This window comes from Pinus tabuliformis, chromosome 6 (genome assembly GCF_031772625.1).
Source record: "Pinus tabuliformis cultivar Carrire ecotype Pingquan chromosome 6, CPIR1, whole genome shotgun sequence".
NCBI lineage: Eukaryota > Viridiplantae > Streptophyta > Pinopsida > Pinales > Pinaceae > Pinus > Pinus tabuliformis.
In genome coordinates, this window is record NC_142292.1 from 1763372447 (window position 1) to 1763949162 (window position 576716).

Below are 576716 nucleotides of genomic sequence, written 5' to 3' on the forward strand. Positions count from 1 at the left end.
TTTGGGCAACATCTCCATCATTGGATCATCATTTTTATAAGGATTTTCATCATCATTAAGAGGAATGTTATCCACACTATCATCAGCTCTACTTTTCAGATATTGACTTAGAGGATACTCTTCATCTTCCCCTTCTTCAGTGCCACTGTCATAGTCTTTAGAATTCGGACTGAATGGAAAATTTGACTCAATGTTTAATGGATATTCTTCCTCATGTGCATTGTCAGTGCTACTCTCATAGTCCATAGAATTAGGACTACGTTGAAAATGAGACTGTTTACTTATTGAAGATGCTACATCCTGTCCTTTGTCACTGCTACCTTTATAATCATTAGAATTAGGACTAACTGCATGATCCTGTCCTTCATCACTGCTGCTCTCATAGTCCTTAGAATTAGGACTAAGAGGACACTGTGACACTCCAATCTTTTGAAATTCATCATCCCGCACTTCATCACTGCTGCTCTCATAGTCCTTCGAATTAGGACTAAGTGGACACTTTGACACTCCATACTTTTGAAATTCATCACCACGCTCTTCATCACTGCTGCTCTCATAGTCCTTAGAGTTAGGACTAAGTGGACACTTTGACACTCCATTCTTTTGAAATTTATCACCACGCTCTTCATCATTGCTGCTCTCATAGTCCTCAGAATTAGGACTAAGTGGACACTTTGACACTCCATTCTTTTGAAATTCATCACCACGCTCTTCATCACTGCTGCTCTCATAGTCCTCAGAATTAGGACTAAGTGGACACTCTGACACTCCATTCTTTTGAAATTCATCACCATGCTCTTCATCATTGCTGCTCTCATAGTCCTCAGAATTAGGACTAAGTGGACACTTTGACACTCCATTTTTTTGAAATTCATCACCACGCTCTTCATCACTGCTACTCTCATAGTCCTCAGAATTAGGACTAAGTGGACAACGTGACACTCCATTCTTTTGAAATTCTCCATCATGCACTTCAAAACTGTTGCTCTCATAGTCCTCAGAATTAGGACTAAGTGGACACCGTGACACTCCATCCTTTTGAACTTCACCATCATGCTTTTCAAAACTGCTACTCTCATTGTCCTCAGAATTAGGACTAAGTGGACATCGTGACACTCCATTCATTTGAATTTCACCATCATGCTCTTCATCACCGCTGCTTTCATAGTCCTTAGAATTAGGACTAAGTGGAATCTGTGACTCTTTATTAATTTGAAATTCTCCATCCCCTCTTTCATCAGTGCTGCTCTCATAGTCTTTAGAATGGGGACTAAGTGGAAGAATTGACTTTCTATTCATAGTGGAAGAATTCCTGCTATATTCATCAATATGAATAGAATTGTTACGCGATGAAGATGTTGATGGTGTATAAATCGAAACTTCACTATCAGAACAATCCATCCCTTTGAAATAGGAGATGTTGAATGATACAAATGGAGTCTCCTAAGGATATTATATAGCTTAAAGAATGAAATATTCCCTCCAAAAAGTTTCGCGAAAATATTTCCCTCCAAAAATTTTCGCGAAATAATTTCCCTCCAAAAGTTTGTTAGATTTATTTACCTTCATTAATTTATTCTACAATTTATTGAAAAATGCAAACTAAATTTTTTTATGAAATAAATCACTAAAATTAAAATTGTAAACTATAACTTGTACATTAATTATTGTAATAGTTAAAGTATATAATATTTACTAACAACTGAATTTTTTTATTTTTATAATATATTCTAAAACAAATTAATCCCACATTCAATCCGCTGTAAAACAATTCTACAATATTCGCTCTATAATATTTTAAAACAAATTATCCCACATTAATCGTACCGAAAAGCATCTTCGTAATTTCACTTATATATTAAATTTCATTATCACTATTACTCACGTCACATCCAGGTTTTCTGAGGTTCGTTGAAAGACTCGTGAATTTGTGGAGCAGCTGTATTGTTATCAACAACATATTGAACAAAGAATTCTCGCAATTGAAAGGTAAGTTCAATTTTTTTCCTTCAAAATTTTCATATTAAATTAATTTAATGAAGAAGATTTTTTTTTTAAATTAATAATTTTTTTGAGCATGGTGGGCCCGATCAAACTCAATCGCCCAATAACCGTGGGTAGGCCGTCATCGTGCCCCCCATGTCCCACGCCACCCTCCCTCAACCCATGCGCCCTCCCCCCTCACCTCTCAGCCTCCCCCCAACCCATTACCGACCTCTCCCCCTCACCCATGCCCTCTTCACCTTCCTACCCAACCCATGCGCCCCCCCCTCAACTCCCCTCCCTCACCTGCCCCACCCCCTAACTCCCATGCGCCCCCCCCCCCCCCCTCAACTCCCCTCCCTACCCCCCCACCCACCCCCTAACCCCTACCCGTGCCCCCCCCCCACCCACTCCCTAACCCCTACCCGTGCCCCCCCCCCCCCAACCCAACCCCTAACCCCTACCCGTGCCCCCCCCTCCCCTCCCCTCCTCCCCGGCCCACGGCCCCCCCTCCCCACTCCCCCCCCCCCCCCCCCCTCTCCCCGCCACTCCCCATCTCCCTCGGCGCGGCCCTCTGACCTGTCCGACCGGTGGCGGTCGATTCCCGAAATCGACCGCCCGTCGATCGGGCGGGGTGGAGGGCCGCGCCGAGGGAGATGGGGAGCGGCGGGGAGAGGGCGGGGGGGGGGGGGGGTGGGGAGGGGGGGCCGTGGCCCGGGGGGGAGGGGAGGGGTAGGGGCGGGGGCACGGGTAGGGGTTACGGGGTGGGTGGGGGGGTAGGGGGGGCCACGGGTAGGGGTTAGGGGGTAGGGGGGGGTGGGGGGGGGGGGGGGGGGGCGGCACGGGTAGGGGTTAGGGGGTGGGGGGCACGGGGTAGGGGGTTAGGGGGTTAAGGGGTTAGGGGTTAGGGGGACGGGGGGGTTAAGGGGGGGCACGGGGTAGGGGTTAGGGGGGTGAGAGGGGGTGGGTGGGGGGGTTAAGGGGGGGCACGGGGTAGGGGTTTTGGGGGGGGGGGGGGGGGGGGGGGGGGGGGTTAGGGGGGGGGGGCCGTAGGGTGTGTAGGGGAGTTAGGTGGGGGTGCTGGGGGGGGTAGGGGAGTTGGGGGGGCGCCGGGGGGGAGTTAAGGGGGGTGTGTAGAGGTTTTAGGTGGGGGGGGCGGGGGAGGGGGGGAGTAGGGGGGTCGTGGGGGGGAGGCTGGGTAGGGGGACAGGTCGGTTGGGTAGGGGGTTGTGGGGGGCGCATGGGTAGGGGGTAGGCGGCTCGCCCTCACTTGCCCAGCAGTCCACTTAGCTTCGTCGTCCCTGACCCGAGCTCCCGCCCACCCGTTAGAGGTGGCTGGGCCATTTTGATTATACAAATAACAAATTTATGGTATATTTTCATTGTTAATTTAAGTTGATATGCTTTTTTTATTTACTAATTTATGTGTTTTTATTTTTTAGGAAAATGGCATCAAGGAAAATTTCTGTGAATCTTTCTGGACCAAAGACTCTTAGAGGTGCATCTTCAAAAAACATTGGTGAACGAACTCCACCTGAGCTCATGGCTACAAATCATTCAAGTGCCTTAAGTGATAAGAAGATAATTTCAGACTGGAAAACTTCAAAAGAGCTTAAATTTTCATCAAGGGCCTGGTATGTGAAAGAAAGAGAGAGCACAAATGTGAATATATATCTATATATTGATACACCCCATAATAATGAAAATTTGGAGGTGATGGGAAGAGTCATAGATATGTGTTCGGTACCGAACACTGAAGTTGTTTACATACTTACAAAAGCTCCCAAGTCACATGAAAGGATTAAATACCGACTATCATATTCATTATATGACACGAGAGAGGTATCTACAAAGTTGTGTAAAAAAATCGTAAACGAGATGACACAAAACATCGTAAGTATTGTTATTTGTATTTTTATTTTGCGTTCTTGAAAGTGTCTCGCTATATTTTTTTAATTTTGTTTGTATTGACATATGATATTTTGTTTGGCAGAATTTTGTTGAAAGTTGTTCAATTAGGTTGGGAGGCATTCATTTCATAGAGCATGATATCATGAAAGTTGTCAGCCATTTTTACTCAGTGTCAGAAGAAGATATGGAAAACATGGAAAATGTAGTAATTGATGATGCTACAAAACTACATCCAAAGAATCAGAAAAAAAGGTCTCTGGTGGATAAATCTAGCAAGGGTAAACAAGTTACTTTTGAGGACGATGAAGTTGAAATTGACAGTGAAGCATATGTTGCCATTACTGAAGATGACATTGGAACTGAGAAAAGTCGTAAAAGACCAAAAGTAACAATGCCCAAGAATAAATCTGTTGAGAATGTTATGACGAAGAAAAGTAGAGTTGAAGATCTTGAAGTAGTCATTACCAGCAGTCAAGAACCTAGTGAAACTTCAAAAGAAAGTAGAGAAATCATTACACCAGGAGCTGATTTAGATGATGGCATTATCAAAACAAAACAAAATGCCATTCGACAGAACTTGACAAAAAGAAACTTAATTGATGGTGGTCGTACATTTCAGCTAAATGTCAGACAAACCTATAAGGCAAGTGAAGGACAATGCCAATATCAAGTCAGAAAGCCACATCATCTGCATGTTCACAACTTGAAGACATTGATGAGGTACAATCCATATGCTCATGTGGTTAGTTATGTGCTTCTTGTTGATCCACTTCAAGTTCCCAACAAAGAAGCATTTGATAAGTCAAAATGTTTTGAATACAATTATTATGTGCTTGGGGGGAACCATTCTGTAGAAGCTCAAAGACAATTGATGGAGGAATATCCTAATAACCCACGTTTTGAAACAATGAAATGTATCATTTATGCTGGTTTAGTAGCATGGGACCATAATTCAGATAATGAATATAGGATGTCTATGACTTTCATCCAAAGGGTTAGATTTATTCATAGTGAATTTCAAGAAAAATGTGGTGGGGATAGGATACATGTTACTGCAGATTTCTGAAAGGAATGTTGTATGGAAATAGGCTATCAAATTGAAGAGAAAACCAATTCAAAAGGTGGAAAAGACAACAGACATAGTGATTTATTCAGAGGTGTTGATAACATTTTCCAATTGGCATTTATAACTGGAGATGTTTGGAAGTTGATTGATGAGATTTTTACCATGTGGGAAGACATTGGCATTAAAAACCAGAGGGTCAAAAAATCTAAGCCATTGATATGTAGCAACAGTAAATCAGCTCCTGAACTGAAGCAACTTCCAGACGATATGACCATCACGCCTTGGAGGGCGATGCAAGGAGTGAAAGATGAAAAAATTATCAAAACAATATTATCTCGTGTGAGGTCAGGGGAATTATCATTGGAAGAAATGTCTGAATAATTTCAAAAGTAAGTTTGCTGAATTATTTTTATTTATTTCTAGGATTATAGTTATCTTTTAAATAAAACATGTTGTTCTTGGTACTATTTGTTATACATATCATTATATTAACTTTTTGTTACTTTATCTATGCAGTCACAAAGTTTACATGAAAATTCAGGAACAAATGGTTAGATTTTTGAATGAAGATAGTTGGGATGATGTTGTACGCAACTATCCAGATTCAAGTTCTACATCAACATTAAAAGCTTTTTATCTTGCATTTAAAAAGGTATCTTGATTTATACATTCAGTTTTATTCATCTGTGTACTATTTTTAATTTAAAACTTACACATATATTTGTTTATTTGATAAAAGATGAGGAAGGAAGATAATGGAGCACTAGACAGTTTCAAGACTTTTATTGAAAAAATAAAAATTGAAAGACTGAGGAAGCAACATATTAAGAATGTTGAACTTGATCCAACTCTTAATCATTTCATTTGGAATGGGCTAGACACTATTCAATATCAAGTAATACAAGGCGACTGTGAAGACATTGCTAAACTCATACCAAAAAGGGATTATGCCCTAGTTATTGCAGATATTCCCCATGGTTTCAATATTCCAAACATTTACTATGATAGTGACCCTTATACTTATCAAGCTTTTAACAAAGTGGTTGCGGGATTTGTAGAAGTGACGTCATCACCATTATGGAGATTTGTGACATTTCATTCAGACACACAATTGGCAATGATATTGTCAAGCTTCAAGGGGAAAACAAATTCAAGGATGCAGCTTACATGGTAAGACGTTTAATAGGTATATTTGATTAATGTTGAAAAAATCATTTATGTACAAGTTAACTGAACTTTTACTATTTCATGTTACAGGCAAAAGTCAAATCTTCTTAACAATGAAGATCAACAATTTATGAATGACTGTGAGTTCATTCATATTGATAGTTGGGCAAAAGATGATAGCCATATGTCTATGATTTTTAATCGGGTGGACGGAAAGAGTCATAGCCAAATACTGACTTATGATGTTGTTGTGAGAAAAATAACATATGAAGACAAAGAAACGAAAGGAGAGATAGTTAACATTTATCAAAAACCACAATTATTGATTAACTATCTTATAGACATATGTTCAAATGAAGGAGATTGGGTTCTGGATTTATTTTCTGGCTCAGGTAGGTTTTGCTATATGGAATTGAATTTCAATATGTTCTTTTTTTAATTAATATGTCACTGTACTAATTTACTTCATTATTTTTTTTGTGCTTGATAATTAGGTACAACACTAGCATGCTGCCTTCAAAAAGGAAGAAATTGCATTGCAATTGAGAAAGATCCATTACAATGCAATTTCATTCAGCAAAGAATTAATGCTCTTCAATTTCTTCCAGATGCAATGCAAGAAATTGGGTTGAAGAAAGGGGACTTTAGTGAATCACGTGTGGCAAAAAAGGCAAAGGAACCCCAACCACCATTACATAGTATGTTTGGAAAGACATACATTGGGAGATTCGCAGACATCAAAGACCCATTAGAAGAGGAAAATGCACAAAATGAAGCAGAAAATATTATGGAAGAAGACAATGATGAAACTCTAGAGGACGAAGAGTTTGGATTACGTGACATTGTTGCTTAAATTTAAGTTATTCTTGGAAATCAAGTTTTGCAATGTTTTGACTCTAACATTTTATGAAAAGAATAATCAATCAATTAAAGTTGTTATGTGTTCAATATTTGTAATTTGTGATTTTCGCATTGATTTTTAAGTTAATTATTATTTTTTGAAAAAAAAGTGATTATTGTTATTTTTTTGACATGAAATTCATTAAAAAACTATTATTTGACCATTTTTAGTTAAAATTTTTGTATAAAAATTGTGATTTTGACATGTTAATTCTAGCAAAAAATTATCAAAACGTGTAGTTTTTTTGTTATTTTTATGTTAAAAATGGTTATTTTTATGTCCATTGATAAAAAATATTGTTTTTTAGAAACAATTATTTCATGTGGATTGAAAAATTAATTAAGGATGCATAAATATGTAGATTATCTAAAATTCAAACTATCGACTTTCTAATTTAAAAATGCAAAACAATAAAAACCCCACTACAAAAAAAATAAAATTAAAATAGAAAACAAGAAAATATGAAGAAAACAACCACTTCAAAAACTATCAAATTTAGAAAATAATTATTTACATTTCATACACTAGAAAATTTAAAGTCAAAAAATAGGTCTTTTAAAAAAAGGGTGTGATGCAGAATACTCACTTTTTTAAATCAGCATGAAAATCACTACCATTCTAAATGTAATGCACATGAAAAAAATTAAAGTTCCAAAAACTATGCTCTAAAAAAAACATGTGTGTTATGCATCACCCCTTTTCAAAATCAGGGCATTTTTTTGCTATCTCTACGAAACGGGTAACAATATCAGTTCCCATTTCAAAGTTTACATTGTTCTTAAATATTTATACGTCAAATTTCATACAACATTCTAAGTTTTGCTTCAACTTTCCTTATATTAAATTTGTGTATAAGTGGGAAACATAGTTATGTAGGATATTTGTCAGACATGATGCAAGGTTATATCCTAAGGTTAGGTATTTTCCAATCATGTTCCATTTCAAATTTCATTACCAAGAATGCACATTTGTTCTAACTTGAACATTGACAAATATGATGAATTGCTACATTAGCAGACTTGGATTTAAGTGAGTAAGATTTCTTTTAGGATAATGAGTATGATATGTTGTAGAAAATATTTGTATCTTTAGGATGGAAGTATCTTTGTTTCACTACCAATTAATTACAGGTCCTCGTGTGCATTTATTTGAGGCACACAATCCCTGCCTTTTACGCTATAAAATCAATCCAATTTGGAGTATTCATGCACAACATAAATTTAATGAGGATGAGTTATTGTTCACCCAATTTCAATAAGGATGTACTTCATGCTATGTGAGAAGGCATGTTCCACACACATTTCAAAGGTCTCTTAGCTCATGTATAAATAAGAAGAGACTTATAATTTGTAAATCGTAACACATTGGCAACAAGAGGAAGGAGTTCATTATATCTTACCTTTTGCTTTTTCTTGTTTGGAATTATACTAATATTGAGGAAGAGTAGCACTATTGTGGAATTGATGCTTATGATGATGAAATTTGTTGGTTTATGAGGTACTGTGTTTTTACTCTAAGATTGGCTTTAAGTTTTCATCTTTTAATATTTGTCTAACATTGAAACATTATGTATTTTCTTGAGGTATTATCATGGCATGTTAGCACCGGAGTGGGTCTTAAATATTGAATGCTAGTATAAAGGCCCTAGTTCATACTGAATATTGTAAGTTCCTTCATTCTCTTCAACCCCTAAAATCTGTAATCCTTAAGCAGTTCTTAAACACCTCCATCATCAAACTTAAAGACATAAGCTTCATCTTTAGACATTCTTTGTTTTAGACCAGATTTGAATAGAGTTTAGTTTACTTTGAAATTTTGGTTGGATAATTTCCTTAAGTTAAATTAAGTTTAACTCATAGGTTTTCCTTTTCAATGCTTAACTTAGAATAGGTTCATATACTTCTAGTACATAACAATGACATATGATTAGGTTTAGGATAGATTTTCACCGACACATACTATGTTGATGCATTGAAGCCCCCAAACACCCTGGTTGATAATTGGAGTAAGTGTCAGTTGTTGCTAAGACATATAAAATTCCCATCATTGAATTTAGCTCAGAGGTTTTTATTTTCAAAGATTAACTTAAGATAGTTTCTTTTACTTCCAGTACCTAACAACAACATGAGATAATTTGATGTCTTAATTCCAATGGAACTGATGGTTTGTCCAACGGGCCTCAATTTTCCAGTTATGGGGAGTTTCAACTCGCTTCCCAATGCCATTCAGGGACATGTGGCAAATTTAAACTTAGGGCATAAAAACCAAAGTGAGCAATGGAATTGACTTCCATCAGCTCTTGCAGGCATGTTTGTTCAAGGGTGAGCTGGCCACGATCCCCAAACCCTCTTTTGGCACAATTCTCAAGATATGAGCATATAAAGTAGAAGTTGCATTGCATGCTAATGAGAAAAACCCTGGTTGCAAAAATTGTCAATGTAGACAATGATGAGTCCATGAAGTCACTGGAAAGGGGTGTCCCTCGCAATAATCTAATGTCACAATTCAAATGGAACTAATGTTTTGTCCAACTAGGCCTCGACTTTCCAGTTATGACGAGTTTCAACTCACTTCCCAACGTCATTCAAGGACACACGACAAATTTCAACCAAGGGCATAAAACCAAATCAAGCAACGAAATTGAGTTCCATCATATCTTGCAAGCATGTTTGGTCAAGGGTGAGTTGGACACAGTGCCTAGATCCTTGTTCAACACAATTCTGAAGACACATGTGAATTATGGAATCTTATCAATTGAATTATGGCATATTATATAATTCTATTTGATTGTAGACTTATTGTTACACAGTATTTTGTCATGCCTCCTGCACTTCCCTGTTACATACCCTAGAGTGTCTGAAACATGATCATTATATAGTATACTCATCCATGTGTACAGCTCAGATCCATCCTTTAACTTTGCTTGGAAAATCTCTGGAGCTTTCCTTGAAGAAATAGCTCTTAAAACCCTAAAATGAAGGTCTTCGCCCTTATGAAGCTCAAAACCGCGATGATCGCCCGTTACACTGTGTTAAGCCAGCGATGGCATCACTTTGTTCCCTTTCATACCCATGACAGTCTCAAAAGGGAAGTTTTCCCAAATAGGATGAGAAGCTTCGTGATCTAGGAGCTTCCATAGCGGCGAGCTGGAGGTGGTTTCGCATAGATGAGGTAGAATCCTCCTAATTTGACCTCTTGGTCTCATCCCTATGATCCACCTCCTTGAGATGTGGGCCTAATCCTATCTTTGGAGTCCTAACTCCCTCTCCCAGCCTATAAATTCCTCCTCTCCCATTCCCAAATGGTTTATCTGTGTCCATTTACACCCCTATGCTGAGCTTGTGCCTAGAGGCTATTCATTAAACTTGGAGAAGGAGTGTTGGAGAGTTTCTTGGCTTGGACTTGGATTACCACTAAAGGAGAGCCTTTCAACATCAAGGCTATGGTTCTAAGATTCCCTTTATTCAATAAATAATAATACAATTGATGGTTCATCTTCCCAAAATATATATGTTCATGTGTGTATTGGCTTGGCATTCCTTAATTAGCTAAGTAGGTTATTATTGGATTTTCTATTGGTTTTGGCATGCTTTGTTGTCTCTTGATCACTTGTGCAGGTACATAAGTGCTAAAATAAGCAAGAACAAGTCTATGACACAAGCGGTTCGAGGATCTCAACAAAGGAAATTGGAATAGCATCAGAGCAAGGTAGGCCATCTCTCTTGTTCCACTTTTCAATTATAATCTAGGAAGATGTCTAGTTGATTGTCACTTCAGTTGCTAGACCCACTCATTAGGCTAGAGGGATCATCTCTATCCGCAGAGAGGATTAACCTTGTCAACAAAATGGCGACTCCGCTGGGGAGCCTATGACCCTTTCCTTCCCTTCCTTCACCTTGTATTTTGACGAGTTTGATCAACCATTGATTTTTAGACTTCATTGCTTGTCTGGAGTCAGTGTCACTTTCTAGTAGATGCCTGAAGGTTATTAACTTGAGATGTTCTTGAAAATTTTGAGTTTCTTTTTATTTTCCTCGACCATCGCGGGTTTAACCCTGATAGTTGCGAGGATATCACAGGTTTTTTAGTTACAATAGCGATGATCGCTACTTTACTCCTAACAGGTGCGATGATTGCAGAGAATTAAGAAATTTAGGGTTTTCTCTCTTATTTTCAGTTCTAGTTGCCTTCTCCTTGTGATTTACCAGTGTGTTCTTCATTGACTCTCTCATTGTCTGATTGCAATTGTCTTTTAACTTGGTTTGAGTTTTCTTGAAGTTTGATTAGCCTTTTAGGGTTCTAGGTCTTCTAGGTCAACCTTCGTCCACTCGTTGGTCTTCCCATCAGAGATCAATTGCCTGTGTTAAAGAGTCTTTGTATGTTCAGACGTACTTCGCAGATCACTTTTTGGTTCTTGTGCCTTAAGTTGTTTTCATTAGTGGATATTGTGAAAGTCACTTAAGCTTCATTTGACGAACAATAGATTACAAATCGATTGTCTCATTGGAATCAAAAGGAAGTGTTTTGTTTTGAAGTTTTCGTGTTTCGAAAAGTGAAAGTGCTATTATTTTCATACTTTTCGAAGCATTTTGAGTTGCATTCAAATCACTGATGTGAAAGACATTTTCATATTTGTTGGCTTGCTTGCATTCTATTTTACTTTGCATTAGATTACATTAGTTGCATTTTTAAAAAGTGAAAAAATCATCATTATATCTTGAGGAAATTTTGCTTTAAGATTTGTTTTGGCATTGTGTTTACTTGTCATATGAAATATTAGATTTCATATTTTGCATTTAGCGTTTGGAGATTATCATGGATGCATTTTTTCATTTGGTTTGATGCATGATTTGAGTGATCTTCTTCCCTACATAGATAACTTTCATCAAATTCAAGGATTTTATTTCATCATCTAGTTTGCATTTTAGGAACAGGTAACATCGTTAAGGCCTTGAAATTGAAACATAATTACAAGATCAACTTTAAAATCTATCAATTAACCTAAGGATCATTTGAAACATTAACGTTTATATCTAGTGGTCTAGGTTAGAGAGGTGTTCTGACGTCTTTAAAACTTAGCAGTTGTCATTTGCTTCGGCATTAGACAATGCTAGCACATACTTGTGCTCCCTGTACTGTTACGTATATAAAGGGAGACCCCCATAGGTTGCAAACCTTTATCTATAGGAAACAGAGTCTGCTGCCCTCTAAACATGATACACAGAACACAGCATTCAGGGAGATTGCCTGCACGTACGTCAAGTCCTTGGTAAATTTATTTACTGAGGTGTATAATGCAGCTCACGATTACTTGGTACTCCTTTTACCTAGATTCATCTGAGCAGTGATTTGATCTTTTTTTACTCTTTAAATTTGAAAATATCATCGAGCAACTTGTCATTTCAAGCTCGAAAAACTATTGAGAGCAACTAGAGTCACCTTTTCGCCCTTTTCTCGACTCTTAAAAGATGAAAAGGCAATGTTTTTGTTTCTAAAATATAATTGCCCATGATAAACATGTCGATCCTAAACAGTTGCTTCTTAGACCAAATTGTGTAATTTTATGTTAATTTCAAGATTGTTAAAGCCCTAAATGATTTTTTCCTTTCCTTTTTCTGTTGAGGGGAAGCCATCGTGGCTAAAACATTGAGTCCATCTCATAGTTCCCCTTCATTTTCTGATACTGAAGGGTCCTCCCAAATAGTTCACCCGGAACTTCCTCAGTCGCTTGAGGATCAAGGTTTTGAACTTGGTATCATTCCAAGTACCCAACCTTTATCTTCTCGTCTACCTCCATCAGATTCATGGTCACTTCAAGAATTTGATCTGGATTCCCCTAATAATCCTATTCATACCCCTAAGAGTCCGCAGACTCCTGAATGTCCACAAGGGTTGGTTGTCTATTTGTCGAACCCATTGTTCGATCCTGTTGTGATACCTCCTCAGCACCCTTACAGTCCGTACAATAAGCCTAGTACTCCTTTAGAGTTATCTCCTCGTACATCTCAATTTCCTTGTCACCAATTGTTTCCATCTATGGAGTTAGAAGGTGAGATCCCAATCTCCTCTCCGGGTCATTCAGAAGTTTATGCCACCCATACTCCTCACGGAGATGATGAGAAGGGATATGAGTTCCCTCCAGAAGGCTTTCCTTATACAGGAAAAGTCTCGTCTCTCTCCTATCCTGAAACTAGTGGACCCATGTTACCACATGGCTATACCACTCTATCTCAGTTAGTTTTGGGCACTCCTAGTGCCTCATCATTGTATCAGAACCCCATCTAGTCTTCCAATGTTATGCCTACATCAGGTTTGTTCATCCTAAACACGACCTCTCGACCAATTGTACAAACTGCAGTCGCTTCAGTTCCTGTTCCACCTACCATTCTATCTCAACCTGTTTCATTGTTTCAACCGACTCTTCCGGTTCAATTAACTATCTCAGGTTAGGTCTCGGTAAGTTCTTCTATCCCTCCATCGAGTGGACAGATTGTGCCACCACCTCAGGGGAAAGATATGAATTTCCTCTCATGCTAGGAAAAACCAATGTGAGTGGATTACAAACTCACATGGTTGTAATGAAACACCCTTTTTATGGTGATATTCCTAACCCTGCTAGTCCGTTTGAGTCAGGTAACGTCCAATACCAGCAATCGTATATGGCTCAGGTCCCATTCCAATAGGCTTATGTCCCATATGGTTCACAAGCCTTAGTTAATCTACCTTGCATTCCTCAAGTTGGACCTTATGTTCAGCCTGGTCAATCCGCTATTCCTAGTGGACATTTCTAGAGCCAATTCAGGAACTATCAATACCCTCAGGGTATAACCCCATGAACTATCCAACTACCCTTCCAGCAAGAGGGACAACCTTTTAGCAGCAAGGGTGACCTTTACAGCAGCAAGGGCAACTGCTACAGTAGCAGGGGCAACCTTTTTCTTAGTCGCAACAACTTTTGTAGTCTCAGACTCAGTTTGTTCAGCAGTCCTCCCAACCTTTGTCCTCGCAAGGCTAACCTTTACAGCAGCAAAGTCAACCTTTACAGTAATAAGGTCAGCGTTGGCAACAGCAAGCTTTATATGTATATCAGCAAGGTTAGCCTTTGCAAGGCCAAGGTCAACCCCTGCATCACCAGGGTCAATCTCCTTACGTCCAGGGTCAACAGATTCAGCAGCCTTATAACCTATACGCCACATACAATGCTTATCAGCAGCCTATGGTAGGAAATTATCAAGCCTACCCTGGACCGAATCCACCTTACGGGCAAGGTAACCCTCAGTGGGGACAAAACCAGGTTCCATATGGACAAAATCCTCCACTGTGGGGGAAAATCCTTACCAACAAGGATGGACTCCACAGTTTGGGTCTCCTCAAAGGCCATGTATGTCGTTTAACACGCAATTGCCTTTCTTAGCTATGTTGGAGTTACCCGATGTCTCGAGGCTCACGAATAATCCCATTCTTCATTCACCTTAGTGGCCTCCAGTTCCGACAAAAATTCCAAGCGATTGGCCCAAATTTGAGGGAAAAGCGAAGGAAGATCCACAAGCCCACGTGATGACATATCACCTCTGGTGCTCCTCCAATGCGTATGTCGATGATTCTATCCATCTCTGACTCTTTCAAATAACTCTCACAGGTGTTGTCGTTAAATGGTACATTGAATTGCCTCGAGGTACCTACAGTGACTTCAACTCTCTCGCTATGGCTTTCCTCAGTCATCAATTTGGTATGAAACTGGCACTCATTTGCTTACGTCCCTTATGCAAGACACCACGACCCACATTTCTGATCATATCCATGAATGGAGACGTCGGTGTTGCCTCATCAAGTTTGACATTGCTAATGAGTTGTTGACAAAATGGTTCACAAAATCATTTGTCGGAAAAATTAAGGACATAGCCATGGGTGGATGTGTTACTGCAGAGCAAGCCATCGCATGTGCCCAATATTTAGACTTGGTCTATTCACAATCTGGCACATTGTATGAGATGTTACCTGATGCTCCAAGACCATCATCGGATCTAACAGCATAGAAGTCTCCGTATACACCACCTGTTGATGGTGTGATTGGTTCTGTGTCTCAGACTCCCATGAAAGCTTCTTCGAAGCAGAAATATGTCTTGAACACTGGTTCTAATAATCCCTCCAAGAATTCATCCAGTCCTGGTAAAACCTCTGAGGTACATGCTATCCAGTCTACCGCAGCAGATAATACCTCTAAACGTAAAAAGAAGGGCAAAGGTAAAGTGAAAGTCGATGCCCCAAAATAGGACCCTCCTAAATATTCTGTTGATGACGCTTCTCGAAGAAAGCCGAAATATCCTTACCTCATCTGTGAGGAGGATCATTACACTAAGGATTGTCCCTGATGATCTGAAGTTAGTTGCTTGCTAAAAGGGACTCTGGCTGTCTTAAAAGAACCCTTTCCATCACAACAGACCCAGTTGGTAGACCAACCTTAGTCTTCTACTTCCTCAGGTTCCCAAGTGTTCATGATGTAAGGTTCATCACCTATCTCGATCGCTACTCAAACTAAGGACTATCAAGCTACGTCTAAGCAGACGATGGAGAAGGAAGCTATTGATGCTCCTTCTACTTCTACTCTGTCCATTTCTAGTCCACTCCATATCGAGTGCCCTAACAGTGAATCCGTCATCTGACCACCTCCCAAAGGTGTTCTTCAGAAGTCATCTTTCAATTTGAATGCTAGAGCTATGCAACATTACAATATTGTTGAGGATTTAGCTCAGGCACCTTCGGCGATGTCTGCCTTGGAGGTTCTCCAATCCTATCCAACGCAGCGGAAGTCATTGTTGTTTGCTATAGGTGTTATTGATCCTTCTTATTCGAGTCTAATTACTTTCGATCTAGAGAATCATGTGCCTCGTCTTCCTCATCATATTGCATTTCTGATACAGGTCCTTATCAAAGGAAATATGATTCATCGAATGGTTATTGATGAAGGTGCCTCTACCTGCATCATGTCAGTTTCATGTTGGAAATCCATTGGATCTCCTTCTCTTAACCAATCTTTGAACACTCTAGAAGCCTTTGATGGCAGAGGTTCACGTCCATACGGTATTCTCATGAACTTGCCAATTACATTAGAAGGAAAGACTATTGAATTAGAAGTAGAAGTTGTAGATGCCAATCTCAACTACAACCTTCTTCTCGGGTGAAGCTGGACTCACGCCATGTTTTGTGTGGTGTCTTCTTTGTTCCACATACTTCGTTTTCCTCATGAAGGAAAAATTGTCACGGTTGATCAACTGTCCTTCTTTTCTTCTGGTTCATTGAACGACAACGTTCCTTACATGGGAAATACTAAGATTCCTTACGAGAGTGTGGGGACAGGTCTCTTCAAAGACTCTGCTTTAATGGGTACCTTTTCTCTCCCACCTCCAAATGTTCATTTGGTCAATATGATCTCGGATTCTATGGATCCTTGGATTATCCCTACCGACGATCAAATTGACTCATTTGGCGATGCTATGCCTTTAAGTCCATTGGAGATAAATTATCAAGAAATTGTCTTAGCTTCGATGGCCGCTTCAGAAAGTCATACTATCTTCAGTATGAACTTGGACACTTATGTGCCATCTCCTTGGCTTGGTTCTTGGGATTCTCTGGATCCTTTGAACGAGACATTCCCCACCGACGAGAGTATTGTTGAGGTCATGTCTCTAGATGAAATTCCATGGAACGGTCTACATCATCGTTCTTCTTTTCTTCCTAGCCTTAATGAGATGCCTTCTTGTCTTGAAGCGTATGTTTCTCATTCTCCTACACCTCCACTTCAAACACTTGTCTTGGTGCATGAAGTCTTGTCGGAGGGTAATATGGGAAACATCACTGCTACAATGCCTCTTGACATTTCCGTTAAACCGAGAATTGTCGAGAACATTCATATTGGGGTTTCCTGTTCTCCAAATGAGATCAGGATTTATACTCAGCTTTTTAAAGAATTCTGAGATGTTTTCACCTAGTCATATGAGGAAATGCCTGGTATCGATCCAGCCATAGTGTTGCATTAGATTCTGACTTATACTGGTGCTAAGCCTATTCGACAATGGATTCGCCCTGTGCACCCTCGAAAGGTTGTTGTTATCAAAGCAGAAGTAGAGAATCTTTTGAAAGCAGGTTTCATCTATCCTATTCCATTGATGGATTGGGTATCCAATATCGTCCCTGTTGCCAAAAAGCAAGGCACGATACGTGTTTGTGTTTATTATAACGATATAAATTGCGTGTGTCCTAAGGACAATTATCCTACTCCCTTTATCGACCAAATAATTGACGAATGCGCTGGGAGTGATATTTTTTCATTCATGGATGGTTTTCTAGCTATAACCAGCTTAACATTTCACCCACCGATCAGCATAAAATGGCCTTTATCTATCCCTGGGGTAATTTCGCTTACAAAAAGCTTCCTTTTGGTTTGAAGAATGCTGGCACTACCTTCCAACGAGCAATGTCTTATGCATTCCATGACATTCGACACATTGTTCATCCATACCTCGACGACTTATCAGCTCATTCGGCTAAACGCCGTGACCATCTGGATCACTTAAGAGCCATCTTTTTATGATGTCGACATTACAATATCTGTCTCAATCCACACAAGTGTGTGTTTTGCGTCGAGTTTGGCTGGCTCTTAGGTTTTGTGGTGTCTCGTGAAGGTATCAGGATTGATCCTTTGAAAGTTGAGGCCATAGTCAATCTACCCCCCCCCCTACATCACTACTGCAATTACAGAGCCTGCAGGGAAAAGCTAATTTTCTCCGTCGATTTGTCCCTAATTACGCCAAACTTGCCAAAGGTTTTACTCACTTACTTAAGAAGGGGATCCCTTTTATTTGGGATGAAGCTGCCTAGGAATCCTCGATGCTTTAAAGAATGTGTTGATTAGTGATCCTTTACTGCATCCCCCTGATTACCATCACAATTACTTCCTGTATTTGGCTGCAACTAATACCATTATTGCTATGGTGTAAGTTCAAGACGACGACAATGGCAATGAGCACATGGTTTATTATCTAAGTTAGAATCTTCTTGATACTAATTCTTGATATGCTCATGTCGAGAAGCTTTCTTTGGCGGTAGTTCATGTTGTCCAAATATTTCGACACTATATCCTTTTACGGAAAACCATTGTGTTTTCTGATTGCAACCCCATGACATATAGACCGACTCGTCAGTTACTGGGGGGGAAATAGTCCAAATGGATTGTGATCCTGCAGGAGTTTGATTTGGAATTTACTGTTTCCAAATCAAAGAAATCACTCGTCTTTGCTGAGTTAATCTGTGCTCTTCCATCTGAAAGCACTCCAGCTTATTTTATTGAGCAGATATCCGACGAAACTCTGTTTCTGATTAGCACTCTTGACCCATGGTATGGAGACATTATTGTTTATCTCCAAACCCAGAGTCTCAGATCTAAGTTATCATGATCTGACCAATGCCGCATTCGGAATCAGTCCCAACCTTATCAGGTCCTCGGTGATACATTGTATCAGGTCGGTGTGGACTCTGTTCTTCGCAGGTGTCTCACCCTTAAAGAGGTTCAACAGGTCTTAAATGATTGGCACTCTGGTGCCTATGGTGATCATATGTCTGGATATGCCACTGCTCAAAAAATCCTCTGCACCGGTTATTTCTGGCCATCTATTTTCAAAGACTGCATTCTAGCTGTCCAAAAATGCCATGAATGCCAGATTTTCAACCGCAAGTAGTGCACCCCACCCGCACCCCTACACCCAGTAATTACTGTTGGCCCATTTTCCAAATGGGGCATTGATTTCATGACATGTAACCCTCACTCGTCCGGGGGCATGGTTATATCATCGTCATCGTTGACTATTTTACGAAATGGGTCGAGGCGATGCCTACATACAATGCTGACAACATTATTGTTGCTCAGTTCCTTTTTAACCACGTCATAACACGTTTTGGTGTCCCTTAAGCTATCATAACTGACCATGGATCACATTTTCGTCAGCACATGATGGCAGAGCTAACTGCTCAATTGGGCCTTCGACATGATAGCTCAACTCCTTATTATCCACAGGCCAATGGCCAGGTTGAAGAAGTCAATAAGGTTTTGATTACTATGCTTCAGCGTACTGTTGGGAAGCACAGAAAATATTGGCATTTAATGTTATTCTCGACTCTTTTGGCTTACAGAACTTCTACTAAGACGACCACTGGATTCACTCCGTTCCATTTGGTGTACGGTTTAGAGGCAACTCTTCCAATCGAATGTGAAATCGCTTCGCTTAAGCTATCTATCGAAATTCTTCCGAATACCTCGCCTAAAGAGTAGCGGCAACTATATCTTGAGAGACTTGATGAGACTCGTCGCATTTCTGCGATGGTTATCAAAACTCAAAAGAAGCGAGTCAAAGCTCATTTTTACCAAGTCGTATCTCCTCGCACTTTTGTTGAAGGCAACTTGGTCCTTCTTTACGATCAAGCCAACGATAAATTGGGGACATGCAAGTTTGAACCCATGTGGCATGGGCCCTACATCGTCAAGCGTGTCTTACAGAAAGGTGCCTATGAGCTATGTGATTATGAGGGAAATGCATTGTCACAACCCCGTAATGGGTTGTATCTCAAAAAGTATTATGCATGAAATTCGTGTAATAACTTTTGTACATTAGTGTGATTATTCATTAGTGTGCGTTTTTTATTTTTGGTGTGTTGGTTTGCTTTGCAAACATATGTTTTTCTGCTTACCTTGTGTTCCACTCGGTTTTCAGATGTCATCAGGTCATTACGTTGGTTTTGCTGATGGTGCTTGTCGTAGCACACAAAACCTCTCTTTCGCAGCATGGGTACTCTGTGACCCTAATGGCGCTCTGATTAACTTACAAGGTATCTGCCTCGATAGAACAACTAATAATATTGTTGAATATAGTGCAGTTATTGAACTCTTGTCAGAAGCAGTTGCTCTTAGCATTAGGGATTTAGTTGTCAAGTTGGATTCACAGCTCGTTTTGTTACAATTAAACAATCATTACTCAATGAGAAATCCACAAATATTGCGTATGTATCTACGTGTTAGATTGCTGGAAAGAAATTTTGATTACATTACATATCAACATATTCCACGTAATTTAAATACATTAATTGATGCATTAGAAAATTTTGTTCTTGATAGACATTTGCGTCATTTATAAAACTGAATCATGTTATGAACACATAAGTAGAAATAAAACATATATATATATATATATATATATTGCGTCTACCGAAGTTTTTACATCAAAATGTCAAAAAGTAGAGTGTTCTGGGACACTTGGCTTTCAAAGCCTACAAAATGTGTAAAAGGCTAGATAAACTATCAAACTGCACGGTGCTCATGATAGCACGAGACCACCTTGATCACTCGACCTAGCAGCCGACACAGTCTTGCAGAGACTCCCACATTGTGTCTCTACCAACGTAGTGGAACATCATCGATAGTGGCATAATCTGGAACCCCTCAAGTTATTGCCTCTAGATTGTGCTCCATCTCAGCTAAGGGGTCAACCTCTTCCTCATAGTTTGCACCCACTATCGAATGGGCAGCTCATCGCACTATTGGAAACATGCTTGGTGGTCTCTCTAGTCCCACATATACACATTTATCATAAGTTGAGTCTCAGTTTACACTTTTATAAAAATCATAAAACTTGAAAAAATTCAAAAAACAAGTTTTTACCTGCATCGGTCCATTGTTCGCCTGGTGGCAGAGGTAGATTTGGATCCCACCTGAAATTTGTGCCAACATAAGCATAATCATCTACCACGAGTAGTTTGCGTTCAAGCCAAGCGAAGAACTGTGGTGGATAATGCACATGTTGACCTGTGCCTCCTCGAGGCATGAGCTGGCTCCATCTCACGAGTCTCAGATCTCAGGGGGAAAGATGTGGTACTTCTACCCACTGATACCAGAAAAGCGGCACTCGCTCCAAAAAGAAGGTCACCTGTATAGAACTGAACCCGATTGCTTCAGGTGTCCATTCTTCCCCTTTGTCAGTTGACCTTTCATGTTTGCCAAAAGGCCTCCACACCAGTTGAAGACGGTGGGGGTCAAGCATGCGATAACATATTGGAACTGGGATTTTGAAGCCTCAAGCAAGGTTTGCGTGTCAAACACACATGCCTTAGTGAACAAAATCATTCTCAGAACGAGATTGTTGGTGATTGTCGCAATCTTCACCTTACCTCCATTGGTAATTTTGGCACCAGGATAATACCTCTAGACTAGACCCCTGGTACTCTCACCTCCTTGGCAAGATCCAAAGAGTTGCATTGCTTCTCCTCGACAGGATAGTACCGTGATGAAATGGATGTCCATCTCCTCAAGTTATAGTTCTTGCCCTTTTATGATGAAGATCTCTCGATCTACATCTCAGAGAATGATCAGATAGGGAAGTAATTCCACCTGAGCCCTCAACCTTGCGGTCCTGAAGAATTTTAGCAGTCCACAATTCCTCAAAGCGTTTATGCATGTGGGGTCTTCAGCTGATTGATGATATTCGGCCTCGTGGCCTCTTTCTTTCCACTCCAAGGCCATATTCTCCTGCAAAACAACATTTAAACACTTGTTAATGCTTTTTACATGCATCAAAATCAACATTTTTTTCTTAAAAGAGGGTTTTACATCTCAAAAAATTGCCCTCGACGCCATTGCGCCTATTTTTATAAACAGTGTGATGGCATCGCACCACCCTTTAAGCTCGATTGCAACCATTATGGGTTCGATGACCATACCCGTGATAGTCGTCGGTGCGCTAAATTTTTGAATTACTCCTTTCTAGCATAAAACTTACCATTTAAAATGCATAAAAAAATAATGAAATGCAAAAGCAAGGATGAGGCTCTTACCTATCGCAGACGGATCGTGAAATGCTACCCTAGATCTCCCATAGTAGCCACTAGAAAATCAAGAGAATTATGGCACAAAAAGCACTTTCAGAGCTCAGTTTGATAAAATGGTAAAACATGAAAATAATTTTACCTATTTATAAGTTTGAAAGTCATTTTGTCAAATATTTTCGTAATATTTTAATATTTTCTCTCGATATCGGCGATGGGTGTGTTTGTTGTGTAGTTACAAGTGCCTTCAATGTGAACAGTGATCATTTTTTACCGATTCTGGGAGTTTTATTTTATCTCTTTTTCGGGCTCAATAAACAAACAAAAAAGGAACCCCCCTGGAGTCATCTTTCAGCTCTTTTATGTCTCTCGAAAGCTAAAAATATTGGCAAGTACTTGTCATTTTGAACTTGTTAAAGTAAATGAATCGACGTCACCTGAGTATACATTTACCCCTTTTTTGGGCTGAGATTGACTATTTACGAAAAAGGTACACCTTGGTTGACATGGTCAAGAGGTTCCCTCAGATATTTTTTTCTACCTTTTCGGGTTCGAGGGACAAATTACGAAAAGGGACATGTTGGAGTTTTCTTTTCTGTTTCTTTTTCAAACCCTCTAAATATGAAAAATATACCAAGTTATTCTTACGTCGAGCTCGTTAAAGCTTTACGAAAAAATACTCGTCACCATGATGAGATCAAGCTTCTCCTTCCTAGGGCTCGTAAAACTTACTAGGATGGATTCATTCAAAGAATGAACTTACATGACAAGCATATGTTATCCCCTTCAAGCTTGTGATAAAAATAATTGGGGTACTCGCTAGAAATAGCGGGGAAAAATGAAGATGAGACATCCTTTGTATAGGTAGCATGTTTCTCTTGAACATGACACTCTTCTACTCTCGTGTCAGGTTTGGGATATCCTCATTCAGTCACTTGTCCTCCCAAGTTTGGGTGATCCATTTTGCCTCTCATTTTACTATTCCACACTATCATCATGACCTTTAGTCCTATGTTGAGTCAAATGTTGCCACACTCTGGAGTCGTGTCACCAATATGTTCAAGAGAAGTCCAATCTGCAGTTATTTACCTATACATTGTTTGAGTCATTGCTACAGTCCTGAATATTATTCCACTTTATTCCTTGTTTCATGTCGATGATGGGAGATTCATCATTGCCCTCCTTCGACGGGTCACTTCCTGTCGAATTTAGCTCATTATCCAGGAAGATGACTTAGGAACTCCCTTCAGTACCTTAGAGTTGGCATGATCTAATGGCCAGTTCTTCACATCCGATGACAAGTTTTCATTATTTGGCTTTCGATTGAGTGCTCAGCCTCAGCTTCATTATCACATTCACGGATTGTACTGTTGTACCTTGAGAGCCATTTTCATTATTGATGGTTTCTCTCGTACCTATTAACTGTCCACATCATTGGACGGTAATTAGGTGGTTTTCTAGCATGCTGGACTTCAACACGTTTATTCGCATGTTTGGATTCGTACATTGATCGGGTTGGGATGGAGCACAAGACCCTCAATCTTCTCTGTTATGACTCAGGCTACGTGGAGTTATATATCATTGATGATTGTACACATGTTTCTACTATGGGGATGGTTGTGACCATACCGTGAGACTTTATATTTATAATGATCCTTGTTATTTGGATGGTTGCACCCATACCATGGATCTTTTCATATAGCCTTCATCATCTGTATGGTTGTGTCCATGTCGTGGATTCATGTCTTGATCTCATATATGTATATGTATATGTATATGCATCCTTGATTTTCAAGTCTCCTAACAGTGCGTGTCCTCGTCCTTGCCAAAAGCTAGTAAAGCATCTCAACGATCACTCCTCATTCTGCCTTCATGCTTTAGGGGGCATTTGTTACACAGTATTTTGTCACGCCTCTTGCACTTCCATGTGATATACCCTAAAGTTCCCAAAACATGATCATTATATAGTATACTCATCCATGTATACATCTCAGATCCCTCCTCTAAATTTGCTTGGAAAATCTATGGGGCTTTCCCCGAAGAAATAGCTCTTAAAACCCTAAAATGAGGGTCATCACCCTTATGAAGCTCGAAACTACGATGATCGCATGTTGCACTGTGTTAAGCCAACAATGACATTGCTTTGTTCCCTTTCCTACTCACGATGGTCTCAAAAACGAAGTTTTCCGAAAGAGGATGAGAAGCTTCGTGATCTAGAAGCTTCCAGAGTGGTGAGCTGGAGGTGGTTTCGCATAGATGAGGTTGAATCCTTCTAATTTGACCTCTTGGTCTCATCCAAGTGAGCTACCTCCTTGAGATATGGGCCTAATCCTATCTTTGGAGGAGTCTTAACTCCCTCTCCCAGCCTATAAATTCTTCCTCTCCCATTCCCAAACGGTTAATCTATGTCCATTTACACCTCTATGCTGAGCTTGTGCCTAGAGGCTATTCATTAGAGTTGGAGAAGGAGTGTTGGAGAGTTTCTTGGCTTGGACTTGGATTACCACTCAAGGAGAGCCTTTCAACATCAAGGCTATGGTTGTAAGCTTCCCTTTATTCTTTAAATAATAATACAACTGCTGGTTCATCTTCCCAAAATATATATGTTCATGTATGTATTGGCTTGGCATTCCTTGATCAACTAAGTAGGTTATTATTGGATTTTCTATTAATTTTAGCATGCTTCGTTGTCTCTTGATCACTTGTGCAGGTACATAAGCATTGTGTTATCACTTAGGTTTTTCCCTTAGAAGTTATTAAAGAAGGAATGGCCCGAGGTAACCACAAACCAATCTTTTAGACTCAGGTCCTAGCCTACCTAAGTCCAAAGAGGGCTCTCCCTTTATAATTTAACTTTGTTTGAATATGATTTCAGGCTAGTTCTTAATGTTCAGGGTTGTTTTGTTTTGATTGGATGGTGGAATTAAGAAAACAGATGGGCAGAGCAAATACTTAGGCCATTGGGCTATGGAATCAATCAAGAAAGGTTTAACTAGATTTGATCTATCACTGAGCTAAGAGTCCAAAGGGCAGGCTAACACAACAAGAACAAATTTACAGGTTTCAATGTATGGTAAATCCTAACCAGGGTTAAGGGAAATGAAGAATCCTTAACAGGGATTAAGATGAGGAACGGAAGGATGGCCAGTAGCAAAGGGCAATGAAGAATCCTATACTATGGGCCAAAAGGAGGGTAAACTACAGAAGTAAGGAGGCAATTAAGAATCTCCAGACCAAGGCAGTTTAGTTGAAAACATAAAGAAGGCAAACAGTTAAAACAGAGAGCACTTAAGCTAATTTTGATGATATTATTCCTTGTTTTCTTTAAGATTGTATAAGAAACACATGTGAATATTTCATAACATAAAGAGAATACGATATTTAAACATGAGAAGATGATACTTATTTGTTCCAATTGTGCACAAGAATCTAGTGAAATGTCCTCAGCTTTATTTCATTTCCAGTAAAACCAATCCAGTCTTGAGTACAATAGCTCCTTGGCTCAAAAATAATAAGTCTACAGAAATGTATTTTAATCCACCCTAATTACTTCAACTTGTGAAGTATTTATACAAAATTTGATACGAAAATATCTCATAACCATACGAGAATTAATCTAGGAAACAAAAATTATCTTCAACACGAAGATAGTGACAGATGGAAATCTGTTTGCTTGTTGTCCCTTTATTTGTGGATGTGATGGCTGCTAGAATTCGGATTTGGCTCTTGTAGTTTGTCTTGTAGTTATGTGCTGGAATCACTTTCACTTTTGACCTACCGATACTCTTTACCTGTGTTTATTACTCCTGGATTACCTGTTTTACCTTTTTACCTGGCAGTGATCTTTTTATCTTACAGATTTACTACAGTAATTTATAGTAAATCAGTCAAACTAGTCCACCATTCACTATCAGGTAACTTTATTCTTACCATTTTCCTGTAGAATTCATCAGCTTCTATGTACTTAGCAAAACTTGGTTGGCTTGTGAATAAGTGCTTGATTTCATGTTCTATGTAGAGCAGATTCTCAAGGCCATTATAAAGTACCTTTCCTGTAGGTAATGCTTTTACTCCTGAAGAACTAGCTTGGCTTTTGGATTGTTTGTGCAGTCTTTCAATGTAATATTCATGTGTCATTAATTTGTCATGTATGACCAGAGGACTAGGAAGTCCTTTTCCTCTCAAAATGCCATATTTTATCATGAAACTGTCGATGTTTGTTTGAATGTTTTGACATCTCTTCTCCAAATTAAGCATCAGGTTCCTTTTAGTCAGAACCTTCTTTATCTCAATAATAGTTGTTGTTCTGTCATGAATTTCTAATTCATCTAGCTGGTACCTGTTTCTACTGTTCAAAAAATCTATCAACTGATTTGCTTCTTCAGGCTTGTCCCCCAGTTCTTCCTTTGTCTTTTGTATGGCTTTCATGGTTGTTTTGACTAATTCAGTTTGCTCAAAAATAACTTGAACGGAAGGCCAAATATCATTGATGGAATCAATGATATTGGCCCAGAATATATCCTTGATATCTCCTAATGGCTTTTCTAGTGTCAAATCCTTTTCAAGGATTCTTATTCTCTCAATCATACTTTGGTTTTTCGTGCTTCTTGTTTATTCTGAATTTGTGCAAGTTCACAACTTGTTTTCAAACTTGTCACTTGGTCTCTGAGTTTCTTTAGTTCTGTGGCCTGGATGCTCATTTGTTCCATAGCCTTAACCAATTCATATGTTCTTTCTGTTGTTGTCCCTATATTGGTTGATGTACCTATGGCTGAATTAGTACCTGCTACTGGCAATGTTGTTGCTATTGGAAACGTTGGTGCCAAGGCAGTCGCCAGGGTGTAGGGTACTACTATTGAAACTGTAGGTATTAAAGTCTGAGGAGCGGTGGCCAGCTCACTTTGCTTAGACTGTATCAGATTATCTAATTCTTTCTCAGTTTCTTTTAATTGGTCATTCAACTCAAGGACTAAGTCCATAAGTTCTTCCTCCTTTTGTTTTTCTATAACTTCAGCAGTTTAAGGATGGTGAAGAGGAGGGATATTGAGTTGCTTCTTCAGTGCAGCTATGTCATCATTTTTCTTCTTTATTAATTGCTCTGCTATTTTGACATCCGTGGGATCATGTCCCATCTCTATGATCAAGTCCTCCAAGGGCATTATTCTGGTGTCTTTGGCCTGTGAAGAGGCCCTTTCCTATTGAAGCTATGCAGATGTGTTATCTAGTGAGTTCTGCAGTTGGTGAGTTGTGATTGCTTTGTTGGTCAATGTGGAGTAGACCATTTCCCCTGTTTGTTTATGCAGCTCTATTTGGTCAATAGGATGAATATCCTTTGCAAAACATCAAAATCAGTCTTTAAATAATTAGCCATTGATCTTGTTTGTTGCACAGTTGGCTTAAGAAAGCTCATCTGCATTTTGCCTTCTTTTATATCAAAGGCTGACATCAACCTTATCTGGTTGGTTGGAGCCATTCTGAGATAATGAGCATAGGTTTGGACCTTTAGTTTCTCATTCCTTGCTTTGATTTCTTTATATTTTACTTTGATATCCTGGCTCTGACCAGAAGGAGTTCTGAAGGAAGATACCTCTATTCTTTGTTGCCTTTCTAATGCCTGGAACTGTGAGGTAGATGGTGTGCCTCCTGAAGGGGTAGTATGCACACTATCAGTTCTTTCTGCCACTGTGTTGCCTGTTGTTTCCTCGATATATTCCTGTTCAGAAAATGAGTTTAACCTTTGCCTCTTAGCATAGGTTTGATCAACATGTATGGTGGAAGGAGTAGCCTCCTCTCTGTCTCTTTTTGGGTTTCTTTCCTCATTTAGAGGAGTCTACAAAATAGGAGGATTGCTCAAGATTTGCTCAAGTTGAGCAAGCCCCTCTGAAATTTCTGGTTGTTCAGATTCTTCTTATTCTCACTGTTCTGGTTGCTTTGATGGTCCTGCTTGCTCCAAAGTTTGTCAACTATGTTCCTGTGACTGCCTTTGAGATCGAGTTTCTCCAGGCACCTGCACAAATAAATCTTTATCAAGCCTCCTTTCCAAATCCATCAATACATTGTCAACTGCAACCTGTGTACTATCTTGATCTACTAATGTGTTTTCCATCCATTAAGATTGATTGGCATACTGTTCAATTTCTGGGATCCTATGGTGGACGCAAGGAGATAGCTTATTCTTCTGCCTCCTATTACAAATAAAGTTGTGGGGATCATACGTCCATATGAAACTTTGTTTTAGTTTCAACCTCTGGAGTATTTCTTCTACCTCTTTTCCTGCTTCTCTACTGTTACAAATGAATGGGCCAAGATGATCTTTGATTCTTAGTTGGGCCTTCTTCTTGGTTTTAACAAAATGAATCTCATCAAAATTGATCATTTGCCTGTAGTACTCCAGAGCAAATAATATCATGGGGACATACCTTGGCATTTTGTAAGGTGGCAACTCACAGCCATAGATTTTGATCTCTGTATGGTTTTGGTACAAGTACCAATCCCCTACTCTGTATTGTTTTGACAATTGCAAGACTCTTTTGATGTCTGCACTGATCCTGGGGGGAGGGCTCCCTAGCAACATGGTAGCCACTAGGTGTACAAATAGCTCAATGAAATCTGTATATGAGTATTGAGAGCTATATTTGTGAAACAGAGGAGTCCAGAAGATGACAGATCTAGGGTTCCCTTTGGTATCAAGTTTCTGGACAGAGAAGGGAAATTTATCAGTCTAATAGTAAAGAAACAAATGGTACGGGACTTATGAATATTTGAACACTCTTTCATTCTCCAATCTCAAAAACTGATCATGCATCTTATCTGAGATGAATTTAGCATAATGAAATTTGACTAAAAGAGGCTGGCCAGGGGTAAAAATAGACATGTAGGCAAAATTGATATCATCTATATATTCACTAGTGGTAAAACCTAAAATGCAGGATATCATTGATGTGATATCTTTGCCAAGATCAAAAAAGAAGCTGGACATGTAAGGAGGGGGGTCCTTTCACATGTATTTTAATTCAGAAATGAAAGTCTGGAGGATTTGAGTCCTTCTGGAGCTAGATAGCTTTGAGAATCTATCAAGCAAGTCAGCAATGATAAGGGGGGTGAGGTTTCCACCTGGTTGTAACTGTAATATCTCATTTATGGATTCTGCAGTGATAGTGAATAGGACTGACGGGCCACGAGACATTACAACTCTTTTGATAGGGTCATAATTTTCGTGATAGTAGTGAACAATCTCCGAGAAGACATGAATGCTGCGGAATTAGTACTTGCGTAGGTTTGATTCCCAGAGACCTATCTTATCTGCATTGTTCAAGTAGTTATCTCATTGTCTGCAATGCAATTTCAAAGGGGTTTCTTCAAAGACAAGGTCTGTAATCTAGAAATCTTTGTCAGCCAGGGGAAAATGATCTAAATCCCTGTGGGGAGTAGTAATTGGCATGAAATTCAAAGCAATTGGGGCTTCCATCTTTGGTTCTTGTGGATTCAAAGATGGGGGTCAAGGATTTCAGGGAAATTGGACACAATTGGTCTATTTCAGAGTGTATCAGGACTATCAAATAGCTTAGCCTACTAAATTACTTAAGTTTTAAAGCAATTTAGTTCAGGCTAGGCGCGCAAATAGGGTTTCTTAGTCAAAAATAGGAAAAATACCTGGTTTCAGTGTTTCGAACGGTAAAATGGTTGTAGGAGGTGCACGGGTCTGCACAGTGGTCTAGAGTTCAGCAGCCATGGAAGGTTGACGGTTGATAGCAGGTTGACAACTCGAACATACTCTGTGTTTGTATGGAGAACAGAAGGTTCTTTCTTGGTAAAAAGCGCAAACAATGAGTATTTTTGGTTTATTTCAAAGCCAATGATTTTGGCGGGTATAATGGAAAATGACAACTGGGGCCAACTGACGGAGGTGACATTTTTTCGTGTAATGGAGGCGGTAAGCGGAGTCTATCGCACCACTTTTGGAGAAAAGTGGTTTTAAGGGGAGGCCACCTGATGCCATTCATCAGGCACCACGTAGCAGCGAGGTGAATAGTAAAACCGCTCACATCGGGCAGGTAAAGGTCGACATCGGAGGCCACCTGATATGAGCGTCAGCCGTTAGATCTGAAGGGGTCAGATCGTATGGTGATCGGGAGTATGATTTGATTAGGGAGTTAATGGAGGGGCCCGACATCATTTTAATTGCGGGTTAGAGCGACTTAACGACGTCAAGGGTGGTGTGATTGGAGGAAGGTTATTAATTAATCAGTCTTTGATTAATTAACCACTTTTTGTTTGGCGGAGGGTTATGGCTCTTAATTAGTCGTGGATCGACTAATTAATCCATCTAATTAATTTACTTAATACGGTTTATATTTCAAACCATCGGGGCGAGATATTAACATAGGGGTTTTTAATTAAATATACAAGAAAGGGGGTATTTTTGGAAAATTAGATATAATAAAAATTGGAGTTAATATGAAATGGAAATGAGAACAAATTGCGCAAAGTATAATGTCTTGACACATTAGTTCGTGCATTTGAATTTACACATTATAACTTAGGCTTAATGCTTTTTTGTGGGTTTTTATGGGAAGATGAATAGATTAAGGGGGTGAATTTTCATGAGGGGATTTTAGTACTTAGAACCTATAGGTTATTGGGCCGAGGGTCCGGTCCCTCCAGAAGTCAGAGAAATGCTCTAAGCCCCTTTAACTTAAGTTTTAGGTACTTTTAACTTTGTTTATGGGAAATTAGTGAAATTAGAGGTAAAATGAATGGAGAAATTAATCACTTGCCTTTGTAAATGTTTCATTATCATTCATACTCTTGGAAACTTGATGATGAAAGTAAATGACATGACTTTATCCAATGAATCACCATAATTCTGCAACCAATCATCTGCTTACCCATCTACACATCCTACCATTTTTTCTACTCTTTATTAGGGTGCACTTAAGCTGGCAAACCCTTATCAACACATTTTTCTTTTTCTTTTACAATAGGAATCTATCTAAGGCTATCCTTATTACATCCAAGGGCTCAGATTTAACTATTGAGCTCATTTTTATTTACTCTACCTATCTACTTATCTGCCAAGATTAAACAGTTTGGTAAGATTTTATTCTCTATCTCTAAGCATGAAATTCAAAACATGGAATAACCAAGGTTAAACTATTTGTTTGCCATGGATTGTGGCATAAACAACAAGTTGCACACAATCTTTTATTTTACATTGAAAGTAAATGGTAGTGGCATTTGGACTTGCACATTTTCATGGTCTTTTTGTTTTTTCATTGGGGTTCATTTTTCATCTTTTTTTACCTTTTTTCATTCTTTTTGTCCTTTGATTTTTCTTTTAGGACTTACCCTCTTTACATTTTTAAATTTTTTTTATTCTTTGAATATGGAAAACATTTGCAGAAAGGCAAAGGTATGTACATATTACAGTCTTAACTTCATCCATTCAAAAATTATGACACCTATTGGTATAGGAACATAAAAGTGGCTCCACTTGGGGATGGTATTTCTTGGTGAAATGTCAAGAACTAGTAGATCAATGGCCTTCTGAATTTCTGTGATTTTTCTCTACAACTTTCCCTTTACTTTGCTACTTTATTGATACTTACTGACAGCAAAACTTTTGAAGCTTAGGGTCTTCTCTTCGGGCTTCAACTCCAAAATTCACTATCCAATCCAAACTAAACTGTGTGAAGGATATAATATGTACAAGTAATTAGCAAAGTCAATGATTGGGATCTATATAGTGCTTAAGCATTCGACCATTGATTGGTCCTCCTTCTACTTCTGCACCATCCAATTCCTTGAGAAAATAAGCATTATTGCCTTTAAAAGCATAAATAATGTAAGTACCTTTCCATAGGAAGTCAAACTTCCAATGTTTACCTTTGTCTTCCCTTCCTGAGTCCCATTTCAGTGCTTTATCTCCTAGATAGAAATCTTTTGCCTTGGTTCCTTTGTCAAATGCTTTCTTAATTTTATCCTGCACAACTTGGGATCTAATGTAGACTTGTTCTATGGTTTGTTGCAAATGAATAGTCTGGTTGATCCTCCTTTGAATGTCATTGGGCTTGACCTGTGCTTCTTGGAGCAATTTCATCACTGAAGTCCCTAAAGAAGATGGGAAGACAGCCTCCATTCCATAGACTAGTTGATAGGGACTGGTGCCAATAGATTTCTTTGTGGTCAGCTTGTTTGCCCACAAAGCATTCACTAGTTTTTTATTCCAGGTCTTCTTATTGTCTTCCAATAATTTTTTGATAATATTCATTAGGCTTTTATTGGATGACTCTACAAGTCCATTTCCCTGGGGATAGTAGGTTGTGGAATGGCCAAGGGTTATGTGATACTTGTTGCAAAAATCATTCATCCTCTTTGATTTGAAGGCTACAGCATTGTCTGTGATGATTTTAGTGGGACAACCGAATCTGGATAGAATGTTGACCTCAATAAAACCTATTATGACTGTATCAGTGGCCCGTCTTGAAGGTATGGCCTCTATCCACTTTGTGAAATAATATATGGCAGTTAAGATCCATCTATGCTAGGCAAAGGAAGGGGGATGAATTTCACCAATGAAATCAAGACCCCACTACTGAAATGGTGTTTCAGTTGATATAGGTTTCAAAGGTAATGGCAGTAATTTTCTTTTTCCTTCAAAAATTTGACATTTGTGACAGGAGGTTACAAACTTTTTCACATCAGCAAACAGAGTGGGCCAGTAAAAACCAACCCTCAAGATCTTATCAGCTGTTGTCTTCCAATAGAGATGTCCCCCACAGTCACCTACATGAAACTCTTGCAAAATTTTATCAGATTCCTCTTTTAATAAACAATTCAACAATATGCCTTCATGATTTTTCCAAAATAAGGCATTATCAATTATGCAAAACTTTAAAGATTTCATTTTTAAAAACCTACTTTTAGTCCTGGATAGCTCTGGAGGAGCTTGAAGGTTTTGTAGAACATATATTATGTCAGCATACCATGGTGAATCTATAAAGGCTTGGCTGATCTGTGGAGTCGCCATCTCCTCTTTGTTATCCAGTTCTGCAATGAAGTTTATGTCTAGGGCTTGATAGTTTGTTTCAGTCATTAGCTTAGCCAAACCTTGGCCTTTGATCAATTTGGTAGGTTTAATTTCTAAATCATACTCTAATATTGTAGCTATCCATTTTCCTCTATTTACATAAGTCCATCACGTGTTAGAATGTCCTTGACTACAGCATTAGGAACATAAGCTACTATATGAGAGTATAAGATATAAACTCTGAAATCTTTAATTGCTTTAACTAGAGCAAAAGCCTGCTTCTCCATTATGTTATATTTTAAAGGTGCATCTCTTAAGGCTTTACTGAAGAAGGCTATTGGCAGTTCAAAACCCTGATCATTTTTCTGCAAAAGGACTGCAGCGATGGTGTGTTATGACGCAAAAGAAAATATGATAAATTCCCTATCAAATTTTGGACTGATGAGGACTGGTGTTTGAGTCAAGGCTATCTTTATATCTTCAAATGACTTTTTAGCCTCTAGAATCCATTTAATAGTCGAATCTTTCTTTAACATGTAATTTAATAATCTAATTAACTCAGCTAAATTAGAGATAAATCTTCTCAAAAAGTTTATTTTGCCTAAAAATGCTTGAAGCTCTTTGATGTTTCTGGGGTTTGGTATCTGCAAAATGGCTTCAATTCTTGTTGGGTCAATTCCGATGCCATCTTTAGAGATAATGTGACCTAGTAATTTTCCTTTTTCCAGCCCAAATAAAGACTTTTTGGGACTCAAATAAGTCCCATATGTCCTGCATTTAATAAAGACCTGCCTAAGATGATTCAGGTGTTGTTGGTCTGATTTAGAAAATACTGTAAGATCATCAAGGTAGATTACTTGGAAATCATGGATTTCCTTTTAAAGGCAATGTCCATTGCACTTTGAAAGGTGGCCCTTGCATTTTTTAACCCAAATGGAATTTTAACATACATGAAAGTGCCCCATGGAGTTGTGAATGCAGTCTTTGCCTGATCGTCTAGGTGGACTAGAATTTGGTTATAACCAGAGAACCCATCTAATAGTGAGATCCTGGAGGAATGTACTACCCTCTATAATATGTGGTCCATTTTTGGAAGAGGATAGTTATCCTTAAGTGAAACTTTATTCAAATTTCTAATATGAACACACAATCTAATTTCACCTGTTTTCTTTCTAGTGGGTACCAAATTGGAAACCCAGTCTAAGAACCTGATAGGTGCAATAATCCCAGCTTCATACATTCTTTTAATCTCCTTTTCAATAGAAGGTAGTAGCACAGGGTTGATTCTTCTAAGCTTCTGCCTAAAGGGTTTTTTATCTTCTTTTAAGGGAATAGTTTGCTGGATTATGCTAGTATCATAGGATTTCAGGTCCTCATAACTCCAAGCAAAAACATCCTGGAATTCTTTCAGTAGATCCATATATTTCAGTTTTTCATTGGGAGGTAATGATTTCGACAGTTTTATCAATTTGGGATTCTCTTCAGAACCTATATTACACTCTTCAATGTCTGATTTCAAGGGTTCCATTTTGGGCTTGTCTTCCAAAGGAGTTAATCCTTTGGGTAGGTAAAAAATTGTCTTTAAGTTTTATGACTTTAGTTTCATCATGATGACTTCATCAATTTCCATCTGTTTTAGATTTCGAATATCTGTTTTAGTAAACTCTGTAGGGTGAAATCTATCTATTTGATCATCTTCTAATTTGTTAATTTCTACTTCGTAAAGCAATCCAAATCTACTACTAAGTCTGTGTCTATGTTGGTATTTACAAATTCACTATCTAAAGTCAAAAAATTGTTAATTTTTTTATCATTCTCAAATACTTGCCAGTTCTTTAAATTGTCAGGAATGGAAGGTCTGTGCCTAACCTCAGCAGTGTACTGATGGTTGGGCTGAAATGGCAGTTTGCAGGTACTAGTGAACATAGCTAAGCTACGAGCTTGCATGTTATGTTTTCTCGGAATAACAGCCAGTTTAGTTTCTAAAAAAGTATTTAATATCTCTACTACTGGTCCTCTGTAAAATCCTAACCTAGGATCCCTAGTCATATAAACAACATTGATTTGTTTTATCACTAACTCAGAATCTCCCATGATAGAGACCCTTATGGCTCCTAACTTTTTTACTAGTTTCAGACCTAAGAGGAGTGCTTCATATTCGGCCATGTTGTTTGTGAATTTAAAGTTCAACCTATAGGCATGACCCTCTGAATGATCATTTTCTAAGTTATAAATCCAAACACCTGCTCCTGCACCTAGTTTGTTGACTGACCCATCAAATTCAAGATGCCATAGGATTTCATGCTCATAATTTTCATCTGGGGTAATGAAATCTTTCTTGACTACAGTACCTAGGTCTTTCTTTTCATCTGAAATCTCATGAATTTGGACAGTTTGGTTTTCTTTTGATACTGCAATTTCTTTTGGTTCTGTTGTTTCTTTTAATATTGCAATTTCTTTTGGTTCTATTGTTTCTTTTAATATTGCAATTTCTTTTGGTTCTATTGTTTCTTTTAATATTGCAATTTCTTTTGGTTATGCTATTATGCTATTTAAAGTATCTTCTTGATTAGTTTCAGCATTGTACAGTGTGAAAGAATCAATGTCAAAATGTACTGAATAAATGGGAAAGTTTTGGGGCCTTTCCTGGGAACTCACTACATACTTCATCAGAGTCTCTCTATACATTTTCTTGGGGTGTCCAAAGACTGATATGGTAGCATATGACATGTCTAGTTGCAGAGATACCTGGAGTTTGGCACCCCAAGATCTGGACAACAGCATACCATACTTGGGTGGTATGTCAGCAACAACTATGTCCATAAGTATGGTCTTAACTGCATACTGTAATAGGGACACACACAAATCTTTTATAAGCCCTAAGCATTTGACTTGGCTTGAATAAAAGGAGAAAAGATCCTTATAAGGCCTGGTAATATCCAAGTTTAGCTTTTCCATTACAGACTTGGGCATAAGATTATGTGAGGGTCCAGAGTCAAGCATGGCATTATGTAAGATTTTATCGTGGATGTTAAGGCTAATATAGAAAGGTGGTATTCCTCCCTCAATTGGCTTACCATTCACATCTGGTCCAAAAATTAACTCAGGTTGGTCATCGAATAGATTCACAGAGTCTTCATTTTCAATGAAATTTAAAGATTCACTAATTTGAGATCTGTAAGTTTCATGTTTAACCAATTCTGACAGTGGTACTGAAACATTCAATTTTGCCACCTATGCTCCCAAATTGAAAGGCAGAGGGGATTTGCTTGTTTGGACATTTGGGATTTTAGAGCCAAAGTTCTGAGTAGTTTTTTCTTCTTTTTCATTGTTTAGATTGTTTTTATTTGGATTTTCTAGTATAATTTCTGGAGGTTGTTCCACTATTTCCTTAATGGGAACTGAAGTGAAAGGTTGTTCGCTAGAAGTTTGGTGATCAGTTACATCTTCAATGGTGGGACTGGGAGGATTTTGATGTGGTGTTGGGTATCCAAATCCCCACACAACAGTCATGGGATGCGCAACCCGAAATTTTGGGTAAAAATAGGGAAAAGACTCCGCGGATGCGCGGGGCACGATTTGTAATAAGTCAGAGTCAAAAGTGTAGTCCGCCCAAAAATAATATAAAGAAATTTAAATGAGTCGGCCCGCCCATGGATCGTGGTCCATGGAAAGGTATAAATAGAGTGAGGCTCTATGGTTAGAGAGGTCAAGTTTTTGGGTAATCTAAAATCTAATAGGTAATGGGTATCTGAGAAAGGAAGTCAAAAGCGTTTGTAAGTCCGAGTCGAAGGGTTGGGTAGTAGATAGAGGCTCTGCAGCTGTGTGCGCAGAGGCTTGGAAAAGTCTACAGTTGTGTACGCGGACCCCTGCAGCTGAGTGCGCAGGGCGGATCTGGATGTATTGGTGAAGAAAGTAATAAAGATAAGTGTTTCTGGAATTCTGTGTTGAAACTGAATTGTTGCGATCTGGATTTTTACTATTGTTGTTTGATCTATATGCTTTTGTCTCTGTTATGAATATATGAATTGGTGTTCATTCGAACTGCGCGAACCGGTTAGATCTGATAAATGTTTGCTTAAAGACCCTAATAAGTAAATCGAATACATAAATGGCGTAGTAGTAAGTAACCAAGATAATCTTGGGTTTAGACCTGTGCGAAGCAGAGCAACGCGACGCTGCGAAATAGTGTGCGAAGCCTCCAAAGCCACATCTAGACATCCCAAGGGTGCGGAAACCTAGTTCCAGCACCCTCCCCTGCTATCTCAGGTGAGACCTCAGTCCGCGCTTCGCTGACTGTTGCCGAAAGGGTCGGTAGCTGCAAGATTTGCTTAGCTACAAATTCTTTCGAACCTGGGTCAGGCCCATATAAGCCAGCAAATGGTTCCGTTGCCGGGACCGGGATCTGCCTAAGGGGTGTCTGATGTGTGAACACTAGAACCCTACAGAGAAATAAATTGAGTGGTGAGATATGAAAACCCACGAGTTTGCAATTCAGGAATACATAAACCCACGAATATCAACGGAAGATTGGCTGGACCGATATACATTCACAGATATTCACGAAATATTCTTTGTGTCATTCCCGGTAGCGCTGTACGAGTGGATTGCAAGGCTAGCTGACAATGTGGGAAGGTGCAGATTGGACCAACCTATCATGTGGACTCCGGAACTAGTGCACAGGCTAGAGGCTACCGAAGATAAAATCGCGCGCGCAGTAGATCATTGGTTGGATCTGGTAATAGCAGGATTTATCACTGAGTTCGTGATAGATACTACCGTAATCTATAGCGAAGCAGAAAGACAGTTTATCCAAGGACCTCGAGGTAGGTATATCAAATCATTAAATACTTGGATTAAGATGCTATTATGTGAAAAACAAATTATGCTCATTTATTGATGTCTGGGGTAACGCGAAGCAGAAGAAGATACTACGGAACGGGAGAAGTAGAAAGTAGCCCTTTCGCTTCTATTTCCTGGGAAAGTGAGGAGGAACTCGCAAGGTTCTCACCAGGAAGTACGGTTCGATTGATCAGGGAGCACTTCCCGCTAATACCACCTCCGTCCACGCCACCACCCGCTCCATCTACATCGACGCCGTCAACACCCACTCTGACCCCACCTCCTCCACCACCTCCACCAAGAGTTGGGATGGCGAGTGCAATTAAACTACCAATATTTAAGGGTGTGGGGAACGAAGAACCAGGACGATTCTGGTTTGTGATATGATCTGTATGGGAAGCCCAAGGCATTACAGATGAAAACCTCAAGAAGGCCACCTTAGTTAGTGCACTACAGGATCACGCACTGGCCTGGTATATAAAATACTCGACCGACCATCCAAATGAAGGAATAGCGGCAATCCAGCAGGTGTTAGATAAAGAGTTTGGCCAACCAAAGTCAGAAACTCAGTTAGTTATTGGATTCAAAGAATGTTGTCTGGCGAAACTCCATGGGACCTGGACCAAATGTTAAAAAGCACTATCTGCGACGCAAACATGACTTTGACAGATGCACAACATTGTGCGTGGTTTGTGGCATCATTGACACCACATCTGAGGGCGGCTTTGTCACAACAAAAGATCTCAACCCAACCTGAGGCACTGGAGGCTGCAATAAGGTTACACGAGACCCCAATACCGAATCCAGGGTTGGGATTTCAGCAAATCCACGTGCAACTCCAAAACTTTGGTTTAGAAATGCAAAGCTTGAAGCAAGGAAGAGTGTCCCAACCAGAGGTATGTACAGAGGTAGGGTGTATTAACTGCAAAAGCCAAGCACACGATAAGGACCATTGCCCGGTCTTCGCAAACTATCTAGCAGGGGGAGGGCCGATGCCATTAAAAGTGGAGGTACAAGCAGGATCAAGCGCCACACCTGTGCTCTAGTGTGTGATTTTTCAAGTGGGTGGGAAACATGCAACCGATAACTGCCACCTATTGTAAAAGTATACTCAGACCCCGCAGCAGTTGTATTGCAATTTTTGTCGATCAGTAGGACATGATGAACAAACGTGTCGAAGTTATGATTTAATGATGGAAAGAACCCCAGCTTACTAAGTGCAGACTAAAGTATGGGGAGTATTTCAAGGACGTGGCCGAGGGAAAGGAATGGGGCGCAGACGGGACTGCGGACAGCTAATCTGCTATAATTGTGGAGGTTCGGGACATTACGCTTATGACTGTGTTAACCCGACCAGGATTTCATACCACTACTGCGAGCAATTTGATCACAAAATGGTAGACTGTCCGACCTTAATTTCCCAGATGCGAGAAAAGGGAGTCCTACAACCTCCACCCACCCAGAATATCCAAATGATGCAAGCAGAACCTCGCGAAAAGGATCCCAGTATTAATATGGTACTAAGGAGCGGCGTGAATATCAGAGGCAATCTGCAAGAAGAGCGTACGGAAGACGAAAAAAGGTGTGACATGCCTACAAAGAAACATGACTCTGAGCCAGAACAAAGGACGAGGATACCAAGGGAGGCTCAGCAAAGCCTCGCGGAAATTCCTACTCAAGATAGGAAGGACCAAACGGAGCCAGGATTGGACCCCTCCATGGTCACTACTTTTCTTGAAACTTGCATGAAACTGCTGCGCGATCATACAGCCATTCGAGGGTTGCAAGAACTGATCACTAGATGCGTCGAGCCCGAGGTGGTCCGAAAAATAGGAAGACATGCTATGTGCATCGGACGGGAGATGGGATGACAGCGCAAATCGGTGAATACGAAATGGATCAAGTCATCCTAGACTTGGGCTCAGATGCGAACGTATTACCTAAACAAACATGGGAGCGCATGGGCAAGCCTGCACTGCAATGGTCCCCGATTCAACTACGAATGGCCAATCAACAAAAGATCTTACCCATGGGTCGACTACCGAGAGTAACTGTGGATATCGATGGTGTCAGTACACAGACCGATTTTGAAGTCATAAAGATTATGGATGACAGTAATCCTTAACCTGCATTGCTCGGGATCGATTGGGCAACAGACATGAAAGGGCTCATTAACTTAAAAAAACGGAGGATGACATTCGAAAAAAAGTCCCTGCGAGTGGTAGTTCCGTTGGACCCAACGGAAGGAGAACGCGACACTAAACCGGTGGACGAAGAGGATAGTAACAACGAGCTAGATTGCATCTATCAGATAACTACGTAGGATCAAGATCAGGTGAACTCAGCGGACGACAGGAGAATCTCATGGGAGCGCGATTGCACCAATACAGTGGATCCTTATGAGGAAATTCAATGATGGCAGAACCAGTTGAGGGAAGTTACGAAACTAAACTGCAATATGATGATTTGGTCATTGCGAAGCGTAACCACCAAGGAACGACTGCGGCCAGCAAAGAATGACGAAAAAAATGAAAGGCAGCTCATCTAGCTTGACACTTTATGCATAGCGCTGGAGCAGCAGAGTGCATCGGAGGACGTGGTGCGCGCACCTGCAGGGGTGTTGCAAAAGCCGAGACATATGAGGTGGTTCCAGGTATGGATTGGAGGACGTATGCAGCAGCCAAGGTGGTATGGAAAGGCCATTCATCAACGAAAAAGGGTATAGGTCCACATTAAGCGACCATTAATCCACCCAGATCTGCGCGGAATGAAGGCTCGCACAGCCGGACAGGGAAGTTTCTTTACAGCCGAACTATTCGGCACTGATACAGTAAACCCCACCAGTGACCACACCCACGAAAGGATTCAGCAGCTCTGGGCAGCCATTTTGCGCGGTAAAATGCAACTTAAAAAATTAGAAACAACAAAGGCCAGCCTTCGCGCGCAAAGTCTGCGACTAGATGAAGCAATTGAAAAGCTGCAGTCAGAAGTTACTTCAACGAAAGACCTAGGGATGGAAACGGATATGGCTGGTTCTCCTACTTTGCAACAACCAACGATGCCTCTAACATGGGTGCGCTTGCACCCGAAAAGGCGAGGACGCGCACACAATCATCCAATAGCATAATAGCAGGAACGTAAAAGGTGCTCGCACCCCGGGCTAGTTGGCAAACGGGAGACTCGCGCAAGGGGTTCACCCACCTCACTATCTATATGAGGCCTAGTTCCATCACCCCGTGTAGTTGGAAGAGGGCGTGAGACTCTAAAACAGGCTGCTGCGTACCCTGACCGCAGCATACATGAAGGAACTGCACTTGTGTCCCTAAGGATTCGCTGCCACGAAGGAAAGATGGAAAGCGACCGTTGGAAGTACTGTTCATGTTATGATGATGCAATTAAGGCACATTGGAGCGGGTGGCGGGCAATTAAGGCAAGGAAATAACCGCCAAAATCACAATTATGAGTTGTAGCACAGAAGCACAGCCGAATTTAATTTTGAAATCCTATATAACCATGGTAAGGGTCACCCTCCTACCCTTTACCCTCCTGAACGCAAGCCGCCATGGGTCCAAGGCAAGTGCAAGATGAGTGATAAGCAATTTGAAAACATCTCGTGGTTTCAGGCATTGCCAAAGCACTATCGAGAAGCGATCCTTAAAGCTGAAAACCCTATCGCCGATAATCCACAACAAGATCCACCGAAATCAGCCGAGCTCCCTAAATCTCCCAGGACGCCGCAGACCAGGAAGGACCCTCAGGTTCCAGAATTAGTACGACAGTCGTCGTAACATCTACACTTTGACAAGCCTCCAATGGACGAAAAGGGTAAAACCGTTACCATTGATAGTGACGAGGAAGCAGAAGACTCTCCCACCTATGTTGAAGAAGTAAGCCCTGAGGAGGACCCTATAAAGCGAGTTCGACGACCCAAATATGTGCCTCCTAGCAAGGGGAAGGCGAAGGTACCTGCCAACCTTGATGAAGTCGACACTACAATCGATACCCCATGTCTCCCAAAAGCAGTCCCCATGGAAAATTCGGTGGTTGGTCGGGTTGTAGCAATGAAATTTGAAGATTGGGACCTCGCAGATACAGTAAAATTTCCTCAACTGGTGACTGACGCACTGATGGAGCAGCATGTAGAAGGGATAGTGACAACACTATAGCCGAAGGAGTGACTGCGGAATGTGGATAAAGCCCGGTTGTTCTGCCTTTTATCTATTCCTCACTTTTTCTGGCCCCCTATCACAATATTGGTCATCAAGTAGTTACTATGTTTGGTTCATGAGGAAATACTATGGGTCGGCAAACCTGTTCGAATCACAGCTAAACTTACTCATCGGATTTCGCACCTTCCCTGCGACGGGCGAGACCCCCGGGAAATTGCTGATAGAAGCGGCGATGTTGCGATGATAGAGAGACTAAAAAAGAAGTACCAGCTCGTGAAGGGGCAGCGAGGGTATGTCATCGATAGCATTTCAGATGACGTAGTCCACGTCCCACTCAGTTGCTGGGAGGGAAAGTAATGCGGAAATGTCGAGGTGCTAAGGTTCTAGCCATCGTCATTGCCCTCGTTGAGGAATGCGCAGCTGGGGTACGATTCAATTGGTCACGGTTCCTGTGTGAAGAATTTCTGACCAACTGTTGCGAGGTTCAGGAGGAAGGCAAGACCTTTCATTATGCGTGGTTACTTCTGTCCATGATGCTAGTCGCCACTGACTTACCCACAGACAGCCAGTTTCCTGTATTGGACTCGGATTGGTTGGAAGCCGCTCGATATGCCTCACTCTGGGCGACAAGGGACACGGAATGCATCCGAAACATAAAAATATTTTGGGTACTGATGGACACAAATGTGCGCCAATGGATTAATGAGCTACCCCGTCTTTCCGAGGGGATCTATGATAGCATGAAGCATATTGCCAAGTTTAAAGCAGACATGCATCACGTCTACATCAGGGTGCGCAAGGACCCGGAACGAGCATGGACCTCACTCCGCTTCATTTCCATTGATGATGTCATCGAAGGAGTCGTGGATACCTGGCCACCGGCATGGTGCGGACCAGAGGCAGTAGAACGCAACGAGTCCGCTATCCGGCAACCAAAGGAGGCAGCTAAGTGTGCCGCGCAGCAAAAGCGCAATGAACAGCTCGCCGCGGAAGTACGGACAACCTAAGAGGCGGCGCAGGTGATAGCAAGTAAAACGCCACCCGGAGGGGCTGCGTCGACCACAGACAAGAACAGTCAGCAAGCACGCGCTCAGACAACCGCAAACGAACCACCAGCAACAGGCACAGATTCACCTTTGAAACGGCCAGCACCGTCGAAGTGGCCGAAGCCGTGGAAGAAGGCAAAGGCATCTAAAACAGACAGTGGTGTGACCACTCTAACTAAAGGGGACCTCAATGACATAAAAAACACCGTTCAGGACGCTGCTCGAGAAGCAGTCGATGAGGCCATGACAGAACAACAGATTGTGTTGGGGGAACTCCATCAACAGTTACAAAAACTTGGAACCAAAATTGCGTCGACCGGCACCAGCACTATGCTGGGCAGTTCTGGCATAACAATTGCAGCGCCATTATTAAAAGCTCAAATGGCTCATTCCATCCCGATTCCAACAGGCGCCTTGACCACCACAAACGCGGAAGACCGAGTTATGCTAGGACGACTTACAAGGTTGGGGCTAAACATGGCTGCTCTAGCACGCAAATGTTTGCAACAGCTTCACGACACCGCCACAATCGAGCTCCGCGCCAGGGCTAGCTGTGCCGAACAAGTCGTTCAGGAGTAGAAAAGTAATCTGGAGGAGCTACGCCTCCAACGCGACGAGGCAGTCACACATAAGCAACAGGTTGTGAAAGTAGTAGCAGATGCCTGTTCGAGTGTCCAAGAACTAGAAATTGTGGAAGACGTGCCTATTGAGACACAAATCCAGCAGTTAGCTACTAGGTTCCGGAATGCAAAGGAGGAGGCCGCACGGATCCAACTAGAGCTCAGCTCGCAGATTGCAGAGTTAAAACTGCATGTTGCACCATCTACGCCTCCAAATATCCTAGAGCAACGCAGGAACGTTATTACTATGGGGCGCATGATGCTCACACGTTCCATAGCGAAATGTACCAAGCTGCTAACTCAGTCAATTATCATGCTCACCGCCCTTCAGGAGGATCCAACACTTTGCCAACTAGAAACCGAGGCCCAGGAGCTCTAGCAAACTTACGACCAGCTCAGAGGCACCACGCAGACCGTTGCTATTACGCAGCGCTTAGCTAAGATGCGGGAGGCATAGGACCTGAAAATCCAAGCCGATGCCGCCAGACAAAAGGAAGTTTTGGTTAAATCCCGTCTCTAGCCATGGCTAGATGAGGCATTTGCGGTTTCAACCACTATAGAGCACCAGGTAGCTCACATGCAGGCTGAGTTTGCCGCTATAGAGACAGCCAAGACAGGAACAAAGGTGTCGGTGACACACGTGGAACAAATGCAGTGACTGACGGAAGAATTTGTTGTTAGCACAAGTGATGCACGAAAGATGCTCCCCGATCTCCGCACAACGGTGGCCGCACTAGCTGAGTGACTCGGGACGAGTCACGATGATTGTGTTGGGGGACTGTTGGGTAGCCGAAGCCCCGCGCAACAGTCATGGGGCGCGTAACCAGAAATTTTGGGTAAAAATAAGGAAAAGACTCTGTGGATGCGCAGGGCGCGACTTGTAATAAGTCAGAGTCAAAAGGGTAGTCCGCCCAAAAATAATGTAAAGAAATGTAAATGAGTCGACCCGCCCATGGATCATGGTCCATGGAAAGGTATAAATAGAGCGAGGCTTTATGGTTAGAGAGGTCAAGTTTTTGGGTAATCTAAAATCTAATAGGTAATGGGTATCTGAGAAAGGAAGTCAAAAAGCGTCTGTAAGTCCGAGTCGAAGGGTTGGTGTTATATACCTAGGGGGGATAATATGGGGTACCAAGGGTGGTACCCAAGGTAATAATGTAATAATGGGATGGGCCATAGTAATAAATAAGGTGGTTAACCCATGTCATGTAAGGGACCACAAGTAGTTAATAATAATGTAATGGGCCCATGGTATTAGTTGATGGAAAGGAAGGAGAGCACTCCACAAGCCATATGCCTGTTCATACAAGAATACTTCTCTTCATATCTCTCCATGTGGAGTCTCTAGCCTTTATATAGGCCTCATACATACAATACAATGCATCATTACCATGGTTCCCTCATACCATCAACTAATACCATGGGCCCATTACATTATTATTAACTACTTGTGGTCCCTTACATGACATGTGTTAACCACCTTATTTATTACTATGGCCCATCCCATTATTACATTATTACCTTGGGTACCACCCTTGGTACCCCATATTATCCCCCCTAGGTATATAACATTTGTTATAGATCTAACGCAGAAATAATATGGATCTGATATAAAAATATGAGATAATGCAAATAACCCAGAAATAAGATGAAATGATTCTTTATTAATCTCAAAACCCTTAAGGTAGGGCAACACCATACATTCACTCCTTAAGGAAGGAGAGCACTCCACAAGCCATATGCCTGTTCATACAAGAATACTTCTCTTCATATCTCTCCATGTGGAGTCTCTAGCCTTTATATAGGCCTCATACATACAATACCATGCATCATTACCATGGTTCCCTCATACCATCAACTAATACCATGGGCCCATTACATTATTATTAACTACTTGTGGTCCCTTACATGACATGGGTTAACCACCTTATTTATTACTATGGCCCATCCCATTATTACATTATTACCTTGGGTACCACCCTTGGTACCCCATATTATCCCCTCTAGGTATATAACATTTCACCCCCCTAAGCATGTTTCGTCCCCGAAACATGGGAAGAACACAAATAATAAGATCTACTCAAAAGAGTAGTCCACTGATACCATGCATGTGCATCTAGCCATCCAAGAGAAAGGTGAACCCTCGATCTCGCTGGTGCCTCGCTCGCTTGAGATGGAAGTTGACCGTGGCAGCTCTTCGGTGTTGATGTGCAGTGGGTGGATCTTCTCTCCTCGCGATCCGTCATGTGACGACTTGGTTTCCATCTTGATGGTTGTCTCGATGGGTGATGTGAGTGATGATATGTTGAAGTTTTAACGCATGATGGCTTTTTCTTTACTTCACCCTGTTGTGGTGCCTGTTGTGGTGTCTTCTTTTTCAATATGACTTCAACCACTGATCCCTTCTCTGATGTATCATCACCTGTAACATTTTCTTCTTCAGCCTCTGTTTGTGTTTGATTGTTGATCATCAAAGGCTCATCATCTGATATGTCCGTCCCTTGAACATCTTCTGCTTCAGCCTCCATGTGCTCTACTTGTTTATGGATGGAAATATCCTGTAACATAATTTTCTTCTTTTTATACCATAGCTTCAGGAATTTCTTTTGCACATTAATATTGATAGTACCCACGGATTCCATCCAAGGATATCCCAAAACAACATCCATATTATCCATCTCTGAAGCATAAAAATCACCATGAAACACATATTTATCCATAGAAATCTTCAAATCTGTGTACACTTGAACATCCTCATTATCAACCTGTGTATGTTCAATTTGTTTTGCTGGGACTTGCAATTTTTTTGCCAAATTAACACTGATAAAATTATGTTTACAACTAGGATTGATAGAAACAATGATCTTCTCTTTCTGAATCAATCCATGAATCTGCAATAAAGAGATACCAGCAGAAAATAACCCTTTAGGTTCCTTGGTTTCCTTCTTTTCTGTAAAAATAAAATCTTTGCTAGGCTATGTGTCTGTCTGTGTGAGCTTATCCACAAGATTAGTTTTACGGTCAAAGTGGTCCATAAGACCTTTTGTGAATGTGTCCCAAGTCAAGGGCCTTCGATAGCAACGTCGATGCCATTGCCACCATTGCTGTCTTTCATTGTCCAAGTACAGTATTCCCACACTCAACTGAGTCTCATCATCCATGATGTAATTCAATCTAAAATATTTCTCCATTTGTGCTAGCCATTTGGCTGGATGAGAGCCATCAAATTTATACAAGTCCTGAAAATTCTGACCTAGAGCCGCCATCACAAAAAAAAATTGGCGAAAATTTGAAATGGTCACAATTTCGTCAATATTACAAAGAATCCCTATTATAACCTGTTTTTGGAAATGGAACAATCATTCTGCATCTACCCATGTGGTAGAAATCTTGATTCAGACACTGGAATTACAGATCTGCGCTGCTACCTTCCCGTCGTCACCCAAAATTTCTGAAAAAAGAGCTGATTTTAAATCAGCGATATCTCCCTCATCCGGACTCTGATTCGACTGATTTTTTTTTTGAAGTTGGGTATTTTTTCCCAAGGAATCCATATCTGCAATTAGATTTTGCAGATCTTGTACCAGGACGTCTAGATCTGCGCCACAAAATCGCTGCCCTGAAAATTGTCTACAACCCCACTGATTTTTAAATCAGCGATATCTTCTTCATCCGGACTCCGATTCAACCGATTTTTTTTTTTAAATCTGCTATTTTTTTACCAAGAATACAGATCTGCAATTAGATTTTGCAGATCTTGCACCAAAATGTACAGATATGATCTGCAATTTCGCCACCCAAAAAATCCCTGCAAAAAAAAAAAAAAAAAAAAAAAATCTCCACGGTTTGCCCAAGAAAGTGCTCTGATACCACTTGTTATAGATCTAACGCAGAAATAATATGGATCTGATATAAAAATATGAGATAATGCAAATAACCCAGAAATAAGATGAAATGATTCTTTATTAATCTCAAAACCCTTAAGGTAGGGCAACACCATACATTCACTCCTTAAGGAAGGAGAGCACTCCACAAGCCATATGCCTGTTCATATAAGAATACTTCTCTTCATATCTCTCCATGTGGAGTCTCTAGCTTTTATATAGGCCTCATACATACAATACCATGCATCATTACCATGGTTCCATCATACCATCAACTAATACCATGGGCCCATTACATTATTATTAACTACTTGTGGTCCCTTACATGACATGGGTTAACCACCTTATTTATTAATATGGCCCATCCATTATTACATTATTACCTTGGGTACCACCCTTGGTACCCCATATTATCCCCCCTAGGTATATAACAGTTGGGTAGTAGATAGAGGCTCTGAAGCTGTGTGCACAGAGGCTCTGAAGCTGTGTGCACAGAGGCTTAGAAGAGTCTACAGTTGTGTGCGCGGACCCCTGCAGCTGAGTGCGCAGGGCGGATCTGGATAAGAAAGTAATAAAGATAAGTATTTCTGGAATTCTGTGTTGAAACTGAATTGTCACAATCTGGATTTTTACTATTGTTGTTTGATCTATATGCTTCTGTCTCTATTATGAATATATGAATTGGTGTTCATTCGAACTGCGCGAACCGATTAGATCTGATAAATGTTTGCTTAAAGACCCTAATAAGTAAATCGAATACATAAACATCATAGTAGTAAGTAACCAAGATAATCCTGGGTTTAGACTTGCGTGAAGCAGAGTAGCGCGAAGCTGCGAAACAGTGCGCGAAGCCTCCAAAGCCACATCTAGACATCCCAAGGGTGCTGAAACCTGGTTCCAGCACCCTCCCCTGCTACCTCAGGTGAGACCTTAGTCCGCATTTAGCGGACTGTTGCCGAAAGGGTCGGTAGCTGCGGGATTTGCTTGGCTAAATAATTCTTTCGAACCTGGATCAAACCCATATAAGCCAACATGTGGTCTAGACGGGATTTGTAAAGTTTTTGTAACTTGAGGATTCTGTTTTGTGGGTTCTTGGGCTAGTTAGGTACTGATTTCTTATTCTGATCAGGAACATCAATGATCTTTTTGCTTCTTAATTCGTATTGTTTATGAACTTTGAAAATAGCATAGTCATACCCTTGCTTATAGTCGAAGGATTCTCCTGTTTGGGTCTATAACTGTTGAAGCATGTATAGTTCTTGATCATGCTGAGTTAAAAATATAGTTTCTTCATCATCTAAGCCCATAAGTTTGATCTGGGTGTCTATCTCAGGGTCTTCTTGGTTGGAGGTCTTAGCATAATTGTCTTGGAAAGGTGGCCTAATGTTCTGGTCAGGCCTGTTTCTACCAGTGTTTTGGTACTGACTTTTCCTAAAGTTCGGATTCCTCACTGGATTTGCTTGTTGGTTATCCTAGTGCGGTTTCCTTTCAATGACTTCTATTCTATCCATTAACCTTTCCATTCCTTTAGCTAAAGCATCCATTTTCTGATCAAGGGGTGAAGATTCATCTTTTAATGGGTTTCTTCTCTCATTTCTAACTCTAGCCCTTTTGGATAGTAGATTAGCTTCTACGCTAACAGCCACACTTTGCATATCTTCAAGTGTAGGGGGGTTCCTTTCTCTAAGTTGAAAGGCCATATCTGTGTCAAATCCATCTGGAAACATAATTAAGGCTAAGCTAGGTGGAGATCTAAAGTCAAGTGGGATTGCATTATAAACATTATTAAACCTAGTACAATAGTCCTAAATAGCTTCGTTTGATCCCCTTTTAAGATTTTCATATTCAGATGAAATTTGAAGGGGGTTCTTCTTCTTCTCCCACCTATTAAGGAATTGTTGGTAAAGGACTGTTAAAGTATCTATGCTCTGAGGGGGCAAAGAACTAAACCATTTTCTCACTTCCCCAGCTAGACTTTGGACAAAGATTCTCATTTGGACATCTATTATGTCTATCTCATGAAGTTCAAAATAATTTTTCATTTTCTTAGTGTGCTGCTATGCATTGTAAGTCCCAGTGCCATCGAATAAAGTGATTTTACTATGATAATCTGCTGGTAAGGCACCTTGAGGAGCAGGCATCACAAGGGGAGCATATCTTAGTGCCATGGCTCTAAGTTGGGCTGGATTGAGAACAGGGGTTGGGTTAACTGGTGGATTTGGGACAACAAGGGGAGTTGATGTAATAGGGGTAATGGGTGTTTGAGGGGTAGTGATGGGCTGATGGGGGAGTGAAGGTATGAATGGAGATGAGTTTGATGGATGATCTTTAGAAGTGTGGGGAAATGATGGCAAGCTAAATGACGTTGAGGCTGTTTCAGAAAGTTCAGGGATTCTTTCAGAGGTAAGGGGTGACTGAGGGGAGTTCAGTGAATTCTGGGTAATTGACAAGTTGGCTCGTTGGATTTCAAGTTCTCTGGTGAATTCTAGATCTGGGACTATGTCTAGTAGTTCACTATCAGACGTGGTTCCTTAGAAGTTATTAAAGAAGGAATGGCTCGAGGTAACCACAAACCAATCTTGTAGACTCGGGTCCTAGCCTACCTAAGTCCAAAGAGGGCTCTCTCTTTTTAATTTAACTTTGTTTGAATATGATTTCAGGCTAGTTCTTAATGTTCAGGGTTGTTTTGTTTTGATTGGGTGGTGGAATTAAGAAAACAGATGGGCATACCAAATACTTAGGCCATTGGGCTATGGAGTCAATCAAGAAAGGTTTAACAGAATTTGATCTATCACTGAGGTAAGAGTCCATAGGGCAGGCTAACACAACAAAAACAAATTTGCAGGTTTCAATGGATGGTAAATCCTAACCAGGGCTAAGGGCAATGAAGAATCCTTAACATGGATTAAGATGAGGAAGGGAAGGATGGCCAGTAGCACAGGGCAATGAAGAATCCTATACTATGGGCCAAAAGAAGGGTAAACTACAGAAGTAAGGAGGCAATTAAGAATCTCCAGACCAAGGCAGTTTAGTTGAAAACATAAAGAAAGAAAACAGTTAAAATAGAGAGCACTTAAGCTAATTCTGATGATATTATTCCTTGTTTGCTTTAAGATTGTATAAGAAACACATGCGAATATTTCATAACATAAAGAGAAAACGATATTTAAACATGAGAAGATGATACTTATTTGTTCCAATTGTGCACAAGAATCCAGTGAAATGTCCTCAGCTTTATTTCATTTCCAGTAAAACCAGTCCAATCTTGAGTAAGCTCCTTGGCTCAAAAATAATAAGTCTACAGAAATGTATTTTAATCCACCCTAATTACTTCAACTTGTGAAGTATTTATACAAAATTTGATACAAAAATATCTCATAACCATACGAGAATTAATCTAGGAAACAAAAATTATCTTCAACACGAAGATAGTGACAGATGGAAATCTGTTTGCTTGTTGTCCCTTTATTTGTGAATGTGCTGGCTGTTGGAATTTGGATTTGGCTCTTGCAGTTTACCTTGTAGTTATGTGTTGGAATCACTTTCACTTTTGACCTATTAATACTCTTTACCTATGTTGATTACCCCTGGATTACCTATTTTACCTTTTTACCTGGCAGTGATCTTTTTATCTTACAGATTTACTACAGTAATTTATAGTAAATCAGTCAAACTAGTCCATCATTCACTGTCAGGTAACTTTATTCTTACCATTTTCCTGTAGACTTCATTGGCTTCTGTGTACTTAGCAAAACTTGGTTGGCTTGTGAATAAGTGCTTGATTTCATGTTCTATGTAGAACAGTTTCTCCAAGCCATCATAAAGTACCTTTCCTGTAGGTAATGCTTTTACTCCTGAAGAACTAGCTTGGATTTTGGATTGTTTGTGCAGTCTTTCAATATAATCTTCTTGTGTCATTAATTTGTCATGTATGACCAGAGGACTAGGAAGTCCTTTTTTTCTCAAAATGCCATACTTTATCATGAAACTGTCGATGTCTATTTGAATGATTTGACATCTCTTCTCCAAATTAAGCATCAGGTTCCTTTTAGTAAAAACCTTCTTTATCTCAATAATAGTTGTTGTTCTGTCATGAATTTCTAATTCATCTAGCTGGTACTTGTTTCTACTGTTCAAAAAATCTATCAACTGATTTGCTTCCATGGCTGTTTTGGCTAATTCAGTTTGCTCAAAAATAACTTGAATGGAAGGCCAAATATCATTGATGGAATCAATGATATTGGCCCACAATATATCCTTGATATCTCCTAATGGATTTTCTAGTGTCAAATCCTTTTCAAGGATTCTTATTCTCTCAATCATACTTTGGTTTTTTTGTGCTTCTTCTTTATTCTGAATTTGTGCAAGTTCACAACTTGTTTTCAAACTTGTCACTTGGTCTCTGAGTTTCTTTAGTTTTGAGGCCTGGATGCTCATTTGTTACATAACCTTAACCAATTCATCTGTTCTTTCTGTTGTTTTCCCTATACTAGTTGATGTACCTATGGCTGAAGTAGTACCTACTACTGGCAATGCTATTGCTATTGGAATCGTTGGTGCCAAGGCAGCTGCCAGGGTGAAGGGTACTGTTGTTGAAACTGTAGGTATTACCATCTGAGGAGCAGTGGCTAGCTCACTTTGCTTAGACTGTATCAGATTATCTAATTCTTTCTCAGTTTCTTTTAATTGGTCATTCAACTTAAGGACTAAGTCCATAAGTTCTTCCTCCTTTTGTTTTTCTATAACTTCAGCAATTTGAGGATGGTGAAGAGGAGGGATCTTGAGCTGCTTCTTTAGTGCAACTATGACATCATTTTTCTTCTTTATTAATTGATTTATTGCTTTGACATCCTTGGGATCATGTCCCAACTCTATGATCAAGTCCTCCAAGGACTTTATTCTGGTGTCTTTGGCCTGTGAAGAGGCCCTTTCCAATTGAAGCTGTGCAGATGTGTTATCACTTGAGTTCTGCAGTTGGTGAGCTGTGATTGCATTGTTGGTCAATGTGGAGTAGACCATTTCACCTGTTTGTTTATGTAGCTCTATTTTGTCAATAGGATGAATATCCTTTACCAAAACTTCAAAATCATTGTTTAAATAATCAGCCATTGATCTTGGTTGTTGCACAGTTGGCTTAAGAAACCTCATCTGCATTTTGCCTTCTTTTATATCAAAGGCTGACATCAACCTTGTCTAGTTGGTTTGAGCCATTCTAAGATAATGAGCATAGGTTTGGACCTTTTGTTTCTCATTCCTTGCTTTGGTTTCTTTATATTTTTCTTTTATATTCTAGCTCTGACCAGAAGGAGTTCTGAAGGAAGATACCTTTGTGCTCTGTTGCCTTTCTAATACCTGGAACTGTGAGGTAGATGATGTGCCTCCTGAAGGGGTAGTATGCACACTATCAGTTATTTCTGCCACGGTGTTGCCTGTTGTTTCCTCGGTATATTCCTGTTCAGACAATTGCAAGACTCTTCTGATGTCTACACTGATCCTGGGGGGAGGTCTCCCTAGCAACATGGTAGCCACTGGGTGTACAAATAGGTCAATGAAATCTGTATATGAGTATTGCGAGATATATTTGTGAAACAGAGGAGCCCAAAAGATGATAGATCTAGGATTCCCTTTGGTACCAAGTTTTTGGACAGACGAGGGAAATTTATTAGTCTGATAGTAAAGAAACAAATGGTACAGGACTGATGAATATTTGAACACTCTTTCATTCTCCAATCTCAAAAATTGATCATGCATCTTATCTGAGATGAATTTAGCATAATCAAATTTGACTGCAGGAGGCTGGCCAGGGGTAAAAATAGACATGTAGGAAAAAATGATATCATCTATATATTCACTAGTGGTAAAACCTAAAATGCAGGATATCATTTATGTGATATCTTTGCCAAGATCAGAAAAGAAGTTGGACATGTAAGGAGGGGGGTCCTTTGGCATGTATTTTAATTCAGAAATGAAATTCTGGAGGATTTGAGTCCTTCTGGAGCTAGATAGCTTGGACAATCTATCAAGAAAGTCAGCAATGGTAGGGGGGGTGAGGTTTTCCCCTGGTTGTAATTGTAATATCTCATTTATGGACTCTGCAGTGATAATGAATAGGACTAACTGGTCAGGGGACATTACAACTCTTCTGATAGGGTCATAATTTGCATGACAGTAGTGAACAATCTCTGGGAAGACCTGAATGTTGGGGAATTGGTACTTTGGTAGGTTTGATTCCCAGAGACCTATATTATCTGCTTGGTTTAGGTAGTTATCTTGGTGTTTGCAATGCAATTTCAAAGGGGTTTCTTCAAAGACGAGGTCTTTAATCTAGAAATCTTTGTCAGCCAGGGAAAGATGATCTAAATCTTTGTGGGGAGTAGTAATTGGCATGACATTCAAAGCAATTGGGGCTTCCTTCTTTGGTTCTTGTGGATTCAAAGACGGGGGTTAAGGATTTCAGGGAAATTGGACACAATTAGTCTATTTCAGAGTGTATCAGGACTATCAGATAGCTTAGCCGACTAAATTACTTAAGTTTTAAAGCAATTTAGTTCAGGTTAGGCATGCAAATAGGGTTTCTCAGTCGGAAATAGGATAAATACCTGGTATCGGTGTTTCGAACAGTAAAATGGTGGTTGCACACTGATTGCAGGAGGCGCACGGGTCTGCACAGTGGTCTGGAGTTCAACAGCTGTGGAAGGTTGCGATTGATAGCAAGTTGACGACTCGAACGTACTATGTGTTTGCATGGAGAACAGAAAGTTCTTTCTTGGTAAAAAGCGCAAACAATGAATATTTTTGGTTTATTTGCAAAGTCAATGATTTTGGCGGGTATAATGGAAAACGACAGCTGGGGCCAACTGATGGAGGTGACATTTTTTCATGTAGTGGAGGTGGTAAGTGGAGGTGGTAAGCGGAGTCTACCGCACCGCTTTTGGAGAAAGTGGTTTTGGGGGGAGGCCACCCGATGCCATTCATCGAGCGCCACGTAGTTGCGGGGTGAATAGTAAAATCGCTCACATCGGGTGGGTAAAGGTCGGCATCGGAGGCCGCCCGATATGAGCGTCAACCATTGGATCTAAAGGGGTTAGATCGTACCGTGATCGGGAGTCTGATTTGATCGGGGAGTTAATGGAGGGGCCCGACGGGATTTTAATTGCGGGTTAGGGCGACTTAATGACGTCGGGAACGGTGTGATTGGAGGAAGGCTATTAATTAATCACTATTTGATTAATTAACCCCTTTTGTTTAGCGGAGGGTTATGGCTCTTAATTAGTCACAGATCAACTAATTAATCCATTTGATTAATTTACTTAATATGGTTTATATTTCAAACCATCGGGGTGGGATATTAACATAGGGGTTTTTAATTAAATATACGGGAAAGGGGGTATTTTTGGAAATTAAATATAATAAAAATTAGAGTTAATAGGAGATGGAAATGAGAACAAATTGTGCTAAGTATAATGTCTTAACACATTAGTTCGTGCATTTGAACTTACACATTATAACTTAGGCTTAATGCTTTTTTGTGGGTTTTTATGGGAAAATGAATAGATTGAAGGGGGTGAATTTTCATGAGGGGATTTTAGTACTTAGAACCTATAGGTTATTGGGCCGAGGGTTCGGTCCCTCCAGAAGTCAGAGAAATGCTCTGAGCCCCTTTAACTTAAGGTTTAGGTACTTTTAACTTTGTTTATGGTAAATTAGTGAAATTAGAGATAAAATGAATGGGGAAATTAATCACTTGCCTTTGTAAGTGTTTCATTATCATTCATACTCTTGGCAACTTGATGATGAAAGTAAATGACATGACTTTATCCAACAAATCACCATAATTCTGCAACCAATCATCTACTTACCCATCTACACATCCTACCATTTTTTCTACTCTTTATTAGGGTGCACTTAAGCTGGCAAACCCTTATCAACAAATTTTTCTTTTTCTTTTACAATAGGAATCTATCTAAGGCTATCCTTATTACATCCAAGGGCTTAGATTTAACTATTGAGCTCCTTTTTATTTACTCTACCTATCTACTTATCTGCCAAGATTAAACAGTTTGGTCAGATTTTATTCTCTATCTCTAAGCATGAAATTCAAAACATGGAATAACCAAGGTTAACTATTTGGTTGCAATGGATTGTGGCATAAACAACAAGTTGTACACAATCTTTTATTTTACATTGAAAGTAAATGGTAGTGGCATTTGGACTTGCAGACTTTCATGGTCTTTTTGTTTTTTCATTGGGGTTCATTTGTAATCTTTTTTTACCTTTTTTCATTCTTTTTGACCTTTGATTTTTCTTTTAGGACTTGCCCTCTTTACATTTTTTTATTTTTTTTATTTTTTGAATATGGAAAACATTTGCAGAAAGGAAAAGGTATGTACATATTGCAGTCTTAACCTCATCCACTCAAAAATTATGACACCTATTTATATAGGGACATAACACGTTGAAAGAAGCAGGAACAAGTATGTGACACAAGCGGTGCGAGGATCTCAACAGAGGAAATCGGAATAGCATCAGAGCAAGGTAGGCCATCTCTCTTGTTCCACTTTCAATTATAATCTAGGAAGATGTCTAGTTGATTGTCACTTCAGTTGCTAGACCCACTCATTGGACTAGAAAGATCGTCTCTGTTTGCGGAGAGGATTAATCTTGTCAACACTTATATACAAAGTTAATGTTGACACACAAAATACTTTTATATATTGACAGGAGAGGTTTGGCACTTAAGGTTATGTAATAGAATTTATAGTTGATAATTAAATTGTATAACAATTTTTTTTGTATGATCTTTACTAACATTTATTAGAAATTTTGCATGTTTTACATCATCGAATGATATCTTAGTTGTAACTTAATTGAAATTTTATTATGGTATATATGTACACTTTGATATGATGTAATATGGTTTTGTTTCATATGTTGTAATATTAGAAATATAACATGAATATTTAATATTGCGTGAAATAAATATTATATTTTCATTTTGAATGTTTTTCTTGTTGAACGCAGGTCTTCCATAAGATCCAGTTGATCTTGAGATCGATCCAGATTATGTTGGATCTGGTTCAGACATTTGAAACAATGATGATGAGGTAAATGGAGAGGACACCGAGGACATTTACGAGAATGGTGATATTGATGATGATCATGTTACTATACGTTGTCATTGATGTCAATAGTTGATCATCAATATGGCAATGACTGAGATGGAAAATATTCTTGAAGATGCCAGAGGATGACTATAGCTCTCGTTAAGATATCAAGACAAATGAAGTAACAATATTGTACCTTAATGATCATAATGAAGGATTACCATATCACTGCACTTAATGAAGCTATATAATCTATACATGATGATGACATGTTCTACCTCTAACATGGACCATGATTATGACTAATAATTGGAAGACTACCCTCTATGTCTGGACTATGATGACTTATATTACCTGTGATGACTTATCTTACATTGAAAGACTGGACTATGATGATGACCCTATGTTGAAGAAGTTAAGTAATAAGGTAATCAAGAACATGAAGAGGGCATATGACATGAAGATAAGGACATGATCAAGGGCATGATGATGGTGGCTCTACATTGAAGAAGACAAGGACATGAATTTTGAAGACAATTAACGAAGGAATCATCCATGAAGAAGAATCCCATCTATGAGAGAATGTTGTTGTACTATATTTCTGCACTAAATAACGCCCAGTCACATTAAAAAATAATTTTCACCTCCTTAGAGGCAGAATCTAATTATGAGACCTAGACCATCTTTTAGAGCATAATTTTTCCTTTTCAATGAGTTATTACAAAGCTCGAAACTCCAAGCGGGTTGAAAGTTATGAATTTTTGAAGTTAATTTAATAAATCTAGACATGGAGCCGACCTGAGCAACCTACACAAGTCGGCCTCCAAACAAAGGATGTGATTGTTCATTTCAAGGATGAAAAGGGTATATAAAGAGAGGTTTGGACCTCGGTTTTCCTCCAATAAATTTAGTGAAGAATTCAGAAAGAAGAGAACAGAAGGTAAGGAGGCCGAGGAGAAGTTAAAGACTTAACTGTATGGTCAAAAATTTTGTTTGGAATATTTTAAAGACCTCAGACGTGTTGCTATAAAGACCTATGCTACAAAACTCAATGTTGTGATTTCTTTTCCTGACTTGAACATCCTTGACAGCTGGTTGTATGAAACTGTGGAGACTTAATCCCTACAGTAGGACCGAACCTTCTTCACTAGCTCGGACTATATATATAAACTGTGGACTCAGAGGTGTAAACAAGACAGTGTTACAGGCTCAGACCTTTGTGACTGTAATCAGATTAGTAGACAGTGGCTCGAACAGAGGTGTGCACAGACTCAGACAGTCAGACAAAAGTACTATTTGCTCAAATTAAGGTGCAAACAGTGGTTCGAATGAAGGGTTAGACAGTGACTCAAACAAGAAGACTATGGTGGCTAGCACAGTGGCATAGGCACCTCGGATATGTTGAAGCAGCGACAATTCTTTGGATGATGCAGCAGTGACCTATTTTTTATGGCTCAGTAACTAAACTTTGTGCTAAATACCTTTCACCTCGGGCTTCATAACAGTGAAAGAACCTTAAACTAGTTGTGGAAGATTAGTGCTTTTGGTACCTCAGACACAGGACTGTTGTGGCATCAGACCATCCTTTATCTCGGTTGTGCTACTGGATTGTGATTCTGATTATACTCTTGACAGTGGCTCGAAGCTGGTAATCTCCCTGTATACCATTTCCAGACTATGGTGTCATGTTAGCTGTGAACCAAAGTATAATTTGAAGACTGAGTTACTTTGGGGCAGATTGAAAAAGAACACTCAAGTAAGTACATTACTCAATGTTATTAAAGAAGATCTTGTGGAGTGGCTTGTTGAAGTGAAATTGAAGACTCTTGAAGAATTTATTTGAAGATCTTTGGTTGGGTACCATGAAGACACTTTGAAGAATTTGTCAAGACCTTATTTGAAGTCTTTGTGGAGTGGTCTTGAAGAAGATCCCAGGTTGGAGCCCTCTTGATGAGTAGCCTTGACTAACCTTGGAGACACTCTTGAATACATTTTGGTGGGATATCTTGAAGATAACATTGAAGACCATGATGCATCGTTGATGTCATCATGAGGTAACTTGGAGAAATTGCTTGGGTATGATGAAGAGCAGTGGTGACACCTTCTAAGAGATCAAGGTTTTCATTGATGATGTAGTGTGGAGACTACATTGAAGCTAAAGATTAACAGGGCTCAGTGAAGAAGACTTGGGGAGCCGTGAAGTACAACCAAACGTATCTTGACAAAGCAAAGCTATAGGATTGGTCTCCTTGGAGTTGGTGCTCCTAAACTCAAGGTTGGTGCCTTGGATAAGATAGGGTCAAATCCCTAGAGGTCGTAGCCTCACTAAAGTCCAAGTAGGTGCTTGGCAAATCCCAGGTTGGAGCCTAGGTGCCTTCTTCAAGGCTTGGAGCCCTACCCATATTGTACTTGATTCATTATAAATATTATATTAGTAAAAGCATTTACTTCTATTGTTCATTTTGTGTTCTAAATATAAGTGATCTAACTGGTAAAAGTAACAATTGAAAAGAAATATTGATTCACCCCCTCTCAGTATTTCCAACAGATCATGATAGACATGATGATGATGATGAGCAGTTTGTTGGTAGTAGCCAGTGACATTGATCATTGTTGATAAATTGTTACGATGTCTCTTTTCATGTTTATTATCATATGTATCATTTTCGCCTGCAATACCATATTGACTTGTATAATTTTGACTTATATCATTTCGACATGTATTATCTGGCCCTGCATTATGTCTAGTTGGCCATGAACGAACAATTTTTTTTATTAACAATATAAAAATATCGGTTACAGTATATATATCTTGTCATTTTATTCCAATGTTGTGGTGTGGTTTGTAACTATAAGAAACCTAAAAGGTTGCCTATTTTATTTTGATGGAGATTTAATAAGTATAATGATGTTGCAATTTGTATGGATGTCCATTTCCCTTAAAAATCTTTATAAATTGCATGCTATAAAATATTTCAAATACAATATGACTTACAAAATAGTAATATAAGTGATTTAAGAGGCATGATATACTTAACTAATTTATTTGAAATAAAAAATATTAATAAATGGAAGCAACTTGAGTTGTTAAAATGAAATAAAAATGTGGCTCTAAAATGGAAATACAATTCGACATTAAATTAGAAGCCATACTTGGATCTATTATTGGCTCTAAATAGGAAGCTAAATTGGTTGCTTAACATGAAGCAAAATTGGAGGCTAATTAAGAAGCAAATCACAAAAGTAAAAGGAAGCAAACCCTAGACCTAAAAAAGAATCAAACCCAGGCACTAAACAAGAAGCAAACCTTCCAACTAAAAGGAAGAAAACCATGAGGCTAACAAGGAAGCAATTCTAGAAGCAAAAAAGGAAGCAACAATGGAATCCAGACTAGAAGCACACCACAAGAAAACTTGGAAGCAAAATTCGGTGTTACCTAAGAAGAAAAAAAAAAAGCAATTAGAAAACAAAGAAGTAATAATGGAAGCAATACTAGTAGCCAAACTTGGCATTACTTGAGAAGAAAAAACAAAAGAAATTCAAGTAGCAAACAAAGAAGTAATAATGGAAGCAATATTAGAAGCCAAACTTGGCATTCCCTAAGAAGCAAACAAAGAATCCATTTAGGTAGAAAACCAAGAAGTAATAATGGAAACAATATTAGAAGCAACAAAAGACACTATAATGGAAGCCATATTAGAATCTAAAGAAGATGCCATAATGGAAGCAAAGCTAGATGCAACAAGCAATGCCATATTGGAAGCAACAAACGATGTTATAATGGAAGCATAACTTGGTGTAATATAGGAAGCCAAAAAGGAAGTTATTTTCGATTCCATACCATAAGCAAAAAAGGAACCACAATTGGGAGCAAAACTAGAAGTACAAATGGACGTAACAATGGAAACAGGAATGGAAGAAACAATTATTGGCTAGAAACCCGACGATATTTCTAGTGCTATTTTTGATGTCCAAGTGAAAATGCATTGTAGCGTTGGGTTTTTTGCCACCAATTGAACCCAATTAATGGGCTCAAATACACTAATTTCAGCTCAATTTCTAGCACTAATGGCTTGATTTGTTGTGGTGATGATGTGCTTATATGAGTCATTCATTAGTCTTCTTCACATCATTCACAAGATGTCTAATATCATAAGCAGTACCATTCAGGTTAAAGAGAGTTTCCCCCTATCCGCCACATTGTATGGGATTTATATTAATGAGTTGGAGGGATTTCTTCACGAACATATCCATGACAATGATGGGGGACTCCTACCCCAGGTTTTGATATACATCCTACTCTTTCCTAATGATTTGGTCCTCCTAACTCATCTCTAGAGGGGATATAGATATAATAGGATGCCTTAGCTCTTTTTTGCAGCCTTTGGTAGTTGACAATCAACCTAGGTAAAACCGAGGTTATGATGTTTAACGGGTTGAAGAAGAATTCATGCATTCATTTATTCTTTAGAGGGGAGGAGGTTGAGATCACTAATAACTAGTCATACTTGGGGGTGCAATTCTTATAAACTCACTTTAGTTTACAACCAACCCTTTAGCCTCAAATCAATATGGGCTATGAATCCTTATCCCTTCTCGAGAGATAGTTCTTTTGGCACCATTTTTAGGACATCTCATCAAAGATGTTCCTCATCGATTCCCTTATTCAATTTACTATTCTCTATCACTCAAAAATCTAGAGGCCTTCATTGCTGAAAATGCAACAATAAAAATCTTGATTTAATTTTTCCCCTTAAATTAAATTAGGAGAAAATTTGTAATTCCACATCACAAGACAACTTGTACGAGTTAACTAAGTTAATTTGACTTAGTTTCCTAGTTATTTTGAGTTTAGGATCTAACTTGAGTCATGTTTAGAGTCTCCTATGTTATAGGAGCCCTGGTTGAGTTTATTTTGAGTTGTAATTAATTAATTCAGTTTAACTATGTTAAAGTCAGTTAAATTAGTTCTAACTTATGGAGGAACTTGTAGGGGGTCAAACATTGGGGTGTTTCTTAATGTTCAACCATTTAACTGATGATTCAGCCATAAATAACTCATGCATATCAGATCTGAGAGTTACCCAGTTGAGATTGGAGTTTAAGGGCAATTTATTATCAATTGTACAATCATCGAAATTGTACAGGTGGTGCATACAATCATAGAAATCCTATGATGGATTACACAACTCCAATTGAGGAATTTTCATAATTCATAGGGGCTAATTCCCAAGGAAACAATGCAAGGAAGTAGGAGCTTGGAAGCTAGGAAATTGGCTAAGTATTTGCCTAGGCTTGTCTAGGAAGTTGTGAGACATATAAAGATAATGCAGAGGTTGCTTGGGCTTGAGAAAAGCATTGTAATCTTCTCATATTTTCTGACTAATGCAATATACAGATAGCAGGGGTTTTAAGTTGTCCCTTTCCCCAAGAAATCATTGTGTAATGTGTTGATTGAATTATTTCTCTTGTATGCCTCGTGATTTCTTGATCGATTAATTCTTTTGCTGATGAATACAGTAGATTCAAGTCTTTTGTTTTAGAAAATTACATAAGAAATTTGAATCTACAACGAATTTCTACATGGTATCAAAGCTGAAATCACACTAGAAGAGAAGAATAAGAGTTTGACTTTTCAGGTGAAATCGAATTTGCAAGATCCTTCTTCAGAGCCAAAAAGATGTTGTTCTATGGATTGAGACTCGAGAATGCCCTTAAGGGTAGCTCAAATTAAATTGCTTGGAAGGACATGATGGAGGCAGTGTTGGAATACAACGAGCTAAAAGAATTCATATACAATGATATTTTTAATCCTCCAACAACCGATGCTCAAGATCTGGCAAAGTGGAAGAAATGCCTGGCAAAGGCGAGAAGGATCATACTAGAAGGAGTTCGAGATCATATTGACTCGAATCTCCACAGGAAGGATACACCATATGAAATGTGGCAAGCCCTGGTAGACTTGTTTCAGAACAACAGTGACCACGGGAAACTAGCATTGAAGAACAACCTTCGGAAGACAAAATGGAGAAGGGAGACACAATACCACAGTACTTGAGCAGGTTCACCCAATGTTAGGATGAACTTGGGAGTGTTGGTATTACAGTTGTTGAAGATGATCTGGTTAGCCTAGCACTTCTAGGCCTTCCCAAGAGCAGGCACAACTACCACGATTCCGTAAATAGGAGGGAGCATCTACCAAAGTGGGAGTGGTTGTGGTCTGATTTGGTGCAAGAAGAGATAAGGCGGGACAACCAAGATGGTACCTCATCCAAAAAAGTGGAAGAGGAATTTTTATTAGTCAACAAAGGAAAGAAATCCAAGGGAAAGAAGTCCCAAGGTGAGGAGGGAAAGAAGAAGGACTTGTCCAACATCAAGTGCTTTCATTGTCATGAATTCGATCATTATGCCATGAAATGTACACAGAAGAAGGAAAGCAAGAACGAGCCTGCAGTAGCAGCAACAGGTGAAGCTCTAGCTTCACAATTCAAGCTTGATTTTACTCCCATTTCATGCTTGGAAAGAGCAATAATGGGAAGCATGTGGTATCTCGAAAATGGTGCCTCGTTCCATATGACGGGAATAAACATTTCTTCAGTGATTTGGAGGAGAAAGACCTCAAGCGGAACATTGAGTTTGGAGATGACGGAAGGTATAGTGCAACCAATATCAGTATAGTTAATTTTCAGAGGGAGTCTGTCTCCCCTCTTACTCTCAAGGATGTGATGTATGTACTAAGCCTAAAGAAGAATATTTTTCCATCGCAATATTGGAAGACCGTGGCTACAATTTGATATTTAGCAAAGGAAAGGTTTTCCTTAAACACATCGCCACGGGATAGGTGAAGCATATCAGTGTGTGAGTCAAGAACATGTATGCACTTGAGGTAGAAGATGCATGAAAAGCCTTGAGGAGCAAGGAAAAGGTTAGAGACTTGGTGGTTGAGAGGGAGCATAATTTACCTCTCAAAATGGAGCCTCAGAAGCAGCCTCAACAAGTTGTGGAGCAACCACAATTGGAGAAGCAGAGAGGAGACAGAGTGGAAACATCCACTCAAGAAAAGACCTCCAGTAGGGGGGAATTTCGATCTAAGTGGGTAGAGGGAGCACATGCAGCCATACATCTAGGTGAGAGGTGGGTAGATGTGAAGCAATAGTCTCAAGAGTTGCAGAAATTTGGGCAGGGTCCATTGAGGTGTTTTTTGTCTCATGGATCATTACCCTTCCTACACGGGGCCAAAATATTCAGTAGCAAGAGGATCAATGTTAGTTAGATACTGAGTAGTGCAGAGAACTGTTGACAACTGAGCCTGAGGCTCAGTAGAAGAGTCAGCAGAAACACAATTTTCCCAGTAGATAGTTGTAGGTTGATTCAATGATTATTTTTATTTACTTTTAGATTCTTTTCAGTTGCAGATGTTGCAGTAGCAACAAAAATAGTGAGAAGTGTTGCATGCAGTACATTCCAAAGGTACTAGATTGGGGTAGATGTGAATCCCTTTCTTGTTGAGAGGGAGTGTTGAAAATGAAACAAGAAAAATCCCGATTTAACTTTTTCCCTTGTTTTAAATTAGGAGAAAAATTGTAATTCCACATCACAAAACAACTTGTACGAGTTAACTAAGCTATTTTGACTTAGTTGGCTTAGTTAATTCATGTTGAGGGTCTAACTTGAGTCATGTAGAGTGTCTCCTACTTTATAGGAGCCTTGGTTGAGTTTGTTTTGAGCTGTAATTAATTAATTTAGTTTAATACAGTTAAAGTTAGTTAAACTAAAAAATATCATGGGCAATTTTTTTTGCGCTGCGGCCCTGACCTAGCCGACGCTGCGCAAGAGGCTGCCGGCCGCCTCGGCCCCTGTCTGCCGCGGAGGGCCTGTCCTTCTTCCTGCTGATCGCAGAGAACTCTTCTCGCGCCCTTGAGGCTGCTGCGCCTCTGCGCTCAGTCCTGAGGCGCTCTTCTGAGATCATGGACTCCAACGGGGGCTCGGCTCCCCCTCCTTCAGAGGTCCTGGCATTCAAAGCACTGATCGAAGCTTGCCCGAAGAGAGCCCCATCGGTGGCTCAGCAAAAGTTTATCAAGAGGATGGACAAGATCCCCTCAGTTGCCCTTTCAGAAGAAGAGACGTGTAAAGCAGCACTGAACCTGGCAGAGAGAGGTCTCATCGGCCAGTTCACAGGCCTCTGGCCTTCTCCAAAGTCAGTAGAAGATTGGACACAGAGAAACTGGAGCCCCCTGATCAAGGAGGGTGTGAAAAGCTACTTTGTTGGGAAAGGATACTTTGTCTTTGTGTTTGAAAACCCGGAAGACAGAAGCTTAATCTTCAGAAATGGCCCATATTTTATGGGACCGCAGGGCCTGTATCTGAATAAATGGTCCCCAGACTTCGATCCCTCCCAGGATGTCCCCTCAGCAGTCCCGGTATGGGTGAGACTCCCCCACTTGCCTCTCCACTGCTGGAACCAAAAATCCCTTGAAAACATCGGCAATGCACTGGGTAAATACATTGACAAAGCTGCAAGAAAAGATCAGTATTCATGCGCTCGAATATGTGTTGAAGTCGATCTGGAGGAGGGGTTACCGGAAGCAATCAAACTAACAGTTGCAGGCTGGGTGCATATCCAAGAACTGGACTATGAACAGCTTCCGTTCAAATGCAGACACTGTCACGAGCACGGACACTTCGCGAAGTACTGCAAGAAGAAGACAGAAGAGAAAACAGACAAACAGAAAGAGGAACAATGGACTCTAGTCCAGAAAACAACACACCCAAAAAAAGGTCCCAGCAAAGGAAAGACAACAGGGATGCCAAGCAGCTCCAAACCCATCCAAGAAGAGGAAGCAAATGTACAAGGGACAACAAGCACACAGATCAACCCAACAGATCCAGAGTATGAAAACCTGGTGCATGTAGAAAGCACCCCTCCATGCAAAGAAAGTGAGAAAGAAAAGCAGGTTGAAGCCACACAGGGCAGCCCACCCAACCCTTCATATGCAGAAGTAACAAAGAAAAAAACAATGGAAAGTTCAGGATCATCGGAAGATGAAGCCTATGAGCGTCCTACTAAAAGAGCTGGTAGAAAATCCCGTAAAGAAATGAGAGAAGAAGAGGCTGAGAGACTTAAAACCCAAGGGAGCCAAGCCACAATAGAAATGTCCATTGGGCGGAATACCAGGCCGAGACCTTCCAAGGGAGGTCCCACCCCTCCACTAGGTAAATAATGAAGTTTGTCTCTTGGAATTGCAGAGGACTGGGGAGCCCTGCAAAACTAGAAGCAGTCAAGGATCTTCTTAAAGCTGAACCCTCAGACATCCTCATGCTCCAAGAGACCAAAATTGAAGGGCATTCCCTTCTTGATATCAGCAGGCTAAAATGGAATAAAAATACAGGCAAGGCAGTTAGCGCAAGGGGAACCTCCGGAGGATTGGCTACTCTTTGGTCAGATAGCACATTCCAGCTCAATAATTATCATGAAACCCAGCACTGGATATACACTGAATTGACGCACAAAGTTAGTAAGTTGACTGTCTCTCTTTTCAATTTGTATGTTCCAGTAAATTATGCAGAAAAAAGAGAATGCTGGTACTCTCTATCAACTTACCTAGAACAGCATTCCCCAAACAATATTATCATAGCAGGAGACTTAAACATAGTTCTGAAGCCAAAGGAGAAGAGGGGAGGCTCCAGTACCAGAGACTCCATGCTGGCCACGGTGGAGGAGCTCGTACAGAGCTGGGATCTCTTAGACTTCCCTCCACTCCATGGGCTTTATACATGGTCGAATAACCGGGTCGGGTCGGAACAAATCTCCGCCCGGCTGGACAGATTTCTGGTCCAAAGCGGCCTTTTGTTGAATAAAAAAATCGCCAACACAAAAATCTTGCCCAAATTGACTTCGGACCATAAGCCAATACAGCTTCTATTGGAAGATGAAGAAGATTTGGGCCCCATTCCCTTCCGATTCAGCCCACTGTGGATCGAGAAACCGGGTTTTATCGAGACAGTGAAAGCTGCATGGGTCAAACCCATCACAGGTTCCCCCAGCTACATCTGGGAACAGAAGCTGAAGGCAACAAAATATGCGTTGAAGGAGTGGATAAAAAAGCCAGACCCCAATCCAACCAACAAAAGAAAAGAGGCAGTTCAGAGGCTGCACTCAATGCAAACGGAAATGGAGAATAAAGATATTACAGCAGAGCTTCTGGATGAGGAAGTCAAAACGCAACGATCCACCTACCAGGCCTTCCGAACTGAAGAAGAATACTGGAGATTAAAGTCCAGAAGTTTATGGTTAAAGGCAGGGGACCGGAACACTTCTTACTTCCACAGACAATACAGAGCTAGACTGTCCCGGAACCATATAGCGGAAATTAAAACCTCGGAGGGACATGTCTGCAAAGGGTTCGATCAGGTGAAAGGCGCTGCTGAAGCACACTTTAGGAATTTATACAACATAGGAATTCAAGGCGAGGAAGAGGAAATCTTTGACTTTCTTTCTAACATTCCCCAACTTGTTAACGCTGAAGAAAACACAGACCTATGCAGACCAATCACAATTGAGGAGGTTATCCAAGTTATCTGGTCAATGGAAGCCGATAAGGCCCCTGGGCCCGACGGATTCACAATCCATTTTTATCAATCATGTTGGGAAGTTATCAAAACTGATCTCCTCAAAATGATCAGAGGCTTTATGAGAAAAGCTAAAATAGGAGGTGGTATCAACTCCACCTATCTAGCTTTAATTCCAAAGGAAACCAATCCAGATACCTTTGCAAGATTCAGGCCTATCTCGCTGTGTAATGCTTCTTACAAAATCATAGCCAAGCTCCTAGCAAATCGACTCAAGCCTCTGCTCAAAAAGTTGATTTCCAGCAACCAAGGCGGATTTGTGGAAGGCAGATATATTATGGACAATGTCATTCAGGTTCAGGAGACCATCCATTCAAGCAAACAACGGGGTGAGAAAGGTATGTTGATCAAACTCGATATGGCAAATGCATTCGATAGAGTAAATCGTTTGTTCCTATGCAAAGTCCTGCTTTCTTTTGGTTTCTCTCAGCACTTTGTCCAGCTCATTAAAGCATGCATAGAATCCCCGTGGATTGCCCCTCTCATCAATGGACGCCCTACCAACTTCTTCCAAGCTCAGAGAGGTATCAGGCAGGGATGCCCTCTCTCTCCCTTCCTGTATATCCTCATGGCTGACTCTCTCAGTAGAAAGCTAGCAGTTGAAAAAACCGTCGGCTCCCTCCCGGGGCTCAAACCTTCGAATGTAGCAACTTCTCTAAATCATGCCCTCTTCGCGGATGATTCTCTGCTCCTTGGAGGTGCTTCCACCAGAATAGCGAAAGCCTTTGACAATGTACTGAAGAGTTACTGCAGGGTGACTGGAGCTCTTATCAACGAGAGCAAAAGCGAAATCTATAGTTGGAACGCTGAACAGCAAGAGATCATCAATATTTCGAGGATCCTCGGGTTCAAAGGTCAGGCCAAATGGGACAGCTTCAGATATCTTGGTCTTCCCATTTCCTCAGGGGTGAACAAGAGGTGTCTTTGGACTCATATAATCAGCAAAATTAAATCCAAAATCGCTGCCTGGGGAGGATATTGGTTAACAAAAGGCGGCAAATCCATTCTAATAAAATCGCAGCTGTCAGCTCTACCCATTTATCAGGCAGCCTTTCTCCTCGCCCCCAAATATGTCACGGACCAGATTGCTACCCTGCTCAGGAATTTCCTATGGCAAGGCGGGAAAGGTAACGATAAAAAGTTGCACTTAGTTAAATGGGACACGGTCAAGAGGCCAATAGATGAGGGCGGACTTCAAATTCGGGACCCCTCCCTTGTCAACAAATCGCTGGGCGGCAAACTGTTGTGGAAAATAATCAGCGACCCCTCACATCCTATCAGCATAATTTTACATTCAAAATACACAGACAAAGAAGCGCTAAGGAAAATGCAACTACAGTCTACAGCGACCAGTTCGCAGGTATGGAGGCTCTGTTGTAAGAGCAGCGAGTTCTTCAAAAAACACATGTACAGAATTCCCGGAAATGGTAAGTCCACACATTTATGGAAAGACCGAATTATGGGAAAAGACCCGTTGGCGGAAAGAGAGGACATCACAGAGCTCAGAAATTGGCTGGAAAGAGCAGGAGTTAACAGAGTTTATGATCTGGCAAGCTGGGACAACCGTGGAGAATGGTTAAGATGGGACTTCCATGGAGTCCCAGAGCGCCTAAGGGACCAACTGATTCAGCTCGAGAACCTGCTAGAAGATTCCACCCCAGTCAGTAGATTCAAAAAGGATAGATGGGGATGGGGAAAGTCTGGAGTATATACCTCAGCAGAGGGATATAGGACTCTTCAGGGATACAGGAACAACCACCATACTCCAGCCTTCTGGAAGCAGGTTTGGGAGCCATTAGCTCTCCCAAAAATAAATTTTTTCTTTTGGACCTTGGTACACAACAAGTTATTGACAGGGGACAATCTGACAAAAAGAAAGTTTGAAGGGCCTCATAGATGCGCTCTCTGCAGATGTCAATTAGAAACTGCCCAGCACTTGTTTCTAGACTGCGCCTTTGCCAAGGAGGTATGGGGGCTTCTTCTCCATGAATTCCAGATCTCTCTCCCTCAGCAAATCTCTGTCTCGGATCTGTTTGCGTCTTGGTGTGCTAGATACCCCAAAAGCATCCCCCCCAAGTCCTTTTGGCGTAGGATTTGGATAGCGCTGCCCAAATTTGTATGCTGGCAGCTGTGGTTAACTAGAAATCAGCAGGTTTTCAAAGACGTGCAGAACTCCCCATCTCAAGTTGCTGCAAAAGCTAAGGCCCTTCTACTGGAAGCGGCTCAGCAGCAATATTCCAAAGAAGACCCCCTGCTCAGGCCAGAAGAAAAAAGGTGGCTTGCTCTAGATCCGCATCCCCGAAAGTATAGAATCTCACCCCTGAAAGCAAACCCGGATTGGAGAAAAAGAGAGACTGATGACATCTTTCAAAGCTGGTGGAGGGCACAAAATGTAACTACTATTTTCTTTGATGGAGCGTCCAAAGGGAATCCTGGAGCCGCAGGTGCTGGTGGGATCATCTACTTCACGGAAGGGCTCTCCACTGTTTCTTTTGCATGGGGCCTCGGAGAGAAAACAAACAACCAAGCGGAGATTCTGGGGCTGCTTAAGGCCTGCCACATTGCCAGAGAGAAAAGAGCCAAAGATATTCAAGTTTTCGGAGACTCAGAAATTTTAATCAAAAAACTAATCAAAGAGGAATACTTCAACAATGCTGGGCTCAACAAAATAATGGACAGACTGAAGATGGTTCTACAGAGTTTTGATTCATACAAATTTTATCATATTCTCAGAAATTCCAACAAGGAAGCAGATCGCATGGCGAACTTAGGCAGCACTCTCATCAAAGGAATCTTAAATGTAAATGGGGAAAGTCTTTATCATAATTTGTGAAACTGCCTCTTTCCTAAGGCAGCAAAAGTAGGATTACAGCCATGTAAGCAGGGCTGCCTCGGCAAAGTCCCTCTCTGTTTTTAACATATAAATAAAATATACAACCGTTTTAGTTAAAAAAAAAAAAAAAAAAGTTAGTTAAACTAGTTCCAACTGATGGAAGAACTAGTAGGAGGTTAGACAATGGGGTGTTGCTTCATGTGTTCAAACAGTTAACTGATGATACAACCATAAATAACTCATGCATGTTAGATTTGAGAGTTACCAAGTTGAGATTGGAGTTCAAGGGCAACCTATTATCAGTTCTATAATCATCCAAATTGTACAGGTGGTGCATGCAGTCACAGGAAGGCCTACGATGGATTGCACAATTCCAATTGAGGAATTTCCCTAATTAATAGGGGTTAATTCCCAAGGAAACAACACAAGGAATAGGAGCTTGGAAGGATTGGAAATTGGCTAAGTATTGTCCTAGGCTTGTCTAGGAAGATGTGAGACATATAGAGATAGTGCAAAGGTTACTCGAGCTTGAGCAAAGCATTGTAATATTCTCATATTTGATGACTAATGCAATATACACATAGTAGGGGTTTTTAGTTGTGGATTTCCCTAGGAAATCATTGTGTAATGTGTTGATTGAATTCTTTCTATTGTACGCTTCATGATTTCTCAATCGATTAATTGTTTTAGTTGATGAGTATAGTAGATTCAAGTCTTTTATTTTAGCGAATTACATATGTAGTTTGAATCTACAAGGAATTTCTACATTCATTACTTCAGTTTAATTGGGCCGTAGCTAAGAGAGTCCAGACCCTTCTATACTAGTGCATCATTTAATGCAAGTAGATATTCCCTTGGCACATGATCCTAGCAGAATTTGGGTCTCGACCCTTTCGATTTGAGATAATGTTCAAATTAGCGTCTTTCCTAGAACACATCCAAATCTCTATTAACTTAGTGAATTGGCAAGGCCAATACTTATACTTGGTGTATTGTTCTATTGTAACCAAAACAATTAATAACCATTTTATTTTACTCATACAGGAAAAGAAAATGAGCCCCTACCAATTTCTTTTTTATTTCTAATGCCCAATATTTTGAGTTTATTATCTATCCTTTGATTGCTTTTGGTTTCCAGGATGGTAGCTTTGGGAAGTCTCATTTCATAATTTTATGTCATGAGAAACAAATGTTTGAAACTCTCTATGATATTCCTGGGTAGCCCCAAATTCAAGTTACCTCTCCTCCCTCTTCATGGTTCTTATTCTCAGACATGGACATTAGAAAGGTCATTTGGATGATGAATAATAGAAAAGCAACAAATGAGGAAGGTTTTCAGGCCAATTTCTTTAAATGTAATTTTCATGTTTTGGTTTCTTACTTGGTTGATCTCTTCAAACGTGTGCTCTATATAGGTTTTCCATCAGCAAGGTTACATCACTTTATTTACTAGATACACAAATTGGGCCCCAACTAAGGTTCCAACAACTACAAAACATTCATGGTGGGCCACATGTTCTTGAAACTCTATGCTATTATTCTTTGTGTGAAGTTCTCTTGTGAGCTTGAGTAGAGATGCCTTAGATCTTGACCACATATTTACACTTAGGTCCATCATTAAGGAGGCACGACATTATTCTTTGAAATTTTATTGTTGTTGTATGGAATTTTAAAAAAAAATGGACCCTCTCCTCTAAGAATCTTTATTACATATGCTTAGCCACATTGGAATCTCCTAGACCCTACTAACTACCATCATGTGTCTATATGGGTCGATCCTTGGTCATCTTCGCATAGTTCATGGGATGTCTGATTTATTCAGTACCATTAGGGTTAAAGAGGGTTTCCCCTTGTGTTCCATATTTCTTGAGATTTACTAGGCATGGATTGAAGTGGAAGACTTCTCTCCTTTGTAGTTGAATGAGAGATATATAAGATGTGTTTGGGAACTCTATAAATACCTTGTGGGTGAGGTTGTATCTCAAATTTTAAATGTTATTTTTTGTTGTTGATGTAATCTTGGCATGTTCTTTTGGAAGCAAGAAATTAGTAACCTTTTCCATTTTCTGTTGGGATATCATGGGAGTTTTGTCAATGATTATGTTGTTGTTTCTACTTATGGACTAAATGTATAACACATAACTGTGAGGGCTCTTCCTTGTCTAAATTCCAACCATGCCCAAGGAATTCATGCACAAGGTTGCATGAATATAGAAAAGGATTTCATCCCAAATATCAAACACATTTGAATTGAATACATGAATATAATTGAGTTTTAATTTATATAAAACATGTTTTATTCGAAATTGAATTGTTTTGATGCCCAATCTCAAACACATTTGTAATTGAATATATTCAACATTAAATTATTTTCATGCCAAATCTCAAGCAAATCTGTAATTGAATACATGTTGCCTGAATATTAAGATGGATATAATAGCATCATATTAAAATTAAAATTATATTGAATTTAAAATAATATTTAAAATATATAATATCTTGTGATCTGTGGGAGAAATTCTAATGGATGGAGCATTGAAACCCTCGTGGCGGCTAGGTTTTTGCACTAACCGTCCATTCTATGCTTTTTTTGCATGAATATTTTGCAGATCTCTTTTGTAATGGAAAATTCCAGTGATCCGACAAAAAATATAGTTTCTTTTGCAGGTATGGCTGCTAGTCTAGCAAGCTCTTCTTCGATTTCATACAATTCCATGTTGAAATTTGGTTATGATCTTCTGGTGGTTCAAAAAATTCCTTCCCTCAATGTTCTTGTGGATGAGGAAGCTATCAGTTGTGAAAAAAAAATCGAAGCAAGGTTTGGTTTGCAGGTTTAATGGGTTTTGGATGTGGTTGGCTTATCTGCACAAATACATCTCTGAAACTTGGAAACCCCTTTCAACAAATGAATTAAATATTTACCCTTTGGCTTGGGTTTTTTATTGTGGCTTTTCATAACATATAGGACAATAAGGCCATTTGCAAAGTTGGGCGGTGGTTCTAAGATAGTGTTGGTCTCTTCATCCAACCCCAGAATCCCACTTTTAATCCAGTAACTACATCAATCTCTACGACTCTAGTTTGGGTAAGGATTTTGAACCTTCCATGGCAATTTTGGGGTCTTTTGTCCCTCTCCTCTATTGGGAATGCATTTCAACAGTTTTATTGTCGTTGTCCTGAAACTGCAAAATGTTTCAAGACTTCTTATGCCCAAATATGTGTGGATATGGACTTCAACAAGGTTTTTCCCATGGAGATTAATCTTACAACTCCAAACTATGTTTGGGTCCAAAAGCTCGACAATGAGAATATCTATTTTTAGTGCAGAGCATGCTATGAAACAGGCCATTGAATTAAAAACTACCCCAAACATTTATAGAACATAAAAGATAGGAACAAAAATTCAAAGGCCCAAATGGTGGGAAGGAGTTTAGGGTGTTTAGTATATGATATTTGAAGAGAACGTGCTTCAAGATAAGAAAGGATTAAAAGACAAGAAGGAAGCAAATACAACAAAAAAATTACATTAACATTTACAAAGCCAAGCAAGAAATACCAAATTCTAAAGAGGATCCTCCAAACTCAACAAAAGTAGAAAAGCAACAAATCCTCATGGAAAACAGATCCCCTCTTGAATCCACAAGTATTCTTATTGGAAAAGCATCTTCTTAGGCAGATCAGGCAAATGAGGAAGAATCCAAATTTCACTTGCCAAAGAATGATATGTCGAAAATAGAAGAAAACACGGGCTAGACTCAAGTTGGGAAGAAAGGAAAAGGAAGTCCACCAAGAAAAACAAGCAGTTAGACTAAGTCAAAACAAAAGTAGTGAATAATGGAATGTAAATGTGTCTGGATCTTAGGAGTTTTTTGGAGAATTTTTAGTTGGAAAGGGTCTAAAAGTTTTGTGTCATGGGGAACTCGTTTAAGGGTTTGGATTGAAGCCCCCTGCTCAATTTCAAACCTTCAAGGAAGATGGAATATGTAAAGTTTTTGGCCTAGCAACCAATTTTTTTAATAAAAATTCCTACCTGTTTCTTTGAAAAAATATAAAATTTCTAATGAGACTTCTCTTCTTTGACTTTAATGAGAGATGTCTTGGATATGTTTGGGAGCTCTATAAATATCTTGTGGTTGCGGTTGTATCTCATATTATAAATGTTATTTATGTTTTGGTGAAGTAGTCTAGACATGCTTTTTTGGAAGCAATAATTTGGTATACTTTTTGCATTTTCTATTGGGCTATCATTGTAGTTTTGGCAATGATTATGTTGTTGTTTCTACTTGCTTTTTTCTTTTTTCTTTTTTCTCTGAACAAAAAGGCTACAATTATATTTATATAGAAATAAAATTGCAATAGCATACGCTCTTGGTATTCGTGTAGCTTTTTCAACTTCATTAAGTTTCCAAGGTTATAAAATATTATTTTCCATTTGACAAAAAGGAGAGACTGTACCATTTTCCACTTCCTCAAATTTTTTAATATATATATATATATATATAACGTTCCTCCAATATTTGGAGTAAAAATATGATATGGCAGCTAAAGATGCCTCCTGCATGAACAAATATTTTACAAAATTTACCAAAAATGGTAACATAACATTAAAAAATAGGTATGTATGATGATTCAAAAAGTGTATAAAGAAAAGGATAACTAGTCACTCCCAAAGGTCAAGGAAAATTTTTGTGTGTTGCCCGTATTTGTATTATGTGGTTTTCCACTAGCCTTGACTCATCTCTAGTCCATCTTTCGAGGGAGCATTTGATTCTATGTTTCTTGACTTGTAGATGTGATCAAAAGCAATATGAAAGAAATGAGTAAACCAATGCATGATTTGCTAAAAAAGTGGTTGTGATAGCCCTAATTACTTAACCTCATTTTGTAATATAAATATTTTCATAAAATGAATTATGGGCTAAGTTAAGGGATATAGATTCTAGAGGTTGAGGAGTGTAATTGCTAGGGATTTTAAATTTCTATGATAGCCAAGAAGGCTGGTATGTATGCATTTTAATTAACTTGGAGCATATTATTAAAGAGGAGGTAGGACGAGAGGATATGAACCATGCTCCCTTGACAGAAAATCCACTCAAAGGAGAACACACAAAAAAATTAGGAGGACAAATCCGCTCAAGAGGTTATGCCAGAGCATGCAAGATAGTGGGCGGTTTGACTGCAATCAACAAAAAAGGGAATAGGGAGATGTCACACAACCCCACAGGTTAAGAAGTTCCTACATCGCTTGTCGAACAACAAGTGAAGAACCATTGTAGATGAGAAGGGAAGGAACATATTCAAACAATAGGGTATGAGACAGTGGCAGATGAGGGAAAGAAGGAACAGGGACAAAGTGAGAGGGAAGCTCTGGATGGAAAAGAGCAGCAAAAAAGTAGGCGTGAGCAGCTTGCTGGAAGAGAACAAAAAAAGGAAGTAGCTCAGAAGAGGACAAATAGTTTTTTTGTTGGCAATAATTATGGAAGAAGATCATTCCAGGTGGGGAGGAAATTGTCTCTTGAGTCCCCAGTAACCAGAGGGTGAGGTGGTTATTCTAAAAAAACTCGAAGGGTTGCGATGAAGGAATGATTCTTTGGAAAATTCCTAAAGGACTTATGGATGTTTTCTTTGTTGTTTGTTTGATTTTTTATGGTTCTGGGGTACCCTAACCTTGGTGGAACCATGGTGTTGAGTTTGAAAGCTGGAGACAGTGAGTCTCTCGATTCCCTAGGCAATAGTTGACTCAGTTGAAGGGTGGAGGTGGAGAGTCCTCTGGAATCCCTAGAGCATCTGTAGGTTATGGTTCATCCCTTGAGCAAAAGGCCCCTTAATCTCTGGAATCTGGCTCGAGGGTGATAGCTACAAGAGAGAACTGGTTGCAATTATCTACGGTTGGGTGGACAATCCTAGTCCCATACTCAGTTGCCTAGAGACTTAAAAGACAAGTGTTTCTTAAGTATGTTTTCTGATAATGAATGTGTAATACGTCTTTGGCTTGAATTGTTGTTGTTGTGAAAATAAATGACTGCATTGCTAGTATTACAAAAATTGATTAACATATTGTGCAATGTTTAAAAGGCATTGAAATGGCCTAAAGAAGCTTGATTTTATTACAGTAATATTTAGTATGAGATCTTCTTCTCGTTACAACACAATGATTACATTGATGATAACCTACATTGACATGGCTTACATTAAAATGTGATAATGCTAAGGGTTTTCCTCCTTCCTTGTTCTCATTAATCTGGGATGTCATATGAGGGACTTCTTTGAGTCCTCTGTGATGCACATCTTGATGTTACTTAGCACTTGGTCTAATATATTTGTTTGTTGGGTTGTGTAAAGCGTGTCTTATTGAGTTTGGTTATAACCTTGAATGACTGGTTATAGTCTTGTGTTGAATGTGGTTGGAATCTTGTCGAGGATAAATTACTAGCGAGTCCTTGCAAATAGCCAAGTTTCCTAGGAACCCATTACAAACTCTGATTCTTTGCCTATCATACAGGTAGTGCCCAGGTAGGTGCACATAATTACATGTATGCCTATTGCAGACCCTAGGTTGCGTTGTGGTGTGCGTTGTGAGCATTGGAGGTCCTTCAAGAGTCACCAAGACCGTAGCAGAAGGTAACTAACAACCATCAATGCAACTATGCTTGGAATTCCCTATCCCAAAAAATGAAGTGCTTGTAAGTTTTCAATTTTATCTATTATGTGCCTTTTCATAAGGCTCTTGCTTGAATTCAGACCTAAAGGATGGATTTCATGTTCCTTTGAGGAGTGTTGATCTCCTTGCGGTCCTTTTGGCACCATGTGATTCATATTATCTTCCTACGACACTTATTGGGTCCTTGAATGAGACCTGTAGATCACTATGTCGATATCTATTAGATCCCGTTAACATCTTGGTGATCCTAGGAACTATAGATCCTTGAGGGACTAGATATATATATGTCGTTGGCCTGTATGGACAAGTCCTTGACCAGTACTCTCCACTACAGACACTGTGAAACCGAAGAGAGTAAATCTAACATAAGTTTAGGAGGGATAACACTAGTGGGTGAGTTAGCAAACTCTAATGGCCATGTTGGGACTATGGCACGAATCCATACATTTTTAGAACTGTCTTAGCCAGAACATGTTAGCTCTCCCTTGTGAATGGCGTATAGTGCAGGAAGGGAGCAATCCCTTATGAAAACCATGGAATTGAAGGATGAACATATTTCTCATGGCCCAAGTTCCAGCCATAAACTTCTTAGTTGGTATAAGTGTTAGAATTGTAGCAAGAAAAGGCTTCATTTGACTTGTGCCTTAGTCAAATGGACAAATTTGATTTTCCACATCAGTAGGATGACTTGTATTACATTTAGTTGGAGTGACATGACCTTGTCTCCTAGTTAAATCAGTAAATTCGATTTTGTATGCTAGAAGTAGAGTTGTGCATGGGTTGATTGCTAAAATCTAACAATCTAGAGGATTTATTGTTACGTAAACTTAGTTATATGAGCTCTGGCCATTATTTGAGTTTAGTTGAGTAGTTATAATAGTTGTTAACTCACTGATTTGACTTGTGCCTTAGTCAAATGGACAAATTTGATTTTCCACACCAGTAGGATGACTTGTATTACATTTAGTTGGAGTGACATGACCTTGTCTCCTAGTTAAATCAGTAAATTCGATTTTGTAGGCTAGAAGTAGAGTTGTGCATGGGTTGATTGCTAAAATCTAACAATCTAGTGGATTTATTGTTACTAAACTTAGTTATATGAGCTCTAGCCATTATCTGAGTTTAGTTGAGTAGTTATAATAGTTGTTAACTCACTGATCTCTCAGTTAACTGATCAATTTACTAAAAATAATCCCAGTCACGCATGGAATTTGAATTGCCTAGTTGGAGTGGAGGAAAATGCACATTATGTTGAGGAATCTAGGAGCAGCTAGATTATGTGATTCCTCTTACTTTGATAATTGCTTGTGATGAATTTTTCTTATCTTGATTAGATTATTTTTCACCTTAATTATTATTGTGTTCTTTTCATCAAACAACTACCAAACCATGAAGAACAGTGAGACAAAAGGACATAAGATATAGGTGAGCAACCAAGGCCAAAACCTCTCCACTTGAGAGGAAAACCCACAATAATTCTTCTCTTTTTATAGAATCTTCATTTGGCGAATTCCAACACAAATGACCCTTGACGAAGACCCTCCAAGGCCAAGTCCCTTTTCGACCTTTCCTTCTAACGGTTCCTTAGCAACTTCTGCAATTTCGACCTCCAACAAATCTTTCTACCCAACAAATTCTTCTACAACTTCGATCAGCAAATTCTACTGCAACTTCAACCTCTCCAGCATATTCACAGTTTTGACCTTTCACAGCTTCGACCTAGCTGCAGCTTCACAATGTTGATGCAGCTTCACAACTTTGATGCAACTTCACAACTTCGATACAACTTCAATGCAACATCACAACTTTAATGCAACTTCACAGCTTTGATGCAACTTCACAGCTTCATGCAATTTCAAAGTTTCAATGCAACTTCAGAATTTTGTCATGCCCAGTAACTGTAGAAACCCTAACAAAAGAGGGAGAGAGAGGCCCAAAACTTTGTTGTTGTTCTTCTTCTTCTTCTTTGTCCTTTTCCAGCTTCTATCTTGAGGAGATCGAAATTTCTTGAGTGTGTCCAAATGAGGTTGAGTTCCTTCTTATTTATAGGCTTTTGAGGGATACAAATTGTTATCTTTAGGTCGACTTGTCCCTTCATGTAGGTCGACTTGATCTTTGCACCATGAGGAGGTCTTGGAGGGTATTTTGACTTTCTTTTGACTCAAATAAATTTTCTTTACAATATGTAACATGCCCAAAAGGGTCTTTCATACATGACAATGATAAATTGACTTGTAGACTCAATGACAAGCTCTAGAAGCAATCAATGGGTGGTTGACCTAAAAATAAATCTCCCTTGAGAATGAAACCCATGCCTCAAGAATAACAATAATAAATTTATTTTTCTATTTTCACTAAATACATAAAATCGCAATTACATATATCAATATGAAGACCAAACCTAGTTACATATTTCAATGCATTGTAATTATCAATTATATATTGATTTACTGTACATAGTTTTGCATAGAGAAGGTGATCAACTCTTCTAGCAATTGTGCAAGTAAATAGGGAATTCTCTTATTTTTTAGGGGCTAGTTTCCTCAAGGATTGCACAAGGAAATAGGAGGATAACAAAGGCCTATTTTGGCTAATTGTCGGTCAAAGTAGGTCAATGAACATGACATCAATATTGCAATGCAGGTGGTGCTTCACGATTGAATTTGTCATTGTAATTGATCCATATTCTCATATGAATTTAATGCAAAGCAGCGAAGGGGTTTTTCCCAGTTGGCTTCCCCTGTAAAATCATTGTGTTCCTTGTGTTTTGATGGTTGCATGTTATTGCATGTGTTTATATTATGTGTTTTCATTTCCATAGAATAGTAGAATAAATTTGTGTCTCTTTTTTTCAGTTCAAATTCATTAGCAGTAGCAAATTTATTTACATTTATACATCGTATCAAAGCTATGGAAGACTACATAGAAACCTTGTTCTAGATATTCTCTTAAATAAATTTCTATTTGTGGAGTTTTTGGTGCAGATTCTCTTCAGTGCAGGAAAAATGTCTTTCAATGGATTGAGGCTTGAGTATTCATTAGAGGGAACCTCAAATTTTTTTGCTTGGAAAGACAGGATGGAAGTTGTCCTAGATGACAATGGAGTATGGGAATATACACAAACTGGTATTCCAAAACTAGCAACATCAAACGCACAAGCACTTGCTCAGTGAAAGAAAGACAAAACAAAATCCAAGTGGATTATTCTGGAGAGTGTCAGAGATCTTGTGGTTTCGAACTTGCATGGAAAGGAGATTCCTTTTGAAATGTGGAAAACTCTCACAGATCTATTCCAAAGCAGCAGTGATGCCAAGAAATTGGAATTGAGAGATAAATTTGGGAGCATTCGAATGCAGAAAAATGAAACCATTCCTCAATACCTATCTAGATTCACTCAGGTTCGAGATGAACTTGGAGGAGTAGGATAAAATGTGCCATCATCTAAACTTGTGAGCCTAACACTCCTTAGCCTTCTGAAATCCTAGCACAACTATCATGATTCAGTTAATGGAAGAGACAAGCTACTAGATTGGGAGAGACTTTGATCTGATTTGGTGCATGAGGAGATCGGAAGAAATACTAGAGATGGTGTCATATCCAGAACCGAGGAGGAAGATAACTTTGCCTTGGTGGGCAAGGGAAAGAAGGCCAAGGGCAAGAAGTCCCAAGGCAAGGAAGAACCCATCCAAAAGCATGGAAAGAAGAAAGACCTCATTAATATTAATTGTTTTCACTGCCATGAATATGGACACTTATGCAACCAAGTGTTTCCACAAGATATCTGGGAAAAAGGCTACAGGAGAAGCAGGAGGTGATACTCTCACATCACAATTCAAAGTGGATTTCACCCTTATTACATCCATGGCAAGTACTATACGAGGCAATGTATGGTACTTGGACTTTGGAGCCTCATTTCATATGGTTGGAAGCAAGGAGTTCTTCAGCAACCAAGAGGAGAAGGACCTACAATTACACATAAAACTTGGAGATGATAGGAGGTATAGTACCAAATGGATTGGTACTGTCACCTTTAAGAGGGATTTATGCTCCCATCTTCACCTGAAAAATGTAAAGTATGTGCCTGGGCTGAAGAAAAAAGTGATTTATGTAGCTATATTGGAGGATAGAGGATATGATGCGGTGTTCAGTAAAGGGAAAGCTTTTCTGAAGCATGTTGTTATTAGAAAAGTAAAACATATTAGTGTTAGAGTGAAAAATCACTACAAGATGGAGGTGGATGCATGCACTACATTGAGCAGCAAAGCATAACATGTTCTGAGTCAAGATGTTGGAGAACTCTAGCATAGGCGCATTGGTCACCTACACCATGGAGCTTTGAAAATAATTAAATAGATATCCACGAGACTTCCAAAATGCACCCTTGACCAACATGATGTTTGTAAGGGATGCACCCTTGGAAAATATATGAAATCCTCTTTCCAGGGCCAAGATAGCATACATGGATCCATCTTTGAGCGAGTCCACTCAGATATAAATGGTATTCATCTTAGCTCAGGAAGAGTATCACAAAAAAAGAGATTCTCTTGATATCTTTGAAGGACAACATGCAGAAAAAGAAGATTCAAATGAGAAGACCAAAGAATCATGGGCTGCACTTGACAAAGAGCAAACATTAGAATCAGAAATTAGGACAGTTCCCTCATGTCTTCCATCAGATCCTCTATGTGTTCAAAAGAATAATCAACAAAAAGAAGAAGATATAAATTTCATGGAAGAAGAAGACATCTAAGATTATCCAAACGAGTAAGTGGACCAGGAGCATCACAACTATATTGAAATATGGTTCCAGCAAAGAGTCAAGTTGCAACAACCCACTCTTCTTCAGCAATTGTTGATCTCATCTCAATCAAAGAAGTTGGTCTCTCATATTCAGGTACATGTCAAAGCATATATTTCAAGCCTACACATCGGTTTATTTGCCATCTCAATGTGAACTTGGCTTCATTGGAAGTATTCCTACACTTGAAAATTGATCAGGAGCTCAGTACCAAGTGTCGTAAAATGGTCAAAAATGGAAGTACCCAGAACTAATTGGAACCTCAACGACTGGATAGAGCTTGTCTTCCTGATTCCGGCGCCGCAAACGGTTCAAAAAACGGTCGTCGTATGAGAAAGTTATGCCAAAAACAAAATTGCCCAATAACCCTTAGTTTTTGAATTAAAAAAATAAAAAAAAAAAAAAAAAAAAAAAAAATTCCACGGAATATTCTTTTTGGCCAGACAATCACAGGCTGCCACGTGGCCCATGATGACGTCAGCAAAGGTTAGTTTGGGCACATGTTCAAAATTTTTGGTTGAAGCATGGTTTGAACCCACAACCTCCTACAAGAGACTCCCACGCCTTACCATTAGGCCACAATAGCAGCTTTTGTCATATGGGCGAAAAAAAAAGTTATATAAATTTTAAATTGATTTATGGGTGGGAAAGGAAAGGGGCCAGCCCCTAAGGGCCAACCCCCATGCCATACGACCCAACGCCCAAAACCATGGGCCGATCCACCGGGCACAAAATCCAATGCAAACCGCCAGCAGAGATTTTTGGTCACATGCGCAAAGTTAGCCGGCAGTTATGGCGGATTTAGCAGAGCTGTTGGTGGTGGCGCCAAATTTGGCAGTCGCTCCATATTTGGCGGGCCTATCTGGCCGTAACTAAAGTTAACTGGAGTTTTTTTAGGCCAAGCTGGCAGTTGGGAGTAAATGGCCATAACTTTGGCTAGGAAAGTCCGTTTTGGACGATTTTTTTTTTTGATTTTGGGTCTCTTCGACCTTCTGAAGCCATTGGCATAGGTTTCACAACCATATGAGGTCATTTGCAGGTGTTTTCTCTTCGTGGAAGTTCCAGGAGCCACTAGGGCCAAACTAGTTTGGGAGCTGCATTGGGAATTGTGCAGCCAGTGAATGTGGAACGAAGGTCATTCCTGAAGGTTTTCAGTATTCTGAATCCATTTCTACAGCTCGTTTTGCCTTCTGAGGCATTCTTCTCACTGTTTAGCTTCAGGGAAGCTTTCAGGGCCACCAGGGCCATTTCAATGCATGAGCTGTTTGGGGCTATGTTCATCCGTTTTTGGTGATTCAAAAGCCTATGTCTGCTATTTTCGACCTTCTGAGTCTAATGGAAGAGGTTTCAAAACCAATTGAGGTCATCTTCACCTCGAAATTCTCCATGCAAGTTTAAAGGGCCACTAGGGCCAATTGGGAAAGTACTGTATAAGGTACAAAATTCACTGTTTAGTGTTTGGGAAAGAGCATGTTTGGCTAATTCCTATCTTCGGATTCTGTATTTACAGTCAGATCTGTCCTTTGAGACACCCATATTCTTGTATTAGCCTTTGTAGCAATTTTAATACAAGAGGACAAGCCTAGTTGGAGAGGTTTGGTCCAGCAGATGTAGCCCAGAGGGGGGTGAACTGCTTTATCATTTTGATGTCTTTATTTGCTGAAGATGATATGCTAAACAAAACTGATATAAAGTATTAAACAACAAAGAAATATAACTTGCATACACACATAATCACCTGTTCAGCTGCAGAAAGTTACTTGTCTTATTCCGCAAGACCTTAAACTTCAAGTATGTGTATGTCAAAGACTTCTAAGTGTTTACTTTGTTATTTCTTTAGGCAGAGCCTGTAGAGGGCCAGGTAGCCTCTGGAACTCATCCTCTTTTTAGAGGTGACATGTCCGGTGAATGCCCCTACAGTCTATCTTTGTATAAGAAATAAGAAGTTTATACATTATTATAGGTCATTTGGAGTGTCTAGCTCACAATTGAAATTATTGGAAATGGATACCTTGCACTCTTAAACAAGTACATTCCATTTTCAGATCAGATGGTATCAGAGCACTAGGTTTTCTTGACTGACATCACTAGCTTGATTGTGTAGCTTGAAAGGTGTCTTAAGCAGTGTTGAAGATTGACTGATTTATTATTCTGCAAACTACTTGTTGGTTGAATTTTGCTGAAGCTCTTTGTTCATTTTTATAATGACAACTTCCATAAGTGAGTTCTCAAAATCTTCCTCCTTCACAAGATTCTTTGATGAAGGCTTGAAGCAAGAATTTTTCATCATGATGAATATGGTGAGAGAAATGTATGAGGATGAATGAAAGAGCTCTAGACTTCAAGAGCAGTTGAATTCCATGAGGGAAGAGAAGAAGTTGCTTTCTAACCAATTGCAGGAAATGGAAGGCCAACTTCATATTGCAAACATGAATCTGGAAAGGATGCATGAGTTGGAGACACAACTCCTTGTTGCCAAAGAAGCCTTAGCCAAGTATCAGCTTGAAGAAGAGGTAAACAATTCTAGTTTGTCTTCAAATTCTGATAAGAATGTTTATGTTGGTTCTTTTGAGAAACATATCAGAGGCATAGGGTCCAAGTTGATGTCCAAAATGGGATATGAAGGAAAAGGATTGGGCAAACATGCACAGGGTATAGTTGAGCCAATAATGGTTGAGGTAAGGCCTAAGAATTTGGGTCTTGGCTATGGACAATCTTATGGAGAAGGTTCCAAAGTAGCCATGAAGGCAATTGAAACAGTTCCTAGAAGGAGTTTCATTTCAGGTTCTCTATCTCAAGGTTGTAAAGATTGTATTCTTGGGGAATGCAATAGTTTGAAACATACCTTGCAAGAAGAAGGTGTGCATAAGCATGCACTTGAACAAGAAAGTGGTAAAAGCTCTAAAACCATTAAAGGGATTGATGGTGTTCCAAAAGGAGCTTTTTCTTCATTTGATTCACCTCCTCATGAAGGTAATGAAGGTGAAAGAAAAAGGTATAAATCTGATTTCAATCATATTTCCTTTGATCATGTAAAGCATGGAAAATTTCCACGCAAGCATTGGAAAAGAATTGCATGTTCTTTTTGTGGTTTGTTTAACCATAGTGTTTCTAGATGTTGGAAAAGAATGGCAACATACAGGAAACTTTTGAAGGAAGGGAGGCAAGAAGCCAAAGTTCCATTGAATAATGCAAATCATGCTATCAAGAAGATGAACATGTGTTGCACTTATTGCCATAAGCATGGACATACTGCTGAAAGGTGTTGGACTCTGAATCCAACAATGCTTCCACAAAAGTTAAAGAAATTGGAGCAAGAGTATGGCAAGAATGGGAAGGAAGTTTCCATCATTGATATGTGTCAGGATGATACACATGTTGATATTGATGTGCAGTTAAAGGAAGCGCCTTTGAAATGGATTGGTAAGAAATGGTTAGAATTCTTATCCAATTAAAGTTGCATGTCTTTTGATTGAATGCATTTCTTGGTTAAGGGAATGCAAGTTGCAGGATGGAAAGCTGAGTATGAGACTCACTCTATCACAGCAAAAGTCATATTCATTTCACCTTTGAAAGTACATGTACATGTGATTGAGGATATTGTACTTATGATTGTACTTAAGAGAAAGTTGAAGGATAAACTGCCTGCATGAGAATGATATGCATGAGCAGAGGGATCCTGATGATTTCCTTGTATTTTAAACATGTATGTATGATTAACTTGAAGGGTTGATTACTTTGTTTTAACCATGCATGTAATGTAATATTGACTTGGAAAAAGTTAATTTGATCTCCAAGATTGTAAAGAGGAGAAATGATGAGGTGTTTCATCTTTGTAAAAGCCTTCTCATTTGGGAGGCAGCTCTTCTTCTGGAGCGGAGGTGCCAAGGATGGGCATTGTGACAGCTAGCAAGCCCACATGTTCAGAGAAATATTTCAGCTCATATATCAGCAAGTTTCATTGCTGGTTTCTGCAAACTTTCAGTTTGTCTGGCGAACAAGCTTGGTTGGGATTCGACGAGTACTTGGTTTATGCAACAACATTCGCCATGACGACAGTTGATAAGGCAGGACATTTTGGCATCAGTATGCTCTTTTGGCTGAATGGAAGAGGATATTTCTGTTCCTCAAGTGCTTTACAGTTCAGTTCAGAGATTCAGTAAGCTTTTGGGGACCAAAAGCCTTCTCATTTGGGAGGTGTGATCAGGAGCTCAGTACCAAGTGTCGTAAAATGGTCAAAAAATGAAAGTGCCCAGAACTGATTGGAACCTGAATGATTGGATAGAGCTCATCTTCCTGATTCCGGCGCCGCAAACGGTTCGAAAAATGGTCGCCGTATGAGAAAGTTATGCCAAAAACAAAATTGCCCAATAACCCTTAGTTTTTGAATTTAAAAAAATAAAAAAAATAAAAAATAAAAAAAATATTCCACAGAATATTCCTTTTGGCCAGCCAATCACAGGCTGCCACGTGGCAGGCCGAGAGGGCGCCACGTGGCCCATGATGACGCCAGTAAAGGTTGGTTTGGGCGCATGTTCAAAATTTTTGGTTGAAGCGTGGTTTGAACCCACGACCTCCTACGAGAGACTCCAACGCCTTACCGTTAGGCCACAGTAGCAGCTTTTGTCATATGGGCGAAAAAAAAAATTATATAAATTTTAAATTGATTTATGGGCGGGAAAGGAAAGGGGCCAGCCCCCATGCCATACGACCCAGCACCCAAAACCATGGGCCGATCCACCGGGCACGAAATCCAATGCAAACCACCAGCAAAGATTTTTGGTCACATGCGCAAAGTTAGCCGGCGGTTATGGCGGATTTAGCGGAGCTGTTGGCGGTGGCGCCAAATTTGGCAGTCGCTCCATATTTGGCGGGCCTATCTGGCCATAACTAAAGTTAACTGGAGTTTTTTTAGGCCAAGCTGGAAGTTGGGAGTAAATGGCCATAACTTTGGCTAGGAAAGTCCGTTTTAGATGAATTTGTTTTTTATTTTGGGTCTCTTCGACCTTCTGAAGCCATTGGCACAGGTTTCACAGCCATCTGAGGTCATTTGCAGGTGTTCTTGCTTCGTGGAAGTTCCAGGAGCCACCAGGGCCAAACCAGTTTGGGAGCTGCATTGGGAATTGTGCAGCCAGTGAATGTGGAACGAAGGTCATTCCTAAAGGTTTTCAGTATTCTGAATCCATTTCTACAGCTCGTTTTTCTTTCTGAGGCATTCTTCTCACTGTTTAGCTTCAGGGAAGCTTTCAGGGCCACCAGGGCCATTTCAATGCATGAGTTGTTTGGGGCTATGTTCATCCGTTTTTGGTGATTCAAAAGCCTATGTCTGCTATTTTCGACCTTCTGAATCTAATGGAAGAGGTTTCAAAACCAATTGAGGTCATCTTCACCTCGAAATTCTCCATGCAAGTTTAAAGGGCCACTAGGGCCAATTGGAGAAAGTAATGTATAAGGTACAAAATGCACTGTTTAGTGTTTGGGAAAGAGCATGTTTGGTTAATTCCTATCTTCTGATTCTGTATTTACAATCAGATCTGTCCTTTGAGACACCCATATTCTTGTATTAGCCTTTGTAGCAATTTTAATACAAGAGGACAAGCCTAGTTGGAGAGGTTTGGTCCAGCAGATGTAGCCCAGAGGGGGGGTGAACTGCTTTATCATTTTGATGTCTTTATTTGTTGAAGATGATATGCTAAACAAAACTGATATAAAGTATTAAACAACAAAGAAATATAACTTGCATACACACATAATCACCTGTTCAGCTGCAGAAAGTTACTTGTCTTATTCTGCAAGACCTTAAACTTCAAGTATGTGTATGTCAAAGACTTCTAAGTGTTTACTTTGTTATTTCTTTAGGCAGAGCCTGTAGAGGGCCTGGTAGCCTCTGGAACTCATCCTCTTTTTAGAGGTGACATGTCCGGTGAATGCCCCTACAGTCTATCTCTGTATAAGAAATAAGAAGTTTATACATTATTAGAGGTCATTTGGAGTGTCTAGCTCACAATTGAAATTATTGGAAATGGATACCTTGCACTCTTAAACAAGTACATTCCGTTTTCAGATCAAAAATGATTTTTTTTTTCAAGTAGAGTAGGATAGGAAAAGAAACAAAAAATTAAAAATAAGAGAAAAAAATAAAATCTCAGGTAAAAATTTCCTTTGAGGCACCTGATATTGGCTCATTGATTGAAAACCTCCATGAGGAGGTCAATGGGTTGGAAAAAAAGAGAAAAAATGAGAAAAAGAAAAAATCCTAGGTGAAAACCTCCTTTGAGGCGCCTAGGCAGACCTACTAGTTGAAAACCACATTGAGGCGGCTGGTATGCCTAGAAGAAAATAAAAGGAAAAAAAAAATAAAAAAATTCCTTCATGTATCTCTCTGATGAATGAGGTGCTCTCCAACATCCGCAAGCAACAAAAACAAGTTGGCACCAAAAAAGAAAAAATTTGGTCAAAATTCTAGTCAAAGGAAGTCGATCTTGGACTTTCTCCTCTGCTCAGATGCTCTAGAAGGACCAAGGACATGCCAATCCATCACCCTCATTTATTTCCACCATCCACCCATCATTCCCAAGTTTTTCCCATTCATTTTCCTTGTTGTCCTAAAATACTACAGGAAGACTATGTTTTACTATAGGAAACAGAAATACATAGAGCAAAAAATTATTTTTGTCATATCTTGAAAACCATGCATCCATTTGCCAAGTTGTTTCAGGTGGAGATGCATATGGATGATAGTAACATGCTCAAACAATTTCAGCAAATTCCAATGCACTGTTTTCGAGAAATCGACCTCCATCACCTACAACCATTTTTTAATTTTCTTGATATTTGTGCATCCATTTACAAAGTTGTTTCATGGGGAGATGCATATGGATGATGGTAACATTCCCAAGCAATTTCAACAAATTTCAGTGCACGGTTTCCAAGAAATCAACCTCCATCAACTTCAACCATTTTTAATTTTTCTCAAGATTCGTGCATCGATTGGTCAATTTTGTTTTATGGGGAGGACCATAGGGATGATGCAAACATTATCAGAATCCAGTATACCATTTGGGAGATATGGGTTTAAACAAGTTGTTACAGGGTTTCCTGTAGTACTAGATGTCCTAGTTTACTACAGGAAACAGGCTAAAAGCTATAGGAAGGTACAAAAGGTGAAATAAAGTGTGGGAAAGGTGTCTAATGGTGGAATAAGGTATAGGGAAGGTGAACATCACCCATGGCCAAGCCCAACACTCCAAGAAGGCTAGATTTGACTAAGATAGCTTGCTCATGGTAACTGGAAGACAGAGGTTTAGAATCACCAAGCTATGAAGACCTGTGCAGAAGAAAACAAAGGAAATTATCACCTCCAAAGGACCATGGATCGATCATCAACTCAACAACAACATGCATGCCTCTCCAACAACCATCAGGTAGGTACATGTATGAAATATTCTTGACCTCTTCTCTTGAGCATATTATAGTTAGAAATTTGTTGTCAATGCATGAGAGATGAGGTTTTATAAGCTAAGGATGGGTCAGCAGTCTCAGCCACCTTCAACTAGTTAATTGTAGCTCACTCCTTCACTCATGCAATGTGGAAAAGCCAAATTAGGAAGGGTGATGATTTTGAGGAATGGAGGAAACAGTTAAAAGAAGAAATTTTTGCAAAGTCCAAATTACCACAACACTCCAAGCCCTCCATCCACTTAATATTCTATCCATCATTCATCCATCCCATTTCATAAGAAAAAAATTAATATTTTTCAAAAACAAACCCTACACTCTGTCTCACCCTGAAAATTTCTTGAAAAAATACACAGAGCACATCCTCTCCATTTTCACAAACCTACACTACTCCCTCTGAGCCCTATCATCATCCTCCAACCCCTCTACATAATTTATCATCACTCCCATATAGTTAGAAGACCTTGAAAGAGAAGGAATGACTACTACAGGAAGGCAGAATGTTGCTACAAGAAGGAAGAAAGGAACAAATTGTGCTAAAACCCAAAATGGCAGTGCCTAAGAGAGACCTAATCAAAACAGAGAACTCCAAGGCCATTAGGCAATCATCTAGGCCACAAAAGAGAAGAAGAAGGCAACAAAAGGCAAGAAGGAATTCACCATCAAAATAGAACTCAAACTGCAGTGATGAAAAGAGGCTTTCCAAGAGGTCTCTAATCTCTTTCTAGCTTTTTTCCAAGGCCTAAAAGATGTTATAGAAAGGGGAGAAAGGAATGGAATTCAAGTTGAGGGCCTACCCTAGGCTCAGACTATCATTTCTGCTCAAAACAGGTTTAAACAGGATGCTACAGGGTTTCCTATAGTTACTACAGGCTGCTACAGGGTTTCTTGTAGTTACTACAGGATGTCCTAGTTCTCATCTAAAGACATTTTGAAGGTTTCAGAGGTGTCCAAATGGTGGAAAAAGGTAACATAAGGTTGGAAAAGGATGTGGAAGACCTTGCCAAATTGAAAAATATTCAAGAACCCATCCTCCATAAGGGGAAGAAGGCAGGTTAATGGTCTCAAGAAACACTGTGATTTTTCTATGCACAAACAATTTTGGAAAAATGAGTGAAAATGGAATGAAGGTTTCAAGGGAGAGGATATGAATGAAATGGATCTAAAAGCCAACAGAGTTCACTTGCAAAGAGGAAATTTATGTTTTTTTTGCTTGAAATACTGTTAAACAATCATGAAAAGAACAACTACATTTTTGTGCTTGTCCTTGCAGAACTTACAACCAAGATTCTTAAGAGAAAGGACTAAGGAATGCACAAGAGAGAGGCCACCAGGGCCATGAATGAGGCACAATGAGGTCACTAAGTTGCTCAGAGGATGAGCAACACTTTCAGCAGGGGGTATGATGGGCCTCTGTATTAGACATAAATTAAGACCCATGCCTCTAAATTATACATAAATTAGGGCCCATTTGATCATCCTTCAGCACATTAAACCTCTTTTTTGCATTAGATAATGTATTTTTAACTTTAATATGTTCATTAGGAAGGTTTATGGATAATTGCATATTTGTGCCTAATATTATTTATTTTTGTGGAATATTAGGCATATTATGAAGATTTGGAGGAGATAATCTAGGGACCTACTCCCTACTACAGGAGGATCAATATTAAATAATAAATCAACAAGATATTCTTGAATTATGGTATATATTCTGGAGTTCCAATGACTGAGAAAATCTAGGAATGTGTTCCCTGACATTTAATGCAGATTCCTAGTATTCGGAACCAGATCCACTAATCAAGGGATTTTGGTGGGAAAAGCTTCCTCCTTTCATAGGGAATGATTCATAATCATTTTGTATAAGTACCAAGTCGAATTTTCCTTTAGGGGTTGATTTTTCTTGGTCTTCTTGTGGAGAGAACTCATATTTTTGTAGCTCCACTGTCATTTTTTTGCTGGGATGTAATGGTATTGATGGAAATAATGAAGATTGGTGACATGTTCAGCTTCTAAATATTGGTCTCCTTCATAGGACTTTGAGTTTCCTTGGGCTTGGCCATCCCAGGAGCCTAAGAGCCCTTTTGTATCATTTACTTTTCTTCTTTTCACTTATTATTCCCATGCATCTATTGTTTTTGTTTTTCTATTTCTGCATTTAGTATTAATTATTTTCTATTGTAGGATTGGGTTAAATGGTTGAAGTAAGTTATTTTTCAGGATGACAAGCATTGTTTCATCCTTGGAACAACTTTGGAAGGTCATAGTAATCATTGAGCTACTTGGATTAGCTTGCTAATTCCCAAATCTAGATTTTCAGAAGTCCCTTTTGGCTAATAACAGTAAAATTCTGCTATTTTTTAGAGCATGCTAACGAGCTTCAATCAAGTTGATTCCACTTTAATTAGATCACAAAAAAATTATAGTTAATAACAAAAATTACCCCATTGCATTTTCACTTGATTAGGTTAGGCATTTGATAGATTTACTAGCTCACTAGTTCTCAAATTTCTAGATTTTAGACTAGTAATTTTCTGCTATTTTTTAGCATGGGTTAACAGAGGTATTTTTGAGTGATTCCACTTGGAATGGAGACCTAATATATCCTAGTCAATAACAAAATTTGTCCCATCCAATTTGTATTTGATTTGCTTGGTCATTCGATGAATTATAGTTTCTTGTAGTAAATCTGTTGTTTCCTGTAGTACTCTTCCAACGTGTATATAATTGCCCATATTTACTAAAAAATATTGGTTTTGGTCCCTTAGGATTGAATCATGACCCATAGGCTCTAAATCAATGATTAGGGAAGACTAAATACCACTTAGGACTTACCTCTTTACCCATGCAAAACATTTCACCGATTTGGGTTAATGGGCAAATTTATGAATTCGATAACACATGATGATTTTCTTGATTGCCACATCCAATGAACTTTGTTAATGGATCTAGACCCTTTGAAATGTAATGGTTGACATTTAGTTCATGATATTTACTTTATGAAATTAGAATAAGTTTCTTTCCTTGTATTTTCTTTCTTGCAAGAGGTTAAGGGTTCCATTTCAAGCGTTTCATTTTTTACAATTAGTTTAGGATTTGATTTCATTACATGCACTCTATTACATCATGACACCGAAGGAAGGACACATTGTATGTTGCACATATAGTGTCGATACCTCTTAAGTTTGTACGAACCGCAGGTTGATAATTTAAGTTGGTAGCCTTAGGAGTTGCGACATTCTTGTTTCAATTCTGAGGCTCATCAATTTGCCCTTGTGGCAAGATACTACTCCATCATAACCATTCTAGCATTAGTTGCACAGATGGTGTGGAAGATCCACCAAATGGATGTGAAGATTTTCTTCCTCAATGGACTGGTTGAGGAAGAGATTTACATAGAGCAGTCTTAGGGGTTTAAGAGATTTGATAGGGAGTCATATGTGTGTAGACTCAAGAGAGCCCTTTAAGGGCTCAAGAAAGCACCTCGTGCTTGGTACACTCGCATAGACTCTTATCTCAATGGACTTAGCTTCACTAATAGTGAAGCATATACCAATATCTACTACATTGTGGTAGATGGTGAATTGCTTATATTAGTCATGTATGTTGATGACTTGATATTGACATGGGATGAGAAGTTGATCCAGTCATGCAAGGAGGACCTTGCAAGAGAGTTCGAGATGAAGGAGATGGGCTTGATGCACTAATTCCTTGGTTTGGAGGTGTGGCAAGGAGATGGAGAGTTGTTTGTGGGTCAGGGGAAGTATACCTCTAAAATACTTCGAAGATTCCAAATGCAAGACTGCAAGCCTATGGACACTCCTCTAGCTACCAACTAGAGGAAAGAGGATGCTTCTATAGTAGAGGCAATAGATGCCACCATCTACAAATAGTTGGTGGGGTCCTTGATGTATCTAGTGAACACAAGGCCCAACATATGTTTTGCAGTTAATTAACTAAGTCAATTTATGGTGAAGCCTACCAAGATTCATTAGAAAGCAACAAAACATGTGCTTAGATACCTTAGAGGCACAACAAATTTTGGTTTATGGTATAAGAGGACTAATGGTGTGAAGCTCCAAGGCTTCACAAGTGCAAATTGGGTAGGGAATCCATCAGAAAGGAAGAACACTTCGAGAGTTATCTTTAATGTTGGGTCAACAGTTATTTCCTGGTACAACAGGAAACAAATATCTATAACACTCAGCTCCGTAGAGGCCAAGTATATGATTGCTACTCAAGAAACATGCAAGGTCATTTGGATGAGGAAAATTCTTGTTGGTCTCTTCAATCATGAGATGGATCCTGTTGACACCTAATCATCAGGATTGGGTGAATAACTAAAATTTTGAAGCACATTTTTTGCCAGCATAAGTATTTTTTTTTACAGTACACATATTTTACAATGCATTCAACCATATCTATTATGGGAATAGTTCTCACTGGAAAGGAGAACTATCCTGAGTGGTCTCGGATGATAAAACACACCCTCATTTTCAATGAGTTGTGGAAAGGAGTGTGTATTGGAGACGGAGACAAAGAGCCAGAACAGCCTACCTCAGACAAAGAGTTTGCCATTTGGGAATATAATAACAGCAAATCCTTGTTGGCATTATGTTTCTGGTATGGCTATATGTTACAGATGTTGTACTTGATGGCAACACCCGTGGCAAGGCTCTCAATATGTTGAAAATTAAGAAGTATGCAGGAGATCAGTTCAGAAAGTGCGTACCCGCTGGTACACCGTCAAGGGACCGCGGCCAGATACGCAGGTCAGCCGTTCAGGAGGTGCGTACCCCCAGTCCACTTATTTCAAGGCAGAGAAAATCACACGTGGGGTTTCTTATGTTTAACCCTTGGTATTTAGCTGACGGTATTTGTGTTATTATGGTTTTGGCTCGTGGTATTGATCCATGATTTTAGGAGGAGCTTGCCTATATAAAGCAAAGGAGATCACTTGGCTAAGTATCTTTTGCAATTGAATATCTTAAGATCTGAAATATTGGGTTATGGTCTTGAAAGCTTGATCTATATGAAGTTGAAAGTGAATCTGTGAAGGGTGATCTCTCGAGCGCATGATCAGATCTGGGCATCTGTGCCACTCTGGTGGACTGCCTATTCGGCCCTAATCAAAAGTACGTAGAGCAAAAACAGAAGATCTGCGTGGGTACGCAAAGCAGAGACAGAAGATCTGCATAGGTACGCAGAGCAGAAACAGAAGATCTGCGTGGGTACGCAGAGCAGAAACAGGAGATCTGCGTGGGTACGCAGAGCAGAAACAGGAGAACTGCGTGGGTACGCAGAGCGACGAAGGTTCAGGTGCGTACGCACAGTAACTGTACGCGGTGCGATAGTATCTCTGGGCGCGTACCTGCAGCAATAGTACGCGGCGCAATAGTGTCTCTGGGTGCGTACCTGCAGTAACAGTAAGCAGCGCGGTTGAAGAAACAGTGCGTGGACACGCAGTGCGGCAAAAGGGTCTCTGCGGGTATACGTAGAGGAGCCGAAGGTGAAGTGCGTACGCACGCAGACCAGAGAAAGAAAAACTGCGTATCTGTCTTAAGAAATTTTGTTTGGCTGTATTTTTCTGTTGATAAGGTGTTCTGGGTTTGGTTCTATTATTGTTGATCTGGTTACTACAGTTGACTGGGTGATTTTCTTATACTTGATGATCATTTGATGCTTATGGATCTAGTTTGAAAATTTATGAAAAGTGGTCCTTGTAAGAAGTAGGGGGTTGTAGCTCCCTTCCAGGAGAGACTGGAAAACGAGAGAGAGTTGTAGCTCTTTGCAGGTTGCAGCCTACGTACTGGTAAAGGACTGCACCAGTACAAAACCATTGTAAAAGGAGTTTCTAATTTGAAAGAAGATAGAGACATATTGCAGCAGGTGGTTTTCACCCACATTGGGTTTCCACCTTACATCTTGTGTTCTTTGGTGTGACTATCTGTTTTCTTTGTCCATGCTCATTATTTTATGGTACTGACATGCAAAAATATTTCAAAGAACAAATAAGGAAGATTTATTAAAAGAATTTGATAATACTGATTCACCCCCCCCCCCCTCTAAGTATTATTTTCAACAATTGGTATCAGAGCAGGTCCTTCGGAAAAGCTTGATTGCTTGAAGAAAGATCATTCATCATGAGCAACTACGAGAGGGAAGCATCAATCAGGCCACCAATTTTTGATGGGACAAACTTCAATTATTGGAAGGTAAGAGTTACTGCCTATCTTCAATCTCTTGGTACAGAAGTTTGGGATATCATAGATACAGGCTACGCTTTTCCTTCAGCTACACCTACAGATGCGGTCGAAAAGAAGAAATATGAAACAAATGCTAAAGCAGTCAATACATTGCTGGGATGCTTATCTCAAACAGAATTCGTAAAGGTTATGCAATATAAATCCGCAAAAGAAATATGGGACAAGATTGTCTTGAGCTACGAAGGAGATGAACAGGTAAAGCGTGCTAAACTTCAAACTCTCAGGATTCAGTATGGGAATCTCAGGATGTATAATGATGAAAGTGTGGCTAACTATTTTCTTCGAGTTGATGAGATTGTTAATTGCATGAAAAATTTGGGTGAAGAAATAAAAGAGGCTATTGTGGGTGAAAAGGTTCTAAGATCATTGTCCCCCAAGTTTGAATCTAAAGTATCTGCAATAGAAGAAAAGGAAAATCTATGAATTCTTACTATGTCTCAGCTACATGGAATTCTAACCGCTTATGAAATGAGAAAGGGAGGTCCATCAGACAGAAGAGAAGCTGCTTTCAAGGCGTCAGGCAAAGGAGATTATTATGAAGCAAGTCACGTACCAGAAGAAGAAGAAGAAGAATCAAATTTTGTCAGAAATCTTCAAAGGGGTTCTGGAAGGTTCAGAGGTAAGTTACGTTTTAAATGCTTTGCTTGTGGAAGAGTAGGTCATTATGCTGCAAAATGTCCTTATAAGGATAAAGGAAAGGAACCTGCTAGATGGAACAAGAAACAGGGTACAAATAAGAAAAGCTACTACACTCATGAAGATAGTGATGGTCTATCAAATAGTGATGAAGATGAACAAGGTAATGAATATAAACTGTTAATGGCATTTGAAGATGATGATTATATGGATGCTATAGATGTGGATAACCTTTTTGAAGAAATTACTAGACTCAAGAGATGTATAGAAAAAAAGAATATGATCATTGATACTCTACAATTTCAAATTGATGAAAAAGAAAAACATCTTGAAAAATTAGAAGGTGAAATTGTTGCTCTTAGAAAAGAGAATGAGAAAACAAAAGCTATTAATCTTAAGTTTTTCAAAGGATCTGAAACTCTGGATGAGATTATCAATGTGCAGCGTTCTCCTCTAAACAAGACAGGTCTGGGCTATAATGGAGAAACTTCTCAAGCATCCACTTCAAAAAGTTATCTTGATGCAGCAAAAAGGAATGAGCAAAAGCACAATGGAGACTATCAGGTAAAGCAGGGACGAATTGCAAACAAAGTATCAGGGGCAATCCGTCTTAAGAGTGAACAAAAGCTACAACCAGCCACAGGTAAAATCTTCTCAATTTGGTTCAAGAATGAATGACAATAGAGATTACAATCACTTGGCTGGTAGATTTGATAACCGCGGAAGTTTCTTCAATGGACAATGTTTTTCTTGTCATAACTTTGGTCACAAAGCAGCTCATTGTGTTGCATATAAAACAATCATGACTATAGAAGCTCAAAAACAAAGAAGTATGACCGGGATTACAAAAAGGACCTATAACAACTTTTCGGCTCTTGAAAATGAAGTTGAATGTTCTATTTGCAATAACTTTGGTCATGAAGATTCTAAATGCAGGAGCAGGTTTCAGCAGAAAAAGGAACAAGCCTCAAGCACCAAAACATGGAAAATAAAAGAACCACAAACAGAAAGATGTGGGATAGCATTTTATGCAGAGGGGCAGGAAAATCTATGGTACATTGACAGTGGATGTTCGAAGCACATGACAGGTGATAAAGAAAAACTTGAGTCATATTCTGCTCTAGAAAAGGGAAAGAAAGTTTCTTTTGGAAATGATACTCCTGCAACTATAAAAGGAAAAGGCATTGCTCAGTTAAAAGAAAAGGTCAAGGCTGGAAATGTTTTGTATGTTGATGGATTGAAGCATAATCTTCTAAGTGTCAGCCATATGTGTGATCAAAGAACTGAGGTGATATTCAGATCAAATGGATGTCTTGTTCGTGATCTTGATACAGGTAAAACAGTGATCAAAGGCAAAAGAACTCCAAATAATCTGTACATATTTGAAGAAGGACAACAACAATGCTATCTGAGCAAGGATGATGAGCACTGGTTATGGCATCGGAGGTTGGGACATCTAAGCTTTTCACAAATAAGGAAAGCATGCAAATATCAGGCAGTCCGCGATCTTCCAGATATCAAAATTCCTGACAACACCATATGCAAATCATGTCAGTTTGGAAAACAAACCAGAACTAACTTTCCAGAGAAGGAAGGATCAGCTAGCATGCCTCTTGGGCTAGTACATACAGATACATGCGGTCCATTCAGGAAAAGAACACCTCGAGGAGAAGAATACTTTATACTATTCATTGACGATTTCTCCAGGTTTGTCTGGTTAGGACTTATGAAGCACAAAGATGAAGCATTCGAAAAATTCAAATCCTTCAAAGCCTTGGTTGAGAATGAATCAGGTCACAGAATTAAGTGCCTCAGATCCGACAGAGGTGGGGAATTTACCTCAAATGAATTTTTCGATTTCTGTGAAGAACATGGGATAAGAAGAGAATTCTCTACAGCTAGAACTCCTCAGCAAAATGGAGTTGTGGAAAGAATGAACAGAACAGTCCAACAAATGGCTCGTGCTATGCTTGATGAGTAAGGAACTCCCGCAACTTTCTGGGGTGAAGCTGCACATGCTGCGGTTGTTATTCTCAACAAAACAAATGTTCGGGTGAACAGCACTCAAACTCCTCATGAGCTCTGGAGTGGTAGGACTCCTTCGGTAAAGCACTTCAAAATCTTTGGGAGCAAATGCTATATCAAGAATACTGATGAGCAGCTTGGCAAACTCGAACCTAGAGCAGATGAAGGCATTCTTCTTGGTTACTCTCCACATAGCAAAGCATACAAATGCTACAATAAAAGACTTGGCAGAATTGTTGACAGCATTGATGTAGTGGTTGATGAGAAGGGATACATTCCTAGGCAAGTACATCACGAAGAAATCGAAGAAGATGAAGGCTACCCCCAACGACAGAATGATGAAGAAGAAGAACCTCAAGAAGAACCAGAGGAGCAAACAAGAATAGAAGAAAACACTCCATCCAGATATGTTCAGAAAAATCATCCAGAATCTCAGATTATGGGGCAGAAAGAAGCAGGTGTACAAACAAGAAGAACAGTTGCAGAAGCCTCAAGCTATTTGGCATTACTCTCCTCTTCTGAACCACAAAATGTGAAAGAGGCATGCAAAGATGAATGCTGGGTGAAAGCAATGGATGAAGAACTTGAGCAGATCGAAAAGAACAACACTTGGGAGCTGGTTCCTAGACCAAAAGATAAGAATGTGATCGGAACAAAATGGGTCTTCAAAAATAAATTGAATGAAAATGGAGAAGTAATTAGAAACAAGGCCAGACTTTTTTGTAAAGGGTATGCGCAGTAAGAAGGAATAAACTTTGAAGAAACCTTTGCTCCTGTTGCAAGACTTGAGGCCATCCAAATGTTCCTTGCTCTCTCAAGTTTTCAAAACTTCAAAGTATTTCAAATGGACGTGAAATCAACCTTTCTGAATGGAGACTTGGAAGAAGAAGTATACATTGAGCAGCCAGATGGGTTCATTCTTGGAAATGATCCAAATCTTGTATGCAGATTGAAAAAGGCCCTCTATGGTCTCAAACAAGCTCCAAGGGCTTGGTACTACCGTTTGGACAAATATCTTCATCAACAAGGTTTTTCAAAAGGATCAGCAGATAGCAATCTTTATATAAAAGTTGAAAATGACAAATTGCTAATACTTGTTGTGTATGTAGATGACATTATTTTTGGCAGCAATGAAGAAGCTATGAGTCAAAGCTTTGCCTTGGTCATGCAGAAAGAATTTGAAATGTCCTTGCTGGGAGAACTGACATATTTCCTTGGTTTGCAAATCCAACAAAAGAAAGGAGGAATCTTTTTATCTCAAACCAAGTATCTCAAACAAATTTTGAAGAAATATGGCATGGAAGATGCAAAACCAGTATGTACACCCATGGTCACAGGATGTAGCCTTAGTGAAAATGATGAATCTGCAGCAGTACATCAACCAACCTACAGATCTATGATTGGAAGTTTACTTTATTTGACAGGTACCCGACCGGACATCATGCATGCAGTTGGAATAGTTGGAAGATTTCAGGCAAATCCGAAGGAGACTCATCTTCAGGCAGTGAAGAGAATTTTCAAATATCTTCAAGGGAATCAAAACTATGGCTTATGGTATCCTAGAGATACAGATCTCACACTTCATGCTTATACAGATGCAGATTGGGCCGGAAGCGTGGATGACAGGAAAAACACAAGTGGTGGTGCGTTCTTTATGGGTTCCAAACTGGTATCTTGGTTCAGCAAGAAACAGAGTTCGATTGCCTTGTCTACAGCTGAAGCGGAATATGTTGCTGTTGCATCTTGTTGCACTCAACTCCTTTGGATGATGCAGACTTTGCAGGATTTTCAAATCACTTGTACACCACTTATCCCCATCTTATGTGATAACACAAGTGCAATCAGCATCTCAAAGAATCCTGTCATGCATTCAAAAACCAAGCACATACCAATCAAGTATCATTTTCTCCGGGAACAAGTGCTTGAACAGAAAGTCAAGTTGGAGTATGTTCCTTCTAAGGAACAAGTTGCTGATATTCTCACCAAACCATTGCCCAGGGAGACTTTTGAATACCTCAGGCAAAAGCTGGGGGTTGTTGATGCATCATCTTATTGTTGAAACTCTTCTGATTGATGGTTGTACGCATGGTTCATCTGGGGTATATGCGTACATGTGCTGGGTGGCTGATTGGTTGAAGATTGATGGCACAGGTTCAGGGGGAGCATATAATGCATTGTTGGCATTATGGAGGATGTTCAGAAGGAGATCATGGAAGTAGCTGCAATATGTCTCTATCTCTTTCATGGTGGATTATGGTTCTTCGTTGCAGATCTGGTTCATATTCAAGGGGAGCATGTTCTTAGGGGGAGCATAACCCTTTGCCCTTGATGTCAAAGGGGGAGAATGAAGCTGAAATTTTTGAGGTTGCCATCAAGTCCAAAGGGGGAGATTGTTGGCATTATGTTTCTGGTATGGCTATATGTTACAGATGTTGTACTTGATGGCAACACCCGTGGCAAGGCTCTCAATATGTTGAAAATTAAGAAGTACGCAGGAGATCAGTTCAGAAAGTGCGTACCCGCAGGTACACCGTGAAGGGACCGCGGCCAGATACGCAGGTCAGCCGTTCAGGAGGTGCGTACCCCCAGTGCACTCATTTCAAGGCAGAGAAAAGCACACGTGGGGTTTCTTATGTTTAACCCTTGGTATTTAGCCGACGATATTTGTGTTATTATGGTTTTGGCTCGTGGTATTGATCCATGATTTTAGGAGGAGCTTGCCTATATAAAGCAAAGGAGATCACTTGGCTAAGTATCTTTTGCAATTGAATATCTTAAGATCTGAAATATTGGGTTATGGTCTTGAAAGCTTGATCTATATGAAGTTGAAAGTGAATCTGTGAAGGGTGATCTCTTGAGCGCATGATCAGATCTGGGCATCTGTGCCACTCTGGTGGACTGCCTATTCGGCCCTAATCAGAAGTACGCAGAGCAAAACCAGAAGATCTGCGTGGGTACGCAGAGCAGAAACAGAAGATCTGCGTGGGTACGCAGAGCAGAAACAGAAGATCTGCGTGGGTACGCAGAGCAGAAACAGGAGATCTGCGTGGGTACGCAGAGCAGAAACAGGAGAACTGCGTGGGTACGCAGAGCGACGAAGGTTCAGGTGCGTACGCACAGTAACTGTACGCGGCGCGATAGTATCTCTGGGCGCGTACCTGCAGCAATAGTACGCGGCGCAATAGTGTCTCTGGGTGCGTACCTGCAGTAACAGTAAGCAGCGCGGTTGAAGAAACAGTGCGTGGACACGCAGTGCGGCAGAAGGGTCTCTGCGGGTATACGCAGAGGAGCAGAAGGTGAAGTGCGTACGCACGCAGACCAGAGAAAGAAAAATTGCGTATCTGTATTAAGAAATTTTGTTTGGCTGTATTTTTCTGTTGATAAGGTGTTCTGGGTTTGGTTCTATTATTGTTGATCTGGTTACTACAGTTGACTGGGTGATTTTCTTATATTTGATGATCATTTGATGCTTATGGATCCAGTTTGAAAATTTATGAAAAGTGGTCCTTGTAAGAAGTAGGGGGTTGTAGCTCCCTTCCAGGAGAGACTGGAAAACGAGAGAGAGTTGTAGCTCTCTGCAGGTTGCAGCGTACGTACTGGTAAAGGACTGCACCAGTACAAAACCATTGTAAAAGGAGTTTCTAATTTGAAAGAAGATAGAGACATATTGCAGCAGGTGGTTTTCACCCACATTGGGTTTCCACCTTACATCTTGTGTTCTTTGGTGTGACTATCTGTTTTCTTTGTCCATGCTCATTATTTTATGGTACTGACATGCAAAAATATTTCAAAGAACAAATAAGAAAGATTTATTAAAAGAATTTGATAATACTGATTCACCCCCCCTCTCAGTATTATTTCCAACAATCCTATGCATTAATTGCAGCATCTGTAAGTGAAGAGGTGAGTCACCATATTTCAACATTTTAAACTGCTTTCGAAGCCTTACAAAAGCTAAAAGAACTCTATGACTCACATTCTACACTTGAAGTTGTTCAACTCATGATTAAACTCTTCACTCTTGAATTACAAAATAATGATCCTCTTGCTCTTGCATTCGAAGTAAAATCTATAATGCATGATATCAAAGCCACTAAGGTTGAATTGGATATTCCTCTTATCACTTTTCTCAAGGCACTTTATCCTACTTACTCCAATTATCTTGAGTCATTGTAAGCAAATGGAAATCTCAAAGATATTACCTTTGACTCTCTTGTGAAAAAAATTGTTGAAAGAGAGAAAGCTTTTGGAAAGAAGACAGCCCCTGAATCTTCTGAAAAGGTTGTGTGCCTTGCTCATAAAGAAAAGAATCTTGCCCAAGATTCTTCCAGAGGAAGAGGTGGTCGAAGAGGAAGAGGAAGATATTTCAGAGGCAGGGGGGCAGACACTCTCAAGGAGAAAAGTCAGATTTGCACTGCATACGCTGCAAAAACAATGGATCGCATGATGCCTCTACATGCAAGTTACCTTGGGACAAAACGAAGCAACAAAGAAACCAACCCAAAGGTAAAACTAATGACATAGACAAAGGTAAAGCACCTGAATCCTCTCATTATGTTGTGGCATAATGTAATATCAGAGTAAATGAAGACTTATTTAATGCTTCACTTGCTTCTTGAAAAAATCATTGGTTGCTTGATTCAGGAGCAACTTGTCACATGACACATAGAAAAGATTTTTTTAAAGAATTTACTGACAATGTTGATGGAGCAGTATACTTTGCAGACCAATCAAAAATCAAGCCATCAGGGCTTGGCACAATCAGGGTTAAATTGCCTGGTCTTTTAGACTTTCTTCTGCATCATGTTTTATATCTCCCACAGTTGAAGAGAAACTTGTTATCCTTGGTCCACATCTACCAGCAAGGTCAGTCCATTCATATGTTTGATGGCAAGCTTGAGGTGAGAAAAGCATCTGACCACTCACTTGTCATGAGGGGGATAGAAGAAGAAAGGCTTCTCAAGTTGCAGGGTACCTCTACTCGTGCACAACATTTCTCATACAACTCTCATTATGAAGAAGGTACACTTCCATCAAGTTTATTATGGCATGCTAGATTTGGACATTTGAACTATGACAGCCTTCGCTTGTTGAAGAAAATGGTGTTGCTGGTTTGCCTAGAATTCCTAGGAAACTTAAGCAATGTGATGCTTGTATTCTAGGAAAGCATAGCAAACAGTCTTTTCATGATTCACATTCAAGAGAACATCGAAAACTTGAACTCATTCATTCAGATTTATGTGGTCCAATGCCTGTTCCTTTTGCAAAAGGAAATAAATATATGATGACATTTATTGATGACTACACCGGAATGTGTTGGGTTTATTTATTGAAGAACAAATCTGATGCTTTTCAAACATTTAAGAACTTTCATACATGGATTGAAAATGATGCACAATCTCATATTGGCTCTATTCACACTGATAATGGAAAAGAATACACTTCCAATGAATTTGAAAACTATCTTCGCTAACATGGAATCAAACATCAAACCACTGTGCCTTATAATCCCCAACAGAATGGTGTAGCTGAAAGAATGAATATGACAATCTTAAATATGGTACTCTCCATGATGTTTTTCAAAAATGTAAAGTTGATGTTTTGGGTTGATGCAATTCTATGTGCTGTATATATAAAGAATAGATGTCCATCTAATGCTATCAGAAAGAAGACTCCTTATGAAATGTGGTATGGGCACGTTCCTTCAGTAAAGCATCTCAGGGACTTTGGTTCCACCTGTTATTCCTTGATACCAAAGGTACATAGAAACAAACTTGGTGCAAGAAGTCGTAAGTGTATCTTCATGGGGTATTCAAACACCTCCAAAGCATACTGTCTCCATGATGAAGTCAATAAAAAGTTTGTTGTATTCAGAGATGTAATCTTTATTGAATCATCCAAAACTGACAATGTTGTTGAGTGGCAACTTGATCGCTTGGATAGATTCACAAATGCAAAATCATTTCAATAATTTGATAATCAGGTTCCACATCTAGAAGGGGGTATTCCTATACTAGATCAACATGTGGAATCTTCTTATGAAGAACTCTCTCCCCCGCATGAAACTCCAACAACGGATGATACTTTAAGTGATGTGATTGGTAGAATTGGGAGACTCGATCTTGATTCAGTCCCAACTCAATCAACGGAGCAGCCTGGACCATCTGAGAAAGGTCCCCCAAAGTGGCTGACAAAGACACTTGAAAGTGTTCATCCTGATGAGGTTGGAAAGACAGGAACTAGAAATTCAAACCGGCAAAATGGAGGTGATGTAGATGACTCTGATTCACCTGTTAATATGGATGTTTCTTATGATTGTGAATTGAATTTGTCTACAGATTTCGAACCAACTTCCTTCAAAGAAGCTGCTTCTCATGATGAATGGAAAGAAGCGATGCAAAAGGAGTATGATGCCCTGATAAAGAATGGCACTTGGAAGCTGGTTGATCCTCCATTAGGAATCAAACCAATTGGCTGCAAGTGGGTCTACAAGAACAAGTATAAAGCAGATGGCTCACTTGACAAGCACAAATCCAGGCTTGTGGAAAAACGTTTTGCATAAAAGGAAGGGGTCGATTATGTGGAGACTTTTGCCCCGACAGCAAAATGGGCTACCGTCCGGGCACTCTTTTCCCTAACAGCTCAGAACGGTTGGAAAGTACATCAAATGGATGTAAAAACTGCTTTCTTGAATGGAGATCTAAAAGAGAATGTTTTTATGTCCCAACCTGAAGGATTTGTTGTGAAAGGACATGAACATAAAGTATGCAAACTTGTGAAATCCTTGTATGGCCTCAAACAAGCACCGCGAGCCTGGTATGAAAAACTAACTGAGTATCTTCCGAAACTCAATTTCAAACATTATGATCTTGATGATGCAACTTTATTTGTCAAGAAAGTTGGCAAAACAGTTGTATATCTTGTGGTATATGTAGATGATCTTTTGATGACAAGGAACAATGAAAGCTACATTGCATCCATAAAGAAGGAATTGAAGAAAGGTTTTGAAATGACTGATTTGGGCTATGTTCATTACTATCTTGGTATTGAAGTAACTCAACATTTGAAGTCCATATTCCTTTCCCAAAAGAAGTACATTGGAGATCTGTTGAACAGGTTTGGCATGACAGAATGCAATCCTCTTACTACTCCAATGGAACAAAACTTAAAGCTCACATCCATTGAAGGAAAAGAATTTGAGGATGCAACAAAGTATAGACAACTTGTAGGAAGTCTCAACTACCTAACTACTACCAGACCAGACATTTCGTTTAATGTTGGAATCCTCTCTAGGTTCATGCAAAAGCCTTGTGAGGGACATTGGTCTGCTGCAAAAAAAGTTCTAAGGTACTTTAAGGGAATTCAAGACTTTGGAATCAAGTATACACAAGTGGACGACTTCAGCTTGATTGGATACTCTGATTCATACTTCAATGGAGACAAAGAAATTGGGGTATCTACTCATTTTATGCTATGAGTCTTGGATCAGGAGCTGTCTCCTGGAGATCGCGCAAACAATCAGTTCCAACAGATTCCACAACAGAGGCAGAATATGTGGCAGCAACTGAGGCAACAAAAGAAATTGTGTGGCTTAGGAAAATTCTTGAAGATTTGCAGGTAAAACAAGTACAATCAACTCCACTCATGATTGACAATACCTCAGCAATAAAATTGGCCAAGAACCCAAAGTTCCATGATCGAAAGAAGCACATCAATACTAAATATCATCTGATTCGACATCATGTTGAGGCCAAAGCAATCCATCTCTGCCATTGTTCCACTAATGAGCAAATCGCAGACATCTTCACCAAAGCGCTTGGAAGAGAAAAGCTTGAAAGATTCAGAACAATGCTTGGACCCACCAACATCCCTTTAGATTAAGGGGGGGAATGTTGACACCTAATCATCAGGATTGGGTGAACAACTAAAATCGATATAAATAAATAATATATAATATGAATAGTCACCGGGAGATGAAATGAACAGTGTATCCCTCATGTATATAATAAAGAGCAACCTAAATGAATATCAACAAATTGTTTTTGAGGAGTTACTGCCTGGTCTGACAGATCCCACTGCGATTTACTGTGATAATCAAAGTTGTATCAAACTCTCTAAAAATTCAGTATTTCATGATAGGTCCAAGCACATTGATATCAGGGACCATAACTTGAGAGATTGTGTGTAGAGGAGAATCATGATGTTGTAGTACATTCCCATAGAGGAGTAGGATGCAGATATTTTGACACAAAGGCATTGTCAAGAGGCAAATTTTAGTTCCACAAGAGCATGATAGGGGTGATGCAGAATCCCTTTCTTGCTAAGAGGGAGTGTTAGAATTATAGGAAGAAAAAACTTCATTTGACTTATGCCTTAGTCAAATCGAGAAAATTGATTTTCTACATCAATAGAATGACTTGGATTGCAGTTAGCTAGAGTGACACGACCTTGTTTCCTACTTAAATCAGTAAATTTGAGTTTGTAGGCTAGAAGTAGAGTTGTGCATAGATTGATTGATAAAATCTATAAATATAGTGGAGTTATTGTTAGTTAAACCCAATTATCTAAGCTCTAGTCATTAGTAGAGTCAATAGGAGTTCAGTTGAGTAGTTATAACAATTGTTAACTCATTGATCTCTTAGTTAACTGATCAATTTACTAAAAACAATCCCAATCATGCATGGAATTTGAATTGCCTAGTTGGAATGGAGGAAAAGGCACATTGTAATTATCAATTGTATACTAGTTGAGTGTATAAAGTTTTGCATTGAGCGGGTGGTCAATTCCTCTGGCAATTGTGCAAGGAAATAGGGATTTTTCCTATCTTTCAAGGGCTGATTTCCTCAAAGATTGCATGGAGGATAACAAAGGCATATTTTGGCTAAGTGTTGATCAGATCAGGTCTGTGAGTAGGAGATCAGTATTGCAGTGCAGGTGGTGCTTCAGGATTGAAGTTTTCATTGTAATTGATCCATATTCTCATCTGAAATTAATGCAAAGCAGCGAAGGGCTTTTTCCCAGTTGGCTTCCCCTTTAAAATGATTGTGTTCCTTGTGTTTTGATGGTTGCATGTTATTGCATGTGTTTCTATTGTTTGTTTTCCTTTCCGCAAAATAGTAGAATAAATTTGTGTCTCTTGTTTTTAGTTTGAATTCATTAGTAGTAGAAAATTTCTTGACATTTCTACACTAAGGATGAAATCTTGTTGCGAGTGGCATTGTTGCAGATCCAAGCATAAGGCTTAACCTTACAGCGTCAACTAGATAAACCTTATTCGAATAGCTTGACAAGAGCCCGTTGTGGAAGCGACGAATTAGTGGGTTAATAATACCTTATTGCAATAAGGTTAGTGGAGGGATGATGAAGCCTGAGGGGCCCTATTCCCAGAAGTCCAAAAGTGAAGCGCTTTTTGAATGGAGTGAGATGACGTGGGATCGAGACATGGTGGCCACCACGTCATCCTGATTTCTATTGTATTGACATGGGGATAGACCCACTTGATAGGGCAGCCCAAAAGAAACCCCCCAGAACAAACTTAGAAAGCGCAAAGGGTGAGGAGCTGGGAAACAAAGTCTAAGTAATGGGGAAAGTCCTGTCATCAAATAATCTATCATTTGGCCCTTTGACCAGTCAGTCTAAAAGATCCTTCCTGGAGCAACTCGCAAGTGGGGTAAAGCGTTAAGGGTTCGGTCGTCTCTGTTTCGAGACGACGTGGTGGAAGTGGACTTGGGGTAACACACCAAGAGTTTTATTTGGGGTAACATATTGAGAGTATTAGCCAGGTAGTGCACCGAGAGTGTTAGTCGGGGTAGCGCACTGGGATTTTTAGTTGTGGTAACGTATCGAGAGTTTTAGCTGGCCAGTGCACTGGCAGTTTTATTCGGGGTAGCCCACCAAGAGTTTTAGCCATGGTAACACACCGAGAGTTTAGTCGTGTAGCGTGCCAAGATTTTTAGCCTGGTAGCGCACTAGGAATTTTAGCTAGGATAACAGTCGGGATACCATCGCCACGTGGCGTTGGCAGTACAAGATGACTAGGTAGCCACATGGGGGCCATGTGGTAAGGGAAAGGATGTTGTGACACTTAACTTTGAATGGCCATAATTTTTTATCCAGAGGTCAAATTGGGACAAAATTTATATCATTGGAATCGTCTCGATGAGGTGAACACATTGAAATCATTTATGTGAAGTTTTATAGGATTTGAAAAGGATCGAAATTCTTCGACCCCATTTTCATAACGACACCTTGAATCTTGGGTCAACATAGTAACCACTTCCGCCTCCTCTTAATCAATGTTATGGTGAGGATTAGGAGGGGGTGTATTATAGAGTGGAATCAGAACATCCAAGTTCAACACTTGGACTAGATGGGTTGTATCATGGGCAAGTAACATCAAAACTCCCGCAAAGGGAGGGTCTTTAATGATTTTTTAGAAATTATCTAAACTAATGTATAGGTGTTAAGAGTCGATCTATGATTGATTTATTGATTGCATAATATATATGGTTACTTGGTGACTCAAGTATGTGGCATGGTAATTGTGCCTAGATCCGTGGCTTAGGGATGGACCTCAACTCTGAGCGTAATATTTGAGTGTGAATATCGTGGTATCTTACTCATGGCAGTAGATTAGATTGCATGTTAATTGGAACGATGTACAACATATTATTTTGATAAATGCCTTGGCAATGCATGTGCTTTCTACTTGACATTTTGGAGGTTTGGCAACCAGTGGTTGTGACCTTGGAAGTATGTCTTTTATTTAATTTTGGCAGGACTACTTGTAGGGTGATGAGTATGGTTACTTATAGTATGTCATCACCATTGGTTGGGTGATGTGATATTGCATATTTTGGCAATCATGCATGAGGATGTTAATGTGATGTAAGGATGTTAGAAAAAAAAATCCACGGGTAATGTGTTTTCTACATAGCATTACTCAACTCAATGAATGAGGAGCATATGTAAGGTATGCTCATTGGGATAGGGAATTCCATGGTCTGTAGGTTGTCAAAGGTGACTGACCCTAGTGAAGGCCTATTATTTTTTCATGTACTAAAGTTATGCGTTTACCTAATGAAGGCTTGTTCTTGAGGGGTGTAGCCTGTGAAATGGTTGGTCAAGACCTGTAAGGATCATTATCACACTATAAGATTAGAATATTCATTTTCCATATTTGAACGGGATAGGTTCAAGGCCAAAGGTCTTATATAGACCCCACGGATAAAGAGTTGTAGAGAATGAGGCTGCAATATTAGAGTTTATCATGAATCCCTTATATTCCTCATCACTCTCTTCAATGAATGCTTATTTGGTCTGTATGGAGTATTCTTCTAGCATGGTGGTAAAACAATTAGAGAATGCAAATCCCGAAGGGTTGGGGTGGAGGAATGATTCCTGGGAAAATTCCTAAAGGACTTCTAGATGACTTCTTTGCTATATGTTTGATTTGTTGTGGTTTTGAAGTCCCCAAAGCTAGGTGGAACCACGATGTTGAGTTTGAAAGGTGGAGATAATGAGTCTCTTGATTCCCTGTGCAATTGTTGTTTGCAACTCAGTTGAAGGGTGGAGATGGAGAGGGCTCTAGAGTCCCTGGAGCATCTAAAGTTTGTGGTTCATCCCTTGAGCAAAAGACCCTTCAGTATCTGGAATCTTGCTTAAGAGTGATAACTCCAAGAGAGAATTGGTTGCTGCTTTCTACGATTGGGTGGAGAGTCCTAGTCCCAGACTCAGTTTCCGATATACTTACAGGGTAAGTGTTTCTTAAGTATGTTTTTTGATAATGAATGCGTAATACATTTGTGGTTTGAAGTGTTGTTGTTATGAAAATACATGACTATATTACTAGTATTACACAAATTGATTAGCATATTGTGCAATGTTTGAAAGGCATTGGAATGGCCTAAAGAAGCTTGATTTTATTACAATAATATTTAGTAGGATAACTTCTTCAGGTTATAGCATGATTATTACATTGATGATAAACTTCATTAACATGGCTTATGTTAAAATGTGATAATGTTGAGGGTTTTCCACCTTCCTTGTTCTCATTAATGTGGGATCTCATATGAGTCACCTCTTTGAGCCCTCTATGATGCACATCCTGATGTTAATAAGGATTTGGTAAAATATATTTGTATGTTTGGTTATGTAAAGCATGTTTTCTTGAGTCTGGTTATAGCCTTGAATAGTTGGTTATAGTCTTGCGTTGAATGTGGTTGGCATCGTGTCTAGGGTAATCCTTTGTGGGTCCTTGCAAATAGCCAAGTTGCCTAGGAACCCATTACAAGCTTTGCTTCTTGGTCCACCATATAGGTAGTGCCTAGATATGTGCACATAATTACTTGTATGCCTATTGCAAGGCTGGGGTTGCATTGTGGTGTGTGGTGTGAGCATTGGAGGCCCTTTAGGAGTCACCAAAGCCTGTAGCAGAAGGTAAATGACAACCATTGAAGCAACTATACCTGGAATTACCTATCCCAAAAATGGAGTGTTTGCAAGTTTTCAATTTTATTTATTAGGTGCTTATCCATAAGACTCTTGCTTGAATTCAGACCTAAAGGAGGGATTCCCCGTTCCTTTGAGGAGTTGATATCCATGCGGTCCTTTTAGCAACATGTGTTACATGGTGGCTATTATATACCTGCAACACTTATTGGGTCCTTTAATGAGACCTATAGATCTATATGCTGAGATCTATTAGATCCAAGTAACATACTAGTGATCCTAGGAACTACAGATTCTTAAGGGATTGGATAGATATGTTGTTGGCCTGTCTGGACAAGTCCCTGACTAGTGTTCTCCATTACAGACATTATGAACTCGGAGAGAGTAACTCTAACGTAAGCTCAGGAGGGATAGCATGAATGGGTGCTTTAACAAACTCTAATGGCCACAATGGGACTTAGACGCGAAAATAGACATTTGTAGCACAATCGTTGTTGGGCCATGTTAAAGCTCCCTTGCCAGTGGTGCATAGTGCAATAAGGGAGAAATCCATTGTGAAAACCACCATATTCAGGGGCGAAAATATTGCTGATGGTCCAAGTTCCAACCATAAACTTCTTAGTTAGTCTCAAGGCAAAATCCTACTGCGAGTAGCATTTCTTCAAATCCAAGCATAAGACTTAATCTTATAACCTCAACTAGTTAAACATTATTTGAATAGCCCTACAAGAGCTCGTCATGGAAGCGATGAATTGGGTGGGTTAATTATACCTTGTCACAATAAGGTTGGTGGAGGGATTATGAAGCTCATAGGCCCCTATTGTTGGAAGTCCAAAAGTGAAGTGCTTTTTGGAGGGAGCGAGATGACGTGGGATAGTGACATGGTGGCCACCATGTAGTTCTGGCTGCTATTGTATTGGCACAGGGACAAACCCACTTGATAGGTTAGCCCAAGATAATTCTCCCCCCGGAACAAACTTAGAAAGTGCAAAGGGTGAGGGGTCAGGAAATAGAGTCTGGGTAACGGGAAAAGTCTCGTCATCAAACGATCTATAAATTGACCCTTTAAATAGTTAGTTTGAAATATATTTCCCAGAGCAACTCGCAAGTGGGGTAAAGCATTAAGGGTCGGGTCATCTTGGTGTCGCGATGGCGTGGCGGAAGTGGACCCGGGATAACGCGATGAGAGTTTTAGCTGGGGTAATGCACTAGGAGTGTTAGCTAGGTAGTGCACCAGGAGTGTTAGTCAGGTTAGTGCACTGAGAGTTTTAGTGAAGGTAACGTACTAAGAGTTTTAGTCGCCTGGAGCACCAAGAGATTTCTCTGGGGTAACGCACTGATATTTTTAGCTGGGTGATGCACCGAGAGTTTAGTCGGGTAGCATACCGGGATTTTTAGTCGGGTAGTGCACATGGAGTTTTAACCAGGATAACGGTCATGTTAATGCCAAAATCAACAATAGGTCGTTATTGGAACAAGTAGGCAAGGAACGGATCAGAATATATTATACCATTGACATGTGGCAATAGAAATACAAGATGACTGGGCAACCACGTGGGGGCCACGTGGCAAGGGAAAAGGATCATGTAGCGCTTAACTTTGAATGGCCATATATTTCGATCTGGAGGTCGAATCTCGATGAAACTTATATCACCGGAATCATCTTAACGAGGAGAACACAATCAAATCCTTTATGTGAATTTTTATAGGAGTAAAAAAAAGATCAAAATTTTTAGACCCCATTTCCATAATGACACCATGGATCTTGGGTAAGCATAGTAACCACCCCCTCTTAATCGGTGATATGGTAAGGATTAGGAGGGAGTGTGTTATAGTGCCAGAAGTGTATACTTCCTCAAAGTTGATTTTCATACCATCCAATTTATGACCACCTACGAGCCCCCGTAGACATTGCTATTACTTATATTTTGTGAGAGAGTGAGCCTAAGAATGACTTTAAGAGAAAAGGTTTCCTCAAAATTATTTGATTTTAGACCAACATTACAAGAGAATTTTATCAAAAGATTTCTTTTCAAGAAAAGAATTCCCCCTACCTCTACCATACGTGGAGATAATTGAGCTTCCCTGTCAAAATAGGCTAATGGGAAGTCCTTCTGAATTTTCATTTTAGATGGTTCAACTTAGACTAATGATTGGGTGCATGAAGACATATATTTTTGTATTGCAAGGCTTTGAATTGCAACTTTGAGATAGTAATGTCCCTGGTTTTCAAAATAGCATAATTTCTTTCTATCCATATGCCCCAAACTAATTTTTTTTCCCAAGAAAAAAGCGCAATTTTCATTAATAATAAGAAAATTACATATTGTATCTTCAGCATGTGTGAAATGTAGATATCACCAGCAAATGAACAAACCATTCAAACCAGTACAGTGTCATATAGTTCAATAAAAAGCATAATATTTACATATATATGTAAAAAGCATAATTGTCCAATAAGTGCACAAAGATAGAACAAAAAGCAAAAATGATGAATGATCTATGCAGATCATTTCGATATAATCCCATCCAACTGAATGAATGGTCGATGGAAAAGCTGGTAGAACTCCCAATCGTGGAATTCTTGAATCAACCACTGCCCCTTGATCTCCTGCACGACCTCCTTGGAAAGAAAATCAGTGACCGCATTCCTTTCCCTGTATATATGAGAGCATACAATAAAATCAAAATGTGATTTTAGAGTGATGACTTCATCCAATAAGCCCCTGAGTGTGTGTAAGTGACAATGATATACATAGTTGATCCAGTTTATAACAAGATTTGAGTCCCCATAGATCTAAATCCTTTGACAGTTTTGTTCCAGAGCAAAAATGAGAAGGTATCTGAGACAATTAAGTTCAACATAGTTGTTGGTGCCTCTCCCTAGACCCACTTTGATATTGAAGTAATGCGAATCATTAATGTGAAGTACTGCCCACCCCCGCCCCACATCCAATGATCTGTGCCGACCCATCGAAATAAGCCCAGGGGATATTCTTATTAATTACTTCCAGAGTGATGACCCGGGCAGGATGGTGACCAAAGTCCTCGGGGATCAAATTATAAATAGCAACAATATAGTTGCAAGTGGTCGGCCAATGGGTCATTGCATCCTGAAAAATTATGCGATTCCTGGTCAGCCAAATACCCCAACAGACAATCAGAGGGAGGTTTATGATTTTTTGTGTAGCAACAACATTCCACCAACTTTTCCAGGCATCAAATAGATGTGGCCCATCCCATCTGAGCACAATGTTGAGGGAGGCAGTGATTTGTAACCATTCTTGGCCAACCACTGGGCAATGAAGGAACATGTGATCAATATCCTTAGCATTTTCCTTGTAGAGGCAACATCTAAACGGACCATGAAAGGCCTGACGCATTAGATTGACCTCCATGGGCACTTTATTTGATAATATACACCACATGAAGAGACAGGTTTTGTGAGGAGCCTTAAGCTTCCATAGCAGGCGCCACCACAAGCTCATATCCACTGGATCCATGGTATTAATAAGTGTTGTGTATCCATCCCTAGGGGTATATCGACCATGTGGTGTAGATGCCCATATGATTTCATCTTCCTGTAAAGTAATCCTGATATTAGCTTCCTCCAATGCACTAATAAAACGATGCCACACCCTGCTCCATCTACCCGGAATCATTTGATCTAGTGCATTAAACCATTTTTGGGAGATCCAATTTGATTTCTAACATCTATTATATGGGAGAGCTGGGTGATGCCTTCCATTGCAAGGATTTGACGAAGCTCCAGTGATTGTATGTGTGCATTACTGCAACTAGATTAGGCATTGATACCTAGCCGCACCTGCTCAACATTTCCAATGCGCCAAGCTAGTCCTTCCTTAATGACACTAATAGACTGCGAGATAGCCTTCCAGATGATAGATGCTCCTAGAATGCCCTGGGCCGGCCTGCGAATCCAGTCCATGACAGATAGAGGGTGAATGTATTTATAAAATACCACCTCTTTCCATAGAATATCTGATGTGATAATCTGCCACCCCATCTTCGCAGCGAGTGCCTTTGCAAATAAATGTAGATCCTTTATACCCCATCCACCCCATTTTTTTGGTTTCCCAATTCTATCCCAACAAACCCAGGCAAAATTCCTCCCAACATTTTTCCCCGCCATAAGAATCGACTACAAATTTGTTGAATTCTGTTGATTATGCCTTTTGGTATCCAGGCAAGGGTCATCCAATATACTGGGATGACCTCCAGTACATATTTGATCAGGGTGAGCCTGCCCACTCTGGAAAGCCATCTCTACTGCCATATGTTAATACATCCTTCAATTTTTGCAATAAGCCATGTCCAGTCTGCAATACGATAACCATTTGGCTTGAGCCTGAATCCAAGGTATTTGAGACCCGACTCCAGTTCTTTCCTAACAAATTGAAAGTGATGTATAGCATGTCTTTGCTCATTTTGTAAGCAAGACACCAACAAGATGGTGGATTTGTTGAAGTTGGGCTCCATACCTGTAGCTTTACAAAACAGGGATATAATTTTCTTGAAACAAGTGGTATCACGGATAGAGCCATTTAAAAAAATAAGAACATCATCTACAAATAATAGATGTGAGAGATAGGAAACATCAGATATCTTTACTCCTCCCAATGACCCTTCAGCACGAGCTTTTGTTAATAGTCTACTTAGCCCCTCCATGATCAAAAGAAATAACAATGGTGATAATGGACATCCCTGTCGCAGACCACGTTCAACATGAAAAAACCTAGATGCAACCCCATTGATGAGAATGCTATATGATGCAGATGTGAAACAACACATGATCCAATTTATGAAAGAGTGAGGGAAACCAATATGGGTAAGGATAAGTTGAAGATATGTCCAACTGGCTTGGTCAAAAGCTTTTGATAGATCAATTTTTAGTATGATACTCTTAATATTCTTAATCTTGATCGAATGGATCCCTTCTTGTGTTGTCCCAATGGCTTCATGTATCTGGCATTGATTTAGAAAAGCAAATTGTTCCTTGGAAATCATCTTGGATAAAAAAAGGTTTAATGCGATTAGCAATAATTTTTGAAATTATTTTGTATATACAGTTGCATAGGGAGATGGGACGGTAATCATCAAAGGATTGAGGGTGATCAGCTTTGGGAATGAGAGCAATAAAGGTCGAGTTGAATCCTTCATGCATCTGGCCAGATAGTCTGCAGTCCTCAATAACCAATAAGAGATCAAGCCCAATATGATCAAAGAAGGTAAGATAGAATTCCATATGCCAGCCATCAAGGTCCGAGCTCTTATCTCTTTTGAACCATTTTAGGACAACTTCAATTTCCCCCAGAGTCACCGAATCATTTAGAGTCTTTGTATCCTCTGCCTCTACAAATCTAGGAATCGATTCAGCAATGCTAAGGATCTCAATAATGGTAGCTTCCCTAGGCGCTTTTAATATTCGTGAGAAATGTCTAATGCCCATATCTACAAGTTGGTTGAAGGTGCTGGCCACCCTACCTGTCTAATCCCTTAATGTCCAGATGGTGTTAATTATTTTCCTCCCCTGTCACATTGTTGAAAAAGATTTGAGTTTTCGTCCCTAGCCTTTAGCCATATCACTCTACTCTTCAATCACCATGTCTCCTCTTGCTATCTTAGGAGGCGAATCTTTTCAATTTCCAATCTTATCAGTTGGTCCTTAGTTTCAGTGTTTTTGTAACTTGCAGTACCCAAATTTTCCTACTCCCTAATGTTAGATTCAATTTTCTGAAATGTGGCCTCATCCTTTGGCTTTTTTTCTTTGGACCATATAATGGTTTTGTATTTGATATGAGCTAAATTGCTTTCAATCACTTCAGCCGGTGAAATATTGTTGTCTTGTCCACAGTGAGTCCAGGACTCCATGACTAACTTATGAAAATCAGCTTCAGCCAACCAAGTGGCATTAAATTTGAAAGGGGAGCTTGGCTTATGATTGGAGTTCATAATTTCCATAAAGATCGGGGAATGGTCAGATATGCCCCCCGATCCCACCCATTGTCGAATTTGGTCCAACTTAGCCAGCAGAGGTTCTTTAATCATGAAATGGTCCAGTCTTTGGGCCAGAGAATCCTCTCCAATTCTCCTATTCCTCCAAATCGATAGAATCTTGGCCGAGTCAATGTTCAAGAGATTATTGGAGTCCATCAGATATTCAAAATAAGTCGTCAAAGGGTCAGTTTGTGCTCTATTTCCCCAGGATTCAACATGCCCCAAAGAGAAATTTAGGTCTCCCCCAATGATTAAATTGTCTGACTGCATGAAATATGCACTCAATAGCTTGTCCCAATAAGCCTCCCTATTATGGCAGGGACCATGTATATTAATCAATCTTAAGGATGTATTGATATCAATGGCTTTGAAATCAACCCCCAAATATTGTTTAGCTTTATAGTCTTTTTGTTGAAACCCAAAGCACATCCCCCGGATCTCCCTCTTACACCCAATGTGTGGAAATTCCAGCCTGGAAGCATGTTCAGCAGAATTTTATTGATGGAGACCCCATCACCCAAAGTCTCTTGTAGTAGTAAAACATCGATCCTATTCGATCCTAAAAGCCTACTGAGAGCCAGTTTCTTATCTGGGCTGGCCAAACCCCTGTAGTTGAAAGAAAGGAACTTCATGAGATAACCCTATTAGGGTTTCCTTTTGCTCTAAGAACCCGATCAATAGGAGTCTAAATGCCAGTTGCCACCTCAATACCCACCCGCCGAATTGCTTTGGATAAATTTGATTCTCTTCCCCTAGGCAGTTTGAGGGCTCTAGAGGGAATAGGGTCCTCACCTAATCCGAAAGTGAGGTTTTGGGGAAGGGGTAGTGAGCGTAGATTGTATCTATGGGAGCCACTGGATCTAGAATCCTCCCTAGTGGGATTAGAGAGAGGGTCCAAGGTAATGGTCGGAACATAGTTCAGTGCAGAGGGGGGCGCCGATACCACATGACAGTTAATGAAACTCAATTTACATGCATCAATACCCAGTCCCGAAACAACTAATGATGACAATGCATTTTCAATATTCATAAACAATTGAGAAGAGGGGGAGAGGAATTTAGAGTACCTGGAAATAGTTCAGGGCCCCTTGATCGTGAGCGAGTGACTCGAGCATTAGGAGTCCAGGAGCCCTCTTGCTTAGATTCCTCCACATCCATTCTCCATCTCGACCGGGGTTCATCTCGGTGTGCTACAGGAGTACTTTCGGCCTTCGAAGTAGTTTGAGTACCCGCAAAGACAAATCTTCTCGGGGGTTCAAGATGATTCCCGGTGATAAGCGGGTAGTCTTTATACAGGTGTCCCACCTCATGACACCTCCTGCAATGAAATGGTATCCCCTCGTAATCCAGAATCTGCCAACATATAATATCCCCAAGCTAGAGTTGGTAACTTTCCACTAGACCCTCGCGCGTGTCCAAGTGCACTAGTATCTTGGCTATGGCCAGAAAACTGGTATCAATGTAGGAACTATCGTGGTCCATATAGACACCTAGATCATCCCCGATGCATCTAAATATCTCCTCAGACCAGAATTTGTAGCGACAACCCTAAAAGCCTAACCCAAATCGGCCTCGCCCCCAATTTTTCCTTCTCTAGGTCGAAAAGAGGCGACCATCTCTTGAGAAGCACTGGTGTCATCTCAATGTGCCAGTATCTTGTTAGAACCCAGCTTACTGGTTTTGGCTGCGGGAAGATGAGTGCAAACCATCCCCGAGTCATGGTAATAACTGCTGGCAACTGGTCCATTAAGTGACCCCAAATCTCCATTGTCCATCTTTTTAAACACGCCAGGGTATAGTTTCGGCCCTAGACTCTTCCCACCAGCATTGTGATTTTCGTGAGAGCAGCTTGGGCCATGCTGATACCTTTGCCAAAAACCAACAGTTGCCTCCCTTCACGTACCTTGGAGCAGTTGGATTCTTTTTCCCTCCAGACCTATGAGCCTGTGCTACCGACTGTTGCCCATCCTCCACTTGTTGGTTTTCGTCTGAGTCTGAAGCCCTATTGTCCTCAAGACCCAGATCTTGCTGAGTGATTCCATCAAAACATCTGGAGATGCGAGTTGTAGGAGTAAGTCTCAAACCTTGAGGGTCAGCACCAGATGCACTAGGTGTGCTATAAGTCAGATTCACCCCTCCAAAAGTGTCAATACCCGCACCACTCACGCCTTCGTCCACCACGCATGAGGCACCCTATATATTCGTCACAAATCCTTGTTGCTCGTGTGCCCAGTACTGTAGTTCTGAAGGTGAAGGGATATTTAAGAAAGGTTGGGCCTGTTCCTCCCTTAGGTTGAGTAAGACCTCATTAACCGTCGAGCCTGGTTGTGAAAACCCTAAACCATTTAGGGTAGCCTCCATCTCCTCCATTTATAAGTTAAAATCGGCAACCTGGGCCTCCGGTGACAGGTGAGAATCTGGTGGAACCCCTCCTCGTGACTTATGTGTCTCTTCGACCCATATTTGGGATGACTCCATGGTATCAGATGAGTAATCAACTAATTATTCATCCATGCAAATGTCGTTTGCTGCTCACCGGTTACTGTTCCGAGCTGTTGTTCTCAATCCCCTCTACAAATGCTGACCCCAGCTTAGTAAAACACAAAACCACTATTCAATTCTTTGTTGTTGACCCTAAAATCCCATAGGTCCAAGGAAACTGCCAATAACCGCCGCAACAGAAGAACCTAAAGGGTTAGTTCATCTAGTGGTTATCCTCTGTAACCCCCTTTGTTTTACTATTTACACTTCATGGATTATGGTAAAAACCTCTCCTATCCACGCCAGGGTAAATGGGTTAACCATTTTGTTCACCGCCATAAATGTCGACCTAAGGTTTCAACCTTGTGTGAAACCCCATTTTTGTAGCTCATCTTCATGCCCCAAAGTATTGTTAGGAGGAGATCTCTCAATTGTGCCAACCATTTTTTAAACAATTCTCTATTGAATCCCCATTCCATAAATAGGTAAGGTTTTCTCTTGCTTATATTCCATACCAAACTAATTGTGTAAAAGGGAAAGTGATAAATAAATACATAATATTTTCTTTAGCTTTTGAGCATAAGGCACATTTGCTTGGACCATTGGATGACCTATTTTGAAGAATATCCCAGGTAGGAGCCTTATTCCTAATACTAGGCCACATAAATAGTTTAGCTTTTTGAGGATTATTTAATTTCCATAATGTTTCTCCCCTTCAAGGGGGCTCATGGGCAACAAAGTTTTGGGCTTGAAACCGATAGCCAAATTTTGGTAAGTAATCTCCTCGAGGATAGGGAGACCAAATGAGCAAGTCTTTAGTCATAGTGATGTTTACAAGGGATTTCTTTAGTAGACTTGTGTAGATATCCCATTCTAATGCAAGGTCTCTCTCCAAAGATAACATTGTTGATGAGAGGAATCCTTGTTATCTTCTAATAAAATCTCCAACAAATACGTGAATTAGAGAAAAATAGCCTTCATCGTTAAGTTTTTGGATAAGATGATCTAATAATAAGTGTCCATTTTTGCTTCCAATCCAGGGGTCTTTTCCAATGAGGATATTAGATCCATCTCGTACTTTCCATCTAGGGCCCTTTACAATAAGGGGAATAGCATGTATTGTTCTTTTCCGTATATTATAACTATTTTTGGTTGATTTTACTAGACATTGGATCCAATCCAGGATTGATAAGGGTGATATGTATTTTTGAAACATTACTTGCGACTAAAGACTAGGGCCTTGAATGAGTTTCCATGCACTTTTAACCACCAATTCTTTTGAAAATTAGTGTGAGTTGTTTAGATTCCATCCCCCAAGAGATTTTGGGAGGGAGCTAGATGGCCATGTTGTTAAAGAAAATGGTTTTATTTTTTCATAATTCCTTGCCCATAGGAACCGCAGGGAAAGCTATTTTATTTCGTGGAGAATTCCCACTAGTACCCATGAAAGAGAGGCCCAATATGCTGATATCTCTTCAATTACATATTTGCAAAGTGTTGATTTGCCTACACGAGATAACCATCTGTTGCAGTTCTCAATTTTTACCACAAGCCAAATGCAATTTGCTTTGGAATAATTGCTTGGTTTCAAGTAGAATCCTGGATATTTTAATTCCCCTCCAAAATTTTCAGGGTGAAATCCCACAATCCTTGAAATTTTTCCTTTTTCTTCCTTAGATAAGCCATTTAAAAAAAAAGAGAATTTATTCAAGCTTATAGTCATACTAGTGGCCAATGTAAATAACTCAAGAAGATCAATTAAAATTTGAAAATGGTTCAAGTTTCCTTCCAAGAAAACGAGGATGCCATCCACAAAGAGGAGATGAGATAGGGAGTAATTTTGACAGAGAGTCATTCCAGCTAAGATATTATGAGCTTTTGCACTTTCAATGAGTTTTTTGAGGTCTTTAACTCTAGAATGAAAAGGTGTGGTGAAAGGAGACACCCCTATATCAAACCTTTTTTGGGTTTGAAAAAGGGGGAGGCAAACTCATTGACTATGATTTCCATCAATGAAGAGCTAATGCAATTTAGAACCCATGAGACAAAGGTGTGGCGAAAACACAGATGTATGAGAATATGTTGTTGTTTCTATTAAAGGACTGAATGTTTAGACATATAACTTTTGGTAACTACCATAATCTTCTTCAATATTGGATGTTGTCTACAAATGTAACAACCCAAGGTTTATTTTTAGAAAACAAGGCAATAAGGAAAGAGAGTTAGTGGCATATAATTTTCAGCCATATTATCTCTCTCTTATCTTCAGAATAACCTTCCATTTGTGCCTTTGTCATGAATCCATTCACCCAATAGACTAAGCATTAATCTCTAGCCCATTATCATTTCACTTTCCTTTCAACTTTTAAGCGCGTTTTGTTGGAAATCACTCTTCACATCACATTAATTCATAGCTTTAGTTTATAGCAACCCTAATTAGGGAAGCCTCCCTTAATCTATATAAGAGCTAGCCTAAAGAGCAAAGGAGGGTTTCCGAGGTGATAGTGGCCAACCTCCTAATTACCCAAATCTATCATTTTAGTGCTCAGGGTTTTTACATATATATCATGATAGATTGAGTGGTAACATGACAAATGACAAACAACATCATCATGTGTTGAACAACAAATGTAATCTCAATGTAACAGACAATATATGTCATTGCAACTAGATAAACAATAAACAACGTCACAATGTGATGAACAAAACAAAATGTCGTAATGTGATGAATAACAAACATTGTGACAAACAATAAATGCCATCAAAATGTGATGAACAACAAACAACCTTGCAAATGTGGCAAACAATTTTGTAATGTGATAAATAACAAACAACATCACGACATGCCAAAGAACAAATGACATTGCAATGCAAGGAGCAATAAACATTGTCACAATGTGATGCATGATAAACAACATCCTAATGTGATGAACAATAAATATTGTCACAATGTGATGAATGATAAACAACATCATAATGTGATGAAGAATAAATATTTTCACAATGTGACAAAAAGCTACACCACTATGTGGTGAACATCAAACGTCATGAAAATTGGACAAAAAAATGATGTTGAAATGCGATAAACAAAACCATTAACAATTGTGGTCATCCATGTTCTTCCCTTGCTTGACCGAAGTAAAAAATGGTCAACCATAGTCATATGTGGTCAAGCATAGTTTGGCACAAAACTCTATGTGATGTGAATGAGTGAATGATATCCCAAGAGGTTGAGTTGTCTTGTATTTATAGTTGCCTAGGAGGGTCGAATGGCTGCCACATAGGCTGACTTGTCCAAGGAGGGTCAACTTGGTCTTGTGTTGAATCTTTGACTCAAAAATAAAACTTTTTCTTTTCTTAACAAAAAGTCCAAGTGGAACTTGACTCAAATACATTTCTTTTGACTCTTAATATATTTTTTTTACTCAATTGACCCTATAAACACGAAGAACATGTTTTTGACTAATAATAATGAATATAATAAATAAATCAACGATAAAATTACATTTTGTTACATAATGAAGACTGACACTAGTTACATTTTTCAACAAAACATGATTAAGCCAACTCAACCACGGTCAAACATGGTCAAGCAAGATCAACCATGGTCAAACATGGTTACCAATTTCAACCATAGTAAACCTTTTTCAACCATGTTCAAACATGGTCACCAATTTCAACCATAGTAAACCTTTTTCAACCATGTTCAAACAAGCTCAACCATCATCAATAATGTTCATCCATGCTCAACTACAGTTAACCAATGTTAACCATGGATAACATGGTCAAACCATGGACAACATGGTCAAACCATGGACAACGATGGTCAACATGGGTAACATGTACTACCGTGTTTATGGTTAATCCTAATTTAACCATATTCAAACATATGTTGACCATAATCAACCATGTCCAACCATGGTTATATGTGATTGAGTATAATCAATCATAGACAATAAGTTCAACCTTGGTCAACATGACCAACCATGTTAAACCAGGGCCAAATCATGGTCAACAATGGGCAAAATGGTTGATTATGGTTAATTGTTGTCAACCATGGTCATCATGGTCAAGATGCCCAACCATGCTAAAAATGGACATCATGGTTAGCCATGTTTGACCACATTCATCTATGAGTAAATTTTGACAACCCTAGTCCACCATGTTTAAATATAATCAACCATATTTTGAACATAGTCAACCATGGTCGAATAAGCTCAACCATGGTTAAACATGATTAAGAAATCTCAAACATGGTCACCAAATTCAACCATAGTCAACCTTGTTCAGTCATCTTCAAACAAGCTCAACCATATCAACCATGTTCGTCCATGCTCAACCACAGTCAACCATGAATAACATGGTCAACGATGCTAAACCATGGTCAACATGGTCAAACAATGGACAATGATGGTTTACATGGGCTCCCATATTCATGGTCAACCATAGCTTAACCATAGTCAATCATATTTTGACCATAATGAACCATGTTCAAACATGGTCAAGCAAGCATAACCATGGTCAAACACGGTCACCAAGTTTACTCATGGTGAAACATTGTCAAACTTTTAAGCCCTCGTCAACCATAATCATCCATAATCAACCATCAAAAACCCTCAACAAACATGGTCAACTATTGCCAACCATGGTTAACCCTCGTAAACCATTTTTAACCATAGTCAACCATGGTATACTAATACGATCTAGGCACGTTGGTTGTCAATTAGCATAACCACACTAATAAAATGGTTGATATATGCTAGTTGACGTTATTAGTTTTAAAAGGTGGAAAATGATGTCGATCGACATATATCAACCACTTTATTAATGTGGTTGTGCTAGTTATAAAATCTCTCATCTTCTCTAATTTTTTTAATTAATAATAATAGTTATCATTTTATATAATAAACATTGTAGAAAATTGAACAACTTTGAATACAAAAAAGGCTAAAGCCAAAATATAACACCGGAAGCTTCTTAGCCAAAAGGTTGTCCATCTATTCTAACTTATAACATTCCAACGAGTATACCATCTCACAAACTAATTAAGCAAATACATAGTGCAATGAAACATAAGATAATGGAGCAAAAAAACACTGGATTCTATGCTTAGATTGGGCTTTAGCATATGCTTGCTCCCTTGGCACATATTCAACATCTTCCAAGCATTGCTCTTCCTGCAATTGTGGCTATAATTCAAACTATTTTGCACTTTCTTTTACTTCTTGAATGTGTAAGAATAATGGTCCAATGAGCTCCTTGGTGGCTCCATTGTAGGATGAGCTAAGGAGGGAGGAATTATTGACAAGGGGGTGCCCAAGTGGGATATAATTTGGTTGACCAACTCTTGAATGAAGCTTTGTTGAAAATATAAATCCAAATTCTTTTGATGCTAAATACTCTTATGTGCATTGACCTTCTTTTGCCAATCCCCAATTTCCACCATATGCCAAGTGATGTCCACCACGTAGGAGCCTCTCATGCCATTCTTTGTTTTGCATTTGTTGTTCAAATTTCATCTTCTAATGATCCCATCAAATTAAACTATTCATGATGCTATATTGTGCTTCAACAATGTTTCGAGCACACTACTTGACCCAATGCTTAATTTCTCCTAGTTTACAAAGATCATAACAACCATTTTGATAACGACAATGCATCATGGTTACCTCTTCTTCAGAGTGAATTAGAGACAATCCAATATGTAGGAGTCCCACTTGCAAAGGAAAAGGAATAGGTAGTAGGCAATTGCAACAAAGAAAGGGGATAAGGTGCAGGGCATGAGGAGGGGTTCTTGCTCTCGTGCCTATGAGAAATCCTTTAGGTTTGATCCCAACATTAAACACGATAATGATGAAACTCCAAACCATAAGGCAATGCATATTTACCACACTGATTGCCATAATGAACCCACACATATTGTTATCCACTTGCTTGATTATCCTCTTCATAAGGGCTCCCCCCATTTATTTAACAAATACCTAGTGAGAACATAACTTCTTTGTTTACTTATGAATCTACAAGTGTATTTATAAAAGTCAATATTTTCAAAATCCTTTTCCTCAAAAAGATCCTTTGCACCAATTATGAGAGAGCGAGATTAGCCTAAAGATTTTTGCATTGAACAACCCTTAAAATGAGAGCCCGCTGTTATCATTGTTGAACAAATCCATCGAGCTTTCATAATTAGTAGTGCTTTGTTCAATGTTAATGCTTTTACTTAATTATTTGTTGAAAGCATAAAATCCCAAACACATATTATTTTCATATTTACTTTAAAATCTAAAAACAAATATATTTAGCTTTCATAATTAGTAGTAATTTGTTTAATACTAATGCTTTTACTTCATTATTTATTCAAAACATAAAGCCTCAAACCCATTTTATTTTCATATATCTTTTAATATATTGACGATGAACCACACTTGTTGGTTCGAAACGCGTCGACGAATATATCATAATGTGATTTGCATCGAAGAATTTTCTCATAACTACCACTTTCTTAAATTTTAATATTGAATATGGTTTTTGATTACAATTTTTAAAACACATTACCTTAAAGTGTAATTATAATTTTTCTTCTTATTTTTAATTAGTTAACATTTCGTGTAGGGCAAAGGTTCTTATTGCTTAATTAAGAACCAACTCACATCAACTTCATTGTGAAATAGGATGTTGGAAAATGCCTAAAAAAGCTTGGGAAGAATGAGTGTGTACATTTTGCACTTTTGGGGTAGTGGAATGAGAAAAACATTTCATTTTGGAATGTGATGCGTTCAAAGACATGAGAGAAAGTTATGAGAATATGTTAACATCTGTTTCTTGGCATTGTCTTGTCAGCGAGAAAATTGTTGGAAGGTTGGACCAACTCATGGTCAATTTAAATAAAAAAAATTGAATTGCAAAAAGCGCAAAACAAAAAACTAATAATCGCATAGGCTATTTTTAATATCATGAACCTCATTTCATTTCATATATTTTAAAATCAAATCCAACACAAACATCAAAACACCAAATTTATGTGTAAACCCCTACCCTTCCTCCAATTGTACTGGTTTATTTTCAAATTATATAAAATATATAATATACTGGTTTATTTATTTTCAATTTGATTTAATAAAATTCATTACTCACTCCTTTTGGCTTCTTTATTGTTAATTTATTTGATAAAACCATTTACGACTTCCAGCATTGGCCGCCCTCTGTTTCAATTTGTTACGCGGTATGACGAATTCACCGTAAACCTCTACCTTGCTTCAAAATATGTTATACAGGGTTACTTTCAAAGTAGTTAAGAACATCAGCGAGCAGATGAATTACTGATTTGCGAGCAGGATCGTCTTTTCCAGCTATTGATTCCTTTTTACAGTGATGGCAGAATTGGCAAAGGAGACACCGTTATCGATATCACAGGGGTTTAGGATTAGGAATGCACACATTGTGGCATACTGTGCTCTGCTACTCTTACTCACGGACAGTCTGTTAACTTGTGCCATTATTGCGTATGTTCCATGTAAATTCCGCTCCTCCTCCCCAACTTCCCACCTCTTTCATTGTCTTATCTGCTACCTTTTTTTTTTTCCATGTCTTTCGACTTCCGTCTAAGTTTAACCCAGACGTTCGTTTTTTAACAGATACTAAGATCGATTGGGATGCTTACATGTCACAGGTAAGTACAGGCTTATATACAGAAAAGGGTATGCACATTGTTCGTCTTCGTTTGTGATGGATTTACAAGCAAACAAATAATTGATTATTGGTGTGTGAGATATTTAACATGAACGAACATGAGGTTGAATCTGTTTCATTTATGTTGGTGTTGAGTAAGGGCAGGTGAGGGGCTTCATAGGAGGGGAGAGGAATTATGCAGAGCTGAGAGGGGACACAGGACCTTTAGTTTACCCTGCAGGGTTCCTTTACTTTTACACGGCCTTTCAGTTTCTCACAGGGGGTGCAGTCTTCCCTGCCCAGGTACCTTTTCTTCCTGCATAACATATATTTATTTGTATTTTTTTTAGTTAGAGAATTCATGATGTTCAGAAGTCATCCATCCCAAATAATTATTTTTATTTTCGGATGAAGAAAATGGATTAATTCTAAATCTGAAAACCAGCTTAGGCCTGTTGCATTGTATCGGATCCGAATGAAAGCACTTTAGTAGTATTAGTGATTAATGTTCATTCCAGGGGCTTTTTTGCTTCATTAAGAGCACCATTTGGGTCTGTTACACCTCATATCCTCTACAGTGTACCCGCATTTTTTTCATGAGATATGACCATGTTAATGAGCCCAAATTGTGATAATTTCTATGTAAGTGACCTACTCGGGCGACTTGATATACTAGTGTTGACTAATGGTGGCCTAGACCCCCTATGGTGGATGGTCATGGCAGGTCCTTTTAGTTCGCATTCTCAAGGTGCTTGGTTTTATTTCTCCGACCCACTATTCCTTGGTGGTGGTAACTCCCATCTTATTGAGCATTTAGGTCCTGGGTAGGTATTCAAGAATCTTGGGATGGATCTACTAGGACACATGATTTACAAGAACCCTAATTACTCACTTTATTGCTATGTAAAAGGTGATTGCACTTTGTAAGGATTGTCACACCCATGGTTTAGCATAGCTATTTTCCCCACATGGACCCTCTCTATTCTTATGTATTTTCCACGCTTTGGCCATGAGCCCTTGGAGGTGGTTCTACTCATGTCCATTTGTTTTCACACTCTCCAAGGTACTTTCACAGTTTCCGAGACATATCGCCTTTCTTGAGGCATTGGTCACATTATCCAAGGCATAGAGAGGCTAGTTGCATCTACTTGCATCCCCACATGCTAGAGCACTCTCCTCTTTTGGATATATTTGAATTGATTTTAATTATTATACACGTGTGGGTATTTATGATAGAAGTAGGGGTTATTTCATCCATATTTGATGATGTGGAGGTCACTTGGGTGATGTTATACTTTGATGATATAATTTGGCACTCACTTAAGGTGATTTAATGGTTTTTAGATGACCTAAACCCATGATTTGAAGACTAATAATCTTAAGATAAAGGAGCCATCCACTTGTGAAGAGTTATTTTGGACCTCTTGAGAGGTCGTTCCGCCATTTTTTGTTAGATGTTGGGATAGAAGTGGACAAGTGTTAAAATTGGCAACTAGGGCCAAACTCCACGTGGGTCCACTTATTTATGGCAGCTGATATTTTTATTGAATTCCTCATCGAGAGGTGTAGGATTGATCTAAAGATCATCCAATTCTGACATGTATTCATAGTGATATGAATTTATTTGTGTTATGTGACAATTCGTCAATGTCGGCCGGCATCCAAACTATCCCCACTTGTCCTCAACGTTTCACCATAAATAGAAGAGGTCTTCAAGTCATTTCACACATCATCTCTTGTGATCTCTCTCCACTTGTCTCTGGGTTTTGGTGGTGGGAGAGAACTAAAGAGGATACGCTGCCCTAGCCCTAGATGCTGTCACAAAAGAAGGCCTTACGTAGCCCTACGAGGAGGCACCTCCACACAGTCAAGGAGGATTTATCTATGCAAGGAGAGGTATTCTATCCGCAATCTTTAAATAGACTAGGCTGTAGTTTAAGGAGGGTTCTTATGTGCAATGTCACATGGTTCGGTTTTAGCAATGATTAGGTTCGGCTTGAGTTTGAATTTTTTGATGAGGTTCGTATATGTATATATATAAGGAATTATAGGATAAAATAGTAAGAAATCAACATCAGTAAATATAAAAAATGTTATCACGGACATGGAAACTGCAAGGATAAATTACAAGCTTGAGTTGTGACATGAAGTTATGAGTTTTGATTTGTGGATTTGGTCAATGGCTATGAGGTTCGATGAGGTTCGCTGAACCTCAATTTTTTTTTTTTAAAGTTCACCAAAATTCGAAACTCAAGGTTAAAGTTTGACGAACCTTGTGACATAGCTTATGTGCCCTAAACACAGTCTAAGGGAGCTACAATTCACAGCCTAAAAGGGTTCTCTAATCCGCAGTCTATGGGAACCTTCATCCACTGTCAAGTCAAGCTCTAAAGAAGCCCTAAACGCAGGTCTGTCAATCACCTTCCATCCGCTGTCAAGGAGCCCTAGCCGCAGTCAAGGTAAGGCTTATACTCACAGCTAGCCGCAGTAAAGGGAAGGCTTCTTACGTTGTATGTAGGAGGCTCTACCGAGATCTAGGAGGAAGCCCTAATCCGCATTTATTAAGGATCCTAATCTGCTGTTATACATGGTTCAGATGAAGCCCTAAAATGTTGTTAATGGAGGTCCTTATACTCAGCCTGAAGTAGTCCTAAAGAAGCACTCATTGACAGCTATGTTCACAGCAAAGGTGGCTGTAAGGAAATATCTTATCACAACATTAATACATGTTTGCTGTAGGTAACTATGTGATGAAGGGAGCTGGTATAATCATGCCCTAAGGACTGTTTGATAAGCCACAACTTTACTGTAAAGGAAAGTGTTAAAGTCTGCTCCTTGGTGTTTGATTATTTACTTTAGCATTGCTATGTGCTAGGCCATAGGCCATAGCATCATAGCAAGGGTTTATTAAGAGCTGATCCATTGAGATTAGTGCCCTCATCAGTTCAGCTACATATCACATAGCAAGGGAGTTTAGGGCTGCATATTATGCCCTAATCGGAATTGCAGGAGCAACTTGTCAGCAGTGGATTAATACAACATGATGTAGCATGATGGATGCAGCATGATGGGATGCATCATAGTGGTGACGAAGTGCAGCATAGTGATGATGAGTGCAACACAGTGATGAAGTGCAACATAGTGATGATGGATGTAGCATGGTGATGGAATCACCTTGGAGAATCTGTTGAAGAATGAGATTTGATAAGTGTGCCTTCACTTGAGTTCAGATTTGCAGTCCTTGTCATCAGAACTATTGTGTCATCTTCATGGTGAAGATCTTTACTCTTATCTTGTCAAGTCAAAGTGTTGACTTCTGATGTATATGTACTATCTCTCTCTCTGCTGGCAGCTGAACTATTGAAGATTATAAGAAGAATTGATCAAGGGTTTCCCCACATTGGGGTTTGTCCTTGGCTAGCGCCACATCTTGTGTCCTCTTGTCTTGGCTTGTTCTTCTGCGATTTATGTTTATGTTCTATCTGCATTTTACTATCATGCTAAATGTGATTGCTAATCTGGAATTGATATTGAGCTAATATGGAAAATTGAAGTAAATTTGCTCTAAGCATAGAACATACCTAAAATTAACATGGTATTAGAGCTGAGGTGAAGACAAAGCCCAAGCAAGAGTGAAAGAGCAATCACCAAAGACAGTTGGAAAGGACAAAAGGCTTAATGGGTTCCTCATCCCTCTTCAAATTCACCAAGGGTGAAGTTGAAGCAAAGAAGATTATCAGAGTGGTGCAGCGGAAGCGTCTGGTGGCCTACCTAAAGGTCACTTCAATGGAAAGTCCGGATCTAAGGGTGGAAGGAAAGGCAGATGCCTTGCTTGCAATAAGTTTGGCCATTATGCGAGGGAGTGTCCAAAATAGAAGGGACACATCACATGATGATGATCACAATCATTCCAGGGGCATCTTCAATGATCGAAGGAATGACAAGTAAAATGGCAAAGGAAAAAGGAATGCAGGGCATCATGAAAATGGCTGACTCTTCAAGAAAGCAAGGAACTCCAGGTATGAAGAATCAAATGTTGCTTCTGAGTATTATCTTATGTCGGCCCTCTCCAGACTTGTTGGGAAATTGGCTTATTGATAGTGGTGCCTCAAGGCACTTCACTGGATACAAGGAAGCGCTCTCTAATATGATAGAGAAGGAAACAATCTTGGAGATTATTCTTGGAGACGATGCCACCTATCCCGGAAAGGGTGAAAGGAATGCTACCCTTCAATTGAATGAGGGTAGCACAATTCATTTACAAAAAGTTATTTATGTACTTGATCTCAAGAAGAACCTGGTGTCCATTTCGGCAATGGAAGTCAAAGGTTTCAAGGTGGCATTCATCGATGGAAAGGTATGCGTTTGAAAAAGGAATTTTCAAGATGATTTTACTCTTGGGTTCAAGGTTGGCAATTTGTATCAAGTTGCAAGAAGTCTAATGCGGACCATGTCGTGTGTCACATCTCTTCTATGGCACCGAAGATCTGCCCATCTTCATTGTGGGGCCCTACTCGATGTGAGACAGATGGTGATAGGGATGCCTGAATTCAAGAAGAGCATGGAGGTACATGTCCGAGATGTACCGAAGGAAAACTTACAAGGGGACCATTCCCCTCATGTAATAGCAAGACCACAGATGTGGATCAACCCGAGAGGTTTGAGATTCATGATTGGGAATCTCATGTATGCAGGTTGAAGAAAGCTCTCTATAGTTTGAAGCAAGCACCTGGGCTTGGTATGAGAGGATTGATAGCTATCTGATGAAGCTGAGATTCACTAGGAGTGAAGCCGATCCAAACCTTTGCTTTAAGGTTGTGGATGATAGACCTCTCATACTGGTACCTTATGAGGACGACCTCTTTTTGACAGGTGCAGACCCTCTCATTTGCAAAAGTAAGAGGGAGTTGGATTCTGGATTTGGAATGGTGAACTGCAAGCTTGTGACTACCTCGATGAAGCCTAACTTTAAGAAGTTATGCGGTAGTGATGCCGGACTTGATTTGGGAAATGCCTCTGAGTTTCATAAACTCATACTAGCATTGATGTTCTTAGTGAACTCTCGTCCGGATATATGTTTTACAGTTAGCATGTTGAGCTCATATATGGTTGAGCCTCACTAGATTGGTGCCCAGAATCATTTGAGATATCTTCAGGGCACAACCTCTCATGAATTGAGATACACTGCCGGAAATGTGAAGCTGCATGATCGTTCTGATGCTGATTAGGTAGGCAGTGTGGAGGATTGCAAGAGCACTTATGGGTGCTGGTTCTGCTTTGATATCTTGGATGAGAAAGAAATAGAAGTTGGTTGTTTTGAGCACTGATGAGGCTGGATACACAACTGTGAGTATGTCCTCCTGTGAAGCTGTCTGGTTGTGGAAGCTCTTCTGTGAGCTGTTTGGACACGTGGTGGATACCATTGTGATCTTCTGTGACAACTAGAGGGGGATTTGATTGTTGAGGAATCCCGTGTTCTATGATTGCTCCAAGAATACAAACATCAGGTACCACTTTATCCAGGGATATGGTATAACAGGGAGCAAGAAGGCTCCATCACTCTGGGACTGATGTGCAGGTCGCCGATATTTAGATGAAGCCCCTGGGAAAGGTCAAATTCTTGAATTTCCGAGAACAACTAGGAGTCATGGAGAGACTCTCTCCTGAAGGTCCAGTATAATATGGACATTGAGCTCTGGGAGCTCCGAGGGGCTTGGGGTACTTCTTGGAGCGATGAGCAACCATAGGGTGAGTGGTTCAGCCTTCCCCTAGTGGTCTGCTATGTAGGCAGGATGAGTGGTTCATCCTTCTCCTGTCGAGATACAATCATAGGGTGAGTGGTTCAGCCTTCCCCTAGTGATTTGTTGTGTACAAGGTGAGTGGTTCAGCCTTCCCCTGGGATACCCCTAGCAACATGTAGGCAGGATGAGTGGTTCATCCTTCTCCTGCTGAGACATCCTACCCATGTAGTTTGGGACTCATGGGAAGTACCTCTCATCTGGCCAATGAGTAGGGAAATGAGGATAGGGACCATAGTAGTACCGATGGATGCATCGTGTATCTACCGTACTCCTTATGCTAGGATGATATTGATCCGGGATCAAATGGAACTGACTTCTGGTCAGTAAGAGTGATACAACCCACTCTCTTTTGGAACTGATTTCGGATTAGTAACAGTGGTATGATACACTCTCTCTATTTGGAATTGATTTCGGATCAGTAAGAGTGGTATGACACACTCTCTTTATTGAACTGACTTCAGGTCAATAAGAGTGGTATGAGACACTCTCTTTTATATGGGACTGACTTCGGTTCAGTAGAGGACGGTATGATACATTCACAATCACTTCTTCTTCTTCATAGTTCAGTAGAACAAAGTAGAGCAGAGTAGCGCAAGGCACTGATACCTGAGATAGTACAGATTGGCAGATGGATTAGCAGATGGAGTTCTCCCTAGTTGAGAGGGAGTGTTAAAATTGGCAACTAGGGCCAAACTCCATGCGGGTCCACTTATTTATGGCAGCTGATATTTTTCATGGATTCCTCTCGTCGAGAGGTGTAGGATTGATCTAAAGATCATCTGATTCTGACATGTATTCATAGAGACATTAATTTATTTGCGTTATGTGATAATTTGTCAAGGTCGGCCAACATCCAAACTACCCCCACTTGTCCTCAATGTTTCACCATAAATAGAAGAGGTCTTCTACTCATTTCACACATCATCTCTTGTGATCTCTCTCCACTTGTCTTTGGGTTTTGGTGGTGGGAGAGATCTAAAGAGGATACGCTGCTCTAGCCCTAGATGCTGTCACAAAAGAAGGCCTTACGCAACCCTAAGAGGAGACACCTCCACACAGTCAAGGAGGATTTATCTACGCAAGGAGAGGTCTTCTATCCGCAATCTTTAAAGAGACTAGGCCGGAGTTTAAGGAGGGTTCTTATGTGCCCTAAACGCAGTCTAAGGGAGCTACAATTCACAGCCTAAAAGGGTTCTCTAATTTGCAGTCTATGGGAACCTTCATCCGCTGTCAAGTCAAGCTCTAAAGAAGCCCTAAATGCAGGTTTGTCAATCACCTTCCATCCGCTGTTAAGGAGCCCTAGTCGTAGTCAAGGTAAGGCTTATACTCACAGCTAGCTGCAGTAAAAGGAAGGCTTCTTACGTTGTATGTAGGAGGCTCTACCATGCTCTAGGAGGAAGCCCTAATCCGCATTTATTAAGGTTCCTAATCTGCTGCTATACATGGTTTAGATGAAGCCCTAAAATGCTGTTAATGGAGGTCCTTATACTCAGCCTGAAGTAGTCCTAAAGGAGCACTCATTGACAGCGATGTTCACAGCAAAGGTGGCTGTAAGGAAATATCTTATCACAACATTAATACATGTTTATTGTAGGTAACTATGTGATGAAGGGAGTTGGTATAGTCATGCCCTAAGGATTGTTTGATAAGCCACAACGTTACTGTAAAGGAAAGTGTTAAAGTCTGCTCCTTGGTGTTTGATCATTTACTTTAGCATTGCTATATGCTAGGCCATAGGCCATAGCATCATAGCAAGGGTTATTTAAGAGCTGATCCATTGAGATCAGTGCCCTCATCAATTCAGCTACATATCACATAGCAAGGGAGTTTAGGGCTGCATATTATGCCCTAATCGGAATTGCAGGAGCAGCTTGTCATCAGTGGATTAATGCAGCATGATGGGATGCAGCATAGTGGTGATGAAGTGAAACACAGTGATGAAGTGCAGCATAGTGGTGATGAAGTGCAACATAGTGATGGTGAGTGCAACACAGTGATGAAGTGCAACATGGTTATGATGGATGCAGCATGGTGATGGAATCACCTTGGAGAATCCGTTGAAGAATGAGATACTAGCGCCAAACTCCATGTGGGTCAGCTTATTTATGGCAGCTGATATTTTTATTAGATCCCTCTCATCGAGAGGTGTAGGATTGATATAAAGATCATCTGATTCCGATAAGTATTTATGGAGATACGAATTAATTTTGATTGTGGAATTATTATCAAGTCGACCAGCAACTTGAGTAGGCTCAGAAGCCCAATAGTCGTGTCTATTCATCATCTACGTTTTAGTATAAATATAGAGGACTTGAAATCATTTGTAACACACATCCTCTTCATGTGTTCTCCTCCTATCCATGTCTTGGGTTTTTGGAGAAGGAGGGACACCTAAAATATACGTTGGATGATGCCCTAAATGCAGTGAAGGTGAAGGCCATATACGCAGCCCTAAATTACAGTCATGAAGGAGAGGATCCTAGCCGCAGTTGAGTGAGATCTTACCGCAGTAAAGATTCAAGAAACAGATTGAATGCCCTAATCCGCTGTCCTAGAAGGCTCCATACGCAGTCCTAAAGGAGAGACCTAACCACTGCATTTAAGAGTGCCCTAGGCCACAACCAACAAAGGTTCTTATGCAGCAAAGGAGGCACGTATACACAGTCCATGGAGACCTTATACGCTGTTCATGGAAACCTAAACGCAGTCACTTATACGCTGTTCAAGATGATGTCAACAACCCTAAACACAGTCATTAATGGAGGAACATATACGCTGCCCAAGCAGGTCAATGGAGGCATCTAATTCACAGACAATGGAGATATCTAAGAGCAGCAAAGAGACCTATTACAATGATCTAAACAGGTGTCATAAGGTCACATTGTTGTAGGTGACAGCATGACATATTCAAGGACTATTTGGGCATGATAGGACTGTGTGCAAGGAAGCTGGTGACATCATGTTGTGTAGAGGATTCTGGAACTATAGCCTAGTTGCCTTGCTAGGCTGCAAGCCATAGCAAGCAGCTAAGGCTGATATGTATATGAACTAAAGAATGATGTATGGGCATCATAATGAAGCATGATGTATGAGATCATGGACAACATAATGAATGGGGAGCATGATGTATGAGATCATGGACAACATGATGATGGGCAGCATGATGTATGACATCATGGACAACATGATGAATGGGCAGCATGATGTATGAGATCATGGACAACATGATGAATGGGTAGCATGATGTATGAGATCATGGGCAGCATGATGCATGGGCAGCTTGAAGCATAGTGATCATGAGCAGCATGATGATGCATGATGATGCTACACGGTAAGGTGCAACAAATAGACGAGATGCATCTCTATGATAGGTGAAGGAGTCACATTAGAGAATCAGTTGAAGCAATATGTCTTCAACTGATCACTTCAGATATCAAAAGTCAAAGTGTTGACTTCTATCGTAAATGTACTATCTCTCTCACTTTCTTTGCTGAACTTTGAAGAACATAAAAGAAGAATTGATCAAGGGTTTCCCCACATTGTGCGGTTTGTCCTTGGCTTGCGCCACATCTTGTGTCCTCTTGTCTTGGCTTATCTTCGGCGATTTATATTTATGTTCTATCTGCAATTTACTTTAATGCTGATGTGATTGCTAATCTGGAAAAGATATTGGAAAATTAAAATAAATTGCTCTAGCATAGAACATACCTAAAATGAACATGGTATCAGAGCTGAGGTGAAGACAATGCCCAAGCAAGAGTGAAAGAGCAATCACCAAAGACAGTTGGGACAAAACAAAAGGATCAATGGTTTCGTCATAATTCACCTAGGGTGAAGTCGAAGTAGAGAATATTATCAGAATGGCGCAGCGGAAGTTTCTGATGGCCTACTTAAAGATCACTTCATTTGGAAGCTCGGATCTAAGGGTGGAAGGAAAGGCAAATACCTTGGTTGCAACAAGTTTAGCCATCTTGCGAAGGAGTGTCCAAAGGACAGGGACACATATCTTGATGAAGATAACAATCATTCCAGGGACATCCAATGATCAAAGGAATCACTGGTAATGCAGGTCATCAAGGAAATGGTCGACTCTTCAAAGAAAGCAAGGAATCCCAGAATCTCTTTTATGTACCTGATCACAAGAACCTGGTGTCCATATCGAAAATGGAAGTCAAAGGCTGCAGGGTGGCACTCATCGATGGAAAGGTACGTGTTTGAAAATAGATTTTTCAAAGATGTTTTTGAGTTCAGGGCTGTATCAAGTTGTAGGAAGTCCACTGGGGACCATGTCCATTGACACAGCACCAGAGGTCTGTAAGTCAGATGGTGACAGGAATGCCTGAATTCAAAAAGAGCATGAAGGTACATGTCTGAAATGTACCGAAGGAAAATCTTATGAGGGGGACCATTCCCCTCATGCAGCAGGTCCACAGGTTTGGAACAACCCGAGGAGTTTGAGATTCATGATCGGGAATCTCATGTATACAGGTGGAAGAAAGCCCTCTATGGCTTGAAGCAAAACACCTCGGGCGTAGTATGAGAGGATTGATAGCTGTCTGATGAAGCTGAGATTCACTAGGAGTGAAACCGATCCAAACCATTACTCGAAGGTTGTGGATGATAGACCTCTCATACCGACACCTATGTCTGACAGGTGCAAACTCTCTCATTTGTAGGAGATAGAGGGAGTTGGATTCCGAATGTGGAAAGATAAACTACAAGCTTGTGACTACCTCGAGGATCTTAACTTTCAGAAGTTACATGGTAGTGATGTCGGACCAGATTTGGGAAATGCCTCTGAGTTTCATAAACTCATTCGTGTTGATGTTCTTGGTGAACCTCCGTCCGGACATATGTTTTGCAGTTAGTATGGTGAGCTCATATTTGGTTGAGCTTCACTAGATTAGTGCCTAGAATCTTATGAGATATCTTCAAGGCACAATCTCTCATGGATTGAGATACACTGCCGAAATATTTCAAACGCTGAGTAGGCAGGTAGTGTGGAGGATCATTAGAGCACTTCTCAGTGCTGGATCTCCTTGGGATTTGCTTCGATATCCTGGTTGAGCAGGAAGCAGAAGTCGGTGGCTTTGAGCACCGTCGAGGCAGAGTATATTGCTGCTAGCATGGCTACCTGAGAGGCCGTCTGGTTACGAAAGCTCTTCACTGCGTTGTTTGGATACCACTATGTAGCAGGATGATTAGTTCTCCTGTGAGGTGTGGATGATGTGTTCTCCATGACGATTATGTAGCAGGATGATTAGTTTTCTTGTGAGGTCTGGATGATGTGTTCTCCATGACGATTATGTAGCAGGATGATTAGCTCTCCTGTGAGGCCTGGATGATGTGTTCTCCATGGCGATTGTGTAACAGGATGATTAGTTCTCTTGTGAGGACAGGGTTGATTAAGTTCTCCTGTTGAGGCATCCTACCCATGCAGTTTGGGACTCATGGGAAGTACCTCTCATCTAATCATTGAGCAGGGAAATGAGGATAGGGACCATAGTAGTACCGATGGACGCATTGCTGTATCTACCATACTCCCTATGCTAGGATGACCTTCATTGATCTGGGATCAATTATACTGGTCTGGGACCAGTTGTAGGAGTTGTACCTACTATGACGCTGACTTTGGGTCGATTGAGACTGGTCTGGGACTAGTGGTACATACTTTGAGACTGACTTCGGGTCAGTGGAGGATTGGTCTGGGACCAGTGAGAGTGGTACATACTATGACGCTGACTTCGGGTCGGTTGAGACTGGTCTGGGACCATGGTACATACTCTGATACTGTCTTCGGGTCAGTGGAGGACTGGTCTGGGACCAGTGAGAGTGGTACATACTATGACGCTGACTTCGGGTCGGTTGAGACTGGTCTGGGACCAGTGGTACATACTCTGAGATTGACTTTGGGTCAGTGGAGGATTGGTCTGGGACCAGTGAGAGTGGTACATACTATGACGCTGACTTCGGGTTGGTTGAGACTGGTCTGGGACCAGTGGTACACTCTGAGACTGATGATACTGGTCTGGGACTAGTGGTAGGAGTGGTACCCACTATGATGTTGACTTTGGGTCGGTTGAGACTGGTCTGGGACCAGTGGTATGCACTCTGAGACTGATTTTGGGTCAGTGGAGAATGGTATGATACATTCTCGATCAATTCTTCTTCTTCATGGTTCAGCAGAGCTAAGAAGAGCAGAGCTGAGTAGAGCAGAGCAGAGCCAGCGGAGCAGAGCAGAGCCAGCGAAGCTGAGCAGAGCCAGCGGAGCTGAGCAGAGCCAACAGCGCTGAGTGGAGCTGAGCAGAGCCAGTAGAGCAGAGCAGAGCTAGCGGAGCGGAGCTAAGCTGAGCAGAGTGGAGCAGAGCAATGCAGGGCACTGATGGCAGAGACAGTACAGTCGGACATATGGATCAGCGGATGGAGTTCTCCCTAGTTGAGAGGGAGTGTTAAAATTGGCAACTAGGGCCAAACTCCATGTGGGTCAGCTTATTTATGGTAGTTGATATTTTTATTGGATCCCTCTCATCGAGAGGCGTAGGATTGATCTAAAGATCATCCGATTCCGATAAGTATTTATGAAGATATGAATTAATTTGATTATGGAATAATTATCAAGCCGACCAGCAACTTGAGTAGGCTCAAAAGCCCAATAGTCGTGTCTATTCATCATCTACGTTTTAGTATAAATATAGAGGACTTGAAATCATTTGTAACACACATCCTCTTCATGTGTTCTCCTCCTCTCCACGTCTTGGGTTTTTGGAGGAGGAGGGACACCTAAAATATATGCTGGATGATGCCCTAAATGCAGTGAAGGTGAAGGCCATATACGCAGCCCTAAATTACAGTCATGAAGGAGATGATCCTAGCCGTAGTTGAGTGAGATCTTGCCGCAGTAAAGGAAGGATTCAAGACACAGATTGAATGCCCTAATCTGTTGTCCTAGAAGGCTCCATACGCAGTCCTAAAGGAGAGACCTAACCACTGCATTAACGGTGCCCTGGGCCACAACCAACAAAGGTTTTTATGCAACAAAGGAGGCACGTATACACGGTCCATGGAGACCTTATATGCTGTTCATGGAAACCTAAACGCAGTCACTTATACGCTGTTCAAGATGATGTCAACAACCCTAAACACAATCATTAATGGAGGAACATATACGTTGTCCAAGCAGGTCAATGGAGACACCTAATTCACAGTCAATGGAGATATCTAAGAGCAGCAAAGAGACCTATTACAATCATCTAAACAGGTGTCATAATGTCACATTGCTGTAGGTGATAGCGTGACATATTCAAGGACTATTTGGGCATGATAGGACTGTGTGCAAGGAAGTTGATGACAACATGTTTGTGTAGAGGATTTTGGAACTATAGCCTAGCTGCCTTGCTAGGCTGCAAGCCATAGCAAGCAGCTAAGGCTGATATGTATATGAACTAAAGAATGATGTATGGGCAGCATAATGAAGCATGATGTATGAGATCATGGACAACATAATGAATCGGCAACGTGATGTATGAGATCATGAACAACATGACGATGGGCAGCATGATGTATGAGATCATGGACAACATGATGAATGGGCAGCATGATGTATGAGATCATGGACAACATGATGATGGGCAACATGATGAATGGGCAGCATGATGTATGAGATCATGGGCAGCATGAAGCATAGTGATCATGAGCAGCATGATGATGCTACACGGTAAGGTGCAACAAATAGACGAGATGCAGCTCTATGATAGGTGAAGGAGTCACATTAGAGAATCAATTGAAGCAATATGTCTTCAACTGATCACTGCAGATATCAAAAGTCAAAGTGTTGACTTCTATTGTAAATGTACTATCTCTCTCACTTTCTCTGCTGAACTTTGAAGAACATAAAAGAAGAATTGATCAAGGGTTTCCCCACATTGTGGGGTTTGTCCCTGTCTTGCGCCACATCTTGTGTCCTCTTGTCTTGGCTTGTATTCGGCGATTTATATTTATGTTCTATTTGCAGTTTACTTTAATTCTGATGTGATTGCTAATCTGGAAAAGATATTGGAAAATTAAAATAAATTGCTCTAGCATAGAACATACCTAAAATTAACATGGTATTAGAGCTGAGGTGAAGACAATGCCCAAGCAAGAGTGAAAGAGCAATCACCAAAGACAGTTGGGACAAAACAAAAGGATCAATGGGTTCGTCATAATTCACCTAGGGCAAAGTCGAAGCAGAGAATATTATCAGAATGGCGCAGCGGAAGTTTCTGATGGCCTACTTAAAGATCACTTCATTGGGAAGCTCGGATCTAAGGGTGGAAGGAAAGGCAAATACCTTGGTTGCAACAAGATCGGCCATCTTGCGAAGGAGTGTCCAAAGGACAGGGACACATCTCTTGATGAAGATAACAATCATTCCAGGGACATCTTTAATGATCAAAGGAATGACTGGTAATGCAGGTCATCAAGGAAATGGTCGACTTTTCAAAGAATGGAAGGAACCCCAGAATCTCTTTTATGTACCTAATCGCAAGAACCTGGTGTCCATCTCGGAAATGGAAGTCAAAGGTTTCAGCGTGACACTCATCGATGGAAAGGTACGTGTTTGAAAATAGATTTTTCAAAGATGTTTTTGAGTTCAGGGCTGTATCAAGTTGCAGGAAGTCCACTGGTGACCATGTCCATTGACACAACACCGGAGGTCTGTAAGTCAAATGGTGACAGGAATGCCTGAATTCAAAAAGAGCATGAAGGTACATGTCTGAAATGTATCAAAGGAAAATCTTATGAGGGGGACCATTCCCCTCATGCAGCAGGTCCACAGGTTTGGAACAACCCGAGGAGTTTGAGATTCATGATCGGGAATCTCATGTATACAGGTGGAAGAAAACCCTCTATGGCTTGAAGCAAAACACCTCGGGCGTAGTATGAGAGGATTGATAGCTGTCTGATGAAGCTGAGATTCACTAGGAGTGAAACCAATCCAAACCATTACTTGAAGGTTGTGGATGATAGACCTCTCATACCGACACCTATGTCTGACAGGTGCAGACCCTCTCATTTGTAGGAGATAGAGGGAGTTGGATTCCGAATGTGGAAAGATAAACTGCAAGCCTGTGACTAACTCGAGGATCTTAACTTTCAGAAGTTGCATGGTAGTGATGTCGGACCAGATTTGGGAAATGCCTCTAAGTTTCATAAACTCATTCGCGTTGATGCTCTTGGTGAAACTCCGTCCGGACATATGTTTTGCAGTTAGTATGGTGAGGTCATATTTGGTTGAGCTTCACTGGATTGGTGCCTAGAATCTTTTGAGATATCTTCAAGGCACAATCTCCATGGATTAAGATACACTGCCGAAATATTTCAAATGCTAAGTAGGCAGGCAGTGTGGAGGATCATTAGAGCACTTCTCAGTGCTGGATCTCCTTGGGATCTGCTTCGATATCCTGGTTGAGTAGGAAGCAGAAGTCGGTGGCTTTGAGCATCGTCGAGGCAGAGAATATTGCTGCTAGCATGGCTACCTGAGAGGCCGTCTGGTTACGAAAGCTCTTCAGTGCGTTGTATGGATACCACTATGTAGCAAGATGATTTGTTCTCCCGTGAGGTCTAGATGATGTGTTTTCCATGATGATTATGTAGTAGGATGATTAGTTTTCCTGTGAGGTCTAGATGATGTGTTCTCCATGACGATTATGTAGCAGGATGATTAGCTCTCCTATGAGGCCTGGATGTTGTGTTCTCCATGGCGATTGTGTAGCAGGATGATTAGATCTCCTGTGAGGACAGGGTTGATTAAGTTCTCCTGTCGAGGCATCCTACCCATGCAGTCTGGGACTCATGGGAAGTACCTCTCATCTGATCATTGAGCAGGGAAATGAGGATAGGGACCATAGTAGTACCGATGGACGCATTGCTGTATCTACCGTACTCCCTATGCTAGGATGACCTTCATTGATCTGGGATCAATGATACTGGTATGGGACCAGTTGTAGGAGTTGTACTTACTATGACGCTGACTTCGGGTCGGTTGAGACTGGTCTGGGACTAGTGGTACATAATCTGAGACTGACTTCGGGTCAGTGGAGGACTGGTCTGGGACCAGTGAGAGTGGTAAATACTATGACGCTGACTTCTTATCGGTTGAGACTGGTCTGGGACCAGTGGTACATACTGTGAGACTGACTTCGGGTTAGTGGAGGACTGGTCTGGGACCAGTGAGAGTGGTACATACTATGACGCTGACTTCGGGTCAGTTGAGACTGGTCTGGGACCAGTGGTACATACTCTGAGACTGACTTCGGGTCAGTGGAGGACTGGTCTGGGACCAGTGAGAGTGGTACATACTATGACACTGACTTCGGGTCGGTTGAGACTAGTCTGGGACCGGTGGTACATACTCTGAGACTGACTTCGGGTCAATGGAGGATTGGTCTGGGACCAGTGAGAGTGGTACATACTATGACGCTGACTTCGGGTCGGTTGAGACTAGTCTGGGACCAGTGGTACACACTCTGAGACTGATGATACTGGTCTGGGGCCAGTGGTAAGAGTGGTACCCACTATGACGTTGACTTTGGGTCGGTTGAGACTGGTCTGGGACCAGTGGTATGCGCTCTGAGACTGACTTTGGGTCAGTGGGGAATGGTATGATACATTCTTGATCAATTCTTCTTCTTCATGGTTCAGCAGAGCTAAGCAGAGCAGAGCCAACGGAGCTGAGCAGAGCCAGCAGAGCTGAGTGGAGCTGAGTAGAGCTAGCAGAGCTGAGTGGAGCTGAGCAGAGCTGAGCAGAGCTGAGTTGAGCTGAGCAGAGCTAGCGGAGCGGAGCAGAGCAGTGCAGGGCACTGATGGCAGAGACAGTATAGTCGGACATATGGATCAGCAGATGGAGTTCTCCCTAGTTGAGAGGGAGTGCTAAATTTGGCAACTAGGGCCAAACTCCATGTGGGTCAGCTTATTTATGGTAGCTGATTTTTTTATTGGATCCCTCTCATCAAGAGGTGTAGGATTGATATAAAGATCATCCGATTCCGATAAATATTTATGGAGATATGAATTAATTTTGATTATGGAATTATTATCAAGTCGACAAGCAACTTGAGTAGGCTCAGAAGCCCAATAGTCGTGTCTATTCATCATCTACGTTTTAGTATAAATATAGAGGACTTGAAATCATTTGTAACACAAATCCTCTTCATGTGTTCTCCTCCTCTCCACGTCTTGGGTTTTTGGAGAAGGAGGGACACCTAAAATATAAGTTGGTTGATGCCCTAAATGCAATGAAGGTGAAGGCCATATACGTAGCCCTAAATTACAGTCATGAAGGAGAGGATCCTAGCCGCAGTTGAGTGAGATCTTGCCGTAGTAAAGGAAAGATTCAAGACACAGATTGAATGCCCTAATTTGCTGTCTTAGAAGGCTCCATACGCAGCCCTAAAGGAGAGACCTAACCACCGCATTAACGTTGCCCTGGGCCACAACCAACAAGGTTTTTATGCAACAAAGGAGGCACGTATACACAGTCCATGGAGACCTTATATGCTGTTCATGGAAACCTAAACGCTGTCACTTATACGCTGTTCAAGATGATGTCAACAGCCCTAAACACAGTCATTAATGGAGGAACATATACGCTGTCCAAGCAGGTCAATGGAGGCACCTAATTCACAGTCAATGGAGATATCTAAGAGCAGTAAAGAGACCTATTACAGTCATCTAAACAGGTGTCATAATGTCACATTGCTGTAGGTGACAGCGTGACATATTCAAGGACTGTTTGGGCATGATAGCACTGTGTGCAAGGAAGCTGGTGACAGCATGTTTGTGTAGAGGATTTTGGAACTATAGCCTAGCTGCCTTGCTAGGCTGCAAGCCATATCAAGCAGCTAAGGCTAATATGTATATGAACTAAAGAATGATGTATGGGCAGCATAATGAAGCATGTTGTATGAGATCATGGACAACATAATGAATGGGCATCATGATGTATGAGATCATGGACAACATGATGAATGGGCAGCATGATGTATGAGATCATGGACAACATGATGATGGGCAGCATGATGTATGAGATCATGGATAACATGATGAATGAGATCATGGACAACATGATGTTGGGCAACATGATGTATGAGATCATGGGCAGCATGAAGCATAGTGATCATGAGCAGCATGATGATGCTACACGATAAGGTGCAACAAATAGACGAGATGCAGCTCTATGATAGGTGAAGGAGTCACATTAGAGAATCAGTTGAAGCAATATGTCTTCAACTGATCACTGCAGATATCAAAAGTCAAAGTGTTGACTTCTATTGTAAATGTACTATCTCTCTCACTTTCTCTGCTGAACTTTGAAGAACATAAAAGAAGAATTGATCAAGCGTTTCCCCACATTGTGGGGTTTGTCCCTGGCTTGCGCCACATATTGTGTCCTCTTGTCTTGGCTTGTCTTCGGCGATTTATATTTATGTTCTATCTGCAGTTTACTTTAATGCTGATGTGATTGCTAATCTGGAAAGATATTGGAAAATTAAATAAATTTCTCTAGCATAGAACATACTTAAAATTAACATGGTATCAGAGCTTAGGTGAAGAGAATGCCCAAGCAAGAGTGAAAGAGCAATCACCAAAGACAGTTGGGACAAAACAAAAGGATCAATGGGTTCGTCATAATTCACCTAGGGTGAAGTCGAAGCAAAGAATATTATCAGAATGGCGCAGCGGAAGTTTCTGATGGCCTACTTAAAGATCACTTCATTGGGAAGCTCGGATCTAAGGGTGGAAGGAAAGGCAAATACCTTGGTTGCAACAAGTTCGGCCATCTTGCGAAGGAGTGTCCAAAGGGCAGGGACACATCTCTTGATGAAGATAACAATCATTCCAAGGACATCTTCAATGATCAAAGGAATTACTGGTAATGCAGGTCATCAAGGAAATGGTCGACTCTTCAAAGAAAGCAAGGAACCCCACAATCTCTTTTATGTAACTGATCGCAAGAACCTGCTGTCCATCTCGGAAATGGAAGTCAAAGGTTTCAAGCTGGCACTTATCGATGGAAAGGTACGTGTTTGAAAATAGATTTTTCAAAGATGTTTTTGAGTTCAGGGCTGTATCAAGTTGCAGGAAGTCCACTGGGGACCATGTCCATTTACACACCATTGGAGGTTTGTAAGTCAGATGGTGACAGGAATGCCTGAATTCAAAAAGAGCATGAAGGTACACGTCTGAAATGTATCGAAGGAAAATCTTATGAGGGGGACCATTCCCCTCATGCAGCAGGTCCACAAGTCTCGAACAACCCGAGGAGTTTGAGATTCATGATCGGGAATCTCATGTATACAGGTGGAAGAAAGCCCTCTATGGCTTGAAGCAGAACACCTCGGGCGTAGTATGAGAGGATTGATAACTATCTTATGAAGCTGAGATTCACTAGGAGTGAAATCGATCCAAACCATTACTCGAAGGTTGTGGATGATAGACCTCTCATATCGACACCTATGTCTGACAGGTGCAGACCCTCTCATTTGTAGGAGATAGAGGGAGTTGGATTCCGAATGTGGAAAGATAAACTGCAAGCCTGTGACTACCTCGAGGATCTTAACTTTCAGAAGTTACATGGTAGTGATGTCGGACCAGATTTGGGAAATGCCTCTGAGTTTCATAAACTCATTCGCGTTGATGTTCTTGGTGAACCTCCGTCCGGACATATGTTTTGCAGTTAGTATGGTGAGCTCATATTTGGTTGAGCTTCACTGGATTGGTGCCTAGAATCTTCTGAGATATCTTCAAGGCACAATCTCTCATGGATTGAGATACACTGCCGAAATATTTCAAATGCTGAGTGGGCAGGCAGTGTGGAGGATCATTAGAGCACTTCTTAGTGCTGGTTCTCCTTGGGATCTACTTCGATATCCTGGTTGAGCAGGAAGCAGAAGTCGGTGGCTTTGAGCACTGCCGAGGTAGAGTATATTGCTGCTAGCATGGCTACCTGAGAGGCAGTTTGGTTACGAAAGCTCTTCAGTGCGTTGTTTGGATACCACTATGTAGCAGGATGATTAGTTCTCCTATGAGGTGTGGATGATGTGTTCTCCATGACGATTATGTAGCAGGATGATAAGTTTTCCTGTGAGGTCTGGATGATATGTTCTCCATGACGATTATGTAGCAGGATGATTAGCTCTCCTGTGAGGCCTAGATGATGTGTTCTCCATGGCGATTGTGTAGCAGGATGATTAGTTCTCCTGTGAGGACAAGGTTGATTAAGTTCTCCTGTCGAGGCATCCTACCCATGCAGTCTGGGACTCATGGGAAGTACCTCTCATCTGATCAATGAGCAGGGAAATGAGGATAGGGACCATAGTAGTACCGATGGACGCATTGCTGTATCTACCGTACTCCCTATGCTAGGATGACCTTCATTGATCTGGGATCAATGATATTGGTCTGGGACCAGTTGTAGGAGTTGTACCTACTATGACGCTGACTTCGGGTCGGTTGAGACTGGTCTAGGACTAGTGGTACATACTCTGAGACTGACTTCGGGTCAGTGGAGGACTGGTCTGGGACCAGTGAGAGTGGTACATACTATGACGCTGACTTCGGGTCGGTTGAGACTGGTCTGGGACCAGTGGTACATACTCTGAGACTGACTTTGGGTTAGTGGAGGACTGGTCTGGGACCAATGAGAGTGGTACATACTATGATATTGACTTCGGGTCGGTTGAGACTGGTCTGGGACCAGTGGTACATACTCTGAGACTGACTTCGGGTTAGTGGACGATTGGTCTGGGACCAGTGAGAGTGGTACATACTATGACGCTGACTTCGGGTCGGTTGAGACTGGTCTGGGACCAGTGGTACACACTCTGAGACTGATGATACTAGTCTCGGACCAGTGGTAGGAGTGGTACCCACTATGACGTTGACTTTGGGTCAGTTGAGACTGGTTTGGTACCAATGGTATGCACTCTGAGACTGACTTTGGGTCAGTGGAGAATGGTATGATACATTCTCGATCAATTCTTCTACTTCATGGTTCAGCAGAGCTAAGTAGAGTAGAGCTGAGCTGAGTAGAGCAGAGCAGAGCCAGCGGAGCTGAGTGGCGCTGAGCAAAGCCAGCAGTGCAGAGCAGAGCTAGCGGAGCTGAGCAGAGCAGTGCAGGGCACTGATGGAAGAGACAGTACAGTCGGACATATGGATCAGCGGATGGAGTTCTCCCTAGTTGAGAGGGAGTGTTAAAATTGGCAACTAGGGCCAAACTCCATGTGGGTCAGCTTATTTATGGTAGCTGATATTTTTATTGGATCCCTCTCATCGAGAGGTGTAGGATTGATCTAAAGATCATCCGATTCCGATAAGTATTTATGGAGATATGAATTAATTTTGATTATGGAATTATTATCAAGCCGACCAACAACTTGAGTAGGCTTAGAAGCCCAATAGTCGTGTCTATTCATCATCTACGTTTTAGTATAAATATAGAGGACTTGAAATCATTTGTAACACACATCCTCTTCATGTGTTCTCCTCCTCTCCATGTCTTGGGTTTTTGGAGGAGGAGGGACACCTAAAATATATGCTGGATGATGCCCTAAATGCAGTGAAGGTGAAGGCCATATACGCAGCCCTAAATTACAGTCATGAAGGAGAGGATCCTAGCTGCAGTTGAGTGAGATCTTGCCGCAGTAAAGGAAAGATTCAAGACACAGATTGAATGCCCTAATCTGCTGTCCTAAAAGGCTCCATATGCAGTCCTAAAGGAGAGACCGAACCACCGCATTAACGGTGCCCTGGGCCACAACCAACAACGGTTTTTATGCAACAAAGGAGGCATGTATACACAGTCCATGGAGACCTTATACGCTGTTCATGGAAACCTAAACGCAGTCACTTATACGCTGTTCAAGATGATGTCAACAGCCCTAAACACAATCATTAATGGAGGAACATATACGTTGTCCAAGCAGGTCAATGGAGGCACCTAATTCACAGTCAATGGAGATATCTAAGAGTAGCAAAGAGACCTATTACAGTCATCTAAACAGGTGTCATAATGTCACATTGTTGTAGGTGACAGCGTGACATATTCAAGGACTATTTGGGCATGATAGGACTGTGTGCAAGGAAGCTGGTGAGAGCATGTTTGTGTAGAGGATTTTGGAACTATGGCCTAGCTGCCTTGCTAGGCTGCAAGCCATAGCAAGCAGCTAAGGCTAATATGTATATGAACTAAAGAATGATGTATGGGCAACATTATGGGCAGCATAATGAAGCATGATGTATGAGATCATGGACAACATAATGAATGGGTAGCATGATGTATGAGATCATGGACAACATGATGATGGGCAACATGATGTATGAGATCATGGACAACATGATGAATGGGCAGCGTGATGTATGAGATCATGGACAACATGATGATGGGCAACATGATGTATGAGATCATGGACAACATGATGAATATGCAACATGATGTATGAGATCATGGACAACATGATGATGCGCAGCATAATGTATGAGATCATGGACAACATGATGATGGGCAACATGATGTATGAGATCATGGACAACATGATGATGGGCAGCATGATGTATGAGATCATGGACAACATGATGTATGAGATCATGGACAACATGATGAATGGGCAGCATGATGTATGAGATCATGGGCAGCATGAAGCATAGTGATCATGAGCAGCATGATGGTGCAACACGTTAAGGTGCAACAAATAGACGAGATGCAGCTCTATGATAGGTGAAGGAGCCACCTTAGAGAATTAGTTGAAGCAATATGTCTTCCACTGATCTCTGCAGATATCAAAAGTCAAAGTGTTGACTTCTATTGTAAATGTACTGTTGAAATTTGGTACCGGAGGACAGGTGGTTCCCTTAGGCTTTGATCTTTGGCCTAGGGAAAAGTGTCCAAAAGAATTTAATTTTTCTCCTAAAGTGACTTTATAATTTTATAAAGTTAAATCTAATTTAAAAGTGACTTTAAGTGATAAAGTTATTAAGTCTAATTTTAAAGTGACTTTTATAAAGTCAATGAAAAATTAGAAAGGAAAAGTGACTTTGGAAATAAATGACTAAGTGGGTCTTTATTAAAGTGGGGTGAATTAAAAAATAGAAAGTGAGATTTAAATGAGCATTTAATCTCAACCGTTGATCTAAATCTATTTCAGCCATTGGATTTAGAGATCACCCAAAAGTCACTTGGATCACCCAAAAGTCACTTGGAGTTATATTAAAGGAGGAAAAGGTCATTCATTCTTTCATGAGCAGATTGGGAGAAGGAGAGCAAGAGAGCAAGAGAGATTTCTGAGCAGGGAGGAGAAGGAGACAGAAGCTTGTTACACATTCCAAGGCAGCAGTTGAGCAGATTTGTACAGCTGATTCAGCACATAGTGAAAGGCAGATTTTTGCACAAAAATCGAGGAGCAGTTTGCTGATTTTTCTGCACACAAAACGGAGGTCGTATAGCGTTTATTGCTGTCCTGTTTGCTGTAATTTCCAGATTGCTGTGAGGCACGGGAAATGAGATAAGTTGTAAATTTGCTTGCTGATTTTTTGCTGAATAATTCTCACTGTAAAAAGACAATTTTCAGAAATAAAGAAGAGCTCTCAAACTGGTTTTCCCCAAGAGTTGTAGGGGGTTTTTCCAGGGTCAAGTTGACCAAAAATATCAGTGTTTTAATGGCTGTTTTTAATTGCTGATTTTTAATTCTGCAATTTCCAGCATTCTGAAAAATTTCCAGAATTTGTGTTTTCAGCAATATTTATTTTTTTCAGTCTGTTAAATGTATGGTTATGGGAATGGGCATTTAACTACATGGGAGAAATAAGGAGAAACTGAAAACCGGGGTGGGAAAACAGAAATTTTTACATGGTATCAGAGCTTGAGTGCTGAAGGGCAGTTTGGGACAGCAAAAGGAAAAATTACAGTTGCTGATTTTTCACTCAGAAAATTCCAGCAAGCTGATTTTTTCATAAACAGCAGTTTTATCTTTACTACAGCAGTGCTATTTTTCAGTTTTAGGACAGCAGGATGTCATTGGGATTGAGGGTGGAGGATAGGCTGGATGGGCATATAAATTACAGCGTTTGGAAGGAGAGAATGCAGAGTATCTTTGAGGAGGCAGAAGTCTGGGATATCATGGTGCATACTGCACAGAACCCTGTTGTTGTGCCCATTGATGTTACTCAGTTGGCTGAATATAAAAAGAAGAACAATAAGGGTAAGAGGTTGATTCTAGACGGAATCAAAGACCATTGCATTCCTCATGTGAGAGGAAAGAGCAATGCCCATGAGATGTGGACAGCATTGTCCAATCTCTACCAGAGTACCAATGAGAACCGGAAGATGGTCCTGAAGGAGAAGCTGAAGAACATTAAGATGGGTAATGATAGTGCAGCTGGATATCTCACAAAGATTACCAATGTGAGAGATGAGTTGGCAGCGATTGAAGAGGCTATTCCATCCACTGAGTTGGTGCGTATTGCAGTGAATGGCCTCCCCCGTTCATGGTTGAACTTTGCTGATGGGGTTTGTGCACGTGAGACCCTTCCCACATGGGAGAGGTTTTGGGATGATTGCATTCAGACAGAGATCAGGAAAGGACAGCTTGGGGCAGCCAAGCCAGTTGAGCAGGATGAGGATGTAGCACTGGTGGCAGGAGGCAAGAAAGGCAAAGGGAAGAAGCAGGCTTCCACAAGCAGTGGTGGGGGCAAAGGCAAAGGTAAAGGTAAACCGGGGAACACACAGAAGGACTATTCCAAGGTGAAGTGTTGGAATTGTCAAAAGATGGGACACTATGCAGTTGTGTGTCCGGAGAAGAAGAAGAAGAAGGGAAAGAACCAGGACGTGGCAGCTTCAGCTGAGATTGAGGACTTTGCAGGTCGTTTTGACCGGGAGTTTGCGTTCACTACATGTGAGTCCTCTAGTGCAGGATCACCTGCCACACAGGTTCAGAGGGAGCATGCTTTTCCCTCGATTAGCGAAGCATCTACAGGTATTTGGTATGTGGACAGTGGGGCTTCACGTCACATGACAGGAGTCCGTGAGTACTTCTCAGAGCTTTCAGAGAGTGGCACTGATATTGAGGTAGTACTCGGTGATGACAGAGTTGTTAGAGCAGTCGGGGTGGGGACAGTGACATTTCAGAGGGAGTCCAAACCTCCCTTGAAGGTGTCAGAGGTTCTTTATGTGCCAGGGATGAGGAAGAACCTCATATCCGTCTCAGCTTTGGAGGACAGAGGATATGACGTACTGTTCAGGGGAGGACAGGTGTTGATGTATCCCAGGGACACTCCAGCTGATTCAGCTAGAGTGATAGGTGTACGCCATGCAAAGGTGTACAAGTTTGCATTTCAGCCCCTTTTGGCATTGAGCAGTAGTACCGACAGCAGAGCTAGCAGTTCTGAGCTGTGTGAGATTTGGCACCGCAAGATGGGACACATGTATCATGGAGCCTTGAGGACATTGCGGGAGATCACTACAGGTGTGCCAGATTTCAGTACTGATCACTTTGATACTTGCAGAGGTTGTGCGATGGGCAAGTTTTCCAAATCCCCTTTTCCCAGCAGTGACAGCAGAGCGACGGGGATACTTGATTTGATTCATTCTGATGTGAGCGGTCGGATGTCTCATGTTTCCTTGAGTGGGTATGAGTACTATGTTTTATTCATTGATGATCACTCCAGGAGGACCTGGATTTATTTCTTGAAGACCAAGAGTGAGGTCTTCAAGCGGTTTCAGGAGTTCAGAGCTCTTGTGGAGACACAGACAGGCCGAAAGATCAAGTCCTTGAGGTCGGACAATGGAGGAGAGTACACCCTTGGAGAGTTTGTTGACTATTGTGCGGAGGCAGGCATTAGGAGGGAGTTCACTGTTCCTTACAACCCCCAGCAGAACGGGGTTGCGGAGAGGAAGAACAGATCCATCATAGAGGCTGCCAAAGCTATGTTACATGATCAGGGGTTGCCATTGTTCTTGTGGGCAGAGGCCTGCAACACAGCTGTTTACTTGCAGAACAGGAGTCCGCATCGTGCCTTGGGGCACATGACTCCGGAGGAGGCTTTCTCTGGGAAGAAGCCTGATCTTGGTCATCTTCATATCTTTGGATGCATTACATACTCCTATATACCCAAGGAGAAGAGGACCAAACTAGAGCCCACCGCAGAGAAGGGTATCTTTGTGGGCTACAGTGAGACCTCAAAGGCCTTTCGGATTTACATTCCTGCACAGAGGAGAGTTGTTGTCAGACGGGATGTTAAGTTCGAGGACAGGGCCTTTAGGAGGTCACGGGAGTTAGAGTATCTGGATCAGCCAGACCCTCAGCAGCAGTTGAGTCAGTCGCAGGGATCCAGTGGGCAGGGATCAGGAGGATCCGGAGGTACATCTATGAGGATGTCAGGTCCGTCAGTGAGCAGTGGCTCATCGAGCCAGAGGGGTGGTGCTCCGGGCAGCATGCAGAGTAGTTCACAGAGAAGTTCACTAGGGAGTCCACTGATGGACAGTTCACACGGTACCTCAGCTTCTACAGGTTCAGGTGCAGGCAGGAGGACAGCAGACAGACAGTCAGGAGTTCAGGCTACTGATGATGATGAGGAGGAGGAGTTTCATTCTCCGGTGGAAGAAGTGCGCTCAGGGAAGAGGAAGCCCAAGTGGCTTCAGGACACCTTGAGAGATGCCACATCTGTTGCTGAGCCGAAGAGGCCGGTCAGAGAGAGTAGACCACTTGAGAGGTTTTGTAGTTATATGGCGATGGTTACCAGCATCCTTGACTCTGAGCCTTCTAGCTATGAGGAGGCAGCTAGCCAGCAGGTCTGGAGAGAGGCCATGCAGGAGGAGTATTCTTCTATCATGAAGAATGATGTTTGGGAGGTGGTGCCGAGGCCTGAGGGCAAATCCGTGGTTACTTCCAGATGGCTTTACAAGGTAAAGCATGCTGCAGATGGCAGCATTGAGAAATTCAAAGCGAGGTTTGTGGCTAGAGGGTTCTCCCAGGTAGAGGGAGTTGATTATGAGGAGACCTTCGCTCCCGTGGCTCGATATACTTCGATCCGCTCCATTATATCGATAGCAGCAGAGATGGGTTGGAAGATCCACCAGATGGATGTGAAGACCGCATTTCTCAATGGCTTCATACAGGAGGAGGTGTACATTGAGCAGCCACAGGGCTTTGAGGTGCATGGGAAGGAGTCCCATGTGTGCAGATTGAAGAAGGCCCTTTATGGCCTGAAGCAAGCTCCCAGAGCTTGGTACTCCAGGATAGATGCATACTTGCAGGGGATGGGTTTCACAAAGAGTGAGGCAGATCCGAACCTTTACTTTATTGTGATTGGTGAGGAGCCTCTCATTCTGGTGCTGTATGTGGATGACTTGATCATTACAGGTGCAGAGAGACTCATAGAGCACTGCAAGAGAGATCTTGCGGCGGAGTTTGAGATGAAGGACATCGGCTTGATGCATTACTTTTTGGGTTTGGAGGTGTGGCAGGAGGAGGGGCATTTCTTCCTGGGGCAGGGGAAGTATATTGTGGACATCCTTAGCAGATTCCACATGGAGGATTGTAGACCCATGTCGACACCGATGATCACCAACTGGAAGAAGCTTCATGCTTCGGATTCCGAGTTGGTGGATCCCACATTGTACAGGCAGCTGATTGGTTCCTTGATGTATTTGGTCAACACTAGACCAGATATCTGTTTTGCAGTCAACACGATGAGTCAGTTTATGTGTGAGCCTAGGAAGGTTCACTGGGTGGCTGCAAAACACATTTTGCGGTACTTGCAGGGGACAGTGGATTATGGTCTGGACTACAGGCAGGGAGATGGAGTGAGATTGGCAGGATACACTGATTCTGATTGGGCAGGTTGTGCTTCTGATAGGAAGAGCACTTCAGGGTGTTGTTTTGGGTTGGGTTCAGCAGTAGTGTCATGGTTCAGCCGGAAGCAGCAGTCAGTAGCACTGAGTTCAGCGGAAGCAGAGTATATGGCAGCCAGTCTAGCTAGTTGTGAGGCCATCTGGCTTCGCAAGATGTTGTTTGGCTTATTTGGTCAGCCGTTGAGACCTTCAGTGATTTACTGTGATAATCAGAGTTGCATTAAACTCACGGAGAATCCAGTATTTCATGACAGGTCAAAGCATATCGGGATCAGATATCATTTCATCAGAGACTATGTTCAGAAGGGAGCTGTGAAGCTTGAGTATATTTCCACTGATGAGCAGGTTGCAGATATCTTTACCAAAGCCTTACCACGGGGCAAGCATGTCTACTTCAGAGACAAGATGGGTGTGGTGAGGAACACCTTCCTCGGTAAGAGGGAGTGTTGAAATTTGGTACCGGAGGACAGGTGGTTCCCTTAGGCTTTGATCTTTGGCCTAGGGAAAAGTGTCCAAAAGAATTTAATTTTTCTCCTAAAGTGACTTTATAATTTTATAAAGTTAAATCTAATTTAAAAGTGACTTTAAGTGATAAAGTTATTAAGTCTAATTTTAAAGTGACTTTTATAAAGTCAATGAAAAATTAGAAAGGAAAAGTGACTTTGGAAATAAATGACTAAGTGGGTCTTTATTAAAGTGGGGTGAATTAAAAAATAGAAAGTGAGATTTAAATGAGCATTTAATCTCAACCATTGATCTAAATCTATTTCAGCCATTGGATTTAGAGATCACCCAAAAGTCACTTGGATCACCCAAAAGTCACTTGGAGTTATATTAAAGGAGGAAAAGGAGGAAAAGGTCATTCATTCTTTCATGAGCAGATTGGGAGAAGGAGAGCAAGAGAGCAAGAGAGATTTCTGAGCAGGGAGGAGAAGGAGACAGCAGCTTGGCACACATTCCAAGGCAGCAGTTGAGCAGATTTGTACAGCTGATTCAGCACATAGTGAAAGGCAGATTTTTGCACAAAAATCGAGGAGCAGTTTGCTGATTTTTCTGCACACAAAACGGAGGTCGTACAGCATTTATTGCTGTCCTGTTTGCTGTAATTTCCAGATTGCTGTGAGGCACGGGAAAGGAGATAAGTTGTAAATTTGCTTGCTGATTTTTTGCTGAATAATTCTCACTGTAAAAAGACAATTTTCAGAAATAAAGAAGAGCTCTCAAACTGGTTTTCCCCAAGAGTTGTAGGGGGTTTTTCCAGGGTCAAGTTGACCAGAAATATCAGTGTTTTAATGGCTGTTTTTAATCGCTGATTTTTAATTCTGCAATTTCCAGCATTCTGAAAAATTTCCAGAATTTGTGTTTTCAACAATATTTATTTTTTTCAGTCTATTAAATGTATGGTTATGGGAATGGGCATTTAACTACATGGGAGAAATAAGGAGAAACTGAAAACCGGGGTGGGAAAACAGAAATTTTTACATGTACTACCTCTCTCACTTTCTCTGTTGAACTTTGAAGAACATAAAAGAAGAATTAACCAAGGGTTTCCCCACATTGTGGGGTTTGTCCTTGGCTTGCGCCACATCTTGTGTCCTCTTGTCTTGGCTTGTCTTATGCGATTTATATTTATGTTCTATCTGCAGTTTACTTTAATGTTGATGTGATTGCTAATCTGGAAAAGATATTGGAAAATTAAAATAAATTGCTCTAGCATAGAACATACCTAAAATTAACAAAGGGAGTTTAGGGTTGCATATTATGCCCTAATCGGAATTGCAGGAGCAACTTGTCATCAGTGGATTAATGCAGCATGATGGGATGCAACGTAGTGGTGACGAAGTGCAACACAGTGATGAAGTGCAACATAGTGATGGTGAGTGCAGCACAATGATGAAGTGTAGCATAGTTATGATGGATGTAGCATGGTGATGGAATCACCTTGGAGAATCCGTCGAAGAATGAGATTTGATAAGTGTGCCTTCACCTGAGTTCAGATTTGCAGTCCTTGTCATCAGAACTATCATCTTCATGGTGAAGATCTCTGCTCTTATCTTGTCAAGTCAAATTGTTGACTTCTGATGTATATGTACTATCTCTCTCTCTCTACTGAACTATTGAAGAATATAAGAAGAATTGATCAAGGGTTTCCCCACATTGGGGTTTGTCCTTGGCTGGCGCTACATCTTGTGTCCTCTTGTCTTGGCTTGTTTTTTTGCGATTTATGTTTATGTTCTATCTGCATTTTACTATCATGCTAAATGTGATTGCTAATCTGGAATTGATATTGAGCTAATATGGAAAATTGAAGTAAATTTGCTCTAAGCATAGAACATACCTAAAATTAACAACAAGGAATATCTTACTCTCAAATGAAGCCCTTTTTATGCAATCGGGCCTCCTTCTATGTTTGATATCTCTTTGTTTGTTGGAGGTTTAATGATTTATTTTATGACTTGGAAAGTCATTCCCATCTTTATGGAAGTACCTTGACTTGATGTATGGGCGCGGGCATTCATTTGAGACTTATTTTGAAGGTTAATAAGCAATATTTGAGATGGAGCTGTTTTGGAGAATGTTACCCCCTTTGGAAGATTTTATCATGTCTTTTATGAGGGTTTCAAGCATGTAAAGGCATCATTTAATTGTATTTTGACCTAGTCTCCAAGTTTTGTGGATGATAATTCACTTTTGAGTGATTCCTTGGACTAAAATTAAGGAATAAAAAATGAAAAGGAACTATGAGGCTCATCTATAAATAAAGGCCCTCCTCTCTTTCAAATTTGTTGTGAATTGTCGGAGAACATTTTTGAAGTCATTAATAGAAGATCTTTGTTTGGTGTTTTGGTGTCAACTCCCTTGCGTTCTCTTTATCTTAGCTATTCTCTTGGTTCATTGAAGATATCGTTTTGGATGGTTCAAGACATCTATTAACTAGCAAGATCGATTCATTGAAGGGAAACATTTTGTCACTTGGAAGGAGGACATCTAGGGTTTGTTACTCACACATTCTCCTTAGTTGGTGTGGTAAGTGCTTACTCTCTTGTTTTGCTTAGCTTTATGCTCCTTGACAAGGGTTGTGGTATTATTTTCCATTCCATTGTTGATTTTGTTGGTGAAGGCTATTCCCTTTGAGGAAACCTTTCTTTTAGGGCCTTGGTTTTCATATGTTGTCTTGTTTAGACAAGGGATTACTTTGTTTCTTTGTGCCCTAATCCCTCACTCTAATCCATAAGCATAGGAATACCAACTTCAGAGGGGTATCATACTTGACTCCATAAGCTCTAAGTGGATATAAGCCATTTAAACTTATTCTCAACAACCAACCAAAAACCCCAAAATACCCTAATCTTTTCTTTTATGTATTATAAAACACAAAAACACAAAAAAAAGTAAACAGTTAGAAAATATTTATTTATTTTCTAGAACAAAGTTCACTGAATATTTTCTAATCTAGACATTTTTGTCCAAGGGTTTATGGTTAGCTATTCATTTATAACCCTAATTGGGCAAAGTATCCCCATATATTTGTGTTAAAGGTTTTATCTAACATTTTGTGGACTGAATTAAGGTATTACTACATGTAGAAATTAGTTGCAGCAATAAAAATCAGAATTGGCAAAACCCTAGAGCTAGTGTTTACTTCATAAAGGTGCATCCTAACCCTATCCTGGCTCATGTTTCATTGTTGGATTGTTATTTAAGGTTATCTAACATATTCTAATAGTGAAATCTATCTCCTATGTGGTTTACATTGTTTATATTTTGATTTGGAGAATTTTGGGTGGAACCTTAGGGGGATTTACACCCTTTCCATACAAGTTTGTGCCAATTTCGGGTTTTCTTATCGTTAGAGCTTATATTTTGTCATCACTGGGCTGTTTTTATATGTATATTTCGTTGCCCCAGCCAAGGCATCCAAGATCTAACATGTCAAGTGTATTTAGGCACTTTTGAGTGGCTTTTCCTCATTCAAAATCTGCATTTTCTGTCATAAATCAGATTCTGGAAATTGTGGACAGCAGCAAGCTTGTCCAATTTGCAACATATTATCAAGAAATAATCTTATGATATCTATTTTTCATAATATATGTAATAATATCTCACTCTTGTGTGGTAAAAGGTATATTTTCTTTAGCTTAAAGAGTGAAATCATTGTGCTGATTTATATTTCTGTTGTAGCATATCATATAACAGATTTCAACACTTATTAATTAGCTCCTAACCCTCATTAGTAGGTGGTGATTGATGCCCTAACTCTTCATTGAATAATCTTAAGGTATTTTATCACTTGATTGGCACTGGTCTATCTAACTTGTATTGAGGTGTTTGTTGGTGAAGTGAACTGTTTAGTGCCTACAACGATATACTTTACAAGTTTATTTCATAGATTGGGATACCACCCATGGCTTCAAGGAGCTAGCCTAAAGTGAAAGGGAGATTGTGCTGAGGTGACAATGTTACATTTCCCAAGTGTGCTTACCCTCATAGCATCACTGTTGGGACTTTCAGAAAGGGTGCTAATTTGAGCAGTAATAGGATCAAATAGGGGTGCCCCATTTCATTGACATTATTTGGGATCTACGTTGATGAGTTGGAGGCACACCTCAAGAAGCAAATACATATTGATCATGGTTTCTTGTCGCAACACATCTTGATTGCACTACTCTTGTGTGTTGGTGGTATGGTCCTTTGGGTATCCTCCCCTCAAGGCTCGTAAAAGTAGTTTGATCCCCTTGCCACTTCTTGAAGTAGCTTGATGCCCTTGCTACTTTTTGTAATTGCACGACATTGGTGGCAAACCTAAAAAAACTAAGGTTATGATATTTAATACTTGTAAGATTGCTTTGTTAGAGTTCCACTTCCTTAAGGGGCAAGGTAGAAATCACTCTAGCATGTACTTACGTAGGGGTCCAATTCATGAGTCCTTGAATAGGTTACTTGATGCCCTCGTTAGTTTTTGTGATCATAGATAGTAGGTGGTGATCTTTGAAAAAACTAAGGTTATGATATTTAATACTTCTAGAACACTATTAGAGTTTTACTTCTTTAGAGGGGGTGAGGTAGAAATCACTATAGCTTTTAGTTACTCAAGGGTCCAAATCATAGGTCATTGTGAAATTTCTAGCTACCTAGAAGGCGCTGTTAACCCAATTAATTATTTCCTATTACTTATTCACGACACATTAATTCTTTTGCAAGAAGTAACGAATAATAACATAAACAACACCAATCACAAAATAAAATTACAGGAAATATATGAGAAACCAATCACACAATTTACACCAATATTTTTGGACAAAAATGTCCCTGGAAAAACCCCAATGTGGGGAAAACTAGTTTTCAAATATGAGGGTTTATATTAATATCTTCAACAAAAACTGCTATTGAGAAATACAACTTCTCGCCTGACACAGGAAAAGCTCCAGTAATAGTTTTCTCTTCACTTTTGAACAAATTGATCTGGGACATTTGATTATCTCCATCTATATATCATCTCGACCCTTTCTTGCAGTTCACACTTCTTTCCTGTAATCACATTGTGTTGTTGATTTGGGGTAGCATTGGATGTGCTCTAGCCATGAAAATTGGTGGAGAGGCTAAAGCACATGAGATCTCCAAGACCCAGAAATGGTTTGGGCAGATTCTAACCGGTTTGGGAGATATTAAAATAATTAATATTTTTAATGGAGTTCCTAAGTCTAAACTTAGGAAAAATAAAATATTAATGGGTATTAATATAAAACTAGGTTAGAAGGGTCCAAAAGTCATGGATCAAGCCAAATCTAATCTTAGCCGTTGATTAGAGATTTAATCTCGATCGTTGATGGACCAACGAGAAAAGTATAAGAAGAGGCTTGAGGGTCAGTTGGAGGACACACTGAGGGAGACCAGTCAGTTCGATTTCTGGAGCGGGGTTAGCTGAGAAATTCGAACTAGTGGTCTGGAGAGCAGCAGGAGGCAGCAAGTATGGAACAGAGAGTCGGGAGCAGCACCAGAAGACCAGTGTAGAGGTTGGAGAGGCAGACGTAGAGGCAGCAGCAGACTGTGCAGTCACTGGAGGGCCTGCGTGGGTGACGTAGAGAGGCCCAGTGTTGACGCAGAGAGGCAGGGGCTGACGTAGAGTGTCTGGGAGCTATGCAGAGGTCAGCCAGGCTGACGTTGAGACTGGGAGAAGTGTTGGAGAATTTTTCTCTCTGTTGGGTAAGCCAATTTGGCACCCTGTTGTACTGAAGAATCGCTGAATAATAAAATCCTCCCTTGCTGCACCAGTTTTCCCACATTGGGTTTTTTCGGGGACTGTTGTCCAAAATATCTGTGTCGATGTGTTGATTCTTGTGCATGTGTTTCTGTATTATGGTGTGATATCTGCAGCATAATTTATTTTAATGTTTATTGAAGGAATTTCATAAATAACTTATTGGAAAATAAGTAGGTAAAGTAAATCAGTTGTTGCAGTGATAGAATTTTCACGTGTTTTCCTGCAATCGCATTGCATTGCGCTTTCTTGCAATCGCGCTACGCTTCCTGCAATTGCATTGCGCTACGCTTCCTGCAACTGCATTGCCCTTTGTTGCAATTGCACTACTCTTCCTGCAACCACATTGCTCTATGCTTTCCTGTAATCGCGCTGCTCTTCTTGCAACCGCATTGCGCTTTCCTGCAATCGCACAACGCTGTGCTTTCTTGCAATCTCACAACACTGCGCTTTCCTGTAATCTCACTGCTCTTCTTGTAATCACACTGCGCTTTCTTGCAATCGCACTGCGCTTTCCTGCAATTTGTACCGCGCTTTCCTGTAATTCGCATTGTGCTTTCCTGCAATTTGCACTGCACTTTCCTGCAATTCGCACTGGTAAACTAGGAAACTTGAATTGGCAAATTTGGCCTCCTTCTGTCACTCAGAAACTGGAAACCTCTGTGAAGAATAAGCTCTGGCAATTTCTTTTCTCAATCACTGTTGCGGAAACCTTCTTAGTGTCTTTGAAAATCACCCACTCGAATTATCTCTATGAGTTGATCGATCTCCAATGTTGCCCATCGATTCCCTTTATAGTCTCCCATTCACAAATGAATGGCCACGATTATAAATTCACTTGACCTAATTGATGGCTAAGATCAACTTAGAAACTTTCTACAAGCTTCTAGAGGTAAATTGATCTTATCCCAACTAATGTTAATTAATTATGCACTTTTTCTAAGTTAGAATTGGGAAATAATTAAAAAATCACTAATTGACATAATTAAGATATTTCCCTTAGGAAAAATTACATGAGCTTGGAGATAATTAAATCCTCTATTTTCCAAGCCTCAATGACACCACTTAAGACTAGAACACCTGTTCGAGCTACAACATCTAATAGTCATAGGTTCATCCTATGGCTTTATTCCTAACCTAGAGGCTACATGTCTATCTTCGTGCTTGAGTGCCAATGTTTCCATACATAATTTTTAGGACATTTTCTCAATGATGCATCTCTTTGATATGCTCTTCAAACCTATTATACTTTATGGCACCTAGGCTTAAGGCCCTAGTCTACTTTATGATTTACCCTATGTAGAGAGAGTTCAATTTATCACTCTCCAACATATGATATGTTGCAAATGGAACATATGATTTATTGTGAATGGACTCTCTTCTAAGCCATTTTTAGTGCCGAGTTTGGTGTCGCTCCTTGTGCCTTGAGAGCATTTTTAGGCTTGATTGATTTTCAACACAAGATATGCACATTGGTGATCTAGTGGAGCGTAAAAGCCCATGATTCTTTTACTCAATTATATGAGAATATATATGTATATAAGATGAATGAATAATTGAGGATGACTTTATATATACGTGTGTGAGTATTGAATAATTGATGGTGAATTTTACTGTAATAATAATAATCATCTAATTTTAAGGTCATGGCCAAGCTAGACACCAAATTGGTGTATGACACCAAATCCCCTCTCATGGCATGATCTCTTGTTGTCTGATTTGTGTTCCCTTCTACTATCATCAACGTTGTTCTTTGGCATTTCATCAAGGTCCTTCTCCTTTATTTCCCACTAACACTCACCTTTTTTCAGACTTGTTTTTTCCATTGGTTTTGCAATTTGGGTTGGATTTGAATCTAAGTAAAAAACTATCATTTGCTTCGGTCTCTTCATTTTTACCTTCTTTGTGGAAATGCAATCATCTTGATTTTTTTCAATCTCCTTGTGATTATCTTTTTATGAGCAGGTTCCAGTTCAATGTGTTCCATATCTGTCTTATTCATATTTTTCATATGCTTTATTTATTGACTCATGGATACGATCAATGGGTTTGTTCTTTAATTCATCAAGAATGGTGGTTATAGCTTTAGAAAATGTGTCCATGGTATACTCACAAAATGGTGGTGGTATTGTTGACAAGCATATAGTGGTTTGGCTTTTGAAATTTTTATCAAGTTGGGTCAAAATAAATAAAGAAATTTACCAAGTTTAGTAAAAAGAAATATCGATTATAATGAATATTTTTTTTAACCTATGTCCATTGAAGAATTTTATGGGCTAGGCAATTCTTTTAGTTAGTTTGTGTTGAAAATTGGCAGCTAAGGGAGCGATTCCCTCCTTGGAGAAGCCCAACAAAACCTAAGGAGACCTTACTTGCCCTTGGAAGAATTAAATTTGCACATGGGAAAATATTATTTTTGTTGCTAGACCAAGTCAACACAAAAAGTACAAGTTGGCCTAAAGGAGAAATTCAACCTCCTCAACCACATATAAATACACCACACTTGGCATCACTTGGAGACATCACATCACACATCTTCTCTTCATTTGATTGGTTCATACACTTCTGAAATTGCAGGGCCGAGTTCACACATGCAAAGGAGAGAGAAGGTAATTCTGTTGACCAGTGTTGACTTATGTTTTTGGGACTGTTTGACCAATGTTGACTTCATTTGACTTGGTTTTCGATCTGTTCTGGGAGGTTGAGTTGACTGGCAATTTGAATGAACTTTTTTGGGCATGTGGGCTACCTTTGACCGCAGACTTGAGCAGGGTTTGCGTGCAGGCTAGGTATTGACTTTGACTGAGTTGTTGGAGGACTTTTTGTTTTGTTTTGACTGAGTTTGGCTGAGGGAAGGAGGCCGCTTTCTTTGACTGGTTGATTGAACGTTTTGGAGCTGATTTGACTGTTGACCAAGGACTAGTTAGGGCTGTGTTGACTACTGTTGACTTTGACTAAAAATTGCAGAATTGGTATTTGATCATATTTGACTTTTATGCTCATATTGGATTGGATATTGATTGGTTGACTTGGTTGGTCAAGGCTATGACATTTGACTAGTTGTTGATGTACTTGGACTATGTATCTCTCTGCTGAACATTTGATGAACATCTAATAGAAGAAGAATTTGGTTAGGGTTTTCCCCCTTGTGGGGTTTTTCCCTGGTCTTTGACCAAAAATCTCTGTGTCTCTATTGATCTTGGCTGTCTTCTATTGTGCATATTGTTTACTGTTCTATCTACAATTGCTTACTGTTATTGGATGATTGAAAAGAAATTGGAAAAGTGATTGCTATTGAAAGAAGAATTTGTTAAAGTGATTGTTACAACATAGAACATTGAAAAATTAACATGGTATCAGAGTTGAGGTGAAGACAAGCCCAAGGAGACAAGAGCAATCACCCTTTGAAGATATCTTATCCGCTGCTGAAGTTCATTTGACTTGATCAAAGATGACTACCTCATACTTCAAGATTGAAGAGAAGCTGAATGACTCATCTAACTATGCTGTCTGGAGAGCTAGGGTGGATTTGACTTTGGAGGAGAATGATGTTTTGGAATATGTTGAAGGAAAGGTACCCAAGCCTTCGGAAAATGCTTTTGTTGCTGCCAAGTCCAAGTACAAGAAAGGTGAGGTCAAAGCTAAGAAAATCATTATTGATTCTTTGAGAGACCATTTGATTACTTATGTTTCAAAATTGAAGAAGTCTAAGGAAATGTATGATAAGTTGGTTGGGATGTATGAGGTCAACAACTTGAGCCATATTCTTTCTTTGAAGAATCAACTCAAGGACATCAAGATGAACAAAGGGGAGACCATTCAATCATACTTCATGAGGATATCTCAACTCAAGGATTACATCTGATAGAGAGATTACATCTGATAGAGAGTTGGTTCTAATTGCCCTTGGAGGTCTTCCTGCAATCTGGGAAAGATTTATTACAACCATTAGCAACAATTACAAGTTTCCTTCATTTGATGAGCAAATATATCTTTCATTCTTGTTGAACAATTTATCTTAAGGCACTGGTTTTATGGTTTTAATATGTTAATGATTTTTATTGCTCATATCATATTTTGCTCATATTTCATAAAAGTAATCCACTTTCACTTTAATATCTCTCCTAGAACCTCACATTTCTATTATCTTAGTTTTCCATGTTAGGGACCACCCCCCATAGCTAACCTAGGAGATAAATTAAATGGAGAGAGAGGGGATTTAGTGTGACAACCCCTTCTCTTAGTTCCCTGCCACCAACCACACCTTGTGGGGTTGAAGGCTTTTTTCACTGACTTGTAGGTAGGTGTAGGCAACAAGGTCAACAAGACCTTCAACAGAGTCGCATGTGCGCAGACTCAAGCGAGTGCTGTATGGATTGAAACAAACACCCCGTGCTTGGTACACCAGGGTCAACAACTATTTCAATGGGTTGGGATTCACCAAAAGTGAAGCAGATGCAAAATTTTAGCATATTGTGGTTGAAGGTAAATTATTGATTATAGTATTATATGTCGATGATTTAATTCTAACAGGTGATGAGAAGCTGGTAAAATCTTGCAAAGAGGATTTTGCAAGAGAATTCAAGATGAAGGACCTGGGGCTCATGCATTATGTCCTTGGTATGGAAGTATGGCATGGAGATGAGGAACCCGTTTGTCTCTTAGGGCAAGTATGCCAACGAGATACTGAAGAAGTTCCACATGGAGAGCAACAAACCCATGGAGACTCCTCTAATATGGAATTGGAGGACAAAAGATGCTACTTCAGGTGAAGTAGTAGAGGCTACTATTTACAGACAACTTGTGGGTTCACTTATGTACATGGTGAACACACGACCGAACATAAGTTTTGCAGTTAACTAGCTTAATCAAGCAATGGTTAAGCCAACCAAACTGTATTGGAAGGCAGCTAAACATGTGTTGAGATACCTTAGAGGCACCACTCGGTTTGGTCTTTGTTACAAATAGACAGAGGGAGTGAAGCTGCAAGGCTTTACTATTGGACACCCAATCCTCTAAGGTTGGTGTGGAAGCTGAACAACCAAAGGGAGTCCAAGGGACCACTTGGAATATGAAACCAAGGGTCATTCCTAGTGAATAAGAAAAGTAATCTAATGTTTATTTTTCATATTGCCTCTGCCATGTATGTGTTTAACATGGTATCAGAGCGAGCGATATCCTGCCCTGCTCATATTTAAGCCACTGTTTTCTTGTGGCCTTTCTTTGTGTGTCTGTTAGACCTGGGCGTTGTCTAAAATATTCCAAAATCTATCTGCACCTGTCAGAACGCAGGACCTAAATTTGGGTCTCTGCCCTGCTAAATCTTGGTATATACGTTGGCTATTGTTAGATCTCATCATTGGCTGAGTTGGGCGACGCAAAGGGGATGTTTTCAGAGCAGAGGATGAGCTTGATGACGATGAAGATGAAGGAGTAGGTTTACCGCGCTTTCGGATTTGCATGGTGCCGTCGAATTTGCCATCTCTGGCAGCCTGAAACAAAGCGACTGCGCATGGCTGCGGGATACTTCCACTCAAACGCTTCAAGTACAGTCGGTATTTCTGCAAATGGCTTGCAACTTTCTCTCGTGTAAGTCCTGGAACGTTCATGATTTCTAGAATCCTCTTCGGAGCTGCGTAGGATTTGATCAGACAGCCATGGAATTCATAAATTTGAATAAAATACATTTAACGTTTATTGCATCTTGTTCTGTCCTTTGATTCTTGGTCAGAAATGGGAGATTCCACCCACAAGTTCTTGTTTAGACTTTTTCTTGCTTCAGCAAAATAATAACTGTCAATTAAAGATTCCAGTGAAGAAATTGCAGATGCAAAAGCCGTGGAAAGCTCTTCGGCTTTTTCTCTACCATTAGCATCATTTTCCTCGAATGCCACAGTGTACCACTTATGTTGCTCAACTATTTCTTTAGAATTTAATGCCAGAGGTTTGAATCTCCACTCCAACTTCGTTGAATGTTGTCGCTGCCATACGCTGGTGAATGCGACCCCTCAAATATAACGTAGCGAAAGTCGTAATTGCAAACATCGGGGACAAGTTTAGAAAGATTGTGGAATCCCTTTCTTTCGCTGTGGCAATTTACATCCATTGTGATGCCGGTGGAGTGAAGTGTTTGCGGGCATAACATCATCGTTGATGGTCGATTCGCACTAGTCAACAAATCATGGGCCTCTACAGATAGTTGCATTGCCTAATGTTATATGAGCATTGAATACAATGTCTTAAATGCAATGGGAAATGTGAGAGAGTGCTTTAGCTGCCGGAGTTAGCCTCAGTTTCTTTGACAGAGATCCAACAGTTGGATTGGCACAAGATTGTGGCTCTTCAAAGGCATAACACCGAACGATACCTGCAATATCCTGCCAAGTCATATTCAAATTGGGAGTGAAAAATAGGTGGATGCGAGGGGATTTTAGAGGTCAACCAAATCTACCTCCACGTTAGTACGTTAGTATCCATATGTGGAGTTGAACGTTTCATTAAATTTCTCTCAGCAGGAATTGTATTTCTCTTCAACGTTTTCTATTTGGCGAAATGTAGAGATGCGATATCATTTTACTTCCTGTTAAGGTACTTGCGGCAGGAGTACCACTGGGGTTTTCACCTACTTCCAGCAACTACGATATTGGATTGAGTTACAAACCAAAAAAGAAAACCTTGTTATTGAATCAAAATCAGTTGACCCATAGCCACTTGATTTGTTTGTTTAACCTAGAAAACCATTTGAAGTTTTCTCCTAAAAGATCTACGTTAAAGAATGAGTTGAAGCAACGTCGATTATGACTTCAAGTTCAATCTTCTTCCTTTGCGGCTTGCGCACGCCCTCTAGGTTGTGATCTGCTTATTCGAACAACACCCAGCTATCTGCTCGGGCCCCACGGTAATGTTGGATAGGTGACAACATTTCAGAAAACATTGACTGAAGAAAGATACTCTCAAAGCTCTCGGATATTTTTTGTGCTTTTGAATAGGTATTTCTGCACCATTGAAGTTGCTTGGCTCTTTAGCTTTAACAGTGGGATCGTGATTGTTAGACATAAAATGCTTATTGAAATTTGAAGAAATTGAAGAGAAAACAGAACCCGGGTAGATGACAGTGATGTGGATGGTGTAGTTTATTCACATGAGAGCTTGGATGTACTTTTAAAATTTGTTGAATGTTACTAGCAGCCAGAAAGCAGTATAGCTTCAAGGATTTCCCTACTATAATTAGGCACATTTAATTTTGAAAAATATTGCATTGCTAGCTATCTTCTTTTACAATTACATTTGTGGTCATTTATTGACTTGAATTGTTTAATGACAAAAATTCATGGATTATTGGAGTTATTAGGAACTCTAATCGTGTCCACCAATGACAACACAATCGAAATCAACAAAACCACTCTTGTTGACATTCAAACTTGTCTGCAACATACACAGGAAAAGGTAGAATTTTTGGAACTTGAATCTCAACTTCAGCAAGAAGAATTACAGCAGTGGAGTCAACATTTTGAACCTGTTTCTGTTCAGAACATTGAAACAAACTCCCATAAGAAACAAATTGATTTAGATCCAGTACCAATGAAGCAACATAATTACATGCAGATGCAGAAATTCAATCTGCACTTCTCAAGCCCATCATCAGACCTTGGGAAGAGCTTGTCCATAACAAGCACATAACAGGTCTTGGATATGATAAGGAGGTTTCCTTTCACATTCCAGATTATTCCAAGCCCATTCAATTTCAAAGTGATGGGTTCCTTCATGACAATTCACCTTCGGATGTTCCATATTCAGCGCCTCTTCCACATCAACAACAACATATTGTTAAATGCCAACACTGTGACCGAGTTGGCCATAAGAAATATCATTGTTTTGATCTTCATCCATGTAAGCACTGTCATAAAACCAGTCATTCTTCAAACAAATACTTCAAAAACAAGTCTCCTGCAAGAACAAAGATTCATCTTGGATGGATCGCTTCTTGGCAATGGGCTTCAATAGCCAAGACAATATTTCGCTCATACAACATGATTTGTTTCCGAATATTGAACAGTTTTGCAGTTGAGTTTTCTTCATCATCTCACCTTGTATCTGAAAGGGGGGAAATGATGGTCATCTACAAGCTTCAAAACCACATCAAGCGAGCCTAAGCCACAACCTGCCATACCAGATTCAGAGTTGTAGCCAGAGACAAAGATGCCCTTGAGCATGCCTTCAGTTGGTGATGCTTCTTCAAAGAATTGGTGACACTTCCTCTAGCAGAAGACTTCAGCTTCTTGCCAGTTTTAGAAGAGTTCTAGGAATTGCATTAAGCATTCTAGAGTTGGTGGTAATCCTTAAACCATCACAGGTTGAGACCTCCCTTTTCAGATTGAGGTTCTCTCTTTTATGCGGCGTGAGACCTCCCTTTCATGGTTGAAGGTTTCCCTCCACAAAACATCAGGAGCACTTCCTCTAGCAGAAGATCAAGAGCACTTCCTCTAGCAGAAGACCTCAACTTCTTGCCAGACCTGGAAGAGTTCTGGGAACTGCACTAAGCATTCCAGTGTTGGTGGTCATCCTTAAACCACCTCCCTTGATACCAACATTTCAGAGAGCACATTCAGCCTAGTGCTGCCATGCATTTTTGCACGTTTTGTATTACAACTCTCTTCTTGGACTCATACATAACCCTTTGGATTAAGGGGGGGAATGTTGGACACCTAATCCTCTAAGGGTTGGTGTGGAAGCTGAACAACCAAAGGGAGTCCAAGGGACCACTTGGAATATGAAACCAAGGGTCATTCCTATGTATTATAAATATGTATCATTGTGAATAAGAAATGTAATCTAATGTTTATCTTTCATATTGCCTCCGCCATGTATGTGTTTAACATTCACAAATGCAGATTGGGCAGGGAGTCCATCAGACAGGAAAAGCACATTAGGGCAAATCTTCAGTATTGTGTCAATAACAGTTTCTTGGTACAGTAGGAAGTAGAGATCAGTTGCACTCAGTTCGGTAGAAGCTAAGTACATGGCTGTTAGGCAAGCAGCGTGTGAGGCTATCTGGATGAGGAAGATCCTTGTTGAGTTATTTGGTTAGCAAATGGATCCTATAGTGATTTACTGTGACAACCAGAGTTGTATCAAACTCTGAGAATCCAGTTTTTCATGATCGGTCCAAGCATATTGACATCCGGTATCACCATCTATGAGATTGTGTGCAGAGGAGAATCATGTTGCTGGAGTACATTCCTACAGAGGAACAAGATGCAAACATCTTGACTAAGGCACTGTCAAGAGGCAAATTCGAGTTCCATAGAGGCAAGATTGGGGTATATGATAATCCCTTTCTTGTTGAGAGGGAGTGTTGAAAATGCAACAAGAAAATCCTGATTTAATTTTGTCCTTGAATTAAATTAGGAATAAAATTGTAATTCCACATCACAAGACAACTTGTACGAGTTAACTAAGTTAATTTGACTTAGTTGGCTCAGTTAATTCAAGTTGAGGGTCTAACTTGAGTCATGTAGAGTGTCTCCTACTTTATAGGAGCCCTAGTTGAGTTTATTTTGAGTTGTAATTAATTAATTCAGTTTAACTGAGTTAAAGCCAATTAAACTAGTTCCAACTGATAGAGGAACTAGCAAGAGGTCAGACAGTGGGGTGCTGCTTCATGTGTTCAACCAATTAATTGATGATTCACTCATAAATAACTCATGCATGTAGATTTGAGAGTTACCCAGTTGAGATTGGAGTTCAAGGGCAGTGTTCTATCAGTTGTATAATCATCCAAATTGTACAGGTGGTGCATACAGTGAGAGGAAGGCCTATGAAGATTGCGCAATTCCAATTGAGGAATTTCCCTAATTAATAGGGGCTAATTCCCAAGGAACAACGCAAGGAAATAAGGACTTGGGCAAGCAGAAAATTGGTTAAGTATTGGCCTAGGCTTGTCTAGGAAGATGTGAGACAGATATAGATAGTGTAGAGGTTGCTCGGGCTTGAGCAAAACATTGTAATCTTCTCATATTTTCTCACTAATGCAATATATAGATAACAAGGATTTTAGCTATGGCTTTCCCCAGGAAATCATTGTGTAATGTGTTGATTGAATTCTTTCTCTTATATGCTTCGTGATTTCTCGATCGATTAATTGTTTTCGCTAATGCGTAGAGTAGATTCAAGTCTTTTGTTTTAGAAAATTACATAAGCAGTTTGAATCTACAAGGAATTTCTACAGGGCTAAGTTACAATAGCAACTTACTCATACTTGAGCAAGTGTCTTAAGGAGACTTTGGGTGACTTCTGCATGCCTAGACAGTTAGGCCTGTGCATAGGTACTTGCTCGAGCTGCAAATATCAACACTCCCTCTTAGTGAGACCTAGAACTAGTTTTGATCCCGAAATTGCATTTGCTGCCATGTCTACTTCCTCTGAGCTAGAAACCTTCCCTACCACCTTGGTTGGAATTATCTTCGAATATCTACTCTGTGTTGAGAAATTCTTAGGGCAACATAGTTAGGGTTTTTATTAATTTGATTTCTCTTTCTTTTACACTTTCTTGTGCTGTTTCTTATTAGTTCTTCTTTCCAATTATTATATTCTTATCATCAAGACAAATGCCAAACAATGAATATCACAAACACAACAAAGAACACAAGATGTAGGCACTCAGCTAAGGCAAAACCCCTCTCCTAGGGGAAAACCCTAAAATTATTCTTCTCTTCTTTAGAATCAAATCAAATGAGACAACCTAGCCCTTTTGACCAAGACAAAGACTTTTCTTCCATCCATCAAGCCAACCCTCAAGAATCTTCCTTCAAAACAAAAAGAGTTACCTCAAGTGAACCCTCAAACTGATCTGATAGGGCTTCAATCCTTCTATAATTCGGCTTGCAATCATAGTCCTAGCACTTCTGTCCTGTTGTGGCTCGGATTGTACAGGCACCGCGACAAAGACTTAGAACGGGGGTTGTCACTCTGATCTCGCCCACTCCGTTCTAGCTGTCTCCCAACAACAGGCTATGGGGGGTAGTCCCTATGGAAATGTGAAGGTGGAAAGCAAGTTGACAACCAACAAGCCTAGGAGACACGATTGAGTGACCTAGCTATTTGGTTAAATTTAGCAAGACTCAAGGATTAGATTAGATTCAAATAATGAGACTAGTGCCTTATGGAGTCAAAATTCTTCCTTATTATAATTTAAAACCAAGTAACCAGATGGACAACCGCTGCTTAGATGCTTCAATAACCTATATGAGATGCAAGTCCTAAGATCTAGATGAAATTCAAGGATCTTGGTAAATTTTAAGTTATATGCCTAGTCTAAATGGAACCTCCCTCTTAACTGTTTTGAGATCAATCTTTAGAGTAGGTTGTGGGATGGAAGCCAATGGGAAATAAGCTTGATTAACGATACCTCCCCTTTTGTTCCAACCACCCAGTGCCTTCGACGCTACAGAGATTGTGGCTCTAACGACTGCAAGGTCACTGTGTTAACCACTAAAAATGTGATGAATCCCTCGAGCTAGGTGAGAAAAGGTGGCCCTAGAAGTCTATCAACCGAGCTTATGCTTGGTGGTGAATATTTAATGCAACTAGGTCTAGAATGCTTATGCAAAGGTTATGAGTGAGTTCTTAGTTTAAGATTGGCTTAATGTTTAAGTACTTAAAGTTACGATTAGCCTTAAATAACAAGAGTACTTAATGATAAATTATGAAACAATCCTAGGGCCAAGAAAATGCCAATTTTAGTACCAATGTCAAATCCACAAGATGCTTAATTAAAAGCAATTATTCACTTAACAATTTGCCAATGATTATCAACACAAGATGCCAATTACTGAAGATATTCCAATGATTATTATCAACAATCTTATGCCAACAATAATTATCTAAGATAATGCCAAGATGCTCTGTAGACAATGCCAATATTGAAAGATGCTCAATTAGAATAACGGCCAACAAAACTTAAGATGCCAATTTCTTAAGATAGACAATAAAATTACCAAAGCTTCTTAAGATTGTGAAAGAGCACTAGATTATGAGCTTAACTTATAGCAATTATCCCACAAATTCTTAGCAATGTTTAAACAAACTTAGATCTTAATAACTAAAACCATCAACAAGATTAGAAGATTTAGAGCTTAGATGTGTGAGTACTTATTTAGTGCAAAATTGTGATTCTTATGAATGATCTTACAAGAAACAAACAAGTGTTAGCTTTCAAATAATCAATGTTTAGACAAGCTTCTTCATAAGAGCACTAATTAAACTTTAGGACAATAGTAAGCTACTCACTCTAAGTCCAAGAAATAACAAGCTATTGACGGTGCTGGACCCGTCAACATGTAAGGGGATCTCCATGGTAAGAAGTCCCAACTAGACCTCAGACTGTTTGGTGTAGGAGTCCCAGCAGTGGGTCATACGGTATCCCCTTGACCGTAGTTGCGCGCAGAGGCAAGTAAGATGTCCTTGTTGGTAGCAAGGATGTGACATATGCAACAAGTCAAAGAAAGTGCATGAGTGGAACTAACACACGGGGGGTGAGGTGAGTGCGTCCCTTGAAAACCTGTGAAAGCACGGAGTTAAGAAGGGAACACACGAGCAAAGATGCATCACACACTAGAAGGCAAGTAAGCTAGCAATCCAAAGTGATGGTTAAACCAACAACACATTTCAGTGAGATTCATACATACATATACAGAAATAGTCTATGCACACATGCGTAAGCAAATATATACGTATATCATTTAGAGTAAACAAGATAGCTGAAATACAATACGACATATGCATGAAACGTGCTGGCTCTGTTATATTAAGAAGTGAAAGTTCAGTCGTACAATACAACCATGACCAAGCATTATTTCTGACAGCGGAACATTATAGTCACTGCCGTCTGCTTCTCCAAAGAGATATACTAGCTTTGCACAGTGGAGAAGCCAAGGCTCATTACAATACTCTCCAAGCTTTCTCTAAGATACTCCTATCAGAAGCTTGGCTGACCAAAAGCCCTTACAATGAGTTATGAGGTACTATATATAGCAAAGGGTGGGGTGACCCTTGACATTCCCCTTTGTGATTGTTCACCTATCCTCATGACTCTTCAACTACTCTATGACTGTTACATTCAACTATCGACACTTGAACTTCCACTTGACAAGATGTTACATACAATTTGCACATGTACCCATGTGAGACAAAATAGGCTTGAGCAAGCCATGCAAGCTATCACTAACACTCGGACAGTTGTGGTAAGACCAACTCTTCGACATCCTTGCGATGATCGACGATGGCGAACTGATGCCAAGCTTGGTCGTCCATGATGGTGTTCGTGCGCTCAATGGTGACATCCTGCTGAAAGCGAACTCTTGCCTCTGTTGCATCTGTGTACACTGATATGGCTCCTCTGTTCAACTCGTCTGATAACATGCGCATCATCATCCTGAGTGCAGCTGGATCAACAACATACTGATGCATAGTGTCTGTGCTGATCTCCGAGTGTGTGCTGGTGACCATGTACATCAACTTGTCAAAATACATGTTTAGCTCCAGTCGGACTTGCTTCTTGTCTTCGCTTTGGTGAGTGTGCCAAATGGGTGGGATCGCATGCGTGCGCACAATGACATCCATGTTCCTGAATACCCTTGCATGCGATCGACAACACTACTCACCCTGTCTGCTCCATGCCAGCTGCTGGATGGGTCCATAACCTGTATGGGTGCAATTTCATCAGTCTGTGCATGTTGTGCTTCCTGCTGTGCCTATTTCTACTGCAACTCCTTCTCTCGTTTTCTCTTCTTCTTCCTTGAGTTGCTGCTTCAACACCTGCGACTCCTTCTTTGTTTCTCTCTCTGCCTTCGCGTGATCCACTTGTTGTGCTGTCGCCTCATAGCCTCAATTTCCAAAGCTGCTTTCATCACAAGTGGGTCTGCTTGAACTTGCAACTTTGCTCCGCCTCTGCGCTGTCAACAACCTTCCTCTTACATTTGTCGCATGCAGGTGTGCTACCTTCTGCTGCTGCTGATGGTGCTGCTTGCTGTGACGTCGCTGCCATTTCATCTTGATATCCTTGTCCATGAACAACTTGATGTCTTCATAGGTAGGCAAGTTCATATACACTTGATAGATCGCATCCTCGGTTGTGTTCTGAACGGTGTCATCGACTCTGCTCTCCTGGAAACCATTGTACCTGTGTTGTTGAGAGGCAGAAGAACACCTGTGATACCTGGAGACAACAACACTCATGACAAGCAATCTGTCAGTCGAAAACCAAAACAAATAGGAGGATTGACATGCAACATACCTGTGTGACTGCCTGTGAAGATTGCACAATTTTCACTGGGAGGCTGGGAGATTGACTGCCAAAACTGCGCAAGGCACAGGGGCTGTCGGGAGGCTGACTGACTGCTGGAACTGCGCAATGCACAGTCCAGCCTGGCTTGCTGAGGACTGAAACTGCGCAATGCACAATTTCAGTCAACAGTGACATGCAAACCAGCAAACTGCATTGTGCAGTTTCTGGGGCTAGCAAGGCATTGCCTCCTAGAATTGCACAATGCAAGCCTGGAGGTCAGTGCTAGGCCAGACTTGCGCAATTTTTGGAGGGAAGGCATAGCCTTCACTTCCAGAAATGCGCAATGCTAGTCGGGCAAGGCAAGGTTCGGGCTAAGGCAGCCCAGACTCCGCCAACGGGCGACTGAAAACATGAGAAGTCTGAATGCATGGTGATACTGAGTGTAAACAAGAGTGAATGATCATGCATGCAAACAACAAGTGCAGGATTCAGAAAATAGGAAAACATGCATGCATGTGAAGCGAGTCGCCGTAACGGCGACTGTCGGTGCAAAAACAATGTCATGCATGTGACAACAGTGAGATGCGAACGAAAACTGAAATGGTGCTTCTACAAGCTAACATACATCAAAACGACAGCAAGCGCTCACTGAAATCAAGCAGACAACACTCACACAAGCCGAAACACAAAAAGCGACAAAAACGCAACGCAAGACATGCAAAGCGGGCTTACCCCGAAACAACTGAGTTGAATGTGCCGATGACTCCTAGATGCGATGTGGGATGTCAGAGCTGCAAGATCGATGTGAGGAATGAGCTCTGCAGCGTCCAGTTCATAAGTTTTGATAAAATCGAGGTTATGACGCGCATGCCACAAATATAGGAAAAACGACACTTGGCGGGAGGTTTCTAAAATGAGCATTGCATGTAACCTCCAATTGCTAAAAATAGATCCCTAAATCTAGGGATGCCTTTGCATGTTGCCTTGGGAAAAGCAGTCCATGCATGCAAATTAGTTTTGCTCAATCCCAGAGGGAATCGGTCAACCTGAAGGCACATGCATTGGTCTGCGAGCCTGGGATGAAAATTTGCGCAGTTTCTGGGTTGAGCTGGGCTAGTTGTCCTAGAGGGATTGCGCAATTTCTGGGGTCAGCAGGTGATTGCCTCCTAGAATTGCGCAATTTCTAGGTTGAGCAGCAGTGTTGGGTTAGATTGCGCATTTTTCTGGAGGAAGACTGCTTGACTGCTTTGCTCAATTCTGGAGGCTAGCAGGCTGCTAGGTTGATTTGCGCAGTTTCTGGAGGGAAGGCTGGTTCCCCTCCAGAATTGCGCAATTTTATGAGGGAAGCTTGACAGACTAATTTGTGCAATTCTTGAGCTCAGTAGGCTGGCCAGCTGATTTGCGCAATTTTTGGAGGGAAGGCTGGTTCCCCTCCAGAATTGCGCAATTTTTTGGGGGAGCTGCTTGGCCAGCACATGGTCTAAGTCTGGAAAGACAGCCTATGAGGGGAGTGAAGCAAACTGACATGCACAGGCTGACAAGACACTGAGAAACAGCTGAAGCCTATATGCTTGACGGTGCAAGACATGCTACTGAGGATGGTTGGTAGGGAGGCTCCAAAACGAAGCTAAGGCAAAATTTTGGAGGGTGTTTGTAGCCGCTACAACATTTGGCGACACATTGGTAGAACTCTAGCTCTCTTAATGGATCTCGTTCGTGAAAATCAAGTCTAACACCTCCGGAAGTATTGTTCAGTTCTCTGTTCATCTTGGTTTCCACACTTGCTTGATTGTAAGATGTAGCATCTGCCAAGCCCTTGGTCGGTCGACACACATTCCAGGCCAAGTCAACACAGTTGTTTCGATTGGGGATGAGGGGTATATTGGTGCACAAGTCATATGATCATCAGAGTTTTAGTTTCATCTCTGGTGTTGCTCTGCTGCCAGCAGGCTTGGATAGTACCCCGACGGAGTCACACAGGAACACAAGCATCGCTCCGCTGCCAACGAGCCTGGTCAGTACCCCGGCGGAGTTACTTGCATCACCTCTCTGCGCAGGAAGCCTTTCTCTTCTTTCACCTTTTTCATTTTTCATTTTTTCGAAATTTTTTCATTTTCATAACTGTGCATAACACTTATTCATTTCAGAGGCGGAAGAGGGATCCCAACTTATTGAGAGCAGAAGAGGTTGTTCCTTCAGAGAAGTAGTTTATATATACCTCTGACGTGCTTGTTAAGGTTTCCCCCCTCACCTTACTCTACTTGACTGAGTTGACAAGGATTAACCCAAAAACAACCGACTAGAGTAGGTGACACTAGTTAGCGCGCAAGCGTTGTGTTTTCACCAAGGCTCACTTCGAACAATACGTATTTTCCATTGGCGTATCATGGATTGAAGATAACAAGTTCTTCATACAGAGGCAGGACAATAGATAACCAAGTATTGATAACTGCACAAGTCCTCTTGTACTTTGCCTTGCTTGATTCAAGAGTCGCACACGGTCCATGTGAAACTAACCTACGAATGCAAACAAGCAAACAAACCAGAAAACAAAGCAAAAAGCAGAAGTAAATGCATAAGCAAAGCGAGTAAGCAAACAAGCAGGCAAACAAACAAACATGCAAAGCGAGTAAGCAAACATGCATGCAAGCAAACAAACCAAAAGCAAACACTACTCCTACTCCTAAGCTAACGGTGCATGGGCCTGCTCACGTGAAGTGATACTTCCAATGCAGCCACCGACGCATTGGTCGACCCATGTTGGTGAAGGCATGGTTCGCAAACAAGACAGCTGTGCGAACCAACAAACAAGAAAGATATAACAATGAAGACAAACACACTTCGAGTTTAAAAGCATCCACAGAACATAAGTGAGTGAAAGCACATGACATGCACTCTGTGGACTTGCCATGGTGCTGTGCTACAGTGTGTGCAGATGTTAAGTGTATGCATTCTCTTGACTGTGACATGCAAGCAAACGTGAGAAAGGTAGACCACTTACGTTGCGCAAGTGTGCTTGTTGTGTAAGATTCCTCCAATGCATGAGCGATGGGATCGTGTAGTTTGAGTGGAGGAAGCATAATCTGTGTGTGAGATTGATCTTCAACGCATACAGATGAGTGATGAGGAGCCTCGGGTGTTTCAAAAATTTCCTGATCGGAAGTGAAACCAACCTCAGGACAGTGAGGGCCTGACATAACCATCAGCTTGGGCTGAAGTGCCTCGACAGTCTGGGGGGTTTCGACTTCGTCGACGGATAGATCATTGTAGACCAGTGTCTTAGACAAATTAACAACAGTTGAATCAATATCATGATTGGATGAAGAAGTAGAGAGATCACGACACTCAAGATCAGAAAATTCGGGATGTTTGTCGGCATCCTCATGGTTTGATGAATCACACAGGGGTAGATGAGAAGCAAGGATGTTCGCCCTCTGCGTTTTCGAAAAAAGCAGATGAAAATTGAAGTGGATGTTCAATGAATGAATGGTCCTCTCCATTGTGTCCTGCGAATGATCAACAATAGGTGCATTTGTGGACGGAGATACACATGAAAAATCAAGGATGGCAGGATCATCAAGGATGTCAGGAAAAGACGAAGGAGGTACAGATAGATAGGGGTGGTCCTCTGCTGCCAGTGGATGTTCAAGCTCCCAGTCATACTCTTCATGAATGACAATGCATGTTGGTTGTGCAACACCAACTCCGTCGATGGCTTGATCCTCGTTCACAACAAGTGTAGAGTCCGGAATGGAAGAACACAAGACAGTGTCATCTGGAGGATCATCCGAGTATGAAGACGGAGGTTGAGGTACAAAATGCATGTGATAACCCAATGGATTCACAACCAAGCTTGCGCGAAAATCGGAAGGAGCGATGTCGGGAGGATGTGACGGTTGAACAGATGTGTGTGCATGCTCTCCTGCATCACTTTGTGATGGTGGAGCTGTTTGATGAGGGGACGACAGACAATCACTTGTGACAACGACCGTGTCCGTCCGTGATTGTGTAACTCCATCACCGAAGTATGTTGAGCGAGGCTTGATCTTGAACTTCTTCTTGGGATTGACTGATTTGTTAAGACAATATTCGAATCTGTCCCAAAGATATGGAAATTTCATCTAGCTTTTCGGAGCTTCAAACTGCAAATCACGGAAGCGCTGCCAAAAATCCATAGGTGATTCATGCGGGGCCTTCTGTTGTTGTAACAATTTTTGGTCAAGAGGTTCTAGATCAAAATGATGGAAAGTAGATTCAATGAGATCACAGAACTGCTCAAGTGAGTGCACGCTGCCAGGAGGCAGACTGCAGCACCACCGTTGTGGGGATTCACGAAGTGTGTATGATAGCAGTAGATTGACCTCTTCTGCATAGAACTCGTTTGCATTATCAAGGAATGCATAGAAGTCTTCTAAGTACTCAGGCCAGGCTACTTCGCCTTCACCATCATACGTGAATTCAGACAAGAGATCAAAAAACTCCCTCGTGATGTTGAGAGGTTCGGCATGCGAAAGACATCGTGGAGGGATGAGTGTGATAGAATCCATGATAGATGTGCAAAGGTTCAAAACAGGATGAGAGGACACAGCTTGTCATCTGGCCCTCCTTCTAGTGCCAAAATGTTGACGGTGCTGGACCCGCCAACATGTCAGGGGATCTCCCCGGTAAGAAGTCCCAACTAGACCTCAGATCGTTTGGTGTAGGAGTCCCAACAGTGGGTTGTACGATATCGCCTTGACCGCGGTTGCGCACAAAGGCAAGTAAGATGTCCCTGTTGGTAGCAAGGGTGTGACATATGCAGCAAGTCAAGGAAGGTGCATGAGTGGTTCTAACACACGGAGGGTGAGGTGAGTGCGCCCCTTGGAAACCTATGAAAGCACGGAGTTAAGAAGGGAACACACGAGCAAAGATGCATCACAAACTGGAAGGCAAGTAAGCTAGCAATCCAAAGTGATGGTTAAACCAACAACACATTTCAGTAAGATTCATACATACATATACAGAAAGAGTCTATACACATGCGTAAGCAAACAGATACATATATCATTTAGAGTAAACAAGATAGCTGAAATACAATACGACATATGCATGAAACATGCTGGATCTGTTATATTAAGAAGTGAAAGTTCCAGTCATACAATATAACCATGACCAAGCATTAGTTCCAACAGCGGAATGTTACAGTCGCTGCTGCCTGCTCCTCCAAAGAGATATACTAGCTCTGCACAGTGAAGAAGCAAAGGCTCTTTACAATACTCTCCAAGCTTTCTCGAAGATACTCCTATCGGAAGCTTGGCTGACCAAAAGCCCCTACAATGAGTTATGAGGTACTATATATAGCAAAGGGAGGGGTGACCCTTGATATTCCCCTTTGTGTCTGTTCACCTATCCTCATGTCTCTTCAACTACTCTATGACTGTTACATTCAACTATCGACACTTGAACTTCCACTTGACAAGATGTTATGTTACATACAATTTGCACATGTACCAATGTGAGACAAAATAGACTTGAGCAAGCCATGCAAGCTATCACTAACACTCAGACAGTGGTGGTAAGACCAACTCTTCGACATCCTTGCGATGATCGACTGTGGTGAACTGATGCCAAGCTTGGTTGTTTGTGATGGTGTCCGTGCGCTCAATGGTGACATCCTGCTGAAAGCGAACTCTTGCCTCCGTTGCATCCGGGTACACTGATATGGCTCCTCTGTCCAACTCGTCTGATAACATGCGCATCATCGTCTTGAGTGCAGTTGGACCAACAACATACTGATGCATAGTGTCTGTGCTGATCTCCGAGTGTGTGTTGGTGACCATGCACATCAACTTGTCAAAATACATGTTCAGCTCCAGTCGGACTTGCTTCTTGTCTTCGCTTTGGTGAGTGTGCCAAATGGGTGGGATCGCATGCGTGCGCACAATGACATCCATGTTCTTGAATACCCTTGCATGCGATCGACAACACTGCTCACCCTGTCTGCTCCATGCCAGTTGTTGGATGGGTCCATAACTTGTATGGGCGCAGTTTCATCAGTCTGTGCATGTTGTGCCTCCTGTTGTGCCTGTTTCTGCTGCAACTCCTTCTCTTGTCTGTGTAGCTCTTGTTCTTCCTTGAGTTGCTACTTTAGCACCTGCAACTCCTTCTTTGTTTCTCTCTCTGCCTTCGCGCGATCCTCTTGTCGCGCTGTCGCCTCATAGCCTCAATCTCCAAAGCTGCTTTCATCACAAGTGGATCTACTTGAACTTGCAACTTTGCTTCGCCTCTGCGCTGTCAACAACCTTCCTCTTACATTTTTCGCATGCAGGTGTGCTACCTTCTGCTGTTGCTGATGGTGCTGCTCGCTGTGACGCCGCTACCATTTCATCTTGATATCCTTGTCCATGAACAACTTGATGTCTTCATAGATAGGCAAGTTCATAGACACTTGATCGATTGCATCCCCAGTTGTGTTCTGAACGGTGTCATCGACTCTGCTCTCCTGGAAGCCATTGTACCTGTGCTGTTGAGAGGCAGACAAACACCTGTGATACCTGGAGACATAGCAACACTCATGACAAGCAATCTGTTAGTCGAAAACCAAAACAAACTGGAGGACTGACATGCAACATACCTGTGTGACTGTCTGTGAAGATTGCAATTTTGACTGAGAGGTTGGGAGACTGACTGCCAAAACTGCGCAAGGCACAGTCCGGGTTGTCAGGAGGCTAACTGACTGCTGGAACTGCGCAATGCACAGTCCAGCCTGGTCTACTGAGGATTGAAATTGCGCAATGCGCAATTTTAGTGAACAATGACATGCAAACCAGCAAATTGCATTGCGCAGTTTCTGGGGCCAGCAAGGCACTGCTTCCTAGAATTGCGCAATGCAAGCTTGGAGGTCAGTGCTTGGTCAAAGTTGCGCAATTTCTGGAGGGAAGGCAGAGCCTTCACTTCCGGAAATGTGCAATGCTAGCGGGGCAAGGCGGGGTCCGGGCTAAAGGCAGCGCAGACCCACCGAGAGGCGACTGAAAACTTGAGAAGTCTGAATGCATGGTGATACTGAGTGTAAACAAGAGTGAACGATCATGCATGCGAACAACAAGTGCAGGATTCAAAAACCGGGAAAAATGGTGTCATGCATGCGACAACAGTGAGATGCGAACAAAAACTGAAATGATGCTTCTACAAGCTAACATGCATCAAAACGACATCAAGCACTTACTGAAATCAAGCAGACAACACTCACACAAGCTAAAACACAAAAAGCGACAGAAACGTAAGGCAAGACATGCAAAGTGGGTTTACCCCGAAATAGCTGAGCTAAATGTGCAGATGACTCCTAGATGTGATGTGAGATGTTAGAGCTGCAAGATCGATGTGAAGAATGAGCTTTGCAACGTCCGATTCATAAGTTGTGATAAAATCGAGATTATGACGCGCATGCCACAAATCTAGGAAAAGCGACATTTGGCGGGAGGTTTCTAAAATGAGCATTGCATGTAACCTCTAGCTGCTAAAAATAGATCCCTAAATCTAGGGATGCCTTTGCATGCTGCCTTGGGAAAAGCAGTCCATGCATGCAAATCAGTTTTGCTTAGTCCCGGAGGGAACCGGTCAACCTGAAGGCACATGCATCGGTCTGCGAGCCTGGGATGAAAATTTGCGCAGTTCCTGGGTTGAGTTGGGCTAGCTGTCCTAGAGGGATTGCATAATTTTTGGGGTCAGCAGGTGACTGCCTCCCAGAATTGCGCAATTTCTGGGCTGAGCAGCAGTGCTGGGTCAGATTGCGCAGTTTTCTGGAGGAAGACTGCCTGACTGCTCTGTGCAATTCTGGAGCCTAGCAGGCTGCCAGGCTGATTTGCGCAATTTCTGGAGGGAAGGCTGGTTCCCCTCTAGAATTGTGCAATTTTATGAGGGAAGCTTGACAGACTGATTTGCGCAATTCTTGAGCTCAGCAAGTTGGCCAGTTGATTTGCGCAATTTCTGGAGGGAAGGCTGGTTCCCCTCCAGAATTATGCAATTTTTTGGGGGAGCTGCTTGGCCAGCACATGGTCTGAGTTTGGAAAGACACATGTGAGGGAAGTTAAGAAAACTGACATGCACATGCTGACAAGACACTGAGAAACAACTGAAGCCTATATGTTTGACGGTGCAAGACACGCTGTTGAGGATGGTTGGTAAGGAGTCCCCAAAATGAAGCTAAGGCAAAATTTTGGAGGGTGTTTGTAGCCGCTACAACACAAGCATATAAGAAACTAATATGACCAATGCAACATTAAATGACTTTCCAAGTGAGTATGCAAGATAGCTACCCTTCTAATGATGGATTATTTAGAGATATATCAGATCTGAAAATACTTATTACAGCAGTGAGAAAATTATGCAAACAATGAGCAATCAATGTGAGAGTGTGTGCCAAATTGTGCCCAACAATTGCCAAATGATAAAACAACTTTGCCGATATGGAATTGTGAGTTTTTAGTCTTCTCAAAGATGTAGTATTTAGAAAAATCAGACCTGATCACACTTCTATGCACAGATATTAGCCACTACAAATTGGAGATTTATGCCAAAAACTTGAAGCCCAAGACACTTAGATGTTAGGATAATGAGCTAAATATTGCACCAATCAATTCTATGCCTCTTAATGTGTTCTTTCCAAGTTATATCAGATCTGATCTATTTGATTATGCAGAGAAATTCCAGCGAACAAACAAGTAGATCTAGGCCTAATGAACAATGCCCAAGTAGTCAAAACACAAATAAAATTTTATCATGAAATTTTTAGTGTGTATAGACTATTTAGATGAGATTTTAGGGCACTTAGATCACTGTTATAGAGAATTTATTACAACTGTAGCAAAACAGTGAGAAAATAAGGGTTTAGAGAGCAAACCCTAGGCCCAAGGCCTTGAAGATGACTTGTCAAATCTGCCCAAAACTTTTCCAATGAAGATGCCACCTGAAAACACAAGATTTGAGCCAATTTCTTCCTGCAAAACCCACCAATATTCAGTCCAGAAAATTTAGAGATGGGTAAAGGGCAAATTAGGGCCAAGGAAGGCTAACACTAGGCCCAATAGGGCTAGCGTTGGGCTAGAAAAGGCCTAGAAGGCTTAGCGGCTAGGGAAGGAGGCTAAAGGAGGCTGAAAAGGGGAAAAAGAGGCCAAAAGGGGGGAGCAAAGGGCAGAAGAGGAGGAAGGAGAGGGGCCGAGGCTAGAAGAGGGCTTGAAAAGCCCACGACCAGCCCTAAAGGTTGCCGTCCAAGCCCAAGGAGGAAGGTCGAGGCCTTAAGGGCTCACGGCCAGGCCAAAAATGGCCTAAAAATCGGACGCAGGGGCAGAGGAAGAAGGTCGAGACCCTCTAGGGTTGATGACTAGGCTCTTGAGGGCCTCTAAGGGTGATATAGGCCCTAAAAAGGCTGACGCTGGAGGGGAAGAGGCTGATGTTGGGCTTGGAGAGGGCAGATTCGGGCCTGAGAGCCCTAAAACTTGAAACCCTTGCTTTGAAAAATTTATTTGCTTCAGATCTTCAATTTTATTGCAAAATCTTCAATGGCTGGTCCCGCAAAAATTTTTAGAGGCTAGATCTTACTCTCAAGGGCCTCGATCTAGCTCTAATCCAACTCTTTCCACCTGATCTCACCTGCACAAATGAAAATAAAAATACCCAAAACACCAATATACAAAAACTCAAAATTAATTCAAACCCCAAAAACCCCAACTGCAAAACAAGGTTTAGAAAAAATAAAATAATTTACAAGTATATTATACAAATTATATTTACAAAATATACATGTAAAATACTTGGAAGAATTTTGAGATTTTATAAATTTTTAGTAGTGGCTAAATGTATTTCGAAAGATAAATAATAAACTACAACCTCAGCGAAGTTAGAACATCATAAAAATAATTAGTCCAAACATAGTCAGCCTCTATCCAAAGTTCGTGAACTTGGAGTCCAAGGGCTAGGGAACCCGCAAACACTATATATTTTTGAAGAACAAATCGTTATAACATCCAATGAATCAGATCACCTAAGATAAGTCCACAACTTACCAATGGAATATTCCTATTGCCTACAATGAAATAATGATCAAAATATTTATAAAGCACAATACATGATTGCTCTTACCCAACACATACCACAAATCATCAAATCAGAGACACCATGAACTTCACCCCAAAGTCTTTATTATGGTTATTCCAACATTCCCAATGGGGCAATAGTTTACATCGGCTTTTCAGAGTTACATGATTCAAAACTAGATGGCTTGAGACACACATGACTCAATTTATAGATACATCCTCCATGTGGAAAAATAACGACTAGTTGGCTTGATTCCTATCAAAATAATCTCAGCCGTAAAAAAACATTTGATCATCTTTTAATCTCCATCGTTGAAAATATTTATTTTTGAGGAATTTTCGAATTCTCATTTAACCTATTTTTTATTAGCTCAAAATAAATTATTTTGAGCTAATTTCCTCAAAAAATTAACTATGACTTGACCACCAAGGCCCAAGGGTCCAATTTTTTTGAAATATCCAATATTCCCTTGGTGGGGGACCTCCAAAAATTAATTTCTTTGATACCCACGAATTATTCAACTTGAAGAATTTAATTTCTCTAAGATTCTAAATTTGACTTTAATTAATTAATTTTCTACTTAATGATTAATTAATTTTTTGCCTCAAAAATTAATTAATTGACACTTGAGGGGATTAAATATTTTTTCCACCCTCTAATATTTTAGCCATTTTGTCTAAGTATGAGGGACGATGCACTAAAATAATTTTTACATGAGATGATTTCATTTTCAACCCTTAAAGGGTGACACCCGTTTGATATAGACCCTCAAATTACACACCCAATTCTGCGACACAACATGATCTAGTAGACCAAGTGATTTGTAATAAAATAATTTAGCCAATTAGCTTAAATTATTCCCAAATCACTTTTACATAAGACTCGACTAAAACATTAGGACTCACCTAATACTTTGATGACAAATTCCACCCTAGCTTTGGGGTGAGGTTAGAGAGAAAAAATCTGTTGACCATCTGTGTTTAGAAACACAGATGAATTAGTGAGACGAAAAACTTCCTAGGATGAAATTTTCGCCAAAATAATAGGCTTACCTAGGTTGTTACATACATACATGGTCTTACTAGCATCATTTACATTACAAATTGCAGAATGAGTTTACAATGACTCAATAAACCAATGTTCTGATGATCTCACTACTTTGAAAAAATTGGTACATCTGCTTCCTCGGAACTTTGACAAAAATGAGTGCAACATCTGGCTCCATATGGGGAGACGTTGCTTTCATGAATTATTATGAGAACCCCAAAATCATGCATCCAAGAAAACAAAAGTCCATCAAATAGATATCCATTCAAAATCGAAATCATCATGCATATATAATAAATCAACTGGAATAAACAAATTCTACTCTAATCAAACTGGAAAAGAACATTAAAACATAAATGCATGAAATAAAACTAACTAATGACATGAAGTAAAAAGGGAGAGGGTTAGAGATACTATACAAACGATGCCCTATGGCATCAGATGTCATCGATGTGGCACAATCTCGGGCATCTACCTGTTGACTAGTGGATCCATAGGCTGCTTATCAGATGTCCCTTGCCGAAACTTTACCCTCTTTGGTTGATTAAAAATCCGATCATTACTGAATATCTCTATCATACTGAACTCTCTGTCTCTTTTTGCTCTGAAAGTAGGATGGAAGATGCGATGAGAAAAATTGATATATCGGCTGGATAAATTCTGATTCAAAATGCGGTGGATGACCTTGTGGCACAACTTCTTCACCATTTTCCAATTTATGTGGGACTTCCACATGGTATCTTCTTTCCACTTCTCTGTATAATCTGACCATTCCACCTGCTACTGCGGGAATAGTGGCGTAAGATAGATCCATCTGAATATACCCACCTAAATCAACTGCAAACTTCTTGGAAAGAAGCATTCCCCATACATCTGGCGCATCAATCACTACTATATCCATGGTGATGATCTTGTATGGGTAATCAACCAAGGAGACTTGTAGATCTTTAACCACACCAAGGACTTCAACTTTTCTAGAATCCATTGAGCAAATGTTATGGTAAGGTCTAGAGATTCTTAAGTTTAATTGTTCCATAACTTTCTTAGTCATAACATTTGTTGATGCACCAGAATCAAGCATGCAATTGTGAAGTAGATGATCATTAATATCCAATGTCAGAAAGAAGGGCTGATGGTCCTCATTAGTCATATAGCAATTTAAATATTTCAACTTAATTTCTTCATCCTTAGGCTGAGTATCAAATCTTTCTTGTTGAGCAATGCCTAAAGCTTTGAAGAATGAAGCTCTTTGTGATGGGATCTTCAAAAGTTCTAAGACTGGGACTGACATTTTGATGCTATTAATCCATGCAGCCCAATCCACCTTTAATCCAAATTTATACCTTTCAAAAACAACTTGTTTATTTTGATTCTAATCTTTACCCTTCCTCTGATAGGTATAACCTTTACTTCTAGCAATTTCTAAAATTTGTTCCTAAGATGGCTTTTCACCATATGCTTGAGTGATGGGGTCCTTTTCTTCACTGAAGTTATTGATGGCGAAGGATGAAGAAATCATGTCGACACATCGACTTTCCTTAGAGTCATCTTGACTTGCATTATTATTTTGTTGATTCCTGCTTTCCTCTAAGATTCTTTTAGCAAAGGCACATGTACTTTCTTCATGGAAACTTTCACAAGGTCTGCAGAAAGGGATAGGCTCATCAACAACATTAGCAGACTCAAGTGGTGTAGGGGGCCTTTGATCACTAGGGGGATTCCTTCTTGGCCAAGGATTGTTGTTACCCTTGTTATTATTATTATTCCTGGGCGACATATTTTGCATTCGGCTTCTCTCCATCTGTATTAACTGATTTTGCATATCACTTATTTGTCTGGCATGCTCAATTTTCATTTCTCTTATTACTCAGGTCAATTCTTTGATTGATTCTGGCTCTTCCTCTTTAATTTCTTTTCCCTTAGATTTGACTGGACCTCTTTCAAAACTCGGGATTTTTGATTACCTAAAGCTTTCCTATCTTTTTCCAACTCTTTAGCTGTACTTTGGGCAACGACTAAAGTAGCAGGATTAGCACGTTTAATATCATATTGAGTATCACCATTGAAAGCCTCAATATATTGCTCTAATACTGTCTTTTCAGGAGGTTTGTAATCTTGAGTCATATCCTTTAGAATACCGTTAAATCTTTGGTTGAATTCTTCCACTGTTTCATTCTCTCTTTTCTTTATAGTATTGAGCTCTTTGACTAAGTATTTTCCTTCTCTCTTATCCCCATATTTATCTTTGAATGCATCAGTGAGGGCTCTTAAAGAGTCAAAGGCATTATCTGCTTTATCATGAAACCAGTCAAGAGCACCATCTTCTAATGATAGAACAAATAGCTTCATTCTGACATCTTCATGATTGTAGGCAATAGCGTGAGCGAATCTTTGCACGAATGTGTTGAATTTCTTTATATGAGCTTTGACATTGATGGCATTGTTTCCTTGGAAAGTCGAGAGCTTGCTCATGGTAGATTCATTTGGAAGATTGTGAGGATACCCTTGGATATTGGTGAAGTTGCAAGGCGCGAAATAATCTGCCATGGAGTCTTGATTGATGGGATTAAGAAAATCAAGTGGAGATCAGGGAGGGCTTCCTGTCCGAGAAAATTTAATCGCTCTCTAGAATGTAACTTGTTTAACCGAGTTCTTAGAATATTTTCAGTATCGGGAGCGGGGTTAAGCAAGCTACGGAGATTCCTTATAAAGTAAGCTCTTGTGAATGGTTGAACACGTGGAGTCGCCACCCAAATAGGAGACCAACCTAAACGTCCAGGTGCTAAAAGCGTGAATGAACAAGATGAAAGGATTAGTGAGAGGAAGAAAAATAAGGTGATAAAAAGATGAAAAATGGTGAAAGATCAGAATATTATGAAGATTAATGAGTGTCGTCAACACCAAGGCCCAATAAATTAGTCTCGAACAACGACGCCAAAAAATGTGCCGCTTGACTGGCTAATGAAAATGATGATATGATGGGAAAATGTCGTTAACTCCGGCAACAAGAAACTTGTCCTCGACAATGATGCCAAAAGATGTTGTCGCTCAGATTGTACAGGCACAACGACAATGGCTCAGGGCGGGGATTGTCAGTCTGATCCCCGCCCACTCTGTTCTAGCTATCTCCCAACAACAAGCTATGGGGGGTAGTCTCTATGGAAATGTGAAGGTTGAAGGCAAGTTGTCAACCAACAAGCTCGAGAGACACGAGTGAGTGGCCTAGCTACTTGGTTAAATTTAGCAAGACTCAAGGATTAGATTAGATGTTGGGAATCACGATTGCCGTTAGACCAAAACCCATAGGTGTTAGTCAATGATCGCATCGCTAGAGATAAGGATCCACGAGAGGCGGTTAATCCATGTTGCGAAACACACGGTGAGCGTTGGTTTATCCAATGTCCAACAATCTCCCCCCCAACGCGAGCCGAGTGTGTATCGAATTGGTGACCTATGCTCTGATACCATTGGTTGGGAATCACAATTGCCGTTAGACCAAAACCCACAGGTGTTGGTAAACGATCGCATCACCAGAGATAAGGATCCACGAGAGGTGGTTAGTCCATGTCGTGAAACACACGGGGAACGTTGGTTTATCCAATGTCCAACATTAGATTCAGATAATGTGATCAATGCCTTATGGAGTCAAAATTCTTGCTTATTATAATTTAAAACCAAGTAACCGGATCGACAATCGTTGCTTAGATGCTTCACTAACCTATATGAGATGCGAGTCCTAATATCTAGATGAAATGCAAGGATCTTGGTCACTTTTAAGCTCTATTACACTGAAATCGCTCCCGAGAGGTGGGAAACCCGTTCCAATGGTTCCTGCGCTCCTGAGAGCTTTGGTATTGTATGGGAATGTTACCTTTTCAACGGGAGCTACAATGGGAGCTGGAGAAAGTTCTGGGAGCTTTGAAGCCTGTTTGTTTTGGAGTTTTGGCGTTCCCTGGGGTTGGGGAATACAAATTTTGTAGAGAAATACGTTGAACTACCCACAAAACATGAGCCTATGTTGAAACCTTTGCAGGAAGAAAGGCCAAATACATCCTTAACATCGATATCCTTAATTGAGAAATTGGAGCAATCTCTTGATGGGTTAAGTAAGTGTGTGGCACCTCGACGTAAGGGCGATATCTGGGATGTCATGTTGATGAGTATTTCTTTTGCTGTTTATGTATATATATCGTAGAAGATTGTGTGTGCATATTGTATGTGGCAGTCAATGCTTAAACATTAGAGTTGTTTTTTCTCTTAAGAATAACTAGAGAAACATATGTAAAACTGTTCCTTTGTATTTTTAAGCCAGATTGTTTCAAAGACTGGTCATGTGTCAGAGAACTGATAATGAACTTGACATTTTATATATATAAAAGGGAGAGACTCAGGGAGAGAGACACCTAGAGAATATATTTTTTTTTTTTTCCCCTAGGAAAAAATCGTAATTTTATTCATGTTGATAAAATTACATTTTGTAGATGCTTATAGCATATGCAAATGGCTGAACCTGTAATATCAGGCAGCAGACAGAAATAAAAGCACAAAATGGCAAAAAGACAGTTCCTGAGATGTCAGGAAGACAAACAGATATAATAGTAAATGTTAGCAGGCCTATGTTTTCCTGCCTTTTTTCTTTTCTACTTTGCACCAGACTCCAGCGCTGATAGTAGGATCAATTAAAGCAAGTTGGTTTTCCTCTGTGTACGCTGGTTGTTCTTTATCTGAGTCCGATCCTTCTGGGCTATGTGCTCTTTTGACTCCGCTTAATTCCAATTGTAAATCTTGCTGTTGTACCAAGCTATGTGTCTCCAAATTGGGCTTCTCAGTGCCTTCATTAGGCTCTTTCCCCTGTCTCATTTGTACATTTGTGGGTTCTGTGTTCAGTGCCTCCTCCTCCAGTGGTTCTGTATGCTGCCAACCTTTTGGTTTTTTCTGTTGTTTCTTGTTCCCTTTTGGCTCCCTACTAGTCAATGGACATGTATTTTGCAGGTGCCCTGTCTGCAAGCATCTACGGCATCTGAAAGCCGTGTTCTCGTAGTCAAGATTTTGCGTCCACAGTGAATTATTGAAATTCAATGTGATGTGATCTGGCAGTCCTTGACTTAGGTCCACCTCTACACATATTCTGGCATATGTGAATAGTCCCCGCATAGCTCTGTCTTCATCTGTTTTAAGATGTTTTCCTAAAGAGTTCCCAATGGCTGTTAATGCTTTTCGGTGCCAAAAATGCAATGGGAGGTTATGCAGCCTTACCCAAACTGGTATCGTCGAAACAACCATGGTGTTGGCATCAAAGTCCGGGAACCAGGGGGTGATGAAGAGGCCAGCATTTCCCCAAAACCAAGGCCCCTGGTTAATGATATTGTCTCGTTCCAGTTCTGTGTTAAATCTGACTATGAAGAAACCCTTAGGGCATAGGTATATTTCACAATTGGTTGACCATGATGAAAATACCCACTGATGCAATGCATCAACTTTGGGCCAGTAACCATTAAATCTGCATATAACGGCATTTTGTATTAAATCTGAGTATAGATCTGTTACCTCCGGCAGTGTTACAGTAAGTAAAGGTGATTCTTGCTTCTGTTCCACGATGTAGGGACCTGGTAGCTCGGATGTGGGTGCTGTTCTGTGATTCAGTGGTTCCTTTCCTTTGACTGCATCGTTGAAGGTTCCTCTAGTTTTTGAGCTGGTTCCCTTACAGCCGCCTCGTAGTCTTAGATTGAGTATAATGGTTGAATCATTAACAACTCCATAGTGCTGGAGTGTGTGGTGGTCCTGCATGCAGAGTCCGGAGAATAAGAGGTTTTGGTATATTGCCGGAGTTCCCAATTTGTTCTGGATCTCCTTTTTTAACCCTAAGACATCCATCCCTTCCCTGATCTGTACACAATGGTGTCTACCTTCTACAGATCTGATAAATATTTGATTCAGATCTGACGAACCGACCTTGTTCAAACCCCGATCTATATGGTTGCTCTTCAGATCTGGCGGATCTGTGGTGATTCTGGAGTTAGAGGGCTTGATACCTCCTGTCTGCAGTGATCTAGCTATCTCTGCCTCCGCGTATCCACTTCCACCGTCAACATCCATCAGGGATTTATGACCATGGAAACCCTGATACCTGTCTAGATAAACCTTCAATATGGTGCTTACCTTGCAGATCGTGATGCGCTTGTTAAGGTCGCTGAAATCGGGGTGAGTGGTGGCGTGAACCCAGATCTCTGCATCGTTGGCCCTCACGTAGGCCACGCCTCCGTCCAGCCTGCTACAATTAAGACTGTGCCGCGTCAATTTACTTCTGCCATCGTTCTGTAGCCGCCTCATCAGATCTATCATTTGCTGCCTGAAATCTTTGATCGGCCATGTGTAAACGGGCGTCAGGCTTCCATTTGATTCTGTGGTGGCTTGGATCAGGCTCTTCTTGACCTGGAAGCGAAAGCTTGAGGCGTCCATTCGAAACCCTAGGTCTGGCATTTGCTGCAGAGAAATCCCAGAGCGAATCGGCAGATTTCGTTCTAGGTTCGTTCAGAGAATATATTTATATATAAGAGAGATTATATATTTAAATTGATTTTAATATTTGAATATTTTGATTCAATATTAATTTTGATTATTATATAAACTATATAAAAAAAATATTTTATATTTTTATATTTTTAATTTTTTATTATATTATAATATTACCGCTCCCGATTAGTCATTTCCTGTAAATTTTGGAGAAACCTCTAATCGTCCCAGACACCTGTACCCAAGTTCCCAACGTTCCCATGTTCCAAAAACTCATGCAACATAGCTTTTAAGTTATATGCCTAGTCTAAATGGAACCTCCCTCTTAACTGTTTTGAGATCAGTCTTTAGAGTAGGTTGTGGGATGGAAGCCAACGGGAAGCAAGCAAAGATTTGATTAATGATACCTCCCCTTGTGTTCCAACCACCTAGTGCCTCCGGCGCTACAGAGACTGTGGCTTTGACGATTGCAAGGTCACTGTGTTAACCACTAAAAAGGTGCTGAATCCCTCAAGCTAGGTGAGAAAATGTGGCCCTAAAAGTCTATCAACCAAGCTTATCCTTGGAGGTGAATTATTAATGCAGCTAGGCCTAGAATGCTTATGCAAAGGTTATGAGTGAGTTCTTGGTTTAAGATTGGCTTAATGTTTAAGTACTTAAAGTTACGATTAGCGTTGAATGACAAGAGTACTTAATGATAAATTATGAAACAATCTTATGGCCAAGAAAATGCCAATTTATTTAGTGCCAATGTCAAATCCACAAGATGCTTAAGTAAGAGCAATTATTCACTTAACAAGATTTTTAATAAAATTTCTCTCTCTTGATTGGTTTTTCCTTTGGGTTTTTTCCAGGGGCTTTGCTTAGAAATCTTATGTGTCAAATATGTATGATAAATGTGTGTCTACTATTCATTTCTGATTCGCATTTTCAGATTTGTTTAACTCAATGTATTTTTGCTCATAAATTTTAGATTTGAATGTTAGCTAGTTTACTTGTATTACTCTGTGTTAAGCAATTTATTTATAGTTGAAATCAAGATTTGGGTTAAGTAGAAATTTCAACGTGGTATCAAAGCTAGGGCTTTGAGGGTGGACAGTTTGTAGGGGCTTTGTTGGGTTTTACTTGGAAAGTGAAGGGAAGAGTACTATTGGTTAGTTTATTGTTGGTCAGTTGGGTAGGCCATGGCTACTAGGTTGAGATATGAGAATAGGTTGGATGGGACAACTAATTTTAGTCCTTGGAAAGAGATGATAGCTTTGTTGTTGGAGGAACAAGAGTTGTGGGACATTGTTGAGAAGTTTGTAGTTGTTCCCACGAACTTAGTACTTTTAGCAGAATAGAAGAATGTTAAAGATAAGAGGGTTCTTCTTGATTCCATTGAAGACCATGTCATTCCTCATGTTACAGGTAAGGCTAATGCTTTTGTTATGCTAGGAACCTTAAGTAAGTTATACCAAACTTCCAATGAAAACAAGAAGATGCTATTACAGGAAAAACTGAGAAGTACCAAGATGTCTGAAACTAACAAAGTTCCATCATATGTCACCAAGATCACACAGATTAGAGATGAGTTTGGCAACAGTGAGGGAAACTATTTAGAGCTCAGAGTTGGCAAAATCAATCTTGAGTGGTTTTCTTAATAAATGGGATGTCTTTGTTGATGGGATTGTTGCACGGGAAAATCTTCCCAGTTGGGAAAGATTGTGGGATGATTTCATATAGGAAGAGACAAGGAGAGGTTCCAAAAATGTAGGCCAACATGATGGATATGATGAGGAGAATGTTACTCTTACTGTAATGGGAAAAGGTAAGGTTAAGGGAAGTAGGGGATATATTTCTAAGAAGGACAGGAGCAAATTAAAATGCTTTGTATGTTACAAGACTGGTCACTATGTAAGCCAGTGTCCATACAAGAAGAAGAAGAAAGAGGCTCAGGTAGCAGTAGTAGCATCAACTAAGATTGATGACTTTGCCGAGAGATTTGAGAAAGAGTTTTATCTTTTCACCTGTATTTTAGGCAATGGTACTGCTGTGTATAAGGACAACGGGTTATGGCTAGTGGATAGTGGAGCATCTAATCACATGACAGGGATAAGGTTAGTGTTCCACAATGTTTAAGAGACAGAGTCAAATTGCAGTGTGACTAGTACCACACATGCAGTAGAGGGGGTTGGATGTGTGAGATTCCAACTAGAGTCAGGAGGGTCTCCGGAGGTGGTAGGGATGTTATTTGTTCCGGGGCTGATGGTAAACTTGCTCTCAGTATTAGCTTTGGAGGATGATGGATATAAAGTTTTGTTGTAGGATAGACAGGTGCTTATATGTTTAGTGGGGGCGACCTTGGATGTAGTGGTAGTGTTTGGCATCAACATAGGCAATCATATAGGTTGCTGGGACAACCTGTGGATGGATCCAATGGGATCTTGGATTTAATGAAAGGGGCATGCATTCCAAGGAGAGGACAACATTAATGGTATACTGTACAACAAGTTTTCCACAGGTTGTGCAACAATTTTGAAGGTCGTACAATACCATACAACAATTGTGGGCACATTTTTCGAGGTGTTGGAACAAGGTACAGGGTTGAACAAGCCATATAGGTTGTACACAGTGTTGGGCACAAAAATCAATGTTGAGCACTGAAAATGAAGAAAGTGCAGCGTATTTATTGTTGGTTTTTATTGTTGCTATAAACTCAAAATTTTTCCTGTGAGTTCATTAATAAAATTTCTCTCTTGACTGGTTTCCCATCGTGGTTTTTCTAGGGGCTTTGCCCAGAAATCTCATGTGTCAAATATGTATGATAAATGTGTGTCTACTGTTCATTTCTGCTGTGCATTTTCAGAATTGTTTAGTTTAATGTAATTTTGCTCATAAATTTTAGATTTGAATGCTAGCTAGTTTACGTGCATTAATCTATGTTGAGTAATTTGTTGAGGGTTGAAATCAAGATTTGGGTTAAGTAGAAATTTCAACATTCTACTCCTGAACATATCGTAAGGTCAACACATGCCAAGAGACCTTCATAATAGACTTGGAGGGATTTGCTGACTACTTCTCCCCACCTGAACCTGAAGGTTGACTCCCTCTGAATTGTTCAACATTCAGAGCTTCATGCTCCTTGTTTTTTGTCACTGTTTTGCTTCTTCTTGGCATTGCTCGAATAGGCTGGCCCTTTAGCCTATACAGGTTTCCCTTTATAATCCATTGTCATGGCCATCATACAACATAGATCCCGTAGATTTGATCAATGCTGGTCCATCCTGGGATGCTACACCAAACCCCTTCTTCTCTATCATAAACACTGAGAGAATACTCCACCTGAGCTTCGATACCCATAGCACATCCTTCACTTCCAACTTGCCTCTTGACTCAAGCTAGAATATCACTGTTCCAACTCCCATCATTCCATGTTTGGTATCAACACCAAACTCCACATTTAACTCCAAGTCCCATTTTGTCAGACTTCCAAACAACTCATACTTCTTTCATATGTCGTGTGGCTCCATATCCAATAGCCACACACCAACTAGTAAGGTGCTAGAGGAAAGGTAGGGAACAAGTGAATTCTATCTCCAACTTCCTGACAAACTCTTTCACCTGAATTTCTACTGACGTGGTTACAGTTGATTGCATACCTTTTTCGCCCTTCTTCCTCTCTAGATTTCTCACGTAAAGCATTGTGTCCTGTCTTATGACAAACAAAACACTTGACCTTACTCAAGTCCTTCTTCTTCGGCTGTGAGGCTAACCTTTTCCCTTGCTGTTCACTGTCCTTGGCCTTTAACTGCACCCTCATCTCCTCTTGGATGAAATTGTCCCACCATAGTCATCTTGACCTGATCTTAACAAAAAAACCGCCTGGTCCTTTAGGCGCCCCTAGAAATTAGTTTTTTCACGAAAACTCTTATGACTTCAACATACTCATGGCTCAACTACTACAGTCTGCTACCACTTTTCCCTTACTGTTCGTATCAACACTTTGTTGGCCCTGCCGCTTAGGTTTCTTGATAGTTGGCTTGGTCCCTTTAGCCTCCTTTGTCACCTTCATGTGCTTGTGCGGTTCCTGGGAGACAATTCTATCACAGGGCTCGACCTCTGCACACAAGGCACTTCCTCGACCGATGGCCTTGACTTGCCTTTGGCTGTCATTTGTGCCCTTATGTGCTGACCATGCTTGCTGCACAATCTCCCTTGCACTGGCTCCAAAGGTTTTGCCGAGTGCTGTGACTAACTTTCCACCATCGGTGAGTCAGTCTCGTGGCTGTGGCATCCTTCACTCAACCACCCACAGCCTTCGCTTCGTGACCTTGACACCCCTGCGCTATTTTCCTGAACTATCCCAACCGTTGCAGCCGTGTTGTGCACTAACTCGCGTATTAGGCACACTGCACTATCTGCTTTGGCCCAGACGGTACCTAGTCTACTGCCCTTAATCCACATTGTGCTCTGCCATGCTCACTTGCGCATACCCTATTGCATTTCGTGGTCATGCGTCCAACTCCTCGCCCCACAACCCTCACAATCCTGCTATGTTGCTTTCGATTGCTGCCTCGACGATTGCAGTCTTCCTAATGTGCGAGCTATTGTGGGCTGTCGACTGCCAAATCTTGTCAGTCACACCCACATTCACGTTACCTTTTTTTATTTTTATTTTTTGTTTTGTCTTTATTTAGCTGCAACATGCCTTTAATTTTTCTTTCCCCTTGGGCATCGTACGAACTTGATTTGTACATCCTTGCACTTGCAAAAATAAACCTGGTTGCTTGTATGGTTGCGATTGAACCTGGCCCCGACGATCCCTATACGAACTTGCCACCTTGAGATCGACTTCTTAGAGGTTACACTCTAATACAATGTTAACTTTTGAACCTAGCATCAAACAATTTATTAAACTAGTAGATTATTACAGTTCTACTGAATAAAGGCACAACTAGGTTCTTAACACAATTATTTAGTAGGAGAAAAATATTAACAACCAATTTCAATCACATGTGATACATACAAATTTTGCCTAATCAAATAAGTTCTTCATTAAGTCTTAATCAGAACCTACTTGGACTCTAGTCTTGGGATAATGGTCCAACTGGGAAATTTACAGTTACACCATAACTTGGATCTGATCCAACTGATCAGGGTTGATCTTCTTGGCTGATTTGGGTCTCCCATGTTGCACCCTTGCATTTTCCTAGACTTGACACACTTGAGTATGACACTCCTTACACTTGAGAAAAACCCTCTCTCCATGGCTTGTGCCAATGTATGGTGTGTCTTTCTCCTCTCCTTAGCCTTGCTTTTATAACTTTCCATTGAGCTAAATCCGTAGCCATAATCTCCAAAGTGATTGACGATTGAGATTAGATCTCACCTCACTTGAGATCAGTGGTTGAGATTAAAACATAATCATCAAAGTAAATGATTTACTTTTTCTACATTTCTTTAGCTCAATAGCCAATTAATTATGTTCTTTTCCTAAGTTAGACTTAGGCTAAGTTATAATAGCATCTTACTCATACTTGAGTGATCCAGGTGGCTCTAGGAAACCTCAAAAATCAAAGTCATCAACTCTCAGCGAAACCAAGTCCAAGTGGTAGAGCTCGTCGTTCTGAATCCAAGTGGCGCAAACGACACTCAAATATGAGTATGTATGACCAACTTATTGCAGTCGAAAGTTCACAAGTTAAAGCAGGAAAGTGGGACCCATAAGGCATAATTGGCCGTTGACTGGCCAATTAACCAACAACACATGGCACTCCATCATTCGCTCCTTGGCCCAATAGAAAAGACAAAAAAATCATATTAAAAAAACAAAACTATTTAAAAATATTAAAATAAACAAATATTAAAATCACATAAAAATAGAAGGACAAAATGTATATGTTAAAACAAACCAACAAAATACATATATATGGTTCATTGGTTTGTTATGGGTTTGAATGGACCATGGTAACAAACATACCATATATATATATATATATATATATATATATATGTGGTCCAACAAAATAAAACCCAAGTTTGTTATGACCAATAAAAATGAGAGGTTGTTATATTATATACAAACAAATGAGAAACATGGAGGAGGGCCCGCGGGTTTGACCCTAGGACCCCTCCAACAAATTACTATGTTTTAACTTCGCCAATCAAATGCATAGTGGGCTAGTCATCGTTAATGCCGCAATGTAAAACTTATCTAAACCACACATTTGCATGGAGGAGGAGGCCCGAGCGGGAGCCATGAGCGCGTGGACGAACTACGGAACCACGAGAGCTGGAAATAGACAGAGCCATGAAACCATGATCTCGGAACCCTGACGTGCCTAGTTCTAGGGCAGAGCCTTGAGCGAGATAATCTTTTTGATGCTGTGAGGAATCTTTTTGATTCCATAGAGGCCTAGATTTGACAGTGTCAAAATGGGGTCAACTTTATACTCAAGTTTCATGATATTTCGCAAGGATTGTGATGGCACAGTCCGTTGTGGCATTTGAGCAACCAATGTTCAGGCTATTGTCATATTGGGAGGTATAATGATGCATTTTGGCCATTTTGCTTGTTTTTCTTTTGGCGAAAGGATGGATGTATGTTGCAAGTTCTGGTGATCTTTGTATGCTGCAGTAGGGCAGTGAGATTTGAATCTTTCTAGGAAATTCGACATTTTAGCCGTTGCACGAAAACCGAGATGGAGCGGTGATGAAAGCTTCACCAGAAAGTAGTCATGTTTACAATCATTGGTCTCAAAATTTCGAGACAATTATGATGATGATGAGTATGTTTTGAATCTGATCAATGGATTCAAAGGGACCCATTGCCTTATTTGTGAGAGTATCTATTTTATGGCACTTTTGTGAGAAATCATTTTTTTGTCTTGTTAAAGGAGAGGACTTTGTGAGTGAGAGTTCTTTGTAGGAGAATGTCTCTTTGTAGGAGAGACATTGCCACTCGAGATGAGAGATCTATCCTTTTGTTGATGAAGATTTGCCATGTACTCATTATCTTTTGCTGAGACTAATGAAGCGACCTTCCACTCTTGACCCAAGGCTTGGAGACGTAGTCCATACTAGACGAACTCTGTTATCATGTGTTGTGTTATGATTGTGTCATGGTTATTTGCTCTTGTTTATGTTGATGGATTGTTGAAGTATTTTTTAGAGAATGTATTGCTCATATTTCACATGCAAATATAAGTGTCCTGCAAATAGAGATTTTTGTTTAAGAGTAATCAAATTATTTTTCCGGATCAAGTGGTATTAGAGCAGTCTAAGCATTTTGCCAGGGATTATGAATGTCATCATGGGCAAAAGATTGAAGCAAGCAAGACTTCAAGAGTTGGAAGCGATTAACCATTGCATTCAAGCAGGGAATGTAAAGCTTAGAAGGATTCTACAAGGTGAAGAGGAAGAGAAGCATAAATTGAGGCTCATGTTAGAGCAGGTTGTGGAGGAACAAATGGGAGAATGTTCCTTTACAAAAGGAGAGCTGGCCAAAGAAGGTGATCAAGCATCACCAACATAATTGAAGGTGAAGGAAACTCCTTATCATAATCTATTTTTATTGGAAGCATTGAGATACCTATTTCAGGAACAAGCATGAAACTCCTAACCAAGATGGGGTATAAAGGAGGAGAACTTGGTATTAATGGCCAAGGAATTACGCAGCCATTGGAGGTTGTAATAGGACCTCAATTTGTAGGATTGGGGTACGTTGGAGGAGAGTGCTCGAAGGCAGCGAAAGCAAGGGATTCCTCAAACAAGGAATCCAAGCCATTGCCAAAACCATCGAATAAAGAGGATGCTGAGAACACATCACATTCTTCCCGTGATATTGACCATTGCAGAAGAAGAGCTAAGGCAAGTACTTCTTGCCAGGCTTGCACTAGAGACAACCAAGCAACGTATTCTAATGTTCATTTTGATTACAAGAAAATTGATAATGATGAGCAAAACTTATGGCATAGAAAACCATGTACCTTTTATGGTTTGAATAATCATGTTGTTGCCAAGTGTTGGAAAAGAATATCAACGAGGAAGAAGCCAAGACATAAAGACCCTTCTCCACATTAGGGTAGAATGAAGGTCTGGAAAGTCTGGGAAAGAAAGAAATTTTGTAGCCATTGCAACAAGGGTGGACATTAGAAAGTCACATGTTGGAAGCTCCATGTCGTCTAGGTAAATCCTCTCTGCGGACAAAGACAATCCCTCTAGCCCAATGAGTGGGACTAGCAACCTACGTGACAATCTACTAGACACTTTCCTAAGTTACAATTGAAAAGAGAGACGAAGAAGATGGCCTACCTCGTTTTGATGCTATCAAGTCGTCCTTTGTTGAAGATCTTGAATCACTTGCGTCACGGGCTCGTTCCTACTGCTCACAGCATTTATGCACCTGCACAAGAGATCAAGACACAACAAGGCATACAAATACAAATAGCATATTCAAAAGTAACCTACTTAACAGATCAAGGAGCGTTAGGCTAAATGATACATAAGCATACACATTTATGGAAAATGAACCAGCAGTTGTGCTCTCCTTGAATGAATGTCCAAGTCCAAGCTAGGCTCTCCAAGCACTCCTTCTCCAAGCCAAATGAGTATCATATAGGCACAATCTTAGCATAAGGGTGCAAATAGACATAGACCAACCATTTGGGAATGGGAGAGGATGAATATATAGGCAAGGAAAGGGAGTTAGGATCTCTTCAAAGATAGGAGTCGGCTCTCATCTCAAGGAGGTAGCTCATAGGGATAAGACCAAGAGGCCAAGTTGGGAGAATTTGACTTCATCTTCGCTGAACAACCTCTAGCTCGCCGCTCTGGAAGCTTCTAGATCATGAAGCTTCTCATCCTCTTTGGGAAAATTGCTTTTTTGGGATCATTGCGGGCATACAAGTAAACAGAGCGATGCCATCATGGGTCGAGTATAATACAACAGATGACCATCGCGACTTTTAGTCTCATAAGAGTGATGATTCTCAAATTAGGGTTTAAGAGCTATTTCCTTTAGGGGAAGCTCAAGGCATTTTCCAATCAATGTCTTAGGAAGGATCTGAGCTGCATATATGAATGAGTACACTGCATAATGGTCATGTTTCGGGCACTTCGGGGTATGTCACAGGGAAGTGCGGGAGGTGTGACAAAATACTATGTAATAGATGCCCCCTAAAGCATGAAGGCAGAACGGGGAGTGATGGCTGAGATGCTTTACGAGCTTTTGCAAGGACGAGAACAAACACTATCAAGAGACCTGCAAATCAAGGATGCATATACATATACATATCTGATATCAAAACATGAATCCACGGTATGGACGCAACCATCCGGATAATAAGGACTATATGAAAGGATCCATGGCATGGGTGCAACCATCCAAATGAGAAGGATCATCTGTAAATCTAAGATCCAAGGTATGGACGCAACCATCTAATATAGAAGGATCATCATAAATTTAAAGTCCCACGGTATGGTCACAACCATCCGTATAGCAGAAACATGTGTACAATCATGAATAACACATAACTCCACGTAGCTTGAGTCATATCAGACAGGACTCAGGGTCTTGCGCTTCATCCCAAACCGATCAAAATACGAATTCTAACATGCGAATGAACGTGTCGAAGTCGAATATGCTAGAAAACCACCTGATTACCGGCCAATGATGTGGACAATTAATAGGTATGAGAGGAACCACCAATAATGATAATGGTCTTCAAGGTACAACAGTACAATCTGTGAATGTGAAAACGAAGTTGATGTCAAACACTCATGGAATCACCCGATCGAAGGTCAATAGTGAAAACCTATCGTCAGATGCGAAGAACTTGCCATTAAGGCATGCAAGCTCTAAGGTACTGAAAGGGAGTTTCTAAGTCATCTTCTTAGATAATGAGCTGAAGTCAACAGGAAGTGACCCATCAAAGGAGAGTCATAATGAGTCCCCCATCATTGACACGAAACGAGGAATAAAGTGGAATGAAATGAGTAGGATCCAAGACTGTAGCAAAGAGTTAGACAATGTATAGGTAATAGACTACAGATAGGACTTCTCTTGAACATATCGGCGACACGACTCCGGAGTGTGGCAGCATTTGACTCAACATAGGACCAAGGGTCATAATGATGAAGTGGAATAATCAAATGAGAGGCAAAATGGATTACCCAAACCCGGAAGGACAAGTGACTAAGTGAGGATGTCCCAAACCCGACACGAGAAACAGATGAGTGTCATGTTCAAGAGCGACATCGTGTCTATACAAGAGATGTTTCACTTTTCACTTTTGCCCCACTATTTCTATTGAGTACCTCTTTATTTTTACACAAGTTTGAAGAGGATACCATATGCTTGTGGTATAAATTCACCCTTCGGATGAATCCATCCTAGTAAGTTTTACGAGTCCTAGGAAGGAGGAACTCGGTCTCGTCATGGTGACGAGTCTATCGTCGTAAAAGTTTAACGAGTCCGACGGAAGAATAACTCGGTATCTTTTTCATATTTAGAGAGTTTGTAAAAGAGACGAAAAAGAAAACTCCATCAGGTTCCTTTTCGTAGTTTGTCTCTCGAACCCGAAAAGGGAGAAAACAATATTCGAGAGAACCTCTTGACCATGTCGACCAAGGTGTACCATTTTCGTAAATAGTCAATCCCAGCCGGAAAAGGGGGTAAACGTACACTGGGACGACGTCAATTCATTTAATTTAACGAGTTCGAAAAGACAAGTACTCGACAATCTTTTCATGTTTCGAGAGCCAGAAAAGTGTTGAAAGATGACTTTTCCTGGAGGAACGAGTGGTATAAAAGGATAACAACTGGTTCCGGTCATGATGGAATTGCTCAAAACATGTAAAGGTCAAGATGCTGGCCAATAAGATCACTCATCGTAGATGTTCCTCAGGCAAGGGTAAAACAATCAAGTGAAAGCATATGATCGGCCAAAGAGATGGCGACGTTGGAATGAAAAAACCAAGTCTCATATGGCAAAACAGGCTAATAAAGACCACAATCACGAGATGTAAAGTGGGATTTGGTTTCATTTTTACACAAGCTTGAAACATGGGAAACTATGCTTGAGTATACTTGAGGATGATTTCATTTTTTCACAAGCTTGAAACATGAGAAAAACCATGCTTGGATTTGGTTTCATTTTTACACAAGCTTGAAACAAAGATAAACTATGCTTGAGATAAGTTCGCATGCCACTAGCATAATGACTCAATTCGAGGTACATGCCCCCCAAGCTTCATTTCGTTCAGCTAAGTAGACTACTGGTTACTAACAGGTGGATGGAAAATAGGTTTACTTACGAGATCAAGTGAAAGACTTGACTTGGATTTTACGAGATCCAATCAAAGACTCGAATTGGAAGGGGGTTTGCTTCATTTTTTAATGAGCTTGACACAGGGAAAGAACCATGCTCATGGAGACCTATTTCATTTTTCAACGAGGTTGACATAGTAAAAGAACTATCCTCAGAGACCTAATTGATTTTTTAACGAGGTTAACATAGTAAAAGAACTATCCTCATGGTCCTTGTTTCATTTTTTAAGGAGCTTGACACAAGACAAGGAACTCTGCTCCATAATCCTTGTTTCATTTTTTAACGAGCTTGACACAAGACAAAGAACTCTGCTCCATAGTCCTTGTTTCATTTTTTAACGAGCTTGACACAAGACAAATAACTCTGCTCCATGGGAACCTATTTCATTTTTTAACGAGGTTGACATAGTAAAAGAACTATCCTCATATCCCTTGTTTCATTTTTTAAGGAGCTTGACACAAGACAAGGAACTCTGCTCCAACCTTTGATCACAGACCAAAAGAGGCCATGGCTTCCAAGAGGTTCTCATCAGATGGGAGAACAACACTCTGGAAGGGATACATGTCCAGGGATCCAAATGAAAAATCAGGCTCCAATGCCCCCAGTACATGATGTACTACATCACCTACTAGATCATCAGTAGATGTGGGCATGGAACAGGTGGCCACGTAATTAACCTGTGGTGGGGGTGATACCGCTTGCACATAAGAACCATTTAGGGATGATGGTTGATTGGGAGTTGATTCAGGACCAATGAATGTAAGCTGATCAATGATCACAATGTTTCCTTCATGCGGGAAACACATCACTTGAAAGAGGGAGGAAACAAGAGCTCCCATGACGTAAACATAGTCACGACCAAGGAGTAGATTAAAATCCAACGGACCTTGGACAACCATCACATCTATATAGACAGTCTTTCCTCCCAAAGTAATAGGTAACTTAGGAAGGATCCCTAACGGTTGATTGGTTCCTCTGTTAAAAGCTAACAGATTCTGGGTGACGGGGACAAGCTGAGGAGAACCTAAAGCTTGCCAAGCAGTTGAGGACAAAATGCTAATAGATGCGCCCTCGTCTATGATTGTGCTAGGTACGGCCATATGGTAAGCCTGCACTGTAATCTGGAAAGGCACAACCAATCAAAAGAAGTGACCAAACTGCTTGGAGGGGATGTCGTAGGAACGTGAGAGTTGTTCTCTTGTGCTATAGGAATAGGAGAACTACTCTCATGCACCTTGGGAACGAGAGGATTTCCCTCCAGTTCATTCGAAGCTGAAGAAACTAGAAGAACTTGAGCGGTATGGGGTTCACTCTTAACCTAAAAGGTACGGTTAACTGAAGATGGAGTTAAGTCTACTGGTTCCTCAACCAATGGTTGGTCGATAACGGACTCACGAGACTCACTTCCAGAGAGAGTGGGGTTGATCAAAGATGATTTTTGATCAACTAGTGAAGGATCAGGGGAAAACTTTCGATACCCAGTCGGAAGACGAGGTTGAGAAGTTGTAAGGTTTTCCAACTCTTTGGAAGCTTCATCCATAAGAGGACAAAGGTGAATGGGATGATTTTCTTCACAACTTACAGGGAAATTTGACTTTTCTCTTTTTCCCATGGGATTTACTGTTATCATCAGTATGATTGCTAGAGGCTGATGACAAAGGTTGATGTGAACCTGTATACCACACTTCTAAGACCTTGGGAATACTAGGACAATTTTGAAGAAGATGGTCACCCTTACATAACATGCAAGGGAATTTTACTTTCTGGGGCTGGTTGGAATATTTTTCTACATCATTCGCATCCATAGCAATGACTGCTTGGTTGCCCCCTTGCTTATTTTGATTTTTCTTCTTCGTCCTCTTCTTCTTCTTCTCAGCTTCCTGGTTACTACAATCCAAACTTTCACCAAGCGAAGAGGAAGAGCGAGGTGAAGAAATAGGCGAAGAAGGCGAGGGGTCAATTCTAGGATCAACATGAGGTTAATGTTGTTCATGTGGAGGAGAACTTGGTTGAAGAGCCGTTTGGACACTCGGAATCACCGAGGTCGAAAATAACTAAATTGGCAGACCAATGGTCAATCTAGGGAGGGACAACGTTGCCATATAGGGAGCACCAACATTTCCAAAAGAAGGAAAAGGACTAGGATTCCCGTCATAGGAATTTCCTTGCTTGGTAGACTTGGGAAATGTTGCCATTGGTATCAACCTAAGATCTACTAAGGAGTATTTCCATAGGAAGGATGTCGTTATGCGGTCAATTAATTTTAGAATTTGAAACTAAAACTTTGTTTTTTCATGTTTTAAGAGTTGAGAAAAGGACAAAAAGGCGACTCTAGTCGCTTTCGTTGGTTTAGCAAGCTTGAAAGGACAAGTACTCGATGATCTTTTCAAGTTTAAGGAGTCAGAAAAGATCGAAATGACTACTCAGGATACTCTAGGCAAAAGGGATTACCAAGTAACTGTGAACTGCAATATACACCTTAGCAAATAAATTTACTAAGGACTTGATGTACGTGCAGGCAATCTCCCCGAATGCTGTTTTCAGTGTATCACGTTTACAGGGCGGCAGACTTAGCTTCCTATGGATAAAGGTTTGCAACCTATGAGGGTCTCCCTTTATATACTCGACGGTACGGGGAGCACAAGTTCGTGCTAGCGCTGTCTAATGCAAGAGTATTGCGAACGACAACTGTTGAGTTTTATAGACATCGGAACACGTCTCTAGCCTAGATCACCAAGTATGAGCGTTAATGTTTCAAATGCTCCTTAGATTAATTGAGGTAAATTTTAAACGTTTATCTTCAATTATGTTTCAGTTTTGGGCTCAAAACGATGTCACCTGAACACCTATGATGCAACTATATGAGAAAAGGAAAACTTTCCGTTTCAATGAAAGCTAGACTAATCAAGGGAAGAAATTTCAATCAATAATGCATCAAACAAAATGCATCATGCAAAATGCCTTCCACTAACTTTCACAATGCAAAATGTGAAAACGAAATCTAATATTTCATTTCACTAAATGCAATGCCAAGATGTGATCCTATAAGAAACGAAAATCACTTTCCTTTCACTAAGATGCAATAATGATTTTTCTTTTCACTTTGATTCAATCAATGCAATCTAATGCAATGAGCAAAGGAAAATGCAATCAACTCAAAGAAAATGAAAATTTCTTTCACTTTCGTCTTCCAAACACAATGCCAAAAGTAAAAATGATTTTGACTTCTAACTATCCTAAATGCAACTTTTTCGAAAGCAAAATGGTTTTACTTTACAAAGATGCACTTATATGAATTATGCTTTTATTTCCATTTTGAATGATTTGATGTGCCTAATACAGTTTTTAGCTTTCAATCACTGAAAAATGTGATCTATTTTTAATGATGAATCTCAAAACATAACTTTTCAATGCAACTAATCTAACGCATTTTCACAAAAAGTAAATTTCGAAATATAAGCTAAAACAAATACAAAACAATGTTTTCAATGATTTCCACAGAAAACAACACTCAATCAATCAACAAAACAAGCATCTCAACGACACCAAGCAACAAGTGATGACCAATTGACTAGAAACCCTAGAACTCAATCAGATTTTACTTCAAAGCCAATGAGACAAATTTTGCAAATTAATCAAGACAATCAATCAAAAATGCCAGACACTCTGGAAAATCTGATAGAGGACACAGAGACTGAAAACAAGAAGAAAATCCCTATTTTCTCTTTTACTCTGGGATCATCGCGCATGTTAAAGGCAAAACAACGATAATTGCGATTGTAATTAAAACATCTGGGATGTCATTGCGACTGTCAAGAAGAAAACCGCGATGGGTGAGAAAAATGAAGAAAAAATAAAAAATCTTCAAGACCAGACAAAAATCAATGTCCTCAAGCAATCACTAGCAAGTGAAAATAGTTACAGAAAAGCAAACAAGCTAGAAAACTGACGGTTGGTCAAACTCATCACAAATTTAAGGTGAAGGATTGAATGGAAAGAGTTATAGCTTCTCTAGTGGAGTTGCCATTTTGTTGTCTAGGTAAATCCTCTCTGCGGACATAGATGATCCCTCTAGCCCAATGAGTGGGACTAGCAACCTACGTGACAATCTACTAGACACTTTCTTAAGTTACAATTGAAGAGAGAGATGAAGAAGATGGCCTACCTCGTTCTGACGCTATCAAGTCATCCTTTGTTGAAGATCTCGAATCACTTCCATCACGGGCTCGCTCTTATTGCTCACAACGTTTATGCACTTGCACAAGAGATCAAGACACAACAAGGCATACAAATACAAATAGCATATTCAAAAGTAACCTACTTAACAGATCAATGAGCGTTAAGCTAGATGATACATGAGCATACACATTTATGAAAAATGAACTAGCAGTTTTATATTAATAGAATAAAGGAGGAAGCATACGACTAAGACTTGATGTCAATAGGGTCTCCTTGAATGAATGTCCAAGTCCAAGCTAGGCTCTCCAAGCACTCTTTCTCCAAGCCAAATGAGTATCATATAGGCACAATCTTAGCATAAGGGTGCAAATAGACATAGACCAACCATTTGGGAATGGGAGAGGATGAATATATAGGCAGGGAAAGGGAGTTAGGATCTCTCCAAATATAGGAGTAGGCCCTCATCTCAAGGAGGTAGCTCATAGGGATAAGACCAAGAGGCCAAGTTGGGAGAATTCAACCACATCTTTACTGAGCAACCTCTAGCTCGTCGCTCTGGAAGCTTCTAGATCACGAAGTTTCTCATCCTCTTTGGGAAAATTTCATTTTTGGGATCATCGCGGGTATACAAGTAAATAGAGCAATGCCATCACGGGTTGAGTATAATACAACAGACGACTATTGCGGTTTTTAGTGATGATTCTCAAATTAGGGTTTAAGAGCTATTTTCTTCAAGAGAAGCTCAAGGCATTTTCCAATCAATGTCTTAGGAAGGATCTGAGCTGCATATATGAATGAGTACACTGCATAATGGTCATGTTTCGGGCACTTCGGGGTATGTCATAGGGAAATGCAGGTGTGACAAAACACTGTGTAACACTCCATCTAGAACAACGACCAGAGAGGGATAGGAAGCATGTGAAAGCACCTGGGAAGGAATAGTCAATGAAGCAGTTCAACAAGAGAATCAACTATAGGAAGAAGAACCATTAACCTGGTTGGTTGAGAGATGGTGGCATCAAAACATTTTTAATTAGTTGAGCATGGCCGCATTTGTAAATCACATGTTGTGAAAATGTCTGTAAAAGTGTTAAAGTGTTTGCCATCACTTACGAATGCAACATGGTGATATTTTGGCCTTTTAGTTGGATAGCATGGGTATTGGTTTCTGATGTAAACTTGACCATGAGTATGTTATAAACTCTTGGCAAGTATGGGGTTTGCTTGGGTTTTGTTTTGGTCTTGTAATTGAACATGTATTAGTAGTTACAAGTTTGCATATGATACAAGTGTCGATCTCATCATTTCAAGTTTTAAAGTACAAAGGTGAAGGAAAGGGAAGGTGGCTTGTAAGAGGCATCTGTTATCCAGATCGAGATTGCGGACATGATTATGCTTTGGAGGACCAAAAAGCTCCTAAGTGAGGAGGAATGATCCAGATGGCTCTTGAAAACCTCAAAAATCAAAGTCATCAACTCTCAGTGAAACCAAGTCCAAGTCGTAGAGCTCGTCGTTCTGAGTACAATGGTGCAAACGACACTCAAATCTGAGTAGGTATGACCAACTTATTGTAGTCGGAATTTCACAAGTTAAAGCAAGAAATTGGGACCCATAAGGCATTCATGGCAACTGATTGGCCAATTAACCAACGACACATGGCACTCCATCGTTGGCTCCTTGCCCCTGCAGAAAAGACAAAAAAATCATATTAAAAAACAAAACTATTTAAAAATATAAAAAAAATGGTTATTAAAATAACCATATATTAAAATCACATAAAAACAAAAGGACAAAATATATATGTTAAAACAAACCAACAAAATACATATATATGGTTCTTTGGTTTGTTATGGGTTTGAATGGACCATGGTAACAAACACACCATATATATATATATATGTATATATGGTCCAACAAAATAAAACCCAAGTTTGTTATGACCAATAAAAATGAGAGGTCGTTATATTATATACAAATAAATGAAAAACAGAGAGGAGGACCTGCAGGTTTGACCTTAGGATCCCTCCAACAAATTACTATGTTTTAACTCCCAACCAAACGCACAGTGGGTCGGTCTCGTTAACGCTGCCATGTAAAACTTATTTAAACCACACATTTGCATGGAGGAGGAGACCTGAGCGAGAGCCATGAGCACGTGGATGAACTATAGAACTGCGAGAGCCGAAAGCAGACAAAGCTATGAAACCATGATCTTGGAACCCTAACGCGCCCAGTTCCAGGGCGAAACCTTGAGCCAAAGAATATTTTTGATGTTGTGAGGAATCTTTTAAATTCCTCGGAGGCCCAGTTTTGACTGTGTCAGAATGGGGTCAACTTTATACTCAAATTTCATGATTTTTCGCAATGACTGCAATGGCGCAGTGCGTTTTGGCATTTGAGCAGTTGATTTTCAGGCCATCGTGAGATTAGGAGGTATAATGACACATTTTTGCCACTTTGCTTGTTTTTCTTTTGGCGAAAGGATGGATGTATGTTGCAGGTTCTGGTGATCTCTGTATGCTGCAGTAGGATAGCGAGATCTGAATCTTTGTAGGAAACTCATCATTTTCGTCGTTGCACAAAAACCGAGATGGAGCAATGATGAAAGAGGGCCATGTTGACACTTTGCCAGAAAGTAGTCATGTTTACAGCCATTGGTCTCAGAATTTCGAGACGATTATGATGATAATGAGTATGCTTTGAATATGATCAGTGGATTCATAGCCATTGCCACATATGTGAGAGTGTCCATTTTATGCCACTTTTGTGAGAAATCGTTTCCTTGTTTTGTTAAAGGAGAAGAGTCTGTGAGTGAGAGTTCTTTGTAAGAGAACGTTTCTTTGTAAGAGAGATATTGCCACTCGAGATGAGAGATATATCCTTGTGTTGATGAAGATGTTCCATGTACTCATTATCTTTTGTTGAAACTAATGAAGCGGCCTCCCCACTCTTGACCTAAGGCCCAGAGACGTAGTCCACACTGGATGAACTCCGTTATCATGTGTTGTGTTAAGATTGCTTCATGCCACATGATTATTTGCTCTTGTTTATGTTGATGGATTGCTGAAGTATTGTTTAGAGAATGTATTTCTCATGTTTCACATGCAAATATAAGTGTTAGTAAAAGGTCCTGCAAATGGAGATTTTTGTTTAAGAGTATTCACAAAATTTTTCTAGATCATTGAGCAAGTGTCCTAAGGAAACTTAGGGCGATTTCTGCACGCCTGGACACTTAAGCCTGTGCAAGAGTACCTGACCGAGCTACAAACGTCAACAATTGTGGTATTCTCAACCTCTTCCCCTTGAAGTAGAATTGGTAATTAGAGATGGCCTTCTTTTAGCTATTGAAGATCATAACCTTGGTTTTCCCAAGGTTGACCATCAATTCTTAAAAGTTACAAAATCTCAAAATGATAGAAATTAGAGCTTAAAAGTTATTGTTGCATCTTGGCAGGCTACATTGAAGTATCTAAATCATACGTCTAAACTTTGTATGAACCTTAGAATCACAAGGTGATTGAACGTGGAGATGTTATCTTTGATGAGGTTTCTACTCATGGACCACTATTCTCTAGGATCTTTTCTGTTGCTCCTTATAGATGATTGTCATTTGTCTCATTCTATTTTGGTGGATTTCTCTTGTCAATCAAATAACATTGATAAGGCCCCTAAGTAGTGCCCCTCCTATAACCCTAAGGCCTTAGAAGATGTCCCACTACACTAGGGTCAAAAACTAACCTCCTTGGTAAAGTGAGAGAAAAGGTTTATAATCAAGATCGGTCAGTCATCCAAATAACCCCGTAATCCATGTTAGAATGCCCAAAACATTAAGTAAAAGAACATGATTGCAAAATGGTTAGAGGCTAGAGTACCTGACAACTGGCGACCCACCTTCCTTCAAGAGGAATGCCAGATGGTGAGAGGTGTTTGACCAGTGCAAATGGCGGAGGAATATTATATATCATCATGTATTGAACAAATGTAGGGCTGCTGGCTGTCTAAAGGAGAAATTTTTTCTCCTATGGCGTTACCCACTTTTTTGTGGGTAACATGGCCCTAACACACAACCCTTTCTGTTGCTCTTTTGTGGCATGTGTGGCCCTAACATGGCCACTTTGTCCCATGTCCTTCGTGATACTCAACTCTTATATAACTGTCTTGTGCTACAACGCTTCTATGCAGGACTAAAATCTAACTCACATATAGCAAAAGCAAATATTTAGTCTCTGAATTACAAACTTACAAACATGATTCTTTTATTTATTTATTTATTCATGAAACATTAGGGATGTAAAAGTATTTTGTTTGTCTTTTAAGAGAACTTATTGTTGAAGAAAGTGTAACTAGGTTCGGTCTTCATAAATGTAATTTTGATCTTTGTACTTGTAAAATAAAAGAATTATTATTTTTGTCATTATCAAGAATGGATTTCTTGTCCATTCGATAGGTCAAGCACATGTTTAAGTGCTTCTAGGAAAGTCAAAGAGTCAATGTAATTATTGAAGACCCATGTGGGCATGTTACACTATGTAAACATATGTATTAGAGTCAAAGAAATATGTTTAGAATGATCCTCCAAAGCAAAGAAATGTCTCCTCTTCAAGTCGGCTCAAGAAATGAATTTTATAACAAATGTCAAGTTGGCCTCACTAGGTGATCAAGCCCTCCTAAAAGGAGGGACAAACTCCTATATATAGAGCAGTACGACCTCACCATTAGACCATCAAGTGATCTCTGAAATCAGTGAAGAGTAGAGGCAAGAAAGAGGTGCAAAAAAGGGTAAAAGGAGTGCTTTTAGGGCAGCGAAGAAGAGAAGAAAGAAATCCAAAGTCTTGGTACTGTTTTAGGGCTCCTCTATGTCACACGTGCGAAGAAAAGGAGGACATTCTGCTACTGCAACAAGTCAGAAATTACAGCCCTCCAAGAAGTTTCGATTGGGCCAAAAAGAGGTCTCAAATAGGTCTCCATATCAAGCGAAGGAAGGGAGCAAGCTAGAAGTGCAATCTTGTGCATTAGATCAGGGACACATGCGAAGACAGAGCAACAGTAAGCGTTAAGAGGATCAACCTCTAATCTCAAGGACATACCTCAAGAAAGACTTCATTCTCCAACCTAAGTATCAAGGAAGGAAAAATGCAAAGTGAGGAAAGAAGGACACCAAAGAAGAGGTCTCTAACGAGACCTAGGGTTTTTGTAGTTGTCGGAAAAAGAGCTGCAAGTTGCCGGAAGAAGTACTAAGGAAGAGATCAAGGTGCGAAGTAGAAGGCGGCGTCAATTGGAGGACAAAAGGAAGAGCGATTGTGTCTTGTGCTTGGAGGATCTACTAGTCAAGGGTCTAGGGTTTGGCTTTTGTCAATTGAAGCTTCAATAAGAGAAATTTGCATAAGGGTTTTCCTCTCTAGGAGAGAGGTTTTGCCTTCGCTGAGAGCCAACATCTTGTGTTCTTGTCTCTTTTGTTTTGGTAACTGTTTGATGAAGTAAGAGAACACACACTAATAATAATAAGAGAAGATTGTGCTAATAAGAAAAGTAAAAAGTACTTCACAAATTGTTATCATCGTCAGAAGAATCTCACTATAACCTAGATGCCCTAGATTCTTCAACATGGTATCAGAGCTAAGGTGACACATCAAGGAAGGGCATCTCAAGAGCACATAGAAAATTGAAGCATCAGGATCAAGAAGCAAGGACACACAAAGGTTGAAGCATTAGATCTACAAGCAAGGGTTCCAGATCCATCAAAGACAAGGAGGACATCTCCTCTCCTAGACCCATTAAGAAGGACTACCATCCTGGGAACTAAAGAAAGAAGGAAGCCTTCCATCTAAAGGCATCTACAAGAGGGTTTATCCAAGAAGGGTTTAGATCAAGGGCTCATCATCTTCAAAGGAAGATACTCAGATCCAAGCCAATCATTGAAGATCTCCAGATCTACACATCGAAGAAGTTTTTCATCAACAAGCAAATCCCTCACAAGGCACCTTGAAGGAAGCATCTTGAAGAACTCGAAGATCCAAGAAGCTGAGACTTCATTCATTAAGAAGCAACAAGATCTCTTCATATCAACTCTCTCAAGTAAGTATTTTTATGTCCTCTTTTGAAAATATCAAAATGTCTTTTTGCAAGGAAAGCAACAAATTGGTTGGGACTGCTAATTTCCTTGCATGGAAAAAGAGGACTGATCTACTTCTCAAAGAGAATGAGCTTCAAGACTACATCAAAGGGAGTGTCACTGTTCCTGCTAAGGAACAAAATCAAGCCCAACAAAGTATAATAAGGATGAAACAAGGGCTCAAAGGATTTTGATAGAATCCATCAAGGACCCTCTCATTCCTTATGTTTCCAAACTTGAAACATCGAAAGAAATCTATGATAAGTTGGTGGAACTATTCTCAGTTAGTACCGCTGGAGAGTGATATTGTTGCGTAATGAGCTATATAAGATGAAGATATCCAAGGAAGAAGGAATAGCTCCCTACTTCATGAAGGTCTCTGAGATGAGAGACTAGCTGCAAGAATTGAGAGAAGTTATGTTAGACAGACAGATGACAACTGTGGTGCTCAATGCATTACCTAAAGAATGGGGCAACTTCACATCAAGTATATATGCCAAGAAGGAAGCTACCTCGTTGAATGAACTTTGGTCTTTATGCAAAATTGAGGAGACTAGACTCAAAGCCAAAGATGATGTGGGATCAAAGGAGCAGACATTTGCTGCTATGGCCAAGAGAAAAGGGAAATTTGGCAAGTTTGGTCCACAAAGAAAGGGTAAAAGAGATATGTCCAAAGTCCAATGCTTTGGCTGCCAAGAATATGGACACTATAAGAGGGATTGTCCTAAGTTCAAGAAGGACAACAATAAGAGGAAACAAGAAGAAGCTCACATCACCCAAGAAGTGAAAGAAGAAGATAAGAAGCAGAAGGAGGACCCTCTGGATCTCTACTGTGACTGAGATCAACTTCTTCACATAAGTCTTCTTTAAAATTTTGGGTATCATAGGAACATGTAGCTGTAGGATAGAATGCATGATTTATAAGAATGGCAACTTTAGGAATATAGGAGCATTGTACAGAGATAGCTCAGATAAAGATATTCATGTAGGAAGGAAGTAGCCATTGGATAACCTCATCAAGGCATAAAGGAATGATCATGATCAAGAAGAATCATCTTGGAAGGCCACTATCATTAGGAGAAAGGAGCATTTGCAGGATGGGGACTACTAGGATCCTCCGGTGAAATCTTCTATAAAAGGTTCAGGACTTTTAGGAAAAGCAGATGTCTCGATAGGAATTCCACTTATGGGGATTCAAGAAAGGATGATATGTAGGCAAGGAAAGATGTAGAAAAGCAAAGGGGATTGAGGTAATCTCAATCTAGGAAGCTGTCAAAGGAAGCTAAGATGATCAAGGAAAGAACTAAGATGAGGTATGTATGCATCTATGTTTTCAGTTAAAGTCATGTCATCATTTGTATCAATGAGCATGGGGAATTGCTCTGGTAGCATGGTCAAGGACAAGATAGATCTCTTTCATTGAAGAAAATGCACGAAGGCATGGTTCACTCACTGATAAAGGTCAACATGAGAAATGTCCTCATATGGAGTATGAGGTGGTTGACAAAGAAAATCTATAAAGAAGCATATGAGATAAAGAGATCAGGGATAAAAGGACACCATGGACACTAGGAATCAACATTTGACAAATTTGTTGAAGGCATCTCTCGGAAGAAGGCACGAGAATTCTGACAAAGGAAGGAAAAGATCAAAGGACCCTTGACACTTGGAAAGGCCTTGGAGATGTGAAAATGCAAGATGCTGATGATTCAAGCCAACAAGATGTCATGATGGAAAGCCATCTCATAAGGTACTATTTGATTTTAATGCTATGCTTTGATGTCTTGAATAATATCTGGATAGGTTCATGCAGGGCTACTAGAACAACGGTTGTAAGTGCAAGTACAACTAGCATTCATGTGGTGGATGGAAATTCTTGAAAGAAACATGATGAAGAAGAAGTAGCCATATGACAAAGGTTCTCGATATGTATCAAGAAGGCCACTTTCCATGAAGAAAGGAATGACATGGCGAATCGAGAAGAAAAGTGATAGATGGCTCATGCCTACAAAGAAGAAGCTTGACTGAATTTCATGACATCAAGAAAAGAAAGTGATCAAGCAGCTGAAGGACCTACAAGAAGTTGCTGATGTATATGATAGTCCCTAGCTAAGAGGGAGCTCTGATAAGTCCCTGATTGAGAGGGAGCTTGGGCAAGTTCCTGGTTAGAGGGATCTTGGGTACATTCCTTCGCAGGAATGTGCATATCTTCCCTAGTTGAAAGGGAGCGATAGACACAACATTCTTGTCGTCACTTGGGAAGATAGAATGGAGGATTGGGTAATCATCTGAAATCCTATGCTCTTTGAGGATGTGTAAGTCATCCAAGGTAAGAGTAGGCAAGAGGACCGATATTCTTTGAGGGTTGGGAACCCAAGATAAGAATAGTCCTAGAAGGTCATACTCAGTGAACACTTGGGTGGGTATGTACCTTGAGAGACAATGATGAAGGTGTCTATAATCATTGGTCTTGCCAACATTGTGCTATGATCTATTGAGAGATAGAGTTGTCAGTGTATCTTTTCTCTACCCAATATTGTCTTGATTTGTGTAGTTAGTCCCTTAACACTTTCTCTGTTTGTTGTAGTCCCTTGGCTCTGTTGAGTTTTGGTAGCATCAGATGTGCTCTAAGCCTCAAAATTTGCAGGGAGGCTTGGACACATGTATTCCACAATACCCAGAAATTGTTTTGGGAAATTCCACCTGAAGACAATTTTATTAAAATAATTAATTTTTTAATGGGTGCCTAAGTCTAAATTTAGGAAATTAAAATAATTAAAGGTTATTAATCAAATTGTGGGTGAAACTTCTAGAGGAAGACGAGGATCAAGCCAAAATAATCTGAGCCATTGATTAGCATCTAATTTGGGCCGTTGGTTCTCAACTGAAGGATTATAAGAGGAGGCTTGATGGGCATTTGGAAAACACATAGAGTAAGAGGTCAAAGATCGAATTTCTGAAGAGAGCAATGCAACAGTTGCCAGAGAGAGATTCTACATGATTTCTTGCAGTGAGAGAGGGGCAGGGATAGTAGACTGGAGGAAGTTTTCCTGATCTGGGGAGTGCTTAACAGAGAGACAACATACTCCACAGAGAGGCAACGTAGAGATTTAGAAGGAGATCCGTATTTGCTAAAGAGAAGTCGACTTTTAGAGGCAAGAGCCGGAGTGGGAGCTCGGAGAGGCAGAAGATCGATTTCCCAGAGCAACAGCAAGAGAGAGAGATGCTGGTCCTAGTAGGATGACGCAGAACTGCGTAGGCTGATGCAGAGGCAGTGCAGAGGTAATAAGGGGCAGCTCATCTCGAGCTAAGGTCAGGTGGAAGTGAGAATTTTCTCATTAGACGTTTGTCAGTTATTTTCTCTGCATGGATTGCTAGTTCTGAAGCATCCATAGATTTGTACTCATATTACTACTGCTTAATAATACAAACCCTCAACTGCTGCACGGTTTTCCCACACTGGGTTTTTCCGGGGACATTTGTCCAAAAATAACTATGTAGATGTGTGTGATGATTATTTCTCTCCTGTGTTGTATTTAGTTTCCGCAGTTTTTTATTTGTGTAGGCTGTAGTGTATTTAATTCAATATTTTCCGTAGCACACAACAAGTAAATTGTTTAATCGAATTAACAATTAGAAGAATTAACATCAGTTGCTGCAGTAGGAATTGGGTAACTGATTTTTCACATGGTATTAGAGCACAGATCGTGAGTAGAAGAGCTCAGAAGCAGAAAGGAAGAGGAGTTTGAAATTACTGTAGAGGCAACAATTCGAAACCCTAGAGGCAGTGCAGTTCGTGGGCCAAGGAGGTCGAAGTTTTGAGGAGAATTCGATTTCTCTGAGTGAGTCGACAGAGAAATTCAATCTCCAGATTGAAGCTTTCTAGAGGCAGAAGTGAGCAGCGTACTTTTCCTTGCAGAGCAGATCTTTAGCTGGGACACAAATATTTTGCAACAGTTGCTGGCAAAATAGCGACAGTGTGGGAGAAGAAGACACACTTGAGGGAATTCCTCCTTTGAGGACTTCCAACCAAGATGTCTGAATTCTCATTTGCTGAGCAACAACAGGGAGCAACAAATCTACTAACTCCAACAGGGAGTGCGTAGGCCACCCCAGCTGCAACGCAGAGAAGAGAGGAGGCAGTTTGACATTACAATGGCAGCTCATGGGTTGCGAGATCAGGATCAGTTGGAGGGTGCATCTAACTAGGTGATCTGGAAGGCAAGGATATCATGCCTTCTGGATGAGTACGATCTCAAAACCTATGTTGACAGTGTGGTAGTTGTACTCGTGGATCCTGATCTGCTCAAGAAGTACAAGGCCGAGATGGTGAAAGCGAAGAGGTTGATCCTCGACGGAGTGAGGGATCATGTAGTGTGTCACATTGCCGGCAAGGATACTGCCCGACAGATGTGGGAAGCATTGGCCACGCTATATGAAGGATCTTCCGAGCAGTGGAAGATGTACTTGGAGCAGAAGATGAGATCCACGTAGATGCAGAAGGGGGAACACATTGATCCGTTCCTTACAAAGGTTCAGGAGATTCGAGACTCGTTGGCAACTGTGGGGTCAACACCTCAGCGTACCGAGATGGTGAGGCTGGCCCTGAACTCAGTCTCAAAAGAATGGCAAGTGTTTATCCAGAGTATCCTAGGCAGAGAGAGATTGCCAGATTGGGAAGGAATGTGGGCCGCTCTTCAGCAGGAAGAGATGAGGAGGGACTTAGTCAAGTGCAAACTTGATAGTAGCAACAACGACAGTGGGACGAAGCCAAAGGAGGAAGAGAATGCAATCCTTGCATCTAAGGGGCAATAGGAGCAACAAAAGAAGAAGAAAGATGTTTCAAAGATCAAGTGCTTTCGGTGTGGTGAACTTGGTCACTATGCTACACAGTGTCCTCTCAAGAAGAAGGACAAGGACGAGAAGCATGATCCGAAGGCTGCATCTGCAAAGATCGAGGAGGAAGAGTTTGCCATGGTTGCCCAGATACCTCTAGGGGAGAGGTGGGGTGATCTAGAACTGTAGTTCGAAAGAACTGCAGATGGGCAGGATCCTTGAGGAGTCCACCTCTTGGATCAATACCTTGCTATAGGAGCCCAAATTAGTAGTAGCAAGATGGACCAGTGTTAGTTGGTGCAGAGGAGTGTCAAAGTGACAGTTGCAGTGGCTAGGAGCGCCAGAGACTGAGCAGCGGAGAGCAGAGTTGGCACAGTGCAGAGTTAGCAACAACGCAGAGGGTTCAGAGGGTTAGGGCAGAGACTAGCAACAGTCAGAACTCCAGTAACAGATGCATCATGGTGAACACTTGTTCAGTAATTTTGGATGCTTTTTCGTTGCTGTTGCAGTAGCAACAACAGTTGGAGAAGGTTGCAGTACAGATGCAATGTTGGCAGTGGCAGTGTCAGCAGTAGTACAGATGCAACATTTGCGCAGTAGTTGGTGGGTAGCGATGTCAGACACCAGCAGTGCAGAGGTAGATGTTACAGAGAAGGGTGATGCTTCAACATGTTGTATTACTAGAGCCCATTCCTCGCTAAGAGGGAGTGTTGATTTCTAGTCGCATCAAATGTGCTCTAAGCCTCAAAATTTGCAGGTAGGCTTGGACACATGTATTCCACTATACCCATAAATCGTTTTGGGAAAAACCACCCGAAGACAGTTTTATTAAAATAATTAATTATTTTTAATGGGTGCCTAAGTCTAAACTTAGGAAATTAAAATAATTAAAGGGTATTAATCAAACTGTGGGTGAAACTTCTAGAAGAAGACGAGGATCAAGCCAAAATAATCTGAGCCATTGATTAGCATCTAATCTGGGTTGTTGGTTCTCAACTGAAGGATTATAAGAGGAGGCTTGATGGGCATTTGGAAAATACATCGAGTAAGAGATCAAAGATCGAATTTCTGAAGAGAGCAGCGCAGCAGTTGCTAGAGAGAGATTCGAAGTGATTTTTTGCAGTGAAAGAGGGGCAGGGATAGTAGACTGGAGGAAGTTTTCCTAATCGGGGAGTGCATAGCAGAGAGACAACGTACTCCACAAAGAGGTTGAGGTAGTGCAGAGAGGCAGTGTAGAGCTTGAGAGGGAGATCCGTATTTGCTGAGGAGAAGTCGAGTTTCAGAGGCAGGAGCCGGAGTGGGAGCCCGGAGAGCCAGAAGATCGATTTCCCAGAGCAACAACTGATCAACAGCAGGAGAGAGAGACGTTGGTCCCAGCAGGCTGACGCAGAACTGCGTAGGCTGACGCAGAGGCAGCTCATCTCGAGCTAAGGTCAGTGTCGGATCACTAGTGGAAGTGAGAATTTTCTCACTAGACGTTTGTTAGTTATTTTCTCTGCATGGATTGCGAGTTCTGAAGCATACATAGATTTGTAGTCAAATTACTACTGCTTAATAATATAAACCGTCAGTTGCTGCACCGGTTTTCCCACACTGGGTTTTTCTAGGGACATTTGTCCAAAAATAATTGTGTAGATGTGTGTTATGATTATTTCTTTCATGTGTTGTATTTAGTTTCCGCAACTTTAAATTTGTGTAGGCTGCAGTGTATTTAATTCGACATTTTCCGTAGCACACAAGAAGTAAATTGTTTAATTGAATTAACAATTAGAAGAATTAACATCAATTGCTTTAGTAGGATTGGGTAACCGATTTTTAACATGGTATCGAATAGCAGATCATGAGTAGAAGAGCTCAGAAGCAGGACGGAAGAGGAGTTCGAAATTACTGCAGAGGCAACATTTTAAAACCCAGAGGCAACGCAGTTTGTGGGCCAAGGAGGTCGAAGTTTTGAGGAGAATTTGATTTCTCTGAGTGAGTCGACAGAGAAATTCGATCTCCAGATTGAAGCTTTCCAAACGCTGAAGTGAGCATCGTATTTTTCCTTGCAAAGCAGATTTTCAGCTGGGATGCAGATATTTTGCAGTGGTTACTGGCATAATAGCGTCAGTGGGGGAGAAGACACACTTGAGGGAATTCTTCCTCAGAGGACTTCTAGCCAAGAAGTCCGAATTCTCATTTGTTGAGCAACAACAGGGAGCAACAGATCTACTAACTCTAGCAGGGAGTGCGTAGGCCAGCCCCGTTGTAGCGCAGAGGAGAGAGAAGGTAGTTTGACATTTCATTGGCAGAGATGGCAGCTCATGGGTTGCGAGATCAGGATCGGTTAGAGGGTGCATCCAACTATGTGATTTGGAAGGCAAGGATCTCATGCCTTATGGATGAGCACGATCTCAAAACCTATGTCGACAGTGTGGTAGTTGTACCCGCGGATCCAAATCCACTCAAGAAGTACAAGGTCGAGATGGCGAAGGCCAAGAGGTTGATCCTTGATGGAGTGAGGGATCATGTAGTGTGTCACATTGTCGGCAAGGATATTGCTCGACAAATGTGGGAAGCATTGGCCACGCTATATGAAGGATCTTCCGAGCAGCGGGAGGTGTAATTGGAGCAGAAGATGAGATCCACGCAGATGCAGAAGGGGGAAGACATTGATCCGTTCCTTACAAAGGTTCAGGAGATTCGAGACTCGTTGGCAGCTGTGGGGTCAACACCTCAGCCTACTGAGATGGTGAGTCTGGCCCTGAACTCAGTCTCAGAAGAATGACAAGTGTTTGTCCAGGGGCAGAGAGAGATTGCTAGATTGAGAGGGAATTTTGACCGATCTTCAGCAGGAAGAGATGAGGAGGGACTTAGTCAAGTGCAAACTTGATAGTAGTAACAACGACAGTGGGACGAAGCCAAAGGAGGAGGAAGAGAATGTAGCCCTTGCATCTAAGGGGCAGCAGGAGCAACAGAAGAAGAAGAAAGATGTTTCGAAGATCAAGTGCTTTTGGTGTGGTGAACTTGGTCATTACGCTACACAATGTCCTCTCAAGAAGAAGGACAAGGACGAGAAGCATGATCCGAAGGCTGCATCTGCAAAGATCGAGGAGGAAGAGTTTTCCATGGTTGCCCATATACTTCTAGGGGAGAGGTGGGGTGATTTAGAACTGTAGTTCGAAAGAACTGCATATGGGTAGGATCCTTGAGGAGTCCACCTCTTGGATCAATACCTTGCTACAAGAGCCCAAATTAGTAGTCGCAGGATGGACCAGTGTTAGTTGGTGCAGAGGAGTGGCAGAGTGACAGTTACAGTGGCTAGGAACACCAGAGCCTGAGCAACGCAGAGCAGAGTTGGCAGCAGTGCAGTTGACACAGTGCAGAGTCAACAACAACGCAAGGCTTCAGAGGGTCAAGGCAGAGACAAGCAACAATTAGAACTCCAACAACAAATGCATCATGCTGAACAACTGTTCAGTTATTTTGGATGCTTTTTCGTTGCTGATGCAGTAGAAGTAGCAGATGGAGAAGGTTGCAGTACAAATGTAGTGTTGGCAGTGGTAGTGTCAACAACAGTACAAATGCAACATTTGCGCAGTAGTTGGTGGGCAGTGATGTCAGACATCAACAATGCAGAGGGAGATGTTATAGAGAAGGGTGACTCTTCAACAGGTTGCATTATTAGAGCACATTCCTCACTAAGAGGGAGTGTTGATGTCTGGTAGCATCGGATGTTCTCTAAGCCTCAAAATTTGCAAGGAGGCTTGGACACATGTATTCCACAATACCCAGAAAATGTTTTGGGAAATTCCACCCAGAGACAGTTTTATTAAAATAATTAATTATTTTTAATGGGTGCCTAAGTATAAACTTAGGAAATTAAAATAATTAAAGGGTATTAATCAAATTGTGGGTGAAATGTTGATTTGGGGTATCATCGGATGTGCTCTAGCCACGGAATTTGGTGGAGAGGTTGGGGCACATGAGATCTCAAATACCCAGAAAGGGTTTGGGCAGATTCTAAACAGATCAGGAGATTAAAATAATTAATATTTTTAATGGAGTCCCTAAGTCTAAACTTAGGGAAAATAAAATATTAATGTGTATTAATATGAATCTGTGTTATAGTTAGGGAAAATAAAATATTAATGTGTATTAGTATGAATCTGTGTTAGAGTGGTCCAAAAGACATGGATCATGCAAGATCTAATCTTAGCCGTTGATTAGGGACTTAATCTCGGCCGTTGAGATGTCAATAGGAAAAGTATAAGAGGAGGCTTGAGGGTCACTTGGAGAATACACCAGATGATCAATCATTCTATTCTCTAGAGTGGGGTTTGCTAAGAGAGATAGAATCAGTGATCGGGAGAGAAATTGAGGGGCATTGAGTACAGAGAAACAGAGAAGGCAGAGATTGTGCCGGGAGAGCAGCACAGCAGCGAAGGAGGGTGACGCAGAGCCAGCAAGGGCTCACACAGGGCCATGTAGAGGTAGCCAAGTGCTGCGCAGAGCATAAGAGGGGCCAACGTAGCTGACGAGAGGCTCCCAGAGCTGACACAAGGCCTCTTGGGGCTGACCCACGCCAAGAAAGGCTGACGCAAGGCCAACGTTAGACAGAGAGGGGCTGACGCAGTCCAGCTTGGGCAGACGCTAGGATTGCAAAGCAATTTTGTGTTGAGGAGTTGCCGGAAGGATTTTTCGGGGTTTCAGCCAGGAGATTTCTCTCAAACTGTGAGGTATAGTTGCTAAGGAAATTCTCTGTTGGGTAGGCTAGTTTCGGCACCCAGATTGTACTCTAATATTGCTTAATAAGAAAACCCTTTGATAGCTACACAAGTTTTCCTGCATTGGGTTTTTCTAGGGACATTGGTCCAAAAATAAAGGTGTCATGTGGTGTGTTTGTTCTTGTTTCTTTTAGTTGTTGATCTGTAATATGTTGAGCATGCACTGGTGTTTATTTTCAGTATTTACTTTGTAAATAACTTGTTAAAGAAAAATAACAAGTAGGTAGGAATAAATCAGAAAAAGTGTATGAAGGGTTTCTAAACTAAGTAAATTTAGAAACTTCAACATGGTATCAGAGCGTGATTGCAGATCACAGGAGGACTAAGAGACATCAGCCGAGCGGAGCAATAGCAGCAAAAAACAATTGTCCCGAGGTGACAGAAGCTGTTTCTAGCAGCACAGAGGCCAAGAAGTGTGACGTAGCCCAGTCAGAGCCACGCAGAAGAAGCTGGGAGCTGCGCAGAGCCTCAGAGAGGCCAGCGTTGCTGACGCAGAGGGCCAGAGGGTTGACGCAGGGCATCCCAGGGCTGACGCAGACCCATCAAGGGTGACGTAGAGCTAGCGTGAGGCAGAGAGGGGCTGACGCAGTTCACAGAGAGGCAGTTGCTGGAGTCTAGAAGGCTGCAGAAATATTGCAAAGTGGAGCTGGTGAGGTACTGTAGTCAGAACAGTACCTGACAGAGCAGGGCCAGAGGAGTTGTTACCGAGGGTTTCTAGCCGAGGAACCTGGATCAACAGTGCAGTTGCACAAGACAACCAGAGTAGGGGGCATCTCGACAAGCGGCAGAAGGATTTCCAGGAGGAAAATCAGGACTCAGAGGGAGTCCAGAAGAGAACTTCCAGACGGGAAGTAGAGACTCAGAGGAGTCGAACAGAGAACTTCCAGGATGGAAGCAGAGGAGTGTCATGGCACTTCATGGGGTAAGAGACCAGGATAGACTGGACAGGGCATCGAATTTTGCAGTCTGGAAGGCCAGAATCTTATCAGTGCTTGACAAGAATCGTGTCAAGAACTTTGCCTTGAAGGTTATAGCTCTCCTAGTTGACCCCAATGATAACGACAAGTACAAAGAGGCGATGGCGAGGGCCAAGTGCATTATCCTTGACGGGGTCAAGGATAATGTGGTACCACATATAGCCGAGAAGGAAATGATAGTTGAGATGTGGGAGGCTCTCAAGAACCTGTACTAGCATACTTCTGTGCAAAGAAGTATGCTGCTCGAGAACCAGATGAGGTCGTATCAAGTGAAGAAGTGTCAATCGATTGACACCTTCCTCAGAGCACTGAATGAGATCTGAGACCAGTTGACTACTATAGGAGCGACACCGGATCAGGAGCTTATGGTGAGGACAACCCTGAATGCTGTTTTAGAAGATTGGGAAGTGTTTGTCTAGAGTATCCTGGGCAGAGGGACTTTTCTACCTTGGGAAGAGATGTGGGCAGCTCTTCGCCAAGAAGAGATTAGACGACAGTCAAAGACAGGTAGCAGCAGCAAAGGGAACAAGGTCAAGGAGGAGGAGGAGGATGTGGCCCTAGCATCTGAGGGAAAACAGGAGAAGCGGAAGAAGAAATATCTCTCCAAGATCAAGTGCTTCCACTGTGGGGAGATGGGTCATTATGTGACCCAGTGCCCAAGGAAGAAGAGTTAGGGAGAGTCTTTCGAGACTAAGGCAACGCCAGCACGGGCAGAGAAGGAAGTTTTGACAGATGATGATTGTGCCATGAGAGCACACGCACCACTTGAGCGGAACTGGGGAGACATCGAGCTGTAGTCAGGTGGACTACAAGCGATGAGGGGCAGGATCCTTGAGGTACTCAGCCTATTGGATTAAACCTTTCTACGGGAGCCCCAACGAGGAGTAGCAGGACTGGTTGAGTGGATAGAGACAGATGCGGATGGAGCGACAAAGAGAGCTACAGTGCAGGAGTCCCGAGACATCACAGAGCTAGCAGGCTGCAACAGTGCGAGAGGCATAGGACTGTTGCACCATTGCAGGAAGGCACAAAAAGGTGTGCAATGGTGCGAGATGCAAGGAGTTGTTGCAGCAGCGCAGAGGTCAGAGATAGGGAGCACTTGTCAGCGGCAGAGGGAGCTTCAACATTAGAGGGTGTTTCTAGACCAACAGGGAGGTTAGTTGGGAGATCAGTTACTTACTTTTCAGTAACTGAGTTGCAGTGCAGCAATGGGCAGCGCGATGCAACATGATGAGAGGAGGTGTAGTGCAGATGTAGTGTTGGGAGAAAGGACCATCAGCAGCACGGATGCAGAGGGAGCTGTCGTACAGATGCAACAGTGGCAGAACCATTGGCAGCAGTACAAGAGGCAACAATGCAGAGGATGGTGGGCAGGAAGGCCTAGCATTAGCACAGGTACCGATGTCGGATGATCAGAGTAATACTCAGTGAGGGGTATTACTAGAGCACAGTCCTCGCTAAGAGGGAGTGTTGATTTGGGGTAGCATTGAATGTGCTCTAGCCACGAAATTTGGTGGAGAGGTTGGGGCACATGACATCTCCAATACCCAGAGAGGGTTTGGGCAAATTCTAAACAGATCAGATATTAAAATAATTAATATTTTTAATGGAGTCCCTAAGTCTAAACTTAGGGAAAATAAAATATTAATGTGTATTAATATGAATCTGTGTTAGAGTGGTCCAAAAGACATGGATCAAGTCAGATCTAATTTTAGCCGTTAATTAGGGACTTATCTCGGCCATTGAGATGTCAACAGGAAAAGTATAAGAGGAGGCTTGAGGGTCACTTGGAGAATACACCAGATGATCAGTCATTCTATTCTCTAGGGCGGGGTTTGCTAAGAGAGATAGAATCAGTGATCGAGAGAGCATCTGAGGGGCATTGAGTACAGAGAAACAGAGAAGGTAGAGATTGTGCCGGGAGAGTAGCACAGTAGCCAAGGAGGGTGACGCAGACCCAGCAAGGGCTCACGCAGGGCCATGCAAAGTCAGCCAAGTGCTGCGTAGAGCACCAGAGGGGCCAGCGCAGCTGACGCAGAGGCTCCCAGAGCTGACTTAGGGCCTCCTGGGGTTGACGCAGGCCAAGAAAGGCTGACGCAGGGTCATCATGAGACAGAGAGGGGCTGACGTAGTCTAGATTGGGCAGACACTGGGGTTGCAAAGCAGTTTTGTGCTGAGGAGTTGCCGGAAGGATTTTCCGGGGTTCCAGCCAGGAGATTTCTCTCAAATTGTGAGGTATAGCTGCTAAGGAAATTCTCTGTTGGGTAGGCCAGTTTCGGCACCCAGATTATACTCTGATATTGCTTAATAAGAGAACCCTCAGATAGCTGCACCGGTTTTCCCGTATTGGGTTTTTTCGAGGACATTGGTCCAAAAATAATGGTGTCATGTGGTGTGTTTGTTCTTGTTTCTTTTAGTTGTTGATCTGTAATATGTTGAGCATGAACTGGTGTTTATTTTCAGTATTTACTTTGTAAATAACTTGTTAAAGAAAAGTAACAAGCAGGGAGGAATAAATCAGAAAAAGTGTATGAAGGGTTTCTAAACTAAGTAAACTTAGAAACTTCAACATGAAACTTCTAGAAAAAGACGAGGATCAAGCCAAAATAATCTAAGCCATTGATTAGCATCTAATCTGTGCCGTTGGTTCTCAACTGAAGGATTATAAGAGGAGGCTTGATGGGCATTTGGAAAACACGTCGAGTAAGAGATCAAAGATCAAATTTTTGAAGAGAGCAGCACAACAGTTGTCAGAGAGAGATTCAAAGTGATTTTTTGCAGTGAGAGAGGGGCAGGGATAGTAGATCGGAGGAAGTTTTCTTGATCCAGGGAGTGCATAGCAGAGAGACAGCGTACTCCACAGAGAGGCTGACGCAGTGCAGAGAGGCAACGTAGAGCTTCAGAGGGAGATCCGTATTTGCTGAGGAGAAGTAGAGTTTCAGAGGCAGGAGCTGGAGTGGGAGCCCAGAGAGCCAGAAGATCGATTTCCCAAAGCAGCAGCTGATCAACAGCAGGAGAGAGAGACGCTGGTCCCAGCAGGCTGACGCAGAACTGCGTAGGTTGACGCAGAGCCAGCAAGGGGCAACTCATCTCTCAGTGTCAGATCACCGGTGGAAGTGAGAATTTTCTCACTAGACATTTGTCAGTTATTTTCTCTGCATGGATTGCTAGTTCTGAAGCATCCATAGATTTGTACTCAAATTACTACTGCTTAATAATACAAACCCTCAGCTGCTGCACTGATTTTCCCACACTGGGTTTTTCCGGGGACATTTGTCCAAAAATAACTGTGTAGATGTGTGTGATGATTATTTCTCTCCTGTGTTGTATTTAGTTTCCACAGTTTTTTATTTGTGTAGGCTGCAGTGTATTTAATTCGATATTTGCCGTAGCACACAGCAAGTAAATTGTTTAATCGAATTAACAATTAGAAGAATTAACATCAGTTGCTGCAGTAGGAATTGAGTAACCGATTTTTCACAGGCTCCTGCACGTTGCTTCCCTGAATTATTGCTCTGTGGCTCTGATACCATGTCAGGAACACACAAATATATGCAGGCAGTATAATGGATAGAATATGATCGGGAGAGTGTACTTCGGGATTATTCAATGAAGAGATATCTCAAGTGTCAACACATAATAGAGAACATGTATGCTGTACAAATTACAGATGCCCTTTATATAATTTGTGATTTGCTTATTACATCATTAAGTCATAATGTAACTTTATGAAGTGAGTACAATATTAAGCAATGTTGCACACATCGCGATCGGGATTTAATCGGCGCCGGGAAAAAAGCGGAAAAAATCGTTAAAATCGGGAAAAAATCGGAAAAAAGAGGGAAAAAATCGTTTGGCACAAAAATATTCATTTTTTTTCAATTTTTTTCAATTTTTTTAATATCTAAACCATCTACAACATAAAATAAATACATTGACACATAAATATGATAAAAAAACTAATATATAAGATGTTCAATATCATTTCTAGCGCTAAAATCACACATAACATTGAATCATGTCCTGAATAGTAAGTCCTGACTCCTGAGTCCCAAGTCCAACTCAGCCTCAAAATATCAACAAAAAATATGATAATGTATCTCATCATGTCATAATGTCATATACAATAAAATGAAAGTCTAATCCTATTGATTTCCTCTGCCCCTCTTGCGAGAATATGGCACAGCTTTCTCTTTCCCTCTAGATGTAGAAGCTGGTGCCTGTGGTGGTGGAAATGGCAGTGGAGTCTGACGTGCTCTAGAAGCTGAAGAACTAGTAGTAGCAGCTACAGGAGGCTGAGGTGGACGGAGACCACGTCCTCTACTGGTGGTAGTGGTAGCCCGGGTAGGCGGTGTCACCTCCTCCTCTTGCTCCTCCAACTCCTCCTCCTCCTGCTCCTGCTCCTGCTCCTGCTCCTGCTCCTCCTCCTCCTCCTCCTCCTCCTCCCCCTCCTCCTCCCCCTCATCCTGCACTAACCAATCCTCAGTGGGATCCATGAGAGGCCTCTCGGTCTCAACCCTCCATTCAGCAGTGGTGTCAATCCCATCCAATGAGATGGCTTCCGTATCAGGTGTCTTCTCTAGTTGTTTCACCCACAATCGAAGATTGTAGTAGACATAGACCATGTCATTAAGTCTATGGGACTCCAACCTGTACAAAGTTCATGAAATAATAAATTAATAATTAATATTATAAAAAAAATATTGTTTAAAACTTTAATGAATTCAAAAATTTATTTGGAAATTTGCAATATTTTAAATGTTTAAGTGTTAACCTATTGCGCTTCTTGTTGTGTATTTTTTCAAATACACTCCAATTGCGCTCACATCCCGAGGAGCTGCATGTTTGGCTGAGGATCCGCACGGCAAGATTTTGCAAAAGGGGTACTCTGCCACCATACATCTTCCACCATGCGTCTACAACAAAATTACAAAGAAAATTTTAAATAAACATAAGAAAAAAATGGAATTTGAAGAAACAATGAAATTTGAAACAAAGTTACAAAGTACATACTACAAACTAAAAAATACCTGGCATTTTAACCGTCCTATCAATGACAGCCATCTCAAAGCCAAATGTGCCAGCTGACAACTTATATTGCTCAATTTGTCTAGAGACCTCCATACGTTCTTCTGAAGTTCTCACCATCTTCTGGACACAGGTTAATAATCCTTCCACGACCTCAACATCAAAATTAAACCCACATGCATAAGAAAATGCAGGGTTCAGGAAAAGGCCAGCAGCATGAATGGGACGATGGAGTGTGTTGTTCCATCGCTCATCAATGACGTTCCATAGAAGGAGTTGTCTTTGGAACCCATCATCTCCCTTGTCATCATAGTAGGACCGAATGGCTTCTTTGGCCCTATCCATGGCTTCATACAAATAGCCCATTGCGGGCTTCTCACCATCAACCAACCGAAGAACCTTTACCAAAGGTTCTGTAACAGCGCACACCTCCTGCACTCCCGCCCAGAAGTCCTCCTGGTATGAAACTAGTCTGCAGACGGCCTCTCCTTCTGGTTTGCGGCTCATTGTCGAAGCACGCCACTCCTCTGAAAGAAACATTCTCTTCAAATCCCACATAGAATTCAAGAGGGATTGAAGAGATATGAAACTCGTCGCAAACCGTGTAATGGCGGGGCGCACCAACTCTTTGTTGTTGGTGCATTTTCTCATCAAGCTAAGCACAGATGTGTGATTGTAAATAAATTTTGTGATGCTTTTTGATGAGTCAACAACCTCTTTGACAAAGGGAATTTTCCCAATGTCCTCTAACATCAAATCAATACAATGGGCAGCACAAGGTGTCCAAAATAAAGTAGGATGCCTGTCCATAAGCATTCTACCAGCAGCAACATAATTTGCAGCATTGTCCGTTATGACTTGGACAACATTTTCTGCACCCACCTCCAAAATAAACACATCCAGCAAATCACATAAATTTTTTGCATCTTTGATTTGATGAGTTGCATCAACAGATTTGATAAACATAGTCCCCAAGGGACAACTAACCAAGAAGTTTATAAGGGTTCTCCCCTTTTGGTCAGTCCAACCATCTGACATAACAGTGCATCCTGTTTGTGCCCATGATGCCCTAAAATCCTCCAATCTTTGGGTGCAGTCACGCTTTTCATCTTGAAGAAGCCGGCCTCTGAAATCATGAAGAGAAGGGAGTTTGTACCCTGGGCCAACACTGGCAACAGCATCAAGAGTAGGTTGGAAAAATGGATTATTCCTTATAATGCTGAAAGGAATATCACTCCAGAGGAGAAATTTTGTCATCAACTTGTCAGCTTTTTCTTTTTCAGTTCTTTTTAGCATTGAACCAATAGTTGGTTGTGAACCAGGTGTGGTTCGAGGAACAAAATATGATGATGCAGCTACCGGATTGACTGACGCTGCAGTAGAACCTGTGCCACTTGGCCCACTTCCTTCAGCTGACCTTTTTAGTTGCCTTTTGAGTTCTTCTTTGGCGTCTCTAGTGTGCTCTAATTCTCCCAATGCTCTCATGGCTTTTTGGATAATTTCAGCATTTGTCTTTAGACAGGGCACCACATCACGTCCAGGGATTTGTGCAAGGTGGAACTTCAACCTGTACACCCCCCCGAATATTTCCTTTCCACACAACTTGCAATACAAGTTTTGTCTATCATTCGGAGTTTTAGGGTCACCATATTCCCAGAAAGGATCCAATTTCCTTGGCATGTTTGTTTTTGAATTTTGAATTTGCAAACCTATGGAAAAATAAGGATTAGGAAATAGGAATTTAGGATTACATAAATGATAATAGTAAATACAAATTACAATTTAGCATTTGCAAAATTACAAGCTAATTATTTCCAAAATCCCAATTTCTAAACCCAAGTTACCCAACCAAATGCCAAAAAACAATGAAAAATAAAAAAAAATAAACAATGTTTAAAGAAAATGAGAAAATAAAAATCAAAAATTGGTTCTCATAGTCATAACAAATAACCCATCCCAAATCAATGAAAAATTTCCAAAAATTCTTTAAAAACAATGAAAAACAAAGTTTTTATAGAACCAAAACAAAAAAAAATTAATCTACATACCTGGTTTATGGACAAATTGGCGATCTTGGCTTGGATTCCTCCTAAAATCGCTTCGATTCGCTCCCACAACGGACGGCAACCCTCTCCCTCACTTCTTCTCCTTCTCCTCCGCGGCGGACTGCTGAATGAATAAAAAAAATTTCGTTTTTTCCATATAAAACCCCGCTGCCCGCGCCCCTCGCGATTTAATGCGAAAAAATCGCGATTTTATCGAAAAAATCGCTGAAAAAATCGCGATTTTTTCGATAAAAATCGCTATAAAAAAAAAGCGGCGATTTTTTGGATAAAAATCGCGCTTTGAATCGGCAATTTAAAAAAATCGCGATTTTACGATTTAATCGCGATTTTATCGCGATGTGTGCAACACTGATATTAAGTGACCATTATATTTTTTTATTTCTTGAACAAAAACAACTTCAACAATGTTGGAAATTTTCTTAAATTTGTAAACATGACAGAGAGATAGGTTCTTAATTTGCTTTTCTGTTTTAAGTTTAGTTTCTAAATTCTTCAATTTATGTTAAGTCTGAGAAATGATGGCGGTAATTAATATTTTAGTGTTAGAGAGTATTGCTTTCTCAACTCTCTTATCTTTGTTCTTTGTATTTACAGGTTATCTTTGGTATTTTGTATATCATAAACCTTGGAATAATTTTGCTGATCTACAAAAAGTCTAATTTGGTATGTAAAACTACAAACTGTTCTTACATCAACACTTCTATGGTTAGTATTTTCGTTTTGTAGATATACTACAGCTCTCTGAAAATGCCATCCAATCCATTGTTGGCTATTCTGGATAAGTGAAAACAGAAAACAATCGGAAATATTAATCTAGTATACTCTTCAACCAAATAATATTTCAGCTTTAAAAATGACTCATGAGGCTCTATATGTCTAAGATATCTGGATAGGTGCCTTGTGTGCTGATCAATGAATTGCTTCTAGAAGCAGAATTCATTGTAAAGAAGATTACTGAACTTGTACAATCTGGCGAATTAGTTTATAAGAATTTGAATTTTGTATCTCTACATTATCATTAGAAGGTGAATAAACATAATGGCTACAAAAATATATTTTTGATTTATGTATCTGCGTGGTAACATTGCATGTAATGTTATGTCTCTAAACATGAAGCTCTACATTCCTGCAATATTTGGATAGGTGTGCTGACCAGCATATTGTTTCTAGCAGCAGAATTCATAGCAAAGCAAATTATTGAACGTTTAGAACCAGACTAACTAGTTTATAAAGATTTGAATTAGATTTGTATTATTCTTTTTAACAAGAACAAAGGATTTTTATATTATCTTCAAAACAAAAATCTGGCAAACTATAGCTGTAACCAGTGTGTATATTATGATTGTAATACTATTTCAGTTTCTTTTACAGAAGCCAGAAATTTTGCACATCTGTGCATACTGAAGCCAAAAGATATCCATCCACATATACTTTTCATTCTAGCTAATATGTACAAACAACATAAATAATAAATTGAGTTTAATTATTTCATCACCTGCTTTTGGGTCTGGGCTGATCACTTCTTCCAATAGCTGCTCTGGTTCTGTGGTTTCTTCTGGCTCGTAATTCTGGATGGCGAAAGGGGTGCTCTGCTCCATGGCATCATTGGAGGAAGGATCCAGGTCATAAGAAGGCCCAAAGTCACTCAGTGGAAAGTCTCCTTGTCCTTTCAAGGGCTTTGGTTATCTGTTGCAAGTGAGAATCCATCCTCAATCAAGGATGCTTCATTGCCAGTCGTGAACATCTGTTGCACTGATTATATCTCTTGTAAGTCCAATTGCATGGCCTGCACCTGGGCTGCCAATGTTCTCCCTTGCTGCTCCAGAAGGATAAAACTTCCTCCAGCACATGATGTGCTCTTTCCATGTCTAATTTATTTCACATTGCTTACCTTAATTTGACCAATTTACCCCACCCCTCAGGTCCCTTTCAACTTTGAAGAATTGTGCTTGCAGGCAGGTTTTATCATGATCCCATTAATCCTCGTGGACACTCTGGAAGGAATGCTATATTATGTCCTTGGTTGTCTTGCTTGCCTGAATGTTGTTCAGGCAGACTGAGTTAATGTTTGTTGGCTATTCTGACCAGGCAAAAGCATATGGGCTTTCAGATCCTTGTAGAAACCAAGTTGTTGTGAGCATAGGGGTCATTGGCAAGGATAGGGTGATATTTTCAATTGGCTCACAATATGATTGGAATATTTTGCAGGATGCTTTGAGTTGATGATAATGGGGCATTTAAAAGTCGGGATATATTGTTTGTGATATTGGTAACATTGATCAGAATCAACAACAAAATTATGAAGAAGTGGAAGAAAAATTAGGAAAATTGAACAAAGCCCTTGTTGACAAAGATGAAAAAATTGTCAAACCCAAATAAAGTGCATCGTCAAGAAGCAAAAGTATGCTGGTTTCAACAACGAACAGAAGAGCTTCAACAACAGAATAACAAAATAAATGATGCTCACAAAGAATTGATTAAAAACATTAGTAAATTCCTATCTAACATCAATGAAGACATTTCTCACTCATGAAAGAATAATAGAAATCTCCTCGTGGAAATCAAGAATTCAAAAAATGAGAAGAAGGTCCAATAAAAAATCAAGAAACGACTTGTCAACAAAGAAAAGTTAACAAATCCAATTAAAAAACACTAACAAAATTCATGGTACAAATATAGAAGGGGAACTTAGTGTCTCTCGTGAGGACTTATTTATCATCAATAAGGTCAAGCCATCAATTGACGAAGTGGCACTTGTAGATTCAGTTACACTGGAAGATCAACCTTTGGCTACTACTGAAACTGTATCTCTGTTTAAAGGTTTCAAGTTTCAACACACCAAAACATATTGAAGCATCAATGTTTGATCTGCATAAATATCAAGTATTAGACTATATTATTGCCATAATTTTACGTCCACATGACACACATATTTGCATTCAAAGAATTTGTCCTAAAACTAATACATAAGAGATTGAAACACCAAAAAAATCTTTAAATCTGCATAAATAGAAGTGCTGATGGAAAACGCAGAAGTGCAAACACTGCATATCAAGAGATGACATCAACCCTCCAAAAGATGAAATATGTTCTACACAAATAACAACATGAATGTAGTTGGACATCAAGCTGAAATTCTATAGTAGCAATCATTATCTTTTCATCAGCACATGAAAAGAAATAGAATACTGTCCCCAAGGGACTACAATGGCTTCTCTCAAATCTTCACACTCATTATATGTTCATACACCTCACGTGTGAATATAACCCTAACTAGAGCAACCTTCCTCATCTACTCAAACTTGACAAAAGGGCAAAAAGGTCACAATACTTAACTGCTAAAATAGACCTCAAGGAGAGTGCCCCACATACAAAGTAATTTCCCCCGAGCAATGCACTGTCCCTATATCTAGAATATCTGTTATACAATCTTCCAAGAAAGGAAATTGCCATAAATGTGTAAGGAATCCATCATAAAGCTGTCATTACTGTGGAAGAGTAATTTGTCATAATTGTCATAAAGTCTGTGATATCCTTGCACTAACCAAAAAATAGAGGATGCCCAGTATCACATTTGTAAGGAAATTGTCATAGGGGCATAAAGGAAATCTTTGATATGGCACAACCTACCTACAAGGAATTACCTTCAACACTCATGTCCGCTTTTTCTAGGAGAACAGCTTGAAGGAACCACAAAATAACACTTCCTATTTGCATGGAAGGTCTTCTCCACCACACTGAGCTTCTCTCATAGAATCTTGAACACATTATCTGTTAGAATTTCAAGCCCTAATGCCCTTATGATCCCAATAAAAAAAGCAGATTGCTGAATTGAATTAACACTGAAATTAAATTTCAGATCATAGCATCAATCACACAATAGCTAGAAATTAAATAGCGGAAGCATAAAAATTAATTTCACACACACACAGGCAATTACTCCTTCAAATCAGATTTCGTTCCATAGACAAAAAATTTACAAGGCAACCTCCACAGGCTGCCCAAGAAAAAAGACAACCCGCATGGATGCCAAAGATGCCTTGAAGTTGAGCTTCTACAAGCTGTTAGAGAGGTACAGCTACTGAGAAAATCAGCAACATTAGTTCTTTGCTGTACAACACTGGTACACATTGTAGGACTACTGTGCGGATTCAGGAATGGTATTGTCTGTACAACTGTATGGGGTTGTTACCTCAAACTTCATGCTACCTAGGAATGGCTCTTCCCTGGATGCCTACTCTCTTTCTCTCTCATACTTGACTGCTCGAGTGTGTGTAAAAGCCTCTACCTTGCCCTGATATTAACTGCTAAAAGTAAGACTCTCTTTTATACTATACTGAATTACAAAATAGAATTACTTTTAGAAAATAACTTTTTGATAATATCTTGAACTAATTCCCACACATGTGTGGAAGTTCCTTTCTGAGCTATAATTCTCTACACTCCCTTTTATATAGGAATGGTTTCAGCACCAATCCAAGTTTGTCTCTCAAAGCCTCAAACTTCCATTTTGCCACGAGTTTGGTCAGAATATCAGCTACCCCTTGATCTGTGATAATATGCTGGAGCTTCATTGCTCCCTTTTAAACCCTGTCTCATATGAAGTGATATTTGATATTGATATGCTTGGATTTGTCAGGAAACATTGGATTCTCAAAGAGTTTGATACAACTTTGATTATCACAGTAAATGGCTGTAGGTTCTAACTCATAATCAAACAGTCTGACAAGTAACTTGTGATGCCAGATTCGCCTTACAACTACTAGTACTAGCTGCCATGTATTCTACCTCTGTTGAGCTAAGTGCTATGAAATTCTACTCCTACTGAACCATGATACCATCGCTGATCCCATGCTAAAGCAATATCTGGGGTGATCTCCCTGTACTAGTGCAATTTGTCTGAATAACCTTGCAACTTCAGTTTGCCATCTCCAAGATATATCAGACCATACTCCTTTGGCCCCTCAAATACTCAAGCACATGTTTTGTTGCTACTTGATGTTTTTTCCTTGGCTCTGTTACCACTCAAACTAGCAGGGGTCCTAAAAGGGGATCTTTGAAGGGCTACTACTAGGCTAAGGGCAACAATGGAGCGATAGCCCACTGTCACCTCAGGTATGGCTCCCTACTCTTTATGGACTTTCACCGATGGGAGGAGACCCGTTATAATAAGGATCATGAAATGGATGGACCAATGATAGGGTGAGGAGTGATCTTGGAAGCCTATTCACAAGAGAGGCTCAAATATATAACTTGCTTGTCTTGGAAGACAAGATGGAAGGCTCTCAAGGAAGGGCTTGGGGAGAATTTCAAGGGTTAGGTTTTGAGTATGTGCCTTATAAAATAGATCCCTAAGCCCTAGAATTCTTGTGGAAACTTGGGTCCGAGGTGATCTTTAAAGAATTAACCTTGATAGTGCATGGGACCATACAGGACCAAGTGGACCTAAGGTTAGGTCAAGGGGATAGGATTTAGCAACCAATGATATGCTTGACCTAATTAGGGAGGGGAAAGGGATCAATGAATGAATTTTCAATAAAAGGCAATGCAAGGATCCCAGTGAGGTTTCTAGCCTAAGGGAAACCAAGGGCAAGAATTGGTCTTCGAGCTAGGGCTTGTGATATCTCAAGATCCCACCGTCGGAATCTCATGAAATTTGGAGGGCTTCTTGAGGACACACTAGCGCAATTGTGGACCAAAAATCGAAGTATTTGGATGGCTAGATCGTGAGATAATTGATGCCCTAGGTGACCTAGAGGACTAGACCTAGAGAAGAGGAAAGGGGAGAAGGAAAATAGGTTTAAGGTGATCACCTTTGGGTGGACCAGTGCCTAATCCTTTGGGGAGATTGGAGTTAGGTAGAATTATGACTATGGACCTTTGAATTTTCTAGGTCAAGGAGGCCTCAAAGACAACTTCGCTTGGCACTAGGGCAACAACAAAAGCAACTTCAAAGACTTTATACTTCGTTTTGCAAGGTAAATGGCTTGTCAAGATGAATTTCAATAATGAAACATCCCTAGGAACATTCATTCATTATACATGGCCCATACATGAAGCATTCACTATCCAAAAACAAAATTTCCACAACTTCGCATAAGAGATGCAGCAAATAAGCCCTAGTATAGTGAAATCCTAGCAACAATGTATGTGACAAAATTAGAAAGAAAAAATAGCATTAAATGTACTTACATGTATAAGAATATATCCAACCATCCAAAAAATCTTGCCATAAAGAAGCTCCATGACATATGAAAATTATCCAAACATCAAAATTCATTCCATGCTCCAAAAATTCGTCCTCCAAGAAGGATAGCGAAAATCTCTAAAGAGATACTAGTTCCAAATCCAAGTGATGATGAGAAATGAACTCTCATCATTTGTATTTATACACTCCTAATGAGTTCGATTTAGTTACTTGAGCCTAAATTAGCTCCTAAAATAAAAATAATGTGCAAATAACTAACTTTTGGTGACAAGCCGACCAAACTAGCTCATAAACAAAATAACAAGCCTCTCAAGAGGTTGAATGATCAATAATACATGTCATTGGGCCTTCTAAGAAGCTTGATGAAGTCCATAAGTGCCATAATGATGAATAGGACTTCCAAAAGTAATGGACAAGGGATTGGCCCCTTGTTCTCCACATAATAAACTTGTGGTGCTCCCAATGGGTGTGAGGGCACACAAGTGACCCCATGGGTCTCCAAGTAAATCGAAGATGCCTGTAGACCATCTGTAAGGGTTCAAATGATGGTGTAAGTGATGCCACATCAATATACAAGTCTTGGGTCATCTGCCAAGTGCATGGTACAAATGTTGGGTTGGCTGGGCAGAGGTTAACCAGGTGCATCTTCCTCGTCCAATAGGTGAATCTCGAGCAATCTCTGAACATCTCTAGGGATCCATGGAGTGCTATTTACTGCTGTGGAGGCCCATGGCTCTCAACACACACCCTACATGTGCTAATGTAGCCCTCTGGAGGGTTAGGACCCCGTATAGGGAGACCAAACCCAAAATGGAGACCACTTGCAATCTTGCATAAGATCCAATGCATCCCCTAGCCTTCCAGTACAACAAGGCATCAAGAAAATCGAGTAAAAGAGCTTACACACCATGGACAATAGGTGGAGACTTCATAATGGCATGCCATTCCATAGTGGGCTTTGGCATGTGCTAATGTCTCCAAACTCCAAATGGGGTTAACCAAGTATCTTATTAGGTGGTTTCTACTTCTAAAGGGGATAGTATGTCCAAGGTACATCCTTTAAAGGGTGGTGGCATGTGATAGAGAGATGAATGGAGTAGGGGATGAAAAGGGGTAGCCCTGGGCCACATGCTGGGGTACAAGGGTAGCTAATAAAAGGGAAGCCCACACTCGGGTATATAAAGTATAGGAGCGAGAAATCATGGTACATGAGCTGCCCCGACCTTGATTTTTCCACCCTTTATATGCCTTTTTCCTTTTATGATTTTTCTTTAATTGACTGCTTGGGGCTCAAGGGATAAGAGCATGATGTGTAAGGTATAGCAATGGATACCCCCTTTAAAGTAGGGCGGTTCATTTGCCTACCAGGGGTTGGGACAATCATGGGTTCTTGAATGATAAAGGAGGCTCATCTAGTTCCTATAGGAACCAGGGTGATGGCCATGATGATGGGGTAGAGCTCATGTATTTGCTTTTGCCCACGTGCTAAATGTGTTTGTCCCAGCCATCTTTTGCATTTTGTTGTACATCTTCTTATTGAATGTGGCCAATTATGCTTTTAGTTTTCTTTCTAGCTGCATCAACCTTCGGGGCATCATTCCAGGCTCGACCCAAGGTGTGGGCAAGGGGAATGGGAGGGCTATTTCTATGTGGACCCAGGTGGGAGGAATGCTAAGTTGCACAATATGGGGAAACATGTAAGAGTTTTCGAAACGGGCACGGGTATGAAACGTGACCCCCCCAAATTTTGGAAATGTGGAAACTCTCTCTCTCTCTCTATATATATATATATATATGTTAGGACATTTAAGAAATGTTATGTGCAATCATAAAGCTTACATGATACATTATAATTTATTACATTTAAAGTTTAAACATTATGATTAAATTGTCCAATGTCAATGCATTAACAATAAATCTCTAAATTTACATCACATTTACTCATGAATGATCACTTAATGAAAATAACAATATTGGAATGTCCAAAATCAACCTTTATTATATATCCAAATCTCAAAATCAACCTTTATTATATATATGAGGTTGCAAGTACAATAAAGACTGTGAGGTTGCAAGTACTATAAAGACAAAAGACTAATCCTTATCATCATAATCCTCATAAAAATTAGAAGCATAAGCATGCTCAACATTGGATGGTGGTGCTGAAGAAGATGATTGGCCAATTCCACTTCTAGGCTCTTGGTCCTCAATATTCAGGGCAGCAAGAGAGCTCCAAATCAGAACTTTCTAGATCCACATCCCATTCTTTAGAAGGACCACTGATATATTCTGGACTACTACGAGATGCAAGGCGAAGGTTGGAGTGAACATAAACAAGATCCGCTACCTTCTGTGAGCCCAACCTGTTGCGCCTCACAGACTAAATAAAACCATAGGTGCTCCAATTCCTTTCTGCTGATGAAGAGCTTGCCACTTGTGAAAGAACACGAATGGAAAGGTTTTGCAAATGTACACTATTGGCTCCATGACAATTCCACCACCTAATTGGATTCATGGTGCTTCTCTCTTCCAAACCTGATATATTTGAATAATCATCTAATCTTGCAGCAAAACTGGAAAATTCTTCCTTCACCTCCCTGTGTAGATGAGTTGGAAACATTCTCATAAGGGCTTTTTTCACCCCATTGGCCACCGCTCTATCCTTATGGGGTGCCTTCCTCTTCCCATTGCTTTGAGCAATAAGCTCCTCATCATAAAATTTGGGGTTCAATGCATGTGCTAAACTGTGCAATGGAGTGTTGAAATTATTCCACATATAAACAATGATTTTCTTGACTAAATCAACAAAATGATCATCAACAAACAAAAACTGTGGAGACTCTTGTGAAATGATTTTCATAGTTTTCTCAACCATGGAATCCATGCTATCATATACCTCTCCTAAGAAAGGTTGGTCAGTGTCAACATTCCGAAGAAGCTCAAATGCAGGGGTTGTGAACTTTAGCAAGATATCTATCTTGCTCCACCAGTCCTCATCAAGGCACAATCTATGCACCATATATCCCCGCTCTGAATCTGCTTGTTTCCACTCAGCCCAAAGTTGACTCACCACCATAGAAACTAATGCTTGCTTAACCTCAACAAGGTGACGCAACATTAGGAAGTTTGAGGCATATCTTGTCTCAACAACTTTTAACAACTCCAATTTGGAGTACTCTTGAAATGTTGCTTAATATTGGTGGTGGCTGGTGATGAATTTAACAATCTCCTCTGCTTCCCCTATGATTTCCTATCTACTCTAGGAACTTGCACGTGTGAAGGAAGTTGTCTCTGTGATTCACAGTTTCTGGGGCCATTGTGTAAGGGGCCGAAATTTTTTTGGTTACTAGGGCAACCGCTGTAGAGCCGAAATTTTGGGGCAATTGGTATTGCAGGAGGGTCAAAATTCTGGAAGTGCAGGATCAAGAGCAAAGTGCAGGATCAAGTTTGGGTGACTTGACTTGGAGGAGAAGACTAGGTTTGACCATAGGTCTAGGTGTGTCTCTCATTGAACAAGAAGAATTTCTCTATTGAAAAGGTTGCTGGGTTTTTCCCCGCAGTTGGTTTTCCCAGGGTAAATCTTGTCTCTCTTTTATGCATTGTGATCTCTACTGTTCTATTGTTCTTTATTGTTGAATTTCTAAAATATAGTTGCTGAATGATATATTGGAACAAGATAAAAGATCTACATCAAAAATAATTATTAGAATTTCAGAAATATTGTGCTAACCCTAATTGCACTAGAAAATCAACACTTAGTTCTTCTCTCTGTGTTGGGCATAAGGATTCTATTTGAAGTAGCAAAGATCTATGGAGTTGATTTCTGTTCTATCTGAGGCAGTGAAAATTATGTGAAGTTGATCTATGTTTTATCTAAGGCAAGCAAAGATTCGTGGAGTTGATTTCTGTTCGGCCTGAGGTAGAGAAAGTTTCGTGAAGTTGATCTCTGTTCTATCTAAGGAAAACATCTGGAAGGCAATGAAATTCTTATGGTTTTGCGTCTGGCACAAGAGTACTTTAAGGGTAGTGAAATTATACACTGACTTCGATCATTGTTTTAGGCATAAGAATTTCATTGGAGAAGGCAACAGGGTCTCTGTTTACATCTTAAGTTGGTGTTATGGCACAAAGAAGGGATCAAGCTTCTGAAGTAGACGTATTCTGGATGGAAGTGGGACACTAGAAACAAGTTGAAGGGAAAAATGAAGTTTTCTAAAGCAGCCTAACCAGACGAGGATTCCTTGTTGGGGTAAAAAAAGTGTTCTGTGATTAGTTTCAGATTGATTGCGGATCCTTGTGACACGATCTTGAGCCTCTGTGATTGATTTGCAGACTTCTGTGGTTGTTTTCAGACATCGGGGGCATGATCTTGATCTTCTGTGGCTGATTGCAGACTCGTGGAGTTTGCTACGAATCTTGTGGTGGAGGTTGGAGTATAGTGAGTACATGCCATCCGAAACCATTATGTGGACAAATACCATCGTTCCAACCCTGCGAAGGTATTTTCGTAGACAAAAAATTCTTGTAGTCCTGACCCCCTGCAGCTGACGAACATCAAACAAAATTCTTATAATTCCAACACCATGTAGCAAAAATTCTTGTAGTTCTGACCCCTTGTAGCTGATAGAAAACATAAATTCTTGTAGTTTAAAGGCCCTGTAGTTGATGGGAGACAAAAGTCTTGAAGTTCGGATTCCCTGTTGCTGATGGGAGACAAAAGGTTGACAAAAAAATTGTGACTTCGGTAGCTCGGGTCCTGATCAAAGGAGTTCAAGTGCAGTATGCTCAAGATTTGGCTCAAAGAGTAGATTAGAGTCCGAGGGAGGTTATAAATTCTTCATACTGGGTTAGGGCACCTATAGTATTTAGAAATAGCTTATGATAATTGTTGTATTCAAGCCTGTTGGATTATGTGTTACATAATTTTGTGGAACAAGCTTACAATGTATTGCTGGATAGAGCTTGTTATTGAACGACACTATCATTATTTGCATAAGTATTGGATGACATATTGTTCATTTGCTTCATTGGAAAATGTTATATATTCAACAATTGTATTGAGTTAAGCTATGGTGTTAGAGAAAGAAAAATTAATTGCTATAGAAAACCCTAGGATTAAAGTACCCTAGCACATTACAAACCAACATAAAATGTATTAAAAAATGAATCTTTTTATTATGGAATCGAATGATCTCACAAATCAACAACTTGAGCAAGAGGAGAGGCTATCCTTTTATAATTTCTTTTCTAATGGCTAGTTCAACCTCTATCTCAAAATAATTATTTTTATTTGTCGTCCACATGTCAGAGACTAAGTAAATTATAAAATGTAGTGTATGGCAATTTTTGCCCTAGGGTTTCTATTTTGGCTAGGGTTTTTTTCCTTATATAATTCAATCACCGAATATGTCCAAACATTCATATAATAGTGAGCAACAACCTTTATGACACAATTATAATAATACAATTGTCAATGAGCGGGGTTATCCAATGAATAATAGAACCAACTAATGATACTGTTCTATATTGCTAGCAATATTATGATTGTATAATGAACCACACGGTATTAGGGCTGACTGCTCACAAACAATTCCAAATCCGCCAGTATATTCAGAAAGAAAACAAATCTAGTAATCCAATCCTCTAAATATGACTGGTTATTAGACTACGATTCCTCTACAGGCTACTATTCCGTTACACTTGCTCGAAAAGTCCACTTGAGAATACCCTTGCATTGACCAGATTTGGAACTTGTGGATAATTAGTTATGACAACATTACTCGTGCCTCATTCAACGCAAGTTGTGACCTACCTGAGTTCTTCTGTAGTTACAGTTACAAAAGTCTCTGTCTAACCTTCCCGTCACCTTAACCGGTCGCAGGTGTCCTCGACTAATCTATTTAACAACCTCAAACTGTCATAGGGACCCACACTGCGACAAAATATCTCGTTATCTAATCTTGTTTTATATCCACGTAAGATTATACGTGTCAGAGCCAGTACCCACCCGTGGCTTCGTGATATTTATTCGTTGTTTTGGGAAATGAGAGTAGACTCTTCTTACGGTGACGAAGCTTCCCGTCTAATCCCTTCCACCGCCTCAATGCTGTTACAGTAAACCGTGCTTCCACATATGGTGATTTGTAATAGAGCTAGCACTTGCCTTCTACTGATCCACAACTTCCTTCTCATACTGTAGCATAATCACAAGGTAATCCGCTATAATTGAATAAGGGCTCGTTGTCCTAGGTAGACCACATAGTTACCCCAAATGCCAATTGCGACTATAATTAGAGCTAACGTTGATGGGTTCAAGTGTTTAAATCTCCACGTGTGGTCCTTTGTTTACACATTGCCATAGATATGGATTTTTCTTCCTAAGTACCGAAACCAATTTGGCATGTAAACTATAGAAAATGAACATTTGGCTGTTTTGTAACAGAGTTGGTTGACATGGAGAACACCCACAATGACTTCGATCTTGTGTAGTTGGACAGGTCAGTATAGTTTTGCTGCCTAAGAAGAAATTTCTGTGCTAGAAGAAGAGAAAAGACAAGAAAGATAAAAGTTTTTTATCAACTAGGGTGGAATCTTTCACCACCGAAATTGATAGGAGGAAAGGGGTCTTAAAAACCTTAGAGCCTCAGGCTCAAAGATAAATAGAGATAAATGATCCAATCTATTGATGATTCCAGATTAATTCAATCCTCCCATATTTATAGATATCCTAGAGGGGTCTCTTCTTCTAAAATTATTGAGTAAGCTTTACTCCAAGCCCCAATTTTGGGTTTCTTCGCTCAACTACCCCCAAAACTTGCCCAACAGTGGGAATTTTTGGGTTTTTTCCCCCTTTTTGGAGGACTATAGTTTACGGGGATTGATAGGCTACTTCGTCCCTCGAACAATTAATTTTTTGGGAGCATTACTGTTCCCCCTTCCCGATATTGCTTGTCCTCAAGCAACGACAAGTTCTGCTGCTACCCCCTTTGTCTCCCTTCTTCAATATCTTTTAAAGTAGTGCCGCCGCTTGTAAATAAATCGTATTTGATATTATTTAATGCAAATTCATAGAGGAGTGGGTGAATACTTTTAAAAGTCTGAAGGGTATCACCACCTCCAAGGAATTTTTTAGCAGAATGATTTTTATTGGTGACCTCATCCATTTTGCTTGTACCCTGCCAGAAAGGTGGCATGAATCCCATCACAACATTCACAAATATTGTCTTAGCTGAGTTCATTGCTTGTTTAAGCTCATCTCTCTCAATTGAGACAGGGTCAACATCAACAACATACTTGTAAGTCTGGTCAGGCACAAGGTCCTTGCCATCAATCACTATAAATTTCCATTCAAATCTAGCATCTAGAAAATCAGTTTCAACCAGAACCTGCACCTTGCCCTGTTCTACCAACTCTTGATGCACAAAAGGCAGCTGGACTATGTCAAGAATTGACTTCTTCACATCTTCAAGTTCACTAACATCTTCCCATTTTACATTCAACACTTTTGGTGTCCTCTAAGCTGATGCAGTTCTCTTATTCATTCAGTCTAATGCTTTTTCCAAGTCTTCCTTACACAATGAAGGTCCCTTTGTGTTTGAATTTTCATTTCTATCATCCACAACATTAGTCCTTACAACAAGGCTTTGGGTCTTTTCGTCCAATTCATTTTTCTTATCTTTTTCTATGACTCTCGAAACTAGGTATGTTGCCGCATCAACAATTATGGCTCGAATTGTTGAAGAATGTAACTAGTGTCGGTCTTCATAATTGTATTTGAGTCATGATGTAATGTACTTGTCAAAAGAAAGAAAAAGAAATTTTATTATAAAAGGAAACAAATTATTAAGCATGGGTTTCATGCTTTGTTTATTTGTTTCTAGGTCAAAAGCCTCCATTGTAGGCTTCTAGGGTTTATGTCATGAGTCCTAGTCCTTGTCATCATTTAATAGACCCTTCTTGGGCTTTGTATATCAAGAAAGAAATTTATTTATGTGTCAAAAGTGTCATTTGTGCCTCCTCCACCAAGTCGGCCTCAAAGAAGACAAGTTGGCTTCAAAAGGAGTCAAAAACCACTATATATTGGCAGCTACTCGACCTCATTTGGACACTCTCTCAAGCAAGTTCGATTTGCAGTTGCAGGGGGAAGAAAGAAGAGCGAAATACCTAGAGAAGTAGGGGAAATCCCTAGCGAAGAAGAAGGAGACACTTGTCAAGCAAGAAGGAGCCAAACTTCTCTCTTTGCTACCACACGTGCGAGTTTGTGGGCTATTGCAGGAGGGCCGATGTTGTAAATCTGCGGTAGGGCCGAAATTTTGTAGCTGAAAGGACCGAGATCTGGGTTGTTTCCGGAGAAAAGTTGTTTGACTAGAAGAGACTACTGAAGTTTGGTTAATCAACTTGGAAGGCTGACTTGGTGGAGAGAGGAAGGTCTTTTGGTTTGGTCTAAGGTCTTGGATTGTCTCAATTTGATTTGAATCTACTAGTGGAAGAGTTTGACTAGGTTTTCCCCTACATAGGGGTTTTTAGCCCTGGCTGAGTGCCTATATCTAGTGTCATTGATCTTCATGCTTTTGATTTGATGATTGCTTGATGAGAAGAAGATAAAAGAAGAACATAAATAAATTTAATAAGAATACAAGAATATCACAAGTAATTGTCAACATAAGAAAATCTTTCTGCCTTTCTGATTTTCTAACATGGTATCAGAGCTAAGGTGAAGGATAAGAAAGAAAAAGGCAGCTTGAAGATCTATTGAAAGAAGGAAGGATCAAGGAAAGGTTTCAAGACAAGATCATAAGAAGAAGGCTTATTAAAGGGAAGAATCTACATCTAGAAAATTTATGGCAACTTCAATGAAGTCAGAAAACAAACTAGAAGGAGCCACCAACTATAGAGCATGGAAGAAGAGGATAGATCTCATCCTCGCAAAGCACAAAGTATTGGATTTTGTACTTGGAAAGGTTAAGGAACCTGCAGATGATGCAGGAAAGGAAAAATACACGGAGACAAATATCTTAGCCATGAATCTAATTGTAGATGGAGTTAAGGATAACTTAATCCTCTACATATCCAATATAGAAACTACAAAAGGGTTCTATGCAACTCTCTCCAAACTATTCACCATCAAGAACATTGGACAAATAGCTAGTCTCAAGAATGAACTAAGAACAATGAAAATGACAAAAGATGACACCGTGTCTTCTTATTTTGTAAGAATCTCCAGAATAAGGGATGAGCTCCAAGCTATTGATGAAGTCATACCAGATGAAGAACTTGTGATTGCTGCACTAGTAGGTCTACCTAAATCATGGAGTGCCTTTGCAACAAGTATTAGTAGTTGGAAAGAAACTCCATCCTTTGAAGAAATGTGGAATGGCTCGCATCTCATTAGCAAGTAATAAGAAGGAAGATGAAGAGAACGTCACATCCAATGCATATTCTGCTCACTAAGATAAATGGAGGAAACAAGAAGCTTAAAGGACCAAAGAAGAAGATTGACCTATCTAAAGTAGAATGCTTTCATTGTCATAAGATGGGACACTACAAGAATCAATACTTTGAAAATCCTAAGAGTAAGAAGAGAGAGAGAGAGAGAGAAGATGCTATAGTTGCAGATGAAGCTTCACCTAAAAAGAACAAGATTGAAGAATTTGAAGTCAAAGACTTATATTATTAAGTCCCTTACATATCCTCCTACTTATATCATAGAGTATTGTTTTAGAAAGTTTTCTTTTTGATTTCTAGAGTTTATAGACCTAATATGCCGTGTTAGAAATTCTTGAGTTGTTTTGATAAGGTATAGGCATCCATCAAAAGGATTTGAATAGATGAAAGATTAAGAGGGAACCTCCAACTTTTTACAAAAGATAAGTATCCTGTTCTTTATTTTCTCTTTCATGATTGAGTTCCTCTATACATCTAGCTTTTTTTGTATTGCATACTTATAATTCATTCTTTATATTTTCCTTGGTAGGAAAGGTTGCATAAATACATAAAGATTATGGCTAGACTCAGAGGGAGACATCAAAATAAAGGTCTTAAATAAGCTTACGCTACAAGGTTTGTTAAAGAACAACTCAAGGTATGTTTGATTTGTTGCAGATCTTCTTCTTATAAGAAGGTATGATTATTCTTCATTTGAAATTTGCTTTGTATTACTCTCTTATGTCTAGTGTTTTGAATCATAAAGATTCTTGTTAGGGTGATTATTCACTAGATTGAATCTACCTTTATACTATCTCTTACCATTTGTTCATTTTGGTGAAACCCTAACCTTTAGGGTTCACTGTAAAACCCTAGACTTTTGATTCTTAGAATATGTTAATGTTAACAATAAAACCCTAGTCTACTTAGGGTTTGTTAATAAAAGTCTAAGAATATATGATTAAATCCTTCTCTATTAATGATTAGGGTTTGTTGCTAATGTTTAGGTTATATGATAAAACCCTAGATTTTTAGGGTTTAATGAATTAGGGTGAACCATCTTTTGAAGTCAACGTCCTAGCATAAAAAGTCAGTGTCCAATGTCTTGCAGTTGGACTAGGGTTACATTATCTGTCTAAGTCCTCATCAAGGCCAATGCTCCTCGAAGGGTCTCCAATTTCCATCATCGAGTGTTTTGTATCATCAAGAAATGTGGTTGGACATCCTCTGCAAAATGTTGGAGAAGCATCATCTTGTCGCTCAAGGGATCTTGGTTGTGCCTACAAGAATCACCTAACACATACTCGAGGAATCAAGTGAAATTGACATCATGGCTACAAGAACCATAAAAGCATCAAAGTGGACCATATTCAATGTGAAAGCCATAAAAGTACTTTTCACAAGCATCATCTTCAAATGTCCTACTAGCTTATTATTGTGCACAAGTTACCATGCTTAGATATGACAGGGTTATATCATGACCTTATTAGGTGCTTCCAACCCTAAGGGGAGGAACAATTTATGGGCCGACCCTTTCAAATGATAGGTGTTATGGCTTGGGTTTTACTTCATGGAAGGTGTCATAGTCTTGTACTAGGTTACACAAACCATTGTCCATGAGCGCCTTTGTAGAGGGAGCACTTTAGTTGCTTGGATTACCTTCCCTCACCTTTGTTTTCCATGTCCCGATATTTTCCTTTTTATTTCTTGCTTTGATTTGGCTTGTTTAACAAGCTTTACTGATTCATCAAGTATTAATGATGGTATAATTCCCCTTTAATGATGGGCAATTTATCACTTCATCAAGGTTGGAACTATGTATGGATACTCTTGGGGATGAGTAGATATATAAGAGGGGGTAGAGCTCAAGCTATAATTAGCTTTTGCTTGCTTTACATTCCTTGCCATTCTTTTGCATTTTGATATTTGGCTTGCTGTTTTTTTAGCTGCATAAACCTTGGGTATTATCAACCCCTTCTTCTCATAGTACAAGGCCAACAAGTAACTAGTACAAACCACTGACAAGTCAATCAAAATATGGGATAACGAATATCGGGAAATTATGACAAGTGTTAAGTATGAATAACATGGAAGTTGGAATACTACCATCATCAGAGCCTTATATCTGTGCCCCTTCTAGACAGTGAAAGAAAGACCCTAAGGAAGGTGAAACTGGACTAGGGACACGTGATAACCACCAAGGTGAAGGGAACAAGCACACAACCAATAGGCATATATAATCCAATTTCAACCCATGATCTATAATAGAAAACCTTAAACATTAAAGAAAAGCTCTTGAATGCAAAATGGTTGAAGTACCTCAGAATAGATGACTCACCTTCATTGTCTGAGTAGGCTAGATAAATGAGTGTACTGATTGGAAAATGGATAAGAGGCATTTGAGGCTGTCTGTCTGTGGATCATGGTAGGGCTGCTGGCTGGCAAGCTGCAATGTAGGAGAAAAAAATGATCCTAGGGTTAATGATGTATATGGATGTGTAACAGGGCTGATGTGTCTAGACTCTATACTGGACTTGATCTTTTGAGATCATTATATAAATACATTGTTATTAGTAAAATTCAATTTCAAACAAATGAGACTTTTGTGATTGACATCATGATTGAGATGCATTGAAATCTCTAACTATTTCTTTATTTACTTATGTTGCAGCTTCCATGGTGGGCCCTTTGCTTACTTTGTTTGTCGAAAAGAGTTCATTCAATATTTGTATTGCGTCTATTTAATGATTGTGTGGCTGTGGCTCTTGCTCATGCTACAATTGCACTTCTTTTGTATGAGCATTGGTATCTTGGCTTGATTGTGTTTAGGTATATGGTATTCTTTCCTTAGTAGTGAGACTCAGAGCATTCATTTATTCAGCTCTATCATTTATTCAGCTCTATCATTTATTCAATTCTATTCTTACTATTGTATCTTTTGTGTTCAGCGTAGCAGTTTCAGTGAAGATGAATGTGCTTTTGTATGCACCATCTTTGTTATTATTGATGTTGAAGGTAACTTGAATTTATGAGAATACTGTTCTATTTTTTATATCTTTCTTTTAATATAAATCATTTTCGTTCATGGTAAAAGAAGTCATAAAAGCATCTTGTAGATATTTTCCATTTTATGTTAGCCTAAGTTTTGTCACAAAATTATATTTTGTTATTTAGTCTAATTCAAAGTCTAGAAACTTCTATCTTATTAACATTTTTGTAAGAGCGCTTGTAGTTAATAAAGTTATAATATGTTTATTAGGAGATCATGGTTAGAAGGTCCTCATTAGTTGGGGTTGGACATTTTTTCCCTGACCATTCTGTATATATGACTTTGTGTGTAAGAGGTCTCCATTTTGCAAATGGAGTTATTATATCAAACTCGAGGCATCATTTTTTAGTATTGTTCTTCATGCCTCCATGCCATTGATCACTTGTACATGTAGACTTGTAGATTATCCAAGACAATTTTATTCTTATTTATTCTCATAGAACATGCGTTTTGTCTATTGTATTTCTTGAAGTTATATGGGCAAAATTACAAACAAACTCTCTGTTTGCTATGTCATTGGCATTACTGTCATCTGAGATATCACATTGTTGAAAAATCCGCGCCCTCTTTAGCCTTTGACAAGGGTGTTCCAGTTCTAGTTAAAGACAGTAGGCAGAAGTAGTTACAGTATATTGTCAAGGCACTAATGGTGCTTTGCATGACCTCCATTATACCATATTACAAATGCCCTTACGCAAAATAAATTCTCCCAAAACAGTTTTCTCTAGCCCTGCTATTCAATTTTGGGTAGGCTGAGCATTTTTATAAAATCCCTTGTATGGTAGGCTGTAGCAATTTATACCCTTGCATGTTTGAAGGTTTTCAACATAATATCGTCTTCAATTTTTGAGATCAATAAATGTAACATCTGCACAGCCCATAAAACTATCATCTGTCATATGCTTGCACTGATCTGTCAACATGAATATTCCCTACTTAGATACTGAAGATAAAGCCTATCTCGACCAAGGTTGCCAGAGCGTGGAGTGGAGCAGGAGTGTCAAGAGCGCCATTTTCCATAAATCGTTGAGAGTGGAGTGTCTCAGGAGCATCTATTGTCTATATATATATATATATATATATTTAAAAAAAACATGCAGAGTACTAAATTAGTTGCAGTTTATATGAAAACATGCATATATGTACATCAGTAAAGATAGAAATAACATTCGTAGTGCATTAGTGATTAATCATTCAAGCATTAATTACATCAGACAAATTTTTTTAAGCCATATAATAGAAAGTAGACGATTAATTTATAAAATGAAATAGGTTATCTAACATTTTTTTTTGTATCTAGAGGAATCAACAAATAGTCTGGTCTTGTACTTGTGTGACACGGGGTCTATTCCAACTGCTACCACTATAGCCTCTAGGTGCCTGTGTATGCCCCTTCCACAAGCACAGGTGAATTGGGGGGATTTGAACTTCGAACCTCCTTGAACATAATCCTTCATTTTCATGGCCATCGCCAATTGAGCTGCGCTCTAGGGGTTGAAACAGGTTATATAACAATTATCAAGAATAACATGACTAAATAATGATGTCTCAAAATAGGCCATTTGAACATTGAAATATGAAGATCAAAAGTTCCAAAACAATAAGTTGAAATAGTTGCTAAATACCTCCCCATAGAACAAGCGTTCACCAATTGTGAAAGCACGCATGTTGCCAAATGTTGTAGCTGTGGGGTAGCACCACCATGCATGTTCCGCCACTCATTGACAGGTAATGTTCCGCTATCAGTTATATTGAGATCCTCATCATTAGTATCATCCTTCATTCTTTGCCTCTACCTCGATCCTTTAGGGACATCTGTTGACACCACCCAATTTTGATGAAATTGCCTAATCCAAGCCTTACAATATGGTAGAAAAAGCTTAACATGCCTGATCAATGATTTTGGTTTGTGCGAAGGGTACATTTTTTTCAAAGCCATGACAAAGAAGTTCACTAATCAACACCACCAACGTTAGGATACATATATTGCTTGGTGCTCTTGATTAAATTCCAATCACATACCCTCATATGTGATAGAATCCAATGAAAGTCTCGCAATCCCATCAATCCGGAATTTTAGAAAACTATTAAGTTTGCTGAATTTTGAATGGGATATTTAATTCTAATTTCTCGATAGGGAGTCCAATGAGGTTGGAACCACTCTCAAACATCCTTAAACTATTAATGACAATGTTAAAAATTCAAGTAAAAGGATAAAAAGGAAAGATAAAGGAAAAAAAGGAAAGACAAAGGAAATGATAAAAGAAATGAAAGATAAAGGAAATGATAAAAAGGAAAGATAAAGGAAATGCCAACTTTTAACATTACTATTAGGGAATGTTCAGGGAGCATCTAGGGAACATGGCCAGAGCGTGGAGGGAGTGTGGTTCCAAGCTTTGGGAGCACCACGCTCCCAAATTGGCAAGGAGTGTGCCTAAAATGTCCAATGTATGCTCCTTAAGCGCATGCACTTGTAGTACGAATCTTAGACTGGAGTGTGTAATATTCCTTTTTAATTTATTGGGTAAATTTGGCAGAAAATTTTTGCAAGAAATATTTCATGAAAATTTACGAGAAAACACCATGATTTGTAAGATAGGATTTGCTAGCACTTAAATAAATATCACAATTACAAAACCCAGAAAAATACTGCAAACCCCAATGTATATTTATTAATAAATACTGGGAGGAGATTACATTGAAATTTGAAGAAACCTGGTATATCTATCCAACTGCATTACAACTAAAGTTACAAGAGATTCCCAAATAGTCTCAAATTAAGAAGCACCAGGCTTTAACCCTTGTATATGGATAAAGCAATATCTTTCTAGAGAGCCACATTTACACACATTGGAAACTGCTCAAAACATAGGTGAAAATAAAACTAGCATGGCATAAATCAGTAAAGGTAACCACAATGTGTCAGTGGTAAAAACAACATTGCTTGAGGTCGCATCAAGGTTAATACAAGAGAACTTTCTTTTCCATTGCAGATAGGAATCTTGCAATTCTGGTGAAAGTTCTGCTTTCACAGATTCTAATTCAGCCAAAACAACCTCAAGGCTACCAAGAGTAAGAAAACTCTTCATGTCATAATTACAATGTTGTGAACATTGCAATCGGGATTAAATCGGGAAAAAAATCAGTAAAAATCGGCAACTACAAAAATATTCATTTTTTTTCAATTTTTTTAATATTTAAAGCATCCACAAAATAAAATAAATGCACTGACACATAAATATGAAAAGAGAACTAATAAATAAGATGTGTAATATCATATCTAGTGCTACATCACACATAACAGTGAATATTAAGTCCTGAGTCCCAACTCAACCTCAAAATATCAACAAAAAATATAATAATGTATCTCATATCATGAGTCATAATGTCATATACAGTGAAATGAACCAAATAACTAATACTACTGATTTCCTCTGCTTCTCTTGCGAGAAAATGTAACAACTTTCCCTCTAGATGAAGAAGGTGGTGGGGCTGGCAATATACTCTGCTGTGCTCTAGAAGCTGAAGAAGTATGAGCTATGGGAGGCAGACCACATCCTCTACTAGTGACAGGGGTAGGTGGTGTCCCCTCCTCCACTTGTTGCTCCTTGTCCTCCTCTACCTCCTCCACTACCTCCTGCTTTAACCAATCAGGGCCGACTCCATGGTAGGCCTATTGGCCTCAATCCTCCATGCAACAGTGGTGTCAATCCCATCCAATGAGATGGCCTCCACATCAGGTGTCCTCTCAAATTTGCCTCACCCACAATCGAAGATTGTAGTAGACGTAGACCATGTCATTAAGTCGCTGGGACTCCAACCTATGCACGGGTCATAAATTAATAAATTATAAATAATAAATTAATAATTATAAAAATTATTATTTAATGAATTCAAAAAATTAATTGGAAATTTGGAATATTTTAATTTTTAACTTGTTGCGCTTCTTGGTGTCTATTTTTTCAAATACACTTTAGTTGTGCTCACATATCGAGGAGCTACATATTTGGCTGAGCACTTGAATGGAAACCCTTTGGAGATTGGGTATTTTGCTGCATAGCTTCTCCACCATGCATCTACAACAAATAAGATAAACATAAGAAAAAAATGAAATTTGAAAGTTGAAGCGAAGTATGAACTTGAAGAGACAATGAAATTTGAAACAAACTAAAGCTTACCTGGCATTTTAGTCTTCCTATCCACAACAACCATGTCAAATCTAAATGTGCCACCTGCCATCCTGTATATCTCCATTTATTTGGAGATTTTTGCACGTTCTGCTGGAGATGGCACTGTCCTTTAAACACAAGTGAAGAATCCATCCATGACCTTAGCGTCAAATAAGAAACCACATGAGTAAGAAAATGCGGGGTTCAGGTAGAACCATGCAGCATGAATGGGATGATGGAGTGCATTGTTCCATCGCTCATTGTTGACAAATCTAGGGCAGTGAGAGTTGATTAGATTCTTCTTAGCATGATAACTATTTGTGAGGTGTTTTCAATTTTTCTTCTTATACCAATCTTCACTTATTATTATTAGAGTGTCTTCTTTAGTTCATCAAATAGCTACCAAAACAAAGAGACAAGAACACAAGATGTTGGCATCCTGCCAGGGCCAAAACCTCTCCCTCTTGGAGAGGAAAACTCGCACAAAATTCTTCTTATAGAGATTTCAATTGACGAATACCAAGACCATGATTCTTGACCTACTAGGCCACTCCAAGACCAAGACACCAATCCTCTTCTTTGTCATTGCTGAGATCATCATCATCATTGTTGTACCATGACTAGATCACCGTTGCACCATGACTGCTCCTACATTGAGATCTTTCTTGCTGTTGTATCCATGCTACACCTTCATTGATACCTTGATGCACCATTGCTTTACCTTCACTAAGAACCTTATCTCATAAATGGGATCTTCATATATATATATATATATACAGCTGTATCGAAATCTTCATCTTCTTTAGTATCATGACTATTGTCATAATCATAATGATGACTGTGTCTAGGATATATATATTGCACCGAGATCCTTCCTCTATCATGAATGTCAAGGTTATGATCACATCTTCTTCTACACTGTAACCTTCACCGAGATTGTAGCCATGTTCTTCTTGTACCGAGGTCCACTGCAATTATGCCGAGGCTATATCACAGTGACCCTTTAGCTAGACCAAAACTGCAGTGAAGTATGTGAGGAGATCACTGAGCTTATCACTGAAATTTTGTTCCTTCCTGTACCCATCTGAGATTGCAGACTTGTCCAAAAATCTGAGCTTCTGTGGTGACCCTAGCTGGGTATATATAGTTGTCGTGTCTCCATAAATAAGCCGACATGTCATCTTGAACTGTTGTGTCTCCACATATGAGCCGATGTGTCATTAAATATATTCTTTGAGGCCGACATGACTGCCTTCTTTCAACATTTTGCTTGCAGACTTCTTTGAGCTTGTCTTGGAGGATTGTGCTTGTCTTGGAGGGCCTTTTAGACTAGTATATATTTACACATAGGCTCAAGAAGAGCTTCTTATACATGAATTTGACTCTTTGACTTTCCTAGACCTATGAAATGAGAAAGAAACTCATTCTTATTATTTACAAAAATAATATTTCTTTTTCTTGACAAGTACAAAGATCAAAATTACATTTGTAAATACCGAACCTAGTTACATTTTCTTCAACACTCCCTCTTAACTAGGGAGGTATTTATAATGGTACTTGGTCATTCTCAATCTGAAGAATTTCTCATAAGAAGAATCAGATTGGTAACCCATCTATTATAGCATCATAGTAACCAACATTATTTATAGCAAGGCCTTGACTAACAACTCTATCTCTCATAAGATCAGAGCACAATGTTGGCGAGACTAATGATTTATAGACACCTTTATCATTGTCTCTCAAGGTACATACCCACCCGGGTGTTCACTGAGTATGACCTTTTAGGACTATTCTTATCTTGGGTTCCCAACCCTCAAAGAATATCGGTCCTCTTGCCTACTCTTATCTTGGATGCCCTACACATCCTCAAAGAACATCAGATGCTAGATGATTACCCAATCCTCCATTCTTTCTTCCCAGGTGAAGATAAGAATGTTGTGTCTATCATGTGTCTACATTTCCATTCATGGCCTTCACCTAGACTTACGGTTGTTAGTCCTAGTCTAGTGCATGACACATGAAATAGAAAAACACAATTGTCACTCCTTTTTAATCAAGGGTGATCTAATCCAAGCTCCCTCTTGATCAGGGACCTGTTAGAGCTCCCTCTTAGCTAGGGACTCTTCTATACATCAACAACTTTTTCTTCATGGGTCCTTCAACGGCTTGATCAACTTCTCTCATTGATGTCATGAAATTAGTTGAGCTTCTTTCTTGTAGGGCAACAACCATTGATCACTTTCCTCCTTAGTCCGTCATGTCATTCCTTTCTTCATATCTGGAACCTTCATCATATGACTACTTCTTTCTCGTCGTGCTTCTTCCATTCGTCACATGAATGCTAGTTATACTTGTAAGTAGCCCTGCATGAAACTATCTAAATATAATTCAAAAAATCAAAATATATCATTAAATCAAATCATACCTTACTAGGTGGCTCTTCATCATGACATCTTTCTGTAGGTATCAACATCTTGCATTCATGTTGACACATCTCCCAAAGATATCTATTTTCAAGGGTCTACATCTTTTTCATCAGAGTCTTCATATCTTTCTGGGAGATTTTTTACTCAAGTCTTCTTGATCTTTTGGATGTTGACTGCCTTCATCGGGGTTGCATATCTTATGGTCTCTTCCTTCCTTAGGTGCCTTTTAATCAGAGTTTCTTAGTTGTGATCAGTCACCTCATACTTCATATGAGGACATATTATGTTGATTTCATCTTGTGTGTCTTATGTCTTCTTGCATTCTTTGAGAGGAGGAGATCCTTTTTCTCTTGATCATGTTTCTCAAGATAGAAGTGATGATTTATGTTTCCTGCAACCATATGACATGTCATTATAATATTAAACACAAGCATACATACCTTATTTTTACTTTCAGGTTATCGAGGCTTCTTCTAGCAGCTTGCTTGATTGAAGAGATCTTCAATCCCTTGATTTGCTCCCTGTCATCATATCATCATCTCATGGATTTTATAAGTTGGAGTTCTTGTTGAAACACTTGCTTCCTCTCTAGATTAGTGAACCCTACGATGAGGATTCCATTAGAGAATTTGAGGATCATGTATATCCTCAATTGGCAGATGTTTCCCTTTGATGTATGATGAGCCTTGTCCTAGATGGCTTCTTCCTTTTCTTCAATGTCCATTGAGGTTCGTAAGAGCTATATCCTTCGTGTTTTGTCTATCATGGATTTTGTCCTTCATGATTCGCATGGAGATGTCACAAGTTCTTGTTTCTAATGCTTCCATGATGCCACGATGCATCTTATCATCATTTTCATATCTTATGGCAGAAGCTTATGATATGATCCTTTTGTGAGTGGTACCACCTTCCTCATGAGAGATTTGTTACTCCCTCTTTCCATGGCCCTTTCCTTCAACCTCCTCCATCTGTTCGGTGATATGAGCTTCCATCATTTTAGCTATACCTATTCTGCCTTGATTGAGGACCAAACTTCCCTTTCCTTTTTGCATATGATTTAGTTCTTTACCCATTCAATACTTTTTTCATCAACTTGTCTTTCTCCATTTATCATAGAGATCATAAGTTGTCGAATGAGGTAACCTTCTTATTCCATGGATATTTGTTACCTTGATTATCTATTTTGGTTTCTTCCTTTCTAGGTCTTGTAGATAGAAAATATCCTACATTCTTTGATACCCTTTACTTTCAAGTAGATCAGATTGCATTTTCAGAGAATAAGGTTATCATCTACATCACTTTGATGTCTCCAATTTTGCTATGTGAGGGGATCTTTCATAAATATCCCCTTTTTATAAATTTAGAGGAGACCTTTTGATGACTTCAGATACTTAGAGGACTATGTCTATCCTCCTTCTTCATGCAAGGAATCTTGATGACTCATCCAATTCATAGATGTCCTTGCAATCATGAAGTCATTTTACCCAAACTTGAATATAGAATGAAAAGATACTTACTTGTCATGTGAAGATGAAATCTTCACCTTGATGCTTTCTTGAATGATCTCCTTCAATGAGATTCTTGCTTGAGCTGCCTGGTACGATTGAGTTCCAAGATTTTTCTTGAGACTTCCTTGCCTTGTTCAGCACCAAGCACTACTGCTTTTATAATATGTTGAGATTACTTGATTCCTTGTGAGGGTATGAAATCAAAATCAAGAATTTGAGAGTATTATCATGATGCCCATCCGAGATGTGGCATTGTGTTCTCCTGTTGTAGTGATATTGCTGTAATGTATGATGTGATTGTATATCCTTGTAACCTTGTTGTAGTGTTCCTTGCTGGAGTAGAATCTTGTAGATCCTTTCTTGAGTTGACTAGCATGAACAAAGATTTCCTTTGAGACCTTCAATACCAAGCACCGAAACTGCTTAAGACTATAAGTTATTGAGATTTTTGTGGTATGACATAGGTTGTAATGACACCCATTCTTGAGGCTAGCACCGAGACTGTGAGAGGTACCGTGTTTTCCTTCTGTTGTAGATTTGGATTGTTTCTTGGATTTTCGACTTTCTCCAAGATGATGATTTTTCGACTTTGAGGTTCTTTGAGTTATCTTGCTTTGTAGACATCTTGATAAGGTTCTTGCTGTTGTAGACTGCTTGTTGTAGACTTGATACTTCCATCTTGACAAAATTCTTTAACTTGCTTTGATGCCCTTCTTGCAGACTGATCCTTGTATGTCTCTTTTGTTGCCCTTCCTTTTGACTTCAGCACCTTAGCTCTGATACCATGTTGAAGAATCTAGGGCAGTTAGAGTTGATTATATTCTTCTTAGCATGATAACTATTTGTGAGGTGTTTTCAATTTTTCTTCTAATACCAATCACTTATTATTATTAGAGTGTGTCTTCTTTAGTTGATCAAATAACTACCAAAACAAAGAGACGAGAACACAAGATGTTGGCATCCTGCCAGGGCCAAAACCTCTCCCTCTTGGAGAGGAAAACCCGCACAAAATTCTTCTTATAGAGATTTCAATTGACGAATACCAAGACCGTGATTCTTGACCTACTAGGCCACTCCAAGACCAAGACACCAATCCTCTTCTTTGTCACTGCTGAGATCATCATCATCATTGTTGTACCATGATTGCTTCTTCAGCTAGATCATTGCTGCACCATGACTGCTCCTACATTGAGATCTTTCTTACTGTTGTATCCATGCTACACCTTCATTGAGACCTTGATGCACCAATGCTTTACCTTCACTGAGAATCTTATCTCATCAATGAGATCTATATATATATATATATATACTGAAACCTTCATCTTTGTTAGTATCATGACTGTTGTCATAATCATAGTGATGACTGTGTCTAGGATATATATACTGCACTGAGATCCTTCCTCTATCATGATTGTCGAGGTCACGATCACATCTTCTTATGCACTATAACCTTCACCAAGATTGTAGCCCTGCTCTTCTTGTACCGAGGTCCACTGCAAATATGCCGAGGCTATATCACAGTGACCCTTTAGCTAAACCGAAATTGCAGTGAAGTATGTGGGGAGATCATTGAGCTTATCACCGAAATTCTGTTCCTTCCTGTACCCATTCGAGATTGCAAACGTGTCCGAAATCTGAGCTTCTGTGGTGACCCCAGTTGGGTATATATAGTGGTTGCGTCTCCATAAATAAGCCAACATGTCATCTTGAACTATTGTGTCTCTAGATATGAGCCGACATGTCATTAAATATATTCTTTGAGGCCGACATGACTGCCTTCTTTCAATGTTTTTCTTGCAGACTTCTTTGAGCTTGTCTTGGAGCATTGTGCTTGTCTTGGAGGGCCTTTTAGACTAGTATATATTTTCACATAGGCTCAAGAAGAGCTTCTTATCCATGATTTTGACCCTTTGACTTTCCTAGACTTATGAAATAAGCAAGAAACTCATTCTTATTATTTCCAAAAATAATATTTCTTTTCCTTGACAAGTACAAAGATCAAAATTACATTTGTAAATACCGAACCTAGTTACATTTGTTTCAACACTCATCAATCACTTCCCATAGGAGTTGTTGTTTTGCAAATCCCTCATCCCCCTTATCATCATAGTAGCTTTGAATAGATTCTTTGGCCCTATCCATGCCTTCATACAAGTAACCCATTGCGGGCTTGTCTCCATCAACTAATCAGAGAACCTTTACTAAAGGTCCAATCATGCTACACAACTTCTGCACTCCCGCCCATTGGCATGAAACTACGCTGCATATGGCCTCTCCCTCTGGCTTGCGGCTATATGACAAAGCACGCCACTCCTCTGAAAGAAACATTCTCTTTACATCCCACATAGAATTTATAATATTCCTAATGGAGAAATTTATAGTGATAACAAAAACATGCAAGACAATACAGAATACAAATTTTCAGTAAGCAACAACAACCCAGAAATGCTCCCAAACACGCCAAAAATGGGCAATTTTATATATAAATTGTTGGAGTACAATGTGAAATAGAAAGAGTGCACCTGGGCTTGCACAAGGCAAGCTACAGGCCTCAGGTGATTGATATGCCAATGCCTAGCTGCTGTTGGAGTTTATCTATCAGAAAATTTGCGCTGGCCCAATAATTCTATACGGTTGGCTATATTGAGACCTTGATTTGACCCCTCAAACCTGCCCAAAATTTTTTGTAAAAGTAGATTTGAGGTCGTTGTCAAAAATCCCGAAAAACGCAGAAAGGGTTTTAGGAAATTCTACCGACCACCCGTGACCCAATTTTTAAGCGCACTCCTCCTAACTCGCTGCTAAAGAATCCTACTATTTTGTGGCACCAAAAATCCAAAAATTATGAAAAATTAGGAGCAAATTCATTGAGGCTAGTCCAACAAAACCCAGAAATGATTTGGGCTAATTCCGACCTCCCGAAATTACCCAAATTTGGTGCTACGCCCTCCTTGATAGTTTTTGTGTCCCCCACAATTCAAACTGCTGGATATGTCACCAATTCCTTCTCAATTAGCTGTAGGATTGCCTTGCAAATTTCCTCCGAAAGATGTGAGTGAAATTCCTTCCAAAACCCTGGCACAGATAAGATGAATCTAACCCCACAAATATTGCCCAGTAATACTTCTGCGCAGGCCCTAAAATGGTGAATTTGGCTCTCTTAGCAGCAGTAACTTCCAGCCTCGAAATTCTCCACAAATGCTGGTCCACCCTCTATGAAATTTCTCCTAAATTTACTGGCCAGAATTCCCCTTGAAACTCCCTCAACTCAGTGGTTCGATTTCTGTCCCTGCATTCTCCTAGAAGTTTGAACTATCTGAAGCAAGAGCTGATGTGTCCCACGAACTCCAACAAATCTCTCCCCACTAAGTTTTGAAATACTCTACTAGGGTGACACTCGAAGTTCACTGAAGGTAGAGGTGGAATTCCTGCTTGGGAATTCTTTGTGCTAAACGATACTCGTTTACTTGGCTAAACAACTCAAGAAAAATTGTGTTCAAAAGTTAGATTGTCAAAAGATACCAAATGGAGGCCTCCTTACCTTATTTATAGAAGTTGGCCCTCTTTCTCTTGGTGGACCCCATTTTCCACTAACTTGCACCCCCTTTCTTTCTCTCTCTTCCTCCACAAGTGCGAATTGCCTCCTTTTTGTGTTCCCCACATTCCACCAAGGCTAAAATTTTTCCTATTCTCCTAAGTCCTCATGCCTCCCATATCGAAATTGCCTCCAATGCTTGAATTTCGAAATTGTGCTATGCTTAGCACCACCCACAAAATCTCCGTTGACCCCCTCAAATGGAAAAATCGAAACTGGGGACATTATAGAATTCAGGAGGGATTGAAGAGATATGAAACTGGTGGCAAACCGTGTAATGGTAGGGTGCACCAACTCCTTGTTGTTGGTAAATGTTCTCATCAACTGAAGCACAAATACATGATTATATATAAATTTTGTAATTCTTTTTTATGATTCAACAATATCCTTGACAAAAAGAATTTTTCCTATGTCCTCCAACATCAAATCAATGCAGTGTTCAGCACAAAGTGTCCAAAATAAGCTAGGATGCGTCTCCATAAGCATCTTGCCAGCAACAACATAATTTGCAGCATTGTCCGTTATGACTTGGACAACATGTTGTGGACCCACCTCTTGAATGAACACATTCAACAAATCACATATTAACCATGCATCTTTCATATGTGCAGAGGCATCAACAGATTTCATAACATTATCCCCTTGGGACAATTAACCAGAAGTTAACAGGGCTTCTACTCTTTTGATTAGTCCAACCATCTGACATCACAGTGCATCTTGTGTGTGCCCATGATTACCTAAACTCCTCCAATCTGTTAGTGCAGTCAACCTTCTCATTTTGAAGAATGCACCCTCTAAAGTCATTATATGAAGGGGCTTTGTACCTTGGGCCAACAATAGCAATAACATCAACTGCGGGCTGGAAAAACGGATTGTTCCTGACAACGCTGAAAGGAATATCACTCCAAAAAAAGACCTTGTCCAACAACTTGTCAGCTTCTTCCTTCTTCCTTTTTTTAATCACTTACGAGATAGATGGTTGTGCACCAAGTGTGGTTCTAGGAACAAAAAATGATGAGGTAGCTACAGGGTTGGGTGTAGATGTTGATGGTGAAGTAGAACCAGTACCACTCTCATGGTCACCTCCCAATCCTGACACTCTACTCCCTGCTATTTGACTCTTCAGAGTTGCCTTGGACAATTTGGTTGTCTCTATTTCTTCCAATGATTTGAGGGCTCTTCAGATGATTTCTGGATTTGTATTTGAGCAAGGCCCTACCTCATGTCCAGGAACTTGTGCAAGGTGATACTTCAATTTGTATACCCCTTTGTCATATGATGCCCACATAACTTGCAAGTCAAATTTGATTTGTCAAACCCTCCATCAGGTTCACCAAATTCCCACAGAGGGTCCAATTTCCTTGGCATGTTTGTAACTTTGTTGAATCTTGAGTTTTAATGTAAGATTGAAGTTTGAAGTTTGAACCTAGGGCACAAGAAGAATTGCAAGTTAAACAAATGAAATTAAAATTTACATACAACATTTTGAATTTTTGACAAAAAAAACCCTCAACTCAATGCAACAATAATGACAAAAAATACACATTCAAACCCAACCAAAAATGATGGAAAAAACTAGGGCACAAGAAGAAATAAAACAAATAAAACTAACAACCAAGATTTTGCATTTTTGACCCAAAAAACCTTCTCCACTAAATGCAACAAAAATGACAAAGAAACACACTCAAATCCAAACAAAAATCATGGAAAATAAATGGGTGATAGAAATCTAAGGAAAAACAAGAAAAAAACAAAAAAAATGGCCAAATTTGATACCCATACCTGCAAATTGCACTCTGCTGAAGAAACTTGGGCCAAACATGAATTTTTTTTGCTTGGGATGCTAAATTCCTTCACTTTTCTCCTCCCTTGCCCTTGTAGATGAGTTCTCCTCCTCCTTAGCTCTCACTCTTGCCCTTTCTCTGTAAAATGAGAAAAGAAAATCGAATTTAGCTTTAAAAGTTTGTTGTTTTCCGCTTCGACGATTTTTACCAATTGGATTGCGATTTTTTCACAATTTTTTGAAAATAAAAAAATCGTCGATAACATCGGCCAATAAAATCATTTCTCTGAAAAAATCGCGATGTTCACAACACTGCATAAATATCAAAATTCCTTGCTTGGTCTAAAACGTCACCGCTCACGAGAAAAGGCAGCATAAGCTGTTTTTCAATGAAATATCCCTTTGTGATCAAAATTTTATTTTTAATAGGCTGACCAAAGATCTTCATTTGCCCCAAAATGCCATTGCTCATAAGGAAAGCCAAGAAAGCAATATCCTGTGCTATTGGAACGAAAGTTTTTACCCAATCATGGAGTGCATTGTCCGAAACATGGATGAGTTCTATAATCCTTGGTAACGACTTTCTGTTGCTTCCAACTTGAAGAAAAAACTGCTCACCTGGTACTATAGAGCGCTTCCTTATAGATCCATCTTTTGTAATAGGAAAAATCTTTGCCTTCTGGTTTTTATTGTCACTCACACTTATTTGCCTCAATATAATCTCTTCTTCAAAGGAAAACAGGTGGTTCTTCTTTTCATATTTTTCAATGATAAATTCTGGATGCATCCCTGTGGAGGGTTGAAATTTAATCTCCGCATCAGTGGAAAGTAGTTTCTGCTTACCCGAGTTGCCACCCCTAATAGTAGCCAACCGTGTTCCTATTGCTGGAGCATATTTTTTCGAATAGGAATGTCATCATCTCCAATATGTTTACTGCCTTCAGATGTTAAGACATGGATATATCAAATGAATTTGTAGTACTCCGGTAGAATCTGGAGGAAATTCTGTGAGATTTGTTTTTCTAATTCATTAAGCTTTGATTGGATGTTGCACTTCCGACTTTCCCTGCGGCGACCTTGGATAGAATTCCCCAAGTTTGTATAACCCTGGAACTCTGGCAATGTAGAATGCTGTAAATACTTTCTGGACCATTTATAATTAGCAGTGAGAAAAGCACATCTGTGATACCCTTCAACAAAGAACAATCAGGTATGGGTTAAAAAGGAGGATCATCACAAAACTACATTCACCACACCATGGGGTACTTTTGAATATATTAGAACGCCGTTTGGATTAACCAATGCTAGGGCTACGTTTCAAAGGGCTATGGATTATGCCTTCAAGGGTTTAGTTGGGAAGATTATCGAAATTTATCAATATGATCTTACTGCTTTTTCTAAGGATGGTGTTAGTCATATAGGTCATCTTAGGCAAGTTTTTGATAAATGTAGAGAGTATGGGATTTCTTTAAATCCGGCTAAGTCTGTTTTTGGAGTAACTGAAGGGAAATTACTTGGTCACATCATTTCTAAAGATGGAATCAAGATTGATCCTGAAAGAGTTGAGGCAATCTAAAAGATTCCTCTCCCCCATAATATTAAATCCCTTGGTCTTTTCTTGGAAAAACAATTTTTCTTAGAAGATTTATTCCAAATTACGCAGAAGTAGCCAAGCCTATTCAAAGTCTTCTGAAGAAGGATGTAAAATTTTTGTGGAAAGAAGATGGCAAAAAGGCTTTTCAAGAAATCAAAGGTGCTATTGCCAAAGCCCCTGTTTTAGTTAGTCTCGATTACTTGTAGGATTTCATGATTTTCTCTTTCACTTCTAAAGATACCATTGCTGGTGTCTTATTGCAAAAAAATAAGGATTGTCACGAGCAACCTATTGCTTTCATGAGTAGAGTGCTTCAAAATTCTAAATTAAATTACAATACCATGGAAAAGCAAGCCTATGCCTTAGTCAAATCTCTTAAGCATTTCAGAACTTATGTGGGCTATTCCAAAATCATTGCTTTTGTCCCACATTTTGCGGTTAAAGATATATTAACTCAAACTAATTGCTTAGGGACTCGTGCTAGGTGGGTTACTAAAATACAAGAATATGATTTAGAGATTAAACCCACCAAGTTAGTCAAATGCCAAGGCTTGGCTCAAATGATGACCGAAGGTAATGAGAAAGCTCTTGGTTTGATTTGTCTTAACGATTTTTCTTCCTTTGAGTTGCAAAGATTAGGAGAGCATGAGTGGTACAAGGACATTATTTATTACTTGTTAAACCTTACATGTCCTAACCATTTAGTCGCTCATAGGAGAAGGGCTCTTAGATTAAAAGCCACTATGTATTGCCTCATGAAGGATGGCCTTGGATGGAGAAATCCTGAGGGCATAGTACTTAGGTGTGTTGATGAAATTGAGTCCAAAAAGTTAATTTCTGAGTTTCATTCGGGATTTTGTGGTGGTCATTATGTTGCTAGAACTACTGCCCACAAAATTCTGAGAGTTGGTTATTATTGGCCTTCGATTTTTTCTGATGTGCATAAGTTTGTTAGAAGTTGCCAAGCCTGCCAATTGTTCACTTGGAAACAGAAACTTGTTGCTTTGCCCTTACAACCTGTGGTTGTGGAGGCACCTTTTCAGCATTGGGGTCTGGACTTCATTGAGAAGTTTCATGAAAATTCTAGCAATGGCTACTCATGGATTTTGAATGCTACTGATTATTTCACTAAATGGGTCGAAACCATCCCTGCTAGGAATGCCACTGAAAAGGTCATTATGGATTTCATTGAAAATAAGACCATTACTAGATTTGGTGTCCATGCTAAGATCATTACTGATAATGCCAAGGCTTTTAGTTCTTCAGAATTTTCATCCTTTTGTTTCAAGCATGGCATTGTCTTATCTCATTCATCTAATTACTATTCTCAGCGTAATGGACTTGCTAAATCAAGTAATAAAAATCTTATAACCATTATCAAGAAGATAGTAGGAGATAATAAGCGATCTTGGGACAGTAAAATCAAGTATGATTTATGGGCAGATAGGATTACTAAAAAGAAAGCTACTGGTAAAAGTTCCTTTGAATTAGTTTATGGCTGGGATGTAACTTTACCTGTGCACCTTAAATTGCTAGCTTATCAACTCCTTCAACATTTTTCTACTAATAAAGATGTTCAAAATAGAATTGATCAAATTGTGGAGTTGGATAAAATTCGTAGGACAAATTTTGAAAATTCTTCAATCTAACATTAAGAAAAGCTTTGATAAATCGTCTTGATCAAGATCTTTGCAGGTTGGAGATATGGTACTCTTTTGGGATTGCAAGAATGAAAAACCAGGAAAACATAAGAAATTTGACAGTTTGTGGCTGGGACCATACATTATCCGAGACAGTGCTAGGCCAAATTCATTCCACTCGAGCAGATTCGATGGCAAACCACTTGACTTACCTGCAAATGGCCAAATGCTCAAGCTATTCTTGAAAGATGACATCTGATGCCATGGGTCATCCTTTGTATTGTATTTCTAACCCTACACCTTGTCATTTCAACATTTAATTTCTGTTTTAGGATTAGATTTATTTTTCATGTTACTAGATAGTTAATAAATGAAGAGCTTATATCTTTCCTGTGCTTAATGTTATATGATGATTTTTGAATGGACGCTACTTATGTTATATTGTGTGTTGCGTGGATGCAGATTCTGGATTCTTACATTCCTATTGTGTAGCAACGTGTCCCCAAGTAGAGCTAGATGTTGACCACTACGCGTCAATGACCCATAGCAGTACACCCCCTTTTTTCGTAAAAGGGATAGCGCCTGATCGATGTGTTCGTGTTGTCCAACTATCATCATCAACCTGATTATCATGTTATAATGTAAACCCATTCTGCATGTATATGATGTAAATAATCTCAGCAAAATCGTGTCATGTATGTAATGGCCTAGGTAAACCTACTTTTCTGGTGACGATCTACATTCTGGGAGGTTTTTTGTCTCACCGATCCATTCTCGAATGGTCAACAGAGTTTTCCTTCAGTCTCACCCCAAAGCCGGAATGGATTTTGTCATTAGAATCTTAGGCAAGTCCTAGTGTTATAGATCGAGTCTATGTAAAAGTGATTTGGGAATAATCCTAACTATTTGGTTAGGTTATTTTATTACAAATTGCTTGGTCTGCTGGATTATATGTGTCGTAGAAATGGGTAGTTTGTGAGGGTCTATTATAGATGGGTTTTCCTCATTATGATGTAAAAAATATGAAAATTATGATGTAAAGTGCCTTGAGGGTTGGAAAAATAATTTATCTCGTTATAGGTTAATTAATTAAATCTTCTGGCAAAAAATTAATTAAAATCCTAAGCCAGAAATTTAATTAATTCTATGTCCTAGGTACATTTGTATTCTTCAAAGGCAAAATTCGTCGATCCTTAAAAATCAAAACTTAAAAGGTCCCGGGACTAAAGTAAATGAATTATTTTGCTAAATTTTAAGCCTTTAGTCCCTGGGGTTAAGTCGAAGTCAAATTTTTGAGGAAATTAACTCAATTTTTTTTTATTTTTGAGTTAATTAAAATGCATTTAATTGAAAAATTCGAATTTACTCAATAATTTAATATTTCGACGGATGAGATTAAAGAAATTTTAATCCTCATCAACGGTCGAGATTGCTTTGACGAGGATCACTCGAACTAGCTGTTGGAAGATTTATTTTTAAATAGGAGGTCATTTGTCAGTTGATCCATCGATCTTTGAGTCGTGTGCTAAGAGAAAAGCTCTCGTGTAATCTTTTTTGAATAGTAAAGAAAAACTTTGGGGTTAATTTTCGCCAGTGTTACTCTTCATGGAAATACTGTAAGATGTGTCGTTTTTCATGCGTAATTTTTTTTAGCGATTGATAATAGCTTTTGAAGAGTGATTTGAGTACAGGTATCTTGCTCAGTCGCTAGGGTTTAAATGATAATTTAAGTTTTGAATATAATAGCAGGTATCTCTATTTATCTGAATTTTATTATTGTTTTTTAACTCTATTTTGATGGCTGAATTGAGTTTTGTGGGAAAGTCTTGATTTTTTGATCCTCAGGCATTAGAGGAAGTTTTCAGTTGAATGAGCCAACTCTCGATCTATGTTTTCTGAAGAGCCCAGTTTGATTTGATCCCAGGCTTATCATAAGATATTTATTGGTGATGCATGAAGGGTTTTGAGCTAAGCACCTCCTTTAAAATTAAAAAAAAATAATTTTTTATATGTGAAATTGATGAATCTAGCTGTTTAGAGCCTTAGATTATCAGATCTGGGAGCGGAGTTGGACTCACACTCCTCAGATCTGATAGATCTGCCATTCCTATGCATAGATCTGTAAAATATTTGGGTTTCTGACTTGGGTTTCTTGGGTTTTATTTATTTTTGTATATCTGGGTTTTGGGTGTTTTGTTTTCAGGTACAGGTTGCAGATCTGAGGGTGAAGTTTGATTTGAAGCCAGATATAGGCCCTGGAGGGTAAGATCTGGCTTCAAAATCATTTTTGCAGGAATATTATCCAGCCTTTTGCAGTCCAAGGGTTTTAAATTTTTTAAATCTGGAAACAATTTTACAGGGGTTTCATTAATAAATCTGAAGCAGAACATATCAACTTAATAAAAAATTTCTGGGTTTTATTGGGCCACCATTTTCCATTTTGGCTGCTGCCTGGGGTTTTTGTTTTTCATTTTTGCTGCAAAGATTTCGATTTTTTTTCATTGCCTACATTTTTTGTGTTTTCCTTATCTCCATCTCAAACGTTGCCTGATTCACCATCTTCCTGTGTTTTTCTCTTCTGCTGCCCTCACACCCCTTCCTCGATCCTGCAAAGCCCTCCTCCTTCTTGCTGTGGTTCTAAACCTGCGTTTTCCTCCTTTTGAACCCCACCAACCCATTACTACAACTCCATCCATTTACCTCGACCTGCAAGCTTCCTTCCCGCATCCTTTCTTCCCTCTGTTCGTTCTTCTCACTACCTAAACCCTGGAAGCCCTCGCTGTATTCCTATGCTGCTCTTCGAATCTCCTTGCCGCCATCGTCCCTGTCTACAGTCCTCTAACCTGCTCTTTGAATCTCCTTGCTGCCATCGTCCCTATTCCTCTCCTTGTCCCAGCCGTCGGACCTGCATCACCAACAAACCCAAACAGCTCCGCTCCTCCAGACCGAGCTCTTTCCTCCCGCCGTCAGACCTGCAAGCAAACACTGTGATTTCACTTTGCGTTTTCTTTTTTAGCGTTTGTGTATTCGTAGGTTTAGGTTTAGTGTAGTTTCATTTTATGATTTGCCTTTGGTTTTGATTTATTTTGACTTTCCTTTTTTAAATCTAAAACATAAACAAACAAATAAAAGTTTTGAAATTCGATTTTTTTCGTTTATGGTTTTTCGATTTTTCTTTATATTTTGAATTTACTTTTGTTTTTTTTTACATTTTTCAATTTTCATTTTTTTTTTTTTATGATTTTGATTTTAATGTTTATTAAAATTTAAAAATCTTAAAATTTTAAAAATTCTAAACATTTAAAAAACTTAAAAAGCTTCATTATATGTGACTAAAATTTAAATCAAAATTAATTTTTCACATTAAAAGATTTTAAATTTTTTATGTGGCCTTTGGCCCATTTAAATTTTTTTAAAAGTTATTAAATCCTTTTGATTTGTTTTGGTCACATTAAAAAAAAAATCTTAATTGATCATTTACCGCATTAGTCTTGCTTCATAAAACTTAGCACATCGAAGATTTTCTCCTAAGGACTAATTAAATTATTAATCTATAGTTCCTTCTTGGTGTTCTTTTGTGTGTTAAGGATAAACTTTTAAGAAAACTTTTGTGGTATTAACATTTTTCATTTCTCTATAGTTAAACACACTAATGCTCTAAAGGATTTAAAAAGTGCTAATTGCTAAGGAAAAATGATTCACTCCCCCTCTTAGTATTTCCAACAACTTCAGTAGTTTACTTCAATGTTTCAAGAAGAAATCTGAAATAAGTTTGTAACATAATTTACAATCTAGGTGAAGTAGATTCAACTGGTTGCAATAGGATTCCTAAGATCGTTAGATCTAGGAATTTTCATAGATTTTTCAATATGTCTTCTAAACAAATAATTACTTTAGATGATTTCATTCCTTTTTCATATTCTTATTTATCATCAAGCAATTACACAACAAACATCAATGACACTAAGTATATAACAGTAGGTTTATGAAGAGATAGTCAAACAAAGAACACAATAATTTACCCTGGGAAAACCCACATGGAGGAAAATCCTGAGAACCTTTTCCTTAGAGAAATCGTCAAGTTCAACAGAGATATATTATTGAAATACAAAGGTCAAACAGACCAACAACATAACTAGGTCAAACCTGGACCAAACTCCCTCCTAGTCAATTCAGGCTTGATCAAAGTTTCTATTTGCTTCTTCTTCCATGGATTTCAGTTCGACAATTTGTCATACCTTAGAACAATTCGGTCGTGCGCCCAAGACTTTGATATGCAACTCGGCTTCATTACCAGAGATACGTCCTCCCTTTTCAACAAAAAATCGTGCCTCAGATAACATTCCCTTCAACCTCAAATTAGGCTCTTTGTTGTGCCTCAGACTAGGTTCTTCTTCTTGCCTTAGATTGATCTTCTTCGCTACCTCAGATGATGCTCTTTGGTGCCTCAGAATAGGGCAATAGATCCGAATTGCTGCCTAGAAGAGAAGTCGAATGCCTCATAATTATAGTCTCTTGCTGGGCCGAATGGGCGCCTCTTAGGTTGGGGCCAGCTTGGTCACTTGAGGGATCCAACTTGACTAGGAGGAGGTCGACTTGACTTCTTTTGGAGCCAAAAATTCTAAATTTAAAATTCAAATTTTCTTCCTTTGAAAAGAGCATGAAGAACATGCTTTACATTATTTTTCTTTTGATCCTAGCAAGAAGAACATGCTTCATAAATACATTAAGGACAAAAATAATAATTATGAAGACCGACCATAGCTACAAAAATTTAGCACCTGGTTGAAATTCGTTTTTCTCCATCTTCGTATGAATGGAATGATCTACAACATCCATATCCTTCAATATTGTTCCTCTATCTCCATAGAAGTCGATTATCGACAAGGATAGTTGATCCAAGGAGTTGAAACTAAATATGATATTAGGGCATTGGTTTTTTGCAAAATTAGGTACAATTTGAGAACAGAGACGAAGAATTTGCTCTTTTGGAAGATGAACTTTCCCTACAAAGCTCAATCCCTGCTTGTTAAATGCAATTTTCATAACTTGAAAGAGAGAGATCTTTGAATCCTTGCTTGAGGCTTGATCGACTATTGTTGGTTTCGATATCTCAAGTTGAAGGCCCTCTAAATTCAATGCACGTAGACATTGGTTACTGGTGATAACTGTTTGTGGTAGTGATCTGCGGGTCTCATCTGGGATCAATTTTGGAGGGCTTTTGTAATGTCCCTTTCTAATTAATTTCCCTAAGGAGGACGAAGTAGCCTACTCAACCCCATAGGCTATAATTGTTAATAAAGGGGGAAGCCCATTATCCAATGTTTTGGGGCAACATTAGGTAAATTTTGGGGTAGATGGGGCAAAAAGCTCAAATTGGGGGCTACACTTGTAACCCTTCACATTAATTTAAGGATAAGAACCACACAAGGAAATATATAAATAAGAGAGAGTTAGAATCATTTTCTCATTATTGAATTGGGTCGGATTATGTCTATTTTCTTTGAACCTGAGGCTATAAGGGTTTTAAGACCCCTTTTTCCTTTGTCTAGTTTCGGTGGAAGTGATCCCACCCTAGCTAGTCTCTTTGATTTCGGTGTTGAAACATTCCACCCTAGTCAGTGTTTTTCTTCTTCTTATTCATTTGGCATAATCTTTCAAAGGGCAATCGCTCCTCTGGTTTATTTGATAGGCACAAGCGATAATCTTCTGTAGACGGATTAGTGGGAAAACCCTACTCGAAAACCTTGTCATATTCCCCTGAAGCAGACATCAAGGGTTCTAAGGCACAACAAGTGGATTTGGTAGCAACGAGGCATTTGAGGTTTCTGTCAAGAGGATGCGAATCTCATGGTCATAGGGGCACATGGTCGAGGTATAATTTTTGCTGGCAGCTGAGGCAGGTTGGAGGCGAAGGACGTATCAAGTAATGTTAACAAATTTGGTTGTTGATCACCTCACTGGGCAATAAGAGTGGACACTGAACCAACATTAATTTACCTGTGGAAGATCAAGGTAACAACCATGATTGCAACATACTAAGACAACGAAGTGCTACAAGGAGTAGGAGTAATCAGGTCAATATTTGACCAAACCTAGTTTAAAATATGGTCAATAGAAAATTGTGGAAATTAGTCACTATAAACAAGTTAGATAGTACTAGTGAAAATTGTTATTGGAGGATACAATTGGAATATTGACCTATTAGATATTGATATCTTAGTGGAATTGTATTGGTGAATTATTGGTTATATAATTGGATAGTTAGCTCTAATTTTACAGTAACTTACATGACTATGGAATATCTTTTAAACCATTAGGGATACTTATTGTTATGGATGAATGTTCATTGTTGGCATGATATATTGCTCTTTATGATTTGTTGGAAAACCCTCGGTAAGAATAGAACCCTAAGGGAAAAAATTTCCTTGGGACATTACAACTTTCAAGTACCAAATTCATCAATGCACCTGTGTCTTGATTATTGATGATAACTGCTTGGTGAATCCATTGTCCTGTCTGAAATAGCTTTAGAATAGTTCTCAATCATGTTACAATAATCATGTGTAAGGACGTTGAATCCTTTGGCATCTCTTCATTGCTCACACATATTGTATCGCCGAAAGTGAAAATTTAGGGCGTAGAGAACTTTGGCCATAGAGTTTCATGCGAGCCAACTTCTATATCATGCAACACAGAGAGGCTCATATGATTTACATCCGTATGTGCAACAACTCTAAAGGGCCAGTTAGCTGAAAGGGAGCTAAAACTGACGTAATTTGCTGATGACATTCAACAACAATGATCTCAAATCCTGCCGTTTCTTGTCGATCCTCTTTCTCCCATAAACTTCCAAGAAGTCACATCCTCCGAGAGTTTGAGGGAAAGAATGACATTACCTATCTGATGATTGAATTCGTATAGAGTCGCGTGGCCAACCAAGGGGTCAATCGAATTAATACACGAAACCTTGACTTCCTCGGGTTTCTGTTCCACCTTTTTGACAATGAGTCTTTCAAATCCTGGAGAAAGGAAACAATGAATAGGGATGACTTTGACAGTGGTCGGTTCCACTGAAGCACCTAATCTGCTGGTAACCACGAAAGTTGGTTCCACTGAAGCAGTTGATCCGTTGTTAACCACACGAAGAAACACTATAAATTGAAACAACCAGAACCTCCAGAGCCATGGAAATGCATATATCCATTAAACATGATCCTTCAAAAAGATTTTCACCAAGCGAACTGAAATCTTAAAAATAATTGAAGGTGTCTGTGACACTATTTGATCCGGCTATGGCACAAGCAACCACGGGATAAACAAAAAATAAAATAAAATTGGATTACAGTTGCAGTCAAGAATATCTCTGCAGGGCCTTTTGCGTTGTTGAGGATGTAAGGAATTCACCTTAGAGCTACAAAATGTAAAAGACAAATCAAATATTTGCTCACCCAAACAATTTTGATCTTGGAAGTAATTGACAGGGGTTTTTCAATGTGGTGGTTTTGTGGTGAAAGTGTCAGATTCCCACAAAAATAGAGTACGCCCCTCGCTTTTGAAATAAACATGCACAGTCTATTTTGTTTGGCCAAAAATCCAATGTCTTCGTCCTTGTTAGATCGTACTAGGGAAACCATAACAGTTTTATTTTCAGAACCCTGAAATCAGTCAATTGTATGAGCTTGAACCTTCTTAGCACCTTGACATGTTTCTAGCTCCTTTCTCAACAATGCCAAAGCTAGCTGTGCAGGTATGCAGTTATGTCTCTTTGCAAGATTTGCGACTTGATCAAATAGAATTCCATTCTTCTTTAGATTCTGCAGTAGAAACCTTTGGCAGTTACTATTCTGGGTTTCACATGCCTCAATCTCATGTTTTATATTTAAGAGGAATTTGTCTTCTTTTGGATCGTAGATCAGGGGCCCATATGGCCTGTGATTCACAAGTTTGGGTTGATACAATGTTGGGAGGAACCAAGGTTCTCTGTCGAGGGTTTCACCATAAATCACCAAGGGAAAGAGATTGAAACATCTCTCTGCAACCTTTAAACTCTGTTTCTTTTCATTAAATGAGCAAGTGTCGAACTATTCTTCAGTAAGATTTCTTGATAAAAATCCTTACCTAGATAAAAAACAGTAGTTGTGCTCTTAATTTCTGTATAATTATCAACCAACAACAATGTTGAATAATTTGTGGCTGAAAATGCTGGGCCAACTTTGCTACCATCTGCCCCATATTTCTCTTCAACAGGTGCAATTTCTTCAACTGTGTCTTTGGTAGCTTGTTCACAAGGGACAATCCTAATAGGAAGGTTGTATGCCTTTGCTTCAACATCATTCCCCCTTTAATGGCGCTTCTGCAAATTTAAAACAATGCTCCCATCACTGCTATGTTGTCCTTTGTAGCCACAAACCTCCACTCTGTCACAAGGCATATCATTCTCGATAGATTCTTCTTCCATATTTTTATACGAGTCATTATTTATTTTTTGGGCTCACTTCAATTTCTGTGTTCTGGTCTTTAGCTGCTTCTTCATCTCTACCGATTTGCCACTTCTTTTTCTTTTCTCCGCCATTGATAATGCCCATGCTTTGGTCATATTTGCTATTCTTGCGTGATTCCTTTTAGATTCTTCATTTTTTTTGATGCAATCGTCATTTTTTTGAAATACTTTTGCAAACCGTTTCTCTTGATGATTTAGAAGCATTTTTCAAATAAACCCTTTAGGTTGATAGGAAGACCAACTATGATACCATTGTAATATTCCTTTTTAATTTATTGGGTAAATTTACTAGAATTTTTTTGCAAGAAATATTTTATGAAAATTGACCAGAAAACACCATAATGTGTACTACATAATTTTCCAACACTTAAATAAATATTGCAATTACAAAACCTAGAAAAACACTGCAAACCCCAACTTATTTTTATTAATAAATACTAGGAGGAGATTACATCGAAATTTGAAGATGTTGAATTTTTGAGCAACTAGGGAGAAATTTCCCTAGAAATCACTTTATGTGGTTAACCCCTTTCACCCTTGAAGCAAATTATTTCTCAAGAGCAAATTATTTTTCATAAGAGCAAAAGTTATTTCAAAAATATTTTATAAAGCAATTAGACATGTGCAAAATAAAATCACTTAAGTTATCTAATTCGAATGGATCACTCTAGGAGCTTCTAAAACACTTAATTTGAGGAAGGGATTTTTGCCTCGAAGATTTCTGTATATTGAAGAGAAGCCTTCATTTGCAACACATAGAGTTCTCTCTCTCATGCTTTGGTGATCTAGCCCTCGCATTAGTAATTTGTCTCTCTTATTATTAGTAGCAGATCTATTGCATGGTTGCAGATCCCTTATCATCATTGGTAGATCTCTTATTATCAATAACAAATCTATTGCAGATTTGCAGATCTGTTATCTTCATTGGTAGATTTCTTATTATTAGTAGCAAATCTCTTATCATCAGTAGCAGATCTATTGTAGATTTGCAAATCTCTTATCATCATCGACATATCTCTTATTATCAGTAGCAGATCTCTTATCAGCAACAAATCTATTGCAGATTTGCAGATCTCTTATCATCATTGGCAGATCTATTGTTTGGCAGATCTATTGTTTGGAAGATCTGTTATTAGGCAGATCTATTGGTAGATCTATTACCTAGCAGATCTATTGTTTGACAAATCTATTATTTGGCAGATCTATCGTTTGGCAGATCTCTTGACAGATCTTAGAACACTTGTTCAGCTCTCACTCCCGTTGTTTTTGCTCTTGTTCTTTGTTGTTTTTAATGCTCTCGCTCCAGAGAAGTATTATTGTAGTTGGTATTGCTCTCACACCAGAAGTTTTTTGCTCTTGTATTGATCTCCCTCGAAAGATATTCTATTCTTGATATTGCATTCGCATCAGAGTTTGATTGCTTGTATATTTCCCTCGCCTCAGTAGCATTCTGATCTTGCATTTGGAGAATATTGCTCTCAGTATTTAACTCTCATACTTGTGCACTTTGTTCACACACTTGTGTCTACTGCTCTTGTTTTGGAAGCCTTTGGAGGCTTGTGGTGGTATTTTGAAGCTGTCATATTTAAAAGTGTTGTTACTACTGTTATTTGTAAAAGGGGTTTTGTACTCTGATTATGTATCTCTGTTGAACACTTGAAGACGATCTAGTAGAAGAACATTTTAAAAAGGGTTTTCCCCCATAGTGGGGTTTTTCCCTAGTCTTGGATCAATTCCTGTGTCTTGCTGTTCATTGACTGTCTTCTTTTGTTTATGATCTCAGAAATTAAATTTTAAATCTACAAAATTTAATAGAAGAAACCTGGTAAACAAATTAGATGGAATTTCTCAGCTTTTGGCTCCCTTGTTTCTGCAACTCAACTCCTCTAGCAAACTGGCAATGTGTTCTGGCTCTTCTAAATAAACCAATTCAACACTACGGGATTATTAAAAATTTGGCCTCTTTGAATAATAAACTCGGCCACACAGGTAAAAACTAATGATCAGCTAGGGTGGCTTTACAACCACTGAAATGGACCGCCACCAGCTAGGGTGGCTTTACAACCACCGTAATGGACCGCCACTAGCTAAGGTGTATATATCAACACTGAAACCAGGAAATACTGAGGGTTTTTCCCTCACACCACAAGCTACTGTGGCTGTTGGAATAATTTTCAAAATATCATTACTCAATCATACCCCTTGAACTCTGTTCTTCTTTTTATAGACTCTCCCCTATCCAAATACAATGGGTCGAATACCATGGGTCACTTTTTAATATTACAGTGACTTTACAAGTTTTATTTCTTAATTAATTCAAAAGCCACTTAATAATCCTCTTTTTAATTTAATTACTCACTATGATCTTTACGATGATATTAAATAATCAAATTAATTCACTCCTTTCTTCTGTTCTCAAAAGGTGACATTATAGAGCGTGGAGTGGGGTAGGGGGGAGGTTGTGTGGAGTGGGGCACATTAGGTAACATTGATCTTGACAGCTTAAAAAAGGAATTTGACAAGAAGAGTGATCAGATGAATAAATAGTTCACCAAATATTTTGCAACAACTGCGATTATTTAAACAAGTCAAACAATATTTAACGAGATAACTTCAACAACAATGCTAAAAAATATGAATGATCCATCAATTGAAGGCTAAAATAATACGAATTAGCGTATAGATTTATTAATCTTTCCAATACCAGATTTTGAAATGAATCTACATGTCTAACGCATTTTGACACAACATTAATCGCATTCATAGATCCATCTGAATCTTGGACCCCAAAGCAATTGTTGAACCAGATTTACACCTACATTCTTTTCAACCATTTGCATTAGCCCTCTTCCTAGAACGTAGCATTATTTTGAAATTTTCATCCTTCAAGTGCACTTCGAGGTATGTGATCAACATGGAGATGGATATGGTAACTGAGAATGAAAGCTTCGATATAATCCATCTGATAATACCAGCGAAATAAGACACCAGAGTACACTTTTTGCATGGGTTGTAATGACTCAGGCAAAATCAATATGTCACATAATCGCAGTGCGACATAACCGCACAAAAACATGTTCATAAAAAATGTTATGTAACATACCCACAAGAAAACTGGTGTTCTTTGTATTTTGTTTAACGATCATCTCCTCTCATAAAGCAGTTTCTGCAAGATTTTAGTTGTCTAGAAAATTTTCTGCATTCATCTCCTTAAAAGAGCAATCCATTTGTTTAGATCAATCGAACCAAAAAAAAACTTGCTGCAATGTAGTATGTGTCATTTACAAGTTGTATTGAACATCTCACCATTCAACAATAAAATAAAAGTGCACATCACTTGTAGTCATGCACAATCTGAAAGGAAGATTCTAATGTTGTTGCCTTACATTAGTTTTAAAGTGCTTGAAACCATATCATTATTCCAACAATTCACAAACGAATATACAACACAGCGTAATTGTTGCACAACAACATCCATTGTAATTAACTGTCTTTGTGCATCACAAAGTTCTCAAATGCTATGAATAAAATATATATAAAAATACTATAAATAAATATAAATAATAACAGTAATAAATAATGAATTATTAACTAATAAGTAGTATTGAAGATTCATGTCTCTAAGGACATGACTATTCGTGAATGGGTACATACCTAGGTATCTAAATGGGACCCTCATCATCTCATATCTCATATCTTCTGTACATTGTTATATAAATATATTTGTCCTGTTAGTGTCAGTCTTCCCAGCCTTCCTCCAGTGATCAAATATGCTCTTACAAAGTGGTCTCAGAGTTTCCAAGTCAAATTTTGTCATTTCAAAGAGTTTTCAAGCAAAATTTGGTCACTAGGCATTAGGTCTAGGGTTTGCTTTCACACTTTTCAAAGTTGTCCAAATGTCAGTCCATGTCATCTTTCAGCTGAGCCTATCATCATTAAGAGGGTTGTTATCATCATATTAGGTTCCATTGGGTCATGTTACACCTTATTCATGCTTCAGTTGTGCCTAGGCAAGCTCATTTCCCTCTCCTAGGGTTTTGAAAGCCAATTTCTCTTGGACAGTCAAATCACCGGCAAAACTTGTTTCCTGATGTTCATACATCTTCCCCTATCTTTAAAGTACCTTATCAAACACTTCCCATCCCTTAGATCCGTCAAATTCCTCATTTTTGCACAAACCCTAGTTTCTAGCTACAACCTGGCAATTTTCTAGGTTGGGCCTGTGTTTTGCCCTTTTGGACCCCTTCCCCTCGCTCAATCTCTGCGATTCCACTTTCCCCTGCTTCCTAACATCCCTCCCTATTTCCAAAAATTTCCCCAAGAATTTAGAAGCCCCCTATCCCCTTCATTTCGCTCCATTTCGACAAAATTCCTTGTTTCACACATCGGGACAAGTCGCACTCAAATGATGTTCCAGAGCAATAAAAGATGAATTTTGGAAATCTGAGAGAGGTTTTTGTCCACAACATGCCAAAGAAGAAAAACCTCCTTCACTTTCTGCACAGGTGTCATGGTTTTAGAGAAATGCCAAAATTACAATCGCCGGATCCAAGGAGTTTGGCCAAGGCACAAAAAAGGAGAAGAAGACCAACCCGCTCCGTATCTTGGCTGAGGCCTCTCTCACTCACCATGATACTCATTAGCATCCTCCTAGCAGCAAACCCAAGAAATTTTGAGAGTTTTGAGGCAGTTTTGGCATTATTGGGAATTTTACAGGTTTTGGCCATTTGACTGGTCTCACTCCGCGCGCGACCAGTCATGGGGGCAACTCAGAACGGGGAAAACTTTGCATTTTGGAATTGTCATGCAAAAATACACTTGCCTATGGATGGGTTTTAGATTTTATGGAGATTTGGGCTTCCAAAAGCTCAAAATACATGCAATTTTTGACTTTCTGCCCCTATTTTGAGTTGCAGAAAGCTGTCTTGGGAGAAATGACTTTTGAGGGGTCAAATCAACTCCAAATTCAGAAATTCCAGTGGGGTTGGAAAGTAGACTCGCAGACCTTTCCAACGAGCTATCTTGCACCTGATTTGGACACCGGGAAGGCCCTCAAACAGAGCTGTGAATGTGCGCGACCAGTGAGAGTGATGTGCGCGACCAGTCAGGGAAATTTCCCTGTTTTGACCAGTTCGGCCAGCAAAACACTGTTTTCATCTTGGTTGACTTTTGAGGCATGTAAATGATGGATTTTTGTGTAATTTTCATGGCATTTAGATGCTTTTACTCTCCTTCATCACTTCTAGAAGATTCTTTGATGTAAATGGTAAATATTTAATGCATGGATAGGTTTCCTAAGTTTTAGAGGCAAGTTGTTTTGACTGTCTATTATCTAGTGCTCAGTTTAGAATTAGTTGAAACAACTCCTAGGAAGCTGAGCTCGACCCCTAGAGGTGGGGAAAGGAGTTAGATCATCTATATTATGCCTTCTCTTGCTCATTTTCATGGTTGGACTTTTGAGGGAGAAACTCCTATTGTATATTTTACTTGTATCTCTACAATTTGAGGAAAAGGAAGACCAGGGTTTTGCAGACATCATTGGTATTCTTGTGGACTCTTGTGTTGATGGTGTGTTCTCTTATTGTAATTGTAAGTGTGTTTATGTGTTCCATCTCTTTCTTTACTGCAGCTTATTAAACAAATGAAGTGATAAAGTTTGAATTCATGCTTGCCATGCTCAGCTTTCAAATTTGTTTAATGTTTATGTTTTCCACTGTCTAGAGAGGATTCAAAGTCATTGTTTGCCCTCTTTAGCTTCTCTTTTTTCTTCCTTGATCATCCATCTCAGCTAAAGGCATCAGCACAAACTCCTACCTTGCCCCAAAGACTCACCTGCAAAAACTGAGCTCAATCCCCGCACCCTGAATTGCACTCCCTCCAATTGCCACCAAAAACCCCAAAAACTTTAAATCAACCTTCCTAATCAGTTTACTAGCCTAATATCAGTGTTAACTTGTTGGTCATCTCACCCCATTGAAAATTTGCCGAGATAGACCGGAGAGAGCCTTCTCATACCCCGTAGGGCTAGCTACGAGGTGAAATGGTTTGATGTTGCCTTGAAGGTTTACCTTCCTCAGCCTAGGGTGAAATCTCAAGCGCTAACATAGTGGCGACCATACTGGGGAGAACAACTGATCGTTTGCTCATTGACGTGTTATTTCATAAGTCTTAGACGGAGCCTGAAGTTATGCCAGGTAGCCTTCGAAAACGCTCTTGTTTTACATCAGCGTTAGTAGATAAACGCTGCTTCAGTCAATCTCCGTGAGCTTGTGAATACAGCACTTCATTTGAATTTTACCCCAGTACATGTATCAAGTTCAGATCTGATTGTTGATGGTGAACAACGATCAGACACTTGAAAGGCTGAAATCATTCACTGGCGACTCCTTCACTGAAAAATCCAGTGATCAATGCTTCATGGTGACTTCACTGCAGAGAGATCAGTAGCTTTGAGCCTTTCACAATGGATCGGATTGCAAGAAGATACGCTCCCTTGAGCCGAGATCACATTCTAGGTTTTCCGAATAAGATTCCAAAGGTAGATTGGTCAAGGAATCTGCTTATATTTAATGATGATGGTAAGAAGGATGCTGCTTTACATCTAGTTAGATTTCATATGCATATTCGCAAGTTGAAGGTGGATTTTCCTGAAGATTGCTTGATGAAGATATTCTTGGCCACTCTGGAAGGTAAAGCTCAATCATGGTATGAAAGTTTGCCGCCTGCTTGTATTTACTGTTTAAAGGATTTTCATGCTATGTTCATTGAAAGATATAAGGACTCTTATCCATCATTGAATTTAGTTCAAGACTGTTGCAAGCATGCCTATAGTTTTATTGAAAGCCTTGAGAAGTTTTATGAAGATGATAATTTCATGGATGAAGAGATCATGGAAGCTCTGTATGAGAATCCATTTCAGCAGCATAAAGAAAACTTAGAGGATACTTGTCCAGATGATCAGGATATTTTGCAGCAGAATCAAGATCAGCAGGTTGAAGATGGTCATATGGCTGTAATTGAGGAAAGAGAAGAGCTTGTTTCAGATCTGTCCACAGAAGAAAACCAGGTTGCAGAATGTGATAATGTTAGGACAGCTACTTCAGTTCTAGATTCAGATTGTGATGACCAAGCATACCTTGTGCCGAATCCTGAAAAGGAGAGTTTTGTTGTTGAGATCATAGACAAAGTTCTTGATCCAAATGTCCTTATGCCATCAGAACAGAGCCTGCATGAGGAGGTAATTCAGCCAGCTCATGAACAGCAAGATGAGATCTTTGTTCAAGTAAGTGAAAACTCTTCTTTCAATCATAATTTGGATAGTTTGATTGCCATGTCATATGAAGATGATCAACAATGTTTCCAAGTTTCAGAAGATCAGGACTGTCATTCAGATTTTTCATGTTTTTCATGTTATTTCAAGAAGACAAGACTTGTTTGAGCAAAGGGAGACATAAAGTCTTATCTCCTTTGTCCGAAGAGGAGATAGATCAGCTTTTGAAAGGTCATGCTACAACCCAAGCTAAAGCAAATCGGCAGTGTGCACATGGTCACGAAAGTGTTGGTGAAACTTCTTCCTCTTTTGAAAATGATCACAGTCTTGTAATTAGTTTTATAGATCAGCAAATAGATAATGTTTTCCTTCACAAAGATGATAATCCCGCTGTCATATCATATGAAGATCACCTACCATATTGTCTGACTACCGAAGATCATAGCATACAGGATTACCTTTCAGATTCTTCATATGTTTCAGGTGCTGAAATGTTTTTCCAAGAAGAGATCTGCTCATCCATTTGTTCGGAGTTTTTTGAAGCCCATGAGCATACTTTCACCGAAGCACATGATGAAGGCAGATCAGAATTTGAAGCAAAGGATACCTTGTTCTTTCAGCAGGAAGTGGCAATGTCAAGTCTTCATGTTTTCCAGGATCCAATGGCAGATTTGTTGCAGCCAGCAGTGATAGTGTTTATTGCAGTGTTCAGTGATGAAGGAGATCATGGTCAGCTATGTTTTTGGATGCTCAGTTATAGGTTTGTACTGTTGACCAGAAGATCTGATAAGAAGAATCAATCAAGAAGGCATCTACTTGATTGGTTGCATTGGCATTTTGATATAGTTTGATGTATATTGTCTTGTAAGAAACATAGGTGGTTGTCATCATGATTTCAAATCTTGATGGACTGCTGCCCTTCAAAAAGCTTTGTAAAGTTTTGTTTTAAGTCGGTCATGAGTCATTTGTGTTTGGTCTATTGAGTGAGTTTTTTCAAGTTATTTCAGTTTGCCATCGAGTCGGTTTGAGTCAAGCTTCAGTTAAGTTTCAGTCATTTTTCAGTCAAGTTTTCATTCAATAAATGTGTCAAAGTTTTGTGTCAAAGGTTTAAATAATGACTCCATCGCCCAATGGTTGCAAGCACTGGTCTGCTCTCCCAGATGTCTAAGGTTGTTGGCACCTCCAAGGAGCTACCATCGCCATTGGAGCCAATGTTAGTGTCAGTCTTCCCAGCCTTCCTCCAGTGATCAAATATGCTCTTACAAAGTGGTCTCAGAGTTTCCAAGTCAAATTTTGTCATTTCAAAGAGTTTTCAAGCAAAATTTGGTCACTAGCCATTAGGTCTAGGGTTTGCTTTCACACTTTTCAAAGTTGTCCAAATGTCAGTCCATGTCATCTTTCAGCTGAGCCTATCATCATTAAGAGGGTTGTTATCATCATATTAGGTTCCATTGGGTCATGTTACACCTTATTCATGCTTCAGTTGTGCCTAGGCAAGCTCATTTCCCTCTCCTAGGGTTTTGAAAGCCAATTTCTCTTGGACAGTCAAATCACCGGCAAAACTTGTTTCCTGATGTTCATACACCTTCCCCTATCTTTAAAGTACCTTATCAAACACTTCCCATCCCTTAGATCCGTCAAATTCCTCATTTTTGCACAAACCCTAGTTTCTAGCTACAACTTGGCAATTTTCTAGGTTGGGCCTGTGTTTTGCCCTTTTGGACCCCTTCCCCTCGCTCAATCTCTGCGATTCCACTTTCCCCTGCTTCCTAACATCCCTCCCTACTTCCAAAAATTTCCCCAAGAATTTAGAAGCCCCCTATCCCCTTCATTTCGCTCCATTTCGACAAAATTCCTTGTTTCACACATCGGGACAAGTCGCACTCAAATGATGTTCCAGAGCAATAAAAGATGAATTTTGGAAATCTGAGAGAGGTTTTTGTCCACAACATGCCAAAGAAGAAAAACCTCCTTCACTTTCTGCACAGGTGTCATGGTTTTAGAGAAATGCCAAAATTACAATCGCCGGATCCAAGGAGTTTGGCCAAGGCACAAAAAAGGAGAAGAAGACCAACCCGCTCCGTATCTTGGCTGAGGCCTCTCTCACTCACCATGATACTCATTAGCATCCTCCTAGCAGCAAACCCAAGAAATTTTGAGAGTTTTGAGGCAGTTTTGGCATTTTTGGGAATTTTACAGGTTTTGGCCATTTGACTGGTCTCACTCCGCGCACGACCAGTCATGGGGGCAACTCAGAACGGGGAAAACTTTGCATTTTTGGAATTGTCATGCAAAAATACACTTGCCTATGGATGGGTTTCAGATTTTATGGAGATTTGGGCTTCCAAAAGCTCAAAATACATGCAATTTTTGACTTTCTGCCCCTATTTTGAGTTGCAGAAAGCTGTCTTGGGAGAAATGACTTTTGAGGGGTCAAATCAACTCCAAATTCAGAAATTCCAGTGGGGCTGGAAAGTAGACTCGCAGACCTTTCCAACGAGCTATCTTGCACCTGATTTGGACACCGGGAAGGCCCTCAAACAGAGCTGTGAATGTGCGCGACTAGTGAGAGTGATGTGCGCGACCAGTCAGGGAAATTTGCCTGTTTTGACCAGTTCGGCCAGCAAAACACTGTTTTCATCTTGGTTGACTTTTGAGGCATGTAAATGATGGATTTTTGTGTAATTTTCATGGCATTTAGATGCTTTTACTCTCCTTCATCACTTCTAGAAGATTCTTTGATGTAAATGGTAAATATTTAATGCATGGATAGGTTTCCTAAGTTTTAGAGGCAAGTTGTTTTGACTGCCTATTATCTAGTGCTCAGTTTAGAATTAGTTGAAACAGCTCCTAGGAAGCTGAGCTCGACCCCTAGAGGTGGGGAAAGGAGTTAGATCATCTATATTATGCCTTCTCTTGCTCATTTTCATGGTTGGACTTTTGAGGGAGAAGCTCCTATTGTATATTTTACTTGTATCTCTACAATTTGAGGAAAAGGAAGACCAGGGTTTTGCAGACATCATTGGGATTCTTGTGGACTCGTGTTGATGGTGTGTTCTCTTATTGTAATTGTAAGTGTGTTTATGTGTTCCATCTCTTTCTTTACTGCAGCTTATTAAACAAATGAAGTGATAAAGTTTGAATTCATGCTTGCCATGCTCAGCTTTCAAATTTGTTTAATGTTTATGTTTTCCACTGTCTAGAGAGGATTCAAAGTCATTGTTTGCCCTCTTTAGCTTCTCTTTTTTCTTCCTTGATCATCCATCTCAGTTAAAGGCATCAGCACAAACTCCTACCTTGCCCCAAAGACTCACCTGCAAAAACTGAGCTCAATCCCCGCACCCTGAATTGCACTCCCTCCAATTGCCACCAAAAACCCCAAAAACTTTAAATCAACCTTCCTAATCAGTTTACTAGCCTAATATCAGTGTTAACTTGTTGGTCATCTCACCCCATTGAAAATTTGCCGAGATAGACTGGAGAGAGCCTTCTCATACCCCGTAGGGCTAGCTACGAGGTGAAATGGTTTGATGTTGCCTTGAAGGTTTACCTTCCTCAGCCTAGGGTGAAATCTCAAGCGCTAACATGTCCTATAATGGATATTTACATATTTTAGATTTTCTGAAGTATTCTACCGCATTTATGAACTTTGGTCATAACATTGGTATCATAGCTATTCGATTCTTTGGCCATTCAACTGCTACAGGGAACTAGTCTGATCCGACCTTTGGTCGTCAATCTTCGCCAACCTTCTTGTCGTTGAAATTGAAGCATTTCTCTACACAAAATTTGGAGTTTCTCCATTGCTTTTAGCCATAAAAAAAAGAAAAAAGAAAAAATTAAGAACTATATTGAAAAAAAAGTAAAAACTATATATATATATATATATATATAACAAATAAAAAAGAAATAAAAAAGAGGAAAGGTACCCGACGAACTGTTGCAATTTCTCGCCACTGCTACACGTCAACACCATCGTCGGCCATCCGACGACTGCCACTGTCCACGCCTCTGAAACATTTGTGCTCCGCCACTGAGTATTCGTCACCAAGCACAACAACCCGCCGTTGTATCAACTCAGCTGCAACACTGACTGTCTTCCCTGCCCCGTTGTCTCACCTTGTCTTCTGCCGCCACCGACCCCTGTTGCTACTGCATGACCTGCCAACACCTTAGACGATGCTATCACTTCCCTGGTTTGGCCACTGCTGTTACTTACTTCGCCACGAGTCCATACCACTTACTGCTGCTCTCTCGTACATTTCCAAAATCATACAATAGCAATTGTTGTTATTCCGTACAATGTCTGCATGGTTACAAAAATCCTTTGACCAATTGCTGCGCATGTGAAAGTGAGAAACGTAATATTATTGCTATCATTTTTTGCACATTGTGTTGTTCGTACACTCGCCCGCTTTATCACCGGAAGGCACAATCACCAATCAACACGTGACTTTTCGTAAGATCACGTCTGGTCATTACTAATTTCTCTAATCTTTCCTTAACGAAAGGGCTTCAAGCAAGACAATTCAATTATATGTTGAAAGGTAAAAAAAAGAAGGAAATATAATATTATATTTTTTATTCTAATTATAACAATAAAAAAAATGGTTTATATTAAAAGGAAACAAATACAGGTATTTAAGCTACTTATATACGAAAAGACAAAAGGATTATACATTTCAAGAAGTTAAAAATAAAAAAAATTGAAAAAGTATATTACCTTAAAGAATATATATATAAGTTATATTTTATATAGGAAGCAAGTATTGAATTACACACTGATGGTATAATGAAGAATTGGGTCTCTCACACTCTGTACATCCACTCCTCATTATGAACGATATATATAAACTTATTAATGAAAGTATCATTTGACGAAATTGTTGACAAACGCAAAATGGATTCAACCATTGACAAGAAGGAAATGAAATCTATAACGGAAAAGGAAGGAAGATTTCTAGAAACTTCATTATCTTATGCTCCCGTCCTATTTAGAATTAAGGGGATTCTTGTAGGAAAAGATTTTACTATTTCTATCTCTCCCATTGAAGAAAAAAATATATATAAACCCTTACCTTGTTAACCAATTGGTGGTTCCCGAGTCAAATGTGATCGAAAAATTAGACCATTGGGATAAAAGACAATGACATAGCCGATTTATAATTAAACATTGGGGATTATACATTTATATTGCAATTCTCAGTTCGATCCTTATGGAGTCATCAAGGTGACAATATTTTGGCTTCACCCTGGATGGAAACTCTAGGGTCTTTCATCCTAAATACTAAAAAGAAGCTTTTGACATTTTTCATACAAAAAGAAAAAGATAACACTACAAGATGTTACATTGAAGCCAAATTTAGTAACACCAGAAGACATCCAAGATATTTCAAAAGTGATTTTTCAAGAAGGTAAAAAAGTACTACAAAATATGCAAGGTGAAATTGACAAAATCACCGTTGACAAAGATGAAGAAGTTTCTTAACTTAAAGACCATAGTGAAAAATTACTAACGCAAATTAATAAGCTTAAGAAGGACAAGAATGTGAAAATTTCTAACACGAAATTCTACTGCAGTAACTGATTTATTTCACCTACTTATATCTCACAATAAGTTATTTACAAACCCTTCAGTAAACATTAAAATAAATTCTACTGTAGTTATCACATAATTACATAGAGAAAATAACAATGATATGCAAGCACAAGAATCAATCACATCAACACAGTTGTTTTTGGACAATTGTCCCCGGAAAAACCCAATGTGGGAAAACCGGTGCAATAGGTGAGGGTTTTATTAATCTTCAGCAACAATCACTTTACAAGGAATGATTCCACAAAAAACCTGAGACACTTCTGAAAGAAAACACCCGAGACAAAGTTTCTCCTCCTTCTAGAGAAGTTCTGACACCCTGGAAACCCTTCACCCACCGCTGCGTCACTTCTGCGTTAGTCTGCATGAGGACTGCATCCACAATGGTGTTGTCTCCCTGCTCTTCCCTCTGTGCTGTCTCTCGAATGCCCCGCGTCACCTCCTCCTCAGTCACTGACTGCTGTTGATGTCCTCCAATTCCTTCACCATGCAACTCTCCCTTTGAAATCGAACTCCTCCTCCTTGAGAATCGATTAACCTCGGGGTACTGAGTATTCTCCCAGTGTGTCTCCAAATGAATCTCAAGTCTTCTCTTATACTTTTCTTGTTGATGAATCAACGACCGAGATTAAGTTTCTAATCAACGACTAAGATTAAAACAGACTTGATCCTCGTCCCTTAGAAGCTTCTCACCCATATCTTTATTAATACCCATTAATATTTTTATTTTCCTAAGTTTAGGCTTAGGAACCCATTAATATGAATTTCTCCAAATGATTTCTGGGTCATGGAGATTTCATGAGTTCTAGCCCCTCCATAATATTTTGGAGCTAGAGCACATCCGATGCTACCCAAAATCAACACTCCCTCTTAGCGAGGAATGTGCTCTAGCAATACTTCCCAACAAAAGCATCACACTAATCCACGACATCGGTCCTCTGCGCCGTTGATGCTCGGTCTATTGCCCCTCATCCACTATGCTGCTGCGACCTGTATTGCTGCCCATGACACTGTAACTGTCACTGCTACATCTGTACCACAACTCCCTCTGAATATGCTGCATCATGCTGCCCATAACACTGTCACTGCTAACTGTTGCACTGCAACTCCTTATACTATCTACTTCTGCTACCGAAACAGATTCTTCACCATCCCCATCTTCTCCCTGAAGTAAACAAACTTTGTTCTTCCTAGGGCCTTGGTGAGAATGTCTGCCACCTGTTCTCTTGTTGGGGTGTACCTCAACTGTACTGCCCCTCGTTGGACACAGTCTCTGACAAAGTGACACCTGATATCAATGTGCTTCGACTGATCATGAAAGACTGGATTCTCAAAGAGCTTGATGCAACTCTGATTATCACACAAAATATTGGTTGCTTCCATCTTTCTCCTGAATAGATTCACAAGCAATTTCCTAAGCCATATGGCTTTGCACGAAGCTGTGCTAGCTGCCATATATTTAGCTTCAGCTGAGCTCAGAGCCATGAATTTCTGTTTCCTACTACGCCAGGAGGTCATTCTTGATCCAATGCTGAAACAGTACCCAGTGGTACTTTTCTGATCTATTGAACTTCCAGCCCAATCTGCGTTAGTGAACCCACTCAACCTGATGTCATAGCCTTGGGTGTACATTAGTCCATGCTGGACTCTTCCTCGTATATATTTGAGAACATGCTTGGCTACTGCCCAGTGTGCCCTCTTTGGTTCTACCATGAATTGATTGAGGGTGTTGACAACATAATAAATGTCTGGCCTGGTATTGACCAGATACATCAGGGACCCTATGAGCTGCCTGTACAAGGTGGGATCGACTTCTTTATATTTAGATGCATCAATCTTCTTCTAGTTGGTGATCATTGGAGTAGCCATAAGTCTACAGTCCTGCATTCTAAATTTTTTCAAAATCTCTGTGGCGTATCTCCCTTGCCCAAGGAAAATTTCACCCTTCCGCTGCCAAACTTCCAACCCCAGAAAATAATGCATCTGTCCCAAATCCTTCATGTCGAATTCTGTGGCTAGGTTCTCCTTGCAATCTTTGATGAGCCTGGATAATTCTGTCAGAAAGAGATCATCCACATATAAAACCAGGATTAGAGGCTCATTCTCTACAATCGGATAGTAGAGGTTAGGATCCACGTCACTCTTGACGAATCCCATCTTTTGCAACTAGCCATCAATTCGACCGTACCACGCTCTAGGTGCCTGTTTAAGCCCATACAGAGCTTTCTTCAATCTGCGTACATGAGATTCTTTCTCATGTGTCTTAAAATCCTCTGGTTGTTCAATGTATACTTCTTCTTCTATCACCCCGTTCAAGAACGTTGTCTTGACATCCATCTGGTGAATCTCCCACCCCATTTGAGCTACAAGGTATATCACAAATCTAATAGATGTATACCTAGCTACTGGGGTGAAGGTTTCTTTGTAGTCTATCCCTTCCTTTTGAGCAAACCCCTTAGCCACAAACCTGGCTTTGTATTTTTCTACACTGTCATCTGCAACGTATTTGACTTTGTAGAGCCATCTCGACACTACAACTGACGTGTCCTGAGGTCGAGGTACCACTTCCCAAACATCATTGACCATTATAGAACTGTATTCCTCCACCATAGCATCTACCCATACTTGATGTTGAACGACTTCCTGAAAATTGGAGGGTTCTCCAACTTGAGCTACCAAGGCTTGGTATCTGTCTGGCTGTCTAGGCTCCCTTTTCTCGTTCCTAGGCGCCCCGACAAAATTCTCTACATCTCGAAGTATCTATCCAAGTTCCTGGATCGTTCTACCTCTGGTAGTGGGTATATCTATTTGCTCCTCCCCTCCCTGAGGCTCCTCCTTTGAAGTTTTGTCTTTAGGAGAAATACTAGTGGTAGTTTCTGCTGGTCGAAGTGGCTGGACCAACGGATCATCCTTTGACTGCTCTTCGGAAGGCATTTCTCGGGATTTTTTGAAGGTTCTGTCCTCCATGAAATTTACATCCCGTCGAATTACAATCTTCCTATTCCTCGGAAGATAGGCTCTATATGCCTTAGCATTCTCGCTATATCCTACAAGATATCCTTTCTCCGCAGTCTGATCGAATTTGTTCCTCTTCTCTCCTGGTACATGGCAGTATGCCAAACTCCCAAATATCCTGAAATGACTCACCTCGGGCTTCTTATTGGTAAAGACACTCTCCAGAGTAATCTTACCTAAAGCCTTGTGAGGAGTCTCGTTTTGGATATACACTGCTGTGTTGCATGCCTCTGCCCATGGAAACTTGGGCATATCCTGATCATACAACATTGCCCTGGCTACTTCAACAATAGTCTGGTTCTTCCTTTCTGCTACTCAATTCTGCTCCAGATTATAGGGGTTGTCCACTCTCTTCTGATGCCTTCACTTGCGTAAAACTCAGTGAAGTCCTTGTCGATGTATTCTCCACCATTGTCTGAGCGCAATATCTTTATCTTCTTTCTTGTCAGATTCTCAAGTAGAGCCTTGAACTTTTTGAATCGACCAAAAACCTCATCCTTGGTTTTTAGAAAGTAGATCCAAGTCTTTTTGGAACGATCGTCAATGAAGGTGACGAAATATTCGGCACCACTAAGAGCTTTTTTGGACATGGGTTCGTAGATATCTGAGTGTATCAATCCCAAAACACTCTTAGCCCTATTGTTGCTTCTGGAAAATGTTGCCTTGGCGTACTTGCCTAGTGCGCATCCTCTGCATACATCATCTCGTTTGGTACTTAATTCTGGAACTCCTGATACTGTTTTCCCGAGAATTCTTAGAGCCCCATGGTGTAAGTGTCCCATCCTCCTGTGCCATAGTTCATTCAAATCTTTATCCCCACTGCTGCCTATCAGTGCCATTGGAGATTCTAGCTGTAATCTATACAACCTGTTACTTCTGATTCCAATATGGGCCTTCTTTTTCCAACTCGGGTGTTTGACATATACTTTCTCCTTAATGAAGAAAATGTCATAGCCCTTGTTTTGAAGCTGAGATACAGAGAGTAAGTTCATCCCCAATCCTGGCACATGTAGCACATTGGTTGCTCGAAGCCGATCCTCTGCTTCTGTTTGAAAAACTACAGTACCTCTACGTACGGGGGTACACTTTGCCTTATTTCCCATGGTGATCTGAAAGTTCATCCTTTCTTCCTAATAATTCGAAAAACATTCACGTATTCCTATCATATGCCAGGAAGCTCCACTATCTATATACAAAACCTCAGAGGAGGCAGAACTCGCTAGGCAAGTGACTTCTTCTTCCAGTTTGGAAGCTAACATAGAATAATCGTGATCGATGTTCCTCGTGCTCTCTTCTTTCTCTGGAGATCTGCGTGAGTACCTCTGAGTTGATGCCTTGGCATCATGCTCCTGACTCATAGCAGATTCTTCTATCCCATTGCCCAATCTCTGCTTCGATACCATGTGAAAATTTCTAACATGAAATTCTATTGCATTAACTGATTTATTTCAGCTACTTATTTCTCACAATAAGTTATTTACGAAACCCTTCATTAAACATTAAAATAAATTATACCCTAGTTATCACATAATTACATAGAGAAAATAACAATGATATGCAAGCACAAGAGTCAATCACATCAACACAGTTGTTTTTGGACAATTGTCCCCGGAAAAACCCGATGTGGGAAAATCGATGCAGCAGATGAGGGTTTTGTTAATCTTTAGCAACAATCACTTTACAAGGAATGATTCCACAGAAAAACTGAGACACTTCTGAAAGAAAACACCTGAGACAAAGTTTCTCCTCCTTCTGGAGAAGTTCTGACAGCCTGGAGACCCTTCACCCACCTTTGCGTCACTTCTGCGTCACTCTGCGCCAACCTGCGTGAGTACTGCGTCTCCAATGGCGCTGTCTCCCTGCTCTTGCCTCTGTGCTGTCTCTTGAATGCCCTGCGTCACCTCCTCCTCAGTCACTGACTGCGACTGATGCTTGCCTCTTCCTTCACCCTGCGACTCCCCTTTGAAATCGAACTCCTCCTAGAGAATCGATTTCCCTTAGGGTATTGAGTATTTGCCTGGTGTGTCTCCAAATGACTCTCGAGTCTTCTCTTATACTTTTCCTGTTGATGAATCAATGACCGAGATTAAGTCTCTAATCAATGGCTAAGATTAAAACAGACTTGATCCTCATCTCTTAGAAGCTTCTCACCCATATCTTTATTAATACCCATTAATATTTTTATTTTCCTAAGTTTAGACTTGGGAATCCATTAAAAATATTAATTATTTTAATAACTCCTTATCCGGGTGGAATTTCTCCAAACGATTTCTGGGTCTTGGAGATCTCATGAGTCATGACTTCTAGACCCTCCACAAAATTTCGGAGCAAGAGCACATCCGATGCTACCCAAAATCAACAAAGAAGTCATTGGTAAACAAGGTACAACACCTTATTGAGAAGGAAGTGGCAAAATCTTTAAATGCAGAAATTCAAGTTGAAGAGAAAGGAATGAATACCGATCCAGTGAATATCAAAACTCAAGAAGAAGACAAGTCGGTTGAAGAAAAAACACACTCAGACGTTGTAGTTCAGTCAATGAAAATTTTAAGTAAAGATCTGTAACCAACTCAACAACATCAATACTTGACGTAAATCAGGAACTTGCCACATACTCGATAAGGGAAAGTCAAAACAAAAGAACTCTTTATCGACATCCGAATCACAAGATTAGACAACTCAATCAATCTACATCTTTGTATCACTCGGAACATAAACAACAAACTTCTGTTCCGAAGAATACTAAAGTTTGCACAATTCAGTCCAGTGATAGCAATTCATTATAAATTCCCAAGGATCGAAAGATACCACAAAATATTGATTTTGGATGGGTAGATCCCTTTTCAGTGCGACAATTTTGTTTATCACTCAGATGATCCTATCATCATGTATCAACAAAGATGACAATTCGAAGAACTCCGAAAGATACGAAAAGATTAAGAAACAAATGGCACACCTTGTCAAACAATAAGCTTTGAGGATACAACTTTTTGAAGAGGAAGACAATGTTATGAATAAAATATATATAAAAATAAAAGTAAATAAATATAAATAATAACAATCATAAATAATGAATTATTAACTAATAAGTAGTATTGAAGATTCATGTCTCTAAGGACATGACCATTCGTGAATGGGTACCTACCTAAGTATATAAATGGGACCCTCATCATCTCATATCTTATATCTTCTGTGCATTGTTATATAAATATATTTGTCCTATAATGGATATTTACATATTTCAGGTCTTCTGAAGTATTCTACTGCATTTATAAACTTTGTTCATAACATCATCCCTGGCAGTCTAAATCATCCTTTATCAGCATGTAATGATCCATCTTTTGGCACGTTCGGCATCTCAGGCGTAACACTGATTGCAAGGATCAATTCCACCATGCATAATATCTTCAACGAACTTCATTCAGTGACCAGGCCCTTTAGATTATAAATACTCCGATACCAGATAATGAAAAAATGGGGAACATGTTAAAGTCTACACAACACAAGGGTGGGTGAAGAAGGAAGTTTTTTAAATATTGGAAAGCATCCACATCTAACCTTGGTTGGTCTGATCGGATAACACAAAATAAACAGATACAAGACCTCATTAATAGTGAGAGGTTCGTTGAACTACCAAAAATCCTAACCATAAAACCTAAAAATCTCATCCCAAATCACCATTAATTTTCTAATATTTACAATGATTTAGTGGATTTTTGGATCATTATAGCTAACAGTAGCAATACGAAACCCAAGTATAGATATTTTGCCTGGATACAATATTGCAAATCATCACTGCAAATAGGCTCAATGGGTTCTCTTGGATCTCTCTTTTGCACTTAGCAAAAGTATGAACCCCTGAGAGACTAACATGACTTGCTAGAAGGTTACTGACAGTAGTTGCATAAGGTATTTTTACTCTCTTTTTTATTTGCCTTTTTTTTTCAAATCCTTATTATCTCATTGTAGAGGTTTCCTACTATCACTATGTCTAAATGAGTTTCATGTGCAGGGGATGAGTATAAGGGGAGTGCTTTCTGCCTTGTCTGCTGCAGCATTAGTGCAGGTATAAAGTCAGTTTGCTAAGCCTTTTATAGTTTTGCATGCCATACTCAACATGAGTCCTGCACTGGGAAAGTGCTTCAGTAGTTTTCTTTTGACTGTTTAAAGAGTGTGTCCAGTTTTCATTTGGTCTATTTGACAATGCATAGGACATATGATATGCAGGTTCTATTTGGCTTTCCATTTCTTATTTCATATCCTTTTGAATATCTATCAAAAGCCTTCGACCTTGGGCGTGTCTTTATCCATTTCTGGTGAGTTTTCACTCATGATTTTACTGAATATTATTTAATATTCTGCCATGAAGATGTGTGTGGATGTCTATCTTTGATTCATAGCAAATTCTCACAGATTAATTCCCGAGGTTTAAGTGCATTTGTATATCTTGTGATATAATCCAGATCATATAGTGGTGTGTTTTTCATTTTTCCTGTAACGTGATTAATAAACTGTTGGAAAATATGGTAGCCATTGTCGGTATTTTCATAATGAAGAATAACTGAAAATTTGAATTTTGATTTTTGCCTCCAAAATCTTCAAGTTGGCCTCATATTATTTTAGGCTGGCTGGGCCCCTTAGAGGCACCTATTCGACCCTCCTTGTAAAGTCTATATATTGGAGATCTTGTTGAGAAATCTAGGGCATGAATAGTTAAAAGATTTCTCTGCTCGATAATTGCTTGTGATATAGTTTTACTTCTTAGCTTATAGTCTTTTCTTTGTTATGTTATTATTGTGTTTTTTTCATCAAGACAATTACCAATGTGCACAATAAAAGACAAGTGACACAGTGTGTAGGCTTGTCAGCCAAGGCCAAAACCTCTCACCTCTTGAGAGGAAAACCCGATCAAAGTTCTTCTTCTAGATCTTCAATTGATGAATACCAAGACCATGACAAAGACCTTTGACTCAAGTATCCTCCCAAGATCCTTGTCACTAACCTTGATGCTCTGCCTCTTCTCTTCCTCGATTTTCTTCTTGATCTCCAATTGCTCTTCTTGGCCTCCTCTAGAGAAACTCAGTCTTTATCCTTCACACTGCTTCTTTTTGGCTTCCCCTAGAGAATCTCGGTCTCTAGTTTTCACACTGCTCTACTCGGCTATCTCTAGAGAATCTCGGTCTCTAGATCAGAAACCCTAGTCTCTATACTGCTTCTCTTCAGCCTCCTTCTATGCAGCAATAAGTTCTCCTTTGATCTTCTCTTGATGCCTTCGGTCCTTCTTCTTTTGTGCGCAAAGCTAGTACCCCAAAAGAATACTTCCTTCCTTCGCTATACCTAGAAGAATCCTTTCTTCACTATCCCTAGAAGAAACCTTCCTTTGCTATATCTTCTTCACACTTCTATTGTTGGGCTCTTCTTCGCACTTCTTTTTGATCGAATGCTTGTCGAGTTGCTTGCCTCTAAGTGAGGCCGAGTGTGGCTATATACACACTTCATTGCATGTCCTTAGGCCGACATGATCACAAGTAGTTAGGCCGACTTTTTCTAGCAAGTTCTTCCATCGTTATAGGCCGACTTGAAGAGGATAAGTGACAAGGTCTTGGAGGATACTTAACATAGATAAGTTTGACCTTTTAGAAAGTGTAACATGACTTCATTACATGACAATGACTCTATCATTTTATGACTAGATGACAAATAATTCCTAAAGACTCTCAATGGGAGTCTTGACTCAAAAACAAAATCCCTTGCTCATGAAAGCCATGGAGCAAGTCAGTACAATAATTTTATTTTTCTTCTTTACATCTCATTACTGTTGAAAATAGCAACAAGAAATGCTAAAAATAGAAATGCTATAAATGGCGTCTCAGGTACCATCGTTAGAAATAGCAACAAGGAATAATAAAATAGAAATGCTAAAAATAGCATTGCTATAAATAACATTTCGGGATAGATTCCAATTTTAATTAGTCCCTGAATTAAAATTCGAATTTAGTCTCAGCAGCTGTTTGAAAAATAATTAATTAATTCATCTTGAGTTAATTAGTTGGAGAAAATCAAACATGAAGTCTTTGTGAAGACATGCAACAATTATCCCTTTGATTGAGGAAGTTATCCCTTAATTAAGGAGATCAGGATCAGGATTAGTTAGCTCAGGTAACTGAGTTAAGTCCAGTTAGATTAGTTCCAATAGTTTGTGGCACTGATTATGAGTTCAGTTAGTTAATGCATGCATGCATGTAACTAGTGTACTTCAGATAACTGAATATTCTCTCATAAATAACTCATGCATGTCAGTTCAGTCAGAGACCTAGTTGAGATCAGAGGAAGGGACAATGTACTATCAGTTGGAGGAATTTTCCTATAAAGGAAACTCATCCATGCAGAAGGAATTCATCTCCTTCAGGATTGCGCAGTTATTTCAGAGGTCTGAGCAGTGTGTGAGGGATTATTACACACAGGTGGCAGCTTGAGGACCTAGGAGAAACTGTACAAGGAAATAGGAGGCTTGGAGGACTGAAGGAAGGCATATGTTGTGTCTATTCAGTCTATGAGCAACATTGAGGGATTGTATTGAGAGCTGGATAGCTTGTGAGTGAAAGCTTTGTGTAATCTAGAGATATTTCCACTTGTATGATAATATAGAGATCAGGGTTTTTCGCTGAGGCTTTCCCAGAGTATTCTTCTGTGTTTCATGTGTGATTGAATCTTCTTCTCTGTTATATGTGTTCTGTTTGATCTTGCTCAAAATCAATTAAGCTTCTGCAAGTTTGATTGTAGAAGTAGATTAAGTATTTTGCTTTAGTATATTGCATAATCAGTTTAATCTATAGTCAGAATTTCTACATGGTATCAGAGCTAGCTGATCTATAGAGAAATTTCTACAATTACATAAAATCATAATTACATGTCATTATGAAGACCGAACCTAGTTACACTTTTCAACATTCCCTCTTAACTAGGGAGGTATTCATAATGGTACTTGGTCGTTCTCAATTTGAAGAATTTCACATTGGTAACTCATTTATATAGCATCATATCAACCAACATTGTTACATAGCAAGGCCTTGACTAACAACTCCATCTCTCCATAAGATTTGAGCTCAATGCTGGCGAGACCAATGATTTATAGACACTCTCATCATTGTCTCTCTTGGAACATCCCCTACCTGGGTACTTAGGGTGTGTTCCATGAGGACTATTCTTATCTTGGACTCCCCAACCCTCAAAGAATATTGGTCCTCCACGACTACTCTTCTATTGGATTCCCTATCTCATCCTCAAAGAGTATCAGATGCCAAATAATTACCCAATCCTCCATTCTGTCTTCCCAGGTGAAGACCAAAATGATGTGTCTATCTCTCCCTCTCAAATAGGGAGGACATATTCCAATAAAGGAATGTACCTAAGCTCCCTCTTGGCTTAGGAATTTTCAAGTTTCTTCCAAGTAAGAAACTTCTTTCTCTTAACTAGGGACCTACAACAACTCCTCAAGTGGAGATGATGAGACAACCAACTGCTTGAAGAACTCTCTTCTTCAATGTCATGAGTTTCTTCTTTGTTGTGGAGTCTTCATCTTTTGCTTCTTTCTTCATGCCATATTTTTCGGAAGGATCTTACATCCTTCTATATGGTTTTCCTGGAATTCATCCACAAAACTTTCGTTTGGCAGTCCTACATAAGCCCATCCAAATATTAGTTCAAAAATAATAAATGAACACTTAAATCAAACGTTACCTTTATGATAGTCTTTCATCATGACATCTTCCTGTACGTATTAGCGTCCTGCATTCACTTAGACAGATCTCCCAAATATATCCATTGTCAAGGGTCTCCATTTTTTTTCCGACTCTTATCAGAGTCTTCATATCTTTCTGGGAGATATTCCAATCAACTCTTCTTGGTATCTGTTAAATTTTGGTATGTTCTATGCTTAGAGCAATTTACTTCAATTTTTCATATTAGCCCAATGACAATATTCAGATTAGCAATCACATCAACATGATAGTAAAGTGCAGATAGAACATAAACATAAACAGTAGAAGACAAGCCAAGACAAGAGGACACAAGATGTGGCACCAGCGAGGGACAAACCCTAATGTGGGGAAACACTTGATCAATTCTTCTTATATTCTTCAATAGTTCAGTAGAGAGAAAGAGATAGAGTACAATGATTTAAAGTCAATTCTGACTTGCCAAATATGAGATTAGACATCAGAGATCTTCATCATGAAGATGACATAATGAGGATGGAATATATGCAGCAGATGATAGGCCTAGAATAACTCAATCAATTACCCAGAATACTGAGGCTTTCCTTCAATAAGACTCTCCTCCCTTCGCTACTTCACTAATCATGACAAGGCTACTAATTAGACACCGTTCATATGCAGTAGGGACTGATGCATTTCATGGCAAACCTGGTCATTAGTTAGGACATGTTGAAATTTCTAAGTCTATTTGTTAGAAATCCTTCATGTACTTTTTGATTTATTTCTTCCTACTTGTTTTGTTAATTAACAAGTCATTTACCATGTAAACACTGAAAATAAATACAAGTACATGCTCAACACATACAAATGATCCACTGAAGGAAAAACAAGCACGCAAGTGACACTGTTATTTTTGGACTAATGTCCTCGGAAAAACCCAATGCGGGAACACCGGTGCAACTATCTGAGGGTTTTATTATTACGCAGTTTCAAAATACAATCTGGGTACTAGAAATGGCTCACCCAACAGAGAATGCTCTCGGCAGTAGTACCTCTCAGGCGGAGACAGATATTTCGGCTAAAACCCCGGATGTACAATTCCATAGATCTCAGCTCCAATCTGCCCCATGAAATCTCCCAACGTCAGCCTCTAGGGTTTGCGTCAGCGTCTCTGGCCCAGCGTCAGCCCAACGTCAGCCCAACTAGCCCTACGTCAGCTTATGGAGGCTCTGCGTTAGCCTCTGGAGCCTCTGTGTCACCCACGCTGGCTTTCTCTGGCACTGTGCAACCCCTGGTTGCCTCTGCGTGGCCTATGGCTAGCTTCTGCATTGATGCTCCCGGTACCCTCTCTGCCTCTTTGCTTCTGTGTTCACTACCCCTCAGTTGCAACTTTGATCACTCCTTCAATTTACTCAGTAAACCCTGCCACAGAAAATCGAATTCTTGATCAACTCGGTGTGTTCTCCAATTGACCCTCAAGCCTCCTCTTATACTTTTCTCATTGACAATTCAACGACCGAGATTAAGTCCCTAATCAACGGCTAAGATTAGATCTGGCTTGATCCATGACTTTTGGACCATTCTAACTCAGTTTTATATTAATTCACATTAATATTTTATTTTCCCTAAGTTTAGACTTAGGGACTCCATTAAAAATATTAATTATTTTAATATCTCCCAAAGTATTTAGATTCTGCCTAAACCATTTCTGGGTATTGGAGATCTCGTGTGCTTTAGCCTCTCCACCAATTTTCGTGGCTAGAGCACATCTGATACTACCCCAAATCAACACTCCCTCTTAGTGAGGGTTGTGCTCTAGTAATATTCCTCACTGAGCATCACCCTGATCATTCGGCATCGGTCCTTGTGCTGATGCTAGGCCTGCTACCCAACATCCTCTGTACTGCTGCATCATGTATTGCTACCCATGGCCCTACGACTGCCACTGCTGCATCTGTACAACAACTCCCCTCTGCATCCGTGCTGCTGCCCATGGCCTTTGCCACTGCCATTGCTGTATATGCACTGTAATCCCTCTCATCATGTTGCATCGTGCTGCCCATAGCACTGCCATTGCTAACTGCTGCACTGCAACTCAGTTACTGAGAAGTAAGTGTTGATTTGGAGTAGCATCAGATGTGCTCTAGCCATGAAAATTGGTGGAGAGGCTAAAGCACATGAGATCTCCAAGACTCAGAAATGGTTTGGGCAGATTCTAACCGGTTTGGGAGATATTAAAATAATTAATATTTTTAATGGAGTTCCTAAGTATAAACTTAGGAAAAATAAAATATTAATGGGTATTAATATAAAACTGGGTTAGAAGGGTCCAAAAGTCATGGATCAAGCCAAATCTAATCTTAGCTGTTGATTAGAGATTTAATCTCGATTGTTGATGGACCAACGAGAAAAGTATAAGAAGAGGTTTGAGGGTCAGTTGGAGGACACACTGAGGGAGACTAATCAGTTTGATTTCTGGAGCGGGGTTAGCTGAGAAATTCGAACTAGTGGTTTGGAGAGCAGCAAGTACGGAACAGAGAGTTGGGAGCAGCACCAGAAGACCAGCGCAGAGGTTGGAAAGGCAGACGCAGAGGCAGTAGCAGACTGCGCAGTCACTAGAGGGCCTGCGTGGGTGACACAGAGAGGTCGAGTGCTAATGCAGAGAGGTAGGGGCTGACGCAGAGTGTCTGGGAGCTACGCAAAGGTCAGCCAGGCTGACGCTGAGACTGGGAGAAGTGCTGGAGAATTTTTCTCTCAATTGGGTAAGCCAGTTTGGCACCCTATTGTACTGAAGAATGGCTGAATAATAAAATCCTCCCTTGCTGCGTCGATTTTCCCACCTTGGGTTTTTCCGTGGACTGTTGTCCAAAATATCTGTGTCGATGTGTTGATTCTTGTGCATGTGTTTGTTTCTGTATCATGGTGTGATATCTGCAGCAGAATTAATTATAATGTTTATTGGAGGAATTTCATAAATAACTTATTGGAAAATAAGTAGGTAAAGTAAATCAGTTGTTGCAATGATAGAATTTTCACATAGTATCGGAGCAAGTAATCAGAGATGGGAAGGGAACATCAATTATGGGTCGAGACCATGATGCAGAGGCATCAACGTTAGGAGACTCGCACAAATTTTCAGAAAATTGCACAAGATAAAGTGATTTCGATTTCTCTATGTTGGCTTCCAGGTTGGAAAAAGAAGTGGCTTGTATGACTAGTTCTGCATCATCAAATGTATGGTATATAGATAGTGGAGCCTCTTGGCATATGACGGGAATCCGGGAATGTTTCTTAGATTATCGGGAGGAGAAGATGAACTTTTAGATCACCATGGAGAACAAGGCAAAGTGTACTCCAGTAGGGAGGGGTACCATAGTTTTTCAAATAGAATCGGGAGAGCAGTTTCGTACTACCAATGCGCTGCATGTACCAGGATTGGGGATGAACTTGCTTTCTGTGTCGCGACTTCAAGGCAAAGGCTATGACGTCTTCTTCATCAAGGAGAAAGTATACGTCAAACACTCGAGCTGGAAAAAGAAAGTGCAGATCGGGATCAAAAGTAACAGGTTGTATAGACTACAACTAGAATCACCAATGGCACTAATAGGCAGTCATGGAGACAAAGATTTGAACGAACTATGGCACAGAAGAATGGGACATTTGCACCATGGGGCTCTGAGAATTCTCAGGAGCACTGTAACAGGAGTTCTGGATCTTAGTACGGAACGAGATGATGTATGCAGAGGATGTGCTCTAGGAAAGTATGCCAAAGCAACATTTCCTAGAAGTAAAAACAGGGCCAAGAGTGTACTAGGATTGATACACTCAGATATCTGCGGACCTATGTCCACTAAAGCTCTTAGTGGTGCCGAGTACTTCCTTACCTTCATTGATGACCACTCAAGGAAAACTTGGATTTATTTTTTGAAAACCAAGGACAAGGTTTTCTGTCGATTCAAAGAGTTCAAGGCTCTGGTGGAGAATCTGACTAGGAAGAAAATAAAAGTTTTGCACTCAGATAATGGTGGAGAGTATGTCGATAAGGACTTCACTGATTTTTGCGCTAAGGAGGGCATCAAAAGAGAGTGGACAACTCCTTACAATCTGGAGTAGAATGGAGTAGCAGAAAGGAAGAACAGGACTATTGTAGAAGCAGCTAGGGCCATGATGTATGATCAGGATATGCCAAAATTCCTGTGGGCGGAAGCATGCAACACAACAGTCTATGTTCAGAACAGGACTCCTCATCGGGCATTGGGCAAGATTACTCTAGAGAAAGTTTTCACAGGGAAAACGCCTGAAGTCAGTCATTTCAGGATATTTGGGAGTTTAGCATATTGCCATGTACCCGAGGAAAAAGCTGGATCAAACTGCAGAAAAAGGGTATCTAGTGGGATATAGCGAGAACGCTAAGGCATACAGAATCTATCTTCCAGGGAGCAGGAAGGTAGTGGTTCGACGAGATGTGAAGTTCATGGAGGACAGGGCTTTCAGAAAATCTCGTGAAATGCCTTCCGAGGAGTAGTCAAAAGAGGAGCTGTTGGTTAAACCTCTTCAACCAACGGAAGTAAAGAATTCTTCCTCGGGTCAGGAAGATTCACAGGATGAGGAGGAGCTAACAAAAGCACTTGCTGGCAGAGGAAGAACTAGCAGGGAACTTCGTTAGATTCTGCGATATGCAGTGGACTTCATCGGTGTGCCAAGAAACAATAAGAGGGTGTGAAAACAGCTAGATAGATATCAAACATCAGTAGCTCAGGATGGGAAGCTTTCCAGTTTCTAGGAGGCAGCTCAACATCAGGTTTGGCTAGATGCGATGGTCGAGGAGTACAACTCCATAATGGTGAATGATGTTTGGGAGGTAGTGCTAAGGCCTCAAGACAGATCAGTGGTAGAATCGAGATGGATCTACGAGATCAAATACACTGCAGACGACAGTGTAGATACATATAAAGCCAGGTTTGTGGCTAAGGGGTGTGCCCAGAAGGAAGGAATTGACTACGAAGAGACCCTCACCCCGGTAGCCAGGTGTACATCTATTAGAACCGTGATTTTCCTTGCAACACAGATGGGGTGGGAGATTCATCAGATGGATGCCAAAACGACATTTCTAACTAAAATCCTATGCATGAGATCAGGAGTGCACCAGGAGTATGACAAACTTACAAACATGGAGCAAATGATGGAGAGTTCTATGAGCAGGGAAGTTTTTAAGATCTACATAATGTTTGACTTATTATAGAGAATGTGAATGTCTTGGCTAATCTTGTGTTTGCAGGGGACTGAAATATGCATATCAATATGTTGTTTGCCTTGACTTGATCATTTGAGCTAGTATATGACAATATTTGGTAACAATTGCAAGGGTTTGACAAGATTTGGCTTATTGACTTGACTTAATATAGATGAGTAGTATTGGAATTTTGTCATAATGCTTGACAATTCATAGATATGTTTTGGCTTATGGATTGATTGGAGTCACAGTGATAACAAGTTAGGGTTTTGATCAGATTTTGCAATGATGATTTGCCTTGATGTGGAATGACAATGCGATGTAGACATAATTGATTATGTATTGGCATCATTGGCATTTGGCACATTAATTGAAGTGTAAACAATTGTGATTCAGTATGCAATGATTTTTATTGCAGAAATCTCACAATGAATGGATGGAACTTATATGACTTATCCTTGATGTATATAATTCATATCATGATTATGTGGATGGCCTGATGAAGTTTGATATTGCTTGATGACAGTTGCTAACAAAACAAATAGATAAGGTTGTAACCTAGTATTTGGGTGTGAGCTCTTCCTGGCACCTGGTCCGAAGAGTTTGTGATATTGGCAGGAACTTTTATGGATTTGATATTAGTTTTGGTTTGATAAACATACTTAATTGCACAATATTAATTTGTTTAAGGCTGAGCATATTGGTTTGGTCAAGTATTATGTTTATAGAAAACATTGTATGGTTTGAAGCAAGCTTCAAGCCTGATATGTCCCTATTGGAAGTTACTTGGTAAAGCCTGGAAGATGTGTTGATCCAAACCTCTACTTCAAAAGTGGTCCAAGGCAGTGTTGCGAAAATCGCGATTTTTTCCCTAAAATGATTAAATCAGACGATTAACCAAGGCAGTGTTGCGAAAATCGCGATTTTTTCCCTAAAATGATTAAATCAGACGATTAAGTCAGTGATTTTGAAAAATTCGCGATTTAATCCTAATTTTTTCCCAAAAAATATTAATTTTTGTATTTTTAATTTTGCCGATTTTAACGATTTTATCCCGATTTTTTCTTTTTTCAGACCCTCACTGATTTAATCCCGATCGCGATAATCTTAACATTGGTCCAAGGTATGCCTTTGATTTTGGTTTTATATGTTGAGAATCCATTCTTGGCAAGTAATGAGCCTTTGAAGATCAAAGTAAGAGGGAGTTGGTCTCTGAGATCAAGATGGAAGACCTTGGCATGATGCACTACTTTATGGGATTATAAGCTTGTAAAAGGAAAGTTATTTGGCATGATGGAATGAAAATCCTTGGACACCCGGTGGAATTAAATTTCAAGAAGTTATGCAGAGATATTGCTAAACCGGACTTGGCAACCGACAATTCATTGAAGCATTAATGTTCCTTGTGAACACCCATCTAGATATGTCAATTCAAGATTGAGCTGCTTCATGCACCTTGAGTTGCCACGAAGCATATTTGCATGGGATGATCAATCTTGGTCTGAGATATACTTCCAGAGATGTACGATTGCATGGATGCACTAATTGTTGAAATTCCTAAGTCTATCCGTTAGGAATTTAATCTGTATTCTGCTGGTTTATTTCTTCTACTTGTTTAAATTTGAACAAGTTATTTAAAACATTTAAATACCGAAATAAACACCATACAGTCACAACATCTACAGATCAAAAGTTGAAAGAAAACAAACACACAAGTGACATCATTATTTTTGGACAAATGTCCCCGTAAAAACCCAATGCGGGAAAACCTTTGTAGCTATTTTGAGGGTATATTATTATGCAGTATTTCCTTGAGTACAATTGGGTGCCTAACCGACTCACCCGACAGAGAAAAATACACGACAACAATACGTCTATATTCGGAAACAGGTATTCAGAAAACCCGTCCCACAAAACCCTCTCCGACGACTCTTAAGCTCAACGCCGACCCTTTTGACCTCTGCGTCAACCTCCTTGCTGACCTGCGTCAGCCCCAGGGCCCTGTGCGTTAGCCCTCTGAGGCACTGTGCAGCCTCTGGGACCCTCTGCGTCACTCCAGCAACCTCTGCGTGGATGACGCAATCCCTCTGGCCTCTGCACTATCACTGCTGGTCTCTGCGTGGCCAGAATTGGCTGCTGCTTTCACTCTCCCTGCTTTTGCGCTGGTCTCTTAGTACTGTCTCTGCCTCTCTATCCAGTATTCACTGTCCCTCGCTGCTGATCACTGATTCACTTTTGCTTAGTAACCCCTCTCTAGCAAAATGAATGACTAATCACTCTGGTGTGTTCTCCAATTGACCCTCAAGCCTCCTCTTATACTTTTCCTGTCAGTTATTTAACGATCGGGATTACATCTCTATTCAACAGCTAAGATTAGATTTGGCTTGATCCATGACTTTTGGAACCTTCTAACCCTATTTTATATTAATACCCATTAATATTTTATTTTTCCTAAGTTTAGAGTTAGGAACTCCATTAAAAATATTAATTATTTTAATAGCTCCCAAATCGGGTACAATCTGTCCAAACCATTTTTGGGTCTTGGAGATCTCATCTGCTTTAGCCTCTCCACCAATTTTCATGGCTACAGCACATCCGATGCTACTCCAACTCAACACTCCCTCTTAGCGAGGATTGTGCTCTAGTGATACTCCTCAATGAGCATCACTCTGATTATCGACACCGGTACCTGTGCTGATGCTAGGTCTCCTTGCCCAACATCCTTTGCACTGCTGCATCTTGTATTGCTGCCTATGGCCCTGCCACTACCAATGTTGCATCCGTATGGCAACTCCCTTTGCATCTGCGCTGCTGCTGGTCCATCCTCCCAGCACTGCATCTGCACTGCAACCCCCTCTCATCATGATGCATCGTGCTACTGCATACTGCTACTGCACTGCAACTCAGTTACTGAGAAGTAAGTAACTGATCCACCCAACTCTTGACATCCTTGTCAGTCTAGAAACTGTTGAAATTTGGTACCGAAGGACAGGTGGTTCCCTTAGGCTTTGATCTTTGGCCTAGGGAAAAGTGTCCAAAAGAATTTAATTTTTCTCCTAAAGTGACTTTATAATTTTATAAAGTTAAATCTAATTTAAAAGTGACTTTAAGTGATAAAGTTACTAAGTCTAATTTTAAAGTAAATGAAAAATTAGAAAGGAAAAGTGACTTTGGAAATAAATGACTAAGTGGGTCTTTATTAAAGTGGGGTGAATTAAAAAAATAGAAAGTGAGATTTAAATGAGCATTTAATCTCAACCATTGATCTAAGTCTATTTCAGCCATTGGATTTAGAGATCATCCAAAAGTCACTTGGATTACCCAAAAGTCACTTGGAGTTATATTAAAGGAGGAAAAGGAGGAAAAGGTCATTCATTCTTTCATGAGCAGATTGGGAGAAGGAGAGCAAGAGAGCAAGAGAGATTTCTGAGCAGGGAGGAGAAGGAGACAGCAGCTTGGCACACATTCCAAGGCAGTAGTTGAACAGATTTGTACAGCTGATTCAGCGCATAGTGAAAGGCAGATTTTTGCACAAAAATCGAGGAGCAGTTTGCTGATTTTTCTGCACACAAAACGGAGGCCGTACAGCATTTATTGCTGTCCTGTTTGCTGTAATTTCCAGATTGCTGTGAGGCACGGAAAAGGAGATAAGTTGTAAATTTGTTTGCTGATTTTTTGCTGAATAATTCTCACTGTAAAAAGGCAATTTTCAGAAATAAAGAAGAGCTCTCAAACTGGTTTTCCCCAAGAGTTGTAGGGGGTTTTTCCAGGGTCAAGTTGACCAAAAATATCAGTGTTTTAATGTGTTTTAATGGCTGTTTTTGATTGCTGATTTTTAATTCTGCAATTTCCAGCATTCTGAAAAATTTTCAGAATTTGTGTTTTCAGCAATATTTATTTTTTTCAGTCTGCTAAATGTATGGTTATGGGAATGGGCATTTAACTACATGGGAGAAATAAGGAGAAACTGAAAACCGGGGTGGGAAAACAAATTTTTTTACATGGTATCAGAGGTTGAATGCTGAAGGGCAGTTTGGGACAGCAAAAGGAAAAATTACAATTGCTGATTTTTCACTCAGAAAATTCCAGCAAGCTGATTTTTTCATAAACAACAGTTTTATCTTTACTACAGCAGTGCTATTTTTCAGTTTTAGGACAGCAGGATGTCATTGGGATTGAGGGTGGAGGATAGGTTGGATGGGCATATAAATTACAGCGTTTGGAAGGAGAGAATGCAGAGTATCTTTGAGGAGGCAGAAGTCTGGGATATCATGGTGCATACCGCACAGAACCCTGTTGTTGTGCCCACTGATGTTACTCAGTTGGCTGAGTATAAAAAGAAGAACAATAAGGGTAAGACGCTGATTCTAGACGGAATCAAAGACCATTGCATTCCTCATGTGAGAGGAAAGAGCAATGCCCATGAGATGTGGACAGCATTGTCCAATCTCTACCAGAGTACCAATGAGAACCGGAAGATGGTCCTGAAGGAGAAGCTGAAGAACATTAAGATGGGTAATGATGGTGCAGCTGGATATCTCACAAAAATTACTAATGTGAGAGATGAGTTGGCAGCGATTGGAGAGGCCATTCCACCCACTGAGTTGGTGCGGATTGCAGTGAATGGCCTCCCCCGTTCATGGTTGAACTTTGCTGATGGGGTTTGTGCACGTGAGACCCTTCCCACATGGGAGAGGTTTTGGGATGATTGTATTCAGACAGAGATCAGGAAAGGACAACTTGGGGCAGCCAAGCCAGTTGAGCAGGATGAGGACGTAGCACTGGTGGCAGGAGGCAAGAAAGGCAAAGGGAAGAAGCAGGTTTCCACAAACGGTGGTGGGGGCAAAGGCAAAGGTAAAGGTAAACAGAATAACTCACAGAAGGACTATTCCAAAGTGAAGTGTTGGAATTGTCAAAAGATGGGACACTATGCAGTTGTGTGTCCGGAGAAGAAGAAGAAGAAGGGGAAGAACCAGGACGTGGCAGCTTCAGCAGAGATTGAGGACTTTGCTGGTCGTTTTGACCGAGAGTTTGCGTTCACTACGTGTGAGTCCTCTAGTGTAGGATCACCTGCCACACAGGTTCAGAGGGAGCATGTTTTTCCCTCGATTAGCGGAGCATCTACAAGTATCTGGTATGTGGACAGTGGGGCTTCACGTCACATGACAGGAGTCCGTGAGTACTTCTCAGAGCTTTCAGAGAGTGGCACTGATATTGAGGTAGTACTCTGTGATGACAGAGTTGTTAGAGCAGTCGGGGTGGGGACAGTGACATTTCAGAGGGAGTCCAAACCTCCCTTGAAGGTGTCAGAGGTTCTTTATGTGCCAGGGATGAGGAAGAACCTCATATCCGTCTCAGCTTTGGAGGACACAGGATATGAGGTACTGTTCAGGGGAGGACAGGTGTTGATGTATCCCAGGGACACTCCAGCTGATTCAGCTAGAGTGATAGGTGTACGCCATGCAAAGGTGTACAAGTTTGCATTCCAGCCCCTTTTGGCATTGAGCAGTAGTACCGACAGCAGAGCTAGCAGTTCTGAGCTGTGTGAGATTTGACACCGCAGGATGGGACATATGTATCATGGAGCCTTGAGGACATTGCGGGAGATCACTACAGGTGTGCCAGATTTCAGTACTGATCACTTTGATACTTGCAGAGGTTGTGCGATGGGCAAGTTTGCCAAATCCCCTTTTCCCAGCAGTGACAGCAGAGCGACGGGGATACTTGATTTGATTCATTCCGATGTGAGCGGTCGGATGTCTCATGTTTCCTTGAGTGGATATGAGTACTATGTCTTATTCATTGATGATCACTCCAGGAGGACCTGGATTTATTTCTTGAAGACCAAGAGTGAGGTCTTCAAGCGGTATCAGGAGTTCAGAGCTCTTGTGGAGACTCAGACAGGTCGAAAGATCAAGTCCCTGAGGTCGGACAATGGAGGAGAGTACACCCTTGGAGAGTTTGTTGATTATTGTGCGGAGGCAGGCATTAGGAGGGAGTTCACTGTTCCTTACAACCCCCAGCAGAACGGGGTTGCGGAGAGGAAGAACAGATCCATCATAGGGGCTGCCAAAGCCATGATACATGATCAGGGGTTGCCATTGTTCTTGTGGGCAGAGGCCTGCAACACAGCTGTTTACTTGCAGAGCAGGAGTCCGCATCGTGCCTTGGGGCACATGACTCCGGAGGAGGCTTTCTTTGGGAAGAAGCCTGATCTTGGTCATCTTTATATCTTTGGATGCATTGCATACTCCTATATACCCAAGGATAAGAGGACCAAACTAGAGCCCACCGCAGAGAAGGGTATCTTTGTGGGCTACAGTGAGACCTCAAAGGCCTTTCGGATTTACATTCCTGCACAGAGGAGAGTTGTTGTCAGACGGGATGTGAAGTTCGAGGAGGACAGGGCCTTTAGGAGGTCATGGGAGTTAGAGTATCTGGATCAGCCAGACCCTCAGCAGCGGTTGAGTCAGTCGCAGGGATCCAGTGGGCAGGGATCAGGAGGATCCGGAGGTACATCTATGAGGATGTCAGGTCCATCAGTGAGCAGTGGCTCGCCGAGCCAGAGGGGTGGTGCTCCGGGCAGCATGCAGAGCAGTTCACAGAGCAGTTCACTAGGGAGTCCACTGATGGATAGTTCACACGGTACCTCAGCTTCTACAGGTTCAGGTGCAGGCAGGAGGACAACAGACAGACAATCAGGAGTTCAGGCTACTGATGATGATGAGGAGGAGGAGTTTCATTCTCCAGTGGGAGAAGTGCGCTCAGGGAAGAGGAAGCCCAAGTGGCTTCAGGACACCTTGAGAGATGCCACATCTGTTGCTGAGCCGAAGAGGTCGGTCAGAGAGAGTAGACCACCTGAGAGGTTTTGTAGCTATATGGCGATGGTTACCAGCATCCTTGACTCTGAGCCTTCTAGCTATGAGGAGGCAGCTAGCCAGCAGGTCTGGAGAGAGGCCATGCAGGAGGAGTATTCTTCTATCATGAAGAATGATGTTTGGGAGGTGGTGCCGAGGCCTGAGGGCAAATCCGTGGTTACTTCCAGATGGCTTTACAAGGTAAAGCATGCTGCAGATGGCAGCATTAAGAAATTCAAAGCGAGGTTTGTGGCTAGAGGGTTCTCCCAGGTAGAGGGAGTTGATTATGAGGAGACCTTCGTTCCCGTGGCTCGATATACTTCGATCCGCTCCATTATATCGATAGCAACAGAGATGGGTTGGAAGATCCACCAGATGGATGTGAAGACCGCATTTCTCAATGGCTTCATACAGGAGGAGGTGTACATTGAGCAGCCACAGGGCTTTGAGGTGCATGGGAAGGAGTCCCATGTGTGCAGATTGAAGAAGGCCCTTTATGGCCTGAAGCAAGCTCCCAGAGCTTGGTACTCCAGGATAGATGCATACTTGCAGGGGATGGGTTTCACAAAGAGTGAGGCAGATCCAAACCTTTACTTTATTGTGATTGGTGAGGAGCCTCTCATTCTGGTGCTGTATGTGGATGACTTGATCATTACAGGTGCAGAGAGACTCATAGAGCACTGCAAGAGAGATCTTGCGGCGGAGTTTGAGATGAAGGACATCGGCTTGATGCATTACTTTTTGGGTTTGGAGGTGTGGCAGGAGGAGGGGCATTTCTTTCTGGGGCAGGGGAAGTATATTGTGGACATCCTTAGCAGATTCCACATGGAGGATTGTAGACCCATGTCGACACCGATGATCACCAACTGGAAGAAGCTTCATGCTTCGGATTCCGAGTTGGTGGATCCCACATTGTACAGGCAGCTGATTGGTTCCTTGATGTATTTGGTCAACACTAGACCAGATATCTGTTTTGCAGTCAACACGATGAGTCAGTTTATGTGTGAGCCTAGGAAGGTTCACTGGGTGGCTGCAAAACACATTTTGCGGTACTTGCAGGGGACAGTGGATTATGGTCTGGACTACAGGCAGGGAGATGGAGTGAGATTGGCAGGGTACACTGATTCTGATTGGGCAGGTTGTGCTTCTGATAGGAAGAGCACTTCAGGGTGTTGTTTTGGGTTGGGTTCAGCAGTAGTGTCATGGTTCAGTCGGAAGCAGCAGTCAGTAGCACTGAGTTCAGCGGAAGCAGAGTATATGGCAGCCAGTCTAGCTAGTTGTGAGGCCATCTGGCTTCGCAAGATGTTGTTTGGCTTATTTGGTCAGCCGTTGAGACCTTCAGTGATTTACTGTGATAATCAGAGTTGCATTAAACTCACGGAGAATCCAGTATTTCATGACAGGTCAAAGCATATCGGGATCAGATATCATTTCATCAGAGACTATGTTCAGAAGGGAGTTGTGAAACTTGAGTATATTTCCACTGATGAGCAGGTTGCAGATATTCTTACCAAAGCCTTACCACGGGGCAAGCATGTCTACTTCAGAGACAAGATGGGTGTGGTGAGGAACACCTTCCTCGGTAAGAGGGAGTGTTGAAATTTGGTACCGGAGGACAGGTGGTTCCCTTAGGCTTTGATCTTTGGCCTAGGGAAAAGTGTCCAAAAGAATTTAATTTTTCTCCTAAAGTGACTTTATAATTTTATAAAGTTAAATCTAATTTAAAAGTGACTTTAAGTGATAAAGTTACTAAGTCTAATTTTAAAGTAAATGAAAAATTAGAAAGGAAAAGTGACTTTGGAAATAAATGACTAAGTGGGTTTTTATTAAAGTGGGGTGAGTTAAAAAAATAGAAAGTGAGATTTAAATGAGCATTTAATCTCAACCATTGGTCTAAATCTATTTCAGCCATTGGATTTAGAGATCACCCAAAAGTCACTTGGATCACCCAAAAGTCACTTGGAGTTATATTAAAGGAGGAAAAGGAGGAAAAGGTCATTCATTCTTTCATGAGCAGATTGGGAGAAGGAGAGCAAGAGAGCAAGAGAGATTTCTGAGCAGGGAGGAGAAGGAGACAGCGTCTTGGCAGACATTCCAAGGCAGCAGTTGAGCAGATTTGTACAGCTGATTCAGCACATAGTGAAAGGCAGATTTTTGCACAAAAATCGAGGAGCATTTTTCTGCACACAAAACGGAGGTCGTACAGCATTTATTGCTGTCCTGTTTGCTGTAATTTCCAGATTGCTGTGAGGCACGGGAAAGGAGATAAGTTGTAAATTTGTTTGCTGATTTTTTGCTGAATAATTCTCACTGTAAAAAGGCAATTTTCAGAAATAAAGAAGAGCTCTCAAACTGGTTTTCCCCAAGAGTTGTAGGGGGTTTTTCCAGGGTCAAGTTGATAAAAAATATCAGTGTTTTAATGTGTTTTAATGGCTGTTTTTGATTGCTGATTTTTAATTCTGCAATTTCCAGCATTCTGAAAAATTTTCAGAATTTGTGTTTTCAGCAATATTTTTTTTTTCAGTCTGTTAAATGTATGGTTATGGGAATGGGCATTTAACTACATGGGAGAAATAAGGAGAAACTGAAAACCGGGGTGGGAAAACAGAAAATTTTACAGAAATAGGCCCGATGCTGAGGCTCTCTCTACCGCTAACAAGTGCTCCCTCTACTGACCTCTGCGTTGCTGCAACAATTCCCTGCATCTCGCATTGTTGCACACCTCTTTGTGCCATCTTGCACTGGTGCAACACTCTTGTGCCTCTCGCATTGTTGCAGTGTGTTAGCCTCGCGCTGTCCGGGGACTCCTGCACTGTAGCACTCTCTGCTGCTCCATCCGCATCCTTCTCTACCCACATCCGCCAGTCCTTCTACTCTCTCCTCGGGGCTTTCATAGCAAGGTATAATCCAAGAGGTTGGGTAACTCAAGGATCCTTCCCCTCAGCACCTATAGTCCTCCTGACTACAACTCAATGTCTCCCCACCTCTTCTCTATAGGTACATGAGCACTCATGGCACAATCATCATCCTCCTCGACTTCTTTCTCCGCCTTCGCTGGCGCTGCCTTAGAGTCAGAAGCCTCTCCCTTACTCTTCTTCCTTAGACACTGGTTCGCATAGTCACCCAGTTCCCCACAATGGAAGCACTTGACCTTGGAGAGGTCCTACTTCTTCCTCTTCTCCTACTTTCTCACAGATGCCAAAGCTGCATCCTCTTCCTCTTCCTTCTTGATCCTGACCCCTTTGTTGCTACCTCCCACCTTGCTTAATCGACTGATCTTCTCTTGATGAAGAGCCACCCACAGTTCTTCCCAATCTCGAAGACACGCCCTGCCCAGTATGCGCTGGACAAATGTCTCCCACTCCTCAGAGACTGCGTCAAGTGCGGCCCTTACCATCAACTCTTCATCTGGCGTGGCTCCTATCGAAGTGAATTGGTCTCAGATCTCCTTCAACCGACCAAGGAAGCGATCTATCTGTTCCCCCTTCTGCATCTGGTATGACCTTAACTGATTCTCCAAGAGCGTCTTCCTCTGCACGGAAGTATGTTGGTACAATGTCTTCAAAGTGTCCCACATCTCCTTTTCTGTTTCCTTCTCGACAATATGTTGGACCACATGATCCTTGACCCCATCAGGGATGATGCACTTTGCCTTAGCCATTGACTCCTCGTACCTTTCATTAGCTACCGGGTCAATTGGAATAGCCATTCCTCTTAAGGCGAAGTGCTTGATGCGATGTATGTCTAGAATGGACAAGATCGTGGCCTTCCAGACCACAAAGTTGGATGCTCCGTCCAGCCTGTCCTGATCTCTCAGTCCATTCACAACCATCTCTCTGCTCTTCTTTGTCGACTCCTCCGAGTCTCTCTACTTCCCGCCTGGAAGTTCTCGGTTCAACTCCTGTTGAGTCTCTCTACTTCCCGTCTGGGAGTTCTCAGTTCAACTCTTATTGAGTCTCTCTACTTCGCGTCTGGGAGTTCTCGGTTCGATTCCTTCGAGTCTCTCTACTTCCCGTCTGGATGTTCTCGGTTCGATTCCTTCGAGTCTCTCTACTTCCCGTCTGGAAGTTCTCTTCTGGACTCCCTTTGGGTCCCGATTTCCCTCCTGGAAATCCTTCTGCCAACTGTCAAGTTGCCCCTCTAATTGTCTGTGCAACTGCAACATTGATCCAGATTCCTTGGCTAGAAATCCACCTCGGCAACAACTCCCTCTACCTTGGTTTTGCCCTGTTAGGTACTGTTTTGACCACAGTACCCCACCAGCTTCGCTCCCACAAACTGTCCACAGCTACCTTTGCCCCAACAACTGAAGGGTTGAGCGTCTTGGCTCTGCGCAATCCTGACAATGACAAAACAACTCCCTTAGCCAATTGCGTCAGCCCTCCTGGCCTCTGCGTGAGCCTGTTTTTGCCCTCCTCAGCCTCTGCTCTGGCCTCTCTCAGGCCCAAACTGATGACGCAGTCCCTCTGCGTCAACCGTTCCTTTGTTGCTTCTGCAAGGATCAACTACTGTCACTCGAGACAACTGATTCTGCTGCAAATGCTCTGCTTAGCTGATGCCTTCATCTCTCCTATGATTTGCAATCACGCTCTGATACAATGTTGAAATTCCTAAGTCTATCCGTTAGGAATTTAAATTGTATTATGTTGGTTTATTTCTTCTACTTGTTTAAATTCGAACAAGTTATTTAAAACATTTAAATACCAAAATAAACACAATATAGTCTCAACATCTACAGATCAACAGCTGAAAGAAAACAAACACACAAGTGACACCGTTATTTTTGGACAAATGTCCTCGGAAAAACCCAATGCGGGAAAATTGGTGCAACTATTATGAGGGTATATTATTATGCAGTATTTCCTTGAGTACAATTGGGTGCCTAACCGGCTCACCTGATAAAGAAAAATACACGACAACAATATCTCTAAATTCGGAAACAGGTATTCAGAAAACCTGTCCCATGAAAGCCTCTCCGACGACTTTGAAGCTCAGTGCTGGCCGTTTTGGCCTCTGCGTCAGCCTCCTGCTGACCTGCGTCAGCCCCAGGATCCTCTGCATCAGCCCTCTGAGGCACTGTGCAACCTCTGGGGCTCTCTGCGTCACTCCAGCAGCCTTTGTGTGGATGACGCAGTCCCTCTGGCCTTTGCGCTATCTCTACTGGGTTCTGCGTGGCCTGAACTGGTTGCTGCTCTTGCTTTCTCTGCTTCTGCACTGGTCTCTAAGCACTGTCTCTGCCTCTTTGTCCAGTACTCACTTCCCCTCGCTGTTGATCATTGATTCACTTTTGCTTAGTAACCCCACTCTAGCAAAATTAATGACTGATCACTCTAGTGTGTTCTCCAACTGACCCTCAAGTCTCCTCTTATACTTTTCCTGTTGGTCCTTCAGCGGCCGAGATTACATCTCTAATCAACGACTAAGATTAGGTTTGGCTTGATCCATGACTTTTGGAACCTTCAAACCCAATTTTATATTAATACCGATTAATATTTTATTTTTCTTAAGTTTAGACTTAGGAACAGTGTTGCAAAAATCGCGATTTTTTCATTGAAACGATTAAATAGGCTGATTTTTTCATTTTGAAAAAATCACGATTTTTTGGGAAAAATCTTGATTTTCGTATTTTTTTTTTTTTTTTTTTTTTTTTTTTTTTTTAAATTTTGCCAATTTTTTGCTGATTTTTACCAATTTTATCCCGATTTTTACGAATATATATATATATATATATATATTTTATTATTCTGAGACCCTTGCCGATTAATCTTGATCACGATTTTTGCAACATTGCTTAGGAACTCCATTAAAAATATTAATTATTTTAATACCTCCCAAACTGGGTACAATCTGTCCAAACTATTTCTGGGTCTTGGAGATCTCATGTGCTTTAGCCTCTCCACCAATTTTCATGGCTAGAGCACATCTGATGCTACCCCAAATCAACACTAATGTGGACAAAAATCGCACATCTGGTGCTGTTTTAGCTTGGAATCTGCCATGACATCTTGATGAGCAGGGAATATAAGTCCATAGCTTTAAGCATGACCGAGGTTGAGTACATTGTTGCTAGAATGGCTAGCTGTGGGGCAATTTGGTTAAGGAAGCTCTTTGGAGAGATGTTTGAGCAGGTTCTGGATAAGACAGTGATACTTTAATTAATGGAAAGACCTGTGAGCAATTTTGAAATCGACGTTTCGGACTATCTAGGTGAGTCCATCATCAGGGTAATGAGATCTGCATTTTGAGAAAGAGAGAGTCAAGAAAATGAGAACCTATTAATAGAAGGATGGATAGATAACCTAGGATTGGAGAGGTCGGCTTGATTTTCATCAATTTATTAATAAATGGATTAAAAAATTTTGAGAAAGAGAGAGTCAAGAAAATGAGAACCTATTAATAGAAGGATGGATAGATAACCTAGGATTGGAGAGGTCGGCTTGATTTTCATCAATTTATTAATAAATGGATTAAAATTTTTAATCCATTTATTAATAAATTGATGAAAATCAAGCCGACCTCTCCAATCCTAGGTTATCTATCCATCCTTCTATTAATAGGTTCTCATTTTCTTGACTCTCTCTTTCTCAAAATGCAGATCTCATTACCCTGATGATGGACTCACCTAGATAGTCCGAAACGTCGGTTTCAAAATTGCTCACAGGTCTTTCCATTAATTAAATACTCTACCAGCCTGTATGGAATCTCTCTTCAAGACAGTGATACATTGCGACAATAAAGGGTGGGATCCGATTGGCAGAGAATCCAGTATATAGCTGGGATTGAGATATCTCTACATATTGAGATAGTGTTGCCGTATGAGACAAGCTTAGGCTTATGGTTGCTGTCTCTGTGAGAGGGAGGATGAATAGCGTATCCTTTTGTGACATGTATTTATTCTAGCATAATATTTGATGTAATGTCTTGGATGAACAGGAAAATAGAGGACTGTTGCTCTTGGTAATGTATGAGGCAGTGTGATTGAGCTATTCAATGAATTGTTTAAGCCGATACCGGATGTAAGCACGTTGATATGTTTCTGATCTATAGAGAGCTGGGCTGATCAAGGATACTGAGCCAATTCTTCCCCCCTGTCTGAGCTCCAAAGGTGAGGAATTGAGATGTAGGGCTCTTGGGGTTGAGAGATTTCTGGACAATAGGGTATCATCCCTAGCATTGGGAGACTGGAGCCTCCTGACAACACTAATAGATGACACATGTTTCAGAGTACCTGTAGGACCTGGGACGTTGGTCAACTTTGACCTGGTTTTGAGGATTCTTCATGATGACACCACTATGCTCCATGCTGGCCTTGACAATACCTGATGGGTAGGAGTTGATTTAGAGCCCAGATGAGGATGGTCTCCCATTGAGAGACTATGGAGGGCTTGTTGCACCAAAGGAAGCCCTAACGTTGGAGAGGAGACCTTATTTGACATTTGGAGCCCCATGGAGATGACTTGATGGCAAACCAACTGCACTTCGGACCCCAAAGGAGGTATTGAGGTGGATTTAAGGGCCATCCTTGAAATTTTGGATCATTTAGGCATCTTCTCCCATATTGACACCTCAACACACTTTGGCATGGCATTTCGAGCTCTAATTGGACACAACGTTAGCATTTAGAGAGGCTAGGATTCACACATGTTGGGCTAGTTTGATTTATTTTATCATTAAACAATGGGTTGGCTTGTAACCAAAAGTCGTTTAATGTCAAACTTATTTTTAGGGGCTTCATTAGGGTAAATTAGGTGAGATAAACCTCATTTCATTTTCATCATCACTTGTGATCTAGTTCGGCCCTCTTAGAGAATTCCGCCAAGCTGAATTGTATCTTGAATCTTGTGGAGTTGTGATCTATTGAAGATTTTTACTTATTGAGCTATTCTTTGGTATTGGAGATGTCATTTTGGAGCAATAAAGGATTGATTTATGCATTCTATCTTGTAACTGTACCTTGTATTTGATAAATTTTTGTATTTTCTGGCTATTGTATGGAATGGTTAATTATCCAAGGTTTCTATGTGCTAGTTATTGTTGAAAATTATTAGATGAAATCTTAGTAATAGTGTTGCCTGCATTACCCACTTAGAGAATTTGTGTGACAATCCCATGGGTGAATCCTTCGACTAGCTCTCCCCATTGACTGTGCTCCCTCACAAAATGAAACCTAGGGTTTCATGTTTCCCTTACTCCTTGCTACCCAAGGTCACTTTGTTGATCACACTCAAATTTAACTTCCTAAAACCTAATTTCGGCTTCTTAAGGAAAATCGTTAGCTAGGGTTAGGGCATACATTTCAATTAAGGTAGAGTGTTGCCTTGTGGAGGGATTCAACACATGGTTGTGAGGTATTTGCCTCAAAATCAACCTTTTCTCGCGGCGAATTTCTCAATTTTAGTGGTGATGTCCTTTGCCCTAGGTAAATTGTGCCCTAGAAAAGCCCTAGTTGCCCTAGGCTTCAAGTTGGGGCTTGTTGAAGGTTTCTTGTGCCATAAATTGAATATATACATCTATTGTAAGCCTTTTGTGATCCCAGAGAGAGAGAGAGAGGGGGAGGCAGTGGTGGGGTTCCATGCACCAACAAAAGGAATATTGCTATATAGATAGAGATACAGATAGAGATGCACAATTTACCCATAAATAAAAAAACTGCCATATAGAGAGATATATATGACATTTACTTATAATAGTGATAATGTTGCAATAGAAAATAGAAATATCTTAACAATGGTCAAATTTTTCTTCCTACCCTGCGGTATGTGTTATCACTTTTGAAGATCCTGTGCAACCGACTATTGCCAACACACATAGGACAGAGGCCCATTGTCACCACTCTTTAAGCCTTAATTCTTACCACAAAGCTATGGGAGGTTTCCTATGAGATACTCTAGAGTCCAACCAACCCACTACAATACTGGTGCCTTATAATGGGGTCTAATGGCTGAAGGGAGGAGTTTTATACTGCTGTCCTGTTGGCTTAATGTAAAAATTTGCAGTATGAATTTAACTAAACCAGCGTACATGTACACTAAAGCTTGATGAAATTTAGCAAATAAATAGTCCAAATTAATGTACTTGAAATATACTAACCAAAAATTAAGTCTATTCTATGATCTACTACATGTTAAGAGGAGTTGTTGAACAATTATGCTTGCTGTCCTCTTTAACAAGGCTGCAAATCTGCAAATCATTTTCTATTAGCAGGCAAAAATACTCAAAATTTTGTTAGATATGGCATGTAAATAATAAAATTTGATGTATTTAAAATGTTGTAACGGAATGTATAAATATTTCTAGGAGTGAACAATCAGTTACGGGGGTTCCTTTGTAAAAATGTTTGTTCCCCTGTTTTTAACATGTCTGTAATTTCTGTAGAAAATGCAAAAATCAGAAAGGAAGCCCCTTGCTAGGCCACCCAAAACTGTTGGAACACTGCTAGACTATGGATCTAAGGGTGGGAAAGTTAAAAGACTAAAATATGGTAAATTTAGGTCAGCTTTAAGCCTTGGACCTGTGACAGAATTGAATTTCTAGCAAGTTGAAAATTCTTTCTTGGAGGTCTTGCAGTTAAAAGCCCTTGGGTGTTTACCCATAAATTTATTTTGGCTATTAATTTGACTATAAAGGAGTTGAAATAAGCAAAATTTAGTTAGCGATGTAAGATTTAAACTATTTAATGAGATCTGAGGTAAAGCAAGACTACAAATGATACTTACTTGAAGGATGGAGCCTTGTTTAGCTACCTTCTTAGTGGAATCTGCAATTTGAAATTTTGTTACAACATGATATGCCTATAGATCGACATACAGAAACTAGATATAACCATGTAAAATGCATTAAATAAAGATCAAGAAAATAGATATATACTCCCCTTGGCTAAAATATAAATGTAAACTCATACTCCAAGGGTTTTACTAGCTAAAATATTTGGAAAATTTGAGCACACTAGTAAAATAGAATAAAAATAAAAGGAAAAATTTGTTTTAGATTTTTTAATATTGTACAGATTTAAATTCCTACTCCAAGTGTTTTACTAGAATTTGAGCAGCAAGTAAAATAAAATAAAAATAAAGAGAAAACGTTGTTTTAGGTTTTTAGTACTGTACAAATTTAAATTCCTACTCCAAGGGTTTTACTAGCTAAAATGATAAGTAAATTTGAGTAAACTAGTAAAATAACATAAAAATAAAGGGAAAAAGTTGTTTTAGAATTTTAAATAGATGGGGGTGGAAGAGTGAGTTTTTACCTTGTCTTCTCACCTCACCAATTGGTAAAGTTGTGATCGCAATCCTTTTTTATCAATCCTTCCCTTTTGAGACTAAAGAGTGAGGAGTTGGGGGTGGAACTATCCCACTCTCTTAACCTTGAACTTGCTCACTAGGAGGACCTGCTCATTCACGATACCCCAACCAAAGTAGAAATTATAGCACCAAGAGTCCATGATTTTGGATGGAGATTTCCCCTAGAGGGCTTGTCCAACACTTGGAACAGTATATTTTTAGTGGCTAACAAAGGGAAAGATTGGAATTTTCCCTTCCACATGATCATATGTCTCTCAATGGTTCCCTACTTCGAAATTGTGGTGGAAGAATTGTACCTGCAAAATACATTTAGAAGGCACAGCGATAGAGGCGAAAGATCAAGAAAATAATAGAAAAACCAATACAATACAACTCAAATGCACAAGAGAGTATTTTTTGCAAACTGGTTTCTTTGTATTATGGCATCAAATGATCTCATAGACCAAAAAAATTACCAGTGGAGAGGCTGACCTTTTATAAAACTTTTTCTAATGGCTAGATAATGGCTAGTTTGACTCTCTCTAGAAAATAATATTTACTAGTCATCCACATGTTGGAGACTTTTAATAAAATATTACATTAAATTCATGACTTTGCCCACTAAGGGGTCAAATTGACTCTCACAAAACCTAAGGAAGCCCAACGTTCCACTTGCAAAGGATCAATAAGTAAAAAAAATGAAGAATAGTAGCCTTTAGTGCTTCAATGTGCCCCTTAACCTTTCCAACAACTATCTCACTCTTTGACTTAGCTTTTTCATGCATAGTAACTTGAGTTTGACCACCTTTTTTCTAGTTCTCCAATGCCTTGATGAATTTGCCAATTCTACCTCTTGGGTTTGTTGTAACTCGGCTTGATTTCATATGGTTCTCGCTTCGTTTGACCAAATTATTCTTTGCATTGTCACATCATCACTGACTGCGATGTCATCGTGCCCTATGCTAGATCTCTAATGCCCTTGAGTAGGCTAAAGTGATAAGTAAATTTGAGTAAGCTAGTAAAAAAAAATAAAAAATGAAGGGAAAAAGTTGTTTTAGTTTTTTAAATAGATGGGGGTGGAAGAGTGAGTTTTTACCTTGTCTTCTTACCTCACCAATTGGTAAAGTTGTGATCACAATCCTTTTTTCATCGATCCTTCCCTTTTGAGACTAAAGAGTGAGGACTTGGGGATGGAACTATCCTAGTCTCTTATGTTGAGAAATCTAGGGCATAACAATTAGGTGATTTCTCTTCTTAGATAACTGTTTGTGAATGCTTTTTACTTCTTCGATTAGGATCTTCTTTTACTTAGATTATTACAATGTTCTTCTTCATCAAAGAGTTACCAGTGCATAAACCATAAAGAGACAAGAGACACAGAATGTAGGCGATTAGCCAGGGCCAAAACCTCTTCTACTTGAGAGGAAAACCCAAACAAATTCTTCTTCTTATAGAGACTTCAATTGACAAATACCAAGTCCAAAACCCTTGACCTATTTGCCACTCCAAGACCAAGACACAAGTTCCCTTTCACTGCTTCTCTTTTGTGCCCAAGTCAACACTTGGTCCAACTGCTTGCCTTCCTTTGTACCTCAACTATACTTTAGATCTCGACTTTCCTTTTCTTTGCTTCAGACCTGCAACTTCTCAGCTTCCTTTAGAAACCCTAGCACGTGTAAATTATCAACTTTGGAACCTTGATTCTATTCGCTTTAGGTGGAGGCAACTTCCTTGGCAACTCGGCTTGATAATGAACTTGTTCCCTGCCTTAATCTGTCCTTCAAAGTAGACTGTGATATCTCGGCTTCTTCTGTAGTGGAAAGCACCCTTTCTTCGCATGTGTGCAGTAGACCAACCCAAAACATATCAGAAATGGCCTCAGAAATTGTGAAAATTCTATCACTGCAGCAACTGATTTACTTTTCCTACTTATTTCACCATAAGTTATTCATGAAATTAATTCAACAAACATTGAAATAAATATTGCTGCCGATATCACACTGTAATACAAAAACAAACATATGCACAAGGATCAACACATTGACACAGTTATTTTGGACTAATGTCCCCGAAAAAACCCAATGTGGGAAAATTGGTCTAGCAAGGGAGGACTTTATTATTCAGCAATTTTCTAGTACAATAGGGTGCCAAAGTGGCTTACCCACACATAGACAAATTCTCCAACACTTCTATTGAACCCGATGTAGGCCCTACTGACCTCTGCGTCAGCCTAAAACTCTCTGTGTCAGCCTACTGAGGCTCTGCACAGCCTCTCTGGCCTTCTGCGTCACTCCTGCAGCCTCTGCGTGGATGATGCAGGCCTTGCTGGCTCTGCGCAGTCTTTGTTGCCTTTGCGTGGCTTCCTTTGGCCCTTGCGTCTACCTCTTCTACCTCTGCGCTGATCTCCCGTCTCTCTGTTCCATACTTATTGCCTCCTGATTGCCCTCCAGACCAATGGTTCAATTTATCAGCGAACCCCGCTCAAGAAATTGAACTAACTGGTCTCCCTCAGTGTGTACTCCAAGTGACCCTCAAGCCTCCTCTTATACTTTTCTCGTTGACAAATCAACGACCGTGATTAAGTCCCTAATCATTAAATAAGACTAGATCTGGCTTGATCCATGTCTTTTCGACCATTCTAACATAGTTTCATATTAATACACATTAATATTTTATTTTCCCTTAGTTTAGACTTAGGGACTCCATTAAAAATATTAATTATTTTAATATCTCCTGAACTGTTTAGAATCTGCCCAAACCCTTTCTAGGTATTGGAGATCTCATGTGCCCCAACCTCTCCACCGAATTTCGTGGCTAGAGCACATCCGATGCTACCCCAAATCAACACTCCCTCTTAGCAAGGACTGTGCTCTAGTAATATTCCTCATTAAATATCACCCTAATCATTCGGTATCGGTCCGTGTGTTGATGTTAAGCCTCCCTGCCCAACATCGTCTGCATTGCTGCATCCTGTATTGCTGCCCATGACTCTGCTACTGCCACTGCTGCATTTGTATGACAATACCCTCTGCATCTGTGTTGCTGCTGGTCCTTTTTCCCAACACTGCATTCGCACTGCAACTCCCTGTGCATCTGTGCTGCTGCTGGTCCCAACACTGCATCTGCACTGCAACTCCCTCTTCATTCGTGTTGCTAACACACTACTTTTGAAAGGGGTTCTTTACCATCCCCATCTTTTCCCTGAAGTAGTCAAATTTTGACTTTCCAAGGGCCTTGGTGAGGATATCTGCCACTTGTTCTCCTGTAGGAGTGTAGCTCAACTGTACAACTCCTTGTTGGACATAGTCTCTGACAAAGTGACACCGGATATCAATATGCTTCGACCTATCATGAAATATTGGATTCTCAGAGAGTTTGATGCAACTCTGATTATCACACATGATCCTGGTTGCCTCCATATTTCTTCTGAATAGGTTCACCAACAGTTTTCTAAGCCATATGGCCTCACACGAAGCTGTGCTTGCTGCCATATATTCTACCTTAGATGAGCTCAGAGCCACAGACTTCTGTTTCCTATTGCACCAAGAGGTCATTCCTGATCCAATGTTGAAACAATACCCAAAGGTACTTTTCTGATCCACTGAGCTTCCTACCCAATCTGCATCAGTAAATCCACTCAACCTGATATCCTTCCCCTTGGTGTATAGGAGCCCATAATCAACTGTCCCTGTAAATACTTGAGAACGTGTTTGGCTGCTGCCCAGTGTGCCCTCTTTGGTTCCACCATGAACTAACTGAGGGTGTTGACAACATAGCAAATATCTGGCCTGGTATTGACCAGATACATCAGGGACCCTGTGAGCTGTCGGTATATGGTGGGATCGACATCCCTGTCTTCTGATGCATCAATCTTCTTCCAGTTGGTGATCATTGGCGTAGCCATAGGTCTATAGTCTACCATCCCCAACCTTTTCAGGATCTCTGTAGCATACCTCCCTTGCCCAAGGAAGATATCTCCTTTCTGCTGCCAAACTTCCAACCCTAGGAAGTAGTGCATTCGTCCCAGATCCTTCATTATCGAACTCTGTGGATAGATTCTTCTTGCAGTCCTCAATGAGTCTGGATGATCTTATCAAAAAGAGATTATCCACATATAATAATAAGATAAGTGGCTCATTCTCTACGACCAGATAGTAGAGATTCGGATCCGCGTCACTCTTGACAAACCCCATCTTCTGCAAGTAGCAACCTATTCGACCATACCACGCTCTCGGTGCCTGCTTCAGCCCATACAAGGCTTTCTTTAGTCTGCATGCATGAGACTTCTTCTCATGAGTTTCAAAGCCCTCTGGTTGTTCAATGTATACCTCTTCTTCTATTACTCCGTTCAAAAATGCCGTCTTGACATCCATCTGATGGATCTCCCATCCCATCTGGGTTGCAAGAGATATCACGGTCCTAATAGATGTATACCTGGCTACTGGGGCGAAGGTTTCCTCATAGTCAATCCCTTCCTCTTGAGCATACTCCTTAGCCACAAACTTGGCCTTGTATTTCTCAACACTGCCGTCCGCAGCATATTTGATCTTGTAGATCCATCTTGAACCTACCACAGATTTGTCTTGAGGCCTTGACACCACCTCCCAGACATCGTTCACCATTATGGAGTTATACTCCTCCACCATCACATCTAGCCAGACCTGATGTTGAGCTACCTCCTTGAAACTGGTAGGCTCCCCATCTTGAGCTACTAACACCTGATACCTGTCTCGCTGTTTTCGCTCGCTTTTACTATTCCTTGGCTTACCAATGAAGTTTTCTGCATCACGCAGAATCTGACGAAGTTCTTTGCTAGTTCTTCCTCTGCCAGCAGGTGCTTCTGTTCGCTCCTCCTCCTCATCCTGAGAATCTTCCTGACCTGAGGAAGGATTCTTCACTTCCGTTGGTTGAAGAGGCATGACCAACGGATCCTCTTTCGACTGCTCCTTGGAAGGCATTTCGCAAGATCTTCTGAAAGCTCTGCCCTCCATGAACTTTATATCTTGTCGTACGACTACCTTCCTGCTCCCTGGAAGATAGATTCTGTATGCCTTAGCGTTCTTGCTATATCCCACCAGATACCCTTTTTTTTGCAGTCTGATCCAACTTCTTCCTCTTTTCTTCGGGTATGTGGCAATATGCTAAACTCCCAAATATCCTGAAATGACTGACTTCAGGTGTCTTCCCAATGAAGACTTTCTTTGGAGTAATCTTGCCCAATTGCCGATGAGGAGTCCTGTTATGAACGTAGACAGTTGTGTTGCATGCTTCCGCCTAAAGGAATTTTGGCATATCCTGATCATACAACATGGCCCTAGCTGCTTCTACAATGGTTCTGTTTTTCCTTTCTACCACCCCATTCTGCTCCGGATTGTAGGGAGTTGTCCACTCTTTTCTGATGCCCTCCATAGCGAAATAATCAAGGAAGTCCTTATCGACATACTCTCCACCATTATCTGAGCGCAAGACTTTTATTTTCTTACGGGTTAGATTCTCCACTAGAGCCTTGAACTCCTTGAATCAACAGAAAACCTCATCCTTGGTTTTCAGAAAATAGATCCAAGTTTTCCTCGAGTGGTCATCAATGAAGGTAAGGAAATACTCGACACCACTGAGAGCTTTGATAGACATAGGTCCGCAGATATCTGAGTGTATCAATCCTAGTACACTCTTGGCCCTTTGTTTTCTCCTAGGAAATGCCGCCTTGGCATACTTTCCTAGAGCGCATCCCCTTCATACATCATCTTGTTCCGTACTCAGATCCGGAACTCTTGTTATAGTGCTCCTGAGAATTCTCAGAGCTTCATGGTGCAAGTGACCCATCCTTCTGTGCCATAATTCGTTCAAGTCCTTGTCCCCATGACTGCCTATTAGCGTCATTGGAGATTTTAGTTGTAATCTATACAACCAATAACTTTTGATCCCGATTTGCACTTTATTTTTCCAGCTCGGGTGTTTGACGTATACCTTTTCCTTGATGAAGTAGACATCATAGCCCTTGCCTTGTAGTTTTGACATGGAAAGTAAGTTCATCCCCAATCCTGGTACATGCAGCACATTTGTGGCACGGAACCGCTCTCCCAATTCTGTATGAAAGACTATGGTACCCTTTCCTACTGGAGTACACTTTGCTTTGTTCCCCATGGTGATCTGAAAGTTCATCTTCTCTTTTCGATATTCTGAGAAGCACTCCCTGATTCCCGTCATATGCCACGAGGCTCCACTGTCTATATACCATACTTCTGATGATGCAACACTAGTCATGCACGCCACTTCTTCTTCCAACCTGGAAGCCAACATAGAGAAATCGAAATCTCTTTCTCTTGCGCAATCTTCTGAAAATCTGCGTGAGTCCCCTGAGGTAGATGCCTCTGCATCGTGGTCTCGACCAATGTTTTACGACTCCGACTCCAACTCCGACTCGACCGAGGATCGACTCCGACTCCGACTCCGAAATGGTAATGACTCGGCTGGCTCGATTTCAATGACTCGGTCGTAAAATATCAGGTCGGGTAGCAAGCTAAGTGGGCTTGATTGTGGGAAAAACTCCACAGTTAAGCGCGCTTGAGCCAGAGGAGTTCTGGGATGGGTGACCTCCTGGGAAGTCCTGGTTACCGGGTGCAAGCCCCGGAAGTGATGATTGATGCTATGTGATTCGTTCTCCACATTTCACTAGTTTCAATCCCACTTCTTCACCCTTGTGAGCATCACCCGATGCAATGAGTGCTAAGTGAACTATTCAAAAATCATGAGAAATTAGTCAGTTACGACTACCTCTCATGGAAATGGTCATACGTTTGAATGACTTACTTAACGCAGTTGAATCCCAAAAAAATGATATCTAATATAATGCACTGCGTAAATCCCTCATACTTAAATTCAAAAAGAGTCAAGGGATCTCTTCTTGAATGGTTCATGAGGCACAATACTTGCTAAGGTTTTGCAAATGGGGTAGCAAGCTAAGTGGGCTTGATTGTGGAAAAACTCCACAGTTAAGCGCGCTTGAGCCAGAGGAGTTCTGGGATGGGTGACCTCCTGGGAAGTCCTGGTTACCGGGTGCAAGCCCCGGAAGTGATGATTGATGCTATGTGATTCGTTCTCCACATTTCACTAGTTTCAATCCCACTTCTTCACCCTTGTGAGCATCACCCGATGCAATGAGTGCTAAGTGAACTATTCAAAAATCATGAGAAATTAGTCAGTTACGACTACCTCTCATGGAAATGGTCATACGTTTGAATGACTTACTTAACGCAGTTGAATCCCAAAAAAATGATATCTAATATAATGCACTGCGTAAATCCCTCATACTTAAATACATTAAATATTTATTTTTTTTATTAAAAAACATAATTTTAAATATTTTAAACATAATTTTAAAGATTTTCATTCATGTTTCCAAACACACAGCATTATAATATAGATGGAAGACAACTTTGTATCCATCTGGCCCACATTTGCCAAAAGAAACCTAGCTGCAGGCACCGAGGGTATCAAACCCTATTACAAGCTTTAAAGGGGACATTTACCCTTGACACTGGGGGTTTAATAGATTTATTGTTGTTAATCATATATGCTGATATTTTATTTACAGGCCTAGAGATGAATTTTTGAGGGATTGGTGTGAGTTTACATTGAGAATTTGTCATTTGTGACTATCCCTGTTGATTTATAGGCCTGATTATCTTTCCTTACCCTGGCCACTGGCTTATTGGGCATTATCACAGGTCTAAAAGGCTTATTTCTCTTTTCTGCAGCCTTGTTCAGCCTTGTCTCCCTCAACCACCAGCATCTACAGGGTCTCTTCCTTAATGTATACAGTACAGGGCCAATAAATTTGTAATTGCAGTCTCAGCATTGCATTCTGAAGGGGTCACATTGCCAAATTGGAGTCCAACATTCATATCCAGGCTGATTCAATGTTCACTGTACCATATCTTAGGCCTGGTGTTTTCCTTTTGTCTCTGAAGCTCATTGTTAGTTGACTTATGCAATAGTAGATAGCATTATTTCTCTCTTTGTGAGTTATCTTTCAGATGCATTAATTTGTCAAATTGAAAAATCACTGTTAACAATAGCAATTATCTATCTCATTATATTGTGATTTCACTTGTCCTTCTTGCTGTCATAAAACGTCTAAGTGAAATTTCTACACACAGTACACATTAAGAGGCATCCAATTCCTATATACATCAGGCGGTTGTCAATTAATTAACTTAAGGACATTTGTTCATGATCATTGTTTGAACATTTTCTCTGGTCTGTTCTAACATCATGATCAATACGAAAGGCTGTTACAATATCTCAGCATTCTGAAGCTAACAGTGGTGAGAGCATGCTCCAATACGTCTAATTTGCAATATATAAGTCTCTGTTATGAATTTTTTTATCATTTACGCTGCCCAGCCGTCCCAACAGTGACTCGGCGAGCTACCCAGCCGGGTTGACTGAGTCACATATGACTCGGTCAACCGAACCGGGTAGCTGGCCGAGTCACTCCCCAGGCCTTTGACTCGGTTCGACTCGGCCGAGTCGGAGTCGATTCGGCCGTTTTGTAAAACAATGGTCTCGACCCATAATTGATTTTCCCTGTCTGTGTTTGATTACTAGCTCTGATACCATGTTAAAATTCTATCACTGCAGCGGATGATTTACTTTTCATACTTATTTCACCATAAGTTATTCATGAAATTAATTCAACAAACATTAAAATAAATACTATTGCAGATATCACACCGTAATATAGAAACAAACATATGCACAATGATCAACACATTGACACAATTATTTTGGACTAATGTCCCTGGAAAAACCCAATGTGGGAAAATTGGTGCAGCAAGGGAGGATTTTATTATTCAGCAATTTTCTGGTACAATAGGGTGCCAAACTAGCTTACCCACAGATAGACAAATTCTCCAGTACTTCTACTGAACTCGGTGTAGGCCCTATTGACCTCTGCGTGAGCCTATTGAGGCTTTGCGCAACCTCTCTGACCTTCTGCGTCACACTTGTAGCCTCTGCGTGGATGACGTAGGCCTTGCTGGCTCTGTGCAGTCTCTGGCCCTTGCGCGGCTTCCTCTGGCCTCTGCGTTTGCCTCTTCTGCCTCTGCCCTGATCTCCCATCTCTCTGTTCCATACTTACTGCCTCTTGACTACCCTCTAGACCACTGGTTCAATTTCTCAGCGAACCCCGCTCCAGAAATTGAACTGACTAGTCTCTTTCAGTGTGTTCTTCAAGTGACCCTCAAGCCTCCTCTTATACTTTTCTCGTTGACAAATCAACAGCCGAGATTAAGTCCCTAATCAACGACTAAGATTAGATCTGGCTTGATCCATGTATTTTCAACCATTCTAACACAGTTTCATATTAATAGACATTAATATTTTATTTTCCCTAAGTTTAGATATAGGGACTCCATTAAAAATATTAATTATTTTAATATCTCTTGAACTGTTTAGAATCTGCCCAAACACTTTTTGGGTATTGGAGATCTCATGTGCCCCAACCTCTCCACCAAATTTCGTGGCTAGAGCACACTCCAAATCAACAGATATATTCTCCCTACTCCATTCCATCATTATGCCACATGCCACCACCATTTGAAGGATGTACCATGGACATACACCCGCTTTAGAGGTAGAAACTACTTAATAGGATGTCTAGTTAACCCTATTCGGAGCTGGGAGACATTAACACATGCCAAAGCCAACCATGGAAGGGCATGCAATTATGAAGTGCTCACTTGTTATCCATGGTTTATAAACTCTTCTCCTTGATTTCTTTAATGACTTGATGTGCTGGAAGGCACGAGGATGCATTAAATGTTATGCAGGATCACAAGTGGTTTCCATTTGGGTTTGGTCTCCTTATACGAGGTCTTGACCCCAGAGGGCTACATTGACACATCTAGGGTGTGTGTAGAGAGCCATGGGCCTCCACAACAACATAAAACACTCCATGGATTCCCGCTACCATTTAGAGATTGCTCGTGGTTCACTTATTGGACGAAGAAGATGAAATCTATCATGCCCAGCTAGCCCCAGAGTTGCACCATACACTTGGCAAATGATTCAGGGCTTGCACGATGATGCGGCATCACCTACACCGTCATGCTAGCCCTTGCAGGTGATATACAAGCATCTTCTATTTGTTTAGAGACCCACGAGGACACTTGTGTGCCCCCACATGTCATTTGGAGGACCACAGGTTATTACAAGGGGCCAACCCCTTGCCCATTGCTTTTGGGAGTTCAACTACACATTATGGCACATATGGACTCCATTAGGCCTGCTCAAAAGCCCAACGACATGCACTATTTATTATTCGACCTCTTGAGAGGCTTATTCTTTTGTTTATGAGCTAGTTTGGTGGGCTTGTCACCAAAAGTTAGTTATTTTGCACATTCTTTTATTGTGGGGCTAATGTAGGCCTAATTAGCCAAATCAAACTTATTAGAAGCGTATAAATACAAGTGATGTGAATTCATTTTAGCATCATCACTTGGATTTGAAACTAATATCTCTTTAGAGATTTTCATTATCCTTCTTGGAGGACGAATTTTTGGAGCATTGAATGAATTTTGATATTTGGATAATTTTCATGTGTCTTGGAGCTTTTTGATGGCAAGTTTTTGAATGGTTGGATATATTTTTATACATGTAAGTACATTTTAATGTTATTCTTTCCTTCAAATTTTGTCAGATACATTGTTGCTAGGATTTAGCTATACCAGGGCTTATTTGCTGCATCTCTTATGCAAAGTTGTGGAGATTTTGTTTATGGATAGTGAATGCTTCATGTATGGGCCATGAATAATGAATGAATGTTCCTAGGGATGTTTCGTTAATGAAATTCATCTTGACAAGCCATTTATCTTGCAAAACGAAGTATAAAGTCTTTGGAGTTGCTTTTGCTATTGCCCTAGTGCCAAGCAAAGTTGTCTTTGAGGCCTCCCTGACCTAGAAAATTCAAAGGTCCATAGTCATAATTCTACTTGACTCCAATCTCCCCAAAGGATTAGGCACTGGTTCACCCAAAGGTGATCACCTTAAACCTATTTTTCTTCTTCCCTTTCCTCTTCTCTAGGTCTAGTCCCCTAGGTCACCTAGGGCATCAATTATCTCATAATCTAGCAATCCAAATACTTCGATTTTTGGTCCATAACTGCAGTGGTGTGTCCTCAAGAAATCCTCCAAATTTCATGAGATTCTGATGGTGGGACCTTGAGATATCACAAGCCCTAGATCAAAGACCAATTCTTGCCCTTGGTTTCCTTTAGGCTAGAAACCTCACTGGGATCCTTGCATTGCCTTCCATTGAAAATTCATTCCTTGATCCATTTCCCCTCCCTAATTAGGTCAAGCATATCATTGGTTGCTAAATCCTATCCTCTTGACCTAACCTGGGTCCTGTTACCCACCATTTTGTGGGTAATATCTTTAGGAGAATTTTTTTCTCCAAGATGGTCCTTAACCGGCAGCCAACAACCCTTTGCAGCCACTAGCTAGCTCATTATGCCATTTTCTCCGCCACCTGAGCCAACCATGTGGTCCCTCGCCCATCTGCCATGATCGTATTTTAGAAGGTGAGCCTCTCAAATCTGAAGGTATGCCTTGTCATTGAAAAATTAAGTATTGTAGTTTTCTTATTATGGACACTTCTGGGCATGGATTAATGGGGGGAATTTGGCAGAAAGAATGGGCTAGGTTTGTGCTTCTATCCCCTAGAACCCTTTTAGGAATTAACCTTGGATTCTAGTCCCATGGGATCTCTTTTATTGCCCATTTGGTTCCAGGGTTGGGATTTCGCGGGAAACCCTGATTTTTGTTGCGTAGTCCCACTCCCTTATCCACTTATATCACCTGCTTTCCATCCATTATCATCCCATCCATCATTTTTCCCGCCTGGGTCCACATCCCTTCATTGGGTTTGCACAGGGTTAGCTTGCCCCTTTCCCTTGCCCACACCTTGGGTCATGGCTAGGAATTAAGCCCAAAGGTTGATGCAGCTGAAAAGAAAGTTAAAAGCATATATGGCCACATTCAATAGGAAAAGTACCACAAAATGCAAAAGATGGCCGGGACAAAAACATTTTAGCACGTGTTCAAAAGCCAATACATGAGCTCTACCCCATCATCATGGCCATCACCTTGGTTCCTACATGTTCTATGAGCCTTCTTCATCATATAGGAACCCATGATTGTCCCAACGCCTAGTAGGCGATGAACTGCCCCACCTTAAAAGGAGGGAATTCACTGCTATATCTGATACCTCATGCCCTAACCCCTTGAACCTCGAGTAGTTAATCAAAGAAAATCATATAAAGGTAAAAGGCATACAAACAAGGGTGGAAAAATCAAGGCCGTTGCACCTAATATACCACGATTGCTCCCTCCTATACATTATAAACCCAAGTGTGGGCTTCTCTCTTATTAGCTATGCTTGCACCCCAGCATGTGACCTAGGGATGCCCCTTCTCATCCCTTACTACCATATCTATCACATGCCACGACCTTTTGAAGGATGTACCTTGAATATTATCCCCTTTAGAAGTAGAAACCACCTAATAGGTTGCTTGGTTAACCCATTCGGAGTTTAGGAGACATTGGCACATCCCGAAGCCCATTATGGAAGGGTAGGCCATTATGAAGTCCCCAACTGTGGTCCATTATTGGGTAAGCTCATTTACTCGATTTGTCGAATGACTTGTTGTACTGGAAGGCTAGGGGACACATTGGATCTTATGCAGGATTGTAGATGGTTCCATTTGGGGTTTGGTCTCACTATACAGAGTCTTAATCCTTTAGAGGGCTACATTGGCACATATAGGGTGAGCGTTGAGACTCGAGAGCCATGGAACTCCACAGCAGTGGAGTACACTCGATGGATCCCCACCGCGATTCAAATATTGCTCGTGGTTCACCTATTGGATGAGGAGGATGCACTTGATCCAAAGGTGACTTGGGAGTAGGAGCGGGAGTGACATTTTTGGAAGTTCCTGGTTTGGGAGCGATTCCGGGAGCGTTTTTTATATAATATACATTTTTATATTTTTTATATTTTGATGCATATATGTCAACAAAAGCATGTAGAATGATGAATTAGATATTAAAAACATAAAAAACATAGATTGAACCATAGAACAATAATCATCTAGAAGTTATAATCTTCGTCGACCACGTCCACAAGTTAGTAACGTAGTAACATACAACATATTGAGTCTCATGATTCATCAATCTTAAAGTTTCGAGCTTTCAAAATTCAATATATAACATTTAGCATCATTGATCACCAAAGTTGTACTTGTAAACTAAGTGTAACCATTACAACAAATAATATCTAACATGAAATGAAATGTTATAAAATGAAATGAAATGAAACAACTTTCATCTTTCACGAAGCATCATATTCATAATTCATTACTAATGAGTTATAATTGCCAACTTCAAACTTCAAACTTAAATTGTCATATATTGTTTACAAAAAATATCATAATAAATATGAAAGAGTCAATAGTTATAAAGACTATTAGAAAATAGAAAAGACAAGTAAATCTATTAGCTATTGCTAATGCTTGGGCCTCTTTCTGCCACGAGAAATGTCTAATTTTTTGGTCTTGTTGGAAAATCAGGATCTTTGTCATTAATGTCACACTCTAAGCATTAATATCCAGAGGTATCTTTGTCATTACCTCTGGATCAGTATAGGGATTTTTGTCATTAATATCACCCTCTAAGCATTAACATAAGATAAAAAAATGATCTGAAATCACTCGTAAATGATCTTAGAGAATTAATGAAGGTATTACAGACTTATGTACTGGGGTGTGCCTATGTTATCTTATTATATGGATCGATAAGATTGCGAAATACACAGACACTGAAGTAGTAAGAGAAACACAATAAGCAAACACATAAACACAACAAGTTTAATAAGGAGTTCACCCAATCCTCCTGGGCTACGTCTCCTGGTCCAGCCTTCAGTGGTGGCCTTTCTATTGTGTCTTAAAAAGCAGATTTTTTACAACAGTGAGCTCAATTTGAGTCTCACTCAACAGATGATGATCAATAGGATGGTACTTGGATTCCCCAAGTCTCTAGAGTACACAGACTCCCCTTACTAAATCTCGACCTCAACTGGTCACAGTGGTATGAGTCTAATCTGAGACTCAATACCTGACAGGTTTACTCAGAGGAGTTTGCTTGAACCTCTCAAGCCTTCTCTGGAGTTCACAGACTCTCGGACTCTCTCTGTCTCTGTCTGGCTCGATGCTGCCTTTGCTCTGCATGTCAGTGCGACTTTTTCTCTCTTCTCTGCAATTAACCTCTCTTTGGCCTCTCGGCTTTCTGCTTCTTCTCTGCCCTCTGCTTGTCTCACTCTCTGTCAGTTCGTGGCTTAAAGCCAATCCACTTCCTAACTGTTCGTTTCCGCTTCCCGGCTGTCTGGATCTCCTGCCTCTGTCCGTTGGAATTCCCCTGCTCTGCGTCATCATCACTATGTAACACTTCACAGAGAGGTGGCCACCTGTTTCCCCACGAACTGAGTGTCAGTTCTCTTTGAACGATCATTATTTCTGTTGCTCCAAGATTGCCCGCGAAACTGATTCCTCTGCCAACTCATCGGTCATGCCGAATCTCAAATCTTATCCGCCTCAGCCTATTTCCCTGTCGAATCCGATCATCCATCGGATTGTTTCTCCGCCGTTGATTTGGAGCCTCCAGATCCTATGGTCTCCGTCCATATCGGGCGGGTAAGTAGCATGCCTTTTACTTGTCCGATGTGAGCAGTTTTCTCTCTCATCTGCCGGACGCGTGTCACCCGTTGTATGGCATCGGGCGGGACTCGGTCGGACCCGCTTACTGCTTGAAGTCCTTCCGATATCCTACTGGTTTTAGCGCAGGGCCCACCTCTGACGGAATCGACGAATTCCGTACGGTTTTATGCTTTCCTCGGGACTGAGTGCTTAGGGGCTTTCCTTCACTGAGGGGGACGCCCTGTGATACGCGATTAGCGCTATTAGAAACTGCCTCTGTTTTTGGATTTGACCTTCCGTTTGTCAATTTGCGCTAGCGCGCATTTACCATGGGCCAATGCTCTGCGCGCTTTGACCGAGGGTCCTCGTTGCTCCGTGCTGATCACAAATTGCCATTGTTTAGAGGTTATTTCTGATAAGCTCGACATCCACAAGGTTTTGAAACTTCGACATGAGTTTTACAGAGTTAACGAAACTTTTAAGAGTGTTTAAGGATCCAATTCGGATCAAAAAAGCATAGCATGTCAAGTCAAGATTTTGTTTGAGTGATGCGTACATTTTTAGGAGGGTCATGATAGAGGAGTTTGTTGGAATTTCTAAGTCTGACACGTTAGAAACCTTTCATGCACTTTACTGATTTATTCCTACCTACTTGTTCTGTTAATTAACAAGTTATTGACCATGTAAATACTCGAAATAAATACAAGTACATGCTCAACACATTACAGATCATCAATTGAAGGAAATAGAAACAAGCACACAAGTGATACCGTTGTTTTTGGACTAATGTCCCCGGAAAAACCCAATGCAGGAGAACCGGTGCAACTATCTGAGGGTTTGATTTATTAAGTAGTTTTAGAGTACAATCTGGGTGCCAAATCCGGCATACCCAACAGAGAAAACTCTCGGTAGTAGTACCTCTCCTTCGGAGACAGATGCTCCGGTTGAAACCCCGGATAAACACTCGGCAACTCCTCAGCTCCAATCTGCCCCACAAAAAACCCCAACATCAGCCTCTAGGGACTGCGTTAGCCTCTTCTGCCCTCTTCGTCTGCTTTCCCGACAGTTTCGGCTGTTCCCAACAGTTTCGGCTTTTGCCCTTTGCGTCAGCTTTTTCGGCAGTTCCGACAATTCCCGACAGTTCCGATTGTTCCTGGCAGTTCCCACTTCTGCCCTTTGCGTCAGCTTTCCCGGCTGTTCCGGCAGTTCCCCGCAGTTTTGGCTGTTCCCGACAGTTCTGACTTTTGTCGTCTGCGTCAGCTTTCTCGGCTATTGCGTTGATCCTCCCAACACTATCTTTGCCTCTCTGCTTCTGTATTCACTGCCCCTCAGCTGCAATTCCGATCATTCTCTCAACTTTCTCAGCAAGCCCAACCCCAGAAAGTCGAAATCTTGATCTCTTGGTGTGTCTCCAACTGATCCTTAAGCCCCTTCTTATAATTTTCTCGTTGACAAATCAATGGTCGAGTTTAAGTCCCTAATCAATGGCTAAGATTAGATCTGGCTTGATCCATGACTTTTGGACCATTCTAACACAATTTTATATTAATTCACATTAACATTTTATTTTCCCTAAGTTAGACTTAGGGACTCCATTAAAAATATTAATTATTGTAATATCTCCCAAACTGTTTAGAATTTGCCCAAACCCTTTCTGGGTATTGGAGATCTCATGTGCCTTAGACTCTCTACCAATTTTCATGGCTAGATCACATCTGATGCTACCCCAAATCAACACTCCCTCTTAGCGAGAACTGTGCTCTAGTAATACTCCTCACTGAGCATCACTCTGATCATCCGACTTCGGTCCCTGTGCTGATGCTAGGCTTGCTGCCCAAAATCCTCTGTACTGCTGCATCCTGTATTGCTACCCATGGCCCTGCCACTGCCACTGCTGCATCCATACTGCAACTCCCTCTCATCATGCTGTATCATGCTGCGCATAGTACTACCACTGCTAACTGCTACACTGCAACTCAGTTACTGAGAAGTAAGTAACTGATCTCCCAACTTTGACATCTCTGTTAGGCTAGAAACACTCCTGATGCTGAAGCTCCCTTTGTCACTAACAAGTGCTCCTTCTCCGACCTCTGCGCAGCTGCAACAACTCTTTGCATCTCACACCGTTGCACACGTCTCTGTGCCATCCTGCACTGGTGCAACACTCCCGTGCCTCTCGCACTGTTGCAGCCTGCTAGCCTCATGCTGCCCTGGGAATCCTGCATTGTAGTTCCCTCTGTCGCTCCATCCGCATCCGTCTCTACCGACATCCGCCAGTCCTGCTACTCCTATTCGGGGCTCCTGTAGCCAGGTATAATCGAAGAGGTTGGGTACCTCGAGGATCTTGCCTCTCATCTTTTGTAGTCCTCTTGACTACAGCTCGATGTCTCCCCACTTTCACTCAAGTGGTGTGTGTGCACTCATGGCACAGTCATCGTCTGTCTCCACTTCCTTCTTTGCGCTTGCTGATGCTGCTCTGGTCTCGAAAGCCTCTCCCTTGCTCTTCTTCCTCGAACACTAGGTCGCATAATGACCTAGCTCCCCATAGTGGAAGCATTTGACCTTGGAGAGGTCCTTCTTCTTTCGCTTTTCTTGCTTACTCTCAGATGCTAGGGCAACATCCACCTCCTCCTCCTTGATTCTGATCCCCTTGCTGCTGCTTCCCGTCTTGGTCACCCTCTGATCTCTTCTTGGCGAAGAGCCGTCCACATTTCCTCCTAATTTGGAAGGGTTGCCTTGCCCAGTATGCTCTGGACAAACACCTCCCAGTCTTCTGAGACTACATTCAGGGTTGTTCTCACCATCAACTCTGGTTCTGGTGTGGCCCCTATGGAAGTCAGCTGATCTCGAATCTCCTTCAATTGATCGAGGAAGGTGTCGATCTGTTCTCCCTTCTGTATCTGGTATGACTGTAGCTGATTTTCTAGGAGCATCTTCCTTTGCACGGAAGTATGCTGATACAACTTGGTCAAAGCCTCCCACATCTCCTGTGTTGTATTCTTCTCGGCAATATGTGGTACTATAATATCCTTGACCTCGTCAAGAATGATACTCTTGGCCCTCGCCATTGCTTCCTCATACATGTCATTGTCAGTTGGGTCAACTGGGACCGCTATCGTTTTCGAGGCGAAGTGCTTGACATGATTTCTGTCATGTACGGATAAGATTCTGTCCTTACATAGTACGAAGTTTGAGGCTCTGTCCAGTCTGTCTTGTTCTCTTACTCCATGTAGTGCCATTCCGCTGCTCTTCAACTTTCCTCCTGGAAGTTCTCGATGTGACTCCCTCTGAGCCTCGACTTCCCTCCTAGAAATCCTTCCGCTAATGTCGAGATGCCCCTCTCCAATTGTCTGTGCAACTGCAACACTAATATGGATTCCTTGGTTAGAAATCTGCCTCGACAACAACTCCCTCTACCTTGGCCTTGCCTTGTTAGGTACTGTTCTAACTGCAGTACCCCACCAGCTCCACTTTGCAGCTTACCCACAACCTCTTAAACCCCAACAAACTGAAGGTTAGAGCTCCTAAGCTTTGTGCAATCCCGACACCGACAAATCAGCCTTAGCCAACTGCGTCAACCCTCCTGGCCTCTGCGTGGCTCTGCGTGAGCCTACCTTTGCCTCCCTCAGCCTCTGCGTTGCCTCTTCCTGGTTCAGTGTTAATGACACAGGCATTGCATCACCCCTTCCTTGCTGCTACTCTATTAGGAACAGCTTCTGTCACTCGGGACAACTGTTTTCTGCTGCTGCTGCTCTGCTCGGCTGATGTCCTCAGTTCTCCTGTGATCTGCAACCACGCTCTGATACCATGTTGGAATTTCTAAGTTTGACACGTTAGAAACCCTTCATGCACTTTACTGATTTATTCCTACCTACTTGTTCTGTTAATTAACAAGTTATTTACCATGTAAACACTGGAAATAAATACAAGTACATGCTCAACACATTACAAATCATCAACTGAAGGAAATAGAAACAACCACACAAGTGACACTGTTGTTTTTGGACTAATGTCCTCGGAAAAACCCAATGTGGGAGAACCGATGCAGCTATTTGAGGGTTTGATTTATTAAGTAGTTTCAGAATACAATCTGGGTGCCAAATCCGGCATACCCAATACTCTCAGCAGTAGTACCTCTCCTTCGAAGACAGATGCTCCGGTTGAAACCCCGGATAAACACTCTGACAGCTCCTCAGTTCCAATCTGCCCCACGAAAAACCCCATCGTCAGCCTCTAGGGACTGCGTCAGCCTCTTTTGCCCTTCCCGATAGTTCCGGCTGTTCCCGGCAGTTCCGACTTCTGCCCTCTGCATCTGCTTTCTTGGCAGTTTCGGCAGTTCCCGGCAGTTCCGACTGTTCCCGACAATTCCGGCTTCTGTCCTCTGCATCAGCTTTCTCGGCAGTTCCGACAGTTCCCGACAGTTTTGGCTATTCTCGGCAGTTCCGGCTTTTTCTCTCTGCGTCATCTTTCTTGGCAGTTCCCGGCAGTTCCGACTTCTGCTCTTTGCGTCAACTTTCTTAGCTGCTACGCTGATCCTCCCAGAACTATCTTTGCCTCTCTACTTTTGTATTCACTACCCCTCAGCTGCAATTCCGATCACTCTCTCAACTTTCTCAACAAACCCAGCGCCAGAAAGCCAAAATCTAAATCTCTTGGTGTGTTTTCCAAGTGACCCTCAAGCCTCTTCTTATACTTTTCTTGTTGACAAATCAACAACCAAGATTAAGTCCCTAATCAACGGCTAAGATTAGATCTGGCTTGATCCATGACTTTTGGACCATTCTAACACAATTTTATATTAATTCACATTAACATTTTATTTTCCCTAAGTTAGACTTAGGGACTCCATTAAAAATATTAATTATTTTAATATCTCCCAAACTGTTTAGAATCTGCCCAAATCCTTTTTGGGTATTGGAGATCTCATGTGCCTTAGACTCTCCATCAATTTTCGTGGCTAGAGCACATCCGATGCTACCCCAAATCAACAGAGTTCGACAACCAATGTCACTAACATCAAGGTACATAGAGGGATTGGCGCTCTTGATTAAATACAAGTTCCATACCTTAATATATGACAAAATCCAAAGGAAACATTGCAATCCCCCCAATCCTGAAATCCTGAAAATCTGATAAGTCTGCTGGATTTTGAATGAAATCTAAAATTCTACTTTTTCCATATGAAATCCAATAAGGTCGAAACCACTCTCAAACATCCTGAGTCATTTCATGGTAATGTTAAAAATTTAAGTAAAAGGATGAAAATGAAGATTAAGGAGAATGTCACTTTTACTAACACCATAGGTTTGACCATTAGGCTACCCCATTCAAAACTTATTTGTTTCTTTGAAAAAAATTGCATTAGGAATATTACTGCAATTTTTTTTTTGCAAAAAAGATTAAATGCTCTCAAAAAACCAGGGAGCATTTTTTTTTGCCGGGAGCGCGCTCTCGAAATTCTCCCTCTTAGGAAGCGATTTCGGGAGCGTGCTCCTGACTAGCTCCCGAGTCGCTCCCACTTGGAGTGCGAATTGGGAGTGGGGGCATGAGAGGGGGGGGGGGGGGGCGCTCCCCCGCAACCCTACTTGATCCATCATGCCCAACCGACCCCAGATCTACACCATACGCTTGGTAGATGATCTAAGACTTCCACGATGATGTGGCATCACCTACACCATCATCCTAGCCCTTGAGGACAACCTAAAGGCATCTTCAATTTGTTTAGAGACCCATGAGGACACTTGTGTGCCCCCAAATGTCATTTGGAGCACCACAGGTTATCACATGGTGCCAACTCCTTGTCCACTGCTTTTAAGGGTCCTATTCTTCATTATGGCACCCATGGACCTCATTAGGCCTCTTAGAGGGCCCTACAACATGCATAGATTATTATTTGACCTCTTGAGAGGCTTACCTTTTCATTTATGAGCTAGTTTGGTGGGCTTGTCACCAAAAGTTGTATTATTAGCACATTATTTTATTTTTGGGGCTTATGTAGGCCAAGGAGGCTAATTCGAACTCCTAAGTTGTGTATAAATAGGAGTGAGATGAGTTCATTTCTCATCATCACTTCGGATTAGATCTCTCTTTTCTTTAGCGAATTTCACACTTTTTCCTAGAGGATGAATTAGAGTTTTTATGGATGAATTTTGATGTATGGTTGTTGGTCTATCTTTTCTTGGAGCTACTCTAATGTCATTTATGAATGGTTGGATATACTCTACCGCATGTAAGTACGAAATTTTGATGTTATTCTTGTTACTTTTCGTCATATATGCTGGACTGGGATTTTTGTTGTTTTAGAGCTAATTGTTGCATGCAGTTATTGCTTAATATTGTGGAATTGTCTCTATTATAACACTCTCCATGTATGGGCCATGTAGTGTGAGCGAAATCTCCTAGGGGTAAAATTTGACCTTGGTAAGCCATTCCTCTTGTGCATTTGAAGTATAAAAGCTGCAAGATTGCTTTCACTTGAGCTATGGGGTTTGTGAAGTAATTTTGAGGCCTCCTTGACTAGGAACCAAAAAATCTTACACATAAAAAACATAGACTCCATTCTCCTAGGGATTAAGGCATTGATCTACCAAGGGTGGTCACCAAAACTCTTATTCTTCACCTTCTCCCAAGTCTAGCCACATTGGGGTGCCTAGGGCATCAATTTCCCAGCAAGTTAGCCACTAAAAAAATTCGATCTCCTAGGGTCTCCTGCGTTGGCCTTTCCTCTAGCCCTCCTCCAAATTTGAAGACATTCCGACAGTGGAGTTGGGAGAAAAGCCAAGCCCTAGCTCCAAGACCAAAACTTGCCCTACCATCCCCAAGGCTAGCACTTCCCAGGGTCAAAACAACATCTTTGAGTAATTATATTTTCTTTGATCCTCTCCCCACCTTGTCTAGGGTAAGGATATCATTGGTTGCTACATTCCTTCCTCATACCCTAGACTGGGTCCACTTGGCCTTGTGTGGTCCCACTCCGTTGAAAGACCATTCTTCAAGAACCATCCGGGATACCAATTCTAACAAGGATTTTAGGGATTGGGAAACTCCTTCACAAGTCTTCTCCAATAAACCTAACCCTCAAATTCTCTCTTCCTTTCCCTAGAACACATAGTACCTTTCTTAGAAAGCAAGCAAGTTCAATCCTTCCACCTCTTTTGGGAAAGGGATTCATTTGGGTCACTTATATCCATTGATTTATCCTTCATTGATGACTCTATTGATACTGGGTCTCCTTCCATCGGTGAAAGTCCATAAATATAAGGGAGCCTTAGCTGAGGTGGCAGTGGGCTAAGAGTCTAAGACTCCATTTGTTTCCCTTGGCCTAGCATTTGCCCTTTAGGTCCCCTGCTAGTTTGAGCGGTAACAGGTCCACTTGGTCCTGTGCGGTCCCATATCTTATCAAAGTCAACTCTTCAAAAACCACTTGGGAAACCAAGTTCCACAAGGATTTTAGGGTTTAGGAAGCTCCTTTGCAAGTCACATTCCCTAAGCCAAGCCCTCAAATCCCTATTCCCCTATCCTAGAGAACCTTGTACCTTGCTTAAAAGGAAAGCAAGTCCCACTCTTGAGTCTCTCCTAGGAAAGGGTCATCGAGATCACTTCACATCCATCTTAGTTGATCTATCCTTCATAAGTGATTCTCTATATATCGGGTCTCCTCCCATCGGTGAAAGTCCTTAAGGAGTAGGAAGCTTTAGCTATGGTGACAGTGGACTTTAGCTTCATTGTTGCTCTTGACCTACCAAGTGTCCCTCTAGGATCCTTGCTAGTTTGAGTGGTAACGGGACCTACAAGAGCTCCTTAGGTGGAGATGATGGGACAACCAACTGCTTGAAGAACTCCTGACGATGAACTTCTTTTCTTTATTCAGGAGTCTTCATGTCTTCAGATTTCTTCGTAGGGCACAAACCATCCATCACTTTCATCCATGAGTTAGTCATGTCATTATTCCTTTCATCAGAAAGTGATTCATTTCCTATCTGGCCTTTTCATGCCATGCTGCCTTATTCATGCCATGTTTCCTTAAGGATCTTTCATCCTACTACATGGACATTAGTGGTGGAAGATATCCATAGTTCTTCCCTTGGCAGCCCTGCATAAGCCCATCCAGATATCATTCAAAAATAAAGAATGAACATTAAATCAAAGTTACCTTCGTGATGGTCTTTCATCATGACATCTTCTAGTTTGCATCATCATCTTGCATCCACATTGACACATCTCCAAAAGATATATATTGTCAAGGGTCTCTTTCTTTTTCAAACTTCATCAAAGTCTTCATATCTTTCATGGAGATATCTTAGTCAAATCTCTCAGTCCTCGGATGTTGATTGCCTTTTCCATAGTTGCATATTTTCTGATCTCTTCCTTTCTTTCTTCACACATTTCCTTCTAGGAAATTCCAGTCACAATTCCTCCAATTTTGTCTACCACTTTCATATGAGGACATATTATGTTGATTTCATTTAGACAATGTGCGACCCATGCCTTCTTGCATCCTTTAAAGGGAGGAGACCCTTTCTTTTGATCATGCTCTCGAGATAGAGCATATATCCATGTTACCTGCAACCATATGACATGACTCTACAATATCGAATACAAACATACGTACCTCATTTTCCGTTAGGTCATCTAGACTTCCTTTAGCAGCTTCCTTGATTGAAAGAACTTCAATCCCTTGATCTGCTTCAATCCCACGAATTCCACAAGCTGAAATTCCTGATGAAACCCTTGCTTCCCTTTTGATTGGTGAACCTTCCGACTAAGATTCCAATAGAGGATCTTGACTATTTTTATTGGCAGATGTTTCCTTTTGACAAATGAATGATGAGCCTTTTACTATATAACCTTTTCTTTCTTTTCCCATAATTACCACCTATGTTACTAATGAGGTTTCCAAGAGCTATATCCTTCCATGGGTGACTGCCATGGACTTCAATTTCAACCATCTTTCATGCTTCTCTATGATGATGTCACAAGCTCTTGTTTTCAATGCTTCTATGATGCCATGATGCATCCTATCATATTTTTCTTAGTGAATCATGATAGCCATATCTTACAACAAAAGACTTAAGAACAAGAACTTGAAAAGAACTTAGATGAGGAAGACTATCTCAGATATAGTAAAAATCTCTTAATTCCTCTTTCTTGGACTTCTTCTTTTCAACTTCCTCCACTTCTTTGGTGATATGGGCTTCTTCTTTACCTCTTTTATTATTGTCCTTCTTGAGCTTAGGACAATCTCTTTTGTAATGCCCATATCCTTGACATTCATAACATTGAATCTTAGTCATGTTTCTTATCCTTTTCTGAGAACCAAATTTTCCAGACTTTACTCTTTTCTTTGCTGTAGCAGCATATGCTTGATTTTGCTCACTGGTTCCCACATTAGTTTTATTCTCTAGCCTATTTTATTCAATCTTGCATAGTGACCATAGATCCTAGAATGGAATAACTTCTTTCTTCCCATAAATGCTCGAAGTAAAGTTACCTCACTCCTCTGGTAGTGCATTTAGTACTACAATGGTCATCTCCTTGTCAGACATTACTTCTCCCAGGTCTTGAAGTTGATCCCTTATTTCAGATATCCTCATAAAGTATGAGGCTATTCCTTCTTCTTTCGATATCCTTAGCTTGTAGAGTTCTTTCCTTAGAGAGATAACTTCTCTTGCAGTGCTTACATAAAACAACTCTACCAATTTGTCATATATTTCTTTTGAGGTGTCTAGTTTAGATACATATGGAATGAGGGGATCCTTGATAGATTATATGAGAATCCTTTGAGCCCTCACTTCCCCTTTCATAAACTTCGCACGTGCTTGAGCATATATTTTCGTTGGTTTGGTGATAGATCCTTTGACGTGATCCATAACCTCATTTTTAATGAGATTCAGATCTGTCCTCTTCTTCCATGCAAGATAGTTTGAAGCTCCGACCAATTGGTTGCTTTCCTTGCAAAAAAACATTTTGACAGATTCAGACACCAATATACTTACTTGAGAAGATGCTTCTTCCACTTTATGCTTCCTTGAATTAAAATGTTGTAATAAAACACTTTTAAATTAAAAAATTCATTTGTATGAAATACTCAATCAAGATCATTAAATGCATAAGTAAAACTAGATTAGTCTTACTTGCATAAACATGTAAAAACAAATGAACTTCAGAAATTAAACTAAATGTTTTAAACTCAGATCACATTAATGAAATATCACTCTAGTAATCTGTTTTTACATCAAATGTTAAACCAACAATATTCATAAATTTCTATGTATAACAACAAAAAAATTTAAATGACAAACTGAACTATAATTCAAAAAATTTCTGAGTTTAATTATTTCTGATCTATTAATGTGTTTGATCTAAAAACTTAGAAATAAACTACCGAACAATAGTAAAACGATTTTCAAAAATTTGTTTGCAAATGTTATTGAAACTAACTTCTATTTCAGCAATTATACAACAGTGAAAATGTAAATTAAATCTGTTGCTAAATTCAGAATTTCTGAGTTTAATTCTTTTTGATCTATTGATGTATTTGTTCTAAAAACTCAGAAAATTACTAAAAAAAAATAGTGAAATAATATTCAGAAAATAACATGAAAAAGTTTCTGAAAGTAATTATATTTCTGAAATGTAATGCAGTGAAAGTTGCAAACTAATTTGTTGCTAAATTTCAGATAACTAAAATTTCATGCCAGTATTAATCTTGCTTTCAATTAGATCAATGAAAGAGGTAAGGGTTTAGAAGATGTGCACCAGTCAACCCCTAGGGGCTTGAAGACACTTGAAGATGGGTTGCCCAAGTCACTGAAAATTCTCCAATGCAAATGCCAAACTCAGACAATTTTGAGAAAATTTTGTTAATTTTTTTTTTTTTTGGAAATTTTAGGAAAAATTTAGTGAGAAAATTAGGGTGAAGAATGCTGCAAAGATGATAGGTCTGAGGGTGGAATGATAGAGGCCAAGAATGAGGCTGGAGATGGCCAGCACTGGGCCTCAAGGCCCTAAAAAAAATTTGCCCACGATCCTTCTGAAATTTCTCCTCAACCTGCAAACAAAATGGAGATGCCCTCTAGGGCTCAAATCTCTATCCGGAATCCACAAAAATCATATGCAATTTTCAGATTTTTTCCTACACAAATAAAAGACAGAAAACCCCAAAGCATGTATGTACAAAAATATGAAATACCCAGAACCTTAATGAATTAGAAATTTTCTATTTACAAATCTACAATAATATTCTACAGATTTAGCAGATCTGCAAATCAAAGCCCTTTATTAGCCAAATTTAAACAAATTTTGCACAATATTTAGAAATAAATTTGAAATTGTAAAGAGGCGCAAGCCCAAGGAAAACCTGTAAGTAAGATATTCTATAAAATGACTTCAGAAAGTAAAAAGACAATGGGCTCAAACTGAGAGTCAATTGGTCCAATTGAGGACTTCCCCAAATGCCCAAATCTTGAATGATAACTTTTGCACACTTAGATTTGATTGTTAGATTAATAGAGATTTAAAAATGATCATAAAATCATCAAGAAATAGAGATACCTGCTACTTCTATCAAATCAAAATGATATTCTAAAAACCTAGAAATTTGTGCAAGATACTTGTACACAGATCAATCTTCAAAGGTTATTAACTAACAAATGCAAATAAAAGCAACAAAGTATTAACAACAATATTACCACATAAATCTGAAAGAGGAACACTACGATCTGAAACGCCAAAGTCTTTGCGTTTTATTAACCAGAAAAAGTTACAAGAGCTTTCTTAGAGCAAGTACACGATTCAGAAATCGGATCAAATAATGGAGAGAAGCCTTTCATTTATAGAAAAATTCTCCAATGAATAGTTGGCTTGAGCTCCGTCAAAGCAATCTTAGTCGTTGAAAAAAAATTATTTTTTGAGGAAATTTGAATTTCACTTTGAATTAACTCAAAAATGATTATTTTGAGTTAATTGCTGCGAAATGTTGACTTTGACTTAACTACTATGGCCCAAGGGTTCAAAATATCTTAAAATTTTGAATATTCCCTTGGCCAGGGACCTCCAAAAATTAACAACTTTAAAACCCACGAATTTTAAATGTTGGAGAATTTAAGTTTTCCTAGGACCTAAATTAATTAAATTTTTGGCTTTAGCATTTTAATTTATTTTAGCTAGAAATTTTAATTAATTGACTCATGAGGGGATTATTAATTTTTCCAACCCTCCAATATTTAGCCATGGTGTCTAACTATGAGGGATCATGTACTAAATATTTTTTTACATGAAATATTACAATTCTAACCCATGAAGGGGAACACCCGTTCGTTATAGACCCTCAATAATTACCCATTTCTGCGACACAAAATATGATCTAGTAGACTAAGTGGCTTGTAATAAAACACTCTAACCAAACAGTTAGAATTGTTCCCAAATCACTTTTACAGAGACTCGATAAATAACACTAGGACTCATTTAAAATGCTGACGACAAAATCCATCCTAGCTTTAGGGTGAGGCTGGAGGGAAAAACTCTGCCGATCATCCGTGTTTAGAAACACACGACTCGGTGAGACTAGAAACCAATGTTGTGAAAAGCGCGATCGGGATTAAATCGGCGCGGGGAACGAATCGGAAAAAATCGGAAAAATCGGGAAAAAATCGGAAAAAATCGGGAAAAAATCGTTTGGTACAAAAATATTCATTTTTTTTAATATCTAAACCATCTACAACATAAAATAAATACATTGACACAAATATGATAAAAAAACTAATATATAGATGTTTAATATCATTTCTAGCGCTAAAATCACACATAACATTGAATCATGTCCTGAATAGTAAGTCTTGACTCCTGAGTCCCAACTCAGCCTCAAAATATCAACAAAAAATATGATAATGTATCTCATCATGTCATAATGTCATATACAATAAAATGAAAGTATAATCCTATTGATTTCCTCTGCCCCTCTTGCGAGAAAATGCCACAGCTTTCCCTTTCCCTCTAGATGTAGATGCTGGTGCCTGTGCTGGTGGAGATGGCAGTGGAGTCTGATGTGCTCTAGAAGCTGAAGAACTAGAAGTAGGAGCTATAGGAAGTAGACCACGTCCTCTACTGGTGGCAGGGGTAGCCTGGGCAGGTGGTGTCACCTGGAAATATTACAATCTCCCAATCCTGAAATCCTGAAAAACTGATAAGTTTGCTGGATTTTAAATGAAATCTAAAATTCTACTTTCTCCATATGAAATCCAATGAGGCTGGAACCACTCTCAAACATCCTGAGTCATTTCATGGTAATGTTAAAAGTTTAAGTAAAAGGATGAAAATGAAGATTAAGGAGAATGTCACTTTTACTTTAAGAATTTAACATTACCATGAATAGCATATCCATACTAGGGCCTAGACTTGATCATTAAGCTGCCCCACTAAAAAATTATTTGTTTCTTTCAAACAAAATTGCATGAAAAAACCCAAAAAAACGTTTAAAAACTATGCTGTCCCGACCCCGCGCGATTTTTTCAGTAAAAATCAAAAGGCGCGATTTTTTCAATAAAAATTGGCAAAAAAAAGTAGGCGTTTTTTTCGTATAAAAATCGCGATTTGATTGGCACGCTGAAAAAATCGCGATTTAATCGCGCTTTTCACAACACTGCTAAAAACCTCTTAGGATAGAAATCATCATCAGAAAAATAAATTTACTTAGGTTGTTACATATATTTGTCTTACTAGGATCATTTACATTACAAAATGCAAAATAGGTTTACAAAACTCCAGTGTACATATAGATGATAATGATGAACCTGTGGATCATCAGAATGCTTGGACATGATGGAAATCCATGCGCGAAAAAATGTACCGCTCCATCCGCATCCGACTTTACTGACATCCGCTAGTCCTGCTACTCCTCTTCGGGGCTCCTGTAGCAAGGTATAATCCAAGAGGTTGGGTACCTCAAGGATCCTTCCCCTCATCGCCTGTAGTCTTCCTGACTACACTTCCATCTCTCCCCACCTCTTCTCTAGGGGTACATGAGCACTCATGGCACAATCGTCATCCTCCTCGACTTCTTTCTCTGCCCTCGCTGGCACTGCCTTGGTCTCGAAAGCCTCTCCCTTGCTCTTCTTCCTCGGACACTGGTTCGCAAAATGACCCAGTTCCCCACAATGGAAGCACTTGACCTTGGAGAGGTCCTTCTTTTTCCGCTTCTCCTGCTTTCCCGCAGATGCTAGAGCCGCATCCTCTTCTTCCTCCTTCTTGATCCTGATCCCTTTACCGCTACTCCCCGCCTTGGTCAACTGTCTGATCTCTTCTTGACGAAGAGCCGCCCATAGTTCTTCTTAATCTGGAAGGTTCGACCCACCGAGTATGCTCTGGACAAATACTACCCAATCCTCGGAAACTGCATCCAATGCGGTCCTCACCATCATCTCCTCATCCGGCGTGGTCCCTATGGCAGTTAGCTGGTCCCGGATCTCCTTCAATCGACTGAGGAAGATATCTATTGCTCTCCTTTCTGCATCTGGTATGACCGCAACTTATTTTCAAGTGATATATTCCTCTGCACAGAAGTATGTTGGTACAATTTCTTCAGGGCCTCCCACATCTCATTTGCCGTATCATTTTCAGCAATATGCGGCACCACATGATCCTTGACCCCATCAAGGATGATGCACTTCGCCCTGGCCATTGTCTCCTCGTACTTCTCATTTTCATATGGGTCAACTGGGATTGCTATAATTTTCAAGGCGAAGTCCTTGATGCGATATCTTTCTAGAATGGACAAGACTTGGCCTTCTAGACCACAAAATTGGATGCTCCATCTAGTCTATCCTGATCTCTCAGCCCATTCACAGCCATCTTGCTGCTCTTCTTTCGACTCCTCCGAGTCTCTCAACTTCCCGTCTGGAAGTTTTCGGTTTGACTCCCTCTGAGTCTCGTTTTCCCTTCTGGAAATCCTTCTGCCAATGTCGAGTTGCCCCACTCCGATCGTCTATGCAACTGCATCACTGATCCGGATTCCTTGGCTAGAATCTGGCTCGGCACCAACTCCCTCCTCCTTGGTCTTGCCCTGTTAGGTATTGTTCTGACCACAATACCCCACCAGCTCTTCTCCACAAATTACCCACAACCTCCTATGCCCCAACAACTGAAGGACTGAGCCTATAGGCTTTGCGTTATCTCGACACTGACAAAATCTACACCTCCTAGCCATAGCGTTGATCCTTCCTGATTGAGAAAGATGACTGGGCACTGTGTAGGTCAGGTCTGCTCCTCTATGCCTCTGCGTTGATCCTCCTCCTGGCTCGAACTGATGATGCAAGCCCTCTCCGTCACCGCTTCCTTGCTGCTTTATGCTAGGAGCAACTTCTGTCACTCGAGACAGCTGTTTCTGTTGCTATTGCTCTGCTAGCTGATGCCTTCAGTTATCCTGTGATCTGCAACCACGCTCTGATACCATGTTGGAATCTCTAAGTTTAACTCATTAGAAATTCTTTCTGTACTATCTGGTTTATTTCTTCCTACTTGTTTAATTACTTAACAAGTTATTTACCATGTAAATACTGAAAATAAACACAAGTGACACCATTATTTTTGGACCAATGTCCCTAGAAAAACCCAATGTGGGAAAACTGGTGTAGCGATTTAGAGGGTTTTATTATTATGCAGTTCTTAGAATACAACCAGGGTGCTAGAAATGGCTCACCCGAAAGAGAAGGCCTTCGGCAATAGTACCTCTCCTCAGAGACAGATATTCCGGCTGATAAATCACCGAATGAATGATCCGACAGCAACAATTGCAGCTCCCACTGCTCTGCATCACTCTGATAGGGACTGTGTCACCCTATCTGGCTCACTAGTTCCTAGTCTGTCCCACAAAATCCTCCTAGCGCTGCGTCTTGGCCCAGCATCAACTTTGCTAGCCTTTGCGTCAGCTTCTGGGGCTTCTGTGTCAGCCCCTAGACCCTCTACGTCTCACACGCTGGCCTCTCCAGGCTCTGCGTAGCTCCCGGCTGCCTCTGCATCAACCTCTCCGGGCTTTGCGCTGCCTCTTTGGTACCAACTCTACCTCTTTGCTATGTATCCACTGCCTCTCGTTGTTGATCACTGATTCTATTTCTCTTAGCAAACCCCGCTCTAGAGAATAGAATGACTGATCACTCTGGTGTGTTCTCCAACTAACCCTCAAGCCTCCTCTTATACTTTTCTCGTTGGTCCATCAACGGCCGAGATTAAATCTCTAATCAATGGCTAAGATTAGATTTGGCTTGATCCATGACTTTTGGACCCTTCTAACCCAGTTTTATATTAATACCCATTAATATTTTATTTTTCCTAAGTTTAGATTCGGGAACTCGATTAAAAATATTAATTATTTTAATATTTCCCAAACGGGTACAATCTCTCCAAACCATTTCTGGGTCTTGGAGATTTCATGTGATTTAGCCTCTCCACCAATTTTCATGGCTAGAGCACATTCGATGCTACTCCAAATCAACATAAAGAAACTAGAAATGCTGCAACTTAGAATAAACATGAGACATATGCAACAACTCAACAAAATTTAACTTTATTATTATATTAAATATGGTTATGAGAACCTATTACAAGCTCTAGCAAATGGTTGACAATAGCTATTACATCACTAGAAATGAAGCCCAAATTGGAGATCTGAGTGATCGCCACTTCACAAGCCCATCCATATTTGCTCACCAATTGATGCTGATAAAGCCCTATGAGATTTTTGAATGAAATATCCATAATAGTGAGTTGGGTTTTGTCCAACACACTAAGAAACCCAAGGCTTTTCGTCCTAGGGCTCTTTGAACCGGAAAACCATGTTCTCAAAAACTTCCCAAGAAAAAATCCAAATCCAAGATGTCGAAAATGACTTGCTTTCCCCTCTTTTAAAGATTTGATGGATCTCTCTCCAACCTTATAGAAACACTTTTATTTTATTTTCATTCTAGAAGATCCTTGCTTTTATTTTGTCTAAGTGACTCTTTTTTATTTTATTTTATTTAGGTCATTTCTAATCTCGAAAAATGATTAACCTGCCTTTACGTTTCTTCAGCCACTAAAAGTCACTTTTCATCATCCCATCTTGTAGATCTCTTCATCCCGGTTCCAACAAGCTATTACACTAAGGCATTTCTCCAAATAATCTGCTCCAAACAACACCTTTAGCGTATTTAATTAAAATATGCTTGATAATAACCCTATTTTACAGGAATCGCCAGAATGCAACGAAACCAAGAACGAATTGTGTGTGTTGTCGCGCGGATTGACACGACAACGCTCAGACCGGGGGCTGTCACTCTGATCCCCGATCCCTCCGTTTAAGCCTGTCTCCCGTGGCTAAGGGGGGTAGTCCCTGTGAGATGATGAGACCAACTGTCGACCAGTTGGTTGGGAGACACGAGATACGATATAAAAAGCACTAAAATGATTTGATTAATTGAGCAGACCAGTGCCTTAAGAGATTATTGTTAAAATGATTACTTGTTAGATATAGAAAAATAAACCGTGAACAGCAATCATTTGTCATCAAAAGGTATCAGCGAAATCACATAACCAAACGATATCTAGCGACTGAGAATTTTGAAAAAAGATAAATGCTTTAAACCACCACGAGAATCCTAGACCATTAACTAGATATCATATTCGCATCTCGACTTGAAAAATTCAGATCTTAAGATATAACATGAAAAACAACTGAAACTGGCAAAAATGATTTTCCAATTTTTTTATGTGATAAAATGAAACCTAAAAACCCTAAACCCTGATAAAAACTGCATAAAGCAAAAAATTTGAAACCCTAGATCAGAGAAAATTGAAACCCTAAGACAACTGATTAATTTACAGATTTGGCCCCTTAATAGCCAGATTCAGCAATAAGAACGGAAATATTTAACGAAACGAAAATTTCAGATTTGTCACTGTGAAGAACTTCAGAAAATTTCTCATGCAAATCAAATAAATAAACCGAATGATAGACCCAGGATCAAATCCAACTGGGCTCAGCAAAAAATGCTTGCGGGAGTTGGCTGGTTCAGCCGAGAACTTCCCCGAACGCCCACAAAATTCCTTCAGAAAATGTTTTCTGCACAGCTCAAAACAACCGTCAACAAAGAGGGAAAAAATGCTGCTAGATCTCAAACAGTAATGGAGATACCTGCCATTACTTCAGAAACCCTAACAGCACCCAAACCCCAGCAAGTGAACAAGATACCTGTGCTCACAATACTCTACGAAAAGCTATTATTAATGGCTGAAAATAACATATGCAGAAAATGAAATGATCTCATAGCATTCCAAGAGAGTAACACCAGCAAGATATGGACCCCAAAGTCTTCCTTTATTAACCAGAAACAGATTTACAAGAGAGCTTCTTCAGTATCTGACTCACAGATCGAATGAATCTGAAATGACCAGCTAAGACCCTATATAAAGGAAATGATCCCAACGGCTAGTTCGAATGATCCATGTAGAAATGATCTCGACCGTTGATGAAGATCAAGACATCTCTTGATCTCATCCGTCGATTTATTCAATTAATTTTTTATTATTATTTTTAAATTTTAAATTTCTTATTATTTATTATTTTATTATTATTTTTTAAATTCTTAAATTTTTAAATTTTTATTATTTTTTTATTTATTTCATTTTTAAAATTTTAAAATTTTTATTATTTTTTATTAAATTTTTAAATTTATTATTATTTTTTATTTATTTCGTTTTTAAAATTTTAAAATTTTAAAATTTTTTATTATTTTTTATTAAATTTTTAATTTTTTTTATTATTTATTTTATTGTTTTTAAATTTTTAAAATTTTTTAAAATTTTTTTATTTTTTAATTTTTTTTTTTAAATTTCTTAATTTTTATTTATTTTATTTCATTTTTTAAATGGATCATTGAACTAAGCCTTTGGAAACATCACCTAGGACCTAGGACTTAGGACTCACGAGGGGATTTAAAACATTTTCAACCCTCAAGACACATTTCATGATGACTTTTTACAATTTACATCTCAAGGGGACAAACCCACTTAATACAGACCCTCACAAAACACCCAGTTCTGCGACACAACTATAATCTAGCAGATCAACACACTAGGATTCTCCTAAAGTTCTAATGACAAAATCCATCCCGGCTTTGGGGTCAGGTTTGAAGGAAAACTCTGCCGATCCATGGATCGGTGAGACAAAAAACCTTCCGGGACGTAGATTACCACTAGAAAGTTAGGTCCGCCTAGGCAATACATATACATGACTCATGTCTGCTAAGATTATTTACAATTAATACATGCAGACTGGGTTTACAATCAAAATGATCAAGTCGCTGATGATGGCAGGATGGCATGGACATGCTGATCAGGTGCTGCCCCTTTTCGCAAAGAAAAAGAAGGTGTACTGCATGGGTAGTTGACCAGTAGAGGTCAACAGTGTGGAACTGACTCTGATGATGAAATATAGCAATCGAACCCCGTTGGACCCATACAACTCCTCCAAAATGCTCTTGGCTCACCGATGAAGTAATCTTGCTCCTGTGACCTTGCTGACACAAACCTTGGAAATCCACCCTAACTGCACCATAAGGGAAACCAAAAAAAGGTATATTACAAAATGCTGTAATATAGGTACTACTGCTGGAAAAAAGGCTAACCGTACGTAACTGCAGCCATTCTAGATCTATCTTAATCCTGGATCTATCAAGTGCTAAGAGGGATCAAATCCGTTGACGTGCAAACATTTCCTTTGAGCTTTTGCAACATACAAAATGTTTGCACCTTAAGGGATTTGCTCCCTTTCAGTGCTTGATAGATCCATAGTTAAGATGGATCCATGCTGGGTTACTTGCAACACAATACATCAAAATGCTGATAAATGATGAGAGAGCACTGTGACAGATGGTGAAGAGTTCAAATGTGACAACTTTTTTGTTACATTAATGTTAGCATGCAACTGTTTTTGGTTTGCGTTTTTATTGTGTTTTAGGGTCAGATTGGAGATGGATTGTGTGTTTACTTGGTTGATTGTACCTAACATAATTTCTTAGTCCCTATGGATTGTGTCCCTATGAACAATAGTCTGTTTCTTTCTTTCATCCTGACTTCAAATTTTCCGCAATTATTTCTATGCATTTTGGAGAAAAATATGTTTTTCATTACTAATGAATGATAACTGAAAATTCGCCAAATGTACATTGACATTGTACTTGCAAATAACAGCTTTTGCATATGTTTGATTGCCTTGTTGCAGGTCTGTGAACTTCAAATTTGTCCCAGAGTTGGTTTTCACATCAAAAGTTTTTGCTTTTGCTTTGCTTGCTACTCAACTCCTGCTGCTTTTCTTCTTTGCTCAGAGCAGATGGTGCAGGTAAGAGTCAGTATTGGCTTATTGTTACAGTGGCTGTTAGATTTTGATGTCTGGTTGCTAATTACAAGTTTTAGTTGTTAGACATTAATTGATAATCTTTAAGACCTGTCTGAAGTCAAATTTTATCTGAACAAGTCAAAATTACTAAACTGATGTAAATCAATGAGCTTTACAAGGTGGTTTTGAAGCAAAAAATTAATAAAATTTTAGTATAGGGGTATTATCGCCAAAAGGCTACTATGCGCAGATGCTCATGTCTTTCAGTGCCATCACGGTAAAATAAATTTCAAGATTCAGTCCCTAGCATATCCATTTTATATCTTTTTAAACACCCTTATCCTCAATGTCATCAACCTTAGTGGCTATGTTACAATGCATTCCATAGTCACATCTATTTGTTCTGCAGGCATGAAGGAGGCATTCTTCCAGCTGTGGGTTTGCAATGTCCTAACGTAGAGTACAAGCACACAGCTTTTATTCGGAGACTTTTTTCCAATGTTTTTTTTGACAATTCAAGGTCTCGTACTTTAGAAGCAGAACGTAAGTCTTGCTGCTCTTTTACAAATTACGTAAAGCGCTTGGGACTGTACCATGTTGTTTTCTTTGCAGATGCTTAAAATGTTGTGCTATAATTGATAGTTTGAAGACTAAACTAGTATATAATGTGTGCTGGTCAGATATCACAACTGTCATGTTTGTGGGAAATTTCATTGGCATCATATGTGCCCGGTCATTGCACTACCAGTTTTACTCTTGGTAAGTTCTTTGCAATATACGTTTGAACATCCTCTGGATTATTATATCGACTAGGTTATATATCATCACTAGGTTATATGTTTATTAACATTTTATAGATTTCGTAGTATGTTGGCTAATTAGTGGCTAAACTGCTTATCATGTTCTTTTGCTTCTCCAGGTGCATAATAGGGAGATTTTATGAAATACAGTAATTGTCAATTAGTTAGGTTTATTATACTGCCAAGACACTGGTTTTCATATTTCAACAGGTAAAATCGGTTAGAACTAGTTTACTAGGTTGTCTCTACTTGGGCAGGCATAGCTTATATATTAGATCATGCCTTGGAAATAAAAGGAGATTGGATGGGATCCATCTCTCAGCGTCTTAAGGCAGGTTCAGGTTTACCACAGTTCTCTCAATACCTACTCATAATTGTGTTGAAATATATAACTAGGTTCGGTCTTCATAATTACTTTTATAATCTTGATTTTATGTATTTGATGTAAAAAGAAAAAGGAAATTTATTATTGTTATTTTGTAGCATGGGTTTCATGCTCAAGGTCATTTGTTTTAGGTCAAGCACCCATTGTGTGCTTCTAGGGATTTGTCATAAAGTCAAGGAGTCAAGAGAGTCATTGTGATATGTAAAGACCCTATTGGGCATGATGTATCAAGTCAAAGAAATTTATTATGTGTCAAAAGAGTCAAAAGACTCCAAAACCAAGTCAGCCTACAAGAGATGTCAAGTTGGCCTATTTAGGGCTCCCTAGAAGCCTATATATTAGGCGCACTTGACCTCATTTGAAGATCATCCAAGCAGCTTGTTGGAGAACAAGAAAGAGACCAAGAACAAGAGCGAAGAAGAGGAGAAGGAAGAAAAGATAAGACCGAAGTTTTAGAGGACTGTTTTGGGCTATTCCTACCACATGTGTGAAGATAATTAGGGCATCTTCTAGTTGCAGCAAGACTGAATTGCAGTCACATCAAGGAGCCGAATTTGTTGTCAAAGAGATCAAGTTTGCAAGCCAAATTTCTAAAGAGGAAGCAACAATCCAAGCGAAGGAGAGAGAAGGATAATTTCACCATCTTTCCCCACATGTGCGAGTTAGGGTTTCTGCAGAAGAGGCCGAAAATTGCAGACCTAAAGCAGTGACCAAAAATCTGAAGCAGAGGCCAAAATCTGAATAGGTTGACTTGGGTTGATTTTGTGAAGGACAAGTTTATCAAAAGGAGAAGCTAACATGGTCTTGGAGGTGTCTTTGTCAAGGGTCTTAGGTCTTGGATTTCGTCATTTGAAGATTCTATAAGAAGAGAAGAATTCTTGTGGGTTTTCCTCCCAAGAGGAAAGGTTTTGGGCCTTGGCTCTGGCTAGCAGCCTATACTTTGTGTTCTCTTGTCTCATTGATCTTCATAGTTTGGCAGCTGTTTGATGATAAGAATACAATAATAATCAAATAAAATAAGAAGCTAATTAGAAGTACATCAAGTTAAGTAAAAGAACTTCACAAGTAGTTATCAAAGTAAGAAAAATCACCCTAATCTAGCTGCCCTTGATTTCTCAACATGGTATCAGAGCTAAGGTGACAAGAAGAAGAGGCAACTTGAAGATCACTCCATTGAAGAAGGATACATAAGGGCTGAGCATAAGGAGAGCATCAAGGAAATCAAATTATCAAGGAGAGCTAAAGAGCATCAAGGAAGACTAGTCTACGTATCATCTTGAAGGAAGGAACTCTTGAAGAAGAAAGAAAACCTCAAGGACCCCACCTCCACTCAAAAGACTCTACACTCTTGAAGTATTCTTGGAAGCATTCTCATTCTATCCAAAGGAAGCGAGAAGACGCGCTTCATCATCATCAAATGAATCAAAGTGATCTTCCTCACATTGAAGAAAGAATCACATCTCAAATATATTTGAAGAAAATCATCTCTTCCCATCTAGAAAAAGAAGCATTGTCTTTTTGAAGAAAAAAGATCGCCAAATAATCATCATCAAGGAGGCATCTTAAATTATCAACATCAAAGTAGTGGAAGTCAACATCATTAAGAAGGCATCTAGTTGTGTTGAAAATGCAACAAGATGATGGAGCTTAGTGGAAAGGAGTCGCCTTCACTATGTGGGCCCGTAGGCTATTTTTGGCGCAAAGTCTATTTTTAGACTATGTCTATTTTTAGACATATGGATCATGGTCAATGAGTTGCAGGATGCTATTTGTGGATGATTGGTCATGTTGGTAAAAATAGATGGACTTCTATTTTTAGACATATGGGCGGAGTCTATTTTTAGACTGCCAGTCTAAAAATAGAACAGTAGAATATTATTAGCTCTTAATAATATTTGGACTACAAACATTATCTTATCCTCTTGGAGCACTTCAGTTCGAGCTACGGATGTGGCACATGCAACTGCCAGAAGGAAATACGCTTTTCTTATGGGTTAGTTGAGCTATTGCATGATGGACTTCAGTTAGAACTCAAGTGATTGAGTTTGGTGGAGTTGATGGAGTTGTGTTTAGTTTGACTTGGTTGAACTAGTTGTATTTAGTCTAACTGCAGAATACACTAGTGATGAGTGATGTGAATTAATCATTAATTAATTCACTAATTATTAACTCATAAAGCAACTAAAGAATACATTAGTTAACTCAGTGCATGGATAGTTCAGTGGAGACAGGTGTTAGAGGTGGAGACTACTATCAGTTGTGACTATAGCTGTGCATGAGATTTGCACAATCAATGGATTGAGTATTGCCAATGAGGATTGCGTGGTTCAGCGAAGGGAAATACGAGTTTGGATCAGCCATTCTCATCTATTCTCATGCAGGATTGCGCAGTGGAGGCAGGCAAACAACGGAGGAGATTTGAACCTGTGATTGATTCAGATCTGAGCTAGTTTGTGTGTAATAGGTGGAGATAGTACTGAGTACTGGCGAGGAGTATTGTACTATGTATTGTTACATGCTCTCAATCAATATAATATACAGATAGTTGGGGGGTTTTCAGCTGTATGCTTTCCCCATGTATATTTTGTTGATATGTGTGATTGATGCTTCAATGTGCGCATGCGATTGTTTCTGAATACTGCAAATTGATGATCAATAGTAGAGGAGGTTATGTATTATGCATGCATTCCGCAAATAGTGTATAATCAGGATAATCTCTGTGAATAAGTGTCATATTATTCAAAATTTCTACCAGTTGAAAATATCATCATCAAAGGAGCATCTTCACTTGACATGTAAGTATTCTATATTTTATGTCTCAATCTACAATGACTTCTTTTTGCAATGAGAACAACAAACTTGTTGGGTCATCGAATTATCTTGCATGGAAGAAGAGAATAGATTTGATCCTCATAGAAAATGAAGTTAGTGAATATGTCACAGGCTCAATCACCAAACCTTCTCAAGAGCAATCTGAAGCACTATCAAAGTATATGAAAGGAGAAATAAGAGCTTAAAGAATCCTTATTGAGTCAATCAAGCATTCCCTCATTCCATATGTAGCAAAGTTGAAGATATTGAAAGAGATCTATGATAAGTTGGTAGAATTATTCTCTGTAAGTACTGAAGGAGAAATTATATCGTTAAGAACCAAACTATATAGGATAAAGGTATCAAAGGAAGAAGTGGTAGCCTCATACCTTATGAGGGTATCTCAAATAAGAGATCAACTACAAGAGCTAGGAGAAATAATGTTTGATCGAGAGATGACCACCATTATGCTCAATGCACTACCCGATGAATGGAGCAACTTTGTATCAAGTATTTATGGAAAGAAAGAAACTACTCCATTCAATGATCTATGGTCATTATGCAAAATTGAAGAAACCAGATTGAAGGCAAAGAATGATGTTGGATTAAGTGATCAAACTCAAGCATTTGTAGCTATGGCAAGAAAGAAAGGAAGGTCTCAGAAAAGATTTCAAAAGAAAATTGACATGTCTAAGATTCAGTGCTATGAATGTAATGAATATGGGCATTTCAAAAGGAATTATCCTAAACTTAAGAAGGACAACAAGAAGAGAAAGGAAAGAAATGAAGCCCATGTAACCGAAGAAGTAGAAGAACCAGAAAAGAAGAAGTCAAAGAAGGAAGAAGTGATAGACATCCACTATTAGAAGGTCTCTCACACATTTAATCTATTTTCAAGTACATAGAAGTTAGCAAGTAAAAGTAGGAAGCATCACAATCATGATAAGATGCATTATAGTAGAGATTGAGATGACATCTTCATAGAGGCATGGAAGGATAGCCAAAGTAGAAGTCTATATGGTTGAAGCAATCATAGTACATGATAGAAAGGAAGTAGCTCATGGCATCTTCATTGGAAGCATAAAAGGATAACCAAAGTATCAATTTGAATGATTGAAGTAAGTCATCTAGCAAGATAGGAAGATAAGAGGTTGTCACACATCATCATCATTAGAAAGAAGCATTTGCAGAATGAGGATCATCACGATCTTCCATTGGAATCTTTATTAAAAGGTTCACCTATATTTAGAAGAAGCAAGTGTCTTGCAGATAGTCTACATGCCACCTTGTGTGGGATCCACAGTTTAGAAGGATGATGGTATGATGACAAAGATGTGCAACATGTTAAGTTGGTTGAAGTAATTTTCATCTTCAAGAAAGGAAAGGAAGCTGCTAGAAGGAAGTCTAGATGACCACATGAAGGAAGTGGTATGTATATATATTTGGTAATAGATAGATAAAGTCATGCCATCATATAGATGCAAATAGAATGATTGAATACTCTATCTCATGAGCATGACTGAAAAAGGAGAGACTCGTCCTTATGAATGAAACATGAAGGTATGAACACAATGTGCCTTGAACTCTTCTACATATCGACAAGATGAATTCAACATTATATAACCTCATAAAGAAAATGAGGTGGTTGGCAACCATGGTTCCTATGATGAAGGAACTATGTATAGAAGATCCCGAGGAGGCAATATGTGAAGAAGGTAAAAGAAGATGAAGCGATTAATCTTGGCAATTAACAGAATTATAAATATTTATTATTAATGAATGAAATGGATGAATACATTATGGGAGGCCCTGGCTTAAATACAACCCCAGGTGCCTCTTGGTTAATGGGCATGATCTTTGTTTCTACCCTTTAATTATTTACTAATTACAATTTATTTAATTTTATATAACATTGCCTTCCCCTTGAAAAGATGCTTTGTCCTCAAAGCATACATAATGACGAATGTTGTCGACGAAATGCTTCTGTCTCCAAAGAAGCTTCTTCTTCTAGTAAGTCCTTCCACTTGATCAAGTATTCTTTGATTACTTGTGATCGCAACTTCTTTTCCTTGATGGAGATGATACCTTCTGGCTCTAGAATAAGCCTTTCTTCGTCATCTAAAGTCGAAAGTGTTGTTTGCGCTGATTGATGTTCACCAAGTGCTTTTTTAAGGAAAGATACATGGAAAACGTTGTGAACATGACTTTTATTGGGAAGGCTTAAAAGATATGCTACTTGGCTAATCTTTTTGTTGATCTGGTATGGTCCATAAAACTTTGGTGCCAATTTGTTTTTTCCCTTCTGTTTTAAGGATAACTGCTTGTAAGGTTGAAGTTTAACAAATACCCATTCTCCAACTTCAAATTCCCTCTCCGTTCTATTTCGATCAACTTGCTACTTCATACGATTTCTTGCATTATGTAGATTTTCTTTAAGAGTTTGGATGACTTTTTGAGTTTCTTCTAACTAGTTTTTGACAGCTGGAAGCTTCGTCTCGATGATAGCAAAGTCCTTCCATTTCGGAGGTTCGTAACCATACAGAGCTTGAAATGGAGTCATTTTTGCTGACATGTGGTAAGTGGAATTATACCACCATTCAACGAGATGTAACCACTGAACCCACTTATTTTGTTTTTCCGTGGCATAACAACGTAAGTAGGCTTCTAAACATTTATTGACAACCTCTGTTTAGCCATCCGTTTGAGGATGGTAAGCTGAACTCATGTTGAGGTAGGTTCCTATATGTTTGAAGAATTCCTTCCAAAAATTACCCTTAAATTTGGCATCTCTATCGCTCAGAATGACCTTGGGAAACCCATGTAATTTGTAAACATTTTTGCTAAATATCTCAGCAATTTGCTTTGCGGAGTCTGATTTCCTCATTGCAATAAAGTGAGCATACTTGGTGAGTTTGTCGACTACTACAAGAATATTATCCTTACCATCTGACATAGGTAAACCTTCAATAAAGTCCATTGATATTTCCTCCCATTTCTGATTCAAAATGTTTAAGGGATGAAGTAGTCTGGGTGTCCTAATATTTTCATTTTTATTCCTTTGGCATTTATCGCATTCTACTACATATTTTTGAATATCATTACTCATTCCCTTCCAAAAGAATGACTGGCGTGTGTTATAGTAGGTTTTAAAGAATCCTACATGTCCGACTGACAGTGAATCATGCGACTCTTTGAGAACCTTGGTTTTAAATTTGGAATCTGCATTCAGATAAATTCTTCCTTTGTACCATAGAATATTGTTCTTCCATTCAAATTTTGAATTCTGAGGAATATTATTGATTATAGCACTTGTTTCTGGATCTTTTGCATATTCACTTCGAATCTCATTAAGCCATTCAGGAACAATAACTGAAACTACAAGTAATGATGGTTCTTCGTCTTTCCTCGACAAAGCATCAACTACTACGTTATCTTTCCCTTTCTTATGTAATATATCCATGTCGAAAGTAGTGATTTTTTCTATCCATTTTTGTTGTTCTGTAGATAGCGTTTTCCGTTGGAGAAGATGCTGAAGGCTATTATGATCCACTCATATTAAGAACTTACTTCCCAAGAGATATTGTCTCCATTTGGCTAATGCATGCATAATAGAGAGCATTTCCTTGTTGTATGTAGATTTGAGACATTCTTTCTTATTGAGCTTCCTGCTTTCAAACGCGATTGGGTGACCATCCTGCATTAGTGTTGCTCCTATGCCAAAACCTGAAGCATCACATTCAATTACAAATCGTTTTGAGAAGTCTAGAGTTGCCAATACAGGGGCATTATACATAACTTCCTCAAGTCTTCAAAACACTTTTCTGCTTCATCATTCCATTGAAATGAGTTCTTCTTTAGAAGGTTTGATAGGGGTGTGGTTATATGGGCATAGTTTTTAATAAATTTTCGATAATACCCGATCAATCCTAAGAATCCTCTTATCTTGGAGATATTAACTGGTTTGGGCCATTCCCTTATAACCTTGATCTTATTAGGATCTACTTTGACTCCTTCCTTGGATATTATATGCCCGAGATATTCTACTTCTTCCTTCCCAAAAGTGCATTTGGACTTCTTGGCATAAAACTGTTGTTTTATTAATGCAGTAAGAACTTGTTCGAAATGTTGTAAGTGCTCCTTGCATGTTTTACTATAAATTAGAATGTCATCAAAGAATACAAACTTCCTTAGATATGGACATAATAGCTCGTTCATAGTAGCTTGGAATGTTGTCGGTGCATGGGTTAAACCAAAAGGCATTACTTTAAACTCCTAATGACCTTTATGTGTTCGTAACGCGATTTTTGCTACATCTTCCAACCTTATCCTGATTTGGTAATATCGTGACCTTAGGTCCAATTTTGAGAAGTATTTAGTGCCATGTAGTTCATCCAACATTTCATCGATAAAAGGAATTGGAAACTTGTTTTTAATTGTTATTTTGTTTAGTTCTCAATAATCGACGCATAATCTAAACGATACATCTTTCTTTTGAGCTAATACAATTGGAGACACATACAAACTTTTACTTTTTGTGATGATGCCACACTTTAAAAGATGTTGGACTAATCTCTCAATTTCAGTTTTTTGATGATGTGGATATCGATACGGTTTGATGTTGATGGGATTTGATCCTGCTTTGTGTTGAGAAATCTGGGGCATTAGTATTAGGGGATTTCTCTTTTATTAGTGACTGCTTGTGAATGTTTTTTACTTCTTTAGATTAGTATCTTCTTCACGTTAGTTTATTAGTGTTCTTCTTCATAAAATAGTTACTAATGAATGAACATAAATAGACAAGAGACACAACATGTAGGCATGAGCCAGGGCCAAAAACTCTCACCCTTTGAGAGCAAAACCCGCACAAATTCTTCTTATAGAGATTCCAATTGACGAATACCAAGACCAAGACCCTTGACCTAATATCCACTCCAAGACCAAGACACAAGTCCTCTTCCTTCTCTTCGATTACTCCTTCAAATCTTGCACCATATGTGATGACCTTGAACTTGTCAAGGATGCCGAACTTCTCCTTCTCCGGTAGGTCCAATTTTGAAGTCATGACACTGAATCATAGATACTATTGATAACACAGAGACCTTTCTCCTTCGTATCAACACTGAGATTATGTCACACACTTGTGACCTTCTTCTTGAGATGGCACCGAATACTTCACTGGAATATTACTGAGTTGTCTCCTTTATAGTACCGAATCATAGTCCTATCACTTCAGCGAGCTATGGCTTCTCCATAGTACCAAACTGTAGTATATATATGTCTTTGATTACACAGTGCTCCTTTGCTGTGGTACTAAGACTTTCCTTCATAAATTCGAACGGATATTTCTGTGTTAGTCTCTAAACAAACCCTCGTTGTCCCTTCATTACACTCCTGCATTAGTCTAAACTTGTCTTCTGTTTGTTACACGAATTTCAGAGCTTGACTGTTTCTCCAATTCCGAATTTTTGTCTCTGTAATAGAGTTCCGAAAATCTCTGAAATAACCAGATCTATTCTGAGATTTTCCACCGAAATTGAAGAGGTATCTGAATCCTTGAACTGTCCTTATGCAAAGATCCTAGTTGGGTATTTATAGTAGTGGGTCCTCCATAAATTAGCCTACATGATCCAATGAAGAGATGTGTCCCTTTAACTGTACGCCGACATGAAGAGGAGGATTGTGCTTGTCATTTGGAGGGCTATTTAGACATATACATAGACTCATATACATTTTACATATGCTCAAGAAGAGTTGTTCATACATGACATTGACTCTTTGACGTGATGATAAATCCTAAAGCTCTCAATGGGAGCCACTAACAAATAAAATCTCTTTCTCATAAAACCCATGAAGCAACGCATACAAAAATAATTTTATTTCCTTTATTACATCATTTACAAAAATCACAATTACATGTCATTATGAAGATCGAACCTAGATACATTTTACAACACTCCCTCTTAACTAGGGGGGTATTCATAATGGTACTTGGTCATTCTCAATCTGAAGAATTTCTCATAAGAAGAATTCGGATTTGTAACTCATTTTTATAGCATCATACCAACTGACATTGTCATATAGCAAGGCCTTGACTGTCATGTCCCTTCCTAAATTAATTTGGAACAAGACTAATTATTGCATTTTGGGGCCAATTTTGGAGATAATGGGGCCCATTCGATTTTATTAGGAGATTAGACTTAGGAGAAGTTATTTTGTTGTGGTTAAGTTCTACATGGGGGCCACCCACATTAGGGAATTGCTTGGAGGGGAAAAGTCGATGGTTAAGCGAGGACCCACAATGGAGAGAAAAATTGGAGGGAAAAGTGCTCCACGAAATCTATATAAGGAAGGCAACTCTCCTCATTTCAATGTTTCATAATCTTTGGCATATTGAATTTCTCATTGGTTGCTCGAGATGCTTAGCCGAGTCACTTGCTGTTTAGCAAGAGTTCTTCAAGCGAAGAGCTCACCCTTTCTTTAGGGGACTTCGAGTGCCACTGTAGAGAGGTTTATCTTCATTCTTCCGTAGGAGGATTTCATTGTGGTCTCTAGCAGTTGCATCTGGTGTGTATTTCTGGAGGACGCAGTGGAGGGAGGCTGAGTTTTTTTGTGGCATCTTGTGGAGGAGTTTTGGTCGAGAGAATTTTTGGAGAGGAGGCATAGGAGTTTTGTTGCCATTTTGGAGAGTTTTAGAGCTGGAGGGTGTGTTACCATTCAGTGTGACTTTCGCACTTCCTGGGTCAGCGCAGAGGCAACATTTTGTGCTCATGTGAGACGTGGAGACTCAACCATTGAGGCTGATCCTTGTCGGGAGAGATAAGGAAAGAATTAGTGGAGGTGATTGCTACTTTTCTAGAGTGTTTGAGGAGGATTTTGCTGGTGTATTGGCAGACAGTGTGCTTTAGCAGTTTTGGAGGGTGTAGGGCCTTTAGGGGTCGATTTTGGAAGGTCAAAATTTGGCCAAACCATTTCTGGGTTTTGTGAGAGGAGTTTGTGGTTAAAATTTTAGAATTTTCTGGGTGATATTCGGGTATGAAATCCTCATTCTTATAACAGGGCGAATTGCTAGTAGCTGGGGAATTTGCACCATTTTATGGGTTCAACTTTGGCTTGGAGATAGGCCAAACCCTTTCTGGGTTTTTTGACAAGGATCCCGGATATAAAGTTTCAACATTTTCTGAGCACTGGAGACGGGGTTTCTTGCAGTTCCTTTCCAGCCAGCAGTGCAGTTTCTGGGGATAATGCAGAGCATTAGAGGAGCAGTCATTTCTAGCTTCGAGATTATTGTTTTATCACCTGGGTCCTGTCAAGCTTTCCCTTGAGCCAAGCCAGGTGCATTTCTACATATTATTGTACTTACTCCATTTCATTAATAAAATGGCTCAATTGGTTCTCACTTTTGGAGTTTTAATGAGCATTTGCTGATTGTTTTAATTTCCTGTGTCACAAATCGATTTTGTTTTGCATATCACTGTTTATTTAAGTTTGGAACATTACATTGACTAACAACTCTATCTCTCCACAAGATCAAAGCACAAGGCTGGCGAGACCAATCATTTATAGACACACTCATCATTGTCTCTCTCGGAACATACCCCACCTGGGTTCTCTCAGGGTATGCTCCATGAGGACTATTCTTATCCTTGACTCCCCCATTCCTCAAAGAATATCGGTCCTCCATGACTACTCTTATTGTTGGATGCCCTATCTCATCCTCAAAGAGCATTGGATGCCAAATGATTACACAATCCTCCATTTTGTCTTCCCAAGTGAAGATTAGAATGACATGTCTATCGCTCCTTTTTATACCAGGAGGTTTTATTCCATTAGAGGAATGTGCTCATTCCTATCACAGAAGGAATGTACCCAAGCTCCTTGCTTAGGAATTTTCCAAGTTTCTTCCAAGTAAGAAACTTCTTTTTAGGCTCCCTCTTAACCAGGGACCTATCACAACTCATCATGTGGAGATCCTGAAACAACCAGCTGGTTGAAGAGCTCCTTCCTTTGATGTCATGAATTTCTTCTTTGTTAAGAAGTCTTCAATTTTGGGGACTTCTACATAGGGCACTGTTCTTTCATCAGAAAGTGATCTTCAATATGTCTTTGATTCATGTTATTCTACTTTCATGCCATATTTTTCGGAAGGACATTACATCCTTCTATATTGTCCACCTACATAAGCTCATCCAGATATTAGTTCAAAATAATCAATGAACATTTCAAAGCAAAATTACTTTTACCATGACATCTTCCTTTAAGTATCAACATTATGCATGTAGATTGACACATCTCCCACTGATATCCATTGTCAAGGGTCTTTATCTTTTTCTGACTTTCATTAGTCTTCATATTCTTTCGGGAGATCTTCTAGTCAAATCTTCTTGGACTTTAGATGTTGAATGCCTTCTACCTTTGTTGCACATTCTTACGATCTCTTCTTATCTTTTGACACACTTCATTCCTAGGGACTTCCAATCAGAGTTCCTCAATTGTAGTCAACCACCTCATACTTCATATGAGGACATATTAAGTTGATTTCATCTAGTGTGACTCATGCCTTCCGACATTATTTCATAGGAGGAGATTCCTTTCCTTTGATCATGCTTCTCAAAATAGAAGTGGTGATCCTTGTTACTTGCAACCATACAACATGACTGTATTATTTTAATTATAAGCATACATACCTTAATTACCTTTAGGGCATCTTGGCTTCTTTTAGCAGCTTCCTTGATTGAAAAGATCTTCAACCCCTTGATCTGCGTCATCTCTCATGCCATCATCTCATGAACTCCACAATTTGGAGTTCCTAATGAAACACTTGCTTCCTTTCTCGATCGATGAATCCTCCAATGAGGTTTCCATTATTCAACAGATGTTTCTCTTTTAAACATATGTATGATGAGACTTGTCCTGGATGACTTCTTCTTATGATCTTCCAATGAGGCCACTAAGAGCTATATCCTCCAAAGTTGACTACCATAAGTTTTGTTCCAGTGGTCCTTTATGTTTCCCTATGGTGATGTCACGAGCTCTTGCTTCTAATGCTTCTCTTCCTTGGACTGTCTTCGTTCAGCTTCCTCCACTTCTTTGGTGAAATGGACTTCTTCTTTATCCTTCTTGTTATTGTCCTTCTTAAGCTAAGGACAATCTTTCTTGTAATGTTCATAATATTTGCATCCATAGCATTGAATTTCAGCTATGCTTTCTTTTCTTTTGAGATGATGCAGGAGCATTCAGCTCAACAATATAATTGTATTCTAGTAGACATAGGGGGTCTTGTATTTTCAAGGAAGTTGGATTCCTATGTATGTAATCATTAATGTTTAAGTGATTAGAATAAGAATTAATTAGATGTTGTGAGGATGTTTGTAAATTCTCTTGAATGAAGGAGAACATGAGTGGTTAATACTGACGAGAGAGTTAGAAGTCAATTATAACTCTTAAGGTAGTTTCATGATTTGAGGAACTAGAGAGAGTTCTTAGGGATTAACTGGAGTTAGAAGTGGACTTAGAGGACATTTAGGAGTCAATTCAGTAGATTAAGGATCTGAACCAGAATTAGTTCAACAAAACCTTTCTGGTATAAATTTATGCCTAAAAGGCATAAACAAGAGTTAGATAGGTTTGACTGTATGCCTACGGGCAAGAGAAGAGAGGCCACTGATATTGAAGATCAGGCCTGAGAGATAGAGAGTCTCGATATGTAATCAGTTGTTTATATATATATATATATATATACAAAGGTTTATTCCAGAATTGTATAGATGTGTGAAATGTGTTAGCACTTCAAATTTCACCTCAGGCTGAGAAAGGTAAACTTCAAGGCAACATCAAACCACTTAGCCTCGTAGCTAGCCCTACGGGGCAGGAGAGGGCTCTCTCCGGTCTATCTCGGTAAAGATCTTCAAAGGGCGAGATAGCCAATGAGGAAACACTGATTTTAGGCTAGTAAACTGATAAAAGGTTTGAATTGGGAAGTTTTAAGATTTTGGTGGAAAATCGGGGAAAGGCAATTTTGGGTGCGGGGATTGGACACAATTTTTGCAGGGGGTTCTTTGGGGCAAGGTAGGAGACTGTATTGATGCCTTTGAATTAAGTGAATGGATAGGAATGACCGGTGAGGGGCTAAAGAGAGCAAGAAACCTTCAAGAGTTCTCTTTAGACAGATGAAAACATAAATATTAAGCAAACTTAAAAGCAGAGCATGGCAATCATGAATTCTACTTTAACACTTCATTTGCCTAATTTGCAGAAGGAAAAGTGAGAAGATGAATCACATAACAAACTTACAAGTAAAAAGAGAAACACACCATCAATACATGTAACCACAGGAATCCCAAAAAGGACTGCAAAACCCTGGTCTTTCTTCCTTTGCCAAAATTGCAGAGATACAATGAGTAATACAATAGAGCTTTCTCCCTCGAGAGTCCAACCATGAAAATGACCAAGAAAGTACATAATATAGGCAATCTAACATCTTTCCTTGCCTCTAGGGGTCAAGCTCACTATCCTAGGAGCTGTTTCAACCAATTCTAAACTGAGTACTTAAAACTAGGCAGTCAAAACAACTTGCCTCTACAAACTAGGAAACCAATTCATTCATTAAATTTTTACCTATCACATGAATGAATCTTCTAGAATAGGTAAATAAGTGTCATGTCATCATGAAAATACATTAATTACATCAAAAAGGGTGAAAAATCCCATCACAAGTCAAAACTGGTCAAAGCTGGGCGAATTCCTGAGCTGTAGATGAATACCTGTGAAAACTGCCCAACGGGTCGCGCCCTCTTTCTGAACGGGTCGTGCTACTTTGGAGTTGATTTTGAGGTACTTCCAGGTGTCCAAATGAAGCAAAAGTGGGCTTGTTGGAAAGGTCTGGATGTCTACTTTCTAACCCAAGTGGAATCTCTGAATTTGGTGATCATTTGCCCCTCCAAAATTGCAATCTCCCAAGACTGCTTCCTGTGTGTCAAAAATGTGGCAGAAAGTCATTTTTTGCTTGCTTTTTGACTTTCTGGAGGCCCAAAACTTGGTGAAATTTCTTGGCAATGGCTGAGCAAGTGTAACTTTTCATGACAAATCCAGAAATGCTGAGTTTTCCCAAAATGGAGTTGCCAAACGAAAGGGTCGCGCGCATTGGTGGAGAAAACCTGTGTTTGGCACAAAAAATTCACAATTGACAAAATTTTCTCCAAATTTCTTGAAATTTGGGCTGGGAGTCCCCAATAAAGTATCATGCTCAGTCAAAGAGGCTTTGGCCAAAATTTGGAGTGGATCGGACATTTTCCGTTGTTTTAGTGCCTTGGCCAACCTCCTTGGATCTGGCGATTGCAATTTTGACATTTCTCTAAAACCATGACACCTGTGCAAAAAGTGAAGGAGGTTTTTCTTCTTTGGCATGTTATGGACAAAAACCTCTCTCAGTTTTCCAAAATTCATCTTTTATTGCTCTGGAACATCATTTGAGTGCGACTTGTCCCGATGTGCGAAACAAGGAATTTTGTCGAAATGGAGCGAAATGAAGGGGATAGGGGGCTTCTAAATTCTTGGGGAAATTTTTGGGAGTGGGGAAGGATATTAGGAAGTAGGGGAAAGTGGAATCCCAGAGATTGAGCGAGGGGAAGGGGTCCAAAAGGGCAAAACACAGGCCCAACCTAGAAAATTGCCAGGTTGTAGCTAGAAACTAGGGTTTGTGCAAAAATGAGGATTTTGGGGGATCTCAGTGATGGGAAGCATTTGATAAGGTATATTAAGGATAGGGGAAGGTGTATGAACATCTGGATACAAGTTTTGCCGATGATTTGACCGTCCAAGAGAAATTGCCTTCAAAACCCTAGGAGAGGGAAATGACTTTACCTAGGCGCAACTGAAGCATGAACAAGGTGTACAATGACTCATTAGACACTGAGATGATAATGACAACCCTATGAATGATGATAGACTCCGCTGAATGATGACATGGACTGACATTTGGACAACTTTAGAAGGAGTGAAAGTAAACCCTAGACCTAATGCCTAGTGACCAAATTTTGCTTAAAGACTCACTGAAATGACAAAATTTGACTTGGAAACTCCGAGACCACTTTGTAAGAGCATATTTGATCACTGGAGGAAGGCTGGAGAGACTGACACTAACAAAATGAATATTGAATCATTGAATTACGTGTAAGTTGTGTATTCTGTAACAGAGGTTGCAGGGAGAGTACTGTAGAACTACACAGAGGAGGAAAATGATTCGGAGGAATCATAATGGGTCATTGAATCCAATTGGAGATTTAGAGTAATGCTCTGGAGAGGCAGCGATGTGAGAATTCGCGGAGTTAAGCTCAGAGAGAGTTGAGCAGTGGAAGAGCGGAAGGTCGAAACCCTGAAGAAAAACCCGAAACCACAAAACACTGAAGAAATGATGCAAAGTCAAAGTGAGGAGACAGATGAAGAATGAACGCATAGGAACCATTGGATCTCAGAGATCAACGGATGAGGTCGAAGGAAATAGGCAGCCAAGATTAAATCGCGTAGACTGGGGTCAAGAAATGAACAACAGAGATTGATTTAAGCAGTAGCAGAAGAGGAATCTGGAGGAGCCATTGCAGCCGTCAATGTTAGAAGATCTACGGTCATCGGGCGCTAAATAACTCAGGCATTAGTAAAAGAGAAAGGTGGGTTTATAAGCAGAAATGGTTTATCGGGTTGAGAATAAGCGGTAAGTGGTAATAGGAGGGAGTCACCCGATTCCATTAAGCAATTGACACGTTGCACGTTGTAGGAGAGAGGGAACCGCTTTATCGGGCGGGTAATCCTCATGGATGTAGCTCACCCGATATCGTTGTCGAGCGTTGGATCAAATGCGGTTTTGATCTACGACACAGGATCACCAAGCAGCTTTGTTGGTTGGGTGTAATATCAACCGTCGGATGGGATGGTAAGATCTACATTGGGGGATTGATCTGATAAAGGTAAACATCGTAAAATGTGCAAAGGCTGTAAAAAGGCGGAAAAGGTAAGTTACGCATGATTATTGTGTATTTCTATTATATAAACATTATAATAGAAATAGCGCGGATATAAGGGTTTCATGTGGTTAAATTCTATATAACCAATGTTAAAGATTGGGAAGGTTATATATATATGCGGCTAAGGGTTAATGAAGGTTTATAAGGGTTAATAAGTCCCGATAGAAAGGATATTGACTAAGGGTTAGACTATGGTTGATTTATGAAATCATTTTGCATAAGACTTGAGTAAGGGGGCCTTAAACCATTCATTAAGAATAGAAGATTTGACTCTTTAGAGAGTTAAAATTCCTGGGATAGACAAGATTTATGCATTTGACATGCATACTGTGGGTAAAGCAGGGGTTACCCTGCATCATTTAGTATCAGAGCGGAATTGTAATTGAAACAATTGGTGTTAAAACAAAACAAAGAAATTTTATGTGAAAGAATTGAGAACAAAGTTATGTGTCAAGATGTTTATGCAGGCAAGGAAGGATCAGATTCTAATCTGACAGAAAGTAGGCACACAGAGGTGATGTGTAGCAGAACTTGCAGATGCAAGAGACAAAGGACAATCCATTCAAGGTACAGGTGGAATGGTGGAACAAGATCATGCAGAGATCTTGAAGGTGAGATGACATGTTTTGTTTAATTTGATTTGAAGATTGGAGAATATGTGGTTTTTATATTGTTGCACAGGTAGCAGCATAAGGAAAACACCGTGATGTTGTTCCTTGAGGAAAGTGGAGATTCACTCAAATGTGAACCTGAAGAATCCAATTGAAGGTTGGACAAAGAGGATAAGAGTATTCTCAAAAGGAAACTGAGAAGCAAGCTTTTGAAAGCTTGGGAATGATCTTTGGCTTGAGTAACATTGATATGTAGGTGACAACATAAGGAGGTGAGAAGATTGCAGCAACCTAGAGCGAGGAGTGCTCAATTGGTTCCAAAGGAAAGAACCAGAGAAATGCTAAGAGACTAAGCTCAGAAGAGGAGAGAAGCTTAGTAAAGCATATGTAGCAAGAAGGAGACTTGTTACTGTAGAGGTATTGTTGCAGATCACAAAGGCGATTCCACAGAGGATGTGGGTAGAATTGCTAAGGGATGAAAGAAGTTGGTAAGACTTTCTAAGTGAAAGAAGAGGTGGTCAAAACCAAGTATTTTATGGTGATTGAAATACAAGAGGACAATTGTGTTCCTAGGAGATGCAGAAGAGTTGAAGCCTAGAAGGAGCAGAGAGAAGTGCTCAAAGGAGGTTCCAGAGATAGAGAACCAAGTGCTTGCCAAAAGACCAAGTACAGAGGAAAGCTTGGTGAGGTAAGTTGCAACAAGGAGGACTTGTTGTTGTAGAGGCTTTAATGCAACTCATAGTGAGTGAGTGAGGAGCTCATGAAGAGAGAGGAGAAGAAGATGGCTACTGATAGTCATAGCAGAGGTTCTGAGGAAGACCACAACAGAAGAAAGAGGATGCCAAGGCAAATGGCAAGAGGATGAGTCAAGAGGAAATTGACAAAGAGATTGCAGAGTTAAAAGAACAACTCGATGCATTAAGGAGGATACTTGAGGAAAGCTAGAGACTAGGTTGGGTATTGAGGAAGAAGCCAGTGAAGTGGCATAAGTTGCAGAGAAGGCTACAACAGAGGCAAGTAAGGTGGCTGATGGAAAAACTCAGAGAAGCTGAGTTGGAAATGAAAATGGAAGTGTCCATTTGTGAAGCAGAACAGGGTGAAGTTCTGGGAGGAAATGAAAACTTGAAGACTGAAACTTCAAGTGAGACCAAAAGGTTACATGATTTTAAATCTGATAATTTGTGTATATTTGCAGGTGAAACATGTAAAGAAGGACAATTTTCTGATATTGTCATAAAGGAGGAAGAAGACAAGCATAATCTAAATTCTATTTTGGAAGAAGATGAGATAGATAGGTCTCATATACAGTTGGGGAAGATATCAAGCAACCAAGTGAAGGGCTTGAGGAGATTGAAGAGGAGACCATCGAAAAATTTCTGAGTCATAAAGAGAACTTGGAACAACAAGGAGATATGATGGCTGAAACATCAAGTGGGACCATAGGGTCTTATGTTTTTAAAATTGATAGTTTGTCTGTGGATGCAGAACAAATGCAAGAGAATATTAATGCAGATGGTGAGACAAGGATAGCTCTTGGAGAAGGTAAACAGCAAGAGATTAAAGGAAAACTTGAAGAAGAGACTATGTTAGCTGAAAACATAGTAAAGGATCATCAATTCACCATGATGATAGGCACAATGGAAATAACCATGGAAGTTGTTGAGACAGTTAGTAAAAAAGAAGGACATCTACTGAAAGATGTTAAGAAGGAAGAAACCTATGCAAAGGATTTAACCTTGGGAGAAAGGACATCTGATGATTGGTCACTAACAAAGGAGGGTTTTGCAAAGGATGAGCAATCTTTTGAAGCTGTCAAAAGTATGGAAAAGTATCTTTCAGAAGATGAATACTCTGGAGTAAAGGATAAGGGAGAATATCTCTTGAATGAGGAAGGCAGTGACTTATTGCAGCAGAAAGAACTTAGTAATGAAACTGTTACAACACAGGGACAATTTCTTGTGGGAAAAAGAGATGAAGTTCAGTTTGAAGAACTGATATGTGAAACAACAGTTGAAACTGTTGAGCCTTGTAATTTTCAAACTGACAATTCGTTTATAAATGCAGGGATTATAAGTGATGATGAAGTACTTGCGAAGTGTCACAGAGAAATTGCATTGCTGGAATATTTGCTGGGAAATTCAGAGTATGACAGTGTGATTGCAGAGGAAGGAGTTCACTACAGTGGACAAGAGTAGGAAGACATCATTAGAGCAGATGATGTGGAAGAGAGACTAGCTGACAGTCTTAAGAGTTCTTTAGAGAATTCTTTAAAGAGGTTGAATCAGCATACTGATGAGCTGATAAAGGAGGAGAAAACAAAGCAGCAAACTAAATTGTTGCCAAAGGAGGAAAAGGCGCAGAAGCCTTATGTTTTTTATTTTAACAATTGTTTTGTGAGTGCAGGTTTAGTTGCAAATGTTGGAGAAAATTTGGCACAGATGAGCAGCCAAATAAAGATGAAAGAAGAAGGATCTATGGAAAAGTTTGATCCATGGAACAAAGATATTATGCTACTGGGAAAATATGCTGGGATTGATGAACAACATAGTGTTGTATTTGAAAGGAGTCAAGTACAAAGGAAATTGGAGGACTATTTACTTTTTGAAAGTAAATTTACAGAGGTGGAACAGAGGTTGTTTGGAACACAACAAGAGGGTAAGGATGAAAGGGTGGCAGTAAGAATCCAACAACTTCAAAGAGAAGACAATAATTATCAGTCAGAAGATATACTGGATAGAGAGATCGAACTGATAAGAAGGATAATGATAAAGGTGTCTCAGAAGAAGACAGCAACAAGAAAGCAAAGGAGCAATAGAAAAAGAAAGACAACAACAGACTGTGAGAGCATAGCCAGTGGGGCAATGCAACATAAAGTATGGGATCCAGGAAGACAAAGATCAGAAACACATGATTAGGAGATCATGATTATTTTAACCTTGGGAGTCTGATGCAGGAGCATTCAGCTCAACAATTTAATTGTATTCTAGTAGACATAGGGGGTCTTGTATTTTCAAGGAAGTTGGATTCCTATGTATGTAATCATTAATGTTTAAGTGATTAGAATATGAATTAATTAGATGTTGTGAGGATGTTTGTAAATGCTTTTGAATGAAGGAGAACATGAGTGGTTAATAATGACGAGAGAGTTAGAAGTCAATTATAACTCTTAAGGTAGTTTCATGATTTGAGGAACTAGAGAGAGTTCTTAGGGATTAACTGGAGTTAGAAGTGGACTTAGAGGACATTTAGGAGTCAGTTCAGTAGATTAAGGATCTGAACCAGAATTAGTTCAACAAAACCTTTCTGGTATAAATGTAAGCCTAAAAGGCATAAACAAGAGTTAGATAGGTTTGACTGTAAGCCTACGGGCAAGAGAAGAGAGGCCACTGATATTGAAGATCAAGCCTGAGAGACAGAGAGTCTCGATATGTAATCAGTTGTTTATATTTATATATACAAAGGTTTATTCCAGAATTGTATAGATGTGTGAAATGAATATTGAATGATTGAATTATGTGTAAGTTGTGTATTCTGTAACAGAGGTTGTAGGAAGAGTTCTGTAGAACTACACAGAGGAGGAAAATGATTTGGAGGAATCATAATGGGTCATTGAATCCAATTGGAGATTCAGAGTAACGCTCTGGAGAGGCAGCGATGTGAGAATTCATGGAGTTAAGCTCAGAGAGAGTTGAGTAGTGGAAGAGCGGAAGGTTGAAACCCTGAAGAAAAACCCAAAACCACAAAACACTGAAGAAATGACGCAAAGTCAAAGTGAGGAGACAGATGAAGAATGAACGCACAGGAACTGTTGGATCTCGGAGATCAATGGACGAGGTCAAAGGAAATGAGCGGCCAAGATTAAATCGCGTAGACTGGTGTCAAGAAATGAACGACGAAGATTGATTTAAGTAGTAGCAGAAGAGGAATCTAGAGGAGCCGTCGCAACCGTCGATGTTAGAAGATCTACAGTCATCGGGTGCTAAATAACTCAGGCGTTAGTCAAAGAGAAAGGCGGGTTTATAAGCGGAAATGGTTTGTCAAGTTGAGAATAAGTGGTAAGTGGTAATAGGAGAGAGTCACCCGATTCCATTAAGCAATTGACACGTCGCACGTCAGAGGAGAGAGGAAACCGCTTTATCGAGCGGGTAATCCTCATGGATGTAGCTCACCTGATATTGTTGTTGAGCGTTGGATCAAATGTGGTTTTGATCTACGATGCAGGATCACCGAGTAGCTTTGTTGGTCGGGTGTAATATCAACCGTCGGACGGGATGGTAAGATCTACGGTGGAGGATTGATCCGATAAGGGTAAACATCGGAAAATGTGCAAAGGCTATAAAAAGGCGAAAATGGTAAGTTACGCATGATTATTGTGTATTTCTATTATATAAACATTATAATAGAAATAGCACGGATATAAGGGTTTCATGTGGTTAAATTCTATATAACCAACGTTAAAGATTGGGAAGGTTATATATATGCGGCTAAGGGTTAATGAAGGTTTATAAGGGTTAATGAGTCCCGATAGAAAGGATATTGACTAAGGGTTAGACTATGGTTGATTTATGAAATCATTCCGCATAAGACTTGAGTAAGGGGACCTTAAACCATTCATTAAGAATTGAAGATTTGACTCCTTAGAGAGTTAAAATTCCTGGGACAGACAGGATTTATGCATTTGACATGCATACTGTGGGTAAAGCAGGGGTTACCCTGCATCATGAGAACCAAAATTTTCGAACTTCCTTTCCTTCCAGCATATGGTTGAGTCCTTAACCTTCAACATTTTTGCCCTCAACTTGTCTTTTTCTATCATGAGAACCAAAATTTTCGAACTTCCTTTCCTTCCGGCATATGGTTGAGTCCTTAACCTTCAACATTTTTGCCCTCAACTTGTCTTTTTCTATCTTGTGTAGAAATCACAGGTTGTTGAATGAGGTAACTTTCTTATCCCATAGATATCTATTACCTTGATTATCAGTTAGTGCATTATATATCAATGATGATTATCTACTTTCTTAGATCTTGTCAATGAGATCTTATGAAGATATCCTTCATCCTTTGATACATTTACTTTTTGTGTAGGTCAGATCTATGTCATGTGACCTTCCTTCCCGCATCTTCAAAGAATATTCTTATGAGTTTATCATAGTGTTACTTGGGAGCGAGAGCGAAAGCAGGGAGCGGGAGCGAAAATGGGTGTGGGAGCGACATTTTCAAAAGCTCCTGGTTTGGGAGCGAATCCCAGAGCATTTTTTATATAATATATATATATTTTTTATATTTTTATATTTTGATACATATATGTCAACAAAAATATGTAGAATTATGAATTAGATATAAAAAACATAAAAAAACATAGATTGAACCATATAACAACAATCATCTAGAAGTTATAGTCTTCATCACCCACGTCCACAAGTTAGTAACATAGTAACATACAACATATTGAGTCTCATGATTCGTCAATCTTAAAGTTTCAAGCTTTCAAAATTCAATATATAACATTTATCATCATTGATCACCAAAGTTGTACTTGTAAGCTAAGTGTAACCATTACAACAAATAATATCTAACATGAAATGAAATGTTATAAAATGAAATGAAACAACTTTCAACTTTCATGAAGCATCATATTCATAATTCATTACTAATGAGTTATAATTGCCAACTTCAAACTTAAATTGTCATATATTGTTTAAAAAAATATCATAATAAATATGAAAGAGTCAATAGTTATAAAAACTATTAGAAACTAGAAAAGACAAGTAAATCTATTATCTATTGCTTATGCTTGGGCCTCTTGCCACCACGAGAAATGTCTAGTTTTTTAGTCTTGTTGGAAAATCAGGATCTTTGTCATTAATATCACCCTCTAAGCATTAATATCCAGAGGTATCTTTGTCATTACCTCTGTATCTGTATAGGGATCTTTGTCATTAATATCACCCTCTAAGCATTAACATAAGATAGAAAAAGCATAGCATGTCAAGTCAAGATTTTGTTTGAGTGATGCGTACATTTTTAGGAGGGTCATGATAGAGGATTTCGACAACCAATGTCACTAACATCAAGGTACATAGACGGATTGGTGCTCTTGATTAAATACGAGTTCCATACACTAATACATGACAAAATTCAATGGAAACATTGCAATCCTGAAATCCTAAAAAACTGATAAGTCTGCTGGATTTTGAATGGAGTCTAAAATTCTACTTTCTCCATATGAAATCCAATGAGGTTAGAACCACTCTCAAACATCCTGAGTCATTTTATGGTAATGTTAAAAATTTAAGTAAAAGGATGAAAATGAAGATTAAGGAGAAAGTGACATTCTCCTTAATCTTCATTTTCATCCTTTTACTTTAAGAATTTAACATTACCATGAATTGCATATCTATACTAGGGCCATAGGCTTGATCATTAAGTTGCCTCACTCAAAACTTATTTGTTTCTTTGAAAAAAATTGCATTTGGAACATTACTGCAAATTTTTTTTGCAAAAAAGGCTAAACGCTCTCGAAAAGGCAGGGAGCTTTTTCTTTTTTAGGGAGCGCGCTCCTGATCTGCTCCCAAGTCTCTCTCGCCCAGAGTGCGGATTGGGAGCGAGATCGAGGGGGGGGGCGCTCTCTTTCAACATTGGTTTATCATATATATCTCTTTGATGTCTCCAATATTACCATATGAGGATCATAAGAATCCCTTTCCATGAATTCAGAGGAGACTCTTTAATATGTTCAATGACTTCACCTCCTTAGAGGACTATGTCTATCCTCCTTTTTCATGCAAGGAACTTTAATGACCCATCCAACTTATTGATCTCCTTTCAACCACAAAGTCATTTTACCAAATTGATTAAAGAATGAAAAATACTTACTTGACAAGTGAAGATGAAATCTTCTTGATCATTTTGATGATGGTTGAAGAATATGTACTTGTTGCTCCAATGGATGATCTTCTTCAAGGGCAAGGAGAGGAACCTTGCTTGAATGAGAGGGAACTTGCCTTTGAAGGTGATGATAATGCCTTCTTGCCTTCAATATACTTCGACTTCTGTTGTAGTGTAGATCAGAAAAGCTTCTAAGGTTTCGACTTTCTCCAAGATGATGTGATCTTCGTCTTTAAAGTCCTTCGAGCTATCTTTCCTTGTAGACAACTTGATGAGGGTCTTTGTGGCCTTTTAATGATGACTATAGAAACAAAAACTCTTGTTGTTGTAGACTGCTTCTTCGATCTAGGGTTTGATTCTTCAATGTAGATCTTGATCCTTTTCTTTGATAACTTTCAACTTGCTTTGATGCCTTTCTTGAAACTCGATCCTTGAGTGTCTCTTTGATTAGATGCCCTTCTTTGACTTCAACACCTTAGCTCCAATACCATGTTGAGAAATCTAGGGCATTTCTCTTTTATTAGTGACTGCTTGTGAATGCTTTTTACTTCTTTAGATTAGTATCTTCTTCACGTTAGTTTATTAGTGTTCTTGTTCATCAAATAGTAACCAATGCATGAACATAAATAGACAAGAGACACAACATGCAGTCATGAACTAGGGCCAAAACCTCTCACCCTTTGAGAGGAAAACCCGCACAAATTCTTCTTATAGAGATTCCAATTGACGAATACCAAGACCAAGACCCTTGACCTAATAGCCACTCCAAAACCAAGGCACAAGTCCTCTTCCTTCTCTTCGATTACTCCTTCTCGATTTCTCGTTCTTTAGATCTTGCACCATATGTGATGACATTGAACTTGTCAAGGATATCGAACTTCTCCTTCTCCGGTAGCAACAATTCTAAAATCATGTCACTGAATCATAGATACTATTGATAACACCGAGACCTTTCTCCTTCATATCAACACTGAGATTATGTCACACACTTGTGACCTTCTTGAGGTGGCACCGAATACTTCACTAGAATTTCACTGAGTTGTCTCCTTTATAGTACCGAATCATAGTCTTGTCAATTCAGCGAGTTGGCTTCTCCATGTCACCAAACTGTAGTATATATATGTCTTTGATTAGGCAATGCTCCTTTGCTGAGGTACTGAGACTTTCCTTCATAAATTCAAACTTATATTTCTGTGTTAGGCCCTAAACAAACCCTTGTTGTCCCTTTATTGCACTTCTGCGTTAGTCTGAACTTGTCTTCTGTTTGTTACTCGAATTTCAAAGCTTTATTGTTTCTCCAAGTCTGAATTTCTATGTCTGTAATAGACTTCCAAAAATCTCAGAGATAGTCGAGATCTGTTCTGAGATTTTCCACCGAAATTGCAGAGGTATCCAAATCCTTGAACCATCCTTATGCAAAAATCCTAGCGGGGTATTTATAGTAGTTGGTCATCCATAAATTAGCTGACATGATCCAATGAAGAGATGTGTCCCTTTAACTGTAAGCTGACATCAAGAGGAGGATTGTGCTTGTCATTTGGAGGGCTATTTAGACATAGACATAGACTGATATACATTTTACATATGCTCAAGTAGAGCTCTTCATACATGACATTGACACTTTGACTTCTATTGTATGCTCGATTTCTCTTTTAGGAGGCATCTTCATCGAAAGGTCTTGGAATACTTTTTTGTGCTTTTGAATTAGCTCTTGGACTTCTGGTGCTTCTTCGTTGACCATATTCGAAGTTAACATTTCTAATTGATGACACTGTACTACATAAGTTGGTGCTCCCTTCCGAATCATTTTCATCATCTGGGATGATGATACAATTTGGTTCTCAGGTGGCTGGAACCCATATAACTTGTATTTCTTCCCTTCCCATTTAAATTTTATAAATTTCTTTTGATGGTTGGCAGAGTAAGTACCGAGGGTTTGTAGCCATTGGATACCTAAGACCACATCCACTCCTCCTAATGGTACAGTGTAGAACGAAGATTCTAAATTAAAGTCTTGAATCTGCAATTTGACTTTATGGCATTTCCCTACCTTTTCAATTTTCTTACCGTCAGCTACCATAACCTTCATGTTGGGCATGGGAAATGTGAAAATGTTGAGTCTCTTCGCCATGGTTGAGTCCAAAAAATTGTGGGTGCTACCAGTATCGATCAGAACCATTACATTGTTCTTCTTGATATGTCCTTTTAATTTTAATGTCTGGGGCTGTGATATACTTGTCATAGCCGATAATGATACTTTTGGAATGCTCTCGTCATCTAGTTCTGGAGAGAATTCCGGGGAATCTTCAATTTCTTCTACGTCTGATTCATCACTGTCTGAATCATTAGTTGCTTCACATTTATACAGGTTCTTGGTCTCTTTTCCTTTAGCACACCTATGTTTAGGGTCCCATTTTTCGCCACAACGTTTGCACTTGCCCTCTTTCATTCTTTGCATTTCCACGTTAGTTTTTTCTCCTTCACGAAGATGTGGTGGAACATATTTTGTGTTATCCGTGTTCGCGGCTTGGGAAAATCTTCGTCTCGAATATACTCTTTCAACCTTCGGCCACTGCATTTTTTTGTGCTTCTTTTCAGCAACTTTTGGCCTTTGTCTGGCTACCTCTATAGAAGTGATGTCATGAAGCTCAAGATCAGCTTGGATATAGGGTTTAAGTCCCGTGATGTATGACTGAATCAGATGAGTTTCTGATAATCCAGGTACTCATGTGGCCAAAGTTCCCATTCTTGAGTGTATTCGTCCACATCTCCTTTTTGTTGTAGTTTGGTGAGTGCTGAGAAGAACTCTTCTTCCTTGACACCTTGGAACCTTTTAAAGAACACATTTTTGAATTTCCTCCAACTGATAGAAAGTGTCGTCTTTTTCCACCACATATACCAATTATATGCTTCGCCTTCCATTTGCATGGAAGCATGCCTGATCTTTTTGTCATCATTGTCAACATTGTAAATCTCAAAATATTATTCTGCTTTATTGAACTAAGCAATGCTGCATTTTTCGTTATTGTTAAATTTGGATAGCTCAAGTTTTGCTCTTCGTTGATATGTAGCTTTCGACAAGGGGAAGAAAGGGTATTGATTTGAAAACGACATATTGGTGTATGGATTCCAGAGCTGCCTATTTTGAACATTTGTGTTACTATTTCCTTGATTAGGTGTGGAAGATGTCTTTGGAGACTAGGGTTTCTCATGTGAGTTTGACGAATCTGGAGAATTGAGATGTTGAGTAGCCTCATTATTCTGGGGTATTTGATTGGGTGTAATCTTCATACTACCACAAATACAGGTCAACATCAACATTGCTTGATCCACCTTACTTGAAAGGTCTACTTGATCCTTTTTAAATTCATTCTTGTTTTGCTTGAGCTGAGTCTCTATTCTCTTTGTTGTGTCTTGGAGTGCTTCGATTTTTTCGCCATGTCCGGTCACCTTAGCCTCAAGATCTATCAATTTTTTATTAAAATCGGCCATCGACATTGATGAAGACATCGATCGGGTCTGAGGTGGAGTATATTTAATATTTATCCAATTTAACTCTTTTTCTAAACTCGATCCTTTTTTTTTAAATAATATTATTATTATTATTTTATTTATATATTTAATTTAATAATAATAATAAGTTGATTAAATATATGTGTATATATGTATATATATATATATAATCAAATATTAATTATATTATATAGTTAATAAAAATTAATTAGTTATATACATAACAATTAATATTACAAACTATATAAATATAATTCTATGTATAAGTATACCCACGAGGGAATATATAGGTGTTCGAATAGGTTTGATGCTGATTGAAGGGACGTGATTGTCGAGGTTAAAACACTGTTCGGTGATGCGTGATCTTGACAAAATGCTTACGCTAGACAAGACTGTGTACGACGACAAGCACAAAAAGTCGATGGTGGCAGTCGATAGAGATGGTGAGGAGCGATAGAGAGGACTGGACAGACGTAAAACAGATGACAAGCACAAAAATTCGATGATGGCAGTCGGTAGAGATGGTGAGGAGCGATAGAGAGGGTTGGACAGATGGAAAACGATGGATGTAGGGGAAGACGGAATAGTGGAGGAGGACATGGTGGTGACAGGGTTACAACAACAGATGATATTGTATGCAGCAGACGTCTTTGTGTAGCAATTTTGCCAGAAAACCGAACTTGCTCTGATACCACCTGAAGCGATTAATCTCAACAATTAACAAAATTATAAATATTTATTATTAATGAATGAAATGGATGAATACATTGTCGGAGGCCTCGGCTTAATTACAATTTATTTAATTTTGTATAATAGAAGAGTTCATGAAAGATGTATCTATAGTCACGTGAGATAAGGTAAGTAATCAACATCTGATTACAAGAAGGATTAGCTACGACATCTCCATGGAGAAGGTATGAAGACCCTCATATATATATTGGAAAGGGAGAACCTTGATAATGTATGTCTTGGAGATGGATTCATACAATATGCAGAAGGATGTTGATTTTACAAGAAGCACATGTCATGACAAAGGGCCATCATGAAGAGGTAATGTTGATTTGATATTCATTTTTTATTTTCGAAAGAAAGCGTCTGGTTGGGTTGTAACAGGGCTATCAAAAAAGGGTTGTAGAAGTTCATCTACAACTGAGATTGGGTGGAAGATCCTGAAAGAAACATGACTTGGAAAAGGTAGCAATATAAAGGATAGCCAGATGCTGATAAGGTCACTTTTCGATGAAGAGAAGGATGAAATGACTACTATGTTTCATTGAAGGGAAGTGATGAAGAAGATGGCCAATGGCCCTACAAAAAATTTCGGGAAGAAGAAGGCTCCATGATGAAGAAGTTGAGGTTCATCTATGACAGGAAGATGCAGAAAGGAGGAGCTCTACAAGCAACTGATAGTACCATGATCTCCATCGAAGAGTAGATAACTGCTGTTGGTAACAAGTGTGAAGCCCTAATTTATACCAGTGTGTAAAGCCCTAAATTAGGAATTTAACAGTGTTTAACCAAAATTACGCTCATAATAACTATGGAGCCCTGATTCTAATAGAATTAATGCTCAAAATATACTAGTGCATGTGTAATTTTTAGACAGAATTTATCAATTTACTATTGAGTACCTACCTAGGGTTCCTGTGTTGAAGTTTTTTCTAATTTGTCATGGTTCTCTCTCCCGCTCCCATTACCAAAATGACCAAAACCTCCCTGCCAAAATGAGCACAATCTCAGTACCTAGGTCCAAAGTACTTCAAATTTGAGGTACTCTGGCCCTCGTGCCCAAAACTTCAAGAACAATTAAACTCAATTTCCCTCTGTAGTGACTTTGTTAGAAATTCCTCCTGTCTCTGTAAAACTCCCCAATTTTTTTTCTTGTTATGGCCTCCTCGACTCCCTTATATGCTCAATTCAACTGTCTCAATCTCTCCACCACCCATGCATACTATCTTCTCGACTCCTCTCCATTACTTGCCACCTGCAATGTCTTTTATGATTTTAGTCTGTCTGTCTTCCCTGCGTTAAAGTGTATATATATATATATATATTACGTGACTCACGGATTTGAGGTTGCCGCCTTTAATACTTTTCTTTTGATTATATAAGTTCTATATTATGGTTTTGTTTAGTTAATATAATATGTTGTGAATATGTTAATTGTTTTATTTACAGATTTTAATAATTCCCTTTATTTTAACATATAAATAAATTATTTTATTTACTTAATTAAATTATAAATCAAATAAATTTAATTTATATTTTATTATTTTTGTTATATATATATATATATATGATTAAAGAATTAATTTTATATATAGATATATACGGGTGGTATATATCAAAGGCCCCACTCGATATATTTATTATATTATGGTGAGTTAGGAATTTACTTTGATAATTGATTTATTAACCTAACTTAGATATTTTTCAATATTAGTCGGTATGTATACTAGTACAATACATGCGGTTCATGCATATGGAGCTATCATATGGATGCCCCGTATGCATGCTAATATTCACATTCTGTTTGTAATTGTAGGTGGGTCACTACAACAACTTACAAGTCCCTAGTTAAGAGGGAGCTTGGGCAAGTCCCTAGTTAAGAGGGAACTTGGATATATTTCTTTTATAGGAATGAGTAGATCCTCCCTTGTTGAGAGGGAGAGATAGACACATCATTCTTGTCTTCATTACGAAGAAAAAATGGTAGATTGGATAAGCATCTGAATTCCAGTACTATGTGAAGATGAGGTAGAACATACAATAGGCAAGAACAATCAAAGAGGAAGTTCAATGAGGATGTGTAAATCCAAGATGGGAATGGTCCTAGAAGGACATACCTTGTGAACATCTGAATGGGGTATGTGCCTTGAGAGACAATGATGAAGGTGTCTATAAATAATTGTCTCTCCAACATTGTGCTCTAATCTTGTGGAGAGATAGAGATATTAGTCAAGGCCTTGCTATGTGGCAATGCTGGTTGATATGATGAGATGCACTGATATAAGCTGAGAAGATAGCTTGTGAGATGGCTTACCCGTCGGACTCTTCTTATGAGAATTCTTCAGTGTGAGAATGTCCATGTATCGTGTATGTAATGAGGTAGAACATACAATAGGCAAGAACAGTCAAAGAGGAAGTTCAATGAGGATGTGTAAATCCAAGATGGGAATGGTCCTAGAAGGACATACCTTGTGAACATCTGAATGGGGTATGTGCCTTGAGAGACAATGATGAAGGTGTCTATAAATAATTGTCTCTCCAACATTGTGCTCTAATCTTGTGGAGAGATAGAGATATTAGTCAAGGCCTTGCTATGTGGCAATGCTGGTTGATATGATGAGATGCACTGATATAAGCTGAGAAGATAGCTTGTGAGATGGCTTACCCGTCGGACTCTTCTTATGAGAATTCTTCAGTGTGAGAATGTCCATGTATCGTGTATGTAGTATGAATACCTCCCTAGTCAAGAGGGAGCGTTGAAGTATGTAACTAGGTTCGGTCTTCATAATGACTTATGTAATCTTGATTTATGTATTTCATGTAAAGAGAAAAAGGAAATTTATTATTGTTATTTTGTAGCATGGGTTTCATGCTCAAGGTCATTTGTTTTAGGTCAAGCACCCATTGTGTGCTTCTAGGGATTTGTCATAAAGTCAAAGAGTCAAGAGAGTCATTGTAATATGTAAAGACTATATTGGGCATGATGTATTAAGTCAAAGAAATTTATTGTGTCAAAAGAGTCAAAAGACTCCATCCAAGACCAAGTCGGCCTTTAGTCAACAAGTTGGCCTACATGAGATGTTAGGTCAACCTATTTAGGGCTACCTAGAAGCCTATATATTAGAGGCACTCAACGTCATTTGAGGATCAACCAAGTAGCTCGTTGGAGAACAAGAAAGAGATCAGGAAGAAGAGCAAAGAAGAGAAGGAAGAAAAGATAAGGCTGAAGTTTTAGAGGACTGTTTTGGGCTATTACTACCACACGTGCGAAGATAATTAGGGCATCTTCTAGTTGCAGCAAGACCGAATTGTAGTAACATCAAGGAGTCGAATTTAGTGTCAAAGAGATCAAGTTTGCAAGCCAAATTTCTGAGGAAGCAACAATCCAAGCAAAGGAGAGAGAAGGATAATTTCACCATCTTTTCCCACACGTGTGAGGTTAGGGTTTCTGCATAAGAGGCTGAAAATTGCAGAACTGAAGCAGTGACCGGAAATATGAAGCAAAGGTCGAAATCTGAAGAGGTTGACTTTGTGAAGGACAAGTTTATCAAAAGGAGAAGTTGACTTGGTCTTGGAGGTGTCTTTGTCAAGGGTCTTAGGTCTTGGAATTCGTCATTTGAAGATTCTATAAGAAGAGAAAAATTCTTATGGGTTTTCCTCTCAGGAGAGGTTTTGGCCCTGGCTAGCAACCTATATTTTGTGTTCTCTTGTTTCATTGATCGTCATGGTTTGGTAGCTGCTTGATGATAAGAACATAATAATAATCAAGTAAAAGAAGAAGCTAATTACAAGTACATCAAGTTAAGTAAAAGAACATCACAAGCAGTTATCAAAGTAAGAGAAATCACCCTAATCTAGCTGCCCTTGGTTTCTCAACAAATTGTAATGTGACAGTGGGGTTATTTCAAGATGTGGTCACTAATGTAGATTCGTGAATAAAGCTAAGGGTGGTAAGTGTTAATTTTCTTGCAAACTAGCACTCGAAAAACCATTAACCTAGTAGATTACGGATTTAGTGAATGGATAGACAGCTAGGTTCTTAGTTTAATTCAATGAAATGACACAAACGATTCTGCCCAATCAAATCAATTAATCATTAAATTGATTCAAAACCTACTCGGGCTCCTATCTTGAGATAATGGCCCAACTAAGGAATTACATGTACAACACTAGATCTGTTCCAGCTGATCAAGCCCTCCTTGGTTGATTTGAACCTACTTGTTGCCCCTTTCCTCAGACTCAACACACTAGAGAATTACACTCCTCACTGAGATGCCTCTTGCAATATTGTGCTGCTATATGGTGTGCCTTCTCCTTGTTCTTAGCATTGACGATCGAGGTTAGATCTCGCCTCACTTGAGATCAAGGGATGAGATTAAAACTTAATTACTAAAGTAAATACTTTACTCTTTGTAATGTTTATTTAGCTCAATAAGCCAACATAACAATTATGTGTTTTTCTTAAGTTAAGGTTATGACTAAGTTACAAATACAACTTGCTTACACTAGAGCAAGTGTCCAAGGAGACATTGGGCGACTTCTGCATGCTTAGACACTTAGGCCTGTACAAAATTACCTGCCTAAGCTACAAAACATCAACACGAAGCTGTTAAATAAAACTAGTATGGATGTTAAATCACCAACATGTAGCAAAAATCCTTAATATTATTTTTTTATGCTATAGTTGTAGGAAATAGCAAGATGATGTTGGACATGTTTCATGGTATTTGTTTTGCTTATATATATTTTATAGTAATTTTATATATGCCATATTTTTTGGAGTCTTAACTTTCCATTACTTCCAAAGGGTAATAAAGTCACTTTTATGTTAAAGTGACTTGAAAAAGTGTCAATTAGAAATTTACAACATAAAGCTAAGTTACACGAAGCGATGAAAGGTTTTGGAGTTTCCGGAACGGGTACGTTTAGAAATGTCAGTACCCAAAAATTGAGATGTCGGACAAAACATCATATTTTTGGCAAGATTATTTGTTAGTCACTTATTTATGTGTTATATATATATATATCACACATAAATAATTGACTAACACATAATCTTGCAAGAAAAAAGGGAATAAGACCCATAGATAACAATTTAGAAGGAAAACTAAGTCTATATTTACTCTCAATCATTACATGATGGTCGAGTTTCGGCCAAGTTTTGGAGTTTTGGGTACAGATACGACCCGAAACTCAAGGTTCCTAGAAGTTTTGTGCAACATAGGCATAAGGTGTCGTTAATGTGAGTTGGTTATGTCAAGTACATATCACAACCATCTAATGAATAAAATATAAGGTGATCTTCCTCATTGTATCATATGGATCCCTTCATGATAAAATTTCATATATTCCACATCTGCATCTCCTTATATTTATGTATTGAATCTATTAATATGATATCAAAACATGATTGGTCTCAGAGCTTGTGAAAAATAGAGTTTAAAGGATATGCTTGAAATTGCTAAGTCTTGAAAAGGAGTTGCTAAGTTGGAAAGGGTGGCCTGTGAAGAAATTAAAGAAGAGGCAAGTCCATTTATTCAATGGATTTTTAAGTTTTGCACTCTCACTTTCTATCTTCACTTATGTACTGGCCAGTTTCATTGACCTATCTTTTGGTCATTTATTCAACATGAATAAACTTATCTTATCGGAAGTTTCAGAGTTACGGCTATGTAAAATGGGCTTTAGTGAAAGCTCAATAATTGGGATATTTTTCTTTTGTCTACAAATAATTCTTATATAGACAGAAAGATATTTACATCAACAGAAAAATGAAAAGTGGAAAAACAAAAGGGTATATACAATGAAATTTATATCCTTTTCCTTAAAGTAATTAAAACAACTATGAGGATGCTTCACTATCCTAAATGAGATGCAAGTCCTACAGTCTAGCTGAGATGCAAAATCTTGGTTTAATTTAGTTAGATGCCTATTCTAAGCTATGTCACAAGGTTCGTCGAACTTTAACCTTGAGGTTCGAATTTTGGCGAACCTTAAAAAAGTTTTGAGGTTCGGCGAACCTCATCGAACCTCATAGCCATTGACAAAGTCCATAGATCAAAACTCATAACCTCATGTCACAACTCAAGCTTGTAATTTATCCTTGCAGTTTCGATGTCTGTGATAACATTTTTGATGTTTTCTGATTTTGATTTCTTACTATTTTATCCTATAATTCATTATATATAGACGAACCTAATGGCGAACCTCATCAAAAAATTCGAACTCAAACCGAACCTAATCATTGCTGAACCCGAACCATGTGACATTGATTCTAAGTATATCCTTTCACTTAATTGTTTTGATGCTAGTCTCTAGAGTAAGTTGTGAGAGAGAAATCGGGGGAAAGCACGCTGAAGCTTGGTTAACAATGCCTTCCATGGGGTTCTAACCACCCGATGCCTCCGGTGTTGCAGAGACTGTGGCTTTGACCACTGCAAGGTCACTGTGTTAACTACTAAAGAGTTTCTTGACTCCTCAAGCTATATGAGAAAGGTGGGCCTATATTTCTATCGATCGAGCTTATTTTTGGAAGTAAAATTATTAATGCTAGAGGCTAGTCCTAAGATGCAAATGCAAAGTGTGAGTGCTCTCAAGGTGAGGTTATTTAGTTACTTAAGTACTTAATTACAATCATATTCACTTATGAACAATGAAATACTTAAACAATAAACAATTTCAACTACAAGAGAGTGCTTAAACTTAACGGTGCCAGAGAATGTGACAAGTAGAGAATTTCTCAAAGACAAGATTAATGTTACTTGATACAATTAACAACCTTCGAGATTAGAACAATGGATCATGAACATGCCAATTAGATACTCAAAAGAGATTTAGATTTCTCAACTATAAACAATGTATTGACTTATCCAACAATGATACTAGCAATTAGAAACAAGAACATTAATTACAATGTCACTTAGAGCAATTAGCCAATCAACACTTATCAATTTGATTAGAGCACTTATGAGTGAGAATACAAGATGCTAATAGATGCCAATGATTTAGAAATGCAATATCGACCAGCCAACAAACATGTGATTGCAACGATAGAGAAAATCACCCAATTCCTCAAATAAGCACTTATCCAAGATTCATAGGATGTAAGAAGCAAGAGCTAAATGAGATTAGATGACTTTCAACCACTTTGATTACCACTGTAAATTTAATATCAGACCTTATGCAGTAAATTTCAGACCTTGAAATACCATTACAGCCTTCTGAAAATGATTAATTATGCATAGAGATGCAAGCCCAATGAGTGCTAGTGACAATGTAATGACAAAATATGACTACCAATGAGTTATTACGCCACTATTAGGAAATTAAATCACCGCTGTAAATGTTTTTATGTGGTTGTAGCAAATATATCAGATCTGAAGTAAACGAAACAACCCACAAGAAAACCACTTATATGCACTCAAATTAACTTAGGCTTACTTCTTAATGCACTAGGAGAATTATTGATGAATTTAGGCTTGTTTAGAATGTGTTAGGCCCTTAAATATACTGCTGTCATAAAATACTTCAGAAATTTAAATTTAGGACAGAATGAAATTTGAAGGTTAAATAGCAAACCAAGAGGCCTTAAGGCCTTATTGATGGCTAGTTTGACTTCCAATGAGCTTAGCCACCTGCAACTGTTAGTTCTTGTAGCATCGTAGGTGTTCTAGTCACGAAACTTTGTGGAGAGGCTAAAACACAGAAGTTCTCTAGAACCCAGAAATCGTTTATGGAAATTCCGCCTATAAGTGTCTCAATTAGATTATTAACCTATTTTTAATTATTTCCTAAGTCTAAAGTTAGGAAAAGGGGTTAATTAATCAGAATTAATTGAGATAAGGTGTGAATCATCTAGAAATTCACACAGATCAACTCCGATATGATATTGGCCCTTGATTAAGTTTTAATCTTCGCTGATGGAGTCCCAACAGAAGATTATAAGAAGTCGGTGGGTAGATGGAGAACATATACACAAAGATCAATTTCCTTGGAGAGTTCTATTTTTCCAAAGAGCAGCTATTGCCAGAAGGGTTTGAGCTTTAGAAGGGAAGTAGAGACAGAGAGGGGCAGGGACAGTGAAGTCGGAGGAAGATATTCTAGATCTAGTGAGTAGTTTGCAGAGAGGCCGAAATTTCTCTAGGAGGCTGCATAGAGGCAATGCAAAAGCTTCAGACGGTAGTTCGATTTGTTGAAGGAAGAAGACGTTTTCAGTTCTAGAGGCTAGGAAGGGGTTCTAGAGTGCCGAAGAAGCGTTTTCCCAGTCAGCAGCAGTGATGATGACTAGATTGGCAGTCGATTCAGGCAACACGTGTGATAGACAACTCTAGAGTGATTCAGAGCTTGTGTAGGCCCAGTTGGACGACTAGCTTTTCAAAGGCAATCAAGTGTCAAGCAGAGGGAAAGAGGGAGGTTTTTGACCAGATTTAGAGATGACCACAACCAGGCTTAGAGATCATGATAGGTTGGAGGGAGCCTCCAACTATGTTCTGTGGAAGGCTAGGAGGTCCTTCTTTCTAGATGAATATGGCCTGAAAGCTTATGTGGACAATGTGGTAGCAGTAATCCAGGATGTCAATCAACTTAAGGAGTACAGGAAAGAAATGACAAAGGCAAAGCAGATGATCTTGGATGGAATTTGAGATCATTTAGTCTCACATGTGGCAGACAAAAGTATGACCAAGGAAATGTGGGATGCTCTCTCCGAGCTATATCAAAGTACTTCCAAGCAGAGGAAGATGTTCCTATAGGAGAAGTTGAGGAGTATCAGGATGCAGAAGGGCGAAAGCATAGATGCCTTCCTCACCAGGATTCAGGAGGTTTGAGATCAGCTTGCAGCCATTGGGGAGGCACCCCAACCCACATAGCTTGTATGGTTGGCACTGAATAGTGTCTCAAAGGATTGGCAGGTGTTTGTCCAAACTATCTTGGGCAAAGAAACATTGCCTAAATGGGACAGGATGTGGTTCGACCTACAATAGGAGGAGTTGAGGCGGGCTCTAGTAAAGAGTACCAGTAGCGGTAGTGGCAACAACAACAAGGACGTGAAGGTTGAGAAGGAAGAGGAGAATGTGGCACTAACATCAAGGGGTCCTAGTCAGGGACAAAGGAAAAAGAGGAAGAAGAAGGACCTATCAAAGGTCAAGTGCTTCAAGTGTGGTGAGTTTGGCCACTACAGTACGCAGTGTCCTCTCAAGAAGAAGGACAAGCAGAAGAAATAGGAGTAGGCGGCAACGTCCAAATAGATAGACAAGTTGTCCTCTAGGCTGGAGGAAGATTTCGCCATGTTTGCAGCTATACCTCCAGGAGTGAGGTGGGGTGACGTGGAGCTATAGTCCTAGGGTTGCAGAGCTTGGGCAAGATCCTTGAGGTGTCCTCCTCATGGATCATTACCTTGCTATGGGGCCCACATTATTCAGTAGCAAGATGGATCAGTGGCAGTGATGCAGTCAGTTTCTCGAGTGACAGTTGCAGACTAGTGGCAGTCAGATGTTGAGGAGCATAGTGCAGTGTTGGCAGTAGTGCAAAGTGGCACAGTGCAGAGTTAGCAGCATTGCAGTCTCTTCAGTAGACAGTGCAGTGGCTAGTAGCAGTTAGGACTCAGGAAATAGATGCAATAGGCATAATTGATTCAGTATTTAGGATGCTTCTCAGCTGTAGTTGTTGCAATAGCAACAACAACGAATGAGAGGGAGTTGCAATGCAGATGCAAAGTTGGTAGCAGTATGACAGTGTCAGCAGCAACACAGATGCAACATCAGAGTTGCGCAGTAGTTGGTGGGTAGTGACAAGCAGTCATAGTGGTCAGGCATCATCAACATGACAAAAGGTGATATAGAGACAGGGTGTTGTAGCAGTAGTGCATCACTAGAACACCTTCCTTGCTAAGAGGGAGTGTTAGTTTTGTAGCATCGAAGGTATTCTAGTCTTGAAACTTTGTGGAGAGGCTAAAACACATGAGTTCTCCATAACCCAGAAATCATTTATGGAAATTCCACCTAGAAGTGTCTCAATTAGATTATTAGCCTATTTTTAATTATCTCTTATGTCTAAACTTATGACAAGGGGTTCATTAATCAAAATTAATTGAGATAAGGTGTGAATCATCTAGAAACTCACACAGACTGAATCTGATATGATCTTAGCCCTCGATTAAGTTTTAATCTTGGTCGTTGGAGTCCCAACAGAAAGATTATAAGAAGAAGTTGATGGGTAGATGGAGAACATACATAGAGATCGATTTCCTTGGAGAGTTCAATATTTCTAGAGAGCAGCTGTGGCGGGAAGAGTTCGAGCTTCAGAAGGGAAGCAAAGACAGAGAGGGGCACGGACAGTAAAGGCCGAGGAAGATTTTCCATATCTGGTGAGTACTTTGTTGAAACGCCAAAATTTCTCTAGGAGTTTGCACAGAGGCAACGCAAAAGCTTCAGAGGGCAATTCGATTTGTTGAAGGAAGAAAACGTTTTCAGTTCCAGAGGACAAGAAGGGGTTCTCGAGTGCCGGAGAAGCGTTTTCTCAGTCAACATCAAGCAAGATGGCTAGATTGGCAGTCAATTCAAGTAGCACGTGTGGCAGGTAGCTCCAGAGTGACACAGAGCCTGCGCAGGCCTAGTTGGACGACTAGCTGTTCAGAGGCAGTCAAGTGTCAGGATTGCTCAGAGTGGGGGTAATTTCCCTTAGATAATTTTTTCCATTATTTTTCCAGAGGATTGCCATTTTTCGGCATCTCGATTGTACTTAGATAATTTCATTACTGCATAATAATAAAAATCCTCAGCTGTTGCACCGGTTTTCTCAAGTTGGGTTTTTCTGGGGACATTTGTCCAAAAATAATTATGTCAATTTTTGTGTGTGTGTGTGTGCTAGAATATTTCTCAGTTTCCAGTGCTATTATTTTCCGTAATTTTATTTGTGAAGGTTGTAGTGTGATTTATTCGATATTTTCCGTAGAAAATAAATTGTTAATTAATTAACAATTAGAAGAATTAATTACAATTGCTGCAATAGGCTTTCAGAGTTGAAATTTTCACAGCAACCACAATGTTAGCCCACTAAAGCAATGCAAATCCAAAGATGACTGAATAGAAGGCTAGGGCAAGGGTTGGAAGGCTAGGAAACCCCTAAACTAGGGCTAGAAGAAGCACAAGACAAGGTTAGAGGCCAAAGAAGGGCAAAGGAAAGGCCAAAAGGCCCAAAAAAGGTCACGACAAGGGGAGATAAGCCCGTTAGGGTTGACGTCAAGCCCTTAGAGGTTGACGGTGGGCAAGAAAAGGCCCTAGAAGGCCTGCGGCTAGGGTTTCAAGGGGGTCGAGGGCTCCTAACAGCAGCCCAAGGCTGTGGCCAAGTTGGAAGAGGGGGGCTGAGGCCTCTAAAAGGTTAGACAACTCCCCTAAAGGGAGGTCGAGGCCCTTGGAGGCCTGCAGCTAGGTCAGGGAAGAGGGCCTAAGGCCCTAAGGGTGATGACAAGCCCAAAATGTGTTGTGGTTGGGCCAGAGAAGGGGGGCCGAGGGCCCTGGGAGGCTCCTAAGCCTCATGGTTAGGCCAGAAACGCTGGATGGCTAGGCCAAGGGCTTCAAAAAATCTCCAAAAACCTGCAAAATACCAAAATGCCATAAAGTCATTGCCAAATTCCTAGACGCTGGGCCTGGAGGATGAATGGAGGCTAGGTCTTGCCTTCATAGGCCTAGATCTACCTCAAAACCCCAGCAAAAATTACTTGATCAGCTTGAAGTTCATCTTCACAAATGAATCAAAAAATTGCAAAACCCCAAATATATATACAAAATATCAAACCCCAAAAAATATTAAAACCCCGATTGCTGCAAAACAAATGGATTAGAAATAATTTACAAATAGTTTACAAATATACAATATTTACAAAATGTAAATTTTTTGGAGGAATAAATTTTTTGACAAATAACAATGGATGTGTATATTTTCAAAAACTACATATTGGCCAAACCCTCTTGCAAAATTAAATAGTATGGAGAAATATTAGAGCCCAAACATAGTCAACTCTTCCCCACAGTCTGTGAACTTGCTGCCCAAGGGCTAGTGTACATGCAAATCTCTATTATATTCTCAAGAAAATTGTTAGATCATATAGTGAATTAGATCACCTAAGATAGAATATATCAATAAAATGTTCTTATTGTTGAGAAATCTATTAGGCAATAGTTAGGATGATTTCTCTTTTCTTGATAACTGCTTGTGATGTCTTTTTACTTTTTCTTACTTATTAGCTTCTTCACTTATTATTATGTTTGTGTTTAATCAAACAACTACCAAAACAAGAAAAACAATAGTACGCAAAAACACATGATGTAGGCTGCAAGCCAGAGCCAAAACCTCTGCACTTGAGAGGAAAACCTGCAAATCTCTTCTCTTATTATAAATTCTTCAATTGACGAATTCCAAGACCTTTAGATCAAGACCAACACCCTCCAAGACCAAGTCCAACCCTTTCGGATGATGTGCTTCCTTTGTCCAAGTCAAACCTAGTCAAAATCTCTTCCAGCAGCACAACTTCAACCCCCAGCTTCAGAATTTCGGCCTCTACTGCAGATTTGAAATTTTCGGCCCCCCCAACAGCTGTTGTTGCCATAGGTGTGAGCTTTTTTAGGCGTCCCAAGGCTCCTTCAGACCTTCGGTTGCCTTTCTCCTTCTTTTGGTGCTTGAGGATGACCTAATATGATCTTCACTGACCTTGTTTCTCTTCTTCCTTCAAGATCAAACTTGCAGAAGAAAAACCCTAGTCCAGCAGAAGAAACCCTAGCTCGCACATGTGAGAGAGAAATAACCCAGAAACAAGTCTTCTTCGTCCTCTTCCTTCGCTGACTTTCTTGCTCCTCTTTATTACTTGGATGAGTGAGTGATGAATGTCTTCCAAGGAGGTCGAATTCCCTCCTTTACATAGGCTTCCAAAGGTGGATGTGGCTCCTCAAAATTGGCCGACTTCCAAGTTGCCAGGCCAACTTGGTCTTGAAGGGTATTTTGACACTTTTAATAACAAATAATTTTCTTTACAAGTTACAATGTGCCCGATGGGGTCTTCAACTTATGACAATGACTCTTTTGACTTCTTGACCTAGGAAAAACTCGAGAAGCACTCTATGGGTGCTTGACCTATAAAATAAAAGACCTTGAGCATGAAACCGATGCTCCAAAAATAATAATAATAATTTTTCTTTTATTTTACAATATACAAGAATCAAAATTACATTTCATATTTATGAAGACTAAACATAGTTACACATTTTTCAACACTTTTTCTTAACTAGGGAGGTATTCATAAATTGTACATGGACATTCTCAATCTGAAGAGATCTCGTAAGAAGAGTCGGATTGGTAACCCATCTATTTAGCATCATATCAACCAACATTGTCACATAACAAGGCCTTGACTAACAACTCTATCTCTCCACAAGATCAGAGCACAATGCTGGCGAGACCAATGATTTATAGACACCATCATCATTGTCTGTCAAGGTACATAGCCCACCCAGGTGTTCACAGAGTATGTCCTTCCTTGGATTATTCTTATCTTGGATAGCTAGTCCTCAAAGAATATCAGTCCTTGACTACTCTTATCTTGGATGCCCTACCTCATCCTCAAAGAGTATCGGATGCCAGATGCTTACCCAATCCTCCATTTTGTCTTCCCAAGTGAACACAAGAATGATGTGCCTATCTCTCCCTCTTAACTAGGGAGGATATATCAACCAAACCAAGATTGTCTCTCAAATACACAAGCTTCTTATTAGGAAGAGATTTTGTCAATATGTCAGCTACCTGCTCATCGGTGGAGATATACTGTAGTTGCGACATACCATCTTGTACTAGCTTTCGAATGTAGTGATACTTCTTGTTGATATGCTTTGTCTTTCCATGAAGCATTGGGTCTTCAGACAATCTTATACAATTGGCATTATCACAATGTATCACTGTAGGGTCCATTGGTCCTTCGAATAAGTCGGACAACAAGTTGGTCAACTAGACCGCTTCTCTGCTTACTTCATTGGTTGCAATATATTCAACCTCAACATTGCTCAAAGCAACCGTATATTGCTTTCTGCTCTTCCTTGAGATCATGGAAGATCCCAAGGACCCAAACTAAAACATCCTCCTATAGTGTTTCTTCCATCCTGCTCACTACCTTCCTAGTAGGAATCTGTATATCCAATCAAGTGGATGTCATTCCTCCTATCATATTTCAGGCAGTAGTGCATTGTTCCTTGTGGATATCTCAATATGTGCTTGGCTACTACCCAATGATCATGCTTCGACTCCACTTGGAACTGACTGAGAACATTCACTGCAAAACATATGTCTCGTCAAGTATTCACCAAGTACATCAGTGAGCCAATCAATTGTCTATACGTGGTAGGATCCACTGGGCTAGATTCGAAACTCCTTAGTCTCGTTAGGTTTGTGATCATTGGGGTTGTCATTGGTTTGCAATCCATCATGTCAAACCTCTTCAAAATCTCAATCACATACTTCTGTTGACCTAGGTAGATCTCATAAGGTCCCGACCAGACTTCTAGTCCCATATAATAGTGCATCAACTCAAGATCATTCATATTGAATTTTGTTGCTAGTTGCTTCTTGCATTCTTCAATTCGACCTTCCACACCATGCCCTTGGTGCCTGCTTAAGGCCATATAATGCCTTCTCTAGTCTGCTAACATATGCCTCTCTATCTTTGACTTCAAATCCCACGGGTTGCTCTGTATAGACTTCCTCATCAATTGTGCCATTCAAGAATGCAGTTTTAACATCCATTTGATGTATATTTCATCCCATTGATGTTGCCAAAGAGACCAATGATCGAATAGTTGTATACCTTGTTGTTGGAGCAAATGTCTCTTCATAATCGATGCCTTCTTGTTGAGAGAAGCCCGTAGCCACAAATATTTTAATCTTGTACAAGCACTTGGAAGTTACCACAAACTTGTCTTCAGGCCTAGATACGATCTCCCATACCCCATTCTTCATTATCGATTGCTATTCTTTGTTCATAGCATATTTCCATTCTTGATGATTGACAACTTCTTCAAAAGTGGATGGTTCTGCTTCTATTAACTTTGACATATATGCTGCATACCCTGAATACTTTTTTGGTTTCTTGCTTTCCCTGAATGTGCCTTTAGCAACTCGATGAACCGCTACATCCAATAGAGTAGATTTTAACCAGTTATGTCTCTTTCTAGTCCCGGGGATTACCAGATAGGCTCACTGGGATCTTCATCTTCATGGTTTGATTCTTCTTCCTCCCTAGTGAATTCTTCAAATATCAAAAGTTCTTCATCATCAGAGTCCATAGGAAGATCCTTTGATTTCTTGAATGCAATACTTTCGTCAAATATTACATCTCGACTGACTTTTATTTAGTGTCCTCCTTTTATGTAGATCCTATAGGCCTTAGAAGAATTACTGTAGCCAACGAAAGTTCCCTTCATGCTTGATGGATCCAACTTCTTTCTCTTATCCTTTAGTATATGAATATAAATAGGACAACCAAAAATTCAGAGATGATCTACGCTTGGTTTCTTCCCAATGAATACTTCTTTAGGAGTCAAGTTATCTAGTGACCTGTGGGGACTTCGATTTTGTCTGTATACAACTATTTTTGTTGCTTTACCCCATAGGAATTTTGGCAAATCTTGATCATGTAGCATTGCTTTCAGACTTTCTTCAATGGACTGATTCTTTCGTTCTACAATTCCATTTTGCTCGGGATTATATGGTACTATCAACTCCCTCGTAATCCCAGACTCCTTATAAAAGGCTATAAGTTCTTTCGAAGTATATTCTCCTCCATTATCAGATCTTAATATCTTGATTCTCCTTCATGTAAGGTTCTCTGCTTCAGCTTTGAATTCTTGAAATTTGATAAAGACGTCATCCTTGGATTTCATTAAGTAAACCCAAGTTTTCCTTGAATGGTCATCTATGAATGTGACATAGTATAGATGGCCTCCAAGAGATTTTGGAGTTAGAACCACAAACATCGGAATGGATAAGATCCAAGATTTCTTTTGACCTTGAAGCACTGCTTGCAAATGGTTTGTTGGTGTTCTTACCCAATGCACATCCCATGCAAACTCCTTCATGATTTTCTTTCAATTCGGGGATGCCACTTACTATGGAATTTAGTGTTGGAAGGATTTTGTAGTGGAGATGACCAAATCTTCTATGCCAAAGTTCACATGGGCTAGCTTCAATCTGAACCAAAGCTTGAGCGAGGGGAGTTATCAATCTAGAGAGTCTTCCTTCACGAATCCCAATCATTGTAGCATCTTCAATGCTCGAGTTTTTACCCCATACTACAACCTTTCCATCAATGAATGCAACTTGATCACCCTTGTCTTCTAAGCATGAAATGGAATGTAAATTTTTGTGAAAACCTGGAACAAATAAGATACTGTTGAGATGAACACTTCCTCCATTTTCCAGCTCAATCGATGTTGATCCAATTCCTATCACAAGGTAGCTTTTATTATCACCAAGTTCTACGGAGTAATAGGACTTTCCTTTTGATAATGTCTTCAATTGCTTATGTTAACTAGTCATATGCCTTGATGCTCCACTGTCGATCACCCAAATATTCTCATCTTGAAATGTGCCAGTGAGTGCTGAGATTAATGTCTTGGTCACTTTCTTCTTAGAGAAAAATAGTAGATCCCATTCTTCTTTGATGCCCTTCTTGAGTTGACTTGCCACCTTTGAACACTTCTTTAGGAACTTCTTCAGTGTAGAGGAGATTTTCATTATGCCCTTAGCCAACCTTAGCTTTCATACCATCTTGAGAAATCTGTAAGGCAATAGTTAGGATGATTTCTCTTTTCTTGATAACTGCTTGTGATGTCTTTTTTACTTTTTTCTTACTTATTAACTTCTTCACTTATTATTATGTTTGCGTATCATCAAATAGCTACCAAAACAAGAAGAACAATAGTACACAAGAACACGAGATTTAGGCTGCAAGCCAGGGCCAAAATATCTCCACTTGAGAGAAAAACCTGCAAATCTCTTCTCTTCTTACAGATTCTTCAATTGAAGAATTCCAAGACTCAGAGGAACCTGGATCAGCAGTGCAGTTGCACAAGATGATCAGAGTAGGGGGCATCTTGATAAGTGGTAGAAGGATTTCGAGGAGGGAAATCAGGACTCAGAGGGAGTCCAGAAGAGAACTTCCAGACAGGAAGTAGAGACTCAGAGGAGTCGAACAGAGAACTTCCAGGAGGGAAGTAGAGGAGCGTCATGGCATTACACAGGGTAAGAGACCAGGATAGACTAGACGGAGCATCGAACTTCGCTGTCTGGAAGGCCAGAATCTTATCAGTGCTTGACAGGAATCGTGTGAAGAACTTCGCCTTGAAGGTTATAGCTATCCCAGTCGACCCCAGTGATAATGATAGGTATGAAGAGGCGATGGCGAGGGCCATGTGCATTATCCTTGATAGGGTCAAGGATCATGTGGTACCACATATAGCCGAGAAGGAAACGACAGTTGAGATGTGGGAGGTTCTCAAGAACCTGTACCAGCATACTTCTGTGCAGAGAAGAATGTTGCTCGAGAACCAGATGAGGTCGTATCAGATGAAGAAGGGTCAATTGATTGACACCTTCCTCGGAGGACTGAATGAGATCCAAGACTAGTTGACTGCTATAGGAGCGACACCGGATCAAGATCTTATGGTGAGGACAACCCTAAATGCTGTCTCAGAAGATTGGGAAGTGTTTGTCCAGAGTATCCTGGGCAGAGGAACTCTCCTACCTTGGGACGAGATGTGGGCAGCTCTTCGCCAGGAAGAGATCAGACGATAGTCGAAGACAGGTAGCAGCAGCAAAGGGATCAAAGTTCAGCAGGAGGAGGAGGATGTGGCCCTAGCATCTGAGGGAAAGCAGGAGAAGCGGAAGAAGAAAGATCTCTCCAAGATCAAGTGCTTCCATTGTGGGGAGATGGGTCATTATGCGACCCAATGCCCAAGGAAGAAGAGTAAGGGAGAGTCTTCCGAGACTAAGGCAGCGCTAGCACGGGCAAAGAAGGAAGTTTTGACAGACGATGACTGTGCCATGAGTGCACACGCACCACTTCAACGGAAGTGGGGAGACATTGAGCTGTAGTTAGTTAGGAGGACTATAGATGATGAGGGCAGGATCCTTGAGGTACCCACCCTCTTGGATTAGACCTTGCTACGGGAGCCCCGACGAGGAGTAGCAGGACTGGCTGGGTGGGTAGAGATAGATGCAGAGGGAGCGGTAGAGAGAGCTACAGTGCAAGATTCCCGAGACAACGCAGAGCTAGCAGGCTGCAACATTGCAAGAGGCACAGGAGTGTTGCACTAGTGCAGGAGCGCACAGAGAGGTGTGTAATAGTGTGAGATGGAGGGAGTTGTTGCAGCAGCACAGAGGTTAGAGAGAGGGAGCACTTGTCAGCGGCAGAGGGAGCTTCAGCATCAGTGGGTGTTTCTAGCCCAACATGCTGGTTAGTTGGGAGATCAGTTACTTACTTCTCAGTAACTGAGTTGCAGTGCAGCAGTGGGCAGCACGATGCAACATGATGAGAGGAGGTGTAGTGCAAATGCAATACTGGGAGGAAGGACCAGCAGCAACACGAATGCAGAGGGAGCTGTCGTACAGATGCAACAGTGGCAGTGGTAGAACCATGGGCGGCAGTACAGGAGGCAACATTGCAGAGGATGTTGGGCAGGAAGGCCTAGCATCAACACAGGTTCCGATGCCAGACAATCAGAGTAATACTGAGTGAGGAGTATTGCTAGAGCACAGTCCTCGCTAAGAGGGAGTGTTGATTTGGGGTAGCATTAGATGTTCTCTAGCCACGAAATTTGGTGGAGAGGGTTTGGGCACATGAGATCTCCAATACCCAGAAAGGGTTTGGGTAGATTCTAAACAAATCAGGATATATTAAAATAATTAATATTTTTAATGGAGTCCCTAAGTCTAAACTTAGGGAAAATAAAATATTTTAATGTGTATTACTATGAATTTGTGTTAGAATGGTCCAAAAGACATGGGTCAAGCCAGATCTAATCTTAGTTGTTGATTAGGGACTTAATCTTGGCCGTTGAGATGTCAACAGGAAAAGTATAGGAGGAGGCTTGAGGGTCACTTGGAGAGCACACCAGATGATCAGTCATTCTATTCTCTAGAGCGGGGTTTGCTAAGAGAGATAGAATCAGTGATCGGGAGAGCAACTGAGGGGCATTGGGTACAGAGAAACAGAGAAGGCAGAGATTGTGCTGGGAGAGTAACGCAACAGCCAAGGAGAGTGACATAGAGCCAGCAAGGGCTCACGCAAGGCCACGCAGAGGCAGCCAAGTGCTGCGCAAAGCACCAGAGAGGCCAACGTGTCTAACATAGAGGCCCAGAAAGCTGAGGAAGGGCCTCCTGGGGCTGATGTTGGCCAAGAAAGGCTGACGCAGGGCCAGCGTGAGACAAAGAGGGGCTGATGCAGTCCAGATTGGGTAGACGCTGGGGTTGCAAAGCAGTTTTGTGCTGAGGACCTGCCAGAAGGTTTTTTTGGGGTTTCAGCTAGGAGATTTCTCTCAAACTGTGAGGTATAGCTGCTAAGGAAATTATCTGTTGGGTAGGCCAGTTTTGGCACCCAGATTGTACTCTGATATTGCTTAATAAGAAAACCCTCAGATAGCTGCACCGGTTTTCCCGCATTGGGTTTTTCTGGGGACATTGGTCCAAAAATAATGGTGTCATGTGGTGTGTTTGTTCTTGTTTCTTTTAGTTGCTGATCTGTAATATGTTGAGCATGCACTGGTGTTTATTTTCAGTGTTTACTTTGTAAATAACTTGTTAAAGAAAAATAACAAGTAGGTAGGAATAAATCAGAAAAAGTGCATGAAGGGTTTCTAAACTAAGGAAATTAGAAACTTCAACACCCAACAATAGTTGTTGGCACACATGTGATCTTTTTTTGGCCTCCCAAGGCTCTTTCAGACCTTCTCTTGCCTTTCTCCTTTTTTTGTGCTTGAGGATGACCTAATATGACCTTCGTTGACCTTCTTTCTCTTCTTCATTCAAGATTGAACTTGCAGAAGAAAAACCTTGTCCAACAGCAAAAACCCTAGCCTTCCTTCGCACGTGTGAAAGAGAAATAGCCCAGAGACAAGTCTTCTTCGTCCTCTTCCTTCTTCGATGTCTTTCTTTCTCTTCTTCTTCACTTGGATGAGTGGGTGATGAATGTCTCCCAAGGAGGTCGAGTTCCCTCTTTATATAGGTTTCTAAAGGTGGGTGTGGCTCCTCAAAATAGGTCGACTTCCCAGCGACCAGGCTGACTTCGTTTTGAAGGGTATTTTGACACTTTTAATGACAAATAATTTTCTTTACAAGGTACAATGTGTGTGCCCAATGGGGTCTTCGACTTATGACAATGACACTTTTGACTTCTTGACCTAAGACAAACCCTAGAAGCACTCAATGGGTGCTTGACCTATAAAATAAAAGACCTTAAGCATGAAACCCATGCTCCAAAAATAATAATAATAATTTTTCTTTCATTTTACAATATACAAGAATCAAAAGTACATTTCATATTTATGAAGACCGAACCTAGTTGCACATTTTTCAACACTTATCACCGACAAATGAAATAAAAATTATTAATCAATATTCAACTCAAAATAGGATCAGATATAGCTAACACAACCACAAATCAGCGGAAGAAAAACACCACGAACTGAACCCCAAAGTCTTTCTATTATGATACAAAATGTTCCCATCAGAGCAACAACTCAATACCAACGTTCAAGAATTTACATCATCCAGAGATATTCAGTAGAAGCAAAATGAATTCCTTATATTGAGAAACCCCTCCAAGTGGAAAATAATGGCTAGTTGGATTGATCCCCGTCAAAATAATCTTGATCATTGAAAATAATTTGATCATCTTTTAATCTCCATCGTCGAAATTTTTATTTTGTGGAAAGATTCGATTTTTTTTAAAGCCCACTTTTAATTGATCCAAAAATTAATATTTTGGATTAATTTTTGCAAAATTTTGACTTTGACTTAATCACCAAGGTCCAAGGGCTCAAATTTTCTCAAAATATCCATTTTTCCCTTAGTGGGGGACCTCCAAAAATTGATTTTCCTTTTGACCCACGAATTTTTTATTATTTTCCACTTGGAGAGAAATTATTTTCTCTATAATTATTTTTGACTCGAAAATAATTAATTTTCTGGCTTTGTATTTAATTTTAATTTTGCCAGAAAAATTAATTAATTGACGCTAGAGGGGATTAATATTTTTCCACCCTCAAATATTTTAGCCATGGTGTCTAAATATGAAAGACCATGCACTAATTTTGTTTTACATCAAATTATTACAATATCAACCCTTAGAAGGGGAAAACACATTTAGACTTAGACCCTCAATATTTTACCCAATTCTACGATACAATATGATCTAGTATAGACCAAGTGGTTTGTAATAATTAGCTAGATGTGCTTAAATTATTTCCAAACACACTCTTACAAAGACCCGATATAACACTAGGACTCACCTAAGACTTTGTCAAGAGATTCGACCCTAGCTTTGAGGTTTAAGATGAAAGAAAAACTCTGCCGATTATCCGTGTTTAGAAACACACATAATTCAATGAGGTTAAAAAACTTCCTAGGATGAAATCCCTTGCCAACATCAGAGGCTTACCTAGGTGTTTTTACATAATTAAATGGTCATACTAGCATCATTTACAATAGAACATGCATAAACTGGGTTTACAATGATACAATGGGACTAGTTGATGACTTTGGACTTGAAAAAAAAAACTTCATGTCTTTGCATTCTGCTTAAATGGATTGTTGACAAAGTGTGGTCAACAGGACTGAAGGATGACTTTACAAATAATAAAACAAGTTTGAACACTCTTTTAAATAGGAACTTGAGAGGATTCTAACATTTCAGGCAAGGCATCTATTTTGAAAGGCCCAAACCTAGTTGTTCAATTTTGAATATATCAAACTCATCAAAGGCATGGTAATGGTTAACCACACGTGAGGTTTCCATATCGAACCATTGAATAAATCCATTTTCTAACCAGACTAATAAATAGACCCATTTTATAAAAATTGGGATCTATCACTAGCATACCAACACTAAAGAAATGATATGAAAACTTCCAAAATCAAATAGAAAACTATTATTTCACCCAGACAAACAATAAAAAAATCAATTATATTATTTCTGTTAGACAACTAAAAAGCCCTTCAATTCAGTTACTCTATCCAGATAGTTAATGTTTTATATGGCATACCAATGGCCCATCGGTGTGGGCGTGCCATGTGAGTCTCAAACTTTAACTTTAGGCCTCTGTGTTCAGGCTTTAGCCTTAAGGGTGCACAGTGCAACATTACATGATGTGAATGGAGACGAAGATGAGCTTTTCCTAACATGGCTGAAGCCCCATTGCCGTCAAGCTTGTGCTTATCTTGGAGTCTTAACACTTTAGGGGAACTCTCATCTTGGGTCTTTAGTGTGTTGTGGGAGCTGCAAAGTTTAATGATTATCTTGAAGTTTCAACAAACAAGATCATTAGCTTCTTTTATTTTTTGCAATCCTATTTGGAATTGCTCATATATATATATGAGTGGATATGGGTAAATTTTTAACTCACCCATCTAATTGGCGATTTTAAAAATTAAGAAAACATCATTAATGGCATGTAGATTTTAAAATGGTTAGCATTTGATGGTTAAATAAACAAAATACGTTTAAATACTCGTCAAATTTGACCCTTGGCAGGGGATTGGAAAGGAGATTATTTGCTAGAGACTGCACTATGCTCAATAAAAGGATGGGAAAGAGAGTGATAGATAAGAGTGAGATTGAGTGTTACCACTGTGGAAATTCTGGCCATATAACAAGTAATTGCAAAACTCGTGCCAATGACCTTCCTTAGGGAAGGATTAAAAAATTAACAAATATATCTATCGTTCAAGATCCATCAAGTAATAATAGCGGTGATGATCCTGTTGAAAAACTTATATTGTTTTCATTTTAAGTGGCCCACACTTTGAAGATAAGGAGTGATACAAGGGAGGATAGCTAGTTGTTCAATAATCTAGAATGCTCGTGGATTGGAGAAACTATACCTCATTGGGGTTAAGAGACATGCTTCCAAGGATTGTTTTTGTATAGTTCAGGGGAGATCCAAGATTTGGAAGTTTGGTATCATACCTTTACAGGGGTTTTGAGGCATTTTATATGCAAATTACTTCCAATGTAAGGGTATTGGAACCAAATCATAAGGGTGATGGGGGACAAGAGACGATTAGAATGTACATAGTAACAGAGAGAGAGGCACTCATCTTCTCTCTCATCTTCACTAAATGAGAAGGGTAATTTTGATCCCTCTCGGTGCTCTACATCACTTTGCATTTTAATGAATGGAAAGTGACAATGTAATACCTTCAATGTAAGGGTATTACGTCATTTCGGTAAGTAGTACTATTGGTTTTATCCATCTGTGCTTGATTTTATTATTATTATTAGTATTATTATGTAAATATTGATTATTATTAATGTTATTTTTAAAGTAACTTAATAAAAAAATTATAATATAACGTTATAATTTAATAAAGTTAAATTATAATTATTTTATAAAGAATTTATAATAAGTTATTTGTTAGAGTTTATATTTATATATGTGAATAGTCGTCATAACAATTTTAATGGTCACGACCACGTTTGTTGTCTGAGGCAACACAAATGGTTGGGCCCGCGAATTTGGCAGTGACGGTGAGTGACAGAACACTTAGAAGGTAGGCGACGGTTGGTGACAGATTGCATGTAAGGAATTGCGCTCGTGGAATATTGTTGTTGATGGCGGTGATGATGATTAGGGCTTCCTTGAGCCACTTGGTAAAAAGATTTATTTTTGAGTAAAAATGGTCATTTGTCACCTCCAAACAAAATCGGCACTGCCCTCATCAAGTCGACTTGGATTACGGAAATTCGACCTCACAAGAAGCCTATATATTGAGCAACCTGATTTCATTTGCAGAGCATCATCTCAAGTTCGATCTCTAAGAAGTAGTAGTAGGAAAAAAGTGCGAAATTGCTAGAGGAGAAAAGTTGGGAAGAAAATAGAGTTTTTGGGCTACCTTTCTCTCACACGTGCGAAGATTCTAGGCTGAAGTTCGAGCCGAAATCTTGTTTCTGTTGCAGGGCCGAAGTTCTGATGTTGGTGGTCGAAAATTAGTTGCTGAGGGACGAAATTCCGATCTGAAGCTGCACTTTGAAGAGTTGACACTTGGAAGGCCGAGAAAAGGAAATCTATTAGGAGGAAGGGCTGACTTGCTGGAGGAGGGAGGTCTGTTGGTCTAAAGTCTTGGTCTATCTCATTTTGAATCTACTTGTTGACCACTATGTGTCAACGACCCATAGCAGTACACCCCCTTTTTTTGCAAAAGGGATAGCGCCTGATCGACGTGTCTGTGCTGTTCAACTATCATCATCAGCCTTATCATCATGTTATATTGTAAACCCTTTTTGCATGTGTAAATTGTAAATAATCTCAGTAGAACCGTGTCGTGTATGTAATTGCCTAGGTAAACCTATTTTTCCGGTAACGATCTACATTTCGGGAGGTTTTTTGTCTCACCGATCCATTCTCGGATGGTCGACAGAGTTTTCCTTCAGCCTTACCCCAAAGCCGGAATGAATTTTGTCACCGGGATCTTAGGCGAGTCCTAGTTTTATAGATCGAGTCTATGTAAAAGTGATTTGGGAATAATCCTAACTATTTGGTTAGGTTATTTTATTACAAATTGCTTAGTCTGCTGGATTATATTTGTGTCACAGAAATGGGTAGTCTGTGAGGGTCTATTTCAGATGGGTTTTCCTCCTTGTGATGTGAAAGATATGAAAATAATGAGGTAAAGTGTCTTGAGGGTTGGAAAAATAATTTATCCCCTCATAGGTTAATTAAATAAAATTTTCTGGCATAAAATTAATTAAAATCATAAGTCAGAAATTTAATTAATTATAGGTCCTAAGTAAATTTAAATTTTCCAAAGGCAAAATTTGTGGGTCTTTAAAAGTCAAAGTTTAAAAGGTCCCAGGACTGAGGTAAATTAATTATTTTGTTAAATTTTAAGCCTTCGGTCCATGGGGTTTAAGTCAAAGTCAAATTTTTGAGGAAATTCAAATGCATTTAATTGAAAAATTCGAATTTCCTCAAGAATTTAAAATTTCGACGGATGTGATTAAAAGAAATCTTAATCCCCATCAACGGTTGAGATTGCTTTGACGAGGATCACTTGAACTAGCTGTTGGAGGATTTACCTTTAAATAGGAGGTCATTTGTCAGTCAGTTCATCCGATCTCTGGATCGTGTACTAAGCGCTCAAGCTCTCTTGTATACTTTTTTGAATTAATGCAAGAGTCTTTGGGGTTTCAACATGCTGTAGTGTTCCTTTTCATGAATTTATGGTAACATTGTTTATTTTATGCTTAATATTATGTGAAAACTATCAATCAATAGCTTTCTTAGAATAATCTGAATACAAGTATCTTATTCAGTTTATTGGATCTAGGGTAACATTTTTAATTTTGATTGAAGTAGCAGGTATCTCTATTTCTTTAGAATTTTATTGTTGTTCTATTTCTCTACTCGATTTGATGGTTGATCTAGTGTTTGCAGAAGATCTCTCAGGTTCTCATTGAGCGTTTGGGGATAGTTCTCAGTTGGACCAAACAACTCTCAACACATATTTTCTGAAGAGCCTACTTCATATAAGCCTCGGGATTTATCTAACGATAATATTTTTCTACAGGGTGTTTTTGGGCTAGTACTTCTTTAAAATTTCAAAATCCTTTAAATATTTTGTGGAAATTTTAATAGATCTGACTATTAAGAGCCTTAAATTATCAGAGCTGGGAGCGGAGTTGGACTCATACTCCTCAGATCTGATAGATCTGTAAATTATTTGTATAGATTTGTTATTTACTTGTGTAGATCTGAAATTTTTGTAACATAATTTTGAATTTTAACACTTGGGTTTTTTGGATTTTCTCTACTTTTGTACATATTGGGTATTGGGTTTTTCTCTTTTCACTTGTGCAGAAATAGATCTGAGAAATCAGCGAAGAAAATCTTCAAATCTGAGCTAAATCTAGACCTTGGAAGGCAAGATCTGGTCTCAAAGATTGTTTGCAGGAATAGATTTGAGAAATCATCCAAGAAAATCTTCAAATCTGAGCTAGATCTAGACCCTGGAGGGCAAGATCTAGGCTCAAAGATTGTTTGCAGGAATAGATTTGAAAAATCAGCCAAGAAAATCTTCAAATCTGAGCTAGATCTAGACCCTGGAGGACAAGATCTGGGCTCAAAGATTGTTTGCAGGAATAGATGTGAGAAATCAACCAAGAAAATCTTCAAATCTGAGCTAGATCTAGACCTTGGAGGACAAGATCTTATCCCAAACCTTTTTACAAGGTCAGCCATTAAAGATTTTGTAATAAATCTGAAGATTTGAAGCAAAATAATTTTTTTCAGAATAAAGGGTTTCAAGTTTTGGGGCTCCTAAGCCCAGATCTGCCTTCTCCTAGCGCAACGCTAGTTCTATTGGGCCTAGTGCTAGCTCTCATTGGCCTTAGATTCCCTTGCTCCATTTCTGATGTGAATATTTGATTTTCTGAAGCTAATCATTGGTGGTTTTTGCAGAAAATTTGGTAAAAAATTGTGTTTCAGATATTGAATTTTTTTGGCAACTTGGGCAAGTGATCTTCAAGGCTTAGGGCCTAAGGGTTTGATCTCTAAACCATATTTTTCCTCACTGTTTGCTACAACAGTCATATACCTTTCTAATAGTGGTGAAAAACACATCTAAGTGGTTTGAAATTAATTAAAAAATTGCTAAATACATTAATAAGTCATTTATGTTTGATGTGTATCAAGAATTTGGCCTAGATCTACATTTTGGGTCACTGTTATCTCTGAATAATTCTGTTTCTGAAGTCTGAAATATAACAGTGGAAAAATTTCATGTGGGTTAGCCTAAAATCAGTTCCTAAGTTGTTTAATACATTAAGTAATTAATTTCTTGAGTTGGGCATTCATCATTAGGCTTATTTCATGCTTTAATTGCTGGCTGTAATAAGTATATCAGATCTGATATAATTCCGGAAATCACATCATAAAAGGCTGAAATTTTTTGATAATTCATGTGGGCAAGTTCGGAAAAATTTTGGTAAATATTTGGCATAAAGATATCATTGATAGCTCACTGTTTTCATTGTCATATTTCTGCTGTCATAAAGTTTTTCTTACTGCTGTCCTAAAAATTAATTTCTGAAAATTAAGTACTCTGTCATGGAATTGTGATAAAATACATATCCTTTGTTTCATAAACGGAGTATTTTTGAGCATCTGTTGATATTAATTACAAAGAAGTTTTTGTTCTCTTTGAGCTATAACTGTATCAGAAAGATTTGAAATAAGCTTGTGTTCTAATTGCAATATCTTCAGGGGTTTAATTTTGAGTCTTCATTTAATAAAGCGAACATTTCATTTGGGTATTGGAAGTTTCTGCGACATAAGCATCTTTTCATCCTTGAATCTAACTTCATCTCATCTTCTCATCATCTGGTGCATTTGCATATAAGTTAGTTTTGCATAAATAAAATTTACTTTCAAGCATAAGCTTGGTCAATAGACATATAGATCTCCATCTGTCTTTTCTTGAGAAGCCTGTTTTAATAGTACTTAAAACGGTGACCTTGTAGTCGTCAGAGCTATAGTTCTCTGCAGCGCCGGAGGCACCGGGTATGTTAAAATTTCAGGAGAGGTATCGTTAATCACACCTTAGTGTGCTTCTCCTGATCTTCTCTCTACCAATTACTATGAAATCGGGCTCAACACAGAAAGGATTAAAGGTTTCACATTTAAATAGGCATTTAACTAAAATTAACCAAGATTCTTGCATCTCACATTAGTTTTAGGATCTGCATTTCATATAAAATAGTCATTCATCTAAGCAGCAGTTGCTAATCAATTACTTGGTCTTAATTTCCCTAGTAAGATCGTTGACTCCATAAGGCACTAATATCAATCGTTTATAATCTAATCAAATCCTATAAGTCTTGCTAAATCTTAATCAAGTACTTGATTGTTTCACTGTGTCTCTCGAACTGGTTGGTTCCCAACTAGTTCTTCATTCCACTTTTCCATTGGGTCTACCCCCCTTAGCCTGTTGTAGGGAGGCAGCTTAATCAGAGAGATTGGGGATCAGGGTGACAGCGCTCGATCTGAGTCGTTGTTGCGGTGCCTAGACATTCTGTGTGACAACACTACTGAAGGAAGAGTTTTCGACTAGGATTTCCCCTATATAGGGGTTTTAGCCTTGGCTGAGTGCCTACTTCTAGTGTCCCCAATCTTCATGTTTTTGCTTTGATGATTGCTTGATGAAAAGAAGATAAAGAAAGAACATAAAAAAGTTAATGAGAATTTAATAATATCACAAGTAATTATCAGCATAAGAAAATCTTTTTGCCTTTCCGATTTTCTAACACTTTGAACTTCAACAAACGATCGAAAATTGACTTCCCTCCTTCCGTTTGCTTTGAAAACAATATATTTTTTAGATAGAAGACCCTACCATTGTTTGAAGTTTCATGCATCTCATGCAATGGTGTCTACACTGATGCATCCTCTATAGTTTGCACTTGTGGAAGGATTTCATTAGTCATAGTCACTTGGTCCGCGAGTACTTCACTTTTGCATCTAGTTGTTTGAAAGCTTTGCTAGTGTTAATTTGGTTGTCATTGATGTCAATATATTGTTGAAGAAGGCAAGGACATAATGACAGTGACTAGGGATGATAAATGATGAAGACTAGACACCATGATGAATGACCACTTGGTAAACACTTGATGATCCTAATGATGAAAGCCCATCCACTGTCCTCTATTTTTCTACACCATCTATTGACCAGTCACATAAAAAACATATTTCTCACTCTTGAAAGGCTGCATCTGAACATGACACTTATACCATCTTATAAAGCATATTTTTAGCTTTCCAACGAGCTATTACTCTATAATATTCCTAATTGGAATTTAATAGCTAATACCAAGCAATGGACTAAGAACAATAAATAAACTAGAACTCATACACAATAATTAAAACACCAAAATGTCCAACAACACAATCTGAGCCATTTTATTAATTTTATGATAAAAGAGTACATAAAATGAGCTGAAGTTTTGGAACCTGGGCTTGCTATGCAAGTTATGCAAACCCCATGTAGTACAACTATGATCTGGAGGAAATACTGGCCCAAACTGGTATTGTGCACTACCCAGAAAATTATTGCTACTACTGTTGGAATGGAACTGAATATTCTGCCCTGAAGAATGCTCGAATCACCTTGAAATTGCAACCATGGACTCCCCTCCAAAACCCCATAAATACCCAGAAATGGTTTGGCCCAACTCCAAGCCAAAACTGAGCCCACCAAGTGATGCAGACTCCCCAGCTAACTAGCAATTTGCCTTGCTATAGGAATGAGGATTTCAAGCTTGAATATTACTTGAAAAATTCTACTCCTCTTAATAAATCCACAAAAACCTAGAAAGGGTTTGGGCTGAATCCAATGTGCCCCGGTGACCCCAAGAAATGTGTATGGTTCTAACTAGCTGGAAAAACGCCCTGTAGAAATAATTATGCTATATAAGGCCAATAAATTACTATAAAAATCTCCTCCAAGCCCTGCAAATCACTCCAAGCCTCTTTATTTCTCCTTAGCCCGAACTTCCCAAATCTCCCTGTCAAAATGTATGCGCAGTAGCTATCCAGAAACCTCGAAAATAGATAAATTCGACCCTCCAAAATGTAGCACTCTTGGCCCTGCAAATCACCAAAGAAAAACTCGCCCTCCCAATGGATAAATCTTTGCAAATTATTCAGCCAAAATCCACTATTTGCTAGCTTCTCTCAGCCCCTTCAAATTTCCTTCTGCACCCTAAGAGAAGCACGCTCCAGCTGGAAATGGTCTGCAATGTAGCTCCTAGAGAAGCCTTGAGATGGACTCCTTTCTCCCCTAGGGTGACACTCAAAGTTCACCGAAGGTAGAGGTGGAATTCGCTCGGAAATTCCTTGTGCTGAACAACACGGTTGTCTTGGTTAAGCAAGCTCAAGAGAACTAATGTTGAAATTGTAAAATGACTAAAGATTCCCCAAATGAGAGCCTCCTTTCTCTATTTATAATTGTTGGCCTCTCTCTCCCTTGGTGGCCCCCACTTTCCACTAGTTCATCCCCTTTCTTTTTCTCTCTCTTGCTCCACAAGTGTGCATTCCCTTTTTGTCTCTCTTGTGGCCCCCACTTGCCAATGAGCTGCAATCTTGCCTTTTCACCCAAGCTCCTCAAGCCAAAATCATATCTGAAACTTGAACTACAAAATTGTGCTATGCCTAGCACCTCCCTAATAAACTTCGTTAATCTCCTCAAATGAAAAATCAAAATTGGGGATATTATAGTCCTCCCTGCCAAAAATTGCTTGTCCTCAAGCAATGCCTGAACAAGCACCCTCTCTAGCTGTTGATCCCCACTGTTACTGCAAACTATGCTAGGGTCCCAAATACGCCACTGAATCGTCCCTGACATTTGCATTGTCCTGTCATGAAGGAATCCCTCAATACTAGGATCCCAAGCCATCATGTCCAACGTGAAGCTCCCCTTGCTCCACTCACTATCCTGCCATGTATAAGTACCATAAGCCCTCTGCATACCATAAATGAGTAGGGAATCATGATCATGATAATGTAGCACTCTATCTAACTCCTCATGAAGCTTCCCTACTGAGTGGTCCATCTCATACACTCCAAGAGTAAACTCTTGAAGATACCACCCAATCCCTGTAGAGATAAAGTCTCGCTCACATGAGATTCCCTTGATATCTTCCAGTTGATGCCCCTGTCACGCTGATGAAGTCCCCCACGCCATCAGCGAATCACTGAATCCCAATGGAAGATCTGAATGATCTCTCCCTGTAGAAATCGGTTCATCCCCAAGGGTAGTTGTATCACCAAATCCTATGATGCCCGGATCCCATGCTAGTCTAAAATGGGTTCCACCATGTTGTCTCTACACAATTCCGGCCATGACAGTTTGCCCATCATGTGCAAGTTTGTTAAATTTTAGGTATGTTCTTTGCTTAGAGCAATTTATTTCAATTTTCACAGTTAGCTCAATATCTTTTCTAGATTAGCAATCACATCAGCATTAAAGTAAATTGCAGATAGAACATAAACATAGATCGCAGAAGACAAGCCAAGACAAGAGGACACAAGATGTGGCGCTAGCTAGGGACAAACCCCAATGTGGGGAAACCGTTGATCAATTCTTCTTATATGTTCTTCAATAGTTTAGTAGAGAGAGAGAGAGAGAGATAGTACAAATACAACAAAAGTCAACACTTTGACTTATCTAAATAAGAGCATAGATAATCTCTAAGTAGATGATACATGAGGTAGTTGAACTCAGTTGAAGACATGCTGCTTCAACTAATTCTCCCAGTTGACTCCATCACCATGCGACACCTATCATTGTGTTGCTCCTCATCATCATGCTGCACTTCACTGTGTTGCACCATGTTGCACCCATCATGCTTTACCAATCATGACTGTACCCATCACTACACTGCATCATGTACCATTGTTGTCCCAATGTGCTTGCTGCACCATGCTTGCCACCATGTGCTTGTTGCACCTTGCTTACCATACTGCTGTCCCAATGTGTTTACTGCACCATGCTTGCCATGCTATCCCATTGTGTTTGTACTTGTAGCACCATGCTTACCATGTTGTCCCATTGAAGCATTGTTGTACCATGTTGTTGTCCCAATTTGTAGCAACATGCTTGCTGCCCCAATGTAGCATTGTTGTACCATGTAGCTGTCCCAATGTGTTATTGCTGCTCCATGTCATAGCTGCTGTCATGCCATTGCCGCTGTTGTGATATAGACTGGTTAGGGCACTTCAGGTTGCTTCCACAGCCCTCAAACAGTCACCTAGGCAACCCTTAGTCTCTGCGGCCTACCCTAGGGTGAACCCTCTGCCTCCATGCTGAAGATGAGGGCATAACATGACCCCAAAACAGTCCACGCTATCCCTTGCTGTGATGGTATGGCCTGCGGCCTACCACACAGCCTTGTTGTAGCTTTATGGCCCACACATCACACTCAAAACAACCCTCCTCTACCTCGGCCCTCAAGGAAGGTAACTCGGCCCTCCTAACAACAACTCGGCCTTCACAAATGACCCTTGGAACCCTCGCTGGAATGTTGCCTTAGCTGCGGCCTAGTCACAACAGGAAGGTCCCTTTACACGGCCTGTTACAAGAGAGAACAATCCTCAAATACATCCACTGCTCGGCCTCCTTAATCTCCTCCACATCACGCTGTCCCATAATCTCCTCAGCCTTCTTAATCTGATTGTGGCTAGGCTTTAGACAACCATGTTAGGACAACGTAAGGGATTGTTGTGTAACATCCCTCATTACCTAGGGCACCTAACCCTTCTTAACTGCGGCTAGGTGTCATGACCCCTTTAGGACAACACTTAGGCCTTTCCTCCATAATTGCGTTAGGAGTTAGGGCATCTCCTCTAGGTCATGTGTAAATCATCTAGGACAACGTTTTAACTTCATGCTAGGGCTCCTTCTCTACTGCGTCTAGGGCTTGTAGAGACCAGCGTATAGGGCAGCGAGTAGCCCTCCTTGACTACGTCATGGGCTTGTGCATGGGCTCCTTACCTTCAGCATTTAGGGCTTCCTCTCTTAGATTTCTCTTCCACTAAAACCCATAATAAGTGGAGAGAAATCAAGAGTGAAGTGTGTGTCGAAATGACTATCAAGTCACCTCCTTTTATACTAAAACGGTTGAGCACATGTGTGGGTTATTTAGTTGCTGGCCGACCTTGACAAATTGTCTTATAACACAAATAAATTCATAACTTCATGAACACTTATCGGAATCGGATGATTTTTAGATCAATCCTACACCCCTCGATGAGAGGAGTCCAAGAAAAATATCAGCTGCCATAAATAAGATGACCCACATGGATTTTGGCTCAGTTGCCAATTTTAACACTCCCTCTCAACTAGGGAGAACTCCATAAACTGATCCATCTGCCAGACTGTACTATCTCTGCCAACAGTGCCCTGCACTGCTCTCTTTGCTCTGCTCTGCTTAATCATGAAGAAGAAGAATCGATCGAGAATGTCTCATACCATTCTTTACTGACCCAAAGTCAGTTCCATATGAAGAGAGTGTGCCATACCACTCTTACTGATCCCAAATCAATTCTAAAAGAGAGTGAGTTATGTCACTATTACTGACCCGAAGTCAGTTTCATTGATCCCAGATCAATTCAAAAGAGAGTGTCTCAAACCACTCATATTGATCCCAAATTAGTTTCATTGATCCAAGATCAATGGAGGTCATCCTAGCATAGGGAGTATGGTAGATACAACGATGTGTCCATTGATAGTACTACTATGGTCCCTAACCCCATTTCCCTGCTCATTGGCCAGATGAGAGATACTTCCCATGAGTCCCAGACTGCATGTGTAGGATGCCTCGATAAGGGAACCACTCATCTTGTCCATAAGTCGCCACGGGGTATCATAGGGGAAGGCTGAACCATTCCTGTACACAGTGCACCATTAGGGGAGGGTGAGTCACCCTATGGTCTCTTGTTGCTCCAAGAAGTACCCCAAGCCCCCCGGAGCTCCCAGAGCTAAATGCATGCATCATGCAGGACCCTCATAAGAGGGTCTCTCAACGACTCCAAGTCGTTTGGGAAAGTCACAAAATTTGACCTTTCCCCGGGGCTTTGACAGAATGTCTACGACCTGTACATCAATCTCAATGCGATGAAGCCTTCTCGCCCATCGTTGTACCATATGCCAAATAAGGTAGTATCTGATGTCTATATGCTGGAGAAATCATAGAATATGGGATTCCTCAACAATCGAAACCCCCCCTAGTTGACACAGAAGATCACGGTGGTATCCATCATGTGTACAAACAACTCACTGAAGAGCTCTCGTAACCAGGCAGCTTCACACGAAGTCATACTCATAGCCATGCATTCGGTCTTAGCGGTGCATATAGCAACCAACTTTTGCTTCCTGCTCATCCAGGATATCGAGGCAAAACCCAAAGAGAACCAACATTTTGAAGCGCTCTTGCGATCCTCCACACTAGCTGCCCAGTCAGCATTCGAATAATCATGCAGCTTCACATTTCCGGCAGTGTATCTCAATCCATAAGAGATTGTGCCCTGAAGATATCTCAGAAGATTCTTGGCACCAATCTAGTGAGGCTCAACCATATATGAGCTCACCATGCTAACTGCAAAACATATATCCGGACGGGAGTTCACCAAGAACATCAATGCTAGTATGAGTTTGTGAAACTCAGAGGTATTTCCCAAAACAGATCCAGTATCCTTACCACATAACTTCTGAAAGTTAAGATCCATTGAGGTAGTCGCGGGTTTGCAGGTCACCATTCCAAATCCGGAATTCAACTCCCTCTTACTTTTGCAAATGAGAGGGTCTGCACCTGTCAAAAAGAGGTCGTCCTCAGAAGGTGCTGGTATGTGAGGTCTATCATCCACAACCTTCAAGCAGTGGTTTGGATCGGCTTCACTCCTAGTGAATCTCAGCTTCATCAGACATCTATCAATCCTCTCATACTACGCCTAGGGTGTTTTGCTTCAAGCCAGAGGGCTTTCTTCCACCTGCATATATGAGATTCCCGATCATGAATCTCAAACCCCTCGAGTTGTTCCAAACCTGTGGACCTCTTGCATGAGGGGAATGATCCCCTTGTAAGATTTTCCTTCAGTACGTCTCAGACATGTACCTTCATGCTCTTTTTGAATTCAAGCATCTCTGTCACCATCTGACTCACATCGGGTAGGGCCCCATAAAGTAGACCTCCGATGCTATAGATGAGATGTGACAACTGACATGTTCCCCAATGGACCATCCTACAACTTGATACAAACTGCCTGTTGATTTGGGGTAGCATCGGATGTGCTCTAGCCTCGAAATTGGGTGGAGAGGTTGGGGCACATGAGATCTCTAATACCCAAAAAGGGTTTGGGCAGATTCTAAACAGTTCGGGAGATATTAAAATAATTAATATTTTTAATGGAGTCCCTAAGTTTATTGGGGTAGCATCGGATGTGCTCTAGCCACGAAATTTGGTGGAGAGGTTGGGGCACATGAGATCTCCAATACCTAGAAAGGGTTTGGGCAGATTCTAAACAATTCAGGGGATATTAAAATAATTAATATTTTTAATGGAGTCCCTAAGTCTAAACTTAGGGAAAATAAAATATTAATGTGTATTAATATGAAACTGTGTTAGAATGGTCCAAAAGACATGGATCAAGCCAGATCTAATCTTAGTCGTTGATTAGGGACTTAATCTCAGCGATTGATATGTCAACGAGAAAAGTATAAGAGGAGCCTTGAGGGTCACTTGGAGAACACACTAGAGTGATCAGTCATTCTATTCTCTAGAGCGGGATTTGCTAAGAGAGATAGAATCAGTGATCGGAGTTGCAGTTGAGGGGCATTGAGTACAGAGAGACAGAGAGGCAGAGATATTGTCGGGAGAGCAGCACAGTAGCCAGGGAGAGTGACGCAGGAGCAGCCAAAGCTCATGCAGGGCCACGCAGAGGTAGTCAGGAGCTACGCAAAGCTTCAGAGAGGCCAGCGTTGCTAATGCAGAGGCCCAGAAGGCTGATGCAGGGCCTCCTAAGGCTGACACAAACCCATCTGGGGTGACGCAGGGCCAATGCTGGGCAGAGAAGGGTTGACGTAGTCCAAGAATGTTGACGCTAGGGTTTCTGGGGTAGATTGTAGCTAAGGAGCTGCCGGAAGGATTATTCGGGGTTTCAGCTGGGAAATTTGTCTCAAACTGAGAGGTATTATTGCTAAGGAAATTCTCTGTTGGGTAGGCCAGTTTCGGCACCCAGATTGTACTCTGATATTGCTTAATAAGAAAACCCTCAGATAGTTGCACCGGTTTTCCCACATTGGTTTTTCCAAGGACATTGGTCCAAAAATAACAGTGTCATTTGGTGTGATATTTTCTGTTTCCTTCAATTGTTGATCTGTAATATATTGAGCATGCACTAGTGTTTATTTTTAGTATTTACATTGTAAATAACTTGTTAAGTAACAAAACAAGTAGGTAGGAATAAATCAGATAAAGTGCATAAAGGGTTTCTAACTAAGTAGACTTAGAAACTTCAACATGGTATCAGAGCATGATTGCAGATCACAAGATGACTGAGGACATCAGCCGTGCGGAGAAATAGCAATAGAAAACAGTTGTCCCAAGGTGACAGAAGTTGTTTCTAGCAGAGCAGCAACAAGGGAAAGGTGACATAGTGCTTGCGTCATCAACGGTGAGCCAGGAAGAGGCGGCGTGGAGGCTAAGGAAGACAAAGGGAGCCTAATGCAGAAGCTAGGAGGGTTGATGTAGTTGGCTGAGGAGGCCGGGTTGCTGGTGTTGGGATTGCGCAGAGCCTAGGAGCTCTCACCTTCAGGTTGCTGGGGTTTAGAAGGCTGTGGGAACATTGCAGAGTGGAGATGGTGAGGTACTGTAGTCAGAACAGTCCCTGACAGGGCAAGGCCAAGAGGAGGGAGTTGGTACCGAGGGTTTCTAGCTGAGAAACTCGGATCAGTGGTGCGGTTGCACAGACGATCATAGTATGGGGCATCTCAACATTGGCGAAGGATTTCCAGGAGGGAAATCGAGACTCAGAGGGAGTCAGATCGAGAACTTCCAGGAGGGAAGTAGGAGAGCATCATGGCACTACACGGAGTAAGAGACCAGGACAAGCTGGACGGAGCGTCGAACTTCGTAGTATGGAAGGCCAAAATCTTATCCATACTTGACAGAAATCGTGTCAAGAACTTCGCCTTGAAGGTTATAGCTATTGCAGTTGACCCCAGTGATAACGAAAAGTACGAGGAGGCAATGGCGAGGGCGAAGAGCATCATCCTTGACGGGGTCAAGGACCATGTAGTACATATTGCTGAGAAGGAAACGACATATGACATGTGGGAGGCCCTCAAGAAATTGTACCAGCATACTTCTGTACAGAGAAGAATGTTACTAGAAAATCAATTGAGGTCGTATTAGATGAAGAAGGGAGAACCGATTAACACCTTCCTCGGAGGACTAAACGAGATCCGAGATCAGTTGACTGCTATAGAAGCCACGACGGATCAGGAATTGATGGTGAGGACGGTCCTGAATGCAGTCTCAGAAGACTGGGAGGTATTTGTCCAGAGTATACTGGGCAGAGGGACACTTCCACCTTGGGATGAGATGTGGGCTGCTCTTCGCCAAGAAGAGATCAGACGACAGTCGAAGATGGGTAGCAGCAACAAGGGGATCAAAGTCAAGCAAGAGGAGGAAGATGTTGCCCTAGCATCTGAGGGAAAGCAGGAAAAGTGGAAGAAGAAGGATCTCTCCAAGATCAAGTGCTTCCACTGTGGGGAGTTGGGTCATTATGCGACCCAGTGTCCAAGGAAGAAGAGTAAGGGAGAGTCTTCCGAGACTAAGGCAGCGCCAACAAGGGCAGAGAAGGAAGTTTTGACAGACGATGACTGTGCCATGAGTGCACATGCACCACTTGAGTGGAAGTGGGGAGACATCGAGCTGTAGTCAGGTGGACTACAGGCGATGAGGGGCAGGATCCTCGAGGTACCCAGCCTCTTGGATTAGACCTTGCTACGGGAGCCCCGAAGAGGAGTAGCAGGACTGGCTGAGTCAGGTAGAGACAGATGCAGATGGAGCGGCAGAGAGAGCTACAGTGCAGGAGTCCCGAGACAGCGCAAGGCTAGCAGGCTGTAGCAGTGCGAGAGGCACGAGAGTGTTGCATCAGTGCAGGATGGCACAGAGAGGTGTGCAATGGTGTGAGATGCAGGGAGTTGTTGCAGCAATGCAGAGGTTAGAGAGGGAGCACTTGTCAGCGGCAGAGGGAGCTTCAGCATCAGGAGGGTCTCTAGCCCAACAGGGAGGTCAGAGTTGGGAGATTAGTTACTTACTTCTCAGTAATTGAGTTGCAGTGTAACAGTGGGCAGCACGATGCAACATGATGAGAGGAGGTGTAATGCAGATGCAGTGCTGGGAGAAAGGACTAGCAGCAACACGGATGCAGAGGGAGCTGTCGTACAGATGCAGCAATGGCAGTAGCAGAACCATGGGCAGCAGTACAGGATACAACAGTGTAGAGGATGGTGGGCAGCAGGCCTAGCATCAGCACAGGGACCGATGTCGGATGATCAAAGTAATGCTCAGTGAGGAGTATCGCTAGAGCAGAGTCCTTGCTAAGAGGGAGTGTTGATTTGGGGTAGCATTGGATGTGCTCTAGCCACGAAATTTGGTGGAGTAGTTGGGGCACATGAGATCTCCAATACCCAGAAAGGGTTTGATTAGATTCTAAACAGCTTAGGAGGTATTAAAATAATTAATATTTTTAATGGAGTCCCTAAGTCTAAACTTAGGGAAAATAAAATATTAATGTGTATTAATATGAAACTATGTTAGAATGGTCCAAAAGACATGGATCAAGCCAGATCTAATCTTAGCCGTTGATTAGGGACTTAATCTCAGCCATTGATATGTCAACGAGAAAAGTATAAGAGGAGGCTTGAGGGTCACTTGGAGAACACAGTAGAGTGATCAATCATTCTATTCTCTAGATCGGGGTTTGCTAAGGGAGATAGAATCAGTGATCGGAGTTGCAGCTGAGGGGCATTGAAGATGTCCCTGGAATGATTGTTATTATCATCAAGTGATGTGTCCCTGCATAATGGTCGAACTTATTACAACCAAGGCATCTGCCTTACCTTCCACCCTTAGATCCAGACTTCCCATTGAAGTGATCTTTAGGTAGGCCATTAGAAGCTTCCGTTGTGCCATTCTGATAATATTGTTTGCTTCGACTTCACCCTTGGTGAATTTGAAGAGGGATGAGGAATCCACTGATCCTATTGTCCTTTCCCAACTGTCTTTGGTGATTGCTCTTTCACTTTTGCTTAGGCTTTGTCTTCACCTCACCTCTAATACCATGTTAAATTTTAGGTATGTTCTATGCTTAGAGCAATTTATTTCAATTTTCACAGTTAGCTCAATATCTTTTCCAGATTAGCAATCACATCAACATTAAAGTAAATTGCAGATAGAACATAAACATAGATCGCAGAAGACAAGCCAAGACAAGAGGACACAAGATGTGGTGCTAGCCAGGGACAAACCCCAATGTGGAGAAAACCTTGATCAATTCTTCTTATATGTTCTTCGATAGTTCAGCACAGAGAGAGAGAGTACAAATACAACAGAGGGATCGCTGCTTTAACTATTTTTGCACCTAGACATCTCTGCCTTCATCATTATAAAAGGGGCAACACTGTTAGCTCGAGGGGGTCGAATCCTTATGTTTTATGTAATTTCTCTGAAGATTGAAACTTTGATCATCGAGTCTCATTGAGAACTGATCTACTATAATTTCATTTTATGCATTAATACAAACACGGTTGCTATTTCATCCGTGAGTCTGGAATAACTTCAAGCGATGTACCCCTGGAGGCTAAGGGCCCGGCCCTGGAGGACACTTGCTCCTGTACTATTACGTTTGGTTTATGCATGGTTTGCTTATCAGCGTTATTTGGTAATCTGATGTGTTTTGTTAGTTTACATCACATGCTCTGTTATGTTTACTTTACTGAGACAGAACTATTGCATTGACTCTGCAACGTATCACTGTTCTTCTAAGTGTTGATATAATACTGTCAGTCTTTACAGAATATTGTTGCTGTTCAATTACAGAGCCTCTGTGCTGTGCACTTATTCATTGATATTATGGAATTCATCTTAGCGATTATGTTCTTTGCGATTGTTGGATCTATAGACATTGCTGTTCCATTTTGAAACACAGTCGTAATCTTTTATAACTAAGAGTGATAACTGGTTTACCGAGATCAGGTTACTATTAAGGTGTGCCGTGTGCATATATGGTTTTGAAGTGCTGTTCTATAATTCATCATTAATCAGAGCTATTCCATTTTGGTGTGTTGTTCAATTCGTCCTTAAGAGTGAAGGATTGCCATTTGATTCCTGTAGGTCACGATTCGTGCATTTGATCTTGTAGACTAAGGTGTTATTGCTTGCTAGACTTAGTTGCTATTACAGTTTCCTGTTTGCTGTTCTATTTCAGATTTGCCGTTCCATTTCTATTTTCGCTGTTCCATTTCTTATTTGCCGTTCCATTTCTTGTCCTTTGTTATTTTGGTGTGAAGAACGATCCAGGGCTGTAGTGAGCACTGACATTTACTGCCTGGCTCCCAGATCCACGATCTGTTCTCTGATTTACCTTAGTTCCATCAGTTTACAAAGGGATGAGTTACTGCTACTGAACCCTTGACTGATAAATTGCTTAGTTTTCTGAATGTGTAGTTTAATCTTTTGAAGTAGTTTGCTGTAAACAAGCATCCGTTTACTCTTGTATTTCTGAACACTGTACTACTAGCATTACTCTGGCAAATGATAGCCTCAGACTGAGACACTCTTTGAAATAACAAAACGTTCCTGGATTGACAACTAATGTGAGGTAATTAGAGGTGAAAGAGACCCTTTTTATAGCTCCACATTTTGGCGCCGTTGCTGGGGAAAGAGTGTAGCCATTTGTTTTTTCCAAAGTAGTGTAAGAACCTGTTAGGGAAGAATTGGGTTTTAAAAACGGAAGGTAAGAACCTACGTGTGGAGCATGTAACAGCCCTGCTCCCTTGCCCGCTTTCCTACAGATTTGCTACTGTTTTGTTTGGGTAGAATCTAGCAGTTGATTTGTGTGCATGACTAAGCAGAAAAAGCCAGAAAAGAATTCCAAACCTCTACCCAAGCCAGAAAAAGCTAAGGGGCCGGTGACCCTTGGCCGATCAACCTTCATAGACGAAATCTTCAAGAAAGCAGAATCTCAGCCTTTAGTAGGACCCAAAAAAGTTATTTCTAGACAGCCTACTAGTTCCCTTCAGGCCACAGGATCACCATCTGTAGCCTTTGCTGAGGTGCATAGTCAAATTGAAGAGCAGGACTTTCAAGAAATTGAAAATTCTACTCCAGAACTATTGCAAGAAGGGAATTTCAGCAATCTTTGTGAAGGAGGAGGAGAAACAGGGGAAACTGAGGAACCAAGGTCTCCTCTTGGGACAACTCAGCCATTAAACAACCCAGACAAGGGAAGTGCTGCAAAAATCATTGTTGAAGAAACTCAATCTCCTCAGACATTAGGCACTCTCATTATCCTAGACAGAGGAAGTGTTATTAAAACCATTCCTGTCAAAGCCATTCCTTCTCAACCTAGGAATACCCTCCTAGATATCCCAGAAGGTTATTGGCATATATTCGACCAAATGGCTCAAAATCAGCCAAACACCCAAACCTCTACATTGCAATACCCCATAGTGGATACTGCAGCAAATGCGCCCATGAAAGCAATACCTCTTCAACATATCCCTACATTCCACGGTTTTACATTAGAAGATCCGGATGCATTTCTATTTGAGTTCGATGTGCTGTGTAGGGGATATGATTACACCACCGACCCCCAGAAACTAAAATTATTTCCCTCTACATTAAAAGGGGCTGCCTTAAGATGGTTTATGGGATTAGGTGGCGGGGTTATAAATAACTGGGATCAAATGAAAGAATCTTTTCTAAAGAAATATCAGGACTATTGCAGGTCTAGAGAACTAAAGGATGAAATATTCCAGATGGTAGCTAGACCAAATGAAACATTAGAGGAGTATGTGGAACGTTTTCAGTTTAATCTTCAAAGATCTCCTTATGCATCACTACCTTTACCTGATAATGTGTTAAAAACAACATTAATTAGGGGCATGAAGGAACAATGGATCGAAAATTTGAAACATTAAATATTATGGGAAAAGGAGATATTTATCAAGAAAATTTTGCTGACATTATTGACTTATGTATCAGGAGTTCGAGAGGTAGCACAAGATTGAAACCGACAGAACATGATCGGTTTGTAAGAGATAATAAAATTTCGACAGAAGGAGTAACGCGTGCAGAAATTGGAAATCTATTGGAAAATTTTAAAACTAATATACTAGGGACACTAACTACACAACTTGATGTTATGCAGGCCAAGCAGAAGCAAATGGAGGCAGAACAGAATTTGGCAATCTTCTGTCCCCGATGCAGGAAGAAACATAGCCATAAGGAGTGTCCACTAGATGCAGTCCGAACATGCGCCATCTGCACAAAAGATCACCTTACGGAAAGCTGTCCCTCACTTCCCGGATTAAAAGCAGTATATAAGGAAGCAGAAGAAGAGCCAGAATCGGTATATTTGCTCAACTAGCGCCGTCAGTGGCAGCCGCGACAATCTGGTATGTTTTCGGACCCGACCTCTTCTTTTCAGTCTCCGCAGTATAATGCTCAACAATATAATATGTGGCAAAGTCAATCCCAACCCTCGCCCCCAAACTGGTCACCTCAGTCGTTTCCTTCATCAACCTCGTGGCTGAATCAGGCAAGCCCATCTGGTTGGCCGAATTTTCCCTATACTCCACCATATTGGCAAAGTAACGCATACCCACCACAATGGACTCCGCCTACTTCACAAAGTTCAGCCTGGCAGACAAACTGGCAAAGACCAATGCATCAACCAGTAGGTACCATGCCGCTCCCTCAACCTACACTATCAACCTTACAACAAAATCCCCAGTCTAATCTGAGACTGCAACCTCATCTAAAAGATGTGGTAAAAGCTGAACTTCAAAAACTTTTAGATGTCAACTTCATCTATCCTATCTCCGATAGTAAATGGGTCTCTCCGCTTGTGGTGGTACCAAAAAAGAATGGGAAATGGAGAATTTGTGTGGACTACAGAGAACTAAATAAAGCAACACAAAAAGACCACTTCCCTCTCCCATTCATCGACCAAGTATTAGACACTTTGGCAGGAAAGAAATTCTTTTCCTTCCTGGATGGCTTCAGTGGATACAATCAGATCCAGATTGCCCTTGAAGATCAAGACAACCACTTTTACTTGTCCTTGGAGAACATTTGCCTACATAGTTCTACCTTTTGGCTTATGCAATGCTCCTGCCACATTCCAAAGGGCTATCCTCAGCATTTTTGCAGACTTAATAAATGAAGGACTTGAAGTATACATGGATGACTTTAACACCGTATGGAGATAATTTCGATCCAGCATTGGATACACTAGAAAAAGTCTTACAACGCTGCATTGCTACTAGGCTTTGTTTAAGCCATGAAAAATGCTATATGATGATGACTGAAGGACTTATTCTCGGACACTATATTTTAGCAGCTGGCATTCAGGTAGACCCAGCCAAAATCCAAATAATTTTGCTTATTCCCACTCCTACCACTCAAACGGAGGTATGCAGTTTTCTTGGATTTTTTGGTTATTATAGGAGGTTTATAGAACATTTTTCGCATATTGCTGCACCTATGTATGCACTAACTGGTAACATTGATTTTCTTTGGACAGAAAAATGTGAACGTGCTTTCCAGGATCTAAAGAAGCTTGTGTCCACAGCCCCAGTCCTTCGAGGACCAAATTGGGATTTGCCATTTCAGATATCATCTGATGCCTCAGATACAGCCATTGGAGCAGTCCTTGGGCAGGAAGAGGATAAAAAACCATATGCAATTTATTATATTAGCAAAAATTTATCCCCTGCTGAATTAAACTACACTGTTACTGAGAAAGAATTTTTAGCTGTAATACATGCTATCAATAAATTTAGACATTACATTACTGGATACCCTGTTATCTTGTATATAGATCATTCTGCCATCAAATATTTAGCAAACAAGCCTATCACAAATGGCAGAATAACTAGATGGCTGATTTTATTGCAGGAATTTGATATTACAATCAAGGATCAACCTGGAAAAGAAAACCCTGTAGCTGATTTTCTCTCAAGAATGCCAAAGCCAATCGATGCAGCAGCAGTTGAAGATCAATTCCCGGACGAGCATCTATTTGCTGCTGCTATGTTGATGTTGCCGATTACCTAGCAGTAGGTAAGCTACCAAAACATCTAACCCCTAATGAGCGGAAACAAATTGTTTAGAAGAGTGCTCGATTCTCGTGGGTTGGAGGCTACCTGTTCCACACAGGGGCAGACATGCATATCAGAAGATGCGTTCGAGAGGATGAAATCTTCGACATTTTAAAAGCCTGCCATGACGGACCATGTGGTGGACATTTCGCCGATCGCAGAACTGGACATAAGGTCCTGCAAACAAGGTATTATTGGCCTACAATTTTCAAAGATGCAAAGAAATTCGTCCAAGCTTGTGACAGTTGCCAGAGAGCAGGATGCCCTGGTCAATCCGATGAGATGCCCTTGAATCCACAGTTAGTCATTGAACCATTCGAACGATGGGCCCTTGATTTCGTCGGACCAATTAACCCACCCTCAAACCAGAAAACATATATTTTGGTGGCAACAGAATATGTCACCAAATGGGTTGAGGCAGAGGCGTTGCCGAGAGCTACAAAAGATTCTGTCATACAGTTCTTGTTCCATATATTTGTGCGTTATGGCCTTCCAAGAGATATAATTACAGACGGTGGACCACAGTTTGCTGGGAACAAAATAGCTGCAACACTTAAAAACTATCATGTCCAGCATAAAATCACTACTCCATACCACCCAAAGGCAAATGGTCAGGTAGAAAGCAACAATAAAATAATAGAAGCAATCCTAACAAAAACAATCGCGTCACATAGACGTGATTGGGCTGCCAGACTACCAGAGGCACTGTGGGCTTACAGAACAACATGGAGAAGTACCACTGGTTACTCACCTTATCAATTAGTGTTTGGCAAGCAACCCATTTTTCCCATAGAATTCGAAATCCAAACACTGCAAACAACACAGGAAGTTGGTTTAGATTTAATGGAGGCACAGATTAATCGATTGCAGTAGATCAATGAGCTCGATGAAATCAGGCTCTCTGCACTCCAAAATACTGCACTTATCCAACAGCAGCGAGCTAAATGGCATGATGCTCTCATTAAAAATAAAGTCTTCCACGAAGGAGACTGGGCACTTTTGTACGATTCCAGGTTTCAGGACTTTCCTGGGAAACTCCAGACTCGTTGGTTGGGACCATACGAAATCCAGAAGGTACATGACAATGGTACTCTTACTCTAATCACTATTGACGGTTCTGGATATGCCTTCAAGGCAAATGGCCACCGAGTTCGCCTTTATCGCAAACCACTCACTCAGGAGTCCTTCTGTCAGCAGCTACGCCAAGACTCTGATATGGAAATTTTGGGGAGGGAGAGAAGTCTTCCTCACCTGTGATTCATTAAGTAATTTATCTCTTTTCACAGTTTGTACATAATTTCTTTTGTTTTTGTACATATTTTTGAATCAAATACTTTGCCGTTACTTTTGGAACCAGCGGCAATGTTATTATTTTTGCTGTTCCTTTTCTCAAAGGGACAACATTTGTCGTTCTGCTGTTCCTTTTTCAAAAGAACAGCACCTGTTGGATCGGCTGTCATTCTGCTTTAATTTTGTTCTTCTTCTTTATTTTTGCTTTCTGCTGTTCCTTTTCCAAAGGAACAACATTTTCGATTTTTGCTGTTCCTTTCGAAAAAGAACAGCACTTTTGCTTTTTGCTGTTCCTTTTCCAAAGGAACGACATTTGTGTGCCTTGCTGTTCTTTTTCCAAAGGAACAACATTTTCAATTTTTGCTGTTCCTTTTCCAAAGGAACGACACTTGGATGTCTTGCTGTTCATTTTCCAAAGGAACAACATTTTCGATCTTTGCTGTTCCTTTTTCAAAGGAACGACACTTGCGTGTCTTGCTGTTCATTTTCCAAAGGAACAACATTTTCGATCTTTGCTGTTCCTTTTCCAAAGGAACGACATTTGTGTGTTTTGCTGTTCCTTTTCCAAAGGAACAACGTTTCTGATCTTTGCTGTTCCTTTTTCTAAAAAGAACACCACTTGTATTCTTTTGCTCTTCCTCTTTGAAGCAGCAACATCCTCATATCTCTTTACTTATGCTTGTTCCCTTTGCTGTTTTAAATTAAGGATGCTTACTGTTCCTGTTCTTTCAAGTCTTTTGGAATACAGCGACGCACTTATGCAATGGAAGCAAAATTACAACGTATTGAAATCAGGTGAATTATAAAATCTTTATTTTTATAAGAAATTGCTCTGAATTGGTAAAAGGACAGAGGGAAGGACACACTTACCCATTATCTTTTGCTATCATTGCTTCACTAACTCTGCTCTGATTGGTTATCTTTATCATGTTGGTTCCTTTTAAATCCTCTTTGATTATTATTCAGGAATAAGAGCAAAGGGTTTATATCTTCCTATTGAGATGTTAAGACTTCTTCCACCATTCCCACTCTTAAGGAGTGTTGAACCACCCTTTGTGTATAAATGGGATAGTACTTTATGAAAAAGAAAAAAAGAAGAGAAAAAAGAGCAAACTGACTTGTTTATATAAAGTTGTCAAATGTAGGATAGGGGGTCTCACCAAGAGCCAACCTACCATGATCATGAGGAAGAAAGTGAAGTGGCATTCCCACTATGGCCACCACACCAAGGATATGGTCCAAAAGGTATATCAAATAAAGAACTCTTGGAACAGGAGATCTCATCACGAGCTGGCCTGCCCACCTTTCGCTCCTTCCTCGTGAATGGCATTATGGCTAACTGGTCACCAAGCTAGCATAATGGCCTACATTTTGACATCACACAACACTTCCTAAGCATACACAAAGGATCATGGTTCCATGGGTGAAATAAACAACTCTGCCAAGGTTATGGACACCTGTCAGCAGCAGAGCACTGTTAATGGTATTGAAGTCACATTATTTACACCAATAGGTAGTTATTAGCACCCTTTTGTTTCTTATACCTTAGTAATCAATCACATAAGACGAATGCATATTATTTTCCGAACCATACAACGCATGTAAATCTATTATCACCAATCATGGCAGAGCAGTTGACAATGACTGCATGAGACTCGGTATGTACGGTAGATGTCCTATCCTCCCAGCCTCGCATCATATCACAGCAGTCTCTTACGTATTAAGCGATCCAACTTGACACCTCGATTTCGGTAATCTGCTACCTTTGTAAACATGGCATATTGCCATACGCTGTTCCTTTATGACTCTGCTTCAGAACAGACCGGCACGCCGCTCCTTTATTTGACGGTATCACATTGCGGGGGGGAGGTTAACCTCATCATTCCTTCGATGACGTGTCAAACCGCTATTCGGGAAATTGCGTTCTTGGGAATAGCATGACTCATCGGTATACTATTTTTTATTTTTTTGCATGACATGCTGTTCCTAAGCCATTTCCATTGTATATTCCGCAACATTAGATTTTGAGCGATTCTCGCGTCTGTCAGCCTCTCTGTGTTTCTAACAGCGTGAACAGCTGTTGTTCCATTGTCAAAATTCTGAGATTTCACAGCAAAACCATAAACATGGGAGGGAGATCGATTCAGAGAGAACCGCTGGTGTTAACAGTCTCTGATGCTGCACGGGAAATCCTGGCAAGAGCCGGGTGGCTAACTTATTTCAATCGCTTACAAGAATCCAACGAGACTGTAGCAATTGAATTCTTGCAGAACTTGCAAGAGGATCACTCCACAGTGAGGGGGAGACACATAGCAGTCACCGATGACATAATCGCAGAGGTCTCGGGACTGCCAGCCACTGGGCCTATATGGACGCTAAAGAAGGAGAGATTGCAGAAGATTATAGAAACCTTCCAGGACGAAGGCCAGAGCCTGACAATTAGAGGAAAGGGGGTTCTGCCAGCAGCATTAGGAGAACCGTGGGCGGAATTGGCAAGGACCATTCAAAGCTACATCACCTGTGAAGGAAGAAAAGACGTGGTAAGACCATGACACCTTAAACTTTTAGCTGTGTTAAAACAAAAATGCTCTGTAAATTTACCTGCATTCTTGAATTCATTACTGCATGATGTTGCACGGAGCATGAAAAAGGCACAGCATGTAGAATCAGTTGTTAGTCATCATGGGTTGATACGGTTAATAGTCAGCCATAGCCTTACCCAGCAGCAGAGCAGCTGGGAAGAGCTAATTGCCATAATAGATGGAAGATTGACCACACCATCCCCGAAACGTAAACATGCCACCAGTACACCTGAGCGTCCAGAAAAACGAAGGAAATCGGCCCGACTAGCATGGCTACGAGGGAGGCTGGAGAAGCCCCAAGGAAATACCAGCCAACCGGTAGAGATAGAAGATACAGGGGATGAGCAACCCCCACGATTAGAAGGAGAAGACAATGAGAAAGTAATGCAGGAAAACGAGGAAGGAGAAAATGAGGAAGAAACCAAGCAATCTGAGCAGGAGGAGGAAACGGGACAACAGGAAGGCAGCCCAGTGCAGGATCCATTGAGAGAAGATGAATTGGCCAAAGTTTTGGCCAATATGGGCGAATATGGCCAATCTTCCAGCCCATCAGACCTCCATGCTGAAGAAGAACCAAAAGAACACTCTGCTCAGGAGGGAAATGCACCTGAAGAATCACATGCAGAGGAAGTAGAAGAGGAGAGTCAGCCCGTTCATGATGAAAACATGACAGGAGATGCAGAATAGGAACAATCCGTTCCTAGCCAGACGACACCAGAAGAAACTCCGGAGGCAGGGGGGGCAGAAAAGGAAGTCACCCAAGAAATAACAGAACCAGCTAGGGTTCTTGCCCCGGAGCAGCCAGAGCAGAGCAACAAAGAAGCACCCCAGAAACAAAATCAGGGAATTGATCATAGTCCAGGCCGCAGTGAACAGTCTGCTGTTCCTTCTAAGGAAATTGAGGAAATTAAGAAATTACGAAAAGAACAGCAGCGACTACTGAATGTAATAGTTCAGCTTCGACAGCAAATCAGGATTTTGAAAGCAAGGAAAAGGGTAAAAAGGACTTCGGGGAGGAAACATGCAATCGATCCAGCAAAACCCCTCAAGACAAAGGATCGGAGGACCAGAGTCCACCCTGCTGTTCAAAACCCTGTCGAAAAATGGGATGTTGTTCCAAATGTTGTTGAGAAGCAGCCTGCTGTTCAAATTAAAAAGGAACAACATTCGCCTGATATCCACGTTAAGATAGAAATGGATGATAGATTGACCTGCGATAAGGAAATTCAGACAGTGGCACCACCCTCGGGAGTGATAAGGGTCATGAATGCAAAACAACGCAATAGGAAAATTCAGGTAAAACTCCCGGTCTCCACCGCCGCATGGGAAAGAGATCCGAGAACGAAAACCCTATGGGAGGGTTTGACGCAAGCTCAACAAGCAACAGAAAAGCTCAGAGAGCAAATGGTCCCTCGAGAAAGGTATGAAGAGCTACAGCAACAGCTTAGGAACGTCAATCTATCCGAAAGCTAGGCCTTTGAAGGGTGGCGAAGGGAAGAAGAAAAAGTCGTGAAGGTAACTCGTAGGTTAGATATAGTTATCAAGCAGATGAATACCTTATGTTCTTTGTACAATGACATCCTAGCATATAGAGCCGCTGCTAAGAATTATGTCTTGTTTTTAATGGAACGATATTTGCAATTGAAAATAAAGGTTGTTAAAGCAAGTGCTCCCATACAAATTAATACCCTCGATGATTTTATAAACTGCTGTAAGCACTACGAGGTAAAAGTTCAAAGACTACTGTGTGAGTTTTACTTACATAACCTTGTATTAGACCAGGAGACCGAGTTGAACCCTGGGCCTTTTGTTGGGGATATCCAATTGCAGGCATTTATTTCATTCGGGTTAATCAAATTAAATGGCTTAAAGCCTATAACGCTTTCCAAAGGCAAGAAAACAGATTAGATTTGTGGGTAAGAGCTGAGCCTAGGAATCCAGTACAGTTGTGGAGAGAACATAGGAACCTCATGAAGACTCCAGGTGTAATTGAAGCATTAGGACCCATTCACACAACAATCAATCAGCAAGGAATAGAATACTTTTTCACTATTAAAGACCTTGCCATTGATGCGGCTAAATTTCGATATCAGATCTCTAATCCGAATATCCAAATCAGGGAGCCATTTAAGTATGAAAATTTTAAGTTAGCCGTCAACTGCTTGCACCTCTATGGCGAAGTCATTTTGAGGGCAGGGCCATCCTGGTTAGGATATAGGTTCCGGAGTCCAATTATTTGGCACCCTGCACCTAGGTACCAAGCCCTGTATGAGATGCCTGAGGGTCAGACAGGCCATTTCTTTGAACACCTAGTTATGCATCGTGGCTGTAGACCTCCACATGAGATTCCATCTCCAGCCTACTCTCTCACTGCCTTACATGCCAACTATAATGTTTTCATGAGGGCATGAAAAAGGGTAAGCAGGGGGGTGTGTGGAGTACTAAAGAAGGTATGTTTTTGGTAATTATTTCAGCTTCTTTTCATTATAACTTACAAACCTTTTGCATCATGAACTAGGAAAATTATAAGAAATTGTAATGAGACCTGTGAGATTAATGTGCAAAGCGGAAACACTGACAATTGTCATTTTCTTATGCAGAAAGAAGGGAAAACAAAAGACTGCTATGCTGAAGGAAAGAACAAGGCCGGGTTAACCGTTGTCCCTTTGACGGGGAACCATATGCAAACAAGGCAAAACAGATCAAAGCGAATCAGCCCTGGAAAGGAAGTGGAGATGTCGGCTCGGTGCAAGAAGGAAAAGAGATAACTGAGAATTAACGGTTCAGCGAATTCCTCAGGATCCTTTGATCTTGAGGGATCGCTGCTTTAACTATTTTTGCACCTAGACATCTCCGCCTTCATCATTATAAAAGGGGCAGCACTGTTAGCTCAAGGGGGTCGAATCCTTATGTTTTATGTAATTTCTCTAAAGATTGAAACTTTGATCATCGAGTCTCGTTGAGAACTGATCTACTGTAATTTCATTTTATGCATTAATACAAACTCGGTTGCTATTTCATCCCTGAGTCTGGAATAACTTCAAGCGGTGTACCCTTGGAGGCTAAGGGCCCGGCGTTGGAGGACACTTGCTCCTGTACTATTACGTTTGGTATATGCGTGGTTTGCTTATCAGCGTTATTTGGTAATCTGATGTGTTTTGTTAGTTTACATCACATGCTCTGTTATGTTTACTTTACTGAGACAGAACTATTGCATTGACCCTGCAACGTATCACTGTTCTTCTTAGTGTTGATATAATACTGTCAGTCTTTACAGAATATCGTTGCTGTTCAATTACAGAGCCTCTATGCTGTGCACTTATTCATTGATATTACGGAATTCATCTTAGCAATTATGTTCTTTGCGATTGTTGGATCTATAGACATTGCTGTTCCATTTTGAAACACAGTCGTAATCTTTTATAACTAAGAGTAATAACTGGTTTACCGAGATCAGGTTACTATTAAGGTGTGCCGTGTGCATATATGGTTTTGAAGTGCTGTTCCATAATTCATCATTAATAAGAGCTGGTCCATTTTGGTGTGTTGTTTAATTCGTCCTTAAGATTGAAGGATTGCCATTTGATTCCTGTAGGTCACGATTCGTGCATTTGATCTTGTAGACTAAGGTGTTACTGCTTGCTAGACTTAGTTGTTGTTACATTTTCCTGTTTGTTGTTCTCTTTCAGATTTGCTGTTCCATTTCTATTTTCGTTGTTCCATTTCTTATCTGCCGTTCCATTTCCCGTCCTTTGTTATTTTGGTGTGAAGAACGATCGAGGGCTATAGTGAGCACTGACATTTACTGCCTGGCTCCCAGATCCACGATCTGTTCTCTGATTTACCTTAGTTCCATCATTTTACAAAGGGATGAGTTACTGCTACTGAACCCTTGACTGATAAATTGCTTAGTTTTCTGAATGTGTAGTTTAATCTTTTGAAGTAGTTTGTTGTAAACAAGCATCCGTTTACTCTTGTATTTCTGAACACTGTACTACTAGCATTACTCTGGCAAATGATAGCCTCAGACTGAGACACTCTTTGAAATAACAAAACGTTCCTGGATTGACAACTAATGTGAGGTAATTAGAGGTGAAAGAGACCCTTTTTATAGCTCCACAGCCTGACGATGCCACCTCCTCCTACCAACTCCTGCCATAGTAGTCTAATCATCCTACAATCCCATGTCAACCCAACATGCCATGACAACTCATGAAATCTTCCTGCTCCTCTGTCAATCCATCCTGTCACTAGTGTTGTCAAGAACTTTGAAGGGGATATGAAAAGGTGTGTGTGTCCAACCACCGAGTCCATCATGCAGCTACTACCATCACCTACTAACTCCACGATGTGATGGAGAATCCCACCTGGATCCCAACAACAGTTTGGCTCTCGAGCCCCTTTGGTAATCCACAGCCTCTGCTGAACTGTGGCCATGGATGCATCTAACTTCCTAGCCAGCTCCACCAGATACCAACTCAATATCTCTTGCCATCCAACCCTGAGAGGGATCGAATGCATGAACAACCATACACGGAACATGTCCTCCATCATGCGAATGCTGCACCCTGTGCAACTCGTGTCGCCCCATCTCACTAGTCTGGAAAATCCATGTAATCTGCCTAGGTAATGTGGCCTCTCTCTCACCAACATGCAGAGGTGGCCCAATAATGCCGCAAGCCTCATCGATGTATGCCTGAAAGGGACTGTCATCTGAAAGTATGACATCCATGTTGGCTTCTGATGCATCTGACTGCTCCTCATCGATGGTCGACTCTAAGGATGGATGCTCATCCTCCTCCACCATGGGCTCAACATGATCCACTAACTATCCCTCAAAAGATATCTCATCATGCATAACATCCTCAACAATCAGCGATAGGTAGCTACTGTCTGGAAACTCTGTCACAAATGCCTCTATACCTATCGACTCCTCATCAATGGTGGATATGTCTCTTGGTACCTCATCAACCTCTTGTGTGTTGTTATCACCTGAAAACTCAAACATGGCCCTGGACACCTCATCAATGGATCCCTCAACAATGGATGACATCTCATCCATGGGTGGCTCTGTTGGCATTATGACACTGATTTGGCCTATGACACAGGTGTTGTCCTTGATGGCAACTCACTTTGATGACAGATCACAGTTCAGACTTACAAAATGAAGAAAGAGAGGTATACGCAGGTTCCCTATTGACCAAGCCGCGTATACATGCGGGTTAGCAAACCAAAAGGCGTGTATAACATACACACGCAGTTTCACAGAAGGAAAGGCGCGTACATGTTGGAAAACTAAGTCTTGGTCTGTGGTATTTGGTCCATGGTATTTTGATCCATGGTATTGGTCCAGGGTATCTGGTCCGAAGTTATTTGGTCCAAGGTATTGGTCCTAAGTGGTTTTGGTCCATGGTATTGAGCAAGGCCTAAGACTATAAAAGGAGGAGAAGATCAGTAGGCAAAGGCACTCAAGCAATTGAATATCTAGTGAAGAGCAAGATCTAATATATAGGCTATTGGGTTGTGGTGCATAGCTGGATCTGAACCAAGGATGAACCTTAGCGCTTGATGAAGGATAAGTTTTAATGATGGGTCAAGATCTTAAGGCTTGAAGAGAAGTATCTTTATGTGGTTTTGATCATTTATCTGTATAACTGGCATATGTAGTAGTCTGTAAATATGATGATCTGGGTATAACTGAAGTCTGAAATTGTTGTAAAGTTTAAATCATAATTTACAGATCTGTACACAGGTTCACTTTAGAAAAGGCGCGTATACACGCTGGTTCTGCATATCAAAACAACGTATACATCTTAAATTTGATTTGCAGATCTGTACGTAGGTTTGCCTTGAGAAAAGTGTGTATACACACAGGTTTGACAAAAGGAAGTAGCATATATCTCACAAAATATATTTTAGCTACTTCTGTTTGCTGTTGCAATGTTCTGGGTTCTGGCTTGGGCTCTGGTTACAACATTCTGAAGATCTGATTGAAGGGTTGTCAAAGTGATTGGTTGGTTCAGTTTTGGTTGGTGCAATAGGAGATTGGTTGATACAGATATATTTGATGATTGAATGATGCTATTGATGGATCTAGTGTGAAAATTTATGAAACGTGGTCCCTGGAAGAAAAGAGAAGGTTGGAGCCTTCTGTACGCCGGCACCTACGTACTAGTAAACATATCAGCTAGTACAAGAGCTAGGGGGTTGTAGCTCCCTTCCAGGAAAAGCTGGAGAACGAGAAAATGTTGTGGCCTTTTGCAGGTAGAAGCCTACGTACTGGTATAAGACTGCACCAGTAGAAAAATTGTAAAAAGAAGTTTCTAATTTAAAAAAAAGATAGAGACGATTGCAACAGGTGGTTTTCACCCACATTGGGTTTCCACCTTATATCTTGTGTTCTTGTGTGTGATTGTCTGTTCTGTTTTTATTGCATTTGGTTATTGTTTATATGGTTCTGATGCACTAATTAAAGATCAACATATGAAGAATTAACTGAATCTTAAGCCTGCAGGATATATGCTAGTTGCCTTAAACACAATTGCGTATACACGCAAGTTTCATTAACTGAAGTAGCGTATATGAATCTGATTATGGAAATGAAAAACTATTGACTTGCTAATACTGATTCATGCCCCCCTCTCAATATTATTTCCAACAGGCTCCTCATCAACAAATGGCCAACTGAGTGTATGCTGTACCTTCTCCACTAGGGTGTCAATTGGAGGTATTGAAGGGATCTCCAACAAGGGTGACACATGCATCACATTTGGACACATTGACATGATCCTCATACTCCTGTGTGCCCACAATCTCATGCTTAACCTCCTCCTCAGGCTTCTGATATCTAAAGCCAAGTCTCCACCAACAAAAGCGCCTCTCGGTCTCATCCTCTAATTGTCCTCCTCTATGCTCCTCAAATGAGAAAGCCCTCCTGATCGTAGGATCCAACGCCTCACACTCATCAATCCTATCCATGGAGGGCCTCATCAAATCTGTAAAGGTGTTTGGTTCCCTCTCCTTCTTCGATTCACCCAGAAAATGAGGCATGGTAGGTCAGCTGGGCTGGCCATGGGTATTGTTCTGCTGAACTGAGTGTGCATGTGTGTGGCTTCTCTGTTGGTTATGTCTCAACGTCCCCATCATTTGTTGCATCCTCTCTGGGATTTGTTGGTTTTGCCTCCTCAACAATCGGTTCTCCCTCATCAGCTCCTCCATGATCCCTTCTCTACTTTTCTCTTTTAGTGTCATCAGAGTGCCCATAAATTCACCAGTCACTATGAATGCATGGCCAAATCCTCCATGATCTTGTTGACTCCCTCACAGCTGGCCAAGATCATGCTCTGACACCACTGTAATATTCCTACTTGGAATTTAACAACTAATACCAAGCAATGGACTAAGAACAATAAATAAATTGGAACTCATACACAATAATTAAAACACCAAAATGTCCAGCAACTCAATCTGAGCCATTTTATTAATTTTATGATAAAAGAATACATAAAATGAGCTGAAGTTTTGGACCCTGGGCTTGTTATGCAAGTTATGCAAACCCCATGTAGTACAACTATGATCTGGAGGAAATACTGGCCAAGAAAATCACTGCTACTGCTGTTGGAATGGAACTGAAGATTCTGCCTTGAAGAATGCTTGGATCACCTTGAAATTGCAGCCACGGACTCCCCTCCAAAACCTCAAAAATACCCAGAAATGGTTTGGCCCGGTGACCCCAAAAAAAACGCCCTGATTCTTTGTTATTGATCTGAAGTCCCTCTGCGTTTCTAACTGTGCTACAATATGGTATTCTCCTTTGTTCACTAGACCGAGACTCTCTTTAGCAGTTGTACTTAAAGATTTCACTGATTGTTGGGTATAAGGCAAGGTCTTTTGAAGTGAGGCATAAAGGTTAGTAACTGTCAGATAAAAAAAAGAACAAGAGATCAAGTTCTGAAGAAGGCAGAAGCGTTGGGTAAAGGTCTGGACAGCAAACAAGTAGCCTAAGTTCTGTGACAAGTTGCAGCTTGTATGAGCTCTAGATCAGTACTCTCTTATGATGGTTTAAGAAGCTAAGTGTGCAAAACCTGAAGAAGAAAATTGTTATTGTGTGGAAAGTCAAAGGGGGTTGTTCTTGAAGGAGCTGAAGGCAAGAAGAGAGAAGTTGTTGAAGTGCCCTAGTATCATAAAGTATAAGAGAACTTTAGTGAGCAGCAGAAGAATCCCTAAATATAGCCATCTTTGGAGCAGTAAGAAGATTAGTGGAGGGTGGCCCTAGAAGTCCATATTCGCTCAAAGAATATTGAAGACATCTTGCAGAAACCATTCTTGGAGAATTTAATACATGATTGAAGCCCTCATAATGTGATCTTGAAGAATATTGTTTAGGTGAAATGAAGAGCAGTGATGACACCCTCATGAGAAGACAAGGTTGTCATTGATGAAGAGATTTGGAGAAGGCATTGATGAAGAGATTTGGAGAAGACATTGCTGAAGAGATTGGCCAGACTCATTGAAGAAGATATTGGGAGTCGTGAACAATTACTAAACTTATCTTGACGAATTGAAGCAGGAGGTTGGAGCCTCATAGAGACAAGCTTGGTGCCTTGGAAGATAGGGTTGGAGCCCTAGAGGATAGGAGTCCTCAAGAGACCAGGTTGGAGTTTGTACCAGAGATAGGGTTGGAGCCCTAGAGGTTGGAGCCTTGGAAGTCCAAGTCGGTGCTTGGCCAAATACAGGTTGGAGCCTGGGAGATTGAAGATCGGTGTCTTCATCTAGGGTTGGAGCTCTACATATATTGTACTTGATTCATTGTAAAGATTATATTAATAAAAGCATTTATTCCTATTGTTCATTTTGTGTTCTAAATATAAGTGATCTAACTGGTAAAAGTAACAATTGAAAATAAATCCTAATTCACCCCCCCCAGTATTTCCAACAGCTAGTGACCAGTCCCAACATGCACCTATGCTGAGATGACCGGCATTCGCTACTTCCATGTGTCGAAATTGTGGCCATTGAATTTTTTACTTGGCTTCAACACAAAATTTGTGAGTCGGGCCATGCCGCCATGCTAACAACCATCGTTATGTACTCCTTCAGCTTTCCCTGCATTTTCTAAACCTGTTCAAACTTCAAAGCCTTGTTTCGGGTTGCCTGAGGTCAGTAATAGCATACGGTATACCCAAACCTCAATTTGTCATTGCCTAAGCCTGTTACAAGGTGCTTCAACTTGTTTCTGACCAGTCTAAAGTTTGCTATAGGTTTGCTGACTTTCTTTCTCATTGCTTGAAGTCTATTACAGGGTGCCCAGGCCCCAAACTATGTTACAGGGTAACCAACCCTGTTTCCAGTGGCCCAAACCTTTTTTTTTTCTTTCCTCTTAATACCCCTAGTTGTTTGAAAGCTTTGCTAGTGACCAGTCCCAACATTCACCTATGCTGAGATGACCAGCATTCACTGCTTCCATGTGTCGAAATTGTGGCCATTGAATTTTTTACTTGGCTTCAACACAAAATTTGTGAGTCGGGCCATACTAACAACCGTCATTATGCACTCCTTCAGCTTTCCCTGCACTTTCTAAACCCGTTCAAAGCCTTGTTTCAGGCTGCCCGAGGTCAGTAATAGCATACCCAAACCTCAATTTGTCATTGCCTAAGCCTGTTACAAGGTGCTTCAAATTGTTTCTGACCAGTCTAAAGTTTGCTATAGGTTTCCTGACTTTGTTTCTCATTGCTTGAAGTCTATTACAGGGTGCCCAGGCACCAAACTATGTTACAGGGTAACCAACCCTGTTTCCAGTGGCCCAAACCTATTTCTTTTTTTTTTGTTTGTTTCCTCTGAACACCCCTAGACAGGCCGAACTCACGCCCAGTCAACTCTACCACAGGGAGCTTGACCTTGATGAACCCAAGGAGAATTGAACCTGTGCCTTGTAAATAAGAGTAAAAGATTAGATATTATGTAGTTAAAAAAAAAAAAACTAATAATAGTCAAACAGCAAATCGATTGCTACAGTGCTGCTTTGGCAGGGACTAACAAGAGTACAAGCTGAAGTGACTCTTCGTTTCCCAAATTGTGTGTTTCCTCTTCACTTAATTAAAGCTTAATCAAATGTAATTTAAGCTAATTCCAGTTTATGACATACAAGTTGGTAATTTATGACCTTACACATACTTCATCGCTTATTTAATGTGCATCTTTTGCAATTACCTGATCAGAGCTGGAAAAATCATTCTAACAAATTATTTTTGTAGATGGCCTTCTTAATACCATATCTATATCTCATAACTATAGGCGAGGATAAATATGGCCTGTTTTATGCAATGACGCATATAGTTGTAGGAGAGATAACAATGTATGTACAACCGGACACCAGCAGGGTATACTGTATGCATTGAACTCTAGGGAAGATAGCTATGTTTGTATATTCTATGTTTGCAGGGTGTACCATCTTGTGTACGAGTTGGGCTATAATCTGACATGACACAGTAATGCCAGCTTTATAGTGCCTATACGCATTGTCATACAGCCCACCATGGACAGTTGTACTCTCGATGTATATATCTTCTGTAGCTTCAGGAGGAGGCAGACTATATTTATCCTGCTCCAACACCTCCCTTCTGTTGAAATAAATTAAGAAATAATATTGAGCTATATTATTAAACCACCTCTTGTAAGTGGACTTGAGGGGATTTGACCCTTCGCATTTTTCAAAGCTCTCACTTAATCATGCTAACCACAAGGGCTTTTGTGAAAATTTGAAAGGGGTAGGACGTGGAACCTTAAGACAACATGGAAGAATTGAGGCGAAGATAAAAGAGCACAAGTACGAAGAGATGCTTCAAGACGAACAAATTTATAGACGAAGTGAAACCACTTGGAGGGTGCCGAAGATTTGGGAAACAATTCTCATTTTTTTTTTCTGAATTTACTGCTTGAAAATTTACGTGGATCTGTTCAAATATGTTTACTCTTCTTAGTGAATCATAAATCCTCATGACACTCCCATTCTTTCATATCTTCGGTAGGTCTTTTAGTGAGTACAATAATTGAAAGATTCGCATACATCGAATCTTAGTTTAATTTAAGAAGTGGTCGCAAACTCAGAATTGAATACCCCTAGAGCATATCCTTAAATTTCGGATGTTATTGATGAGGATGGTTATTTTATTTGTATTTGGAGCCTTTGTGATTATTATATTTCAAAAATATTGAAAGGTTTCTTCTGCTTTTGTTTCCGCGATTACGCTACTAATGTGTATATGGAAGTATATTTCTTCTCCCATGGATGCCAATGGAACTTTTGCAACATCATAATTCAATTTGATATTTTTCGGCTAAAAGGAATTGATAGCATGTTCATGTGGTGCATGCAAATTTTCCTTCTAGAAGGATTGTATCTGGGCTAAAAATCGCTGACTCAATTTGCGCAGGTACTTCTATAGCTTGCCATTTCTTTTATGGAAGACACCCTTTCCAACTCCTTTGAGGTGAACTATTTTCCCTTTTTATGTTGAATTTATTTGTCCGCTTAGCCAATGATATTATCACATCAGCAAATTTGAAACATTTATGCAATGAAGTAATCCAATCTCTTCCTTTTCAGGTTACTTTTATTTGTAGGGGTGGAAGTTTGCTGGAACATATATCCTTCAACTGCAGCTTCGTCTTTTATATTGCTCATCTTCCATTCAATAATTTTGTGGGGACTCTGGATTGCACCTTCAGAGTATCCTTACGTCCGGCAGGAAAAAGCTGAAAAAAAAGCTTGACAAGCAATTTTAGCAATTTATTTTTTATTTTATTTTATTTTATTGTGTAGTATATTTACAGGTTGGCACATCAACAATCGAAAATGTGCTCCTAACGAGATGTTAATAAAAGGTGGTTATTGAAATTAGTCTAGGATGCCATGGGTTGTCTTGAGAGAATCTGTTCCGCTACATGATGTCTTGTGTACTTGCTAAACTTGAAAAGTGGCCATTACTTAGCACAGGTGACTATATATTGGACTGAGCAGATTACTAATTTTGATAACGACATCACTTCCTCCTTTCCCTGCCGCATTTGGAACTGATCCTGTGACATGGACATTTTTTTGGTAGATATGGGTCCATGTGTAGAATGTAATCTTATGAATATCTAGATTACAGTCTTGAAACTATGACAGGTATTGGGCATTTCTATAAAAATTGATATTTAATGGCTCATCCCATGTTCATTTTATGTTATTTTTTACCCAGTTCACTTTCGAGGCTTTTTACTTGCCTCAGCATTGGGATGGGTCTGCTTAGCAGCGTTTTGAAAATGGATCTCTATCTTCCACACTAATGCCATAGTCCCTCTCTAGTATTTTATTAGTTTTATAGTCTTATCAGATATGATAAAAGGCTAATGAAACCTCTAATCAGCAGGATCATCATCCATTTTCGTTTTTCATTTGGCTAGATGCAAATGTCTAGATGGCATATTTTAGTAGGGTGATTTAATAAGATAATGGCTGCTCCCATGTTCATTTTATGTGCATGTCTATCCGCAGTGCACTGTAGAGGCTATTTACATGACTCGTCATTGGGGTGGGATTTCCTGTGAGCATTTTGTAAGTAGATCTCTATCTATTGCATTAGTGCCACAAATCTCTCCCTTTGATGATGGTGAAAGACTCACAGAAATTATTGGATATGTTAATAATCTAACATGATAATCCCTTAAACTCAATGGAGAAATAGGTTATTAATTTTTTAGTGATATTAGCAGGTATGATAATAGCTGGTGAAACTTCTTATGCAAAACAGCATCATTCATTTTCAATTTTCATTTCACTACTTGCCTCTCTAAAAGTAGACATGTTAGTTGGGCGAAGTAACTTCATTGGCTTGCAATAACGAGAATCTTCTTCATTGATTTTCAATTTTCATTTCATTGTTTTCCTCTCTAAAAAGTTGACATATGTCAGTGAGACGATGTATTATCATTAATTTGTAAATATAAGATGCGGATCGCTCTAAATTGATAGGATGTATGGATTGGAATCAACCCATGTCTAAGTCAACATTAAACAAACAATTGGTTCAGACTCTACGAATACTTGGTCGATTTCAAAATTAAAGTGCCCAATTAGCACAATTCACGAACTTTATATAAAATGTAAAAATTGCATTTAATATAAAGACAAGTGTGTTTATTCTTCGTTTAAATTAGCAACAAAGGCTTGCACGTAGTATGGTTCTATTCCGCCAAGTGACATTGAAAGAGTGGAAGTCACAATGACTATTAAGTCAGGTTAGAGATTACACATCATTAAGTATGCCACAACATCCCACCTCTTCATAAGTGGTGGATGCATGACAAATTAAAGTCTAAAGGAAGCATATTCAAGACTTTTTTTCATTCTTGTTTAAGCCACTTACAATGATGTAAAATATTAATAGGAAAAACATTGATTTACTACCATAGTAAATCGATAAGGTGTCATGGGAGTTATAGAGACTTATACCATGTGAGATTCACATCCATTGAGAAAATCCATTGTTTCTCAATGCAGTGCACTAGAAAATTTATAATTCTAATTAGAAAGATACATCTACTTTCTTTTATAATTTCAATTAGAAAGATACATCTACTTTCTTCTACACAAAGTGTTGAAGAAAAAAAAAACAAGGATGTGTTTTTTTAGTGCGTTTGTTTTTTTGTCTGAAAAAACACTTTAAAACACCTTGTTAGCACGTAACTTTATGAGTTATATTAAAGAGTAGTCTAAAGAGCTCACATATTAGCCTATTTAATAATGGAAATTTCGGCAAGATTATGACAAAATGTGGCAGAAAGTTTTGAAAATTTGGGTTACAATTGTCAAACTTTAGGATTTTAGGTGCCCGAGGGGTTGTTATTGATGGTGCTGAATCCACCATCAAAAAAATGATTCAAACACTCAAATACTCTGATTTTTTGAATTTTTTTACCGAATTCTAACAAGAAATCTGTCATCTTGACGAATTTGTGGCGTCAATAGACAATGCCATATTAAAGTCATGATAGTCAATTTATAAAGTAATTTAAGTACTATGTTCTTTCTAAGATTAAAGTCACTTTATAATTTTAAGTTGACTTTATGTGGTGAAAAACTAAATGGTACAAATATAAAGTTATACAGTGATTATGAGTCATTAATGAGGGGGGCACATGAAAAGGGGTTAAAGTGAGGGAATGATCTCCACCATTGATCTAGAGGGTTGATATCTAATTTCAACACATGATAAAAAGGGTTAGGGTTCACCTATCTAATGAGAGCTAAAAAGGGAGAAAACGTGAGAAGCTCTCTCGTTTTTCATGTGCATTTGGAGAGGAGAAGGAGAGCAAAGGACGAGAACAACTAGAGGAGAAGGGTTTCTACAACAGAGAATTTATTTGCTACAAGCTCAAATTCCTAGGAGGTCGAGTTCAAGCCTAAGGAAGAGGACACAAATCTAGGAGATAAACAACAAAATTTAGCACACAGTTGAAGATTGAAGGAGAGACTATTTGTGGAGGATTTCTTGTGGCAGAGAAGAGACATATTCTGCACATATTTCCATGTAGCAAGTCAACCCTCTGCACATAGATCGAGGAACTTTCTTGTAGCAGATTGTGTTTTTTGGGATAGAATTTGACCAAAAGTGATCCAGGGGATCAATTTAGTGCTCAAAATTCAAAGTGTGCTATAGAGCTCGAAACCTGAACAACTAGATAGATCTCGATGATTTGAATCCAATGTGACTCGTTTCACTCAAAACCGATATCGTATGCTCCTGATATCATGTTTTGATCGAAATCTCAAACAGGCAAAAATTTGCAAAATTGACAGTTGACTCGACATTTTGGGCCAGTGGTAGGCTACCACATGGCCTCTCCTGATTGGTTCAAAATTCAAATTTTATTGGCCAATGGGTTTTCGCCATTTGTCCTTTTGTGATTGGCTCAGAAATTATTTTATTATATAATGGGTTGACTTTGTATTTGACGTGGACCAATGTGGGAGTGCCACGTGGGCCAACAAGAGGCAACCACGTGGCCTCCAAGGGTTGGACCAAATATTTTTATAGGGCCAAGCAACCCACGAGATTCGAACCTCAGACCAAGCATCAAGCACCAAGCCACTTTAGGACTGCGCCACCACCATGCCACTTAACATTCAAAGGTCTCGACTTGTATTTGAAATTTAATGTTTTCCACATTGGAGGTTGGGGCCGGGGCTAAGCCCCAGCCCTGGTCCCCGTGCCCTCGAAACTAAGGGGCAGGACCAAGGGCCAGGGCTTAGCCCTAGCCCCATGGTCACAACCACAACGCCAAAGCCATTTGCAAAGAACCGTCGACAGAAAGGTTAAGTTGTCAGCCCTAGGTCACATGACCCTCTACAGGACCAGGAGCGTGGAAGGTTAAGGGGGCCAACCCTTGGCCATATGCAACCCTCATATAACCGTGGGTGGGAGTTGGGTTATGGCACAATTATCAAACCTCCGATGCAGTATGTGGAACTAACCACAGTTTATCGCATAGCTGGAAATCGGCAGTAACCGAACCCAAATCCTATGATGGAAAACAAGCCATGTGATCCCATCATATCCGCTCATGGGGGGTCATTGGACAATTAAAGTTAGTGACAATTTTCACTTGAACCGGCGCGAATCTCGTCGACGCAAGGAAAATTTGTCGCCTTACGTGGCCGAAAAAGGCGGAAATTGTGGGATACTTCGTTGGTGGGTGCGAATTGTAGCACAGTTAGCAAGAAAATCATTCTAGAGCATAACATGGTCAATTTTTTACCTTTTTGAGTGCAACAAGAGCCCAGTTGGGCATTTTTCACTGTCCTGAAGCCATTGGAGACAGTGGTTTTGCATTCTGAGCACTGCAAATTCATGTAGACACATATTTTTGAGCATAATGAAAGAGGTCCTGCATTGGAAGTTGGACTGGGAGATGTAGCTCAGGAGATGGGTGAACTCCTTTATCATGTTGTTGTTATGTGTTTTTGAAATGGTTTATTGCCTCTGTTTGCCTCTGTTACGGTGGAAAACAAGCCATGTGGTGCCATCATATTCGCCCACGGGGGGTCATTGGACAATTAAAGTTAGCGACAATTTGCCCCCGAACCGACGCAAATCTCGTCGATGCAGGGCAAATTTGTCACCCCACGTGGCCGAAAAAGGCGACAATTGTAGGATACTTTGCAAGTGGGTGCGAATTGTAGCACAGTTAGCAGGAAAATCATTCTAGAGCATAACGTAGTCATTTTTTGACCTTTTTGAGTGCAACAAGAGCCCAATTCCTTGAGGTGTGACTTCAAGCAATGAGAACACTCACACCTCAAGCTTCCATAGTCATGGCACATGAAGAAGCTTTTGAAGGGATGTTTGAAGATGAAAGAACTTTTAGAAAAACATTCTTTGAGATGTTTGAAATGGTAAAGGTTCTTTATGAAGAGAGAAATGCAAGTTTGTATGGAGAGAGCTCAAAACCTCCAAAAGTAAATGGAGGAAAAGGGGACAAGCCTCCAAAAGGGAATGGAGGGAATGGTGACAAACCACCACCTTCACCTTCATCATCCTCATCTTCATCTTCATCCTTATCTTCTACTTGTTCTACCCTTTCACAAACACCTCCAAATTCTCCAAAAGAACATGGTAAAACTCCTTTGTGAAAACATGATACTGAGTTTGAATTTCCTATGTATGATGGAGAGGTAGATGTTGAGGAATTAGATAATTGGGTTCGTGAGATTGAACTGTATTGCAGCAGACAAAGAATTAAGGATGACGAGACCAAAATTCAACGTGCTTCTCTTAGATTGGAAAGTGCAACACTTATTTGGTGGGAAGCCAAAACTCAAGAGGACATGAAGAAACATGGTAAGATTTTATCTTCTTGGAATGATTTTGTTGTTGCAATAAGAAGGCAATTTTATCTATTAGCATACATGCATAAAACTATTATGGATTGGCAAAACTTTAGACAAGCCAAAGGTCAAAATGTGCAAAGCTATACTCAAGAATTTAGAAAAAGAGCTTTGATTTTGGGTATAGATTTGTCCTCTCAAGATACTTTGCTCAAATGCAGTGGAAGATTACAAGTTACTTGAGACACACTATTTTCATTTTTAACCCTACAAAACTAGATGAAGTTTGTGTACAAACAACTCATTTAGAGGCAAGAGGGAAAAATGTTTCTGAAAAAACTAGTGAGAAGTCATTCAAGTTTGGAGAAAAAAGAAAAGGAAAGTTTAAAAATAGAGATAAAAAGAATGTCGTAGTTAAGAAAGAAGGAGAAAAGATCACATGTAAACATTGTTCTAAAGGTCGTGATGATGACCACCGTTGGAAACTTCATCTTGAGATGAGACCCCAAAAGTTTAATAACAAGGAGAAATAAAAGATTGTTGCAACTACACAACAAGATCTAGGATTTGATTTTGGAGATGAAACAAAAATCATAGGTATGGAATTGAAAGGTAAGGATTCAATTGAAAGCACTAGTTCTTCTAACAAACCCATAGAAACTCAAAATGAAAGAGAAAGAATAGAATTGTTCCATATTAGAATCATCACAAAACATAACAAGGAAGATACTTTGTTTGATAGTGGTTCACAAGCAAACCTCATTTCCAACATTGTCAAGAAACTAAATTTGGAAACCATTCCTCATCCTAAACCTTATTTTTTGGGTTGGGTATGTAACAATGCCAAGTTGCAAGTAACAAGAAAATGCATTCTTAGATTTGTCATCACTGCAAATTTTATTGATAAGGTAGAACTTGATGTGGTACCACTTGACATTTGTGGGATTGTTTTGGGAAGCCCATACTTATATGACAAGAAAGTCATCTTTCATCACCATGAGAACAAGTACCACTTGTTTAAAGATAGGGTTGAGTACATTGTTAGAGAACACAAGAAGAAGTTGAATCTATCTCTTGTGAATGTTGGACAAATGAAGAGGTTTGTAAATGCTAGTCAGAATTCTACATTGTTGATGATTAAATATAAAGATGTTGATGAATCTAAAGTCTTTCAAGGATATGAATCAAGTTTGAAATTTGATTTCATTGAGGTCGCTAATCCATATGATAAGATGTTTACGGAGTATAACATGTTGCCTCCTAAAAGAAGAAAACAATGTGAAGTTCATTTGCAGCAAGATGCATCATTGTTGAACATTGGTATGAACAAGACGACAATGTTAAAGAATGCAAGAGTCAAAACACAATTACAAAAGCTATTTAGCAAAGAGAACATTGGTTCTAAAATATCTTCTTGTGGGTTTCATAATGTTTTGGCTTTGAGGAAGAATGGTGCATGGCGATGGTGTTCACATTTGGTGAAGAGTCAAGCCAAAAACAAGGCTAGACATGCTAAGCATCATTATGACTACAGTGTTCAAGGTGAAGTTAACTTGAAATTGAATAAGTCTTCTTTGATTGAAGGTCGAGGAGAGAATGTTCAGATTTATTTAACAAAAGTTTTCTCATCTAAACATCTTGAAGAATTGCAGCAAGGTCCTATCTTTGACAGAAAGACAAAGACTTCAAGAGTGAAGTACCTTCATGAGAAGCTCAAAGTGACAAAAACAAAAAAAACCAAATGGGTTGAGGTTGGAAGGGTGAGGGAACTGTACCCTCATCTATTTGTTGACTGAAAATGAGCTTTTGGAGGTCCAAAAGCTTCCAATGGGGAGGAGTGATCCAAGGGATCAATTTAGTGCTCAAAATTCAAAGTGTGCGACAGAGCTCAAACCTGCACGAATGGATATATCTCGGTGATCTAAATCTAATGCAAATTGCTTCACTCAAAACTAATATCGTATGCTCCTAATATCGTGTTCTAATCGAAATCTCAAACAAGCAAAAATTTGCAAAATTGACAGGTGACTGGACATTTTGGGCCATTGGCAGGCTGCCACATGGCCTCTCCTGACTAGTCCAAAAATTCAAATTTTATTGGCCAATGGGTTTTCACCATTTGTCCTTTTGTGATTGGCTCAAAAATTATTTTATTACATAATGGGCTAACTGTGTATTTGACGTGGACCAATGTGGGAGAGCCATGTGGGAAAACAGGAGACAGCCACGTGGCCTCCAAGGGTTGGACCAATTTTTTTTATAAGACCAAGCATCCCACGAGATTCGAACCTCAGACCAAGCTTTAAGCACCAAGCCACTTTACCACTACGCCACCACAATGCCACTTAACATTCAAAGGTCTCGGCTTATCTTTGAAGTTTAATGTTTTCCGCATTGGAGGTTGGGGTCGGGGCTAAGCCCCAGCCCTGGTCCTTGCGCCCTCGGAACCAAGGGGTGGGACCAAGGGCCAAGGCTTATCCCCAACCCCATGGTCACAACCACAACGCCAAAGCCATTTGCAAAGAACCGTCAGTGGAAAGGTTAAGGGGCCAACCCCGAGGTCACATGACCCTCTATAGGACCGAGAGCGCAAAAGGTTAAGGGGGCCAACCCCTAGGGGTGGCCATCCCTTGGCCATATGCGACCCTCATATAACCATAGGCGAGAATTAGGTTATGGCACAATTATCAAACCTCCGACACAGTATGTGGAACTAATCATAGTTTATCACGCAATTGGAACCCGACGGTAACCAAACCTGAATCCTATGGTGGAAAACAGCCCACGTGGTCCTGTCGTATCCGCTCACGGGGGGTCATTGGACAATTAGAGTTAGTGACAATTTGCAATTGAACCATCACAAATCTCGCCTACGCGGGGTAAATTTGTCATCCCACGTGACCAAAAAAGGCGGGAATTGTAGGATACTTTGCAGGTGGGTGTGAATTGTAGCACAGTTAGCAAGAAAATTGTACTAGAGCATAACTCAATCATTTTTTGAACTTTTTGAGTGCAACAAGAGCCCAATTAGGGGTATTTTTTACTGTTTTGGAGCCATTGGAGACGGTAGTTTTCCATTCTGAGCACTGCAATTTCATGTAAACACATATTTTTGAGCATAATGAAAGAGGCCCTACATTGGAAGTTGGGCCAGGAGATGTAGCCCAGGAGAGAGGTGAACTCCTTTATCATGATGTTGTTATGTGTTTCTGAAATGGTTTATTGCCTTTGTTTGGTTGTTAATTATGTTTAAAGATCACTTGTTTATGTGTTTAGTAACTTGATCCATTACCCAAAACATATATAAAATTTAACTTACAATTTGTATATCACCTTCAATTTTCAATTACAGATAAAAAGGGAAGCACAAAATTCGAGGAGATAAATGCAGGTCTGTTAGTGTTGATTTCTAGGAGGTTTTGCATTTAATAGATGGTTAAATGGCCCAAGTTACAAGGCAATCAAAGTATGATTTGAAGCACAAATTTCCAGGGAAAGAAAGTTAGTTCAGAGGTCTGAATTTGTAGGCATTGAATGTTGATTAGAGGTATGATATTCTTGGATAGAAAAGCACAGTCTGTGACCTAGAAATCAAGGACAAAGAGGACTGGTAGTGGCACTCTTTCCAAGGGAGAGATAAGTACAATTTGTTATAATTATCTCTTTAATAATTTTATTGAGAAGGAAATAATAGATCCTCCTTAGTATTGGTTTTCCCCATTGTGAGGTTTTTCTAGGGTCAGTGTTGACCAAAGATCGCTATGTAAAAAGTGTGTCAAATTTTGTGTGTGCTTGTCTATTTATTTTCTTATCATCTAGAAAGAAAAATGAAAAGTGTAAAGTAGTCTTGTGGGGTTTCAAAATATTTTGCATTATCAGTTTTTATATTAGCTAACACTTGGGGTTGTGGGTATTAAACACTATTCAAAACCTTTGAAATTGGGTTGGGGCTACAAATATTAAAATTTCTACATGGTATTAGAGCCTATGAACCTACAATGAAGTCTTCAACTGATAAGAAGAGGAACATCAAACAAACCTTTTGCTAGAAAACAATGAAACATCACCTAAAACCTGCATACATATACCAGAGTATAGTGGTTGAGAGGGAGGAGTGAAAATCTTCAGTGATTGAGGAATTTGTGTTGGTTGTGGAGGTCAAATGGATACTAGTTTGAGGGTGGAAGATAGGCTGAGTGGGGCTGAAAATTTTGGCCCTTGGAAGGAGAGAATGATGTCGCTGCTCGAGGAAGTTGAGGTGTGGGACATTGTGGAGAGTCCAGTGCAACCTCCCACTGATCCAACTAAATTGGTTGACTTCAACAAGAAGAATGTGAAGGGAAGGATAATCATTCTTGTTGTTATTAAATACCTCGTATTCCCTCATGTGATAGGGATAAAGTTTTCCTATGAGATGTGGGATTCCCTTGTCACACTTCACTAGAGCTCTAATGAGAACAGGAAGATGTTGTTGTGTCATAAGTTAAGAAACACCAAGATGACCAAGGCCGACACCGTGACCTCATACCTCACCAAGATTACACAAGTGAGAGATGAGTTGGCTGTAGTGGGAGAGGTTACCCCTGAGGACCAATTGGCTAGGATGACACTGGATGGTTTTCCCTAGTAGTGGGATGGATTCATATGTGGCATTGTGGTTAGAGAGAATTTTCCAGATTGTAGGAAGATGTGGGATGATTTCGTTTAGGAGGAGACCAGGAGAGTTGCTAAGAGTAGCAGTTAGCGTGGTGGGGTAGATGAGGAGAGTGTTTCCCTTGCAACTAAGGGCAATAAGAAGGCCAAGGAGGGGTCTTCTAGTGGGGCCAAGCAACAAATGGGGAAGTAGAAGGCGAAGGAGGACATGAGCAAAGTGAAATCATTTGCTTGTGGGAAGTTGGGTCACTATGTTGTTTAGTGTCTCAATAAGAAGGGCAAGAGGAAGGGAGTTGCAACTTCGATAGAGGTGGATGAGTTTGCCTCTAGATTTGACACAAATTTTTCTTTAGTGGTGAGTCTTGCCACTAGTGTCACATCTTCTGGTGTTTTGTTTGTAGACATTGGAGATTGCTGCCATATGACTAGAGTGAGAGAGAATTTCATTAGTCCAACAGAGGATGATATTGACTTAGAGGTTATGCTTGGAGATAACTCGAAGGTCAGAGTAGCAAGAGTGGGGATAATGTCCTTTCATAGGGAGTCATCACCTCCTTTGAAAGTGGCATGTTCTTTATGTTCCAGGGTTGAAGAAGAACTTGATTTCAATCTCCAGTATTTAGGACATGGGATATGTGGTGGTGTTTGGAGGGCAGGTGCTTATATATCCCATATGATTTAGTATTAAGTTTGCTAGAGTGTTTTGAGTCTACAGTAGGAGACTTTACAGGTTTATATGAATCATTCTACTAGAGCCTTAGTGGCGTAGACCAGTGATAGTGAGTTGTGCGAGATATGGCACAGGAGAATGGCCCACTTGTACCATGGAGCATTCAGGATGCTAAGGGAGACAGTTATAGGTTTACCCGAGTTTAGTACTGAGCATCATGATGTATGAAGGGGGTGTGCTTTGGGAAAGTACACCATTACACCTTTCCCCAGAAGTGATAGCAGAGTATCAAGCATTCGAGACTTGGTACACTCTGATGCGTGTGGTCTTGTGTGTCATGTATCATTGAATGGACACGAGTACTATGTGACCTTCATTGGTGACTACTCTAGAATGACCTAGATTTTCTTTTGAGGACTAAGGATCGGGCCTTCAAGGGGTTCCAAGAGTTTAAGGATCTTGTGCAGAATGAAGGGGGGAGAAGATGAAGGCGTTGAGATTAGAAAATGGGGTGAGTATACCTCCAAGGAGATGGAGTTTTGTAGGAGTGCTGACATCATGAGGGAGTATATAATGTCTTATAACCCCCAATAGAATGGGGTGGTGGAGAGGAAGAACACGGCCATAGTGGGTGAAACTAGAGATATATATGTTGCATGATTAGAGGCTACATTTGTTATTATGGGCTGAGGCATGTAACACTGCAGTGTACTTGCAGAACATAAGTCCACATATAGTCTTGGGAGTAAGACTCCTGAAGAGGCTTTTACTGAGAAAAATTCAGAGATTGGGCACATTAAGGTTTTTGGGTGTCTTAATTATTCACACGTCCTTGAGGAGAAGAGAACGAAGCAGAACCCACTGCAGAGAAGGGCATATTTGCGGGGTACAGTGAGACTAACAAGGCCTACCATATATACATTCCTATGTTGAGGAAAGTTTTCCTGAGGCTGGATGTGAGATTTGAGGAGGGGGCCTTGAGGAGGTCTCCAGAGGTTGATCGAGTAGAGTAACATGCTCCTCATTAGGGTGCCACACCACATGTATTAGGATCTTCAGATGGTACACTAGGATTAGGAGAATCACCTACTTCTGGGGTGACAAGTTCAGTGAGTCCAGGACCATTGATCACAAGATCTCAGAGTACAGGTTTACCAAAGACCATAGGAGGGGCTTCACCATTAGGAGGAGAGGCTCCAGTGGAGGGTTTTCCCATACTAGTAGAGGAGGCTCCTATAGGGAAGAGGAAGCCAAAATGGCCTCGAGAGACCTTGAATGAAGCACATGAGGCTGTGGGGAAACCTAAGTGGTAAGTGAGGGAGAGCAGACCACCAGAGAGGTTGGGTAGCTATGAGGAAAATGTTGTGGAGACTAAGCCATGTAGCTACGAGGAGGCTGCTATTCAGCATATCTGGAGGTATGCTATGGTGGAGGAGTATGCCTCCATCATGAAGAATGGTGTGTGGGAAATAGTGTTGAGACCCAAGGGTGATCTAGATCTTGAGAGGAGGCCCCCAAGATCTAAGAGATTGAAATGGATCTTGGGAGGAGAGACCCCCAAGATCTGAAAACTTGAATTGCCAGAAGAAAAATAGGAGAATGCCCAATAAAAAAACCACAAAGAATATTTTTATTAAAACAGAGAATAATTGTAAGAGCTACATTGTGGCGGACAAACTATCCTTTTACAAAATGTGACTTGTTACTTATAGTATTTTTCAGTTATAATACCACGAGTCAATTCCATGGGTGAATGAATACCATGGGCGGATTTCACAATACCACGGGCCAATTCCATGGGTGAATGAATACCATGGGTGGATGTCACAATACCATGGGCAATTACCATGGGTGAATGAATACCATGGGTGGATGTCACTTACAATACCATGGGTGGATGCCATTTACAATACCATGGGTAAATTCCATGGGTCGATGAATAATATGGGTGGATGAGTACCATGGGTTGATGCCATTTTCCATTCAGATCATTCCTCCCTCCTTAAGAAGCAATGGTCCCCATTGCGTAAAGTTCCCTCCTGTGAAGCCTTTGTTGAATATGAAGAGCCACTGAAGATAAGGGTTTTATGTGGTTAACCCATAACCATGATAAACGCAGATTCGAGGATAGAGATACCCTGTAATGCTTGTGACAAACTGTGATGATGACAGTGTGCAACCTAGCAAATGGACTTCGATGAAGTGTGGGTTTGTGGATGACCCATAACCATGAAGATCCGAGGATAGAGATACCCTGTAATGCTTGTGACCAACTGTGATACTGATAGTGTACGGCCTAGCAAATGGAATTCGATGTTTGTGGATGACCCATAACCGTGATGTTGGTTGCTGATAAAGTAGCAGGTGCCTACATAGCCTGAGGTGGGAGGGCATGTCTCCAAAGGGAACCCGCTCCGAATGTTGCTCCAGAATTAAAATGGACATAACTCGGTCAATATAACTCAGAATATTTATTATAACCTATTTTTGGAAGCATAAGGACCATTTTGCATCTTCCCATGTGATGGAAATCCTTATCTGGACACTTTGAGATCTCAGATTCGCGCTGCAACAGTTCCATCGTCACAAAAATTCCGATAAAATAGCTGATTTTAAATCAACGATATCTCTCACATCCGAACTCCAATTCGACCCTTTTTTTTTTTGAAATTGGGTGATCTTTCGAGAGGAATCTAGATATGGTATTTTTTTTTGTAAATTTTTTACCAAATGTTTCAGATTTGATCTGCAAAGTCGCTGCCCAAAAAAAAATTCCTGCAAAAAAATGAGAAAATATTCTTCCTGCTTGACCCAAGAAAGTACTCTGTGGAGGTTGTAGCACATGCCTGAAGTTTGTTGAATATTGCTGCAAAATTCGAAATTGAAATATGCATCAAACCCTCATTCCCATGGAAGCATAACCTGCTCTGATACCATTGATCTGGATTTAAACAGGAACGCAATAAAATACAGAGATAACCATAAAGATAGATATGCAGTGGAAATAATACTTCATTTCATTACTGTAAAATACTGAAATATGCTTACAAATAGAAATAGACATAACCCAGCTAGGGCGATGGTAGCTTATCTCTGAGAAGAGATGTGTCGGCTACATGCCTCTGAACTGTTCCGAACTCTGTTACAATGAGGCTCGAAGGCCTATTTATTATTGAGAAACAATGGAAAACCCTTCACATCCCAAAACCTAACCCTAGAAGATGAAACGCCAAATTGTGGGCCCCATTTTGGGGTGAGTTGGACAGCCAACTTCCCGGGGTCGCGAATTGGTCGTATTATCTCCATTTGATGCGCATGATAGCCCGTTGGAAAGATCTCTCCGAGGACTACGATGGAAAAGACGTTTTTTATCAGAACAATTGCTGGCGGTGGATTTCCCAAAAAACGTCGTTTAGGGCCTCAAAACGGCTCCGGAAGTTTAGGACCCGAAAAACTACTAAAAATAGTAAACTGCGCTATAATTAAGGAAAGTGAAAAACTGAAAGAGACAGTTGTGGGGGTCTAAATGGGATAGGTGGGTGGCCACCAACATCCACCTGGATCATTCCTCCCTCCTTAGGAAGCAATGGTCCCCATTGCGTTGAGTTCCTCCCTGAGATGAGGAAGCTTCTGCTGAGCTGGGTCTCTGGTGAGTTGTTCTGCAATCTCTAATGTGTCCAGAAATGGTGGGAAGCATGGTCGGCGATGGTCCACATTGAACACTCGGTGCAAGCGAAGGAATGGAGGAATGCTGTGCTTCAAAGCATTGTTGCCCGTAGCCTTGGTACTGGTGTAAGGACCATGTCGGAGTGGCCTGAGCTTCTGATGGGTTCTGGTAAGGCGTTCTTTCTGTCGATGCAACCAAACTTTGTTCCCCACTTGAAACTTGTGTGGTACCCCTGTGGGTGAGAAGAAGTTGTTCCTGTGTTCTGTTTTGACTGTATCCCTCTGTTGCTGCTGCTGCGTGGAGGAACCCTTCGTGGGGGTCATGGATGTAGCAACGATCTTCCCCTTACTTTGGGAGTGAACCAGACAAAATAAATTTCCTAGTCTATGAGATGTGCTTGCTGCCTTTCTTAGCAGTGATCAAAGAGGTGGCAGTAGGTGGGGCTACCTCCAGTATCCTATATAATGAATTATCCAAAGAAATAATGACAACGCGAGGCCTTGCCTCATACACAGCATGTCGCCTCCACAAGTATGGCTGGCCTAATAGTACATCACAAACATCCAGAGGTGTAACATCACATAATACCTCGTCTGTGAAGGGCTTGATGTTGTAGGGAAGGCGGCACTGCTGGCGAACTTTGAGATCTCGTCCTTTGTGAAGCCACCCGATACTGTACGGCTGCGGGTGTGGTGTAGTCGGTAGGCCAAACCGCTTCACGACCTCTGCTGAAATGAGGTTCTTTTGGCTGCCACTGTCGACAATGAATTGCAGCGACGAACCCTTCACCCACATCTGTGAGTGGAAAAGACGTTCCCCCTCCTCTGGCTCTTCGGGCTCATTCTTCTGGATCTTGGCAGTGGCAACAGTGGCACTAGGATCCGCATCAATGATCTGCTTCCCTTTGCCATTCCCCTTGTCGGGTTCTGGCTCAAAGTCGGAACATGCATCTGATTCGGAAGTCTTCAACTCGGCCACCAGCGACTGCTTGGTTCGACACTCACTTGTGTTATGAGTGAGACTCTTGTGGAACTCACACCACTTTCCTGTGTCCTTCTTTGGCTTCGTGGTGGTGTTCTTTTCTTGCGGCTTCGAGGGGTTGTCTTGGGTCACCCTGCCTTGGCTTTGTCCTTTAGGCTTGGGATTTGCAGATCCAAAGTCTCGCTTCTTTTGTTTGAACTTTTTCTCGATTTTGACAGCGTATCGGTATGCTGTGCCGAGTGAGGGGATGTTCAAGAACTCCATCTCTTCCTGGATGTATCTATGTAGGCAGCCGCGGTATTTGAGTACCAGATGCAGCTCAGAATCTTTGATACCCAATTGTGTGCGAAGGGTATGAAAAATGTTTGTGAACTCCGGCACATCTTGGTCTCGTCCCTACCGCAGTGTGGTCCATTTGATGTATTTGTCGCCATAGCTTTTGACAGGGTAGTACTGCTCCTTGATGACATCCCGGAAGTCATTCCAAATGGGTGCGGCTGAAAACAGTGAACCTGTATTTTCATCCTTCTGCTCGCAGTAGGTTTCCCACCAATCCTTGACGTGGGGGGCTGCTTTGAGAAGAGCGAAAAGAATCTTTTCCCGACTTGAAAATTCATGAACAGAAAAATACCCATCTAGCAGATTTAACCATTTATCTACGGCATCTGCGTCTATTTGACCCTCTAAGATGGGGATTTCAAAATTAACTTGTACCTTAAACGGTGTGGCGTTTCCAGAGTAGCTGTTGGAAGCCGATGCGTCACCTCTGGGTAACCGCTGAAGGATCTGGGCAAAGCTGTCCATCATCGTGTTCCTTTGTCGCTCAAGGGCTTCTTCAAGCAAGATTTTGATAGGATCTCCTGCCCTCTCCTCTTTCTTCTCATCCGCCATGGGAGGCTGTCGAGATTTGCGAGGCTGGTCTTGCAAAGGTTCGACCAGTTCAAGCCCTAACTCCTTATATCCCGACCTCATTGGGGACATGCAAAGAAAAACAGAGAAAAAGAAGACCGCTCTGATACCACTGATCTAGATCTTGAGAGGAGGCCCCCAAGATCTAAGAGATTAAAATGGATCTTGGGAGGAGAGACCCCCAAGATTTGAAAACTTGAATTGCCAGAAGAAAAATAGGAGAATGCCCAATAAAAAAACCACAAAGAATATTTTTATTAAAAAAGAGAATAATTGTAAGAGCTACATTGTGGCGGACAAACTGTCCTTTTACAAAATGTGACTTGTTACTTATAGTATTTTTCAGTTACAATACCACGGGTCAATTCCATGGGTGAATGAATACCATGGGCAGATTTCACAATACCACGGGCCAATTCCATGGGTGGATGTCACAATACCATGGGCAATTACCATGGGTGAATGAATACCATGGGTGGATGTCACTTACAATACCATAGGTGGATGCCATTTACAATACCATGGGTAAATTCCCTGGGTCGATGAATAATATGGGTGGATGAATACCATGGGTTGATGCCATTTTCCATTCGGATCAAAGGGGAAGTCAGTGGTGACTTCTAGGTGGCTCTACAAGGTAAAACATGTTGTGGATGGCAGCATGGAGTAGTTAAAAGCTCATTTTTTGGCGTGGGGGTTATCACAGGTAGAGGGAGTTGACTATGACGAGGCCTTCACATTAGTTGCTCATTATACCTCTATTGGAGTAGCGATATCTATAACAGTTGAGATGGGTTGGAAGATTCACCTGGTGGATGTGAAGACCACCTTTCTTAATGGGGTTATACATGAGGAGGTGTACATTTAGTATCCATAGGGCTTTGAGGTGCACATGAGAGAGTCTCATGTGTCTAGGATTAAGAAAGCTTTATATGGACTGAAGCATGCGCCGAGAGCATGGCATAAGAGGATGGATGCCTACTTGCAGCAGAAAGGTTTCCAGAAGAGTGATGCAAATCTGAACCTATACTTTACCATGGTTGGTGACGATCCACTCATTCTAGTTCTCTATGTGGATGGCTTGTTTATTACAAGAGAGGAGAGACGCATCCAACACTGCAAGAGGGACATTGCTTCAGAGTTTGATATGACCGATATGGGATTGATGCATTACATTTTGGGGTTGGAGGGTTGGAAGGAGGATGGACATATCTTCATGGGATAGGGTAGTTATGTAGGGGGCATACTAAGGAGATTTTGTATGGGGGATTGCAGGTCTATGGCTACTTCGGTGATCACCAACTAGAAGAAGTTGCAAGATTTAGATCCCAAGTTTTTGAACCCCACTTTGTACCATTATTTGATTGGTTCATTGATGTATCTGGTCAACACTAGACCAGATACATTGAGTCAGTTTATGATGGAGTCCATGAGAGTGCATTGGTTGTGTTGTAACTCATTTTAAAATTGGTCTATGTTGTATATATCTTATCATATTTAAAAAGTAAATGAAATACTGAAGTAAAAAAGAAAATGTAGTGAATCAGTTGAAGAGAGTTCATCATCAGTTCTTGGTTTTCAATTGCAGCTAGGGGAGACACTTTGTACACCTTCTTCTCATATTCCAAAAGAAGCTTCTCAAAGTTTTGTGTCTGTAATTAAACAAATGTTTTTGCAGGTTGAGGAAAGAAACAAGAAGATTAGAGAGAATATGGAGTCTTAGTCAGAGGCTCAAATTTCTTTTGAATATCAAACAAGGTTACTGTCAGCCATGGATTTAGAAAGAAGTTAGTTGAAAATTTCTTTTTCTCATCCTTTAGCAATGTTTGTATCATCATCAGTAGGTTTTAAAACTGTTAATCTAACAATGGATGCAAAGAAAATTCCTCTGCCTAATAAGATCAATCTTCATATGCAGAATGGTCAATTGATTTTTAATGATTTAAACAAATCTTTCTCAGCTGCTACTAAGGCTGAAGGTATGATAGGAAAAGTAGTGAATCAGTTGAAGCTGGAGAAAGCCAATTCCAGAGCTCTAAATACCCAAAATGAAGAATTGAAAAAATTGATTTTTAAAATTGGAGTGAACCCATAAGACAGAATTGTAGTCCAAATTTTATTACAGGGTGATGAAACAGAGATTCAGGTGTTGAGGAATAAACTAAAGCTTTCTTCTGTAAAACATCCAATGGCTATAGAGGTGGCATAAGTTGAAAATGAAAAAGAAATGTTGGTTCAAGAGCTTTTGCAGAGAAATGAAGAGGTAACAAAATTAAAAGAAACAAACCTTGTTCTACAATAGAAGATTGATTCACATGTTTGTACAATTGTGGTAGAAGCAAACTCAGAGGATCCCACTGCTAAGTTAACTCAGGTTGTGACTGAGTTACAAATCGCTGAAAGTGAACCAAGGAAAAAGAAAACAGATTTAGAAAATGCTCTGAAAATTATCAAGGCCATTGAACAGGAATTACTATTGTCCAAGGAAACTGTAGAGAAGTATAGGAAAGATTATCAAATTGTTCACTAGGAAATCAAGGAGTTAAAAGAAAAGGTGAAGGGCAACATGTCCCTTATACAGGAAAGGGAAATATTGTGGAATAATATAATTAATACAGTGAAAAACATGTGGGAATTTCTGGTCATGATGGAAGAAGAAAAAATCATTGTTAGAGACTTAGAAGGAATCGTCATGGCTAACAAACAAAAACTATAGCAAAGAGCCTAATTTGCTAAGAAGATGATTGACTTTCTGAATTCTAGGTTTGCACAGGAGCTAAAGGAATTTGGGGTAGAGGACAGAACTGCACATATAATGGAGATCAATAAGATGATAGTGAAGAATTCATATAGGAAAGCAGCAGAGAAAAAGCTAAATGAAGTCAAGGAAGCAATGATGAAGTTCAATGTCATTTTTGACAAAAGAACCAGAGTTGGTTTACCATCCTGTTGGGACCAACAAGGAAATTTGTTGCCTTGGGAAACATATGAAACATTACTGGTGGAGGCTAAAAGCAAAATTAGTTCCACACATGAGAAGACTGCAGTACTAAAAGGAATTACCATTGTTAACTATTTGCATAAATATTTTCAGCTCCTTTGGATGATGAAGACTCTTTTCATTGAGAAGCCAACATACAACAGGGTTACCAATTTCAGGATGGCACATGTAAAGTTTATCAAATGTCCCAGCACAAGTACAAAAACTTGGAGAAAATGCAGGGAATGGATGTCTCCACAGGAAAACACTACAAAAGAAGAGCCTTCTACTATCCCGTAGTCACAAATTATTGAATGATAAAGTGCTTTATTTCTTAATAGTTTTTATTTTATGAAGTCATGTAATTTTTATGTTTTAATGTAATGATCAAATGTAAGGTAGTTTAGGAAGTTGACAGTTCCCATAATTATCCTTTTGAAAATTTTGTATAAAAGAACTTGAAGAAGATGAATGAGGGTTCCAGAATTTTGGCACCTCAGGAGAAACTACAGTTTTGTACTTTGGATCTTCATATGATATTGAATAAAGCTTTTCACAGTGTTTCCAGAAATTGTTGGGTATGATTTGTCTTCTCTGTTACATCTTATGTGTTATTTTCTTCATTGAAAAGAATTGAAGCAACCAGGCCTTAATTTTGCAGTTCTTTGGTTCTAAGTTTCTGTAAACCTAAGGTTAAAAATCCCTTAAAAAACGCTCTTCTTTTCAAATTCCATTTCATGCTAATTACATTTTCTTCTAAGTCAAAGATAAAAGATTATGTATAAACAACCTGTTATCTGAAACTTTCACCAGCACTTCTTACTATTTCTTGTTCATTTGTATTCAACATTTGAAGGCCACTTGAGAAGTATTGTTCATATATTGAAGACTAAAGGGTTTGAAATAAATATTTTTGGGTTTTACAAGATGATGGGACAACAAATCAATCAATTTTCAATTTTCAGTAAATGTCTTGGGCACTAATCCCTACTCAGCCAGAGGTAGTCCCTCAAGCTATAACAAGTCGGATGCAAAACATGTGTTATGGTACCTACAGGGCACAATAGACTATGGTCTGGACTACATCCGAGGAGATGGAGTCAAGTTGACAGGTTGTACAAACTCAGATTGGGCAGACAATGCTAGTGACTGGAAGGGTGCTTATAAATGTTGTTTCATGTTGGGTTCGGTAGTGGTGTTGTGGTTCGATAGGAAGCAAAGATCACTGACACTGAGTTCAACGAAAGCTAAGTATATTGCAGCTAGTCAGGAAGTTGTGAGGCTATTTGGCTTCAAAAGATGATTTGTGTCTTACTTGGTTAGAGATTGAGACCAACTATGATATACTGTAAACTCATGAAGAATCCAATATTTCATGACCGGTCAAAGCACATAGAGATCAAGTACCACTTCATCAGGGATTGGTTTCAGAGAGGAGCAATGATGCTTCAATATATATCCATTGATGAACAAGTTGTAGATATTATCACCAAGTCATTTCGAAGTGGAAAGAATGTGTATTTCAAAGACAAGATGGGAGTGGTGAAAAACACCTTTCTCGGTAAGAGGGAGTGTTGAAGAAAAAGGTACCAAGGAGATGTTTCCTAGTGCATTTGACTTTTTGCCTAGGAAAACACATTGAAATACCTTTTTAACATGTGAATTTATGAGTTATATTAAAGTCATGATAAAATCACTTTATAAAGCACTTTAAGTACTATGTGCTTTCTAATATTAAAGTCACTTTATAATCTTAATTTGACTTTGTATGGAGAAAATGTACATGTTGCAAATATAAAGTTATAAAGTGACTAGGATTCATTAATGAGGGTGACCAAAAATGGGGTCAAGTGAGAAAATGATCTTCACCATTGATCTAGACTCTAGAGTGCTGAGATCTAATCTCAACTCTTGATAAAAAAAGGGTTAAGGTTCACCTATCTAATGAGAGCTAAAAATGGAGAAAAAGGTGAGAAGCTTTCTCATTCTTCATGTGCATTGGGAGAGGAGGAGAGGAGAGTAGGAGGAGAACAAATAAAGGATAAGGTTTTCTACAACAAAGAATTTATTTGCTATAACAAGCTCGAATTCCTAGGAGGCTAAGTTCAAGCCTAAGGAAGGGGGCATGAAACTCTAGGAGATAAACAACAAACTTCAACACATAGTCTAAGGTTGAAGGAGAGATTGTTTGTGGAGGATTTCTCATGGTAGAGAAGAGACACAGGCTACACACATTTCCAGGTATCAATTCAACCCACTACACATAGTGCGAGGTACTTTCTTGTAGCAGAAAGCGTGATTTTCAGGACAAAATTTGACAAACATGAAGCACATAAATCAAGGAGATAAATGCAAGCATGTTAGTGCTTGTTTCTAGGAGGTCTGCACATTTAATATATGGTTGAATGGCACAAGTTACAAGGAAGTCAAAAGTGTGATTTGAAGCATGAATTTCTAGGGAAAGAAAGTCAGTTCAGAGGTCCAAATTTCTAGGCATTGAAGGCTGAACATAGGTATGATATTCTTGGCTAGAGAAACATAGTTTGTGGCCTATAAATCAAGGAGAAAGAGGGCTAACAATGTCACTCTTTCCAAGGGAGAGATAAGTACAATTCGTTATAATTATCTCTTTAGAAGCAAATAAGAATCCTCCTTAGTATTGTTTTCCCCATTGTGGGGTTTTTCTAGGGTCACTGTTGACCAAAAATAACTGTGTAAAAAGTGTATCAAATTATGTGTGTGCTTGTCTATTTATTTTCTTATCAGATGGAAAGAAAAATTAAAAGTGTAGAGTAGTCCTGTGGTGTTTCAAAATAATTTGCATTATCAGTTTTTATATCAGCTAACACTTGGGGCTGTGGGCATTAAACACTATGCAAAATCTTTGAAACTAGGTGGGGGCTACATACATTAAAATTTCTACACAAAGGATAATAGAACTAACAATTGAAGATAGGCAAGGGTGAATATGTTTTCAAATGATTTCTTGAAAAACTTTCTTTTGGTGATTATTTTTCTCTAGTATGAAGGCTTGGTCTAGTTGATGTTATAGGTAACATAAGTAGCGATAGTGACAAAAATGATGAGGCCCATTTAGCATCATGCCATAACCTCATGTTACACATATGCATTCTTTCTTCCTTCAATTCATGGATGTTGGTTTTGTGGCCTTTAACTCCTTTTTCAAAGTAGTCTTTCACCTCCACTCACAAGATGATCAAGCTTTGTGTGGAGTAAAAGGTAGTCACAACAACCCCATATTTGGTAGAAATTGCCCCCAAAACTAGCAACAACTTTTTCAAAAGTTAGAGCTACACTTCAATGTTGGGAACTTTGATAATTGAACATTTCCCTAGGGGTTTTGGCCCATTTTAGGATGCCTTAAATTGTCAAATTTCCAAAAACGTTAGTGGAAGGAGCATAAATTTACCTCACTGAAAACAATGTCCTCATAAAAAATGGGGTGATTTTAGTGGCCCTTATACAATGCCTAAATTTTGTAAACTTTGTGATGACATATAAAATTGGGTTTTGTGTTAAGAAAATAATATAAAGAAAAGGCAGTTAGTGGCATGATGATTTGGTGGCATAGCTACTTACAAAGAAGCACACAAGTTACATAATAATATAAGGGGAAATATGATGACAAAATTCTTTTGATACTCTTTGTACTTACCTCATCATGGAGGAGGATTCAATACATGTTAGTTGTTGCCACCTATGACTATGCCCTTTTGTGGACCAAATATGCCATACACATGAAAACATAGTTGGTTTTTAATTGATTGGTCATGGCATGGCATGACATGGTGATGCTAACACTTTAAACAAGGTGTATACATCAATCAAACAATAGCGTAGTTAGACATTCCTTAATTCCCATTATTATTCTTATTCCATTTATTTAATCAATTTGTAATCCTTTCATCTCCATCTAGTTGAAATTTGGAAAAAGTTTAGTGGTTAATTTTCCATGTATTTTTTCCAAAAAAAAAGTTCACCAATTTCCATTTTCATAATAGTCTTCAATGGTAAGGATAGAAATAGTAAAATAATATTACTATGTTTGTAAGGAAATGTTGTGTAAAAGGTATCTAGAGTAGGGTGAAGGAAAGTAGAGAATTCTGGCGAACCTTCATTATAATATTTATTTGTCATAAAAGAGAGAAAGAGGATATAGGAAATACTAAAATGTGAGTAGGAAGTTGCATATAATAATATTGATATAAGGAATGCTCGATACAAAGAAACTGGGAAGATTCAATCTATTACATCTAGAGAAAAGAAGGATCACATTCAACTTCCATCCACCAACCATCTAAAAAAATGATTTGTCCAAATTCTATACAATAAAAATAATTTTGTTCTAAACATCACAAACAATTTCTAGAAACTATATAAAATATTTAGAATTTTGAATATTTTTACAAAAGTATTGCTAAACATTTTGCCATTGACATTTTAAGAATTAGTAAGATTCACCAAGGTTTATATCTTGTAATATAAGAATTGATCTTTAAGATCTCTTGGATTGAAAATAAACAACCATTTTGTAATTAACAAATTGGACAATCTTTCTTCAAACAAGATTCATGCACTCCAATTCTTTATTACCCCCCATCCCCATTTGAAGACATCTTTTGTGAGTAGTTCCCATGTCCATTCTTGAAGCAGAGAGGGTTTCAACAATCTTATTGGATGTTATTTTTCTCTCATTTTGTACACTTCTAAATGTCTTCAACAACATGCTCTTTCATATTTGGTGAGAAGTACTATTTTTTCATAATTGGATTAGTCATCTAGTCACTCAAACGACCCATATAAGTTACTTTGTGCATTTCATTTAAGAAATTTTCAAACTCAACCCCATAGAGTTAAAGAACATACATCCCACTTCTATTTTTAAGAAGTCCTTTTTTTGCTAGGTGATACCCTTTGTATTTGTGCCCTATTTTTTCCTTATGCAAATCTCCTTAACTTAGGGGAAATCAATGCTCTTTTCTTAAGATCTGAATCATAGGTATGAAATATGAAAAATGCCTTCTCTTGTTAAGTTTATTTGCTACTATATTCTTCTCCCTTTTGATTCGTTTAATTTCAAAATCATGACACAAATGAACTTCAACCACTTTTACATGGCATTATTCATATGTAGTTGAGTGAATAGGTACTTCGAGTTATCATGATCCATTCCTAGTTGAAACTTTTTACATAAGGTAGTGCCTCCACATTTTTATTGGATATATTTACTAAAATGAGTTGTATGTTAGGTATACAATGGTTGTTATTGTGTTCTTTCTTTGTTTGAAAATCGTACATGACATGTCTATTATTTGTATGTTAGGTGTACAATGGTTGTTATTGTGTTCTTTATTTGTTTGAAAATCATACATGACATGTCTATTCTTTGTAATGATTCCATCAATTCTTTTAATGCATGAATTTGTGCATATACAATGAGATCCTCATTAAGTTTTTCTATTTTATTAACATATGCATTGATGAAAAGATTCTCCAATGGCTAAAAGCTTTTTCCAGATCATTGTGTTCTTTCAAACTTATTCCTTTTATAAACAATTGCCGATAATTCCTTTATAAATATTTTATTTTATTTGGTGATAATTTCTTGATTATTTTATAAGATTATTTCATCAAAATGATCCATTTGATGATGGCCTTAATCTTTTTAGACCCCTTCTTATCCCTTCCTCAGAGATAATGACACTCATCTATTAAACTTGTTTTTTTGATGGAATTACACTTGAGTATGTTGCATAAAGTTGGTATTGTCTCAAAAATGTGTAGGATAGATCACAAATAATATTCTTTGTTTTCCTGAAAATTAGAGTAGATTAGATGTCATCAAGGAATACAAGTAAATTTGAAGTACAAGGACATTGTTTCTCCATCTCACGATGTTGGCATAAGTAAACGTAAAGGGCACCACTATGAAATTATGTTGATTATATTGTTCACTAAAAATTGTCTTCAAATATCTTCATCCTTGATTTCGGCTTGGTGATAGTCGACCTTCAATCAATCTTTGAAATGGCTTTTTCTCTTTCCATATGACCAAGCAAGTCACCAATTCTTCATAAGGGTACTTGATTCGATACTATATTTGTGGTATAATTTTGGTATTCTATCATTTGTTTTCACAAATAAAATTGGTACTCCCCAAGGTGAAAAATACATATACTCTTCGTTTAACAATTTTTTTTTATTACATCTTCAATTCTAACAACTCTACTTCACTCATGTTGTATGGGGTTTTAGATATAGGGTTAATTATTGACAATATGGTCTGTTGAGCTCTTTATCTCTTTTAGGAGCCATCAATGGATTTTCTTTATAAACATATCTATAAACTCTTTTAAGATTTGTCTAGATCCTCATTTTTTGACGTGTATATTATATGAGTTGTAAATGTAAAGCTTCTTAATCTTTGATGTTAAAATCCGTTGTACATGTTGGTTTTGGAAATCCATGTAATTATTTTGTGGTGCCCTCATCATCATTGAAATCATTTTTTTTGTGCTAACAATTGACTAGTAAGATGTGATTCCAACCAATCCATTCAAATTGAGCACAACATAGGTTCCAAGAGGTAGAATAATCCATTGTATGAGTAGAGAGTTGTTTCCACTATTTATCATGTCATTTAAACTGACCATCATCGATTATGCTTGTTCTTCTTAAGACTAAAAACATTAACTGTTGTAGTAATATAAATGTGACTTGATCTAGGATCAATGAAGACTAAAATGCATTATTTCCATTCATGAATGGGACCTCTACCATGGAAAATTGATTACTTGCATGGCATTTATATTATGCAATGTAGATTCTAGGTGTGTAACAATGCATTAGGGTGTTACCTTAATCATTTTTTTTCTTTGGAACCATATGCAACATTGTAATCTAGAGCTAACACACACACACACACATACTTAAGCAAGAAGATTATACATTGGCATGCCATGAATCATAAGTAATATACAACTATACCATCAAACTCAAGATAATCCAACAATGCAAAAACTAAATACATGAATGAAAAGTATGTGTAACCTAAAAGATAAGCGCAAGGTATTTGTAACCTTTAACTCTTTGGAGTCTAAATATTGATCCGATAGTGGTTTGGATCTCTATGAACTAGTATAATAAATTTGGGAATTTGATGCAACAATCATCATAGGTGTTTCCTCTTGAGAAAAGCTCAAACCCATTGAAGTGGTGAATAAGTAGCGAAAAAAAAAATAAACTTTTTAAATAATAAACAATTCCCATGGGAGTATCACAATCAAACTTCAAGTTGATGAACCTCAATGTGGTGGAGAGGCTCTTCAAATTGTAGCACTCCCAAACCTCATCGGATTATGTCATATATGGGTCTTACCACTGCCTTTGGCTCCTAGTGGTTGAAACCATCCTCGAGAATGGTGTTCCCACCCCTCAACAAAGATATTACGACCACCTTTTGCCCCTAGTGATCACAACCATACTTGGTAGTGGCAACATGATTTATAAATATCTTATTACTACATTCAACCCTTGATGATTACAACCATGTTGGTTAGTGGCATCTTGCGATGGTCCTAAAACAACAATACAATGAGCCAACCATAGACTGAGCTTATGTGTCCCTGGTTGGTTAGGCATACTCCCAACACCCTAGTCCACACTCACTAGGTTATAACAACCAATAATTTTGTTGAACCAAGTACATAGTCCATATTCAAAATATTAACATAAAAATGGTGAATCTCAAAACATTAGGGGAATTTTGAGGTCTAAAATGGGCCTCTTAAGGAAATTATAAAATAATAGTGGAAATAATAAAATAAGATTAGATTACATCGTCAAATTTTAGAGGGAAAAAGGAAAAAAACTATTTTTTCAACTTATCTCCCTATGGGTCTACTCCAATATCAAGCGGAAACAGTGATTGGATGCAAAATTTGATTCCTCATCAAAGGGGTACCCTTGTTGCATACTTTCGATGGGCCCTTCTACATGAAGAATGAGAAATACATGAAAAACGTGATTGCAATCACATTTTTTCATGTATTTCTCATTTTTCGTGTAGCAAAGTCCATTAAAGGTATGCAACATGGGTACTCCTTTGATGAGGAACTAAATTTTCTATCCAACAAGTACTCCCACTCAAAATTTGATTAAAACCTTAGGGAGACAAGTTGAAAATACGAGTTGAAAAAATAGTTTTATTATTTTATTATTTTTTAATCTTTTTACTTTTTTACTCCAAAAATGGTGAATCATTCCCCATGGTTGACATGATCATCTCGAATCCTATTGGTTCTTATAAAGTTTATTTTGGTTGTACATTTTTCTTAGGAGGCCCATTTTAGACCTCAAAAATCCCCTAATGCATGTCCTTGTAGCCTATCTAGTCCCATCAATTGGTAAGCAACTTTTTTTGTAATCCCTTCAAATATAGCATCTTCCTAAGGTTTGACTCTTAGACTCCCCACTACTCAGGGAAGGGTGAAATTGGGTTTGAAATTTAATTATAAGTTTCAAGAATATGGTAAAAGTGAGTTACAACCCTTTTCTCTTTTGTCTTTTGCCTCAAGTTAACTTTGGAGGTCATTTTCACAAGTTCTCCTTTCCCCATGGCTTCCTAAGCTCTAAGATATGACAATCATCCTCATTGAGATATGGGCCCTTCCTTTGGGTGCATTTCCTTGTTTTTCGTTAGTGCGTCCACTTGAAACAAATTTGTCCATTAAAGATACCAATGCATGTGAAACATTATCATCATCAATATATAACATGAAGTACACAAATATGCATGATAAGCAACAAATGTATACCTTATCAATTACATCATCATAAGGACTAATCATGCTAGATCATCATTAAGTACCACCAATGTTACACAAAAATAATTAATGTTAAATAAATATTCAATACAAAAACATTAATTTTCATCATAGACTTGGAAACCACATAGATGGTATAACATTCATCAATAAAAATGAACAACGAGGGGGTGATGACCTAAAACACCATCTCTGAAAAATGAGAAAGACAATACTCAAACTAACGTTTGGGTTTTATAGTCCTCCCCCATTAACAGGGGCTAGGAGTTGGAGCCATATCATCATTAAACAAATCAAGGTAAAGCTTTTTCATTTTTGATTCCATTTCCCATGTGTCATCATCTCTTGAGTAGTGTTGGTAATGGACCTTGCCTTAATTTACTATTTTACCCATTTGTTTATACTTATTATTGATGATCCACGAGTTAAATGAGGAATTATCCTATTGCCTTCATTTGTACAACATTAGGTACATATCCTTAAATAAAGACATGAAAAACATCATGAATTTTCACATGTGGTGATAAGACTAATTTGCAAACCCTATCACCTTTTATGCCAAGATCTCAAAAGGTCGACAATAGTTAGGTGTGAGTTTCTTATATTTTCCCATGTGCAAGGAATTTTTCATCTTAAAACTAAGAATCACCTTATGTATGGCCTTAAAACTTCATCATGATCTTTTGTTTTGCATAAATAATTTGTTGGTCCTATGCAATCTTTAGATTCCACTAGACATTCTTCATTATATTCTCCATTTCTTCTAGAAGATCCTACTCTTGAGTTAGTTATGCTTATAGATTATCCCATAGGAGAGTCGCACTTCCATTTGTATAAGGCTTCAAAACAAACTCTTCTTGATATAGTGACGATATCCATTATTGTTAGCAAATTCCACTAGAGGTACTTAGTCTTACCAATTTCTTGGTTGATTCATTACATGCATCCTGAGCATGTCTTCCAAACTTCAAATGACTCTTTGTCTATCCATTTTGTTAAGAAATCAATGCTAGTAGTATATAGGGTTTGATTCCTCTTTCTTGAAAATTACTTGTGAATTATGTTGGCTTATTTTAATTCTTAATTAGTTTATCTTTCATCAAGAAATTACCAAATTATATGTGTATGAATATCACAAGAACAAGAGATACAAGATGTAGGCGCTCAACCAGGGAAAAACCCCTATAAGGGGAAAACCTAGTCACAAACTCTTCCTTCAGTAGATTCAATTCAAGATGAGACACTTCCAAACTTCTAGACCTAGACAAAGACCTCCTCTAATCACCAAGTCATGCCTTCCTCCTTGTGGATTTCCTTTGCTCAACCTTCCAAGTGTCAACTCTTGAAGGTGCAACTTCAAATCAGAATTTCAGCCACAACAACAAATTTTCGACCCCCAGCTTCAGAATTTCAACCCTACAATAGAAACAGAATTCTGGCCCCAACTTCAGCCCAATATCTTCACACGCGTGAGAGAAAGGTAGCCCAAAAACTCAATTTTATTCTTCCCAACTTCTCTCCTTCTCCAGTAACTTCACACTCTTTTCCAGCTACTGCTTCTTAGAGATTGAACTTGTTGATGATGCTCTCCAAATGAAGTCAAGTTGCTCAATATATAGGCTTCTTGTGAGGTCGAATTTCCCTAATCCAAGACAACTTGTTGAGGGCAATGCCAACTTGTTGTGGAGGTGACAAGTTACCTTTTTGACTCAAAAATAATTCTTTTTACATTATGAAAAAACCCAAGAAGGGTCTAATAAAAGTGAAAATAAATCTAATGACTAAAGGAAAAACCTAGAAGCCTTTAATTGATGTTTTGACTTGGAAAACATTGACCCAAGCATGAAACCCGTTATTTAATAATCTAATTCCACTAATAATTTTCTCTTGATAAGTACAATTATGACCATTGAAATTAGTTACATTCTTCAACACATTTGTCTCTAGATAGTAGGAAGTATTGAAACTTAGTTTCGTCTACAATTCATTAGCAATATTTGTCAAAACATGGAAGTATTCTTTGTATCACAATTTGTCACAATTACTTTCGGTGCACTGTGAATTATCACTACTTCTCAAATGAAAATGTGGTATGTATCACATTTTTTATAAGTAGTATTTACTGGAATGAAGTGAGTTACCTTTTCTAATTGGTTAGCTGCAACCAATATTGAGTCATTACCTCTGGAGATGCTTGGTAATGTTGTAATGAAACCCATAGATATTTTCTTTTCATTTCCAAGATGATATATTTAAGGGATTCAACTTTTCCAGTGGGATGTTGATGTTTCATTCTTATTTTTTAAAATTTGAAACATTACGCTAGATATGAGGCAATGCACGATTCAAAACCGGGCCAATAGTATAGTTGGTTGATATTTTAATATCTATTTTGGTACCTTGGGTGGATGGAGTGTGAAGCATCATGTTCTTGATAGAATACTAGCCTTCTATTGTCCTTGTGGTTTGGTACATAAATTATATTCCTCCAAAAGGATTCCCCATCTTAAGCTAGATGATAATCATCATACTTTTTGACTTCATTTTATATCCAATCTTTCCTTTGTAATAATGCTTAACATACTCTTGATACCATTTATCTTCCTTGAATTGCAAACTTATCATTGTTTTTAAGTTTGGTTAAGCTTGAAATATTTCACCTTGTACCATCTCTAGCTCAAGAGTCAATGAATAGATTCACCTTTCATTTTATGCACAGTACACCTTAGTCATAGTTGTTAAAAAATTCTACCCAATGTGATTTCCTAGCATTCAATTGTAGTAGAGTCTATAAATACTCAAACTTTCATGACCTATTCATAGTTGAAATATTTAATTGACTAAATAATGACTCCATGCCTTCAAAGCATGTACCATGGATTGAAGTCTAAATCAAGGGTTGGATAATCATGCTCATGTATATTCAACTTCCTTGAGTCAACTTACTACTCTTCAATTTTGCATGAGCACTCCCTTGATGCTTTCTTTATTTTCATCAACGTGTACAGGATATCCTAGTCAAAATATAGGACTAATATTGGAACATAAATGAGGAGCTTATTTAGTCTCTGAAATCTATTATTGTTAACGGTTGTAAGGAGAAAAATAACTCCCTCACCTTGCAACTTTGATAATGGACTTGTGATCCTTTATAAATTCTCAACAAATTATAGATAATAGCTTGAAATCCCATAAATATTCTTAGCTCAACTGTATTCCCTGGTGCTATCCAACCAAATATGTTTGTTATCTTTTTGGGTCCACCTTTAATAATTTTGATATTATGTGCCCAATAAATGAATATCCTTCTTAAAGAACTCACAATTTAGCATACAATTGATGCTCTTGTAACTTCAACAACACTAATTGAAGTTTCTCTTGATGTTCCTCCTCATTCATAGAATAAAGTTCCACAATGTCATTAATGAATACTAGCACAAACTTGTCAACATACTTTTGAAATACATCATTCATCAACATCATGAATATTGATGGGGTGCCTACCAGTTCAAAAAGTAAGAGTAAGAACTCATAATGCCCATATCAAGTTTTTAAGGTAGTCTTTGGTATATTAGCTTCATCAAGTCAATTTTGGTGATAACTCAACCTTAAAACCAACTTGGAAAGTATTTTTTTTCCATTGAGCTAATCAAATAGGTTGCTAATCCTAGGTAGAGGATACTTGTTCTTGATATTTACTGCTATAATAATAATAATAATAATAATAATAGGCTAATGAAAGGTCAAAGAACACATAACCCTTTACCTAATAATCAATCAATGTATATAAGTATACCATCTCAAGGCCCCATTATTTTTATTTCTTGGTATATCCGATTGAAAATTTCAAATCAATTTTAGCTTCCACTACATTTGGTATCAGATCCAAACTTGGGAAATTCAAGGGTTAAAATACCTTAGCAACCCATCAGTGTATATTGTCAATTGTTGCACATGTAGTGTTTAGTGTCATTATATTACATTGTGTTATCTGTAGAATTAGGGCTGGAATTTGTGTTCATTTTTACCTGTTACACAATTTTTTGTTTTTGATGCTTTGGCTCTCTACATTCCCCATCAAAGAACACTTTCTCGAAAATTATGTTATTCAACATTGAAGTTTTGAAAATAAATTTAACCCTTCAATAATGAAGCTTTGATTAAATTTTTTCCCTTCAATAATGAAGTTATATGAAAACTTTTGATCTTCAAATTCACATACTTTGCAAAGAGGAAATGTAAAGTCACCACAACAATAGAACATTTTAAACTTCATCTCAAAGTTAGACATTATTTTTTCTAATTTGATATATCTCATTGTTTAAACAAATTCTTATGCAAACCACTATGAATGGTTTAACTTATGAATATGCATAGCTATCTACAAAATAATGAAACTAAAATTACATGACAACACATGGGTATAACATGGTGGAATAAACAAAACAATTACATATGAAACCTATTCTGACAACCAACATTTAACCATAACTTCAATAACATGCCATATTTTCATCTAAAGAAACTGAGCATGTGATCTATGTTTTTCAATTTGCAGCTTAGTGTTGACACTTCTTGAAGTGATAAAAAAAGACCTTCATGGATTGAATGGTAACCCATGCATCAAAATTGTTACCTAATTTTAATCTAACAAAAGGAATTGTAAACATATTATGCACAAGGTTAATACTTAAGGGCATGTCTGCTTCAATTTTGACCAAAAATTATAGAATTTGAAATAAGCACTCAAATTCACAGCATAGATACCACAAATTTGTAACAATAAGCCAATATGTCAAAATCATATTGTAGGTCAATATGTCAATAACAAAGAGTTTGAAATAAGAACATAATATCATTAGCAGAGATGGAATGAATTTGTAGCTAACCTAAAAACTATAGCCGAGAAGACAACCATCAACAAATTTGAAAACCCTTCATATGATACCTTTGATCCTTGTAACACCCATGCTACCACTACAAATTTGACGAACAACCATTTTATTATTATTTTATTTTATACGTAAGGAAACCCCTTCTATCTAAACTTCACATTCATTAATAACATAATATTGTTGCCAATTATATAACATGTTTAAATTATCATGTAGTTTATAACGATTGATAGCTTGCACATTTAATCTTATATTCTTCATTTTCAAACTTACTTCCATTATAGACATTTCTTATAATTAGATTTATAAAGGTGGATATGAATAACCCATTTTTATACCATATTTACATACACATGCTAATATATACCCATCATTCATTATATTTTCTAGTACCCATGAATTAAATATAATCTAATTGAAATATTTAATAACTCAAAGTTGCTAATCAAGAGATAAAATCAGAATTTGGAAACTAATGAAGGTTACTGCAAATGTTTTGATTATTCCTAGATCCTGTTTCAAGTCTTTTTTTTTAATGTTTTAATTTATTTATAAAGGACTTAAGTAATATTACAACTTTCTTGGTCACATAGTTGGTTTCATTCTAATTACCACATTAATAATTTTCCTACCTAAAGTTGTGCAACAACTTGCATAAATTTTGGTGGACACTAACCATGGTAAGTATGCATATTTACATTTTTACTTCTGCTTAAATTTAGGTAAAGAATTACACAAATTATGATGAGTGGTAACTCTTAGTAAATATGTTTATTTACTTGAAAGTAAAGAATGTCTCGAAGTAAATTTTGGATTGATCCCTATGGCATTCCAACCATTTAGTTCACATGGTTGTCCCAAAGTAGCTCTTGGATTGATTCCTATGGCATTCCAACCATTTACATTACCTAGTTTCATTAGTTTAACATTGTTGCAATGTTCATTCCTACAATATACATACCATACTCTGTTGGAAACACTGAGAGGGGTGTAAATCAATATTTCACTTCAATTAGTTAGTTATTTAATTTTACGAACATTAATTAGAATTAGCATTAGATCAAACATAACATTATTAAAAAATGCACAATATCAAGACAGTAGGCACAAGATATTTTTAGGTGGAAATCCTTTTGAGAGAAAAACCATTGAGTGCTTTGTAATATAGGTCTTCAAAATTTTACATCAATTAGGAAGCTCCAACTTCCAATAATTTTAACATCAACCAAATGAGTCTCCAACCCCCTGGCTTACTAGCTCCAACTAGAAGGATGCTCCAACGCCCTAATTTACCAACTCCAACTAGAAGGATACTCTAACTCCTTGGTTTACAAGATCCAATTAGAAGGGTGCTCCAATTACATGGTTCACAAACTCCAATTAGAAGGATTCTCTAATGCCATGGTTTACTATCTCCAACTAGGACACTCCTACGCCCTGACTTTATTAACTCCAACGGAAATGACACTTCAACGCCCTGCGCAGACTCCAACTTGCCCTAGCACCATCCTACCACCCTGAAGTGTTCTCAGGCTTTTACCTAAAGGAGACTCCACTGCATATTGCACATTTCCAGGTGTTGCTCAAATGGAAACCACTGGATTCTACTAAATGTGCGACAAAATTACATTTATAAAGTAATCACTTGATTATGCTAAATATGTAATAAAATGGCACTTATAAAAGTACTTGGACTTATCACTCTACAAGCTCACACTTGAACCACCTTCATACCATACATCGATGCTACCAATTTCATTAGTATATTCGATGTAATAAGTGGGGGAGTGTGGTTGTTCCACATCCTACATAGCATGCTCAATGCATGTTCAACATTCAACAAACTCAAGACACATGAACACTTCCAAAGTATTGTGCATTCAAACGACCGGGGTCATTCCTTTATGCCACTAGTGCAATGATGCCAACGTAGAACATGTATGAATGCCAATCGTGCACTATAAACATTGCAATTGTCCAATATTTTTCTCGGCCTCGTGTATTTTAACCCTGATCAAAATTTACGCTAGTTTTAGATCTTCGTTAGACTTAGAACAACAATTCAACAATGACCAATACTCCGTGACTTGGGTGTAACTTTGAAATGGTTCAAAACTTGTCTTCTGTCAGGATTTTAGGTAATCTAATCATATTAGAACCATGATCTCTATAGAAAAAGAAATCATATTGTTTCATTTAATACTATCCATCAAACTGGATGCTACTACATGCATTTACATAACTGGAAACTCTTTTCAATACTTCAGTTGATCCTTATTACAATATATTCATAATTCACATAATTTGTATGCCAATGGATCTCTGTGCTAAAACAAGGAACTCACAAGGAACCAATTTAAATTAAGAGAAATTCTTCGGCATAAATCACAAGATAAATCATTTGTCGACGCGTTTTGAACCAACAAGTGTGGTTCATCGTCAGGACAAGTTGAAGAAACAGATCCAGCTTAGCATGTTAAATAGTGTGAGCAGAGACTCTAAAGGCTATCCTGAGTAACAGCTAATTTTGACTTTAGGACTAGAGTCAAGATTTAATGGAAATTAGTTAAATTATGTGAATATATAACAATATAAAATAATTTAAAAAATGTTAAAGGTTAGTTAGAAAGTTATTAAAAATTATAATTTGTTATTTAAATGGGACTTAAAGTATAAATTATACGTATATATAAAGAAATATATACAAAGGTTAGTTAGAAAATTATTGGAATAATAAAATTGAAATATACATAAAAATAATAATATATAAAGTTTAATTACGAAAGTAATAAAAGGTAAAAAGATTTTATTTCATTTTAATAAATAAATTCAAATATATATATATATATATATATATATATATATATATGATAATAATAAAATAAATAAATAAATAATAATAATAACAAGGAGCCACTGTTGTGGCGCTAGTCCCTGCCGGTTAATAGAAGGGTTTGGTGAGTTATTATGATGGTTTGCATTACTAGTGTGTTGTAGGCATGCTTATTTGTATTAAGATTTAGTGAATTGGATAGCGAATTGTTGTATGGACTTTTTGACTTTATGCAAAGAGTGAAATATAATGAACTTTGCGTTTGTTAAGTAAGAATTGTGATAAATGTAAGAATAGTTTTAGACGTAATTTTCCAATGTGTCATGATTTAGAAAGTGTTTAGATTAATAATTAAAATGTAATAAAATTTAAGAGTGAATCATGGAAACCTTGACGGGGAAAAACTATAAAAGCTAATAATAATGCATTATAATGTGTGAAGAATTAGAGAGTGTTAAAGTAAGTAATGTATTTTAATAAGCATGGGGTATAAAATATATTTAAATGCATAATAATGAATTCATGGTGCATAAAAGATAGAATTTTGTTATTTTTTTACATTTGAATATTATGGAAATATTCATAAAATGATAATGAGCAAATAAACATTATTATGAATATAAATTTGTTAATTAAATCCGTGGTGGAGAGTGTTCAATATTTAGATAAATGATTGTCGAAAGTCAAAGAAGAACTTAAGCATTTAAAAATTATGGAGTCTTGAACCCATAATTGAAAGATTAGATATCTAGTAACATGTTTGGACATAAGTGATTCCATTGGGGTTAATGTCAATGATTGGGGAATTATTCCATAACTTTAGTGTGAACTTTAAATTTGTCCAATTACTAATTAGCAAAGAAAATAAACCCTGCATCTAATTTCTAATTAGTAATTTGTTGCATTTAATTAGTAATTTGTTGTGATGCAAAAGGACATGACTTTTGGTCTTTTTTATAGTTTTGGGTTAGTAAATATAGTATCTAAGTACAATAGCAAAGCAATTTTGATAAGTTTATTTTATAAATTAAAAACTAAAATAAACATATTAAAATTAAAAAAACATTTAAACTCTACGAGTTGAAATGTAAATTGATCATGACCTGCAAGAAAAAATTCATTATCTTTTGGTGTTGTATACTCTTGCTTTTTGCAATATCTGTGTTCCATTTAAGCAAGTTAGTTTTCTTATTGAAATTTTTTCAAAGTATAATGAAGGCACTTACATCACAGATAAACAGATGCCATTAAACATAGTTGTTTTTCTATTTTGTGATTATCTTAATTAGGGAGTATAGTTTAATATAATTCATTTATTTGACATAACATAAGCATAGGAGATATGATGACTTATAGAATGACGAAATTTGGGATAATTGAAAATAATAAAAGAATGGAGATTGACTATAGCAGCTCAAATTACTCTATTTATTAGTTAGAAATAATGGTTTGACACTTCAAATTACTTTATTTATTAGTTAGAAACTGTTTATTAGTTAGAAATAATGTTTTGACACTTCAAATTACTCTTTATTAGTTAGAAATAATGTTTTGACAACTTGATTTTTTAAAAGTTATTATGTTATTAAACTTTATACCTGGCGACAAGAAAGGCTTGCCTTGCCATAAGCTAATTATTGCAGGTTAATACAACTGGGAGAAATGATATTACATGTTATAAATTATGAAAGTCATATTCAATTAATACTGTTTTAAATAAAAAATAGATAACAATTCATTTCAATGTGCGAATCTTTTTATTCAAGGAATTTTATTTCTTTGTGATTGGAAGTGTAGTCTTTCCATTATGAATACTGAATAATAAAAATATTATAGGAAATTTATACTTAGTTAAAACTATAAATAATTTAATAGTTATAATTAAATATGAATGGATAAGCAGTATTTAATATTATATGGGTAATTTAAATCATAAAATGCATTATTTATTTAAACAATGCAAGATAGAGTGTGATATTACAATTAAATAAAAATAAATAATAATAATATTTTTATATTAGATCAGAGACATTGAAATTTAATTAAACATTAGCATAATGAATTAAGAGCCATAGAGACAAAATAAAAACTGCCAATGCAATTTTTATTAACTAATAATTAATGCATTAAACATTGGCATAATGAAAAAATATTGGACCAAAGATATTGAAATTTAATTAAACATTAGCATAATGAATCAAGAGCCATAGAGACAAAATAAAAACTGCCAATGCAATTTTTATTAACTAATAATTAATGCATTAAACATTAGCATAATGAATCAAGAGCCATAGAGACAAAATAAAAACTGCCAATGCCAATTTTTATTAACTAATAATTAATGCAACATTCCACTAGATGAATGTTCACATACAAGATGATCATTTAAGAACATAGGATTTGTGCTGTAACATTTTGCCATTCTGTCAATACAATGTCATTTTGTCAGCAATGACAGCACTTCATTCCAAGTCTGCATGTTTCAAAAATTTCAGTTGAAGGGGATCCCATGGAATTTGCAGAAATTTATGCTTCTTTATACTAGCTTAACTACTGAATTTTAACAAGATCATTTCCAGACTTTCCTAGAATGGCTGCAACTGTGCGTTCAGATGTTACAACTTCAACTGTAGTTTTTGTGATAAGCTGACCATCTGCTGTCACACTGCCAAAGGTGATATACAATGCCAAGGACATTAGCACAGAAATACTGATTAGCAAAAGCACTATGATAGTAGCAATTGACAAAATTTTGCAAATGTTGTGTACCTTTCAAATCTGGCAGAAGTCTGTTGACAAAGAATTGGGTCCTCAAACTCAGAGAAATTGCCAATACTGTTTATATTTCGATTTGACTGAATTTTGAAACAAAGCATATAGTTAGTATTGCAGGGGTTCGTGTTTGCAGACAGATTTATGGTTAATTATCTTAAATAGAAATTTAATTGAATCAAGGAATCTGCTTTTGTTCTAAGAAATCAAAATCAAAAAGTAGCAACAGAGGGACAGTAGACGAATTGTTGGCAAATGTTGGAAAATGTCGGAGGGAGATCAAGAACTGCATACAAAATTGGTGCACTTGTTTGCTGTGGATTGCCTGAAATTTCAATAAGTGATTTAGATTTTACTGGTCTAACTTCAAGAAGATTAACTTTGGCATGAGAAATCTGACCATACAAAGAAAACATGATCAGTAAATAAAGTGTGTTCATAGCAAGGCATCAACAATTGAGCTTGTTATTTGAGCATGCAAGAGTCCATGGTTATTTGAGCATTATAAGTTAATGGAATTGTGGTTGAATACTGAGGGTTTGTCTTAGCTGTGGTGGTCTGATTGGCGGCCAGCTGTTCCTCCTCGAGATGCTGGAAAGTTCGGCTTGGGTTTTACTGTCTTCGTGGCCTTTGGGTTGGTATTGTTACTTGCTTGTTTAGCTCTGCAGTCTGTGTGATTTTTCGTCTGTGGTGGAGTTCCTGGTTGCTTGGATATTGTTAGTTGCTTGTTTAGCTCTGCAGTCTGTGCGATTTTTCGTTTGTGGTGGTCTTGTGGGCGGACAACTGTCCCTCGTCGAGATCCTGGAAAGTTACTCGACTTGGGTTTTACCGTGTTCGCGCCCTTTGGGTTATTATTGTTACTTGGTTGTTTAACTGTGCAGTCTTTCCTGCTTCGTAGGTCCAACAGTATTGTCTCTTCGTTTCCCTCAAGAGTCCATGGCTATTTGAGCATTATAAGTTAATGGCATTCTGGTTAATTACTGAGGGTTTCTCTTACCTGCATGGCTTTTATGAGCGATATAAGCTAAGTCGAACCAAGGTTTTGGAGGTTGGAAAGGTTGGTTTTGGGGGTGGAAAGGTTTTGGGGTGTTATTGGGGGCCTCGCATCGTTGGAGGTGAAGGGCATGTGGTCCGGTGACTCCCAAGCCATTGTGTAACATTGGTATGAATCGGACCGTGTTCGCGCCCTTTGGGTTATTATTGTTACTTGGTTGTTTAGCTCTGCAATCTCTGTGATTTTTCGTTTGTATTTGTTGTATTGTCTGCGGTGAAAACACAATGCAGTTTCTGCCGGCCGTGATGCTGTGGACTTGTCTTAGCTACATGGGTTTTATGGAAATTTCTGTAAATGTCGGTTTCGACCGGCATTTGCAACGAGACGACCTGAGTCAAGCTATGGAGTGTATTCAAGGTTTTTCGGTTGTATAATTTATGTGTATGTTTACTTTGGTGCATAATGTTTTTTTAAGTTTGTAATTCTGTTATGGATCTATGGATATTCAACTTTGATATTACTCCTAGAACGGAAGGTTGCTTTGTTGACTAAAGCTGTATAAGACTAAAACACATGCCTAAGATGGCTTGTTGCAGCTTTGCAATGTTGACGAGATCTGTTTTGATTTGCAAAAACAATTTATTAGAAAGTGAGTATTGTACATACCTCAACCAATTGATCAGTTTCGAAAGCACACCGAGGAAGCTGTTCTCTTTGTAATATTCTAATATTGGCAGCTGTTGTGTGCCTCATATCAGAAGTCAGTACAGCACCCCTGCCAATTAGACAACACAATTTCAAAATAAGATCAAGTTGCTGAAACGTACTTTATCATATGCAATCCTATTACTGGTTACAAAACTGTATCTGCGATCAAACTTCAGATTCACGCTAACTAGCTAAATATGAGAATGCAGAAGGAGAGATCAAAAGTGTGAGGCTACAAAGCCATAAACTTTTGGAACAAGGCCTGTAGCATGTGCTTTTCAATGAGGTCTAATAGAAACATTGGCTGAAAATATTGCACAATGCTGAGGATGTAGGCAATTAAATGCAAAGAACCGACTAGAAATTTTAGGCACGGGTTTCATAAAAAGTTTTAAGTCCCCTTGCCGAAGTACTCCAAAGGTAGCTTCTGCATACACAACACTATGTGTGAAGTGCACTTCAAATGATATAAAAAATGAAATGGGTTGAGGTAAACTTACTGCTTGGACATTCTTTATCATGCTTATTTTAAAACGCCAAATAAACCTTATTCTCCGCCCAGTAAACCTTAATTCGACTTAGGAAAAATGCCAAATATTTCCAAATATCGCCGCGGTCAACCCAAAGTCAGCGATCTATCGATCGCTTATAGTCCCCGGCAGGGACTAATAACTATGTGTCATGATCTTTGTTTTTTTATTCTCGAGTCAAATGAATGCAATTAAACTAAAACAGAATGCACACAGAATCCAGACTAACACGTAGCAAAGTTTTAGAGACATATATGTAAAAGCAAGTGAAGCAGAAAATAAACGTACTTTCACGTTGAACTCTGAGCGGTTCTGTTTTAGAAGATAAAGAATTGCAAAAAAGTCATTTCTATCTATATCTGAATCCAACAGAATTTGATGCGGTGCTCCATGCGATGGAAAAATTTGACAACTTAGGTAAGCTAACAGAAATATTTGGGAAAGAATAAACACATGTAACATCATCATGATGCTCTGTGACGAGTTGCACTTTGTATCATCAAGTGCACTTGCTCATGCAAATAAACTAGTTGAGTCAAAACAGTAGTCAAATTATGCAAGACTGAAATAACATGGAAGTGTAACCTAAAACATCTCAACTCAATTTTGCATCTAATAATATGTTGAGCCATAAATAAAACAAAGATGTCTGGATAAGGTATTTGCAAAAAAACCTGAAATACTTGCAAACAGAAAGAAGCATCAAATAGTTGCAGATTGCACTTGCCTTATGTGAGCAGGGAAGAACACAATTTCAATATAAGATCAAGCTGCTGAAAGGTGTTTTATCGTATGCAATGCTATTGCTGGTTACAGAATTGTATTTGCAATCAAACTTCAGATTCACGCTAACTTGAGCCTCCTTTTACCCTGATTGAAGTTGTTTTTCTTCTGATGCACCACCAAGTAAAACAGAACGTCAACAATGCAGCAGAAGATTCAAACTGATATAAAAGTGGTTTCCAACATTAATGCAATTGATATATCTAGCCATTTAGCTAACCAATGTATGCAAAAGGTATCACCCCATAAACCTCGTTCAGACTCCTTTATATTTGTAGATGCAGAATAACGCATTTTATGAAGATATGTACCAATATCATTAACACGATGTAACTCGTATAGGAACTCAGGTGCTAGTTCATATTGATATGACTGTATTGCTTCAATGTCATTGTTCTTTAAGCAAAAAAGAAAGTGGTCTATTAACGCATTTCGCAATTCATTTGAAGTATAACGAAAATGTAGAAGCATTTCGAACGAGTCAAATAGACAATCTCCTACAGTATATGAAAATGCATTTAGTCTAAAAAGACCATTTCTTTTTAATACAATATCAATGTTCTCAGGCAAAATGCATTGCAATCTGAATTTGTAATTGTCAACATCTATTATTTCTTCCATTATTTGCAATTGCTTACCAGAGTTGGCTTTTGCAATTGTCTTGTACAGCTTTGCAAAAAATATTAATGAAGTTAGCAAAAACTGAACATGACTGTCATCGATAGGCCACCAAACCCCCTGAAGCTTCTCAACGCCAAAGTGTTTCCCAAAGAACGATGTCCCTTTTTCAACAAAACTACCAATGCAAACATTCGCACTTTCGTTGAAAAAGGGAGATCGTTCTTTGGGAAAGAATTTGGCGTTGAGAAGCTTCAGGGGGGTTTGGTGGCCTGATCTGACATATATACATTTAAATATAGATATGTAAAAAGAGGAGATATATATAGTAAACATTAATATTTTAAATAGCAAATAGCATATTTGTATAGTTGCCATACATACCTTTTCAAAGCAAGTGGCTGGTTTGCCTTTCCTAATTGAGTTATGTGGTTTATTTCTTCAGTTGTTTGTTTTCCTTTTTCAGGATTTATGCTATGTTATAGAATAGGAACATATATTTAGTTCAATTTCAAAGAGCATATAGAAGTAAACAGTTAACAAGGAACATTAAAACCATAGAACCATACATATGTAAAGATAGAATGGATATATACTAAACATTAACATTCTAAATACAAATTGGCATATTTGTATAGTTGTCATAGACATACCTTGCTGAACATTATTATTCTAAATACAAATCAGCATATTTGTATAGTTGTCATAGACATACCTTTGCAAAACAAGTGGTTGGCTTGCCCTTTCTAATTGCGTTATGGATTCTATTTCTTCAATTGTTTCGTTTCGTCTTTGAAGATTTAGGCTATGTTATAGAATAGTAACATATATTTAGTGCAAACTAGAAGTAAAAATTGAACAAGAACATTAAAACCATAGAACCATACATATGTAAAAATAAAAATAGAATGCATATATAGTAGACATTAATATTCTAAATACAAATTACCATTTTTGTGTAGTTCTCATAGACATACCTTTGCAAAACAAGTGGTTTGTTTGCGCTTTCTAATTGGCTTATGCATTCTATTTCTTCAATTGTTTCATTTCCTTTTTCAAGTTTTATGCTATGTTATAGAATACCAAGACATATTTAGTACAAGTCAAAAGAACATATGAAAGTAAAACTTGAACAAGAAGACAAGATCCATAGAAAAGGAAAGGCAAAAAGAATATACTGTGTTTGTTTATGTTGCATGTTGTTGTTCTTTTTTCTTGGTTGTTCTATTCAATTGAAAAGGGTTTTACTAGCAGAATCTGCATGCATAAATAGATGGGGTCATATCTGCAAATTTATGATAGGATAGTTTTGTTGATTAATTGAAAAAGCTGTCTCTGGCATAAGTTGCATTGATCAATATAGAACGCCATATATGTAAATGTAGAATAGAATGCATAGTATGTATGCTGTTATCACTTCGTTTACCACAAAAAGATATTGTAGTATGCTTTAGTAAAATAGATATGGTAAAAGCAATGAGATATTGCAAAAATGTCAAAATTTGGAATTTTGTAAACTGTTTCATGTGTATATCATAGGTCAAGGACAAGAGATATTATATCATGGTCAGACCAATATGCATCCAATACGAAAATTCTATAGTTTATATTGCCTAGATTTGCCCAAACATGGTCAATCAATGATTTGTGCATGCTATTAGTTTTGTCAACTAGGAAATGAAGATTGTAGTTTTGCATGTAGGTTTCTAGCTGCTTTGTTTTTTGATTGCAATGCACCGTATCAATATTCAAGTCCCCTAGTATAACTATGATATTGTTTAGATCTAATTGGTATAAGGATTTTGCAATGACGTTGAGGATATTGTTTAGGTTTGCATGTGGCAATGCATATATATTGAGTATTGCAATTTCTAATGTGTCAACTTTTATTTTTGCAAACAATGCTTCTACAAAGCAGTCTTCAAAATGGGTATGTTCAAGGATAATGATATTTTCCTTTATCAATATCATTACTTCATGCTTAATGCAACTTGAGATGCAATTGAAATTTTTGAAGTCTTCATTTAAGTCGAACTAAGGTTTACGGGGCAGAAAGGGTTGGGGGTCTTATTACGCGCTTTGCATGGTTCGAGGCGAATGGCACGTGGCGCACATGAGGGGCACGTGGTTGCATGCAGTCTGGTGGTCTGATCGGCGGCCAGGTATCCGTCCTCGAGATGCTGGAATGTTCAGCTTGTGTTTTACTGTCTTCACATCATTTGGGTTGGTATTGTTACTTGCTTATTTAGCTCTGCAGTCTGTGCGATGTTTGGTCTGTGGTAGAGTTCCTGTGGTAAATGTCTGCGTGAAGCTATGATTCTTAGTTGTATTGTTTAGAGGTTAAGTTCGGCTACTGCATTATAAGTTAATGGCATTTGGATATGGTTATACTATATGGATCTAAATAGAATTCAAGGATCAAGGAACCCAAACAAGGCATTGAGAACCAGATACGAGTAGTGCATAAGAATAATTCCATAACGCTTCTCAAGAAGATCCATCATTATGGGACACTGCAGGTATGATCCATATAAATGATGAACATGTAATATATTCAAAGGGCAGGTTTGGCAAACACAGCAACAATCTGCCTAAGCAAATTGTCCCAAGACTATTGGCAATTGTCGCATGTGAAAGAAGATGCCCAAAAATTACAGATCTTTGATGATTCACAAATTGTGGTGAATTCGATGAATGGAACAAATTGATTGGATAATTATAAACTTCAACCTATATTTCAAGAGATTCGACTTCGTTAAACAGAGTATTTAACACACTATGTTTGAACATGTTTACAAAGACAGGAACATGGAAACTGATGGACTGTCAAAAGCAAGATTACACTTGGTAGCATGAGCTTGGCTCATTCAACAGAGAGTGGAAGGAGAGCTGATGGAATGTCTTTTAAATGCCAATATCTATGTATAATTTTTTATGCCACTGTTTATGAACATATCTAGGACCTGATTCTTCATGAGACAAAATTGGTTTCAAATCTCTGATGTATGTCAGAATGACCATGACAGGGCTGTCATATTGACATTTTTGAAAACTGGTTATGAAGCAACATATCTTCTCAGCCATACTTTTATCGCTTCCTATGCTTAAGCATATCTATATATCTATATTTTTTTATGGGACTGTTTATGGACATATCTAGCAGCTAATTTCTTATGAGATAAAACTCGCTTCAAAGCTCCGATATATGTTAGAATGACTATGATAGGGCTGTCATATTGACATTTTTGGAAACTGTTTATGAAACAAGATATGTTCCCAACAATACTTTTATCACTTCCTATGCTTAAGCATATATGTGAAATGCAGGAACATATATAATAAATGTAATTTTGTTTTCATAATAAAATAATTTTTTCTGTCTGAGCAGAATAAGGTAGTTGAACATCATATGAGAACCAATCTGGTTATAACTAGCTAACATGACATTTTAATCTAAGGTTTAAATAGACAAAATGTCTTGATTCATCATTATACGGAGCTAGTTGCATGCATTACTCAACTTCTACTTGTTGGGATCATCTCAAATAATATTGTTGTTATGATTATAACAATTGATAATATTAATATTAATATTAATGTAAACACAGAATAAACAATGACAATTTCAGATTTGAATTCCAATATAATTGAATGACAGAAAAGATATAAATGACTGAATACAGCTTAAATATCTATGTTTTTTAAAACAATCACAGAGTAACTCGACTATAAATCTAGAGTAACTGAACCATAAACCTACACAATGCAAAAATTAAAAGCCTAACAAAATTACAAAAAGCAATTAATAGAAAAATTGACAAAAAGCAATTAGTCGAATAACAGCGTACCTGGAACAAAGCCGACTATTCAAATTGCTTCTCGTCTAGACCATATTCATGCACAACAGAGCCTGTACCAAGAACCACAGCTTCACCTATGCCATCTCGGCCCAAATGACAAGGAAGTCACATGGTGCTCGAAGCTGACATTTACGGGAATTTCCATAAAACCCATGCAGGTAAGAGAAACCCTCAGTATCACAGAAAAGCTTATAATTTTCGCAAACGAAACATTTCATCCAATATATAAGCAACAGCAAATGAACAACATCTAGTACCAATATAGCAAACCTTCAATTCAGAACTTCTTAACAAAGCAAATGAACTTAACACTAACTAAATGAACTTAACAAAGTCGTTAACAAAGCAACCTTCCGTTCTAGGAGTAATATCAGAGTCGAATATTCATACATCCATAACAGAATTACAAACTTGAACAAACATTATGGACCAAAGTAAACATATACATAAATTATATGAGCGAAAAATGTTGAATACACGCCTAAGATAGGAAACCGTGCAGTTATAAAACAGACTGCAATCTTCAATATTTTAACATTTCAAACAGTTCAAAATCCCCAATTTATTTAGATCTTCATGTGCAAAAACAGTTCGAACTACAAAAGACTGCGACTCAATCTGTACCAAGAACCATAGCTTCGCCCAGGTCCACTCGGCTCAAATGATAACGAAGTCACATCGTGGCTGAAACCCACATTTACAGAATTTTCCATAAAACCTATGCAGCTAACAGAAACCCAGAGTATCCCGGCAGCCAGCAACCGCATCGGTTAACCCAAAGTCAGCGATCTATCAATCGCATATAGTCCCCAGCAGGGATCACGGAGTAACTGGACTATAAACCTAGAGTAACTGGACCATAAACCTACACAATGCAAAAATTAAAACACTAACAAATTGACAAAAAGCAAGTAATACAAAAATTGACAAAAAGCAATGAGTAGAATAACACCGTACCTGTAACGAAGCCGAGCGTTCGAATTCCTTCTCGTCTAGACCATATGCATGCACAACGCAGCCTATGCCAGTACCATGAGAAAATGTGCAAATGATGAAATTGGTTAACGAAGTCTGCTCACAAAACCCTCATTATTCAACTAGAATGCCATTAACTTATAATGCTCAAATAACCATGGACTGTTGCATGCAGGTAACAGAAACCCTTAGTATTTAACCAGAATGCCATTAACTTATAATGCAGTAGCGGAACTTAACCTCTAAACAATACAACCAAGAATCACAGCTTCACGCAGACATTTAGCCAAATTTCCATAAAACCCATGCAACTAAGACAAACCCTCAGTATTCAACCAGAATGCCATTAACTTATAATGCTGAAATAACCATGGACTCTTGCATCCAAGTAACAGAAACCCTCAGTATTTAACCAGAATGCCATTAACTTATAATGCAGTAGCTGAACTTACCAAAGCGACAGCACACAGTCGAGCGATAGAAGCTGCACTTGGAACAACACAACCGCAACCAAACGTTTGCGATAGAGTTAACCGAGCAGCCAGGAACCGCATTGTGTTTTCACCGCAGACAATACAACAAATACAAAGGAAAAATCGCAGAGACCGCAGAGCTAAACAACCAAGCAACAATAATAATCCAAATGCCATTAACTTATAATGCAGTAGCCGAACTTAACCTGTAAACAATACAACTAAGAATCACAGCTTCACGCAGACATTTACCGAAATTTCCATAAAACCCATGCAACTAAGACAAGCCCTCAGTATTCAACCAGAATGCCATTAACTTATAATGCTCAAATAACCATGGACTCTTGCATGCAGGTAACAACAATCCTCAGAGTAGGCAGGAACCGCATTGTCCTTTCAGCGCAGACAATACAACAAATAGAAAACAAAATTCGCACAGACCACAAAGCTAAAGAACCAAGTAACAATAACAACCCAAAGGCCGCGAATAGGGTAAAAGCCAAATAACCATGAACTCTTGCATGCACGTAACAGAAATCCTCAGTATTTAACCAGAATGCCATACAGTAGCCGAACTTACGAAAGCCACACCCAGCAGGCAGGAACCCCAGCGCAGACGAAAAATTGCACAGACTGCAGAGCTAAACAACCAAGGAACAATACCCGAGTAGGCAGGAACTCCACCGCAGACGAAAAATCGCACAGAGTGCAAAGCTAAACAAGCAACTAACAATACCAATCCAAAGGCTGCGAAGACAGTAAAACCCAAAGGCCGCGAAGACACTAAAACCCAAGCCGAACTTTCCAGCATGTCGAGGAGCAACAACTGGCCGCCGACGAGACCACCACAGCGCATGCCGACCACAGCTAAGACAAACCCTCAGTATTCAACCAGAATGCCATTAACTTATAATGCTCAAATAACCATGGACACTTGCATGCACGTAAGATAAAACCTCAGTATTCAACCAGAAGACAAACCCTTAGTATTCACAATAATAATCAAAATGCCATTAACTTATAATGCAGTAGCCGAACTTAACCTCTAAACAATACAACTAAGAATCATAGCTTCACGCAGACATTTACCGCAGGAACTCTACCGCAGACCAAACATCGCACAGACTGCAGAGCTAAACAAGCAAGTAACAATACCAACCCGAATGCCGCGAAGACAGTAAAACACAAGCCGAACATTCCAGCATCTCGAGGACGGACACCTGGCCGCCGATCAGACCACCAGACCGCACGCAACCACGTGCCCCTCGCGCGCCACGTGCCATTCGCCTCGAACCATGCGAAGCGCGTAATAAGACCCCCAACCCTTTCTGCCCCGTAAACCTTAGTTCGACTTAGGAAATATGCCAAATATTTGCAAAAATTGCGTCCGTCAACCCATGGACAAACCCTCAGTATTCAACCAGAATGCCATTAACTTATAATGCTCAAATAACCATGGACACTTGCATCCACGTAAGACAAAACCTCAGTATTCAACCAGAAGACAAACCCTCAGTATTCACAATAATAATCCAAATGCCATTAACTTATAATGCAGTAGCCGAACTTAACCTCTAAACAATACAACTAAGAATCATAGCTTCACGCAGACATTTACCCAAATTTGCATAAAACCCATGCAGCTAAGACAAACCCTCAGTATTCAACCAGAATTCCATTAACTTATAATGCTCAAATAACCATGGACTCTTGCATGCAGCTAACACAACAGGCAGGAACTGCATTGTGTTTTCACCGCAGACAATAGAACAAATAGAAAGGAAAAATCGCACAGACTGTGCAGCTAAACAACCAAGTAATCATAATAACCCAAAGGCCGCGAACAGGGTAAAACCTAAATAGCAATGGACTCTTGCATGCAGGTAACAGAAACCCTGAGTATTTAACCAGAATGCATACAGTAGCCGAACTTACCAAAGTCACACCGAGCAGACAGGAACCCCACCGCAGACGAAAAATCGCACAGACTGCAGAGCTAAACAAGCAACTAACAATACCCGAGCAGGCAGGAACTTCACCACAGACGAAAAATCGCACAGACTGCAGAGCTAAACAAGCAAGTAACAATACCAACCCAAAGGCCGCGAAGACAGTAAAACCCAAGCCGAACTTTCCAGCATGTCGAGCAGGAACAGCTGGCCGCCGATCAGACCACCATAGCGCATGCCGACCACAACTAAGACAAACCCTCAGTATTCAACCAGAATGCCATTAACTTATAATGTTCAACTAACCATGGACTCTTGCATGCACGTAAGAGAAACCCTCAGTATCTAACCAGAAGACAAACCCTCAGTATTCAACCAGAATGCCATCGACTCTTGCATGCAGGCCACACAGTAGCCGAACTCACCAAAGCCACACCGAGCAGGCAGGAACTCCACCGCAGACGGAAAATCGCACAGACTACAAGCAACAATACCCGGGCAGGCAGGAACTCTACCGCAGACCAAACATCGCACAGACTGCAGAGCTACACAAGCAAGTAACAATACCAACCCAAATGCCGCGAAGACAGTAAAACACACCCTGAACGTTCCAGCATCTCGAGGACGGAAACCTGGCCGCCGATTACACCACCGGACCGCATGCAACCACGTGCCCCTCACGCGCGCCACGTGCCATTCGCCTCGAACCATGCGAAGCGCGTAATAAGACCCCCAACCCTTTCCGCCCCATAAACCTTAATTCGACTTAGGAAAAACGCCAAATATTTCCAAATATCGCCGTGGTCAACCCAAATTCAGCGATCTATCGATCGCTTATAGTCCCCGGCAGGGACTAATAATAATAATAAATAAATAAATAAATAAATAAAAATAATAATAATAATAATAACGAAAATTAAATGAATAATAAATTAATTAGAATAAATAAATTAAGCGAGCAACAAAAATAAAATAAAATAAATAATAATAATAAATAAATAAAATTAATTAATTAATTTTAATTATTTATTTATTTATTATTATTATTTATTTATTATTTTTTGTCGCTTGCTTAATTTATTTATTCTAATTAATTTATTATTCATTTAATTTTCGTTATTATTATTATTATTATTTATTTATTTATTATTATTATTTATTATTTATTTATTTATTTTATTATATATATATATATATATATATATTTTATTTTTTATTTTTTTTTTGAATTTATTTATTAAAATGAAATAAAATCTTTTTACCTTTTATAACTTTCGTAATTAAACTTTATATATTATTATTTTTATGTATATTTCAATTTTATTATTCCAATAATTTTCTAACTAACCTTTGTATATATTTCTTTATATATACATATAATTTATACTTTAAGTCCCATTTAAATAACAAATTATAATTTTTAATAACTTTCTAACTAACCTTTAACATTTTTTAAATTATTTTATATTGTTATATATTCACATAATTTAACTAATTTCCATTAAATCTTGACTCTGGTCCTAAAGTCAAAATTAGTCGTTAATCAGGATAGCCTTTGGAGTCTCTGCTCACACTATTTAACATGCTAAGCTGGATCTGTTTCTTCAACTTGTCCTGACGATGAAGCACACTTGTTGGTCCGAAACGCGTCGACAAATGATTTATCTTGTGATTTACGCCAAAAAATTTCTCTTAAATTTGTTATGGATCACAGAAGCCTCAATTCAACAATTTAAATTAATCATGATCGAACCATACCCTTATAGATCATTCAAAAAATATAGAACAAACTCTGACCTCGATGCATTAGGTTTCTTGAATATTCAACAAAAGATGTTGAGATTGACCCTAAGGAAATTTTCCTTGTCATAGCACAATTACAAGCAGTGAATAAAAAAAATAGCAAGGTTGAATGTGTCCAATATTTGGGGCTTTAGAACCTATGGTTTTTCCATTGATTAGGTTCGAAGTGTAGCTTCAGACCTCAGAGAACTGATCTGAAATTTTCCTTGCACTGGTGCCTCGGGAACATGGATATTTCAACGAGAAGAAAAATAGATTTCATGATCAGAATTAGAAATTGTAGAGTTTTGGCTTCTTTAACTCTCATACTTTCCTCAAAAGAATAGATCGTATTGACCATTTTTTAGTGAACAAACAATCCCAAAAAGAAAAAAATTGAAGAAAACAACTCTAACCATTGTTCCAGACTTTGACCACTCTTGAGAATTTGCGTTTCTCCACATGGTCGTAGAAAGATCACATAATTTTATTTCTTTAAATCAGCATATTAGTACACACTATGGAGGACTAAATATAGGACGGGGTGGCCTTTAAGAGGGCGTCAGACCTGGCCTTTAGAGGGAGAAAATTCAAAAATTGGAACTATTTTTGAACTACAAAAACCACACTCAATGAGGGTGACTTGATCAAAGCCTTTGAAAATATTCTTAACTACAAATAATGCCTTATTTTAGGATCCAACATGAGTTTTCAGCATTTATTTGAAATTTTCAAGACCATACTTTGTAAATTTGGCCAAAAACAATCTTGTCTCATCATCTAGCTTTTGGCGACTTTGACCACAAGAAGGGGGATTTTATCTTCTAAGAGGTATATCTTTCAAACTATGAAGAGCCTCGTTGTGTGCCACATACCATTTGATTTATAATGACGAGGACTATCAAATGGTGCTGGTCTTACGATAAAAATCGTTGTCCTCTACATCCATTTTACTCAACCAGTGTGGGGAATCTAGGGCTTCCCATCCTTTCCTCCGAGATTCTTTTCATTTGGAGCTTCCAACTGATGTAATATAGTCAAATATTAAGACCGTTCATGGAATGATGTTGGAATCAATAAAAAAATCCATTAAATAATCTCTCATTTTGTCATTGATGGCAACACACATACTTCCCCTACGAATACTGCTCCCTCTGACTCCATGGCTTTGATCTTTCTCCTAATTTATCGCCCCCTTTGACATCAATGGCAAAGGGTTACTACCCCTAAAGAAGTATATTCTTTTGTTTCCTGCAATAGACTACTCTTCTCCTCCTAACATGTTATGCCTTTCACAACTTTCCATAGTTGAGTCCACTTGTCATCAAGACAACAAGTTATTTTACAATTTTGTTCACGATTGCTACTCCCCTAAAACTTCCCTTAATGCTGAATTTTTCTATGACGAATACTTCCATCGACCAACTTGTCAAAGGATGAATATTCAAATGTGCACCTATTTCTATATAGACCCCCCCTACAAAATTCACAGGACAGGGATTCGTCAAGCTCTATTATTTAGAATGATACATGAACTCGTGTTGCTTCAGGATCATCATCCTGAATCTCAATTTATTCTCCACCTCTAAATTCATCATGATCTTGTGTCTTTTCAATTCTTTAAAGCATGGTATATTGGATTTATTCATTTACCTATTCTTCTTGTTCTTGTTTTCTTCTCCAAACATTCTTGTCCCTGAAATTGGTACTTTATCTCATGGAAGACTTCACCATGCTCCTACAGTCATAAGCCATATGTCCATAATTGTGGAAATTGGAGCATTCAATGTGATTCCTGAATGATGGTGCAATTGGGTATCTGCCTTGTGTTCTTGTGAACTTGACTCTAGGGTTTTGATAATGACTTTGATAGTCATTCATGTCATAAGATCTGTAATCCTTAGTCATGCACCCAAAGTTAGTACATGAATAAAAATAACCAAGAAATATGGTAGAGTACTTAGATGGGGGCAATCTTCTTGGTGTTGCAATGCTTTTGTAATCTTCATCTTGAGTCCTCTCTAATGTAAGTTGTTGATTCTGCTTTCTTTGATTCCCTTTTGAGGGCATGCAAACTTCCTTTTCGATGGAACCATTGATATCACTTGAACAACTCTTGAGCCACTCTCAACATGAGAGGGTTTGTAGCCTACTCCAAATTTATCGTCACATGGTCTTGAACTACTAATAATTTTTTCCGACACTTTAGAGATGTTGATGAAGTTCTACAAGACATCATTCTTCTACGCTTCCTTTCAAAGTGAAACCAACTTCCAAACTTTCCTATGTTTGGTACCATATTCCAATTTTTTTTTCTCCGTAAATGCTAATTCTATTAAAGAAAATAAAAAGGTATGTACAAAGAGGTTAGAACCTCAGAGGAGGCCGCGGCCATTCCTCTGCAAAAAAATCAGAGACCTTACAGTTCAGGCTTACTGCTGAATTTACATAACATACTACAAAATTTTTAATTCGGACCTTGACATACTGAAATAGATTTCCCGGACTGAGTTCGTCATGCCCTTCATTGACCACAAAAACAGAGAAGCAACTATCATAGCCATTTCTATTACAAAAAACAGAGACTGGAATGATATTGGCCAACTCTGTAACCAGAGTTTGAACCAGACAGAGACATCTAACCTCAAAATTGACGACACATAACCAAAATTGCTTAGACCACCCGACAGTGAGGAAACAGTATAAATCTGCATGCTTTGGTGAATCCAGCATATCCTTATCCACCTGGCTGGAAGAAGCAACCCAGGTCACAAAACCACTTTCATCAAATGATGGTGCGCCATCAAGAGTGGTCACCAAATTTAAAATTCCGCCAGCACTCTGAGTCGGGCCGCAAGGCAGAATATCACTTTGAGCCGGATCCACGGGTTGTTGCGGCACCTCCAAGACATGGGCATCTTCTTGCTGGTTGTCTGCCTGGAACACCATCCCTGTCAGGTCCCCAAGAAGCACACTGTCTCCCTGAGATTGAGAGGGGGTAGTTGGAGCCGAGCTGACCTGATTGTTGTCTTCCTCCGCGAGAATGATAGTGATACTTGCTGTCAAAACAGGCCTGTTGAGCCGGCTTTGAAAAGTGAATCTGGAGGTCTGGAATGAATTATTCGGAATGGGCCTAGCTTGTTCCAGAGGCGGAGAAGAAGGGGATGCTGAGGCAATAGGGATAACATTCTGAGGAACAGGGCGAGAAGGTTGGCCTCTATTTCCGGTATGGCTGCCTCTGCGGGGAACACCTCGACGTCGAGGCATCTTCAGAAGAGCGAATTGACGAGAAGAGGGATTGAGACAGAGCAAATCTATTACCAGAGGAACGCAGATAGCTTCAAAGAGTTTACAAATCCAAGCTAACAGCCAAATTCGGAATGCCAAACAGGGGTACTGAAGCAGCTCTGCCTCGCCATGAAAAGATCCAGTGACTGAAACAGGCGTAGTGATCAGATCCATAACTATAAACCAAATTGTCTGCCGATCACGCATGCTCGCATTAATGCCGGACTGCAAGACCAACATTCGAGACTGCCCGGAATTGAATTCACCTGCGCTTAAGTCCATTTGCCCACCTGCTATGCGTACCCTGCAAGCCATCCACCTGCCGTCTGCCAGGCCAGCTGCCTGTGTAATGCGGCTTCTCATAAATGACTCTTAATGCCACCCGCATCTGGGTGTGTATTCTTCTTCTGAGATTTATCCCAAGTAACAATTTCCTGGAATTTTGCGAGTTGGTCCTTGGTGGCTATACTGGTTATAGACCCTTCAAAGTAACCTACCTCAGCTTCCGCTCCAAGATTAGCAAGAAAGTCAGCAAGTTTATTTCCTTCTCTTCTGGTATGTTTGAATGAGATCGCTTGATGTTTAGAAAGCCAAATGTTTATCAGCTCTAGCCTCTGGGCCATTCTCCAGCTGTTGCTGACTTTGTGAATGGGTGTTCCATGCATGAGATTTGTAATCATTCGAATTATAATTTGCGAATCCCCTTCTATGATGAGTGGAAAAAATCTCCTTTCATGAACCATTTTGAGACCTCTCCATAGTCCCTCCAATTCTGCTGAATTATTAGTATCCCAGCCTTTCGAGCCTAAAAAAATACATTGAGGATTGCCATTGTGATCCCTTATGACTCCTCCATACCCTGCTTTCCCTGGATTTCCTTTTGATGCTCCATCAAAGTTGAGTTGGAACATGTTAATGGGAGGCGGTGTCCATTGACTTGATTCTTTTACCTGCATTATGGGATTCTTTTTGATAATTGGCTGTTGGTTTATCTGGATTCTCCAATTGTCCCATACTGTTTTCTCCTGTGGTAAAGTGGGGAGGTCTTCTGCATACCATTCTCTAATCGATAGAGACTCCATGATGTTCTGCTGAAATTTAGTCCAAATTTGCTCTAAAGGCATAATTTGATCCCTGAAAACTCTTCTATTTCGCTCTTTCCAGATGTTCCACATTAGTAAGCCAGGTATAATTTGCCACATAGTGTTAAGAAGATTGCTTTGAAATGGCTTTTGACTCCAGTTGCGAATGGTTGCTTTGAGATCTCCTTGCACTCTACCTTCTTTTTGGCAGCGGAAGGCGACCTTTTCCCAAAGTTTTCTTCCCATTTGACATGTCTGCATAAGATGTATGGCTGTTTCCTCCTCTTGCTTACATACAAGACATATGGATGGGCCCAAGAAGCTTCTGGTACCATCTTCCAATTACTTGTTGAGTGTTTCTTTAATATTATATTCTTCTTCTAATTGAACTTTTAGATTTATGATTATGTGTTTAAAGTCTTCGACCTTTTTCTTGAGATCATCAGAGTGTTCCTTCAGCTTATTTAGTTCAATTTTCAACTTCTTGACATTCTTCCTTTCTACCTTTAGTTCTTCAAGGAAATTGATTAATTCCTTCACTATATCGACTTCCCCTTCCACATCTCTTTCATTTTCAGAGGCATATGCATTTTCTTGATTTTCAAATGTGATAAACAATACTTGTTCTGAGTCATTATCGCTATCACTTTCTACGTTAGATAAGGAATTATCTTCGTTTGAGTAGAAACTTTTCTTGGATATCTTCTTTTTGCCTTATTCATTGTTCCCTCTCTAATTTCTCTTCTTCTTGGGAGCCTCTTCTTCATCACTATTAGAGCGTTTTTCATAGGGACATTTTGCAGCAAAAAGAAAAATTCTTCCACAGTTAGAATATTTTAAGGGGAGCTTACCTTTGTAGTTTCTTGTTCCATTTTTTTTTCCTCACAAGGTTGGATATTTCTTCATCTAAGTCCTTGATGCAACTTTGAATGGGATTTTGTTTTGATTCCTGCTTATTTTTACTTGTCTTCTTTGAGGCCTTGAATTTGAATTCTCATGTAGATGAATTTTCCTATTTAGTCCTCATTTCGTAAGCAGTAAGAGTCCCATGTAGTTCATCCATACTAACATTCTCTAAGTCTGATCTATCTTCTAGAATAAAAATCTTAGGATTAAATCTTATTGGAAGATATCTTAGAACATTTCAAACAATAACCTTTTTGTCTAATGGTTCTTACAATTCTTCCATAGCATTTGTTACTTCATCTACTTGAAGAAAATAAGTTGCAATGGTCTTGTCTTCTCTCACCTTTAGTTGCTCATATTGTTCTTTGAAAATTTGAATATTTTCCTCCTTGAACTTCTCTTTTCCTTCAAATATGTTTTGAAGCTTTCCCCAAAGAGCCTTAACGGTTTTACAAGCCATTACCTTAACATATATAGATTCCGAGAGTCCACTAAAAAATTCACTCTTAGCTTTAACATGATTCTCAATGTGTTTCTTACCTACTTCATCTGTTGGAGGAGAGGTTGGTGCAGCGTAACCATTTTTTATGGCACTCCAAATATCATATCCCTATGCAAATATATATATATACATCCTTCCACTCCATAATGCATAGTTTTGACCATTGTACAATGAAACTCCATTCTTGGTATACTCCATGATCTCCCTTCAATGGTTAGGCTACTTGTATAAGGACTTGCTTTAATACCAATTGTTGGAAAAATTGAGAGGGGAGTGAATCAATATTTCACTTCAATTAGTTAATTATTTTAATTTTCAGAGCATTAATTAGCATTAACATTAGAACAAACCTAACGCCATTCAATATGGATAGTATCAAGACAGTAGACATAAGATAGTTTTAGGTGGAAACCCTTACGGGAGAAAAATCGATGAATGCTTCTTAATATAGGTCTTCAAAATTTTACATGAATTAGGAATATCCAACTTCCGATATTTTTAGCATCAAATGAAGGGGGATCCAACCCCATGTTTTACAGGCTCCAACCTGAAGGATACTCCAACGCCTTGATTTACCAGCTCGAACTGGAAGGATGCTCTAATGCGATGGTTTACCAGATCCAACTAGAAGGATTCTCCAATGTGGCTCCAACGCCCTAATTTACCAACTCCAACAGCCTAATTTACCAGCTCCAATTGGAAGGATTCTCTAAAGCCCTGGTTTTCTCAGCTCTGATTGAAAGGATGCTCCAACACCCTACGTAAACTCCAACCTTCCCTAGCACCATCTTGCCACCCCGAAGTGTTCTCAGGATTTGACTAGAAGGAGAATCCACTCTCCTACCTTTCACCACCCTGCCACACTATTCGGTAAGCGAATCATGTTTCACAATTTTCAAACTGTATCCCCTTATGCTCAATATCAAAATCAAATAAAAACACTATGTTGGCTTTGGCAATATACAATATTGGAACAAGGTAATCAACAACAATAAAGATCAAACCTTAACATCATAAGTTCTGTCAAGTCCACTGTCATAATCAAATCATTCTCTGCTCAACATCAATACCAAACCCTTATTGTCAATACAAATGCTACATCTAAAACCCTATCTCAACAACCTCAACACTTTCATTGCTCAACCCTGGCATGAACTATCATACATGTAAATACATTAAAAATATAGGCCTGTCATAAAGGTGCATCAGCAGGGACCCTACTTCAATAATCAATTTGGTATCCTAATACTAATCAACAATTCCAGATCCAACAAACAAGGTCAACTTTGCTTGATATATTGACTACTCATTAGTGTAGAGTCAGGAAAAAAACATAAGTCATTAAGTACATCTCAGATCAACCTTTACTCTTGAATGAAATCAATTCATACTCACCAACATATGCCCATTGTTAGTCCCTAGTTGCTCTTCTCGACCATAATATGTGATTGACAAGCCCTTAACATCTAGATGATAAATCTAGGTTCACAAATAATCATACAATTACTAACATCAGATGATACAATCTCTCCTCTCCAAACTACTACATAACAATGCGACTGTCAAACCCTAGTAGAGGTTCATGATTTAAGATACATCTTATAACATGCAAACTAAAGGGTCGGTCTTCACACTACTGCATGTATGCTTCAGGGGTATAACGATGTTTAATGAAGCCCCTTTTCTACTCAGATGTGCTGAAACAAAGATAGCCATTACTGCCCCTAAATATGATTTTGGCTATCTAAAGTTGTTTTCCTTCCTCTCTTATCTTGTTCTTTGTATATTAATGCTTCTATCCTCAACTTGAATAAACAATACTCTAAAAAATCAAAAGAAACCATATTAGACCATGTACAAAATTAAGTGTTCAACATATTACACATTTCCAGGTTCTCTTCAAATGTTGACCACTAGATTCTACTAAATGTGTGACAAAATGGCCTTTATAAATTAATTAGTGCATTCTACTAAATATGCAATAAAATGAAATTTATAAAAATTACTTGGACTTTCACTCCGCAAGCTCGAACTTGTTATGACCTTCATCCCATACACTGATGCTACCAATTTTGTTAATCAACACAATGTAATAGGTGGGGGAGTGTGGTTGTTCCATGACCTATGTAGCCTGGTCAATGCATGTTCAATATTCAACGAACTCAAGAAACATGAAAACTTCCAAATTATTGTGCATTCAAATGACGAGGGCCATTCATTTATGCCACCAGCGTAACGATTCCAATGTCGAACATGTATGAATGCTAATCACTCACTATAAACATTTGTCATTGAATCTGATGCTTCGGGAATAGGTATTGGAGCTGTCTTAATGCAGGAAGGGCGACCATTGGCCTTCACCAGCCAACAACTAAGTGGGAATAACTTGGGCCAATCTACCTATGAGAAGGAAATGATGGCCATCTTACATGTAGTTGAGACCTGGCGACCTTACTTGTTGGGGCGACGTTTCCAGATCCGCACAGATCATCACAGTCTTAAATATTTTTTGGAGCAACGCCTATCTTCCCCCCAAAAAAATAAATGGTTAGCCAAAATGTTGGGTTATGATTATGAGATCATTTACAAGAAAGGGAAAGACAACAGGGTAGCAGATGCATTGTCTCGCCAATTTGAGGAGGAAAGTACTCTGCTTGCAATATCCCTCCCCATTCCAGACTGGATTGAAGAGGCTCGCGGGGAATGGTTTTCACATCCGGGGCTCTCCCAACTCATTTCTCAATTACATGCAGATCCTAATTCCAGCAAGGGCTACTCGTGGCATTCAGAGCATTAATTAGCATTAACATTAGAACAAACCTAACGCCATTCAATAAGGATAGTATCAAGACAGTAGACATAAGATAGTATTAGGTGGAAACCCTTACGGGAGAAAAATCGATGAATGCTTCTTAATATAGGTCTTCAAAATTTTACATGAATTAGGAATATCCAACTTCCAATATTTTTAGCATCAAATGAAGGGGGATCCAACCCCATGTTTTACAGGCTCCAACCTGAAGGATACTCCAACGCCTTGATTTACCAGCTCGAACTGGAAGGATGCTCTAATGCGATGGTTTACCAGATCCAACTAGAAGGATTCTCCAATGTGGCTCCAACGCCCTAATTTACCAACTCCAACAGCCTAATTTACCAGCTCCAATTGGAAGGATTCTCTAAAGCCCTGGTTTTCTCAGCTCTGATTGAAAGGATGCTCCAACACCCTACGTAAACTCAAACCTTCCCTAGCACCATCTTGCCACCCCGAAGTGTTCTCAGGATTTGACTAGAAGGAGAATCCACTCTCCTACCTTTCACCACCCTGCCACACTATTCAGTAAGCGAATCATGTTTCACAATTTTCAAACTGTATCCCCTTATGCTCAATATCAAAATCAAATAAAAACACTATGTTGGCTTTGGCAATATACAATATTGGAACAAGGTAATCAACAACAATAAAGATCAAACCTTAACATCATAAGTTCTGTCAAGTCCACTGTCATAATCAAATCATTCTCTGCTCAACATCAATACCAAACCCTTATTGTCAATACAAATGCTACATCTAAAACCCTATCTCAACAACCTCAACACTTTCATTGCTCAACCCTGGCATGAACTATCATACATGTACATACATTAAAAATATAGGCCTGTCATAAAGGTGCATCAGCAGGGACCCTACTTCAATAATCAATTTGGTATCCTAATACTAATCAACAATTCCAGATCCAACAAACAAGGTCAACTTTGCTTGATATATTGACTACTCATTAGTGTAGAGTCAGGAAAAAAACATAAGTCATTAAGTACATCTCAGATCAACCTTTACTCTTGAATGAAATCAATTCATACTCACCAACATATGCCCATTGTTAGTCCCTAGTTGCTCTTCTCGACCATAATATGTGATTGACAAGCCCTTAACATCTAGATGATAAATCTAGGTTCACAAATAATCATACAATTACTAACATCAGATGATACAATCTCTCCTCTCCAAACTACTACATAACAATGCGACTGTCAAACCCTAGTAGAGGTTCATGATTTAAGATACATCTTATAACATGCAAACTAAAGGGTCGGTCTTCACACTACTGCATGTATGCTTCAGGGGTATAACGATGTTTAATGAAGCCCCTTTTCTACTCAGATGTGCTGAAACAAAGATAGCCATTACTGCCCCTAAATATGATTTTGGCTATCTAAAGTTGTTTTCCTTCCTCTCTTATCTTGTTCTTTGTATATTAATGCTTCTATCCTCAACTTGAATAAACAATACTCTAAAAAATCAAAAGCAACCATATTAGACCATGTACAAAATTAAGTGTTCAACATATTACACATTTCCAGGTTCTCTTCAAATGTTGACCACTAGATTCTACTAAATGTGTGACAAAATGGCCTTTATAAATTAATTAGTGCATTCTACTAAATATGCAATAAAATGAAATTTATAAAAATTACTTGGACTTTCACTCCGCAAGCTCGAACTTGTTATGACCTTCATCCCATACACTGATGCTACCAATTTTGTTAATCAACACAATGTAATAGGTGGGGGAGTGTGGTTGTTCCATGACCTATGTAGCCTGGTCAATGCATGTTCAATATTCAACGAACTCAAGAAACATGAAAACTTCCAAATTATTGTGCATTCAAATGACGAGGGCCATTCATTTATGCCACCAGCGTAACGATTCCAATGTCGAACATGTATGAACGCTAATCACGCACTATAAATATTGCAGTTGTCCAATATTTTTCTGGGCCATATGTATTTAAACCTTGATCAGAATTTACTCTAGTTTTAGACCTTCACCAGATATCAAACAAAATTTCGACGATAACCAATACTTTGAAACACGGGTGTAACATCGAAATGGTTCCAAACTTGTCTTCTATTAGGATTCCAGACAATCTAATTAGATGAGAACCATGATATCTACAGAATAACAAATCATATTCTTGCATTTTAAGACTGGTCCATCGAAATGGATGTTACCACATGCATTGTCAAAACTGTAAACTCTTTTGAATACTTTAGTTGATCCATATTACAACATAGTGATAACTCACACAATTTGTATGCCAGTAGATCTCCATGCTAAAACAAGGAAGTCACAACGAACCACTTTAAATTAATCATGATTGAAACATACCCTTATATATTATTTAAAAATAATATAACGAACTCTAATATTGATAGCTTAGGTTCCTTGAATTATCAACAAAAGGTTCCAATATTTCTGCTCAATAATTTTTCCTTGTCACAGTGTAATTGCAAGCAGTGAATCATAGAAATAACAAGGTTGAATGTCTCCAATATTGGGGTCTTAAGAACCTGTGATTTTTCTAATGATTAGGTACAAAGTGTAGCTTCATACCTTAGAGAATTGATACAAAATTTTCCTCTCACTAGTGCCTCAAGAACACAGAATTTTCAATGAGAAGAAAAAGAGATGCCTAGATCAGATTCATAGCTTTGTATACTTTCAACATCCTTAACTCTCAAACCTGCCTCAGAATAATAAGCCATATTGACTAATGTTAGGTGAATAAAAATCCTGAAATGAAATAAAATAGAATAAAACAACCCTAACCACTGCTCCAAACTTCAACCACATTTGCCATTTTTCGTTTCTCCACATCGCTGTAGAAGGATCACATAATTTTATTGCTTTAGATCAATGCATTAGTACACACTATGGAGGACTAAAGTGCCTTATATATATAGGACAAGGTGGCCATTATGAGGGAGGCCAGCCTGGCTTTTGGAGGGAGAAAATTGTAAATTTTGAATTGTTTCCGAACCAAAAGACCCACACTCAGTGAGGGTGACTTAATCAAGGCCTTTGAAGATATTCTTAACTACCAATAATGCCTTATTTTTGGATCTAACATGAGTTTTCAACATTTCCTTGAAATTTTCAAGACCATACTTTGTTAATTTGGCCAAAAACAATCTTGTCGCATCATCTAACCTTTGGGGACTTTGACCATAAGAAAAGGGTTTTGACATTCCAAGAGGTATATATTTCAAACCATGAAGAGCCTTGTGGTGTTTCACATACTGTTGGGATCGACATTATGAGGACCATAAAATGGTGATGGTATTATGATCAAAATCATTTTCCTCTACATCCATTTTCCTCAAATAGTGCAGGGAATTTAAGGCTTCCCATCTTTTCTTCTAGGATTCATGTCATTTGGAGCTTCCAACTTATGCAATCCAGAAAAATACTAAGAGTGTTCATGGATCAATGTTGGTATCAATGACAACACCATTCCTAACCTCCCCCTTTTTCATTTATGGCAACACACATACCCCCCTTGCTAATATTTCTCCCCCTGACTCCATGCCTTTGATCTTCCTTTTCTAATTTCTCTCCTCCTTTGACATCAATACAAAGGTTTACTCCCATGAAGAAATATACTCTTTTGTATTCCTACAATATATTTCCTTTCTCCCACTGACATGCAAATTTCACAACTTTCCATAGTTGATCCTGCCTGTCATCAAGACAACAAGTCCTTTTGCATTTTGTTCATGATTTCCACTCCATTGAAACTTTCCTTAATTCTAAATGTTGTTCTGACGACTTCTAGTATCTACCAACTTTTCAAAGGATGAATATTCAAATGTGAGCCTATTGCTACATAGACAGGGAGTCATCAAGCTCAACATCAATACCAAACCCTAAATTCCAATACAAATTCCGCAGTTGAAACCCTAGCTCAAAAACCTCAATACTTTCATTATTCAATCCTAGCATCATATATCGTTAATGTACATCAAACATACATGCCTATTACAAATGTACATTAACAAGAACTCTACTTCAGTAATCAATTTGGTCGTCCAGTACTAATCAACAATGTTGGATCCAATAAACAAGGTCAACTTTGCTTGATACATTATCTACTCATTAGTGTAGACTCGGGAAAAAACCCTAAATCATCAAATACATCTCAAATGAGCATGCACTCTTGAATGACATCAATTCATACTCACCAAAATATGCCCATTGTTAGACTTTAGTAGCTCTGCTCAACCACAATATGTGTCTGACAAGCCCTTAGCATTTGGATGACCAATCTAGGTTCACCGTCAATCATACAATTACTAACATTAGGTGATACAATCTACGCTCTACAAACTATTGCATAACGATGCCACTGTCAAACCCTAGTAAAGGTTCATGATTGAATATTATTATTATAGCATGCAAACTCAAGGGTCTGTATTCACAATACTATATGTATGCTTTAGGTGTATAATGACGTTTAATGAAACTCCTTTTCTACTTATATGTGTTAAAAGAAAGAGATCCCCTGTTATACCTAAAGATTCCTTTGGCTATCTAAATACGTTTTCCTTCTACTCTTATCTTGTCGTCTGTATATTGATGCTTCTATCCTTAATTTGAATAAACAATGCTCCAAAAAATCAAAAGTAACCATACTAGACCATGTGCAAATTTAAGTGTTCTACATATTGCGCATTTCCAAGCGCTTTTCAAATTTTGACCACTGATTCTACTAAATGTGCGACAAAATGAAATTTATAAAGTAATCACTGGATCTTGTTAAATATGCAATAAAATGACATTTATAAAAATTACTTGGACTTGTCACTCCATGGCTCAAACTTCTAAACACCTTCATACCATACACTAATGCTCCCAATTTCGTTATTTGATATGATTTAATAGGTGGGGGAGTCTAGTTGTTCCATGTCCTATGTAGCATGGTTAATGCATGTTCAACATTCAACGAACTCAAGACACATGAACACTTCTGAAGTATTGTGCATTCAAATGACTGAGGTCATTCCTTTATGCCACCCGCACATCGATGCCAATGTCGAACATGTATGAATGTCAATCATGTACTATAAAGAGTGTATCTGTCTACTATTTTTCTCAATCATATGTATTTTAACCTTGATGAAAATTTACACTAGCTTTAGATCTTTGCCAGACTTAGAACAACAATTTAGAAATATCCAATACTCTGGGACATGGGTGTATCTTCGAAATGGTTCCAAACTTGTCTTCCATCATGATTCTAGACAATATAATCAGATCAGAACCAAGAACTCTATAGAAAAAGAAATCATACTATTTCATTTTAAGACTGGTCCATCGAAATGGATGTTGCTGCATGCATTTTCTGAACTTGAAACTCTTTTGAGTACTTTAGTTGATCCTTATTACAATATAGTCATAATTCACACAATTTGTATGCCAATGGATCTCTATGCTAAAACAGGGAACTCACAGTGAACCAATTTAAATTAATCATGATCAAACCATACACCCTTATAAATCATTAAAAAACAATAGAATGAAATCTGATAGCAATGCCTCAGGTTTCTTAAATCATCAACAAAATGTGTCAAGATTGACCCTGAAGAAATTTTCCTTGTCATAGTGTAATTGCAAGCAGTGAATCAAAAAAATATCAAGGTCAAATGTTTCCAAAATTGGGGGCTTCCAAAATTTTGAATTTTCCATTGAGTAGGGTCAAAGTGTAGCTTCATACCTCATATAATTGATCTGAAATTTTCCTCGCACTAGTGCCTAAGGAACACAAATATTTCAATGAAAAGAAAAATAGATTCTTGGATCATATTAAAAAATTTGTAGACTTTCGACTTTGTTAACTCTTAGAGTTTCCTCAGAAGAATATGTCACATTAACTAATGTTCAACAAATAACCAATCCTCGAAAGAAAAAGAAAAAACGGAAGAAAACATCCCTAACCACTGCTCCAGACTTCAACTACTCTTGAGATTGTTCATTTCTCCACATGGACGTAGAGGGATCACAAAATTTTATTGTTTTAGAATAACACATTAGTACATACTATATAGGACTAAAGTGCCCTATATATATATGATGAGTTTGGCTTTAGGAGGGGGGGCGATGTTAGGGTCCCACCCTAACCCCCTTATTTATGTCATGGGATCACGTCGTAGTCAAGAGTCAATAAAGCCCATATTAATATTTGTAAGTGGTTAACCCGCAATTAATGACGGGACCACAGTTAGTTGCAAATGGGCGGTAGTATTAGTTAGATGGTAAATGGGCTGTAGTATTAGATAGATGGTATTAATAAAATCCACGATATTGGCTCGTGGTATTGCATGTATGAGTCATATATAAAGGATAGAGACTCCCTACGAGGAGCATTGTGTCTTGTTTTGTAATCGAGCTCTGCTCTATTGGAGGTTGCCCCCTCGAAGAGGCCTGTGAACATTTCTCTCTGGATAATAAAATCATTGCTATTTTGTGCTCTGGGTATATTTTCTTCGCATATTTTGTGTTCTCGGTATCTTTTCTTCGCAAATTCTATGTTTGGGTATCGCTTTGCAGGTTAAGAGCATAACAAGTGGTATCAGAGCACTTTCCAGGGCTCGGTGGGATCTCCAAATTTTAGCAAAAATTTTTTTTAGGCTAGAGACGTGTTCCGGCGTCTTTAAACCACGGGATCTGTCGTTAAGCGCATAAACCTGCGGATTTGGGGAGGCATGCAAGCAGGAAATACAAGAGGTGGTCACGTCTGTTGGACTCCCTTGTAACCCCTGTGGGTACCCCTTCGAGTAGTAGCGCATTAGACAGAACCGCGCACGGACTGTCTTCCACGTACCCTCTGGGTATATAGGAAGCCCCCTAGCTCCCTTGAAACCTCGCCATAGATAAAACTTCGGCCGTCTTGTGGCTACAGCACACCGAGAACAGCACTCAGAGAGATTACTCGCCCGTACGATAGGGTAGTCGGGTTGTACGGCTAAGGGTACGGTCGATCCTCCTTAGTTAGAGCCCTGAAACATTGGGCCGAGTACTACTGTCAGACCCTTATGTATATTGCGATCTGTAGCACCTGACACTCCCCAAGACCATAGTCCCCTTTCTATCGGGGGATCACACATCATCTATTCCAGATCAGCAGCAGCAGTTGTTCCACCATTCAGATCTCTCAGATCCACCATATCGGATATTCCAGATCAGCAGCAGCAGTTGTTCCACCATTCAGATCTCTCAGATTCGCCAGATCGGAGTAGTTGGGAAGGGTTCCTGTACCTGGATATAATTTTCGCAGGACTTTTGGCGGCATTGACATTTTGAGGATTTGGCGACTGCAATATTGATCAGGAAGGAGTAAAACTCCGTTAGGAGGAGTTTTCCAAAAAAAAAAAAAAAGTCTGAGATCTTTCGGGGCGCTTGTTGGTGACCTAGCCCATCAGAATCAGGACGACGAGCTGAGCAAGGTGGTACCATTCAATTCTTAGTAAAAATTTTTAGGCGGTCCCAAATTTTCGTCAGGCGGGTGTATGGTAGAAACTCGCGCTCAAGCGATGGCCAATGAAAGGATAGACCAAATTGAAGAGCATGTGCACTCCCTCCACACTGCGGTGGAAAGGATCGAAAATCATCTTAAAGGAATAAGTCTCAAACTACAGGACAAGGGCAAGGAACCAGCCCACGAGGAGGCGTATAAGGGTCATGAATACCATGAGGGGGAGTCCAGCCACTCTCCTCACGTCTGGCACACCCATCCACCACCCAATCAGAGACCTCCCAAGTTGGATATGCATAAATTTGACGGTTCTCACACGTCCGCATGGCTAGCACAAATGGAGCAGTATTTTCAATTGAATCATATCATAGATGAGGGGACTAAGCTTATGGTGGGCACCATGTACTTGGACAGTGAAAGATGGCAATGGAAGGAATGGTATCAGCATTGCAATGCACAATTTCAGACTTGGGGCCAATTTGCCAAAGCTCTTCGAAATCGCTTTGAACAGGAAGACTCTTTTTTGGGGCGTCTCACTAAGCTCCGACAGACGGGTACAGTGGATTAATATATGACCGCTTTTGAAGCCTTAGCCTTCTGCACTACGGGTCTCACAGATGAATTCTACATGAAATGCTTTATCAGCGGTCTTAAAGAAGCCATCAAAGCTCAGGTTCTACTCCACCACCCCCCCACATGGACCGAGGCTTGCCAGGTAGCCCGTAAGGTGGAACGGGCATTAACAGCCCAATCCAGCCGCCCCAACTTCCCCGCTAAAGGTCGTCCCTCACAGGCTCCCAATATGACCCAAACACTTAAGATTCAAAAGGTGTCGCCTACAGAAATGGCCGAAAGAAGGAAGCAAGGACTATGTTACTACTGTGATGAAAAATATTCCCCGGGTCATAAATGCAAAGAGCACAAGTTTTTTCAAATAGATGCCACTGACTACAGCTCCACCGAGGAAGATCCACCACTTGAGGAACCAGAGGCGACCGAAGAAGATAAACAACAGGAGATGGTATCTGATGAACCAATGATTTCGCTACATGCATTGGCAGGAATTTCTTCCCCTCAAACTCTCAAAATCAGGGGTTTTCTTAAACATCGCCCAGTAATAGTCTTGATTGATAGTGGAAGTACCCATAATTTCATCCACCAAAAGATCGCTGAAGCAGCACATTGTTATGTCCGAGCAGTTTCTAACTTCCAAGTCCAGATTGCAGATGGGGGCACAATGAAATGTGAAGGTCGCTGTGAAAATGTCAAAATTCAAATGGGGGATTATCAATTGAAAACCCACATGTTTGCAATACACATGGGGGGTTGCGACATTGTCCTAGGTGCGGAATGGCTCCGTACTCTTGGGCCAATCACAATGGATTTCCAGGAGTTATATATGAGTTTTAAGCAGAACGACTACACACATACCCTCCGTGGACTACAAGCGGGAGCCCCCTCTATCATAAGCTCGCATCGTATGGAAAAATTGTTAAAAAAGGGCCATCATGGAGTAGTAGCTCAATTTAATGCCATCCAGGTAGTAGACACCATGTCTTCGCCAATTCATCCTGAGATGCAACAGATTTTGAATAAACATCGGACGGTCTTTGACAAACCTCATGAACTTCCACCCTCGCGAGGGGAACATGATCATAGCATCACATTGGTTCCAGGGGCCCAACCCCCAAATGTGCGGCCATACAGACATCCGTTCACCCAAAAGAATGAAATAGAAAAAATCATCAAGGAATTGTTAGAAGCAGGTGTCATTCGTCCTAGCATTAGTCCTTACTCATCTCCAGTCGTCATGGTCCTCAAAAAAGATGGGGAGTGGCGGATGTGTCCAGACTTCACGGCCCTCAATAAGTTAACAGTCAAAGATAAATTTCCCATCCCAGTGGTTGACGATTTGCTGGACGAACTCAATGGGGCTCAATTCTTCACTAAATTGGATCTTCGCTCAGGCTACCACCAAATTCGCATGAAGGAAGTCGACATTCCCAAGACAGCTTTCAGAACTCATGAAGGCCATTATGAGTTCTTGGTCATGCCATTTGGTCTCTGTAATGCCCCCTCTACTTTTCAGAGCCTTATGAATCACCTCCTCAAACCATATCTCAGAAAATTTGTCCTGGTCTTCTTCGATGACATCCTCATCTATAGTGGCACTTGGGCGGCACATCTTCAGCATGTAGATATCCTCTTGCAACTGCTCCACAAGCATAAACTATTTGTCAAAATGTCTAAGTGTGCGTTTGGCATGGAAGAAGTTGAGTATTTAGGCCACATTGTGGGCCGTGAAGGTGTCAAGGTGGATCCCAAAAAGATCCAGGCAATGCAAGAATGGCCTCAACCTAAAACCTTGAAAAGCTTGAGAGGATTTTTGGGTCTCACAGGCTATTATCGTAAATTTGTCCGCAACTATGGCCGCATAGTGAAGCCCCTGACGCAACTTCTAAAGAAAAATTCCTTCTTCTGGAACAAAGAAGCACAACAGGCATTTACCGCTCTCAAAACAGCCATGTGTTCCACTCCGGTCTTAGCACTACCGGACTTCCCCAAAACATTTGTCATTGAATCTGATGCTTCGGGAATAGGTATTGGAGCTGTCTTAATGCAGGAAGGGTGACCATTGGCCTTCACCAGCCAACAACTAAGTGGGAAGAACTTGGGCCAATCTACCTATGAGAAGGAAATGATGGCCATCTTACATGCAGTTGAGACCTGGCGACCTTACTTGTTGGGGCGACGTTTCCAGATCCGCACAGATCATCACAGTCTTAAATATTTTTTGGAGCAACGCCTATCTTCCCCCCAACAAAATAAATGGTTAGCCAAAATGCTGGGTTATGATTATGAGATCATTTACAAGAAAGGGAAAGACAATAGGGTAGCAGATGCATTGTCTCGCCAATTTGAGGAGGAAAGTACTCTGCTTGCAATATCCCTCCCCATTCTAGACTGGATTGAAGAGGCTTGCGGGGAATGGTTTTCACATCTGGGGCTCTCCCAACTCATTTCTCAATTACAGGCAGATCCTAATTCCAACAAGGGCTACTCGTGGCAGAATGATATTCTTCGCTACAAGGACAGAGTCGTCATATCACCAACATCCACCCTCAAAAGTCGCATTTTGGCAGAATTTCATTCCTCTCCCATTGCAGGACATTCGGGCTTTCAGAAGACATATGCTCGCACCAGAAGATCATTTTTTTGGACCGGCATGAGACAGGACATCCTTACTTTTGTAGCAGAATGTGACGTCTGTCAACGCCACAAGGGGGAAACCGTCAACACACCAGGCACATTACAACCATTGCCCATTCCGGCGTCAATTTGGATGGAGGTCTCCATGGATTTCATTACAGGTCTTCCAAAGTCTGGGAACAAATCAGTCATCATGGTGGTTGTGGACCGACTATCGAAGTATGCTCATTTCTGCGCTCTACCCCAACCATTCACACCTACTTTGGTTGCTCAAACTTTCATGGATCAAATCTTCAAATTGCATGGCATGCCCACTTCTATTGTGTCCGACCGCGACCCAATCTTCACCAGTAATTTTTGGCAAGAACTCTTCAGAATACAAGGCACTCAACTCAAACTCAGTACTTCATATCATCCGCAAACAGATGGTCAAACCGAAGCCGTCAACAAATCTCTAGAAACCTACCTTAGGTGTTTCACTTCAGAAAAACAACACCTTTGGGTACAGTGGTTACCTCTGGCAGAATGGTGGTATAACACCAACTATCATGCCACCACCAAAATGACTCCCTATGAAGCATTCTATGGACAACTTCCGCCGTCCCCTACTTCTTATCTCACGGGGTGCTCCAAAGTACAAGCAGTGGATCAACTCTTACAACACCGTGCAACCATGCTTGCCCACCTGCGCGAGAATCTTCATCAAGCTTAGAACCGTATGAAGCAACAGGCTGACCAACATCGCTCAGAGCGCCAATTTCAAGAAGGGGATCAGGTCTTTTTGAAGCTGCAACCATATAAGCAAACATCACTCAAAGACAGGGGATGTCAAAAGCTCTCTCCAAAATTCTACGGACCATATCAAGTACTTCAGCGCATTGGAGAAGTGGCTTACAAGCTGGCTTTGCCACCTACAGCAAAAATCCACCCAGTTTTCCATGTATCGTGCCTCAAGAAAGTGATTGGGAACAATTGCCGAGTTCAAACCAGTCTACCTGAATTGGATGAAGAAGGATCAATCTGGCTTCAACCTGAACAGGTTCTAGACACATGAGACAAGCACCTGCGCGGCCGCATGATTAAGGAGGTCCTCGTCAAATGGAAAGATACCTCGCCGGAAGATGCAACTTGGGAACCAACCGCTATTCTTCAGCAGTTTTCGCAACTTCAGCCTTGAGGACAAGGCTAGTCTTAAGGGGGAGGGCATGTTAGGGTCCCACCCTAACCCCCTTATTTATGTCATGGGATCACGTCATAGTCAAGAGTCAATAAAGCCCATATTAATATTTGTAAGTGGTTAACTCGCAATTAATGACGGGACCACAGTTAGTTGCAAATGGGCGGTAGTATTAGTTAGATGGTAAATGGGCGGTAGTATTAGATAGATGGTATTAATAAAATCCACGATATTGGCTCGTGGTATTGCATGTATGAGTCATATATAAAGGATAGAGACTCCCTACGAGGAGCATTGTGTCTTGTTTTGTAATCGAGCTCTGCTCTATTAGAGGTTGCCCCCTCGAAGAGGCCTGTGAACATTTCTCTCTGGATAATAAAATCATTGCTATTTTGTGCTCTGGGTATATTTTCTTCGCATATTTTGTGTTCTCGGTATCTTTTCTTCGCAAATTCTATGTTTGGGTATCGCTTTGCAGGTTAAGAGCATAACAGCCGACCTAGGCTTTGGAGGGAAAACATTCAAATTTTTGAATTGTTTTTTAATCACAAAACCCACACTCAGTGAGGGAGACTTGATCAAGGCATTTGAAAATATTCTTAACTACCAATAATGCCTTATTTTGGGATCTAACATGCACTGCCAATATATCCTTGAAATTTTCAAGAACATACTTTGTAAATTTTGCCAAAAACAATCTTGCCACATCATCTAGATTTTGGGGAATTTGACAATAGGAAGGGGTTTTTAACCTTCCCATAGGTATATCTTTCAAACCATGAATATCCTCATGGTGTGCCACATACTTTTGGAATTTAGAGGACGAGGAATATCAATTGGTGATGGTATTACGATCAAAATCATTGTCCTCTACATCCATTTTTCTCAACCAGTGCAGGGAATCTAAGGCTTACCATCCTTTCTTCTGGGAGTCTTGTCATTTGGAGTTTCCAATTGATGCAATATAAAAACTATTAAGAACATTCATGGACTGATGTTGGCATCAATGAGAACATCGTTCAATAATCCCCCCCTTCGAATATTGCTTCCCCTGATTCCATGCCTCTAATCTTCCTTTCCTAATTGCTCTCCCCCTTTGACATCAATGGAAAAGGGTTACTCCCCCTGAAAAAATATCTTCTTTTTTCTTGTAGAAATAGATTTCCTTTCTCCCCCTAACATGTTATGCCTTCACAAATTGCCAAAATTGATTCTGCCTATCGTCAAGACAATGAGTCCTTTTGCAATTTTTTTCATGATTGCTACTCCACTAAAACTACCCTTAAAGCTGAATGTTTCTCTGACGACATCTTCCATTAACCAACTTATCAAAGGATGAATCTCCAAATGTGCACCTATTTCTACATAGATTCCCCCCCCTTCTAAATTAACAGGACATGGATTCATCAAGCTCAATCATTTAGAATGATACATGAACCTGCGTTACTTCGGGATCATCATCTCGAATATTGATTTCTTTTCCACCTGTAGATTCATCATGGTCTTGTGTCATTTCAATTCTTGAAAGCATGGTATCTTGGATTTATTCATTTACTTGTTCTTCTCATTCTTATTTTCTTCTCCAAACATGATTTTTTGTGAAATTGGTGTTTTCTCTCATGGAAGACTTCATCATGCATCTACGGTCATGAGCGATATCCCATAGTTGTGCCATTTGAAGCATTTAATGTGATTCCTGAATGATGGTGCAACTAGGTATTTTCCTTGTGTTCTTGCAAACTTGCTTCTAGGGTTTTTATAATGACTTTTATATTCATTTCTATCATAAGCTCTGCAAACCCTAGCCATGTGCCCAAAGTTAGTACATGAATAACAATAACCAAGAAATATGGTAGAGTTCCTTGATGGGGGAAATCTTCTTGGTGGTGCAACTCTTTTGTAAGCTTCATCTTGAGTCCTCTCTACTGCATGTTGTTGATTATGATTTCTCTGATTCTCTTTTGATGGTGTGCAATCTTCATTTTCGATGGAACACTTGATGACACTTGCACAACTTTTTTGTTCTCCTTCTTTTCGTATTATCATGGAGCATGATCCGTTCTCAACATGAGAGGGTTTGTATCGTAGTCCAAATTTATCATCACATGGTCTTTGACTGCTAATAATTTTGTCTAACACTTTATAGTTGTTCATGAAGTTCTGTTGGACATCCTTCTTCTGTGCTTCCTTTCAGAGTGAAACTATCTCAACTTCCAAACTTTCCCATGTTTTGGTACACTCTTCCAATTCCTTATTCAGAATTTCTTTAATCTTCCATGCTTCTTCTAATTGAACTTTCAAATTTATGATTACCTTTTAAGAGTTTTTGACCTTTTTCTGGAGATCATCTTAATGTTCCTTCAACTTATTTAGTTCTTTTTGCAACTTCTTGACATTCTTCCTTCCTACCTTCAGTTCTTCAAGGGAACTGATCAATTCCTTCTCTATAGCGACTTCTACTTCCACATCTCTTTCATTTTCAGAGGCACAAGGATTTTCTTGATTTTCAAATTCCATAAACAATACTTGTTCTGAGTCACTATCACTATCACTTTCTTTGTCAGATTAGGAACTGTCTTCTTTTGAGTAGAAACTTTTCTTGGACATCTTATTTTTTCCTTGTTTCTTATTCCCTCTCTAATTTTTCTTCTTCTTGGGAACCTCTTCTTCATCACTATTAGATCATTTTTCATAGGGACATTTTTGAGTGTGATGACTAATTCTTCCACAATTAAAACATTCTAAGAGGAGCTTACCTTTGTACTTGATTGTTCCCTTTTTGAGTTTCGTGATGAGGTTGGATATTTCTTCATCTTAGTCCTCACTACAACATTGACTGGGCTTCTTTTTTTATTCCTACATGTTTTTACTTGTATCCTTTGAGGCCTTGAATGTGACTTCTCTTGTATATGTGTCTTCCTGTTTATTCCTCATTTCATAATCTATAAGAATCCCATGTACTTCATCCATACTGACATTGTCTAAGTTTGATCTATATTCCAGAACATAAAACTTAGGATTACATCTTGTTGGAAGAGATCATAAAACCTTTTGAACAACAAATTTTTGTCTAATGGTTCTCCCAATCCTTCCAAAGAATTTGTCACTTCGTCTACTTGAAGAAAATAAGTTGCAATGTTCTCGTCTTCTCTCATCTTCAGTTGCTTAAATAATGCTTTGAAAATTTGAAGTTTTTCCTCTTTGACCTTCTTGTTTCCTTCAAATATGTTCTGAAGCCTTCCCCAAAGATCCCTAGAATTTTTACATCCCATTAACTTAACATATATATATTTCGAGAGTCCACTGAAAATGACATTCTTAGCTTTAGCATTATCCTCAACATGTTTCTTACCTACTTCATCTGTTGGAGGAGAGGTGGTGCAGTGTAACCATTTTTTATGGTGCTACAAATATCATATCCATGTGAATATATATATATATATATATATATATATATATATATATATATATATATATATATATATATATAGAGAGAGAGAGAGAGAGAGAGAGAGAGATATGCGTCCTTCCACTCCGTAGTGCATATTTTTTACATTGAGCAACGAAACTACATTCTTGGTATACTTCATGATCTCCCTTCAGTCATTAGACTGCTTGTATAGGGACCTGCACTGATACCAATTTTTGGAAATACTGAGAGGGGAGTGAATTAGTATTTCACTTTAATTAGTTAATGATTTTAATTTTACAGAGAATTAATTAGAATTAGAATCAAATTAAACATAACACCATTCAATAATGCACAATATCAAGATAATAGACATAATATATTTTTAGGTGGAAATCATTCTGGGAGAAAAACCAACGAACACTTCTTAATATAGGTCTTCAAAATTTTACATCAATTAGGAAGCCCCAACTTCTAAGATTTTTAGCATCAACTAAAGGAGGCTCCAACCCATGGTTTACAGGATCCAACCTATAGGACGCTCCAATGCCCTAATTTACCAGCTCCAACTGGAAGGATGCTCCAATTGCCTGGTTTACTAGCTCCAATAGTGGAAGGACACTCCACTGCCATGGTTTACTAGCTCCAACTGGAAGAATGATCCAATGCCCTAGCTTTATTAAGTCTGACTGAAAGGACACTCTGACACCCTACATAGACTCCAGCCTGCCTAAACACCATCCTACCGCCCTAAAGTGTTCTCAGGCTTCAAATGGAAGGAGACTCCATTCTCCTGCCTTGCACCACCCTACCTCCCTATTCATCAAGTGGATCACATTTCATAATTTTCAAATTGGATGCCCTTGTGCTCAATATAAAAATCAAATCAAAACACTCTGTTGGCTTTGTCAATCTAAAATACTAGCACAAGGATGTCAATAGAAATAAATATCAAACCCTAGTAGCATAACGTCTATCAAATCCACTGTCATAATCAAATCTTCCTCTACTCACATCAATACCAAACCTTGACTATGAATACAAATGCTGCAGCTGAAACCCTAGTGATGAGCCCCAAAAATGGACAATTGTTTGGGCTCATTCAACCTCCTAATTTGACTTAATCCACCATTATCATTAGTTTATTGCATGTTTTTGATTATTTTTATGCTAATAGAGTGAATTTGGTTAGTCATTATGCCAACAAGTCTAATGGGTTCTTTGTGTAGCCTTTTTGGTCAATTTGGAGACAAAATTGAAGGTCTTAATGAGCACTTGGCAGCCAAATTCGTGGGAGAACAAGCTAGAGGATTTGTAGGAAGGTGTCCCCTTCATTTATGGGCCCTTACCTCGAATTCTCCACCATCAGCTCGGAGTTCAAGGGCCACCGAATCAATCAGCACAAGGGCAGCCAAGCAAGTCAAGTAGGACTGTTGTTAACTCCAAGTTTTGGGCAGCCGAGTCCCTAAAGTTTAGGAGGACTGTTGGGTCCTCAATTTGTATAAATAAGAAGGCTTAGGGCCTCATTTTGGTTAGCCAGTGTAGCCAGTGGATGTTAGCTAGTTAGCCAGTAGATAGTAGCTAGTAGTTAGTCATTTCATAGCCTTGTTGTAGTCATTTTGTAATTCGATTTGTATGCAATAGATTAGCTTTGCTTTCAGCTCATTCTCAAGCTCTCCTTGTGGACAGTTTTGATGTAACTCTTCATTCTTGATTAATAAAGATGAATTCAGCTTTGCACCAGCTCTAAATCTCTCTTGGGAGGCTGTAGCTCTTGGGGTTGGGCCCATCTCAAGCGCCCAGTACCTCCCCTGTTTATCTTTATGTGTGTTTGTTGCGTTCTTAAAATAAAATCTGCTCTTTAGATCTTGCTTTGTTATTTTGGTTGTTTTTATTGGTTAAAGTAGCTTTTTATGTTTGGGAATCGATTGGTAGGAGTTTGTCATGCATTTAGATCTTTCGGAATGTTCTTGCTCACGTGATGTACATGGTTCTCTTTCCAAACGAGGCTGCTGTTTATTCATTTCATTGACAGTTAGATTAAGTTAGCTAGGACTTAGTTTGTTTGCAAGAATTCATTGATTCGGTTGAATGTGAATTGTGCAGGGCATCTCTATCACTCACTCACATGGTCAAGCTTCATCAGAGCCATCTGATTCATCCCATATCTAGGCTTCTCGCTTCACACCCATCCTCTTGCCCACGTAACCCTACCTTCTTCTCCATTTTTGTCTCAACTACCTTAAAGCCAAATCAGCCTTCCACATATCATCTTACCACTCCATCCATCAGTTCTTGGGTCACTTCAGACCCCCATCCTACCTCCATAACCATCCATGCATCTTCCATCAATCACCCATCCTCAAACATCCCATTTCGAAACATCCTGTAGAAGAATTACAGAACTTCCTGTAGAAACCCCTGCAGACTTCCTGTAGAAGTTCATAAACACGGTTGCATGGCATCCGGACTTTGTGAAACTCTCAGAAAGAATGTTAGGGATCCCTTAGACCCTCTATGTACCATCCCAACCTTTCCCAAAGCATTTCATCCCTTGATCCATCCCTGCACAGTGGAAAACTAGTTAGAAGCACATGCATGATAATTTCAACAACTTAAGCAAAAATACAAAAAGATGTTTTCTTCAGATAGTGATAACTTAGACACATGCATTTTACCTTCCTAGAAGTAATGGCATCTCTTCTCGTAGTTTGCATTCTCATTTTTGCATCAGTAGGACTAGTTGGTAGAATTAGGGTTTGTTAGGGTTTGCGATTCTGTTTGGCTTTCAGTTTCTTTCCGCAAGTAAATTAGCTTCCTTTGAGTTAGCTTTCGTCCATCAGTTAAAAAGCTTCTTCTAAGAGCTCATAGAAGTTGGCTTGAGCCCCTAGCGGACTTGTGCCAGCTGACCAAGTGACAGCTGCGGCAAGAGCTAGTACTTGTGCATACAACACCGTCGCTTCCAAGTTTGTTACGAACTACCGGGTTGATAAAATTAAAGAAGGGAGTTCCAGGAGTTGTAGCATTATTGCTACAATACTGGGGCCCACCATCTTTTTGGCGCCGTTGCCGGGGAAGCGTCAGAGTATTGGTGATTGTCGCTTTTCTTCTATTTTCCACTACAATCTTCTGCTAAGTAGTTTATTTCATTTCCATTATGCAATTTCGTTTATGCAAAAGTAGATTAGCATTTCCCGCTTTCATAGATTAGCATTTCTCGCTTTCATAGATTAGCATTTCTACAATTTCATTCCCACACGCATTGATTAGCATTTCAATTCCGCAAGCATAGCCTAGCATTTCATTCCTGCAATTTCATTTGAGCAAAATAGATTAGTCCTTTCCTGCTTTCATTTCAATTCCGCATTTTCATTTTAGCAAGATAGTTAGTTGCAGTTCAATCTATTTCAGTTTTGCATGTAGAAGTAGAAAAAAGAAAAAATCAACCAAAAAGATTTCATTTCATGTCTTGTAGGAGTAGAGATAAGTTAGAAAAATGATTGCACAACACCCCCACTACTTCACACAGCCAACGTTCTCTCTTCTTCGATGGCTGTGATTAAAGAACCCCTGGGTGGACATCAAGGCATATTTAAAGAACCTCTAGGGGAGAAGAAGAAGAAAACATTCCTCTGGAGCAAATGGCTACAAGTAGAAATGTTGGGAGCAACATCTTGTCCAAAGATGAATTTGAAAATCAGATCAAAGATTTCAAGAGTGATATGAGGTAGTTTCTTGCCATGCAACTGGATACCTTGCGGATCCAACAGAAGCAAGAGGAAGCCAAGAGGGCTTTGGTCATTTTTTGTCCTAGGTGCACTAGAAAGCATCCTAGGAACAAATGTCCATTGTACTCCATAGAAGTGTGTTTTGTCTGTGAAGAATACCATCCTACAGATCAGTGCCCTTCCTTACCCAGATTCAAAGCTGCATATCAGAGAGCCAAAGGAGCCACTGAATCACTCTACTATATGAACCAAAGGAGGCCACATGGACCTAGATCTTACCAGCAGGAACTGCAAGGGACACCCGAGACCTATTATGACCCCTATCAAGCCACTTTCATGCCTTCTTGGGGTCCCCCTGCTCATCCTTCCTGGTTCACACCTCCTCCTTGTTCCTTCACAGATCCATATTATGCCCAACCATCTGCTCATTCGTTTCACTCTTTTGCTCAGCCACAGCCTCAGTGGAATGCACCTTATCAGGAGTGGAGGCCCCAGTACAACTCTCATCCCGCTCATTTTCCTCCACCACCTGCTCATCCACAACCATCGCCTCCTCCTCCACCAAGGCAACCCCAAATGGCTACCCAACCACAATGCCATCCATCTCCATCTCAATTTCACACCTCCACTCAACTACCCGTACCACCATTTCCAAAACCATACAATGGAGCAGCTCAACCCAATTGCAAAGCTGAGGCACAACATGTGCAAATGACTCCTCTTGAGCTCAATGATGTTCACCAAAGCTCAGGAAGAGTGTTGAAAAACCAAGATTCTATTGAAGGACCAAAGGAAAAAGAAGATTCCAAAGAAGAGATCAAAGATCCATGGGTTGCACTTGATGAAGAGAAGAGATCAGAATCAGAGATCGAGAGAGTTTCCTCATGGTTACCATCAAATCTTCCATGTATTCAAGAGAAAGATCAGCAAAAGGAGGAAGATGAGAAAGTCATGATAGAAGGTGACATGAAGAATGATCCAGATCATCAAAAGGACCAAGGATATCAAAGCTATATTGAGACATGGTTCCAGACAGTCACTAAGTTGCAACAGTACTCTCTTCCTTAGCTATGTTTGATCCCTTCAAAGTCAGATCATTGGGTCTCTAAAGTCCGGATAGTTGTCCAAGCATGCATTTCAAGCCTTCACATCATTTTTTCTCTAGTCTCGATGTGCACATGGCTCCATTGGAAGTATTCTTATACTTGAAAATGATTTTGTTTTTCAAGTAGGGTAGGGTAGAAAAAAAAGAAAAAAAAGAAAAAAAAAAGAGAAAAAAAAAAATGAAAAAAGAGGAAAATAGAAATCTAAGGTGAAAACCTCCTTGGAGGCGCCTTAGATTGGCTCATTGGTTGAAAACCTCCATGAGGCGGTCAATGGGTTGGGAAAAAAGAGAAAAGAGAATAAGATCTTTGGGTGAAAACCTCCCTTGGAGGCACCCAGGGCAGACAATTAGGGTGAAAACCTCCATGAGGCGCCCTAGTTGTTTTTCAAAAAAAAAAAGAGAAAAAGAAAAAGAAAAATAAAACTAATTTCCATTGGCTAATTGCAGGTTACAAGAAGGAAGTTTCATGACAGGAGGAGCACTCAAATCAAGGTTAAAGGAATTTTTTTTGTGCCTTCTACAGGAAGCTCTGTATTTCTACAGGAAACATGCTGTAGAATCTTTGGACGAACCAAATTCAAATTCAAAATGGAATCTGATGGTGGGAATCTGTTGATTAGACCTGCAAGCACTTGTGTGGCCATCCCTAGCCTTTCTCCATCATTTTTTCCACCTCATTGTGCTTCTCATTGTGCTTCTACAGGAACTTCCTGTAGAAATTATGGGAAACTAGACATGGATTTCAAAAAGTGGTTTGGTGAACATGGTAGCTTCCTCAAGGGTTCAGAAGTCCTCATGCAATCTTCCAACTCCTCCTCCATCATCTCCATACCTGCATCACAACCCAAGCTCAGTTTTCCCTTCCATGCAAACACATGCAAAGTGCCCTGAAGCAAAAATCCATAGAACAAAATTTGTTTTTGCCATAACTTGAAAACCATGCATCCATTTGACAAACCGTTTTATGGGGAATGGTACAAGGGTGATGGCAACAGGCTTGAGCAGTTTCAGCCAATTCCGGTGCATGGTTTCCAAGAAATTAGCCTCCATCACCATCAGCCATTTTTGCATTTTCTCCATAACCGTGAATCCGTTTCAAAACCTGTTTCATGGGGATATGCATATGAGTGATGGTAACCTACCCAAGCCGTTTCAGCTGATTCCGATGCACGGTTTCCGAGAAATCGATCTCTGAAATCTTCATCCATTTTCCATTTTTCTCGAAATCCGTGCATCCATTGATCACGATTTTTCTATGGGAGATGCATAATGATGATATGAACATGCTCACCGAGTTTCAGATCAATCCGGTTTACCATTTGGGAGAAATGGAAAAAACAAGTTCTGGTTTTGTGACCATGCAGCAGCAGCAGCTTGAAGGTGCAGATCTGAACGTGGAAACAATTGCATGCAGCTCAGATCCGACCAGAGGACACCTACACAAGGAAAAGCAATCAAAAACCATCAGCCAAGCCCTCATGCAATCAAAGGATCCAAGCATGCAGCAGCAGAATCGGAGCATGCAACAACAAAAAGCTTCACAAGCAGCCGTTTGACTTCAGGTATGTGACTAAACCTTGTTCATCTATTGCATGAATCTAGTCTAAGCATTGCATGAACGAATGGAATGGTGAAATTAAGCCATGAATGTAGCAAGACACCCAGTTCTCTAGCACTCACGAGAAAGTCACGCAGCCTGCGTGGATAGTCATTCACGTGGAAGTTGAGAAACACAGGCAATGGAAGATTTGTTGAACTTCAGCGCACAGGGCTTCAATTGATTAACAAATAGAAGGAGACATGCAGTTCATGATAGCACAGCAGTTCATATGGGCCAGCACACGTTTTGCCACCTCACTCCACCAAAAATCACGCAGAATTAATGAGCGCTCAGCTGAAATTCATAAACTGTTAGTCAACTTGCACTTGCATCATGTTAAACTGAAGTATACATCCTCTGCTTCCACAATCGGCTTAACCTATCGTCCTCCGCTGAGTTTCCTACCTGTTCTCGAATTTCACTCGTGCATCGGGCTCACTCAAAGGCAGAATCACATTCTACAGGAAACGGGTGGGATCTTCTACAGGAAAGTGCAGCAGAGTCTTACAGAGCAGAGAAGCCTAAGGTTCTTCATCCAGTTTGGAGCTTGAAGAAAGCTCTGAGATCCGACACCATTGTTGAATAAATCCAGTAGCAATAGCAGGCCATGGAGTCAGAAACGAAAACTCCAGAGTTGACTGGTGGTCAGGAGATTGCAACTTTTCTTGTCTCATATGGACTACTGCCCAAGGTTTGGGAAGAGTCTCTTCATGCAAGCAATTCAGAGGGCTTTACTGTGAATGAGCATTAAGATTTCGAATGTGTCACTTTCGCTTCAAAGAGTAGAAGATTTCATTATCAACCAGAGTAAATGTGGAGAGGAAAATATAACAACTGTTCAAAAGGTCTCCTCTGAATGCCTCAAGGGTGATGATGGTGAACCAACCTTCATTCATCCAGGAGCTCTTATGTTGTTTCTCCATATAATCGAGAAAACAGATTTCCAAGCAAAGTTGCAGATTTACACGGACTTCAAACAAAAGGAACTCAAGCCCATCATATTTTTGGGTCACTCCATAGGAGGGGCAGTTGCAACCTTGGCCACATTATGGGTTCTGGGAAAAGGCTAAGGCAAAGCTCTCCCTTTTGTATCACGTTTGGTTGCCCTCTGGTCAGACATGGAAGGCTTGTTGAAGCAGTTGGCCGTGAGAACTGGGGAGGAAACTTTTGTCACATGGTTTCCAAGCATGATATTGTTCCTCGGATGCTCCTTGCACTGATTGAGTCCATTGCTAACTCCTTGACTACCATTTTTCCTTATTGGCAGGGCACAAATGTGCCTGATTCTTTAATTCAAGATGCTTGTAGGACTCTTCTGAAACAGATCTTTGTTTCTCCAAGCAGCCCATACAGACCTTTTGGCACTTACATGCTTTGCTCAGGCAATGGTGTAGCTTGTATTCAAAACGCTCAGACGGTTTTGGAAATGCTTAGTTGACTATGTGAAGCCAACAAACTTCTTTTGATGAGATTGTACAGGCCTGTCTTTCAGAGCACATAAGGTATGATCCTGTTTTGGAGGAGGTTTTGCAAAACTCCATAAGAGGGATACGATCAATAGAGAATTCCAATTCAGAATCCCCTTACGAGATGGGTATTTTATTGCAGCTTGAAGCTATTGACGTTGGAGCTCAGAATGATCATGCGCAGCTGGCCCTACGAAAAGCTGGCGAAACTGAAAAAGGGTATAACACAAATGTTGATAAGCTAGCTATTGAATTAAGCAAAACAAAGTAGCATGGCAGAGCTTGAATGGTATAAAGAGAGATGGAAGAAGGTTCAGTTGCATGGCGAACATATCATAGTCCAAGGCCTCAAGTACCAGCCTCTACCCCACCACCAATTTGTTTCTCAGCATATCCATCAGGCCTATCAGCATATTGATGAGCCTCGTCATTGAGTTTTTGGGAGAAAATCATGGCAATTTTGGCTCATTAAGAGCAGAAACTTGAATGAGACAAGGAGGAGAGATTATAGGAGATAGATCCTCCTCATTAAATCCTCACTCATTCAAATATTACTTAATCAAATCACACTAGCTCAGAGTTGCAAGCAGCAGGCAGTGGGGAAGAAGAGTAGAAAGGAGGAGAAGATGAAGGTTGCCACAACCCAGCTGAAAGGAAAATTGCCCACAACCAAGCAAGATACGGTGGTGCTGTCTGTTTCTACAGGAAGACAGAGAACTGTTAGTAGATTGTTTCTACAGGAAGACAGAGAACTGTTAGCAGACTGTTTCTACAGGAAGACAGAGAACTGTTTCTACAGGAAGTTTGAAAAGAGGGAAGCCAAAGGAGAAATCAGCTGAGATGTTAGCCAAAGAAGCCACCAGGGCCATCAAAGACGAGGAGAGAGATTGGTTGCTCAGAGGATGAGCAACACTTTCAGTAGGGGGGTGATGATGAGCCCCAAAAATGGACAATTGTTTGGGCTCATTCAACCTCCTAATTTTTCTTAATCCACCATTCTCATTAGTTTATTGCATGTTTTTGATTATTTTTATGCTAATAGAGTGAATTTGGTTAGTCATTATGCCAACAAGTCTAATGGGTGCTTTGTGTAGCCTTTTTGGTCAATTTGGAGACAAAATTGAAGGTCTTAATGAGCACTTGGCAGCCAAATTCGTGGGAGAACAAGCTAGAGGATTTGTAGGAAGGTGTCCCCTTCATTTATGGGCCCTTACCTCGAATTCTCCACCATCAGCTCGGAGTTCAAAGGCCACCAAATCAATCAGCACAAGGGCAGCCAAGCAAGTCAAGTAGGATTGCTATTAACTCCAAGTTTTGGGCAGCCGAGTCCCTAAAGTTTAGGAGGACTGTTGGGTCCTCAATTTGTATAAATAAGAAGGCTTAGGGCCTCATTTTGGTTAGCCAGTGTAGCCAGTGGATGTTAGCTAGTTAGCCAGTAGATAGTAGCTAGTAGTTAGTCATTTCATAGCCTTGTTGTAGTCATTTTGTAATTCGATTTGTATGCAATAGATTAGCTTTGCTTTCAGCTCATTCTCAAGCTCTCCTTGTGGACAGTTTTGATGTAACTCTTCATTCTTGATCAATAAAGATGAATTCAACTTTGCACCAGCTCTAAATCTCTCTTGGGAGGATGTAGCTCTTGGGGTTGGGCCCATCTCAAGCGCCCAGTACCTCCCCTGTTTATCTTTATGTGTGTTTGCTGTGTTCTTAAAATAAAATCTGCTCTATAGATCTTGCTTTGTTATTTTGGTTGTTTTTATTGGTTAAAGTAGCTTTTTATGTTTGGGAATCGATTGGTAGGACTTTGTCATGCATTTAGATCTTTCGGAATGTTCTTGCTCACGTGATGTACATGGTTCTCTTTCCAAACGAGGCTGTTGTTTATTCATTTCATTGACAGTTAGATTAAGTTAGCTAGGACTTAGTTTGTTTGCAAGAATTCATTGATTCGGTTGAATGTGCATTGTGCAGGGCATCTCTATCACTCACTCACATGGTCAAGCTTCATCAAAGCCATCTGATTCATCCCATATCTAGGCTTCTCACTTCACACCCATCCTCTTGCCCACGTAACCCTACCTTCTTCTCCATTGTTGTCTCAACTACCTTAAAGCCAAATCAGCCTTCCACATATCATCTCACCACTCCATCCATCAGTTCCTGGGTCACTTCAGACCCCCATCCTACCTCCATAACCATCCATGCATCTTCCATCAATCACCCATCCTCAAACATCCCATTTCGAAACATCCTGTAGAAGAATTACAGAACTTCCCGTAGAAACCCCTGCAAACTTCCTGTAGAAGTCGGTTGCATGGCATCCGGACTTTGTGAAACTCTCAGAAAGAATGTTAGGGATCCCTTAGACCCTCTCTGTACCATCCCAACCTTTCCCAAAGCATTTCATCCCTTGATCCATCCCTGCACAGTGGAAAACTAGTTAGAAGCACATGCATGATAATTTCAACAACTTAAGCAAAAATACAAAAAGATGTTTTCTTCAGATAGTGATAACTTAGACACATGCATTTTACCTTCCTAGAAGTAATGGCATCTCTTCTCGTAGTTTGCATTCTCATTTTTGCATCAGTAAGACTAGTTGGTAGAATTAGGGTTTGTTAGGGTTTGCGATTCTGTTTGGCTTTCAGTTTCTTTCCACAAGTAAATTAGCTTCCTTTGAGTTAGCTTTCGTCCATCAGTTAAAAAGCTTCTTCTAAGAGCTCATAGAAGTTGGCTTGAGCCCCTAGCGGACTTGTGCCGGCTGACCAAGTGACAGCTGCGACAAGAGCTAGTACTTGTGCATACAACACCGTCGCTTCCAAGTTTGTTACGAACTACCGGGTTGATAAAATTAAAGAAGGGAGTTCCAGGAGTTGTAGCATTATTGCTACAATACTGGGGCCCACCACCTAGCTCAAAAACCTCAACACTTTCACTATTCAAACTTGGCATCAAATATTGTAAATCTACATCAAACATACATGATTTTCATAAATGTGCATCAACAAGCACTCTAGTTCAATAATCAATCTCATCTCCTAGTATTGATAAAAAAAAATGCCAGATCCAACAGATAAGGTCAGCTTTGCTTGATATATTGGCTTCTCATTAGCGCAGACTTAGGAAAAAACCCTAAGTCATTAAATACATCTCAGATCATCCTCTGATCCTGAATGAAATCAATTCATACTCACCAACAATTGCTAACTATTAGGCCCTAGAAGCTTTTCTCAACCACAATATGTGTCTGACAAGACCTTAGCATCTAGATTACCAACCTAGGTTCACAAACAGTCATAGAATTACTAACATCATATGATACATTCTCTTCTCTCCAAACTATTGTATAACAATGCCACTGTCAAACCATAACAGAGGTTCATGATTAAAGATACATCTTATAGCATGCAAACTCAAGGGTCAGTCTTCACATTTCTGCATGTATCTTTCATGTGTATAATGATGTTTAGTGAACCTCTTTTGCTACTCATATGTGTTGAAACAAAGAAAGCCATTATTGTACCTGAAGATGCCTTTGGATATCTAAAGATGTTTTCCTTCTGCTCTTATCATTTCCTATGTATAATGATGCTTCTATCCTCAATTTGAATAAAAAATGCTCCCAAAACTCTAAATTAACCATACTAGACCATGTGAAAAAATATATGTTCTACATAATGCACATTTCCATGTGCTTTTCAAATTATGACCACTGGATTCTACTAAATGTGTGGCAAGATGAAATTTATAAAGTAATCATTGGATTCTGCTAAATATGCAACAAAATGGCATTTATAAAAATTAGTTAGACTTGTCCCTCTGTGATCTCGAACTTGTAACCATCGTCATACCATACATTGATGCTACAAATGTATGATTAGTCAATCTGATGTAATATGTGGGGGAGTGTGGATTTTCCATGTCCTACATAGCCTGGTCAATGCCTGTTCAACATTCAATGATCTCAAGACACGTGAATGGGTCTGAAGTATTGTGCTTTCAAATGATTGGGGCCATTCCTTTATGCCACTAGTGCAACAATGCTAATGCTTAATGTGCATGAACACCAATCATACAATATAAATATTACAATTGCCCAATATTTTTCTCAACGATATGTATTTTAACCATGATCATAATTTACGCTAGTATTAGATCTTCGACAAACTTAGAACAACAATTTGGCAATAACCAATACTCTGCGATATGGGCGTAACTTCAAAATGGTTCCAAAATTGTATTCTGCTAGGATCCTAGACAATCTAGTTAAATCAAAACCACAAGCTCTACAGAACAAGAAGTCATATTGTGGTATGTAAAACTCGATGTTTCTTCATGTGTTTGTAGAACATGAAACTCTTTTGAATACTTCAATTGATCCTTATTATAGTATAGTCATAATTCACACAATTTGTATGCCATTGGATCTTTGTGTTAAAACAGGGAACTCGTAGTGAGCCAGCTTCAATTAATCATGATCGAACCATTCCCTTGTATATCATTCAAAAACAACAAAATGAATTCTAACAGAGATGCCTCAGGTTTCTTAATCATCAACAAAAGGTTCCATGATTGAACCTCAATAAATTTTCCTTGGCACGGTGTAATTGCAAGCAGTGAATCACATAAATATCAAGGTTGAAAGTGTCTAATATTGGGGGCTCCAAAACCTATATTTCTTTCATTTATTAGGGTCAAAGTGTAGCTTTAGGCCTCATATAACTGATCTTAAATTTTCCATTCACTGGTGGCTCAGGAACACATATATTTCAATGAGAAGAAAAATAGATGTCTGGATCAAATCAGAAATTTACAGACTTTCAGATTCCTTAACTCTCATACTTGCCTCAAAAGAATAGGATTTATTGAACAATGTTCAACGAATAACTAATTCCACAAAAAAATAGAATAAAATAACCCTAACCACTGCTTTAGACTTCGACCACTCTTGATTTTTTTCGTTGCTCAACAGGGCCTAGAAGGATCACATAATTTTATTGCTTTAGATCAACGCATTAGTACACACTATGGAGGACTAAAGTGCCTTTTATATATATATATATATATATATATATATATATATATATATATCTATATATATATATATATATATATATATATATATAGATAGATATATGTTGAGGTCACCTTTAGGAGGTAGGCCAACGTGACCTTTATAGGGAGAAAAAAAAATGAATTTCCAAAATTGTCTTCCGTCAGGATTCCAGACAATCTAATCAGATCAGAACCACAAGCTCTACAAAACAGGAATTCATATTGTCGTCTGTCAAACTACAATTTGCTTCATGTGTTTTTGGAACATGAAACTCTTTTGAATACTTCAATTGATCCTTATTACAATATAGTCATAATTCACACAATTTGTATGCCATTGGATCTTTGTGTTAAAGTAGGGAACTCGCAACAAACCTGTATAAATTAATCATGATCAACGCATACCCTTATAGATCATTCAAAAAAAATAGAATGAACTCTGACAGTGATGCCTCGAGTTTCTTGAATCATCAACAAAAGGTTACGTGATTGACCCTCAAGAAATTTTCCTTGTCATAGTGTAATTGCAAGCAATGAATCACATAAATATCAAGGCCAAATGTGTCCAAGATTGGGGGCTTCAGAGCCTGTAGTTTTTTCATTGATTAGGGTTGAAGTGTAGCTTTATACCTCATATAACTGATTGAAATTTTCTCGCACTAGTGCCTCGATAACACAGATATTTCAATGACAAGAAAAATAGATGTCTGGATGAGATTCAGAACTTTGCAGACTTTCAGATTCCTTAACTCTCAGACTTGCCTCAGAATAATAGGCTATATTAACCAATGTTCAACGAATAACAAATCCCACAAAAAAATAGAAGAAAATAACCCTAAGCATTGCGTAAGACTTCGACCACTCTTGATATTTTTCATTGCTCCACAAGGCGCAGAAGGATCACAAATTTTTATTGCTTTAGATCAATGCATTAATACACACTATGGAGGACTAAAGTTCCCTATATGTATAGGATGAGTTGGCCTTTAGGAGGTAGACCAAACTGACCTTTGAAGGGAAAAAATTCAAAAAATTGAAATTTTTTTCGAACCACAAAACCCACACTCAATGAGGTCGACTATCAATGCCATGAAACACACATACACACACATATTTCAGAAATCCTACACAATAATTGTTAAGTTCATTAATATCAATACCATGAAGCATATATATGTTCTGGAAAACCTATGCACCAATTATTAATGTCATTAATAATAATACCATCAAATGTTGACAGTTTCAAGTGCACGAATTAATAAAAACTATATATATTCGATAGAAATATTTAGTTTCCTTTTTTTTGTGAAGAGATTGATAACTAATATTGTATGATCAGATGAGTGAATTATAAAATTTGATCACAATAATAATAAAATACATCTTTTCTATTTTGTCATAATCTATTTTAAGAGACAATGATGATTTTGAAATAATATAACTCACATGAATTGGCATAATAACATTTAACCATACATTATTTCAATTCCCTCTGTAGAAAATCCTGTAGATTCACTAGCTCATGTAATCTACTAAAACAAGAGACAAGAACCTACTTCTACTCTTTATAGCGAAAGCACATAAAGGCCAAGCAAAACAACAATCAACAAGAGGAAGAACATCAATGGCACATAACACAATAAGTATCTGGGCAAAGCCACAACTCAAAACCCCACTATCTGTATTACATTAATCAGAAATCCAAGATGATAATGCAATGCTTGTTCTTACAAGAAAAATCTCAGCACTCAGTAAAATCAATCTCCCAACTCACAAACAAGCTCAAGCCAAATCCATGCCTCTTCTCTGCTCTCCAAGTTCCCTATTTCCTTGAGCCCTTGGTCAAAGAATTCAGATGAATACAATATGCTCTGCTCAACCTTGATTTCAACCTACACAAGTATTTCATATCCTCTACGTGATGACTTCCTTTGGCCAATACTTAGCCAAATTTCCAAGCCTCCAAGCTTCTAATTCTTTGCACAATTCCTTAGATAATTAGCCTGTATTTAAAGGAAAATTCCTCATCCATAACTACGCAATTCAAAATTAGGTCCTTCTCTGATTGCATGCACCATCTGTACAACTCAGAAAATTATACAACAAATAGTGCATTGTCCGTGCACTCTAGTCTTAACTAGGTCTTTCTCAAAATCTACATGCATGGGTTTTTAATGAGGGAATCCTCAATTAACTAGAGTAGCACTAATGCATCAACTAACTGTTAACCCGCTATTAGTTCCTCAAACAGTTTGGAACTAATTTAAATGGAATTGCCTCTGTAAACTGAGTTAACTAATTACAACTCATACTTAACACATCCTAGACCCACATAATAGGGAGAACATATACATGACTTCAGAAAAATTTCCAACTCGAAATTCCTATGTTAACTAAGTCAAATCACTCGCGTTAACTATTACAAGTTGCTATGAGAATAGAATTCGATTTTAATTCTTAGTTTAATTCAAGGACAAATTAAACTGGAATGTTTGGATTCTATTTTTATCATTTCTTGTTGGTATTTTCAACACTCCCTCGCAACAATAAATTAATTCAACTTGATCCTGATCCTGGACCTTTGGAATGTTTTGCATGCAATACTTCTCTCTAGTGTTGTTGCTCCAGCAACTCCAGAACCAAAAAACATCCAACCTGAATCAGAATGATGCCTTTGCCATCAGAGTATCTAACTTTCGTTGCCTCTGTCGACTGAAAACTCTGTGCTTCTGTTGACTTCGCCTTTTGCACTGTTTTCAACCCTTCTCTATGCTTCTTCAGTATCTGACTTCTCTAGCCTTTGCCACTTTGATATTTGACCGCATCAATCCCACTGATTCCTCCCGCTACTATGTACTTTGGGCTCCCATAGCAAGGTACGATCCATGAGATAAAACCACTCAATGGACCCTGCCCAATTTCAACCTGCTTGGGACTATCACTTCAAATCACCCCACCTCACACCTAGAGGTATGGCTGCATGTGATCCCTTTGCCCACTTGGCTCGAAATTCCCCCCTACTAGAGGTCTCTACATGACTGGATTGTTGGGTGTGGAGCCTGATTATCTTCTATATTCAAAGGTATCGCCACATTGGACCCCAGTTCGAAATGGGGGCGGCAACGCCGCTCGTAAAATATTCGCTGTAGGGGGGGTCCAGGGGGGCAGGCTGCGACCTTTTGGAGCCCCCCCTTGGCAGGGGGTTTTGGGGGCAGCACCCCCGAAGCTAAAAACAGCTGCAAAATTGCCTTGTAAAAGTATAGTAATTTCTAGTCAATCTGGGTTGTTCATTAGGCGAATGATCTGACGGTAGAACTTGTGTTTAGTTTAGGGTTTTTTTCCCTAGAAGGCAACCCCTCTCTTTATATGAGGGCATCGTATTTGAGGCTGTGTAACAGATGTGTATTGTGTGAGCAGGAAATAGAGAGTGAGACTGTGAGAGAAAACAAAGGATATTACAACGGATCTGCTGTAGGTTGTGTCTCTTCATTTTGCTGGATAATAGAAAGGAAGGATTGGCTGTTCGGGGTGGACGTAGCCCAAACTGAGTGAACCACGTATATCTGTGTCTCTCTTGTTTTATGTGTTTTCTGTGTTTATATTTCTGCAAATAATCGAGTGGATGCCTCCACTCGATCTCCTCTTGGCTTCTCCAATTGTGGCTACTCCACAATTGTCTAAGACTTCTTCTGAGATTGCTTCTTCTTTGCTTGAGTGGATCTCTCCACTTGGTTTCCTCTCAACTTCTCTAGTTGTGTCTACTCCACAACTTCTTAAAGCTACTTCAGAGGCTTCTTCTAGGGCTGCATGTTGAGAGGTAATTTAATCTCCCTCTCAACCACCAAGTCTCTAACCTTTTCCTTTCCCCTCAAGGATTTGAATTCATCTTGTACCTCAAGTGCATACATGTTCTTGGCTAGCACACCAATATGTTTCATCTGTCCCACCATCACGAAATTTTCTGGAAAAAGAGTTGATTTTAAATCAGCGATATCTCCCTCATCCCAACTCCGATTCAACTGATTTTTTTTTGAATTTGGGTGTTTTTCGCAAGGAATATAGATCTGCTATTTTTTTCTAAAATTTTTGCACAAATTTTTCAGATCTTCTCTACAAACCCGTGACCCAAAAAATCCAACTTCGATACCATGTAGATAATTTCTACAAATTTAGCTCTGATACCATGTAGAAAATCTTGTAGATTCACAAGCTCATGAAATGTACTAAAGAAAAAGACAATAATATAACTCTACTTTCAACTAATTGAAGCCAATAGAGATCGAGGAAAATAGTAATCGACAAGAGGAAGAACATCAATGGCACATAACACAATAAGTATCCGGGGAAAGCCACAGCTCAAAACCCCACTATCTGTATTGCATTAATCAAAAATACAAGATGATAAGACAATGTTTGTTCTCACAAGAGCAATCCCAGCACTCAGTAAACTCAATCTCCCAACTCACAAGCAAGCTCAAGCCAAATCTAGGCCTCTTCTCTGCTCTCCAAGCTCCCTATTTCCTTGTGCCCTTGGTCAAAGAATTCATATGAATATAATATGCTCTGCTCAACCTTGAGCTCAACCTCCACAAGTATTTCCTATACTTTTCTTAATGACTTCCTTTGGCGAATACTTAGCCAAATTTCCAAGCCTCCAAGCTTCTAATTCTTTGCATAATTTCTGAGAAAATTAGCCTGTATTTAAAGGGAAATTCCTCATCCATAACTACGCAATCCAAAATTAGGTCCTTCTCTGATTGCATGCACCATCTTTCCAACTTAGAAAATTATACAACAAATAGTACATTGTCCTGCACTCTAGTCTCAACTGGGTCTTTCTCATAGTCAACATGCACAAGTTTCTGATGAGGGAATATTCAGTTAACTAGAGTAGCACTAGTTGAGTGCACTAATGCATCATCTGATTGTTAACTCACTATTAGTTCCTCAAACAGTTTGGAACTAATTTAACTGGACTTAATTTAGTAAACTGAGTTAACTAATTACAACTCATACCTAACTTATCTTATACCCCTATAATATTGGGAGAACATATACATGACTTCAGAAAGACTTCCAACTCGAAATTCCTAAGTTAACTAAGTCAACTCACTCTAGTTAACTATTACAAGTTGTTATGAGAATAGAATTCAGTTTTAATTCTCAGTTTAATTCAAGGAAAAATTAAAGTGGAATTTCTGGATTCTATTTTTATCATTTCTTGTTGCTATTTTCAACACCCTCTAAGTATCTATTAATCTAATTATAAGAAATTTGTAATATATATTTCTCATAATAAATTATGTTATTAATTATAAGCCTTATGTCAAACATTAATAATGGTTACTATCTAATCCAGTTAGATATTGACGGCCACCCACCTATTCCACTTGGACCTCCACCATTGTTTCTTTCAGTTTTCTTAATTGTAGCACAATTTACTATTTTTGGTAGTTTTTTAGGTCCTGAACTTTTGGAGCCGTTTTGAGCCCTTAAATGACACTTTTTTTGGAAAATGGGAGAACATTTTGTTTGTAATAGGGGTTTGCAGTCAAAAGTTGTAGTCCTTGGATATAAATTTCTAATGAGGTATCATATGCGTCAAATGGAGATCATATGCCAAAGTTATGACCCCAGGAAGTTGATGTGCCAATTTACCCCAACGGGGCCCACAAACATTTTCTGCTTCATCTCCTAAGGTTAGTTTTTTGATGTATAGGGTTTTTCATTGTTTCTCAATAATAAATAGTCCCTCAAGCCTCATTGTAAAATAGTTCAGAAGACATGTAGCCACCACATCTCTTCTCAGAGATAAGCTACCATACCCTAAGCTAGTTTATTTCCATTCTGCATGTAAACAAATTTCATTACTTTGCTATTAATGAATTGAATTTATGTTTTCATTGTATCTTTATTTTTCTGTTTATATCTGTATTTCATTTCGTTCTTCATAAATTTGGATTAGTGGTATCAGAGTAGTATGCTCTTTCTCTATTTTTCTATGCATCTCCCCAACGAGGTCAAGGTATAAGGAGTTGGGACTTGAACTGGTTGAGCCTTTGCAAGGCCGTCCCCACTAACATAGATGACCTCCCATGGTGGAAGAAAATAAAGATGAGGGAGCAGGAGACCCTATCAAACTATTGTTCGAAGAAGCCCTCTTGTGGCAAAGGAATGAGATGATGGAAAACTTTTCCTAGATCCTTTAGAGGATGCCATCTGGTGAAACATATTCATTTGATAGTCACTTTAGAGGAATCACCCCCTTCAAGGTACAAGTGAACTTCGATATCCCTATATTCGAAGGTAAAATAGATGTAGATGTTGTAGATAAATGGTTGAATTTGTTGGAAGGTTATTTTTTGGTCCATAGTTTCTCTGATAGGGAGAAGATTACTTTTGCACTGCTTAAGGCTTCCCCCCATGTCAAGGATTGATGGAAAAATTATTGAGAGAAAAGGGTCGAGGAACCCTCTCTTTTTATAGTTTCCCCCTCTTGGAACTATTTCTAAGAAGTCATCAAGGAACAATATTACCCCATGGAGAGCTATGAGGACAAGTACATATAGTGGACCACACTATAACAACAAAGGGACCAAGATGTGCATGATATCACAAATATTTTTCATACTCTATGCACAAATTCGAGTATCAAATACTTTGAACGATGTCTGGTGGTCAAGTACCATGGCTATCTACACAAATAAATTTAGGAATCAATGGAGTTCTTGGACATCTCCTCGCATGGCGCAGTATATTGTTATGTTTCCAATATTGAACAAAAATTTAAACAAAAGAAGCATGACTTTGGATCTACAAATCAGAAGCATGGAAAGAGTGCCCCCAAACTGCAGAACAAAGAATAGAGCCAAGGTGGAATGATCCAGTACAACCCATCAAAGCCACAAGAAAAGAATGGCACCATGAAGATGAAGAAGGACACATGAAAGTGGTGTGAGTTCCACAAGAGCCCCACTCACAACACAAATGAGTGTCGTGCCAAGCAGTCATTGGTGGTCGAGATGAAAGCTTCAGAGTTTGATGCATGTTCTAATTCTGAGACAAAACTTGACAAGGGGAACGATAAGGGGAATACTATTATTTACGTAGAACCTAGTTCCACCATTTCCACCACCAAGATCTAGAAGATTGAGCCCGAAGATCCAGAGGAAGGGGAGCGTCTCTTCCACTCACAAATGTGGGTGACAGGTTCTTCACTACAATTCATTTTCAACAATGAGAGCCAAAATAACCTCATTTCAGCATAGGTTGTGAAGCGGTTGGGCTTACTAACCATACCACACCCACAACCATACACTATCAGGTGGCTTCACTAAGGACGAGATCTCCATGTCAGCCAAAAATGTCACCTTCCCTACAACATCAAGCCCTTCATGAATGAGGTATTTTGTGATGTTGCTCCTCTTGAAGTTTTTGATGTATTATTAGGCAAACCATACTTGTGGAAGTGTCATGTTGTGTATGAGTCTAGACCTCACAATGTTATTATTACTTTGGGAAATAAGTCATACAGGATACTAGAGGTAGCCTTGCCTACTGCCATCTCTTTGGTCTTTGCTAAGAAATGCAGTAAGATCATCTCTCAAACCAGGAAATTTGTTTTCTTTTTTATTCATTCTCAAAGTAAGGGGAATATCGTTTCCACATCCATGGACCCTAGGAAAGGTTCCTCCATGTATCAGAAGTAGGTGGATAAGGTCGTGGAAGAATACAGGGACATCTTCTCCTCACCCATAGGGGTGCCCTTACACTATTAGGTCAAGAATTCGATCGATCTGACCCCCGGAGCACCTCTACCCAATGGGACAATATACCGCCTCTCCATTATGTAAAATGAAGAGATAAAGCAACAAATTCAGGAGCTACTATAGAAAGGGCACATCCAACCAAGTTCCTCACCTTGTGGGAGCCTGATTGTACTTGTATAGAAGAAGGATGGGACCTGGAGGCTCTGCATTGATTATCGGGCACTAAACAAAATCATTGTTAGGAATAGGTACCCAATCCAGTGGATTGATGACCTTCTTGACCAGTTTAAGGGGGCCAATTATTTCATAAAGATTGATCTGAAGTTTGGCTATCACCAGGTTCCAATAGAGCCCACATATGTATGGAAGACTGCCTTCAAATCTAAGGAGGGAATTTTTGAATGGTTGTTCATGCCTTTCAAGTTGACAAATTTCCCTGTAACTTTTATGAGGCTGATGGATGACATTTTTTGGACCTTAACCAACTCGTTCATGGTTGTATATCTCGACGAAATTCTTATCTTCAACAAGAGTTGGGAAGATCACTTGAAACACATTCGACAGGTCCTTTAAACCTTACAACAACCCAAACTATGTGCCAATATGGAGAAATGCACCTTTGACATGAGCTAGGTCCAATATCTAAGTTACATAATAGATGAGTAAGGTGTGCATGTGGATTCGACTAAGATCCAAGTCATTCAGGATTGGCCAGCCTCGACCACTCTAACAGAGCTTCGTAGCTTTTTGGACCTTACTAATTTTTATTGGAGGTTTGTGTTGGGATTATCCCATATCACTTGACCTTTAAGTCAATTTACCAAGGGTAGAGTGAAAGAAAAGTTTTCCTGATCTGAGTCCCTACAAAAGGCATTCTTTGAGCTAAAGAACTGCCTCTACTCTACACTTATACTCAGATTTCCAAACCTACAACAACCATTTGAAATCGAGACAGGCACCTATGACTATGTTATTAGTGCAGTTCTCACCCAACAAGGGCATCTAGTGGCCTATCACAGTGAGATACATTCTGATACAATTTAGAAGTACCCCTCTTATGATAAAGAGATGTATTCTATCATGAAGGCTTGCTAGCAATGGAAACTTTACATTTTGGGGAAGGAGACGATCATCCACACAGATCACTGAAGAGGTCATTTTATATAGACACAAGGGAAGTTGCAGAATGATCACCATCAGAAGTGGTCTACATATTTGCAACAACTCCACTTGAACATTAAGTAAAAGAATGGAAACACCAATCATGTTGTAGATTGCCTCAGTCGGCCCTCAGTTGCAACACTAACTACTGTTCTCAACTCTTATTGTCACGAGACCTGTGGATGGTCGCAACTATACAAGAATGATCCAGAATTCACCATCACTTACCATATGCTAGTGGATGGCAAGAAAGTTCCATATTTCCACCTCCGAGATGCATTATTATGCTACCTAGGCCACCTTTGTGTTCCTTCAAGCAAGTATGCCAAATTGATTTGGGAGTTGCACTACAATTGGGTCACATGACACTTCGGTGTGGAGAAAAGCTATGACAATACGTTGGAAAATATATCAGATCTTGCACTATCTGTGCCATCACCAAGCTAACCATCAAGAAGCAAGGTTTGTACACTCCTCTACATACTCCTAGCTAGTCATGGGAATCCATCTCCATGGACTATCTGTCGGGTTTCCCATCTACCAAGCATGGTAATGACTATGTATTTGTGGTCGAGGACAAATTTTCTAAGATGGTTATATTGTCGGCTTGCAAGAAGAGTATCACAACAGAGGACACTACCAAACTATTCTTTGAACAAGTATGGGTACATTTTAGAATCCTGTAGACCATCATATCAGGATAGTGGGTTCTTGAGCATATTTTGGTCGATCCTCCAGACATTATTGTACACTAAACTCACAAATTCAACTTCCTTCCATCCCTAGACTGATTACGAGACAAAGGTCATCAACAGGATGATAGTACACATACTACGCATGTATAACTACAAGCATCCACAAACTTGGGATGAGAGCCCCCTTATGTGCAACAAAGTTATAAAAAATATCTCTATAGTTTGATTATCCACGGTCCTTTTCAAGTGGGTATGGGTTTTCAACCATTGTGTCTAACTAATGTCACCATGCCTCATTTAGATACACAAACATAATCCACACATGTGCAGTCTGAGGTTGATAAATCAACCCAATTAATTGAACGCATCCAACACATCCACCAGTAGGTGCATGACATCTTAGATAAGTCCAATGATAAGTACAAGAAGCGGCATGATCAACATCGAGTGCCACACAAGTTTCAGGTGGGCGACAAAGTTTGGTTGCATTTGCAGAAAGAATGCCTTACCAAAGCCCATCGAAAGCTTAGACCACTCTGATATGGACCTTACACCATCACCAAGGCTATGGAGGCAATTCTTTTTAGCTCAACATTCCCCCATTCCTTGGCCTGCACCCAGTGTTTAATGTGGACCCCCTTCAACCATACTTTCCACCATTATTAGACACATTAGACATTACAGAGCAACTCACACCAATAGAGCTAAAACTCGATTGCATGGAACATGCCACAATTAACTAGATCATGGACACGTAGATAAATAACACTCGCCAACAAAAGATGCAACTATATCGGGTTGTCAAATTTGGCTAACTCCTACACCAAGGCAAGTGGCTCACCAAGGACCAAGTTCAACCGAAGTTTCCCTCGGATAAATATTTATAATGAGGTATCTTACGCATAAAATGAAGATTGTATGCCAAATTTACGACCTCGGGAGGTTGAGGTACCAATTTACCCCAACGGGGCTGACAAACTTTTGGCACTTCATCTCCTAGGGTTATGATTTTAGATGTTTATGGTTTTCCATTGTTTATAAATAATAAATAGGCCTTCAAGGCTCATTTTAACATATTTTAGAAGGCATGTAGCCACCACATCTCTTCTCATAGATAAGCTACCATCACTTGAGCTAGTTTATTTTCATTCTGCATGTTAACAATTTTCCATACTTTGTTGTTAATGAATTGAAGTTTTGTTTTCGCTATATCTTTGCATTTCTATTTATATATGTATTTCATTTCATTCCTTCATAAATCTGGATCACTTTCACCCACCAAAAATGGGTATCCTTATAAGAAAAAATGTTTTCTCCCATCTTGGATAACTAGCTAACTAGTAGCCTACACATTGGTCATTAATGATGGTATGCCAAATTCCTCCTCAACTTGCACAAGTCATTCACTTCTCACCATCTCACATTTCTTGTGAAGGAAGGTAGGCTACCACTCAGGTGGTACCTTAACCATTTCACAATCAAGTGCTTTTACTTAATGTTTAGGCATTTTAACATGGATAAAGGAGTGATCTAGATGATTGAATGATCTCGACCATAAAAAATTTCTCTCACCTTTCCATGGGTATTTTTCTTTAACCTTAGTCTAGTGGAACCTCCTCTAAAGCCTTAGGTTTATAGGAGGGTCACTACTTGGAAAAATTAGATTGAAGTAGTGTCTGCACAACCATTCCATACTTAATATATTTCGTCTTTCCCTTGATACCACATCCATACTTCAGATTAACTATCATTGGTCCTTTGGGATTTGGAACTCATATATCCACATCCTTGAGTATAGCTAGAAAATTTTGATCTAGAGGTTGATGCAAATATAAGAATGCTAAAATCATAAGATGTCCAAAACAAAAGAAAATGAATTTAAAAAAAAAAAATATGGCAGGGGCATAATTAGCGCATGGAAAAAAGGATAGCATGAGCTCTACCCCATTCATTATCATAAGGACCCCTTGCATGTCGAACAATGATGAGCAAGAAAAATGGTGCAGGAGAAATGTATAAGTTTCCTTTTTAGGGAAAATTGAGACGTGTTTAGGTCATTAATAGAAATGTTCACTAGGATTTAGTCATTTTAGTACAATGAAAACAAATCATTTTGCGACCTTCCCTTCTAAAAAATACCCTATTTAAAATGCTCAGTTTTGTTACCAAAATTATTTACACGTCACAAGAATCTAGCTACAATCACCAGAATTCCATGGGGTAACTGGAACCTCTATGAACAATGATTGGACTGGGTTTATAGTTTAAATTCAATTATGTGAATGTCAAACTCAATTTACCCCCACTAGCTCACATTGACAATGCTCTGTTCACTTCAAAATCAAGTCCAAATAATAAAAGTGTGTTCCTAAATATACCATTTGTTTAAACAATGGAACAATATATGGAAGGTCATGATATCATGATGCAAGAATCCATGACTCCATAGGACTATGGAGATCTCAACAACCTTATGTCTGGTTCTTTTGTTTTAATATGAGCATACTATGTGATGTACAGTACAGAGTTTGGACTCCAAAGAGAAAATTTCTAAAACATGAATGTAGAGCCTTTATTTTTATTCATAAAAATTGCTTTCATAGGTTCCCCCTCTTGGGAAGAAAATCACTAGATTCCTTTTTCTTTTCTTTTTCAAAATATGAGATCAAAACCACTAATAACCTCATTGAATTATGGTTCTCTAACTACTATTTGACTCATAACTTAACTAATACTTAAGAAATATATAATCTCCAGTTATTATTTTTTCCTCTGATTTATTTCAAAAGAAAATAACATTCGACTATTGCTCAAAACATAAAATTAAGACTCCTAAAGTCTTAGCGGGAACTTTTTTTTTAATTCCCCAGCATCAAACTTCCAAGGAACAAAATTCATGATTCATGGTCTCTTTTCCATGAGGTCCTAAATTGGTTTGTTATTTTTCTATAAATTGCAACAGATACCTAAGTAGCATCTTCTACTAGGTGATATGCCCATTTGATCAGGTACTCATATTATTCCTTGCCTCAGGTTATTTTCGCCACTCTTTTGTCCAAAATATTCTCCATTTGCATTGGCTTGGATATAGGTAGATGCTTCATCCATTTGGCTTGTTGGGATTTGTCACTATTTGATTGAGTTGTTGGTATCTTTGAGTTTCCTCCAACAGAAGGTTACAAATATGCTACATTAAAGATGGGGGATATTCCCATGTCAGCTGGAAGTTCGATCTCATAAGTGTTTGCTGAGAACTTCCTCAAAATTTTGCATGGTTTGATATTTTTCAGTTTGATTTTGTTACATTCTATCTTAGGAAACCTTTCTTTCCATAGTTGTGCCAACACTGGATCTCCTTCCTCAAAATTGACCTCCTTTTTTCTTATACTTCTGAATTTTTTCTTGTAATAGTCCCTTAACTTGTTCATGAAAAGATTGCATGGTAGTAGCAAAGTCTTCTCCATCAGTGCTCCTTATCCTGGCCTTTTCCAAATATTTGAGTTCATACACTCCTCGTGCGTGCATTCCATAAACAATTTTAAATGAGCTAAATCTAGTACTTCGATTTGGTGAATCATTGTAAGCAAATTCAACCCACGGAAGGACTTGATCCCATTGATGTGGATGCTCACTCGTCAAGTTTCTCATTATGTTTCCCAAACTCTTATTGATGACTTCATTTTGGCCATTCATTTGAGGGTGATAGGTTGAGTTGAAACTAAGCTTAGTTCCTATCTTCTTCCACAATGTTCTCCAAAATTGTCCAACAAACTTTGTATTCCTGTTAAAACATATACTTGTAGGAAGACCATGTAGTCTACCTCATTAAAAAATAGTTTTGTAATGTGTGTTGCATCATTCGTTTTATTACAAGGTATATAATGTACCATCTTTGAAAATATTTCCATACCAAAAATATACAGTCATTGCCTCTTTGAGTTCTAGGCAATCCTAAAACAAAATCCATTCTTACCACATCCCATGGTTTATGATATGGAATTGGTAGTGGCTAATGCAACCTTGTATTTTGATTTCTTGCTTTGGAATGCAAGAAGATTCTACATCTCTCCACAAACTTCTTAACATCAACCCTCATCCTTGGCCAAAAATAATTATCACTCAGTTGAGCATATGTCTTGTCAGTTCCAAAGTGTCCTACCAATCCTCCACTATGCTTTTCTTGTAGTAAATTGTCCCTCATTGAACCTTTTGGTATGCACAATTGGAAACCATTAAACAATATCACTTGACATGACTCATAAGCCTCGTTAAAATTTTCATCACCTTTGTACAGTTTCGTTGACGTTGCGATTAACACCCTCCAAATGAGGATCTTACGATCTATCATTTCGTGATCAATTCATGGTATTATCGGATTCTAAGTGTCAAAGTCACTTGCTCACACATGCTTAATGAATTCACAAACACACATCTTTATATGCAAGCTCAGATAGGCATTGCACATATATTGAAAGTAAGGCTTCCGCAATCACTATTGGTAGTGAATGTGCACTCCATAAGCAGATTGCAGTGCATATCCTATATCGAAAGTCAGTGCATTCTTTCCATTGACAGTCTCCCTCACTCTGGTTGCAATTGTACTTCTATTTCAATGATTTTTCTCAACCTTCACGCTTACATACCTTTTCTTTCACAAGTGTCACTTTCATGTTCATGACTATATTTTTTTCTTTATTTCACTTTAACAAGTGGCATTTTTATGTTATCTTCACTCTGGCATGTGTCACCTTCAATTTCCTAAGCTTTTGCACGTGTCATTTTCACATTTTCTTATTGTCACAAGTGTCACTTCTAATCATTTTCACTCTTGTATGTGTCACACCTTTGCACATCACTAGAGTTAGTTCTAATACACTTTTCTACATTATATGGTCTTATATATCATAGGAATATGTGCTAGACACATTCCTACAACTTAGTGTAATTTACGGTCACAGTTGACCCTTGTGTCGCAACTTATGTTCTAAGTGTCGTAATTTTATGGTTCAACTATCGCACTTAGAAATAAGTGTAGATTTGGTGTCATTTCAAGGTGTGATTATTGTTCATGAGTATTGTGCATTACCATAACTTGTATTGATGGAATTCATGTGTGTGATCCATGTTTGAGTCTTATTTAGATGGTTTTCCCACTCTTACTCTACTGGTCCCACACTTAGCCATTCTGGAGCTCTTTGGTCCTCTTGCCTAGTGCAAGTTGTGAGTACATGAACTCTCCTCCAGGTGATGAGCACAACTTATCCATGAGACTAATTGATGAGATATCTCCTTCCCAAACTTGTGCACTGGGTCCTCTTATAGGTAAAATCCTATTAATGCACATTGAGAACCTCAAGGCATAATCACTAACCCTTGTTGCATGCACTGACTCACTACATTGATATTTGAGAAATTATTCCTTGTATATTGCATGGAGATATCAAATTGCACCAACATAGGAGTCTACCCTCAAGTACTATGCATGTCACATTTATAGTGCCTAGTCTTGCCTTCACTACTGACAATAACCTCTCACTGCACCCAAGAATTTCTTTACCTTCCTCTCCTAGCACATGTCACATTTCTAGTGAACAAACACCCACTGCAGAACTAAGTTGTGCTAGCCTCGAAGCCTCCCTCTCAAGTATTGTGCATGTCATAGTTACAGTGCCTAGTCTTGCCTTTATTGCTGACTGCAACTCCTCACTGCACCATTCCATGTTATGCTTTCCTTCCTGGTCACATGTCACATTTCTAGTGGACAGTGAAGCCTTTCCTAGATCAATGCTGAAGAAAAGTGTGCCCCTCCTAAAGTATGTTTCTTATTCATAACGCATGTCATAGTTTTAGTCAGTAAGCCATTAACCCTTTTCCACTAGACTTCCTCACTCTCTAGCCACTAAGTTCTTCCATTCCTCCCTAACGAATGTCATATTTATAGTCCACAGTCAGTTTCTCCATCAGTGATTGTGAAGATCAATTGTGTTATCATTGTCTCCTTCTCCATTGAACCTAGTGCATGTCATAGTTTAAGTCAGTGAACTCATCACACTATCTCTTGCACTTTCCCACTGTGCTAGACCCTGAAAATCCCATCTTCATAGTGCATGGCACAATTCTAGTGAGCATTGGTGCCTTCCTCAACCACTTCTAAGCTCAACTATGTTATTCCCAACAAGCCCCTCCTCCTAAGTCCTTTCACAAGCCCATCATAAACAACTTCTTCCATGAGAAAAATAGGGATAGAATAGATGGTTTTTTAGACTGACCTTGCCTTGTCATGAGTGAAATTTATTGGCAAGTGTACCTCTTAAGTAGGGAAAAGTGATGCTCAAGGAAGGTTTCAAGGAGAAGAGATAAAGAAGCACTTGCAGAGAAGAAGCACAAAAAAGAACCATCATGAAGGCATGGAGAGATCCTGGACTATGACATAATGAAGCTGACATTGCATGATAACTCATAAGGTCCCGATGATGATCCAAGACCCTTTGGCGTGTGAAGATGTAGTACATAGCAGATCTATTATGAATAAGTCAAAGACGGATCAACAAAAATATCAGCTTGGCATTACCACATCATCATAAATTTCCATGACATCAAAGCCAAATCATGACCTTTACAAGTGTCTTCACAATGTCATATGTTTCAATGTGTCTTACCACATTATGTGGAATGTAATTATGTATTTTCAAAGAAAATGAAAAAATGTAAATGTGTGGAAGTCCAAGAGTCACATGTGGAATATGAAAAGTCACATGTGGACCAAAGAGTCTTATAGAATTTCAAAGGTCACCTAGGAGTCCAAGAGTCATAGGGGATATGAAAGGTGATGAGCCCCAAATTTGGTAACATTTTGGGCTCATTTGGCCTAATTATCCTTGTTCAATCCTTCATTTTTCATAACTTATGCATTATTTTTTAGTATGTTTATGTCATTTGTATGAATAAGGGTAGTCACTCTTCCTAGGTGGCTAACACGTGCTCATTTCAGGTTTTTTTGACACGTGTTGGAGCAAAACCGAGCAGTCATGGGCTAGGAGACAGCCAAGCTTGGGTTGAGGATTTGTAGGGGGGTTGTCTATGGCATTAAATAGCCTCTCTCGGGATCTTCACCCCCAACTACAAGCTCCAAAGGCCACCAAAACCGGATCTAGAAGGCAGCCAAACAGATTTTTGGAAGGAGCTGTTCACTCATAGTTTGGGCAGCCAAGTCCCATAAATTTAGGAGGCCAGCTAGGGCCTCGTGATGTATAAATGTTAAGGCCTCAGCCTTCGTAAGGGACTTTTGGAAACTCTTGCATACTTTGCACTACAGTGCTGCTAGCTCCATTTTGTTCTCTTGTAGCCATTGTTGGCATAACTCTTGACTTATGATTTTTTTTGATAATGAGAAGCAGTCAGATTTGATATCAGCTCTGAGTTGTCTATAGGAGCCATAGCTCTCAGGGTTTGGCCCAACCTGAGAGCCTAGGGCCTCCTTCTTTGTATTGTTATCTTTTCTTTATGCATTGTGATTTTCCTTTTATGCATTTGAAACGTGTTTCTGTTGAGTAAGATTTAGTTGTGTTGGTTAAATAGGTCACTGCTGATAAATAGAATTGCTTCAGATGTGTAGAGTAGATTAGTAGGATAATAACAGATAAAGCTCCAAGAAAAAGGGTTGACAACACTCTCAGTTTCACCTCTCCCTTATTGGATCAGGGGCTGGAATTGCAGAAACAGTGTTGCCCAACAAAAACACTAGTTTGCTTGACCATGCAATCTTTGGTGTAATGTTTTCATTTGTAGAAGTTGGTTATGCATTCAGGCCTTTGAAATATTTCTTTTCTTAAGTGTTGTACATGGTTCTCTTTATCAATAAAGATGTTTTTCATTTGTTTTGTTGACAGTTAGGATAGATTAGCTAAGATTTCGATTGTGTGCATGACTTGGTTGATTCGGTTAAGTGTACACCATGCAGGGCATCTCCATCACTCTCTCATCCACCTAAGCTTCGTCTAGGCCAGCTACTTCATCTCCTAGTTAGGTTTCTTGTCTCACAACTATTCTTCTGCCCACGTAACCCTACCTTCTTGCTCCTCCATTGTCTTAGCCTTCTTTAAGCCAAGCCAGCTTTCCACATCCTCTCACCACTCCATCCATCAGTCCCTGGGTCATTTCAGGCCCCTACCCTACCTCCCTATCCATTCATGCACCCCACTTCACTCACCCATCCTCCAAAATCCAATTTTAAAACATCCTGTAGAAATTCCTGAACATCCTGTAGAAATCCCTGAAACATCCTATAGAACCCCTGCAGACTTCCTGTAGAAGCTCACAAATGAGGTTGCTGAACAACCAAACTTTGTGAAACTCTCTGGAAGAGTGTTAGGTACTCCTCCTTAAACCCTCTCTGAACCTTCCCAACCTTTTCCAAGCATTTCTCTTCCTTGATCCACCCCTGCAAAAAAAAAAAAAAAAAAAATTAGTTAAAACACATGCATGATAATTCTGATAACTTATTCAAAAATACAAAAAGATGTTTCCTTCAGATAGAGGTAGCCTAGACCTGTGCATTTTACCTTCATAGAAGTAATGGAATCTCTTTAAATAGTTTGCATTCTCTCCTTTGCATCAGTAGGACTAGCTGGTAGAATTAGGGTTTGCTAGGGTTTATGTTACTTTTTGGCTTTTAGTTTCTTTCTGCAAGTAGATCAGCTTCCTTTGAGTTAGCTTCCATCCATCAGTTAAAAATCTTCTTCTAAGAGCTCATAGAAGTTGGTTTAAGCCCCTAGCGGACTTGTGCTAGTTGACCAAGTGATAGTTGCGGCAAGAGCTAGTACTTGTGCATACAACACCGTCGCTTTCAAGTTTGTTACGAACTACCGGGTTGATAAAAGTAAAGAAGGGAGTCCCAGGAGTTGCAGCATTATTGCTGCAATACTGGAGCCCACCATCTTTTTGGCGCCGTTGCCGGGGAAGCGTCAGAGTATTGGTGATTGTTTCTTTTCTTCTATTTTCCTACACTCGCCTTCTGCTAAATAGTTTATTTCATTTCCATTCTGCAATTTCATTTCCGAAAAAGTAAAGTAGATATTTCCTGCTTTCACAGATTAGCATTTCAATTCCGCAATTTCAATTCTGCAAGCGTAGCTTAGCATTTCAATTCTGCAAGCATAGAGTAGCATTTCAATTCTGCAATTTCAATTCTGCAAGCATAGATTAGCATTTCAATTCTGCAAGCGTAGACTAGCATTTCATTCCTGCAATTTCATTTGAGCAACATAGATTAGTCCTTTCCTGCTTTCATTTCAATTCCGCATTTTCATTTCAGCAAGATAGCTAGTTGCAGTTCAATCTATTTTCAGTTTTGCAGGTGCCAGAAAAAAGAACAAAAAGCAATCAAAAGTCTTTCCATTTCATGCCTTGTAGGAACAGAGATAAAACCGGCAAATTCTTACCCAACACCCCCACCACTTCATTGAGTCACCCTTCTCTCTTCTTTGGTGACAGTGATCCAGAAGAACCTATAGGTGAGCCTCCTGAGATATACGAAGATCCTATAACAGAAGAAGAGTTAGAGAACACTCCATCTGAAGCCATGGCTGAAAACCGAAATGGTAGAAGAGAAGATGAGAGAATAGAAGGTGCCTTTCCCATCCGAGAGACCAATGGAGACAGGAAAATGAAAAACATAAGCCCCTCCGCTTTACCTCACTTCCATGGATTGACTACTGAAGACCTTGATACCTTCCCGTTTGAGTTTGTTGTCCTTTGTTGAATCTATGACTATACATAAGATGAGAAAAAATTGAAACTCTTTCCCTCTACCCTCAAGGATGCAGCTTTACGCTGGTTCATGGGCTTACCTGGAAATAGTATCACGACTTGGGCTCAGATGTAGCAAGCTTTCAATACCAAATACTGGGACTACTGTAGGTCCAAGGAAGCCAAGGGAGAAATCTTTCGGATGACCATGGAAATGATGAGTCTTTAGAAGATTATGAGGAAAGGTTCCAAGTTAGCTATAAACGGGCCAGGTGCACACTTGACCTTGAATCTCTCAAGTTGGTCCTGCTCCGAGGAGTCCCTGAAGACCTTCTAGATACCCTTCACATGCTAGCTAGAGGAGATATTTACCAAATACCTTATGAGGACATAAAGACTGTGTTTAGAAACCACTCTAGGGTAGCCCGAAAAAGAGGCGGGGGAAACCCCCTTTCAGCTAGTACTACTTTCTCCAAGCATGAGTTTGTTAATCAGCTAGAGGACCTCAAAAGTGAGGTGAGATAGACCATTGCCATGCAACTTGATACATTTTGAATCCAGCAAAAGAAGGAGGAAGCTGAGAGGGCTTTGGCCATCTTCTGTCCTAGGTGTACAAGGAAGCACCCTAAGAACGAGTGGCCATTACACTCGGTAAAGGTATGTTTCGTTTGTGAGGAGGACCACCCCACAAACCAATTCCCAACCTTACCTGGATTTAAGGCCATATACCAAGGAACCGAGGCACCCACTGAACCTCTCTACTTCCTCAACCAAAGGAGGCCGCATGGACCTAGACCTTACCAGCAGAGGATGCAAGGGACATCCCAAGCTTATTATAGCCCCAGCCAATCTGCTCCTATGCCTTCTTGGGGCCCCACTGCTCATCCTTCCTGGTTTGTGCCTCCTCCATGGTCTTACGCACCTCAATACCATACTCAACCCACTACTCATTCGTTTCACTCACATGTCCAGCCACAGCCTCAGTGGAATGCACCTCAACCGGGGTGGAGGCCCCAGTACAACACTCCTCCCGCCATTTTTCCTCCACCACCAGCTCAACCGCAACCACTACCTCTTGCTCCTCTAAGACAACCCCAAATGCCTGCTCAACCGAACCCAAATCCCAACAACCGACAGGCCCAACAGGTATATACCGGGGAAACAACATGCCCTACCTATGCTATGGATATCCAGGAGATCAACCTGCGATCTAGGAAGACTCTTCTGGATCGCCAACCTCCTCCCCCAGAGGACGAGGAAGATAAACAGGAAAGTGAACCCAAGGCCATTCCACCCTTTCCTGAGAGACTAACAGTAACCACACAACCCGACCCAGAAGAGAATGAGCTTCTGGGAGAACTCAAACAGTTGTGTGTGAAAATACCACTTCTCCAAGCCATCAAAGATGTACCGATATACAACAAATTGGTTAAGGAAAAGTGTTTCAGGCACCCAGGCAGGTGAAAAAGAGATGCCTCAACCATCAATGTCATAGGACAACTGTCTGATCTTATGTTGGGGCAAGTAATCTGTCCAAAGTATTTGGATCCTGGGAGTCCTGTAGTTGATGTCCACATCAATGGCACCATCATACCCCACACTTTGATTGATTTAGGGGCTGCCATTAATGTGATGACCAGGGATACCATGCTCAAACTCAACCTTCAGGGTTCCTTAAGGAAGACCTCGACAGTCCTGCAGTTGGAAGATCGCTCCACCGTGACTCCCGAAGGGATTGTGGAGGATGTCTTGGTCTCTGTTGACTCTTGGGAGTATCCTGCGGACTTCTTGGTTCTTCAACCAAAGGCAAAGCTTACTGGATACCCCCTTATTTTGGGAAGGCCTTGGTTAGCCACTGCGGATGCTTACATAAGCTGCTGAGCAGGAAACATGACCATAAAAAATGGTCCTATGTCCAAGCAGCTAGTCCTATACCCTCCTGCCCAAACTCTATTAGAGCATGAATTACCACTTTGGTTGGAAGAAGGAGAAGAGGATGAGGTGTACTCTGCACCCTTGTGCACCTTATAAACCACCAGGGGAGGTCCTCAAACCGAGGATGATTTGACTGAGACCTTGATTCAGAATCCGCCTCCCGATGCATTGTCCTTAGAGAAATTGGTGGAGGATACTCAAGCTAGCACCTTAGTGGACCTTTGTGTGACTGATCCAATCTCTCCCAGAGTTAAAAATGTGGAGTTTGGCCCTGAGAGAACGTTAAAGATCAGCTCCTCCCTATCTCCTTCCCAGGAAAAGGAGCTGTATAGTCTGCTGGCCAGTCATCTAGATGCTTTTGCTTGGAGCTATAAGGAAATGAAAGGAGTCCATCCTTCGGTCTGTACCCATCACATCTACATTAAAGAAGATTGTAAACCGGTCAGGAAACCTTAGAGGAGAATGAATCCTGCCCTTAAGGACATTGTCAAAGAAAAATTGCAAAAATTGTTGGATGCAAGATTCATCTACCCCATCTCGGATAGCGAGTGGGTGTCCCCTCTGGTGTTGGTACCCAAGAAAAATGGAAAGTGGAGAATCTGTGTGGACTACTAAGAACTGAACAAAGCCACCAAGAAAGACCACTTCCCTCTGCCTTTCATAGATCAAGTGTTGGATGGACTGGCGGGAAAGAAGTTTTTCTCTTTCCTAGATGGGTTCAGTGGGTATAACCAGATCCAAATCAGCTCGGAAGACCAAGATAAGACCACCTTCACTTGTCCTTGGGGTACCTTTGCTTACCGAGTCCTTCCCTTTGGGCTATGCAATGCTCCTGCCACTTTCCAAAGAGCAGTATTGAGCATCTTTTCTGAGCTGGTCCATGATTCGGTGGAAATCTATATGGATGACTTCACTCCTTATGGGTCCAACTTCCAGGAAGCATTGTCCAATCTGGGAAAAGTTCTAACCAAGTGCATTGAGATGAACCTGTCCCTTAGTCCTGAAAAATGTGAATTCCTGATGACTGAAGGGACCGTGCTAGGACATACCATTTCTCGCCAAGGATTGCAGGTGGATCCTAATAAAATTGCTCTCATAAAAAAGGTTCCACCTCCTCAGAAGGTAAGAGATGTTCAGAGTTTCTTAGGCTTAGCAGGATATTATAGAAGATTCATTAAAGACTTCAATAAGCTAGCCTCGCCACTGTTTGGCCTCTTAGCAAAAGATGTTATGTTCAAATGGATGGATGACTGTCAAAGGGCTCTGAATGAATTAAAGGATAAGTTGGTGTCCGCCCCGATCTCGAGAGGTCCAAACTGGGCCCTACCTTTCCACATCCACACTGATGCCTCGAACAAAGCCATAGGGGCAGCCTTAGGACAAGTTGAACAAAAACTCCCATATTCCATATACTTTGTCAGCAAAAACTTATCCAAGGCAGAAATGAATTATACTGTCACTGAGAAAGAGTTCTTGGCCTTGGTCCATGCCCTGAACAAGTTCCGACACTACATCACTGGCTATCAAACATTTGTACATACTGATCATGCTGCAATTAGATATTTAATGAATAAACCGGATGTGAATGCTCGTATTATTAGATGGTTACTTTTGTTGCAGAAGTTTGATTTGACTATCGTTGACAAACCAGGTAAAGAAAATGTTGTTGTTGGCTTCTTGTCTAGATTGGATTTACCTGCAGGTGAAGATGGAACAGTGGATGACCAGATGCCAGATGAACATCTGTTTGCTATCTCAGTACTCTCTCCATGCTTTACTGATATAGCAAACTATCTGGTCTCAACACAGTTCCCTCCGCATCTATCCTCAAAAGAGAAAAGCAAAATTGTGAGAAAAAGTACCTCATTCACTTGGATCAGGGGCAACCTGTTCAAACTTGGCCCCGATCAGATCTTAAGGCATTGTGTAAGGGAGGAGGAAGTCTTTGACATCCTCCTAACCTGTCATGATGGGCCTTGTGGAGGACATTTTGCAGCCAAGAGGACTGCCTTCAAAATTCTACAGGCAGGCTACTATTGGCCCACGCTTCATCAAGATGTCAAAAGATATATCAGCCAATGTGACCGATGCCAAAGGATGGGGAAGCCAACTCCAAGGGATGAAATGCCTCTCCAACCTCAAGTGACTCTTGAACCATTTGAGAAGTGGGGTATGGATTTCGTGGGTCCTATCAATCCTCCTTCAAGGCAAAGGTCTTACATCATTGTGTGCATAGACTATCTGACAAAGTGGGCGGAAACCAAGGCAATCAAAGCAGCGACAGAAGAAAAGGTGGCTGAGTTTTTAAGAGAAAACATCTTCTACAAATTTGGCTACCCAAGAGAGTTAGTCACCGATCAAGGAAGCCAGTTCACCTCCAACTTAATTGAAGACTTGCTCGCTCATCACAAGATCAAGCATAGGACTTCCACCCCCTATCATCCTCAAGCAAATGGGCAGGTGGAAGTCACCAATAGAGCATTAGAAGGGATTTTGACTAAGGTGGTGAGCAGCAGCAGAAAGGATTGGGCAGATCGCCTGGTTGAGGCCACTTGGGCTTACAACACCACTTGGAAGACCACAACCGGCTTCACACCTTATGAGCTGGTCTATGGGAAGAGAGCTTTGCTGTCAATTGAGTTTGAGTACAACACATTGAGGATGGCAGCTCAGCTGGACCTAGATCTCAGCCATGCCCAACAAGAAAGGTTATTGCAGTTGAATGGGCTAGATGAACACCGAATGCAGGCCCTTCTCCACTTAGAAGTGGTTCAACTTCAGAGGAAGATATGGCATGACTGGCACCTCAATGACAAACAATTCTAGCCGGGAGATTGGGCGCTGCTGTATGATTCTAGACATAAGGATTTCAAAGGGAAGCTGAGGACAAGATGGCTAGGACCATATGCAGTGGAGAAGTGTAATGATAATGGTTCTGTTCTTATTTGGACCATTGATGAGGAAGCCATCCCCATGCTCGTCAATGGGCATCGACTAAAGATCTACAGGAAACCTCTTTCGAGGCAAGAGTTCATCAAAACTGTGGAAAAATCAGTGCTGGTCATAGAGAAGGGTTCTACCTTTGTTTTGGGCATACCCTGAGCATCATATATATATATATATATATATATATATATATATATATATATATATATATATATATATATATATATGTATGTATGTATGTATATATATATATATATATATATATATATGTATATATATATATGTATATATATATATATGTATATATATATATATATATGTATATATATATATATGTATATATATATAATAAAAAAGATCCTTGGGTGAAAACCTTTCTGAGGCACCCAAGGCAGATGGTAGGGGTGAAAACCTCATTGAGGCGCCCCTGTTGTCTCTTAAAAAAAAAAAAAAAGAGAAAAAGAAGAAGAAAAAAGAAAATAAAAAAGAGGCAAAAACAGAAAAACAGGCTTAATCTTTGGAAATTGATGCAGGTTGCAGGTATTCCATGCAAAAAGGAGGCCTCTCAACTCAAGGACAAGGGTCCCTACTATGCTACCAGGTGACCTCACAAGCACTCCCTCCATAAACACTCATCTCTTCCAAGGTTTGGGCGCAATCTGGTCATAGTTTAGCCTTCTACAGGAAGCTACAAGACTTTCTACAGGAAGTTCTGTATTTCTACAGGAAACATCCTGTAGAACCTTTGGACGGGCCAAGACCGACTATGAAGAAGAATTTGAAGCTCGAAGTCCGATGAGGAGGCATGCAACCACTTTTTCTTCTCCATCCCCCACTGTTGTCGCCTCCTTTCACCACCATTGCTGCCACATGATTGAAATACCTGCATAGTCATACCAGAACGATGGTTTCTCAGAAAAAATATTTTTAAGTGGGAAATAAAGCATGCAGAGGCTCAACGCTTTACCTGTCAAGGCAATCTAAGGACCCTGCACCTGTGAACGTGACTCCATTATTTCGGCATGCACCCCAGGAGGAGAAACAGCTACAGGATGTCCTACAGGAATCCTGTAGTAGTTGATCCGGCTAGAGCACACACCATGAAGAAACCTGCAACTCATGAAGCCGGCGCATGCAACATTCACAGCCAGGAAACCGGTCTCGCAACCAGCAGCCATCCATGAAGAGGAGCTCCCGTGCCTGTGCACGAAGTAGCAGCAAGCGGATCCATCATCCCTCATCCTGAAGCCTGAGAAAAATCACGTCCACGGCCGCACAGGTAAGTGCCTCACCCTGTTTCGTCAAATTACATAAGCTATACTCTAAAATGTGTGTAACTATGGAAACGAATGGATTGAACAAGTCGGGTAGCCATTCAACTGGCCACCACAACCAGTCCGATGGCCTCGTCGGATCCGAAAGGCTTTGGTTATGTCGACAAGACAGGAAATGGACACGTGGGAAGCGTCCAGTCGGGGAGAAGTGACGATCTAACAGGAATGGTGGCGGTAGATATACAAGGAAGGATTCGGCAGTCAGGAATACATGCAGCGGAATGATAGCGGTGACGTCAGCCAACGGGCCGACGGGGACAGCTCACCCCCGCGCCACGAATTCCGCAGAAATTCAAATCAGCCGGCTGAATTACTCATGGCGCACTGCAGTCATTTATTCTCAACCGTTTTGCAGCCGAGTACGCATCCTAAATTCTCTGAAGGTTGTTAACCCGAGTTCTCAGCCTGTTCCAACGTCCTGTTGCTGCACAGAAGGTCTAGAACCACTGAAGCGCTCCCCAGAATCCGTGCACGACTTCTACAGGAAGCCCAACATTACGGAGGAATTTGGACTGTTCACGTCAAAGGTGGCAATTCTGGAATGAGGTAAGCCTGAACATAGTTCTCCCATGCAATTGGTTCGAAAGGTGGTGAAGTCGACGTGTTGAAGGGGTAGGAAACCGTGAATTAAAGTCTGTGCATGAATTTACAAGTGTTTTCTTATCGCTGCATGAGAATTGTCGTCGTAGTATGTATGCGGGATTTTCTCCAGGGTTTGATTTATAATTGAGCCATTGTTAAGGCTCATTCGTAGAAAGTCGTGAATTTTATGAACCTGTGTGCATAACAGAGACATAGCTCTGCGCTCTGTCTAAGAAAATCCCGAAGATCCACTTCTGTATACGAGCAGGCAAGCTCAGGACAACAAAGCAAGTTTTTACCATGCCGGGAGGGTTCATTAGAAAAGAGCCTACAGACTCAAAGAAGTTACGGGAAACCCCTGAGGTGGTGGACTTGTTTTCCCATGCGCAATGGATGTCATTCTGTGACAAGCTTCAAGGTCACGATGACGAGGTTGCAGAAGAATTCCTACGATCCTTGAAGCCAAAGTCAAAGACATTGGCCGTTGTCAACTTCAGAGGATTGACCCTCAGACTCACCCCACAGTTCATTAGCAGAGTAACTGATCTACCGATGGGGGTACCCTGGGATAAGGAGGAAAGAAAACTGGGTCAGAAAGCTAAGAAGGAGTTCTTCTTGCCAGAGGAACAATTCTCAGAGGACAAGAATGGAGTTCGAAGAACCAGCCTACAGCCATTCTGGAGTGAGGTCAGCCTCCAGATTATGAAGTATATTACGTGCGAAGGGTGATTTAGCATCGTGTATGGCTATCATTTCCGGTTGCTCATAGAACTCAGGCACCAAATGGACCTACCCTCAGAGAAAAAGTTGAGCATTCCTTACTTCCTCCTGCAATCCATGACTGAGTGTGCCACCAAACTGAGAGAGGGAACGCCAGACCAGATAGCCCATCATGGGCTCATCAAGCTCCTCGTGGAAGATGCACTCCACACGTACACCGTCCCTCTCTCCTGGGAAACTTTTCGAAATCTGACTAAGGATGATGACATCCGAATTTTGGCTGAGGAGCTCACCTCCTCCAGCAGCGAGGAGAAGGAACACACTCAAGCAGAGAAGAAAGGTAAAGGCCAAGAAACCCCGGGCAAAACACCAAAGAAAGAACAGAAGGGAAAACAAAAGAAAAACCAAGCTGCCAAAACAGAGGGTGACAAAACCACACCAACACCCAGGGAGAAAAGACTACAGAGCAGGGTGGAAAGGACTGAAAAAGTCCACGTCAGTGAGGGCACCTCTAAGGCAGCCTCAGCAAAGTTAAAAGAAAAAGCACCCTCAGCCAAACAGGCTAAAACGGTGCCGTCTGTTTCTATAGGAAGGTTAAAAATTACTTCTACAGGAAGCCAGAAATCAGCCACTACAGGGCTTTCTACAGGAAGTCCTGAAAAAGGAAAACAGAAGGAGAAAATAGCCGAAATTCTTGCTAGGGAGGCAGCAGCTGTGCTGGCCACCCTAAGTACCTCTCCCAAGCCAAAGGAAAAATGAAAGAGGGAGACTCCTCTGTATTTCAAAGCAAGGAGGAGTGTAAGAATTAAAACTGGCAGGCCCCAACCTCCATCCAAAGACCCAATTACTATTGAAGACACCCCTACCTCACCAAAGGAGAAGTCCCCCTCCAAGGTATCAGTCACTTATGAGCGGGGGAGCCCGAAGACAACTACCTGGAGGGAGAGAATGGAAAGGTTAGCTTCAAAAACCCCTCTACAGGATGCTGAAGCCATTCTACAGGAAACATTGGCCAGGCTCAAGGAGACCGAAAGAATGGACGGGGAGGCAGCCAAATCACCACAAAGGGAAGAAGAGGTAGAGAAAATGATGGAACCTAGCCCCCAGCCCAGCTTGAGCTCTTATTATAACTTTTTGGAGGTCGGGAAAATCATTCCACAAAAATTCACAATGCCGCTTTTCTTTGCACTGGAGGAAGAAAGGGTGAGGACCCACACATGGATGAGAATAGCTAAGTCTAAAGGAGTAGCAGATATAGGCCCCTTGGAGGAACAACTCAAGGAGGCAAGAAGAGAATTGGCTATGGAAAAACATGTGGGAAACTGCCAGTGAGTATTTCTACATGAAGAGAATGAGAAGCTCAAACTGCAGCTACAAGGACAGAGGAAAGAAAGGGGCACAACATCAGAGGACACTACAGCAGAACCTCAAGGAAAAGAAGGAATGCAAGCTGATCTTGAGGAACTAAACCAGCAACTACAAGAAAGAGAATTGCAAGCAAACATAGAGATACAAGCTCTCAAACAGCAGGTGCAAGAAAAGGAGGCACAACTGGCCTGCATGGCCAGTTGGGCTATGGATGCTCTACAATGTAGGCAGCCGGCAAAATCTTATGGCCTATACCTACAGGACCAATGGCTGTAATTCCAAATTAATGCATTGGCACAAAGGGGTATCTCCCAAATCTAAAACCCCCAGCAGTTCATAGATTTATGCAACAGCAGCTCAACGGAGGACAAGGCCAAGCTATCAGAGTTCTACCTCCATAATTTGGCCCTTCCAAATGTAACTTCATGGGACCCCAACACAGTCGTGGGAGATATGCAGCTGATGGCACTAACCTCATGGTTAAACCATGAAGAAAAGAGAGCGGCAGAGGTCAAAGATGTTATGAACCGAGAGTTACATGAACCACTGTTGATTAGAGCAGAGCCAGGGGACCCCACCGCATTGATATCAGCCCACCAGCACCTAGAAACCAACTCTCAGGCTTTATTAAAATACATGGATCAGCAGGCTCAGGCTATAGCACACTTCGAGGATATGGAGCGATTATTAGGGGACAATTGTGTTCATGCTTGCACCCGTAGGTGGAACACATTGTCCCACAACCTCAAAATCAGGGAATATCACACTCCAACTAGAATGAGGGAGGCCCTGGCACGGGTGCCTCTCTACAAGAAGTCCATGCAGAACCTCCAGGCCAGCTGGATCGGCCTCAAGCTAAGCCCACCTTTGCTTTTGGGATTGGTAGAAGGAAGCACAGAAAAAGAAGAGCATAAGCAGTGGGAAGAGGTGGAAAGGAAGGCCGGGTTCCATGACAGTGAGGAGGATACTACTTCAGAAGCCTGGGATGTGAGAGTGGTGATTAAAGCAATGAAAGACGAGGAGCTGGACTAGTTGCTCAGGGATGAGCAATCATTTTAGCAGGGGGGTGATGATGAGCCCCAAATTTGGTAACATTTTGGGCTCATTTGGCCTAATTATCCTTGTTCAATCCTTCATTTTTCATAACTTATGCATTATTTTTTAGTATGTTTATGTCATTTGTACGAATAAGGGTAGTCACTCTTCCTAGGTGGCTAACACATGCTCATTTCAGGTTTTTTTGACACATGTTGGAGCAAAACCGAGCAATCATGGGCTAGGAGATATCCAAGCTTGGGTTGAGGATTCGTAGGGGGGTTTTCTATGGCATTAAATAGCCTCCCTTGGGATATTCACCCCCAACTTCGAGCTCCAGAGGCCACCAAAACTGGATCTAGAAGGCAGCCAAACAGATTTTTGGAAGGAGCTGTTCACTCACAGGTTGGGCAGCCAAGTCCCATAGATTTAGGAGGCCAGCTAGGGCCTCATGGTGTATAAATGTTAAGGCCTCAGCCTTCGTAAGGGACTTTTGGAAACTCTTACATACTTTGCACTACAGTGCTGCTAGCTCCATTTTGTTCTCTTGTAGCCATTGTTGGCATAACTCTTGACTTATGATTATTTTTTGATAATGAGAAGCAGTCAGATTTGATATCAGCTCTGAGTTGTCTATAGGAGCCATAGCTCTCGGGGTTGGGCCCAACCTGAGAGCCTAGGGCCTCCTTCTTTGTATTGTTATCTTTTCTTTATGCATTGTGATTTTCCTTTTATGCATTTGAAACATGTTTCTGTTGAGTAAGATTTAGTTGTGTTGGTTAAATAGGTCACTGCTGATAAATAGAATTGCTTCAGATGTGTAGAGTAGATTAGTAGGATAATAACAGATAAAGCTCCAAGAAAAAGGGTTGACAACACTCTCAGTTTCACCTCTCCCTTATTGGATCAGGGGCTGGAATTGCAGAAACAATGCTGCCCAACAAAAACACTAGTTTGCTTGACCATGCAATCTTTGGTGTAATGTTTTCATTTGTAGAAGTTGGTTATGCGTTCAGGCCTTTGAAATGTTTCTTTGCTTAAGTGTTGTACATGGTTCTCTTTATAAATAAAGCTGTTGTTCATTTGTTTCATTGACAGTTAGGATAGATTAGCTAAGATTTCGATTGTGTGCAGGACTTGGTTGATTCGGTTAAGTGTACACCGTGCAGGGCATCTCCATCACTCTCTCATCCACCTAAGCTTCGTCCAGGCCAGCTGCTCCATCTCCTAGTTAGGTTCCTCGTCTCACAATTTTTCTTCTGCCCACGTAACCCTACCTTCTTGCTCCTCCATTGTCTTAGCCTTCTTTAAGCCAAGCCAGCTTTCCACATCCTCTCACCACTCCATCCATCAGTCCCTGGGTCATTTCAGGCCCCTACCCTACCTCCCTATCCATTCATGCACCTCACTTCACTCACCCATCCTCCAAAATCCAATTTTAAAACATCCTGTAGAAATTCCTGAACATCCTGTAGAAATCCCTGAAACATCCTGTAGAACCCCTGCAGACTTCCTATAGAAGCTCACAAATGAGGTTGCTGGACAGCCAAACTTTGTGAAACTCTCCGGGAGAGTGTTAGGTACTCCTTAAACCCTCTCTGAACCTTCCCAACCTTTTCCAAGCATTTCTCTTCCTTGATCTGCCCCTGCACAGAAAAAAAAACCAGTTAAAACACATGCATGATAATTATGATAACTTATTCAAAAATACAAAAAGATGTTTCCTTCAGATAGAGGTAGCCTAGACATGTGCATTTTACCTTCATAGAAGTAATGGCATCTCTTTAAATAGTTTTCATTCTCTCCTTTGCATCAGTAGGACTAGCTGGTAGAATTAGGGTTTGCTAGGGTTTATGTTACTTTTTGGCTTTCAGTTTCTTTCTGCAAGTAGATCAACTTCCTTTGAGTTAGCTTCCATCCATCAATTAAAAATCTTCTTCTAAGAGCTCATAGAAGTTGGCTTAAGCCCCTAGCGGACTTGTGCCAGCTGACCAAGTGAAAGCTGCGGCAAGAGCTAGTACTTGTGCATACAGCACTGTCGCTTCCAAGTTTGTTACGAACTACCGGGTTGATAAAAGTAAAGAAGGGAGTCCTAGGAGTTGCAGCATTATTGCTGCAATACTAGAGCCCACCAAAAGGCCAATCCTCTTGTTATAAAAGAAACCTCATAACTCAAGCAAAGGTATTTTTGGAGGCTTAGATTTTGGAGAGCTAGCCTTAGCTTGTTCAGCTTGGCATAGGAGAGAAGATCATTCCTTGGAGAAGCAAGAAGTGACTTAATGCTCCACTACTAGAGCTAGTGTATCACCATTGTAACTGTGTACTTGGATCTTTCACCTAATAATTAAAAGCTCATTCAGCCAACACATTTTCATGCATGTATCGTGAGTATTGTAAGACTATTCTTTGGATGTTTGCAGTATATGTTATGTTCATATGTACTAAAGAAATTGAACTACTTCATTGGCTTTGGTGCTCACCTTGTTGAATGTGTGTTGTATTTAATTTAATGATCATTGTGTCTATGTTGCTAGATTAATAATGAATATTTATTTTCTCTCGTATGCCTCTCTTAGGATAATACTATTACTTTCCTTCTAGAGACTCACTCTTGTCTCCCCTCTCATGAAGGCCTCCTTTTACACATTGCAATTGGTGTTTCACAATGTCAACTTATTTGCTAATTTCAAAGGTTATGTGCATACTCTCTTGTATTATCCACTGCAACCAAGGCAAACCTTGAAGAATATCCTCTACCTCTAAATCATTGGTACCATTTATTTGTTCTTGTTGTCTAAAATTGCTAGCTTCAATAGGTTTATTTCCTTTCTATTGTCCTCTTCCCCTATTGATACCTATACCTTTTTCTTGGCTCTTTCTTTCCAACTTTTCCTCAACTTTTAATGCATCCTAATACACATCCTCCACAAACCTCAATGACAACAAACTTAATTCATCCTATATGTAAAGTCACAACCCATTCATATACCTAGTTACTCTCTCAGTGGTCTCTTCTATATGGAATTCCTTGATGTTTATCTTGTAGAATTCCTCTGTGTATTATTTTACCATCATTGGTTTTTGTCTCAAATTTTTCATTTTTCTAAACAACATCAACTCATAATATTTGGGAAGGAACCTACCTTTTAACTTGGCCAGTATTCTTCTCTAGGTATTAATCTTGGCTTTATTCTTGTGCCTCCATTCCTCCTGCACCTAGTCCCAACATAAGGATGTGTGTTCTCTCAACCTTGTAACATAAAATTTCACTTGATTTTCCTCACTTACTTCTTCGTAATCAAAATATTTGTCCAAGGAAGTTATCCAGTCTATCAACTCCTCTAGTTCCATACTCCCACTATATGTCGAGATCTCAATTTTTGGCCTTGAACTAGAACTCAAAATTGACTTAAGAACTCTCATTTTTGTAGTTTCTTCTTCTACTCTTCCCCCTTCATCAGAATATTCTTCTTCTAGTTCAATGGTATCCCCAACTTTAGGATCTCGATGTTTGGCTACTTCCATAGCCTCCATCCTCTCTTGTAAAATCTCATCTCTTTTAACACTTCTACATTAGCAACAGGTCGATGACCTCTTCCTTGTCCACCTCAAGCTCCTCTAATCCTGAGGGCCATATCTTACACAACAATAACTTGGGAATAACCTTGTTGTCAACTGCAAATCCACTCTGATACCATTAATTGGTGCAAGAGAAAGGTATAAGTTTATTTTTCAAGGAAAACTGAGATGTGTTCAGGTCACTAATATAAATGTTCACTGGGATTTAGTCATTTTGGTAAAATGAAAACAAATAATTTGCAACCTTCTCTTCTTAAAAAAACATGTTTAAAATTCTCTTTTTTGTTACCAGAATTATGTACATGTAGCAAGAATCTAGTTACAATCACAAGAATTCCACAAGGTAACTGGAACTTCTTTGAACAACGATTGGATTGGGTTTATATTTTAAATTCAATTCTATGAATTTCAAACTTGATTGACCTCGACTAGCTCACAATGACAACACCATGTTCACTTCAAAATTGATTCCAAACAATAAAATTGTGTGCCTGAATCTACTCTATGTTTAAACAGTGGAATGATATCTGGAAGGTTGTGATATGCTGATGCAAGGATCCACAACTTCATAGGACTATGGATATCTCAACAACACTTTGTTTGGTTCATTTGTTTTAATCCAAACATGATATGCGATGTGTTAGCGCTTGAAATTTCACCTCAGGCTGACAAGGTAAACCTCAAGGCTACATCAAACCATTCAGCCTCGTAGCTAGCCCTACGAGGCAGGAGAAGGCTCTCTCCAGTCAAGCTCGGTAGATCTTTCAATAGGATGAGCTGACCCAATTAGGAACACTGATATTAGGCTAGTAAACTGATAAGGAGGGTTGATTTAAAGTTTGTTGGGGTTTTTGGTGGCAATTAGAGGGAGTGCAATTCAGGGTGCGGGGATTGAGCTCAGTTTTTTGCAGGTGGGCCTTTGGGGCAAGGTAGGAGTTTGTGCTGATGCCTTTAGCTGAGATGGATGATCAAGGAGGAAAGAAGAGAAGCTAAAGAGGGCAAACAATGACTTTGAATCCTCTTTAGACAGTGGAAAACATAAACATTAAACAAATTTGAAAGCTGAGCATGACATGCATGAATTCAAACTTTATCACTTCATTTGTTTAATTAGCAGCAGTAAAGAAAGGGATGGAACACATAAACACACTTAAAATTACAATAAGAGAACACACCATCAACACAAGAGTCCACAAGAATCCCAATGATGTCTGCAAAAACCCTGGTCTTCCTTTTCCTCAAATTGCAGAGATACAAGTAAAATATACAATAGGAGCTTCTCCCTCAAGAGTCCAACATGAAAATGAGCAAGAGAAGGCATAATATAGATGATCTAACTCCTTTCCCCACCTCTAGGGGTCGAGCTCAGCTTCCTAGGAGCTGTTTCAACTAATTCTAAACTGAGCACTAGATAATAGGTAGTCAAAACAACTTGCCTCTAAAACTTAGGAAACCTATCCATGCATTAAATATTTACCATTTACATCAAAGAATCTTCTAGAAGTGATGAAGGAGAGTAAAAGTATCTAAGTGCCATGAAAATTACACAAAAATCCATCATTTACATGCCTCAAAAGTCAACCAAGATGAAAACAGTGTTTTGCTGGCCGAACTGGTCAAAACAGGCAAATTTCCCTGACAGGTCGCGCACATCACTCTGACAGGTCACGCACATTCACAGCTCTGTTTGAGGGCCTTCCCGGTGTCCAAATCAGGTGCAAGATAGCTCGTTGAAAAGGTCTGTGAGTCTACTTTCCAAATCCACCGGAATGTTTGAATTTGGAGTTGATTTGACACCTCAAAAGTCATTTCTCCCAAGACAGCTTTCTGCAACTCAAAATAGGGGCAGAAAGTCAAAACTTGCATGCATTTTGAGCTTTTGGAAGCCCAAATCTCCATAAAATCTGAAACCCATCCATAGGCAAGTGTATTTTTGCATGAAAATTCCAAAAATGCAAAGTTTTCCCCGTTCTGAGTTGCCCCCATGTAGGGTCGCGCGCGGGGTGAGACCCGTCAAATGGCCAAAACCTGTAAAATTCCCAAAAATGCCAAAAATGCTTCAAAACTCTCAAAATTTCTTGGGTTTGCTGCTAGGAGGATGCTAATGAGTATCATGGTGAGTGAGAGAGGCCTCAGCCAAGATACGGAGCGGGTTGGTCTTCTTCTTCCTCTTGCGGGCCTCGGACAACCTCCTCTGGAATATCTTCATCTTTGCTTTGCAAACATGCATCCTCGCCCAGTAATGATTCTTCATGTTCCGTAGCAGTCTCTTGTCCTGGTTGGCCTTCTCCAACAGCCTCTCCAATTGTGCATTCACACGGATAAGCATGGATTCCCTCTCCTTGGGCAGCAAGTCACCAGGCCTCCTACGGTTGATAACTCGGTCATTTCGAATCCTCCACAGCTCATCCAACTCTTTCTCATCCTCAAGTTGCTTGTTGCGCTGCTCAAGATAGTTTATTGTCCATTGGGCCATGTTGAGCTTCTGCTGTAACAAGCGGTTTTCCGCCTCTCTCTGTCGGATGATCTCATGCAAATCTGAAGTGGGGGAGCGAGCATCAAGATCAGTGATGTCAACCTGTGTGTCACCGGCTCTCTCCTCCTCTGTCATGGGCTGTTTGCCCTCCCGTACTGCTGATGGAGAACGCGAGGCCCCTTCCACCTGGTGTGGAGATAACACTCGTTGACCTGTAGATGATGATGGCGAGACCCCTTCCACCTGCTGTGGAGATAGTACTCACCGAGCTGCTGCAAACAAGGCCCTCGGGCCTTTCTGATAAGTGAGCTGAGGTGAGGAAGCAACATGTCTCGGAACAGTGATCTCAGGCTGGTGTGACGGACCTCCCTCCTCATAAATGGCCTCTGGCTCTGGCTCTGGCTGTGGTGGCACTGTAAAGAACTCATGAGAAATGAAGTCTGCCCATGGAATGCCCTGCTGACTCAACTGATGGGAAATAATGAGCTGGATGAGACCATGATGGCACAAACTCCTATACTGCTGAGCTGGGGACCGCCTCTGAAACACGAACACCATCCTCTGAATGTCCTGGAAGAAGAAAACCGGGATGTTCATCATCCTCACTCGGGTAAAGTGCATCAACAGGCGAATGTGATAAGAGAATACCTGTGAAAATCTCCCCTCACATGTGAAGTAATGCATGATAAGCCGCATGATCGGAGCATACTCCCCTCGGAGGAATCTGAAAGGAAAGACCCCCGACAAGTGGCTCATGAATGCTGGCCTGACATATGGCTCAAAATAAACATAATCCAGCATTTTGCGCTTGGGCCACACCTCACCCACATTTGGTATCCCGGTAGCCTCTGAAATCACCTCCGGAGATAGCACAAAATTCACCCCTGCAAGAGTGACCTGCCCATCATGAAGGTGCAAAACAAATAAGCGGGCCAACTCCCCGTGGTGCTGAATCTGGGCAAGCCTCTCACAGAACTGAAAACATGACATATAACGGAAACAATTCACTGCCATAGGACAGGCCTGCAACTCTGCCAAAGAGGTGGGCTCCTCTCTTTTATGATGACCACCTTTGCCACCCCTACGAGGCCTCCGCTGTACCTCAACCTCTGTGGAAGAAGACCGGTCATCACCTTGCTCATAGGTTTCAGTGGTTGACATGGTGCTTTTGAGCAAAGTGGAGAAAATAGATAAAGTAGACTGCTGCCCTTGCCTGCAAAAATGCTGAGTTGTATGCTGTTTTCAAGGGGAACAAAATCATGAAGGAAATGTTAGGGGAGGGGATTTTTTATAAGGAAAGGGAAACATATAAAAATAGGGAATTTCTAAGGGACAATTCACAAACTGTCAAACATACAATCTCATCTTAATCACCGGGAAATCATTTGCAAAGAAATGTTTTTATTAGGGAAACATGGATGATAATAACCAAGGGAAAGGATATACATGCTCAACAGGGGGTAAGGGACAGCATGTATAACAGGGGTATGGGGCAGCATAGATCACTAGCATCAACAACTTGCTCTTTGATTTTGTCCTTTGACTGTACATTATAAGGCATACTCTGTTTTTCAAGGGATTCATGTACATTTGATGCTAAGGGAAACAAGGGATTCTTTTACATTTGTCATAGGGGAAGGAGGGATTTATTTACATTTTTGTCAAAAGGGGAAAAGGGATTTCATTGACAACTTCAAAAGGGAAAAGAGTTGTATTGAAACAAGGATATTAGGGGATAGAAGGGAAAAGGGAAAACAGGGTTTAGTTTTGGGAGACACAGCAACATTATTTTTGTAATGAATACTCAAAGCAATATGTCTTTTTGATAAATATACACAGCTGCATTGTCTTTGTTTTTGCTTTGAATATACACAAACAATGTAAACTTTGAAACGGGAACTATAAACTCAAAACGGGAACTCTGGCCCAAAAACCCCAAAAAAACCACAAAAACAGTGCTCAAAACAAAAAGTGTGTATACTGGAACGATGTTTTTTTTTTTAGGTGTCAATTTTGCGGCTGTTCTAAAAATGGCAGTGACTACGAAATTTTCTACGAAATTTTCCTGCAAAATATAGCTTCAAAACGAAAGTGTTGATACTGGAATAATGATTTATTTTTTTAGGTGTCAATTTTGCGGCTGTTTTAAAAATGGCAGTGACTACGAAATTTTCTACGAAATTTTCCTGCAAAATATAGCTTCAGAACGAAAGTGTTGATACTGGAATCGACCCGCCGCCGGTCCGGCGGGGCGGGGCGGCCCGGGGGTGCCGCTGCGTGGAATTGGTAATGTGGATCGTCATTTGATGCGTGGAATTGGTAAAACCCAAGCTGCCCGTCAATGGAGAATGTCTGCGTCTTTTCACTTTGCCGAGTCTCTCTGTCGCGTACTGTCTCTCTGTCCGTTGTATCGCACATACAAGCTGACGTCCACCCTCGAAACCTGTAGTCGGGGATGCGAAGGCAACCTAACGTCACCTTAAAATTTTCATCAAAACTATAATGCTAACTATATATAATTGGAGTACAGACAAAATAATAGAGCTCGACCAAATATAGATATCGTTGCTCAAACATTCACATAATAAATAACAAATTTAATATATACAATTAATTTTTCAAAAACATGCTACTTGGACCATTGCTGACCTAAGAGGCATCCTTCACAGTATCATATAATAAAATACAATATATTACAATAGTCTTTAAGAGTCCATGAAGTGTAATATGGTCTTGAAATACACTATACATGTGAGGACTTCCAACCAAAGGGCGTATGCATCACTAAAGAACTTATCCAATCCTAATATTTGTATTGTTCCAAAGCATAAGGGTTCAATGAATATGCACGGTTGTTTTTTAACTAAGCGCAATCATATCTATGAGAATCCTCCTATTTGAATTCTCTCATGCAGGGATTTTACTTTTGGTCTACAAATCGAAGCCTTTGAAATCGAGGTTTTGAATTTCAATCTCGCGCATTAATATCATCGGCTTTTGCATTTTAGAAGATCTAGAAAATTATCTAGAAAATTTAGGATTTTAAGAAATGGCTTGAGCTGTAGATCAATTGGTTTATATGAGATTTAGTCTCTAGGGAATTTGATTTATAGGTTTATATGGGATTTAGTCTCTAGGGAATTTGATTTATATGAAATTTAGTTTTTACCGAATTATAAGTTTAGATTTTATGGAGTATGAGATTTATAAAGATTATAATAGAAGCTATAACCTGTCCCAAAATACTAGGTTAAAATTAGATCTACACAATTCTGATAATAATATCCCACAATTCTGATTCTGATGATAATAATATCATCACTAGTGAATAAATAAATGATTCTTCCATCAATATCGATACTGAGCCAGACCTCATTAACTGTTTGAGAAAATTGTTTGAAGTAATTTCGAATTCGAGACCTAAGAAAGCTTCCCACGTCAACTCTTGAGATTATAGGTTTTCAGGGATTCTAAGAAGTTCGCTGGAAAAACAAAGAAGATTCATCGGAAATTTTGTTTCAATTGAACTTAAACTTCGATAAATGAAAGCCTCCAAAGCCGACCTCTAAAATCACCGCTTTTTTGGAACGACAGATGACGAGTTAAAAACGACCACTGCTTTCCGTAGGCATGGAGCCGAATCAATCCAAATCCTTATCTGTATCCATCTCAACAAATTTCAGTCGAATTGAAGCAGCCAGTTCCCTGCATTCAGCCAAAAAATATGTCAGAGAAGAGATTTAGTGATTTCGAGTCGATCCCAACGCCTGCACGTCGACGAAAGAAATTGTTATAAAACAGGAGACGTCCTAACCATTGACAGAAGGTGGTCGTGGAGCGCACCTTCGACGGAAGAACTCTGTAGCGCACAAATCATTGAAATATTCCTTTGTGAAAGTAATCAAAATTTTCCTGGTCAAGGATGTAATTTGGCTTAATGCGCATAAAAATCAATTTCTGGAATAATGGCTTCGACCAGCTTTGATAATCACCTTTAAGTGAAGGATCGTTATCGTCGATATCAATAAAAACAACAATCAAGCGCCAAACAATCGTAGTCAGGAATCATTGTTACCAGCAACTTTGAAAACTACGGGTGTTCAATTGGACTAATAGTCATCACTATAATCAATTGGACTAATAGTCATCACTATAATCAATATTGGTAGAAATTGGTGCTGGATTTTAAAATGTGGGATGAACTAGAGCTCACAAGCTCCGAAGCCGGTACGGGTTGATTCCTGGAATCGACCCGCCGCTGGTCGGGTGGGGCGGGGCGGCGCGGGGGTGGCGCAGCGCCACCCCCGCGCCGCCTCGCCCCGCCTGACCGGCGGCGGGTCGATTCCGGGAATCGACCGATACCGACTTCGGAGCTTGTGAGCTCTAGTTCATCCCACATTTTATATTAATGGAATTGACCGAGCTACATACAAATTAGGAGGCGACTTTATTTCCAGGTAATTCGAACTCCGGATCTGTGGAAGCAATGTACCAATCGTACTCGTTCGAAGTTATGATGAGAAGAGTGAAGTATAAAGCCTCTGGAAAATAATAACCGGCGCAGGGATTTTACTTTTGGTCTACAAATCGAAGCCTTTGAAATCGAGGTTTTGAATTTCAATCTCGCGCATTAATATCATCGGCTTTTGCATTTTAGAAGATCTAGAAAATTATCTAGAAAATTTAGGATTTTAAGAAATGGCTTGAGCTGTAGATCAATTGGTTTATATGAGATTTAGTCTCTAGGGAATTTGATTTATAGGTTTATATGGGATTTAAAATTTTAAGAAATGGCTTGAGCTGTAGATCAATTGGTTTATATGAGATTTAGTCTCTAGGGAATTTGATTTATAGGTTTATATGGGATTTAGTCTCTAGGGAATTTGATTTATATGAAATTTAGTTTTTACCGAATTATAAGTTTAGATTTTATGGAGTATGAGATTTATAAAGATTATAATAGAAGCTATAACCTGTCCCAAAATACTAGGTTAAAATTAGATCTACACAATTCTGATAATAATATCCCACAATTCTGATTCTGATGATAATAATATCATCACTAGTGAATAAATAAATGATTCTTCCATATTGTTGGTTTATTATGCTTGTTAGTATACTTAGAAAGAAAGGACATACCATTTATGGTGATTTGGTACATCTTAACTCGCTATTGAGTTAAAATTTCCTGCAATTGTCGGTCAATTATTATTATTAAATGTAGTAATGCACCTTTAACAATGCTCCAATAGATCTTAAGTACATTAATAAACAAATTTCATGGCCATATTGATGTGCCCTTAATTTCTATGATGCACTACTGGTGGTGCTCCACGACATAAAAAAAACACCATGAGATAATATTTTAAAAAATTATTGTGCCAGTGAATGCATGATACTTGAGAACACCAATGTTCTAAAAATTATTACAACGCACAATTGATGATGCATTATAATAAATTGGGAATCAATGACTTTTACTCATTATTTTGGCAGAAAACTTTAAGTTTAATATTCAATGAATATAACAAAGGGTAATTTAGACTAGATTTTTTTTATTTTCCACCCGCCCCCCGCCTAAGTTTAATATTCAATGAATATAACAAAGGGTAATTTAGACTAGATTTTTTTTATTTTCCACCCGCCCCCCACGCCCAGAAAGATCTAATAAGCACCTTTAAATTACCGAGCTTGATATTGCATACTCTAATCATAATATTTGACTACCTACACCATATCTATGTGTGAAAGCTCTGAAATGTTCATCCATCCGGAAACCTGCCAAGAAGTAGTGGAAGATATGGCATATATATATATATATATATATATATATATATATATATATATATATATATATACCATGGATTTGGCACCCTAGATCACTCTTTCTACAATATAATAGCATAGAATGGATATATGAATACTTTCATATGAAACGTGATAAGAGTTCATTAAAATTTCGAGTATTTATAGAGTGGCAATATATCTAAGAAATCTAAAAACAAATTAAAACCAATTTAAAAGTAAAATTAATGAGCCATCCGCAGTTTTAAATATCCAACGAAATACACAACCGCTAATAAAACTACCATGTTTACTTTTCAAAAACTCATTACTCAATTAGATAAAATCGTATACACCTTTTACATTAAAGCCACGTAACAACTTAATAATGTGATCTCTTCTACTTTCTTGGATTCACAATAAATGGATTTGAAGGACTCATTTACAAAAACCCCCTTCAAAGATGAATTTAGTTATGGTATTTTAGATTCATACTCCAGATTTGGTTCTTACTTCACCTGCATGTAGGGATTTTAGCACTTACCGCACAAGATCACTGTGGAAGGCGTAGTGTGACACTAAATGATTCGCCTTACTCGTCATTTACACTCACTTGTTTCTTGGAGCATGTGTCGCAAAGGTTTTTTTTATTACCATGTTGTCCTTAATAAAGGCCCTTCTGGATCCAATTCCTCTGGTTGTACCTTTAGCACTGGATGACATGTCTTTCACGTGGCAAGAAACAACACCCCAGTGCACGCGCTCTCTCCTGCACGCTAAAAAGTAGTCAAGATCGTTATATAAATTTGAGCTGGGATTTTAGTGTTTGTTTTATCTGATTTTCCCAGTGATAATTGCTCATGCCTCAAAGGGTTAGAAAAACTCTTTTCCACATGTCTTAGAACCCTAAATGTAGCCTATTCCAATATGCGTATACCAGCCATATGCGTATACGCCTAAATCTGTTTCAATGTTGAGCAAGAATAATCGGGCCGGGTTGACGTCGTTGTCACTGAACATAACAGGTCTTCCAAGTCTTGATCCGAGGGATCAACATCAACGTGCTCGCAGATCCCCGATGTTACCGAAAGCAGAGAAGCGGCTGGAGAGCCCACATAAAGATAGGCCAGCTTGGACACGTTAGGTATCTCACTCAAAACAATGACAAATGCGCTTTAAGTCACTTGGCCGCCATGTTCATCCAGAGACGTTTGTAAGGAGCGGAATAAACATGGTGCTATTATAAGGCGGCGCCCCGCGCAGCGCCACCCCCGGGCCGCCCCGCCCCGCCCGAGGGGCGGAGCGTCGATTCCCAGAATCGACGCTCCGCCCCTCGGGCGGGGCGGGGCGGCCCGGGTGTGGCCCTGTGCCGGCGGAGAGACATGAATTTGATACCATCCTGCTGTATAATGCAATGTCACACTTATGTTCAAAATAACACCAGCTTCTGAAGGAGACTTTCCAAGTCCACCTTTCTTTAAATATTGCAATGCAGCATTGCACATTGTAAATGTGCCAACAGAGTCCATATCCAATACTTAAATCCTCTGCAGCACAAAGAAAATTGCCGGAGCGTCGATTCCGGTCCATATCCAATACTTAAATCCTCTGCAGCACAAAGAAAATTGCCGGAGCGTCGATTCCCGGAATCGACGCTCCGCCCCTCGGGCGGGGCGGGGCGGCCCGGGGGTGGCGCTGCGCAGGTCTAAACATATGAAACTGATTTTGAGACCTGCATTTCCATAACATTATGCTATGAAGACATTAACATAGATTGGACTGATAATGAAAAGTATCTTTTTATAAATGCTTCAAGTATGGTAAGGATTTTCAAAGTATTTCTTCCCATGGTAATTTAAGAACGGAAGGTCAGTGTCAGACTTTTTCTGTAAATCTCACGAAGTCTTTAAGCTTAATGAACTTGTCAATCAAGAACCAGTAATTGAAATCCAGAGAAACTGTGCAGTTGGTCTTAGTCGAGAACTTAGTGAGATGCATGTAGATGGTATGTCCCTACCAATATACCTAATGCGCAGTCCCTTTAGCTATTTTAGGAGGAAGCCTTTGAATATTTTACATGGTGGGAGTCCTTTCATGCACGGACAGTTTAGAGTTATGGAAAAAGGAGTCGTTGGAAGGAATGGAGTTGACTTAATTACTCTACTTATATAGAATAACACTTTGACTAGCAATCGACGACTTGGAATATTCTTTGCCCAAATTAACTTAGTCTCGACAATATGAAGTGAACGAAGGTTATGCTGAAGGGAGCTGTGGGGGAAGCAGATTCCTAAAACTGGCTATCAAGTGATCTACGACCACGATTTATCCTGACAGATACCCACTCTATTTCCAGAAACCGCTAGAGAAAGTTTCAGGAGGTGGTTTGCGGTTTAGCAAAACCACAAATGGTTTCTATTTCCAGAAATCGCTAGGAAGTGGCTGGAGGTGGTTTGCAGTTTCCCAAAACTACAAATGGTTTTGGCATATGGATGAGAGAAGCCTGGGCTCGTACAACCTCCATATAAATTTCACATATTAT

At 39.8% G+C, this 576716-nt stretch overlaps 3 protein-coding genes across 4 annotated transcripts; 2 read left to right on the forward strand and 1 right to left on the reverse strand.

Annotated features, from left to right (window-relative positions):
* Positions 1 to 64557: 64557 nt before the first annotated feature.
* LOC149265996 (uncharacterized) lies at positions 64558 to 70052 on the forward strand. The gene is made up of 3 exons (XM_089406731.1): positions 64558 to 65120; positions 65250 to 65744; positions 65837 to 70052. Exons 1-3 carry the CDS (start codon positions 64558 to 64560, stop codon positions 70050 to 70052), a joined length of 5274 nt encoding a protein of 1757 aa, XP_089262857.1.
* Positions 70053 to 126013: 55961 nt separating this feature from the next.
* Positions 126014 to 445662, forward strand: LOC149265997 (dol-P-Man:Man(5)GlcNAc(2)-PP-Dol alpha-1,3-mannosyltransferase-like). Of its 2 annotated transcripts, XM_089429922.1 has the most exons (13): positions 126015 to 126358; positions 126480 to 126514; positions 126679 to 126816; positions 232245 to 232313; positions 249953 to 250110; positions 250230 to 250296; positions 295442 to 295495; positions 295657 to 295745; positions 356519 to 356635; positions 357042 to 357175; positions 357313 to 357391; positions 444886 to 444942; positions 445059 to 445662. In XM_089429922.1, exons 1-13 carry the CDS (start codon positions 126217 to 126219, stop codon positions 445222 to 445224), a joined length of 1305 nt encoding a protein of 434 aa, XP_089286048.1. In that variant the 5' UTR covers positions 126015 to 126216; the 3' UTR covers positions 445225 to 445662. The 2 variants fall into 2 exon arrangements, with proteins under 2 accessions (XP_089286052.1, XP_089286048.1); XM_089429926.1 differs by lacking the exon at positions 232245 to 232313 and having other exon boundaries at positions 126014 to 126358.
* LOC149265998 (uncharacterized) lies at positions 228999 to 231448 on the reverse strand. Its single transcript, XM_089394612.1, has 2 exons — positions 229331 to 231448; positions 228999 to 229206 (listed from the first exon to the last, which is right to left on the reverse strand). The coding sequence occupies exon 1, from the start codon at positions 231262 to 231264 to the stop codon at positions 229576 to 229578; it is 1689 nt and encodes a 562-aa protein (XP_089250738.1). The 5' UTR covers positions 231265 to 231448; the 3' UTR covers positions 228999 to 229206; positions 229331 to 229575.
* Positions 445663 to 576716: the final 131054 nt, after the last annotated feature.

Excerpts from the sequence above, each read along its gene's own strand:
- LOC149265998 (XM_089394612.1), bottom strand. The coding sequence starts at position 231,264 with ATGCCAAGGAAATTGGATCCTTTCTGGGAATATGGTGACCCTAAAACT.
- LOC149265997 (XM_089429922.1), top strand. The coding sequence starts at position 126,217 with ATGGCAGAATTGGCAAAGGAGACACCGTTATCGATATCACAGGGGTTT. Across the intron at positions 232,314-249,952 it reads TCTACAAAAAGTCTAATTTG|CTTCCATGGTGGGCCCTTTG; the intron begins GTATGTAAAACT and ends CTTATGTTGCAG. Across the intron at positions 250,111-250,229 it reads CTTGGCTTGATTGTGTTTAG|CGTAGCAGTTTCAGTGAAGA; the intron begins GTATATGGTATT and ends TTTTGTGTTCAG.
- LOC149265996 (XM_089406731.1), top strand. The coding sequence starts at position 64,558 with ATGGACTCCAACGGGGGCTCGGCTCCCCCTCCTTCAGAGGTCCTGGCA. Across the intron at positions 65,121-65,249 it reads AAAGCTGCAAGAAAAGATCA|ACACTGTCACGAGCACGGAC; the intron begins GTATTCATGCGC and ends GTTCAAATGCAG. Across the intron at positions 65,745-65,836 it reads AGCCAAGCCACAATAGAAAT|AGGACTGGGGAGCCCTGCAA; the intron begins GTCCATTGGGCG and ends TTGGAATTGCAG.